Genomic DNA, 550990 nt, shown 5'->3' on the forward strand with positions numbered 1-550990 from the left:
TGGCAAAGGAAAGACGACAGAGATGTAGAGGAAGACAGGGACCAGGTAAGTCTTCAGCAGCGTAACCCTTTCTCTATAGGTCAGCCGCCAGTTCTTCCTTCGCTGAACCTTTGCATTTCCGGTTTCCAACTTCTCTTCCAAACACATACAGTAGTGGACTCAGGTGGCAGCCCTGTCTCACCCCTGCCTCTTCTTCAAAAGTGTCCCCCTGCCAACCATTAATCAGAGGAAAGCTCTTTGCCTCTCTCAGCCAATTAGTAAATTGTCCCAGAATACCTTACTTTGACAAAGTGGCCCATAGATAATCGTGGTCAACCCTGTCAAAGGCTTTAGCCTGGTCCAGACCTACAACATATCTCCCACACCTCAGGGCTTTACATCTCTCAAACATCTCCCTTATGGAGATGACTGCTCCAGAGATGTTCCGCCCTTTTACTGTGCCGTACTGACAGCCTGCCAACACTATCAGGGCAAACAGACTAATCTAGAGAACAGAATTTTTGCCAGAATTTTCCTGTCAACATTCAAGAGGGCGATCGGCCTCCAATTCTTGATGTCACTAGGCTCCTTACCTTTAAACAGCAGAGTAAGGGATGACACTCTCGTGGATCAAGGCATCAGGTGATTTTCTAGACAGTTAGTAAACACATCCACAAGGATCGGGGCTAAGAGGTCGTATAAAATTTCTTATAAAATTCAGCTGTTATACCATCAGGACCTGGTGCCTTCTCAGGACGTAACTTATCAATGAGCTCTTTAACCTCCTCTTCTGTTATTCCTGCTGTCATAGGAGAAAAGTCCAAATTTTTAGTGTCAGGGCCTGGAGTTGCCTCCAAGAATTGAGCCATTTTCTCTTTATCCAAAACCTTCTTCTGAAACAACTGCAGCATAGTAGGATCTCACCACCCCCAGGATACCCTCCTGAGATTCCTGTAAAACTCCCTGGGGGTCAGTGAGACCTGTGATCAATTTTTTAGCCACACGTTCCTGGCAATTTTCATATGGATCAGGAACCCCTAGAGTTCCGTAATCCCGTTCTACCACGAGGGATGTGTAGCGGCTGTACTGATACTGCCTTATCTCAGTTTTCAGTCGGTCAATCTTTTGTTTGTCATCCCCATTCGCCGAATACAGTGACTCCAATACTTTCCACAGCTTGAGATACTGGCTGTACTTACTCTTACCTTTCTTCACTGACAGTCTCTTTAAGAAGGACCTGATCTCCTCCTTGACGTTCTCCCACCCGTCAGATAAGTTGTTATAGAAGTCTACTCTCTGGAGTTGGTCCTGAAAAAGGGAGTAGACACAGTTCTGGACATAGGCATCATCCAGGATGCTGGTATTGAGCCTCCATAGCCCCCGACCAATATCAGAGTGGTTAGAGGCTCCCATACAAAATAATAAGGCCAGATGGTCAGAATATGGGACAACTTTCTCACTCATCCCACTAGCATTCACTAAGGGACTGACAAACGCCATGTCAATCCTACTGTTCCTGTCAGCACATGTGTAGGTGTACTTTGGTTTCCTGCCACCCAGGGTAAACACATCACATAGATCGGCCTGTGATATGATGTTACGTAGGACTTTTGAGTCTCTGACCACTGCTCTGCCCCAGGACCTGTCACCTGATGTCAAAGTAACATTGAAGTCACCAGCCAATACTACAGGGATCGAGGTAAAAATATATTGTTTTACCTCATTGAACAGCTGGATTCTCTCTGTCACAGTCTGTGGGCCATAGATGTTAATCAGCTGGAGCCGCCTACCATGGATGGTCACTTCCAGCACCACGCACCTCCCCACAGTGACCTCTGTCAGCCTGTGCACAGTCACGTATGTGGTGTTAAACAGTACAGCGACCCTGGCGTACGGCTCCACAGCCAGTGACCAGTAAGTGACCAGAATGCCACTCACGCTCAGCCTCACGGAGATGCCCTAAGGTGGTCAGATAGGTCTCCTGCAGGAAGAAATCTCCAGCGTCCAGAAATCTAAGGTGGACATATACTGCGTCTCTAGTCTTCTTACTTTAATGCTATTGACATTGCTAGAAGCAACTCTTAGAGAGAATTCAGCCATCATAAGGAAACAGAAAAACAGAGCAGCGACCCTCTGCCTACCCCCAGTCTCCATGCCTGAAAAGGGATCTCCAGCTTCAACAGAAGGGGGTTTCTTTTTTGTTGGAGGAAAAAAGATAGGACATGATAGGACATCATATCTATTGGAAAGGACCATGACCCCGGTAGCACCACTGGCTTTTTTCATGGACTTAGACCCTGCACCATACTCTGACTCAGGTTTACGGGAGGATTTGGCTTTTTTCTTTCTTTTTTTTTTTTTAAACTTTTTATTGGGTCCAAATGTACAAGTATAACATGGCATCGCATATGTCTTATCGACACAATGTACATCAAAGATATGATTGTATAAAGAAAAAAAATGGATCCTAAGTGTAACAACAAAACTACAAACATTTTATCAGACTTATCGTGATCTTGGTTAACGAGTGCAAAGTAATAGTACATCAAGAAAAATGACATTTTCAAGTAATTTTCCATATAAGAGTAATATTCTAAATTAGTGTATATGCTCTGACTATGTATGACATATGTAATGTGGAGATGCCGTGTAGTAGGAAGTATTCATCCAGAGCTCCCAATTTTTATGATATTTATTTTGATATCCCTCATTATATGCAAAAGATCTCTCCAGCGTACAGTTATTATTTATCCTCCTGGTAAGTTCCATAAATGATGGGATCTTATCTGATCTCCATAGAGAAGCTATAAGGGTAATTGCTGTAACTGTGGTATGGAACACTACTATTCTTTCGTTTGGAAAAAGATTTGCCAATCCTAAACCTAGTAAGGCTAGGCCTGGTGTTAGTGTGATATGGTTGCCCGTTATATCATTTAGCATTTTTTCTAATTGCATCCAAAAGCCTCTTAAGATTTCACACTCCCAAAATATGTGTACCAGACTCCCTTTAGCCTTTGAACACCTCCAGCACACCCCGGAGACATTGGGATAAATTTTGCTAAGCCTTTCTGGGGTGTAGTACCAACGGTATAATAGTTTTCTTCTTGTTTCTAAATGAAGTGCGCATTTGGATAGTGTCTCAGGGGACTCAAATATAAATTCCCATTCTTCTGGTTCTATCTGTAGTTCTAGATCTTTTTCCCATTTCTCTGTACACGGTAGCTTTTTAATTTCCAAGGCTAATTCTATAGCTTTATATGCTAAAGAGATTCCATTTAGATATTTAGTAGGGTGTAGGAAGGCCAATTCGAAAGTAGATTTGGGAGACGAGTTACCTGGTAGGTTAGGTTCACAAAATGTCTGAGTCTGAGATATTTATAGAAGCCCCTTTTTGGGACTTTAAATTTACTGCAGATTTCTGCAAAGGCTATCAAGTAGTCCTTTTGGCATATGTCCGAAAGTGTTTGTATTCCCAAGACAACCCAGTTAGACAGATCTAAATCTTCCATAGTTTTATAAAAACCGGGCCTTCTATAGTGTCTTCATTTTCTATTTGTATTCATGTCTTTGTGATTTTAGGATTAAGCCATTGTCTCGCTTGTTCTAGGATTGCGGCCTCATAATAGCTAGAAACTCGAGGAAGCCCCAAGTCGCCCTTTTCCTGTGGAAGGTATAGGACGTTAGCAGCTATCCAGGGCCTTTTGCCTGACCAGATAAGTTTATTTTTTAATTTTTGTAGTTTGTTTAAGAAATTATTAAAGACTGGTATTGGCATGTTCCTAAATATGTAGGTAATCTTTGGAAGTATCATCATTTTTACGGTAGCAATTCTCCCAACCCAGTAAATTTGTTGTTTTGCATAATCTTTTAGGTCCGCTTCTACAGATGTTAACAGGGGGATATAGTTCATCTGACATAATTTGGATACTGGAAATGCCAAATTGATTCCGAGGTAAGGTATAGATTGGTCTGCCCATTTAAAAGGATATTTCAACTGTAGATCATCTTTAATCTGAGGTGGTATATTCAGACCCAGAATCATGGATTTGCTCGCATTGAGTTTATAATATGACACTTTGCTAGAATCTTCAAGTAAGTTTGTTATAGCTACCAGTGATGCTTCTGGATTTGTTACTGAAATAATTACATCATCTGCGAATAATCCTATTTTGTGATATGTATGACCCACTTTAATACCGGAAATCATTTCGTTGCTTCTGACTTTTTCCGCTAATGGTTCCATTAGTAGAGTGAAAATGAGGGGGGATAAAGGGCACCCTTGTCTGGTGCCGTTTGTGATCTTAAAGGGGTTTGAAGAGTAACCTGCTAATGAAATAAATGCTGAAGGGACTGTGTACAGTGCCATAATGCCACGTGTAGCTTCTTCCGAGAAACCAAACTTGTCCAGCACCGCTTTTAAATAACCCCAGTGGACTCTGTCAAACACCTTCTCCGCATCCAAGGAAAGAAGCAGAAGGAGTTCGAGTCCTCTCCACCACCTCAATCAGATTGATAAATCTGCGTGTGCCATCAGATGTAACCCTCCCCCTGACGAAGCCCACCTGATTGTGGTGTATGAGCCCCGGCAAGAGGGGAGCCAATCTATCCGCCATTATTTTAGAATAAAGTTTTAGATACGTGTTTAATAGAGATATTGGCCGGAAATTTGCCGGTCTATCAGGGTCTTTCTCTGGCTTGGGGAGTGTTATTATAGATGCTGAGAGCATCTCCTCTGGAATATGACCTGAAAGCTGGATTTTGTTGAATACCTTTGCTATGTAGGGGGCAAGTTTTGTTGAATGTGTTTTGTAGTAGTCATTGGACCTGGGGCTTTATTGTTCTTGAGCAATTTAATAGCTTTAAGTATCTCATTTAATGTAATAGGTGAAGCTATGAAATTTGATTGGTCCTCTGACAGGGAGGGGAGATCCACCGATTTTTTAAAAATGAGTTGATTTCTGCATCTTTAGGTTGAACCGTGTTTGTGTCTTTCTTAAGGTTATAAAGATTTGCATAGAATTCAGCCATTACTTCAGCCATATCTTGAGGGTCTAGCTTTCATTTTTCTCAGAGCTAGCTCGTATTTGTGTGCGTCTAGCTGTTTTAATTGGTGCTGCAAATTGGAGATCATTCCTTCTCTGTGAGCGCAATATGATGTCTTATTTAAATCTAACAGTAATGATAAACTATCCAGAATATGAATGCGTAATTCATTATTTGCTTTTATGTGTGACGCCTCCAGACTTCTAAAATGTCCCCTCATAAACATCTTATGGGCACACCATAAAGAGGCAGATGTTATATCCTCTGTTTCGTTTTCTTCAAAAAACCTTTTCATAGTCTCTACTGATCTGTCATGGAATTTTGGGAGATGTAGCAGGAAATTTTTAAGGTGCCATGTCGAGGAACAAGGGAGGTTATATTTCTCATCTATCTATAAGTGAATTGGAGTGTGATCAGACCAGCTAATCACATCTATTTTTGATGAGATGATTCTACTAAAAAGCTGGTGGTCCGCCCGGAACATGTCAATTCTAGAAAAATGTTTATGTGGATGTGAGAAAAAAGTATAATCTCTATCCACTGGATGTTGTGCTCTCCAGACATCTCTATAAGCTTCCTTATGGGTGTATTGAAATAGATCTGAGGGATTTTGCTGGCTGATAAGTTTTGACGTGTCCATAGCGGGCCACATGGCCATGTTAAAATCACCTGCCACCAATAAAGATCCCTGTTTGTATTTATTTATTAAAGAGTTTGTGGAAAAATCTGTTTTGATGTGTATTAGGAGCGTACACAGATACTATCGTGTTTGTAATGTTGTTAAGAGAGCAGACCAATATAACAAAGCGGCCCACTGGATCTATATGTTTATCAATTATTTTGCAAGCTACTGAATTTTTAATGGATATTAGTACTCCTCGTTTTTTGTCTATGGCTGGAGACATAAACATATGAGGGTATTGTCTATTTTTAAGGCGGTACATATCTCCCTCATTCAAATGAGTTTCTTGTGCGCAAAAAACATCTTCCCTCGAACTTTGTGCTTCCCTCCATAATCTTGACCTTTTGAAAGGGCTGTTTAGCCCTTTAGCGTTAACTGATGTGACTCTAATTACCATTGGGGATAATGAGTAATATGCTGTAAATCCATGCCATTTTTTTCTGTGCGTTAATTACACTAGTGCTAACGTATTCACTTTTTAGCCTGATACTAACATATTGAACAATAAACAAAACCATAGAATAAACAGTGGTAACTTGTGTTACCCAGAAACACAAAACCTTGATCCCACTTGAGGATCTGCAGGGGAACACATTGGGGCACATTTACTTACCCGGCCCATTCGCGATCCAGCGGCGCGTTCTCTGCACAGGATTCGGGTCCGGCTGGGATTTAAGATGGTAGTTCCTCCGCCGTCCACCAGGTGGCGCTGCAGCGCCGAAAATAATCTTAACGCCCCGGAATGCACCATCCCATAGAAGGTGAAGGTGAGCGCTCCCCAAGCGACACATTTTCGGTTTTTAAATGCGGCGGTTTTTCCGAATACGTCGGGTTTTCGTTCGGCCACGCCCCCCGATTTCTGTCGCGCGCATGCCGGCCCCGATGCGCCACAATCCGATCGCGTGCGCCAAAAACCCGGGGCAATTCATGTACAAGCGGCGCAAAACGGAAATATTCGGGTAACACGTCGGGAAAACGCGAATCGGGCCCTTAGTAAATTACCCCCATTGTGTATACTAGACACCATTCAATCTAGCATATTACCGTAACCTAACCCATATATATCAACTCTAGGCAGGGTTTCACCCCTTACATGGGTAAGAAAAGGAAAAGAGTCACCTATTTTCTTAATATCACAAGGCTGGCCCATCATTTAGGTCTTCTGAACTGTGTGCCACTCTTCTTCCAGTCTTGTTGGCGCCGGTGATGTGTTTCCTTCAGGTGCTAACCCCCATTCCTTCAGAAGTTGAAGTAGCTTGGAAGGCGAATTAGCTACAACTTGTCTTCCTTCTCTTGATATAATCATCTTCACTGGGAATCCCCATTTATATGGGATACCGTTGGTTCTGAGGACTCTTGCTGCCTCCTGAAATTCTCTCCTTCTCGCTAGTGTGGTGACCGACAAATCCGTATATAACGAGATGTCCCGGAATCTTTCTGGAAGTCCATTTGCATTACGTGCTTCTCTCATGAGCTTTTCTTTAAAGTGGAAAAAATGTAGACGTGCTATCACATCCCTTGGGATTGTAGCTGGAAGTGCTTTAGGTTTTGATAGCTTGTGCACTTTGTCAATAAGTTAGTCAGCTTGTGGGGTATCTGGCATTAGGGCCACAAAATAATCTGTGAGGAATTCCGCTAATAATTCTGGTTTAATGGATTCTGGAATGCCGCGAAATCTCACATTGTTTCTGCGGGATCTGTCCTCCATATCTGCAACTTTTAGGCGCAGTTCCCGCACTTCTTCCTCCAGGTTATTACTCAAATCAACTAGATCATTGTGAGCCGCCGTGACCTCTGCCATTTTCTTTTCAACATGTGTGGTTCGCTCACCGAGCGCTGTACACTCTTTTTGGAAAGTCTGAAGTGCTCTCTGGATATCCTGCTGTAAAGATGTTCTTAGATCGCTTAACATAGATTTCAGTAGATCCTCAGACATTGTTAATGAAGTAAAACCTTAGAAAACACATGAGTGATATTTGGTCCATAAGTATTTCATTACACCATTTTGTTTAAAATTTAAATCTTCTTTTATTAATTATTGCCATCTAAAAACACCAGTATGACAGTATGACTATTGAAATACAGTACAAGGTAAGTTGTCCTCGGAAATTCCACTAGTGCATCCAGGTAACACAGATCAGCAAATGAGTATTATATATCCAGATATATTGTCATGCATAGGTTAATGGAAAAAACTATAAAGTGCCAGTGCAACAAAAAGATAATAATCCAACCCAACATGTACTTATAACGTCACAATAAAGTGCTGTGTGCCTTTCCTATAAGTATAATGGCAGCTTACCAATGCTGTGTGTAGCGAGGACGCCGGTACCCCGACGCGCGTTTCTTGTTGCCACTTCTTCAGGGGGCCTGTGTGTGTCTGTGTGTGGTCTCTTCATTTTTAAACACAACAGCGTGTCACGTGGGGAGCAGGGGAAAGACGCCCCCACCCTGGCCGGAACCAGACACAGGAAGGAAGCCACGCCCACGACCGCGTCATCGCGGGAGCGGCCCGAGACGTGTCATGTGATCCGCCCAGGTGCCAGCGCCACCCCTACCTCCCTGCTGCCCTCCTGGTCCCCGCCTCCCAGTGTCAGACGGAGAACGCACCGCTGGATCTGGGAACATGTTACCCAGAGACTGCGGCGTGTCTCCGCCGCACGGGAGAGCAGGTATCCAGGAAGAGCAGTTTTTGGGCACGCTGTGTGGAGAAAGATGGAGAGAATGTCTAATAAGGAGAGCATCTGATGGATATTCGTGGAGACAAAAAGGCTATGCTTATATGTGGGAAAGTTTGTATATTAGTCATTTATTATGTACTGGTTGTAGATAGAGTGAAAACTAAGTGTAAGTGTAACAATAGATAAATAGTGTGATACGAGTTGTATGAAATAAAGAGTAATACTCAAGTTATGTGTCCAAAATGTGTAAGTGTGCTACACACCATTATTGGTGTGTTCTCTATTACTTTAAAAAGTTGTGAAAATATCATATTATATTAGACTAAAGTCTAATTTTGCATGTGCAAAGTTTTTTGACCCCTTTCAATCAAAGTGATCAATTATGATTGTGAATATAAGTGTATGTGCCCCCTACCCCCCCCTTCCCCCCCCAAAAAAAAACCCCGCACACAGGCCCCCTGAAGAAGCGGCAACGCGAAACGCGTGTCGGGGTACCGGCGTCCTCGCTACACACAGCATGGGTAAGCGGACTTTGCCATTATACTTATAGGAAAGGCACACAGCACTTTATTGTGATGTTATAAGTACATGTTGGGTTGGATTATTATCTTTTTGTTGCACTGGCACTTTATAGTTTTTTCCATTAACCTATGCATGACAATATACCTGGATATATAATACTCATTGGCTGATCTGTGTTACGTGGATGCACTAGTGGAATTCCCGAGGACAACTTACCTTGTACTGTATTTCAATAGTCATACTGGTGTTTTTAGATGGCAATAATTAATAAAAGAAGATTTAAATTTTAAACAAAATGGTGTAATGAAATACTTATGGACCAAATATCACTCATGTGTTTTCTAAGGTTTTGTTTAATTAGTAATGGAGTGGGTTCGTTTTAAGAAAACTCATAGACAAATGTTGTTTCATTATTTGGTCCTAATTTTTTGGTTTAGTAGATTGTTAATGAAGTGTTGGAGACTGGTATAGCTGCGTGTGCCACCTGGTGTACTTGGCTCACCTGATATGGTATTTGCTGATACGCTGGCAAGCTGGGGCTGCATACCGGAGAGTTCATTTCCCCGTGCTGTAACTGTTGTGCCAGGTTTGTAGGATTCAGCATCGGTGAAGAGCTGGATGAGTAGCCATGTGATGATGTCGGCGATGTTGCAGGCTGTGAAAAGGAGAGCGCTGCTCGTGTTCGCCTGCCGCCATCTTGTGACCGCGCGGACGGAAAGAATTCCGTGAGTTTCGCCGGTTCATTTCGCTTCTTCGCCTTTCCCATGGTACCGGGTAAGTATAGGGTACCTGGGAGATCTTTAGGGGTGAAAACTATTCTGCCTTTCTGCCGTTACTGGGTCAGGTCGCACGGAGCAGCAAGATGTGCGTCCTACTCCATGCTCTGCCGGCCACGCCCCCCGGCTTTTTTCTTACTTTTGTTCTTTTTGGCCTCCTTATATTCATTAGTAGATGTTATAGAAGCTGCTGCTCCATATTCTCCTGAGTGTGGTGTACCCTCTGATGTTCTGGTGCAGTATCACCTGACCCCTGCTGTACCTCCTGCCTAGTTAGTATTTGACCTGACATCAAGGCCTCCTCCTCTAAAGCGTTGGCTTTCTGTACTATCTCATCAGAGAAGTCTTTAGCGATGTTACGCAGGCCTCCGGGCAATCCTTGTGTGGGTGGCCCATCTCACCGCACAGATTACATTTGACTGTCTTGTGGTGGGCACTGAGATGGCCGACCTCCCCGCACAAGTTGCACTTTATCACTGTGCATACTTTGGCCACGTTATTATCAGATGGCTGCATATCCTAGACAGACTGAGGATCCCCTTCATCCCTCAACCCCTCTGGTCAATCAGAATGCCCCCCAGTGTCCCCAGTCTCTGTCACAGCAGCACAGTTCTCCTGGGACAATGTATCAGTCTGACACACAGAAGAAAATACTCTGTCCTGCTGCTGCACAGTCACTGCTGGGACTTGTTGTACCACAGCTTCATGCTCTTTCCTAGTGACTGCTGCAAAGATCTGCGTCCCTTCTGGAAAGAGAAACTTGCAGGTTTCAGTACTGGTGTTTTCACCCCGGGGTGTATCTGGGATCTTGGGTCTGGGGTCACAGCTCTGCTTCTGCTGCGAGAAGCGCTCCCTATTCCGATATGTCTTGGCCAAGGGTCCCATCTTCTCCAGAACACAGTCCATGTCCCTCACCACCTGTGCCAGCTCTGTGCTTAGTGAGTGCAGCTTGGTGTTATACAGTCTGTTACTCCCCGGGTGTGCGGTCTTAAGGTTATACAGTCAATCTGCATCTGCAACATTTACCTATGGTGGCTAATCTCCCCCATCCTCCTTACCAGTCCTGGAATAACCTCAGCTCAGGCACTCACATGGTCTCTTTCCCCTGCTGTGCTGGTCGGGGTGCTGCTCCAGGTGGTTTGGGAGCACCCATCTCCTTTGCTGCTCCAGTCTTTCTGCTTGTAGTGGTAGAGCCTAAGGCCTGTTCACACTGTGCAGGAATACTTTGCATCTTTGCTGTAGATCTGGTGTGGCCTGGACAGGCCATGCTGGATACCACATCCTTCTGCTGTAGGTTCTCTTGCAGAGTTTGTCTCTCCAGGGATGTTCTTCTCTGTCTGGGTGCAGGAGTGGGGGGCTGTGCACCTGCTGCTTGTGCTGCACTCACCACCTGTGCTGCTCCATGATGGCCGGGCTTGGGACTCACTTCCATCATTGCTACAGTAACTTTCATCTCTTGTTCATTCCTACCACATTCTGTTGGCTTTCTTGTTTTCTGAAGTCTCTGGGATTTCCATCCCTTGAAGAAATTGTTTGGGAGTTTTCTCCCGATGTAGGCCTGGAAGCCTGGGCCTTGCTTGGGGAATCTCACCACCCAGGGTGGCCCCACCCTGGGATGTCTCCAGGCATCGGGAGACTCAGGAGCTCAGCTCACCCTTAGGAGGCATTATTATAGTAGTTATATTCTTGTACATAGGGGGCAGTATTATAGTAGTTATATTCTTGTACATAGGGGGCAGTATTATAGTAGTTATATTCTTGTACATAGGGGCAGTATTATAGTAGTTATATTCTTGTACATATGGAGCAGTATTATATAAGTTATATTCTTGTACATATGGGGCAGTATTATAGAAGTTATATTCCTGTACATAGGGGCAGTATTATAGTAGTTTTATTCTTGTACATAGCGGGCAGTATTATAGTAGTTATAATCTTGTTTAACGGAGAAGGTATTGTAGTATTGTAGTAGATTTTTTGTACATATAAGGCAGTATTAAGTTGTGTTCTTTTAAAAAAGAAGTGTTATTCCTGTATAAGGGAGGCAGTGTGAGTCTCTTTCTCTGCGCTGTACAAGTTGATTTAGACCATCTATCAACAGTTTGTGTGGAGTTTAGTAGCTCCACTCACATCACATGATCACGCCTACTTGTTTTGACCCCGCCCACAGAATGGGGCCACTTTTACAGTTTTTTCCAGGGCCACTTTAAATTCCCAGTCCGCCCCTGGGTATCACTGTGATCGTACCAAACCAAAGAATAAAGGAGAGGTATTATTTGGAGTGCAGAGTGAAAGTCATCAAAACTGAGCCCACAAGATAGTGATGCACATATTTTCCAATTTTTCCACATTTGGATTTTTTTTCCAGCTTTCCAGTACACGGCATGGAATAAGTAAAATTTGTTATGCAAAATGGATTTTTGAAGGTGGAGAGCGCGAAATGAGAAAAAAAACCCTGCGTCCTTAACCCCTTACTGACGCATGCCATAGTAGTATGGTGTTCATTGGGTCCCGGTGCATGGATAGGGCTCACGGGTTGAGCCCTCTCTATAGCCGGTAAGTCTTTGCTGCATATTGCATATCATTGCAGCACATTGTAATGAATGAGGAGGAAAATCCCCATATACAGGCGGTCCCCTACTTAAGAACACCTGACTTACATACGACCCCTAGTTACAAACGGACCTCTGGATGTTGGTAATTTACTGTACTTTAGTCCTATGCTTGAATAAACAGCTATAACAGTCATCAAATGTGTCTGTAATTAAGATTTAGTGTTAATCCTGGTTCTTATGACAATCCAACATTTTTAAAATCCAATTGTCACAGAGACCAAAAAAATTGTTACTGGGGTAACAATAATAAAGTATACAGTTCCGACTTACATACAAACTCAACTTAAGAACAAACCTACAAACCCTATCTTGTATGTAACCCAGGGACTGCCTGTACTGCCATACATATAACAGTATATGATAGGATCCCCATATACTGCCATACATATGGCAGTATATGATAGGATCGATCAGACAACCTCGGTTAAAGTACCTTTGGGAGTCTGAAATATATGGGGACTGGCTGGCTGTATACATAAGGGGGCAGGCTGGCTGTACACAAGAGGCAGGCTGGCTGTATACATGGGGGCTGGCTTGCTGTATACATGGGGGCTGGCTGTATACAAGGGGCTGGCTGGCTGTATACATGGGGGCTGGCTGGCTGTATACATAAGGGGGCTGGCTGGCTGTATACATAAGGGGGCTGGCTGGCTGTATACAAGGGGCTGGCTGGCTGTATACATAAGGGGGCTGGCTGGCTGTATACATAAGGGAGCTGGCTGTATACAAAGGGCTGGCTGTATACAAGGGGCTGGGTGGCTGTATACAAGGGTCTGGCAATATACAGGGGGACTGGTTGGCTGAATACTGTGGGGGCTGGCTGAATACTATGGGGGCTGGCTGTATACTGGGTGGGCTGGCTGTATACTGGGGGAGCTGGCTGGCTGTATAAAAGGGGGGCGGGCTGGCTTTACACAGGGGGGGGGGGCTGGCTGGCTATACACAGGGGGGCCTAGCTGGCAATATACAGGGGGGAGGCGGCTTTCTGGCTATTTACTGGGCGGCCGGCTGTATACTGGGGGGGCTGGCTGGCAATATACAGTAGTTATATTCCTGTACATAGGGGGCAGTATTATAGTAGTTATATTCTTGTACTGCCCTCTATGGACAAGAATATAACTACTATAATACTGCCCCCTATGTACAAGAATATAACTACTATAATACTGCTCCCTATGTACAAGTTATATTCTTGTTTAACGGAGAAGGTATTGTAGTATTGTAGTAGTTATAAGGCAGTATTAAGTTGTGTTCTTTAAAAAAGAAGCATTAATTTTCTATAAGGGAGGCAGTGTGAGTCTCTCTGCGCTGGAAAAGTTGATTTAGACCATCTATCAACAGTTAGTGTGGAGTTTAGTAGCTCCACCCACATCACATGATCACGCCTACTTGTTTTGACCCCACCCACAGAATGGGGACACTTTTACATTTTTTTCCAGGGCCACTTTAAATTCCCAGTCCGCTCCTGGGTATAACCGTGATCGTACCAAAAAGGAGAGGTATTATTTGGAGCGCAGAGTGAAATTGTCAAAACTCAGCCCACAAGATAGTGACGCACATGCAATTTTTTTCCAATTTTTCCACATTTGGAATTTTTTTCCAGCTTTCCAGTACACGGCATGGAATAAGTAAAATTTGTTATGCAAAATGGATTTTTGAAGGTGGAGAGTGAGAAATGAGAGAAAAAACCCTGCGTCCTTAACCCTTTACCGATGCCTGCCATAGTAGTATGGCGTGTGTCGGGTCCCAGTGCATGGAGAGGGCTCACGGGCATAGCCGGTAAGTCTTTGCTGCATATTGCATATCATTGCAGCACATTGTAATGAATGAGGAGGAAAATCCCCATATACTGCCATACTGTAGTATGGCAGTTTATAATAGGATCGATCAGACAACCTAGGGTTAAAGTACCTTAGGGAGTCTGAAAAATAGTAAAAATAAAAAGAAAGTTTAAAACAATTATAATTAAAAAACAAAAAATCCAAATCACCCCCCTTTCCCTAGAACTTATATAAACATTAATAAACAGTAAAAATCATAAACACATTCAGTTTTGCCGCATCCGAAAATGCCAGATCTATCAAAATATAATAAAGTTTTTTCACTGTGTTTAACCCCGTAAAGGAAAATAGGGTCCAAAGTCGAAAATTGTACTTTTTTGCCATTTTAAAAAATATAAAAAAAATTCTATAAAAAGTGATCGAAAGGTCATACAGTTCTAAAAATGTCAGCATTGAAAACGTCATCAAAAGTCACAAAAAATTACACCACTCACAGCTCCATACACCGAAGTGTGAAAAAGTTATTAGCGGCAGAAGATGGCAAAATTAAAAAAAAAAATTTGTACAGGAGGTTTTAATTTTTGTAAATGTATGAAAACATTATAAAACCTATACAAATTTGGTATCCCTGTGATTGCACTGTCATTTGGGGCGCACAGTGAAAACTGTAAAATCCAAGCCCACAAGAAAACAACACAAATGCATTTTTTTTACCAATTTCACTGTATTTGGATTTTTTTTCCTACTTCCCAGTACACGACATGGAAAATTAAATACCATCACTATCAAGTGCAATTTGTTATACAGAAAACAAGCCATCACAGAGCTCTTTACGTGGAAAAATAAAAGAACTTTTTTGAAGGTGGGGAGTGAAAAATAGAAGTGAAAAAACTAAAAAGTGCCAGGTCGTTAAGGGGGTTTAAAGGGGTTTTTCCACTTAACAAGATAGGCAATCTCCTGTGAATAGGGCCTAATTCGCTAATCGGAGGGGGTCATAGTGTTGAGACCCCCACAGATCACAAGAACTGGGGTCAGATGTACCTCCGTCAGACCCCTCGTCGCTCCCAGAGATCAGCCGGCCGTGTATGGCAGGGCTACCCATTCATCTCTATGGACCCGATAGAGATTGTCAACTATGGTGCTCGGCAATCTCCATCAGCTCCATAGAGATGAACAGGCAATCTGGCCATGCATGACAGGCTGCGCCGCTCATCTCGGGAAGCAACAAGGAGTCCGACGTACATCTGACCCCAGTTCTTGTGATCTGTGGGGGTCTCAACACTGAGACTCCCACCGATTAGCAAATTAGGCACTCTCCTGTGGATAGGGCCTATCATGTTTCCCACTGATCAGCAAGTTTAGTGGGAAAACCCCTTTAAAGAGGACCTGTCACCCTCAAAAATGTCACTAGGAGCTGCTTACTAAAGTAAGCAGCTAGGGCGTGGCTGGGAAGCCGAGCTGAATGGAAGCGTGAGAGGAGAGCTCCCGTGTTAATCCCTGCTTTCAGCGACATTTAACAGCGATAACCACATCTACCTGCCGGTGAATGAAAGCGGAGGATCTCCCGAAGATGACCAAAAGCAGAAGGAACGTCTCCAGGCCTAAAAAGCTGATGGACTTTTACTTCGGTCCGGCAACGGACCTCAGCCAAGATGGCGCCAGCCTTCATGAGGACGAACCATCCTCCCCGCGAATCTCGGGCCTATCTCCCGCTCCATCTAGGGGTGCACACTCACCTCCGCAGCGATCAACATCCGCCCCAGCTTCCCCACAATGTAGTGTGACAGAGTCGGAGGAAAGCGGCGAGCTGAGGAGAACCGCATCCACAAGCGAGGAACACGAGACAGCGCGCTGGAAAAGAACTGGAGGCCTGGAGACCTCCCCTTGCTCACCATCTCAGAGCCCTGAGAAGCAGAGGCAGTGCACGAGCCCCGGAGGAGCCCGCAGCCAAAGGGCACAGCATAGATCCCCGGAGGTGAGTCAGGATGAATTTCTACAGATCCCAGCTACAGATAAAGTAATGACTGAGGCAGCGATGAAGCACATGTTGGGGGTCTTACGACGCTCCTTCCAAACAGACATCAGTGTGCTCTTAAAGCCTATCACAGCTGAATTAGAGCAAACAGGCACAAGGGTAAACCACCTTGAAGTCAAAATGGGAGAAATGGTATCCTTGCATAATAACCTCATAGATGCCCACTATGAACTAGAGGAGGAAGCAAGATGGCGGACCTAGAGGATAGGTACCGCCGTAACAATATAAAGTTCAGGGGCATAATGGAGCTGGTGGGACCAGCAGAGCTGACAAAATACCTGCAAGAGTTAATGAAAACCCTTTTACCAAACTGCACTCAGCAGGATTTAGAAATCGACAGAGCCCACAGACTCCCCAGACCGAAGCACTTGGAGGAATCATCCTCACGAAACGTCCTGGCCAGGATCCATTTTTTCAGCATAAAAGAAAAACTAATATTTATCCTATCACTAGAGCCATTGGCTATACAAATTAGGAACATCCCACATATAAAAGGAATAGTGCTAGGAGGACAGACCCACATCATTTCTATGTATGCAGATGACATTATATTATCTTTGACTGACCCAATATCCTCAATTAAATCTGTAATGTCCCTCTTGAACTCATTCAGTAAAATATCATCCTACAAATTAAATACCGCTAAAACGCAGGCATTACCATTAAATATGGACAAAAAGCTTATTAATAAATTGCAAGGTGAATATATATTCGATTGGCAGAAAAATAGCATCCAATATCTAGGTCTTCAAGTCAGATCTTCGGTACGGCATCTATTTAACCGGTTAAGGACCGGGCCCTTTCCCGTTTTTTCATTTCCATTTTTCACTCCCCACCTTCAAAAATCTATAACTTTTTTATTTTTACACGTAAAAAGCTATGTGACGGCTCGTTTTTTGCATAACAAATTGCACTTCATAGTGATGGTATTAAATATTCCATGCCATGTACTGAGAAGCGGGAAAAAAATTCCAAATGCAGTGAAAATGGTGAAAAAATGCATTTGTGTCGTATTCTTGTGGGCTTGGATATTACGGCTTTCACTTCACGCCACAAATGACGCATCTAATTTATTCTTTGGGTCAGTACGATTACAGGGATACCAAATTTGTATAGGTTTTATAATGTTTTCATACATTTACAAAAATTAAAACCTCATGAACAAAATTTTTTTTTTTAATTTTGCCGTCTTCTTGTGCTTATAACTTTTTCATACTTTGGTGTATGGAGTTGAGGGTGGTGTCATCTTTTGCGACTTTTGATGATGTTTTCAATTATATTATTTTTAGGACTGTACGACCTTTTGATCACTTTTTATAGAATTTTTAATTTATTCTTAAATGGCAAAAAAGTGCCAGTTTTGACTTTGGACGCGATTTTCCGTTACGGGGTTAAACGCAGTGAAAAAACGTTATTATATTTTGATAGATCAGGCATTTTCGGATGCGGCGATACCTAATGTGTTTATGATTTTTACTGTTTATTTATATTTATATCAGTTCTAGGGAAAGGGGGGTGATTTGAATTTTTAGGTTTTTTTATTATAATTTTTTTTTTTTTTAACTTTTTTTTAATTTTTATTTTTACTATTTTTCAGACTCCCTAGGGTACTTTAACCCTAGGTTGTCTGATCGATCCTACCATATACTGCCATGCTACAGTATGGCAGTATATGGGGATTTTATTCCTCATACATTACAATGTGCTGATAGCACATTGTAATGAATGGGTTAACCCGTGAGACCCGAAGCTACCATGGCAACGGATCGCCGTTCCCCGATGACGTCACGGGGAGCGGCGATCCTCGGAAAGATGCGCCGCCATCTGTTTGAAGCCGCCGGCAGCTTTGCCGGCGGCGTTCTGCAAGAAAACACCGGTGTTACCGGTAAGCCTTTGCTGCAATATGCAGCAGAGACTTACCGGCTATGGAGAGGGCTCGGCCCGCGAGCCCTCTCCATGCATCGGAACGCGACCGCCGCCGTGAATACACGGCGGGCGGTCGCGAACCGGTTAAATATAATTATATCCCTCTCCTATCCCAGATCAGATCGGAAGCACCCCGCATCCAAAAAAAACGAAATTGCCTGGATAGGGAGAACAGCGGCATTTAAGATGTTGATCCCATCCCAATACCCTCTAGCTTTTTCAATGAAGCTCACAAGATGTTATTCCAATGCATATGGAAAGACCATAAGCCAAGGATAGCCAGAACAATCCTAATCAAACACAAACTAGCAGGAAGAACAGGCACACCAGATCTTATGGCATATTACCAGGCCGCAGAAGAGATGGATATACCCTGAGTTCAGGCAGAACAGGCTCTCTCAGGACATTTCACTGTATTTTTATTATCATTTTTCAAAGAAATATAACAGAAAAGTTATCATGCACATATTTCACATTAAAGTTTTTCAACAATTATACAACCGAAAGACAAGTTTCAAAGGATATTAACAGTTTAAATTTTCCATTTGCATACCGGGATGCAAAGCCTGACAGTGCAATGTTTTCCTGGCATTTAAACAATTACCAAGGACGGCATCAACACTATGGGGCACATTTACTTACCCGGCCCATTCGCGATCCAGCGGCGCATTCTCTGCACAGGATTCGGGTCCGGCCGGGATTTGTGAAGGTAGTTCCTCCGCCGTCCACCAGGTGGCGCTGCTGCGCTGAAAATCATCTCAACGCGCCGGAATGCACCACCTCGGACCAGGTGAAGGTAAGCGCTTCCCAAGCGACACTTTTTCGGTATTTAAATGCGGCGGTTTTTCCGAATACGTCGGGTTTTCGTTCGTCCACGCCCCCCGATTTCCGTCGCGCGCATGCCGGCGCCGATGCGCCACAATCCGATCGTGTGCGCCAAAAACCCGGGGCAATTCAGGTACAATCGGCGCAAATCAGAAATATTCGGGTAACACGTCGGGAAAACGCGAATCGGGCCCTTAGTAAATGACCCCCAATGCCTAATCGGTCTAGAGTGGTTGGGGGAAGGGGTACCAACAAAAGACAGAAATACAAACTCACCATGACAACAATTAACACTTGGGTAGAAACAAAAGGGGTGACCATATCACTCTCCGCCTCCTGCCCGCTCTTCTATCCAGTAGCAGTCCCAACGTTCCCAAGTTTTGTCGAATAATGGGATACGATTATTCAAGGAGGCAGTCAGATATTCCATACTGCGAGTTTCCCTTACCCTAGAGCAGGGGTCAGGAACCTTTTTGGCTGAGAGAGCCATGAACGCCACATATTTTAAAATGTTATTCCGTAAGAGCCGTACCATATGCACATGCCCCCCAGTAGATAGGGGCACCCGTGACACTGGGACAACCTGCGATCTAGGTCTCGGATCGCAGGCAAACCCGTGACACTCTGTGGCGGTGCCGAGCTTACTCAACCCATCACTTTTCGTGTCCTGTCCCGGCTGGCCAGTGCGTGCGCTGGCACTCGCAGATATAAAGGGGCACTGCCCAATTTCTGGGTTCCTATAAAGACCAGGGGCTACCAGATAGGTAGCCATAGCTCATGTCTCCCAGTATATAGGTAGCCACAGCATATGCCCCCAAGTAGACAGGTAGCCACAGCACATACTCCCAGTAGATAGGTAGTCACAGCAAAAAAACCCCCAAAAAATACAATATTCACTTACCAGCGCTCCCTGCAGCCAGCTCCTCTTCGCTCCCATGCTCTTCTCCTTGACCCAGGCTTAGATGATGGCGGCGATGGCGCCTGGGTCGTACAAAGGACGTAGGCAGCGGTAACATCGCTGCCTGTGATCAGTCTAAGAGACACACAGCGGCCATCACTATTTATTAAAGATCTGTCTGAGAGTCAGATGCAGCCAACAAAAGAGCCACATCTGGCTCCCGAGCCACAGGTTCCCTACCCCTGCCCTAGAGAGTAGGTCCATTCGGGAGGGGGGGGCTTGCCTTTTCCAGAATTGCGCCTCGCAGCTGTGAGTATGTGCAGGCTCAATTTTATAGCCGTCTTGGCCATGGGCTGAGGAGAGACATTCAGCAAGTAATATAATGGGGAGAGTGGAATGTCCACTGCTACGACCTCCCGGAGGAGAGTCTTTACCTCCTGCCAAAAAGGCTGCACCAATGGACACATCCAGAAGATGTGTTGAAGAGTTCCCCCAGCTGAGCCACATCGCCAGTAAGTATCCGGCGTATCTGGAAATAACCTGTGTAACAAGGATGGGGTATGATACCACTGCAACATCAGTTTGTACTGATTCTCCTTATGTGTAGCACACAAGGAGGTTTTAGCCGCCCTATGCCAAATCAGTTGCCATGTGTCTTGAGATATTGGTCCCCCCACTATGCTCTCCCACTTGGCCATGTATGGATGTGCGATAGGTTCGTCTGAGCTTGGGTGCAATAGTATCATATAGATATCTGATATAAGGCCAGAGGTGTGGGTAGCGGTTTTGCAAATGTGCTCAAACGTGGTGGGTGCCGAAACCGTCTCAGCACTGCCCAGGGACTGTAAGAAGTGCCTAATTCGGATGTAGTGGAAATTGGCCGCATGCGGGAGATGGAATTTATCCTGTAAGGCGGCAAAAGGCAAAATCTTCCTATCTCGGTAGTCCACAATGTCTGCGAATCTAAACAATCCCTTCTCATGCCAGGGTTTAATTTCCTGCCCAACCCCGGCCTGTTGCATAAGGGGGGTGTGTAAGAAAGATTGCATAGGAGAACACTGAGATACCAGTGGGAACCTGGTCAAACAGGCCCTCCACAATTCAATTGTGAATGAAATAGGGCCTAATTTGGGGTCAGGCATCGCAGGCGCCTCTTTAGGCCAGAGGTAAGAGTTAGGGTGAAAAGGGGCCAACCACAATTTCTCTATCTTCATCCATTTAGAGAATACCAGCAAGGTGGACTATGCCCAGTAGTATCTGGTTATATCCGGCACCGATAGGCCGCCCTTTGATTTATGAGAGATTAGAACATACCTGGAGATTCTGTGTCTCTTTTTTGCCCAGATAAAATGTAGTATCGATGCTTGCAGAGACCTCAGAGCACCCAACGGGACTGGCACTGGTAGGGTTTCAAAAAGATAAAGCAGCTTAGGTAAGATAGTCATTTTAACCGCTGCTATCCTGCCAAAAAGAGAGAGGGGGAGACTGTTCCAGTTATCAAGCAGAGTCCTTATTTCCCGAAAGTTCTGCCCATAGAGTGTATTGTAAGAGGGGGTCAGAAGTATCCCCAAATACTTAATAGCATCAGCTTTCCAATTATATTTGAATGTGGCCTTCAGTTGGTTTACCAGTGGTTGGGCAAGATTAAGGGGCAAGGCCTCCGTCTTTGAGGTGTTCACTTTATAACCAGAAAGACGGCCATACTGCTGTAACGGCGCTTGTAGGTTGGGTAGAGAGATTAGGGGTTGAGTTAAAGTGAGTAGGATATCATCTGCAAATAAAGACAGTTTGAATTCCTTGTCTCTAACCATAATACCATGGATATTAGGGTCTTGTCGGATGATGGAGGCCAAAGGCTCAATGCAAAGTATAAACAGGAGAGGAGAAAGTGGGCAGCCCTGACGTGTACCATTCCTTATCTGCAGAGGTGGGGAGGACGCATGTGGAAGCTTAATTTCAGCTGTGGGATTTGAATATAACCCCCTCAAAGCCTGGAGAAAGGGACATTTTATTCCAATGTGTTCTAACACTTGAAACATGAAGGGCCAGCTGAGGCGATCAAACGCCTTTTCAGCGTCTAAACTGAGGATCAGGGCTTGGTCGTTTTGTTTGTTGACTACATCAATGAGATCAATTGTTCTCCTCGTGTTGTCACCACCTTGCCGTCCTGGTACAAAGCCTACCTGAGGGATCCACTGAATCAGGCGATTGGCCAGCAGTTTTGTGAATATTTTCAAATCTGCGTTCAAAAGTGCAATCGGCCTATAATTGGCACAATCAGTTGCATCTTTCCCAGGCTTTGGGATAAGAGTGATATAAGAATGAGTAAAAGTTGTAGGCATAGGTTCGCCTTGTAAGAATGCGTTAAACACTTTTGTCATATGTGGCAACAACACAGGGGAGAAGGTTTGATAGTATAGATATGTGAGCCCATCTGGGCCCGGGGATTTCCCACTAGGCATTCCTTTAATCACCTCCTCTATCTCTTCCGATGTTAATTCTGAGCTAAGTGTCTCAATAGCCTCCGAGGGGATTCCAGGAAGTGAGCAAGAGTTCAAAAAATCTACTAGCAACGTTTGTCTAAGGCCCTCATCCAGGGGTAGGGTGTTTGGCAGAGAATACAATTTAGCATAAAATTCTTGGAAACGAGAGGCGATCATGTAATAAGTTCCCCCCAGAATCGCGTATAATATGGGGGATTTGGTGGTCTCTCTTCTCCCTCAGTTGTTTCGCCAGGAGAGAGTGGTGTTTGTTCACTTGCTCATAATATCGTTGCCTAGTAAACATTCCTTTTCAATCTGGTTCCCTGCTCTATGCAATGACCTCGGAAGACCGCTTTATGAGCTTCCCACATCATAGGAATAGAGGGAATTGAATCCTCATTAAACTGAAAATATTCCCGTAATGCCCCATTTAACTACTCCTTGATCAGGGGCTTTTAAAGAAGGGATTCATTCAGGCGCCAGTGACATACCCTCGTTGTAGAGGGTCCCTCTCTAAGCTGCAGAAAAACTGGCGCATGGTCCGACCACGATATGTTCCCCACCTCTGCGGTATGCATCATTCGCAAGAATTGTATATCTCCAAACCAGTAATCTATACGGGTATGGGTGCCATGTGGAGCAGAGTAAAAGGTAAATGAGCGGTCACCCGGGTTACCCACTCTCCATAAGTCATACAGAGCAAACCTCCTGATGACTCTACGAAAAGCCGCTGAAATGGTGTTCTGCGATCTAGTGGTGGGGTTGGGGTCAATTGCCAGCCGATCCATATTTTCTGAAAAAATGACATTGAAGTCCCCTCCTATCAGTAGCGGTGCTGGTGGAAGTTTAGCTAATTTATTCAGGACTTTAGTAATGAAGCGGACCTGGGATGATATGTAGCTTCTACAGTAAGGCTCTGGTATGGGAGTGTGGAAGGGTGTTGGTGTGTGCAGGCCTAGGATGTCAGAAACACTAGGAAAGAAGGACAAGGAGTATGACGAGGGGGGGACAAAATTTGCACACCACAAGACAAACAATCAATACGAATAAAAAACAAATAAGAAAGTAATAAGAAAACAAGAATAAATTTAAAAATCTATAACCAAGGAGAGGAGAAGCCTCCTGACCCTAGTGCAGGTCTGCTCAGCCGGTCTGCCCCTAAAGTGGGGGAGTATAGTCGGCTGATCTGGATTGACCACCTCCTATATAAACCCTAGGCCAGGGTCAGAGGGCGGGATCCAGAAAAGACCCACCTAATGGGGGAAAACGTGGCAATGGAACCTTTTAAAGGAAAAGAATACGTCAAGTTTAGTACTACACGAGATTAAATACTTTGATATATCACTAACTATCCAGAGATTAACCCCGGTGCCATTATGCATATTACTACCTAAAATTACTAAGGAGGGGAAGGGTACCCCGAATATAAGCAAACATAAGCAAACATAAGACATTCAAACAATCGAGTACAAGAACTGTAAAGGATATATATCCAGCAGGCGTTCTCCTCTAATCATAGGAGTCCTGGGATGGAGCTCTGGTTCGTGGTCTTCGCCTCTTTTGTTGCGGCTGGTTCTTATACTGCAGTTGGCGCAGCTAAGGGGGGAGACCCCCCCAGTCGTCCAGTCGTGGAGTCGGGATGTTCCAAATGTCACAGAATTCCTGCAGCTCCTCAATCATAGAGAGCGTTGCCGTTATTCCATCTTTGGTGGCCGACAGGGCAAAAGGAAAATTCCAGCGGTAGGAGACGTCGTTCTCACGTAAAATATCCAGCAACGGTCGTAGAATCCGCCTCTTCTGAAGAGTGATCCCAGAGAGATCCTGATAAAGCTGTATGGCATCACAGTTGAAATCAAAATTCTTGTTTTTCCTCGCCGCAAACATGAGGCGTTCCTTTAATTCAAAGTCATGCACACAACAGATAACGTCCCGCGGGTTTCCCCCCAGTGCTTTAGGCCTCAATGCTCTATGAGCTCTATCAAGCTTCACCTGTGTTTCCGGCTCCCCTAGTAGCACTGAAAAAAGTGCCTGTAGTGTGGCGTGAACATCCTCTTTGCCCTCCACCTCCGATAGACCCCTCACCCGAATATTATTACGTCTTCCTCTGTTATCAAGGTCTTCCAGGTGCCTGGCCATATCTTGTAGCGTAACAGATTGAGAATGCAAAGCATGTTGCGTATGTGAAATCTGACGCCTTGAGTCCGCCTGTGCAGCTTCCAGATCATCAATTTTCTGCGTCATACACTGAATATCACGTCGTACCTCCGAAATTTGAAAGCCTCTTTGACTTCAGCGATTAAGGATTTAAAGTCCTCTTTAGTAGGCAGATTCTGGAGATGAGCATGCCAGTACGGTTCTGATGTCGATGGTCTGTCATAGTGTCCATACTATATTGCTCAGGTGATGATGCCCACTCTGGGGAAGGTGCAGCATAGCGGGTGAGAGTGGGAGTAGCACCCAGCTCATCTTCTTGCACTTGTGACCTGGGGATATAAGGAATTGCAGTTGGGGGGATCTCAGAGGAAGGCCCCCAGGATGTCGCCCTTGCCCTCCATTGTCTCCTTGCCCTGCTTCCATAGGGCCATGCTCCTTCTCCGGGGACTGTACTTGGGGGCGAGGTAGCATTATCTGGTTGGAGGGATTCCCCCCCCCCAGTATGTCGCTGGCGGGCTCCCTGGTCAGGGATCTGCAGAAGCGCCGCTTTAGTCTGGGGCTGCTGCGCCACAGGGGAGCCACGCTGCCTGTCAGGCTGAGGGCCAAGATGGCGGCTCGGCGCGGCCTGTGATGCTCTGGCCGGATCATTGCGGCCTGCATGTGAAGGCGGTGCGGTGGTGGTCGCCGCGGATCCCCGCTTACCCGCTGCTGGTGTGGGGGCCATGACGGGAACTTCTGCGAGCCGTGGCAGTGTTTTCTTCAGGCCGTCGGGCTTCCGGGCTGCACGTGGGCCCGCACTGATCGCCGCAGTGGAGCAGAGGAAGAAGCGGGTAAGTGGCGTTTCGCCTGCCCGACCTGCGTCCTGGGGACCCGAGGACTTCGCTCCCCTTCTGGGGGTCTTTTTGGCTTTGGGGGCCAGGGTAGGTCCCCTCCTTCTAAGCAAAAATAGGCACCGGGATGCAGAGCTCTGTTAGTGTGCGGCCATCAGGTCCAGGGTCCAGCCACGCCCCCTAGGACATTTCACTCTTAGAAGCCAACTATTAGCCCTCACATGGAAAATAGCCCCTAATTACCTGGTTGCCCCTCCAACTAAAGCAATAATAGACTGTTGGAAGGAGCTACATGCCAGAGCACCTTCAAAAAGTCTCTCCCGAAGCTGTAAACTTGCCCACTGATGTGATATAAATTAGCATTGGAAGACACACAATGAGACAGTGGAGAAACAGGGGTATCTTTGTATTATCCCAGCTAACAAATAACCAAGTAATGATACCATTCCAAACTTTACAGAGGAAATTCGAACTTCCAAGCAGAGACATATTTCTCAGGGCAAAACACATAGTGGAGAATATACTGAAACAAGAGGTGAGATACAACCCCAAAATACATACATTATTATCCGCTGAAACGAATGGATTGAAACCAATTTATAACTTAGCATCTGAATGCAACATTTTCCAGAAAATACGATCAATGCAGAATTGGGAATCTAACTTCAATAGAGTATATGAAGATCTAGAATGGGAAAAGGCTATCAAGGTATCTCATGTAGCACTCAAGTGCACATCACACGTGGAAAATTTTCTTAAAACATTATTACTTTGGTACCTTACACCGCATGGATTACAGAAAATCTATCCTGGCTCCTCCTCCTACTGCTGGACATCATAAAGGGGGAAAGGTTCTCTCTACCAAATAATGTGGGGTTGCCCTAAGATACAAAGATTTTGGGAGGAGGTATATAAGGTTCTAAAACAAATGTTCTTGCATCTACCTACACTTAATTAAGCGCAAGCCCTTCTCCACCTAGGGATAACAGAATTCCCTTTTCCGACAAGAATCCTACTATGTAAACTATTTACAATTGCAAGGGTAATTATCACCCGACACTGGAAAGAGGAGGAGCCTCCAAAAATAACGGAGTACATAAGGGAAATCAATACTATATTCAATTACGAGAAGTGTTTGGCTTATGACTTATTAAAACACCAGCCAATATCATGCATTTGGGAACCATGGACTTCACACCCATCTTGTGAGACAATAACAATGTAAGGTATATAAGGGATTGGGAATTTGTATGTTAACTTCCTTGCACAGATCTTGAATTCATGTCTACACAATTTATACCCAGCACCACAATCATATGAACCCTGTGAAACACATGTTAATTTATGTTGTTTAGTCTCTGTTGAGACGTGTTAGTAACAGTAAAGACAGAATGCTTAGATACTTTGGTACATAGGTAATGCATGAACGGTAGTCTAATCCGAACGTATTAACAAGTATGGAATATAGATAATTGCATGAACAACATTATATTCAGAGTAGCATGTTTGCATGCAGACGAAATGACTCAAAGACAAAGTATAATTGTATTAAAGCATTTATTGAGGATGAATGGAATGCTACATGACACTATTGTAACATGTAATACCGACTGTTTATTGCATTACTGTTCATATATGTGTTTAAATTGAAAAAACCTAATAAAAATGATTGAAACAAAAAGTAAGCAGCTACAAGTGCTAAAACAAATGCAGCAGTGTTACAATGGTAGCGTTATCCGTGACACTATACAAAAGATGGACCATGCACAACCATCAAGGTAAGGTATGTGTCAGCACACAAAACAAGCAATGGAATATTTGTAAAAAGAAAAAGGAGTGTGCCAAAAGACAAAAGTCAATAAAATACAATAAATCTTTATTTCAACAACATTAAAGAAACTCCATCAAAGGCATGAAGGACAAGTTAAAAACAATTAAAAAAACATGTAATGATCAAGTGTTTGGCGCAACCAGGTACGGTTCACCAGACACACACCTCCTCTAAGAAATGTAATCTAGCCCCTAGTAATGAGTAAGTACAGTACAAAGAAAACAAAGCCCACGCTACCTAGCACCCCAAAGGGATAAATAGTAACTAGCCAAAGCAATCAAGGTAAGACACTGAAATAAATAGAGAGGTATACATTACAAGTCAGTTATCAAGAAGCAGGTGTACAGAGGTCGGCATCAATACAATAAATCATCAGGGCAGTTCAATAGTAATGGAGGACGTGGAGGACTCCCCACGCGTCCCGTCTCCAAATGGAGACTTCCTCAGGGGTAAGAGTGTCCTCTAGTGTGCCATGCTCCCTTAAATACTCCCCATCATACCTTTCAACAGGTGTATCTCCAATCAGTGGAGCAGTGTGTTCATCGCGAGAGCCTGATGTGACGTCAAGCTCTACTAAAAAGGATTGCGACATCAGGTTGCTAGGTGCTGAGTAAACATTGTGTACACATCAATAGAGATCGCGATATCAGGTTGCTAGGTGCCGAGTAAACAGGAAGTTTCTACTCAGGCTACTCGGGAGCCTAAGTATATGACAGAAGATCCGTTTCTAAGTAGATAGTGCAGCCGACGATGTATACTAGATTCAAAATAGAAAAGGCAAAAAGGTATATAGTATCCCCTCTAGGAACGCCGTAAATTTTAGACATGAATCTGATAAAAAGATTAATAGAGTTTTTGTCTATATACATAAGAATCAGAAGATTGTGAATCAATGAACTACTCACGCGAGCGCTCATTCAAATTGCAAAAAATATACAGCAAACTATAGCTTCAAAAAAGTTCATCTGGAGTCAAATAGACTACTATAGATCTTATCACTGAGGTAGGTCCTATATACAATAACGTGAAAGATGTACAGAAAAGGCAACAACATATCTAATAGACATACATGTCAATTTAAAGTGAGAAACAACCCAAGGACTACTTGCCCTGTACATCCCATGGTGAAAAGTCACTGTTGTATTAAAATTGAAGTAGCGTATAACAAAGTGATAAAAAGATTACAAAAAGAAAAAAGACCCCAAGACAGACTTGGGTATATTATTATCGACGAATCAAAAAGTATGTTTAGAGTTAAAAGAATTTATAATTATTTATCTAAATACAAATTTGAGCAAAGACAATCACATCAAAGTAAAGTGCAAAGTATAGTGCTAATGAATAAAGTTCCACAGGGGTGACATAAATACAAAAAGGCGACAACGTATGTATACATAGGATACAAAGCTGTACACATGGGGTTGTACCAATGATTTATCCCGGATAGGTAAGTATTAGAATTTCAAGGAAGGATATAGGAAAGGCACGTATGACGACACGATAGTCAAAATGAGCAAAAGCAAGTACTGAAACCAGATCTAGTAATGTATAAAGTCAAGCGGTCTGCGCTTTTGTAGGAAACCTAAATAAACAGGAGTCACAAGGGTCTCAGTCATAGTAATCCAATAAGTTCAGAGCAATGTAAAATTAAAATTGGAGTAAGTTCTATTATGAGCCATAAATAGGGTTTCAACATATGGCACAAATAAAGTGCAAGAGTGTTGAAAGTAGAAGGACAATGGGGGGCACAACAAGGGAGCAGACAAGAATGAACACAGAACAAAATATAACATATGGCAATCCACCATCCCACCAGGAGTAAAGGAGCTGTAAACGTACGGAATGATATCCATGCTGATCCAAAGAATTTCCAATTATAAAGGATATCTTGAGAGGATGCAGTATTCTTCATGTCACTATGTATATTATTAGACAGGAGCAGAGATTCACTTATAGTGATTCAAAGGGTAAGTAACATAATATAAAGGAAGAAAAATATTATTATGGTGACAAGCAAAAGAAAAATACATGTGTAAACCAAGTAGTACCAAGTAAATGCAAACCATTAGTTAGTGCATAGTATGTATAAACTCACACATAATACTCCGATGAATATTGACCACATTCTTTGGGGGCATGTTCATGTATATTAATCCTCCAGATGTCTTCATCAATGGGAGTACCTTCACCTGTTTTTATAGAAACCTGTGAATAACAGATCTTCATTGATACCATTCCAATGGTAGCATTATCGGAAACGTCCGATAACGCCAACATACACCACTGCACTGTACACTAGAAATGCCGGACCACTCTCAAAGCGGTACAGCGTATTCATGGGGGGGGGATTAGGGGCAGTGACTGCCGCATGACACCTGGCAGTCACCTCTGGCCTATGGAGAGGGCGGGGTGGTCTGGGGAAGACGCAGCGCCACGGACCGCCCTCTGCAGTGTTTGATAGCGTTATCAGAGGTTTCCGATAATGCTAGCAGTGTAACACTGCTGCGTTTGTTTTAGAACTAAGAGCTGCTTACCAGTAAGCAGTTCCTAGTGCCGTTTTTGAGGGTGACAGGTCCTATTTAACGTACAAAATGGCTGCATCCAAAACTAAAGAAGAAACAAAATTTAGTTCGTTTTAACATTGGAGCTGTAGCTACAACATTATAATAAAACATATTATTATACAATACAGATATTTAAAACCTAGTTTCAAGCATTGGAGCTTGAGGGGTTAAACCAAGCCATCCCACTTATCTCTGCAGTCAATGTCCTGGATTTCAACCTACAAGCGATATGTAGAGTAGCATGTGGTATTCAGGTTAAAAAAATAACAGTGCAGGCTTTCTCGATATACAGATGCTGGTGAAAATGCGTCGGATATACGTGAGAAATCTGCAGCTAATCCTCCCTGCGCGAGAATTTGGGCGAGTCTGCAATAGCTGCTTAGCCCTCTGGGGGGCTACGTCCAAAAAGCGCTAACAATGAGTCTCCATGAGCTCAGAGAAGAGAGAAGGGAAAGCGTTTTGCCCACAATCGTGAATCTATTAAGGCAATGCTTTACAGACGAATCATAACCAAATGGGCCATTTCTCAGACGTACACGTTGTTACCGACAGTGAGAATGCAAGCTAGGCCATAGATTTATTAGTTGACTCCACGAATCTATTATCTCACTGTGTGAACGTGGTTGGACAACTAGTCTACCTATAAATACGTAGACCCAATGACCCTTACACAATGCTGCACCTAAGGGCCGCTTTTCTATTCTCCTTCAATCCAGCCACATAAGCCTTTAGCTCTAACCTCTCCCCAGGAGTCCCTCCTCCTCTTTCTTCGTCTCCCTCGCTCACTCTCTCCCGCCTCCTTTCTGACGCTGACTCTTCCACCCGTTATTTCCCTCCTCCTTTTCTCTCAGCATCCTCGGGGACATAGAGAGGAAAGAGAAAGCGGAGGGAGTGCCCTCAGTTCCAGCACCGTAAGGACCAAAAAGGGGGTACGCTGTCCTTCCGATCGCGATCGGTATACATTGGACATCAATCGCAGCGGATGTGTTACTGCTTGGGCAGCGATTTCTTTCATTAACTTCATCAATATACCCCTCCTCGGCTCATGCTGTCGCTTTATCGTCGGTCCTACATCCGCTTGCTATTTTGTCCTCTCTTTCCTTGTTTTTGTACTTCCTCCTTTCCTCACCACAATCTTTTTTTTTTACAGGGATAGAAAATGGTGTTCTATCCCTGTAAAAAAAAAAAGCCATCTTCATCCCCTTGCTTTTCTTTCTCCATTTTGCTTATGCCCTTTTTTCTGACTTACTGCAGCTTCATTTCTCATGTACCTTAGGCCACTAGTTTGCCAGCTTGTCATTAATTTCCTGCTTTCTGTTTTAAAGCCATATATACACCTAGCCCTAGATATGCCATCCTACTAATATTTCTTCTCTGTACTCCTTGCTCCAGGAAAGGAGGTGGAATGATGCAGAGGAAAGTGAAGCCACCCTCAGGGGTGGGTCCAGGCCGCTCTGCAGAGTTGCGTGTTTTTCGTGGCCCCTCGAGTACAACCCAAGAATCTCGTCTACCTGGAGCACCTCTTAGGCGCCAGCGGTCTCTTACCAATCTGTCTGTGTTAACGGATGCTGAGAAGAAACTACGTCTTTGTGGTCCTGATTGGTGTGATGATCTATCTGCAGTGACGCCTCCGAGGAACCATAATGCAGGCCCTGCATCTCCTGCCATGTCTAGGGCACTTTCTCGCTCAGAACACTCTCTTCTACAACCCAGGACACCTAGTCGAATTCCTCGCGGTCCATATGCTGAGGTCAAACCACTCGGTAAAATGGCTGACACAACCACTGGTGGCACCTCAGCAGATGATTCTTCAAAAGAACCTTCTGATGACAAGAAGGCATTCCTTAAAGTTGATCCTGAATTAGTGGTGACCGTGCTTGGAGATTTGGAGCAGCTGCTCTTTAGTCAGATGTTGGGTAAGAGTAAAACACAATTATGAGTATGTAAAGGAATTTTAGAATATATTTGTACAATATGTTTGCCATTCCACTGTAAGTTCTACTTGAAATATATGCTTCAGTAGTGAAATGATCATTGGTTGTCTTTAACACATTCCTGTCAGTGCTAGACTGTAGGGACGCACCCTGGTAAATCTTATTATCAGGAGTTTTAAGTAGAAATAAATAATTTCTTATGAGAAAAAGTTAGACTGTTGCTGTGCTGTAGTGGTTTACATATGATATTTTCCTTACTTGCATTGGCCAACAAACTTGCTTTTGTTTTTTAAGTTTAAACATATTGCATTGGGTTTTCTTCATGCTAGATTGTAGTAGTTACCTGCAAAAGAACTTGCTCAAAATTGCCACTGCCAATTACCATCGTTTCAAGGTATGACATTCATTTTTTACAGAGCCTCATAAACTATAGCATTTGGGGTGATTTATCATGCCTTGTACCAGTTTTCTGAAAATGGTCAATTCCTGGCTATGCCACTTTCAAAACCTACACATCATGTTTTTTTTTTAAGTGGGCATGGAGGAGGGGCGGGTAGCAGGGAGCATTTACTAATGCCTGGCTCAGGTTATAGCTAAATTCTTTGCCAAGCAGGACTTGACAAACAATTCATCCACACTCACAATGGGCCCGAGCATCTTGATATATACATTACGTGGTAAGCTGTTGGGGGGGAATGTTAAAATAAAGGCCACGGGCACTGGTCCATAAAAAAGTATTTTATTTAGTGCAGCCGTGTCTGTTTTAACTGTTGTGTGAATCTGCCCTTAAAGATGGATGATCTAGTTAATAGAGAAAGCAGCAAGGGGACATCTGACTGCTGCTTGCTTGGTTGTGCTGGCAAAATGTAGTCCGTACGTTAATTTACTGTGGTTACACAAATAAGTTGAAAATAACCAGACTACTATGCTGTAGTTAAGATCCAGAGTAATGTTAATAAGTTTTACAACTTTCGACAAATTGATGTTATTGTTTTCATGATGAAAAATTATAAATTTCCCACGAAGAAAAAGTTAGGCAGAGCGTTGCTCCGTCAGATTAGTGGAGCAGATGGCCGCGCATTACCGTACTGCTCCATTAATCTCTATGGAGCTGACAGAAATTTCCGCTCGGCGATGCCAGTCTGCTTCATTAGTCTGAGGAACATTTTCAAGATCTGAGGGGGACCCCCACCGATCAGCAAGTTAGGCCCTATCCTGTGGACAGGGCCTAACTTTCCCTCGTTGGAAAACCCCTTTAAACTCCTGGCTGCCTTGGTAACTGATTGTCGCGTCCTGATGGCGTCACGGGGCACGTTGATGGCATTTAAATGGTTAACACCAAGATCGGTGCTGGTGACTGTGCAATATGCCTGCGCCCGGTGAGTATTGAAGAGGTTCATAAACCCCCTCCTGCAACAGGACGATCAGGAACGTCCAAATGCAGGAAGAGGTTAAACAACCCTTAGGGCGGGTTCACACGTTCCGCTAGCGTCGCGTTCGTAACACAACGCTAGCGTACAGGGGGCGGGGCTCGGGCGAACGCATATGCGTTTCCAGAGAAACGCATGCGATCGGGTTATCAATCGCTTTCCCTTCCCGGGAAACGCATATGCGATCGCCACAAGCCCCGCCCCCCCTTTGCGCTAGCGGAACGTGTGAACGCGCCATTAGGGTGGTGGCCCACGTGGCGTTTTTGTCCATTTTTGACCTGTTTTAATTAGGATCATTGGTAAAACCTGTCAAAACGCATGCGTTTTTTAAACGGACTGCATAAAAACGAGGCAAAAACGGGATCAAAACACCACGTGTGCCGCTGGCCAACTGGCAGTGTGCGACTGGCAGTCGCCTGGTTACGTAGAGGATAGGTTGTGTAGGTTTGTTCTTAAGTTGAATTTGAATGGAAGTCAGAGCTGTGCATTTTATAATTGTAACCCCAGCCCAGAATTTTTTTTTTGGTCTCTGTGACAATTGGATTTTAAAAATGTTGTCATAAGAACCAGAACTAACAAAAAAGCTTAATTGCAGAAACCTTTTACCGCGGGATAAGGGTGATGACACACGTAGCGCTTTGTCTGCGCTTGCAAACGCAGACAAAGTCGCACCCACCGGGGCGGGCCTCGGTCCGATCGCATCAGCGTTTCTATGGAAATGCCTGCGATGGGGAACGAGCCGCCGGTGTTTTGCGTTAAATGAACAAGTGCATGCGCAGAACGCAGGCCTTCGGCTGCGCGGCCGCGGCTCCGGAGCTACTGCGCATGCACAGAAGGCCAAAGATGCCGAGGGAATCGGACGAGGGCGCGCAGCTACCAGGAGCTGCGCGCCGAAGATTACCTGGTAGGCGGAGTAACATGGCTACTGGGGTGTGGAGTAGCCGCGACTAGTAGACTCATGTCCGGCTACTCCACGCCCCAGTAGCCGCATAAAAAAATTTGCATATACCTGCTATAAAGTTTTCCAAAAGACACCCGGGACGTGAGGATTAGCCCAAAAAAGGGCTATCCTCAAGTCCCATTCATCCACCTACCACCCCTTCTACCTTTATAGGTAGAATCGGGGTGGTAGGTGCCCCTTAACTACTTCTAGGTAACTTCTACCATGGGAAGTGACATCCTGTGAAAAAGTCTTGTCAATTGCAAAAAATTGGTGAAACAGAGAATATATATATATTTTTATATTTTATACATACACACCTTAAGGTTACCTGCATGGCGAGAGAATAAGAACGTGTGCAAGCCGTATTTCTATGTGTTTCTAGCACACATCCTTGTTTACTCATATGGGCTCTTTATGGCACTCCTGACTGCACTTTAACAGTTAATACATTGGGGCAGATTTACTTACTCGGTCCCGTCCCAATCCCGTGGTGCGTTGTCCGACGAGGATTCGGGTCTGGCGCGATTCACTAACATTGTGTGTCCGAGTTTCTACGTGTGTCGCTGCTGCGCCGAGATCCGCCGGAGTTCACCTTCTTCCTGGTGCATGTGAGCGCTTGATCTTGCGACACAAATCCTTTTTTTAACCCCTTCGCGCTCCGCGGCGGATATATCCGCCACGGAGCGCAGTGACTTAGCGCTCAGTGGCGGATATATCCGCCACGGCTCCTATGCCGGCTCGGCTCTGGATCAGAGCCGAACCGGCATCGGGAAACACGGGGTGCCGGCTGTAACTAATAGCCGGCACCCCAGTGTAACACCCGCGATCGGAGTTGTCTCCGATCGCGGGTGCTTAACCCGTTAGATGCCGCGGTCAGCGCGACCGCGGCATCTAACAAGTATCTGGGGGGTCTTTCCCCCACGATCGGCCCCCCCGAACCGTTTTCGGGGGGCGCCGATCGTTGCTATAGTAACTCTGGGGTCCGATCTGGACCCCAGAGTTACTAGCAAGAATTGCCAGTAAGATGGCGTCTGTGACGTCATCTTACTGGCAAAGTGCCAGCCTATGCAAGTGCATAGGCTGACACTGATAATACTCTGCAATACATGAGTATTGCAGAATATTATCATGAAGAAGCAATCAGAAGATTGCTTCTTCATGTCCCATGGTATAAAAGTGAAAAAGTGAAAAAAAAAAGTTATTCAATAAAAAAATAAAGTCATAAATCACTAAAAATGCCCCAAACCCCCAAAACATATAAAGAGACATATAACTCAAAAAAAAAGTCTAAATCATAACACAAACCCCACATATATAGTATCACCGCGTCCGTAACAACGCGTAGAATAAAAGTAAATCATTATTGAACCCCCACGATAAACGCCGTAAAAAAAAACTGTTATAAACCCTCCAAAAATTATGATTTTTACCTTTTCAATCCCACAAAAAATGATATAAAATGCGACCAAAAAACCATATGTACTCAGACATGATACTGGTGCAAAGTACAACATGTCCCGCAAAAAACAAGCCATCAACCAGCTCCGTAGCCAAAAACGTAACAAAGTTATGCCACTTGGAAGATGGCAATACAAAAATTATAGATTTTTCCCCACATTAGGGTTTTGTTTGACAAATTTAGTAAAACGTAAGAAAATATATTCATGTCTGGTATCCCCGTAATCGTATCAACCCATAGAATAAAGATAACATGACTATTAGTCTATACGGTGAACACCAAAAAAAAAAAAGTCAAAAATCCAGTACAGAATTGATGCTTTTCTACTCCTGCCCTCAAAAAAAGTTCCTAAATTTTCAACAATAGGTGATACCAACCCCAAAATGGTAACAATGGAAAAAGCATCTCATCCCGCAAAAAAAATGCCGTCACATGGCCCCAATAACGAAAAAGCGAAAATTTTATAGCCTTCAAAAGGGGCCAATGAGGAAACTAAATTCCTGGCAGCTGCAGCGCCCTCCTTCCCTTCTGCGCCTCGCTGTGCCCCCATAAAACAAGTAACGGCCACATGTGGGGGGTCTTTGTACTCAGGAGAAATTGCAGAACAAATTGTATGGTGGGTTTTCTCTTTTTATATTTTGGAAATGTGTAAATTTTGGTGCTAAATGAACGTATAAGGGAACAATATGACCATTCTAAATTTCACCTCCATTTTGATTCAATTACTATGAAGATCTCAAGGGGTTAACAATCTTCGTAAAAGCTGTTTCTGATAGCTTGAGGGGTGCAGATTTGAAAATGGGTTGGTTATATAGGGGGTTTTGATGCTAAATATGTAAAATTTCATTCAAAACTGTATTTATCCCCAAAATAGTCAATTCTGAAAATCCGGAAAAGCGATATTCTATTTGCAAGCCGCGTGACGTCAAAATAAATTATCCAGATATTTCAGAAATTATGAAAATGTAAAGTAGACAAATGGGAAATGTTATTCAGCAACTTATTTAGCTGGTAAATCTATCTGCCTGAAAACGTGATGATTTAGAATTTCGAAAATGGCAAATTTTTCAAAAAATTCATCACATTTTCTTTTTTTTGTAAATAAACGCAAAACTTATCTGCCAAAATTTACCACTAAAATGAAGTACAACATGTGGGGAAAAAACAATCTCAGAATCGTTTTGATAAGTAACAGTGTTCAAAAGTTATAACCATATAAAGCGAAGCAAGTCAGAATCCAAAAAATCGGGCTGAGCCTTAAGCTGTAAAATGGCTGCGTCCTTAAGGGGTTAATTTCGCAGTTTGTCCGAATCTGTTGTGTTGTCCGACGGCCCTCCCCCCAATTGCTGTCGCGTGCAAGCCGGCACCGTGCGCCAAAATCCCGGGGCAAAACGGAAATATTCGGGAAAAATCGACGAAAGTGCGGCGTTCGGACCCTTAGTAAAGAGCCTCATTGCATTAATTTGCTGCATATTTTGGTGAATATACACATGTGGGGTATGTATGAACTTCTACATATTTTAGTGGAAATTTTGAAATGTTTGCTGCAAAGTTGCATGAAGGTGGCACATGCACCCAGCAGCAATTATGAGTGGAGGATTCAGCCACGTTCACACGTTACGTTTTGGCCTGCATTTGAAACGCAATGCAACAGTTGAGGTGATTTGCCTAATTACTGTTAACATATGTGTTTAGAAAACGCATCCTAAACGAGATGTTAACGCAATACATTAACAACGTGTTAACACACACATGGGTAATGCATGCGTTAACATTACCCTAACAAATGTAAACAGTAATGAAAATCACATCTCCTCAGCTGTTGTAATGCATCTTAAACGCAATGAAGACACAACCAAAAATGCAACATGTGAACGTGGCTTAAGGCTGCGGTCACATGTGGCGTTTTGAACCCGTTTTTAAACAGTCAGTTACAAAACCGCATGCATTTTTTAGAACCGTTTTTTGAAAACGCATCCGTTTCTGACCAGTTTTAAATAAATATAAAATAAAAGAAGTGCGGGACTCACCAATATGTGCAAAAGTCCTTTAATTACAGGTGCATAGTACAGGGAAGGAGCGGGGCTTGGCTTTTCTAGCGTATTCTCAAGCCGTTTACGTCATCCGTCCGCGACGCGCACAATATATGCGCCGGATGTTGCCAAGGGAACAGTATAAACATACTAAACATATAACACGATGTACATTGTGAAGGTTAATATCGTAATCTGTGCAAAGTAAAAACAACAACAGCAGATTACATCCAAAGGACACCTATTGATATATAAATTTATAGTTGCAATTACATGCAGAAAAGCATGTAAAATGAGTAAGTCTCGCTTTTTACTACAATAGCACTTTCAAGAAGTGCTACAAGAAAGGGACAACCACTGGAATACACTGTAGTCATTTTTATCATTCATTCCCAGAATCCCTACTGTATCCCTAATGTATCTACTTTCCTGTTTGAGTAGAGCCCGGTTCCTGTCTCCTCCAAGGGGGTCCATCTTAACCTGTTCAATGCCTGAAAATTCAAGCACTTCCGGATTCCCTTCGTGGCAACTTCTAACGTGTTCAATGAGTCAGGGGCACCCATTTCCCGAACTTATGGATTTATAGTGTTCCATAAATCTTACGTATAATCTACGTATGGTTTTCCCAATGTAAAAAAACTTACACGGGCAAAACTCAATGTAGACCACGTAAGTAGATTTACATGAAATGAAGGAATGTACCTTTTGTGTTATGCCTCCAAATTGGATCAGTTTCAGGTGGCTATTGTATGTACAGAACTTGCATGCTCCACATTTGTAATTTCCTTTTGGAACACCCTTATCTAACCAAGTGGAATGTGGTGTAAAGAATCTACTGCGTACTAGCGCTTTTCTGACTGTAGAACACCGTCTAAATGACACGCGAGGGCATTCCATAGTAATTTCCTTGAGTTGAGGATCCTGTTTTAGGAAATCCCAATTCTTTCGGATGGCCTGACGAATTAGATTCTCGCCCGGACTAAATTTAAATGAAAATGTAAACTTTTTCTTACTGTCCCTTACATCTCCCTCATTTTTCTTTCTTCTATTCATAGGCTGTAAAAAGTCTTCCAGAGATACAGAAGAAACTCTCTGATAGGCTTCCTGTAACATCTTTTTGGGGCACCCTCTACCCAACAACCGTTTCTCTAGATCCTCTGCCTGTCGGTAGAATTGTGTGTCGTCACTATTAATTCTTCTGAGACGTAAGAATTGACTATACGGTAGTCCACTTTTAGTATGCGAAGGGTGAGAACTCTCGAAGTGAAGGAGGGAGTTGGTGGCCGTCGTTTTATGGAAGGTGGTGGTACACAGCTCCCCCCTCACTTCAGTAACCCTAACATCCAAAAAAATCTCTGAAACGGCAGTAAAGCGCATACCCATCTGATTCTGTGTATTCAGATGATCAACAAACTCAAAGAATTGTGTGCGGGTACCCTCCCATATAATAAAAATGTTGTCCACAATGATAAAACGCCTTCATGTTTGAGACAAAGGGGTTGTCCAGAGAATAGATATAACGGTTCTCAAAGGAAGCGAGAAACTAATTGGCAAAGGTACACGCAACGGGGGTACCCATTGCGGTACCGGTTCTCTGGACAAACCATCTTCATCAAACATGAAGGCATTCTACATAATGGGGATTCTTTTGAGCGTTGACCAACGTTGGTATTATATTTTTAAACCAGCAGACAAGGGGGGCAACGTGGTTATTATGACCAGCGATTACTATAGGATGGAAGTGTTAAGACAACTAGGGGACTCTGAAAATACCAAGCGCTTCTACGTACTTTCTTGCGAAGGAGCATTGAAGTTGGTATTTGATCCGAACGTATGGTTATTAAGTTACTACCCTAAAATCCAAGATGCCCAGTATGGTATTTTCTACCTAAAATTCACAAGTCTATGTCAGCTCCTCCCGGTCGACCTATTGTGGTGGGCAGTATCTCGACTGGCTTCTCCACCCTTTTTTATCAGAAGTACCGTCATACATAAAGTATACTAATTCCTTTCTGAAAATAATAAAGGATATTCGTTGGAGAGAGGGTTATGCGCTGGCATCTATTGACGTGGAGAGCCTATATACCCGTATCCCATGGGAATTAGGAGTGCAATGCATGCAGGATATCTTAGTCAACCCTCAAAAGAATCCCCATTATGTGGAATTTGTGTGTGAAAGCCTGCTGTTTGTATTGTCCCTTAAAGTTGTTATCTAGGCATTAAAAATTACTGAGGTTCGGGCTGGGTGGGCTATTTAAAAATAAACATCTAATTACCCCCGTCTGGCGCTGCTGATGTCCCGAGCCACGGTTCGTCTCCTCTGTGCGCCAGTTTCTTCACAAGAGCGCACAGGGAGCTTCCCGCCAGCTTACAACGCTGAGAGATAGGGACGGATGGGAGGACCCGGCCACATCGTGGACCGGAAGTTCCCTATGCATGGCTTCTGTGCCCCTGTAAACAAACAAGGGCCTTTAACCTTTGACCTTTAATTTTTTGTTCATTTATTCAAAACAAAAGCAGCACAAACGTAGCAGAATGAACTTTCACTAATATCTTAAAATGATAGCGGCACAAGGTGGGGGGGCCAACTTAACTCCGTTCCGGATAACCCCTTTTACGCCTTCATGTTTGCTGACAGATGGTTTGTCCAGAGAACCTTTACCGCAATGGGTACCCCCGTTGTGAGTATCTTTGCCAACTTGTTTCTCGCTTGCTTTGAGAACCGTTTTATCTATTCTCTGGACAACCCCTTTGTCTCAAACATGAAGGCATTTTATTGTTATGTGGACAACATTTTTATTGTATGCGAGGGCACCCGCACACAATTCTGTGAGTTTGTTGATCATTTGAATACACAGAATCAGATGGGTATGCGCTTTACTGACGTTTTTGGAGATAAGACGCTTGATTTTTTGGATGTTAGGGTTACTGAAGTGAGGGGGGAGCTGTGTACCACCACCTTCCGTAAAACGACGGCCACCAACTCCCTCCTTCACTTGGAGAGTTGTTGGGTAGAGGGTACCCCAAAAAGATGTTACGGGAAGCCTATTAGAGTGTTTCTTCTGTATCTCAGGAATACTTCTTACAGCCTAGGAGTAGAAGAAAGAAAAATGAGGGAGATGTAAGGGACAGTAAGAAAAAGTTTACATTTTCATTTAAATTTAGTCCTAAAACAGGATCCCCAACTCAAGGAAATTACTTTGGAACGTCCTCACGTGTCATTTAGATGGTATTCTACAGTCAGATTCTTTACACCACATTCCACTTGGTTAGATAAGGGTGTTCCAAAAGGAAATTACAAATGTGGGGCAAGCAAGTTCTGTACATACAATTCAAATATAGAAAGATGCAGAAGAACAGGCACTACCCAAGTCTCTCCATACTGTGAACACAGTGTGAACTCTCCCCAATAGCACAGGACGGTACCTTCTCCAATCGCTGATGTAATGGGATCTATTGTGGTGCTCTGTTCCCATTAGAATAGAAGCCAGTAGTGGAAAGTCCAAGAACAGAACGGCACTCACTTTTCTCAATCCACGATTCCTTTATTCAAGCGTTAAAACATTAGACATCTGTGGACGCCGGGGTCCACAAGGTAACAGCCTGTTTCGCGCGTATAGCGCTTTGTCAAACAATACAATACAATAGCGAACTGAAACTGATCCAATTTGGAGGCATAACACAAAAGGTACATTCCTTCATTTCATGTAAATCTGCTTACGTGGTCTACGTCGTGTTTTGCCCTGGTAAGTTTTTTACATTGGGAAAACTATACGTAGATTAAAAGTAAGATTTAGGGAACACTAAATCCATAAGTTTGGAAAATGGGTGCCCCTGACTCATTGAACACATTAGAAGTTGCCACGAAGGGAATCCGGAAGTGCTTAAATTTTCAGGCATTGAACAGGTTAAGATGGACCCCCTTGGAGGAGACAGGAACCGGGCTCTACTCAAACAGGAAAGTAGATACATTAGGGATACAGTAGGGATTCTGGGAATGAATGATAAAAATGACTACAGTGTATTCCTGTGGTTGTCCCTTTCTTGTAGCTGAGTTATAGTGAAAGTGCTATCGTGCTAACGGCTTGAGAATGCGCTAGGAAGCGCGAAACGACCTGTCGCCAGGCCCCGCTCCTTCCCTGTGCTATGCACCTGTAATTAAAGGACTTTTGCACATATTGGTGAGTGACGCACTTCTTCTATTCTATATTCGTGTGGACTATTTACTGTCAGCAGAGCACCACCTACCACGCTTGCCCCTCGTGGCACCTAGGACTTTATCTCTTGAAATAGGTGGATAGTGCCCTGTGTCTTTGCTCTATTATTTATTAAGTTTTAATTAAGATAATTGAGAAAAATGGCAAAAACAGTTTAAAAACTGCATGCATTGTTCAAAAACATAAGGTTTTTTTTTAACGGACTGAAAACACATGCTTAAAAACGCCATGTGTGGCATCACCCTCAGGAGTTGCACAATGATTACTGCGGTATTTATGCACATTAACCCCTTTAACGCCTTCATGTTTGCTGACAGATGGTTTGTCCAGAGAACCGGTACCGAAATGGGTACCCCCGTTGTGAGTACCTTTGCCAACTTATTTCTCGCTTGCTTTGAAAACCGTTTTATCAATTCTCTGGACAACCCCTTTGTCTCAAACATGAAGGCGTTTAATTGGTATGTGGATGACATTTTTATTGTATGGGAGGGCACCTGCACACAATTCTTTGAATTTGTTGATCATCTGAATACACAGATACACCTACCACGCTTGCCCCTCTTGGCACCGTACCTAGGACTTTATCTCCGTCCAGTTTGGCTGTTGGAGTCTTGAAATAAGTGGATAGTGCCCAGTGTCTTTGCTCTATTATTTATCCAGTTTTAATTAAGATAATTGAGAAAAATGGCAAAAACAGTAAAAAAAAAAACAGATGTGTTTTCAAAAACCGCATGCATTGTTCAAAAACATACGTTTTTTTTAACGGACTGAAAACACATGCTTAAAAACTGACTAAAAACGCCATGTGTGGCACAATGATTACTGTGGTATCTATGTACATTAATTATTATTTTGCATAAATTGCAGTCCATTAACATTATCTAAACCAGGGGTCAGGAACCTTTTTGGCTGAGAGAGTCATGAACACCACATATTTGAAAATGTTATTCCGTAACAGCCATACAATATGCACATGCCCCACAGTAGATCGGTAGCCCCAGCAGATACCCCAAGTAGATAGCCAAGCAACAATACATTCCCCAAAGTAGGTAGGCACCCACAACACATGCCCCCAAGTAGATAGGTGGTCACAACACATGTCCCCAAGTAGATAGGCAAGCAACAATACATTCCCCAAAGTAGATAGGCAGCCACAACAAATATGCCCCCAAGTAGATATTTATAGGAGCTTTTTACTTTCTTCATTTATATATAAAAAACATTTGTGATTGCAACTAAATATTGTATGGTTCTTGTTTTAGCAATTTTGGGAGTGTAAATTCTTGTTGATGTTGTGTATATAAACCTGCTTACTTTGACTTTATTTTTGCATTCTTTTTGTGCATAAACCTTTGATGTATGGGTTGTCAATTGTAAAACAGGTTTTCCCACTGGACAAGATCGGGCCTAACTTGCTGATCAGTGGGGGTCTCAGTTATGGGAGCCCACAGATCACGAGAACAGGGGTTTGATGTACCTCTGTTGGACCACATGGTCGGGATCCCATTCATCTCTATGAAGCTGATGAAGCTTGCTCAGTTCTGTGCTCGGCAATCTCCATCAGCTCCGTAGAGATGAATGGGCAGACTGCACATGCGCAACGGCTGCTTCGTTCATCTCGGGGGAGCGACAATGTCCCATCAAACCCCCACAGCTTTTGGGAACAGGGGCCGAGCCTCCAACTCCGTCTGAATGTGATTGAAGGCGTTACTATGCATACAATCACAGCTTCAGGTGCATCCTGATTGGAGTGGTGCCTCCTAATGCTACACCCACTCAGGGCCTGCCTCGTGGTGATGCCACATGTTGCGTCCTTGGACCGTTTTAAAGCATGCGCTTTTCAGTCTGTTTAAAACCACATGTGTTTTGAATGTTTACCATGTGTTTCAAATCGGTTTCAAAGCTGCCTACACTTCTAGAAATGAAGATAAACGTGTTCAAAGCAGCCAAACGCATGGTAAACATTTAAAAAAACCTGCCCTGTGTCACTATAAGTGGTTTTAGCTTTGGAACGCTATGAGATATCCAGGGGATTTTGAGATTGTTATCTCGTGACACATTGGACTTCAAATTAGTTTAAAAATTTGGATGATATCTTTTGTGTTTAGTTTTGAAAAAAAAAACAAATCTGGCAAAAATTTGGAAAAATTCTTTATTTTCTAAATTCTCTACTTTTGATGCAGATAGTCATTGCACCCAAATAAATTCAATTAAATTACCCCATTATGGAAACTACACCCCTCAACGTATGAAAAAGCTCTTTTAAGGATTTTGTTAACCCTTCAGGTGTTTCATAGGGGTTAAAACAAAATGGTGGTGCGGTCTACAAATTGTAATATTTTTTGACAATACATTCATTCTGGGTGGAAAATTAAACATTTGTAATGGATTATATGGAAAAAAGAACCACAAAAAGATACCCAATTTCTCCCGAGTACACCGATACCCATATGTGATGGTAACCAGCTGTATGGACGCACGGCCGGGCATTGAATGGAGGGAGGCGCCGTCCAGAGTAGATTTGCAGTGTCAAATTGTACAGGCTATATATTTTTTTTTAATGTGGACTTATAGGGGCTTATTTTTTTACCACTTAAGATGCACTTTTTTGGTATGTAATTTTGGGGCATCTATAGCTAATTTGTGAGATTTTATTAACTCTTTGTTGGTGGAGGAAATAAAAATCATCAATGGGTCACCACGATTATGAAAATACCTCATTTATATAGATTTTTATATTTTTTCCCATTTTTACTGAATACGAAGTAATTTGGCAAAAATGTTGTTAATTTTTTCATATGCATAACTTTTTTTTTATTTTTCACCTCACAAATCTGGTTAATGGCTTTCTTTTTGCGAGAAGGATTGTTCTTTTTAGTGTTCTTATTTTAGAGTGCATAACTTTTTTAAATTACTTTTTAGAGCATTTTTTATAGTGTATTAATTAAAAAATTATCTTTTTTGGAGCATTTTTTGTGTTTTTTTTTACGGGGCTCACTTTGCGGATCTAATAACCATTCTGTTTTATTATGCAGATTGTTAGGGACGCAGCAATACCAAATATGTGGGGGTTTTGTGTATTTTATTCAATTGTACTGAATAAAAACTAATTTGGAGAAAATCTTGTTCATTTTAGCATCGTTTTTTTTTTTTGTGAACGGCGCCAGAAGCTGCGGGTGTTGGCTATATATTATAGCCAACACCCACCTCTAACACCCGCGATCGGAGATTTCTGCAGCATGCAAGGGGCATTTTACAAGAATTGGACTCCCCCCGGGGGGAGTCCACTGCTCCAATCGCAGCTCCGGGATTTGTCAGTGTCCCGAGGCTGCGCGATCCTCTTCCGAGAGCTGGGGCGAGCCTTCTGGCAGGACCCGGCTGTAACAAACTGAGAATGCGCAGCATCTGTATTACACACTGTGTAAGGTGAAGAAGTGCTTGTTCAAGTGGATCGCTTGTTCAAGCCAACCTGTAAAAGTAAATTAAAAAAGTTAAAAATATTAAATAAAAACATTTTTTAATAAAAAGAATTAATTGAATAAAGTTAAAGTCCCCTAAACACAAACATTCCCAATACACATGTAATAAAGTAAAAAAACCCACAAAATCGCCAAAAACCCCCACATATTTGATTTCACCGCTTCTGTAACAATCCGTACAATAAATCACAAACATTATTGGGCCCGCTCGGTGAATGCCGTAAAATAAAAAAACACGAAAAACTTGCCAAAAATGTAAATTTTTTATAAAATCTCTTCACAAAAATGTTCTAAAAAGTGATCAAAAAAAGTTATGTGCGCTAAAATGGTACCACTTGAAAGGACAACTCAATTGACAATTTTCTTTTCACCCATATATTCAAGAGTTAAAAAAAATCTCAGCAATAAGCTAATGACCCACTAAAATGAAATATTTGTAAAGTGCATCTCATGTCGCAAAAAAAAAGAAGCCCTTATATGTCCAAAAAATAAGGATTGTATAGGCAATAAAAAGTGACAATGCATAATCTGCTCTGAATGGCGCAGCTTCTCTTCGATGCCCTGGCATGTGCCCATACAGCGGGTTACCACCACATATGGGGTATTGTTATATGCGTGCAGGATTTGGTATCAAATTTTGTGGAGCGTTTTGGTATTTTATCAACTGAGAATTTGTACATTTTTTGAAAAACACATTAATTTAGCCAAAAAAAATTTACTTTCAAAATTGCATCTGATTTTGTTTTAACCCCTGTAAAACAATTAAAGGGTTAACAAACTTCATAAAAGTTGTTTTACGTACGTTGAGGGGTATATTTTCTATAATGGGGTAATTTATTGGGTTTTACTTTTATTTAGGCCTCTCAAAGTGACTTGAAACCTGAGCAGGAGCTCATTAGCAGGATTTTGTGTTTTTTATGAAAATGTGAAAAATCGCACCTAACGTTCAAAGCCCCATAACATCCTACTAAAATAAGAGTATGTATAAAAAACCATGTCCACAAAAAGGAGACATTTAGTGAATGTTAGTTATTAAGTATTTTTGCGGTTATGACTATGTGTGGGAAAAAGTAGAACATTTTGAAGTTCGAAAATTGAGAATTTTTCACCAAATATCTGATTTTCTCATAAATAAATGCAAAACATACCACCAAAATTTTTCAACTAACATGAAGTACAAAGTGTCATGAGAAAACAGTTTTAAAATCACTTGAATCTGTTCAAGCGTTTCAAAGTTATAACCATTTATAGTGACACAGGGCAGATTTGAAAATATGGGCCGTGTCAGGAAGGAGAAAAGTGGCTTCGGCGTTATGGGGTTACATTTTTTTATGGAAAAGTGACATTTTAGGGGCTTATATTTTTTATTTATTTTAACGTTTAGTGGATTTAACTTTTTTTACTTCTTCAAACTTGAACTTGAACCAGTGATGCTCTGATCGCTGGTTCAAATCCAGTACACTGCTCTATAATACTATTCCACTGTAGAGCAGTGTAAAGTGTCTGTGCATGCGTCTGTTTACATCAGACCCAGATCCGATCCATAGGGCGAAGACCCTTACACGCCGCGGGCATGCTTGTTAGGGGTTAACACTTGCGACCGAAGTCTGCTCCGAGTTTAAGATATATTCGCCGTATAAGACTACCCCTTTTCCAACGCATACAAAACACCGGTAAAAATTAAAAAAAAACAGATTTGAATTTAACATGGTCCTTTTTTTTTATTTAAATTCTTATGACATGCAGGTATATAGCAGGAAAACTGTCGCTCATAAACATAAGGCATACAACAACAACATTACCATCGTCCATTTTACTGTAAATGTTACCATACTGTACCTTAAATTTTTATTTTATTAAATATTCCATGCCATGTACTCAGAAGCGGGAAAAAAATTCCAAGTGCAATGAAAATGGTAAAAAAAACGCATTTGCGCCATTTTCTTGTGGACTTGGATATTACGTCTTTCACTGAACGCCCCAAATGACATGTCTACTTTATTGTTTGGGTCGGTACGATTAAGGGGATACCAAATTTGTATAGGTTTTATAATGTTTTCATACATTTACAAAAATGAAAACCTCCTGTACAAAAATTATTTTTTTGATTTTGCCAAATTCTGGCGCTAATAACTTTTTAATACTTTGGTGTACGGAGCTGTGGGTGGTGTCATTTTTTGCGAAATTTGATAATATTTTCAATGATATCATTTTTAGGACTGTACGACCTTTTGACCACTTTTTATAGATTTTTTTTATATTTTTCTAAATGGCAAAAAAGTGCCATTTTCGACTTTGGGCGCTATTTTCCGTTACGGGGTTAAACGCATTGAAAAACCCTTATCATATTTTGATAGACCGGGCATTTTCGGACGCGTCGATACCTGATGTGTTTATGATTTTTACTGTTTATTTATATTTACGTCAGTTCTAGGAAAAGGGGGGTGATTTGAAATTTTAGGTTTTTTTATTATAATTTTTTTTTTTTTAACTTTTTTTTTATTTATGCTATTTTTCAGACTCCCTAGGGTACTTTAACCCTAGGTTGTCTGATCGATCCTACCATATACTGCCATACTACATTATGGCAGTATATGGGGATTTTCCTCATTCATTACAATGTGCCAAAACGAAACCTTGAGGCTACCCGAAGACATGAGGCTACCATGGAGACGGATCGCCCCCGATGACGTCACGGGGAGCGGCGATCCCAGGTAAGATGGCGGCGCCCATGCGCCGCTATCTTTTTGAGGCTGCCGGCAGCTTTGCTAACTTTGCTAGCACCGATCGCGGGTGTTACCGGTAAGCCTTTGCTGCAATATGCAGCAAAGACTTACCGGCTATGGAGAGGGTTCAGCCCGTGAGCCCTCTCCATGCAGCGCGACTTGAATCGTTTAAATAAGTAACAGTGTTCAAAAGTTATAGCCATATGAAGCGACGCAAGACAGAATCCAAATAACTGGGCTGAGCCCAAACCCCTACAGGACTCGGAATCTTTGGGCGTTAAGGACGTGGCCCCATTTTTCAAATCTGCCCTGTGTCACTTTAAGGGATTATAGCTTTGTACTTCAAATTAGTTTAAAAATTTGGATGAAATCTTTTGTGTTTAGTTATGAAAAAAAAATTAATTTGGCAAAAATTTGAAAAAATCTTTATTTTCAAAGTTCTAAATTCCCTACTTTTCCTGCAGATAGTCATAGCACCCAAATAAATTCACTTACATTTCCCAAGTGTCTGCTTTATGTTGGCATGGTTTTTTCAGATTCCACATATTTTACTAGAATGTTATGAGGCTCAGAATTTGGGTGCCATTTTTCAATTTTTTGGGAAAATCACTAAAACCTGTATTTAGATGGACCTGCTCAACTTCTAATTGACATTGAGAGGCCTAAATAATAGCTAGACTCATAAATTACCGCATTATGGAAACTACACACCTCAACGTATGAACAACCATTTTTAAGAAGTTTGTTAACCCTTTAGGTGTTTTATAGGGGTTTAAACAAAATGGAGGTGTGGTCTACAAATTGTACCGTATAAGCCGAGGCCCCTAACTTTACCACAAAAAACCTGGTAAAATCTATATTATTTTTACTCGAGTATAAGCCGAGTTTGGGTTTTCAGCACATTTTTTTTGTGCTGAACAACTAGGCTTATACTCGAGTATATATGGTAATATTTTTTTTACAATACTAGTACTAGAAAAACCCTGCAAAGCTCAATACATGCAAATCTTGTCCATAGTATAAATGGGCCCACACACAATAATGGCAATTAATAGAAAAAAGACAAAAGGAAGTGTGTATAAGGGCCAAAACTATATACAAAAATTATTTATTAATTTCATAACACAGTACCAAACAAGACACAGTTTAAAAACATCTAAAAAGTACACCAGTACATATTAAAAAGACCACTGTATCAAGCCCTGATTATTCATTGCATGAATAATAATCAATTTGATAAATATTGCCACAAGCCCCATCTATAAAAAAGCTAATGTGCAAAGAGGTGCTGGAGGGTCACCACATATAACCACATATAATACATGAAAAAGATGGCACAACCTCATAAGATCTAGCACTTCGCTTTAAAGTGTAATTACCACATCAAAAGTAAAAGTCAATGGAGCAAAACAGGCTAGGTGGATGTGAAGCAATGTGTAGGAATACCCCACGCGTTCCGTCGCGAACAGCGACTTCCTCAGGGGTCCATTAACTTAACAATATGTACACTTCCTATAAATACCTCCCCCAGGTGTCCAGCAAGCCAATCATAAACAAGGTACATACCCACAAGCCGGATCCAAACACCTGTGTGGTGTATAATCGGCGCGAACCAGTAGATTGTGTCTAGTCACATGATTTTAGTCATGTGATGTAAGTCTCGTAACGCGAGATAAAAAGCCAAGTAGCGCATGCGCAGGGTTATATCCTTAACAACTCACACACTTAATTTAAGCGCATGCGCGAGAACTTAGTATCAAAAATACAAGCATAAGCGGTAGGTCATAGTGTCCGTCTTAGTTATGCGCATGCTCCAGCCATGAAACACAGAGCGGGCCGAGGATGATGAATCGCCAGGTAAGGATACCGAATTGGTGATAATCATAATACATTCAGATCAAGGGAAATATATAATATAACCAACATTATACGTGGATAGTATACAGAAACATTTGTTAATAGAAATGTTTTTTGTGTTTTTAGAATACACATTTTCTATAGTATTTAGAAGTTGTATATGAAGGCTAAAGTTGGTGGACACCACAGGGGAGGTAAAAAGTAAAATTAAAAACATAATTGTTCGGTACAAATAACGACAATAATCAATCTAAGTACATATATTAATCCAATACATTATTGATGATAAGATAATCACTCGTGAAGCATGATTGTCCAAGTCCAGAAAAAGACGTGATATATATCATGGGATGAAAAAAAGGGGGGAAAAGGAAGAAGATATCTTGGGAAAAATACATGTCCTTCCTAAAAGTCTGGCACCATTGGGGGTCAGTTCAAAAAAGCCCATCGAGTTGTAAGGAAATATAGGTGGAAAATTGATTACTTTGGAAACTTCAAAGGTGTCTGGCAGCCGAAACAGAGGCACTCTCTCATCTCTCAAGGAGACTCCTTTGGATGGATTCCAATTCAGATTTGTTCGGCTGGAGTGGATGATGTCACAAATTCCAGGCAGTATATGAACCACCAATAGTTTCAGGGATGAGGATCCATGGTAAGTATGAATATGAAAAAAAGCACTTGACTGAGTATAGACACCATTAGTATATATATTGGAGTAGCCGGGGGTGTAGCATTTGTCCGTGTAGTCGTATAAATAGCTCTGAAACCTAGCCCGATGATGCAGGTACTTTTGGTCTAAGAGAGACCTTAAGGACTCTCTGGCTCCAGTCAACTCCGCCAGATCGGAAGCAGGCAAGGAGGACTTGTGGCGCAACTCCAACGTCTGGATCTGAGCCGTAAGGGCAACGATCCGTGCGCTGTTATCTGACTTGAGGCGGGCACCATGACGAACAAAGATATCCCGCAAGTCCCCCTTGAGTTGCTCCCACTGCTATGGAGAGCGTGTCGGTTCATTCCACTCCGGGCCGTTTATAACTGATGCTATATGCTCTCTGATCTCCTCTGCACAAACTGAGTCCCTGAGGAGGTTGTCATTCAGTCTCCACCTCCAAGGACTGCGACTATGTCGCTGCAAGGACAGCGTCAAGAAAATGGGGGCATGGTCCGAAAAGAGAATGTTCCCAATTGATGCCGTGGGATCCCATTTAAGAGCGTTGTGGCTCAAAAATCAATTCTGCTATAGGAGCCATGTGCCGGGGAGAAGTAGGAATAGTCCCGGTCCCGAGGATGTAGAACCCGCCAGATGTCGACTAGCTGCAGGGTGTGTATGTCTCTCCGTAGGCCACGGAGGTGGCTAAGCGGGACATTATCCCGCCCCCCTGATGTGTCAACTGAGGGGTCCATAGGAAAGTTAAAGTCGCCCCCCACTATTAAGTGTCCTTCCATGAAGTCCGACAGTGTGCTCATCATTGTCCTACATGCGGGAACAGGGCCAGTGTTGGGGAGGTACCAGGTGGCGAGAGTAAGCACCTGCCCGAAGGCTCTTACCTTCGCAAAAACGAATCTGCCTTCGTCGTCTACCTTTGTCGCCAGAACCTCCAGTGGCAGTGATTTGTGAAAGGCTATCGACTTTCCCCTCGATTTGGCCTCTGGATTGGCGCTGTGGATCCAATGTGTAAAATATGATCCCGAATGTCGGGCACACTGGTGGATCTGGAATGAGTCTCCTGTAAGAAAAGGACGTTAACTCTCTGTTTGTGCATATCATATAGGATCTGTGTCCTTTTCTGTGGGACATTGAGTCCCCTAACATTAAGGGACGCAATACGTAGAGTATCCATAGCAAATCTTAGACCCTTCTAGCCTCCCGCTGCCTCGCTGTAAGGATAGCGGACTATGTCGGACCCTCTGATGTTATAGCAGGAGGAATGGGAGGGGGAGGAAAAGGGGAAGGAATATACACTAAGACACAACGTTAAGGGACAATACAAACACAAAGTAGACTGACACCTGACAGACAAACATTGATCAGTGGGGAGACAACACTTATAATACCGCAGGCAGACCCGCTGGCTACGGATTCCCCGGTGGGTAGTGTGCTGACTACGGAAGGATCCCCCTCCCCCCACCCGACAACCGCATATTGCACAACGAATCTGCAGCAAATCAACATTCCGAATCCAGTTTCAAGAGAACTAGATAAACGAAAAGAGAAAACAGCATTTAAGTAACAAGACAACAATGAACATTTGGACGGTAAAGAAGATGGCTTTGGGACCTTGAGGTATTAGTGGACCCACGGGGTCCTACTATCAATGTAGGCCACTGACAGTATTAATGATCTCTAACCTTAAGAACCTGATCGGCTATCCAAAGCTCGTCCAGATAGGCCGTCCCTCTACCCATTATCATAACCCTGTGGAAGAAAGCATATCTTTAAACAAACAATTATGCTTAATGATAATCAGTCCGGGGGCAACGGCCCTGGATCACGGCCCATCTGTGCACCTCCCCTTCCCCGACCTCACCGAGCCCAGCGTCTAGGGGGTCTTCCTGGCGGGGGAGCAGCCCCATGTAAAGGAGGCAATGGCAAACCCAGCCACTCCGGTAAATCAAGGACTGCAATATGTAATGCCGCTGCCACAGCGGGAACCTCCCCTGGGTGCCGGATAACAAATCTACGCTCCGCCTGTCGGATCTGGAGGCGAAACGGGAAGCCCCATGAGTAGGGTATGTTTCGTTGTCGTAGTTCCTCCAGGAAGGGCTTCAACGCTCTGCGCTTTAGTAGTGTCAGCTTTGATAAATCCGGTAATAGCTGTATATGGGACCTCTGGAAAATAATGTCCCCAGCTGATCTTGCCTTGGACATAATTGCCTCTTTTAGCTGATATTGGAGCACATCCTGCACCTTTTTTGATTCTTTCCCTTGCTGGCAGTTTGGGGAACTTCTCCAGGAAAGTGCTGCCCTGGTACAATGTGTGATGTGGCCCGCTTCCAGAAGTGCTGGCATGCCCCCCCTTCCTGGCCTCAGAAAGTACTTTATTACCACCTCTTGAAATTCCAGGAAAGTTCCCCTCTGACCTGCACATCGATGTAGCATGTAAGCATTATACAGTGCTATCTGCATGATGTGCACAGCCAGCTTCTTGTACCACATCATCGACTTCCGCATGGCGTTATATGGCTGAAGTACCTGGTCCGACAAATCCACTCCTCCCATGTACTTATTATAATCGAAAATACAGTCCGGCTTGGGGGCTTCTGCGCTGGTACTTCGTATGGGGGCAGGGGTAGTGCTGTGCCCTTGTATTGTTGTTAGTATAAGGACATCCATCTTGTCTTTGTACCTAACACACAATACTAAGTCGCTGTTTAGTGCTCGCCTATCATGCCTTCTGAGCTTTTCCCCTAGCAGCGACTTTGGGAGACCGCTCTGCTTTTTCCTAACAGTGCCGCATGCCGCAGTTTGTCTGGAACCAAGGCACTTGAACGGGTAACACTGGTATAAAAATTAAGGTAGAGGTGGTAGCCCTGGTCCAATAGTGGGTGCATCAAATCCCAAACTATCTTTCCAGCAATTCCCAGGAAGGGAGGGGGCATTCAGGGGGCACTATTCTAGAGTCCTTCCCTTCATATACCCTGAACCTAAAAGTGTACCCTGATGCACTCTCACACAGCTGATACATCTTAACGCCATACCTCTCCCTCTTATTGGGCAAGTACTGGCGGAACCGAACTCTCCCTTTGAAATGTACCAGGGACTCCTCTACTGATATGTGCCTCTTTGGAGTATACACTTCCATAAATCGGGCACTCAGCCCAATATGGTCCAGACCTTATACAACCTATCATAACTGGGGTCATCTCTGGGTGGGCACTCTGCATTGTCAGCAACATGTAAAAACCTATGGATGGCTTTAAAGCACATCCTAGTCATCGCCATGCATAACATCGGGGTGTGGTACAGTATTTCTGTGCTCCAATAGTCCATGATCGTGGGCTTTTTGACCAGTTCAATAATAAGTACTATGCTCCAATACTTCTCCATCTCTGCTGCACTAAAAGGGGTCCACCTGGGGGGTTGCACATAAAAAGAAGTGGGGTTTTGGGAAATATATTGTGCAGCGTAGAGATTGGTCTGGGATACCATCAGACCAATTAGGTCCTCACTAAAAATGAACTTAAAGGAAGCCTACCACTTCTGATGTTAGGTATTAGATGTAAACACCGGGCACCAGCTCAGGGTGAGCTGGTGCCAGAGCTTACCTTAGCTAGTGTTTTAAACCGCTATATCGCGGTTTAAACACATTTTGATTTGCAGCCCCGAGGCAGCAGGAGCACTAGCTAAGGTAAGCTCCGGCACCAGCTCACCCTGAGCTGGTGTCCAGTGTTTACATCTAATGCCTACCATCAGAAGTGGTAGGTTTCCTTTAATGTCCACTGGTTGAGCCCTGCCATGTCTCTTTGTATCCCACGGCTGGCCGTAAAATCAGGGACCTAATTGGCATAGTTACTGGGTGTTACCCGTGTGGGGTCAGAAGCCCCGGGCACTTCAGCATGAAAGCGCCTTCTCGGGGGTCGCCTTGTGAGGACGAGGTAGACAAATAAAACGGACACTCGTCCCCACTAGCTGACTGTGTATCGGTGGCCATGTAATTGTATACCGCCAAGTCAGTATATGTCTTCTGGGACATGATGGGGGGCATAATACACAACCTACACAGGACAGCACCTACTCCTCTGCAGAACTACACAGAACAACACCTACTCCTCCACAGAACTACACAGAACAACACCTACTCCTCCGCAGAGCAACACCTACACCTCCGCAGAGCAACGCAGAACGACAACAGAGCAACACCTATGCCTCTGCAGAACAACAGAACGCCTACTCCTCCACAGAAAAGAACACCTCCTCTTCAGAACCACTACTCCTCCTCAGAACCACTTCTCAGAACCACTTCTCCTCCACAGAACGCCTACCACTCCACAAAACGCCTACAGCTCCTACTCCACAGAACTACTACTCCTACTCCACACGATTCACACTTAAAAGTGCAGTTTGGGGGGAAAGGGAATACAGATGATGGGGGGAATAGTACAGGGAAGTGGGATCACACTAGGGGGGATGGATGATGGTAGTAGTGTTTTGATGCACAATATAGGACAGATCACAAAACTCTCTGCTCTCCAACTCCAAATGCAGAATGGCGGTGTTGGAGAGCATGGGGAGGCTTGGATCTGCCCCCCCACAGTCTCTGATCCCTGTAATTGGCCTGTCTATACAGAAAGGCCAATCGAAGTGATCAACATCACAGGACCAATCATATCGGTCCTGTGATGTCAGAGGGGGGATGTCAACTTGTGATTCTGCCATGTCCCGCCAGTCTGTCATACCGTCTTGCGACCCAAGCCGACCCAAGTATAGGCCGAGGTACCTAATTTTAACACAAAAAACTGAGAAAACCTATTGACTGAGGGTGGGAAATCATTGGTCACCGCCTCCCAGTGTATAGCCCACCTGCCCCTCTAGTATATAGCCCGCCTGCCCCTCTAGTATATAGCCCGCCTGCCCCCTAGTATATTAAACTCCAGATATTCTTTCTGTCGGACTTTCACCGTCATTCTAGCCATCACACATAGCCAAAAAGCACTCATTCTTCATTCTCCTTTACTCCATACAGGTGTGATATGATATCACCCTTGGCAAATAAGCAACATTTAAAGGGGTATTCCAGGAATCAGCATAATTCATATACAAATGGGTACTTAAAATATAAGCTAATGTGTAATTAGTTGTTATTTAAAATTTAGCTCCACTTAGCAGAAAATGCTGATGACATAGACTGTGATTGTAATGATGGCTCGGGGATTCAGGGGCAACTAACCAGACAGTGAGCCCTAAGTCTGAGCCCCCCAATGCTGTCACCTGCCTACTTGCCTCCGGTATCCTATTGATACGGGACAACCACGAAGACGATCCCTTCCTAGGCTACAGTGCAGACAAAAAACACGACAAACAAACAATACACACAGGTAGCGAAGTCAGGTAAACCGGGTCACAACGGAGAGAGCAATATATAAGCAGAATCAGAAAGCGAAAGCCGAGGTCAGTAACGAAAGCCAAAGTCAGAATGCCAGAGAAGTCAATATCAAAACAAAACGCAGAAAGGACTGGGGAGCTGAAAAATACGAATATTACCAGCGCTGGGGAACCTGTGCTGGGAAGTAATATAGGCGACTGGGGAACCTCCCCTCAAGGTGACTGGAGGAGAGATCTGTCATTCACAGCAGGTTAACTGTTGCTAGACTGCAGGGAAGCGGGTGTGGTGCAACAATCAACCCTGCAGCAATCTCAGTCCCAGTTCATACACAGGAAGACTGAACAACCTCAACGCCTTCTAAGCCGCATACCGCGGACAGAAGACGATACAGGCAAAAACGTAACAGTAATGAAGAAATAAAATGCTACTGGCCCTTTAATCATTCCGTTAATTTCCTCTGCGCGGTCCGTCGCAGAACAGAAGATGGCCCCTGGTCACATGTCCACATCACATGTCCTGCACCTGCCTGGGCAGGTCATGTGATCACCACTAAGTTTGGCTGTAGTCAGTTGGTTGCAGTGCCAGTATGGCGAGTGTTTTGGTGATGGCAGTTACACATCATTACTATGGTAACAGAGCAAGAAAGTCTGTTATATCATCACTGGGCGCAGAGCATAAGAGGGAGGAGAAGTTACTGAGAACTAAAGGATCATGGGACTTGTATTTTCCAGTGGCGGCCATCTTGGTGATAACTCCACCTACTTTAGAGAGGCCATAAATTTTGTAAATCATAAAATCAAACTATTGAAGCTGCATTTTGTGACTAATGACATTGAGTATTGTTGTATTCATTTATTTATATCATCATGGGTTTTTGTGTCAGACATTCATATTCCCGGAATACCCCTTTAATACTGCCAGGATCATCCTCTCAACCCCAGCATCGTGTCAATTCGGGATAAGGAATCATACGTAGCAGACATGCACAAATACTGACACACTCCCTCGCGTTCCCGCCATAGATCAAGTAGGTCGACCTCTCTACACAGTCTCCCTAGGGATGTTAAGGTATTGTCAATCCGGCCTCCCCCTGACCTAAATCTATCCAGCCCTTTGCTTCACACCATATTGAAATCCCCTATAACAAGCAAGGGAACATCTGGCCATTCTGACAACTTTTCCAGGAGTCTTTTCAGGGGCACACTAGAGTAAGGGGGCATAATATGTACCACTAATACTATACACTCCCATCTGCAAATTTGGCAATGTATAGGAATAACAGGTAAAGGCAGTGACCTATGAAGTAGAATAAGTAGTATGGAAAAAATGATATCCACAGTCAAACCCTCCCCTATAGTGCCTGTAGTGCCCCCTGATAGGTGGGCTTCCTGCAGACCAACTATTTTTCCTGTCTACTTTCTTAACATCGCCTCTTGGTCCGTCACCCACCCACCTCCCCCCAACTCTGGGGTAAATTTAATGTTTAACCCCTAGGCGCACCAGGACGTTATAGTACGTCCCCGGGGCTAGATGCTTAGCGCACGGGGACGTTCTATAACGTCCTGCTTCTGGCACCGGCTCACGAACGGAGCCGGTACCAGAAGCAGCGGCTGTCAGCTGTCTAGTACAGCTGACAGCCTGCGCTAACACCCGCGATCGGAGCCGGCTCCGATCGCGGGTGTTAACCCCTTACACGCCGCGGCCAAACATGATCCGATCCACTTCTGGTCAGCTCCGAGGACTGGCATGTGCCCCGGAGCTGCCCGGTCTCCATGGCAGCCAGACCCCTTCCGGGTCTGACTGTAAACTGTCTGAGCATGCGCAAGCTTTCTCAGACAGTTTACACTGCTCTACAATAAAATAGTATTGTAGAGCAGTGTATTGAACTTAAACCAGTGATCAGAGCATCACTGGTTCAAGTTCAAGTATGTATAAGTAAAAATATGCAAAAACACTTAACACTACACATTATAATAAATAAAAAATAAATACATAAAAATATAAGCTCCTAAAATGTCACTTTCCCATAAAAACCCTTAATAAAGTATAAAAACCACAAAAACACAAAAAAACCCGCATATTTGGTATTGCCGCGTCCGTAACAATCTGTATAATAAAACAGAATCGTTACTGGACTCGCACGGTACACGCCGTAGAAAAAAAACGCAAAAACGTTCCGAAAAAAGATAATTTTTAATTAATACCCTATAAAAAATGCTCTAAAAAGTAATTTAAAAAATGTTATGCACTCCAAAATAAGCCCACTAAAAAGAACAACTCTTCTCGCAAAAAATAAGCCCCTAACTAGATTTGTCAGCCGAAAAATAAAAAAGTTATGCATATGAAAAGATGATGATGCTAAAATGAACAAGATTTTCTCCAAATTGGTTTTTATTCAGTACAATTGAATAAAATACACAAAACCCCCACATATTTGGTATCCCTGCGTCCGTAACAATCTGCATAATAAAACAGAATCGTTAATAGATCCGCAAAGTTAACCCCGTAAAAAACAAAACAAAAAAAAGCTCCAGAAAAAAGATCATTTTCAATTAATACCCTATAAAAATGCTCTAAAAAGGGATTTAAAAAATGTTATGCACTCTAAAATAAGACCACTAAAAAGAACAATCCTTCTCACAAAAAATAAGCCCTTAAACAGATTTGTGAGGCGAAAAATAAAAAAGTTATGCATATGAAAGACGGTGATGCTAAAAGTAACAACATTTTTGCCAAATTACTTTTTTTGCACTAAAAATGGGAAAAAAATAAAAAATCTATATAAATGAGGTCTTTTTGTAATCGTGGCGACCCATAGAATAAAAATAATATACTATTTTTATGGTATGGTAAACAGCCAAAAAAAACCCCCCATAAAAATCTTCCTGAAAAGTGATGATTTTCATTTCCTCCACCAACAAAGAGTTAATAAAATCTCACCAATTAGCCTATAGATTCCCCCAAATTACGTACCAGAAAAGTGCATCTCATGTGGCAAAAGAAATAAGCCCCTATAGGTCCACATTAAAAAAAGAAAAAAATTATAGCCTGTACTATGTGACATAGCAAATCTGATCTGGATGGCGCCTCCTTCCCTTCTATGCCCGGCCGTGCGCCCATACAGCAGGTTACCACCACATATAGAGTATCCGTGTACTCGGGAGAAATTGGGTAACAAACTTTGTGGAGCCTTTATTCATTTAATCCATTGTAAATGTTTAATTTTCCACCCAAAATGAGTGTATTGTGAAAAAATATTACAATTTGCAGACTGCACCTCCGTTTTGTTTTAACCCCTATAAAACACGTAAAGCGTTAACAAACTTCTTAAAAGTGGTTTTTCATACGTTGAGGTGTGTAGTTTCCACAATGGGGTATTTTACGAGTCCCACTATTATTTAGGCCTCTCAGTGTCAATTAGAAGTTGAGCAGGTCCATCTAAATACAGGTTTTGGTGATTTTACTAAAAATTTGAAAAATGATACCTAAATTCTGAGCCTCATAACATTCTAGTAAAATATGTGGAATCTTAAAAAACCATGCCAACATAAAGCAGACATTTGGGAAATGTAAGTTATGAATTTATTTGGGAACTATGACTATCTGCATCAAAAGTAGAGAATTTAGAACGTTGAAAATAAAGAATTTTTCCAAATTTTTTCCAAATTTAGTTTTTTTTCATAACTAAACACAAAAGATATCATCCAAATTTTTAAACTAATTTGAAGTACAATGTGTCACGAGAAAACAATCTCAAAATCCCCTGGATATCTCATAGCGTTCCAAAACTATAACCACTTATAGTGACACAGGGCAGATTTGAAGAATGGGGCCGCGTCCTTAAGGCCAAAATAGGCTGTGTCCCCTAGGGGTTAAGGAAGTTATGCTGTTTAAACTACAGGTAATCCTTTCCCAGAATGGCTTTATCTGAGGGCACATCCAGAATATATGTACATGGGATGCTCCACTCAAGTTGCATCTCTAGCATTTTCTGTGTGGCAGCAGTCCCATCCGTCAGGATTTTGTATGAGTTTTCCTGGAACCTCGTGCATTTGGAAAACTCATGGGAAGTGTTTAAGATCTTACGTACGTCACTTTCAGAGATTGTGATTCTCAAGTCTTGTTCCCATGCTAAGATAAAGGCTGGTTTTGTTCCCTGTTTTTCTAGTACTAACAGTTTGTGATAGAATTTGGATAATGGATGCATCTTGGTTGGAGGAACAAATCCTTAGCACAAATATCCAGACAACTTATCGTTAGTCCTACCTAATGCTGCTATTTGCTTAAATAGTAATGAACTATCTTATTTGTGTATAAAGTGCAGGCTAGGGAGTATCCAATTTAGATAGGCTAGTACATCATGTGGTTGATCTGCTAAGTCTAGCAGTTCTTTAGTTGTGACAGAACTCCAGTATTCCCATGCCCCTGAAACTTTTTTTTATACCCGTGGTAGACATGTGTAGTAATAAGTTGGCAGGAATAGCTGGTGATGGTGTGGAAACTTTGGGAGCAAATTGCTTTGCTATCAGGAATGTGCCTTTGGATATATCGCTTTGGTGCTTAGGACTTGGAGTAGAGGTTGGCTCCCAAGCCCAGGCTATTATAGGTGGGTGAAGTAGTGAGAGCTCCAGGTCCATCCTAGTATGTCTGCCGCTTTACTATTTAGTTGTACCCATCTCTTCAGATATATTCAGTATTGCGGAATGGTAAGTCTTGAAATCTGGAAGCCCAATACCACCTTCTCTCTTGTCAGACATCCTGAGAACCACATCCTGCCATTCCATAATCTCACTGAGAGCCTGTTTCTAAATGGGGAGAGATTCATGTTCCTATTATGGGTTTTCTCCATTAATTTTCTTAAATCTCTCTCCACTTGCTTCTGATAATAGGCCTTCTTTAAGGCCCAATATAGATGTCTCCCAGGCCTTTTTAATGTTCAATCATTTTATTAAACATTTTCAAGCAAAGTTTACAGCATAAAATAACAATAACAACAGTGGGAGGGGGGGAGGGGGGTCAGAAAGGGGAGAATAGAAGCTCACAGAGTCCATGAGGTTAGGACATGTATTGATGTGTCCTTGTCCGTCTCAAGTGATGACGGGGAAAAATGTGATGCCATTGCCAATTGTAGAAAAGGCAATAGATCGTGATAGATACAAAAAGCGTGATATACAGACATATTCACCTTCTCCAACTTCCAGTATGAGGAGAACATTTGAAGTCAATCCCCAATGGGGGTGGGATAATCTTAGTGTGATGGCTTAAAAACTTTTTTTTTTTGAATCCAAGACATTCTGATCAATGAGCAATAGGAAGGACATAGAATAACATTCATGCTCAAAGACACGTAGTGGAAAGACATAGGGAGGTATGGGGGGAAGAGCAGGAGAGTGGCTGAGGGAAGGGAACAAAGGAGGCTCTATATGAGGGGGAGACAGACAGGGCCAGAGAGTCCCATCTAGGAGCCTGACGAGGGATATGAGCTCCCATCACCCGGGGTACGAGTCCGTATATCCTTGAAATGCTGTGTGTCCCAAAGGACTATCCACGGCCGCCAGAGTTTTAAGAATTTCTCTGTGGTTCCAGAGGTGTCAGCAATGATCTCCTCCATGCGATTGAGCTGTATCATTTCTTGGGCCCAGTCTGAAATGGAAGGCGGTATTGGGGAGCGCCACTTTCTAGCAATGACTGACCGGGCGCAATGAGGGAGAACCTCAACAAGCTATTTTTTTTGTTTCTTAATGGTCCCAGGAAGGATCGATAGAAGAGCCACCTCCGGAGTCTTGGCGGCCGGTGTGCTAGTGAGGTCATTTGTAGCTTCGAAGATTTGGTCCCAGAAGCCAGAAATGTCCTGACATGTCCATCATATATGGAACATGTCACCCTTGTCTAATCCACATCTCCAGCACATGTCCGGGATCGAGGGATAGATCGAGTGTAGATAGATGGGAACCTTATACCATCTTGAGAGAATGTTATAATTCCTCTCCTGGGAGCAGCATGCCACTGAAAGTTTATGGGTGTACAGAAACGACTTATCCCAATCCTCTGGAGAGATTGAGATTCCCAAGTCCTTCTCCCAACCAGTGAGAAAAGGTAAGGCTGAAGTGTCAGACTCTTTTATTAAGAAGCTATTTATTTGGGAGATACAGTGTTCTGGGGGGTATGCTGAGCAGAAGAGATTCTCGATGGACCAAATAGGTGCATTGTATGCCGCATTTGGACCTGGTTGTTTAAGGAACGATCCCAGTTGAGTCTTTGAGCCAAGAGAGTTTGGCAGAGGCAGAAAGATCTGTTAGCTCTTGCAGAGATGGGATCGGAGCTTCACCCACAATATCTCGCATGCGTAAGTCCACATGTACTGAGTGTCCCAGGAAGGTAGTCCTGAGGAAAGCCGGGTGGAAGTCTGGATTCCTGAAGAGGGGTGTAGGGGGGCTGAATGGCCTGGACAGAAAAGGTCAGGGGCCAAGAACAGAGTCTGCGGCTCGGTTTCTACACCTGTGCTGAAACCCACAGGAGTAAATGAATAGGTATCGTGGAACTGTATTGCTCCAGACAAACCCACTGCTTGGAAGACAAATGTTAATGCCAGTCCAGAAGACGGACTAAAATGGCAGCTTGGTGGTAGAGCTTGAAGTCAGGGAGACCAGCTCCCCCTGCGGATTTGGGGTGTATCAAGTATTTCCATCCAATCCGGGGGCGAGCCGAGCCCCATATGAAACGTAATATCATCGTCCTGATAGATTTAAAAAATGTGGTTGGGGTAGTGAGTGGAACTCACTGAAACGTGTATAGAAAGCTGGGCAGTAAATCCATTTTTATGACATTTATCCGGCCGAACCATGAGAGGCCCTTTTCTCCACTAAGGACAAATAGTTGAGGCTATACAGTTTAGTTAAGTCGGAGGGTACCTGGATTCCTAGGTATTTGATTGAGGTGGCACGCCATCGGAAAGGGAAGTGCTCTTTAAGAGATTGGACTTCCTCTGTGGGGAGGGAGATGTTGAATGCCTCCGATTTGTTGTAATTGATTTTGAAATTGCTTAGGTGGCCATAGGATTCAAACTCTTTGAGAAGTGCAGGAAGGGAAATTCTGGGCTGAGAGATATATAATAATAAGTTGTCTGTGTACAAAGCCGTCTTATTATGCCTCTGACCTACCTGTTCCCCGGTATGTTTGGGTTATTCCTGATTGCTGTCGCTAAGTGCTCCATCACCACTATATATAGAACGGCAAATGAGGGCACCCCTGGCGAGTTCCATTGTTGATTTGAATGGGGTTATAGAAGAACCCGTTTGCCCTGATTCTAGCCCTCGGGTGATCATAAAGGGCCATAACCCTCCCTAGACCTTTTCTGAGCATGAGCCATCAAAAGGAATGTTTTTGTCAAATTATCTTTGGCCTCCCTGCCCCGGACAAAGCCCACCTGGTCCGTGTGAATCACTTTCAGCAGGTGGGGGGGCTAAACGATCAGCAAGGATCTTAGTGTACAGTTTTAGGTCGATATTTAGTACGGAAATGGGCCTGTAGCTCGCTGGTTGTGAGGGATCTTTATCCGGCTTTAGGAAGACACTAATATTGGCTTCAAGAGATTGGGGATGGAAGGCTGCCACTTGGGAAACGGAATTAGATACTTTTCTTAGGAATGGGAACAAGGCTTCCCGGAATAGCTTTTAAAAGGCAGGAGAAAAGCCATCAGGGCCCGGGATTGCGTAATTGATTTCTGTGTCGGTGAAGTCAGCCTCCAAGGCCTCAGTCACTTTTCTGTCGAATGGGGGCAGGGCTGTGTCATTAATGTAGCTCTCAATTCTATTTGTCAGTGATTCGGGATCTAGGTCAGCGAATTGGCCCCTAATGTTGTAGAGCTGCGAGTAATACGCGCCAAACTCTGTGCTGATGTCTATTGGCTTATATGTGTCGCAACCCGTGGTGGATTTAATGAGGGGATGTAGGTCGCCCCCGAACGAGGATGTAGCAGGCGCAGTAGTGGGCGTCCGCATTTGTTTGAATATTCATATAAGCGGCTCCTGAATTGTGTGAAGTGGCAAGTCGATTTTTGATCTAAGAGGGCTTGAATTTAATCTCTGACCAATATCAAATCCGCTAGGACCCCAAGTGCCTGAACAGCTTTATGGCAGGATTCGTGGTCATGGAGTTGTTGTAATAGTGAGTTGAGTTTGGCCGCCATCTCTCTTTTTTGTCTGACCCCATGGTCTGTGAAATGACTCCAAGCTCGCATGTGAGGGCTTCCCATTTCAAGGACAGTGTCTCAGGGGTAAGGTCAGGAGAGCGAGTGAAGGAGTTGATGGTTTGTTTAATCTCCTGCAAGCAGAGAGCGTCTTTAAGGAGATGGTCATTGAGACGCCAGGTCCAGGGCCGTTTTTATAGATTGTAGGGATGGCAAGACGTAGGCATATCGGGGCGTGGTCGGAGAGGACGATGTTACATATATTAGCGACTAGGGCTAATATAGGTCAGGTCAGGGCTCTATGATGGGTGATGAAGTAGTCGATGCATTCTAATCCCCCCATTCCCCTAATAATCCTGGTTGCTCTCCTCTGCACCCGTTCCAGCTCTACTATATCCTTTTAATACACTGATGCCCAAAACTGTACACAATATTCCATGTGTGGTCTGACCAGGGATTTGTATAAGGGCAAAACTATGTCTTTATCATGAGAATCTATTCCTCTCTTGATACATCCCATAATTTTATTTACTTTAGCAGCAGCCGCCTGGCTCTGGTCACTAAAATTAAGTTTACCATCCACCAATACCCCCAAGTCCTTTTCAGCTCCAGTTTTACTAAGTAATTGACCGTTTAGAACATAATTATACTTTTTGTTTCCATGGCCCAAGTGCATAACTTTACATTTATCTACATTAAACCTCATCAACCATTTCTCTGCCCACTCCTCAAGCTTCCTCAAATCCCTCTGTAATGCTAAACTATCGACCTCAGTATTTATGGTTCAATAAAAGTTTATTGAAAAACAGAGTTTGTAAGTAAAAGTGACAATAATATTAACAGTATAAACAAAGTGCAAGTACCCGGAGACCTACATGGCGGTCAGAATATTCGGGTCGCAGCCCCATAATGCAGTCATGAGAGATAGTGAATAACGCAAATGTACCTTTTTGCAATAATAGGTAATAAGGATAAACTGGGGCGAAGGGGTTGTGGGGAAGGATGGAGGGGGAAGGAGGGAAAGTGGGGGATGGGAGGAGAGAGAGGTCCCCCTGGCTCTGCGGGGTCATTGAGAAAGGAAGAAAAGATATGAGTGTTTCGGAAAAATGGAAAATGCCTAATTTATCAGGGGTTGCCTGTAAGCCATACAGTGAACGAGTCAGAGTTTCTCCACTGGGTCCATTTCGACCAGATGGAGAAGTAGGTCTCCATCCGGTTACCGTCTGACGCACAAAGTTGTTCCATACGACAGATACGATCTACCTCCCCGACCCACATCAACCGGGTAGGGCGTGTCGTAGATTTCCAGAGTCTGGGGATCACCAACCTGAAGGCCACCAGAAAGTGACTTAAGATACCTTTCTTAATGTCGCGCAGGCGACCTGGTAGCATTGAGAGTAGCGCGATAGCAGGTGTGAGAACCCCAGAAGCTCCACATATATCCCTATAAAGGTCTCAGACGGCTGACCAGATGGAGGCTACAACCTTACAGTCCCACCAAACGTGGCGCATAGTTCCTAAAGCGGAGTGGCAGCGCCGACATGTTGGCGAAGCAGATGGAAACATGTTGTGGAGGCGCACTGGGGTTCTGTACCAGCGCGTAAGGATCTTGTAGTTCGTTTCTTGTATTTTACCAGATATGGACATTTTGTGGGTAAGGATTAGGGATTTCTCCCATGATTCCTTGGCAAAGTTCTCCCCCAGTTCCTCTTGCCATGCCGACATGTACGGCAAGAGGTGGTTCTCGGTATTGGTATCAGATAATAGCCTGTAGAGGAAAGACACACCATGCGAAGGTACAATTTGTTTAGAACATACGTTTTCAAATGTGGTCAGGTCCTTGAAAAAACATTCTGTGGGGGTCAGGGAAGACAAAAAGCTCCTCAGTTGTAGGTAATGGAGCCATGCCCCTGGGTAGCTTCCCTTCTCGCCTAATATATCAGTGAAGGGGCGTATTCCTGTAGCAGAGATAAGGTCGACAATTTTTGGGGGTTTCCCGTCTATAGGTTCCAGGAGTGGGGAGGATGTGAGCACTTGGGGAAGACCTGGGAAGTCCTTGGCAGGAGATAGTGGGCCGGGAATGTTAGTTACCTTGGACTTAACCGCAAACTTACTCCAGGCTTTTAATACCCCTGACATTAGGGGAGAGACTCTTAAGAGCTCCCAGTTAGTTTTGGGGGTAGCCAGAACAAACCAGGTAGATTACTAGATTTAGGGAAAGCACTCTCAATACCGACCCATAATTTGTCCTTTTTCTGCGAAGCGATGTCGAGGACCACTTTGCATATGGATGCTCTATAGTAGCGGGTAAAGTCCGGGAGTCCTGCCCCCCCCCCCCCGTCCTCTTTATGTCTAGTCAGGAGGCTATATTTTATTAGCGAGTCCATTTTAAGAGAATTTATTCTGCTAAACCACGAGAGCGAAAGGAAGCTCCAAGATTTGAGGTCTGTCTCTAGTGATCTAAGTAGAGGGGCGTAGTTGAGGTCAAATAGTCGACCAATATCAGATGGGATCTGCACTCCTAAGTATTTTGTATGACCCTTGGCCCAAGAAAAGGGAAGGGAGGAGCGTAACGAGGAAACCACTGTTTTGGGTAGGGAAATATTGAGAATGTCAGATTTTTGTATATTAACCTTAAAGTTACTGACTTTACTATATATCTCGAATTCTTTCAAAATGTTGGGGAAACTGTTAGCAGGGTCTGTGACATACATAAGTAGGTTGTCAGCAAAGAGCGACAGTTTGTGGGTACTACCCCCTATCCTGACCCCCCCCAATCGCCGGGTTTTTCCTCAGGGCACACGCCAGAGGTACCATAACCAGGGTGTATAGGAAGGGTGAAAGAGGACAGCCCTGGCGGGTGCTGTTGCAGATGGGGGAAGGGGCTGACAGGGAGCCGTTGACTCTGACGCTGGCAGATGGGCCTCTGTAGAGAGCCATGATCCTCTCCCTCGTGCAACGGCCTAGGCCCACTCCTCTGAGCGCGGCGTCGAGGAACCCCCAATGGACCTTTGTCAAAGGCCTTTTCGGCATCTCGACCTCAGTATTTATTACTTTACACAGCTTAGTATCATCTGAAATATTGAAACTTGACTGTGTAAACCCACTACAAGGTCATTAATAAAAATATTAAAAAGAAGTGGCCCCAATACTGACCCCTGTGGCCCTCCACTGGTAACGTCAACCCAATCTGAGAATGTGCCATTTAATGACGACCCTCTGTTTTCTATCACTAAGCCAATTACTTACCCAAATACACAGATTTTCCCCTATTCCCAGTAGTCTCATTTTATATACCAACCTTTTATGTGGCACGGTGTCAAATGCCTTTGAAAAGTCCAGATATACAATATCCACAGCGTCCCCCAGATCCAGTCTTGAACTTACCTCCTCGTAGAAACCAATCAGATTAGTCTGACAGGACCGATCTCTGACGCTGGGTTATAAGGTTACGTATAGTGAGATACTCCAGGATAGCATCTCTAACAAACCCCTCAAATTTTTTCCCCACCACACCAGTTAGGCTCACGGGTCTGTAGTTTCCAGGATCGCTATTTGATCCTTTTTTGTATATTGGTACCACATTTGCTTTGCACCAGTCCTGTGGAACATAACCAGTCCTCAGTGATTCTTCAAATATTAAAAATAACGGTCTGTCTATCATGGTACATTGTTCATGCAGAACCCGGGGGTGTATGATATCTATATAATAGCTATAGTCCCTATCTGAAGGGTGGAGAATCCATATGTCTACCAACTGGAGGGTGTGTAAGTCTTTCCTGAGGGAGCATAGATTTGGGATGTGGCTCTTGTCCGAGGAGGGGTCTTTTAGGGTATTTAGGGGAAATTAACGTCTCCCCCCAAGATCAGCATCCCCTCCGAGAATTCCGCTAACTCAGCTAAAACCTTCCGACACGTAGCGAAAGGAGACCGATTGGGTAAGTTTATAGTGGTCAGAGTGAATATTTGATCAAATATTTGCAACTTTAAAAATGCGTACCTGCCTTCTCCATCCATCCGTTCGCCCAAAATCACGTGCGGGAGAGATTTGTGGACTGCAATAGAGACCCCCTTGGATCGCGTAGCTGGATTGGAGCTGTAGAACCATGTACTGAAGTAGCGATCCCTAATCGTCGGGAGGTGGCCTGTTTTAAAGTGGGTTTCCTGTAGGAAGAGAATTTTAACCCCCTGTCTATGCATACATCTTGAATTTGTTAGTAGGACCTGACACGGGTTACTGGTTGAGGGGCGTGTGAGAGAAAAGAGGGTTAGAACACTAGGGCAGACGTGGGGGTGGAGAAGACAGGGGGTGAAGGAGAGGAATTAAAAAATGGGTCCTTTCACAGTCAGAGAAAGAAGAGAGAAAGAAGGAAGGGGGGAAAGGAAAGAACTAGTAATAAATATGTGTACAGACTAGCTGCATACACATTCGCACGTGGAGGGTAGCCTAACTAGAGAAGGTGTCCACGCTACGGATCCCCGTGGCAATGCAGTTATAGCTGAACAATTAACAATAGGCCAAACCCAGCACCAAAAGAGAAGGAAAAAAATTTAATAAAAAACACAAAACGTGCATTATTTAACATTGATACCGAATTATAAACAAAGATCAATAAAGTGTAGCACTCCTGAAAAAGGACACTCAATCTTCTGGGGTAGTGAACAGAGCAAGCCTACGTGCCGACGTGGAGGATGGGGTGGGTGCGTCGGTTCCATTGGGACCGGCAGAGCCGGCCAGTCCGGAAGAGCTGGTAGAGGAATATCCAAGGCGGCAGCAACTTGTGCTACTTTGGACTGGTGTCTGATGTAGTAGGTGTTGCCAGCTTGGCGGATCTGGAGACGGAAGGGGAATCCCCTGGAGTAGAGTATTTTCCTTTGGCGTAACTGATCCAGGAGTGGGCGGAGGGCTTTCCGTTTGAGGAGGGTTAATCTTGATAAGTCTGGGAGTAGTTGAAGGACAGTTCCCTGATAAGTAACTTGTTCCAGTAACCTGGCCTTGGACATAATAGCCTCCTTCAATTGGTAGCGGTGCACCCTGCAGATGACATCTCGGGGTGGCCTTTGGCATCGGGTCTGGCCTGAAGGGCTCTATGGGCTCTGTCTAATTCCACCGGAGTATCTGCCGGAACTTCCAGAACAGAATTAAAAATAGTTTGGAGCGGGGCGTGGCCTAGCCAAGTATGCTGTGAGACGTGCAGAGCAGAGCTCCCGCCAAGGATCCTGTCTATTATCCGCCCGCAGCCCAATAATCCCGGTAATCGGCGCTCATACCGAGAGGTAACCCACCTGGCAACTTACCTAGCCGCCTTGGACTCTCAAAATGTCGAGCAAAAACAAAGGAAGCGGAAAAACTAACCGCTCGTTAGAATTCCAAGATGGCGCTGAAGTGTCTGTCCCAGCTACTCCAGCCAGCACGAGACGCCAGCGGGAAATAGCCGACAAGCTGGAGCGCTTTGCTCGCTCGACTGATGGAGGAAAAAGAACAAAGTCGGCAGAGGCGGGCTGGCTGATACCCACGGAGCTAGACACCCAAGCATCGGATGGAGATGACTCGGATGGCCAGGAGTCTGCTTCATCATCTAAGCAGCAGAGGCCTAAGCACAGATCCCTGCCACAGCTGGGGAACCCACTATTGGTGATGTGATGCGTGCTGTAGCAAAAGGTAACGCGACCATGGCTTCCCTGGTGCAGCTAGTATGAGGGAAGAACTTACAGTGCTCAGACATGATGTTCATAAAATATCTGAAAGAACCACGGAAGTGGAGCAGCGCACCTCGGATTTGGAGGATGATATAGGGAAATGCAAAAAGGCCTCCAGACGCGCTCAGCAAGAGATTATAGCCCTCTGGTCAAAAACGGATGACCTGGAGAATAGGGCCAGACTAAACAACGTATGCTTGGTGGGCTTTCCAGAGAAGGTAGAAGGCCAAAACACAACGGCCTTTATTGAGGACTGGCTGCTACAGAAATTTGGCGCTGACGCACTGTCTCCACTGTATGCTATAGAAAGGGCGCATCGGGTTCCCACAAGACCTCTACAACCAGGTCGCGGGCCAAGACCTATTCTAGCTAAGGTCCTACATTTCAAGGATAGGGATACTATCCTACGCTTCGCCCGAGAACATTCTGATCTGTCTATTAATGGTTCCAAAATATCAATATTTCCGGACTATTCTACCGAAGTTCAGAAACGCAGGGCCAAGTTTATCAATATAAAGAGACGGCTTCGGGATCTGAAAGTGATATACTCTATGATATTTGCAGCTAAACTGCGAGTAGTGGCCTTGGGGAAGACGCAATTTTTTGAAGATCCGGGAGCTGCGTTGGAGTGGCTTGACCAACATGAAACCCAAATAAATGCCTCGGAGGCGAAGACCCAGGATCAGGACTGAGAATAATGTCCGGATGTAATGCGTTGTAGGAGTGTACCGAGATAAGGACTTACAGCTGAGTTATAATATAAGTTTTGATATGTTGGGCTGTGGGGAAAGTTAGATTTTGTAGTCTTTCCGTACACTGCTGGTCAGTGGTGGGAGGACTACGAAATGGCGGGCACTGTATTGCATTGTATATGTTATAATTCTTGATGGTAAAGTTACACTGCAATGTTATTCCCTCAATGAAACATAAAAAAAAGACGGAGGGTGAGAGAAAGGCACTTGGCTGGTATAGGATTACGATTTCGCCCATTATAAATGGGAGGTTTTTCACTGTAAAGGGAAGGGTACAAGGGGGGAGGGGAAGGTTTAAGGGTATTAGTTTGAAAGTTTATAGCCAGGGCTGTAATTTGTTTAAAACACTTATATGGCAATATGAGAAAGGTAGAACGCTATTGTTCATGTCTATGATACCTGCATTGTCACATGGCTACGTATATTCCTGTAGTTAGCTGGAATGTCAGGGGCCTTTCAGACAAAGAGAATGGGAGTGTTCCAGTATCTATTAAGACAGCAGCCGGGAATTTATTGCATTCAGGAAACTCACATGATTACAGATCGGCTGTCCCAGTTACATAAGGTGTGGATGGGGTTTAAGTGTCATGCAACATATTCATCAGTATTCATTAGTGTTCTAGTGCATAAAAACGTACCCTTTCAGTGTATGGATAAAACTGTGGATGCTGAAGGGAGATATATATGCCTATATTGCACAGTAGGCTCGCGTACTATGGTGCTCGTGGCTGTGTATGTCCCTCCCCCATACTCCGGGGTAGTACTTCAGCGTATACTGGAATATGTTACGAAATACCCAGGGATACCGTGCTTGATCGTTGGGGACTTCAACAATATCCCTCAGTATGACCTAGATAGATGTAGAATTGCTCAAGGTCAGCCGGAGCAAGGAAGGACCCCGTTTGGTCACCTGTTACAGGAAGTTGATCTCCAAGACGTATGGAGGCGTCAGCATCCACAAGAGAGACAGTATTCCTGCTGCTCTTCTACCTTTGCCTCGTTATCCCGCATAGATCTTGTTCTGGGGAATTCGTTGGCAATGCCCATATTGGGTGAGGTACAATATCTTCCTCGCTCCTTGTCTGACCATTCTCCAGTATTGACCCCACTATCCATATATGATGCCCCCAGGGTCGTGAATAGATTGTGGCCCCTTAATCCCTTTTGGTTATCTGTTCCCAGTGTGACTAGTGGCCTAGAAACTGAGATAAGCAGATTTATAGAAGAGAATGAGCGATCAGAATCTTTGTCCAATGTGTGGGAAGCGCTTAAAGGGCACATAAGAGGTATGTTAATGAAGAATATCAGTGTCACAAAAACGCGGTCCCGAGCTCTAGATAAGGCAATACATAAGGAGATGGAGATAACAGAAAGAGAGTTTATTGGGAATCCAAGCCCAGATACTCAGAATAGATTAAGGAATGCACAGTCATCTTTAAACAATCATTTGATAGAACTAGCAAATAGGAAGCGTATGTTTGCCAAGCAGCGCTTCTTCGAAGAAGGGGAAAGTGTAGGACACCTGCTGTCAGTGATCACTAGGGCACAACAGGGGACTTCTCATATATCAGCTATGAAAGACACTAACGGGCAAATACATTGTGATACGACAGGAATAATGAAGGTGCTAGTAGATTTCTACTCCACCCTCTACCAGTCGCAGAGTCAGTCATTGGAAGGGGATATAGTAGAGTTTCTTGATAGGCTGGCTCTTCCAAAGTTATCTATAGAAGACAGGGAGATGTTGGAGCAGCCCCTCGGCCTGGAGGAGTTAGAAGATGCAGTGATAGGGATGGCAAATGATAATGCCCCGGGGGTAGACGGCCTACCAGCTGAAATGTATAAGCAATATGGGGAGCCGCTTCTTCCACAACTGCTTGAAGTATTTCAGGATGCTTTTGTAAAAGGTTCACTTCCACCATCTATGCAGGAAGCTATTATAGTAGTGCTGCCCAAAGAAGGCAAAGATCCCTGGATGCCGGATTCGTACAGACCCATTTCGTTGCTAACATCAGACGTGAAGCTACTTGCTAAGGCTATGGCCAATCGTTTAATCAAAGTTATTACAACCATAATAAATGAAGACCAAACTGGGTTTATGCCTCAGAAATCCACCTCTATCAATATTAGGAGACTTTTTCTCAGCCTACAAGTCCCATTGGATAATGTAGGTAGAAGAGCTATTTTAACGCTGGACGCTGCTAAAGCGTTTGATAGTGTAGAGTGGGTATTTCTGTGGCATACTATGGTGGCCATGGGGGTTGGGCCTAAATTTATAGCATGGGTCAAAGCAGAGGTCGCATTAACGCCTCACCACGCGTCATAGACGCGTGATGAGGCGCCATTACCCCCCAAAATAATTGCCATGCGTAAAGTTACGCTTGGCAATTATTCCCTGTAGCGCGCAGGCAGAACGGCCCGGCGCGCGCTGCAAAAGAGGAAAATGTCAGTAGCGCGATCGCAGCGCGCGCCGGGCCGTTCAGCGGGACACGTGACTGGGGGCGGGCCGGAGTGAGAGCACCCGCCCCAGGGGAGACATGTGGGCAGTGGCGTACCGTCCGCGGTCGCCATTGAGACCAGGCCCATCAGAAGGGGGGGCGGGGCTGTCACCGATGCCGCTTTTTCCCCCGCTCTCCGCTATCCCCTGACCCCCTCCCCCCTCGTCCGCTGCTTGGCTCCTCCGCTCCCCTCGGCTTCTCTGCTTCCCGGTTCCTGCGCCCGAATGCGACAGACAGCCGACTGTAAGTCCCTCTATGTATGTGCTGTGTGTATGTGTTGTGCATGTGCTGTGTTGTGTCTGTATGTGTGCTGTGTTGTGTCTGTATGTGTGCTGTGTTGTGTCTGTATGTGTGCTGTGTTGTGTGTGTGTGTGTGTGCTCAGTTGTGAGTGTACGGTGTGTGTGCACTGTGAGTGTATGAATATGCTGTGTGAGTGTATGGCGGGTGTGTGTGCACTGTGAGTGTATGAATATGCTGTGTGAGTGTATGGCGTGTGCGGGTGTGTGTGCACTGTGAGTGTATGAATATGCTGTGTGAGTGTATGGTGTGTGTGCACTGTGAGTGTATGAATATGCTGTGTGAGTGTATGGCGGGTGTGTGTGCACTGTGAGTGTATGAATATGCTGTGTGAGTGTATGGCGGGTGTGTGTGCACTGTGAGTGTATGAATATGCTGTGTGAGTGTATGGTGTGTGTGCACTGTGAGTGTATGAATATGCTGTGTGAGTGTATGGTGTGTGTGCACTGTGAGTGTATGAATATGCTGTGTGAGTGTATGGTGTGTGTGCACTGTGAGTGTATGAATATGCTGTGTGAGTGTATGGCGAGTGCGGGTGTGTGTGCACTGTGAGTGTATGAATATGCTGTGTGAGTGTATGGCGTGTGCGGGTGTGTGTGCACTGTGAGTGTATGAATATGCTGTGTGAGTGTATGGCGTGTGCGGGTGTGTGTGCACTGTGAGTGTATGAATATGCTGTGTGAGTGTATGGTGTGTGTATGAATATGCTGTGCGAGTATGGCGTGTGCGGGTGTGTGTGTGCACTGTAAGTGTATGAATATGCTGTGTGTGTGTATGGCGTGTGCGGGTGTGTGTGCACTGTGAGTGTATGAATATGCTGTGTGAGTGTATGGCGTGTGCGGGTGTGTGTGCACTGTGAGTGTATGAATATGCTGTGTGAGTGTATGGTGTGTGTATGAATATGCTGTGCGAGTATGGCGTGTGCGGGTGTGTGTGTGCACTGTAAGTGTATGAATATGCTGTGTGTGTGTATGGCGTGTGCGGGTGTGTGTGTGCACTGTGAGTGTATGAATATGCTGTGTGAGTGTATGGCGTGTGCGGGTGTGTGTGCACTGTGAGTGTATGAATATGCTGTGTGTGTTTATGCTGTACGTATGTGTATTTGTTTTGTGTATGCAGCGTGTCTGTATATACTGTATGTGTGTACATGCTGTATGTATGAGGGGGTAAGCATCGCTCACCCCCTCCTCCTGTCCCGTGTGCCCGCTGTCACGGCGCACACGTCACAGCACTGCACACACTCCGCTCACAACACACACTCACACTGCACAGCACACACTACACTCACACGGCACTGCTCTTGGGCCCCGTCGATCACAAACGCAGGCAGCTGCGGGCAGGTAGAGATGGAGAAGGACGGGGAGCAGCACTGCTCCATCTCTACCTGCCCGCAGCTGCCTGCGTTTGTGATCGACGGGGCCTAAGAGCAGTGCCGGGTGAGTGTAGTGTGTGCTGTGCAGTGTGAGTGTGTGTTGTGAGTGTGTGCAGAGTGTGTTGTGTGCGGTGTTGTGGTGTGTGCTGTGAGAGGGGAGTGTGTGCAGTGTGAGTGTGTGCTCTGCTGTGAGTGGGGAGTGTGTGCGGTGTTGTGTTGTGTGCCGTGAGTGTGTGCTGTGAGTGGGGAGTGTGTGCCGTGTTGTGTTGTGTGCCGTGAGTGTGTGCTGTGAGTGGGGAGTGTGTGCTGTGAGTGTGCTATGTGTATTACCGAAATTTTCATACTCCTCCTCGGGTAAAAATACTCCTCAAAAATGGTGAGAGGAGTATTTTTACCCTTCTGGAAAAATGTTAGTGCGACCTCTGGGTCAAAGTGTTGTATTCGGCACCAAGGGCTCGGATTAGGGCAAATGGTGCATTATCTGAGCCATTTACGCTGTTCCGTGGCACGAGACAGGGTTGCCCCCTGTCTCCGTTGCTTTTTGCTATAGCTATTGAGCCTTTGGCAGCTGCGATACGGAATTCGCCAGAGATTAAGGGTTTTCGGTATGGCCAGATACAAAATAAGGTTGCGTTATATGCTGACGATGCATTATTGTTTTGGGGGGATACAGAGACCTCTCTGACGGCTGTCATGGGTCTTTTAGATCAATTTGGAGCTATGTCTGGCCTTTTGATAAATTGGCATAAATCAGCCATAATGGCGGTGGATGCGATAAATGAGGACTTGGAGCAGAGAGCATCCACTATTCCTGTCGTGAACTCATTTAAGTATTTAGGTGTCCGAGTGACCACACGCCCATCAGATTTTGAGGAGCTTAACCTTTCCCCACGATTGGAGTCGATTAAAATAAAGATTAAAGCGTGGTGCAAGTTACCGTTATCTGTCATTGGACGTCTGAACCTTATCAAAATGGTATTAATGCCTCAGCTATTATATCTTCTACATAATGCTCCAATATGGTTGCCCCTTTCTAGGTTCCATAAAATAAATGCTTTGTTCAGAGAACTAATTTGGAATAAAGGCTATCCTAGAATACGGCTTGAAACGCTGCAGCGACCCAAAATAGAGGGAGGATTAGCATTGCCCAATCCTTGGTTATATTATTTAGCGGCACAGACACAGCATCTTAAAGGATGGGGAGTAACTGGGACAGCCGACATGAATTCTCGGATAATTATGCATCATTTAAGAGTTAAGAATCTACTACAGGCACTGGAAGCGGGGAAATACAATTTTTAGAATGGAACTAAACACCCTGCTTATGATCCATAAAGTATGGGGTAAGGTTAAACAGATTAGGGGAGTGAATGGGTATACTGAGTACACACCTTTGTGGGACAATCCTGGACTGGCTGAATTCCAATAGTTGGAGTGCGCATCTTTTTGGGAAGGCATGGGGTTGCTTACAATTGCACAATTGGTAGGTGACTCACATATTAAGACATTTCAGCAGCTACAGGAAACTATTCCAGCTCATAGCCATGACTTTTTTAGGTATCTACAATTGAAACATGCCTTTGAAGCCCAGACTAAAGTGGAGCCCCTGGTATACAAGGGAGACCCCTTACTTCAGAATATTGCTAAGGAGGGGTATTCTTCAGGGCTCATTTCTCTTTTGTATCAGCTATTATTGTGTAAATTTCTAGATGGTTTTCACAGCCCGGCCCGGGCCAAATGGGAGAGGGATGTAGGTCCTGTGACGGATGACCAATGGAGTAACATCTTAGAGGTTATACCAGCAATCTCATTGGGAGAAGCAAATAGACTCTCACAATTGTATATAGTCCACAGGGTATACAGAACGCCAAAATTCTTGTATGATATCGGGGCGCGATCAAACGCCTCATGCCCAAAGTGCTCTGAAGAAATAGCAGATATGGCACATATGCTATGGAACTGTCCTGTTATACGACCCTTTTGGGTGGAAGTGCTGGAACTAATAGATAGGGCGTATTTGACCTCAGTCCCCCGGAATGTCCTGACATGTGTGTTAGGCTGTGATGAGGAAATCGCTCTTGAACACTTAGGCAAGACTGCGGTAGGGAGGTTATTATATATGGCCAGAAAATCAATTGCAGCGAGGTGGATTCAACTGATCCCCCCTACAAAGGAGGAATTCCTTCAGAAGGTAGAAGGGATGTTAATAAATGAGAGGGCTATATACAAAAAAAGGAAGACGGAAGGCAAATATGAGAAGTTATGGGGCCCATGGTTGGATACACCGGGAGTGGTATCAGCAGAGTTATTAAGGGAAAGGCTGTTACAAATTAATATAAGACAATAGGCGAGAAAAGGTGATGTTTTAAGTGTTTATTGAACATGTGTATTATTGAACAGTATACAGCTTATTGCATCTACGAGCTAACCCGTTTATTGCCCTGCGTGGCGACCTAGGAATGTAATGGTTATATGCTAAATGTGTCTTAAATTTTGTATAGCCCTGGCTGGGATGGGATGGGAGGGGGGGGGATTGCTTTTCTTCCTTTTAATGTTTGTACGTTCCTTAAAATGAAAATAAATAAAGAAATATCTGATTTTTAAAAAAAATAGTTTGGAGCACGGCATGGAGGTGTGCTGATTCAACTGATTCAGGGAGACTGCGTATCCTGATATTGTTTCTCCTTCCCCTGTTCTCTGCATCGTCAAGCTGATCTGTTAAGTATTGGATCTGGAAGGAATGGGTGGAAAGTGTGGCAGAGTGTGTGTCCAGTTGAGCTTGCACCGCATTCTGAGCAGCATCTGCAACCTCAGTCCCGGCCTGTAACTGTTGTACTTCTTCTCTCAGCACAGATAATCCTGCACTGTAAGATTGCTCTAAACGTGAGACATAGCATTCCATGTCTTCCTTGGTGGGGATAGATCTCAAGCGTGTCTTTAGGTTGCGTAGTTCAGCCAGGCCTTCTACGATTTGAGCGCGCACAGAATTCTGCTGGGAATCTGATATCGGTGACATAGGGCCTGGAGTGAAGAGGCACTTTCTTGACTATGCACAAAGGGCTCAGGATATGAAGCTATTTCTGGAGATTGAGTTTCCTGGAACCACCGCGGGGAGAGGGCCGGGGAGCTTGGTAACAAGACCGCAGGTGAGGTATCCCATGTGGGTGTAGCTGTAGGTGAGAGGGGTAGCTGCAGTAGGTACATACTGAGCCTGGGGAGGCAGGAAGGAGGCCCTTTGGGTCAGGCTCAAGGGATCAGGGTGGCTGTGGCAGCTCTCTGCTTGCATGGCAGGAGCTGACGGGTTAGGAGCAGTCTGGCCCAGCTCCCCATGTGGAGTGATGAAGCTGCGGAAGGAATAGAGACCCCCTGGGTCCCCGGTGGAGTCTGTGGGACAGGGGACACCAATAGGGGGGATGAGGAACCCCAGCATGAATGGGGGTAATGGATCTCTGCTGTCACCCACCTCTGATGTGTGGAGGGACCTTCAGCGGAGGAATGCTCGGCGGCAGTAGGGCTCCGTTGAGTGGGGTCTTGGGAGCAGTAGGACACGGATCCAGGGCCTAATGGCGGCTGCAATGCCGTGAGCTGCGCCGGAGCTTTCGCTGCAGCAGCTGCACATGTCAGCTGGGTGTTCTCCAGGGAGACCGCCCCCTCCTCCCGCGGTGGGACCGTCCCAGGTCTCTTGGGTCCGGACACGGGCGAAGTGTTCCCCGCCGGTCCGGCAAACACGTGTGCCGCGGCCATAATGGCTGAAGTGTCCGTCGGCTCCTTGTGCTGCGAGGCCTTGCAGGGGCTGAGTTGCGGCATGGAGGGCTCCTGTGTGGAGCTTTTCACCCTGTCGGGTTTGTCCACCTGGGACTCACCAGAGCAGACTGTGGAGCCAGGTCGTCCCAGAGGCTGGAGATTCTGCGGGGATGCGCTGGGAGCCGCCATTTTCACCGACTCCTGAGGCGCTGACAACTGAGCCACCAGGGAACGGCTGATTCTTCTTGAGGAAACTCGAAGCAGGGGGGCAGAAGGAGGCTTGGCAACCTTCTTCCTTCTTGGACCCATGTGTGGGTGCCACTGTTGGTGCTGGGTGGGCTTTCAGTGCAGCAAGGGCCCTGGGTACAGCGGGAGCTAGTGCAGTGTGCGACTGCTCACTTCCATGGCCAGGCCACTCCTCCCAGGCCTTTTTAAGAAGCAAATCCGAACTTCTTATCCATTGGATCTGGGAACTGAGTTGGGTTCTAGAAGGGAATCTTAGTTTTTTTTAAATACTTTCATCACTTGGATGTCTACTTTAGAATATGAATCCCATAGTCTGGAAACTTTCTGGTCAAATATAAGAATTTGAAATTCTTGGAAACCTGAATTTCTCTCTGGCTCCTTCCGCTCTTCTCAGATGAGTTCTGTATGTGTTTTATTTATCAGGGATACTTGCTGCCTCTTGCATTTTTAAGACCCCAAATAGTTTGTCTTACCTGGACGTGGGGGGGGGGCGGTCTCCTTTTTGATATCTAAAGTTTCTCTTATTGCTTTAATCCCTTGAGGACGCAGCCTTTTTTTGCTCATTTTCCACTCCCCACCTTCGAAAATCTATAACTTTTTCCTTTTTTCATGTACAGAGCTGTGTGAGAGCTTATTTTCTGTTTAACAAATTTTACTTCTCAGTGACATTATTTATTATTAAATGTCGTGTACAAGGAAGCTGGTGAAATTGTTGCGCCACTTTCTTGTGAGCTCAGTTTTTACGATTTTCACTCTGCGCTCCAAATGATATGTCTACTTTTATTCTTTGGTTAGGTACAATCACAATGCTAACAATTTTATATACATTTTAATGTGTTTTAATATATTTTCCAAATTAAAACAATGGGGCAGATTTACTTACCCGGTCCATTCACGATCCAGCGGCGCATTCTCTGTGGTGGATGCGGGTCCGGCCGGGATTCATTAAGGCAGTTCCTCCGGCGTCCACCAGGTGGCGCTGCTGCGATGAAGCGCATCGGAACGCACTCAAGTTCACCGGCCTATTCCTAGTGAAGGTAAGTGCAAGCTTCGCGACACATTTTTTTTTTAAAATGCGGCAGTTTTTCAGAATCTGTCGGGTTTTCGTTCGGCCATGCCCCCCCATTTCCGTCGCGTGCATGCCAGCGCCGATGCGCCACAATCCGATCGCGTGCGCCTAAATCCAGGGGCAAAACACGAATCAGGCCCTTAGTAAATGACCCCCAATGTGTACGAAAAATAAAATTGTTGTGTGAGGTGTCATTGAGGTGTGAGGTGTCATTTTTTTTGCGAGATGAGCTGATGTTTTAATTGCTACAATTTTGAGGACTATCTGACTTTTTATCACTTTTTAGTAAATTTTTTGTTATTTAAATTGTGTAAAAGTCACGTTTCATACATTTGGGCGGTAGTTTCTTTTATGTGGTTATAAGTTTTTATATTTTGATACATCGGGCATTTTGGGACATGGCATGTTTTAGATTTTTACTGATTATTAAGTTTTAGATTAGTTCCATGGAAAGGGGGGGGGTGTTTTGAATTTATTTATTTATTTTTAACTTGGACTCTCTACTTTAACCCTAATCGTTCCTACCATACACTGCAATACTAGTGTATTGCAGTATATAGCATTTTTACATACGATTCATAAGGGGAGTGTTGATTTCAACAACGGTAATCAAGGCGTTAACAGTCACTTTTGGTGCTAGCACCAACTGTGGGTGTTAGCGATGTGAGTTTGCTGTAGTATGCAGTAAACCCCTTGTCTGTATGAAGAGGGCTCAACCCGTGAGCCCTCTTCTTACATTCTTCAAAATGACCTCAAAATGTTAGCATTGAAAACGTCATCAAAAGTTGCAAAAAATGACAAAAGTACACCAAGTATGAAACAGCTAATGGCACCAGAAGATTGCAAAATGAAGATTTTTTTTTTTGTACAGGATGTTTTCATTTTTGTAAATGTTTGAAAACATTATAACACTTATGTCAATTTTGTATGCCCGTGATCGCAGCGACCCAAAGAGTAAAGTAGACATATCATTTTTGGTTCACAGTGAACGATGTAATATCTTTCCAAGCCCAGAAGAAAATGGTGCAAATGCATTTTTCACCGATTTCACAGAATTTGGAATTTTTTTTCCCGTTTCCTAGTACTTGGGCATGGAATATTAACCCCTTAACGCTGAAGCCACTTTTCACCTTCCTGACACGGCCCATTTTTTCAAATCTGCCCTGTGTCACTATAAATGGTTATAACTTTGGAACGCTTTAACATATCCAGTTGATTTTGAAATTGTTTTTTCGTGACACATTGTACTTCATGTTGGTTGAGAAATTTAATCAATATGTTTAGTATTTATTTATGAAATAAATGGAAATTTGGCAAAAATTTTGAAAAAAACTATGTTTTCCAAATTCAAAATTTTCTACTTTTTGGAAAGTTGGTCATATCACTAAAATAACTTGATAACTAACATTTTCCATATGTCTGCTTTAACTTGGCATCATTTTTCAAACATCTTTTCCTTTTTTTAGGATGTTAGGAGGCTTATAACTTTAGGTGCAATTTTTCAGATTTTCACAAAAATCATCAAAACCTACTTTTGGAGGGTCAATTTAGTTAGAAGTGACTTTATAAGGCCCACATGACAGGAAACCCCCACAAATGACACCATTTTAGAAACTACACCCATCAAAATATTCAAAACAACCTTTGGGAATTTTGTTAACCCTATGAACGTTTCATGAGGGTGAAAGATAAATGAAAGTGAAATTACAGAAATGTAATTTTATCTTACTATAGATTCATTGAACACTAAAATTTGCACCTTCATAATGGGTTAAAAAGGAAAATGCATTTTTCAATGTTGAGGGCAATTCCTCCTGGGTATGCCAATACCCATTTTGTCACTGTACCCTGCTGTACGGGCACAGGGGGGCACTTGGAATGGAAAGAGCGTTGTTTTGTTTTTGGAGGGCAAATATGGCTGAAAAAGTTTTCATGTGACAGGATGCATTTGGAGAGCCATAATGGTACCAAAACAGAGGAAAGCCCCAACAAGAGACACCATTTTGGAAAGTACACCCCTTGGAGAGTTTAGCAAGGTGTAATTTGTGTATTTGCCCCAACAGGTGTTTGATTCAATTAGGCCCCAAAAAGGAAAAAGGTGAAAATTTTCTCAAAAAAGTCACTTTTACCCCAAATTTTTGTAAGCCACAAGGGATAAAAGATGAAACAACCCCCATAAATGTGTAGAACTATTTCTCCTAAGCACAGAACTGCACCACTTTTGCATATAAAGTGTTGTATGGGTACACAGTAGGGCTCAGTAGTGAAGCTCAGAAGGGAAAGAGGGGCTTTGGCCTTTTAGAAGCCAGATTTGACAATCATCCTTTACATGTGTCAGGATGCATTTGGAGAGCCCTAGTGGTACCAAAACAGAGGGGAACCCCAACAAGTGTCACCATTTTGGAAAGTGCACCCTTTGGAGAATTTAGCAAGGTGTAATATGTGTATTTTCCCCTACAGGTGTTTGCTTCAAATAGGTCCCTAAAAGGAAAAAGATGAACATTTTCCCAAAAAAGTCACTTTTACGGCTAATTTTTGTATCCCATAAGGCATTAAAGATTAAACAACCCCAAAAAATGTGTACTAGCATTTCTCCCAAGTATAAAATTGCCCCACACATGCAAATAAAATGTTGTATGGGTACGCAGTGAAGCTCAGAAGGGAAAGAGGGGCGTTGGACTTTTAGAAGCCAAATTTGACAAACATCCTCTACATGTGTCAGGATGCATTTAGAGAGCCGTAGTGGTACCAAAACAGAGGGGAACCCCAACAAGTTTCACCAATTTGGAAAGCACACCCCTTAGAGAATTTAGCAAGGTGTAATATGTGTATTTGTCCGTAAAGGTGTTTGATTTAATTAGGACTTAAATAGGAAAAAGGTAAAAATTTTCCTATAAAGGTCATTTTACTCCTAATTTTATATAGCCACAAGGGATAAAAAATGTAATAACCCCCCAAAATGTGTAAACCTATTTCTCTCGAGTGTAGAAGTACCCCACATGTGTATATAAAATGTTGTTTGGGCGCACAGTAAAAGGAAAGGGGGAGGTTTGCCTTTTAGAAGCCAAATTTGACAGAAATGTTTGACATGCATTTGGAGAACCCTAGTGGTATAAAACAGATAAGAATCCGAAAAGTGACCCTAATTTTTGAATGCACACCCCTTAGAGAATTTTGCAATGTGTAATATATGTATTTGCCTCTACAGGTGAATGATCCAATTAGGCCCTAAACATTAAAAAGGTGAAAATGTTCCTATAAATGTCACTTTACCCCTAATTTATATAAGCCACAAGGGATAATATATTAAATAACCCCAAAAAAGGTTTAAAACTATTTCTCCCGAGTGTAGAAGTCCCCCACATGTGCATATAAAATGCTTTATGGGCGCACAGTAGAGGAAAAGAGGGATGTTTGTCTTTTAGAGGCCAAATTTGACAGAAATCCTTCATATGTGTCAGGATACATTTGGAGAGCCGTAGTGGTACCAAAACAGAGGAAAACCCGAAAAGTGACCCTAATTGTTGAATGTACACCCCTTGGGGAATATAGCAAGGTGTAATATGTGGTGTAGTGTAATACACGTGGTGAAATGAGCATTTTGAACATATAGGTGGTTTCCAAATATCATGTGCAATGGAGTCCGAGATGGAAATTGCAATTATTTCTGGAAAGTTCAGTGCCCGTTATGTGGCGCCCCTTATGAAATAATGGAGGGGTATAGGGAGCAACGTGACCCAACAGTTGTTACAATTATTCATTTTACCGAAATTAATTCACAACAGGTTGGGCGTGAATTGTGAATGTGTTGTGTATAAGGAGGTAGAATATACCAGGGGACCAACTAAACTTTTGTCACTCTGGAGTTGTTGCAGGTCTCTTAGTAGTATGTAGTGTCCATCCTTAGTATATAGTGTCCATCCTTAGTATGTAGTGTCCATCCTAACTCCTCTTTTGGAACAGACTCTTTATTGAGTCCTACTTTTAGAAGCAGCAGAATTCACCGGGAAAATGCTGTCCTGGCAAAACATAGGAACATCTAAACCAGAGCGACTGGGGCCCCGTCCTTCTTGTCCCAATATTAGTTTCCTAATATCTTCCTCTTGAAAACGGAGAAATGATACGGCAGGACCTGTACATTGGAACAGCTCGTAAGAGTTGTACACCATAATCTGTACAATGTGCACGGCCAGCGCTTTTGTACCAAATCTTGGTTTTTCGTAGGGAAATTATCGCCAAGTGTTGCTCTTATTCACCCTAGTCGATGCCCATTGTGACGAATATTGCTGCTTTTGGCTGGTCGATTTGGTCCAACAGCGGCAAACATGGACAGAGGGGGGGCAACAAAACCCCTCTGGACCGCAAGGCAAAATTGGTGGCTGTCAGGAACAGCCGCCACCCTGCCCCGATCACCGCGTCTACAGACATGGTGACCGGTATTACTGACGTCATAAGTAAATTCGCTGCTATTGGCTCGTCTGAATTGATGAGCCAGTAGCAGCGATCATGTGGGGGGGATGTAACCCTTCTGGTCCATGGGGCAGGATGTATGGCCGTCAGGAACAGCCGCCATCTTGCCCCCATCACTGTCTGAACCGTGTTGGCAAGTCACTACCCGCCGCACCGTTCTATAACAACGCGCGTTGGGAATAGGCTACACAATCTTTATTTATTTTTTAAGCAATTTAGACACATAAGGGCTTATTTTTTGCGAGATGAGATGCACTGTAAAAAAAAACCCTTCATTTTAGTGGGGTTTTAGCTTATTGAAGCAATTTTATTAACTTTTTACGTGTGGAGGAAAATAAAATCATCAATTCTTGTTTTGGATTTTTAGCATTTTTTGGGGGGGTGTTCACTGTAGCATAACAATAATATATTATCTTTATTCTACGGATCACTACGATTACGGTGATACCTCATTTATATAATTTATTTTATATTTGTCCAATTTTATTGAAGGAAAACTAGAATAGAAAAAATTGCATTGTTTTAGTATTTCCATTTTTATAGCAGCATAACTATAGTATTTTTTGGTTGACCGAGCTGGTTGTAAGCATATTTTTTGCGTGACAAGTTGTTCTTTTCATTGGTATCATTTTGGTGCTTGTAACTTTTTCGGATAACTTTTTAGAACATTTTTTGTAAAGCAATTTGATAAAAAGTTTTAATTTTTGGCAAGTTTTTTGGGTTTTTTTTTTACCACGTTCACCGGGGGGGTCCAATTATGTTTAGTATTTATTGTACAGATTGTTACGGACGCAGCGATACCAAATAAGTGTTTTTTTTTGTGATTTAGTGTTTTTTATACTTTATTACTTGTGTACAGGGAAATGTGGTGTTTGGGGGGACTTTCACTTTCTTTTATTATTTATTTTTATTTTAAAAAACCTTTATTATTTATTTTTTTTACCTTTTTTACAGTTAATGACATCTAAGCTTGAACAAGTGATCTTCTGATCACTTGTTCAAGCTCTTTTATAGCTTACACAGTGCAATACAGAAGTATTGCACTGTGTAATGTAAGACACTGAGCATGCTGCGCATGCCCAGTGTCTTACAGCCGGGTCCTGCCAGAAGGCACAGACCCGGCTTCCGGATGAAGATCTCGCAGTCCCGGGGCTGCGATCGGAGCAGCGGACCCCCCCGGTAAGCGCCGCGGGGGAATCCGATTCACTTTTCCTAAACTTTAAATGCCTCTAACACGCCGCGGTCAGCGCGACCGCGGCGTGTTAGGGGTTAACACCCGCGATCGGAGAAATCTCCGATCGCGGGTGTTAGAGGCAGGTGTCGGCTATAATATATAGCTGACACCCGCAGCTTCTGGCCCCGGCTCCGTTCAGGAGCCGGGGCCAGAAGCTTGACGTAATAATACTGCATTTTGCGGGAACGCACCTCCCGCCATGCAGTACTATTACGTCAAATGTCGGGAAGGGGTTAAATACCTTCACTATGAAGTGCATCTCTGGAAAAATAAAAATGTTCTAGACGCTTTCGCGAAGTCACCTTTGCAGTCGCATGGCCAGAAGTTGTTGAGGTCAAGGGGTATCCTCCAGGTTGGGCCATCATGGGGGTACGACATGGAAATATTTTTTAAAAGTATGATCTCTAACAAATCTGTTAACATGTTTTCGTAAGTATTGAAATTTCTGGTACGGACAAAATTTATACCAAGGCTTAATACTGACTTCTGTATCTGTAAGAGCACATCCTGACAAATTTACTATGGTCATAGGCCTTACGTGTTCCTCTGACTCCTCAGCTTCCTTGTAAGTGATGCCCTACGTTTTTTGTTTGTGCTCCCTCCCCCCAATTCGTTTTTTTGTTTGGAATTTTTTGGTGGATATTTTCTTTTTGTAATACGAAGATTTATTATGTGTAACATTTTCTGTTTTCGAATTAGGAGATTCCATAGATACTTTATCTGTAGATGTATAACTGACCTTGCACGTGTATCTACCAATCCATAGTAAAGTCACAAAATATTTCTTGATGTACGTGGAGATTTAGCCCTTCGTCCCCCTTCGGTTATTATAATTGAACCCTGAGAAATTTTGATTACTTAGTAAGAGTAATGGAATCTTCTGATGTTGTTATCGAGGCCATAATTCTTTTTATAAAATTATTCCTTTGGTGGCGTCTCAGACAAATTCTTCCTAATTTCCTCTATATCTTTTTGTAAATCTTGATATCTTCCTGTGAAATTATTAATTTCATTAACTTTAAAAAAAGCATTCAGATTGTTTTGTTTCATTCTGTAATAAATGTTTCCATATACACAAATGTGGGGATTTTCTTGAAGCACAATCCCCTCGGAATCATATTTCTTTCAAATTATTTGTTTAAGGTTTTAAAGTACAAACATAACCTAGTCCCGACCATTAGAATTTTTTCTAATTGTTTTCCATTCTTTGGTGAGGAACTAAGCATCATGGTTGTCTCTTTGTTGTCGGAGAACACCGCTGCAGGATGTTCATATCTACTAGCCAAATTCTATTTATCAGGCTTGTATTGCAATGCGTTTTCTACTGGTCTTTCTTCTGGATATGCAAAACCCGGACCTGTTGCTTTATACCGATGTATATATCCCTTTCCACACAAGGAAGGTCTGCACAAAACACAGATGATACACTGTAAATCTCTCAATAAGTCCAGCTCACCCTGTAATCCTTGAAGCTTTTATGCTCGTGTCCACAAATCACCTTGATGCAGAGTATAGCTTGATGAAATTTGGAAGTTAGGATCCAGCTGGTTGAAGGAATAAAAAGCTTTTATTGGAAAATAGTGTGGCGTCCACAGCATAATACAGGTGACTGGGTAAAAGTCAATGGGGCACATTTACTAAGAATGTCGGAAACTGCACTAAAAGTGCTCTGCCCATGTATAATGCTGGGTGTGACAGATTCATTAAGAATTTTTGTGGGGCACCTTTAACATAGGGCGTGCAACTTGGCGCTGGAGCGCTCCCTGATTTGTCGCATGGTGGCTAGCGCAGCTGCGCAACAAAAGAGTCACATGCAACAAAATTGTGACACAAACACTTCTTAAATACCTGTGCAAGCAGTTTACACCTAAAAGAACTTGCAAAGTCCATCAGAAAACAGGCACAACTCCCTTAGTAAATGTGCCCAAATGCCTTTTCATGCAATTAATGTGCTCTTATTCATGACGGAGACAGTATGAGTTGGTCGGAGTAATTTATACACCTGGGACCAACAACGGTTCATCCCCTCACACAGATGCTAGCAAGTAATAATACTAATTTAAATCCATTCACGTTATAAAAGGAATAAATATTAATAAATAAAGCTGGCTGTGAATCTCTTGATATATTTTATCAAGCTGTACCGCAAGGGGATCCATGCACATTGGGATAAAAGCTTCAAGGATTATAAGATGGACTTACTATGACATTAACCAGCTAAACCCTGTGCCTTCATAATCTAAGCACATTCTTTGCACACAGCTCAGAGCACAGAAGAGTCATAAAGTGTCTGCTCAGCTAGTGGCCACTCACACTGCTGAATCTTACACTGACAATCACTGAGTGACAGGAGCAAAGACCGCAATAAAACAGTCAAATTGTATCGTGTAAACATCACCAGGGGATTACAATTTAACCCTTTCACGACCCGTGACGTAATAGAACGTCACGGGATGGCTGCGGGTAAATGGAGAGGGGGCGCCGCCATCTTGCTGAGGATCATCGCTCCCCTTGACGTCATAGGGGAGCGGTGATCCGTCACCATGACAGCCTCGGGTCTTCCGAAGACCCTGAGGCTGTCTCATTTTTACCCTTTCATTACAATGTGCTGTCAGCACATGTGCTGTCATTATGGTGTCACGCATAGAGTCGGCACCAAATAGAGTCGTTGCCCACTGTATATCACAGCTGACATTCGGTTGTAACACCCTAGCTTGGAGAATCCCATGGTGTGCAAGGGGCCTGTGATGTGGATCAAAATGTATTTTATGCATTGTGAATGCATACATTTTTGAAAAATACATTTAGCTGAAAAATGACATTTACAAAAATAAACCTCCATTTTTGATGTTTTACATACATTGAGTGGTGTAGTTTCCATAATGAGATAATCTAAGGGGTTTTACTATTATTTATCATAAAGTGCAACAGTCTCAAATCACCTGAATGTTAAAGTGTTCCAAAGTTATAACCACTTATAGTGACATTATAAAAAAAATAAGCGGTGTCAAGAAGGTACAAAATGGCCATGTCGTTAAGGAGTAGGAGCTGGCGTTGGAGAAAAACATGCTGTGCTACCGAAGCCTGTTGATGTATCTAGCTGCGTGAGCACTGTTGTATGATATATACCCCCCATAGTGTGTGTTCGGTGGGAGGTATTCTCACGTGAGCCATTGCCAGGAGTTGCCGCTCTCTTAAATGTTTTGTTTGGTTGGGGTGGACATATAAACTTGAGATAGAGGTCATTTTTAACAATGGGCTAGTGCTTCATAAGGATCTGTTTAATACTTTTGAAGTGATCATTGCATGTAGTTATTATGTTGAGCTGATTTTTCATGTTTGAGGGACCTGTTGGTTTTGGGTGATAGGCATGTTGTGTGAGGGACTTGGTTCTTTTCAGTGCATTTTCTACTTTTTTTTTGTTTTTCATTTCTTTTAAATGGGTTTTAGTATGTTTGCTTATGGGCCAAGATGGAGGTTTCTGAGCTGTTCAAGTTCTTTTTAGTCACAGGCAGAAATATGGACTATTGTTGTTGAGGTTATTATTTTTGACTACTAGCTAAAAAAAAAAAAAAAAGTACTGGTGGAGAAAAAGTTATTAGGTCCTTTGCTAATTGATAGGTCAAGAAATTCAGTATTCAGTGGTGAATAAAGATGAGACTTTATTGTAGGTAGGGGGTATAATGTTTTATATAGTTTTTTTTTATGTTTATTTCAACAAATAAGGGTTAAATACTCTGTTTTACTCAGGATGGTAAACCTTGTTATTACTAGAATCTTATTATGCACTAGGAGCTTGGTAACAGAGACGAAAGAAGTTATCGTAGTCGGGAGGAAGCCGGTGGTAGTTGCACAGTAGAATTCAATTGTAGGAGAGTAGGAGCCAAGCTAGATTACTGACTGGGAGCACAATAATCTTGTAAGGAAGTAAGTGCAAGGCTGGGTTTAAATAGGGTGTTCAACCAAGAAAGGGCTGGAGCAACATGCAAACAGGAACTGAGAACTGCAAAATTCAGGAATTGGGCAAAGTTCAGCAGCTGCATGGCAGATACAGATAGACTGGTTCACCAATGTAACGAGCCAGCTTTCTGTGTCTATGTTTAAGCCTAATAAGATTTATGATGACGCATGGGCTTACAATAGTCCATGTAGAAACGCGTCAGGCAGAGATGATAGGCGGTTGTGTGACTGACATGGTGTGAATACTGTTCAGCCAGCGACAAAATTATGTGTTAAAGCGGTGTAATTGTAGTGTGCTTTTGGACTCAATACTCAGGCAATAGTGACAAATGTCATACTAGCACAGTCTCTTCACCCACATTAGTTTCATGCACACTTGAGATATATTGGATTGGTAATACGCAACCCTTACCCTATGCGGCTAGTGTGCATGGAAAGCCTGATATTTTGACTAGTATATTTGGGTGCATTCAGACCAGTTTTAATATGAATAATAAAGTGTGATTTTAAACATTTTTTTCTTCAGGCTACTACTATAATTTTTGAGAACGTAAATTTAGTACCTTTAAAATAATTCTCTTGACTCAGTTGTCCCAGCTGTAGCCTGTATCTGCTGGTTCAGGGTGCATTCAAACATTCAGTTTTCAGATTACGTTTTTGAAGTCAAAAGCAGGTGTGGATCATAATGGGTGAGAACATATCATTAAGAAAAGCTGCTCTTCCATTTTTTTCTTTTCCTTTTTTTTTTTTTTCACTCCACCACTCCTGGAGTATGAACACACTTTCAAGTCCTGACATCTCACTTGTATGCATCAGACCGGCTTTGTTTACATGCCTCATGACGTGCCTACAAGGCAATTGCATTTTACATTTACTCTGCTCTACTTTTGTCTGTTAATGTCTTTGTTTCAATATACCCAATAAAACTTTGCAGATTTTAAGCCTTATATTTGCTACATGTTTCCCCAAAAATCATATCACTAGCCCCAAAAATTAAAAAACTTAAAACCATAAAATAAACACGTGCAATAATCTGAAAAACACCCCAAACTTTTTCCAGTTAATATAATAGTATAATTTATGTGTGATGGATGATTAAAATGATTTTTTTTTTAAATTTTACCTTTTGTCCCACTTGGGGGTACTGACAAGCCATCACTGGATTGCTTATATAATACACTATACCACTTAGTGCAGTGTCTTTCTATGACTCCTGTGTTCAATCTCATAATTATCCCATGGTTGCTGCTCCGGGTTCTCATGGGCAACATAAGAGCCTGCTCCTTCTGGAGCCACTTAGACACTGCCATCCATTAATGACTGCCGAATCTGAGATTTTCCAATCCTGTGATGTTAGCAGTGTTGTTGGGCTGTGATAACCAGCTCTACACAGGTTGCTTTAAGATGCAATTTCCTTTGATCTTCTTCAGGAAGGCCACTGCAGAAAGGTGTCATTGTAAAATCCCATTATGGTGCTCGCCAATGTGGTAGAGACAGAGGGGAAGGGATTTTGGCTGAGGAAGCAGCATGGCTTTCTGTAAGGACTGAGTTTATAGATAAAAAGTTGGGTCTGCAAACCTGAACCCAAACAGTAAGCTTTTTGAGCTCCATCTGAGTGGTGTCTGTATTGTATATAGACATTGCCCACTGCATAGCTGTTTTGCCAGGGAACTGCTGTTTATCTGCCATTCATGTGAATAGGCACAGAGCTGCAGTCCTTTGCTTTCGGCTTCATCTACTGTAAAGGGTCCCAAACCCTGAAGCAACCAAAGTAACTGCTTTTTTCAGATTTCACACTTTGGACAGATCATGTGTAAAAATGTCATAGTGTAAACATTTCCTGTAGAATCACTCTTAGGCTCCACGCACACAAAGATTTTTTAGGGACATTTCCAAAATATTTTTTTAGTGGCTAGCACATAACCCCATTACTTTTTATGATCTCATGCGAATGACTATAGATTCCACGGCCCCGTGCATTAGCCAACTGCCTCGACCTCAAAAGATAGATCGGGACACATTTACTTACCCGTCCCGTCGCGATCCCCAATCCGGACTGTCCGACGAGGATGAAGTCTGGCGCCATTCACCAAGATCGTGCTCCTAGATCCTGCATGTGTCGCTGAGGTCCGCCGGAGTTCACCTTCTTCTTGCCGGTGTATGTGAGTGCATGTCTTGTGACACAATTTGAGATGTTAAATCCCGCGTGTTATCCCAATCCATTGGATCGTCGCCGGTTTGTGTCACGTGAAGGAAAATCCAATCGTGTGCTACAAAAAGCCCTTCTAAATGCTGCACAAATCGGAAATTGTTGGATATTCCGACGATAGTGCCGTCTGTGGACCTTTAGTAAATGAGCCCCATCAGTTCTTATTCCTTCCAATTTGGGGCCCATGCAGTTTTTTTTTTTTTAATATTGGTCATTGGCATGTAAGCATTTCTCACACACTGATTATAGATGGGCTACGAACAAGGGATCATGTTGCCTAGTTTTTGGCATGCAAACTGCAGACATTTTCTGTGGGTTAAAGAAAGAGTAGCAATACTCAAATACTGGGCAAGCCACAATCATGGCTAAAAGTGCAGCAGAAATAACCTGCTTGACTCTGGACTACCTATCCACCTTTGAAATCAAGCATGATAAGCAAGGGACACTTGCATAGATCCAGGCACTGTGGCCACATTCTGCATTAGAGCCTTCAGAGGAAACTGAGTACCACTGTGAATCTGGTATTTGCAGCTTGTTAAATATTGCTTGTAGGGCAGCACGGTGGCATAGTGGGTAGCACTTCTGCCTTGCAGCACTGGAGGTCCCACCCAGGTCAACAACTGCAAAGAGTTTGTATGTTCTCTCCGTGTTTGCGTTGGTTTCCTCTATGTACTCTGGTTTTCTCCCATACTCCAAAACATACTGGTAGGTTGTTTAGATTGTGAGCCCCATGGGGACAGGGACCAATTTGGTATGCTTTGTGCAGAGCTGCATAATCTGTAGGCGCTATGTAAATAAAGAATTTTTATTAAGTCTATTGTTACTAAAAGCAATAATATTATAAGGTTTATTTTAAATGTGGGAAAGAACAGAGATAAAACAACTTTTATATACAGGGAGTCCCTGGCTTACGTACAGGATAGGTTCTGTAGCTTTGTTCTCGAGTTGAATTTTTTAAGTCACAACAGATATATTTAGTAAGTTTAAATCCAGACAAATAATTTTTTGGTCTCTGACAATTGGATTTTAAAAGTTTTTGGGTTGAAAAACAAACAAGTATGAACAGTAAAGCTTCATTGTAGACACCTTAGGGTTGGTTATTGGCCTGGGGCTAAAGTTTAGTAAATTATCAGCATCCAAAGACTTCCACAGTTTACAGATTGGTCCGTTTGTAACTAGGGTTGTTCTTAAGTCAGGGACTGCCTGCATTACTTCTTTTCTTTTTGTTAAATACTGTTTTTATAATGCAAAATGTTTTATTTGGCTACACGCTTCAGTTATGATTGCTAGGTAAGTCTGATTAACAATGCACCTCTTACAACTTAGAATATGTTTCTTATTTTACTTTTTAATATAATATTTCTCAGATCCGGAGACGCAACGAAAAAGAACAGTTCAAAATGTACTGGATTTGAGGCAGAATTTGGAGGAGACAATGTCAAGTCTTCGAGGATCTCAGGTAACACACAGGTAGGTGACACCAATTTGAATGGAAAAGCCTAAACTCTGGATTGTGGTTCATAACCATTTTGATTCAGTTTCCTTTTTTTTATTACCGTATATACCGTATAAATGCTGTGTTCATTGTTACAGTCATGAAATACTATCGAAATTTTGATGCAACTTGCTACTTTACACTAAGATTTGTAATAAAGTGGCAAAAATATTCATAACCCTTGTACTTTTCAATATTTTAAATGTTACAGCTGCAAACTTAAATGTATTTTATTAATATTTCACGTGTTATAGCAGAGGTAGGGATCTTATGGCTCACAAGCCAGATGTAGCTCTTGTGATGGCTGCATCTGGCTCGCAGAAAAATCTTTAATTAAAACAATTATTTAATAAAACCTCCTGCAGTGACCTACACCTGGAATGCAGAGGGCATGCACTGCATCTATTAGTTGACTGGATTCCCCACTATTCAATTCAGCAGGCACACACTTAGCACCACATATTTGGAAAGTACAGCAGCGATATACCCAGCGCCAGACCCCACTCTGCAAATGTGGTAAGATTTTGTACTGATTGTATGCATTATTGATTTTATGCATTATTCAGAGATTTGATACTTTGAACCATTTTATTAGAAGCTATGAAAACTTGTGTGGCACTTCACCCCCTTCCCTACATTTGACGCAGTAGTACTACATGGCGGAAGGTAAGTTCCTGCATTATGCAGTACTATTACGTTATGCTTCTGGAACTGACTCCTGAATGGAGGCAGTCCCAGAAGCTGCGGTTGTCAGCTGTGTGTTACAGTTGACACCCATCTCTAACAACCGTGATCAGAGATTCCTAATGCCAGCCCTGCCTCATGGCAGGACCCTGCTGTAACACTGAGTATGAGCATCTGTATTACACTGTGTTAAGTGTTTAAACTGTTTTTATTGAATTATTTCAATAAATGTAGATACTTACAAATTTTTTTTTGAATCAAAGTTTTTTTATTGAAAATTTTTAACATGTTTTACAGACAATTCCCCTCCAGCACCCCCCCCCCCCCCACCCACTAGCAGACAAACTCCCCTCTTTTTTGAACCGTCCGGACAGTATACAAATCAAGCATTGCCCCTCCAGGATGTAATACATATGCATGTATCGCTTATACAATATTTGTTAACATGTTATACATCAATTTTTCACATATTCAAATGCACTTATAGGAATGCTGTAAGGGGATTACGGATTAGGTAAGTTGTTGGTAGACCAGGAGTGTCTATCCACTGCCCCCATATATATTCGAACTTCGTGTTTGCCTTCCTCTTGCAATAGACCCCTTTTTCCAGTCTAATTATGTTATTCATTTTCTTGATGTATGTTTCTAGGTCAGGAGCCTCAGGGCACAACCAGTACATGGCTATGAGTTTCCTAGCTTGGTATAACATTCTACTGACCCCTAACAATGTGCCATCTGATAAGTTGTCACTTTCTATGTTTCCCAGCACGCAGACCAAGGGAGTTTTTTGTAAGACTAATCCAAACACTCGCTCAATGAGATTTAAAACGTCTTTCCAAAATTGCCCTATTCTCTGACACTCCCACATCATATGCATTAAGTGAGCGCCTTCTCTTCCATACCTAGGGCAGCAATCATCCCCACAAAGCCCTGTCCGAAGCAACCATTGCGGTGTGCGATACACCCTATGTAGAAAATATAACTGTGACAGTCGATGTGCTTCACACAGCGCTAGTGTGGGTACTTTCTCCAGTATATCTGCCCACTGTTCTTCTGAGATTGGGCCTATGTCTTCTTCCCATTTATTCTTAATGGTGAGGGGGTTCTGTTTATGATATTCCTCTATCAGTATGGTATATATTCTAGAAATGAACCCTTTGGTTGCATCTGCAACTGTTAGCTCATCCATAATCTCATGTCTATTGATGTATACTGCCTCCCCCCTATGTTGCATTTCCAAGGCATGTCTAAGTTGCAGGTACTGATAAAATAACCCTTGTGGAAGGTTAAACTCCTCCCGAAGACTTTCAAATGTTTTAACCACTCCTCCTTCATACAATTGAGTAACCGTATGAATACCCTTGGACTCCCATCTCTTAAAGCCCTCAAGCCTCATTATTTCTCCTAGACCTGGGTTCCTCCATAGCGGAGTAAATAATGTGTATCCCTCTAGTCGCAAGGTTTCTTTAATTTTCTGCCAGACTTTGCTCATCAGCATCATTGTAGGAATATGGTCTGGTGGTCTACCCTGTGCTCCCAGCTCCAGAATATATAATGGGGGTCTCCCCCCTCCCAGATGTTTTAAAAGCTTTTCAGATGTGCCCTGATTAGTGTCTGGACCCCATCCTTTAAGATGCTGAAGCTGTGCAGCCAGGAAATATATCCATGGGTTAGGTACCGCCAATCCCCCCTGAGTTTTGGTCCTTTGTAAAGTCTCCAGTTTGATCCTTGCTGTCTTTCTGCGCCATATTAAGGATCTAAATAGCTTTTGTATTTTGTTAAACATCTGTACTGGTATCCACACTGGTGAGTTATGCAATATATATAAGAATTGAGTCATGAGCACCATCTTGCATAAGTTTGTTCTTCCAATAACTGATAAAGGGAGTTTGCACCAGGCGTCTACCTTCACAGTTGACCTGACTAACAGTGGTTCCATGTTTAGAGTTACGTATTCCTGCACTCTTGGTGATATCCAAATACCTAGGTATTTAAATTTGGGAACCGTTTGTATTTGATGCAGATCCACTTCAGCTGGCATGGGGTCCAATGGCATTATCACTGATTTATGCCAATTAATGGTCAGTTCAGAATACCGGACAAAATCAGAGAGTAGGCTCATAATGGATCCCAGTGACTTATCTACTTCCCTTACAAACAATAACATATCATCAGCATACAATGCGATGCGTTCTTCCACCTCCCCGTATCTGAAGCCTTGTATATTTGTGGAGGCCCGTATGAGGCAGGCCAATGGCTCAATAGCCAAGGCAAAGAGGAATGGGGACCGTGGGCACCCCTGCCTAGTGCCTCTATGAAGCGAGAAGGGTGAAGACAAAAGCCCATTGGCCTTTATTTGAGCCCTAGGGGCCTCGTATAGCATTTGCACCCACTTTATATATCTTGGTCCTAGTCCCATTTTTTCCATGACCGCCCAGAGGAAAGGCCATTCAACGCTGTTGAATGCCTTGGCGGCATCTAGTGATAAGATGGCTCTGGAGCCCTCCCCCTCCTGCTGCATTTGTATGTTAAGAAACAGCCGCCTAATATTTATAGCTGTAGACTTGCCCGGCATGAATCCAGTTTGGTCTTCATGGACCAAGTCAAGAATAACCCCCAGTAATCTATTAGCTAGTGCCTTGGCTATCAGTTTTACGTCTGTGCACAATAAGGAGATTGGATGATAGGACTCTGGTTGTAACAGGTCCTTATCTGGTTTGGGCAAGACTACGATTATTGCATCCCTCATGGAATCTGGGAGTTTGCCTATTTCTTCTGCCACTTTGAAAACTTCTAATAATTCCGGTAAAAAGAGGGACCCATATGTCTTGTACACCTCCCCCGGGAGACCATCTGCCCCTGGTGCCTTTTCATTCGGAAATGCCTTTAATGCCGTCTCTAGTTCCTCTAGGGTGAGTGGGGCATCTAGAGTGTTCCTCTGGTCATCAGTTAGTACCGGTAGGGCCACTGTGTCTAAAAAGGTCTCCACCCCCCTAATATTCTCCCCTAACCTCGATGAGTACGTGTCTTCGTAGAAGTTCCTAAGTGTTTATAAGATGTCTTTGTCAGTGTGGACTTCTAGTCCTTGCGTGTTTTTAAGTGCTTGAATGTGTGATGAGTCCTTTTGCGCCTTAATGACTGAGGCTAGTAGTTTCCCTGTACCCTCTCCCCCTTCAAAATACTTCTGTTGTACAAAGGATTTCTTTGCTTCTGCAGTCGCCAATGTATGTGTTTTCAGTAGTTCCTGCGCTTCTAACCAATCCTTTTGTTTAGCTTCTGACCCAGTATTTACATATTCCCTCTCTGTGTCTTGTACCCTCTCCTGTAGGGCCTGCAGATACTCTTTTTGTTTAATTTTATGTGCAATTATGCGTCCATTAAAGCAATCCCTTACATGCGATTTGAGAGCGTCCCAAATTCCCAATCGGGAGACCGATCCTTGGTTAATCTGAAGGAATTCCTCAATTTCCCCTGGCAATGTATCCGAAGGACGCAGGATTTGAATCCAGAATGGGTTAAGTTTCCATGGGTGTCGCCATCCCCCCATGTCTGCAGCCATTTTAAGCGTAACCAACACGGGGGAATGGTCTGACACACTTCTAGGGGTATATTCAACATCTTCTGTCATCGCTATCATTCTATCATTACCTCTAGCCAGATCTATCCGTGATAATGAATTGTGGGAACTGGAATAGCAAGAGTATTTCTTAGTTGTGGAATATTTATATCTCCACATATCTTCCATACCCACCTCCCTCAATAATTTGGCCAGAACCGTATCCGGGCTATTTGGGGAGATGCTTCCACGATGATATTTATCTAAATACGGGTTTAAATAATTATTGAAGTCCCCAATAATTAGTATAGGTAACTCCGGGGACTCTGCCGCCAAAGCCAGTATCCTGTTTAAGATGCTCACCGCGAAGGGTGGCGGGATATAAATTGCTATAAGGGGGCGTGGCTGGAGCCTGAACGAGATGGCCGCACACTAAAAGAGCTCTACAGCTCCGGTGCCAAATTAGCCTCCCCTCCAAGGAGGGGTTTTACCCTGGCCACTAAGCCCAAAAAGACCCCCAGAAGGGGAGAGAAGCCTTCAGGACCCCAGAAAGAGAAAAGGGTGGGTGAAACGCCACTCACCCGGTTTCTTCTCCGCTCTGCAGACACCATCGGTGCAGGGCCATGTGTCAAGCGGAGGTCCGGCAGCGTGCACGCCACAGGACAGCATCTGGAGGAAGCTACCAACATGCCCCCGAAGCCAGCGACAAGTAAGCGCGGAGCGGCGGTGTCCTCCGCCGCACCGCCTGCACATAAGGGACGCAGCGCTCCCGAGGAACCCTCCCGGACCGCGCCGAGCCGCCATGTTGGCGCCCAGCCAGCCGGGCAGCATGGCTCCCCTGAGGCGCAGCAGCGCCAGAAAAATGTAGAGCTCCCGCAGCATCCAGATTTGGGCGCACGCCAGCGACACAATGGGGGGGGGGGGGATCCCCCTCAATCTAAAGGTAATGCCTCACCTCCAGCACAGTCCCCAGACCATGACTGTAGCCATGTGATATCAGGCTGGGGGGAAGATGGAGGGATTGGATGACTCCCTGGGGACCCCCTGCTGAGATCCCCCCAACTACCGCAGCCAGGGGAATTCGTACCCGGACTCCCATATGTCCCCAGATCGCAAGGGATAGAGGAAGAGCTGGGTGCTACCCCCACTCTCACCCGCTATGCTGCACCTTCCCCAGAGTGGGCGTCATCACCTGAGCACTATAGTGGGGACACCATGCCAGACAAGAGACCATCGACATCAGAACCGTTCTGGCATGCTCACCTCCAGAATTTGCCTACTAAAGAGGACTTTAAATCTTTAATTGCCGAAGTCCAAAGAGGCGGTCAAATCTGAAATTTCGGAGATACGGCGTGATATTCAGGGTATGGCGCAGAAGATTGATAACTTAGAAGCTGAACAAGCGGACTCAAGGTGTCAGATTAAGCAGACGCAACATGCCGTGCATTCTCACTCTGTCGCATTGCAGGATATGGCCAGGCACCTGGAGGATCTCGACAACAGAGGAAGACGCAACAATATTCGGGTGCGGGGTCTATCGGAGGTGGAGGGTAAAGAGGACGTTCGGATCACGCTACAAGCTCTCTTCTCAACACTATTAGGGGAGCCGGACACGCAGGTGAAGCTCGACAGAGCTCATAGGGCATTGAGGCCTAAAGTAGTGGGAGCGAACCCACGAGACATCATTTGTTGCGTGCATGACTTTGAATTAAAGGAACGTCTCATGCTGGCGGCGAGGAAGAAGAAGAACTTTGTCTTCAATGGTGATGCTATACAGCTCTACCAGGATCTTTCTGGGATCACACTTCAAAAGAGGCGGATCTTACGACCATTGTTGGATATCCTGCGTGAGAACGACATATCCTACTGCTGGAATTTCCCTTTTGCCCTGTCTGCCACCAAAGATGGCAACGCTTTCAGTAATGGAGGAACTGCAGGAATTCTGTGACATTTGGAACATCCCGACTCCACGGCTGGAAGATTGGGGGAGTCTCCCCCCTCAACTGCGCCAACCGCAAAACAAGAACCAACCGCAACAAAAGAGAAGAAGATCACGAATCAGAGCTCTGTCCCAGGACTCTTATGAATAGAAGAGAATGCTTGCTGGATACATATCCTTTGTGGTTCTTGCATCTGATTGTTTGATGAGGGTCTTATGTTAGCTTATGTTAGCCTATGTTTGCATATATTAGGGGTATCCTTCCCCTCCTTAGTTATATAGGTAGTAATGGGCATAAAGGCACCGGGGTTAATCTCTGGGTAGATAGTAATATTTCTTATATTTCAAAATTTTGTGTAGTACTATAATTGACGTATTTCTCTTCCTTCAAAAGGGTTCCATTGCCACGGTATCCCCTACTTGGTGGGTGGTGCAGGAGGTGGTGATTCCGGATCAGCCGACTATACTCCCCTGACTCAGGGGTAGACCGGCTGAGTAGACCTACACCAGGGTCAGGAGGTTTCTCCTCTCCCTGGTTATAGAACTAGGAGTTTATCCTTGTTTTCTTATTACTTTCTTATTACTTTTTTACTTGTTTTTACTCGTTTTAACTGTTTGTCTTGTGGTGTGTGAGTTTTGTCTCCCCATTGTCGAACCCCTTGTCCCTCCCCCCCCCCTTTTTTTTACGTTGGTACTCTCCCCCACTCCCATACCAGAGTTTTACTGTATAAGCCACACATAACCCGTACAACCCCCTCCCTCCCCCAGGACCTGTTCAACCGCATATTACATAGAAGCGCGCCGGGCACCTCGATCGGGAACATTGGCTTGCTCATTCACCATGGTCCAGCTCTTGACACTGAATGTAAAAGGGCTCAACTCTAGGCAAAGATATTATGAGCAAGCGAACAAACACCATTCTCTTCTGGCAAAACAACTGAGGGAGAAGAGGGAACACCAAACCCCCCATATTATACGGGATTCTGGGGGGAATTTGCTACATGACCCGAGAGAGATTGCCTCTCGCTTCCAAGAATTCTACGCAAAATTGTATTCCCTGCCAAATACCCTGCCCCTGGACGAGACCCTTAGGAAAAGGTCACTAGTAGATTTTTTGAATTCTTGCTCAATTCCTGGAATCCCCTCGGAGGCTATAGAGACACTCAGCTCAGAGTTCACATCGGAAGAGATTGAGGAGGTAATTAAGGGAATGCCTAATGGAAAATCCCCGGGTCCAGATGGACTCACGTATCTTTACTATCAGACCTTCTCCCCTGTGTTGTTGCCACGCATCACGAAGGTGTTTAATGCGTTCCTACAAGGTGCACCTATGCCTACAACCTTTACTCATTCTTACATTACTCTTATCCCCAAACCCGGGAAAGATGCAACAGATTGTGCCAATTATAGGCCGATTGCACTACTGAACGCAGATTTAAAAATTTTTACAAAACTGTTGTTTTGTAAATCGTCTGATACAGTGGATCCCTCAAGTAATCCATAAAGATCAGGTAGGCTTTGTACCAGGACGGCAGGGTAGTGACAACACGAGGAGAACAATTGATCTCATAGATGTAGCCAATAAACAGAAGGACCAAGCTCTGATCCTTAGTTTAGACGCTGAGAAGGCGTTTGACCGCCTTAGCTGGCCCTTTATGTTTCAAGTACTTGAACACATGGGAATAAGGGGTCCCTTCCTACAGGCCTTGAGGGGACTATATTCAAACCCCACAGCTGAAATTAAGCTCCCACATGCATCCTCCCCACCTCTGCGGATAAGGAACGGTACCCGCCAGGGTTGTCCACTTTCTCCTCTCCTGTTCATACTTTGTATTGAGCCCTTGGCCTCCATCATCCGACAAGACCCTAATATTCATGGTATTATGGTTAGAGACAAGGAATTTAAACTGTCTTTATTTGCGGATGATATCCTACTTACTATAACCCAACCTCTAATCTCTTTACCCAACTTACAGGCACGGCTGCAGCAGTATGGCCGTCTTTCTGGTTATAAAGTAAATACTTCAAAAACGGAGGCCTTGCCCCTTAACCTTGACCAACCCCTGGTAGACCAACTGAAAACCGCGTTTAGATATAACTGGAAAGCAGATGCTATTAAGTATTTGGGGATACTATTGACCCCCTCTTACAATACGCTTTATGCGCAGAACAATTGGAATAGCCTCCCCCTCTCCCTTTTTGGTAGGTTAGCGGCGGTCAAAATGACCATCCTGCCCAAGCTGCTTTACCTCTTTGAAACCCTACCGGTCCCTGTCCCGCTGGGCGTTTTGAGGGCTCTGCAAGCATCAATAGTGCACTTTATCTGGGCAAAAAAGAGACATAGAATCTCCAAGAATGTCCTAGTCGCCCATAAGTCGAAGGGTGGCCTATCGGTACCGGATATCACCAGATACTACTGGGCAACACATCTGCGGCGCATTCCAGCATGGCCCACTTTGCTGGCATTCTCCAAATGGATGGAGATAGAGAAATTGTGTTTGGCCCCTTTTCATCCTAACTCTTATCTCTGGCCTAAAGAGGCGCCTGCGTTACCTGACTCCCAATTAGGCCCCATCTCCTTCACGATTAAACTGTGGAGAGCTTGTCTGGCCAGGTTCCCATTGGTCTCTCAATGCTACCCCATGCAATCTTTCTTACACACCCCCCTTATGCAACAGGCAGGGGTCGGACAGGAAACTAAACCCTGGCACGAGAAGGGATTGTTTAGGTTTGCTGATATTATGGACTATCGAGACAGGAAGATTTTGCCTTTCGCGGCATTACAAGATAAATTCCATCTCCCGCATATGGCAAATTTTCATTACATACGAATTAGGCACCTTCTACAGGCTTTGAACAGTACTGAGACGGTTTCGGCACCCACTACATTTGAACACATCTGCAAAACCGCCACCCACACTTCAGGTCTTATATCCGACATTTACATGGTCCTACTACACCCGAACTCAGATGAACCTATTGCACACCCATACATGGCCATATGGGAGAGCCCAATATCTCAGGACACATGGCAACTGATCTGGAATAGAGCGGCTAAGACCTCCTTGTGTGCTACACATAAGGAGAATCAGTACAAATTAATGTTGCAGTGGTATCACACCCCATCCGTGCTACACAGGCTCTTTCCGGATACACCGGACACATGCTGGAGATGTGGCTCGTCTGGGGGTTCTCTCCAACACATCTTTTGGACGTGCCCATTGGTGCAGCCCTTTTGGCAGGAGGTTAAGTCTCTCCTCCGGGAGGTAGTGGCAGTGGACATTCCACTCTCCCCACTGTACTACCTGCTGAACGTTTCTCCCCAGCCCATGGCTAAGACGGCTACGAAATTGAGTCTGCACATACTTACAGCCGCAAGGTGCTTGTGCGCAATTCTGGAAAAGGCAGGCCCCCCCCCTCCCGAATGGACCTTCTCTCTAGGTTAAGGGAAACGCGTAGTATGGAGTATCTTACTGCCTCTTTTAATAATCGTATCCCATTATTCGACAAAACCTGGGAACGGTGGGACCGCTACTGGATAGAGGAGCGAGCAGGAGGAGAAGAGTGATGTGGTCTTCCCTTTTTGTTTTTACCCAATTGTTAACTGTTGTCATTGTGAGTTTGTATGACTGTCTTTTGTTGATACCCCCCCCCCCAACCCGCCTCAGCCGATTAGGCGTAAGGCTGATGCCATATTTGGCAAGTGTGTAAATACAAGGAAACACTGCATGGTCAGGCCTAGTGACCTGATACACAAATGGAGGATATAGGCTGTTAATATCTTTTGGAACAAAACTTGTCTTTCGGTTGTACTGTTGTTGGAAAAACTTTATTGTAAAATATGTACATGTCAGCTTTTCTGTTAAATTTCTTTGAAAAAAGATAATAAAAATACAATTATAAAAACAATAAAATAAATTGCTATAAGAAGTATCTCCTTCTGATATAATTTGCATCTGAGAGCTAAATATCTCCCCTCAGAGTCAACGATGCACTTTATATTTTGAAAGGGTATCGACCTATGTATTAAAATACTTACTCCCCTAGAATGTGAGGTAAATGTGGAGTGATAATTAGCACCAACACAGCCACGACCCAAATTTGTCCCAGCAGTGTCTGTCAAGTGTGTCTCAGAGAGACAGAACACGGCTGGTTGATATTGTTTCAGGGCAGTAAACACGGCATATCTTTTGGCAGAGTCCCCCAGTCCCCTTGTATTCCATGCAATTATTTTCAATTTAACCACCATCGTATTCCCACACTTTCCTAAGTGAATAAGCGTACAGTTTATCTCTATGCATATGTCCGGACCCAACATAAACCCCCAACTTTACATACCAACATGAACCCCCGTGCCATTGGCACAACCTGGGGAAAAAAAAGTAGTAGCTATAGCCAACAGTAGCTGATCCTCTACCTCTCCCACTCTGCCTTCTAAGGCCCCCACTCTTTCAGACACTTGTTGCACATCATATCTGATAATTGTGAGGTCCTCTTTCACTCCTCCTAGCAGCATTGTAAGGGAGGCTATAGCATTGTTGCAACTATGCACTGCATTGAGCACTTCCTGTAATGTGGGTTCTGTCCCTTTAGTACCCTGTGCATTGGCTGTGGCTGCCGGGATATCATTTACACGTGGTCCTCTATGAGGTTTAGGTGTATCAGGGGCCTTGGATCTAGTAGCGGGCGCCATGTTTGCTGCTGGGGGTGGCAGTGAGGGCCACTCGCTACTTCCAGCCTCACCTCCATCTTCTGCAGTCATCTCTGCCGTTGGTCCGTTGGACCCTATCTGCCCATGGGCAAACCGTTGCAGGCGGCTCCCACTGCTGCAGGGTCAATGGCGCCTCCGCTTCCCGCCTTCTGGGTGCCTGCCGCCGCATCCTCCGGTACCTCCTTGGCCCGTTTTTTACTGCTGCCGCCAGCCATCCGTGCAACTCCACAGCTCCCTCCTGCAATCCGGTCCTCACAGAGGGCATTCCTGGTTTCAATAAGGTGCAAATAAGGAGAAATTAGTGGGTGCTCAGCGGGAGCTCCTCAGCGTGCGTCCTCTCACATCTCCAGCCAAGCCACGCCCCCACTTACAGATTTTTACTCTGTCAAATGCCTTCTCGGGATCTGAGCCGAGAAGGACTAATGGCTTTCTATTGTGAATTGCCCATTCCCTGAGCCTGAGTACTCTGCATGTATTCTTCTTCCCCTGTCTTCCCTTCACAAATTTAGTTTTCTCTGGGAAGTCAAGTTTGGAATGTTTGCTTAATCTTGCTGCCAATGCCTTCGCCCACCACTTCAAGTCTGCATTCAGCAGCAAGATCAGTCTGTAACTAATGCAGAGGGATGAGTTTTTCCCCTATTCGGGGATAATGGTGATATGGGTTTCTAAATCCTGCTTCGGCAGTGATTATCCTTAGAGGAGCTGGTTACAAACCCTGGTGAAATATGGTACTAAAATGTTTAGCATTTTATGTAGTAGTTAATTGGTAGGCCATTAGGCACTGGACATTTGCCTGATGGAATAGAGGACTGCCTCAACGTCATCCTTCTAGAATGACTTTGTCAGTGTGGCTCTATCATCTTCCATATGACTGGGCAGGGTCAATGAGTCTAAGAACTCACTGATATGCCGGGGAGTGTGGGACGCATGTGGGGGGAGATGGTGGAAATCAGACTAAAACTTTTTGAATAAGCTTTCTTATTCAGAAAGTTTTAGCGAGCCGTCAGCTGCACTATGCGAGCCTGCAATGCGCTAGTGATCCAGAGGGCTCGGTGACATCACCGGTTCTTGTGGGTGAGCAAGGGAGGGTGGTGGGAGACGGGAATGGCACGCTAAAATGCCTGCATAATGATGCTAATGTCCAAACGTGGATCGGCCTGTGTGATGCACACAGAAGCCCCGAGTGTGTGATATGTGCCATAATATAAGAATCAATTTTAAAACGAAACGGCCACTTTATGTGCTTAACCAAGATATGTTCCTGCATCATCTCAGCTACACCTATGTGGAGGTACGTGTGGGTCAGAATGTCCATTTCAAATGGTAGGTTTTCTTAAATTCTAGATCTTGTATTTGGAATTATAAAAATGTCAGGTTATCTAATGGTCTCATTTTTACTAGATGTACCATAAGGAGGTGGTGAGGATTATTTTTCCAGATCACACATATTTTATGGCTCTCACTGGATTACATTTTAAAAGATGTGGTGTTCATGGCTCCCTCAGCCAAAAAGGTTCCCAGCCAATATGTTAGAGCAACACAAAGTATCAAATATTTGTGAAGTGTAATGAAAAGAATACCTATCTTTTAAAATGTTTGCAAATTATAAAACAAAAAATTGTGGTGGGCAAATTTATTGAGCATCCCAAAGTCATTGCTTTTAACTGCAATGACAGGGGCAAGACTCTTGGGACATGTCCCTACTAGCTGGAGGCTAATATTTTTGCCCATTGTTCTTTACAGAACAGTCCTAAATCTGTCAGATTGGTTGGAGAGTGTAAGAAAAACTCTCTTTTTAAAGGACATCTACCATTCCGTCCCGGTGTGTCCTCAGCTTAATTATTATATATCTTTCCATGTAAGAAATGAGTTTATAAAAATTAGCAAATTAGCCTATGTTGCTTTGCAGAGCACTATCAGGCTCCACCGTAATATAATGCCAGCCACGTGCAGCTGGCACGGTCCCGGGGTGAGCATAAGTTCTATGTCAGTGGAGCCTGATGGTGCTCTGCACCCATTTTTTACAGAAATGCGGCCATTCAAAGATTTAAGACATGAAGCTTGGGGGGCGTGGCCTGATGCCGGACTGAGCAGACGTGCGCCTGAGAGCTCCCGGGCCCCTGTACCCAATCACCCCTTCTAGGCAGCCATCCCTCACCTGGCAACCCTCCACCTTGCTCCTCTGGGCTCCGGACACCCGCTCCCCTACACCGGCGCCGTCTTGTGATGGCTCCGGCACTAGTAAGAGCCGCGCCAGCCATCCTCCCGGTGATCTCCCGCAGGTGCCGCAAGGAGAAAGAACCCATCAGACCCGCTGACTGGCACCTGTCTCACGGCGCTTCCTCGGACCTCTGTGATTCGCTTCCCCCTGGTGGTAGCCTGCTGTCTGTGCCGGCGGGCGCCGCGGCCTCCCTCCGGCCTGCGCTGTTGGGGCGCCATCTTGGATCTCTCTCCCTTGTGGCCTGCAGTTCCAGACGGGATCCATTAACCCTGGCCGCATCACAGCACACCAGAGGAGGTAGGAGTATACACCCCAGCCATCCTGTTCACCCCTGGGACCTCCAAGTCTTCATAACCCTCCAGGATTTCAGGAGCATAATCTCTGTGGCTCCCTTGCCTTTGCTGGGCTCCTTTGTATATTAACCCCTTCAGGGAGGAACAGGCCTGCGGGCAGCCCCTACACTACCCCCTAGGGGGATTAGTTTCCTGTCTTTGAAGAATTCTGCATCTGGTCTGGTCTACTATCAGCCGGATGGCCCTAACTATCATTATGGGCAACAGGAGGAAGGTAGCTAAACTGCCCAGGGCGCCATCAAATGCATCCACGCCTCCCTCAGATGATGAATCTTTCCCGGGGGATCCCCCGCTCCAGTCCCTGGAGCCACTGGATGCCCAAGAGTGTTCCACTTCCCAGGCAGTACTGGCGCAGATTCAGTCCAACGCCGCCAAGATTCAGTCCAAAGGCCTGGTCCCACCTCCCTCCTGCCCTTCTCTCCCCCTCCCCACCCTCACTTCCCCTCCCTTCCCTCTTCTCCCTCCCCTCCCCTTTTTCTCTCCCCTCCCTCTTCTCCCTCCCCTCCCTTCTCTCCCTCTTGTGTTCTCTTTAAATATGGCTCCCTAACAACATCCTGGTAAGCCATATGCATTGATGGGTTGGGATCTCGGGACAAACAGTGTAGGTTTGTCTTCTGATATTTAGTTTGTTAGTGGGTATATGTCTACACTACTGCTGTTATCGTGCTAGACAAAGGGTTTTTAATCGGGGTTGTTTATGCTGGTTCTGGTTTTATCTGTGATGCTTCTTATCGTTAGTTTGTCTTTGTGGTATGAAAGGATGAATGTTTGGTCACTCTGCTCTCCTTCTTCACATCCCTTTCCCTTCCATTGATATGACTTCCCTCAGAATTCTGAGTTGGAATGTTAAGGGCCTTAATTCTAAATTTAAGCTTTTAGATGTTATCAAACAACAAGCCCCTCACATTGTGTGTATTCAAGAAACCCATCTGACAGGCCAGAAGGTCCTCTCCATGAAGTGGGCATGGGTAGCTAGAGGATATCATTCCTCTTATTCTGTTTACGCCAGGGGTGCATCGATTCTTAATTCTAAGGCACTTCCTATAGAGCTTATACAAGTAGCACCAGATCATTTTGGACGCTGTGTGGTTCTGCATTGTGCCTTGTGGGGTTTTGCATTCACAATAGCGTCAGTCTATGTTCCCCCACCCTTTGACCCAGTTACCCCCCACTTAGTCTCCGGCAAACTGGCATCTATGCCTCTTGGCCCGATAATCTGTATCGGGGATTTTAATGCACTCCCCAAACCCTTCTCAGACCGCACTAGCAGCCTGGATACAGCCTCATCTGACGTAAGGCATAGTAAACATCCTCAGGAGTGGGAGTATTCTTTCTACTCCTCTATACATAAAAGCTTTTCCCGCATTGATCTGGCCTTTGCCTCCTCAGATATGCAACCTCACATTGACCAAGCATCCTACTGCCCGCACAGCACTTCAGACAACTCCACTTGGCTTATTAGTCTCCTAGTGTGCCCTCCCAGCGACTCCCGCCAGTGGCGCTTGCACCCGGCTTGGCTCCTATCCCCAGCAGTTCAGAGTACAGTTAAGGCAGCACATAGTGAGTTCTGGGACATGCACTCTGAGCACCTTGACCCTCTCCTCGTTTGGGACTCATACAAGTTTTAAGTCAGAGGCGCGTTTATCTCAGGGGTAGCGAGACACAGGAAAACTGGGTGCGCAGGAGGAGAAGCTTTCAGCAGTGCTGGTTACCACAGAAAAAGATTATGTTGAACACCCCACTCCAGAGAGAAAGAGAACTTGGGACCAGGCGCAAAGCAATAACTTAGCGGTGGTTAAAGGGAACCTACCACCACAAATCTACAAATCTACCTGTTTCGGAGTTGTGACCGCGCAGGCGCGGGCCTGCTCTTCTGCGCATGCGCAGACGGCAGGATCGCCGGACGAGGGCGCGCAGCTACGCGGAGCTGCGCGCTGAAGATGGGTGAGTAGGAGGGGTAAAATGGCTACCGGGGCGTGGAGTAGCCGCCTCATGTAATCTCATATGCGGCTACTCCACGCCCCGGTAGCCGCATAAGTAAATTTGAATAAATACCACATTAAAGTTATTAAAAAAGTGCAGGGACGTGAGGATTAGCCCTTAAAGGGCTATCCTCACGTCCAATTGACCCACCTACCACCCAATCTACCTTTATAGGTAGATTTGTGGTGGTAGGTGCCCTTTAAGGAACGCACCAGTAAGCACTTGCTAGCCAGGGAGGCATCCATCTTTGAATATGGGGATAAAAACTGGAAACTGCGACCTTGTACCGCTGTACCCTCTAACCTTGATAGCGGTGGAACCCTGTTCATGGATCCTCACTCTATTAACGTGGTGTTCTGCGATTTCTACTCTCTTTATAGTTCCAGGTTGTCCGCCTCTTCCGCTCAGATGAACCATTTCCTTGACTCCCTTCCACTCTGGAAACTCTCGGAGGCACAATCTGCTGAGCTGGATGCTGCACTCTCGGCAGAGGAGGTGGAGCTTGCTATACAGTCGCTTCCCTCAGGCCTAGATGGGTTGGGGGGTGAGTGGTATAGAGACAATCGGTTCCCCGTCTCCTCAGCCTTAATTCTGCCACACTGGATTGTGGCTTCCTCCCTGACTCCATGCGCGGAGCCCTCATTGTTGTCCTGCCTAAACCAGGCAAGGACCCCCTACTTCCAGACTCCTATCGTCCAATTTCCCTTTTAAACTCGGACATTAAACTACTAGCCAAAATACTAGCCACACGACTCAACAAGATAATACTATCCCTAATTCATCCAGACCAGAAGGGTACTGACATAAATATTCAAAGATTGCACTGCGGAGGCTGGGGGCTCGACGGACCCGGGGTTCATATTGTCCTTGGATAATTGCAAGGCCTTTGACTCGAGTGGCCCTACTTATGGGTCTAGATTGGGTATCGGACCTCGCTTTACATCATTAGTCAAGCTGCTCTACAACAATCCTAAAGCTAGGGTGAGGACCAACCTTCACATCTCCTCTTCCTTTCCTATGGCCAGGGGTACCAGACAGGGGTGCCCACTACCCCCTCTTCTGTTCGCACTCCCCATTGAACCCCTTGCCGTGGCGATTCGCCACTCTGAGGACATTAAAGGCATTACTAGAGGTGCTATTACCGAAAAAATATCCATGTACGCCAATGATACACTTGTGTACCTTGAAGATGTGGGCCCCTCTCTGGTTTCCCTCTTGTCCCTGATTGACTCCTATGGGAGTTTTTCGGGACTCCGAGTCAATTGGGATAAGTCGGCTCCGTTTCCCCTCTCGGACAGAGGTGTAGTTCCTTGTCCCCTTCCAGTCCCGGTTCAGGTGGTGTCCAAGTACTTGGCAGTCGAGGTATCACGCAGAATCCAGGCCTATACAGAGCTTAACATTGACCCTCTGCTACTGAGTTCCGCCTGAAGGCCTGGTCTACTCTCCCCTTGTCCTTCTATGGTCGCATCAACATCTTTAAGATGATCTTCCTTCCCTAATTCTTATCTCTTCCATGCTTGCCCGATACTAAGTGCTTGTTCAGGCACTTAGATGCTATCCTCCGTTCCTTTTATTGGCCTGGTGCTCCATGCTTTAGTTTAACGCTGCTTCAGGCCCCCAAGTCTAGGGGGAATTTGCAGCTCCTGATCTATACTTGTATTATTTGGCCGCCCAGCTGGTATAAGCCCAATGTTGGATAGATATAGATAGGAGTAACGCTGACACTGCGCTTGCTGGGGCCTTGTTTGGTTCCTATGAAGCCCTCACAAATCTGCTCTAAAGATAAAAATCCCCATCTGATGTTCCACTCCCTTTGCGTACGGCAGTAGTGTGCTGGCGCAGGGCGCAACTCCTGGTTGGAAACAACGGGCTCTTTATCCTCTCGCCTAGAATTCCTCTGTGACTCAACCCTTGGCTCTCTCCCTTCCTCTCCCTCCAGGGCTGGACAATGTGGGGGCGGTTGGTGTGAAATTTATTGGTAAGCTTCTATCTACGGATGCGGAGTTACTTAGTTTTGACGAGATAAAAGAGAGACATGCTTTTCCCGCTACATCCAGCTTTCACTACATACAATTACGACATGCTTTTAAGGCACAGTTTGGCTCCCTTAGGCTGACAGTGAAATTCTAGGGACTCTGATGGGTACTCCGGACCTTCCTAAACCACTCACCCAGGTCTACACCCTACTACAGGAGCAAAAAACCAGACCATTTAATAGAGCCTGTGTATGTTGGAGGCGCTGCATCCCTGAGCTGTGTCGCATGATGATTGGAGGGAGGTTGAGCTTTCATACTTTACATCTATGGTGAGTGCGAAGGATTTGCTGATCCAGTCTAAATTTCTCCATCGGGTATATTTCACCCCCGCAAAATTATTTCGCATGGGAGGGATGTCCAATGATTTATGTTTCCACTGTCAGGCTGAAGCTGGAACCTTCTTACACTGTGTATGGACCTGCCTTAGGGTTCATGCATTCTGGTCAGTGGTCCTGGAATTCCTAAATCAACACTTTGAGTTCCCGCACCTAATGTCCCCCTCTGTCTGTCTCCTTGGTGCCATGAATGAGGTTATCAATGGCCACTACAATAAAATCTTTTATAGGTTTGCCTTATATTATGCCCGGAAAGTGGTGGCGATGACATGGAAGGACCGGGATTCTCCCCTGCTTAAAAGGTGGATATCCATGTCTCGGGTTGCAGGCGCACCCGTGTACCTCCGTGCGGGCCACTGTACTTGCCGCGCAACTCATCGAGATCCAGCATCATGTCCCATGGCTTCCTGTGTTCTTCCCCGTACCTAGGGCGCCCGCGGGCGCCAATTCTGTCGGATTTAAAGGGCCAGCGCACAGGTAATTGGTGCTGGCTAGCTGCCATTCTTGATAAATTCCCAGCCCCTTCCTGTCTTCCCTGCCAGATCTTTGTGCCTCACAGCCTTAGAAAAAGCTTTGTTCCTATGTCTTTTGCATTTATAGTGATTTCCCGCTTTGACCCCGGTTCCGTTCCTGACTACGCTCCTCTGCTGCCTGCCTTGACCTGTTGCTACTTCCCCAACTCTGATCCTGTGCTGCCCGTCCTGACCTCCTGCCTCTCCCCGACTACGATTCTGCCTAACGTCTGTGTACCTTGCCTTGGCTACCACTGCGGACAAAGTCCCACCTGTGGAACGACCTGGTGGTACCACGCCGCAGCAAGTCCAACCCGCTTTGCGGTGGGCTCTGGTAAAAACCGGGTGCCACTTAGACTCTGGTCCCAGGTGTCAGCTTACGTCATCGTCCACAGTGGTCCAGTGGGTCCACTACCCCTGGAGCCTGACACCCATCTTATCAAATCTGACATGCCACTACAAGTGGTTATAACTTTGGAACACTTTAATATATTTATGTTCAATCATTTTTTTATCAAACATTTTCAAGCATAGTATACAGTAGCAAATAATGATAACAGGGGGACGGGTATCAGAAAGGGGGGAATAGAAGCTCGCAAAGTCCATGAAGTTAGGATACATATTGAAGTGTCCTTGTCGGTCTCAAGTGATGGAGGGGAAAAGTGCGAGGCCATTGCTGATTGTAGAAAAGGCAACAGATCGTGGTAGATACAAATCTGTAGTATGCAGACATATTAACCTTCTCCTACTTCCAGTATGAGAACATCTGAAACTAATCCCCAACGGGGGGATAATCTTAGTATAATGGCTTTAAAACCATTTTTTTGAAATCAGACACATTCTGATCTGTGAGCAGTAGGGAGGATAGGGAATAACATTCACACCAATAGAAATGGAGTATAAAGATATAGGGAGGTATGGGGGGAAGAGCAGGAGAGTGGCTGAGGGAAAGGAATAAAGGAGGCTCCATATGCGGGGGGACAGACCGGGGCAGAGAGTCACTGCTAGGACCCTGTCCGAGGTCCGAGTCAGTATAACCTTGAAAAGTCCCGAAGTACTATCCATGGCTGCGAGTTTTAAGAATTTCTCAGTAGTTCCCGAGGTATCAGCAATGATCTCCTTCATGCGATTGAGCTGTAGCAATTCTTGGGCCCAGTCTGAAATGGAAGGCGGTATGGGGGAGCGCCACTTTCTAGCGATGACGGACCGGGCCGCAATGTGGGAGAACCTCAACAAGCTATTTTTTTGTTTCTTAATGGCCCCTGGAAGAATCAATAGGAGAGCCATCTCCGGGGTCTTGGGGGCCCGCTGTGCTAGGGAGGTCATTCGTAGCTTCGAAGATTTGGTCCCAGAAGCTAGAGATGTCCTGACATGTCCAACAAATATGGAACATGTCTCCCTTGTCTAGTCCACATCTCCAGCATATGTCAGGGATCAAAGGGTAGATTGAGTGTAGAAGGGTATGAACCCTATACCATCTTGAGAGAATTTTGTAATTTGTCTCCTGAGAGGAGCATGCCACTGAAAGTTTATGGGTGTACAGAAACGACTTATCCCAATCCTCCGGAGAGATAGAGACTCCTAGGTCCTTCTCCCAACCAGTGAGAAAAGGTAAGGCTAAAGTGTCAGACTCTTTTACTAGGAGGCTATAGATTTGGGAGATACAGTGTTCTGGGGGTATTCTCGAAGGGCCGAATAGGTGTATTGTATGCTGCATTTGGACCTGGTCATTTAAGGAAAGATCCCAGTTGAGTCTTCGAGCCAAGAGAGATTGGCAGAGGCAGAAAGATCTGTTAGTTCCTGCTGAGATGGGATCGGTGCTTCGCCCACTATATCTCACATGCGTAAGTCCTCATGTACTGAGTGTCCCATGAAGGTAGTCCTAAGGAGAGCCGGGGGGAGTCTGGATTCCAGAAGAGAGGTATAGGGGGGCTTAATGGCCTGGACAGGATAGAGCGTTGGATGAGAGGTCTCCACAGTTTCAAGGTCTGAGCCAAGAACAGGGTCTGCCGCTCGGTTTCTACACCCTGTGCTGAGACCCACGGGAGTAAATGAATAGGTATCGTAGAACTGTACTGTCCAAGATGATCCCACTGTTTGGTAGACAAATGACAATGCCAGTCTAGAAGACGGACTAAAATGGAAGCTTGGTGGTAGAGCTTGAAGTCGGGGAGACCAGCGCCCCCTGCAGATTTGGGGCGTATCAAGTATTTCCATCCAATCCGGGGGCGAGCCGAGCCCCACATGAAGCGTAATATCACAGCCCTGATAGATTCGAAAAATGCGGATGGGGGAGTGAGTGGAACTTATTGAAACGTGTATAGAAAGCTGGGCAGTACATCCATCTTTATGACATTTATCCGAACGAACCATGAGAGGCCCTTTTTGTTATATGAGGCTAGGTCTTTAGTGGTGCAGTCCAGTAAGGACAAGCAGTTGAAGCTATAAAGTTTAGTTAGGTCGGAGGGTACCTGGATTCCTAGGTATGTGATTGAGGTTGAACACCAGCGGAATAGGAAGTGTTCTTTAAGAGATTGGACTTCCTCTGTGGGGAGAGAGACTTTTAATGCCTCCGATTTGTTGTAATTGATTTTGAAATTGCTTAGGTGGCCGTAGGATTCAAACTCTTTGAGAAGTGCAGGAAGGGAAATTCTGGGCTGAGAGATATATAATACCAAGTCGTCTGCGTACAACGCCGTCTTATAATGCCTCTGACCTACCTCAGTTATGTTTGGATTATTCCTATTTGCCGTCGCTAAGTGCTCCATTACCACTATATATAGAAGGGGAGAAAGAGGGCACCCCTGGCGAGTTCCATTGTTGATTTGAATGAGGTCAGAAAGAACCCATTTGCCCTGATTCTAGCCCTCGGGTGGTCATAGAGAGCCATAACCCTCCCTAGGAACTTGGGGCCTATCCCTAATTGGGTTAGACCTGCTGACAAAAAACCCCAAAGTACCCTGTCAAAGGCCTTTTCGGCATCAATTGACAGGAGACTTAAGGGTATAGACCTTTTCTGAGCATGTGCCATCAAGAGGAAAGTTTTTGTCAAATTATCTTTGGCCTCTCTGCCCCTGACGAAGCCCACCTGGTCCGTGTGAATCACTTTTTGGAGATGAGGGGCTAAATGATCCGCAAGGATCTCAGAGTAGAGTTTTAGGTCAATATTTAGTACAGATATGGGCCTGTAGCTCGCTGGTTGTGAGGGATCTTTATCTGACTTTAGGAGGACAATAATATTGGCTTCTAGAGATTGTGGGTGAAAGACCTCCGCTTGGGAAACGGAATTAAACACTTTTGTTAGAAATGGGGACACAGCTTCCCGGAAGAGCTTATAAAAGGCAGGAGAAAAGCCATCAGGGCCCGGGATTTTCCCGGCAGGGGAATTCTTGATTGTGTCGTTGATTTCTGTGTCAGTGAAGACAGCCTCCAAGGCCTCAGTCACTTCTGTGTCGAATTGGGAAGGGCTGTGTTTTTAATTTAGTTCTCAATTCGGTTTGTCAGTGATTCGGGATCTAGGTGGGCGAATTGTCCCCTAATGTTGTAGAGCTGCAAGTAATATGCACCAAACTCTGTGCTGATGTCTATTGGGTTATATGTGTCGCTACCCGTGGTGGATTTAATGCGGGGGATGTAAGTCGCACCCGAACGAGGATGGCAGGATTCAAGGTCGTGGAAACGTCATAATAGAGAGTTTGGCCGCATTCTCTCTTTTTTTAGTCGGACCCCGTGATCTGTGAAACGACTCCGGAGCTCGCATTTGAGGCCTTCTCATTTCAAGGGCAGTGTCTCGGGGGTAAGGTTAGGAGAGCGAGTGAAGGAGTTGATGATCTCCTGCACGCAGAGAGCGTCTTTTTAAGGAGATGGTCATTGAGACACCAAGTCCAGGGCCGTTTAGAGATTGTGGGGCTGACAAGGCTTAGGTATATTGGGGTGTGGTGTGAGAGGACAATGTTTCCTAAATTAGCGACCAGTTCCCAGGTCAGGGCTCTATGGTGGGTGAGGATCCAGTCGATGTTGGGGAAAAATAGGTATAGTCCCTATCTGAAGGGTGCAGAATCCTCCATACATCTACCAACTGGAGGGCGTGTAAGTCGAACTGCTGCTGATTCGGGATGTGGCTCTTGCCTGAGGAGGTGTCTTTTAGGATATCTAGAGGGAAATTAAAGTCTCCCCCCAAGATCAGCATCCCCTCTGAGAATTCCACTAACTCAGCTAGGACCTTCCGAGGAGTAGCGATAGGAGACCGATTGGGTAAGTATATAGTGGCCAGAGTGAATATTTGATCAAATATTTGCAACTTTACAAATGCGTACCTGCCTTCTCTATCCATCCGTTTGCCCAGAATCACATACGAGATAGATTTGTGGACTACAATAGAGACACCCTTAGATTGCGAAGCCGGGTTAGAGCTATGGAACCATGTACTGAAGTAGTGATCCCCAATGGTCGGGAGGTGGCCTGTTTTAAAGTGGGTTTCCTGTAGAAAGAGAATTTTAACCCCCTTTCTATGCATACCGTAACAGCAAAAAAACTTGATAACTAACATTTACCGAATGTCTACTTTTATGTTGACAAGGGTTTTTATGCATCTCATTTTTGTAGGATGTCATGGGGCTTTGAACTTTTTGGTGCTTTTTTTTACATTTTTATAAAAAACTTTAAATCATGATTTTGAGGGACCTGCTCAGATTTCAAATCACTTTATAGAAACTACACCCCTCAACGTATGCAAAACAACTTTTATGAAGTTTGCACATTTTTTGAAAAATACCTTCATTTAGCTTCATTTAAAAATTTAAATTAATCCGATTTTATTTTAAACCCTATAAAACACCCTATTGACACTTTCTCAGTGGATAAAATACCAAAACGCACAAAGTTAGATACCAAATCTCTCACGAGTATAACCATACCACATATGTGGTGATAACCTGCGCATGCCAAGGCATTGAATAATGTTATTGATTTTTTGTACAGATTGTTACAGATTTGGTGATACCAAACATTTAATTTTTTTTACAATGATTTTTTTGTTCTTTGTACTTTATTAAATGTGTATAGGGAATATTGATGTTTAAAGACTTTCACTTTTATTTATGTACAATCAATTTATTGGGTTTCGAATATGAATCTTTAACATCAAAATAGTCAAGTATATGCAGAGTTAAGACTGTCAGGTCTATCTCATGAAAATGGGGCAACACTTGCGACTAGATATGCACCGAGAGAGCTTCTCCCGACTTTGTTACATGGTCAGTGAAACTTTGCAGGCCCAACAAGTTAGACAATACCATAATTACAGGGGGCCAGTGAGGACGTTATCACACAAACTAACAAACAAGCACAGACAAACAACTAAACATACTTTTAGGGAGAGATGACAGGGTCCATGTGGGTTGGATTTGGTGAGTCTGGAGGGGAAAGGGTAGGGGGGATATGAGGCTGCCTCCAAAATAGGCCATAGTGCGGTATTTATCAGGGAGGGGCAGTTTACTGTATTTACTGGCCCTGAATCTCTGGGATTCCTGAAATGCAATTCAGGGCTGCAGCAGCTTTATGAATTGCTTTGAGGTGCCTAAAGTGTCTGCTATGATCTCTGCCATACGATAAATGTGTAGCATCGCCTGTTCCCATTCTGAAATAGTGGGAGGTATGTCAGAACACCATTTACATGGGATTACTGAATGACAGCAAAGAGGGAGAATCTCAAAAGACTACGTTTTTGTTTACTGATAGCCCCTGGGAGTGTGGATTGCAAAGCTACCTCAGGTGTTTTGGTGGTCATCTGGCCTTTAAGGTCAGATGTTATTTCGAAAACCTGGTTCCAGATAGGAGAGATTTCTTGGCACGTCCACCAAACGCGCAGAATGTTGCCTCCATCCGTTCCACACCTTCAGCATGTGTCCTGGACAAAGGGGTAGATGGACTGCAGGAGTGACGGTTCCCTCTACCACCTAGAGAGAATTTTGTAATTGCCTTCTTGAGGAGAGCAGGCCACAGAAAGTTTATGTGTAAACAAAAATGCCTTCTCCCCATCTTCAGTGGATAATGAGACACCCAAGTCCTTAGCCCATCCACCCAGATAGAGGAAGGGCGAGGTTTCTAACTCCTGTAGCAGGAGATTATATATTTGAGAGATGCAATGTTCTGGTGCGGATTCTGACTAGGAAAATGCCTCTAAGGGGGTGAGTGGAGAGTTAAAGGTCTCTGTTGGTCCTGGTTGCCTAAGGAACGACCCCAGTTGTGACATTTCCAACCGTAAGAGGTTGGAAGACCTTGCTAGATGTAGCAATTCTTGGTGTGACGGGATCAAGGCCTCTTCTAGAATATTGTGCATGCGGAGGTCTTCACGGTTTGAGCGGCCCAGGAACCTGGTTTTGGAGAATGCTGGTTGAAAATCTGGGTTATGAAAAAGGCGTGAGGGGGCTCAAAGGGCGGGAAAATATCTAACGTTTAGTATGGGACCTCCAGAGCTTCAGAGTTTGGGCTATGAGCAGCGTTTGAGGTTCGACCTCTATACATAGGGCGAATACCCATTGCAGGACCCTAATAGTTATCACGGAGCTATATTGCTCTAGGCAGACCCATTATTTAGTGGTTAGGTGGTAATGCCTGTCTAGTATTCGTATCAGAATGGACGCCTGATGGTATTACTTAAAATCGGGAAGTCCCCCACCTCCAGCTAATTTAGACCTAATCAAGCACCGCCAGCCAATCCGTAGTCGGGCTGTGGCCCATATGAAGCGTATGAGCGCTGATCGGATTGATTTGAAGAACACGGAAGGGGGGATGAATGGGGCTCCCTGGAAGATATAAAGAAAGCGGGGTAGGATGTCCGTTATTATCATGTTGATGCGGCCGAACCAGGACAGTTGTTTTCTATTATACCTGGTTAGGTCCCTCAGCGTGCGTTCCAGTAGAGGTAAATACTTAAGGGTGTACAATTTTGAAAGGTCCACTGTGACTTGGATCCCTAAGTATTTATTTGATGTATGGCGTCAGCAAAAGGGAAAGAGGGTTTTGACCAACTGTATGTCATTAGACGGCAGTGATATGTTTAACATCTCAGACTAGCTAAAGTTAATGTTAAAATTACTCACTTGGCTGCATCTCTCAAACTTCTTAATGAGGGATGAGAGATTCTGGGTTGAGATATATAGAGCATAAGGTCGTATGCAAAGAGGGCCATTTAATACTGGCGCTACTTGGAACCCATTTATGTCAGGATTATTTCTGATGGCAGTAGCTAGGTGTTCCATGACAATCACATAAAGGAGGGGAGAGAGAGGGCAGCCCTGGCGGGTTCCATTTCTGATGTGTATAGGCTGTGAGAAGAACCCATTGGCCCTAACTCTGGCAGTGGGATGGTTATATTTGCGGTCTAGTAAGGCTCGAATCTCATCCCTAACTATTATCAAATCTGCCAAGACCTCTGTGGACCGAATTGATTTATGTCGTCGCTCTAGAGAATGTAGTCTCTGCAACAGGGAAGGGAGTTTGGCCGCATTCTCTCTTTAGTCTAACCCCATGCTCAGTGAAGCGACTACGCAGCTCACATTTGAGGGCTTCCCACTTCATCGGCAAGTCCTGTGGGCAGAGGTCGGGAGATCTTCGATGGGATTCAATGGTGTGTTTAATTTCCTGCGTGCAGAGGGCATCCCGAAGTAGATAATCCTAGAGACGCCAGGACCGTGGGCATTTAGCTATATCAGGAATAGTGATTGTTACATATATTGGTGCATGATCTGATAATACGATATTTCCTATGGAGGCTATTGGCTCCCATGTTAACGTTGGATAAAGAAAAAGGCTATGCGACTATATGAGTCATGTGCCGGGGAGTAATAATGTGTAGTGTCTCTCCTTGGGATGGAGAATTCGCCAGACATCAACCAACTGGAGACTATGCAGGTCAAGGTAAGTGCAAATTTGCCAGGGTAAATACCTGATCGAATATTTGTAATTTAACAAAAGCATATGTACCTGCCTCGTCCAACACTTTGCTCAGGATCACATGCGGGAAGGGAGCTATGAACTGCAATGGAAACTCCCTTCGAGCGTGATTTGGGTTAGAGCTATGAAACCAGGCATTGAAGTACCGATCCCTAATATCTGGGTAGTGGCCAGTTTTGAAGTCAGTCTCCTGTAAAAATAAAATTTTGCCTGTGTATTCCATATAGTATTTGGGATCTCTTTTGGGGAACATGCAGACCCCGAGCATTCAGGGACCCAGTTTTTAGGGTAGCCATGGCGTGTATGTGATCAGGACGTTATCTGATATGTTGGTCTAATGAGGATGAAAAAAAGGGGGGGGGCAGGGACGGAAGCGTCTGGGAACTGGAGTAAAGTACGAAAGGAAGGACACACACCTTGTAGGAGGGAGGGACACGATGAAGACGACTTCTTACACGCTTGACAAATTGTAGGATAAAACAAAAATGGGAACTAAATCAAAACCAAAGTGCAGGGGGCCAAAAACTAAGCACACAAAACAACTTGAGTAGGGTTGTGTGAATTACGTGGTCAGACTAGCTGGACACGCTATCCTAGGAGAGAGGACTAACTATCAAACAAGCCCATGTCTAAGCCTCCTGTGCCATAATCAAGGTGACTGAAAATTCGTCAACAGTTGTAACCCAGCAAACCAAATTGGTACATAATAAGTAATAAACTGTAAATAAGATTTGTAACAGAACAGTCCACACGTAGTAAATGATACTCCTACTGAAGGAAGAGATATCAGAATTTGATAAGAGTCCAAGACTTATTATTAATGGTAGTTCAGACGTCTCCTCTGACGGTGAGCACCTCTAGGGCCGTTGCCCTTGGGGCTCGTTGGGGGCGCGGGGGTGTGTGTGCCTGTGCAGCTGGATTCGGCTGTAGCTCCCCCGTGGCATTTCTGGAGTGTGAACGGGAAGCCCCAAGTGCAGGGGATATTATGTTGTCTCAGGATCTCTAGGGCCTTTTTTTCTTTTGAGAAGGGTCGCTGCCATGTTTGTGCCTGTGGTCCTCGTGGCCGCGGTGTGGCAGGGAGTCAGGGACCGGGGGGGTTCTGCAAGTCCCTCTTCTTTTTTGAGCCCATGTGTGGGTGAGCTGAGGCGCTGGGTGACACAGAAGTTACTAAAGAATGGCGTAAGGGTTCTAACCCACTTATCCAGTTTAGAGGGAAAAACAGGGGCCAGATCTCAACTAGGGCTGTAGCAGCATCCTGGGCTGAAAGAAGAGGCACCACTCTTCAACAAATTTGCCAAACTGCCACCTGGTCAAGCCTATTTACCTTTGCACGTCATTATCACCTCGATGTATCTTCAGGGGAATTGTCTTTTGGGAAGGAAGAATTTCCTGCTGGTGCTCCCTCTGTCAGGATCTGAGGTAGTGGACCCACTAAACCACAGTGAGTGATGATGTAATCCGATGCCTGGGGCGGAGTCTATGTGGCAACCGGTGTTCACCAGAACCCGCCGCAAAGCAGGTTTGACTTGCTGCAACGGGATACCATTAGGTCGCTCCACAGGCGCGAGTTGCTCGCGGTAGTAGCGAGTTGCTCTGGCAGGCAGAATCTGAGTCATAGTCAGGCAGGAGATCAAGACAGCCAACAGAGAATCGAAGTCGGGAAGCAAAGCAGAGGTCACAACGGAAGGAACACAATAGTCTATATATATTGCTTTTTCGCTGGCAACAGGGCACAAAGATCTGACAGAGGTCACAGGAAGAGACAGGCTATATAACATGGTAGCAGCTGGTCAGTGGAAATTAGCGTCAAGCTGGCCCTTTAAATTTCATAGAGCCCGGACCACAGGTGCCATCACTTGAGCACGGACGGGCAAGTCAGCCTGCAGCTGTTGCGGGGGTACACTGGTGCACCTGTAACCTGAGGCATGGGTCGCAGGAGCACCCATGAAATCCTTCTTGAGTCATAATCTCTTAGCAGATGGGGCTGTCATTGGGGATGAAACGGAAAATTGAAATTAGACTCACTGGTAATTCGGTTTCTGCAAGTCCATCATTATAGCCCCCTTTTATTCCCTTCTCTACTTTGGTTGTGTTAATATGGTGATAACCTTTCCTGGTGTTATTTGGCACTGGTGAGGGGTTTGCTAAGGAGGGAAATTTAAACTCTGACTTCTTGTCCCTACAGAAGTCAACCTCAAGACGGGACTGTCATGGTGGACTTATGGAAACCGAATTACCGAAGTTCCATTTTTTTGTAATTTCTCCAATCAACTCCTTAACGACCTGGCCCTTTTTAGTTTTTTTTACTTCCATTTTTAACTCCCCACCTTCAAAAATCTATAACTTTTTTATTTTTCTACGTAAAGAGCTCTGTTATGGCTTGTTTTCTGCGTAAAAAATTGAACTTCATATTGGTATTTAGTTTTCCATGTCCTGTACTGGGAAGCGGAAAAAAAATTCCAAATACAGTGAAAATGGTGAAAAAATGCATTTGCGCCGTTTTCTTGTGGGCTTGGATTTTATGGATTTCCCTCTGCGCCCCAAATGACATATCTACTTTATTCTTTGGGTCGGTGCGATCATGGGGATACCAAATTTGTATAGGTTTTAGAATGTTTTCATACATTTACAAAACCTCCTGTACAAATATATATAATTTTTTTTATTTTTGCCATCTTCTGGCGCTAATAACTTTTTCACACTTTGGTGTATGGAGCTGTGGGTGGGTGTGATGTTTTCATTGCTATCATTTTTAGGACTTTTGTTCACTTTTTATTGATTTTTTAAAATATTTTTCAAAATTGCACAAAAGTGTCATTTTTTACTTTGGGCACTATTTTCCATTTATGGGGTTAAACGCAGTGAAAAGCCGTTATCATATTTTGATCATGCATTTTTGGACGCGGCAATACCTAATGTGTTTATGATTTTTACTGTTTATTAGTATTTATACGAGTTCTGGGGAAAGGGGGTGACTTGAATTTTATTGAGTTTTTTTATTATATATTTTTTAAAATTTTTTACTATTTTTCAGTCTCCCTAGGGTACTTTAACCCTAGGTTCTCTGATTGATCCTAAAATATACTGCCATCATACTATAGTATGGCAGTATATGGGGATTTTAGTCCTCACTCTGATGCTGATAGCACATTGTAATGATAGGGTTAATACTAGTTGCCATAGCGATGGAACGCCACTCTCCAAAGACGTCACGGGGAGCGACGATCCTCGGCAAGATCTTTTTGTGCGATCATCGATCGCGGGTGTTACCAGTTAGTCTTTACTGCAATATGCAGCAAAGACTTACCAACTTTGGAGAGGGCTCACCGGGAGAGGGGAGGCGCGCGTCGGGAAGGGGTTAAAGCTTTTTAAATAAGTAGTAAAACTGAATAAACTTTTAACAGAATAAGCTTTCTAAGTTAAAAATTCTTCTTAAAAATGTTAAGAGGAGTATTATTACCCATATGGAAAAATGTTAGCGCAATTGTACCTGTAAAGATCTTCTTATTTGTTTGTTTAAACATATTTTTCAAAACTATTTAAATTCATGAAGATATAAAATATTATCTCAGCCATAGGTCCTCATCTCTGTTCCCTTTATACTGCGCCCATTGGACAAACCATCAGCAGATTTGATTTCCAGTATCATCTTTGATTATACTCTATAGACCTAACATCACCTGTACCTTACTTTAGAATACCAGTGAGTGTCTCTCTCTGCTGCCTCGAACATCATGCCCCCTCTCTTCTTTAAACATATTTTTCTAAGACTGAACTTCTTGACTTTCCACCATCTACTTACCGAGTCTATCCGGACTACTTCATCCCTGTCTGTGGGATCATGATCATTCCTAGGCATAAGGCCCACTGTCTTGGGAATGTGCTGAACTCTAACCTCTCCTTTGCACCGCATATTCAATCTCATGCTCATTCTTTCCGCATCCATCTCAAAAACATCTCTGGAATCTGTAGATTTTCTTAAATTTAATACCGCAAATGTTAACTGTTGCTATGATTCATTTTCGAGTAGAGTACTGTTACTCCCTCCTAATCAGTCTTCCACTCAATAAACTCGCTCCTCTCAATTTATTCTTAATGCCGCAGCTAGACTTGTCTTTCAGACCAAACACTGCACTGGTTGTCCATCTACTTCTGAATACAGGCGGCCCTACTTAAGAACACTTGACTTACATACGACCCCTAGTTACAAACGGACCTCTGGATATTGGTAATTTATTGTACTTTAGTCCTAGGCTACAATGATCAGCTGTAACAGTTAACACAAAAGCTTCATTACAGACACATTTGATAATATTGATTCTTATGACAACCCAACATTTTTAAAATCCAATTGGCACAGAGAACAAAAAAGTTCTGGCTGGGGTTACAATGATAAAATATACAGTTCCGACTTACATACAAATTCAACTTAAGAACAAACCAACAGACCCTATCTTGTATGTAACCCGGGGACTGCCTGTACAGTTTAAAATAATCACCCTCATCCACAAAGCTCTGCATAATGCTGCACCTCCCTACCTATCTTTGATCTGCCAGTGATCTTAGATGGATGTTTGCCCTTTGGTTATAAAGCCAGGGGGCCCCCATTTTAGCTTCAATCATCATTCCCTGTAACGATCTGTCGGCCATGACAGCCTCATGGTTTTTGTAAGACCCGAGGCTGTATGTTTTCTGGCCATTTGTTACTACAGTACCACTTACACATGAAAAATAGTAAATAAAATAAAAAAAAAAGTGAAAAAATAATAAATTAAATACATACAAATTCAAATCACCCCCTTTCCCTAGAACTGATATTAAAATAAACTTTAAAAATCATAAACATGTTAGGTATCGCTGCATCCTTAAATGTCCAATCTATCGCATTTAAGGTTATTCCCGATGTTTAACCTTATAAAAAAAATCATGCCTAAAGTTGAGAATGGCAATTTTTTGCCATTTTGTAACCTACAAAAAATTTTATAAAAAAGGTAGCATTGAAACTTCACCTCATCTTACAAAAACACTACATACAGCTCCGTAAACTGAAGTATTAAAAAGTTGTTAACGTCAGAAAATGGCAAAATAAATACTTTTTTTTTGGTACAGGAGGTTTTAATTTTTATAAGTGTATGAAAACATTTTTCTTCAAATTTTTTTCCCCCCACTTCCCAGTAAATGGCATGAAATATTAAAAACGTCACTATGTTAGGCAGAAAACGAGCCCTCACACAGCTATTTACTTTGAAATATAAAAAGTTATAGATTTTAAAGGTAGGGATTAAAAAATTGAAATGCAAAAACAAAAAAGGGCTTGGTTGTCAAACAAAATAATAACCTTTTTGGGTAACAGGATCCTCTGTGTATTTATTTTCTGACTCCCAAGTAAATTGATTTGAAATATTAGTTGGTTCCCCCAGTAAGGAAATTTGACCTTCAGAAAGTCAACCCTTCATATCTGTCTGCAAACAGACAAAAAAGTTATCACTTTTGAAATGTTTTGAGTTAAATATGAAAAATGATTGAGGCATTGAGAGGTTATTTAAAAAAAATTACAACTTTTCTGTATGTTCAAACTGAAACCTTTATTTAAAGTGTAAGTTTATATTTTCTTTCTGGATAAAAAATGTAACTTTTTTATTGTTTATATTTTTTTTCCCCCTTTTTCAGCTCTTTAGATATGACATGTTATGACAGTGATGATGCCAACCCTCGCAGTATTTCCAGTATGTCCAATCGTTCTTCCCCTGTGTCTTGGCGTTATGGACAGGCTAGTCCACGCCTGCAAGCAGGAGAAGCTCCCTCACTTGGTGGTTGTCGTTCTGAACATGGTGGAGGAGGTTGGCAGTTCTCTCATACAATGCCTCTACGGGGTGGTACCCGAATCTGCAGCATTACTCAACGGTTAGAACTTCTAGAATCTGGTGGCCAGGACTTAAAATCAGGTTATGGAAGTGACACTGATAGTAAGCCTGCAAAAGAAGCGACACATGAAGATGATGAAATCATTACTAGGTAAGTTTGATCAACACTGTGAATTTATGTGAGCTCTATATTGATTGGCTGAAATATGAAACACTTAATAAAACAGTGCCTTATCCGTTTGTGAATGTCCAGGTCAATTTTTTTTAGTTCTGTTATGCATTTCTTTAAATGATGAGATATTTGCAAAAGCTTTACATATCATAACAATTTTTACTTGGTTGTTTTTTTTATGACATGTAAGAGTTATGTTATATGATAATTTTATTAATAACATGTTTCTTCTTTATAAAATTAGCCGATAAATGACTACAATTGTTTCCAATTAAAATGGAATCTCGTTTAATTTAATGTCAAGTTTGTGTTTTGATAGCCAATGTTAACCCCTTAGCAACATGTGACGTAATAGTATGTCACATGCCAAGTGCGCCTGCATGGAGAACAAAAATCAATAAGTGATCAAATAGTAAAAATGGTAGAACTGAAAACGTTATTGAAAGTCACAAAAAAATGACACCACCCACAGCTCCGTACACCAAGGTATAAAAAAGTTATTAGCGCCAGAAGATTGCAAAAAAAAAAATTGTACAGGAGGTTTTAATTTTTGTAAATGTATGAATACATTAAAAAACCTATAAAAATTTGGTATCCCTGTAATCGTACTGACCCAAAGAATAAAGTAGACATGTCATTTGGGGCATACAGTGAATTCCGTAAAATCCCAGCCCACAAGATAAAATTTAACAGTGGATATCTCCATCTTTGTGAAGCATCCGCACACAATCCTAATATTATATTAAAGGGGAGATTCTCCTGTTTAATCCCTTAACGACACATGGCTGCGGGTGTCAGCCTGTGAGCTCTCTCCATAGTTGTTGAACGTTTGCGGCTAGTTGCAGCAAACAACGACCGGTAACACCTGCGATCGCCACCATCAAAGTTGCCGGATGGCATTAAAAAGCCGGCAATGCTTGGGTGCTGCCATGTTGGCTTCAATTGTCACTCCCCATGTCCCCATGACATCATTGGGGAGCAGCGATCTGTTGCTATGACAGCCTTGGGTCATAACAAGACCCAAAGCTGTCTCACTACACACATTAACCCCTTAATGTAAAAACAGGCTGTGTCCTTAAGGCTGTCGTTTTTAAAATTTGTCTCTTCCTGTGGTAATAACTTTTCAACGTTTTAAGATATCCCTGTGATTTTGAGATTGTTTTCTTGTGAGACATTGTAGTTTGTTAGTAGTGTCATTTCTATTATCAGTTTCTTTTTTGGAGGGCAACAATTCAATAATTTAGGAAAATTTTGAAGTTCCAAATGTTATTCTTTTTGGACAAAAAGGCAAACCACATTTTTTTTTCCTGTAGAAACATTTTGCCATTAGTCTTCTTTTTATAACCATAATTTGTTTTACGTTGCCATTTTTTTTTTGTTTAAGGATGTGAGAAGGTTTCAAATTTTAGTAGCAACTTCTGCCCTACCGTGGTTAGGGCAATACCCCATTGGCGGCAATAATCTATAGGATGGAGACACGGCAGGGCTCAGGAGGAAAGGAGCAAAATTTAGGTTTTGGAGCTCCGTTATAACTAGACGGTCTGCCCCTGAGGCACCAGTACAATAGAAACTCCCAAGTAGAATGTATGTAGGGTTGTATGATCATTTTAACCCCTAAGATGCTGGCTCAAATGTACCGTATATACTCGAGTATAAGCCGACCTGAGTATAAGCCGAGACCCTTAATTTTACCACCAAAAACTGGGAAAACCTATTGACTCGAGTATAAGCTGAGGGTGGGAAATGCATTGGTCACAGACCCCCCCCCCAGTATATAGACAGCCTGCCCCCTATAATATAAAGCCTGCCCCCTGTAGTATACAGCCTGCCCCCTGCAGTATACAGCCAGCCCAGCTTGCCCCCAGTAGTATACAGCCTGCCCCCAGTAGTATACAACCAGCCTAGCTTGCCCCCAGTAGTATACAGCCAGTTCCCAGTAGTATACAGCCAGTCCCCAGTAGTATACAGCTTGCCCCCAGTAGTATACAGCTTGCCCCCAGTAGTATACAGCCAGTCCCCAGTAGTATACAGCTTGCCCCAGTAGAATACAGCCAGTCCCCAGTAGTATACAGCTTGCTCCCAGTAGTATACAGCCTGCCCAGAATTGAAAAAAAATAATAAACTTATATACTCACCCTCCAGTGGCCCGATGCGCAGCGCTGCTCCCCCGATGTCCACGCGGCTCCTCTTCTGGCTTCCCGGCTCCTCTTCTGGCTTCCCGGCTCCTCTTCTGTCACATCGTGCTGGGAGCCGCCATTAGTCTCTCCTCCGCTGCTGTCATAATAGGCGCCGCCCGGGAGAGAACAATGGCGGCGCCCAGCACGATCTTACAGAAGAGGAGCCGGGAAGCCATAAGACGAGCTGCGCGGACATCGGGGGAGCAGCGCAGCGCATCGGGGCCACCGGAGGGGGAGTATTTAAGTTTATTATTTTTTCAAACAAAAAACAGTTCTGTCAGCTCACCTGGGACGCAGTGGATTAGTAGAGAAGTAGACTCAAGATCGGGTAACTCCCGCTTCGCAGGAGGCGCTTCAATCAAAGAACAACAGAAATCCGGCTCAAAAGTGAACTCCAGTCCATATAGTTAAAATCGAAGAATTTTATTGGAAAATCGTACATAACATCTTAAAAAGATTGGCATGGGTAGCGAGGAAAATCTCTTAGTTCCTACGCGTTTCGGATAAACTCTATATCCTTATTCATGGCTAGCAGGAACTTGTGATGATTACCTAGATATACTAACATCAAATAAGGTCACACCCTCATTATGGGCCAATCGGCTCCAAGGTGGGGGAGTGATCCAAAAACATTGCAACATTAAAACAAGGACATTGGAAAGTGCATATATTTACATCACAAACCATCTGTTACTTATTAAAATAAGAACATGTATATGCATTGATATTATACATAGAAAAGTACATAATAATGACAAAATGTCAAAGTTGGTCGCATTTCATATCTGGCAGATAACATCTAAACGCTTGTTCAGACCGACAGGAACCCGTGTCTCTAAACAAAAAATCCAATAGATTTCACGATTAAGCATTTTCTTTTTACGATCACCGCCACGTGGTAGCCTGGAGACCCTTTCCATGCCAATGCACGCAAAAGAACTGCAGTCACCATCATGGATGGTCCGGAAATGTTTAGATGCCATAGAAATATTGACCGCATCTTTATTTTTGGCATCGGAATAAGTGTCTCCGTATTTTAAGAGCACCACTTGTACATCCCACATATTGAACTCCGCAGGCTTTGCACATAATGGTATACACAACATATGTAGTATTGCAGTTAATATAGCTGACAATATTGTATTTTTGCTGTGTATACATAGATTGAAAAAACCGTGCTGGAGTTGCATGATTGCAGCAAATACATTTATTATGGCCACATTTATAGAAACCTTTCGTAGAAAGCCATTGATTGTTTCTAATGTTACTGCCGGATGTGAACAAGCTAGGTGATAAAATATCCCTCAGTGTGGGTGCCCTTCTCGGGACAAAGCGGATGTGGTTACTGGCAGACCTAAGAATGGAATCATCTGTTTGTAACAAGGGTATGTACTTTTTAATGATCTTTACAATTTTGTAGTATTGATCACTGTAAGGAGTGGAGAAAGTAATTGGGGCATCCAGTTTGGCCATATTATTATTATTCCTCTTTTTCTTTTTGTCAGCCTGTAAGAGGTCTGCTCTGGGGATATTATTGACTATATTGGACGCCCTGCGAAGCATCCAAGATGGATAGCTTCGTTTGTGTAGGTCTTCCTGTACACGGTGGCTGGTAGTACAAAAATCTGAAGGATTGGTACAGTTACGCTTATACCTGATTAATTCACCAACTGGGATATTTTTGATGACATGTGAGGGATGGCAGGAGGTGGCTTCAAGGATAGAATTAGTGGAAGTGGGTTTAACATTTGGAGTAATTTTAACTGTGTCACCACTCCAGAGTGAAATATCCAAGAAGTGCATGGTATGTGAATTCAAAGACCAGGTGAATTTAAGATTCATATCATTATGGTTTATGAACTCTACAAACTTTTCGGCTTGGGACTCCGTTCCCTCCCATATCAAGAGCAGGTCATCTATATAACGACCATACCACTTGATATGGGAGAGAAACGGGTTGTTAGGGGAAAACAAGAAATCCTCTTCCCATACAGCCATATAGATATTGGCCATGGAGGGCGAACATTTACCCCCCATGGCCGCACCACACTGCTGGAGGAAAAAGGTGCCATCAAACGAGAAATAGTTCCTAGAAAGCAAGAACTCCATAGACATTAGCACAAATTCTCTTGTTGCATCTTCATAGGCACTATAGGAACTCAAAAAACGTGCAAGACATTTAAGGGCTATGTTGTGAATTAAAGATGGATATAGGCTCACCACGTCACAGGTTATCCATTCCAAGCATACCCATCCAATAGTGACACCACATGTTTGGTATTACGGAGGTATCCCGGAATGGATCTCACCATAGGCTGCAGGTGATGGTCCACCCACCGACTAAGGTTTTCATTGAGTGAACCAATACCTTCCACTATTGGCCTTAAAGGCGGCGGAAATATTTCCTTATGTATCTTTGGAAATTAATGATAAATGGGAGTAACAGGATATTCCACAAATAAAAATTTAGCAATTTTTTCATTGATTGCTCCCATAGGCACATCGTCTTGTAATAAGCTTTTAAGAGCTTTTTGAAATGCTATTGTAGGGTCTGACAGTAATGGTCTATATACAGTAGTGTCCTGCAACATCTGATAATTTAATTTTTTGTACAACCCTGCGTTTAGCAGTACCACCGCTCTCCCTTTATCTGCTTGGCGGATTATCAGGTCGCCATTATTTTTTAACTCATCAATTGCTATTCTCTGGGAGGCGGTGATATTGCTACCGCATTTGTGGTTACTAGTTGACATTTCTTTATTCAGCATGATTAATTCGCGTACTATCCCGTCCTGAAACATATCCAAAATCGCAGGACGAGACTGGACGGGGTAGAAAGCTGAATTGGACATTTTAAAACATTGGTTCATATCAGCCTGTGTATCGCTCAAAGGCTCTGCAGACAACTGTCTGAACATAGACATATTTAGGTGATCTTGGAAAGAATTGGTGTCACTATTTAAACACAGAGTAGTAACATTAAGTACTTCAGTATCTAACATATGACGATTAGAAGATACATGTTCATCATTTATATAAAAAAATTGCTTTCTTAGAGTAACATTCCTAGCTCATTTATTCACGTCCAATATTGTTTGGAAAAGATTGAAAGATTTAGGAGAGAAACCAAGTCCCTTTGATAGTACCGTCATTTGATCTTCTGAAATCACATAACTAGACAGATTGATCACCTGACACTCATTTATTTCCCCTGCTTTAGAGGATAACGTTTTTTAATGTTTGCGTCTGGCTCTTCGTCGTTTTTTGACGATGATGGTGAACGGTGCTTTTTCTTTTTGTTTTTAGTTATTTTCTCTGTCGTTGAATTTGCCGCCTTTAAGGCCAATAGTGGCAGGTATTGGTTCACTCACTGAAAACCTTAGTCGGTGGGTGGACCATCACCTGCAGCCTATAGTGAGATCCATTCCGGGATACCTCCGTGATACCAAACATGTGGTGTCACTATTGGATGGGTATGCTTGGAATGGATCTTACCACTGGGTAACCTGTGACGTGGTGAGCCTATATCCATCTTTAATTCACAACATAGCCCTTAAATGTCTTGCACGTTTTTTGAGTTCCTATAGTGCCTATGAAGATGCAACAAGAGAATTTGTGCTAATGTCTATGGAGTTCTTGCTTTCTAGGAACTATTTCTCGTTTGATGGCACCTTTTTCCTCCAGCAGTGTGGTGCGGCCATGGGGGGTAAATGTTCGCCCTCCATGGCCAATATCTACATGGCTGTATGGGAAGAGGATTTCTTGTTTTCCCCTAACAACCCGTTTCTCTCCCATATCAAGTGGTATGGTCGTTATATAGATGACCTGCTCTTGATATGGGAGGGAACGGAGTCCCAAGCCGAAAAGTTTGTAGAGTTCATAGACCAGGTGAATTTAAGATTCATATCATTATGGTTTTTGAATTCATATACCATGCACTTCTTGGATATTTCACTCTGGAGTGGTTACACAGTTAAAATTACTCCATATGTTAAACCCACTTCCACTAATTCTGTCCTTGAAGCCACCTCCTGCCATCCCTCACATGTCATCAAAAATATCCCAGTTGGTGAATTAATCAGGTATAAGCGTAACTGTACCAATCCTTCAGATGTTTGTACTACCAGCCACCGTGTACAGGAAGACCTACACAAACGAAGCTATCCATCTTGGATGCTTCGCAGGGCGTCCAATATAGTCAATAATATCCCCAGAGCAGACCTCTTACAGGCTGACAAAAAGAAAAAGAGGAATAATAATAATATGGCCAAACTGGATGCCCCAATTACTTTCTCCACTCCTTACAGTGATCAATACTACAAAATTGTAAAGATCATTAAAAAGTACATACCCTTGTTACAAACAGATGATTCCATTCTTAAGTCTGCCAGTAACCACATCCGCTTTGTCCCGAGAAGGGCACCCACACTGAGGGATATTTTATCACCTAGCTTGTTCACATCCGGCAGTAACATTAGAAACAATCAATGGCTTTCTACGAAAGGTTTCTATAAATGTGGCCATAATGAATGTATTTGCTGCAATCATGCAACTCCAGCACGGTTTTTTCAATCTATGTATACACAGCAAAAATACAATATTGTCAGCTATATTAACTGCAATACTACATATGTTGTGTATACCATTATGTGCAAAGCCTGCGGAGTTCAATATGTGGGATGTACAAGTGGTGCTCTTAAAATACGTATTAGGAGACACTTATCCGATGCCAAAAATAAAGATGCGGTCAATATTTCTATGGCATCTAAACATTTCCGGACCATCCATGATGGTGACTGCAGTTCTTTTGCGTGCATTGGCATGGAAAGGGTCTCCAGGCTACCACGTGGCGGTGATCGTAAAAAGAAAATGCTTAATTGTGAAATCTATTGGATTTTTTGTTTAGAGACACGGGTTCCTGTCGGTCTGAACAATCGTTTAGATGTTATCTGCCAGATATGAAATGCGACCAACTTTGACATTTTGTCATTATTATGTACTTTTCTATGTATAATATCAATGCATATACATGTTCTTATTTTAATAAGTAACAGATGGTTTGTGATGTAAATATATGCACTTTCCAATGTCCTTGTTTTAATGTTGCAATGTTTTGGGATCACTCCCCCACCGTGGAGCCGATTGGCCCATAATGAGGGTGTGACCTTATTTGATGTTAGTATATCTAGGTAATCATCACAAGTTCCTGCTAGCCATGAATAAGGATATAGATTTTATCCAAAACGCGTAGGCACTAAGAGATTTTCCTCGCTACCCATGCCAATCTTTTTAAGATGTTATGTACGATTTTCCAATAAAATTCTTCGATTTTAACTATATGGACTGGAGTTCACTTTTGAGCCGGATTTCCGTTGTTCTTTTATTATTTTGTAAGCCCATTGACTTAGTATTTACACAAGTATTGACTTGTGTATAAGCCGAGGGGACGTTTTTCAGTACATTTTTTGTGCTGAAAAACTCCGCTTAAACACGAGTATCTACGGTAATACAAAGTGAGTAGTGCAGAGTCAAAATTGTATGGCAATTTATCAAATATACCATTGTAGTGACAAAATCATTTTTTCCAACGCATGCCACTGGGGAAAAACAAATCAAAAATCATTGCGCGGGTTACCCTGCTTAGGGCAATACCCCATAGGCGGCAATAATCTAAATGTTGGAGACACAGCAGGGCTTAAAAAGGAATAACTTGCATTTGGATCACAGGCATTGTACATTTTTTTTTCTTTTTGGCATCATAAAGCATTTGTAGATTCCAATAGGGGCCAGTGCAGTAGAAACCCATAAGAACTGACCCTATTTTGTAAACTACATCCCTCCATGTGGGTATAGTTAGAATTTTAACCCCACAGGTGGACCACCAAAATGAATAATGGATAGTGCATAGTAAAAAGTATCCATTATGCCATTTTGTGCCCAGCTCCTGCCATGGGAGACCAAAAATCATGATGCATGTTTTCCTGGGTACAGCAATACCCCAAATGGGGCAGTAATCTACAGACTGGGCACATGGCAGGGCTTAGAAGGGAAGGTGCAGCATGTGGCATGATGTATAAGCTGTGCATAGTACATTAGGGTAACAACATGTTAATCTAGAAATCCAGGGATGTATGATAAATTTGGAAGCAGTCTTTCATACATAGGGGGATATTTAGAGGCCCTGAAATAATCGCAAATGCTAGGTTTTGTGATTATTTTCCCCAATCTTCGTTACTGTCGTTACTGTCCCCGCGCATGCGCACTTGCTGCTGCCGGCGACTTTTCATACGTCGCCGGTTGCGTTTTTTCTACGCCAGGCCCTGCCTGGCGTAGGATAAACCCTACGCAACTGGCAGCCCGATACATGAAGAGGCAGGCTGGCGCTCGTGCGATAAATGATAAATATCCCCCATAGTCCTGGTTTTTCTGGGCATGTCTCATAATGATAAAGGTTGTCCTTCCGAATGCCTTTTTTGGAGCACACCCTGCACCTTTTCTGTGCACTTCCCTTCTTGGCAGTTTGGTAAACTTATCCTGGAAAGTGCTGCCCTGGTACAATGCTTGATGTGGCCTTGCTTCCTGAAATGCTGGCACTACCCCCTTCCTGGCCTCAAAAAAGAAAGTACTTTATTACCACCTCTTGAAATTCCAGGAAAGTTCCCCTCTGGCCTGCACATTGATGTAGCACATAAGCATTAAATAGTGCTATCTGCACAATGTGCACGACCAGCTTCTTGTACCACACCCTTGACTTCTGCATGGCGTTGTATGGCTGAAGCACCTCATCCGATAAGTCCACCCGTTATAATCTAAAATACAGTCATGTATTTTCTGTACAGGTACCTCGTACTGGGACAGGGGTGGTGGTGTGCTCATGTATTGTGGTTAATACAAGGACCTCTCTCTTGTCCTTGTACTTAACACACAATAGTCACTACATAGTGCCCTGCAATCGTGCCTTTTAAGTTTTTGCCCAAGCAGCAACTTAGGGAGACCTCTCTGATTTCTGTGTACAGTGCCGCATGCCACAATATTTCTGGAAGGGAGGCACTTGAACAGGGTAGTGCTGGTGTAGAAATTGTCCAGGTGGCAGCCCTTGTCCAGCAGTGGGTGCATCAAATCCCACACTATCTTCCCTGTAACACCCAGGAGGGGGGGGGGCATTCTGGGGGCACTATAGTGGAGTTCTTCTCTTCATATACCCTGAACTTGTAGGTATACCCTGATGCACAGCTTATACATCTTCATGCCATAACTTGCCCTCTTACTAGGCAGTTACTGGCGGAATAAAAGTCTCCCTTTTTAATTGTACCAGGGACTTGTATATGCTCACATATTTGGCGGGGGTATATGCCTGGGCAAACTTGGCACTAAAATGATCTAATGTGGGCCAGACCTTAAATAAAAGAATATTACTGGGGTCATCTCTTTGTGGGCACTGTGTGTTGTCGGTGTAATGCATAAACTTATGGATGGCTTCAAAGCGCATCCTGCTCATCGCCATGCGGAACATCGGGGTGTGGTACAGAATGTCCGTGCTCCAGTAGTCCCTGTTTGTGGGCTTCTTTACAATCCCCATAAGAAGTATTATGCCACAATACTTCTCCATGTCTGCTGCAGCACCGTTGTAAAAGGTCATGTGACCTGAGTTTCAGCAGCCATTGCCACGTCTCCGGTACCTTACCTACTCGGCTTGGCCGCGGGCTGTAGAAAGCTGCTGCAGCTCCGCCGCCATGATTAGGGGAGAAAGCAGAAAACGGATTTACATACCAGAGAGTTTTTTTTCAAATATTAAAACTGCCTATACAATTGTCATAGATGCTTGTATAAGCGTTAACACAATCTCTTTGATAATCCTAACAGGTAACATGAGAAAAATGATACTTTCTGAAGTGTATTATGAGAGGAGAGATCATAGCATACACTATTTCAGCCAAGCAAAATATTTTGGAAAGATATACGGCACACTGTTAGATATACTGCAGAACATACAAAGATCACATTAAAAATCCAACATCACAAAAGAAAGAGAATATGATAGAAGCAAAAAAATCGGAGATAAACAACATGGTAATCTTTATGGGAAAGAAAAATTTGACAAAGATAAAAATTGGTATAGATGGATAACAAAGGGGGCAAGATATTGTCTGCACTTATTAAAACACATAGAAAACGTTGCGGTATAACTGCAATAAAAAATATCAAGAAAACAACATAAAGATCCAAACGCAATACTTGCTATAATCACAGATAACCATAAAAGAAACTCGAGACCCGAGTATAAGTATATACCACCAAAAACTGGCTAATTGACACGAGACTCGAAGCGGAGGGTGGGAAATGCATTGGCCACAGCCTCCCAGTATATAGCCAGCAAGCTCCTGCTAGTATACAGCCTGCCCCCTGTAGTATAGAGCCAGCCTGCCCCCTGTAGTATAGAGCCAGCCTGCCCCCTGTAGTATAGAGCCAGCCTGCCCCCTGTAGTATAGAACCAGCCTGCCCCCTGTAGTATAGAGCCAGCCTGCCCCCTGTAGTATAGAGCCAGCCTGCCCCCTGTAGTATAGAGCCAGCCTGCCCCCTGTAGTATAGAGCCAGCCTGCCCCCTGTAGTATAGAGCCAGCCTGCCCCCTGTAGTATAGAGCCAGCCTGCCCCCTGTAGTATAGAGCCAGCCTGCCCCCTGTAGTATAGAGCCAGCCTGCCCCCTGTAGTATAGAGCCAGCCTGCCCCCTGTAGTATAGAGCCAGCCTGCCCCCTGTAGTATAGAGCCAGCCTGCCCCCTGTAGTACAGAGCCAGCCTGCCCCCTGTAGTATAGAGCCAGCCTGCCCCCTGTAGTACAGAGCCAGCCTTCCCCCCTGTAGTATAGAGCCAGCCTGCCCCCTGTAGTATAGAGCCAGCCTGCCCCCTGTAGTATAGAGCCAGCCTGCCCCCTGTAGTATAGAACCAGCCTGCCACCTCTTAGTATACAGCCAGCCTTCTCCCTGTAGTATACAGCCAGCCTGTCCCCTGTACCATACAGCCAGCCTGCCCCCTGTAGTATATAGCCAGCCCAGTGTAGTATATAGTAGATAGCCGGTGCTATTACAGCAGAGCGAATAAAGAAGGGGAGCCACCCCTTGTGCTGAAAAACTCAGCTTATACACAAATATATATGGTGGTTCATCTAAGGTCAATGTCACGAGAGGGAATGAGTTTCTAAATAAAGTCCCACTACCGCAAATAAGCCAGGTTCAGGGGGCCCCCTGAGGAAGCGGTAACGCGGAACACTCGTCGGGGTACTGGCGTCCCCGCCACACACAGCATGGGTAAGCTGACTCTGCCATTATTCTGTTAGGAAAGGCACATAGCACTTTACCATGATGTTACAACTTCATGTTAGGTTGGATTATTAACTCTTTTTTGCTCAGGCACTTTATAGGATTTTTTCATTAACCTACACATGTTAATATACCTGGGTTTACATTGCTTAAACTGCTGATCTGTGTTGTGTGGATGCAATAGTGGAATCCCGAGGATAATTTATCAGAGTCATACTGTTACATTGGTGTTTTTAGATGGTAATAATAATAATAATAATAATCTTAATTTATATAGCGCCATCAAATTCCGTAGCGCTTTACAAATCATAGGGGACATATACAACTATATTACATTACAAAGAACAAACAGTCATATGGAACAATAAGAGTGATGGCCCTGCTCACAAGAGCTTACAGACTATGAGGATGAGGGGGTGACACAAGAGGTTGTAAGATGGTCCAGCCATTCTTTATAAGGGAACAATATAAAATAATTTAATAAATAATTTACTAAACAACGATGTTGCTGCTTGAACCAGCCATCAGCCGCCATCTTATTTACAGGGTCCTAGGTGAAAAAGACTGCAGAGAAGCCTGGAGCTTGGTATATATCAGTTGTTTTCCAGATAACAGATGGGAGATAGGATGGATTAGTAAAGGGAGAGTTGACATTTCATGCAGTTAGCGAGAGTGATAGGCTTGCCTAAAGAGATGGGTTTTAAGAGCACGTTTGAAGCTTTGGAGGGTGGGTATTAGTCTCAGAGTCTGGGGAAGGGCATTCCAGAGAATTGGTGCAACTCGGGAGAAGTCCTGGATACGTGCATGGGAGGTTCGAATTAAGGTAGAGATTAATCTATTGTCACTGGCAGATCGAAGAGCACGGGAAGGGCGATAGACTGAGATGAGAGAAGAGAGGTAGGGAGGTGCAGCATTATTCAGAGCTTTGTGGATGAGGGTTATTATTTTAAAGTGAATACGGAAGGAGACAGGTAGCCAGTGCAGTGATTGGCACAAACTGGAGGCATCCGTGTAGCGTTTGGCCTGAAAGACGAGCCTGGCTGCTGCATTAAGAATAGATTGAAGAGGAGAGAGTTTAGAAAGTGGAAGACCGATTAGTAGGGAGTTACAGTAGTCTAGTCGAGAGTGAATAAGTGCAACAATTAGCATTTTAGAAGTTTCAAATGTCAGAAACGGCCGGATTCTGGAGATGTTTCTGAGATGCATACGGCAAGAGCGAGCAAGAGATTGAATATAAGGTGAAAAGGAAAGGTCAGAGTCCAGCACAACCCCAAGACAGCGGGCCTGCTATAGTGATCCCACAGACCGAGATGGAGAGGTCAGGGGTGGTTTGGTTAGTAGATGGTGGAAAGACAAGAAGTTCAGTCTTAGAAAGATTAAGTTTCAAGAAAAGAGAGGACATGATGTTAGAGACAGCAGAGAGACAATCACTAGTGTTCTGGATTAAGGCAGGGGTGATGTCACGTGCAGAAGTATATAGCTGGGTGTCATCAGCATAAAGATGATAGTGGAAACCAAATCTGCTGATGGTTTGTCCAATGGGGGCAGTATAGAGAGAGAAGAGGAGAGGGCCTAGGACTGATCCCTGAGGAACCCAGACACTGAGAGGAAGATGAGAAGAGAAAGATCCAGAAAAGGAGACACTTAAAGTGCGGTCAGAGAGATAGGAAGAAAACCAAGAGAGTGCAGTGTCCTTTAGGCCAATGGAGTGAAGCATCCTGAGGAGGAGCTTATGGTCCACAGTATCGAACGCTGCTGATAGATCCAGGAGAATAAGGAGAGAATAGTCACCTTTGGATTTTGCAGTGAGGAGATCATTGGAGACTTTAGAAAGAGCAGTTTCAGTGGAATACATAGAGCGGAAACCTGATTGTAGGGGGTCAAGGAGGGAGTTAGCTGAGAGATAGCGGGTTAGTCGAGAATAGACCAAGCGTTCCAGGAGTTTGGAGATGAAAGGGAGGTTAGAAACTGGTCGGTAGTTAGTAGCATTGGATGGGTCCAGTGAAGGTTTCTTTAGTAAAGGGGTAACAATAGCATGCTTGAAAGAAGAGGGGACGACACCAGAAGAGAGAGAGAGATTGAAAATTTTAGTTAGGTGAGAAGTGACTGCTGGGGAGAGAGACTGTACCAGATGTGAGGGGATGGGGTCACTGATGCAGGTAGTGGGGCGAGCAGAGGAAAGAAGCCTAGACACTTCTTCCTCTGTGACTGGCTCAAAGGAAGAGAGTGAACAAGATAAGGTATGGGAGGGAAGGGGATTGGAGGGGTGAGTGGATTGAGCAATTATTTCCTGGCGGATACAATCAATTTTATCCTTAAAATAGGCGGCCAGATCTTCAGCCCCAAGGTCTGTGACAGGTGGCTGCACCTTTGGTGTTAGTAAGGAGTGAAGAGTATCAAAGAGCCTTTTGGGGTTGTTAGAGAGAGAGGATATGAGATTAGTAAAATAGACCTGTTTAGCAAGGTGAAGGGCAGAGTTATAAGTTTTTAGCATAAATTTGAAGTGTAGAAAGTCTGCAGATGTGCGCGATTTTCTCCACAGACGTTCAGCAATCCTGGAGCACTGCCGAAGGAAACAAGTTTGTTCAGTGTGCCAAGGTTGCCTGCGTGTGCGTTGAAAATTTCGGATAGTGAGTGGTGCCATCTCATCTAGGGCGCTTCTGATTATAGTGGTTAGTAGCCAGGTTTGGACAGGTGAAAGAGGAGATGGGGGACAGTGCAGACTGTAAGTTTTCTGTGAGTTTATGAGTATCTATTGCACATGGTATTGATCAATAAAAGAAGTTCAAATTTTAAACGGTGTAATGAAGTATATATGGACCAGATATCACTCATGTGCTCTTTAAGGTTTTGTTTATATTGTTATGATGTAGGACATGTGGCCCTGGATATAGCATAATCTCCTCTATAAATGTAAAGACTCACGGTTCTTGACTTTCGGCACAATACGGACTCGTTATGTCTGTGCTGATATGAGTCGGCCGCAGCACTCTTGGTTTCAGCGAGTAGTCTCGGCGTTGCTATGTGTCCTGTGCACATGCTTCTAACCCAACATGATCAGCTGGCTCAGGTTTGTCTGCCGTATGCACGGCAAACACGTGATGTGGTAGGTTAATCCACGCTGTCAAACAATTTGTATCTTTTTAGTTGCCGGCAATTCTTTTGTAAGAGAAGGTATATTCCTTGTCAGTTATCTCCCATCCATACTGGAAACAATGTTCTTGCCAAACGCGTTTCAGAGCCACTACTCTGCTCCTTCCTCAGTGGCTATTTGTGAAAAAAGCCCATAATGCCTGTTTCAGTGCAACATTTAAAGGACAAATCTAAAACCCGGCCTGGATCTAACTGATGAAGAACTGTGTCATAAAATTATAATATAAAAAAGTTAAAAAGTTAGAGCTAACAATAGAATTTTAAACAGCTTAGAACAACATTAATGCCCTCAATACAGTATCAATAAAATACAATAAATTACAATAAATTATATATTTTGACTTAATGTCCAATTTGGTCCAGATATCAAATGGAGAGTCATGATTACATATAAATAGGGTACAAAAACGTAAGAGGAATACATAATAAAGATGGGATATTGAAAGTTTGTAAATTGTAAACTTTACACATGTAAACTATAAACTTTGCACATGTAAACTGTAAACTTTACATATATCGATTTTAAATGTAACAATGACTTAATGATTGATTCGCAGTAAGATGAATACAAATGGGATATTAAAAGTATGTGAACTGTAAACTTTACATATGTAAACGGTAAACTTTACATATCTATTTTTTTATGTAACAATGACTTAATGATTGATTAACAGTCAGTTATCTTACAGTACAGTACTTATTATTAATGTAACACTGACTAATTATTGTCTCGCAGTACAAGAGAACATATGTTAACAATATGTAAACAATACTATGAGTAGGATTTCTAAGTGGGTAGAGTCAGGGTCGTGAGCATAGGATGCATATGAGGGCTGGGTATGCAGCCTGACGCTGATGCTATGGTGGGGTCACGACCTTGACCTAACCCCAAGACGAGCAGATATATGTATAATAACTGAGTGGTATATTATAAAAAAACAAATATTTCTATTTCTGTATTAAGTCCCTTTGGGATCATAGTTTCAAAATTGTAAATCATTTTAGACTCGGCCCTGGACATTTTTGCAATGAAGTTTCCCCCTCTCCAATCAGTGGTAACGGAGTGAAAAGCACTGAATTTTGTATTTTGTACATTACTGTTGTGATATTTTTTATAATGGGCTGATTATGGAAAAAACCCTTGAAAGACATCGATGTGGATGGGACAGCTCTACTTTTCAGTTAAGTCAGTGAAAAGTAGAGCTGTTGCACATGGATGTCTTTTAAGGGTTTTTTCCGCTGCGGCAGATGCATTTGTTGAAGATCTACATCATTTGACCAAGAAACACAATGTTTAAAATCTAATAGTAACAATTTTCAATTCCAGATTAATGAATTGCTCACATGCAACAGCTCCAGGGTAATATATATATTAAACATACCTCCCAACTTTTGGCTGAGAGAAAAACCACGCCCATCGTCCCACCCGCAACCATAGTATAATATTGACCTAGATGGTCCCCACATGGTTTAATGCCCCGTTCTTTGCCCCCCCCCATTCACCTGTATAACTGCACTTAATGCATTTATGCAACATATAAAACCCCTCGTTAATTTTATCCTCTCTTTAATCATTCCCCTACCCCTCCTCACATGATGTGGTCCCTGTCACGAAAGGCCCTCGTGATCAGAGACGACAAGCACTGAGCGATATTTCTTCAGGTTTTATTCCAGTATAATCACAAGTTACATATCAGCCATGTCCTCAGGTAGAGCCGCAGCTTGCTCTCCTCACAAAGGTTCATCAACAACTGCCTCTCAGAAACAGTTTCAAAACACAGCTCCACACCCAAATCCACCCCCACTACCTCTGCTATCTGGTTATCACTTAGCAGGGGGTGGTGGGAATTTATTACCCTAGTACAGCATCCCCCACTGGAGCTGTGGGGTCACTGAGGCCTCTGGAGGAGGGTAGAACATTCCAGGACTACAAACTTCCAGAGGTCCATGTTACACACATGATTATATACACATACACATGTAACACAATACAAACCCCATATAGTGACACATCTCAAGTAAACGTCACAGCACATCAAGTATACATCACAGCCTACCGTGACACCCCTCCCCCCCATGACAGGCAGTCCTTCAGACGACCTCTTAACAGGGGGAGTCCTGAGGCGCCTTAAGTCGGACAGGGGGTGTCCTTAGGTAATAATAATCAGTCCAGCTACATCTGGATGGGTTCTGCTTCATGTCCAGGCAGTAGGGATAATCCAGGTACTGCAGGTTTTGTTCATTAGGGCAAGTCTGAAGATAATCTGTCATCTCCTTTCCCCTGATTTGGGATGTGACAGAATACACATGGTGGATATTCTCCATTTCCGGTTTGTTGTGGGTTCCCAGCACTGGCCTCTGTTCTCTGTCCCTTCTGTTCTCTCCCATCATTTTTCCTTCAACAGTAGATCCAAGGGTTGTATCTGATGGCTGTATCACCTTATAGCCGGCTGTATCTGATGGCTGTATCACCTCATAGCCAGCTGTATCTGATGGCTGTATCACCTCATAGCCAGCTGTATCTGATGGCTGTATCACCTCATAGCCAGCTGTATCTGATGGCTGTATCACCTCATAGCCGGCGCCGTCCACGTGCTGGGGGCTCCCTGAGGTCACCACCTTTTGCTTGGTTTTTGCTTTCCTCCCAGGATATCTGTCCACCTCCCCCTGACTTACTGCAGCCACAGGGTGTTCTGATGCAGGGACAGGGGTGACCATGGGAGATCTCCTAAGGCCTGGACAGAAGGCTTGTATATGTTCTGGAGAACCACATTTAAAACATTTTCGTAAAGCCGGAGGCTCCCCACCTGGCAGCACCCTGGAGGCTTGTGAGGATAGAGATGACCTTTCTTGTATGATGCGTTCATTACCTCCTGTGACTGGGCTGGGGTGTTGCACAGAACTTTTGCGAATGGCGGAGCGGCTTTCTGCATACCTGTCTGCCAGTCGTGCGGCCTCCTCTGCAGTCTGTGGCTCACGATCCATTACCTACTCCTTAATTTCCACGGGACATCTCTCCAGAAACTGTTCTTTCAGAAATAACTGTCGCAGTTCCTCATAGGTCTCCGTCTCACACCCAGAACTCCACTTATTAAGAGCATGAGAGAGTTTATTGCTGAACTCCAGGTAAGTGTCTTTGGCCCCTTTTAGAAGGGAACGGAACCGCTGCCTGTAATATTCGGGCATGATGGCATATCGTGCTAGCAGCGCCCGCTTAACTTCATCATAGTCCAATCTCTCTTCTTCTGAGAGAGAACAAAACGTAGAACTCACTCTACCTGTTAGTTTCCCGGCCAATAAACAGGTCCAATCCTCCTCCGCAATATGATGGGTCTTACACATGATCTCAAATGTTCTCAAGAAGTCATCAATGTCCTCTCTGTCCTCCTGAAAGGTAGGGAATGCAGCTGAAAGCTTGAGAAGATCCCAGGCATGACCATCACAGGTTACTTCCCGGCGTTGGGCTGTCTCCATTTCATAACTCCTCAGGACTTCCTCATGGACCATCTTTAGCAGCTCCAGCCTCTCGCTGTTGCTCAATTCTCCACTGAACATTTTTAATCTTCTTTGAAACTGTTCTTCCACACGGTCAGTATCAGACCTCTCCATGGAGACTGATGGTTCTGGATGCCGGGTACTGACCGTTACAGGAGAGGAGTCCAATGCAGCATCTTGTTCCTGGCTGAGATGTGGCATCAGGAGGGCAATGAGCTCAGCTTTCTTCTTACCCTCGGGCACAATCCCACGATTCCTGCACCACTTCCTCTTTGTGGCCACGGTCAGCTCCTCCAGCTCTTGTCTCCGCATTCTGCTCAGTGCTTCCATCCCACCGCTGCCACCAAGTCTGTCACGAAAGGCCCTCGTGATCAGAGACGACAAGCACTGAGCGATATTTCTTCAGGTTTTATTCCAGTATAATCACAAGTTACATATCAGCCATGTCCTCAGGTAGAGCCGCAGCTTGCTCTCCTCACAAAGGTTCATCAACAACTGCCTCTCAGAAACAGTTTCAAAACACAGCTCCACACCCAAATCCACCCCCACTACCTCTGCTATCTGGTTATCACCTAGTAGGGGGTGGTGGGAATTTATTACCCTAGTACAGCATCCCCTACTGGAGCTGTGGGGTCACTGAGACCTCTGGAGGAGGGTAGAACATTCCAGGACTACAAACTTCCAGAGGTCCATGTTACACACATGATTATATACACATACACATGTAACACAATACAAACCCCATATAGTGACACATCTCAAGTAAACGTCACAGCACATCAAGTATACATCACAGCCTACCGTGACAGTCCCTGTTCTCTATCCCCTGTTCTCCATCCTGTAACTCATGTCCTCCATGCTTCTCATGTGGCCTCCTGTCCTCCATCCTCCTCCTGTGGCCTCCTATCCTCCATCCTCCTGCGGTGGCCTCCTGTCCTTCATCCTCCTCTTGTGGCCTCCTGTCCTTCATCCTCCCCTGTGGCCTCCTGTCCTCCATCCTCCTCCTGTGGCTTCATGTCCTCCATCCTCCTCCTGTGGCCCCTGTCCCCCAGCCTCCTCCTCCTGTCCCCCAGCCTCCTCCTGTCCTGCAGCCTCCTTATCCTCCTGTCCCCCAGCCCCTCCTCCAGCATCATCCTACTGTCCTCAGCCTCCTCCTTCTGTCATTCCCCTACCCATCCTCACATGATGTGGTCCCTGTTCTCTATCCCCTGTTCTCCATCCTCCTCCTGTAGCTCATGTCCTCCATGCTTCTCCTGTGGCCTCCTGTCCTCCTCCTGTGGCCTCCTGTTCTCCATCCTCCTCCTGTGGCCTCCTATCCTCCATCCTCCTGCGGTGGCCTCCTGTCCTTCATCCTCCTCTTGTGGCCTCCTGTCCTTCATCCTCCCCTGTGGCCTCCTGTCCTCCATCCTCCTCCTGTGGCCTCCTGTCCTCCATCCTCCTCCTGTGGCTTCATGTCCTCCATCCTCCTCCTGAGGACAGGTGGGCTGGAGGACAGAAGGAGGAGGCTGAGGACAGTAGGATGATGCTGGAGGAGGGGCTGGGGGACAAGAGGATAAGGAGGCTGCAGGACAGGAGGAGGCTGGAGCAGGCTGGGGGACAGGAGGAGGAGGCTGGGGGACAGCCCCCAGCCTCCTCCTCCTGTCCCCCAGCCTGCTCCAGCCTCCTCCTGTCCTGCAGCCTCCTTATCCTCCTGTCCCCCAGCCCCTCCTCCAGCATCATCCTACTGTCCTCAGCCTCCTCCTTCTGTCCTCCAGCCCACCTGTCCTCTATCCTCTTCCTGTGTCCTCCAGCATCCTCCTCCTGTCCTCTGTCCTCCTCCTGTGTCCTCCAGCCTCCTATTCCTGTCCTCCATCCTCCTCCTGTGTCCTCCAGCCTCCTATTCCTGTCCTCTCTCCCCCTCCTGTGTCCTCCAGACTCCTATTCCTGTCCTCCAGCCTCCTATTCCTGTCCTCCATCCTCCTCCTGTGTCCTCCAGCCTCCTCTTCCTGTTCCCAGCTCCCCCTGTCCTCTAGCCTCCTCCTTTCCCCCAGCAGCCTCAGCATCCTGTCCCCTAGCAGCCTCAGCATCCTGTCCCCCAGCAGCCTCCTCCTGTGTCCCCCAGCCGCCTCCTCCTGTGTCCCCCAGCCGCCTCCTCCTGTGTCCCCCAGCAGCCTCCTCCTGTGCCTTCCAGCTCCCACTGTTCTCTATCCTCCCCCTGACCTACAGCTTTCTCTCCCTGTGACCCCCTGTCTCCTGGCATTTAAAAAACCCCTGTTTCTTACCTTTCCTCGGTTCCCCGCAGCAGTCATTCAGTCTTCTCCCACTGACTCGCGGAGGGGGCAGACGGGGGCAGAGCTACCTCCTCACATGACTCGTGCAGCAAACATCATGTGAGGAGGTTGCAAGGGCTGATCCCACCTCCTCCTGGTTCCGATGCTTTGGCTGCTCTTCAGCTCTTATCTAAGGTACCAGGGGGAGGCGGGACAAACCGGGGAAGAGTGGGTAACCCGTGACATTCTCCCAGCCTCCCGTGGCGCTGGGACAGAGCCCAAAAACCGGGTTGGTCCCGTCGCAATCGGGATGGTTGGGAGGTATGTATATAATAGAATGTCCTTGTAAAAAGCAATATGTAGGTAGAACCTACTGGACACTCAAAGATAGAATAGTAGAACATTTTAGGAACATCAAATCAGACCTTGAGCAACATAATCTATCAGTCCATTATAAAAAATATCACAACTGTAATGTACAAAATACAAAATTCAGTGCTCCGTTACCACCGATTGGAGAGGGGGGAAACTTCATTGCAAAAATGTCCAGGGCCCAGTCTAAAATGATTTACAATTTTAAAACTATGATCCCAAAGGGACTTAATGCAGAAATGGAAATATTTGTTTTTTTATAATACACCACCATTATACATAAATCTGCTCGTCTTGGGGTTAGAATACACAAAAATAGCAAAACCCGTTTGGTATGGGCACATAGACAAAAAATACCATTGGGTTAATAGAATAATACCAAAAAAAGAGTTCCAAGAACACAAGACAAGTAATTATGCATAAGTACACTTTATTTCAATTATTGTAAGTATTAAAATAAACATAATATAGCAGAAGAGGACAGACAACAATGGATTAAAATTGTGTGTGTACCGAGTAACGGTAGTAACCAGCCGCTACAGCAATAGCACACTCAATACAAGTAGTGCAGTAAAATCAGAGATAAACAAGGAAGTAATACAGTATCCAAGATAAATTAGTGAAGAATATACATCAAAAAACCTGTAAGACAAAGGCTATAATGCTATACCAAAAGGAGGGCCACACACATACAGACAATGTCCCGACACGTGTTTCGCATATGGCGCTTTTTCAAGGGGAGTCGAGCATCAAGGATTTTGGAGTAAGGGAGCCTAGAAAATGGCTATTACATTTGTCACAGGTGGTGTTGTGTTGTTCTAGCCCTTTGTCCCTCACAATGACCCCATACAACCTCTTGAGGAATGATGCAAGTCTGTAATGACCAACTCAGATACATATTATAACTGGAGTAAACTGGAATCTTTACTGTCAGATAAAAGACTATAATCTAATACACATTTCAGGATACAGACTTGCAAGAGATGTTAAGAGTGTTGGTCACAATTCCATTTTCTCATAATCTTCGCCAGCTTTAATATTGGCTGTGGGGACATAACTTATTGGGGTATTTTTTAGAAGGTTGCTACTGGCAACGGGTACAGTCCAATCCTATATTATACTATCATGGATGGGCCTACACAGTTTGACAGTTTAGGAAATAATTTTAGGACATTTGCACCCACGGAGGTAACTGGGACAGTTCCCTGCAGTGCGTACAGGGATAGATGTATGTTCCTTAGCTGTATGGTACAGCGCTCTCTCTTATGGCTATATCAGTATATAGATGAAGATGCCCTCCTGGCATGGACTGGAGCTTGGTGCGTTCTGAGGTAAATCTGTCACGGTACTGAAATCACTGTGGCGCTCCAATGCTGGGAATGGATGTTGGTGTTGTTTAATACAGATTAGGTTATTGGAAGCTGGGGTCTAGGCTGAATGTGAAGAGCAGCCTGAATAGCTGTATAAATCCTGACTAAAAATCTCATCATCATCTGGTCACAACTGGCTCCTCCCTCTGGTTCAGAGGTTTGACTTGGGAGACTCCTCCCTCAAGATTCTAATGGCTTCCCTCAGGAAGCCTGGCTGAGGGAAGGTCATGTGACCACAACTCTTACACCTATACAATTATGCCAGTAGGTAGCAGCATAGAACAAACATTAACTGAATCACATAATACATTTGGAAAATCCTCAACCACCCGACAACTATATTATTCAGTAGCTGGAATGAAGAACTGGGACACTACATTTCTACCGTGATTCTGGTGTAGCCACGCCCCTCACACACGACCAACGGGGCGAATTAGGTGGTTAGTCAAAAGCAACATGCCAAAATTCAAGTGTTGTCTGTCCATGGCGATGCATTGAGTTTGCAGGGAAGTCCAAGGTTTTCATCGGTTTCTCCATCAAGGATCTCTTTTCCAATCCAATCCGTAAGAGGTCTGTTATTTTATACTGTTTGCTTTTATGTATGTATGTTATTTCTCCATTTTTGTAACTATTAAGCATCGTGCCTATTTCTTCCAAGTATGAAGATTTAGCAACACAACAATTTTAGCATCATTAGAAGAAATTTGAAGGAAACCTACCATTTGATACATTATGAAGCAAACATACCTTGAAAATGATGTAGCTAAATTAATGCAGGATCATATCTTGGTTAATCCCTGAGCTGGTTTTGCTGAAAAAACAATTATAACATTCAGGTCCTTGGGGAAGCTGGGTCAGGCTGGCTACCTAGATAAACACATTAGACACAGACAGGGGCTGACTGGCCATTGTACCCACCGGGAATTTTCCCGGTGGGCCGGTCGGTCCTGAGCCGGTCTGGGGCCGGTCCGCACTCCCTACAACTTTTGATTTAATTTATAGTACCTGCATCGTACGATCGTACGATGCAGGTACTATTAATTAGTACACAGATGCAGCGCAGCAACGCTGCTTCTGCGTCTGTGTATACCCGCAGTTACACAGGTGGCGCAATTGACTTCATTGAGCGACTTGTGTAGTGTGGAGGATGTGGAGGAGGCTGACACTTACAAGCTGTCAGCTGTCGCCGGCCTCCATGTAGCTCCGCGGCTTGGTGTAAGAGGCGCGGAGCAGTGACGTCACTATCCCGCGCCTCTGCACCAAGCCGCCGAAGAACGAGGGAAGACGGGAAGAAACCTACAAAGAGGTGAGTATTATGTTTTTTAAAAAAATTATAGAATGGGGGGCATTATTATTCTATATCTGGGGCTGGCAGGGGGAATTCATTATATGGCAGGGGGGCATTATTCTATATCTGGGGCTGGCAGGGGGAATTAATTATATGGCAGGGGGGCATTATTCTATATCTAGGGCTGGCGGGGGCATTAATGTATATCTGGGACTGGCAGGGGGCATTAATTATATGGCAGGGGGGCACTATTCTATATCTGGGGCTGGCAGGGGGCATTAATTATATGTCTGAGGCGGCCAGGGGGCATTATTGTATATCTGGGGCTGGCAGGGGGGCATTAATTATATGGTGGGGGGCATTATTCTACATCTGGAGCTGGCAGGGGGCATTAATTATATGTCTGGGGCGGGGGGGCATTAGTCCATATCTAGGGCTGGCAGGGGGCATTAATTATATGGCGGGGGCATAAATGTTTATCTGGGGCTGGCAGGGGGCATTTATTAAATGGCCGGGGGCATTATTGTATATCTGGGGCTGGCAGGGGGCATTAATTATATGTCTGAGGCGGGCAGGGGGCATTATTGTATATCTGGGGCTGGCAGGGGGCATTAATTATACTTCTGGGGTAGGAGTGGGGGGGATTATTCTATATCTGGGGCTGGCAGGGGGCATTAATTACATGTCTGGAGCGGGGGGGCATTAATTATATGTGTGGGGCGGGCAGGGGGCATTAATTATATGTGTGGGGCGGGCAGGGGGGCATTAATTATACGTCAGGGGCGGGCAGGGGGTATAATTTCTATGTCTGGGGTAGGTTGGGGGCATAAATTCTATGTCTGGGGTAGGCTGTGGCCATTAATTCGATGTCTAGGGTAGGGGTGTTACATTATGGGGCACTATTTGTGTGGTACTAATATTTCAGGGGGCTCTATTACAGTATTTGGGGCACAGTATAGGTGGTAGCAGAAGAAGGGACAATGGGAAAGTGCAGAACATAAGACGTTTGTGTGGTAAACTCTGCAGGAATGCTGTGTACCTGGAGGAAGAGACAAGGTGATGGTGGAACTAATGGAGAAGATGAGGAACGAGTCTAATCCGAGGATACGTCACCTGATGTCACTGGATGCAATAGGTGAGGATCTCTTGTGATTTCTGTAGCTGTATATGATAAATACTGATTTTTTTCATGTTCGCTTCTGTGTATATATGTAGTATTATAGTAGTTCTATTCCTGTACATAAGGGGCAGTATTATAGTAGTTATATTCTTGTACATAGGGGGCAGTGTTATAGTAGTTATATTCTTGTACATAGGGGGCAGTATTATAGTAGTTATATTCTTGTACATAGGGGGCAGTATTATAGTAGTTATATTCTTGTACATAGGGGGCAGTATTATAGTAGTTATATTCTTGTACATAAGGGGCAGTATTATAGTAGTTATATTATTGTACCTACTGGGCAGTATTATAGTAGTTATATTATTGTACCTACTGGGCAGTATTATAGTAGAATATAACTACTATAATACTGCCCCCTATGTAGAAGAATATAACTACTATAATACTGCATCCTATGTACAGGAATATAACTACTATAATACTGCACCCTATGTACAAGAATATAACTACTATAATACTGCCTCCTATGTACAGGGATATAACTACTATAATACTGCCTCCTATATACAGGAATATTCCTGTACATAGGAGGCAGTATTATAGTAGTTATATCCCTGTACATAGGAGGCAGTATTATAGTAATTATATTCTTGTACATAGGGTGCAGTATTATAGTAGTTATATTCCTGTACATAGGTTGCAGTATTATAGTAGTTATATTCTTCTACATATGGGGCAGTATTATTGTAGTTATATTCTCGTACATAGGGGGCAGTATTATAGTATTTATATTCTTGTACATAGGGGGCAGTATAGTAGTTATATTCTTGTACATAAGGTGCAGTATTATAGTAGTTATATTCCTGTACATAGGAGGCAGTATTATAGTAGTTATATTCTTCTACATATGGGGCAGTATTATTGTAGTTATATTCTCGTACATAGGGGGCAGTATTATAGTATTTATATTCTTGTACATAGGGGGCAGTATAGTAGTTATATTCTTGTACATAGGGTGCAGTATTATAGTAGTTATATTCCTGTACATAGGTTGCAGTATTATAGTAGTTATATTCTTCTACATATGGGGCAGTATTATTGTAGTTATATTCTCGTACATAGGGGGCAGTATTATAGTATTTATATTCTTGTACATAGGGGGCAGTATAGTAGTTATATTCTTGTACATAAGGTGCAGTATTATAGTAGTTATATTCCTGTACATAGGAGGCAGTATTATAGTAGTTATATCCCTGTACATAGGAGGCAGTATTATAGTAAATATATTCTTGTACATAGGGGGCAGTATTATAGTAGTTATATTCCTGTACATAGGGGGCAGTATTATAGTAGTTATATTCTTGTACATAGGGGGCAGTATTATAGTATTTATATTCTTGTACATAGGGGGCAGTATAGTAGTTATATTCTTGTACATAAGGTGCAGTATTATAGTAGTTATATTCCTGTACATAGGAGGCAGTATTATAGTAGTTATATCCCTGTACATAGGGGGCAGTATTATAGTAAATATATTCTTGTACATAGGGGGCAGTATTATAGTAGTTATATTCCTGTACATAGGGGGCAGTATTATAGTAGTTATATTCTTGTACATAGGGGGCAGTATTATAGTATTTATGTTCTTGTACATAGGGGGCAGTATAGTAGTTATATTCTTGTACATAAGGTGCAGTATTATAGTAGTTATATTCCTGTACATAGGAGGCAGTATTATAGTAGTTATATCCCTGTACATAGGGGGCAGTATTATAGTAAATATATTCTTGTACATAGGGGGCAGTATTATAGTAGTTATATTCCTGTACATAGGGGGCAGTATTATAGTAGTTATATTCTTGTACATAGGGGGCAGTATTATAGTAGTTATATTCCTGTACATAGGGGGCAGTATTATAGTAGTTATGGTGCAAAAAAGAAGGTTCCATCGGCACCAGGCAAAAGGTAAGTAAAAATGCAAAAGTTTATTTAGACAGAAAACATATTAAAATGTGATCACAGGAAGAAAAAAACGGTAACGCGTTTCAGACCCCCACATGGGTCCTTAGTTATATTCTTGTACATAGGGGGCAGCATTATAGTAGTTATAGTCTTGTACATAGGGGGCAGTATTATAGCAGTTATATTCTTGTACATAGGGGGCAGCATTATAGTAGTTATAGTCTTGTACATAGGGGGCAGTATTATAGCAGTTATATTTCTGTACATAGGGGGCAGTATTATAGTAGTTATATTCTTGTACATAGGGGCAGTATTATAGGAGTTATATTCCTGTACATAGGGGGCAGTATTATAGTAGTTATATTCTTGTACATAGGGAGCAGTATTATAGTAGTTATATTCTTGTACGTAGGGGGCAGTATTATAGTAGTTATATTCTTGTACATAGGGGGCAGTATTATAGTAGTTATATTCTTGTACATAGGGAGCAGTATTATAGTAGTTATATTCTTGTACATAGGGGCAATATTATAGTAGTTATATTCTTGTACATAGGGGGCAGTATTATAGTAGTTATATTCTTGTACATAGGGAGCAGTATTATAGTATTTATATTCTTGTACGTAGGGGGCAGTATTATAGTAGTTATATTCTTGTACATAGGGGGCAGTATTATAGTAGTTATATTCTTGTACATAGGGAGCAGTATTATAGTAGTTATATTCTTGTACATAGGGGCAATATTATAGTAGTTATATTCCTGTACATAGGGGGCAGTATTATAGTAGTTGGCTTGTATATGGGAGAAGGTATTGTAGTAGTTTTATTTTGTATATAGAAGGCAGGATTGAATGGGTTATTCTAAATGTGTTATTGTAGCATTATTCTTGTACATAGGAGGCAGTATCAATATATTATTTCTCTGAATTGTACATGTGTGGCACAGGGGAAAGCTATTTAAGGCTTATCTGGTCATGTGTTTGCATCATTTACTAATCGACAGGTCACATTCTTTGCACATTAGATTCACTTACTAGCAAAAGATGTTATTGTTTTGCATTAAGGCCATCTACCAACAATTTGTCTGTTATAACCCCACCCACTTTATCTGACCACACCCACTTGTTTTGACTCCGCCCGTTAAATGGGGCCACTTTTATAGTTTTTTCCAGGGCCATTTTACATTCCCAGTCCGCCCCTGGACACAGAGCTTCTAAATTACAAATGGAGGTTAGTCAAGACATGACTAATTAACCTGAAATCACTCATACACAGCAGCTGGGGGATGGCGCAGCAATTGACTATTCTGCCTTCAGCCACAACCCAGGGATTACATCATCCTCTCCTTCAAAGAATAACTCAAGTGCTAGGAGAAGCGCTGAACCAGCCATAGAAGCGACAGTGCTTCATTAGATCTGTCATTAAACCATATAAAGTGTATGTACACAAATGCCAGAAGCCTCACAAACAAAATGGAGGAACTGGAACTCTTGATATTGGAGCGGAAATATGATATAGTGGGTATCAGCGAGACATGGCTGGACAGTAGCTATGACTGGGCTGTTACTATAGATGGTTATAGTCTTTTTAGAAAGGATCGTATAAATAAAAAAGGTGGAGGGGTTTGTTTATATGTGAATTCTTGCCTCAAGCCCGTCCTGCGAGATGACATCAGTAACGCAAATGTGGAGTCCCTATGGGTTGAGATAAGAGGAGGGAAAAAGAATAATAAAATATTACTAGGGGTTTGTTATAAGGCTCCAAATATAATGGAGGCAGCAGAGGAAATGGATGCGGCTTCAAAGCTTGGTGAAGTACTTATCATGGGAGACTTCAATTACCCAGATATCGACTGGGGGGCAGAAACATGCAGGTCCTTCAAAGGCAGCAGGTTCTTGTCAACAACAAAAGACAATTACCTGTCGCAACTAGTCCTGGAGCCAACAAGAGGGGGGGCACTGCTGGACCTTATCCTGACCAACAGACCTGATAGGGTATCAAAACCACAGGTTGGGGGGAACCTGGGGAATAGTGATCATAATATCATTGATTTTGTATTACGCTTTACTAAGAGCGTTAGTGAAGGGGCACCCAACACTCTAAACTTCAGGAGGGCAAATTTTCAGCAACTAAGGGAAGACCTTAAAGGCATAGACTGGGATAATGTTCTCAAAGACAAAAGCCCCCCCCCCAAAAATGGGACTTTTTCTCATATATCTGAGAAACACATACCTTATGGAAAATAGCATAAAAGGAACAAGAAAAACCCTATGTGGCTAACTAGTCTTGTAAGGAAAGCAATAAGCGAGAAAGATAAAGCGTTTAAAGAGAACCCGTCATGCAAAATAACCCCCCTAAACTAAATATATTTTCATAAACTGCCATTAGAGAGCATTGCCTCTATCCCTTCATTGTCCCTCTACATGCCTGTAAACCTAAGCAATGAGGTCCTAAAGCTGTATGCAAATGACCTGTGAAATGTCCAATGAAGCATTAGCATATTCAAGCTGTCCACTCTATTCATGAGTGGGAGGCACAGCCACACCCCCAGTGCATGACTGACAGCCTGTATAATGATGTGAGGCTGTATAATGATGTGCTTCCTGGTGCTGGTGGCCACGCCCCCTGCAGCCTGTGTGTGCATGTGTGTGTGTGTACAGGAGAGATACAGCAGCTCCAGGCAGCCATGTTACAGCAGAACATGTCAGATTCATGTGTAGCTGATGTCTGTGTCTCTCACCTGTATATTAGGAGGATGCAGCATGTCAGCAGATGACATACACACACTATGCTTTACTATACATTACACACAGACATGAGCAGGGGGAGGAGAGGGGAGGGGTAACAGGGGTGACATCACTGCTTCTGACTATGTGACCAGCCTCATTTACATGATAAAAAATAGATGATTTTACAATGAATAATGTATGAAATAACTAGATAAAGGCTGGGATGGGATCCTTGTGAGCTGCTTCAACAGGTAGTAGTGACAAGACTAGTGACAGAGACCTGATGACAGGTGTCCTTTAAGGTGCTAAAACGTGAAGGTAGCGATGAGGCATTACAGGATTATAGAGAGAAAAATAAATCCTGTAAAAAGCAGATAAAGGCCGCAAAAATAGAGACTGAGAGAAATATTGCCAGGGAGAGAAAAAATAATTCCAAATTATTTTTCAAGTATATAAATGATAAGAAACTAAAAACAGAGAGTGTGGGTCCCCTTAGAAATAACATGGGGGTCATGGTGGAAGGAGATGAGGAAAGGGCCAATCTACTGAATGTCGCCTTCTCAACTGTCTTTACCCAGGAAAATCCCCTGGTGGAAGACACAATGAGGAATAATGTTAATTCTTTTTATAATGTCAACAGTTTAACCCAGGAAGAGGTACGGCGCCGCCTCGCAACCACTAAGATAGATAAATCACCTGGGCCAGATGGCATACACCCCCGGGTTCTGAATGAATTATGTACGGTGATAGACAAACCGTTATTTTTAATATTTGAAGATTCACTGAGGACTGGTTATGTTCCACAGGAATGGCGCATAGAAAATGTGGTACCAATATACAAAAAAGGATCAAATAGCGATCCTGGAAACTACAGACCCATGAGTCTAACTGCTGTGGTGGGGAAAATATTTGAGGGGTTTATTAGAGATGCTATCCTGGAGTATCTCACTGAGCACAACCTTATAACCCAGCGTCAGCATGGGTTTATGAGAGATCGGTCCTGTCAGACTAATCTGATTGGTTTCTACGAGGAGGTAAGTTCAAGACTGGATCTGGGGGACACTGTAGATGTTGTATATTTGGACTTTTCAAAGGCATTTGACACCGTGCCACATAAAAGGTTGGTATATAAAATGAGACTGCTGGGAATAGGAGAAAATCTGAGTATTTGGGTAAGTAATTGGCTTAGTGATAGAAAACAGAGGGTGGTCATTAATGGCACATTCTCAGATTGGGTTGATGTTACCAGTGGAGTGCCACAGGGGTCAGTATTGGGGCCACTTCTTTTTAATATTTTTATTAATGACCTTGTAGTGGGTTTACACAGTCAAGTTTCAATATTTGCAGATGATACTAAGCTGTGTAAAGTAATAAATACTGAGGTCGATAGTTTAGCATTACAGAGGGATTTGTGGAAGCTTGAGGGATGGGCAGAGAAATGGTCGATGAGGTTTAATGTAGATAAATGTAAAGTTATGCACTTGGGCCATGGAAACAAAAAGTATAATTCTAATTCTAAACGGTCAATTACTTAGTAAAACTGAAGCTGAAAAGGACTTGGGGGTATTGGTGGATGGTAAACTTAATTTTAGTGACCAGAGCCAGGCGGCTGCTACTAAAGCAAATAAAATAATGGGATGTATCAAGAGAGGAATAGATTCTCATGATAAAGACATAGTTTTGCCCTTATACAAATGCAGAGGAAAGCAACCAGGATTATTAGAGGAATGGGGGAACTCGAATACACTGACAGATTAAAAAATTTGGGATTATTCAGTTTAGAAAAAAGACGACTGAGGGGAGACCTCATTACAATGTACAAATACCTGAACGGACAGTACAAGGATCTCTCCAAAGATCTTTTTATACCTCGGCCTGTGACCAGGACAAGGGGGCATCCTCTACGCCTAGAGGAGAGGCGATTTTACCATCACCGTAGACAAAGGTTCTTTACTGTAAGAGCAGTGAGACTCTGGAACTCTCTGCCGCAGGAGGTTGTTATGGCGGACTCTATGTACATATTCAAGAGAGGCCTGGATGCCTTTCTGGAGAGAAAAAATATCACGGGTTATGGGGATAAAACATTTATTTAATTCTTAAAGGTTGGACTTGATGGACTTGCGTCTCCTTCCAGCCTTATATACTATGATACTATGATTCATCAGTGTAGTTACAGCCTTCTCAAGTATGTTTGCTTCATAATGCATCAAATGGTAGGTTTTCTTTTAATATGTATATGCTCACATAGTGCATTAACAGTAGCTACACCCTGTTTTCTATTTTAATAATATCTTTTTTTATTATTATATTTTTATTCTAAACATTGTCATTCTGTTGAATTGCATACATTGATGTTACTGATAACTATATACCTTTGTTATTTTAACAGTTGGGATGAGAGCAGTTCCATAAGCAGTGGCATGAGTGATGCGTCTGGAAATCTTAGTTCAGAGGAATGCAACGCCAGTTCTTCTCTTAATTCTTTACCATCTACTCCAACTGCATCCCGACGGAGTTCAACTATTGCTGTAAGAATGAAGACTAAAACAGACTGTTTAGTCTTTTATAACTGTATTACATTTTCAGTTATCACCAAAGTTAACAGTTTGCACTAAATACCCATAACGAGAAAGTGATAGAAGAATATTAGAAATTGTTATTATTCAATTTGAAATATCGCTAAGAGGGCCTCCCTGGGCTGACACACAGCATAAATCAATTATGATACGAGTGAACCTTGCAGCAGATTCATGACACTCTAACAAGGGGGCAAATTAAATGAGTATAGGCTCTTCATTATATTTGTGTAACTCTGAGATATTGTTATGTCTCACAGAAAACATAGCTTTATAACAGCAGAGCACATTGAGAAGAGAGTATGCTGCTTCTCCTTGCCCAGATGATCATGTTTGATAGGCCTTCCATTATATACAGGGAGAAACCTGTCAATAATTCCATATAAGCAAATAGGGGGAGACTCTGCTGACTGAATCTTTTATCAGGCCATGATCCATTTTTGTGTTCTTCTTTCTTACTTCCCTCCCTCCACAAGTCATATCTTTTTTTTTTTTTCCTGTTTACAGAGACCTATGTCTGCAGGACAAATTGCAATTCTGTTTTATATTTTGTTCATTATATGGGGAAGGTGGAAAAAATTCCCCACATGCTTAGTTTTTATTTCTTTTCCTTTGTGGTCCAAATTATACCCTGCCTTTATTCATTATTCAAGGAGATACTAAAAGTATATAGGTTTATTATGTTTTAACACTAAAAATTTTTTTTATATTTTATTGTATTTTGTACAAAAAAAATAGTTTTTCCATATTATGACGCTGAGAACATTTCAGTACTCCTAACTTTATAAGATATAATTTCTTTACTTCTTTTTTTATTTGTATATGTATTCTGGGGAAAGAGGATGATTTAAATTTTTTAATATGATCTGTCAGATGTCCTTAACTGTATAATAACCTCAATTATAGCTTCCACGTAGCAAAAAAACTCCACATCCTGGTCCCCTCACTGTATATTGCCGCATTGTAGCTCCTATTTTTTACAATACATCCCTTATTGTGGACCTCTTATATTTAGTGATGAGTGAATCCATCGAAATTCGTTACGAAGACTTCAGACATGAAAACTTCATTTTGTGTTTGGACTTGACCGCAAACCCGAATCCCATTGAAATCAAAGAGGGAACATGTCTTAACACCCAAAAATGGCTGTAAAATAGAGGTAGTAAGGGGTAGAGGGCTTCAAGATGGATAAGAGAGATAAGAGATGGAAAGTATTTAAAGGGAACCTGTCACCATATTTTCAAATAGAGTTCCCAAAGCGGCCCTATTAACTGACACCCTTCTTTAAGCTAAAACCTGTTTACATTACAAATACCATTAATCAACTTTATCTTATATTACCTGGCATCAGAGGGGGCATTTCCTGCACTTTCAGATCCTTCCATCTACTCCTCCCCTTGTTCCATGCCTCTTTTCATTTGACCAGGGTGATGTCATCTAAGGTCCTTTACCCAGTTACATTTGCAACATTTACTTCATATCTGAGCACATTAATTTACAGCATGCCTCCATGGACTTCTACCCCTCCGCATCCTCAATGGAGGTATGTTGTGATTGCATGTGATCAGATACAAAAATGGGGTACTTATTGAAAATGTAACAGGACTTTATATGACATCTCCCTGATCAAATGACATGAAGTGCCCAATGATTTAACATGCAGGGTAATATAAGTAAAATTTCCTATGCAGGCATCACTTGTCATTGGACTCAGATCAGGTGACTTGGATATAAGTTTACAAACTGATTTTTTTAACATTGCAGCCTTCTAAATGCGCCATTTAGAGATGAGGGCAATGATTTTTAATCATTTTTTAATGAAGTATTTATTTTGGGTGAGTTATTTTATATGCCAGGTTCTCTTTAAAATAAGATTAACCCCTTCCCAACGCGTGCTGTAATAGCTGGCACCGTACAGAATGGGTGTCAGTTGCATATCTCAGCCGACACCCGTTTGTAACCGCAGCGTGTGAGGAGCTTTTGATGCGGACCAAGCTGCAACACTTACCGGGGGAATTCGGATCCTCCACGGCAGCCCCGGGATCTGCCAGTGTCTCAGGGCTGCGCGATCATGTTCAGGAGCCGGGTCCCTACCCCCTGGAAGGACCCGGCTGTAATACACTGAGCATGTGCAGAAGATCACTTGTTCAAGCTAACATGTCACTAAATGTAAACAAAAGTTAAAACAATAAAGTTTTTTTTAAATAAAATTAATTAATATAAGAAAGTGAAAGTCCCCCAAACACCACTGTTTCTTGCTTTATACAAGTAATAAAGTAAGAAAAAACACAAAATCATAAAATCTGTACAATAAATGATAATCATTATTGGACCCGCTCGGTGAACGCGGTAAAAAAAAAAAAAAAATTTGCCAAAAATGTACATTTTTTTTATCAAATTGCTTTCCAAAAAATATTCCAAAAAGTGATCCAAAAAGTTACAAGCACCAAAATGGTCCCACTGAAAAGGACACACAACACAACCAGCTCTGTCAAACAAAAAATACTACATTTATGCTGCTGTAAAAGTGGCGATACTAAAACAAATGCAATTTTTTCTATTCTAGTTTTTCTTCAATTAAAATTGGACAAATATAAATGCGGCATCACCATAATCACAGTGATCCATAGAGTGAAGATAATATATTATTTTTATGCTACATTGAACACACACAACCCCCCAAAATGCTAAAAATCCAAAACAAGAATGGATTATTAAAGAGTCAATAAAATCGCATCAGTAAGTTAAATACCCACTAAAATGAAGTTATGTTTTTTCATTTCGTCTCGCAAAAAATAAGCATTTATTTGTCCAAATTGTCCAAAAAAAAAAAAAGATTGTATAGTCTATAAACCCCTTTCCAACCATCGTTGTCATAGAACAGTGCGACGGTTGTGACTTGCCAACACAGTTCAGATACAGTGATCGGGTCAAGATGGCGGCTGTTCCAGACGGCCATCCTCCTGTCCCATGGACCAGAGGGGTATGCCCACCCCCCAGTTCATGACCGCTGCTATTGGCTGATCAATGCAGACCAGTTAATATCAGAATTTTTACTTATGAGTAATACTGACACTATGTCTGTGGAGGCGGTGATCGTGGCAAGGTGGCAACTGTTCGTGACAGCCACCAATTTTGCCTCGTGGTCCAGAGGGTTTCACTACCCCCTTCTGTACATGTTCACTGCTATTGGCTGGTCTATCTGGACCAGCCAATAGCAGCAATATTTGTCACAATGAGCATCACTGGGGTGAATAATAGCAACATGCAGCGACAATTGTTGCTGTCTAGGACAGTACCAATTATCAGTGGAAGGGGCCATGTCTGGTGGCATCATGCCATCTCTAATGAGAGCTCTCATTGACTGATCTGTGCACTCACTGCTGGATCAGGGTTACCACTTGTATGTGGATAACTTTTATCCCATTGTTCTGTACAAGCGTCACTGTATACAAAAACCATAGAGGTCCCTTGGAACCTTTGTTAGGCAGCCACTTAGAAAGGGTGTTGGTTTAACATAAGAACAAAAGTGATGTCCTTGTTCTGATCACTCCAGCACCCTCCCTGTACGAGGTACCTTCACCGCTGCCCCCGAGTCAGATGGCATTCTGGCTTACAGTAAATACATGAGTGGGTTTGATCTGTCATATCAGGTACTGATACCGTACAGAGCCCTATGGAAAATGAAGATATGGTACAAAAGCGCTGTCCATGTATATTGTACAGATGATGCTGTACATCTCTCATGTGCTGCTTCAATGTGAAGGTCATGCTGTATCATTTCTCCATTTTCAAGAGGCAGATATAAGGGAACTTATCTTTGGGCAAGAAGGACAGGGATCCAGTACCTCTGGATTAGATATTCCCGTGTTTTGCCAGGACAGCATTTTCCCGGTGAATTCCGCTGCTTCTAAAGGAACTCCAGAGTGACAAAATTTTTGTTGGTCCCTGGTATATTCCACCTCCTTATACGCAACACATTCACAATTCACGTTGAACCTTTGTTGTGAATGCATTTCGGTAAAAGGAATTATTGTAACAACTGTTAGGTCAAATTAATCACTATACCCCTCGATTATTTCATTGTGGGATGTAGTTTGCAAACTAGGGTTTTATGTTTTTTATTTAGGTTTTCTATTTCCCCTCCAAGTCTTAGAATTCTCCAAGTTATTTATTTATTATTATTTATATTCCAAGTGCTTTATCATTGCGGAGCCCTGTTGTATTTACTGGCTAGAGCTTACGATCACATGTAAGGTCTTTCTCGCATTAGTTAACATAAAACATATATCCCTAATCAGAGACCTGACATTTCACAGTGGCACAAACTGGGCGTCACATAATGGGCACCGAACTTTCCAGAAATAATGCAATTTTCATCTTGGGCATCCATTGCACATCATATTTGGAAACCACCTCTATAATCAAAATGTTAATTTCACCATGTGTATTACACTACACCACATATTACACCTTGCTAAATTCTCCAAGGGGTGTGCATTCAACAATTTGTCACTTTTTGGGTTATCCTGTGTTTTACACCACTAGGGCTCTCCAAATGCATCCTGGCACATGTGAAGGATTTCTGCCAAATTTGGCTTCTAAAAAACAAACATCCCTCTTTCCTTCTATTGTGTGCCCATACAACATTTTATATACACATGTGGGGTACTTCTACCGTTTGAGAGGAACAGTTTTACAGATTTTTGGGGTTATTTACATTTATAGGAAAAATTTCACCTTTTTCCTCTTGATTGAATCAAAACACCTGTAGGGGAAACTACACATATTACTCATTTCTAAATTATTCAAGGGGTATACTTTCCAAAATGATGACACTTGTTGGGGTTCCCCTCTGTTTTGGTACCACTAGGGCTCTCCAAATGCATCCTGACACATGTAAAGGATGTCTGTCAAATTTGGCTTCGAAAAGCCAAACATCCCTCTTTCTCTTCTCTACCCCATTGCAATGCTACGGTTAGCAGAAATAGTTTTACACATTTCTGGGGGTAGTTTCATCTTTTATCCCTTGTGGCTTACAAAAATGTGGGGTAAAAGTGAGTTTTTTTAGAAAATTTTCACCTTTTTCTTTTTTGGGGCCTAATTGAACCAAACACCTGTTGGGGCAAATACACAAATTACACCTTGCTAAATTCTCCAAGGGGTGTACTCTCCAAAATGGTGTCTCTTGGTGGGGATCTCCTCTGTTTTGGTACCACTAGGGCTCTCCAAATGCATCCGACACATGAACATTTTTTTCAGCCATATTTGTCCTCCAAAAATGAAACAACGCTCTTTCCATTCCAAGTGCCCCCTTGTGCCTGTACAGCAGGGTACAGTGACAAAATGGGTATCGGCATACTCAGGAGGAATTGCACTAAACATTGTAAAATGCATTTTCCTTTTTAACCGATTGTGAAGGTGCAAATTTTAATGTTAAATGAATATATTTATATTTCTGTAATTTCACTTTCATTTATTTTTTCACGCTCCTGAAATGCTCATATGGTTAACAAATTTTTCAAAGGTCGTTTTGACTATTGTGAGGGGTGCAGTTTCTATTTTGGATTGAATAAAGCTCGTAGTGCAGGCGCTATGCCTTCATTTATGTGGGACAACCACCACGATTAGATCTTTATGGTTCAACAAGACTTATTAAACATTTACATTCACCAATTAACAAATTGACAGGCACTGATGTGCACTTCAGACCTAGTACGCAGTACAGGTCTTATGCAAGCGGATAGAAGTATTGAGTGCATGGTGATGCGAATTATTATGGGGTGAGACTGGGAGGGCAGGTGATGAAAGGGAGAATGAAACATCTTAAGTCGCGGTGGGATGATTGGAATTAATGGTGCCAGTAGTTAGCCCGGAGTTCATGTCGGGTGAGGAGTGAAAAGTGAGCGAGGGAAGCTAAATCTTGTGTAACAACTGTCACGGGTGCTCCCGCGATCCCTGTCTCGGATCGCGGGCGCATCCGTGCCCCCCCGTTTGCTCCCGCTGCAGGCCGTTCTCTGCACTCACCTCTCCCGGCTCCTGCTCTTCCCCGGACTGCCATGCGTGCGCGTCCCCGCCTCCTAGGGCGCGCACGCGGCTCCTGCCGAAAATTTAAAGGGCCAGCGCACCGCTAATTGGTGCACTGGCTGGACCTCACCTTTAAGAATCCTGCCTCTTCCTGTGTCCCCTGCCGGATCTTTGTGCCTCATAGCCTTAGAGAAAGCTTCCAAGCGAGTATTCCTGCGTTCCTGTGTATTCCTGCGTATTCCTGTATTCCTGTGTGTTCCCTCTCCTGAGTCCTGTGTTGCCGTGTTACCTGAGTTCCTCCGTGTTGCTGTGTTCCGTGTGCCTGTGTTCCCGTTCCCACCTGCCTGGACCTCCTGTTGCTGACCCCGGACTTGGACCTGACGTTGCATCTCTGCCGCCTGCCCTGACCCTGTGCCTGGACCTGTCTACGAGATTGTCATCCGCTAAGGTACCTCGACCTCGGCTGCCACCGTGGGCTAGTCACACCTGGGAACGACCTAGTGGTATCCTGCCGCAGCAAGTCCAACCCGCTTTGCGGCGGGCTCTGGCGAATACCAGGTGCCGCTAGGCTCCGGTTCCGGGTGTTGGCTAGTTACATCTCCCGCGGTGGTCCAGAGGATCCACTGATCCTAACAGTAAGATCCGGCCATGGATCCCGCCGAGGTTCCGCTTCCCACTCAACCAAACTTTGCCGCCATAGTGGTCCAGCAATCCCGGGAGATTGCCGCTCAACGCGAACAGCTGGATCAAGTCACCACCATGCTGCAACAGCTGCTAGCCGCCCAGCAACAGGTTCCCGTGTCTGCTCCCATGGCTTCTGCAACCCGGTCTGCCTTCCTGCTGCTGAACCACGACTACGGCTGTCTATGCCCAGCAAATTTGACGGAGACCCCAAACAGTGCAGGGGTTTTATTACTCAATGCTCCCTACAAATAGAACTTATGCCTTCGCAATTTGTCACGGAGCGTTCCAAGGTGGCATTTTTCGTCAGTCTTCTCTCTGGGAAGGCCCTGGCCTGGGCCACTCCTCTTTGGGACAGAGGCGACCCGGTCACGGCTACTATTGCGGCTTTTCTGGCGGAGTTCCGGGACGTTTTTGAGGAACCAGCACGGGCTTCTTCTGCCGAGACTGCGTTGTTGAACCTGCGCCAAGGCAACTCATCTGTGTTCAGTTCCGCACCCTGGCCTCTGAACTTGCCTGGAACGATGCAGCTCTCATCGCCACCTTTAAGAAAGGTCTCTCGCCGCAGGCGACTCGGGATCTGCCGTCAACTCTGGGTGGTCTCATCACACTGGCCACTCGGATAGCTGTCCGGTTTAAAGAGAACCCGTCATGCAAAATAACCCCCCTAAACTAAATATATTTTCATAAACTGCCATTAGAGAGCATTGCCTTTATCCCTTCATTGTCCCTGTACATGCCTGTAAACCTAAGCAATGAGGTCCTAAAGCTGTATGCAAATGACCTGTGAAATGTCCAATGAAGCATTAGCATATTCAAGCTGTCCACTCTATTCATGAGTGGGAGGCACAGCCACACCCCCAGTGCATGACTGACAGCCTGTATAATGATGTGAGGCTGTATAATGATGTGCTTCCTGGTGCTGGTGGCCACGCCCCTTGCAGCCTCTGTGTGTGTGTTTAGGAGAGATACAGCAGCTCCAGGCTGCAGCCATGTTACAGCAGAACATGTCAGATTCATGTGTAGCTGATTTCTGTGTCTCTCACCTGTATATTAGGAGGATGCAGCATGTCAGCAGATGCAGCACACATCAGCCATGCTTTACTATACATTACACACAGACATGAGCAGGGGGAGGAGAGGGGAGGTGGAACAGGGGTGACATCACTGCCTCTGACCATGTGACCAGCCTCATTTACATGATAAAAAATAGATGATTTTACAATGATTAATGTATGAAATAACTAGATAAAGGCTGGGATGGGATCCTTGTGAGCTGCTCCAACAGGAAGAGGTGACAGGACAAGTGACAAAGACCTGATGACAGGTGTCCTTTAAGGAACGCGCCGAGGAACTTCGCTCTGAGCATCCTCAAGCTCAGGTAAGACATTTTCCTCGCCTCGCACCTGCCTTCCAAAGACCGCTCCAGCCTCCGCCTGTATCGTCTGGTGAGGAACCCATGCAGGTGAACAGAATCCGGTTCTCTCTACAAGAGCGTTCCAGAAGACGACAGGAGAACCTTTGTCTGTATTGTGCCAGTCCAGGGCACTTCATCGGGACTTGTCCTGTTCGTCCCCAACGTCCGGGAAACGCCAGCACCTAGGGCTCTTGGGAGAAGCGTCCCTAGGTGTGTGCCAAGCTTCTCCACGTCTGATTATTCCTGTGCTCCTCAGCGTAGACACCGGCACCCAGATTCAAGTTTCTGCTTTCCTGGATTCAGGTTCTACAGCGAACTTTATGGACGCAGCCCTGGTCTCCCGGCATCACTTCCCAGTGGTTCGTCTTGAGAAACCATTGTCCATTGCCTCAGTCAGTGGCCAGATTCTTTCCGTGCCCATCCGGTTTCGCACGGAACCCCTGCTTCTGCAAGTTGGAGCCTTGCAAAAAGAAAGACTTTCTTTTTTTGTACTACCCCAAAGCACTTCCACCCTCCTGTTGGGTCTCCCCTGGTTGCAGCAACATGCCTCTGTGCTGGACTAGTCCTCTGGGGAGATTATCTGTTGGGGCCCAGCTTGTTCTTCTCATTGTATGAATGTGCCTCGTCCGCTCCCTGTCTGGACTTCCACCTTGTCTCCCAAGCCCCTGGAGGGGCTCCCCGCTCCATACTTGGATTTCGCAGATGTGTTCTCCAAAAAACAGGCAAAGACTCTTCCTCCACATCGCCCCTATGATTGCCCCATCGACTTGCTGCCCGGCTCTTCTCCTCCACGGGTTTGGGTGTACCCGCTCTCGGTACCCGAAACAGCCGCCATGTCTGAACATATTAAGGAAAATCTGCAAAGAGGTTTCATACGTAAAGCCTCCTCTCCAGCTGGCGCAGGTTTCTTTTTTGTCACCAAGAAAGATGGCTCTCTTCGCCCCTGTATAGACTATCGCGGTCTTAACAAAGTCACCGTTAAGAATCGCTACCCCTTGCCGCTGATCACGGAGTTGTTTGACCGTCTACGGGGCGCGAGATTCTTTACCAAGTTGGATCTTCGTGGTGCCTACAATCTTATTCGCATCAGGATGGGTGACGAGTGGAAGACTGCCTTTTAACACCCGTGATGGGCATTTTGAATATTTAGTTATACCCTTTGGACTTTGCAATGCACCAGCCGTTTTCCAGGAATTTGTTAATGATATCTTCAGGGACTTATTGTACAGCTGTGTTGTGTTTTACCTGGATGACATCCTCGTGTTTTCTGCTGATCTCGAGTCCCATCAGTCCCATGTACGGCAAGTGCTCAGTCGCCTCAGGACTAACCATCTCTATGCCAAACTGGAAAAATGCCACTTTCATCAAAGGAGCCTTCCATTCCTTGGCTACATTATTTCCGACAGAGGCCTGCAGATGGATCCCGCTAAACTATCTGCAGTTCTTCAGTGGCCACGCCCAGTGGGACTGCGTTCTATCCAAAGATTCCTGGGCTTTGCCAATTATTATAGGCAATTCATTCCACATTTTTCATCCCTGGTAGCTCCACTGGTGGCGCTAACAAAGAAAGGTGTCAATTCTCGTCTCTGGCCCCCTGCGGCTGAGGAGGCCTTCACGAGATTAAAGACGGCGTTTTCCTCTGCATCAGTTCTTACCAGACCTGATACCGAGAAGCCATTCTTTCTGGAAGTCGATGCCTCTTCCGTAGGAGATGGAGCGGTTCTTACCCAGAAGGGGCCTAGGGGCCGAACTCTCTCCTGTGGCTTCTTCTCCAAAACATTTTCCTCCGCAGAGAGGAATTATTCTATAGGGGATCGTGAGCTTCTGGCTATCAAGCTTGCCTTGGAGGAATGGCGTCATCTGCTGGAGGGAGCTCGATTTCCAGTCAGTATTTTCACAGATCACAAGAACCTCCAGTACCTGCAGACAGCTCAACGGTTGAACCCACATCAAGCCCGGTGGTCCCTATTCTTTTCCCGTTTTGACTTCCAGATCCATTTTCGCCCAGCCGAGAAAAACATCAAGGCTGACGCCCTGTCACGTGCTTCCGATGTTATGGGGGAGGACTATGCTCCGAGACACATCATTCCTCCAGACAGGCTTGTGCTGGCAGCGCCGGTGGACCTTCGGCAATTACCTCCCGGCAAGACTTATGTACGACCTGGACTTCGAAAGAGGATCCTGACCTGGGGACATTCTTTTCGAGTGGCTGGGCACCCTGGGGTGCAGCGCTCTGTGGCCCTGATTTCCCGTTTCTATTGGTCGCCTGATTTGGTCAAGGACGTTCGGGATTTTGTGCGGTCTTGTGCCTCTTGTGCTCGCAATAAGCCCTCACGACAAAAACCAGCTGGTCTTCTGTTGCCGTTACCCGTGCCTACCTGCCCATGGTCTCACGTGGCTATGGACTTCATTACTGATCTGCCGCCATCATCTGGCAATACCGTTATCTGGGTGGTAACAAACCGCTACTCTAAGATGGGGAGGGGGGCGGATATATCTGTATTTGTGATCGGTATATCAGGCAAATCAGGGTTACCTATTAGTGGGGTTAGAGGGCCTAGAACCTTAATCAAGGCTAAAGAGTGAGCAAATATGTGCCAGGATTTAAGTAGCATGTATAGGATGTGTAGCGATACGTCAGACACCCGTAAAGGTGTGCCTATATTCCACCAAAAAGCATGTTTGCCAGTGCGTTTGCCTGATTTGCTTCCAGCTTCATCTCAACCCACAACTTTGATGAGCATTTCTGGAAAATGTTAAATACATAAGTGGCTATAGTCACCTTATAGTAAGCAAAGAAGTCAGGAAGGCCTGTGCCCCCATCGGTTTTGTGCAGGGATAATATTGAATATTTGATATGTGGTCGGGAGGTGTGCCTAACAAAGGATTGTGTAATGCATTTCAGTCTAAGGAAGAAGTATCTCGGGAGTGGGATGGGGATGGTCTGGAGTAGGGAGATAGACATTCTCCCCTGTCCTATCTTCAAGATACTGATCCTTCTGAACCATGAGACAGTAAGCTTGGATCACTTCTCGAGATTCCGTTCGATGGACCGCAACAGGGGAGTATAATTTAGGCTAAAGAGTTGCCCTAAGTCTGCAGGAAATTGTGTACCTAAATAATGAATGGCCGGGTGTGACAATTTAAATGGGAAGGTCGATTACAAGTGATTCTGTTCCTCGTGTGATGATGAGGAGTTCAGATTTGTGTGTGATGATCATGAAGTTACTTACTGTGCCATAGTCGCAGAATTCTTTTAAGATGGAAGGAAGGGATGCTCTGGGTGAGGTGACGTATAGTAAAAGGTCATCGAAGAGTTAGAGTTTGCACGTTCTGTTGCCCACCTCCAACCCTCTGACATCCACGTTTTTCCTGATGGCGTTGGCTAGTGGTTCCATCGCCAGGAAGTATAAGAAAGTGGAAAGGGGGCAACAGTGTCGGGTCCCTTTGCCAATGCAAAATGGGTCAGAGAGAAACGGACCTCTTGTCCAGGCACAAACCGATCTCTATGAATAATGTTGTGAATTATGGGCTGTAGTTGGAGAGCCAACATTTTGGCAGACATTTAAGGTCTTTGAGTACTAGTTGGAGCTTGTGTTCCGTACAGCCCATTTCCAGGGCCTCCGCGGACTCTGTGGGAACAGGCAGCGGTGCAAATTGTTTGAGATATTCTATCATTTCTCTAGTAGGATTATAAGGCTAGTTGAATAGGTTTTCCTAAAAGATGCAAAACCCCTGTGTTATGTCAGCTGGTCCTTTGGTTGGTGTATTGATAGTAAAGACAGGACTGGAGAGGGGTCCAACAGGGGGGGGGGGTGGAGGGAGCAGGGAGGTGGTGGTTCTAGGAGTCCCAGGACAGGCTGGGGTGGCTAGAACAGAAGGTGGAGGAGAGATCCTACCATGAGATGATAGGTTTTTGCTGTTTGTCTTCGGCCTCCCTGTCCTCACTGTGCCCCTGTTCAGCTGGCCTGTCTGCTGTTTCTTCCTGCACCATGCTGTCATCAGGCTTTGGAGCGCGGCACACTGGCGCCATCTTGGTTTCTAGCGGCAGCATAGCGGGTACCACAGGTGGATCCATATAATGTTCTATAGAGCCCTGGGAGGCCTCCCGTGTTGCCACCCGATTTGGGCCAGTCTTCTTCGGCCCCATGGAGGAGGTAAGAGGGTCTTGCTTGGTCCTGTGGATGGCTTTAGCAGGAGAGGGCGCTAAAAGCGTCTTCACGCGGCAATGTGCAAACCACGCCCCCACTATTAGATCTTTAAAGCTGTCCTTCTCCACCAGCCATTTTTGAGTATGCTCCTAATCAGGACCAGAGCTCATGCATAAGATGTGCCAAACTTCCAATTTCTCTACATTACTTCAGGGATAGAAAGCTGAACGGATTCTGTGGACAGGCTGAATGATGGTGCCGATTGTGCTGCTGGGGTTAATGTTGGTGGCTTCATCTTTATTTTGCGTGGAGAGAGGTGTCCTTGACAAGTGAAGTAGCAGAGGGATATGTCAAGGTTTTTTGGTGTTTAATCTGCTTCAGCTCTTGTTTACTTTCCATGTGCCTGGTCATAAATGTTCTCAGATTGTTCACACTTTGACTGTTCTTTATGGACTGGCAGCACAGCATGCAAATGACACTTGTTCTGTATTTTGCAAATAGGGGAAAAACATGCTACCCTGTGGGCAGACCTTTGTGTACTTTGGCACCCGTATGCATCTTCTAATGGTTACCTAAGGCTTCCTGACCACCACCTCTTCTTCTGATCTATCATTGCTTTCAATACATACTAGGTCTAGGATCTCGTTAACACCCTTTGCAATCTTCTACCACCGAGCCCTCACCACTGCCCTCCTTCTCAGTCTGAACATTGCAGAACCCCACATAAGTTGTGTTCAACATCATTGTAGATCTTTTGTGATCGCCTTTCAAACCCTCATCCTCAAACATAAGTTCTTGGGAATCTTGCAATACTTTGTTTGCAACAGGGGCAGGTGGATGGGTCACAGAATTCCAGCTAGGAGAGTCATCCTATATAAAGAGTGGCTGGAAAGTTTTTGCAGTTTTGATTGTGAGATGGATCAGCATTACCACGCCATACCTTTGTCCATTAATTCCTGCTTTCCTTAATTTAAAACTTCAGTGCCATTTAAAGGGGTTTTCTAATCAAACACAGTTCTCAAAATTTAACCGCCTAGTGCTAGTGATGTTTACACAATAAACATGTCTAAACCCATTACTTTATCATTTTACTCAGTTTTATTGCAGTTTTAACTCCTATAACTTTATGATGGTCATTGCAAGATTCCAGAGTCTGGGCATGGACTCCCTAAGCAGACACATGATTCCTGTCCTGACACTGTGCTTAAATTATAAGGGTACAGGGCTTACACTTTTATTTAGCTTATGAACATTCTTCTAGTATCTGACAAATAGAAAAGGAGAGATTATGCAGAAATTGGAGATGAGATCCAATAAATGCATATAAGACACAATGACACACTCCAGCTCTGCTATCTCACTATGACACACAGTCAGCTCTGCTATGCTCTGCTTTTCCTCCTCTTGGATAAAGACCTTATCTTGTCTGTAGTTTGTAGAGTAAACTCTGCACAAAACTGCTTGCTGGCAGGAAGTGCCTGTTTCTGTAGTGTGTCTGAGCTGGTCTTGTAATGCAGGGGGGTGGCAGCCATTCATGAGCGAAATCTGACAATCATAGTCGGTCAGATCCAGAATTATGGTTGGATCCAGTGAAATTATTTATTTTTGTTAAGCCGTCAGAGATTGTTTAATTTTTTTAAATCCTGATTCTATTTAAGAATCTTGTCTTTGTGGGAATACCCCTTTAAGGATATATATGAAATTAGCATGATTGCTGGTGCTATATGATGCTATAAATGCATATAGTCCTACCACTGGTATTGTAACATAGTACAGTTTTATGCTATAAATTCAAATATTACTATTTGCATCATAAAGTTCTATGTTGCAGTACCAATGTCAGTATTAAGATTGGTACCGTAATGTAGCAATGTATGATTTTATAAAGTAGTTAGTACTTAGACTGATACGGCAACTTGGTAATCTATGAAACTAATAGTACCAAGACTGGCACTGTAATGTAGTACTGTATAATTCTATAAATGCAGATATTACTAAGACTGGTACTGTAAGTCAGTACTATACAATGCAAACAGTACTGTAACAAAGTACTACCTTATGTTACCAATGATACTATCAATGCAAATATTATATAATATATAGACTGATACTGTAATGTAGTTATGTGATGCAAATAGTAATAAGACTTTGTGTAACATAGTACTGTATGATGCAATAAGTGGAAATTGTACCACAATGTAATGTAATATTGCATGATGCTATAAAGGCAAAGAGTACTAAGACTAGTACTGTAAGGTAATATTGTATAATGCTATATTTGCAGATAGTATGAAGAGTGGTACTGTAACTTAGTACTGTATTATGCTATAAATGCAGATGGTACAAAGACTGGTACTGTATCATACTACTGTACGATCAAATGGTAGAAATTCTAGTATTGTAACAGTACTATATACACTCACCGGCCACTTTATTAGGTACACCTGTCCAACTGCTTGTTAACACTTAATTTCTAATCAGCCAATCACATGGCGGCAACTCAGTGCATTTAGGCATGTAGACATGGTCAAGACAATCTCCTGCAGTTCAAACCGAGCATCAGTATGGGGAAGAAAGGTGATTTGAGTGCCTTTGAACGTGGCATGGTTGTTGGTGCCAGAAGGGCTGGTCTGAGTATTTCAGAAACTGCTGATCTACTGGGATTTTCACGCACAACCATCTCTAGGGTTTACAGAGAATGGTCCGAAAAAGAAAAAACATCCAGTGAGCGGCAGTTCTGTGGGCGGAAATGCCTTGTTGATGCCAGAGGTCAGAGGAGAATGGGCAGACTGGTTTGAGCTGATAGAAAGGCAACAGTGACTCAAATCGCCACCCGTTACAACCAAGGTAGGCAGAAGAGCATCTCTGAACGCACAGTACGTCGAACTTTGAGGCAGATGGGCTACAGCAGCAGAAGACCACACCGGGTGCCACTCCTTTCAGCTAAGAACAGGAAACTGAGGCTACAATTTGCACAAGCTCATCGAAATTGGACAGTAGAAGATTGTAAAAACGTTGCCTGATCTGATGAGTCTCGATTTCTGCTGCGACATTCGGATGGTAGGGTCAGAATTTGGCGTCAACAACATGAAAGCATGGATCCATCCTGCCTTGTATCAACGGTTCAGGCTGGTGGTGGTGGTGTCATGGTGTGGGGAATATTTTCTTGGCACTCTTTGGGCCCCTTGGTACCAATTAAGCATCGTTGCAATGCCACAGCCTACCTGAGTATTGTTGATGACCATGTCCATCCCTTTATGACCACAATGTACCCAACATCTGATGGCTACTTTCAGCAGGATAATGCACCATGTCATAAAGCTGGAATCATCTGACTGGTTTCTTGAACATGACAATGAGTTCACTGTACTCAAATGGCCTCCACAGTCACCAGATCTCAATCCAATAGAGCATCTTTGGGATGTGGTGGAACGGGAGATTCGGAATGCTTCCAGCACCTTAATGAATCTGTCACGAAGAATTGAGGCAGTTCTGAAGGCAAAAGGGGGTCCAACCCGTTACTAGCATGGTGTACCTAATAAAGTGGCCGGTGAGTGTATATTGCTATAAATGTATATCGTTCAAAAACTAGAACTGTATGATACAAATACAGTAATACTAATGCTGGCACTGTAACAAAGTACTGCATCATGCTATCAATGCAAATATTACGAAGACTGGTGGTGTAACATAGCACAGTAAGATGCTTTAACTGTAAATAGTACTAAGACTTGTACTGTAACATAGTGCTGTATGGTGCTATGAATGCAGATAGTACTAAGACTGGTACTGTGAGGTAGTACTGTACAATCCTGTAAATGCAGATAGTACTAAGACTGTCCCTGCACTATACAGACTATGAATTGCAACAGGTAGTTCTTCAGACTGCCCTAGAAAGGGAAATTATTTAAGATTTCCACTTATCCCTTATTCCAGCACCTTCTCTCCCTACCTTACTTCCCTTAAAAAAATGCATTACAGGCGGTCCCCTACTTAAGAACACCTGACTTACAGACGACCCCTAGTTACAAACGGACCTCTGAATGTTGCCAATTTACTGTACTTTAGCCCTAGGCTACAACAAACAGCTATAATAGTTATCAAAGGTGTCTGCAATTAAGCTATATTGTTAATGTTGGTTCTTATGAGAATCCAACATTTTTAAAATCCAATTGTTACAGAGACCCAAAAAAATTTGGCTGGGGTTCCAATGATAAAGTATACAGTTCCGACTTACATACAAAATGAACTTAAGAACAAACCTACAGAACCTATACGTAACCCGGGGACTGCCTGTATTTGTTTTAGTAAGTCCCTGTCTGTCTGACTAATTTTCTGACAGTTTTCAGTAGTGCCAGCAATATACTAATGAATACACTACATATATACTGTATAGACACCCTGACACCATGCACACACTACATACACTCACCGGCCACTTTATTAGGTACACCATGCTAGTAAAGGGTTGGACCCCTTTTGCCCTCAGAACTGCCTCAATTCTTCGTGGTATAGATTCAACAAGGTGCTGGAAGCTCCTCAGAGATTTTGGTCCATATTGACATGATGGCATCACACAGTTGCCGCAGATTTGTCGGCTGCACATCCATGATGCGAATCTCCTGTTCCACCACATCTCAAAGATGCTCTGTTGAATTGAGATCTGGTGACTGTGGAGGCCATTCGAGTACAGTGAACTCATTGTCATGTTCAAGAAACCAGTCTGAGATGATTCCAGCTTTATGACATGGCGCATTATCCTGCTGAAAGTAGCCATCAGATGTTGGGTACATTGTGGTCATAAAGGGATGGACATGGTCAGCAACAATACTCAGGTAGGCTGTGGCGTTGCAACGATACTCAATTGGCACCAAGGGGCCCAAAGAGTGCCAAGAAAATATTCCCCACACCATAACACCGCCACCACCAGCCTGAACTGTTGATACAAGGCAGGATGGATCCATGCTTTCATGTTGTTGACGCCAAATTCTGACCCTACCATCCGAATGTCGCAGCAGAAATCGAGACTCATCGGACCAGGCAACGTTTTTCCAATCTTCTACTGTCCAATTTCGATGAGGTTGTGCAAATTTTAGCCTCAGTTTCCTGTTCTTAGCTGAAAGGCGTGGCACCCGGTGTGGTCTTCTGCTGCTGTAGCCCATCTGCCTCAAAGCTCAACGTACTGTGCGTTCAGAGATGCTCTTCTGCCTACCTTGGTTGTAACGGTTGGCGATTTGAGTCACTGTTGCCTTTCTATCAGCTCGAACCAGTCTGCCCATTCTCCTCTGACCTTTGGCATCAACAAGGCATTTCCGCCCACAGAACTGCCGCTCACTGGATGTTTTTTCTTTTTCGGACCATTCTCTGTAAACCCTAGAGATGGTTGTGCGTGAAAATCCCAGTGGATCAGCAGTTTCTGAAATACTCAGACCGGCCCTTCTGGCACCAACAACCATGCCACGTTCAAAGGCACTCAAATCACCTTTCTTCCCCATACTGATGCTCGGTTTGAACTGCAGGAGATTGTCTTGACCATGTCTACATGCCTAAATGCACTGAGTTGCCGCCATGTGATTGGCTGATTAGAAATTAAGTATTCACGAGCAGTTGGATAAGTGTACCTAATAAATTGGCCGGGGAGTGTATATACTGTATAGACACCCTGACACCATGCATACACTACATATATACTGTATAGACACCCTGACACCATGCACACACTGCATATATACTGTATATACACATTGACACCATGCACACACTACATATATACTTTATAGACACCCTGACACCATGCATACACTACATATACTGTATAGACACCATGCACACACTACATATATACTGTATACATACCCTGACACCACTGCGGCTCTGGCTCATTGTAACGAATCTGCAGAAGCCATGTAGCCTCGGGTCAAACGAAGACCCGAGGCTACCATGGCAACCGATCGTTGCCGATCGTAATGAAGATTTTAAATGCCGCCGGCAAAGTCGCGGGTTAATAGCCGCAATCGGTGCAAGCACTGACAGCGTTTATTAGCAGTGGGGGTTTGCTGCAATATGCAACAACCCCCACCCTTGTATGAAGAGGACTCAGCCCGTGAGCCCTCTTAATATATTCCCTGTACCTCTGCGCCGTAGAGCTACGGCGCAGAGCGTTAAGGGGTTAAAGAACAGAACATCACCCATGTAAAACTAATACAGGATAGGTTGCATACAAGATAGCATCATAGGTTTGTTCTATGTTAAATTTGTATGTAAGTTGAAACTGTATATTTCATAATTGTACATCCAGACAGTTTTTTTGCCCCAGTGACAATTGGAGTTTTAACATTTTTTGCTATAATTGGACCAAGGATTTATAAATAAAGTTTTATTACAGACACCTTACAGCTGATCATTGCAGTCCCGGACTAAAGTAAAGCATCCAGACAGCTTTAGCAGAGGGGTCGGTCTTTAACAAGGGGATGTCTGTAAGTCGGTTTCCTTAAAGGGGTATTCTCGTTAACATTTCTTCAATTAGATGTCATTAAAAAAAATTTACCGGTGTGAAGATAACTGGTGACTTGATGACATTGCGACAGGCCGCGGGTGACGGAGACAGGAGAACTTCCTGCCGTTTGCTGCGATTGGCTAGTAAATCCTGACTGGCTAATTGCAGCGTTTTGGGCTAAAAAACGTGGTTTCTTCTTTCAGTGGCACCATTTTAATTTGATATCGCTGGAGACAGGAGTAGAGCGCACCAAAATACACATTTTTCCTATCTTATTCCTATCTGATCCCTGTTGTTCCCTATTGATCCCTATCCCTATCTGTTCCCTCCTGTGTCCTGTAGTGTTTGCATGGTGTCAATGTGTATATACAGTATATGTAGTGTATGCATGGTGTCAGAGTGTCTATACAGTATATGTAGTGTATGCATGGTGTCAGGGTGTTCCCTGTGTGATCACACTTGTCTTCCGTTTGTCTGTCCCTTCTGAACCCAGACGCACTTTTCAGTGTGCTGTGTTAATGTGGTTCTGCACTGTGTTAGTGTGGTTTCAGTGCGCCGTGTGAATTGCTCTGCACAGTATCTTAGGTTAGGTTGTCTTAGGGGCAAGCAAGGTGCATTTGTAGCGCATTTTTGCGCGGTGCCTTTTTTTGTTTGTGCCATCTGTGCGGTTTGTCCGTGTAGTTTGGTGCGCATTATCAGTTATTTGTGTGCCATCTGTGCGGCTTGTAGCACAGGGCTACCACCTCTACCTGGACAATTTCTACACCAGCACTACCCTGTTCAAGTGCCTCGCTTCCACAAATACTGCAGCATGCGGCATTTTGCACAGTCACTGCTTGGGCAAAAACTTAAAATGCACGATTGCAGGGCACTATGCAGTGACTCTGTATTGTGTGTTAAGTACAAGTTTCCCAAACTGCCAAGAAAGGAAGGACACAGAAGAGATGCAGGGTGTGCTCCACAAAAGGTATTCAGAAGGACACCATTCATCACTGTGAGATATGCCGAGAAAAAGTTTGCTTCCGAGTTTTTTTACATCCAGGGTGTTGTTACTCTGATTTACTATGCACAGCTTATACATCATGCTGCATGCCACACCTTCCCTTCTAAGCCCTGCCATGTGCCCAGCCTGTAGATTACTGCCCCATATGGGGAATTGCTGTACCCGGGAAAACATGCATTATGTTTTTTGGGGTGTTTGTCTCCTGTGGCAAGAGCTGGGCACAATATGACATAATCAATATTTTTTTTACTATTCACTGTTTTTTTTTTTTGGGGGGGGGGGGGTCCAGCTGTGGGTTTAAAATGCTAACTATACCCCTTGATTAATTCATGGAGGAGTGTAGTTTCCAAAATATGGTCTGTATTGGCATCTACAATTGCTTCATGATGCCAAAAAGAAAAAAAACCTACAATGCCTGTGATCCAAATGCAAGTTATTCCCTTTTTTTTATTTATTTATAATACTTTTTATTTCTTTTTCAAAAATATACAATCTTATAAAATTTTAACCAACGGGAGAGGAAAAGCATCAAAATCTGTACACATCAATTACATATAGGTACATATCCTCGCCCGTACACTTATCAATAAATCACAATGAATTTAATCATCCCCCTATTACCCTACTACCTACTGACAGGAGAGGAAAAAAAAATCCCAAAGAAAAACACAAAGTTCTTTCCTTTTTTTTTCTTTTACTATTTCAGCCAGGTAATAAATTCGATGTTGCCTTTTTTATTTCCATTTCATCCATATCTCAGCCCATTCCCAATTTTGTCAGCATAGATTTGTTCATATCTTTTGATCATTTGGGTGAGGCTATACCATTGATCTGCATTTGGCGATGTACAACTCCCCCAGGTTCGAGCTATGAGGACTTTAGCAATCAATTTAGTTATCAGTACGCGCTCCTTTAGGCTGATGTTATAACTAGACCCATACATTCCCATAACTGCCACGTTAATCGAGGGCATCAGGGATATCTCTAGGGCTTCATTTATCCGCCAGAATATTTTGTCCCAAAAATTTTTCATGCTAGGGCATAACCAAATTGTATGAATTAAGTCAGCTTCCTCTAATTCACACTTAAAACATTTGGAAGATTCTCTTACTTTCATCTTACACAAAACAACCGTTAAATAATACAGCATATATAAAATTTTTGTCTGAATGGGTCTGTGGTTTTCGTTAATCGATCCAATCTTCACATTCCTATAAATCTCCCCCCACCCCTCCCCCAATATCACTCTTATCTTATCTTCCCAACTTTCTTGTGACTTGTGTTTAACACCTAAATAGTTACTTTTGATCAAAAATCTATAGATCCCTGAGATCTATCCCTTGTTGCTTAATAAACTCTATACATTGCTGTGTTTCTAATTTTATACTTCTTGTGGCTTTTATTGCGTTAATTGCGTGTGCTAGTGGTAAATATCTCAAAAAGTCACCATTATTCAAATTTACTTTAAGTTTAATTGCTGAAAAACTCATAACTTTCCCCTCTTCCAAAACCTGTGAAAACAGACACCCCCCCCCCCCCCCCCTATTTTTCCAAATGATTTCGCAAAGTTAACATTTGACCACAGTGGGGTATCCTCTATAATGCCATTGATATGGTTAATTATTTTAATAGCATTCCATCCTTTATGGATGGCTTCTTTTATTAAATTCTTATCTCGTTTATTCAATGTTTTAGTCGGTTCTTCTGTAACCTTCCTCCCCACTATGCAGGACATCCATCCCAATCCTCCTTCTCCCAAGGGGGCATATAGATGACCAAGTTTAATTCGAGTTCTCTTCCGGCCCCAGATTAGTTAATTGAAAAGTGCTTCCTATGTCTTAAAAAAAGAACTATCTATCCAAATTGGGCATGAGGTCAAAAAAAGCAAAATCTGCGGCAAGAGGACCATTTTTATTAATGCAATCCTGTCTGCAAAGGAAAGAGTCCCAAATATGGATCCTACATCTAACAGATCTTATTAGGGGTTTCAGATTTAATAAATCATAATCTTGTACCTGTGCTGATATCAAAGTGCCCAGAAATTTCAATGAGTCTTTACAGCTCATAATGTTACCAGCTTTTAGGGCTCCCGTCCTGTTCCCATCCAGGGGCATCAAACCTGATTTACCCAAGTTGATCTCTAAGCCAGAGAACTGGCCAAACTCCGTAACTACATTAGCGAATATCATCCGTGTACATAATCAACTTATTCTGGGATCCGCCGCTCCCCCCTCCTCTTATGCCTTCAAAGGCCCTGATTTTAATAGCCAAGGGTTCAATAAAGATTGCAAAGAGGAGAGGGGAGAGGGGGCATCCCTGTCTCATACCTCTCAATAGAGAGGCTCCGACTCTCTATTGTTGATATAAATTCTGGCTTTTGGGGAATCATATAAATACTTTACCCAATTCGTAAATTTTCCTCCAAATCCGAATTTGTTCATAACTTCCCATAGAAATCCCCACTCGACCCTGTCAAAGGCTTTTGTCGCATCCAAAGACAGGATCGAGCGGAGATCCCCCCTGCCCCTTTCTATGGACACAAACAATCTGTCGAAGCAATCACTCGCATTTCTACCTGGGATAAACCCCCTCTGATCCCTATGAATGACACTAGCAATAAATTTCTTAAGCCGCATGGCAAGTACCTTTGCTACAATTTTTGCGTTGGTGTTAATGAGAGACATTGGTCTAAATGAGCCCAGATCTAGCGGGTCCTTCTTCTGTGTGATACATACTTTCAACCTTTGTATCTTTTTCCCAACCCCCCTCCCTGACGCAAAAAAGAAGAAAAAAAAAAGGAAAGGTAATGAATAGATAGATCACACCCTCCCCGCTCATCTCCTCCGCCCGCCCCCCCTTGTATCCCATCTCCCCATTAATTGTCCACTTCCTCTTATCACAAGACGGCAACTTCTTCCCTTCTGAAATTATTTTTTATCCAGAATTGCCAAGTGTGCCTAAATCTGTCGTAACCTATTTTGCTACCCTTTTCCTTCATTGACGCTTTGGCCAAAATGGTGTTATTAACCATTCTTTTCCACATCTTAACACCAGGGGGGGTCTTTTGCCATCCACTTTTTAACTATACAGAATCTTGCCAAAGATAGTAATTTTTTTTATAGCAAAGCCCCTATTATGTACGGATACATTCTCCACAAGACCGAGGACACACTCATGGAATGTGTATGACAACTCCAACTCCAACGTGCATTTTTTAATCTCATCGACTACCGATCCCGAGAACCTATTCGTTTGTTTGCAGAACCATAGAATATGAATATCATACATTTCCGGCAAGCCGCATTTATTGCAGCTAAATCTCTTTGAGCTGAATCTGGGCAACTGTTTAGGCGTATAATATATTCTGTGTAAAATGAATAGGCATGACAATCATTGTGCAGGAATCTTACATATCTTGTTTATATCCCCTATCACTTCAGTCCACTTAGATTCGTCCAAAACCCCTACCACCTCTACCCATTTATCCATAATTCTTATTTTATCATTTTTATTATCGGGGATTGGCCACAATCTATACAGATTTTTACTTTTAAGCCTAGTCCCCATCATGGCTTTCAAAGTCTTTAACATAGGGGGAAGTGGGGACATTCTCTTTTGTGAATCTTCCACTGTCTGCCACCAATGGTAAATCTGCAAATAAGTATAAACACATGTATTATCCAAACCGTACTTCTCCTGTAAATCACTGAAGCTTCTAAGAACACCTTTATCCAGAATTTGATGCATATATTTAATCTCTTTCTCTATCCATCTTGTATAGTTAACCACTGGGACTCCCCATTTCCTATTTTCCCATAAGGGGGTAAATTGGGTATATCCCTTCAACTCTGTTAGCTTCTGGAGTTCCCTCCAGATATGGCGCATTAATTTAAATGTGTAGTTTGCCCGACTTTCTTTAGCAGGCATCCAAAGTTCAGCTTCTAATGATTCCCAAGCGTCATACCCTAAATACGGTTGTCCTATTTTAGAAAACATATTAAGGGGGTTAGAATCCCAGAGAACAAGATATTTAATCATGCAATGATGTAATGAGTCCGGACATCCGGAACCCCAAAACCCTTTTTTGCAGTAGGGAGCATTAATCTTTCCATCTTTAAGCGGGGATGTTTACCTCTCCAAACCAGATCCGTAAACAGACTCTCTATGATCTTAAAAATCTTTTCTGGTATAATTATCGGGGTTGCAGAAAGCACATAGAGTAACTTAGGGAGCAATATCATATTAATAAGGGCGATTCTGCCTAACATATTAATCGGAAGCTTTTTCCACAATTGGACCTTTTTCCTCAACTCTCCTAAAATCGGTATGACATTTCTTTCTGTATATTCCAAGATATCTTCTGAAATATGTATCCCAAGATACTTAGTACTTTCCCCCTTACTAATAACAACTACTTTTTGAGGGGTATAGGTGCCCGCCTTCTCTAGCGGCAGCCAGGCGGATTTGTGCCAATTTATGCACAGGCCAGAAAACTGACCAAAGTTCTCAAATACCCTGAATACTTTATCAATTGAACCATGAGAGCCTAAGTAGAGGAGAACGTCATCTGCATAGAGAGAAATTTTTTCATGAGCCTCTCCCTGCCTAAAACCCATGATGTCCCTATCCTGTCGAATTTTACAGGCCAAAGGTTCCATAGCGATGGCACATAGTAGAGGGGAAAGCGGGCATCCCTGTCTGGAACCTCTGCCAAGCTTGATTGGCTTTGACATTTCCCTATCAACTAGGATTCTTGCCGTTGGATCAGCATATAGAAGTTTCACCCATGTGATAAATTTAGGGCCACACCCCATTTTCTCCAATGTACACCACAGAAAGGACCATTCTAGGGTATCGAAAGCTCGGGAGGCATCCAGGAAGAGCCGGGATCTATGACCAGGGCTAGATGGCTTGAGTTGCATATTTAAAAACAGTCTACGTAGATTATCAGATGACCTCCGGGCATGAAACCCTTTTGATCCATATGGACGATTTCCCTGATTATTTTTTTAAAATCTTTCTGCCAATACCTTGGCTAATAATTTGTTATCTACATTAATCAGAGAAATAGGGCGATATGCATCTACTTTTTTCTTATCTTTCCCGCTCTTGTGAATTAAGACTATTAGTGCTTCCCTCATTGATGGCAGGAGGATTCCTCTTTGATATGAGTGATTCCATATATTTATTAGATGATCTATAATCTCATCCTTATAGAGAATATAGAACTCGAATGGAATGCCATCCAACTATGGTACACTTCCTCCGGCCGACCGGGATAACACCTCCAGAACCTCCAACCTTGTTATATCCTGGTCAAGAATCTCTTTCCCCTTTTCTGAGATTAAAGGGATTAGAGTAGCTCCAAAATCCTTGTGGAGTTCTTCCTGGGATTTAGTACTTTTGGACGTATAGAGGTCCTCATAATATTAAGTGAAGATCTCCAAGATCTCGGCAGGTTCGTCCGTCTCCCCTCCTTCCGGTCTCTCAATGGTACAAATATGCTCCTTTTCCTTATCCGCCATAACTAATTTTGCAAGCATTTTGCCTGATACATTAGCTTCCATATACCCTCGTCTGGCCTGCGCAGAAACCTTCCGATCCACCTGTAATTTAGTCAGATCTACATAACACGTCTGGGCTTCCTCCCAAGCCCGCCTGGTAACTTCTGTGGGGGACTTAATAAAATTCTCTTCTAACACCTCAACCTGGGCTTCCAGCTCCCGCATAACTTTGTCCTCCTTTTTTTTATAATAGCAGACTTGAGATTTATATTCCCCTCTTATAAACTCTTTAGCCGCATCCCAAACCACCTCATCACGAACTGTGCCTTTGTTACTACTAAAAAATGTATTTATTTCATTTACAAAACGCTCCTGTTTCCCTAATAAGTTTAACCAAAAAGGTGCTATCCTAATAGATCTGGTGCATCTGGGCGTTTTCCTTTCCAATGTTAACACTAATGGGGAGTGATCCGATACCCCTCTCTTCCCATATACCACCTTCCTAACAAAGTGAATTGCCTTATTGTTCAAAACGGCCATATCTAAACGTGAAAATACCATATGTGACGTTGACAAACACGAATATACACGTTTATTGGGGTTAAACACCCTCCATACATCCAACCATTTAAAATTTTGCAACATACCCTCTAGTGTTGAATTCCTGTGTGTAGAAATATTACCCTGTGCAACCTGAAATGTGTCTAGGTGAGGGTTTAAGACAGTGTTAAAATCCCCTATCATCATAATGTAGGGGTCCCCCCATGTCGAGGTGAAAGTGTAAAATTGTGTTATTATCAATGGGGAATAAGGTGGGGGGATATACAAATTTGCTATAGCCCATTTATTTCCTTCTAGTGTTCCGTACCAAAATATGTATCTCCCATCCGTGTCAATTATAACTTTTTCTTCTTGCACTTGAAGATCCTTATGAAACATAAGTGAGACCCCTCTAGAATATGAGGAGCAAGAGGAGTGGTATCCCTTCCCTAACCAATTTTTTTTTTTATACATCCACCTTATCCTGTACTAAATGCGTTTCCTGAAGCGCTATAACATCAGGGCGATGACAATTTATTAAATCCCAGACTGCTACTCACTTTTGTAGGGTTCCCAGTCCCCTAACATTCCACGACAGAATTTTCATAAATTAAAGTGTAGTTTGATAATAGAATTAAGTAATATCGGTAGTACCTACTGAGCCCATAAAATGGAAAGAGGGGGATCCATATGTAGATATTGACCCGATGGGAGAGCACAGGGCCAGAGAGAGGAGAGAGAGGAAGAGGAGGAGAGAGAGAGAGAAGAAAAAAAAAACAAAAAGACAAAAAAAAAAAAAAACATCCCTGAACCCACCCCTAACCCACTAAGCCCAAGACCAATTAGCCGAGAAATCGGCTCCTGCCAGGGTGAACTCCAGTCAAAGCCCATCCTCAAACTTCTCAACTGAGCATCTTATAACCCACCCCCAACCCACCCATCCCAATGCCAGCTTCTTATTTCTCCAATATGGACCTAGATCACCATAGACACTTTACATCATTAATTTACAAAATGGTTAAACCAGTCCATTTCGTTCTCTGGGTCCTCAAAAAAGAGTGTCTTTTCCTTCCAGATTACCCTCAATTTGGCCAGGAACAACGTGGAATACACAATCTCTTTTTAACTTATTTTTTACTTCAAAAAACCCTTTCCTTTTTTTTGAGTCAGCTGCGTAATCCGGGAAGATCAGATCAGATCAGTTGACCATTGTACATCATTATTTCCAGCTGCCTAGTCTTCCTCAGTATTTCATCCCTATCTTTAGAGACCAACAATTTCACTAGAATAGGCCGAGGGTATCTCCCTGGAGGTGGGGCCTTACCCGGGACCCTATGAGCTCTATCAATATATGTGGGGAGGGTAGCAAAGCCTTCCCCCAGTAAGTCATTCAACCAGCCTTGCATAAATTTCACCACGTCCTCCCCCTCAACCCCTCAGGAAAACCAGTACAGCGAATGTTGGACCTACGGGACCGATTTTCCAGATCTACCATTTTCTTTTTCTGTTCCTCAACTACATATTTTAATGCCTTTAATCCCTCACATACTTTACTGTGTCCAGAGATTCTAGTTTCGGCCTCATCTAGACGTGTCATTTGTTTTTGGGCTATGGATCTAATTTGTATTAGTTCATCCTTAAATTGCCCCACTTCAGCAGTGAGTGATTTTATGGCCCCGTTGCATTGCATAATCGCCTCGAGGATTGTGGCGAGGGTTGGGGTTCCCTCACTACTGTTATCCTTCTCAACTTGTTTTTTTAGGGATGTAAAAGGTGAAACCTCTATAGCTGACCCATTTCCCTCAACATTACCAGATTGGCTCACTTCCCCCTCAGCTGAACATGTTCGCCCTTCTTCACCTAGCACCTCCCCTGAGGTCGCAGACAGTCTCACGGGATCCGTGTTACTGTTAGGCTCTATAACCTCCTGCCTCTGATTATTTAATCTCTTCTCTGTAGGATGAGGCGATAGGGAGAACTTGTCTTCATAGCATTTTCCCTTACTTTCTCTATTTTATTTTGCGATTTAGGTGTTTTAATTGGGGAACTTATCGGATTTAAACCAAGGATTAAGAGTCAGTGAAAACAGAATAAGTCTGTTGTTAGTAGCGCAGCCCGCATAGGGTGTTAGCATGCCGAGACACACATGAGGCTGAGATGGGTATTATTGAAGAGAGACCAAGCAGTTCTTTAGAGTGTCTGAGTTGAGTAGTAATTCCTTTGAAAAACTATTTTACTGAACTTGTAATAAGCGATAGCAGCAGCCACAGTCATTGGAGGAGAGTCTCAATAGAGGCAAGAGATTTAGTTGTTAAATGTTATTAGACTAGCTCCGAATAAGCACAGAAATGCGGGTAAGATAGAAAAAAGCGAGAGTGTTACATAGAGTAACGTCACAGCGTGCCTGATGCCATGTCACAGAAAGATGCAATGTCCTGCTGAGCAGATTTATACGACATGTAACACCAGTAGAATCCAGGCTTCACTTCCCCACAGCTTCGAGGGTCCCAGGCAAACCGGCTCACGAGCCCACTAGCGGTCCACGGTCCACGAACCTCCTCTTCAGGACGCCGACGACCACTGTAGCTCAGTGACCAGAGACCAGCGGAACCCCTTTACGCTGCCAAGATGGTGAAGCAAACGAACCTTGGTGGGCGTTGGACGGACGGATCAAACTTTACTGTGGCATCACCAGTAACTAACTGGCAAACAAACTGGAGTCCTCTTCCAGGAACAGCAGGAGCAGTCCATCGACCCAGGCAGCAACCTGCTAACCGGCAGACTCGCGAGGACGCTCTCCGCTCAGCTCTCCTCCTCCGGCGGGGAGGTGCGCAACAGCATCAGATGTCCGGGCCGGCAGTCTTGCCGGCATGGTTCCGGGTGGAGCGGAGGTAGCGGGGCGGCGTGACATCACGGCTCACATGCTCCTCCTCCTCCTAGACCATTCTTGAGTTAGTTGCCAATTTGCCAGGACATGGTCTATTCTGGACAGGCTGTTACACGACTTGCTATGGCAGGAAAAGGCTCTTTTATTACCGTATTTAGCTCGCCATCTAGCCCCATGTCCTGACAAAAAACACTCAATTTTCGCCCTTCGCTGGTATTTATTCTCCCTTCCCCCAAGAGCTTAAGACGGTCGGGGTTGGGGTCAAACACCATATTCAGATCTTCCATAATCAAAATCCTGCTGCAACTTTTATCCTTAATAAAACCAGTAAACTCTGTCAGCACACGAAGTGAAGAAGGGGGGGGGGGAAGTATAGGAATGCAAAGAGATATTCATAGCCATTCAGTAAACATTGCATTAATATAAATTTCCCTTCACTGTCAATTCTCTTGTCAATAAATTTGAAGTCAATACTAGCATGGACAAGAACTGAGACCTCCTTGGAGTAAATGTCCACATAAGAATGTAAGTCCCATGCCGTCCACAGTCTCTTAACTCTCTGTCTGAATTCTGGTGTCAAATGTGTCTCCAGTAGTACTACCACTGTGGGTAGATTTTTTTTTATTACATCAAATATTGCACATCATTTTTCCCTGTCACTTAAGCCCCTAATATTCCAGCATAGGACCCTTGTTACCTTCTCCATTCTACAGATTATTGCTGCCTACGGGGTATTGCCCTAACCAGGGTAACCCGCAGAATGATTTTTGATGTGTTTTTCCCCAGTGACATAAGTTGGGCAAAATTCTTTTGTCACTACAATGGCATATTTGATAAATTGCAATACAACTCAATACTACTCAATTTGTATTCAATTTCAGCCAGCATCTTCAAAGTTAAAATGGTCATACAACCCTACATACATTCCCTGAGGGGTGCCCTTTCCAAAATGGGGTCACTACTTTGGGATTTCTATTGTACTGGTACCTTGGGGGCACCCACCAACACCAATCTAGTTAACACAGAGCTCCAAAGGCAAAATGTCACTCCTTCCCTTCTCAGGCACGCTGTGTGCCCAGCCAGTCAATTATTGGCACGTGTGTGGTATTGTCGTACTCGGGAAAACCTGCAGAAGGATTTTTGGGGTGTTTGTCTAAAGCGCCACAGGTTGGGCACAATATATTAGGCACTAAAATTACAGTTTTGAGATAAAAACACTTTTTTTACTGTGCACCATTTACTTACATTAGATTTTGGCCAGCATGTTGGGGGTCACCCAACCACAATCACGGATAAATTCTGTGAGGGGTTTAGTTTCCAAAATGGTGATATCTTTGGGGGTTTTCTATTGTACTGTTACTTCAGGAGCTCTTCAATTACACTGTGGCACCACAAAACATTTGCAGCCAAATTGGTCTTCCAAAAACCCAATAATACGAACTCTGTTCTGGACATCGCCGTGCGACGAAACAACAGTTGACATCCACATGTCTGGTATTACCATACTCGGATGAAGCAGGGCAAAAATTCGGGGATGTATATGTACCTCAAATTCCTTCTGAATGTGTCCATTTTAGGGCTAAATGAGAAAAATCGTTATCAAAAATTGAAATTTCAAAATTTCCAATCCATGTTTGTTTGCTTCCGGAAAAATAATTAAACGGTTAACAGACTGCTTAAATGTTGATTTAAATAGGGTCTGATGTTAGGTTCATAAAATGGTGTTACTTGTGGGGGTATATAGTACAAAAGTCTTTATAGGGCACTTCCAAACTGAATTGATCACCAAAAATGTAACATTTTTCATATTTCAAGTAGAAGTTGCTACTTAAACTGCAAACCTTCTCACATCCGTAAAAAAATGGAAACGTAAAACAAATAATGGATACAAAAAGAAGACAAATGGCAAAAGGTTTCTACCAGAAAAAATTTGTGGTGTGACTTCTTGTCTAAAGAGTAGAACATTTGAAACTTTGAAAATAGTAAATTTTTTTTCAAATTTATACTACATTTTTAAAATTTGTTTCCCCCCAAAAAAGTAACTGATCACCGAAATGACACTGGTCAAATTTCTAAAAAAAAAAAAAAAAAGACCGAGCCTTAATGTACAAACCGTCTGCGTCCTTAAGGGGTTAAAATTTATAATGACCTCAACGATAACAATTGGGGAATTAAGTTTACCCTCAATTATAGTCACAAAAAATAGAATTCTTAGATCTACTCATATTCCCCTCTGGACAAAGATTACATACAAAAAATATATTTCAAATCCGTTGAAGCGAACAGCTATTTGGACTTTTCCAGCAACCATTATCAAAAATGGCTCAAAACCATTCCATACAGTCATTATCAGAGAATTCGAAAAAAACGCAGCAGAAATGATTAGAACCACAAGCAAAAATATTACAATTTAGGTTCAAAGAAAAAAAACCTACTCAAAGAATATATATATAATATATATATATATATATATATGAGAGAGCGCATTCTATGCAAATTAATGTGTGGAACAGCATCTAGTCAGCCAGATGTAGATCCTAGTTGTAGATAAAGTAGAAAATATCAGCATATCAGGATGAAGTATTAAAGCACCATACCTCTGGTGAATAAAGGAATACTTTTGGTTTAATAGATGAGTCTATACTGGCTGATATGCGGGCAGTGCTACATAATACCCCAGCCCTTGTGCAGCTGACTGGAAAGTTTGAAGTCTGAAGGAAGAAAGTCTGCTGGTGAGGAATGATGTATAAAGAAATAAAGTTGCTCAAAGAACCTGCTGTATTGATTTGCATGGACTTCTCTAAAGGGTGATTCTGTATTTGAAGTAGCTCCTAGTTTCAAATAACTCCTGGATGGAGTCTGCCATCCACAACTCATTGCTCCAGGTCGTAAAGCCACAGAGGCTACTGACAAAGTAGAACTGCTTCAGAAAATCTGAGGCTGGCGCCTCTACCTTTCCCAATGCCTCAGCAATCTCATCAGCCACATCCCCAATTCCCAACTCGGATATGCAGAAATTCTTATCGGTAATTGAGGAGTGCCATACTGTACTCTTTGCTAGAATTGGCAAGTTTTAGGTTGATATCTCCATAATCGGACAAGACGCTCTAGCCAGTCACCAAAGCGGAGCACCAAGTGAATGACCTCGAAGACAATCAAATCCGTATGGGCAACACTCTGCAGGAGGCGATGGATCATATTGAAATGCTGTACCAATGCTTTGTAAAATAGGAAAATTGTCTCAGTCGCTGTAATTAACACTTTGTAGGCCCGCCTGAGCACTTTGACTCTGTTTTTGATGTTCAGCAGCACATTTTAGCTAAAATCTTTTAAAAGCGACAACCCGCCCAACCTTAGGTTTCGCCTCTTCAGGCTTCAGGTTTTATCCCCCCGCAAGAAGCACAAATACGTGAACCCTAATGTCGAGCAAGGTGTCTCGGTGTTTTATACTTTGTGAATATATTAATAAATATTTTATGCCTATGCCTGGGCAATCTGCATGATTGTGTTCCCCCGCTGGAACTCCTTTGGGGATAAATGCTGTTTAAAGGATCACAAAGGGTCTTCTTTTTGTGAGTATAGTTGAGTGGTGAGAGCAATCTTTACCAAACTGTTCTGTTCCTTTTTGAAAAGGAGTGGAACATTGATATTTGCCTGGCTGATCACCAGGTTATCCCCCTGGTTGGGAATGCTTTCTTTCACTCTGACCATGCCCCTCTACAAGTAGTACTGGACTGGGAGATACGCCCACATCGTCCCTCCTGAAAACACAATCCCTCCCGGCTCACCATTCTTCCACCTCCTGCATACTTCTCTGAGCTATTGTGTTAGTTTTTTTTCTTCCTTCTTGGGACCTGACCAATATGTCTTGATCACTGGGATGCTTTTAAGACTTTTGTAAGAGGAACTATGTAACAAGCAATCCATGTCCTGAAAAGGGGATCTAGGGATACTGCTGCTGGACTTGCCAAACTTTAGACCAAGTTGGACTATGCCCACAACCCCACTGAGGGACAATTGCAAGACTGGCGGGAGGTGCAGTGTGAGTACGGGGCCCTTATGACTGATGAAGATGAACAGGGACTGTTTTTCCTAAACAAAGCTAACATGGTGATAGAAGTGGACCTTCCCAACCCATTTAAGAGGGGAGCAGTGCATAAATATGAAAAACAATGGAGGCAGTGTCCAGAACTGACCTCACACGAGTTGATAAGAAGTTGGGAAGAAAGTGTCATAACTAGAGTTTGCTTTCCTGCAGTTTGTTGTAAAATAGCAAAGTTAACTAAGGAATTACCTGGCTCCCTGCCAGCACTGCCCAGCAAGCCATGGTGTTGGGGTGGTGGTGGTGGTTCTGCTCCAATGGGATGAATTCCCTTTGGATGTCTCCAGTTAGCGTGAAGAGGGGAGTGATTGAAGTAGAAGGGAGGACAAATTAAGGATACAGGGACTTGGGGAATTGAATCTGCCCATGTTTCTTGCTGGACAATGCTGGCAGGGTGCCAGCTAATGTCGAATATACTTTTATAACGTACTAAAACAAGTCAGAATGCTGCCAAATGCATTTTAAACACTTCATTGCACTAATAGACTATTGGAACCTATCAACAGCTAAAAATTACATTACTTGTGGCAAGTTCACTTTAAGGCTATTTGAAGAGGGCTTATTTGCTTCATTATAATTGTATGGAGGCTAAAAATTTTATCTTCAGAGTTTTAGGAAATAACAGAAAAGTATGGTGAATATTAACAAAACTAGCATTTAAGATCAATAATTATCTATATCTGTTTATCTTTTCTGTAGCTGCGCACTGATTCTGAAAAACGGTCACTGGTAGAGAGCGGATTAAGTTGGCACAGTGAATCAGAAGAACGAGGACCACGCAGAATGGAATTTGACAGTGGAAGTTTAAAATTAGAGCATAGTTCATCCCGATGGCGCAGAGAAAAGAATGATGATGTTCCAAAATCTGATATAAAAAAACCTGTCACCCTGGGACAGCCATTACGGAAAGGAAAGAACCCACCAGTAGGTGTCACATCGCCTATAACCCAAACAGGACAAAATGTTTCCAAAGGAGGAGGAGGTAAAAAATGCAATGCAAATCTAAATTTTGCAATTATTTGTTGGTTTTGAATTTACACCTTTTAGTGTAGATTTTAAACATTTTGTTATGACCTGTTAAAAGACATCTACCACCAGGATGAAGGATTGCAATCCAAGCAGACTTACATGCTGGTGTGTGCCCCCTCTGGCAGGATCTGTTTTTCTTGTAGCTTCTTATTCCCTGGTTTTTACAAAAATAGTTTTTTTTTAAATTATGACAATGAGCCCAAGTGGCTATGGGCTCCATAGGTGTTAATGGAGCCGAAGCCCCTCAGGCTCATTTGCTTAATTTTGAGCCTAGCGGATCCTACCAGGGGGGGCACAAACTAGTATGTCAGTGTGTATAGTTTACAATCCTTGATCCTGGTGGTAGATTTTCTTTAGTTGTATTCTGCAAGTTGATAACAATTTGACAAGTACAGGCGGTCCCCTACTTAAGAACACTCGACTTACATACGACCCCTAGTTACAAACGGACCCCTGGATATTGGTAATTTATTGTACTTTAGTCCTAGGCTACAATAATCAGCTGTAACAGTTATCACAGGTGTCTGTAATGAAGCTTTACTGTTAATATTGATTTTTATGACAACCCAACATTTTTAAAATACAATTGTCACAGAGACCAAAAAAGTTCTGGCTGGGGTCACAATGATAAAATATACAGTTCCGACTTACATACAAATTCAACTTAAGAACAAACCTACAGTCCCTATCTTGTACGTAACCCGGGGACTGCCTGTATAGGTCCGATTAAAAGCCCCTATACTGTACTATCAAAGTTTTAGAGGCATTTGGAGCCTGATCGACTTCCTTTTAAATGTTAACATTTTGAATGATATTTGTTGTTTCCACCAAGGCCATGTGATTGCTTGAATGTTTATATTCTGTATTGCAGTATTTTATAGGACCTGTTGGTGAAAGGCAGGTAAGAGGTTGAACTAGGGTTGCATGATGTATCGAAACGTCTGTACGTCGATACTTTAGAACTCAAAATGGTTCAGTACAGGGTTTCTGTCATTTTTGGTACTGAATACTGGTGCCGTTCTACAGACTTATAGTATCCGGCTGCAGGGGATTCCCCAGAGGAGACATCAGGCAAGGAATTCTTTGAATAGATGTCTCAGGACAGCTCCAAAAAATAGACCACATCATCAGAGAAATATCATTAACTCTCCATACATGGTGTTTCATGTTATTTAATTATTTTTTGGTTAGGATTTCAACATACATCCTTCACTCTGTACCATGTCATAGAGATACAGTGCCTCTATCCACTACACTATGGACTTACTGGTTGTCAATGGGAGGATTTTTTCTCATTAGAGCTTCCATAGAGCTACATTGACACAAGCTTAAAGGGGTTTGCCTATGAAAGAAAATTCTCTAATTTCAATGTCAAGCAGACACTTCATGATCCCTTTTATGCTGTGATATACAGTGTGCTGACAATGTGGTTAGATTATCAGAGTACAGGTTTATGTACCCTTTTATTTAACTTCTGAACATGATATATCTATCATGTTCAGAAGTTAAATAAAAGGGTACATAAACCTGTACAGATCAGAGATGATAAGATCTATGAGATAGATATAACACACAGTAACACTTTCAGCTCTGCTAACTAACCTATAACACACACAGTTCTGCTATATACCTCCCTCCCATGGATAAAGATGTTATCTGTCTGTAGCTTGTAGCCAGTGGTAACAAAACCCCAGTGGGCCCAGGTGTGAACTTAGAATCGGGGCACCCATACACCTTTGCTGGCACACCCATCCCGCATGTTATTCTTCAGAATATGCATATACCATATATACACTCCACAGGCATTAGCACACATACACTATAAATGCATAACACACATATAAAATCAGCACAAATATACTTTACACACACTATATACACACTACACGTACAAATACACACACCTTGCATTAAAAAACACTCAAATACAGTAGCACATAAATATATATCCCCACACCAATACCCACATACCTGTACAATACTAATAATTATGCAGTAAAGAATACCCCACATACATAAATATATACCAGCTGGGAACATACTGCATATTACTAAATACTGCCAAAAATGTATTGCAGATATAGACATCACTTACTGTAAAACTTAGAAATAGCTCTGACCTTCTTCCTCTGATCTGTCCTGTTCTTCATCTTGGTGGCTCCTCGCGGATGACAATTCTTCTCGATAAGTTACAAACCTTCTCCCATGCAGGACTTTTTGCTATAGAATTCATCACAAGATGTCTTCACCTCTGTGTAGCACATCTCCAAAACTGCGTCCCTAAAAACACCACAGGGTCAGACAGTAGGTGTTCTCCTTATGGAGAGATTGCCAATTAAGGCCACCTTAAAGGCACGTGGAAACTTAAAGCCATAGATGGCTTGTGAATGAGCACTCCATTATAATATACTGTCCAGGAGTCCATTAACCTCTCCACCTGTAATATACTGTTCAGGGGCCCATTCCCCTCCCCACCTAATAATATACTATCAAGGATTCCCCTAAATGAATACTGTCCAAGAGTCCCCCCTTCCCCAATGAAATACTGTCCAGGAGTTGCAATGCCCCCCTCCACCATAATAATATATTTCCCAGTAGTTTCCATCCCCCCCCCCCATTCCTAAAAAATATATTGTCCAGCAGTTTCCACCCCTCTACTCTACTCACAATGTGTTGTTGTTTGCCAGTAGGAATTCTTTGTCTGTGTGAGCTTGTCCTGGAATTCAAGGGAGGAGGCTAGAGGCAGAGAGGAGCTAAGCTCACCATCAGACAGAAAAACAAGATGTCTGTCGACCCTCAACCCAGATCCAGGGCAACCAGAATTGTGTACACCAGGACTAATAGAGACAGGATGGAATTATATCTGTGAAGTGCTATATTTTTGTTAATAACATTGAATTAGAGAATGTGTTATCCTTAGTACATTTAAGAAACTTGTCTTCTTGGAAATACCCTTTTAATGCATTGCTATGTAGAGGCGGATCTTCTCAGAGATCTCTCTATACATCACTACATTATCCTTTTTCTTTTTAAAACATACATTTTTATTAATTCAATTTTGCTGTATTAATTATTTAAGACATAAAATAAATTATACATTTTGTATTAACATTAAACAATACACATAAATATAATCAACTGTCATCAAAAAAGCTTTCCGTGCAAAACTCTGGTTGATCGTTACTGATTGCATGTTGCTTGTCCAATGTCTGTTTAATTGGAAACACATATTTGATTTGGCTGAGCTCCACCCCCAGAAGTTTGCATTGCATTTCTAAACACCATGTAAATGCCCCATGTGACCGCACCCTTATAGAGGATCGGTCACCATTAAAAACGGCACTAGGAGCTGCTTACTAAAGTAAGTAGCTCCTAGTGCAGCAACAGTCCCAGCAGTGTTACACTGCTAGTGTTATCGGAAACCTCCAATAATGCTAGCAGATACTGCCGTGATGCCTCTTCCCCAGACTGCCCACTCCTTAGGCCGGCGGTGACTTGCGAGCGTCATGTGACAGTCAGCACCTTTAATCCCACCCCCTCATGAATACGCCAGATCGATTTGAGAGCGGTCCACCGTTTTCTATTGTACATTGCGGCAGTGTCTGTTAGCGTTATCAGAGGTTTCCGATAACGCTAGGAGTGTAACACTGCTGTGGCTTTTGTAGCACTAGGAGCTGCTATTTAGTAAGCCCTGGGGCGTGGCTTGGCCGCCGAACAAGATGGCTGCGTGATACAGAGCTCTGTGCCACCGCAGCTCACAGAAGCCCCACAAATCTTGCCAATGACACTAAACCCTGGTGAAAAAGGATCAGTATCATCCCATTAAGCTTATGGGCAAGAAGGAGGACGGTTATAGCCAGCCGAACGGGTGTATAAAGCAATTCTTCCCAGCTGTCCGGAGAAGTCAGAGTAATGGTGTCAGCAATGTGCGCATGATTAAGTCTAAACTCCCGCACCAGCAGCCCACGAACCCAAACAGAGCCTGCAATCCACAAAACAACAAGAGCAGCAGGGAACAACTCCCACAATCAAGATCCCTTCTAAGTGGTCGGACGTGCCCTCTCATAAAGGACCCAAAATGGCGGTTGCGAGCAAATCTACAAAACCGCTACCACCTCTGCAGACCTCCCAGGTGACGACCAGCACAGCTACAGACAGGGTACCACAGCAACACTAACTCACCATCAGGCAGTCCAGCAAAGCACACAGATAACTCCCCAGCTAATACTTTACAAACTGTGAGTACCCTATCAGAGACTGAAATAGCCGTGGCCCAAAGCGTAACTGCTGCCTTCCAAAACACTGATAAAGCAGTTTTAGAAAACACATTGAAAGAGATGCTGGAAGCTCTTACCACCAATATGGTCCACATGGTGGCCCCTTTTCAATCTGATATCAAAGAGATTCAGTCCTCTGTCACTCATGCTGAAACTAAAATGGCAGAATATGCCTCAGGTTATAAGGACTTGACAGATGGGCACTTAGCTGTAGAAGAAAAGGTGTTCCAGCTTCAATCAAAGATGGTCGATATTGAAGAACGTCATCGCAGTAATAATATCAGAGACATCCCAGAGAATATACCAGCACAAAAGCTCATAGAATAATGGAGTATGCTAGACAACTGTCAAAACACCTCCTACCGGCTTTAGAGGACCACAAGTTTTCAAATGACAGGGCCCATTGAGTCCCTAAACCAAAGAATCTGCCAGCACAAGCTCTGTAATATGCATCTATCAGAAGAACACTCTAGTAAAGTCATTTTCAGGTTGGTCAGAGGCAGAACATAAACGTAGGACTGCACAGATTATTAGGATAATGTCCCTCTCCAATTCATAGTGACAAATCCATTAATTAGATAAATTGACAAAAATCACAGCCTTAAAGTACACAAAAGTTGAACCCTTATGAAAAACAATACATATCTCCATATTTCCATACATGGAAATGAGCTTCCTTTTCTTGTCCTGATTAAAAAAGATCATTGTGGCCAAATTGAGACTACAGTATATAGCAACCAACTGCGACGAATGCCCTACTTCGATGGGAAAGTAGTCACCCTCTTCCTCTTAATAGTGACATCCCTAAAGGTCAGTACCTGAGAATTAAACTCCAAATCAGATGGGCAATTGCGTCACTGAAACAAGCCACTGATCTTGGGTGCAGATTCCTAGAAAAGGGATTCCCAGATGGTATTCTGAGATCTGCCTATAAGGTGGCACTACAGAGTGGACGGTCCGTCCTATTGAATTCATCACATGATAAGTCTCCTAAAAAGGAACCAATAATAATGATAACTACTTGTAGTGGTGATCCTGGTTCCATCAGACAGAAAATCGGAGAACATTGGTCGATTCGGAACATGGATCCAGACTTGCGGGATGTGATAGGTCCTGCATACAGGAGAGGACGCTCTTTAAGAGATCGTTTAGTGCAGAGCCATTATGTTGACTTCCAATGTGAATAGCAATCATAAATGCAGCGGTTGCATAGCTTAAGAAGCTTTTCCCTCTGCATCAACGTCTTTCAGGTATTCAATGTAGATGTGGGACAGTACCTTAAATCTGGTAAGCGATGTAATAACAAAGTAAGATCATCAGGTTCTCCATGTGTCACTGGCTCTGCGATGTTCACGTGGATAGAAATTCCGAAAATGGTTTACACAGAGTATATAGTAATATATGTCTCTTCCCCTTTAAGGAAGGGTGTGGTATAGGTAACTACACAGAGTATATAGTAATATATGTCTCTTCCCCTTTATGGAAGGGTGTGGTATAGGTAACTACACAGAGTATATAGTAATATATGTCTCTTCCCCTTTAAGGAAGGGTGTGGTATAGGTAACTATAAAAAATCCTAATTTGTGCACGACGGCCACCCCGGAAGAAGCCGCTACTGGCGAAACTCGAGTCGGGTATTGACGCCGAAGGTGCACCACAATCTATTTTTAAGGCCTGTTTTTTAATCTACTTTTGTGAGTATAATATTAAAACATTTTCTTCACTAAATAGAAGCTCTGCTGCACTATTTTTTCCGTATCCCTTTCTTTCCTATACGGACCACTACGGAGTAAAGCAGAACCAAAAGCGCTGCGATCGAGTTTCCATCTGGAGGAAATAGTAACTCACACAGCCGCCCACTGCATACTGCAAGTGGAAACATGGGATCCACGTGAACATCGCAGAGCCAGTGACACATGGAGAACCTGATGATCTTACCTTGTTATTACATCGCTTACCAGATTTAAGGTACTGTCCCACATCTACATTGAATACCTGAAAGACGTTGATGCAGAGGGAAAAGCTTCTTAGACAATTTGTGACTATAAGGAATACTGGACTCCCATTCCTTCCCTTCTCTCATTGCGCCGTCATTTCTGAACAACTAGCCTGATCTTTAGTTTCCAAAATCTTGTTTTATATTTATGGTTGCATAGCTTGTCCTGTGATGCAGACGTGCAAGTTTTACTGCTAATGTCACGGGTAAGACCTATTTTATCCGCTCCTTTATCAATAGTAGAACGTGTGGTATCATCTATAGGTCAGTAGGTACCTGTGGTTTAGAGTATATTGGTAAGACCAAACTTGAATTCAGACGACGAATTGGAGCTCATTAGGGTGATATTACCCACAATCAAGATACCCCAGTAGCCCAACACATGAATCTATGTCATGCGGTGGATACCAGCCATATTAAATTCATGGGCATTGATGTTGTTACTCCAAGCCCAAGAGGTGGGGATTGGGATCGCCTAATCCTGCAGAGAGAGACGGAATGGATATTTAGATGTGACGCAGTGGCTCCGAAGGGCTTAAATGAGAATTTATCTTACGCGTCATTCATCTGAGTTTATGGAGATATGTATTGTTTTTCATAAGGGTACAACTTTTGTATACTTTAAGGCTGTGATTTATGTAAATTTAACGGATTTATACGGATTTATTTAATTAATGGATTTGTCACTATGAATTGGAGGGGGATATTATCCTAATAATCTGTGTAGTCCTTTGTAGATTTATGTTCTGCCCCTGACCAACCTGAAAATGACTTTACTAGAGTGTTCTACTCATAAAAAATAGTCTCATTGGGCGATGGCTAAACATATTTATGTATGCCTGATTAATATCTAGTAGATGCCACTGATAACCTGATTTGTATCAGGATTTTGGTGTTATCCAGAAATATAGTGCCATAAGTGTGACTTTTTTCCTTTTAGAGGTGGATGTATAGCGGCCATTGTTGCTTCTTTCTCAGTATTTCCCCTTTCTAGTAGGCAAGTGAGAGTTGGTGTGTCTGGGTTGCCATGTAGAAACTGGCTGGCCCAATCATGCCTGTGCTCTGCCTCAGTGCTTCCATGGTGCATACACACTAGTGACGTAAAATATTGGGGCAGATTTACTTACCCGGTCCTGTCGCGTTTCCGTGGTGCGTTGGCCGTCGAGGATTCGGGTCTGGCGCGATTCACTAAGATCGTGCGCCCGAGTTCCTGCATCCGTCGCTTCTGCGGCGAGTTCACCTTCTTCTTCCCAGTGCTTGTAAGTGCGTGTCTTGCAACACAATTCTAAATGTTAAATCTTCCGCGTTTACCGAATCCGTCGACGTCCCCCTCCCCCCCCAATTTCTGAAGCGTACAAGCCGGCACCGATGCGCCAAAATCTGATTGCGTGTGCCAAAATCCCAGGGTAATTTGGCGCATAACGGAAATCGCGGGAAAACCGTCGAAAATGCATTAGACGGACCCTTAGTAAAGAGCCCCATTGCGTCACCAGAAGTGACGTATCAGAACTATTGCTCCACCTGAAGTGGGATTCCTGCGTCCTCCGACACATGGAGAAGTGTGTATGATGGATGTTTTACACATAGGTAAGGTTAATGGCACCTATGAGTGTGAATGTTTAACCGCCAGACATATGACTCGCGCTCACTACAGGTGTTTCGCGGTAATTGTTTAACCAATAAGGTGATTGCCTGACAGGCACCTAGAGTGTACCCTTTAAATAATCTTAGGCTATATCTGTATGGTTGCTATAGGAGTGGGTTGTACCACTGTTAACCCACACTCACTGACCACTTTCGGTTCAACTGCAGCAATCTGCTGCTTATTTTGATTTGATGAAAGTTCCACGTTTGGTGGCACTGGAAACGCATAGGAAGCGACACTGAATTGGACCAGTAGGGCCTACTAGGGCATTCCTGCTTATAGGGACACCCTGGTACTGTCCTTGTCAGGACGGGAGCAATGTTCAGGGCAGCAGTGCAGTTTGATTTTAGGGCACAATAGGGGTAGTGCTTCCATCTTTCTCTTGACCTAGATGTGTCTAGAACCTACTATCATCAGCCCTCCTCACCGTGACTGGAAAGATGGGTGAGATCTGAACATTTCTTATTATGCACTGGTATAGACAATAGAGTCACTGGGGCAGATTTACTTACCCGGTCCTGTCGCTATCTAGCGGCGCGTTCTCTGTGGAGGATTCAGGTCTTCCAGCAATTCACTAAGGTAGTGCGCCCGATGTCCACCAGGTGTCGCTGCTGCGCTGATGTCACTGGAGTTCACGATCCATTGCAAGCGACATATTTTAAAAAAAATGCACCACAATCCGATCGCGTGCGCCAAAAACCTGGGGCAATTCAAGGAAAATTGGTGGAAAACGGTAATATTCAGGTAACCCGACGGCTGTTGTAAAAATGTGTGTATGTTTTTGTGACCCCTATAATAATTTTCTGCCCTACTGATATTTAATTGATGCAGAACCAAGTGGTTAGTAAGATGTTTTGGTGGTTGATATTTTCATTTTAACATTGAGCTATTAAAAGTTAGATTTATATTTTATGAGCCTTCACCGTAATTTGTATATTCTGCTTTAAGTTAGCATCATTTTTCAAACATCCTTTCCTTTTTCTTTAGGTGGTTAGGAGGATTATAACTTTAGGTATCTTATATACTCGAGTATAAGCCTAGTTTTTTAGCACAAAAAAATGTGCTGAAAACCCAAACTCGGCTTATACTCGAGTAAAAAATATATAACTTTTACCAGGTTTTTGTGGTAAAATTAGGGGCCTCGGCTTATACTTGGGTCGGCTTATACTCGAGTATATACGGTATGTTTTTTTTTTATTTTCACGAAAATCATCAAAACCTATTTTTAGCGGGCCAATTTAGTTGGAAGTGACTTTATGACAGAAAACCCCCACCGTTTTAGAAAGCAGAGCTGTGTGATATAACGAGTTGTGCACGTGTGGGACCATAGTAAGATTTGGAAAATTGGATGCAAAATTTTATTATAGAAACAATAACATTTATTTGCTGAAATGGTAATACGCCTTTAAGTGGTGCGTCCCACATGATGCCGGTTCAGCTCAAGATCTGAGCCGAACCCGCATCGGGATACACGAGGTGCCGGCTGTAACTAATAGCCGACATCCCAGTGTAACATCCGCAGTCGGAGTGGGCTCAGATTGCGGGTGTTTAACCCGTTAAATGCCTAGGTCATTGCGACCGCAGCATTTAACCTGCCTTTGGGGGGAGTTTATCCCCCACGATCGGCCCCGTGCGCTGTTTTTGTGGGCGTCGATTATTGCTATGGCAGACCTGGGGTCCGATCAGACTGTTAATTTGTATTATCCTATAAGGAGTAGTCGGGCTCCATTTAATGCTGGTTTTGTCCTTCAGTATTTGCTAGGTATTGTTATATCTGCAACTTATCCCTGGCTCTATTCTGTAGGAACATTCATACCTGCTAAGTTGCTTGTTTCTTTAACTTTTGAGAGATTCTGTGAAGTTTGTCTGTTCTCTTGAATTCACTCACCACTTTCCTGTCTGTTCCCTTGTGTCTGTGTTTATTTTCTAGTAAGTGTTTTTTGGACCTGCTCTGGTTGTTACCCACTATCCCTGTCTGCTCTATTGCCCCTCTTCCTGCATGCAGTCTTGGTTGTTTGTTTGTGTACATGCAGAGATTGCTTGTTTGCCAAGTTTTTACTTGAAGCAATTGGTTCCATGGGGGGGAGGGGGTAAATTTAGCACATCAGACCTTAGTCCTATTCCCTACCATCTGCAAAGGTCTTCGTGTTCAGAGAGGGAGAAGTTGTCTGGGTAAGCTGACCATCACTCGCAGGCACGGACTAACTTAGCCTTTAGAGTAAGGTACACTCTTTCCTTCCCTATTTCTCTGATTCTTACTGCTCTATTTATACGGTTTCCAGTTTCCTTGTAAACTGTGACCGAAATGGTTAAAGGCGTAAGGCCATCAAAAAGGGCAAAGGTCCTAAGGTCTCCGCAGGCAGTCAAGTCCTTTCCTGTTTAGGTAAGATTACAAGATGTTGGCTTGTAAGGATTGTGTCAGGAAGGGAGTACCCCCCACAACCATGTTACATGTGTAATAGAATGGGTGTTCAATAATTATTTTCTTTAAATAATTTAAAGAAACATGCTGTAAAGCCATCTGGGCCAGGACTTTTCCATGATTTAGTGACTTTACTGACTTGCATAAGGTTTTATTCTGTAAAGTCCTGATCAAGAGGTTCTGAGATCTCCGAATCACTGAATTAATCTGTGAAAATTACTATATGTGGTAGCCCTTTCGGATGAATTTATTATGTAAGGTCTCAGCCTCTCTACAGTATTCTTCCAATTTGTTTTGGTTACGCCCATGTCTCATAAATTGACTTTTGGGATTTTAATTTAACAAAATGGGCGTGTGGCAACTGTTAATATTAAAAAATCACATTGGGGCAGATTTATCAAGCTGTCTGAAAGTCAGAATATTTCTAGTTGCCCATGGCAACCAATCACAGCTCCCCTTTGAAATATTCATGAGCACTAGTAAAATGAAAGCTGAGCTGTGTTAGGTTGCCATGGGCAACTAGAAATATTCTGACTTTCAGACAGCTTCATAAATCTGCCTCATTGTCAATGAACCTACGCCAGAGGAACAAATTTGCGAAAAACGTCCTGACTTCCACAGTCACACGTTAGACTTATCAAAATGTTTATTCACAGAGGAAGTAACTGTGGTTTAGGGTAAATAGTATACATTCTATTATGAATTCTATTTGTCTGTTGTGCAACGTACTGCTTCGCAACCCATGTTATACACTATAATTGTAAGTAGAAAAAAAAGTGTCCAAATTAAGTAATGGACTACTGTACTAGCACCCTCCACATGGTCCCTGTAGTGCTGCCAGACAGGGAGTAGCTTAAGTGCATCCCCTGCCATATTGCAAAGTCACCCACCACAGTCCCCATAGTGCTGTCAGTGTCTAGCTGTAGTACATCTCCTGCTCTGGCAACTTCACTTACTGTGTCCAGCACACTGTGTCCTCCCCCCAACCACACTGCCTTCGGCTTCTAGCAGCCCATTTAACCCTGCTAGAGGTTAGGGGCTTAGCTGCAGTTATGAATCCCCAGCTACCTACTATGGCTGCTGGACCCCTCCCTGACATGTGGTGTCCCGGGGCAGGGGCTTCTCCTATGAGTCTCTAGACCACTGCTCCAGCTCTGAGTACCCCTCCCACCATGCCATATAGATCTTAAGGTCCCAGATGAAGACCCGCCATCCCCTTCTTCTGGCCAGCTTATGCTCCCCTACCTTCACCATTCCAGGGTGCACCATGCTGTCTGGTGACCTGGGGCACTATTATATCCTCCTGCGATTTCTGGGATGTGTACTACAACCTACTCCTACTGGTGATGCCAGTCTGGGGATTGGCACAGCTCTTCCCCATCTAGGTCGCCAGATCTTTAAAATCCTATGACCTGGGGCACGTTTATATCCTCCCACAATTTCCAGGAGGTGTACTGCAAAAGACTACCACTGGCGATGCCAGTCTGGGGATTGGCACAGCTCTTCCACATCCAGGTCTTTAAAATCCTATGGCAGTGGCCGTCCCTTCGTCGTTCCCTCCGTCTCCATAGCCGCCAATGTCGCAGCAGCTCCTCTAGGTTGTTCCGATCCCTCCAGTCTCTCTCGTAGTCCAGACGAGACGTAGTCCAAGCCTCTGCTTGCAGGCTTGGGTGTCTTTGTTTTAATCTGCTTTTTTGGTTCTTGTAGTTCACCTTCAGGGACTGAGTACGCAGGTACAGGACTTGCGCTTTCAAAAGAGGAGTAGTTTACTGAGGCTTCACGTCTACCATCACCCCCCAACAGTTCTAACATTTAGTGATGCTTATTTCTGTAATGTTTCTCCACTCAACTATCAGCTGACTGATACCAGGTCTTTATCCTAGAGAATGAGCACTTGGACATCTGGTTCTTGTTTTCTGCGGATTTAGTGATTGTTGACAAGGTGCGCCATTTTGAGTGCAGTGTAATAAATTAAATCAATTAAATCATGACTTTGGCCATGATATTACAAAAAGTCTTGAAAAGTCTGTGTCATTATTTATTTATACATGATCATTATCTCCCCTTCCCATGGGGAGTCGACTGGCTGGAGATGGGATTTAGGAGGAGGTGGAAGTCTTGATGTTGGTTGGGACAAAAGACTAATAATAAATCTATATTTATATAGCTTCATAGTCCATGGCGCTGTACAACTCATGGTGCACATATACAAGTTATTAATAATACATCTTTGTAGATTACAGAGTAATATCATGGTCAGAGGGGCCAATAGGAGTAAGGACCCTGCTCACAAGACCTTACAGTCTTTCTGATACACTTAATAAGTTGTATTTTATATCCTACATTTAGCAGGCTTACAAATAAAATAAGACATAACAGCCCAATAACCTAATCACATGAAACAATATGAGTGAGGGCCTGACCCCAAGAACTTAGTCTATGATAAGGGGTGATACATATGGTGATGGGGCTGGTACAATGGTCACAAGAACTTACAATCTATGAGGAGTAGGACACAGGAGGTGACAGTGCTGGCACAATGGTCCAGCCATTCATAAATGAGATCAAATAATGAAGTACATAAATTAAAGTGGATAATTCTGGATAATATGGTTACTGATGTGCGGCTTTGGGTCATGATGACCACTATGCCATTAGTTGGGGCAGCTTCCTTCTGTTTTTTCACCCTGGGGTTTCTCAGGGGGCAGTGTATAGGACTGTTGCATAGGTTATGGTGCCTTAAAGCTGGCATGAATGGTCCAACTGTTGGAACAGTTATTCCACCATCCAGTGTCTCGGTCCTGTGGTTGTTCCCCTTTTTCCCTCAGAGTAGTGTATCCAAAAAAGCGGAGGCTATACTACATAGAAATACCAAAAAAAGTAGATACAAAACTATCCATACAAATTTTCTTTATTAAATAGTCAATGCACAAGAAAAAATTCTCCATATACAACATATATCATATAAAATGCAACAATTCAAACACAAGTAAATCACAAGTATGTTGGGGTGTATGAGCTTGGCTCCACCCAAAACTCCCCAAATGCACAAACCACCGGAAGAATTTTTATATGCACATAAAAATATAACCAAAATTTCAGCTATATGCAAATCATCTTTATTATATGAACACAGACACGAATATACAATTTAAAAAAGGCAACACTGGAGTAATAAACAGATAAAACAGCCCACACTGCTCTAGTACATGTATGTAGTTTAAAGGAGTGAACACGTGGCGCATGATGCTAAAGATGATGGGAAGATTGATGGTGTTCAGATGAACTGGTGGAATAGGTTAGTGGTAAATCTGGCGGGCTGCAGCGTCTCCCGTGATCCGCAGTGTAAGGAACAATAGAAAAGTAAGTGCAAAAAACACAGGTATATAGGTGCGCGCTGCCCCTAGAGCTAAAATGTAACAGTAAAGTCCAAGATGTGTGTTAAAGGCTTTATTTTTATGGACGACGCGTTTCGAGGACGAATTGTCCCCTTCCTCAGGTCCAAAAGGCAACATACACTAAAAAACATCAGACAAAATAAAAAGGTATCATAAATAAATGGGTACAAAGAAAGGCGTAAAATTGTGGTGGCTAATAGAAACGTGAAACCAAATCTAGTACATGTATGGTAGTAGAGACATATCACTGCTGCAAGTACTGTATTTTTTTGACTATAAGGCGCACAAAAAATTCTTAGATTTTCTCAGAAATCAAAGGTGCGCCTTATAGTCCAGTGCACTTTATATATGAATTGTACTTACAGACAACAGCTGCCTTGAACTGTGCACAGGTCTGTCACCTGCTGGTCATCCTTATAATCAGGTGCGCCTTATAATCTGGTGCACCTTAAATATGAGCCTAGACGTTTTAGCAGGCATTTATTGATGGTTAGCCTTCTAATCCGGTGCACCTTATAGTCCGGAAAATACGGTATTATAATGTAGATCAACCACTCAAAAGAATTGAGCTCCAGGTCAGGTACACAGTATTCATATAGTGCCCAATTCGGATTAATCAAGAATAACCAAAACAATACCCTCCTAGATGAAAGATACACAATCCTGCAACAATGAATGGGTACAAGTATTTACCGACCAAAGACGTTCCGAGCCCAAACACGTGTTTTGCATGAATCGCTTCATCTGGGGGAGTGCCAAATGGACAGGGAAACACCTTTTTATGTTACCTCTGTCCAATAAAAAGTAGTAATACAAATCCTCCTCATGGACGAGATGGACCTTTAACATGGATCAACACATCTATCAGTAGTCACGTGACCTATCGTGTAACATCTCGTGATGTGTCACAAAGTGTTCAGCCAGCGTAGTGTAGGACACGATGGGGCAGATTTACTTACCCGGTCCATTCGCGATCCAGCGGCGTGTTCTCTGCGCTGGATTCGGGGCCGGGATTTATTAAGGCAGTTCCTCCGACGTCCACTAGGTGGCGCTGCTCCGCTGAAGTTCCCCGGAACGCACTGGAATACACCGAGCCGGGCTGAGTGAAGGTAAGTGCAAGCTTCGCGACACATTTTTTTTTTTTTTATGCGGTGGTTTTTCCGAATCCGTCGGATTTTTGTTCGGCCACGCCCCCGATTTCCGTCGCGTGCATGCCAGCGCCGAAGCGCCACAATCCGATAGCTTGCGCTAAAATCCCGGGGCAATTCAGGGGAAATCGGCGCAAATCGGAAATATTCAGGTAACACGTCGGGAAAACGTGAATCAGCCCTTAGTAAATGACCCCCAATGTCTCGCTAACGAACCCCTGCATTCCGCAGCATCCTACAAAGCGTCACAGAATGTAGCGCACAGGACCCAGTATCTCGCGAGCAATAGCATTGCGGTAACGCCCGCTAATGGGCGATCACCTGATCAAACTGCCGTAGTGATAACATGACTATTTGCAGTGACGGCAGATCGCCTAGGCAACAATATCCATGCTACATATGCAGGTAATCATTGTATTTCCCTCTAGACCGCTCATATAAATAAATAAATAAATTTATGTTATTGCAAAATATATATATATCGATGCAATAAATTGCAGAATGCCCATTGTAATAAAGTGCATAACAATATCAAGTATATCTATCTAAAAAATAAAAATACATATATATATATATTAATCCATCTTTTCAAAGGATCTCTATTGAAAATGTGACACATATTTATACATTCATATAATAAATTCATCAAAGTATATAAGAGGAAGAAAAGAGCGAAAAAGGGGAGGGGGGAATGGAAAAAAATGCAATATAGATGCAAAAAAACAGACACTGTGCAGTGACCACACGTGAAGTTAACAAAGTGAAAAAATATAAAATGCTATTTATATATGTAGATGACGCTGTACAAGATTGTGTAACAAGTACAGGCAGTCCCCGGGTTACGTACAAGATAGGGTCCGGAGGTTTGTTCTTAAGTTGAATTTGTATGTAAGTCGAAATTATATATTTTATAATTGCAGATCCAGACAAAAAAAATTTTGGCCCCAGTGACAATTGGACTTTAAACATTTTTTGCTGTAATGGAACCAAGGATTATCAATAAAGCTTCATTACAGATACCTTACAGCTGATTATTGCAGCCTGGGACTATAGTAAAGCATTCAGAAAGCTTCACCAGAGGTCAGAGGGGTCTGTCTGTAACTATGGGTAGTCTGTAAGTCGGGTGTCCTTAAGTAGGGGACTGCCTGTAATTAAATAAATAGATCAAATATACCACATATTAAACACAAAATCAAATAGTGCATAATCATATATAGGGCAATAACATAAAAAAGGAAGAGAGAAGGTCTATAAGAACAACCGCTATATTGCGGTTTAAACACATTTTGATGAACAGCCCTGAGGTAGCTTCGGCTGAAGCTGCCTCGGGGCTGTAATTCCATGTGGAGCAGGGGAGCAGGTGTTGCTGGAGTCAGTGCGGCACATTTACAAAGAACAGTGCAGTCTGTTGCCTATGTAGTGTGCAGGGGGCACCGGGTACAGGATTTTTGGTGCACCTGAATCTGGTGCCCCCTACACTTCCTCGATGCAGTGCACCACTTTTTTTTTTCACATGGGCGTGCAACACATTTCTGTCAGACTCTGCATAATAAATCTGGCACCCCTTTCAGAAATTTGTGTCGTGTTGAAGAATAGTGCAGCCACGCCACAGAACAGTAGTGTGCAACACTAATGTGGCATAGACACTTCTTAAATACCTGTGCAAGCAGTTTGCACCTAATAGAATGTACAAAGTCTGATAGAAAACTGGCGAATTAGTAAATGTGCCCCAGTATATTTACAAAAGCGCTCGGACATGTATCCAATATTCTTACACATATATGTGTGACATGTGTACAAAATACATACATTAGATATTTTGACATGTGTTCTCCACATTGTACATGTCAGTCACTTTAAAGGGAGGATGGCATAGATAACATGCTAGATGAATGACAGGACACAGGGCTCTGCAGCTTACCAGATGGAGTTCTTGATTTTCTATTGCAATGCATTGGCCTCCGTGCCCTGCAGTCCTGTCACCAGAGCTGGCAGTGGCCCTGGTGATGAGGAGGGCAGTTGAGGGTGCTTCTGCACAACTTGTTGTTGCTCCTCTGCCATGATTATCGCTGATGCTGGTCTCAGTGTGTGATGGAATGAGCTCTGCACACTTGGCCTTTACCCCGACCTCCAGTATATCACCTACCTTGGCTGGAGGGACATGAGGGCGGCAGCTTGTCCGGGGAAGGGGAGGAACGAGGGCAGCTAGTGCCATACAGCAGCGTGGAGCAGGGTTTGTTTGGACTGGAGTGCAGTACAGGGCCTGGTGATAGTAGCAGGATGGGACCTGGCAAATGTCTTTTTTTACCTGGTTCTGCAGTACTGTGGAGCACGGGAGCATATTTGGCTGAAGTCTAGCAGCCGCACAAACTAATGAAACACGTGCAGACTTCAGTGCACTCAGCCAATAACAAAGCCACTTACATTATGCTTTATACGAACAGTGTGAAAGGAGCTTTGTTATTGGTCTTGTGGACACTGCATCTTGTGCTGAGCAGTGCCCGCGCGCTGCGATCCCAGTGATGCTTTCCTCCACGATCGCAGTGCGCGCCGGTCTGCTTATCCAACACTTTACAGGGGATAATTGCCAAGCATACTTTTACGTATGGCAATTATTCTGGAGAGTAATAGCTCCTCATCATGCGTCTGTGACGCTTGGTGAGGCGTTAATGCGACCTCTGTGCGCCTGTTTTTCAAAGTCTGTCTCAGTTGTACATATCCACTGAATTCTTAAAAATTGTCCCACTGGTATAATATTTATCAGCTTCTGGGCATGTGAGGAGGTTGCATGTAACAAGGAGTTGGTTGAAGTTTCCTTCCTAAACACATCACAATTAATCAGACCATTATCATCAACCTCAAACAACACATCCAAAAATTCATTTTTTTTGTCTCCCCATTCTGTAGGCAAGTCTGATATTGATCACACTGTTATTGAGATCTTTCATGAATTCATGCAATTCCCCTTCTGTCCCTTGCCAGATCATTACATCAATAAATCGTGACCACATATGAACTTTGTCAGCATGTCGTAGGCTGTAGGTAAATACTCTCACGAAACATAAAGAAATTATGTGACAAAGCGAATTCCAGAAGTGTAACTACAAAAGTTATCGTTTCTGGTCCCTAGCCAGACAATGTGAGAAAGTATCGTGTGGCTCTCAAACCATCACAATGGCGTATTGATGTGTAAAGTGATTCTACATCACATATCACTAGCCACATGTCAGGCTCCAACTGGATACCTTCCATCTTCCAAAAAATGTCTGTGGTATCCCTAAGATGGGAGCAATTCCACCAGTGGTCGAAGAAAATGATCCACATACTTGCAAATTGGTTCACACAGGCTTCCTATTCCGGATACGATCGGGCGTCCTGGAGGGCTATTCAGTGCTTTATGTACTTTGGGAAGTAAACTTGACACCTTTGGGTATTGTGGTAATAATGCAGATGCTTTATTTTTCGTGATGATCCTATTCTCCATGGCATCTGTAAGAATTATCAACAGTTCATTTGTATACTACAAAAGTGGATTGAATGTTAATCTTTTGTAGCATGCCACATCCCTCATTTGGCGTAAGGCCTCTTTTTCATAGGCCTTAGTTGGCCAAATCCCAACATTTCCCCCTTTATCAGAGGGTTTAATTACAATGTTTCTCATTCTACTCAATTCTTTTATAGCTTCCCTATGGGCCAATGAACAATTGCCCACTTTACCTGTTCTGGATAGTTTCTATAGATCTCTAGTAACCAATTTGACGAATAAATGGATACTCTGATGACCTGAGAAAGATGGGAACAGCTTAGATTTGGGAAGTAGAGAAGTGGGAAACTTACCTACTGATGTCGGTCCCTCTTGTTCCTCCATCAGTTCCTCCAGGGCTCTGCTTGTTCATGTACTGCTGGAAAGTAATGTGGATCATTCTCTTTGTGAAAGAATTTTAAAAAAATTAATTTGCGTGCGAAGAGTGGTTGATCTACATTATAATACTTGCAGCAGTGATATGTCTCTACTACCATACATATACCAGAGCAGTGTGGGCTGTTTTATCTGTTTGTTACTCCAGTGTTGCCTTTTTTATTGTATATTCATGTCTGTGTTCATATAATAAAGATGATTTGCTTATAGCTGAAATTTCAATTCAAACACAAGGGAGAAAGAAGAGGAAAACAAGTGGCCCTATATGGAATTGGGTCCCCACAGAGTACATAAGTCCCCCTCAAATGGCCTAATGATCAAGAAATGCCCAGTGAAATCAGTGAAGATTCAATAAATACAGATAAGGTGACCATTGCTCAATATCGCATAGTGAAAACTGGAGGTACCATCCGGTATTAGGATTTTCACATGCCAATAATCCACTCACCTGAAGTCATAGTGGTAGATGATCAGAAGGACTATTTCGGGAGGCCAGTAGTACACCCCGATGCGCATTTCGCACAGATGCTTCGTCAGGAGGCCTCCCTTGTTAGAGTGTTGTGTTGGGCTTACAAGGGGAGTCTAGTGCCTTTCTGGCAAATGGGACGGGGAATCTGTCTTATATTTATTACCCGTTCCTGAAGTGTGTCTAATGATGGGGTTGCCAGCTGGATGATGTCTTATCAATGGGCGGCTTCATTTGTTAAATGGTTTTTAGTACCTTTTTGGAGTGGAACTTGTTTACAATTTACTGCTGTTTTATGAGGGGTTTTAGTAGAGTTGGGGCTCCCTTCTAAGGAATGTAGTTTCACTCTCTTAAAATTGGGCTACACATACAGCTTGCGCGCAATGTCTTTTAGTTTCAGAGGTGGTATGGATAGAATGCTGGAGTTCTAATTGTTTTGCAGGTTATATCACTCAAATTGTGTTTCTCTGCTATTGCATTATCTTTTTTAGGTCTTCACTCAACCACGTGAATACTACGACACTTGTTTGTCTATTGGGCAGAACAGCACATGAAGATCCGTCTGGTTGGTGGGACCTGGGGCTTCTATGGTACCAAAGTCTATTGGTGAGGTCTCCGGGTCCTGCACTGCTTGCAAAAAACAGCCCAAGGTTATGATAATCAACCATTATCTAGTGGTCTTCATTTAAGGACATCATCTGCCACATTCGCCTTAGCCAACAGATTGCGCTAATCCAGTCTGACCTTAAGCGTTTGTTTTTTCTTCTGCTAAGTGGAGTTGGTGTGTTTGGACTTAATCCCAAGGGCAATATGATATGGGGCTAGTGATGCAGCCATTATAAAGAAGGGTTTTGGAACACCCAGGTGTCTCAATTTGCTTGCACCAGAGGCAGAGTGGTGTATCACATGAGCTGGTGGGGACCAGTTATTGTTTGCTGTTACCTGATGGGGTCCATCTGTCAGACATCAGCCTCGACATCTTTTTGTCCAGGTTGCAGGTTGGAATGGAGATGGTGTGCTTTTTGTTGGTGTGGGGTCAGAGGGTCATGTAGTTGGGCATACATGACCTCCTTCTTGGCGGTTTTTCAGGGGTAACACTGCCCTATATGCTTAAATAAGGCAGGCATACAGAGTGTAATCTGGTGCTATGTAAAGTGGAATGGTTAAAGTGTGTATATATTCAAATAAAAAAATGGTTAAATTATAAATGGTTTCAATAAAGCTGTGGCCGACCCCAAGTCAACCTTCAATTGAGAATGGTTAAGTAATGGTTTTCTTTGTCGTCATTTATATTTGGACTATGCAGTATTTAAAGGGCCAATCCTGCTCTGGGGTTGAGCGTTTTCCATGATGGTAAGGAAAACCACACCTTTTAAACATTTATTGAAACGTACAAAACACATTATACAGAACTTGTTACTTGGACAGTCCAGTAATAACAATAATAAAATACTATGGCACGTATATAATGACATGATACAATAACTCGTATCTCTGAGTAGCGTGCCTTAAAAAGCATAAAGTTACATACATTGGAATGAATAAACTGCAGTAGGCAAATTGAAGTTATGGTGAAAATGCATCAAGGCTAAATAACAATACATTAAACAAACACATCTACATCCATACAAACATACATACAACATATGAATCAAAGGTTTGGCGAGTCCCGAACTACATCAGGCTCAGCGTAGATAATAGGTGTAGGTTATAGTGAGACAAATAGCTTTCAAAGATAATGATCTGTGCTTGCACTCAAGGAATCATCCCAGATGAGATCCATGTAGCAAGGGCAGGTGAGCCCTTGAAGGTCAGCCATGTGGACCACGTAGAATAGAACACTGTCACTCTACCCTCATTTATTGCCTTAAGCTCTTCCATCCTTTGAATGTGAGATAAAGCTGTCACCCAATCAGACCTCGAGGGAGGTGTGATCGATCTCCAAAGTCTGGGGATGATCTGGCGTGTGGCAACTAGAAAGTGTCTCAGTATACCTTTTTTAATTTTGGTCAGGTAAGGCGGAGAGCAGGGCCTGTTCTGGAGCAAAGGTTAGGTTAGATTTAGTTAGTACGTTATACAGATTATTGACATCACGCCAGAGAGGAGCTATTATAGGGCAGTTCCACCATATGTGTAACATTGTACCTGTTTCGGATTCACATCTTGCGGATGATTTGATACTTGCTGATAGATTTGCCTTAATCTAACCGCAGTTCGGTACCAACAAGATAGAATTTTAAAATTTAAGCTCTTGAATTCTGCATGAAGTGGACAAGGTATGTGTCAGTGTGTATACTGTGCTCCACTGCTCTAATGTCAGTTCCTTACCAATAGCTGTTTCCCAGGCCCTAGCATAATACGGTCTTGCATCTCCAGTCTCCTTTGCCAGAAAGACGCCATATAAGAGAGAAATGGTAAGAGGGGTCTTAGTAAGGCAGAGTTCCTCGAAGGTTGTGAGAGTGGATGTTAATGTAGAAAGTGGTGCTAGTGTGGAAACTAAATTTCTCAGCTGGAGATATTTAAGCCAGTGGCCTGGTCGGGTTCCCGTGCCCACCTCAACTAATGGGCGGATTCCATCTTCGGACATCACATCCCTGATTCTAGGCAGAGTCTCCTGGCCCAAACCTAGAAAGGAGTTAACTTGGTTCCCCGGTTCAAACTGGGAATTTCCCAAAAGGGGAGTCATTGGGCCCAGAACAGAAACTATTCTCCGTGTGATTGCGAATTTCCTCCATATCCGCAACAATCTCTTCAACATAAAAGAGAGTGGGAGAGACTGGAGTGTGACAGATTGGGGAAGCCAAAAGAAGCCCAGAGCATGAGGAGATGAAAGCTCTAGTTCCGACCGCACCCAAATTTTGCTCTCTTTATGATGGAAGAGATCTAGTATGCACGCCCCCACAGTGGCTCTATGGTAAGTGACAAAGTCCGACAGTCCCGCCCCACCCGAATATTTAGGTCTTGTTAACAGGCTCCTTCGTATGCGAGGAGGAGAGTCTCGCCATATGAATTGACGCTATAACTTGTGAAGCGTCGCAAAAAAGGCACAGGGGATGTCCATGGGTACAGTTTGAAACAGGTACAATAGCCGGAGAAGAATGTCCATTTTTAGAACATTTATCCTTCCAAACCAAGACAAGGTCAATCCCTTCCACTTATTTAAATCAGTAATGATGGATTTCAGAAGTAGTTCATATTGTCAGGATCAGTGGATCCTCTGGACCACCGCGGGAGATGGAACTAGCCGACACCTGGGACCGGAATCCAAGTGGCACCTGGTTTTCACCAGAGCCCGCCGCAAAGCGGGTTGGACTTGCTGCGGGAGGAAACCACCGGGTCGTTCCCTGGTGCAACTAGCCCACGGTGGCAGCCGAGGTTGAGGTACCTTAGCAGAAGACAGTCTCGTAGTCAGGTCCAGGCTCGGGGTCAGGGCATGTGGCAGAAATGCGAGGTCAAGTCCAAATCCGGGGTCAGCAATGGGAGGTCCAGGCAGGTGGGAACGGGAACACAGGCACACGGAACACAGCAACACGGAGGAACTCTGGTAACACGGCTACACAGGACTTAGGAGCGGAGACACACAGGAACGCAGGAATACACATAGTTGAGAGCATATAAGCTAGATCTGAAGGAATTTGTACCCCCAAGTATTTAATGGAGCTATTAGTCAATTTGAAGGGGAAGTTCAAGGTCAGATCCTCTATTTCTGTCTGTGAGAGGGATATGTTTATTAGTTCTGATTTTTGTAGATTGACTTTGAAATTACTTAGTCCACTGAATGTGTCGAATTCCTTCAGTATTGAAGGAAGGGAAATTTGTGGATTGGTCACATACAACAGCAGGTCATCCGCAAAGAGAGACATTTTGTGGTGTATGTGTCCAACCTGGAGACCCTTTATATTGGGATTATTCCTTAGTGCTATGGCCAGAGACTCCATCACAAGTATGTACAGGAAAGGCGACAAGGGGCACCCCTGTCTAGTCCCATTTGAAATTGAGAATGGTAAGGACAGGGACCCATTCACTTTATTTCTCGCAGAAGACCTATGATACAAGGCCAAGATTTCCTCTCTTATCCCTGAAGGAGCATAGTGTGGCTTCTAGAAACCCCCAATGCACCGGATCAAACGCTTTTCAGCGTCTATGGAAAGCAAGCACATAGAAGTGTCAGAGGATTTTGCCCTTTCAATCAAAGAGATTGTCTTAATGTTATTATCCCTGGACTCCCTCCCCGGGATGAAGCCAACCTGTTCTTGGTGTATCAGGGCAGGGATATATACGGTTGGAGCCCTAAGGCGAACATTTATGAGTATATTTTGGTGTCCACATTCAGTAAGGAGATTGGCCTAAAATTCCTGCAATGTGTTTGGTCCCTCCCTGGCTTAGGAATGACAGTGATATGAGCTTGTAATGCCTGGTCTGGAAAGGGACATCTCTCCAAGACAGAATTAAAGGCTTTAGTTAAAAGGGGGATCAGTTCGGATTTGCATGATTTGTTAAACCTTTTTAATGACTAGAGCCACCTCCTCCGAGAAATTATTGATACCACTTGGACCACTTGATACCACTTGGAATACAAATTTTTCGGGCATGTGGGCACAGCATTGGCTACAAAATGTGTTTCCTGAAAGAGGGCTATCAGTATTTTCTGTTTGCTAAGTCGATACAGAATTTGGCCTCTTTTTGCTTGTGCATTAAGACCCTTCACGTTGAAGGAGCAGAATGATAATCTCAAGCTGCTCATATTGATATTGTATGGTGCAAAAGGGGGAGGGGTCCCCTAGAAAGATAAGTAAATAAGCACAGTAAGAGAGCGGCAGAAGAAAGAGAGAAGAATTAGAGCAAAGAGACAACACTCAAACCGCAATCTTTCTAAGACAAAACACAGAGACAGAAGTTAGACGAAACACAAGAAGAGAAAAAGTATAATCAAATAACCAATTTTAGATTGGGGTACGATGTAACTACACACATATAACCAGTTATACGTGCAAACCCCTGGGGAGGAAGTGTCCAGCTAGGAGGGAGACACACAGATCCTGTAGACCCCTCTTGGAAGCTGTTTCTGACTTAACTAGATGAAAAAAAAATTGACAACGTATCCAACACAAATAGGTATTCGGACCCATTAAGGAGATATATAAAAGCAACTATATTCATATGAACAGATCGGTCAATCCCCCCATGACTATAGTATGACAAATGATGGAGAGAGTGAGCTATATCCATGGTAGGGAGACATTAAACAGGTTTTGATAGTCCCAATTACTGATCCTCTTGCGGGTGAAGAAATCTCTGCATCTGCGGAGCTTGGTGTGGGGGAGCCGCACAATATCTTTGGCCCCTTCAACCTCCTCATCGCGGAGGTCTAGCTGGAAGCAGGGGAGGTGGAGCATTGCCTCCGAGGCCCTCCGGAATGGGAAGCCTTGGCCATTCAGTAATGACTGGAGCGGGAAAACCCAATGCTGCGGACAGGCCCGGGACGTCCACCAGGTGTTGCAGGGTGTATCTCCTATCTGCATGGCGAATATGTAGTCTCAATTCCTCCAGGAATGGTTTAAAGTGAGACGAGATAGGTCTGGGAGTAACTGTAAGCGTGTACCTTGGTAAACAACCTCTCCAGCTTCTCTGGCTTTGGACATAATGGCGTCTTTGATTTGATATTTATGCACTCTGCAAATAACATCCCTCGGTGGATCCTGAGCAGCGGGTTTGGCTTGCAAGGAGCGGTGTGCCCTGTCCAGCTCCAGGTGCGTTTCTGTTCGGACCTCCACTAAGGAGTTGAAGATTTGCTGTAAGGTGTTATGTAGACTGGAGCTATCTACTGTTTCAAGCAGGCCACGAATTCTAATGTTATTGCGACGACCCCTGTTTTCCGTATCATCCAGCTGATCTGCTAGAAATTGGAGCTGAAATGTATGCGTAGCTAACATGGTCTCGTGGGTCTCCACACGATTGATAAGGGTAGAAGTACTGTCTTCCACAGTGGACACTCTGGCAGCCACTCTCTGGACATCCTCTCGCACCACTCCCAATTCAGCAGCGTACAACTGCTCCAATCTGGCCATGTAACTTTCCATGTCCTCCCTAGTAGGAATAGATCGAAGATGTGTGCGAAGAGCTCGTAATTCTGCTAGCGCTCCCTTCTACTGTGTCAATATGGCTGATGAATATTCTTGCGCTAGCAAAATGCGCTGCCGCTGAGGTGAGAGAGAAGAACTATCTGAGTATGGGGACATAGCAGGATTCGTTCCTGCAGTATCCTGTGGTCCACTAGGTGGAAGGGAGGAAGACATTAAAAGGGCTGTTGGAGAGCCCCGGGCCGGTCTAGAGGGCCAGTCCCCCTCCTGTGATGACCAGAGAACTGGTGAGCGAGGGTTCCCGTGAGGGTCCGCCCACTGTGCGGGTATGGATGGGTCTGTTGCGATATTGGGCGCCCCACCCTCAGGTCTCTTCACCATGGGCGCAGTATTCCCCTGTGGGCTTTGATATGAGTGGTCACAAGAGGTAGATGCTTGGGAGTCCCACAGAGGTTGTGCAGCTCTTTTTGAATGAGCCCCAAGATCATTATGGGGGAGGGAGCTCTGCTTCGCAGCTCCCACAACTGGGATCTTTTGCTTTAGGGGAGCCATCACCCGGTTGAGCCCCTGTATCAGGAGCCGCCTTCATCTCTGCCCCCTCCGGAGCGGCTGATTGGTGTGGGACTGCTCCCAGGCAAGCTATGGCGCCGGAGCTGGTATGTGCTATTGCTCCCTGTGAACTCTGCAGCAGCGAGGTCCCGGAGTCTGCCAAGGAGCTGCCGGGAGAACGATCTCCCATCCCGCCTCCCGTCTCCTCCTCTCTTACCGCTACATCGGCGGTTGATCAGGGGTCTTCCGGCATCTGTCGCAGCTCCCCATTCTCCCGCGGTGCGGTTCTAGGAGTGGAGTGGGCCGCCATCTTGGGAGCTTCCTCTGGCAGGGAGTCTCTTGCGCTTGCCAGCACATGATGTCTGAGCTGACCTGAAGCTCCGGACTTTTCCTTCCCGCTGCCGGCTGGCGCCCGTTGTGCCTCTGGACACAACAGAGTAAAATTTTCCATTTTAGTGCCAAAAGTATTTTGCCCTACTCTTGCCACTGGAGACAAACGTCTCAAAAATTATTGTGTGTTATTTGATGCACAGGCTGGGAACACTGTAGAGCATTTTACTTTTTGGGTGGTTTTATAAATCGGCTTCTATTTGGAAACTAGAAACTAGCTTATGCCACTGGAGACAAAGATCCCAAAAATCATTGTGCGGGTTGTCCTAGGTATGGCAATGCCCAATATGTGGCAATAATCTACAAAAAGTATCATGCATCTTATCCCGGGTACACGAATATCCCATAAGAAAATAATCTACAGGCTGGGTACATACTTGTTACAGTCCAATATGCAGTCAGGTTTGGGTTTTTTTGTACTGGTACTTCATATTGGTACAGGGATGCTGTTGTGCCCATGTATTGTTGTTAATACAAGGATGTCTGTCTTGTCCTTGTACTTAACACACAATCAGGGCCGGTTCTAGACAAAGTGGGGCCCTGGACAAAACTAAAAGTGGGGCCCCAAAATAAAACTATTATATGACCAGTCACAGTCAGTAAGAGGCTCCCTTTAGTATGGTAAAACAAGCTGTAATATGGGAGAATTTTTATAAGAGATAGATGAGCAGCACAGTGTCTCAGTGGTCAGCACTACAGCCTTGCAGCGCTGGTCAACATCTGCAGAGAGTTTGTATGTTCTCTCTGTATTTGCATGTGTTTCCTCCGGTTCCTCAGGTTTCATCCCACACTCCAAAAATAACTGATAGGTTGAATAGATTCTGAGCCCCATTGGGGACAGGGACTGATCCGGCAAGCACAGTGTAGCACTGCGTAATGTGTGCGCGCTATATAAAAAAAGAAATTATTATTTATAATTATTATGATAGAAGATAAATATGAAATATAGAGATTTCTAGATGCAGAACTATAAAGAACTAAAAAGATGATATATACAGTAGATGGATATGAGAGATAAATACAGTAGAAGAGAGAGAGAAGATTGATTGAAAAATAGATAGAGATAAAGCGAGATATATGAATGGTCAGATTATATGAGATGGATAACTAGACAGATAGATATATAGACAGGAGGGTAAATGATAGCATCTCCACCCGGGAATTCAACCAAGGGGTATTAACCATTTCACTGCCAGACATTTCTGGATATTTTGTTGCGTTACTGGCCAGAGCAATTTTTACAATTTTGAAGTTTAAAAATAAAATCGAAAATACAGCAAAAAGATAAAGTAAAAAGATAAAGATAAATAAAGTAAACCCAACAAACCACATATTTTCTGCAAGCAGACAATTGCCCCATTTTCAAAATTGCATATAAGAGTTTATAGACATAGGCGCCTTCATGCAATTTTGATTCAAACTGAAACATTTTATAAAAAATGCTTAAAATTTGACTTTGATGGCAAAAAATGTGCTCCAAGCAGAAAATATTTTCCTTCACATCTCCTAAATGTAATAGATGGACATGTAGAGTTCACAAATGTCCCATATTGATATGTTCACATAAATAAATCCACATAATATCACTAAAACTGTAATTACTAGATATCTACTTTTCAGCTACAAATTTTAAGACAGTCACAACCTGAAAAATATAGCAATAGAATAGAATAAAAAGTAAAGGCGCCATAAAACCTATAGAATTTTGAAAGCAGAAAACCAGGTGATGCATTTGGCAATTAACATTCACAATTTCCTCTCAAATATGTACAAATCCAGAATACTTATATAAAGAAAATATACTTTCCTAAAAGAGTAAGATGTGAGGAGATCATACCCCACATGTGTATATTCACAAAAATATGCAGCAAAGGGAACGTTAAAACCACAGGGGGCACCAAACTATTTGTTCAGAGTTTGTTCAGTGTCTCAGTTTTTCATGCGCGTTTTCAATGCAATTTCAATGCGTTTTTCACGCGCAGAAAATGCGCGTGAAATGGACTCAGGACCGAGCTCTATCTTTTCTATGGCAATTGATGCGTGAAAAACGCATTGCACTTGCATTGCACTTGCAAGTGTCTCAGAGTGCAATGCATTTTTGATGCGTCTCCGTAGACTTGTATGGTGCGTTTTTCACGCGCGTGACTTGCAAAAGTAGAACATGTCGAGATTAAAAGGCACGTGTGTGCGTGAAAAAAAATGCAAGTCTGAAAAGACCCATTGATTACAATGGGTCAGAGTGCAATGCAAGTTCTGCGCGTCAAAAGCACGCGCAGAAAACGTGCGTGAAAAACGCAATGGTAACCCAAATATATAACTATATATCCATAATACAAACTAATGAGATAATAAAAGTCACTTTAGATGTGCACCAATGTATTAGTCGCACAATAACAGAACCCTCCACGCTTCATTAGAATTTGAGTGAGAACGTCATAACATAGGTGTTAATAATGGAGGATGGTGTGCAATAAAAACTTTATTCCAGAACATGTGTGTGTTTTTGGTGTAACATGTAGCTTTATGGACACGTTCTGGGTCGCGGTTAATATGTAGCGACATTAGGTGAAGAGGATCGAATGTTCATCTTATCAGTCAATTTTTCGCAAAAATTAGTATTGGTAGATCATTTAGCTGCAAAAGGTTGTGACATGGGGGAAGAAATCATGGTATAAAATTTCTGACTGTTGCGCTGCAAATGTGATACGAGCAGCTACCCGGACATGAAGTGCTGACGAGAAGGGGATCATTGCTATTGCTAAACATGAGAGGTTGGGGCCCATGATTCCAATAGAAATGGAGTCACAAGAAATTCTGCATGAAGTTTGTAGAATTATAAGGATGTTTTTTCAACAATAAATGGGAATTATTTTTCATGGAAATAGAAGAATCCCCTGAAAATAATACCTCGTGCCTCCTTAGTAGCAAAAATTAATATAAGACACTGGGGCACATTTACCTATCCGTCCTGTGTGTTCCGCGAAACTGCATTGTCCAACTGGAATGCACATTGTCTTGTGACACAATTTAAATCCTAAATGCTGCGCTCAGTCCGAATCAGTTGGATCGTCCGACGGCACAGCCCCCCCCCCCCCCGCGATTTCTGTTGCACGAAAGCCAGTGCAATCCGATCGCGTGTGACACAATCACCAGTTAAATTCCTCTCCTTTTTCTAGAGTTATGAGGCGTAGAACTTTTAGGTGCTATTTTTCCAATTTTCATGAAAATTGCCAAAACTCACATTTTGAGGGACACCTGGCTTTCAAGTGACTTTGAAAGGCCTAAATAATAATAAAACATCATAAATTACCCCATTATAGAAACTACACCCCTCAATGTATGTAGAACAACTTCTATTAAGTCTATTAACGCTAGTGCTTCACATGGGTTAAAACAAAATGGAAGTGTGATTTTGAAACTCTAGAATTTTTTTGGAAAATACATTAATTTAGGCTAAAACTGACACTTTCATTTCTCCTGAGTGCACCGATACCCCATATGCGGTGGTAAAGTGCTGTATTGGCACATGGTAGGGCCATGAAATGGAAGCAGCACCATTCATTGCACATTGTACAGGCTATAAAATTTTTAAATTTTGTTGGTAATGCGAACATATGAGGGCTAATTATTTGCGAAGTGAGATCCCGGGTGTTAGTGCTGGGTCTGGGCTGTGATGTCACAGCCGACACCAGCAAGACCTGATGTCCTGAAATCTTCTTCTGACGTGCCACCATAGAAAGGCGTTGTGTCAGAAGAAGTACCGTTAATGAGCGCTGTAGGGTGGTTATTAAGGTGTTAAACAACTTCAATCCAAGTAATGCCTCATGCACATGATGGCCTCTGTAGAGGTCTATGCTAGCAAGTAACAGTACGGTGGTGAGCCCACAGTGTCTTACCACACCATGACCGAGCTGCTCGGTTTTAAATGGGAAGGGGTGAGTAGTACTTACCCCTCCTCCCCCCTGTTCCCTTCCCTCCTCCCCGGCTATATTCTTCACCGGGGTATGGCCTGGGTGTGAGCCTTATTAGGTTTGTAAGAGTAAAATAATAGTATGTTTTAACTTCAAGTGATCCATATGCACATACTCAATCAGTAAATCAACATACATTAAGTATAAATGTAGAAAGGTGTATTATTTTTCTCTTTCCATAGCTTATATCATGTTTATGGGGAAGGGGGCTGCATTCCGAAGTCTGCTATGGGGCCCTGCCTTTTCTGGTTACGCCTCTGCAAGAAACACAGCTGTTAGCATCTATATATGGAGGGTTGTTACTACTTGCTACACAACTCCTTCCTGATGAAGAAAGCTGTGTTGTTTTGAAACATGTTGAAGAGAAGTGTTCTCTTAGACAATCATACCTCAAGTGATGGAAATGTTTGTGGGAACTAGCTGGCAGCCGGGGCTGTTCCTCGCTTGTTTCTGTGTCTGCAGAAACTCAAGTAATTGCCTTTTTGATCGCCTACATCCTGCCACCTAATGAGGCTAATGCCTAAGACAAATTGGCACCACATCAGTGTATTCAGATCATAATAAGAAAAAGCTACTGAGATTTATTTGATTTACATTTTTTCCCCCCACAGTTCTACAATTGAATACATTTGCATATTTGCAGTAGATGGGTCATATTCAAGTGGGTGACTTCCTTGCGTTTACCAGCGAAGTTTGCAAATAGTGGTTATCAATATACCGTATATATAATAGAGTATAAGCCGAGACCCCTTTTTTAACACAAAAAATTGGAAAAACCTATTGATTCGAGTAAAAGCCGAAGTTGGGGAATTCATTGGTGACAGCCCCCCAGTATATAGCCTGCCAGCCCCCTGTAGTATATAGCCTGCCAGTCCACTCTAGTATATAGCCTGCCAGCCCCCTCTAGTATATAGCCTGCCAGCCCCCTCTAGTATATAGCCTGCAGCCCTGCCCCCTATATATGCCTGTAAGAAAATAAACAAAAGGTGTACTCACCGTTGGACACCCCCCAGCAGGTCCTCATCAATCAATTGCGACCCTGGCATCAGCATGGTTCTTTGCAGGCCTTGTGACATCAGCCGCTCGCTGACATCATAGTGGGTGCCAATGCCGGCGCACATAGTAAAACTTTCGGCCTGCGGCTGACGTCACAATGCATGTGACGGACTGGGACACGGAGCCAATGCCAGGGCCGTGATATCTCGAGTAAAAGCCTAGTTATGGGTTTTCTGCACATTTTTTGTTCTCAAATACTCGGCTTATACTCAAGTAGATATGGTACTTGCTGTTTGTGGTTTAGGTGAATTGTGCTAGTTATACTTTGTGTGTATTTGCATATTAAATACTGACGCATGAAAGAAAATTTAAGTTATGGCTTTTGGAAAGGTGGGGAGTGAAAAATGCGGTTAACATAGCAATCCAATGCAAGTAGAAAATAACTCTCCTATATAGCTTTGCACTGCTTCATAGAGATGGAAACAGGTCGATTCCCATTGCTACTTAAATCCCTTCCTCATCCAATCCTTTCTCTTCCATGGTTGATCCTAACGGATATGTCTTTTTTCTTTTTTGCAACCTTTTAAACTATGCTACTGGGAATAACCATTTAAATAGACAAATTACTATATGAGGTATAATCCATAAAACAAAACAGTCAGGAGATCATTAACCACAAATGTGTATAAAAAAAATCTTGGAAATACTAATCACTATTAATTGCTGTAATTATTATATTCTAATTATTATCTTGTTTGTTTTTCAGCACCTAAGTCTGATCAAAAAGCAGCTGATAAGTCAAAACTTACACTAAAAACCTCTGGGCTACAGCGGTCATCTTCAGATGCAGGACGAGATCCCCGTTCACCTGATGCTAAGAAACCTCCATCAGGCATTGCTCGCCCAGGATCTTCATTTGGTTACAAGAAGCCAGCCGCTCCTTCTTCTCCACTCACTGGCAACTCAGCCACACTAGGTAAAACACCAAAATCTTCAGGGATTCCTGTGAAACCTGCTACAGGGTCTGTAATTGGGAACAGGAAAACTAGCTTAGATGTTACAGGAGCACCAGAGCCTGGATTCCTTTCTCCATCTGCTCGCACCAATATACAGTACCGTAGCCTTCCACGGCCTGCAAAATCTAGCTCTATAAGTGTTACTGGAGGTAGAAATACCAGCCGGCCACTAAGCAGCAGTGTGGATGCTAGTCTTATGCCAGTGCAAGGAAAGGCAGTGGGGACTCCGTCTTCCCGTCTTAAAGAGCCATCAAAACTTGGAGGAGGTCGACTGGGTGTGAACCAAACTGATCGGGAGAAAGAGAAAGCTAAAGCAAAGGCGGTAGCTCAAGACACAGAATGCAGAACAAACACAACTCGTCAAGTAGAAGCAAATGTTAAAGAAGGAACCCCAACTACCTCTCATAGGTAGGCTTACTGAATTTCTTAATATTTTGTGTTTTTTTTCTTAATCACACTGATCACATTTCCATCTTTATTTTAGGGCTATTACAAAACCCTTTGTGAAGACACCAACATTATCAAATCTAGATAAAGTCAACTCAAACAGCTTAGACTCTACTCACTCTGTTAACGAATTAGCACAGAATAAACAGCTTGAACTTCCTACAGGTGTTGCTTGTCTGACACCAAGTCCGGCTCCTATCTTAAACATCAATTCTGCCAGTTTTTCCCAAGGATTGAGTAATCTCAAAATGTACCCAAAATTATCTGGATTACATCGCAGCATGGAGTCCCTTCCACTCACTATCAGTATTTCTCCTGCCCAGCATACTAGAGATGGTGATGAACCAATCCCAGATACTGGGTGGAATGATAGCAACCTCATGTCATCTGCACCAGAATGGTAATTATTTTTTTTGTTGCAAAAATGTATTTAAAATACTGAAATTTTTCAAATTCCGTTAATGGTTTGGTCTTTTATTGCTACTTTCTTTTTAGATTTCAGCCTACTTTCAATCCCGTAGTGATAAAGATAAATTTACGCAATAAAGATAATTTTTTTTTTTTAAACCCCTTACTTTTCTATTTTACTCAGTTGTATTGCTGTTTTAGCTCCTATCACTCCTATCAGTGATGGTCATTGTAAAATTCCAGAGTGTGGGTGGGACTCTCTAAGTATACACATTATGATCCTTCTAGTTCTGTTTGGTGACAATGTGGTTAGATTATCTGGGTACAGGTTTATATACACTTTCATTTACCTTCTGAACATTCACTAGTATCTGACACATAGAAAAAGAGATGTGACAGATCAGAAATGATGAGATCCATGAGATGCATATAACACATTACATTTTCCCCTCTGCTATCACAGCTATTACATACTGTCAGTTCTACTATATACCTCCCTTCCTCTGCCCTGTATAAAGAACTTATCTTCCTGTAGCTTGTAGCTTTTCACTCCTCACCCAGCTGCCAGCAAGGAGTCTGTGTCTGTGTCAGTGAGAGATCTATCCAGGAATGCAAGGGGAGGGGCGCCTGCAGGGAGCAGAGGGAGAGAGAGAAACTCAGTGAAGCCTCAGGCAAGACGGCTGCCCACCCTAAAGTCAGAAAATACAGGGTCAGAAACAGGGGCAACTAAAATTGTGTACACTAGGACTGATAGAGACAAGTTGGAATTACTCAATATCTCTTTATTGTCTTTCTATGTATATTTATATGACTATTTGGTTGCTCCAAATGTCCAGTATTATAAATAATCTAAATCATATATTGTATGTGCTTCCACAGTTCTGCCCAGGACCGAAATACCTTGCCAAAAAAAGGATTAAGGTATGTGAGTTTTGGTTTTGGTATACTTACATTTGGAAGAACAGGCAGAGGGGGACAGTCTTTTAGATGGAGTAAAGAGAGATGAGCATACAGCATTATGTAATCTTTAATCTTTCCAACTGAGAACAGCTTCCGATGCTGTAGCTCATTTTGATTGCAATTAACCTTTGCTGTATAATCTCTTGCTAGTATTTGTACTTACAAACATTCACCAACTTACATAGATATAAAGCCAGATAGTGGTTAGAAGATGCTCTTTTGAATGAACCTCATTTATAGGACTTCTAATGTTTTCCCAATTTTACTGAATAAAAGAAAATCTTGTAACTTTCAGCAGCACCATCTTTTCAGAGGCATAACAATATATTTTGCAGATGACAAATCTGGTTAATATCTTATTTTTTGCAAGAAGAGTTCTTTTTGGCAGTCTTATTTTGGAGCTCATAGCTTTTTTGTCACTTTTTAGAGTATTTTTTAAAGGGTATTGATAAAAAAATATATTTTTTCGTGTTTTATTCCGGTTTGTTCTTAAGTTGAATTTGCATGTAAGTCGGAACTGGTATATTTTATAATTGTAACCCCAGCCAAATTTATTTTGGTCTCTGTGACAATTGGATTTTAAAAATATTGTATTCTTATGAGAACCAGAATTAACAATAAAGCTTAGTTGCAGACACCTTTGATAACTATTACAGCTGATCAAATCAAGATAAAAAACACAAATTCAGGCGATCTCCTACTTAAGAACACCTGACTTACAGACGACCCCTAGACTGTAGACACAAATTCAGGCGATCTCCTACTTAAGAACACCTGACTTACAGACGACCCCTAGACTACAGCCTGAATTTGTGTTTTTTATCTTTTTTTTGTTAAACTCATTTTATTGTATTAATAGAATACATACGAACACAGTACAATATTAAGCATATAGTATTATACAGATAGCTGCAAGATCTATAGAGCAAACTTAGCAGGTCCACACAGTGGGTTTCCGTTTCAGAACCTTGTATGCATTCTGCATTCTATTAGATGTGAGATATTAAACAGATATTGCAGAGTATAAAAATTGTAAACTAAACAAAACAGTGGTGGAAGAACAGAACCAAGTAGTAAAAGATCCATCTCGGCTGCAGTTGTATAGGTCTCTCCCATAGCATCTTTCCTGTGTGGTTCAAGATATGTTCTCAGTTGGTCCCAGAGGTCTTAAGATCACAGTTTAGGGGGTTAAGATAAAGCTTGAATAGCATCAGCTAGGTAATTTTTTGTTTTGTAAATTCTTTTTATTGATTTTTTTTCATTTTATAACGCACAAAACATACTTTAACATGATATCCATATAAGGCTGCATTCATACACAGGTATGGGGGATGTATATTCGGCCGACGTATGTACGGCCGATTTTAGTCCCCCATGCACTTCTATGTGCTCACGTCATGGTACACGTGCGGCACCGTACCGCTCCGTAGCCCGGGAAAAGATAGGACATGTCCTATCTTTTCCCGTATTACGGCACCGTGGCCCATATGTTCCTATGGAAAGGGGCGGGGGTGAGCAGCTGTAAACTATTTTCATATATATCAGTTTTCCTTATTCGTTCATTCACTTAATTACTCCAATATAAAGTGTTAGAATTTTCTTTACTTCAAATTATTTTATATCCCCCATCTTAACTCTAATATAGTAATAATAAATTATTTCCTTAAAGGGGTTGTGTCACCATAGCAAATGGCTGTAATTGGGTCCAATGCATTGTGACAAGTACTTTCACCATTTACACTTATTACAAAATATGCAGGCTTACTGAGATAACTCCTTTTGTCCTGGTTGCTGGCGCCCTCTAGTGGTAGCTGTGTCCCGTCCTGAGCAACAGCTGATCTGGCCGAGTCTGCGCACAAACATTCCACCAGCTGCTCTGCACTACAGATCACTCCACACTGAGAGATCACCTGACACACTGCAGCCAATAGGAAGTGAGACATGGGGGCAGAGAGCTCAGCCGTCTACACCAGTGAATGAGGTGATTTCCACTGCTCCACAGTTGCTTCCAGCAACAGATACAAGGTAACTGGAGACATACATGACTATCTGCTGCCCAGAGGAGTCCCCCATAACATGGATCATAGCAATATAGCAGCCCTTCCTCCCTCCACCATTAGTCAGGTCACACAGGAGGCTGCAGAGATAACACAAGTAACAGGCTGAGCTCTGACCTCTCCTGATGCATCTCCTGTACTCTCCACCATTCACTGTCCCTCCATGTTACACTGCTGTCCTGTCCCTGACTAGCAGGGAAGTAGCTAAAGTAACATGTGAGAAGCTGTCACCTATTTATCTATACATCCATGCATGTCAGCCTGACCGACCATGATGCTGTGAGAATACATAGTACATGTGTACTATGTGCAGTGTCCTGTGTAATGTGCAGGGGGCGCCAGATTCAGGATTTCTGGCGCACGTTCTTCATGAATCTTGTGCCCCCTGCACTGCTTTGACAGACTGCACCAACTTTTTTTTGGTGCACTTTTAACATGGGGCATATGACACATTTCTATTGGACTGCTATTGGATCAGTAATGCAGGGACTATTTGAGCACAGCAGGTGGAAGGAGACTCTGAAGGCTGAGTGCTCTGTAACACTGAGTTGTGCAATAACTGCCGCTGTCAGTGCTGTGCATGTGCCTGGCTAGGCCCCTCCCACATCTGCTTCTGTGTGGAGCAGAATAGAGGCTGAGCAAGCATCATAATAACAAATAGAAAGGTATCTTTAATTCCAGGTGACCTTTACAAATAGATTTTTGAAATATTTTAACCTCTTTGACAGCTTTTTGCAGTCAATTGTTTCATGGCATAACCCCTTTAAGTCCCTTTCTGCCGTGCCGTACTATTACAGCACACGTCCGGAAGGGGCTAAACCCCAGACAACTGTAGCAGTTTGCTCTTGAGTAGTGGGCCACAAAACCTTTTGAAAGGTGCAGAAGACTAATTAACAGCTGCACAACCTTTTGAGGCAATCACTGCAATCAAACGATTCCTGTAACAAAATATTAAGTCAGTGGTACTATAATTTCTCTCCAGGGTGGTTTCAATCCTATTGAAGCATGCTTGAAAAGAAAAAATCTGCCTTTCATTTATTTATTTAATCTGCCTTTCATTTGCTCCTACAAACACATTTTATACACTCTTAAGCGCTCATTTATACACTTTGCGAGAAACTGAGAGGTGTCATGTGGGAGAACTGCTATCTGCCCTACAGGCAGATAAAAAGTACATGGTAAAAGCCCTGGATTTGTCTGCAGTAACCCAAGGGTTAATGCAGACATGTGGTAAGCAGGAGTAGTCTGTTTGGTCTATGTTGGCCTTGCTAGCATAGACACCTTTGTAATGTCTGTACTGGGCCTCCTTATTAAGGAGTAGGGGTAGGCTGGTAGTGGGACTCCTACTCCATCCGGGCTTCAGTCCTGAGTTTCTGTATAGCACACAGGTGCGGGTCACAGACCTTGTTAGAGCCCGATTTAGACTGCAGGCCAGAAGCAGTAGGTGAGGCACTACCTGGAGAGCTGAAGGCTGGACCGTGTTCACACAGCAAAGGTCACTGAGTGTCTCCTGATATTCTGCTGGCCAAGAGCATGTGCCAGGCAGCCTGGTACATGTATAGTTAGGTGCTGTTATTGTATAAGGCAGTGCCCAGCCGGGCAGGGTTTATTTATGTATTTTGTATGTGCCTAAGCCAAGGCTGAATTTGTGTTTTGACATAGAAGTGTGAATAAACACTTGATTTTTGGACCTTAACTCTCCGTGTGTCCCTGTTTCCTTCACTGCTATAAGGCATCTACCAGAGCAATTCCCCACACATGGTGGATTGGTGCGGGCAAAGTGCAGTGAAGTACACAATAGTTGCATGTCCTGGATGTCGACAGCGCTGAAGCTGCAAGCCACAGCCATGGAAGGGTTAATAAACAGCTTGTCCAGTCCGATGTGCAGCAGCAGGAAACAAACAGATTGCTGCTCCAGCAGGTGACAACCCTGGCAACTGCTCAGCAAAGGACTGTCCCACCACTGACTGTGAAAGACGCCAGGAAAGAAGTCCGCAAAGCCATGTGCAACATCCCCCACCGGGGCCCAGCCTTTTCTCGGGGCCTGGAGTCAGCCGGGGCCCGCAGTACCTGAGTGGCTGGCGGTTGCGGCCTAGGCACGCTAGAGTCACGGTGCTTGGTATGGGGAACCGGAGGGCTGTCCTACAGCCTGGCAGGTCTCCAGCAGGGTGGTGTTGGCAAGAAAAGATGAGGGAGCGGCTGCTATGGCGGATCTCCCTGGGGCAACCCTTCTAGTCTCTAGAGGATGAGTCTCTGTGTGGTGGACAGGGTGCCCGTGATGGTGACAGCCGTAGTAGCAGGGACCAGACGGAGGCAGACGTTGAACAAAAACAACTTACAGTTCTTTATTGGAACCGACAGGAACCGCAGCAACGTGCCTTAACAAAATGGTGGAGTACTGAGTTGTACTTGGAGGTAGCCACAGGAGGTAGATCGCCAGCCTGGATGCAGAGGGCAGGCTGGGAGGTAGCTGTGTCCTAATAGGAAGCTTCAGCTTGTCCTGGAGTGGTTCAGGTATCACCCTGGAAGGTAGGATGATATCCCTTTCCTCTCTCTGTCTAACTCACTGCTTGGTCTCACTGAACTGACTGTTGGAAATCTCCAACCGTCACTTTTTCTCAGCTCTTGCTCATGTGGTGGTTACTCCTCCAATTACATCCCAGCTTACAATACATTAGGATAACACATGTGATTGGATGACACATCTTACATCACATCAAAGAATTAACTCCTGCCTTGCCAGGCAGGATCTACCACTGCAGAGTTCATCTGTGTTATCTAGTGTTATGTAGTGACATGCTGTGAGGCTAATCAGACCCTACACAGGCTGCAAGCTACATGGTGGGACGTATTTGCAAACACAGCTCTGCCTTGCATCGGCGAGGGTGTTGCATACCCCCGGGGCAATTGAAAGAGCCTCCCTCGGCTCGACTACAGACTGATTGGGGCGCAGAGGTAGATAAGGGCACTTCTAGGAAGTGCAGGCTATGTGAGGTGTAGGGACAAACCGCCCATGGTCCTGGAGACAGGCACCTGGGTTGGTGTCGGACTAAGACAAAACATGTAGCTGTATGACAGTTGGTCGCTGACGCCATTAAACCGAACTGTACAGTAGGAAAGGTGTGGTGTCATGTCCTGTAATCCACTCCTTGCACCAAGGCCTGTATATTTGTTTTATCAACGCTTCTTCCCTGGCGGCAATTATATAGTGTATATATGCATACATTGGCATATGTGACACAATAAAACATTTTACTACATAGAGACGGTCCGACACAGCCACACTACAACCTGAAAAGCCTATGAAAGGGTTAATGCAGACTACTGGCATACATGACAGTGTGCAAACAGGTTAATTCACATTGGCTTAGGAACCCAATGGGTACACATCTTGAACGTTACCAACGTTACAGAGGTAGATAGGCTACTCAGGGTAGCACGGTAAATGTCTCTTTTCCTGCAAAGAAAAGGCATAAAGAGTGCAAGCAGAATGTCCATACCTAAAAAGGAAGGCATTAAGTGCAAAATAGTAGTCAATAGCCACTTTTCCCTTGTAGTATCTGGCAAAAGTCTCTCAGAAGGTCTCTAGTGACAAAGTCCATCTTCTGGGTACAGCCCTTGATGTGGGGAAAAGTGCACTGAGAAGCAAAGGGTCTCCTCCTTGTGTAGAGGGACAGAGTCCTTTGAAGAAATCTCTGCTGTGGCAGAGGAAGGGGTGCTATCATAGCACAGGACAATAATCAGTTCAAGGTATGTCTCTTGACTGAGATAAATAAGGGTAAGAGTCAGGAAAGTCTCTGGCTCTTTGGGGAAAATGGAGAAATATACAATATGTACATAGTACAGTACCTGAAGTGGGCTACAGCCCTTCAGGGGTTACTCTGCATCTTCTTCGGTGGTAAGTACTTCGGTGTCAGAAAAACGTACCTGCCTCCTCCTTCTGCGTGTCACCAGCTGATACTCCTGCAGGTACGCAGGAGCTTTACCTTTTGTCTCCCTTTGAGACCTCCGAAGTTCCGGCCTGGAGAAGATAACAACCTCCTCATCGTCCTCCTCTGAGTCAGGCGCTGGAGTCGGAGTCTCAGCTGCCTCTGATGCTTCAGGGGTTGCAGACACTGGAGCCGGATCATCCTCCACAGGCAGCAGTATTGGAGACTGCAGTGGGGATGATGGTCTCTCTGGGGTAACTCTTACTGGAGTGGAAACAACAAAACAGAGTTGAGGCACAGTCACAAGTTCTAAGAAACTGGGGGTAGGTGAACACAAGGAGGTCTGTAAGTTGGGGGTCGAGGTGAGAGGTGTGGACATAGGGGCAAAAGGACGAAGACATCTCTTCAGCCGGTTCCTATGTACCCGGAGTAGTGGACGGTCTCCTCTTGAAATCTCGTAGACTTCAGGGGAGAGACTGTCCCTAACTAGGTATGGCTCACGCTCCCAACGCCCATCTAGCTTACTGGTAGGATGGTTGTTGCGCAGCCACACTCGATCTCCTGGGGCAAAAGGCTCAGCACAGGCATTACGATTGAAGTCCCTTTTTTGTTTCTCCCGGGCCTCTTCCAACCGCAGATCCACAACTTCTCTGGCATCCGCCAGGCGCCTCTGGTGTTCGTGAACCCAGTCAGTCTGGGGGAGTAAAGACTGGGAATCAGGGGACTCCATGTCCCAGGTCATATCCGCAGGGAGATGGCCGTGTCTCCCGAACATCAGATAATACGGGGTGTATCCTGTGGAGCAATGAGTGGTATTGTTGTACAGGTACACTAATTCGGGCAACAGTTTTGGCCAGTCAGCCCTTTTTGCAGGGGTCAGAGTCCTCAGCATGTTGATTAGAGTCTGATTCATCTTTTCGCAAAGCCCATTGCCTTGGGGATGATAGGCTGTGGTCCTCAGCTTTTTGCAGCCATATAGAGTGCACAGCTCCTGGAAGACTTGGGACTCAAATGCTGTTCCTTGGTCTGTAAGGATCTGGTCCGGACAGCCATAGGGGAGGATGAAGCTCTTCCACAGGGCCGCTGCGGTGGTCCTTGCAGATAGATCTCTGACAGGTACTGCAACCACAAATTTGGTATAGTGGTCGATGATCATGAGAGCATAACTGTGACCGGATCTGCTGGGCTCCAACTTCACATGATCCAATGCCAGGATCTCTAAGGGCCGTTGGCTCACAATGGGATGTAGAGGGGCCCTTTGATTGTGTCGCTCTCCTCGAGCGATGGCGCAGGCTGGGCATTCCCGACACCAGGCTTCGATGTCGGGCTTCATGTTGACCCAGTAGAAGCGCCTTCGGAGGGTGGCTTCAGTCTTCTGAGCGCCAAAGTGTCCGGACTGGTCATGGTACATTTCCAGTACTATCTTGGCGTCCCTCCTGGGAATCACAATCTGGTACAGCCGGTCATAAGTGATAGGGTCCAGAGTTCTTCTCTTTAGCAGACCCTGGTGCATGTTCAGAGTCTTTCTCTGGCGCCACAATTGAGACAGTTCTCCATCAGCTCTTCTGCGGCGGATTCTTTCAGGCACTCGCCCACTAGAGAGATAGTCCATTACTTCTCCTATGGCACGGCTATCAGCCTGAAGACTTATCCAGAGGTCCTTTTCCGCAGGGGGCTCTGACTCTTCTTGAGGAGTAGCTGGCGCTGCCTCTGACGGTAAGGAGTAAACTCTCTGGGCATCTTGACGCACAAACCGGGCATAGAACGCTGGCATCTCCACATCTTCCCACTGAGCATCCGTGGAGGGTCCCTCCCACTGGTCAGGGAGACGTGACAGAGCGTCGGCGTTGTCATTGGTCTTACCAGCCCGGTACTTGATGGTAAAGTTGAAGTTGGCAAGTCTGGAGGCCCACCGTTGTTCCAGTGCTCCAAGACGAGCGGTGTTCAGATGTGCCAAGGGATTATTGTCTGTGAAGACAGTGAAGAATGATGCAGCCAGGTAGTCCTTGAACTTTTCGGTCACAGCCCAGACTAACGCCAGAAACTCCAACTTGAAGGAACTGTAGTTCTGGTCGTTTTGCTCCGGTTCTCGGAGGGAACGGCTGGCGTAGGCTATGACCCTTTCAGTTCCGTTTTGGAGCTGGGATAGTACAGCCCCTAGGCCTTGCTTGCTGGCATCAGTGTATAGGGTGAAAGGCAGGCTGTAGTCTGGATATCCCAACACCGGAGGCTCAGTCAACCGTTGCTTGAGCATCTGGAAGGCAGCTTCTCGTTCGGCCGTCCACTCAATGGATACTCGGGAACGTTGGCTCTCTTTTGGCAGGCCCCTTAGAAGCTCTTGCAGGGGAGCCGCCAGCTGGGCAAACTTCGGGATGAAACGCCTGTAATAACTGGCAAATCCCAGGAAGCTTTTGATGTCCCGTACGGTTGATGGGGTAGGCCAGTCGTGGACAGCTGCAATCTTCTCTGGATCTGGCTCAATTCCATGAGCGCTCACCACATGTCCCAGGTACTTGACGCTAGGTTGTAGCAGGTGGCACTTGGATGGCTTGACCTTCAACCCATGTTGGGTCAGGATTTGGAAGACTTCAGCCAGATGGTGGAGGTGGTCTTCATAAGTCTTGGAGTAGATGATAATGTCGTCCAAATATATAGCAGGACAGTCTCAAAGTTGCGATGACCCAAACATCTCTCCATCAGCCGTTGAAATGTGCCTGGGGCGTTGCATAACCCGAACGGCATGTTGTTGAACTCGAACAGGCCCATTGGGGTGGTGAAAGCCGTCTTCTCTCTGTCTTCCGGCGCCATGGCCACTTGCCAGTAGCCACTGGTCAGGTCCAGGGTAGAGAAGTAGGCAGCTGACCCTAGGGCTGCGAGGGATTCCTCAATTCGAGGCAGAGGATAGGCATCCTTGTGGGTGATATTGTTGATCTTCCTATAGTCAACACAGAATCGAAGGGTTCCATCCTTCTTTTTCACAAGGACCAGCGGGGCAGCCCATGGGCTGTGACTCTCCCGGATAACGTTGGCTGTCTTCATCTCTTGTACCAGCTTTTTCACCTCTTGGTAGCGGGCTGGAGGTATGGGCCGGTATCGTTCCTTGATAGGAGGATGAGAGCCAGTCGGGATGGTATGTTGGATCAGGGTAGTCTGCCCAAAATCCAGTGGGTGTTTGCTGAAGGCCTGGTGGTGCTTCATAACGACATCCAGGATACCTTGTACTTGGTCTGCAGGAGTAAAATCGTCGTCTCCAATATTGAGCTCAAGCCACCAGGATTGCTCGGCAGGCTCACCTTCAGCACTTTGCTTCAGTTCCAACTGTTGGGAGGCAGACAGAGAGGTTTCCACCAAGTCTTCAGGATGGACGCTGAAGAGAGTGGCTACGGCCTGGTACTTTCTCAGATCCACTGGGGAGTCTCCCACATTTAGTAGTCGAATGGGTACTTGTCCTCGGGATACAGTGACTAGGCTCCGGGCGGCTAGAACGGGCTGGTCTTCATCAGCTGGTAGAGGTTCTACTATCGCCTGGTAGTCTTGACCTTGGACGCCCATGCAGGCTCGACACCATACTAACGTCTCAGTCCCAGGTTGAAGGCGGACAGGTTGGGGATCCTTGATCCGGGCTCTGCAGATTTCACCATTAGGGCCAGCAAACTTTTGTTGCGCCGCTAGAACCTGCATAGTCTCCTGAATTACCTTCCGGGAACCGTTGGGCACTGTTGGCAGGGAGTCGTGGAGAGACTTCAGCACTTCAGGGTAGCAGTTGCGGAGGACATTGGTACCCAGTACCAGTGGGAAGTTACCGTTTTCGGGCACTCGTGTCACCACTACGCCCTGTCTGGTTAACTCAGTGTCTCCAATGGTTAGCGTGGGCTCCCAGTAGCCACGGATGGGTACTGGCTTTCCGTTCGTAGCAATAATGTTCAAGTAAGCCTTGGGAGGCTGGACTAAGGATGCTCTTCCTCGGCATTTCTCAAAGGCAGCACTCCGGAGGGTGGTCACTTGAGAGCCGGTATCAATTAAGGCCGGTAGGGTAACTCCGTTGATGGTTACATGAACCATGGGGCGAGTCCCCACGAACCTGGGCATCCAGTTGGCATCTCGGGGACTTACAGGTCCTTCCCTTGGAGGTCGTCCCTTAGCTCCAAGGGTTTGTCGTTTAACTGACGACATCCATCCTCTTCATGCCCATATTTATGGCAGTAGCTGCACCGCTGGCGGGGTTCCTTCTGACTCCAGGTGCTTAACGACTTCGCTCCTCTTGGGCGCTGTTTGGCCGGGGAGTCATGAGGGGTAGTTGACCGTACAGAGTTCTCTGAAGGTTTCTTCCTCATAGCAGAGACAGTCACTTCCAACTGGGTCAACCGATCGAGTATTTTATGCAGGGTGTCCGCCAGATTAGGGATCTGTCCTGCTAAGGCAGCAACTTCCGTAGCCGCAGGAGTAGGTGATGTCGACTGCAATGGATGGCAAGCTAGAGCAGAGTCCTCCATTTCCACGGATTCAGGCTCTTTCTGCGGTCCAGTAGGCGGTCGGTCCCCTAATATGTCAATGGCAATTTCCTTCAACTCAAGAAAGGAGGCCTGGGCATGTTGAGAAGAGATGATCTTTAGTTGACACCTTTGATTTCTATCAACAAGTCCATTAATGAATTGTTCCCTCAGGGTTTGGTCAGAGGTTTCAGCGTCTTTGGGATCAAGACGGGTTATGGCCTTCCATGTCTCCTGTAGGGAGAGGGCAAAGTCTCGGAGGGACTCTTGGGGCTTCTGTCTTTTCCCGAAGAATTGCTGCTTCAACTCTGAGGCAGTACACTTGTCAAAGGTGTTGCGCAGCCTATCAAGAATTTGGCCCACATTCTGACACTGTTCTTGGGGCCAAGACTTGACTTCCCGGAGAGCGGGTCCTTTCAACTGCCCGGTTAGGATGCTCACTTTCTGTTCCTCTGTGAACGGGTACAGGGCGAAGGTGGCTAACAACTTGTCCCTGAATTCAGGGAGAGTGTGTGATTCTCCCTCGTAGTGGGGTAACCAGGGGGCCCCTGGATAGTATGGCATAGTCAGAGGCATCATGGTGGGGGTCCCAGGGACCCTGACTGTAGCAGGGGTGAAAGGACTCTCTGGAGGGCTTAACATGCTCCGGTACCCTGAGGAGGGACCAGGGGACGGGACCTGCTCCAGTCCCGTATCTTCGTCCTGGGCGGACATGACTGGCCTAGCTGAGGGAAGTCTGTAGGGTTACACAATGTCCGTTGCTATGGGCGATGGCTAGAATGGGACGTGGGCACTTTAAGACACAGTCACTATTCCCTGGGAGGTGAGCCAATAACCTAGCGTCGGAAACAATCTCTACCCCCCTTTAACTTCCCCAGCGGTACTCACTCAGGATCAGCCTCGGTCACAGGACAGCTCCGGTGCATGAAGGACTCCGTTTCCGATGTCCGGCAGGCAGCAGGGGCTCGGTGATGCTCAGCGGTGTTCTCCTCCAGTCGCAGGACACGTGCGCCGGAACTCCGGATGAGGCGCACGCTGTTGGCAGGCTTCAGGCGCGGCCTGCGCCGAAATCCAAGATGGCCGATTAACCCTCTTCGTTGCCGGCCGCACACGCTCCAGCTCCTCCTCCACGGTGCTTCGCGCCACTTGCGCAGGGGGCGGAGCCTAGTGACGACTCTGGAGTTCCCGCCAATGAGGATTTGGCGGGCTGGAAATACTTGCTGCGCCACAGCCTTGTGAGGTAAATGCTTCAACCGCTCTGCACCAACTACAGTTGAGCTAACAGAGTCCGTTGGCAGGGATTAACCCCCTGATTGCTGGAGCGATGCTTGACAGCGCTTGGCAGCAGTAATAAAGTCAATGTGAAATATAGCACAAAATCACTTGGGCCTATACCCGAATGGTAGCAGGGTTAGGCAGCACAGTAGTTTTTCAATAAAGGATAGTCTCTAGTGCCAGAATAAGGCACAGAAGTAATGATCCTGTGTTCGTGACGCCACTTGCAACATCCCCCACCGGGGCCCAGCCTTTTCTCGGGGCCTGGAGTCAGCCGGGGCCCGCAGTACCTGAGTGGCTGGTGGTTGCGGCCTAGGCACGCTAGAGTCACGGTGCTTGGTATGGGGAACCGGAGGGCTGTCCTACAGCCTGGCAGGTCTCCAGCAGGGTGGTGTTGGCAAGAAAAGATGAGGGAGCGGCTGCTATGGCGGATCTCCCTGGGGCAACCCTTCTAGTCTCTAGAGGATGAGTCTCTGTGTGGTGGACAGGGTGCCCGTGATGGTGACAGCCGTAGTAGCAGGGACCAGACGGAGGCAGACGTTGAACAAAAACAACTTACAGTTCTTTATTGGAACCGACAGGAACCGCAGCAACGTGCCTTAACAAAATGGTGGAGTACTGAGTTGTACTTGGAGGTAGCCACAGGAGGTAGATCACCAGCCTGGATGCAGAGGGCAGGCTGGGAGGTAGCTGTGTCCTAATAGGAAGCTTCAGCTTGTCCTGGAGTGGTTCAGGTATCACCCTGGAAGGTAGGATGATATCCCTTTCCTCTCTCTGTCTAACTCACTGCTTGGTCTCACTGAACTGACTGTTGGAAATCTCCAACCGTCACTTTTTCTCAGCTCTTGCTCATGTGGTGGTTACTCCTCCAATTACATCCCAGCTTACAATACATTAGGATAACACATGTGATTGGATGACACATCTTACATCACATCAAAGAATTAACTCCTGCCTTGCCAGGCAGGATCTACCACTGCAGAGTTCATCTGTGTTATCTAGTGTTATGTAGTGACATGCTGTGAGGCTAATCAGACCCTACACAGGCTGCAAGCTACATGGTGGGACGTATTTGCAAACACAGCTCTGCCTTGCATCGGCGAGGGTGTTGCACATGACAAAGATGACAGCAGAGGACGATGTAGAGGCCTATCTGACAGGGTTTGATAGGGTGGCCACCCGTGAGAGGTTGCCACAGCAATACTGGGCAGCGGTGTTGGCCCCATTCCTCGTCACTGATCCCCAGCAGGCATACTATGATCTGAGCTGAGGAGGATGCCCGGGACTACCCTAAGGTAAAGGCAGAGATCTTTGCCCGACTAGGAGTGGATCTGCATCTACACGCTCAAAGAGTGCACAGTTGTAGTTACCAGGAGGCGCTACCACCGAGGGGGCAGATGCACCAACTGATTCACTTGGTCCGCAAGTGTCTCCAGCCGGAGACATCAACCCCAGCCCAGATTGTGGAGAAAGTTGTTTTGGACTGTTTCCTGAGGGCCTTGCCGGGTGAGATCCAGCAATGGGTAGGACACGAGGACCCGTCTGATGCCGGGGCACTGGTGGGGTTGGTGGAGAGATTTTGTGCTACCCAGTCCTAAAAAAGGGAGCCCCTTATACCAGGGCAGGCCCTAAGGCAGGGAAGGTCATGTCACCCATGATTCCTCAGGTTAAAACCACTTCCCATGTCCGGGAGGTACCCCAGGGGAGGAGGAGGGGGGATGCTCCCACCTGTTGGACCTGCCATGAGCCAGGTCATATCGCAGCCCATTGCCCCAATTCCTCAGAACCCATGTACTGCAGTTCTGCCAGAAGGGTTTCTCTCTATGCTGCCCCAGTCTACACAGCTACTAGCCCCAACTCTGCTGATGAGCGCCACCTGTGCCGGGTGACTGTGGCAGGGCATCCAGGGTTGGCCTGCTGGACTCAGGCAGTCGGGTGACCTTGATTAATGGATCTCTCAAACCCCAAACTCCAAACCCGGGAGCAATTAATGGTTCCCCAGCCATATCGCCAAACGGTATTGGACCCCGCACATAAGCATGTTATGGGAGGACACCTAGGCACCACAAAAACATTGGAACACTTCTTGCAGCGTTTCTATTGGCCAGGAGTGTTGGATAAGGTAAAAATATATTGATAACTTGCCCTGATTGTCAATTGCATGCTACCATGGTACACTTCCGAAGTCCGTTTTGCAGCCAGATCTTGTGCAGTGAGCTCTGCAGATTTTTGTGGCAGATAACTTTTAAAAAAAGCATTAGCAAAGCGAGTGTATGAGCTTGGCAGCGAGTGTGCATTGATCGGAAGTGTGTGCAGTGTCTTAAGTGTGACTTACGTTTAAGGGAAGGAATACTTTTTGGATCCAGCAACAAATAGATAAGTGCATCTACATTTTTTATTTCCTGATATTCATTGTGTGATTTTTATTGCAACCAAGTAGATCTGAAGGTATTTTACTTGCATAATCTGTATATTGTGTGGGGGGTATAGGGAGGCATTCACCTTGCTTATCTAGACAGTATAGTCACAGGTGCTGCCTAATTAATAGTGGGGTGTGGCTATCTAATTAGCAGCCTTTATATACTTCTGTGGTCAGTTTGTTTGGTGGTTTGCAGCCAGATCTTGTGCAGTGAGCTCTGCAGATTTTTGTGGCAGATAACTTTTAAAAAAAGCATTAGCAAAGCGAGTGTATGAGCTTGGCAGCGAGTGTGCATTGATCGGAAGTGTGTGCAGTGTCTTAAGTGTGACTTACGTTTAAGGGAAGGAATACTTTTTGGATCCAGCAACAAATAGATAAGTGCATCTACATTTTTTATTTCCTGATATTCATTGTGTGATTTTTATTGCAACCAAGTAGATCTGAAGGTATTTTACTTGCATAATCTGTATATTGTGTGGGGGGTATAGGGAGGCATTCACCTTGCTTATCTAGACAGTATAGTCACAGGTGCTGCCTAATTAATAGTGGGGTGTGGCTATCTAATTAGCAGCCTTTATATACTTCTGTGGTCAGTTTGTTTGGTGGTTTGCAGCCAGATCTTGTGCAGTGAGCTCTGCAGATTTTTGTGGCAGATAACTTTTAAAAAAAGCATTAGCAAAGCGAGTGTATGAGCTTGGCAGCGAGTGTGCATTGATCGGAAGTGTGTGCAGTGTCTTAAGTGTGACTTACGTTTAAGGGACTTAAGTTTGAGGGGCTTTAGCAGGTAACTTCTGTGTTCTGTGTTACTTTGACTGTAAATTCTTCTTTCTGTGCATAATTCTATTGTAATCCCCATTAGAATAATGGACTCCATAAGTGGCATTGCTACACGGTGTACATCCTGTGCCATGTATGCTTTCCTTGAACAGCCGTTCGAGGGGGAATACTGCTGTGTGGGGTGTGTGAAAATTGCTCATCTGGAAGCCCAGATTCTGGATCTAAATGAGCAAGTTTCAAGGCTGCGGGCAATTGATAATATGGAACGAAGTTTGCTGCTCCTGGAGCACAAACTCTCTGGGGAAGATGGTTGTGGGGAGGGAAGTATGGAGGTGCAGAGTGAGGGGGCAGCTAGTTGGGTAACATGTAGAAGGCGGGGTAGAGGGAAGAGTTGTAGAGAGTCTAGTCCTGATCTGGTGCACCCCAATAAGTTTGCCAGGCTGGAGGATGAGGGGGATATCAGCTCTGGGGTAGCAATGCTGCAGAAAGACATGGCCGCTAGCAACCAGGGGAATGTGTGCTCCAGTAAGAAGGGTAATGGGAGCAGAGGCAAGGTCAGACAGGTGCTGGTAGTGGGAGATTCCATTATTAGGGGAACACACAGGGCAATCTGTCACAAAGACCGTGCATACAGAACAGTGTGTTGTTTGCCGGGTGCTCGGGTTCGGCATGTTGCGGATCGGGTTGATGGATTACTGGGAGGGGCTGGTGAGGAACCAGCGGTCATGGTCCACATTGGCACTAATGACAAAGTAAGAGGTAGGTGGAAGGTCCTTAAAAATGATTTCAGAGATTTAGGCCATAAGCTCAGGGCAAGGACCTCAAAGGTAATTTTCTCCGAAATACTGCCTGTACCACGTGCCACACCAGAAAGGCAGCGGGAGATCAAGGAGGTAAATAAGTGGCTCAAAGGTTGGTGTAGAAAGGAGGGGTTTGGGTTCATGGATAACTGGGCTGACTTTTCTGTGGGCTACAGGCTCTACAGTAGGGATGGGCTGCACCTCAATGGGGAGGGGGCCGCTGTTTTAGGGGAAAAAATGGCTAGAAGGTTGGAGGAGTGTTTAAACTAGAGACCTGGGGGGAGGGCAACTACACCTGTGCAGGGCAAATAGACGGTGTACATAGAGAGCTGGGAAGAGCCATAGTCCATGGGGGAGGACGGGGAAGGGGGGCTGGAATGAGATTGGGGAATAAGGACAAAAGGAATACGGACAGGGAAAACCATATAAAGTGTATGTACACAAATGCCAGAAGCCTCACAAACAAAATGGAGGAACTGGAACTCTTGATGTTGGAACGGAAATATGATATAGTGGGTATCAGCGAGACATGGCTGGACAGTAGCTATGACTGGGCTGTTACTATAGATGGTTATAGTCTTTTTAGAAAGGATCGTATAAATAAAAAAGGGGGAGGGGTTTGTTTATATGTGAATTCTTGCCTCAAACCCGTCCTGCGAGATGACATCAGTAACGCAAATGTGGAGTCCCTATGGGTGGAGATAAGAGGAGGGAAAAATAAAAATAAAATATTACTAGGGGTTTGTTATAAGGCTCCAAATATAATGGAGGCAGCAGTGGAAATGCTGATAAGTGAAATGGATGCGGCTTCAAAGCATGGTGAAGTGCTTATCATGGGGGACTTCAATTACCCAGATATCGACTGGGGGGCAGAAACATGCAGGTCCTTCAAAGGTAGCAGGTTCTTGTCAACAACAAAAGACAATTACCTGTCGCAACTAGTCCTGGAGCCAACAAGAGGGGGGGCACTGCTGGACCTTATCCTTACCAACAGACCTGATAGGGTATCAAAACTACAGGTTGGGGGGAACCTGGGGAATAGTGATCATAATATCATTGATTTTGTATTACACTTTACTAAGCACGTTAGTGAAGGGGCAACCAACACTCTAAACTTCAGGAGGGCAAATTTTCATCAACTAAGGGAAGACCTAAAAGGCATAGACTGGGATAATGCTCTCAAAGACAAAAGCCCCCCCCAAAAATGGGACTTTTTCTCATATATTCTGAAAAAGTCCTGTGAGAAACACATACCTTATGGGAAAAAGCATAAAAGGAACAAGAAAAACCCTATGTGGCTAACTAGTCTTGTAAGGAAAGCAATAAGCGAGAAAGATAAAGCGTTTAAGGTGCTAAAACGTGAAGGTAGCGATGAGGCATTACAGGATTATAGAGAGAAAAATAAATCCTGTAAAAAACAGATAAAGGCCGCAAAAATAGAGACTGAAAGAAATATTGCCAGGGAGAGCAAAAATAATCCCAAATTATTTTTCAAGTATATAAATGATAAGAAACTAAAAACAGAGAGTGTGGGTCCCCTTAGAAATAACATGGGGGTCATGGTGGAAGGAGATGAGGAAAGGGCCAATCTACTGAATGTCGCCTTCTCAACTGTCTTTACCCAGGAAAATCCCCTGGTGGAAGACACAATGAGGAATAATGTAAATTCTTTTTATAATGTCAACAGTTTAACCCAGGAAGAGGTACGGCGCCGCCTCGCAACCACTAAGATAGATAAATCACCTGGGCCAGATGGCATACACCCCCGGGTTCTGCATGAATTATGTACGGTGATAGACAGACCGTTATTTTTAATATTTGAAGATTCACTGAGGACTGGTTATGTTCCACAGGAATGGCGCATAGCAAATGTGGTACCAATATACAAAAAAGGATCAAATAGCGATCCTGGAAACTACAGACCCGTAAGTCTAACTGCTGTGGTGGGGAAAATATTTGAGGGGTTTATTAGAGATGCTATCCTGGAGTATCTCACTGTGCACAACCTTATAACCCAGCGTCAGCATGGGTTTATGAGAGATCGGTCCTGTCAGACTAATCTGATTGGTTTCTACGAGGAGGTAAGTTCAAGACTGGATCTGGGGGACGCTGTGGATGTTGTATATCTGGACTTTTCAAAGGCATTTGACACCGTGCCACATAAAAGGTTGGTATATAAAATGAGACTGCTGGGAATAGGAGAAAATCTGTGTATCTGGGTAAGTAATTGGCTTAGTGATAGAAAACAGAGGGTGGTCATTAATGGCACATTCTCAGATTGGGTTGATGTTACCAGTGGAGTGCCACAGGGGTCAGTATTGGGGCCACTTCTTTTTAATATTTTTATTAATGACCTTGTAGTGGGTTTACACAGTCAAGTTTCAATATTTGCAGATGATACTAAGCTGTGTAAAGTAATAAATACTGAGGTCGATAGTTTAGCATTACAGAGGGATTTGTGGAAGCTTGAGGGATGGGCAGAGAAATGGTTGATGAGGTTTAATGTAGATAAATGTAAAGTTATGCACTTGGGCCATGGAAACAAAAAGTATAATTATGTTCTAAACGGTCAATTACTTAGTAAAACTGAAGCTGAAAAGGACTTGGGCGTATTGGTGGATGGTAAACTTAATTTTAATGACCAGAGCCAGGCGGCTGCTGCTAAAGCAAATAAAATAATGGGATGTATCAAGAGAGGAATAGATTCTCATGATAAAGACATAGTTCTGCCCTTATACAAATCCCTGGTCAGACCACACATGGAATATTGTGTACAGTTTTGGGCACCAGTATATAAAAAGGATATAGTAGAGCTGGAACGGGTGCAGAGGAGAGCAACCAGGATTATTAGGGGAATGGGGGGACTAGAATACAATGACAGATTACAAAATTTGGGATTATTCAGTTTAGAAAAAAGACGACTGAGGGGAGACCTCATTACAATGTACAAATACCTGAACGGACAGTACAAGGATCTCTCCAAAGATCTTTTTATACCTCGGCCTGTGACCAGGACAAGGGGGCATCCTCTACGCCTAGAGGAGAGGCGATTCTACCATCACCATAGACAAAGGTTCTTTACTGTAAGAGCAGTGAGACTATGGAACTCTCTGCCGCAGGAGGTTGTTATGGCCGACTCTATGTACATGTTCAAGAGAGGCCTGGATGACTTTCTGGAGAGAAAAAATATCACGGGTTATGGGGATAAAACATTTATTTAATTCTTGAAGGTTGGACTTGATGGACTTGCGTCTCCTTCCAGCCTTATATACTATGATACTATGATACTATGATCTGCCCATTATTGAGGTACCATTTGAAAGGGTTGCTATGGATTTGGTGGGTCCTCTTGTTAAATCTGTTTTGGGGCATCAGCATATTCTGGTAGTCATGGACTACCCAATATCCTGAGGACATCTCACTACGGCACACATCTGCAAAATTAATTGCTAAATTAATATTTAACAGTTACCCACCTATGTGAACCATCCTCAGACGGATGGATTGGTAGAACGGTTTAACAAAACTCTAAAGAGTATGCTAAAGAAGGTGGTAAACAAGGATGGGAAGAACTGAGATGTACTGTTGCCATATTTAATGTTCGCCATCCGAGAAGTCCCACAAGCCTCTACTCCCCCCACAAAAGTGTAATAGACCATATATATGATATTGTCACTGAGCCAGGGGTAAAGGTAAGATCAAGGCCGTACCAAGTCCCTGAGGCTTGTAGTCAAACCATTTCAGAGGAAATTCAGAAGATGCTGAAACTATGGGTTATTTTAGGAGTCCAAAAGTGAGTGGGCCTATACCATGCCACGGGTTGACGAGCTTATAGAGAGAGACTAGGGGGACCTCGGTACTTCACCACACTGGATATTGGATATTGGCAGGTACCCCTGACAGATAGGGCTAATGAAAAGCCTTTTTCAGGCTTCATGGGGCCCCTGCCACCTTCCAACAGTTAATGGACATAGTGTTAAAGCCACATAGGAGATACGTCTCAGCCTATTTGGATGATATCATCATCTTCAGCCATGACTGGGAGAGTCACATGGCCAAAGTACAGGCTGTAGTAAACTCTCTAAGGGCAGCCGGCTTCACTGCAAACCCCAAGAAATGTGCGCTGGGAATGGGGGAGACACACTATTTGGGGTATGTGATCGGTCGAGGCATAATTAAACCTCAGGGCAACAAGATCAACGCTATCCAGGGTTGGCCTTAAACAGTGAGCACCAAACAAGTCAGGGCGTCCCTGGGAATTGTTGGGTACTACAGACGGTTTATACCAAACTTTGCTACAGTATCCGCTCCCCTGACAGACCTGCTGAAGGATAAAAGATCTGTCATGGTGCGGTGGAATGAACAAGCAGAGGGTGCTTTTCAGGCATTGAAGTCTGCGTTGTGTGGATCTCCCGTCCTCATTAAGCCAAACTGCAAGGGAGAGTTTATTGTGCAGACGGATGCGTCAGATGTTGGGCTGGGAGGTGTCCTGTCTCAGGAGGTAAATGGAGAGGAACACCCCATTACCTACCTGAACAGGAAACTCACGCCAGCAGAGAAAAATTACAGTATAGTAGAAAAGGAATGTCTGGCGATGAAATGGGCATTAGAGTCCCTAAGGTACTACTTGCTGGGACGACAGTTCCGTCTCATAACTGACCACTCTCCTCTCACATGGATGAGTAGAACTAAGGAGAAGAATGCCAGGGTCACTAGGGGGTTCTTTTCCCTTCAAATTTTTAGTTTTACGGTGGAGCACAGAGCTGGGAATCTAAAGGGCAATGCGGAAGCCTTGTCCCGGACGCATTGTTTAATGGAAGGAGTTAATGCAGACATGGGGTAAGCAGGTTTGGTTTATGTTGGCCTCGCTAGCATAGGCACCTTGTAATGTCCGTACTGGGACTGCTTATTATGGAGTAGGGGTAGGCTGGTAGTGGGACTTCTACTCCATCCGGGCTTCGGTCCTTGGTTTCTGTACAGCACACAGGTGCGGGTCACAGACCTTGTTAGAGGCTGATATAATCTGCAGGCCAGAAGTGAGGTACTACCTGGAGAGCTGAAGGCTGGAGCGTGTTCACACAGCAAAGGTAACTGAGTGTCTCCTGATATTCTGCTGGCAAAGAGTGTGTGCCAGGCAGCCTAGTACATGTATAGTTAGGTGCTGTTATTGTATTTGTGTTTTGATTTTTGGACCGTAACTCTGTGTGTGTCCCTGCTTCCTGCACTGCTACATCTACCAGAGCAATTCCCCACAACTTATACAGTATATACATGTGATACACACAAATATTATATACACATCACACATGAATATAATATATATATATATGCTGCATTTTATTTTAACACACACTTCTATACATTATTAACACACCATATACACACATACATACTTAGTACCAGTACATATAGAATATGTACACATACATGTTGTATATACACACTATACACCATATCCACATCCATGTATTTATACACCCATACACACATTTATATAGTGCGTTTCACAGAGCTGCTATGGTTATTTACCCTGTAATTATGCTCCTGGTGGTTTTTGTAAAGGAGTAGCCAATAAGTTTTTTTTTTTGTTTTTTTTTTAAGGACCAATACATATTTCATTAATTTCATAAGTAATTTGTAACATCGCATGTTAAGTCTATGACAAAGTCTAGCACACGGTCCGACTGAGCACCGGAACGCCCACTAATTTGTGTGCAGACATTTCTTAAATACCTGTGCAAGCAGTTTCCACTAGAAAGAGCGTGCAAAGGCCATCAGAAAACTGGCACACAAAACTTAGTAAATGTGCACCATTGCATGCATGAGGCTTATAGCTCCGCTGCTTAACTATAATACACAAATCGCATGCATTGGGCACACACACAGCACTGCTACATGACTATTATACATAAAATTTTGTTGCACAAGAATAGGAGATTCATATATTTGCTGCATACGTATAAGAGGTGCATATATTTGTTTCACAAGTATAAGCACACTCAGCTCTTCGGCATTTGCTCCTACAGTGTCAGCACAGGCAGCCTGCACTTCCCACCCGCAGCCCAGAACCTGGTCCCTCCCACACTTTGTGCGACCCATCGTCTGTTTTGAAGTCATCACTAGTGATGGGAATTCCGGCTCATATAAGTTAGCTGGCTCATTCGGGTCCACTCACTAAGAAGAGCCGCTCTTCTAACTCCTGAAGGCGCTTTCAAGGTATGCAGTACAGTGACGGTGGCACAGAGAGAAAGGTCCTCAACCCTATTAACATAGTTACTAACACAGTGCAAAGTTCCATCGCTTACTTCACAAATAAGCCAACTATAAAGTGCATAATTATGAAATTTACAAAGGACGACAAACCGATCGAACATAGATTATGGAATTTTCTTTAAAAATGTAAAGTGACATGTACTCATATATTATTTAACTGTCATGCACGATTTGAATTGTTTCGCACTTTATGTGCAGGAATTCATATGACCAAATATTCTTAAGGTTAATACCACTTACACTATTAATACGATAGTTTATAACATACCGACTATGTAAATAAGAAAGTGAATGCGAAGTGACAATAGGGGAACACAGGTGAGGCAAGGGGGCGTGTGCAGGTGAGGAACAATATTGAGGAAAAGTGTGAGGGAGGATATGAGGCAAAGACAATGTTCAGGTATATAGAACAATAAGTAAATTGGAAAGGCTATGGAAAATGTCTTATGCATTGATTAGAACTGTCAAAATACCATACTGGTGCAGGACTTAAAAAACCACAACAATTTGCAGTACTGACAAAGCATGAACCCCTCCATTACCAACCTGGGACACATAGATATGTACCCAAGCTGGTATAGTTCAGATAATTGCGGTGCCAAGGTCTGGTATCTACATAAACATGTCACACTAGTTGTGCAGAAGAGAAGAAAAAATACTGGGATAGCACTTGCAGGCGAATTAGGTCTGATCCAAATTCCATGTAGAAATAATGAATAAACAATAACATGAATTAAACAAATGAATTAAAAACACTTAAGAACTGGTGTGCTATGACGCCAGTGCGTTAAATGCAAGGCGTGACCCTATAGAATAGGAATTAGGAATGTTTATAAGGAATGAAGTGGTGGAAGAGCCTACTGGAGAAAGGGAGCGAAGCTCAGGGTTAGGTTGAATGGTATTTAGGGTCCAAATCCATCTTGTTTCACACTGTGATAGTCTTTTTTGAATTGGGCCCCCTCTAATTCCTAGATCAATTTTATCAATGCCGCGTACCCTTAATACAGTAGGGTCAGGATTGTGTTTCTCATCAAAATGTTGAGCCACTGGTTTCCCTTCTGGATCAAATTCACTGTTCAACATAGACCTGATGTCCCGCATGTGTTCTCTGATATGCACTTTCATCGGGCGAGTTTTTAAGCCTATATAAATTAAATTGCAGGGATGTGTGTGATGTTGTGTATAATATTACAAGTCTTAGTACCCAAAGAATCCGTAAATGTGTATGCTTGTTCGACATTTGGGCATGCAATGCACCTCCCGCATGGTTTGCATCCCCATGGTGGCCGACCAGCATCAAAGATGGTATTAGGTTTGCCAGATGTATAGTGATTCCCTACCAGAATATCTCTTAGATTTTGAGCCCTTCTAGCTGTCACAGAAGGGTATGAGGTAATGAGGTATGAGGTATCGGGTCACACTGTAAAATTGGCCAATATCTCTCCAGTGCCTGCCGTCTTAGATGCCATTTGTAGTGGTAATTGGTGATAAATCTTACCTGGTCAGGTATGGCTGGTTTATCTTTGGGCAACAAGAGAGCTTGGCGTGGTGTTCTTTTTGCACACCAATATGCCAGTTTCAAAGATCTATTGCTAAAGCCGTGTTGCCGAAATCTGGTTCGCAAGTCTGCAGCTTGAATCTCAAAATCTTCTTCAGTAGAACAAACCCTCTTGATCTGGAGGAATTGTACCAGTAGGTATGGCTCTGATGATTTGAACAGGATGAGAAGATGTTGCATGTAATAAAGAGTTGACAGAGGTTTCCTTCCTGTATAAATTAGTTTGTAAAAATCCGTCTGTGTCTATCCTGATGGTTACATCCAAGAAAGCAACAGAGGACTTGTCTGCATGGTACGTCAACTTGATATTGTAAGGATTGTTGTTCAGTACTGCACAAAAACTTTGTAACTCAAATCGCCTCTCCAAAAATGTACCGTCCAGGAGGTCCCTCTCCCACAGCCCCAGGAACATGTTAGCATACGAGGGTGCATAGGACGGCCCCATAGCTGTGCCCTGGAGCTGTAGGTAGAAGGACCTACACACAAAAATTGTGAAAAATAATGAATTCTAATAACAAAGAATATTGTACAGCCTTGAGACCATCATGGTGTCTAATGCACGTATATAGGTGCATGGTGTCTTCGCACGTGACAAGGTATGTGTCATTGTCAACATGGAGTCCGTCTATTTTGCGCTACAGGTCCATTGTGTCCCGTGTATATGAGGTTTCCATTATTTTCTTCAAATAGTGGTCAACAAATTTGCTTACGTTTTCGGTAAGGCTTCCTCTCCCCGATATGATGGGTCGACTGGGTGGTACTTTAGGGTGCTTGTGGACTTTAGGTAGTAGGTATAGGGTTGAGATGATTGGATCCGCCTTCTTCAGGCATTCAGCGAGGTCGACATTGATCACCTTATTCTTGACAGCCTGTAAAGGCATGGCATTCAGCTCATTTGTGAGTTTTGTCAACGGATTAAAAGTGAGGCGTTTGTAACACCGATTGTTGCCTACTTGACAATGTGCCTCTGCCTCGTACATCTCCCGTGGCCAAACTACCACGTTTCTGCCCTTATAGGATTGTTTAATAACAAATTTCTTATCCCTTTTCAAACTGTTGATAGATTGGCGGTGTGCATTTGAAAGATTATCATGGCTTGCCTGTTGGCTTATTTTGGAAAATTCATGAGATACTGCTTTGACAAATTGGTCAACCGCTGGACAAGTGGATAAGTTCGGGAATTTTTTAGATTTTCTTCTCACACATTGTAGGATTTGGCTATTGGCGTTATGCTACACCTGGAGTTCCTCCAAAATCCTGACTGCTTTGATCTCCTTTTCAGTTTCAAATATTTCTGCCGGGTCTCTTGTATGTAACCATAATTTGAAGGTTAGAGATCTTCCGAACATATGGAGATCTTTTAAAGCGGAGAAAATATTAAATTTAGCACTGGGAGAAAATGTTAGTCCTTTCTCAAGCACCTCTAATTCATGAACTGTCAATACACGATTTGAAAGGTTGATTACCTTTAGTTGGTTATGATTGACCACACTTCGGGTTTCCGGACGTCGTTTATTGTTAACTTGTGGTTGAATGTATTTTCTTTTTGTCCCTTGATTAGTTTGATTTTGCAGATTGTCACCTGGATCATTGGATGACCTTATTGACGACATTGATGAGGAACGACTCTGTGTGCGTTCTAGACGAGTATTTCTCTTGTTTCGGCCTGGGCGGCCCCAAAAATAAACTTTCTTTTGGGAGAAGTCATCTTGGTCACGCTGACATTTTTTTGTCTTTTTATCACAAATTTCTTTTTCTTATTTCTCAAATTCAGCCTCTAGAGACAGATCAAATATTTTTACTTCATCTTGGGTTTGTAGGGAAGTTAGTTTAGTCCAGGCATCCTCAATTTCCTCACCCACAGATTCCAATCTTGTCTTGTTGTCTTCAATCAGGAGTCTCATAAATGTCTCCAAACACCAGGAGCAAGCTGCTTCCCATTGAGAAATTAATGTATCATTTTCTATTTGAAAAGAGGTGAAAACCTGTACTCTGAGGCCTCTCGGGATTAATTTACATTCAGCGTATTTCTCCAGAAATTCTCATCCTTTTATGTAATAGATTTTTTAGAGTTCTCTGGGTCATGCGTGCATTTACGCAACTCACTGTGTCACCACCCGATGCCGCATCCTTAAAAACATGTTTAAGTTTAGTACACCAGGTCTGTTCCCCGGACAAAAAATTCATGGTGCGTCCTGGTTCTGAAGTCTGTGAAAATAAAGACCGCAACCTAAGTCAATATCAAAAATATAGAAAACAGGGAAAGGGGGGAAATGCCGTAAAAGTAAGTATGTGTGAGTAATTAACGTGGCAAATGCTCATTATGTAATGGCATCTCTACGGTAGTGGTCACACCAGGTCTAATGCCTCCATATATAATGATAGAAAGAGCCAATGGTACCCCTTAACATGAGGGGAAAGAGGACAAGACTGAATGAATGAAGCTATGACAGTAAAATAAAATGTTACTCTTTATTGTTGCAAAAAATAATGATAAAACATGATAGTCTAAAAACACTTGTTAGCGCCCCAAATAAGGTGCTTTCAAGGTATGCAGTACAGTGACGGTTGCACAGAGAGAAAGGCCATCAACCCGGACAGAATTGGAGGAAATGCAGATAATGACAATTTTCAAACACTAATGGCAAGGAAAATCAGATAAAGCATAATTAAGTGCTTATCATATGTATAGTATAGGAAATAAAGCAACTTGATCCTATACTGAACCATGTATGGTGCAACCAATATGCTGATTGTAAAAGTGCTCCACTGTAAAAGTGCTCCACTGTCCCCGATGACACTTAGAGGTAGGATATAAAGAAGCATCGGGCCAATGAAATCGCGCTGCTGGAGGCATGTGATAAGGACCGCGCCGCTGGGCAGGGCTAAGCGATGGTGAAATGCGTCACATGGTGACCGGTCACGTGAACCCAGTATTGCGATATCTCGTTGTGGCATTATGAAAGCATACTAGAAATAACACAATTACAGCGAAATACAATTAAAAGTGCCCACCAGTGAAGAGGAAAACCACATCACATATTTCTATAACTGCTACATGTAGTACCAATCAGATATAAATTATTAAATATTTACAGAGGTATTAACATGTGTTTAACATAGTTACTAACACAGTGCAAAGTTCCATCGCTTACTTCACAAATGAGCCAACTATAAAGTGCATAATTATGAAATTTACAAAGGACGGCAAACCGATCGAACATAGATTATGGAATTTTCTTTAAAAATGTAAAGTGACATGTACTCATATATTATTTAACTGTCATGCACGATTTGAATTGTTTCGCACTTTATGTGCAGGAATTCATATGATGCGCCCAAGCAATTGATGCGCTCATTGTTGGGGTGACTCCATTACTAGAGTAGGAATTACAGGCCAGTGCTCCTAACACAGGTGGCAGGGCAAATTTTTACCCATGTGAACCCTATAGACACAGGGACACCGGAGGAGGTTGAACCGAAGATGCTGGCACAGAGATACACCAACTGGAGGAAATGGCTGGGGGAGGAGGGTACCTACTCTGACCAACATCTTTTAAGCCATCATGCAGTTTAATAGCTCTATAACGGCTTTGATTAATGAGGTTGGCCATATCAAAGAAAAACAAGCATGACCGCGGCATGCAAGGGTCTTATCCCTATGGATCAGATCCCCCGTGACGCTTACCGGTGGATCCGATCCACTTCTGGGTAGCCCCGAGGTCTTGTCGAGTGCCCCGGGCTGCCTGATGTTCCTGACAGTCAGACTCCTTCCGAGTCTGACTGTAAACTGTTTACACTTCTCTACAATGAATTAGTATTGTAGAGCAGTGTATTGGACTTGAACCAGTGATCAGAGTATCGCTGGTTCAAGTTCAAGTATGGAAAAGTAAAAAAAATTTTTTAAAACACTAAAGTTTACAAATTAGAATAAATAAAATATAAATACATTAAAATATAAGCCCCTAAAATGTCACTTTCCCATAAAATACTTAATAAAGTATAAAAACCACAAAAAACCTCCACATATTTGGTATTGCCGCGTCTGTAACAATCTGTATAATAAAACAGAAGCGTCACTGGACCCGCACGGTAAACGCCGGAGAAAAAAACTTTCCGAAAAAAGATAATTTTTAATTAAAACCTTTTTAAAAATGCTCTAAAAAGTGATTAAAAATGTCTCCAATATACGTAGAATTATCTCAGGGATATGCTACGGTTCTTTGCCAATAAATATTGAGCAGAAAGAAGAAACACTTACCGTATCTATAATGTACCTTAAATCTGGTGGCAGACTTTGGAGACAGAGAAGTTTTGTGTAAGCTTAAGCTTCTTACCATCCCCAGGGTTGTCTATCTGTCTGCTGCCAAAGAGCCTGTTGAGTTGCCGGGTCTGCAGTACTGAATTCAATCTGATTAGATCTGCCCCAAAGTTGGAAGTGCCACTTGTTAAGTTTGTCCTCATTTGTTAGGGTGGCTACTTGCTAAGCTGTCTTTCATTCTTTGGACAGCGTCATAGAACCATTAGATAATTTCATAGCAATTGTTCTGTTTCTTCTCAGCTAAGTTTAATAATTAGCAGGTCTTGATTACATAAAATACCATATTGCTTACGTGTCTGCAAAATAATATTGCTGAAGAGCCTCAACCATGGCCATTGGTGATTGCAGCGCTGGGGTCCTGGGTGAATATGAATGGTCCAAATGAATAGTTCATAGATAGAACTCATAAATATATATAGAAAATTCACAAGGCTGGCAGAATAAAGTGCAGTTACTAGAAAAATTCACAAGGCTAGCAGAGTACAGCAAGGTTAGTTTAAAATATTATGAGTAGGATATGGTTAATTCTTACCTGCCGCGCAAGGGGTGGGACCTTTGTTACAGCGGCTCTACTGGGAGTTCTGGTGAATGAGGTTAAATACGAGAATAGAGGGGACGGGTTCGCGCCAGAGTGTGCGGGTGGCGCATGCGCCTTGTGTTTGATAACCAATGTAATGTCTGCCGGGGTGAGCGGCGACATACGAGGGTGGCGCATGCGCGTAAAGTCTGGATGTCGCTAAGAGTGGCGACAGAATTGTCTGGCGCACGCGTGGTGCGCCAGAACATTGGATGAGACGCCGATCTGAAGAAGTGGAGGAGATGAGGAAAAAAGTGGAGGTGTAAATCGATGTATTGATAATGGGGTGTGACCTATGAATATGGGGAGGGGATATGTGCTGGGTGGGAGAGGAGGGGGGGAGAGGAAGGTATTGCGTTGATGAGATATGAATTGTGGTATATCAATAATAGATGCAGAAAGGGGGGGGAGGAGGTGTAGTTCAGGGGGGGGGTGGAAGGGATTATCCGGATGAAATGGGGCTTTGGAAATCAACTACATAGAGAGAATTAAAGAAGTCTAGAAGGGGTTCTCTAGAGTTTCATTGAGGCCGTGAGGGGTCATGCAGTTCATTTTAAAAATCCAGAACATCTCTCTTTGGCAGAGTTTCTTGAATCGATCATTTCCTTCTGGGATGTGTTCAATGGGTGTTATAGAGTATGCAGTGAAGTCCTTTTGGTGGTGAGTGAGCCCGTGTCTCGAGATGCTGTGTTTAGTGTAGCCATTTACAGTGTTACTTCTATGGCTATTCATGCGAGATTTAAGTTGTTGGATGGTTCGACCGACATATTGGAGGCCGCATGGGCACTCCAGTAGATAGATTACGTATGTCGAGGAGCAGTTCATAAAGCTTTTTATTGAGAAGCTCTCATTGGTGGTGTTGCTTTTGAATGACCTTAGTTTATTGGTGATGTTAAGGCAACATTTGCATCCTGTTTGTCCGCATCTAAAGCTGACGGTGAATTTGGGGGGCGTGGCCTGGCTTTGAAGTGAGATGGATGCCCAAAACAGCTATTAACCCCTTAACGCCGAAGCCACTTTTCACCTTCCTGTCACGGCCCATTTTTTCAAATCTGCCCTGTGTCACTATAAATGGTTATCACTTTGAAACGCTTTAACATAGCCAAGTGATTTTAAAATTGTTTTCTCGTGACACATTGTACTTCATGTTAGTTGAAAAATTTTGGTGGTATGTTTTGTATTTATTTATGAGAAAATCAGATATTTGGTGAAAATTTGGAAAAATTCTCGATTTTCGAACTTCAAAATGTTCTACTTTTTCACATAGTCATAACAGCAAGTCACCTTCCTGGCACGGCCCATTTTTTCAAATCTGCCCTGTGTCACTATAAATGGTTATCACTTTGAAACGCTTTAACATAGCCAAGTGATTTTAAAATTGTTTTCTCGTGACACATTGTACTTCATGTTAGTTGAAAAATTTTGGTGGTATGTTTTGCATTTATTTATGAGAAAATCAGATATTTGGTGAAAATTTGGAAAAATTCTCGATTTTCGAACTTCAAAATGTTCTACTTTTTCACATAGTCATAACAGCAAAAAAACTTAATAACTAATATTAACCAAATGTCTACTTTATGTGGACATGGTTTTTTATGCATATTCTTATTTTTATAGGATGTTATGGGCCTTTGAATGTTAGGTGCGATTTTTCACATTTTCATAAAAACCGCAAAATCCTGCTATTGAGGGACCTGCTCAGGTTTCAAATCACTTTCAGAGACCTAAATAAAAGTAAAACCCCATAAATTACCCCATTATAGAAACTACACCCCTCAACGTATGTAAAACAACTTTTATGAAGTTTGTTAACCTTTTAATTGATTTACAGGGGTTAAAGTAAAATCGGATGCATTTTTGAAAGTACATTTTTTTGGCTAAATTAATGTGTTTTTCAAAAAATGTACAAATTCTCAGTGGATAAAATACCAAAACGCTCCACAAAATTTGATACCCAATCCCTCCCACGTATAACAATACCCCATATGTGGTGGTAACCTGCTGTATGGGCACACGCCAGGGCATTGAAGGGGAGCTGCACCATTCAGAGCAGATTATGCATTGTCACTTTTTATTGGCTATACAATCTTTATTTTTTTGGCAATTTGGACATATAAGGGCTTATTTTTTGCAACATGAGATGCACTTTCAAATACTTCATTTTATTAGGTCATTAGCTTATTGATGAGATTTTATTAACTCTTGAATGTATGGGTGAAAAGAAAATTGTAAATTTTGGTTTCCTTTCTCTTTGTATTTTTTGGGGGTTGTACACCATACACTAAAAATACTATATAACCTTTATTCTATAGGTCACTCCGATTACAGTGATACCTCATTTATATAGTGTTTCATTTATTTTTACAATTTTACTGGAGAAAAACTAATATAGAAGAAATATAGAAGAAATCCCATTTGTTTTTGCATCGCCATCTTTTCGGAGACGTAACTTTAATATTTTTTTGTTGACAGAGCTAGCTTAGGGGTTATTTTTTACGTGTTGAGTTGTCCTTTCAATTGATACCATTTTGGCGCACATAACTTTTTTGATCACTTTTTAGAACATTTTTGTGAAGAGATTTTATGAAAAATTTACATTTTTGGCGAGTTTTTCGGGTTTTGTTTTTACGGCATTCACCCGTAAATGCCCGTAATGCCCGTGTTAGGGGTTAACACCCGCGATCGTAGAAATCTCCGATCGTGGGTGTTAGAGGCGGGTGTCGGCTGGCTGGCTCCGTTTAGGAGCCAGGGCCCGAAGCTTGACATAATAGTACTGCATTTTGCGGGAACGGACCTACCGCCATGGAGTACTATTACGTCAAATGGGGGAACGAGTTAATTCTAAGCGTACCTCGATGAAAAGTATTCTCAAACTTGCCTCTCACATCGTGGAAGAAGCGATGGCCACTACAAGGCGAAGAAAAAACGCCGGGAGCCAAAGAAGCTGATTAACTTCTACTTCTCCCTGCACGGAGAAGACAGCCAAGATGGCGCCGAGGAGCAGGTGCGCAGTTCATACATGCCAGAACATACCCTGACCGCTGGGCCTCTACATAACGGCAACACTCCTTGGAGTGCCCGCAATTTGTCCCAGCAGGACTTATCTATTGCAGGAGACAACTCCTGCTCCCTGACTGATGAGGAGGAGAGATCCCGACCATCGGGGCCAGGATCCGCTGCTGAAACACGGGAAACGTTCTGCTGGAAGCCCGAGTTGACCACATTGAAACAAAGATGGCGGAGTTTGACTAGTCACATAATGAAGTCATTGAGGCCCACCAAGATCTGGAGCAAGAGGTACACAGTCTCCAAATTATTGTGGCAGATCTAAAGGAAAGGTCTCGCCGCAACTAAACTAAGAGGCATATCTGAACAAGTGTCCAATGCAGATCTGCATAAGTGTATCACCGATCTTACGGCTAAGCTTCTTCCAGATTGCAATATGCAAGAATTACATATCGATAGAGCACATAGGATTCCTCGCCCCAAACACGTACTGGCGAGGCTACATTTTTACTACACTAAAGAACTCCTCCTAGCCACTGCAAGAAAAATGGGCAGTCTACCATCTCCTTACTAGCAGATTTCTTTGTACGCTGATCAGCCTCAACACTACAACAAAGGACTATTGGCTCTGATTACAATTACACTGAAGGCACAGAAGATACCATATAAATGGGGCTACCCTACATGCCTTCTGATAACATGAAATAATGGAACACATTCTATCCGCTCACTTGAAGAAGGGAAAGCTCTTCTATCAACATGGAATCTTCCTCTGGCGGACTTTCCAGACAGAAACAGACCACCTTCTCTTTGTCCTGTAGATAACGAATGGCAAGTTCAAAGCCACAAAAAGAGTTCAGACAGATGAGATACTAACGCTCAAAGGCAGGTTGAGTTTATTTGTTATTCTTTGGAACCCTTGCTTTTCTTACTCGGGTGACTGTAGACCCACAGGCTTTTTTCCCCCCATACAAAAGTCAACACTTGTTTAGTGTCTGACAGCCTAAATAGGCCTTTAGTTAAGTCCTAGTGACTATGTTATACTGTTATGTTTAATACGTTTTTGTTTAGTCATTTATACAGATATCAAGTTGCTGCTACCAAGTGGTTTAATAAAGATTCTTCCAGGAGCGGTAAAAAAAAAGGTTTATTTTCATTCATATTATTCATAAAGATCTAGGTCAGTGGTTCTCAACCTGTGGGTCGAGACCCAACGGGGGTCAAACGACCTAAAACGGGGGTCGCCTAAAGTCATCGGAGCCGAAATTTTACTGTGTTTTTACTGCGAGTTGCATGGTTTGGGGTCACCACAGCATGAGGAACTGTATTGCGGGGTCACAGCATTAGAAAGGTTGAGAACCACTGATCTAGGTAGAATCAAACACCCCCAAATCCCCAATATATTTCATTCAACATATAAAACCAAATCTAGGGGAGTTATGATTGCTTTTAAAAACCCTAGCGTCCAGCTCCTTGAAGAGATCATAGATCCAAATGGTCAATATGTTCTAATTATCTGCACTATAAATAATGAGGTATTTTCTATCATGAACATATATGCCCCGAACACACATCAGGTAAAATTTAATCTCACTCCTGACCCACAGGTAGACTGCACCTCACATTCAAAAACCAAATTACCATCTCTGACAAACTTGCTTTGGCAAACAGATTTATTTGACGTTTGGAGGGCCCATCACGGCAATGAAAGAGATTATACATTTCATTCGGGGGTCCATAATACATACTCATGTATACATCTTTTCATTGCAGATAGGGATACAGTATAACTTTTTTTTTTTCTGAATCCAATTCAGATATCACTGATATCACATGGTCAGATCATGCATCTGTCACGCTCACTGTTTAGGAACAAAATAGCCAACTTCTGATATATCTTTGGAGATCTATTGGAGACCTATCTATTAACCCACTCATATTATAAGCACTTATAACAGCTGACCTAATAGAATTTTTTTACTCTAAACGCTCCAAATTTTGCAGACCCTATTACCCACTGGAATGCACATAAAGCTTTCATAAGGGGCAATCTGATAATATTTGGACATATAGACAAGAAAAGACGCTTGGCCAAAATGAATGAACTATTAGTTCAAATTAGGCAGACAGAGGAAGCTAATAAAATCTCTCCTACTCCAGCCATAGCAACTCAGCTAAAGGAATTATGCCATCAACTTAGACATTGCCTACTATATACTTATGAGAGATACCTCAAAAAAAACAAAGGCAAAATATTACTCACAGGATAAGAAAGCAGGTAAATTGCTAGCCTCCCGCATAAAAAAGCTAAATTTAAAAGCCAAAATTCCCTATATATACAACCCAAATAAAAGTGGAAAATTATATAAGCCAAAGGACACAGCAGATAGATTCCGCTCTTACTATGAAGAACTATATAATTTAAGGAACAATTTAGAGACACAAACACTCTACTTCCCAACCGTTTCTCCATCACAAACCACAGATTTAAATAAACCAATTACCATAGAGGAAATAAGTGATATAATTAAAAATATACCTGCAGATAAGGCCCCTGGTCCAAATGGATTTACTAACTCCTACTTTAAAATTTTCAAGCCATTCTTACTGACCCCATTATGTAACATGGAAAGTAAAAAGAAAATTTTGGATCGCTCACCCAATCACCTAGTTGTCCTCCTGCACCTGTGACCTGTGGTGGTGCACGCCGTCAGATCCTTGACTGTTGAAATCCTCAAACTTTGCAAAAGGTAGTAGTAGGCGGCACTCAGGAGAACCACACCGGAATAGGTGCAAGCATGTTCTTTTTATTGGGCTTCAGTCGTGCATCAGTACATGGATAAAAAGAACGCGTAAGATCGACGCGTTTCGACGTTTAAAACGTCTTAGTCATGATCTACACAATAAATTTGTACAAAGTGACAGTTTAAATAAAAACACTTACCCAATCGCCGACCGGGAAGGAGGAGGCACGACCGGAAACAGCGGCATCACTGGAGAAACACACCTGAGCGGCTGCACTCCGTCCGCTGGTGGCGCGTTTCCCATGATGATGTCATCTCCGGAGATCGAGTAATGACCACGTGATCACAAAATGATCACGTGTCACCCGGTCACATGATCACGTGATCACATGGAACGAATCACGTGATCGGCCTTTCACGCCGGCCCGGGAATTAGGATAAAGGGTAATATAAAAACAAGTGATATATAAAAAAACACATACAGTCGGAACCTTCTTTAACAATTATTAACATACTACTCATGTTATGGAAACTTTAGAAGCACATGTAAGTAAATGACATAATATTACACATATTTAGAATTCCAATCTCTTATATCCAATTGTACATATTTATATTCATATTGTGTTTATAAAGCCATATTTTGTATAGTATAGCTTAGGAATGGAGACATATAGGAAAAGAATATATATATGTATAATCCTTTCCCATAAGAAGAACCAATTAGGACATATTGAAAGACATATATAAGATATTAAATAAATTAATAATGTTATTATATTCTAGTTCCCCTATTCTTCCCTTGTTTAAGGGCAATATACTTAGACAAAAGTAGGATGAGTAGAATTCTGTGTAACCCAATGTTGCAAAGAGTCGGCTCCTAGATTATGAGAAATACACAAATAATACAGAGAGTCGATTCTCAAGAATGTGTAACCTGTATGGAACTAGTAAGTGAGAATTAGATCTAGTCTCCTATTGAGACCCTCTGGATGCCGGGTACCAAGTACAAACATCCAGAAGGTCTCTCTATTAAGTAGTTTACGTTTAAGGTCCCCTCCTCTTTGTTTTAGGAAGACCCTTTCTATGCCACACCATACAAAGCCGGACACATCTTTGTTATGTGTATCCCTGAAGTGCTTCGATAAGGTCGACACATTCACTGCATTATTTCCCACATCAGATCCGGGTTTTAAGTGGACCTGTAGTATGTCCTACGTACTGTTTTTGACAGATGGAGCATCCTGCTAAATATATTATGTTGTTAGAATTGTAATTAATATAACTACGTATATCATACTTTCTCTCTGTAGAATACGAGATAAATGTCTTTTGTACAATAATGCATGTGCAGGCTTTGCACCTACTGTGTCCGCATTTATAACACCCGGGAAATTTTAACCAACTAGGGGTCTGAGTATTCTTTGCCGAACTATCGAATAGGCTGGGGGATAGTAATGAGCCCAGCGTTTTGGCCTTCTTAGCTACACATCGAATTCCTGTTGAAACAATTTGTGACATTTCCTCATCTTGTAAAAGTATTGGTAGATACCTATTGATTATCTGTTTGATTTGACAGAACTGTTTACTGTAACAGGTAGAGAACACTAAAGATTTTTGTTCAGTGTTAGAATTCTGGACCTTTCTCATTCTGAACTCCCTGTTAGTAAGAAGATTTGATTGTGTAGTTTTGGAAATTCTATTGTCTGCACAATCTAAATTAGATTTTCTATATTTCCTCATAGTGAGTCTTTTCTTTAACAATTCTTTTTCTTTTTGAAATGTATTATCCTCTGAGCAATTCCTGCGTAAACGTACCATTTCCCCATAGGGGATATTTTGAATTACATGATGAGGGTGGCAGGACGACGCCAATAATATGGAGTTGCCCGCAGTGCTTTTCCTGTAGGGGCTGACTATAACTTTTTCCTCACTCCATCTCAGGATGACATCCAAAAAAGTGACTGATGGACCTCCAAATAGGTGGGTGAATTGTAAATTCATATCATTTTGATTGAGGTAAGTGATCACAAATTGTTCAAATAGAGCCTCTCCCCCTCCCCAGATCCAAACCAGGTCATCAATATAACAGCCTAGCCATATAATCGATTCCCGGTATGGATTCTGGGGGGAGAAGAGAAAAATGTCCTCCCACTGTGACATGTATATATTTGCAAGGGAGGGAGAAAATTTAGACCCCATAGGGGCTCCCTCCACTTGCAAATAATAAGATCCATCGAATAGAAAAAAATTATGTTTGATAAGAAATTCTAACACAATTAAAATATACTCCTTCAAGTTATCGCTATATGTACTATATTTGTCAAGATGTCGACGAAGAAAAAATATACCTTTTATCATGTGGGATAGAGGAATATAGTGAGGCAACATCCACTGTTGCCCACTCATAATGTTCCTCCCATTTGTTCCTACCATTTGAGATATCGACGAAGAAAAAATATACCTTTATCATGTGGGATAGAGGAATATAGTGAGGCAACATCCACTGTTGCCCACTCATAATGTTCCTCCCATTTGAATTTGCTCATGGTTTGGATAAGGTGTCCTGTGTCCTGGAGAAATGTGGGAGTAACTTTAGTAAGTGGTTGTAAATAATGATCTACCCACTCACCCAGTCTCTCCCCTAAACTACCAATGCCCGCCACAATGGGTCTAGGGGGCGGGGGAATACGCCCTTATGTACTTTAGGCAGGGAGTGAAAGACTGGGGTAGTGGGAGATCGAACACATAAATACTCTCTGACCTTCTCAGTAAGGAGACCTCTTTTAACCCCCTCTTTCAAAGCTCTATTCATTTTTTGTTGGAATATATTAGTGGGGTCTCCCGGTAGTCGCCTTTATGTTGCTGCATCATTAAATAGGTTTTCATTAATCCTTTTATACAGTAATGCATCCAACACCACCACGTTACCGCCTTTGTCGGCGGCCCTCACCACTAAATCAGAGTTTTGTCTGAGTTCTCTCAAAGCCTTTCTTTCTCCAACTGATAAATTGTGATTACTACCCTCATGTGTTGTGAGGCTATTTTTTAAAGCTACCAATTCTTTTTCTACCAGTTCTTGAAACTTATCTAACACAATTGGTCTGGATCCTACCGGATAAAAATTGGGGTTGCTAGTTACAAAACATTTATTGATATAATCATTATCTTCTGTCAGACTACACATAAGGGATCTATAGCACAAAGTGCTACATTGATCCTCAAAATGACACGGAACTTCTAATGAGTTGATATCTTCAATATAGATGTTATCTTGTCTACTATCGCTAGCATTACTGTTTTCCGATAAATGTTCCTGTGTCTGTACGATATCTTCAGGGGAGGAACTTGAATTTTAGAAATGTCTACGTAAAGTGATATTTCTGGCCAGTCTGTTGACATCAAGTAGTGTATTGTATAGGTTGAAGTCGCAGCTGGGTGCAAAATTCAGACCTTTCTCCAACAAATTGATTTGGTCTTGTGTCAAGATGTAGCTGGAGAGGTTAAGTACCACATTTTTAGTTATTTTTGTTTGGTCTTCTGATGTTGTCGCCTGGTTTTTATGCCTGCTTCTTTTGTGCTTGCGGCCAGCGCATCTTCCCCGTTTTTTGACTTGTTGGAAGTAGTGTAATAATGTCTATTGGATGTCAGATCCACTAGTGAGGTATCACTATGTGATTGTGTGGAGGATGAATGTCCATTGGTAGAGTCATCTGTATCCGAGAAACTGACTTTTCTTTTATATTTCTTATTACGGTTCTTCCTTCCTTGTTTGGAGCCAGATCTGCCGTGCTTAAGTATAGACCTCGGAGTTGCATCGCCTTCCGATATATCACCATATTTAATTTTTCTCCAAGTGTATACCATATCTTCTTTATAGTCGATCACATCTCTCTGAAATTTATTGCGTTTTACCCCCATGATTGTTTCCTCCAATTTCTTGACCTTTTCCTGACATGAGGATAATTTTTCTTTAAACAGATGATTCGGCAGATTACTGATCAGTTCCTCTTTAATTGCATTAATGGAAAGCTTTGTTTCTTCCAATGCACGTTTCTCCTCTGTTATTATGAGGTTCATCAATTTTAGTGAACATTCACCTAGGGTCATGTTCCAATTGTCCAAGATGGTTTGGGAGTAAATGGTGGTAGGTGTTTTAAGTAGGCGAAGTCCTCGTGGTATCATTTTCTTGTCTATGTACGATTCAAGTGTCTCTGCATCCCACCACATGCGGGCTTCCTTTTCCATTAGTTTGTGCAACTGGTTCCATTGTACAAAAAAACTCGTTCCTAGATCCAGATCAGAGGAATCAATATTGAAGATTTTTTTAGTATGTCATCCTGAGCGGGAGTGAGGAAAAAGTTATAGTTAGCCCCTACACTAAAAGTACTGCAGGCAACTTCATATTATTGGCGTCATCCTGCCACCCTCATCATGTAATTCAAAATATCCCCTATGGGGAAATGGTACGTTTACGCAGGAATTGCTCAGAGGATAATACATTTCAAAAAGAAAAAGAATTGTTAAAGAAAAGACTCACTATGAGGAAATATAGAAAATCAAATTTAGATAGTGCAGACAATAGAATTTCCAAAACTACACAATCAAATCTTCTTACTAACAGGGAGTTCAGAATGAGAAAGGTCCAGAATTCTAACACTGAACAAAAATCTTTAGTGTTCTCTACCTGTTACAGTAAACAGTTCTGTCAAATCAAACAGATAATCAATAGGTATCTACCAATACTTTTACAAGATGAGGAAATGTCACAAATTGTTTCAACAGGAATTCGATGTGTAGCTAAGAAGGCCAAAACGCTGGGCTCATTACTATCCCCCAGCCTATTCGATAGTTCGGCAAAGAATACTCAGACCCCTAGTTGGTTAAAATTTCCCGGGTGTTATAAATGCGGACACAGTAGGTGCAAAGCCTGCACATGCATTATTGTACAAAAGACATTTATCTCGTATTCTACAGAGAGAAAGTATGATATACGTAGTTATATTAATTACAATTCTAACAACATAATATATTTAGCAGGATGCTCCATCTGTCAAAAACAGTACGTAGGACATACTACAGGTCCACTTAAAACCCGGATCTGATGTGGGAAATAATGCAGTGAATGTGTCGACCTTATCGAAGCACTTCAGGGATACACATAACAAAGATGTGTCCGGCTTTGTATGGTGTGGCATAGAAAGGGTCTTCCTAAAACAAAGAGGAGGGGACCTTAAACGTAAACTACTTAATAGAGAGACCTTCTGGATGTTTGTACTTGGTACCCGGCATCCAGAGGGTCTCAATAGGAGACTAGATCTAATTCTCACTTACTAGTTCCATACAGGTTACACATTCTTGAGAATCGACTCTCTGTATTATTTGTGTATTTCTCATAATCTAGGAGCCGACTCTTTGCAACATTGGGTTACACAGAATTCTACTCATCCTACTTTTGTCTAAGTATATTGCCCTTAAACAAGGGAAGAATAGGGGAACTAGAATATAATAACATTATTAATTTATTTAATATCTTATATATGTCTTTCAATATGTCCTAATTGGTTCTTCTTATGGGAAAGGATTATACATATATATATTCTTTTCCTATATGTCTCCATTCCTAAGCTATACTATACAAAATATGGCTTTATAAACACAATATGAATATAAATATGTACAATTGGATATAAGAGATTTGAATTCTAAATATGTGTAATATTATGTCATTTACTTACATGTGCTTCTAAAGTTTCCATAACATGAGTAGTATGTTAATAATTGTTAAAGAAGGTTCCGACTGTATGTGTTTTTTTATATATCACTTGTTTTTATATTACCCTTTATCCTAATTCCCGGGCCGGCGTGAAAGGCCGATCACGTGATTCGTTCCATGTGATCACGTGATCATGTGACCGGGTGACACGTGATCATTTTGTGATCACGTGGTTATTACTCGATCTCCGGAGATGACGTCATCATGGGAAACGCGCCACCAGCGGACAGAGTGCAGCCGCTCAGGTGTGTTTCTCCAGTGATGCCGCTGTTTCCGGTCGTGCCTCCTCCTTCCCGGTCGGCGATTGGGTAAGTGTTTTTATTTAAACTGTCACTTTGTACAAATTTATTGTGTAGATCATGTCTAAGACGTTTTAAATGTCGAAACGCATCGATCTTACGCGTTCTTTTTATCCATTATGTAACATGTTCCAACATGCTATATATGTAGGTTCTTTCCCCAAAGAAAAGCAATTAACTTTAATAACCACCTTGCCTAAACCAGGCAAAGACCCGAATGTCCCTCAGAATTTCAGACCCATATTGCTATTGAATAGTGACTTGAAGATTTTCGCAAAACTAATAGCTACAGGATTGCCAAGATATTACAAACATAAAAAGCTCTGACCAAGTGGGCTTTGATAAAAATCGTCAGACCTCAGACACCAAGGGGGTATTTTTCTAGCATTGGACGCCGAGAAAGCGTTTGACCGTATTAATTGGTCGTTCGTCTTCTCAGCACAAGAGAAGATGGATTTTTCAGGTACAATATATAATGCCATCACAATCAATGCCATAATGCTCTACTCTGCCCCTAATGCAATGGTATATGTCAAAAGCACTTTATGTGCGCCTTTTGATATTTCTAATGGCACACACCAAGGCTGTCCTCTTTCCTCACTTATTTTCGTTTTAATAATGGAACCCCTAGCTCAACAAATTCAAGATTCTTGTCAGATATCAGGTATAACAATTGGAGATATGACCCATATAATTTTATTATATGCTGACAACGTGAGCAATGTCCCTGTGGACAATTATCACATTACAAACTAAACACACAAAAAACCCAGACACTTCCCCTATTCATGACCTCCTCCACCATTTCACAACTTAAATACAAATACCGGTTTGACTGGAGAAAATACTTTATTAAATACCTCGGCATAAATATCACAACCACTACCCATCTTCTGTACAAACATAATTACACTCTACTACTGAAAGTAATTCAAAAGGAAGCAGACAATATTCAGAAAGTAGAAATCACTTGGCTACACTCAACTTTTTTCACTGCAGGACATAAAATTATGTCCGCCTTGATCTGGTTAAACAACAAACCTCACATTGCCGACAGCATTTGCATCATAATATACTCTTGTGTTATAACTTATCTTGCACCCTGACAGAATACTCCGTCTAGTCCTTGGGGTTGGGCTTTGATTTGGATGAATTTAAAAAAAAAAAAGACTTGTCTGTGCTGTAGACTGCTCATCTCTTGGCCCTCACCTTTGTGCTCCTGTACATCTCCTCCTTCTCCCTCTGATGTCAGCTCACCAGACTGTGAGCTCTGTGAAGGAGCAGGATATATTTGTAAGAGTGAATTTAACAGGATATTCTCACATGTTCCTCACTGTGTGCCCCCTCACGCCAGCAGCAGGTTCACTTACCTCGCCGTGCTCCAGCTACGGTCTCCTTGCTCCAGCGCGCACGTTCCCGCCTCCTAGGGCGTGCGCACGCTGGTCGTCTGAGATTTAAAAGTCCGCTGGCCACCTGGAAATCTATAAAGAGCCAACCTCTTCCCTCATGCCCCGCCAGATCTTTGTGTCTCATGCATCTGGGAAAGCTGTGTTCCTCATGCCTTGTGCCTGTGTTGAGAATTCCCGTTGTGACCCCGGTTTCGTCCATGATTACGCTCCTTTGCTGCCTGGTCTGACCTTCTGCTTTGCCTTTGACGTAGAGCCTGTGCTGCATGCCTCAACCTACTGCCTGTCCCTGACCAAGGTTCTGCCTCACGACTCTGCACCTTACCTTTGCTGTCACCGCGGACAAAGTCTTGCCTGTGGAGCATGCCTGGTACCACCCCGCAGCAAGTCCATGCTTCTTTGCCGCGGGCTCTGGTAAAAACCGGGTGCCACTTAGACTTTGTTTCCAGGTGTTGGCTTACGTCTTCATCTGTCCACTGGGCCCACTACCCCTGAATCCTGACAAATTGATGTTAACATTTGCATTTACATGACACAAGCAGATTTTCACTCCTATAATCATAAACATATTATTGTTTATTTTTATTGTTCCAATGCCTGATTTATTAAAATATATACGTATATAAATAACTACCCCATATGGTGAACTTTGTAACAGAAAAAAAACCCGTCAGATTGACCAATTTTTCACCATTTCACCAAAAGTGATAAAAAGTTTATACAATGATATACAGATGATGTCTTTATACAATGAAATACAGATCATCCCGCATAAAAAAACAACAATAAAAAAACTATGTAAACAATGAAACACCATGTAAACAACAACAGCTCAGAAGTATGGAAAATATGTGGTTGTCAGAATATGGCAGAACAGCAATTAACCTTCCTTAACAGCCAAAACATGTTTTTGGTGCACATTTAACATATGGCGTGCAACAAAATCCAGACACTGCATGATTAATGCCTTGCACTGCACGACTGTGCCATGATCTTCAGGTCAAATGCTGCATTTGAATTGCATTTTGAAACACAATTCAAAGGCAGCGGGGTAGGAGCTGTGCCCGATAAGGAATGATGACCACAAGTTTTGCATGTAAACGAGGCATGTGAACTGGGTCTAAAAATATGAAGAATGGGATCAGGTGTGATTTTGGCCCAACATATGCAACTAGGTTCTCCATACAAGAGGTGTTTTGAAGTTGTCATCACCACCAAAGACTTCTGTGCAACATATTAAAGGGAACCTGTCACCGCTGTCTGAAAAAATTCTGTTGCGGCAGGTTCCCATAGAGCCCTTATAGCATTAGGGCAATCTTTCTTCAGCTTATAATATTGCTGCTCCGAAAAAGGAAAAAATGTACATTTATTCTCTGCCTGGTAACCAGGCAGAGTTTAGCAAGTCGAGCTGGACGGATAAATACATCCTGCGGCGTGATCACATTCGCGGTTGCCATGCGCGGAAGCTAAGCAGTAAAGCCACGCATGTGCGTGCGCATTTGTGTTATAATTAAGCCGACAGCCGGATGACGTAGGGAAAGGAGGTGTGAGCAAGCCGCGGGACTCGCACATATGTATCCGCCCACCTCGACTCGCTAGACTCTGCCTGGTTAGTAGGCAGAGAATAAATGTTAATTTTTTCCTTTTCTGCACAGTGATATTATTAGCTGAAGAATGGTTGCCCTAATGCCACAAGGGCTCTATGGGAACCTGCCCGCAACTGAATTTTTTCACACAGGTTCCCTTTAAATACATTTCAGTAAGCATAATCAATTCTTTTTCCCTTTGTCATTTTTAATAGCTACATATAATCTAAAGGCAGTGAACCACTTCCCAACCCGCTTACAAACAAAACCAACATTGAGTTAAAGAGAACTTTTCATCACATTTATACAAACATGACATTTTGTTAACAGTGTTTACCCGTCATTTTGTGGCGTTTTGTGATGTTTGCATTGCAGTTGCATTTCTGTGGCTTTTGGGTTGTGTTTACATGTCTGCGTTTAAGTGGTGTTTGCATGGCATTGCATAATTTTGGGTTGCGTTAACATGTCTGCGTTTAAGTGGTGTTTGCGTAGCGTTGGGTAGTTTGCGCCGATTGTGTTGCATTTGCATGGCGTTTTTACATGGTGTTTACATTCTGTTTGCATTTATATTGCACTTGAGCCACATTTGCGTTTATATGAACATTACGTTTGCGTCATGTTTGTGCTTAAATTGTTTTAACATTTACATGGCATTTACATTGCAGGTGTGTTTTCCATTTACGCTGTGTTCATGTTTCTGTCATGTTTGCATTTCCATTGTGTTAGTATCCCGTTCACAATTTGTAACATTGGAGCACATTTACTTACCTGGTCCTGCGCGTTCCCCGATCCGGAGTGTCTGACAAGAATGAACAAAGATTTGTGCGCCTAATTTCCTGCATGTGTCGCTTCCCCGATTAGGTCCGCCGGAGTGGTGGGATCCCCGAAAACGCCGGAAAACCCAACGGAAACGCAGGACCCTTAGTAAATAAGCCTAATTGTGTTTTTATAAAAATGGTGTAAACACAACGTTAACTCAATATTAGCATAATGTTAACACATTGTATGAACACAGCTTAGAGAGATAAAAAACTGTCAGCCACAGAATGAGAGAAGATAAACACACGCCCCCAGCCCCTCCTCTCTGACAGAACACAGGTTACAATGGTCAGATAATGGGACATATGGATTCCTATGATCTGTCATTTTACAGATAATGCAGGGCTTTTTTATGCAAATTATGCACCGTTTTCTACTTTTTCATACTGCTTAGCATAATCCAGCAGCATCCCCTTTGCACAGTGACTGACACCCCTTGAAGAAAGGAGTGGATAAACACATTTACATATCCTTGGTTTCTTTGGTTTCATCTGTTTGCATTTTTTTGTCAGTGAGTACCTATACAAAACACAGAACAGACATGAAGGGAATGTATACGCTTTAAACTTAGCACAATTCTGATACTCTGGCTACATAGAAACTGTTACAGAAATAACCGAACAATTTCTGTAAAAAGAGAGTGGAGAGAGCTAGAGAGAGAGTTAAACAGAAATGAATGGCAGTGGCAGGGGAAGCAGAACGTTTAAAGTGATCTAGTCACCAAAATCAAATACTGGTACCTTATTCATTTGTTTATTAGTGTGAAATCTATCTTATTCTTTCTCCTCATGGTGGCTGGATATAGTTATACAGTATATGTCATCTTTTATTACTCCTGTATGATCATATTTTAAAGTTGTGGAGGCAGGGAGCTCAACCATAAAGTCAAGCTGTCTTCACATTCCCTTCCCCCTCTATATCTACATCATCCTCTGTACATATCCTATGTCTTGGTGGCGGACGGATACTCATATTCAAAGCACAAGTGCAGACAACATGAGGACTACGAAAAGATGATTTCACACCAATAAAGAGTTGAATAAGTTACTAGTGGTGGTGTCATGTGCATTGCACTGGTGACAAGTCGTTGCAGAAGCCTCAGTCCTTAAATTATAAACAAGTATGGCATTCCAACACAGTTTTTTTTTATATATTATCAGGGACACTGGATTATTCCAACATTGCCTAGAGACATCATAATTCTTAATTTTGTGGTTCTTTGTAAATATTTATGAGAAGTAAAAGAGAAATAATAAAACGCAACATTATGAAGAGTGAAGATACTCTATAATTTTTGTCTCATTGTTTGCAAATAAGCAAGAGAAAAAACAAAATGCTATGACTTTTCAAACATCCTCTATTAGGGAGTTGTCATTTTATTTAAGGCTCTTTCTCATGATAGGGCATCAATTTCTCAGTGGATGGCTGAAAGTTTTAGAAAATATCTGCATAGGAAAGGGGGTTATGTTTTTTATGGGCAGCTCAGTTGTTAGCACTTTTAAAAAAAAAAAAGTTGATCTAATTGAACCATTAGAAAACTATGTAACTGTTATTTCACCATATCAGGTACCAGTCACATTCTCAGGATGAACCCAAGGAGAGACGTCATTCACACACCATTGGGGGAATTCAAGACACTGATGACTTATCTCCTCTGCCACCACCTTTACCTCTAACTAATGTAGGGAAACCTCCCTTACCATGTTTAGGTGAGTTGTATTTCATGTCTAAATTAATTTCAAAGCAAATAAAAAATTGTAATCATTTATCATATGTGCAACTGTTCTCCAAATTTTTATAACAAGTTGTTAAAATTCTGTTATTTGATTTGCACTTTGGTAGATCTGTGACGCTGTTTTAAACAGACACTGTCCTTTAGTTTCCATGGTTTCCAGTTTTTACAATCACTTAACCAACAAAACATAGAAAAATAGCTTTTCCCTCATTGGGTTTTAAACCACATAATCCAGCAGATGCTAGTTTTCCAAACACTTAGCGGCGGATATATATGCCAAAATGACGTCATCCTGTTGCAAGGCGGTATGGCATGCTGCAATTGCGAGGGGACATCCCCCCTCTGACATCACAGGGCCGATCTGATTGATCCTCTGATGTCGATCACTACCATTGGCAAGTCTGTACCAGACTGGCCAATGCCCGTGATCAGTGACTGTGGGGGGGGAAGATCCAAGTCTAACGCCACCATTCTGTGAAGTGCCTGGGACTTCTGACCCCACATGGGTGACCCCCATTAGCAATGCCCTCCAGGTCCCTGATTTTATGGACATGGCAGGGCTCAGAATAGTGAGGACCTAATTGGTCTGATTGTATCCAAGACCAATCTATATGCTGCACAATATATTGCAGGATACCAGAATTCTTTTTATGCACAACCCCACAGGTGGACCCCTGTCAGTGCGGCAGATATTGAGAAATGTTGGGGCATAGTAATTCTTATGGGACTGGTAAAAAAAGCCTGCATGGCAAATTAGTAGGTTGTGCTTTGAAGCCATCCATAGGTTTTTGCATTATGCCGACAATGCACAGTGCCCACCCAGAGATGACCCCAGATATTATAGATGGTGTATGGTTTGGCCCAAAATTGCCAAAATTATGGAAGTATATACCCCCAAGAGGCACATATCGATTGACGAGTCCCTGGTACATTTCAAAGGGAGACTTAAAAGGGTATTCCCATCTAGCCATTCACATTTAATTAATTTGCCATATGTAAACATTTCTTCAATTGGATGTCATTAAAAAATGTTCCTGCGTGAAGATAATTTATCATAGCCATGTTGTTCCGTGGCCAGACATGCTTTAATGAGCCCTGCCTGACTTCCTGGATTCAGCAATCATTGCCACATGATGGCTGTGGGACATCCAGTAACTCCCGGACGTTGCATATACAAAAACCTTTTGTTTCTTTGTGCAATCACTCCAGCTGAGGTGGCTGTATCCAAGGACACAGTATTGTTTCTAAAGGACCAAATCACTAAATTTATGAGAAAGTATCTTCACATAGGTAATTTTTTAAAAATAATATTAATTGAAGAAAGAGTGAATTAGTTACTCCCCGGTAATTCTATTTCCATTAGTCCACCATGACGGCCCTCCTGGAGGATGCCCTTGACCTCGGTAGGGACAGGAAGAAGAAAGGTTAAAATCCCCTCCACGCATCCTCCCGCCAGTGACTACAAAATAACACACTGAGGAAGATACAACAATGATTTATTTATATGTTTCAATAACATACAAGCTTTATCATTGTGAATACAATATAACCTCAAGAAAAAAATAACTTCAGGGAGGGAATATATAGGCCATCATGGTGGACTAATAGAAATAGAATTACCAGCTAGTAACTAATGCACTCTTTCCACTTTGTCCTCCATGACGGCCCTCCTGGAGACTTACAATATAAGTAGTCTTTTAGGGAGGGACTACTGCTTGAAGATCCTTTGAGGAGGGTAAGCCAAGACGAGGTAGTCCAAGGTATGTAGAGGGGTCACTGACACCCCCCCCCCTGCGGACACACTGACCCCCCCCCCCCTGCGGAAACACTGACCCCCCCCTGTGGACACACTGCCCCCCTTCCTCCCCACCCCTGCGGACACACTGACGCCCTCCCTTCTCCCCCCCCCCCCTGTGGACACACTGACCCCCTCCCACCCCCCTGTGGACACACTGGCCGCCCCCCCCTGCGGACACACTGACCCCCTCCCCCCCTGCAGACACACTGACCACCTTCCCCTCTGCAGACACACTGACCACCTCCCCCCCTGCAGACACACTGACCCCCTCCCTCCCCCCCTGCAGACACACTGACCCCCTCCCCCCCTTGCAAACACACTGATCCCCTCCCCTCCCCCCCTTGCAGACACACTGATCCCCTCCCCCCCCCCACAGACACACTGACCCCCTCCCTCCCCCCCCCCCGCAGACACACTGACCCCCTCCCTCCCCCCCCGCAGACACACTGCCCCCCCCCTGCAGACACACTGACCTCCCTCCCCCCATACTGCGAACACACTTACCGACCCCCTCCTGCGGACACACTGATACCCCCCCCCCCCCCCTGTGGACACACTGACCGCCCCCCACACCCTCCCCCCTGCAGACAAACTGACCCACCCCCCACTGCGGCCACACTAACCCCCTGTGCGGACACAGTGACACCCCTTCCCCCCACGATCCACGCTGCAGACACACTGCACCCCCTTTCCCCTGCACGGGCACACTGACTGCCCCTCTGGGAAAAAAACCTCACCTTTCCTGGTTCCCCCGGAGCAGCGCCTGCAGCTGCCTTCTTTCTTGAGCCTGGGCCTCCCGTATGCATCGACCCTGAAGCCAGCACACGTGATGGCGACACCGGTACAATTGAGTGGGCCCCTCCAGTACCCTGGGGCCCCGGCACTTGCCCGGGTTGTCCTGGTGATGGCGTCGGGCCTGATTCTTGGTACATATGGGGTATTGCCGTACCCGGGAGAACCTGCATCATTATTTTTGGGGTGTTTGTCTCCCTTGGCAGGAGCTGGGCACGAGATGACATAATGGATATTTTGTACTATGCACTATGCATTATTCTTGGGGTCCACCTGTGGGATTAAAATGTTCACTACACCCCTAGATTAATTCGTGGAGGGGTATAGTTTCTAAAATGGGGTCAGTTTTCAGGAGTTTCTACTGTACTGATCCCTAATGGCATCTACAAATTATTCATGAATCTAAAAAAAAATTAAATTTCTGTGCTCCAAATGCCATTCTGTTCCAAGCCCTGCCGTGTCTCCATCCTGTAGACTTTTGCCACGTAAAAAGTATCGCCATACTCATAATAACTAATTTTTGGGGTGTTTATCCACAGTGGCTTGAGTAGGGCTGAACACATTTCTCACTACAATGGCACATTTGAGAAAGCAGTGCAATTTTTACACTGCCGCATTCACTTTGTATTACATTTGGGCCAGCATCTCAGGGGTTAAAATGCTCGTACAACCCTAGATCAATTCTTTGAGGGGTGCCCTTTCCTAAAATGGGGTCACTTCTAGTGAAAATGGTACTCCAAAAGCAAAATTTCTCTCCTTCCCTTTTCAGCCCTGCTGTGTGCCCAGCCTGTCTATTATTGGCACATATGAGATATTGCCGTACTCGAGACAACCCACAGAATGATTTTTGGGGTGTTTGTCTAAAGTGGCATGAGTTGGCCACTATTTGGCACTAAAATGTCATATTTGAGAAAAAAAATGCAATTTTTATCCTGCAATTTGTATTACATTTTTGCTATCATGTTGGGGGTTAAAATGCTCACTACAGCCTCAGAGAAATTCATTTCCTGGTGTACAGTCATGGTCAAAAGTTTTGAAAATGATACAAATGTTTATTTTTACAAAATCTACCGCATTAGGTTTTATGACGGCAATATGCCTATACTCCAGAATGTTATAAAAAGTGATCATCTTAACAGCAAATAATTGCAAAGTCAATATTTGCCTAGAAAATGAACTTTTTCCCCAAAACACATTTCAACTCCATTGCTGTTTAAGTGATTGCTCCATTAAGACAGCTGTGGGTGTTGATAAGGACAGGGCTGGAGATCAATATGTCATGATTAAGTAAGAATCACACCACTGGAGATTTTAACCCCTTAAGGACGCAGGGTTTTTTCGCTCATTTCTCGCTCTCCACCTTCAAAAATCCATAACTTTTTTATTTTTATGTGTACAGACCTGTGTGAGGGCTTATTTTGTGCGTAACAAATTTTACTTTCCAGTACTGTTATTATTTTAACATTTTAACAATTTCAAATGTGGAAAAAATTTTTTAAAAACGCACGTGCATTGCGTTCTTGTGGGCTCAGTTTTTACGACTTTGACTGTGCGCTCCAAATAACACCTCAGCTTTATTCTTTGTTTCGGTATGATCGCGGTGATACCAAATTTATTCAGGTTTGATTGCATTTTAATACATTTTCAAAAATTAAACAAATGTGTACAAAAAAGAGAAAAATTTTTTTGCCATCTTCTGACGCTAATAACTTTTTCATACTTTGGGTTACCGAGCTGTGTGAGGTGTCATTTTGAGGTCTGTGTGATATTTTGATCACTTTTTATTCCATTTTTTATGTGATGTAAAAAGGTGGCTCGGAGATCACCGCCGTTTTTATATTTTGATAGATCGGGCATTTTGGGACCCGGCAATACCTAATATGTTTGTGATTTTTACTGTTTATTATGTTTTATATCAGTTCTAGGGAAAGGGGGGATTTGAATTTAAAAATTCAAATTGATCTGACCATGTAGGGTTAATGTACCCTAGATGGTCTAAGAAATAGTGAAAAAAAAGAAAAAAAAAGTTTAAAAAATATAGTAAAATATTAAAATATTTATAATTTTTTTTTTAATTTTTTTTAACTTTTTTTCCCCTTTTTTTTTTCACTATTTCTTAGACCAACTAGGGTACATTAACCCTAGATGGTCAGATCGTTCCTACCATATACTGCAATACTTTTGTATTGCAATATTTGGCATTTTGCAGGTCATTCATTACAATGAGCCACTGGCTCATTGTAACGAATCTGTAGAAGACCCGAGGCTTTAAACGAAGGGGGAGCGGTGATCGGAATAAAGATGGCGCCGCCCACGCGCCGCCGTCTTTCAAATGCCGGCAGCGACTTTGCTGGCGGCAACGGAAAGGTTAATAGCCCCGATCGGTGCAAACACCAACCGCGGTTATTAGCGGTGGGGGTTTGCTGCAATATGCAAACACCCCCACCCTTGTATGAAGAGGACTCTGCCCGTGAGCCCTCTTTATACATTCCCTTCACCTCTGCGCCGTAGAGCTACGGTGCAGAGCGTTAAGGGGTTAAAAGGAGGCTGGTGCTGGGCATCATTGTGTCTCTTCTGTTAACCATGGTTATCTCTAAAGAAACACGTGCAGTCATCATTGCACTGCACAGAACTGGCCTAACAGGGAAGAGTATCGCAGCTAGACAGATTGCACCTCAGTCAACAATCTATCACATCATCAAGGAATTAATTGAGAGAGGTTCCATTGTTGCCAAAAAGGCTCCAGGGCACCCAAGAAGGACCAGCAAGCTTCAGGAACGCGCTACCAGCACTATAGAGCTGCTCAGGAATGGCAGCAGGTAGTGGTGTGAGTACATCTACACTCATTGTGAGGCGGAGACTCTTGGAGCAAGGCCTGGTGTCAAGGAGGGCAGCAAAGAAACCACTTCTCTCCAGACAAAACATCAGGGACAGACTGGGTGCAGGTACAGAGAGTGGACTGCTGAGGACTGGGGTAAAGTCATTTTCTCTGATGAATCCCCTTTCCGATTGTTTGGAACATCTGGAAAACAGAAGACAAGGTGAGCGATACCACCAGTCTTGTCTCATGCCAACTGTAAAGCATCCTGCAACCATTCGTGTGTGGGGTTGCTTCTCATCCAAGGGAATCGGCTCTCTCACAGTCTTGCCTAAAAACACATCCATGAATAAAAAATGGTACCAGAATGCCCTCCAAGAGCAACTTCTCCCAACCGTCCAAGAGCAGTTTGGTTATCAACAATGCCTTTTCCAGCATGATGGAGCACCTTGCCAGAAAGCAAAAGTAACTGAATGGTTCAGGGAACAAAACATAGAGATTTTGGGTCCATGGCCTGGAAACTCCCCAAATCTCAATCCCATTGAGAACTTGTGGTCAATCATCAAGAGACGGGTGGACAAACAAAAACCAACAAATTGTGACAAAATTCAAGCATTGATTGTGCAAGAATGGATTGCTATCAGTCAGGATTTGGTCCGGAAGTTGATTGAGAGCATGCTAGGGAGAATTGCAGAGGTCCTGAAGAAGAAAGGTCAACACTGCAAATATTGACTTGCTCCATTAACTCATTCTTTCAATAAAAGCTTTTGTTACTCATAATATGATTGCACTTGTATTTCTGTATGTGATAAAAACATCTGACAAACACACATAAATTCCAAAGGGCATAAGATCATGTGAAAATATAATATTTGTGTCATTCTCAAAACCCATGGCCATGGTTTTCTATTGTACTGGTACTTTATGGGCTCTTCAAGTACGCAATGGCTCCACAAAACATTTGTAGCCAAATTGGCCTGCAAAAAAACCAAAAGCACTAACTCTGTTCTTGACATTGCTGTGTGGTGAAACAGTAGTTGACATCCACATGTCAGGTAAAGCAGGTACCTCACATTCCTCCTCAATGTGTAAATTTTAGGACTAAATGAGAATAATCTTAGGCCCCTTTTACACTTGCGAGTGTGCTGCACTGAACTCGCATCACATTTGCAGCATGTGTTTCCTGGGATCTCCCGGCCCGAACGCTACAAACCAGAACACAACTCTGCATGGCAGTTCAGTTTTGCCTCAGAAGAAGCCTGAAGAGGCGAAACCTGGGTCGGGCGAGGTGTTTGATGCTACATGCTTTTACTGATACGCGCGATTTTACTGATACTTTGTGAGTATACACAAGTAAAAATCCTTTCTTTACCCTGGAGGTCTGCACTCTTTCCATTTGCTACCTGGTATAGGATCTACAGTTTGAGATTTTATGTTCAAAAATGTAGATCGTAGTGGCAAGTCAAGGAATTCTACATCAGTAGCGCATCTTCATATAGTTCTCGTCTTTTTATTTTAACAGAAAAAATATAACGTGAACTATGCGTTTTGGGGCTGGACTCGCGCCTTCATCAGGTTCAGAATAATACAAGAAAATACATAGTGAACATTATATAGGAATACAAAATACTCTTTCGCAATATGGGAAGTGCGTCGGGGTAGTGAAAATGACATGATAGGAGGATGTATCTGTCCATCAGCACTATCCCTAGAAGTGTCGAGAGCGTAGGTATCTCAATTAGTACACCGTTTAGTGTTTTAGAAAAGTGACAGTTACACATATGGTTAAAACATACAGCACGTATAAGGTATATACAGTTTAAAAAAGTTGATACTGAAATAAAAACAGTGTATTTTGGGGTCATGGAGGAAAAAGGAAAAAAAATGTACTGATGTGTATAACTAGTCTTTGGGCTTCATGAGTATTAAGAGCATGGTTGCGCTTTTTGTTATCTATCTAATAAATTGGTAAGTTTATGAGTTGATGTTACGGGAGCAGCAGGAGTCTCGGTGAAGTACAGGATCCTATGTCCAGGTATCCCCGGTGTCATGATAACGGGAGGCTTTATGTGCGTAAGTGTTCCTAGCTGTATAGTGACTACAAGCTTCATTTCGGGCCAGTACGGAAGCCGAGAGGGGCCAAGAGGTATCACGCTATGTGTGCAAGCGTTTCGGATTGCATAGTAACCAAAGGCTTCATTTTGGTCAGTATGAAAGCCGGGGCAGAGAAGTATCGCGATCCTAACCCGTGTGAATGTCGTTAATTCCATGGTAACTAGTGAGTTCATACTAGCTGCTACGGAGGTCGTGTAAGATCTGAAGTTCTTCTCTATTTCAATCCCGGACGTGTAGAGGTCCGATGGCATGGATTATTATCAGACTTGATCGACATGCTCTTGCGGGGGAACTTACATGGTCATTTATATTTCAACAGGTAAGTTGGTTCAATTGAAAGTTTATTGGTATTTAGTAGTAGTTGTGTTCAAGTTTTAAGATCTAAATAATACTTGCTATGCTGTTCAATTCTCGAATGTCTCGATGGCTTCATTCAGTCATTCAGGTGTGTGCAGCCTAAAGATCCAATAGCAGGGGCGTTGCTAGGTCAATAGATCGTGCCCCGGATCTTTTGGCCTGTGCCCCGGATCTCCCCGGGCATCCTCCCCTCTCTCAACACGATCCGTGTCCTGCACGGATCGTGATGAGAACGTTTGCTGTCACTGCTTTCCCCAGCAGCTCAGCCTCCGGTGAATAATAGTCACAGGGGCTGAAGGACCTGTGATGATGTCATGGTCACATGACCTGCCGGGGAAAGCAGTGCACACAGAGAGAGAGAGAGAGAGAGCTGCATCTGTGAGGTAAGGGGGGAAACATGATAGGGAAGAGGGAGAATAAGGGGGGTTAGTGTGAGCACATTACTTAGTGGAGGGCTGTGAGAGGCACATTACTTACTGGGGGGCTGTGAGAGGCACATTACTTACTGGGGGGCTGTGAGAGGCACATTTCTTATTGGGGGGCTGTGTGAGGCACATTACTTAGTGGGGGGGCTGTGTGGGCACATTACTTAGTGGGGGGCTGTGTGAGGCACATTACTTAGTGGAGGGGTGTGTGAGGCACATTACTTAGTGGGGGGCTGTGTGAGGCACATTACTTAGTGGGGGGCTGTGTGAGGCACATTACTTAGTGGGGGGCTGTGTGTGAGCACATTACTTAGTGGGGGGCTGTGTGTGAGCACATTACTTAGTGGGGGGCTGTGTGTGAGCACATTACTTAGTGGGGGGCTGTGTGAGCACATTACTTAGTGGGGGGCTGTGTGAGCACATTACTTAGTGGGGGGCTGTGTGAGGCACATTACTTAGTGGAGGGCTGTGTGAGGCATATTACTTAGTGAAGGGCTGTGTGTGAGGCACATTACTTAGTGGAGAGCTGTGTGTGAGGCACATTACTTAGTGGAGAGCTGTGTGTGAGGCACATTACTTACTGGGGGGCTGTGTGTGAGGCACATTACTTATTGGGGGGGCTGTGTGGGCACATTACTTATTGGGGGGCTGTGTGAGGCACATTACTTAGTGGGGGGGCTGTGTGGGCACATTACTTAGTGGGGGCTGTGTGTGAGGCACATTACTTACTGGTGGGGGCTGTGTGTGAGGCACTTTTCTTACTGGTGGGGGCTGTGTGTGAGGCACTTTTCTTACTGGGGGGCTGTGTGGGGCACATTACTTAGTGGGGGCTGTGTGGGGCACTTTTCTTACTGGGGGGCTGTGTGGGGCACTTTTCTTATTGGGGGGCTGTGTGGGGCACTTTTCTTACTGGGGGGCTGTGTGGGGCACATAACTTACTGGGGGGCTGTGTGGGGCACATTACTTACTGGGGGGCTGTGTGGGGCACATTACTTACTGTTGGGGCGTGATGGGTAACACGCACCGGGTTTTGTTTAAATGCAAGACAAAGTGTGAGCGCAGCCTTACAGTATTTGGGGGGATTGTTAGGGGCGGCAGCAGGATAACACTGCCAGGGAACCAAGATGTAGGGACAATGAGGAACATAAGATGTGGTGATGCCTAATGGAGAAGATGGAGGAGACGTCACCTGCAGTCACTGGAGGGAAAAAGACGGGGATTTCTCTGGTGTTTCTGTAGCTGTATACACTGTCAGTAAAGTTGTTATGTGAGGGGTTATGTACAGGAGGGGGCATTACTAAAAGAGCGCTACATATGTATTGGGGCCCGTGCCCCGGATCTTTTACAACCCTAGCAACGCCCCTGGCCAATAGGATTCTTTTTTGTTTAGTGCTGTTATTCGGTCAGGAGTATTATGTGGGATCTGCTCAATCGGAGTAATTGAACTGCAATTGAAGTCTTTATTGTGAACTGTGGTGAGGTGTCTCGACAGACTTTGGAGTAAGGAACCGGACTTAGTCTTGCATCAATGGACAGCATAAACATTTTTATGATGATATTTAAATGCCCCTTTGATGGTACTTTTTCCTGTACTTCGCTGACACTCGCTGATCAACATCAACTCATAAACTTACCAATTTATTAGATTGATAACAAAAAGCGCAAACCACGATCTTAATACTCATGAAGCCCAAAGACTAGTTGTACACATCAGTAATTTTTTTTCTTTTTTCTCCACGACCCCAAAATACACAGTTTTTATTTCATTATCAACTTTTTTAAACTGTATATACCTTATACGTGCTGTATGTTTTAACCATATGTGTAACTGTCACTTTTATAAAACATTGAACGGTGTACTAATTGAGATACCTACGCTCTCTACACTTCTAGGGATAGTTTCTAGGGATAGTGCTAATGGACAAATGTATCCTCCTATCATGTAATTTTCACTACTCTGACGCACTTCCCATATAAAAGAGGCTTTTGTATTCCTATATAATGTTCACTATGTATTGTCTTGTATTATTCTGAACCTGACGAAGGTGCTAGCCCAGCGCCGAAATGCGTAGTTCATGTTATATTTTATCTGTTAAAATAAAAAGACGAGGACCATATGACGATGCACTACCTTGACTTGCCACTACGATATGCTTCTAGCCGCGGGATAAGCCCGATGGACGCCTGAGCCTCGTGGCCACACTCCACCACAAGCCGCTCTTCATTACAATATAAACTACACGCTGGGCTACAAGATAGCCTCAAGGTGAGCACCTCAATTTTTTCAATTCTTGTAAGTGATCACCTAATACTACACCTGAGTCTTCAGTGAATCAGTCCATATAATGTTCAAAAATGGTAAAGTTGCTACTAAAACTTGAAACCTTCTCACATATGTAAAAAAAGAAAACGTAAAATTTAAAAGATAAAAAGAAGTAGTCATTGTGGTATGACTTTTTGTCTTAAAAAGTAGAACATTTGAAACTTTGAAAATGTTTTCTTTTTTTTTAAATTTTCCTAAATTATTGCTTTTTTATCCCCCAAAAAGTAACTGATCAGCAAAATGATACTATTACCATAAAATACAATGTCTCATGAGAAAACCTTCTCAAAATCACAGGAATATGTTTAAGTGTTGAAAAGTTATTACCACAGAAAGAGACACTGGTCTACTACTAGTACGGTGCCAGCTCCCGTGATTCACGCTCAGCACAGTACTAGTACAGTGCCAGTGCACCCTGGAAATCACAGTGTCACATGGCTTGAGGTGACGGAGGCAGGAGAACCTCCTGCCGACGTCACCCGGCCAATCGTATCATTCCCGCCCGCCGATCGGTGTGTTTGGCCAGTCAAGTCTGACTGGCCAATTGCAACATATTTGGCCAATATTAAAGCTAAGAGTGTTACTGTGTACACCTAAATCACTATTTCCCTATTGATTCCCATCTGTTCCCTCCTGTGTATTCCCTGTGTAATCACCTTGCGTGATTACATTTGTCCTCCATTTTCCCATCTCCTGAACCCTTCTGAACTTAAATGCACTGTTCAGTGCACTGTGTTAGCGTTGTTCTGCACTTGAAGCACTTTTCAGTGCACCATGTGAATAGCGCTGCACTGTATCTTTAGCGGTAGTTAGGGTGTCTTAGGGCAAGGTAGGTGCATTTGTAGCGCCTTTTTGCACGATGCACATGGGTTTTTCCTTTTTGGTGCTTGGTATTGTTTTTTCTCTAGAGCGCCTGTAGATGTACCTGTAGTTTGGTTTACTTACTTTAATATTTCTGTGTGCCATCTATGCGGCTTGTCCGTGTAGTTTGGTGCAAATTATCCAATTTTTTTCTGTGTGCCATGTGTGCGGCTTGTCTGTGTAGTTTGGTGCGCATTATTTATTTTTTTTCTGTGTGCCATCTGTGCGGCTTGTCCGTGTAGTTTGGTGTGCATTATCTTATTGTTTCTGTGTCCTGGCTATGCGGTTTATCTATGTAGTTGGGTGCACATCATCTAATTTTTCTGGTGTACGTTATCCAAATTTTTCGGGTGCACATTCTTATTTTTCTGTGTACAATGTCTTAGACCTACCCAATGTTGGAGGCTTACAACATGCTGGCCTTTGACAGAGTCAAAGACAGAATCTGCTAGTGGGTATGTTGTCCCATTTTACCTATCATACTCCTCCTCATCTTTCAGTGACCTGGAAGGACCTCCGAGAAGGTGCAGTAGGGTTCATGCAGGAGAAGTGGCCTGGACTGCTACCGGAGAAGTGCCACGGATAATTATACCCCTCAGGTCCCTGACTTTTTGAGCCAACCTGAAATTAAATTTAACACTGCAGGGCTCAGAGCTGTGGACTTTAAGTTTTTTTTTTGTTGAGGAGCTGTTGAACTTAATTGCAGTCCAGACAAATCTCTATGCTGCACAGCATATTGACCAAAACCTCACTTCATTTTATGCACAACCCCACAGGTGTACCCCTGTCACTGCAGCAGAGATGGAGAAGCATAAAACTACTGGAGCACAGACATTCTGTACCATACCCTGATGTTCCCCATGACGATGAGCAGGATGTGCTTTGAAGCCATCCATAAGTTTGCACTACACCAACAACACACAGTGCCCACCAAGAGATGACTATAGTGTCCCCAGAATGCCCCCCTATCTCGGTGTTACAGGGAAGATGTAACAGAAGAGTGTGGGATTTGGTGCACCCACTGGTGGACCAGGGCTACCACCTCTACCTGGAAAATTTCTAGACCAGCACTACACAATTCAAGTGCCTCGCTTCCAGAAATACTGTTGCATGCAGAAATAAGAGATCAAAAACTAGAAGGCACAGGAGCAGGGCACTATGCAGTGACTCTGTATTGTGTGTCAAGGACAAGAGAGAGGTCCTTGTATTAACCACAATACATGGGCATACGAACACCCCTGTGCCAGTATGAGGTACGAATACAGAAACCCCCAAACCTAATTATATTTTGGATTACAATAATATGCATGAGAGGGGTTGACTTGTCTGACCAGGTGCTTCAGCCATACAACGCCTTGCGGAAGTCAAGGCTGTGGTACAAGTAGCTGGCAGTGCACATCATGCAGATAGCACTGTATAAAATTTATGTGTTATATAGATGTGCAGGCCAGGGGGCAACTTTTCTGGATTTTTCATGAGGTGGTTATTAAGTATGTTCTTTTTGGAGACGAGGAAGGGCAGCGCTCACCCAATAAGGCACTCTTAGAGAACACTTTCACTCCGGCAGCTCGGAACTTTACGTGACCAGTGTGTCCAACAGTGTGTTCTTAATAATGGAACATGAACTCATGTTTATAGTTCATTTCTTTAGGGAATCTGGTGTCCAGGTATAGTATCCAATATGCTTCCCTGTCAAAAAGCTGTTTACTACGGTCCCCACCTCTGGTGTTGTATCGAATATGTTCTATACCGTATCCTGTGTTTGTCATTAAAGTGTCTTGAAGCTCCCGATATGGTTTATGTTCCATTATTAAGAACACAAAACACATATATACATACAAATAGTTCCAACTCTGCGCCATTTATTACGTACCTAGGTTTATTTCCTGTATACAGGGCTACTTGTCTTTTATTTGTTTTTAACGCAGTTATTATATATCTGAATACATGTTATGTTTTAAGATAAACAAAGAAATTGTGTTTTTATACATTACCACACACTTGGGAGTGATCCCCCAGGATATAAAAGTATACACGTCACAGCAGGGATGTGTGGTTTGTTTCCCCGTCTAGTTGACGCTCCATCCGGTAACACTATATTACCTTTCCCTCTGAGATGTGTGGTAGCCATGAGTAAGAGCGTATAAAGTGCTCGAAACACGTAGGTAAAGATCTGTAGCCCTCGCTGTGGACGCTGTGCTCTTGCGTAAGTCATGTTGTATTGTTTCCATTGGAGTCAATAAAAATTGATTAAGATTTTCTACCACTGGCGCTGGATCGTAATTCTTGTTGGATTCCATCCAGGAAGTGGGGAGTGCCAGCACTTCTGGAAGCGAGGCAACAACACAGATTGTACCAGGGGAGCACTTTTGAGGAGAAGCTCCCCATACTGCCAAGAAGGGAAGGGCACAAAAAAGGTGCAGGGTGTGCTCCAAAAAAGGCATTCGAAAGGACACCATTTATCATTGTGAGATATCCCCAGAAAAACCAGGACTATGGGGGATATTTATCATACGCTGGCGCTCGTGCTCCAGCGTATGATAGCCCCGCCGCTGCATATTCGCAGCCCGATTCATGATGAGGCTTCTGCCTCTTCATGTATCGGGCTGCCAGCTGCGCAGCGTTTTTCCTACGCCAGGCCCTGCGTAGGAAAAGTCGTCGGCAGCAGTGAGTGCGCAGGCGCGGGGACAGTAACGCCCCGCGCCGGCCCACTCCAGTCCGGCCGCACCTCCCGCTCAGCCGGCTGCGACCCCCCTTCACGCCCCACTGGCGTGAAGGTGGCGGATAGTGAAAAATAATCGCAAAAGCTAGCAATAAGCTAGCATTTGCGATTATTTCAGGGCCTCTGCGCCACTGGCGGTGCGCAGAGGTCCCGATAAATATGCCCCTATGTATGAAAGACTGCTTCCGAATTTATCACACATCCCTGGACATTTATATGTAGATTTTACCCTGAATTACTATGCACATCTTATAAATCATGCTGTATGCTGCACCTTTCCTTATTGCATATGGGGTATTGCCGTACCCGGGAAAACACACATCATGATTTTTGGGGTGCTTGTTTCCTTTAGCATGTGCTGGGCACAATATGACATAATGGATATTTTTTTACTTTGCACTGTCCATTATGCATTTTATTTGGGGTCCACCTGCAGGGTAAAAATGCTCACTACACCCCTAGATTAATTCATGGAGGGGTGTAGTTTCCAAAATACGGTCAGTTCTTAGGGGTTTCTACTGTACTGCTCCCTATTGGCATCTACAAATGCTTCATGATGCCAAAAAGAAAAAAAAATAGTAAAATGTCTGTGCTCCAAATGCCAGTTATTCCCTTTTGAGCCCTGCTGTGTCTCCATCCTGCAGATTATTGCCACATGTGGCATATTGCCTTACCCGGAATAAGCCGCTGAAAGATTTTTCGGGTGTTTGTCCTCAGTGGCAAAATAGATTAGTCACTACAATGGCATATTTGATCAATTGCAATGCAATTTTTACTCTGCATCATTCACTTTGTATTACATTTGAGCCAGCATCTTATAGGTTAATATGCTCATACAACCCTACATACATTCTTTGACGTGTGCCCTTTCCAAAATGGGGTCACTATTTGGGGGTTTCTATTGTACTGGTTCCTCAGGAGCATCTAGTGAAAACAGAGCTTCAAAAGCTAATATTTTTCTTGCTCCCTACTGAGCCTTACCGGATGCCTATCCTGTAGTTTATTGCCACATATAAGGAATTACCTTAACCGGGCAATTGTCTCTCTAATCTTTGGCCCCTATCATCTCTCCCTCTCTCCAGCCATTAAGAGATTGAGATACACAAGTGATTGATGTTCAATAGGGTCTTTCTTTTACCAAGATCTTCCAATGCCATATTTATAATGAAGAAATTACAAAAATCTCTAAGAACCTTTTTATCGTCCCTTGAGAGTGTCCAGTGAGGAGTGGGACAGACATGTACGTTTCCCAGAGGGGGGAAGTGATGGGTGTGGGAGATATGGAGGACATGGGAGGTTTATTTTTATTAGAAATCGATGCATGATGAAGCGGTTTCCAGAGAATGGGGGGTAAACTATTCACTGGCCGCTCCCATGGGACTAGGGACACAGCTCTGCATAAAAACGGGAAACTTTCATCTAACTTATCCTTTAAAAAAAAAAATTTTCCCTTTAACCTTTTCACGACCCGTGACGTAATAGCATGTCACGGGTCGGCTGCAGGTGCGTGGAGAGGGCTGACGGGTTGAGCCCTCTTCATAGCCGGTAAGTCTTCACAGCAAAGACTTACCGGTAACACCCGCACATCACCGCTATCAAAGCCGCCGGTGACTTCAAAAAGATGGTGGCGTGTGGGCGCCGCCTTCTTGTTGGAGATTGTTGCTCCCACTGATGTCATCGAGGAGCGGCAATCAGTTGCCATGACAGCCTCGGTTCTTCCGAAGAACCCAGGCTGTCTGGATTTAACCCATTCATTACTATGTGCTAATTGCACATTGTAATGTATGAGGATGAAAATCCCCATATACTGCCATACTATAGTATGGCAGTATAAGATAGGATTAATCAGACAACAATCATACAGTCCTAAAAATGATAGCATTGAAAACTTAATCAAAAGTCGCAAAAAAAAGATACCACCCACAGTGTAAATGTATGAAAACATTATAAAAACTATACAAATTTGGAATCCCCATGATCGCCCTGACCCAAAGAATAAAGTAAGACATGTTATTTGTGGCGCACAGTGAAAGCTGTAAATTCCAAGCCCATAAGAAAACGCTGTAAATGCGGTTTTTCACCAATTTTACTGCATCTGTAAAAAAAAGTTATAGATTTTTGATTGTGGGGAATGAAAAATGAAAATGAAAAAAGTAAAAAGGGGGCGAGGTCCTTAAACGGTTAAATGGTTAAATTACATTTTTTTTGTTTTCTTTTACTCCACAGTCAGTCCCTCTTCTGCTCCCCGTATCGCCCGGTCAAGCAGTATTCCAGCTCAAGACTCCTCTTTTGAACTTTACAGTTCTTCAAATTTAGGGAGTTCACTATCTCTTGCTGATAGACCTAAAGGAACAATGACTAGGTCTGGCTCATTCAGAGACCCACCAGATGATGGTAAGTCTATAAGTTTTAAATAAAGGAGTGGGACACTAAAATTTGTTGCTTTTAGCGTATCTAAACTTTCAACAAACTTGAGAAATACAATAAACATACAGGGGACAATCTAAAATGCCTTCTATGCTAGTTTTCTGGCAGAGAAAAAACTCCCCTCTGGCAATACTTTACTCGTACACATTTGTACATTCTTACACACATTACATATTTACAGTGCCTTGCGAAAGTATTCAGCCCCCTTGAACTTTTGTACCTTTTGTACCTCGGGCTTCAAACATAAATATAGAAAATTGTAATTTTTTGTTGAAGAATCAACAACAAGTGGGACACAAGTGTGAAGTGGAATGAAATCTATTGGATCATGTGTCCTATATGAACAATAATACTTTTACAAACAGTGGTCCTGATATATCTAAAGTAATGTGCAGTTTGCATCACTAGTGTGCAGTGTGCCAGATTTTTGTAAACTGGCGCACAGTCTTCATTTGGCTCATCCTGCATTACTCGGAAAGTCTGCACCTGTTTTCTTTATTGGTGCACAATTAACATAGAGCATGAGACACAATTCTGTCGAGTCACTGTAATAAATATGGTGCATTGTCCAAATCAGCACTGGAACACCCCATTCAGGGTGCGGTCACACGTCGCGTTTACTGCATGCGTTTAAAAACGCATTGCTACAACTGAAGGGAGATTTGCCTAATTAAACAGCTGTTAACACCTGTGTCTACAAAACGCATGTGTTAACCGTGATGTTAACGCATGTGTTAATAATGCATTAACAACCGCATGTGTTAACCGTGATGTTAATGCATGTGTTAACAATGCGTTAACGCTTGCGTTTTGTAAACACAAGCGTTAACAGCTGTTTAATTAGGGAAATATCCCTTCAGCTGTAGCAATGGGGTTTTAAACGCATGCAGTAAACGCGACGTGTGACCGCACCCGCAGAATTTTGTGGCATAGTGCAGCCATGACACAATACTTGCACAAACACTTCATAAATACATGTGCAAGCAGTTTGCATGTTCTTTTCAGTTTAAAGTCAGACAGAATACTGGCGCAAATACTTTAACCCCTTAAGGACGCAGGGTTTTTCCGCTCATTTCTCGCTCTCCAACTTCAAAAATCCATAACTTTTTCATTTTTACGTGTACAGACCTGTGTGAGGGCTTATTTTGTGCGTAACAAATTTTACTTTCCCGTAATGTTATTTATTTTAACATGCCATGTACTGCGAAGCTGAAAAAAAATTCAAAATGTGGAAAAACTGAGAAAAAAACGCACGTCACGTCACGTTCTTGTGGGCTCAGTTTTTTCGACTTTGACTGTGCACTCAAAATAAAACCTCAGCTTTATTCTTTGGTTCGGTGCGATCGCGGTGATATAAAATTTATATAGGTTTTATTGTGTTTTAATACATTTTCAAAAATTAAACGAATGTGTACAAAAAAGAAAAAAATAATTCTGCCATCTTCTGACGCTAATAACTTTTTCATACTTTGGTGCACGGAGATGTGTGAGGTGTCATTTTTTGCGAAATGATGCGACGTTTTCATTACTACCATTTTGAGGTCTGTGCGACATTTTGATCGTAATAAAGATGGCGGCGCCCGCGCGTCTTTTAAATGCCGCCGGTGGCAAAGGAGGGTTTAATAGCCTTATGCAAAAACCCCCACCTTTGTATGAAGAGGACTCCGCCCGTGAGCCCTCTTCATACACTCCTTATACCTCTGCGCCGTAGAGATACGGCGCAGAGCGTTAAGGGGTTAATGAATGTGCGCCAGTAAATCCACCTGGGCATATTTTTATCATACCAGGAAAATTGGCAAGGATAACCAAAATATCCACCTGGGCAGATCTTTTCTAACCTGATCTGACTTGGCGGAGATCACTTCCTATTTGTTAACAGTAGTGCAGTAATGTTAATCAGTGTATGGCAGTAATATTTGGTCCTGGTACAGTGATATTATTGGTAAAATTGGTCTTTATATAGAGGTTTCTTTTTTATTTTTTTATTTAGAAACACTGGACCACATATACTAAATCCCCTGTGCCAGTTTTCTGTTGGACTTTGCATGTTTTTTTTTTCCTTCAAAATGCTTGTACATGTATAAAAGAAGTGCCTGTGCCACATATGTGTCGCCGCTGCACTATACCCGATGCAACACAATTTTCTGCTCTAAAAGGGGTGTTCCAGAGCACCACATTAATCATGCAAAGTCTGACAGAAGTGTGTTGCACGCCCTATGTTATTGGTGCACCAAAAAAAAGTTGGTGCACTCTCTCGGAGCAGTGCAGGAAGGGACTTTGTGCAGTTTGCACCAGTTTTAGTAAATGTCGCCCAATTTGTTCACTATGTGATTGTCAATATATACTGGTAATATATAGTGGTAGATTAAGAAACGAATATAGAGAGCAAGTCAAATGAGCTGTAAAATGTTACATCTCCTCTCAAAGGGACTAGTCTACCTTGCAGAATATTAAGATTCTACTCATGAATACTATCATAAGGTCATGAACGGTAGATTGCTTATGGCCAGTTACAGATCACATGACCCTCTATCTGCTGCCATTTTGTTTGACAGCAATGGCATTTCTGAACAAAAGGGATTTACTTTACATTTCCAGAAAGCTGTGCATAACTTTTAATAGATCGACACGACCTTATGTCCTGCGCAGCATTAGTCTTTTAAAGGGGGTTCTACTGATGGGGGGCAACTTCCATAGGGCATAATGGGGAAAAAATTAATCACTGAAGATAAAAATAATTAGGTTGATTCATGTTGTCTACTATCTAGGTATGAGTAAGGACCAGCTCTAATGGGTCTAAAAGGTTCAGGGGCAGACTGGCCAATAAGCCCACCGCGGGAAATCCTGGTGGGCCGACTAGTTTGGGGCCCGTGTGGGGCCGGTCTAGGACTGGTGGGGCTGGTTTTTTTATTTTTATGTGCTGGGTGAGGTGCAGGCTAGCTGTATACAGGGGGGAGCTGGCTGCATATTGGGGCAGACTGGCTTTAAGCAGGAGGGGGTTGGCTGTAAGCAGGAGGGGGGCTGGCTGTATACTGGGGGGGCAGGTGCTGGCTGTATACAGGGGGTGGGGGTAGACTGCCTGTTTACTGGGGGGGGGGGCTGGCTGGCTTGATACGGGGGGCTGGCTGTATACTTGGGAGGGGCTAGCTATATACTGGGGGGCTGGCTGGCTTTATACGGGGGACTGGCTGAATATATATCGGGGGACTGACTGGCTATATACAGGGGGGGAGCGCTGGCTTGTTATATACAGACTGGCTGACGGTAGTAGTAGTTATATTCTTTAACATAGGGGTAGTATTATAGTAGTTATATTCTTGTGCCTAGGGGGCAGTATTATAGTAGTTATATTCTTGCACATAGGGGGCAGTATTAGAGTAGTTAAATTCTTGTACATAGGGAGCAGTATTATAGTAGTTATATTCTTGTACATAGGGGGCAGTATTGTAGTAGTTATATTCTTGTACATAGGGAGCAGTATTATAGGAGTTATATTCTTGTACATAGAAGGCAGTATTATGGTATTATATTCTTGTACATAAAATGCAGTATTATAATATATTTTACTTAGGTGCAGTATTGTAGTGGTTACATTCTTGTTTATCAGAGAAGGTATTGTACAATTTTTTTTGTAATTTTTTTTTGTGTATATATAAGGCAACATTAAATTGTGTTCTTTTTAAAAAGAAGCTTTATTCCTGTATAAGGGAGGCAGTATGAGTATCTTTCTCTGCGCTTTCCATGTTGATTTGGACCATCTATAAATATTGGGTGATCACAGTGTTTTTTTTTGTGATTTAATAAAGTTATAGTCACAACTGGCCAAGGCCTGGTACAGAGGCATGAGGGAGATTCGGGGACAGCCAGGAGGTCGAGAATGGCAGCACAGGATCTCAGTCAGGAGTAAAGCAAAAGGTCAAAGCAGGCAGCAGAGAAGCAAAATCACAGACAGAACCGGCGTCACAATGGGAATTCACCAAATAATTCCAGGGCATTGGAACAAGCTTTTCACTAAGGCAAGAGGCACAAAGAGAATGCCTCTTCAGCCACCGGAGGCCTTAGTTTAGGATCAGCATCCATTTTAGTTAAAGGCACAATGATCTGGCAGGGCATGAGGGAAGAGGCTGGCTATTAAGTACCAGGTGGTCAGCGGCAATTAGTGGCATTCTAGGTACCTGTCAGGAGAAATGGTTCAGGATGACTGGCTTCAGCAAAGAGACATGGGCATGGTGAGAGGAAGGTGAAGCTTATAGGCCACAGGATTGATGTGCTTCAGCACCTCGAAAGGTGCTGAAGTTTGTAGCTGGGGATCTTCAGCCAGAAATAGTTGAGGACAGCCACACTTTATCACCTGGAGAAAAGGCCGGAGGAGGCCTGCGTTTCTTATCAACTTGGATCTTGGAGTGAGCGGACGCCCCGAAGTAGATACTGATGTGATTGCTCCCAGACTGATTTGAGATCTTGAATCAATCCTCCTCCGTAGGAACATCCGAAGGAACATAAAGGTGGGCGTGGGATTATTCCATAGAGAATAAAGAAAGGGGCAGACTCAGAGTCCAAGGAATTATATGAGAATTAAATGAGAGATAGGAGAGTAGACCAGTTGTCCTGTCGAGCAGATATAAAGTGCCGTAGGTAGCAGCCCAGGGTCTGATTGGCTCTCTTCACTTGTCCATTAGAAATTGGATGGTTTGCGGACAAAAAAATCTAGCTTTACTTGTAGTTGGTTACACAACGAGCACCAGAACTTAGAAACAAACTGGACCCCACGGTCTGAGACGGTGTGCTAAGGAAGTCCTGAAGCTGGAAGATGTGGAGAAAGAACAGGCCATCAAGACGTGGAGCTGACGACAGACCTGGCAGAGCAGCAAAGTGGGACATCTTGGAAAACTGGTCTGCTATCACCCAGATGACGGTATTAGCATAAGAAGGCGGAAGATCCGAAATAAAGTCCATGGCCACGTGAAACCACAGGCAGCTGGGCAACTGCAGGAGTAGATCAGCAGGCTTGAGACATGATGACTTTTTTCGGGCACAAGAAAAGCAGGAGGAGTGTTACACCCCAGGGTGCCCAGCCACACGCAAGCAATGTCCCCAAGTTGGTATCCTCTTCCAAAGAGCAGGTCGCACATAAGTTTTGCCAGCAAGAAGCTGCCATAGGTCCACAGAAGCAGCAACAATCAGACGTTACAGAGGAAAGATATGTCGAGGAGCCGTTTTTTCACATACAATATCGGAGGCACAAGGAAGCGTAAACCTCTAGCAGGAAAGTTTTTCTGTATCAGGCCGTGTGAAAACTGGGACGGAGGCAAAGGCAGACTTCAGCTAAGAGAATGCTTCAGAGGCCGGAGACCAAAGTTTAGGATCAGCATCCTTTTTAGTTAAAGGCACAATGATCCGGCAGGGCAGGGGGAAGAGGCTGGCTATTTATTAAGGACCCTTTAAATCTAAGGAAGCCCACATGCGTACGCCCTAGGAGGCAGAGACGCGGGCATTGAACCACCGGAGCCATTTCTGGACCATGGTCAGGTAAGTGAGCCAGCCACAGTCAACCAGGGGCACAACACAAGATATGAGTCGCAGGAGTACTCGTGACAAGGGCATTTTATAAATCCTTATTGGTAAAATTATTTTAGCCTCTATATAAATACAAAAGACAAATGTGTGTACATAGCGGTTAACTTTCCTTTTATCTGCTCTTTCTTACCCTGTAGATTGGCTTATTCCTACTCACTGAAATGGTGTGTGACTTTATAAAGAAAAGTGGTAAAAGACTAGTAAGAAGGGAAAGAAGCATTTCCCATTTTAGGTTTCTTATATCCATTTGTTTGTTGAAAAGTTAGTGACCATTTGAATCGCTCTTTGACATATTATTACTGCATGGAGCACTGTGCACTGCTCCGTGCAGTAATAGTAAGTCAAGGAACCAATGCTAATTCAGCTCATAAACAGAACTGAACCAGCATTTAGGAACAGAGAGTACTGTCACTATGATGATATCTTTGGAAGGGCTTTTACGCCAGTCTTAAAATTCACCACCCGCTGGCACTCTGGCTCTTGAATTCTCTAAGAGGCTTGGCCACTTAGTAAATAGGGGCACAAACTCCACCAGTTTGGACCTGCAGAGCAGGTCTGAACTGCCCAAGTTTTTTTTGCTATAGTCTCCACTGGTTCTGGTATACTATTGTAAATCTGGAGTGCCGGCCGTTCACGCCCCTGCCCACTTTCTGCCTGCCCCGCTCTCCACCCTGTCATACTCCAATTGGAGTGCGGGGCAGAGAAGCCAGAAATCCTGCCAGCATCTGCATACATAGATCAATATTGCAAGGTATTATAATGAACAAGCAATCAGATGATTGCTTGTTAAAATCCCTTAGTGGCACTAGTAAAAAAACAAAAAAGTAAATAAAAATGTTTAAAAAAAAAAAATCAAAAACTGTCCTCAAAATTACCCTTTTTAAATATAAAATTTACATTTAAAGATAAAGTTAAATCATCACAAAAATCCCACATTTGGCATCACTGGTGGACATGTATCTTGTTTTTTTTCCTTTGATGTATATTTGAGACTTTTGATAGGTGAGGTGGGCGTTATATACAGGAGTGGACACCACTGTAAATTTTGGATTTGAGGTCTTGGCCTGCATTTTCAAGCACTCTAGCCACACTCCAGGGAGATGACAATATTTGAGGGTGCAGTCACACGACGCAAAAAAGAAAAAAAAAATTTGCAGAAATAAAGATACGGGTGTGTCCGTAACAACCACTACGATGAAACTTTCTTTTTTTTTTTTAATTCGTTTTGTTAGTAGCCAAAGTTCAAAAAGAAGAACAGGAACACAGTCCTTATCACATTTCAAATAAACAAACCAAAGAGGAGTCACATAGAATGATACACATTACATAAAATCACATCAGGTATGACTTTTTTCCAGACTCTCCTGCAAACTCGCCTTTTTATAGTATTTTAGAAACAAGGCCATGGGAGTCCTCGGACTTGGTAGAGTATCCACATGGGGCTCCCCAGGGCAATCACTAACTTTCAGAACAGGAAGGTAAATTATGGAAGGGTAAGGGGATAGTGGAGTAGTGGGAGAAAGGAATGGAGGGTGGGGTGAGAGGGTAGACAAAGGAATGAGGACGTCCAGGTTGGGGGAGGGGGGATTGCGACAACCAGAAAATGCTGAAGAAGAAGCCATTCAAGTATTTGCCTCCTGATATCTTGAGCTTACTGAGGTGCTGTGACAGAGTTTGAAAATGTGTGATTTCTGTTCAGGCGTGAGAGAAATATTTAAATCAATTTCCCATTGTGTCAAGTATTGTGAGCCAGGGTCGTCAGGGAGGGATAGGAGACACGAGTAGGAAGAAGAAAGCATGTGATGTATATTCCCCTTGTTGGATCCAAGACTTTCAAATTAGGTTGGTCTTTTAGAGAATTGAGAGCATGGAGAAAGGGAGGTCAAGTAATGATGTAATTGTTGAGGTTTCCACGCTCCTAGTGGTCATGGGTCCGCTATTTGCATGAGTTGTTGTGTCGTCAACCAAGCAGAGTCCCTCCTAAAGTGTTCTGCTCTAAACTTGCCTGCTCATCTCCATTGTTAAAATGCAATGTCCTCACATCCTGGGGAGAAATCAGGATGTCCCAAAATTGGTTTCAACGGAGAGAGTTTGGGCAGAAGTCTTTCCCTGACTGTGTCCAGCTGGCAGTGGAAAACAGGCCGATTGTTGGATGTTTTTAGGGCAGTAGTTCTTTCGGCAGGCAGCCACGGTAACACCTGTAGCGGGATAGTCGTGAAGGACTGCTCAAGACATACCCAAGGTTTCAGACTGGAGTTACAGCACCAATCTAGGGTTCTAGCTAGATGGGCAGCGGTGTGATAGCCTTTGAAGTCTGGTAAACAACCCCCCCCCCCCCCGTGACCTTTGAGCCATACAGAGTTGTATGCTTGATTCTGGCAGGCTTTCCAACCCAAACAAATATATGCTGAAAGGCCTTTAGGTAACGTAAATATGTAATTTGATAGGGAGTGCTTGAAGAAGAGGAAAAGCGGGAGTATATACATTTTGAATATAGCATATCTCCTGAACCATGAAAATATGCCCTTGGCCCATCTGGAGCAGTCCTCTTGTACTCTTTTAAGTATAGGAAGGAAGTTGAGTGTGTAAAGTTTGGACAGGTCAGCAGGCAACTGGGTCCCTAAGTAAGTGATACTCTTGGACGCCCATTTGAAATTGAACAATCCTCTCAGTGTTTTCTGAAGATACTTCTGAAGAAACATTTAAAGCTTCTGATTTAGACCAGTTGATACAAAAGTGTGATAATTGGGCAAATGTGAATTTCTTTCATTAACTTAGGGATAGAAATCTGAGGGTTAGTCAAGAAAAAGAGAAGGTCATCAGCGTAGGCTGCTATTTTGTATGTAACCCCCTGTACTCCTATCCCTGAAATTTCTTGATTGGAGCATACACGACGGAGAAAGGGCTCCAGGGAAAGGACAAAGAGTAAGGGAGACAGTGGGCAGTCCTGCCCTGTACCATTTCTTATTTCAAAGCTATCTGAGAGAGTGCCATTCACCCGGACAGATGTGTAGGGGTGGGAGTATAGAGACCTAATCCAGCAAAACATTTTGGTTCAAATACCAAATGCACAAAGGACTTCGGACATCTAGGACCAGTTTACTCTATCGAAGGCCTTCTCTGCGTCTGTTGATAGCAGCATGAGTGGCGTACGTTCCATTTGGGCCTTGTTTATCAGGTTGATGGCCTTTGTAGTGTTGTCTCTAGCTTCTCTTCCCAACAAAAAGGCTGCTTGGTCCGTGTGAATGGCACTGATAAGGAGGGGAGCAAGTCTCATCACTATGACATTAGCAAATAATTTAAGGTCTTGATTTAATAGCGAAATTGGACGATAATTTGAGCATTGGGTGGTATCCTTTCCTGGTTTAGGTTTGACAGGTATGGCATAGAGAAACCATCAGGTCCAGGGGCTTTCTCCGACTGTGTCTCCTTAATGGCCAGTTAGAATTCTAAGTCAGTAATGGGGGCCTCCAAAGCCTCCGCCTCCTCCGCAGAAAGAGATGGAAGAGAGGAGTCAGAGATGTAGGTTCGAATTCGACTCTGCAGCTGTCAGATGCTGTAGGAGTTTGGTCAATGTTGTAAAGGGACTGGTAGTAGTCTCGAAATATTGCCGCAATGTCAAATAACTGAAAATATGTCTTATGTTCTAGAATCTAGATTCTTCAAAGTTGCCACCTTTTGCTTTGATTACTGATTTGCACACTCTTGGCATTCTCTTCATGAGCTTCAAGAGGTAGTCACCTGAAATCGTCTACCAACATTCTTGAAGGAGTTCCCAGAAATGCTTATCCCTTGTTGACCCTTTTGCCTTCACTCTGCAGTCCTGCCCACCCCAAACTCGATTGGGTGCAGGTCTGGTGACTGTGGAGGCCAAGTCATCTGGCGTAGCACCCCGTCACTCTCCTTCATGGTCAAATAGCCCTTACACAGCCTGGAGGGTTGTTGGGGTCATTGTCCTGTTGAATAAAAATTGATGGTCCAACTAAACGCAAGTCCATTGGAATAGCATGACACTGCAAGACGTTGTGGTAACCATGCTGGTTCAGTATACCTTCAGTTTTGAATAAATTCTCTTCCTCCATTCTGAACGGTGGAAATCAGCCATGTAGATGTCCATTTGTTCACCTTTTCTACATCACACAAAGAAATGGTGGTTGGAACCAAAGATCTCAAATTTAGACTCATCAGACTAAAGCAAAGATTTCCACTGTCCTAATGTCCATTCATTGTGTTGTTTAGCCCAAACAAGTCTTTTTTGCTTGTTTCCTGTCCTTAGCGGTGGTTTCCTACTAGCTATTTTACCATGAAGGCTTGCTGCACACAGTCTCCTCTTAACTTTTGTTGTAGAGATGTGTCTACTGCTAGAATTCTGTGTGGAATTGACCCGGTCTCTAATCTGAGCTGGTGTTAACATGCGATTTCTGTGGCTAGTGACTCGTATGAACTTTTCCTCCGCAGCAGAGGTGACTCTTGGTCTTCCTTCTCTTAGGAAGGTCCTCACGTGAGCCAGTTTTTTTGTAGCGCTTGATGGTTTTTGCAACTGCACTTGGGGACACTTTCACTTTGTGATGTATATGCTGCATATGTGTGAGTGTCTTGGATGTGTATATGTTGTATGTGCATATGGTGTATAGTGTGTGTATATACTTTGTGTGTGTATATATGCTGTACTTCTGTATATAGCATAAAAATTGTATAAAAAGGCGTCCGGGAGACTGTACTTTTTAAGATCGCTTAGGTCTTTTGATGTGGACCGTCGGATGTTGTCGTCCTTTTACCAGTCTGTAATTGGAAGTGTTTTATTTTATGCGGTGGTATGTTGGGGAAACAATGCCCGCACGACTGAGTTAAACAAATTTAAGAAATTGGTTAGGAAGGTGAACTCAATTGTTGGCACTAAGACAGAGGATTGGGAGTCAATCTTGTGTGCACGTATGCTCTCCAAATTTAAGTCCATTGTATGTAATGAGAAAAACCCATTGCATAACACACTGATGGGTCAACGTAGCACATTTAGTGATCGGTTTCTGCATATGAAATGTAGAACGAATCGTTTTAAAAACTCCTTTATACCTAGGGCAATTGCATTAGTTAACATGGGCAAGTAATTGATATCCGTAACCATGGTGTTTTTCTTTTTTTTTTTTACTTTTTTATTGTTTTTTTAAAATAACTTTTATTATCTATTTGTATATGTATGTTGTATTTTACTTGTTTGTATATGTATAATTGTGATCATGAATGGAGGTGTTGTTGTTGTCGTTGTGACAAAGTCAATTTCCCCTATGGGGACAATAAAGCATTCTATTCTATTCTATATAGCACTGTGTTTGTGTATATGTGATGTGTATATGCCCTATATGTGTGCATATGTGTGGTAAGAATGTATAAATGTGTGTAAGAGTGTATAAATATATGTGTAATTGTACGGAACGCGTCGGGTGCAGGTACATGGAGAGGGCTCACGGGCTGAGCGCTCTCCACAGCCGGTAAGTCTTTGTTGCATATTGCAGGAAAGACTAACCTGTAACACCAGCAATTGCTAAAAAAAATATATAATAAAAAAACTAAAAATTCAAATCACCTCCCTTTCCCTAGAACTGATATAAATAAACAGTAAAAATCCTAAACATTTTTTTACCGTTTTCACTGCATTTGGAATTTTTTCCCACTTCCCAGTACATGGCATGGAATATTCAATACCATCACTATGAAGTGCAACCATAATCATAACACAAACCCTACATACATAGTATCACCAAGTCCGTAACGACCTGCATCATTGAACCTGCTTGATGAACACCATAGGAAAAAAAAAGTTAAACCCTCCCCCCCCCCCAAAATTATTATCTAGCAGCTGCATTACTAAAAAAGTAAAATTGTTATACCACTTGGATGATGGCAATACAAAAATTATAGATTTTTTCCCCACATTAGTTTTTCATTTGGCAAATATAGTAAAACGTAATAAAAAATATCGAAGTATGGTATCCCCGTAATCGTACTGACCCATAGAATAAAGATAACATGATTATTGGGCTAAACGATGAAAACCTAAAAAAAATCCAGCACAGAACTGATGCTTTTCTACTCCTGCCCTCAAACAAAAAGTTCACACATTTTCAACAATGGGGGATATCAACCCCAAAATGATAACACTAGAAAAAGCATCTCATCCTGCAAAAAAATAAAAATTCCATCATATGGCCCCAATAATGAAAAGCTAAAATTTTCATAGCCTACAAAAGGGGCCAATGAGAAAACTAAAATCCTGGCAGCTGCACGGCAATCCTATCCTTCTGCACCTCGCTGTGCACCCATAAAGCAAATATTGGCCACATGTGGGGGGTCTCTGTACTCGGGAGAAATGTCATAACAAATTTGAAGATGGGTTTTCTCTTTTTATATTTTGAAAATGTGTAAATTTTAGGGCTAAATGAAAGCACCATATATACCTATAAGCCTAGTTTTTCAGCACAAAAAATGTGCTGAAATCCCAAACTCGGCTTATACTTGAGTAAAAAAAATATAGGTTTTACAAGTTTTTTGTGATAAAATTAGGGGCCCCGGCTTATACTTGGGTCGGCTTATACTCATGTATATACGGTATATCCGACAAAACTTGACCATTCTAAATTTCACCTCCATTTCATCATAAACAGAATTTATCCCCAAAATAGTCAATTCTGAAAATATGGAAAACTGATATTTGATTTGTAAGCCGCATGACATCAAAATAAATTATCAAAACACATTAAAAATTATGAAAATGCAAAGCTGACATATAGGAAATGTTATTCAGCAACTTATTTAGGTGCTAAATCTATCTGCCTGAAAACGCAAAGATTTCGAAAATGGCAAATTTTTCGAAAAATTCATCACATTTTTTATTTTTTTTTATAAATAAACGCAAAACTTATCAGCCAAAATTTACCACTAAAATGAAGTACAACGTGACGAAATAACAATCTAAAAATGGCTTTGACAAGTAAGTGTTCAAAAGTTCAAAGCAATATAAAGCGATTTTCAAGTCAGAATACGTAAATAGGGACTGAGGCTTAAGCCACAAAATGGCTGCATCCTAAAGGGAATATATTTGCCGCAGAGCTAAGAAGAGGGCTCACGGGATCGCGGGTGTTAACCTCTTCTCTGCCGCCGGCACTTAAAACGTTGCAGTTCATGAAAGCCTCCATGTTTCTTCAGATCGGCAATAGGTTGCCCTTACAGCCTCAGGTCTTTGTCAGACCCTAGACTGCATGGTTTCAGGAGATTCATTACATTGAGCCAGAGGCTTATTGTAATAAATCATATGCAAAAACGCCATATACTGTAGTACAGTAGTATTGGAGTATATGGTAGGAACGATCTGACCATCTAGGGTTAATGTACCCTAGAGGGTCTAAGAAATAGTGAAAAAAAAAATGTAAAAAAGTAATAAAATATTAAAAATTCAAATAACCTTTCTTTCCCTAGAACTGATATAAAACATAATAAACAGTAAAAATCACAAACACATTAGGTATTGCTGCGTCCCAAAATGCCCGATCTATCAAAATATAAAATGGTTATTGCCGACAATGAAATCCAAAACGGGAAATGGCGCCCAAATGTCCAAAATGCAACTTTTACAACTTTTTACATGACATAAAAAATGTGATAAAAAGTGATCAAAATGTTGCACAGTCCTCAAAATGGTAGCACATCACACAGCTCCGTACACCAAAGTATGAAAAAGTTATTAGCGTCAGAAATGGCAAAAATGTATTTTCTTTTTCATACACATTCGTTTAATTTTTGAAAATGTATTAAAACGCAATAAAACTTATATAAATTTGGTATCACTGTGATCGTACCGAACCAAAGAATAAAGTAGAGGTGTTATTTGGAGCGCAGAGTAAAAGTAGTAAAAACTGAGCCCACAAGAACGTGATGCACATTTTTTTTTTCAATTTTTCCACATGAAAATTTTTTCCTGCTTCCCAATACAGGGCATGGAATAATAAATAACATCACGGGAAAGTAAAATTTCAAAATTTCAATTATGAACATTAGATTTTCTTTGCCTAATGTGGCTACGTATTAACATGGCGACCTAGAACATGTAGAAAAGTTATATCTAACACAAAAAAAAACACTCAAAAATTCCTGAATAAAGTTTTTATTTCACACCATCCTCCATTATTTACATTTATGTTATGGTTTTCTTACTCAATTTCTTATAACCGGGGAAGGTTCTGTTATTGCGTGGCTAATACAATGGTGCTCATCGAAAAATGGCCTTTGTTATCTCATAAGCTTGGTTTATGAATATTTCGTTTTTATTTTAGTTATGGTTGGGTTAAGGAAAATTCAATAATATATCTGTGTGAAGCTTGCTGCAATTTTCAGCAAAAATTGTTTACCACCCGGGTGGATTAAACATTCCGTTTGCTGCATATTTTGGTAAATATAAACATGTATGAACTAATTACATCTTACTGTTTTTAGGAAAATTGAAGTATTATGGATTTGTACATGGTTAAATTGAAATTTAGAATTGTTATGTAATTTTAGCATTTTATCAATTTTTGCTGCAAAGTTGCATGAAGGTGCTTGTGTGTATGAAATAAAATAATATTTTTATATACATGGTAGGTGGTAATTTCAGAAAAAATATGATTTTTACAGAAAGGGCACGTTATATATTTTTATATTGCATAGTTTATGTATGCAAATTATTGGGAGTGTAAATTCTTGTTGATTTTTTTCTAGTGTGGTATATAAAAGTAAGCTCACTTTGTGGTATTATTTTTGATTCACATCTCTACTTCAATCTGATTTTTATGTAAAAATATGTTTTTTATTGTATTTTTAATTTATTTTCTTTTTAGTATTATGTGTTTGTCAAAAAGTTCCATGATGATGGTATGTTAACTGTCAACTGTTAATCAAAACAAATGCAATCACCAGATTGTCTTCTTTCAAAAAATATATATGTTTAAAGGGTGCCTTTACATTTTAATCAGTTTTATTGCTCTATTTTGCAGATTGTGACTTAAAATTTCTAGCTTGGAAGCATATTTTTAGTCATTTCAGTTTTAGTGATATTATGATAATTTATTAATGTGGACATATGGCTATGAGATATCTGTGGAATCTACACCTGTTGATCTATTACATTTAGGAGTTGTGAAGCTACTTGTTTGGGGCACATTTTTTGCCATCAAAATCAATTTTTATGCATTTTATATAAAATGTTGCACTTTGAATCAAAATTGCATGAAGGCGCCTATGTATATAAACTCTAATTCAATTTTGAAAATGGGGCAAGTGTTTGCTTTCATAAAATATAGGTTTTTTTTGGAGTTTAGTATAATTCTTTAAGCTGATATTTTGGATTATTTGTATTCATTAAAATTGTAAAAATTGCTCCAACCTATAATGTACCTGTAATGGCAGGACACAAACAAGGACAGTGAGCCCTGACACTGAGACCCCCAATCTGTCCCTACCTACTTATTGGGTCCCCCCTAAACGGAGGCCAATAACTGGGCGACTTTCCCTCCCTGGGTAAGGTGTAAACACGTAACAAACAAACACAATAAGGCAAGGTAAACAATCCGAGTCGGCAACAGCAGGGAATAACAATAACCAAATCACAATCCAAATAGACTAGTCAATACACAGGCAAGAATTCAGAAACCAGAAATTAGAGAATACAAGAGAGCTAGAGAATAACGCACGGCCCGAACGCTGCACACCGGGAGTGAACTCAGCATTTCAATTCACTCCCGGTGTGCAACGTTCGGGCCGTGCGTTTCCGGCAGCATGCGTTGCGAGTGTGATGCGAGTTCAGTCGCGAAGGCCACCTAGGCGCTGGAGTTTTCCGGCGCTGGTCTTACAGGGCACATCCTTATCAGGTGACTGGAGTTCCCACAGTAGAAACAGAGTGAATTCTTTTTACGGTGTTCCTTGCGGTCACGGGGAGAGATGGCTCCAGCTTGCATGGGTTCTTCTGCATTCCCCCGTGATCTTTAGAAGGATTGACAGAGAAGGAAGGCAGAGAGGTAGGAACACGGAAAACAGACACACATGCACACGCTTACGTTCCCTCAAATGCCTCTCTACTCTGACTGCCAGAGACCATGCCTGTTCTAGAGTGTTAGGGTTGGGTTGCCCCACTAGCAGATCTTTCTTTTGAGATTTCTGTATCTTTCTCTGCTGTGTACTATTGCCACACTGATCACATCCTGCCAGGAGATTGTGAGCAGATAGACTGCAAGCTACAAACTACAAGGAGATAAGTGATCCGGGGAAAGGGAGGGGCAGGCACATATCTGTGAGATGTAACAAAGCTCACAGTGTAATGGTGTAAAAGTCTGTCAGCATCTGTCCGTCAGCCAATGTGTAATAGGCGTCATGCATCTCTGATCTGTCTCATCTCTCTTTTTATGGGTCAGTGGGAGAGATAGGATCTAAAACAGCAATAAAACTGAGTAAAAATTGTAAAGTAAGGGGTTAAAATGAACAGTATTGTGTTGCCATCACTATAGGATTGAAATGGGAGAATTTTCGTGGCAAACCCCTTTAACATGGAGTCAATAAACCATCACACTGCCCAAGTCATTTAATTAAGGGCCTGTTGTCAATTCAATTCAAAGAAACTTTATTGGCAGGACCAAGTACAAGTTAACATTACCAAAGCATTTATAAAATATTGGATTGTAGGGAATAAGGTGATGTACAGGGTCATGGGGAACAGGACGAATGTGGGACATGGGGTTTGGGCAGTTATTATAGTCCATGGTATCAAGTGTCTCGAAGTCTATGGCTTGCAGTGACATATTGTGCCGCTATGGCCATTGTGGTCTCCCCTTCCCCCAGCAGGATAGAGATCTTCTCTATGGAGCAGAAGCAGGGGAGGAGATGTGAGTGTCCCTGATTACTGAGTATTTGGAGTAGTTGGAGTAGATTACTGAGTATTTGGAGATCCATGGAACAGAAGCAGGGGAGGAGATCTGAGAGTCCCTGATTACTGAGTATTTGGAGTAGTGTAGTAGGAAGTGGACCTCATTCTCAGTGGCTTCCTGGTCTTGGCACAATCTTCTCTCCATGGGCAGTTTGTGGGCACTCAGCGTGTAGCGAGTCAGGATCTGACGGTCTCTGAGGTCCAGTAGTTTATCCAGGTACGGGGCCAGTTTGTAGTCTCTCTGTAGACCCTGGTAGATGGTCAGCTTCTGGGATGACTCTATGGTGGTCCTTTAGTCACTGACATGTTCCTCCTGGGCCTTGTTTATCAGCGTCATGATATTGGCTTTGGTCAGCTGTGGTTGGTCCATGTTTGTGTCTGGCTAGGTTTGGGTTTCCAGGTTGCTAGGGACCCCCTGCTGCTGCCAGGCTTTACAGTGGAAGGAATCAGGACTACTGTTCTGTAGGTGAGCCAGAAATGTAAGTGCCCTGTTCTTGACTATAATATGTAAGGGGAATATGCCAAGTTCTCCTCTACAGCCGCTATTTGAGGTTCTCTGATGGACTTGGCGAAGGTATTTGCAGAAGTCCAGGTGAAATATTTCAGTTGGACTGGAGTCCCAACTTAACCAGTCTGGGTATGTGTGTGGGCCCCATACCTAATTGCCATACAGAAGTATAGGGCAGTGGTGGCGAACCTATGGCACGCGTGCCAGAGAGGGCACGCAGAGCCCTCTCTGTGGGCACGCGCGCCTATCCCTCAATTACTGCGGCAGGACTTACAGCAAATGTATCCCATGGACGGAGTGATGCTGGGAAACTGAGCTTCCTGCCCAGGTTATTCTGCAGGTTTCTGTATGCTAGCGCTGCTCTCTGCTCACAGCTTACATGAGCTTCAGCAGGCAGCAGCACGGAGCTGGCCACAGAGGTCAGAGGTTGTGTGTGGGAGGAGTTACTGACGCTGGGCACTCACACAGCGTCTCCTGCCTTATCTCTGCTCTCTTCCCACGTGCCATCAGCAAAGTACTGAAGATGTAGGACAGGAGTCTATGAGCTGAGCTGAGCTGATCTGAGCTGGTGGGTGAACTTTCCATTTAGCCTCCTGTATCACCCGACCCCATAAACAGCCCTGATGCTTATTTATTCATTGCTGGAGCCCAATCCATAGCAGACAGTACATAGCCCTGAACTACTGTACTTACTGACACAGGACTGTACTCTGCATGGTGGGAAAAGCAGCAGTTCTTTCTAATTTATATACATAGGACTGTTGTCTCTCTTAGGAGTCCTAAGTAAACTATGGAGCAATAGATTCCAGCAGGCCTGTGTAAAATACAGAGTTGCATGCTGCAAAAGCCATTTAGTAACAGACTGCTGCATCTTATTGCACCATATTTTACACAGGACTTCTGTGGCTAGACAGCTTTCTTTCCTTACATAGAACTGCTGCCTCTTCCTCGGTGTTAAGCAGTCATTTGTAAAATGACACTTAACACAGGACTTTCTTCTTCACAAAAAATAGAATCAGTCCTATGTAAGGAAAGAAAGTAGACAGAATGCAGCAGTCCTGTGCATGGTAATAAATTCTGTCTGGTAACCCAGCATTTATGTAGTTATTTATTACTAGCAGGACTGCTGCAGATTTTCTAGCTATGTACTTTGACATAATTGGGGCGCATTCACATGTGCCGTTTGAATTGCATTTCTGTTTCGGGAGCCCCAAAGTGAAGATCCAAAGATTGGTCATTGGCCAATTACTTCCATTATCCCGGTACTTTACTAGCAGTGATGTTCCGTGGTTAGCTGCAGCGGTAAACACTGTGGGGAAAAAGAGGATGCAATGCCAGATTATTTCCCTTTTATTGTACAAAAGCGTACAACCTTTTAAGCTGTGTTATTGTGTTTCTATACTTAAACCTATGTTTTCAGTATAAACTGCCTTATTGGCACTATGCGATAAGTAGATAGGTTTTACGTAGCAGTTTGGGCACTCGTTCTCAAAAAGGTTCGCCATCACTGGTATAGGGGATATAATGCTGTTAAAATTTTTTGCCCATATTATATCGGTATATGCACCCAATGCCCAACAGATTCTTTAGGTCTCTCTTTCCCATGGCAGAGAGAGACTATTTTCCACCCACACAAAGGATACTCCCGCATTGATTTATTCCTGTCTGATTACAATTTATTTGGTAGAATTAAAACCTCAAAAACCTCAAAAATTGGGGTGATAAGCTGGATGGATCATGCCCCTATTTATTTTGAGAAAAAAGTGCATATTTTAGCTGGTTTGTCACTGCTTCATGCATTGAATAAATCTAGGTATTGCCCCCACAGAGAGGGGATGATAAAGGAGTTACTAATGCAGTTAACACACCTAAAATCCCATAAATATGCAAAAAATGTAAGCCTCTCACTACTCTTTTGGTAGTAAAGCTAGTAAAATTTTGGCGCACCAACTAAAAAAAAGAGAAACAAAAAACAGAATACCATTTCTGCTTAACTCAAAAAATGAAAAGGTGCATGATCCCCAGCAAATGACAGAAGATATGGCTCTATACTACTCTGCATTGTATAATTTAAAAAATGATGAAGCAACCAAGCAACCCACCGTAGAGGGAATGAAAGCATTTTTAGACGGTATAGAACTACCTACTCTATCTCGAGACCAAGCCTGAATTTCAGATAAAGAAATTGTTAAAGCAATTAAGTCACTAAAAAATAATAAGGCTCCAGGGCCTGATGGCCTAACGAATGAATACTACAAGACACATATTGAAATTATAGCACCTCACCTAACAACGTTATTCAACTCCATCCAATCTTCCGGCAAAGTACCTAAAGAGATGCTGCTACCTGCTGTTTCAATCTTACTCAAACCAGGGAAAACCCCAGATAAACCCCCAAATTTTCGTCCTATTTCGCTCCTCAAAAACTGATTTCAAATTATATTTAAAAATATTGGCTGAGAGGCTGGCCATGCTGGCCACCCTTCTGCCGAGTCTCATACACAAAGAACAGGTGAACTTCGTCAGGGGGAGGGTTTTCTCAGATGGTACATGGTGATTTATAGATTTAATAAACTGTGTGGAACGGACTCGGACGCCTTCTTTGCTTTTTTCACTGGATGCAGACAAGGCGTTCCACAGAGTGCATTGGGGATATTTAAGAGAGGTCTTGGTGAAGTTTGGATATATGCCTGAAGCATTGAAAAGTATTATGGCATTATATACTGTACCATACCTAATGCATAGGTAACTATGTATGGGTATTCCTCTATCCCATTTGATATCACAAATGGAACGCATCAAGGGTGCCCATTGTCGCCATTAATTTTTACCCTAATGATGGAGCCGCTAGCAGAGGCCATTAGGCCATCTACAGAAATTAAGGGGATAGGATAGGAGCAGAGGACCATAAAATAGGTCTATTTGCTGATGACGTCATAGTTTCAATCACACAACCCAAAGCCACTTATTTATTGCAAAGTGCCAGTACAGCAATTTAAGCAGTAATTTATTTCTCCTTGTTCTTTGACAACTTTCAATCGTTCAGCCTCCTAAAGACACCAACGCAGTTGAAAGGAGGAGGGCAAATTCATCTATCATTGTAGGAAGATTCTGCATGCAGATTCTTGAGTCCTGCCTGGTGAACTTCATGCTGGGGTGATGGCCTGGGTGCCCACTGAGAGGGCTCCGAGTGCCGCCTCTGGCACCAGTGCTATAGGTTCGCCACCACTGGTATATACACTACTTCAAAATTTCAGCAACATATCCTACTATAAACTTAATGCCAATAAATCAATAATCTTAGGAATGAATCTAGATAATAAAATCACTGAGGAACTTAAGTCAAGTTATGCATTTTCCTGGGCCGATGACCACATCTCATACTTAGGAATACAATTGACATATCCTACTCTAAGATTGCATCAACATAACTATATCCCCCTTTTAGATCAAATAAAAATGGATCTGGTACTATATGCAAATGCATATGTGTCCTGGGTAGGAAGGGTAGCTGCAGTAAAGATGATGGTTCTTCCCAAAATCACATACCTTTTTAGAAACGTATCAATTCAACTTACCAAAACATATCTCCTTAAACTCCAGAGATTAATAAAAACATACATATGGGGAGAAAGTAGATCTAGAATTGCCGAATAAGTATTATACAGACCTCAACTAAAAGGCGGCCTGGGCCTCCCATGTACTACAAGTTATTATGAAGCTGCAATACTGGACCAGGCGAGACAGTGGTTTTTCCCCTCCACAAATGAACATTGGATACAAATAGAAAATAATACGCCACAAAAAATGGATGTATCAGCTGCACTCTGGGAAAGAGCCATCTATCACTCTCCTCTTCACAGTCACCTTATCACGGTACAAGCAGGGTGCCGCCAATGGCAAAGATATTCTAGAGACTCCAAATTATTACAATTAAAAGTGGGGGATCTCACATGTGAAGTGGCGTCTCAACTGATAGAAAATTTTGATCTACAATATTGGATAAAAAATGGCATCCACAAAATAGCAGACATTTGGGATAAAGGAGATTTAATGGCGTTTGCAGACATTAGCAAAACATTTCACATTCCTAAACAGGATTTCTACAAGTACTTAAGATTGAGACATTTTATTTCAGGAATTCACACAAATATGAAAGAGTCCAAGACGGCTTTCGAACGTGCGTTTTTGAACCCTGAAAAAAGTATGCAGGGCATTACCTTAGCGTAAAGAGCTATAGAAGAAATATCACTCTCACACAGATTTCATTGTCTGAAGAAATGGCAGGAAGACTTAGAGATAACTGTTAATGAAAAAACCTGGAATGTAATATTTAGACTATCCTCTTCTCTTTCCAAATGTACATTGCATATGGAAACTAGAAGTAAAATATTATATAGATGGTATTACACTCCTAGCAGACATGCAAAGATATTTCCGAACTGCTCAAGTATGTGTTGGAGATGTCAGACAGGATATGGGGATATATTACATATATTTTGGAAATGTTCTGTGATTCAAGGGCAAATTAACACCAGCATTATCCCTTTTAGGAGTAGGATTATCAGATTATTCACCAGAAGAACAAAACATTATATTCCATGTCTCAACTACGGTAATCACTATCATAGCTTCCCTTTGGAAGTCCCCCAAAGTACCATCTCTTTCCGAACTAACTAGAAGGGTAAATATGGCATGTAATCTTGAAAGAATAATAGTATACAGACATGACACGCGAAAAAAATATTATGCTCGATGGGAACCCTGGAGGAAATCTATTTTTTATAAGGGCACAAATGATGAAGATCCAATGTCAGAGTGTAGTTGATACCTGTCAACAATAAAGTGTTATATACAACTTATATGTTCACAACCAGTGTGAGCTAACTAGAAATGTAAGATACATACTCACTGTATGCCCTATAAAACTGTAAGTGTTTGTTAATTAAGCGACAAATATACTCTTAGAGACCTGCCTGTAACCTGTTTTGTTAAAGGTTAATTCCCCATGTTAAATTTAGTTAGGAAGAGATTCAGAATATAAATGTATGTTACTCCATCTGTTTAATTTGTACCTAAATATGGAAAATAGAGTCTGTATGGATAATGGCATATCTGCGTATATGCAAAGTGATGGATAATATGTATATTCATGCTGACTTAAGTAAAGAAGTTTAAAAAAAAAAACTGTGTCATCCCAGGACAGTGGGGGATGGGGAGTACAGAAAACAATATGAAAGTTGGTCATCCGCAGTATCACCACTGAAGGGGAGCAGGATGAGGTGCAGAGAGAACAGGGGAGATCTTGAAACTCACTATTCTCACACAGCACAGGGTATAGACTTCATGTAACTGGTGTCCTTGGATTTCTTCCACTTATGACATGTTCCCTGCTCCCTCATTTGATGGAAGCTGCCAAGCTGGTCACCATATACATTCTGTAGGTGCACTGTGTAGTGTTCAGTGTTTACTTGTGGGGAAACTAAATGGATTTAATGCTAAATTACTTTGAGAGAGAACACAAGGCATCATGGGATCTGTGGGCAAGCTATCTGGCCTCAGCTTGAGGGCACAGACAGACAGACAGTCCACTTTACCTATGGTGAACAAGATTTTTGTCAAACCCTTTCAGAACTGAAAATGCCATAACTTTAGTAACAAAAGGACGATTAGCACAAAGTAGGCGTAGGTGTGTGTTTGTGTACTGTATATATTTAGCTGCAGAGGGAATGAACACTTTGTATGGAAACATTATGGTCAGATTGTAGACAGGAATCAAGCATTATTCAGATCATTATTATTGTTGAAATATGTAAATTATTTAAACTACAAAAACTGAGTGCAATTTTATATATCTTTGGAAAAAGCTATAGCTGTGTTTGTCTATGTTATGCAGTTATACCTTTTATACTAATATATTAATATTTATTTTTCAGTCCACGGTTCAGTTCTGTCTCTGGCATCAAGTGCATCTTCAACATATTCCTCTGTAAGAACTGACTTGTGAAAGTTTTGTGTATATATCGCTGCCATTGTAGAACACATTAAGATCATTAGCAGTGCATGAAAAAAAATCATCTTATGCTTTAAAGGTAACCTTTCACTAGTAACCCATTCAAGATGATTTTTTCCAGGGGTTTCTGTTGTAGCTGGGTTTGTCCAAAAATTACTTTTATTCCTTATAGATTTCCAGTCTCGGAGGTGGGAGAGGTTTTGGATCCAGTCAAGCTCCCCCGCCTCTGCACAGCTGCTCCCATGGGTAAACTGCCCCCACCGCTCAGTCCACACCACGACGTCACTGATCATCAGTTTTAAAATCCGGCGCAAGCACCAGCCTGCGTGTCCCTGGACATCTCCATGGGTGCACACTGCACAATTGACTGGAAACCTATAAGGAATAAAAGTAATTTTTGGACAAATGCAGCTACACAGAAAACCCCTGGAAAACCCATTACAGTAAAGACTTCCATAAGGTTGAGGTAATTGAGTGGGTTGCTGGTGACAGGTTCCCTTTAAATTAAAACAAGTGCATAGGTCTGCTATTTCTGTAACCTTCTCTCTTCTTTTTTTTTCCACTGGTATGCCACACTTTTCAGGCCGAGGAAAGGATGCAGTCAGAGGTACATTTTAACTTCTTTCTTATTATGCAGTTTCTATAATGACCTGTCCATCTTTCTGAAAGAAACACCATCTTACATAACCACTAAATTTATTTTTATTTTCCTTTCGATGCAGCAAATTCGGAAACTGCGAAGAGAATTAGAATCCTCACAAGAGAAAGTGGCAGTGTTGACCTCTCAGCTGTCTGCCAATGTAAGTAACATAATTTGAAGGAAATAAATACATTTTGATAATTTACTGTAAGGTTGTAGGGTTGTTTGGATTACTGATTATACATCATTCTAATATCGCCAAACTTTGTCTTGTGCATTTTTACCGTTGGGCTTTTATTTAAAGGGAACCTGCCAACAGGGACCTCATTTTTACTAAAGGCAGGTTGCAGAAGCTTATTACACCTGCAGTGCAAATATGCCTTTCTGCCTTCTCTAAGCGTTTGCATTACAAGATAATTGTGTGTTATAACTTGCCTTGCACCCTGACAAAATCCTGGGGTAGTCCCAGAGGCTGGGCTTTGGTTTGGATGCATTTCAAAAAACAACATGTGCCTTGTCTGTGTTACTCACTCCTCAGAGTTTAGACCCCCACTTTTGTGCTCTTGAACAGCTCCACCTCCAGCTCCTTCGCAGAGGTTGCAGCCTGGTCATCCTGACATCAATGGGGGAAGGACAAGCTGTACAGGAGCACAAAGATGGATGCAGCCTGCAGCTCAGACAATTCAGATGTTTTTTGAAATGCAAGGATTTTGTCAGGATGCAAGAGTTAGTTATAACACACAATTATTTTGTAATGCAAATGCTTAGAAACTGCAGAAAGGCATTTTTGCACTGCAGGTGTCATGGGCTTTTACAATCATTCTTTAGTGAAAATGAGGTCCCTGGTGACAGGTTCCCTTTAACTTTGGTATTCTGTCAGTCTGTACCGATTTATCTGAACAAGTGATCAGGAGATCACGTGTTAAAGGGGTATTCCCATCTGGGCAATCACATTTAATTTAATACATTTTCCATATGTAAACATTTCTTCAATTGGATGTTATTAAAAAATATGTTCCTGCGTGAGGATAATTTCTCATTAATGTAGCCCTTAGAAACGAGATAGCTTCCTCGGATACAACCACCTCACAATTTGGCACTGGTGGCCAGACATGTGTTATTGAGTCCTGCCTGATCTCCTGGATTCAGGGATCATTACCACAGGATGGCTGCGGGGCATTTAATAACTCTCAGACATTTCATATACAAAAAACTTTAGTTTTTTTGTACAATCCCTCCAGCAGAGGTGGCCGTATCCAGGGACACAGTCTTGTTTCTAAGGGACCATATGACTACATTTATGAGAAATTATCTTCACATGGGTAAAAATTTTTTAATAACATCTAATTGAAGAAATGTTTACATATGGCAGATTAATCAAACTGAATGTGAATGCCCGGATGAGAATATCCCTTTAATTTTCAATTGGAGGAAAAGAAAACATCAAAACACCCTTGTTTCATATACGAATAGTGATGATGGTGTAAATCAATACACATTTGGTGTTCTATCATCCATAACAACCAGTATATATATATATATATATATATATATATATATATACAGGCAGTCCCCGGGTTACATACAAGATAGGGTCTGGAGGTTTGTTCTTAAGTTGAATTTGTATGTAAGTCGAAACTGTATATTTTATAATGGAAGTTCTAGACAATTTTTTTTCTTTTGCCCCAGTGACAATTGGAGTTTCAAAATTTTTGGTGTAATTGGACCAAGAATTATCAATAAAGCTTCATTACAGACACCTTACAGCTGATCATTGCAGTCTGGGACTATACTAAAGCATTCAGAAAGCTTCACCAGAGGTCACAGTGGGCAGAGGGGTCCGTCTGTAACTATGGGTTGTCTGTAAGTCGGGTGTCCTTAAGTAGGGGACCGCCTGTATATATATATATATATATATATATATATATATATATATATATATATATATAGATTATATATATATATATATATATATATATATATATACACTCACCGGCCACTTTATTAGGTACACCATGTTAGTAACGGGTTGGACCCCCTTTTGCCTTCAGAACTGCCTCAATTCTTCGTGGCATAGATTCAACAAGGTGCTGGAAGCATTCCTCAGAGATTTTGGTCCATATTGACATGATGGCATCACACAGTTGCCGCAGATTTGTCAGCTGCACATCCATGATGCGAATCTCCCGTTCCACCACATCCCAAAGATGCTCTATTGGATTGAGATCTGGTGACTGTGGAGGCCATTTGAGTACAGTGAACTCATTGTCATGTTCAAGAAACCAGTCTGAGATGATTCCAGCTTTATGACATGGCGCATTATCCTGCTGAAAGTAGCCATCAGATGTTGGGTACATTGTGGTCATAAAGGGATGGACATGGTCAGCAACAATACTCAGGTAGGCTGTGGCATTGCAACTATGCTCAATTGGTACCAAGGGGCCCAAAGAGTGCCAAGAAAATATTCCCCACACCATGACACCACCACCACCAGCCTGAACCGTTGATACAAGGCAGGATGGATCCATGCTTTCATGTTGTTGACGCCAAATTCTGACCCTACCATCCGAATGTCGCAGCAGAAATCGAGACTCATCAGACCAGGCAACGTTTTTCCAATCTTCTACTGTCCAATTTCGATGAGCTTGTGCAAATTGTAGCCTCAGTTTCCTGTTCTTAGCTGAAAGGAGTGGCACCCGGCGTGGTCTTCTGCTGCTGTAGCCCATCTGCCTCAAAGTTCGACGTACTGTGCGTTCAGAGATGCACTTCTGCCTACCTTGGTTGTAATGGGTGGTGATTTGAGTCACAGCTCGAAGCAGTCTGCCCATTCTCCTCTGACCTCTGGCATCAACAAGGCATTTCCGCCCACAGAAGTGCCGTTCATTGGATGTTTTTTTCTTTTTCGGACCATTCTCTGTAAACCCTAGAGATGGTTGTGCGTGAAAATCCCAGTAGATCAGCAGTTTCTGAAATACTCAGACCAGCCCTCCTGGCACCAACAACCATGCCACGTTCAAAGGCACTCAAATCACCTTTCTTCCCCATACTGATGCTCGGTTTGAACTGCAGGATATTGTCTTGACCATGTCTACATGCCTAAATGCACTGAGTTGCCACCATGTGATTGGCTGATTAGAAATTAAGTGTTAACGAGCAGTTGGACAGGTGTACCTAATAAAGTGGCCAGTGAGTGTATATATACATAAGTATAAGCAGACTAATTTTTTATATAGCCAGCCAGCCCACTGTAGTATATAACTACACCCTTTAGTATATAGCCAACCCCCTTTAGTATATAGCCAGCCCACTCTAGTATATAGCCAGCCCCCTGTAGTGTATAGCCAGCCCCTTGTAGTATATAACCAGTCAGCCCCCTGTAGTATATAGCCAGCCAACCCCCTGGAGTATATAGTCATACAGCACCCAGTAGTATATAGCCACCCCCTGTAATATATAGCCAGCTCCCTGTAGTAGATAGCCAGCCCACTGTAGTATATAGCCAGCCCCCTTTAGTGTATAGCCAGCCCCCTGTAGTGTATAGCCAGCCATCTCCCTGTAGGATATAGCCAGCCCCTTGTAGTATATATCCAGCCAGCCCCTTATAGTATATAGCAAGCCAGCCCCTTGTAGTATACAGTCTTGGCCATAAGTTTTGAGAATGACACAAATATTATATGTTCACATCTGTTGCCCTCTGGTTTGTACATGTGTTTGTCAGATGTTTTTTTTATCACATACAGAAATACAAGTCCAATCATATTATAAGTAACAAAAGCTTTTATTGACAGTTAGAATGAGTTAATGCAGCAGGTCCTTCTTCTTCAGGACCTTTGCAATTCTCCCTGGCATGCTCTCAATCAACTTCTGGACCAAATCCTGACTGATAGCAGTCCATTCTTGCACAATCAATGCTTGCATTATGTCACAATTTGTTGGTTTTTGTTAGTTCACCGGTGTCTTGATGATTGACCTCAAGTTTTCAATGGGATTAAAATCTGGGGAGTTTCCAGGCCACGGACCCAAAATCTCTATGTTTTGTTCCCTGAAACGATGTTAGCTGCTCCTTTTAAGGCAGGTCTGCAATGAAGTTGAAATGTGTTTTGCGGGAAAAAGTTTATTTTCTAGGCAAATATTGACTATATAGCCAGCCCCCTGTAGCATATAGCCAGCCCCCTGTAGCATATAGCCAGCCAGCCTCCATTTTGCCCAACACAAAAAAAAAAGTAAACTCACATTTCCGATGCCCTGGGCAGGTCCTCTTCTTGCTTCAGCTCCAGTTGAGCGATTGGTCCCATCGTATTTCCAGCACAAAAAATATATTTATTTAGAAAATAGACCGTGGTACTTTTTGCGGAAATGAGCTCATTGCAAGTCCAGCTCTGTGGATAGGTGATTACTTGGTGTTTGGTGGGGTACCCAGTGGTGGAAACCCTAGGATCTTTCAAAAACCAATTGAATGAAGCTGCAAGTCGGACATGCACGCTGCCACTGCATTAACCGCCTCAGTCTCTTACAGAAGTAGTAATGCAGTCCGCCTCTTGTGTCTTTTGCCCACCTGCTCACTTACTTTAGAACTTATTTTTCTTTTTCCATTCTGCACAGGTCAGCCTCGGACCAGCAGGTGCTGCTGTTGATTGTTTCATCCAAGACAGAAGCATAGGATACACACAGATGTTTTATGTTGAATTAAGGGTGCACACAACAGTGTACAGCCCATGAAAGCGGGGCGTGTGGTGGCCAGCTCCCACGGACTGCACATAGTACAGTGGACGGGAGTCCTTGCATTATATTACAATATGATGCAAGGACGTCCTGTCTTCCTGCCGGTCTGCTGTGCCAGAACTGTATTAACCAGGGGTCCCCAAACTTTTTACATAGGGGGCCGTTCACTCCCCCCTCAGACCGTTGGAGGGCCGGACTAAAGTTTAAAAATAAATAACGGTACATGTGACCGCATCCATAATACACTGGTACCCCCTCAATTAATTAGTTCACAAGGGGGTGCAGTATATTAAATATTTTATATATTGGCCCAATTAATTAATTAATTGGGCTAATTAATTATTAAATATACTGGGATCCCTCTCCATTAATTATTGAATATGCCTCCCCCCCATTAATTACTAGACTGCCTCTCATAATTAATTATTTCCTATGCTGCCCCTCATAATTAATTATTTCCTATGCTGCCCCTCATAATTAATTATTTCCTATACTCCCCCTCATAATTAATTATTTCCTGTGCTGCCCCTCATAATTAACTATTTCCTATGCTGCCCCTCATAATTAATTATTTCCTATACTCCCCCTCATAATTAATTATTTCCTGTGCTGCCCCTCATAATTAATTATTTCCTATGCTGCCCCTCATAATTAATTATTTCCTATGCTGCCCCTCATAATTAATTATTTCCTATACTCCCCCTCATAATTAATTATTTCCTGTGCTGCCCCTCATAATTAATTATTTCCTATGCTGCCCCTCATAATTAATTATTTCCTAAGCTGCCCCTCATAATTAATTATTTTCTAAGCTGCCCCTCATAACTTACCTTTGGCACCGGCCACCACAATCTTTTTACTGCCCTTTTTGATAAAAAAATAAAAAACCCTGCACTCACCTAACTTGTTGCCGCGTCCGGGCAGGAAGGGGTGCGCGGCCGCGTGATGACGTCATCACGCGGCCGCGCAGTCTAGTTCATGGAGCGATGTGCGCCGGGGTTGTATTCCGGCCACATCGCTCCAGTTATAGTGCTCGAGCGGCCGTTTCCGGCCGCACCGAGCACTATACAGTGACGGGCAGGAGCTTCCTGTCCGGACGGACGGAGGCTCCTGCCCGACTGTGGAGCGCCGTGGGGGCCCAGGATTGGCGCGGCAAGCGTCGGGGGCCGGATCAAAACGGTCCGCATGTGGCCCGCAGGCCGTAGTTTGGGGAACCCTGGTATTAACTATCAGCAAAATTTTACAACATTTATAGGGGTGAAATGTGTGATAAATCCACAGCTAAGGTGTATATTATGAGGTTCTGTAGCAAATGAGAGCCGTAGTGTGTGTAATGAAGTTCTACAGCAGTTAAGATGTGTATTATGAGGTTCTGCAGCAGCAGATATGTGTATCATGAGGTTATGCAGCAGGTAATACTATTATTTGCAGCAGCTGTCAAAATAACCTTTGGAGGATGGCGCAGATTTTGAGGTTGACAATGGGAAACTAATGTGCCTATGGAAGGGTGCACACAACAGTGTACAGCCCATGGAAGCGGGGCGTGTGGTGGCCAGCTCCCACGGACTGCACATAGTACAGTGGACGGGAGTCCTTGCATTATATTACAATATGATGCAAGGACGTCCTGTCTTCCTGCCGGTCTGCTGTGCCAGAACTGTATTAACTATCAGCAAAATTTTACAACATTTATAGGGGTGAAATGTGTGATAAATCCACAGCTAAGGTGTATATTATGAGGTTCTGTAGCAAATGAGAGCCGTAGTGTGTGTAATGAAGTTCTACAGCAGTTAAGATGTGTATTATGAGGTTCTGCAGCAGCAGATATGTATATCATGAGGTTATGCAGCAGGTAATACTATTATTTGCAGCAGCTGTCAAAATAACCTTCGGAGGATGGTGCAGATTTTGAGGTTGACAATGGGAAACTAATGTGCCTATGGAAGGGGGAGTCACAAAATTTGCCAAAAATTCATAGTGGCAGCCCTGGGTATAACAATTTTATCTTTTTATCTACGGAACTGGTTGATACCTTTTCTTTTTTTGTGGTACATGTTCATAGTATCATAGTATATAAGGCTTGAAAAAGAAGCAAGTCCATCAAGTTTAACCTTTAACCCCTAGGCTCACCAGGACCTTATAGTACGTCCCGGTGGCTAGATGCTTAGCGCACCAGGATGCACTATAACTTCCTGCTTCTGGCACCGGCTCACGAACGGAGCTGTTACCAGATGCAGCGGCTGTCAGCTGTCTATCACAGCTGACACCACGCTGTAACACCCACGATCAGAGCTGACTCCAAACGCGGGTGTTAACCCCTTGCACCCCTTGTCATGCTTGACCGCGGCGTGTAAGGGTGTTTCCGCTATGGATCGGATCCCCCGTGCCGCTTACCGGGGGATCCGGTCCACTTCTGGGCAGCCCCGAAGTCTGCCTAGTGCTCCGGGGCTGCCCGATGTTCTGTGCAGTCAGATCCCTTCCGGATCTGACTGTAAACTGTCTGTGCATGCTCTGCATGCTCACACAGTTTACACTGCTCTACAATGAAAAAGCATTGTAGAGTAATGTAATGAACTTGAACCAGCGATCAGAGCGTCGCTGGTTCAAGTTCAAATATGGAAAAGTAAAAACATGTAAAAACACTAAACACTACACATTATAATAGATAAAAAATAAATACATAAAAATATAAGCCCCTAAAATGTCACTTTCCCATAAAAACACTCCGAAAAAAGATCATTTTTTATTAATATCTTTTAAAAAATGCTCTAAAAAGTGATAAAAAAGGTTCTGCACACTAAAATAAGCCCACTATAAAGAACAACTCTTCTCGCAAAAAATAAGCCCCTAACCAGATTTGTCAACCGAAAAATAAAAAACTTATGCATATGAAAAGATGTTGATGCTACAATGAACAAGATTTTCTCCAAGTTAGTTTTTATTCAGTACAATTGAATAAAATACACAAAACCCCCACATATTTGGTATCACTTCGTCCGTATCAATCTGCATAATAAAACAGAATCGTTATTAGATCCGCAAAGTGAATCCCGTAAAAAAAAAACGCTCCAAAAAAGATAATTTTTAATTAATACCCTATAAAAATGCTCTAAAAAGTGATTTAAAAAATGTTAACACCACTAAAAAGAACAATCCTTCTCGCAAAAAATAAGCCCTTAAATGGATTTGTGAGGCGAAAAATTAAAAAATTATGCATATGAAAGATGGTGATGCTAAATTTAACATTTTTGCCAAATTACTTCTTATTCCGTAAAAATGGGAAAAAAATAAAAATATCTATATAAATGAGGTATTTTCGTAATCGTGGCGACCCATAAAATAAAAATAGTACAATATTTTTATGGTATGGTTAACAGCCCCCCCCCCCCCAAAAAAAACCTTCACCAATTAGCTATAGATTCCCCAAAATTACGTACCAGAAAAGTGCATCTCATGTGGCAAAAGAAATAAGCTCCTATAGGTGCACATTAAAAAAAGAAAAAAATATATAGCCTGTACAATGTGACATAGCAAATCTGCTCTGGATGGCGCCTCCTTCCCTTCTATGCCCGGCCGTGTGCCCATACAGCAGCTTACCACCACATATGGGGTATCAGTGTACTCGGGAGAAATTGGGTATCAAACTTTGTGGAGCCTTGTATAATTTTCCACCCAAAATGAGTGTATTGTGAAAAAATATTACAATTTGTAGACTGCACCTCCATTTTGTTTTAAACCCTATAAAACACCTAGAGGGTTAACAAACTTCTTAAGTGGTTTTTCATACATTGAGGGGTGTAGTTTCCATAATGGGGTAATTTACGAGTCTAGCTATTATTTAGGCCTCTCAGTGTCAATTAGAAGTTGAGCAGGTCCATCTAAATACGGCTTTTGGTGATTTTACAAAAAATGTGAAAAATTATACCTAAATTCTGGGCCTCGTAACATTCTAGTAAAATATGTGGAATCTTAAAAAAACCATGGAAACATAAAGCAGACAGTGTTAGTTATGACATTATTTGGGTGCTATGACTATCTGCATAAAAAGTAGAGAATTTAGAACGTTGAAAATAAAGAATTTTTAAAAAAATTTTTTGCCAAATTTAGTTTTTTTTCAAAACTAAATACAAAAGATTTCATCCAAATTTGTAAACTAATTTGAAGTACAATGTGTCACGAGAAAACAATCTTAAAATCCCCTGGATATCTCATAGCGTTCCAAAGCTATGCCCCCTTGTCCTGGTCGCAGGAATAGGTATAAAAAGATCTTTGGAGAGATCCTTGTACTGCCCGTTCAGGCATTTGTACATTGTAATGAGGTCTCCCCTCAGTCGTATTCTTTCTAAACTGAATTATCCCATTTTTTGTAATCGGTCATTGTATTCTAGTTCCCCCATTCCCCTAATAATCTTGGTTGCTCTCCTCTGCACTCCTTCCAGTTCTACTATGTCTTTTTTAAAAACAGGTGCCCAAAACTGTACACAATATTCCATGTGTGGTCTGACTTGTGATTTGTATAAGGGCAAAACTATGTATTTATTATGAGATTCTATTCCCCTCTAGATAGATCCCATAATTGTAGCAGCAGCTGCCTGGCTCTGGTCGCTAAAATTAAGTTTACCATCCACCAATACCCCCAAGTCTTATTCAGCTCCAGTTTTACCAAGTAATTGACTGTTTAGAACATAATTATTCTTTTTTTTTTCATGCCCCATCTGCATAACTTTAAATTTATCTACATTAAACTTCATCAACCATGTCTCTGCCCACTCCTCAAACTTCCACAAATCTAAACTATGAACCTCAGTATTAATTACTTTACTTGTATCATCTGCAAAAATTGAAACCAGGCAGTGTAAACCCACTACAAGGTCATTAATAAAAATATTAAAAAGAAGTGGCCCCAATACTGACCCCTGTGACACTCCACTGGTAATGTCAACCCATTCTGAGAATGTGCCATTACTGATGACCCTCTGTTTTTATCACTAAGTCAATTACTTACCCAAATACACAGATTTTCTTCTAGTACCAACCTTTTATGCGGTACTGTGTCAAATGCTGTTAAAAAGTCCAGATATGCAACATCCACAGCGTCCCCCAGATCCAGTCTGGAACCTACTTCCTCATAGAAACCAATCAGATTAGTCTGACAGGACCGATCTCTCCTAAACCCATGCTGATGCTGGGTTATAAGGTTATGTACAGTTATATACTCCAGGATAGCATCTCTAACAAACCCCTCAAATATTTTCCCCACAACAATAGGTCTGTAGTTTCCAGGATCGCTTTTTGATATATTTTTGTATATTGGTACCACATTTGCTAAAGGTCAGTCCTGTGGAACATAACCAGGGAATCTTTAAATATTAAAATTAATGGTCTGTCTATCACGGTACATAGTTCATGCATAACCCGGGGGTGCATGCCATCTGGCTCAGGTGATTTGTGGTTGAGAGGCGGCGTCGTACCTCTTACTGGGTTAAGCTGTTGATAGTCCGAAGAGAATTTTCATCATTCCTCATTCCTTTTATCCACTAGGGAATTTTCCTGGGTAAAGACAGTCGATAAGGTGACATTCATTAGACTGGCCCTTTACTCATCTTCTTCCACCATGACGCCCATGTTAAATTTTTTCTCTGCTTGGCTATATTTCTCTCAGTCTTTATTTTTGTGGCCCTTATCTGCTTTTTGCAGGATTTATCTTTCTCTGTATTATTTGTGTTTTAGCAATTTAAACGCCTTATAATTCTTGCTTATTGCTCTCCTTACAAGATTAGTTAGCCACATTGGCTTTTTCTTGTTCCTCTTATGCTTTTAACCATAAGGTATGTGTTTCTCACAGGCCTTTTTTTAGAATATTTGTGAAAAAGTCCCATTTTGGGGGGGGGGGGGTGTCTTTGAGAACATTGTCCCAGTTTATGCCTAAAAGGTCTTCCCTTTGTTGCTGAAAATTTGCCCTCCTGAAGTTTAGAGTATTTGTTGCCCCTCTACTAACGCTCTTACTAAAGTGTAATTCAAAATCAATTATATTATGATTTCTATTACCCATTCCCCCCCCCCCCCCAATCTGTCATTTTTATACCCTGTCAAGTCTGTTTGTTAGGCTGAGGTCCAGCAGTGCCCCCACCCCCCCTTGTTGGCTCCAGGACTAGTTGCGACAGGTAATTGTTGTCGCCAAAAACCTGCTACCTTTGTAGGACCTGCAGGTTTCTGCCCCCCAGTCAATATCTGGGTAATTGAAGTCCCCCATGATAAGTACTTCACCATGCTTTGAAGCCGCATCCATTTGTCTTATCAGCTTTTCCTCTGCTGCCTTATTATATTTGGAGCCTTGTAATAAACCCCTAGTAATATTTTATTATTCTTTTTCCCTCCCCTTATCACCACCCATAGGGACTCCACATTTTAATTTCCGTCACCAATGTCATCTGGCAGGACAGGCTTGAGGCAAGATTTCAATTATAAACAAACCCCTCCCTCTTTTTATTTATTCGATTATTTCTAAAAAGACTATAACCATCCATAGTAACAGCCCAGTTATAGCTACTGTCCAGCCATGTCTCGTTGATTCCCACTATATCATATTTGCGCTCCAACATCAAGAGTTCCAGTTCCTCCATTTTGTTTGTGAGGCTTCTGGCATTTGTGTACATACACTTTATATGGTTTTCCCTATTCCTATTCCTTTGGTTCTTATTCCCCAATCTAATTCCAGCCCACCTTCCTCCCCCATGGACTATGACTCTTTCCAGTTCCCTATCTACACTGTCACTGCCCTGCATAAGTGTAGTTGTCCTCCCCCCCAAGTCTCTAGTTTAAACACTCCTCCAATCTTCAAGCCATTTTCCCCCCAAAACAGCTGCACCCTCCCCATTGAGGTGCAGCCCATCCATACTGTAGAGCCTGTAGCCGACAAAAAACTCAGCCCAGTTCTCCATGAACCCAAAGCCGTCCTTCCTACACCAACTTTTGAGCCACTTTTTTACCTCCCTGATCTCCCACTGCCTTTCTGGTGTGGCATATTGTACAGGTCGTATTTTTTTTATTTCATTTTTTATTTAAAACTTTTTTTTCCTGCTTTTTATTTGTCCCACTATGGGACATGAACAAGCAATCATCTGTCTGAAGGCACTTAACTGTGACCTATGTTACACTGGGTTGTTAGTTGCAGCTGACACCTCATGCTCACTGAGGCCAACTCAACTCTAGTGATGAGCTGAAGCAATGGATATATCACATCATATATATATATCACAGCTTTCACATATTTGTGTGGTGACATTTTAAATAGTTTTGTAATACAAATATAACCAATTATAGTTATTTATTGTATTACAGTTGTCTTTATGTGTGAGTTTTATCTCTTAATATTTCATTTATTGCAGGCAAATTTAGTCGCTGCATTTGAACAGTCTTTAGTCAACATGACTTCAAGACTACGCAATCTAGCTGATTCTGCACAAGAAAAGGTAATCATTCCAAAATTGGGAAGTAAAAGTGAACATAATTTGGTGTCTTTCTCTGTTAATATTCATCCTTATTTTAGCTGTCTAAGGCTGCTTTCACACAGCCGTAGCCCGGGTAGCCTACAGCCGTGCTCTGAACAGGAGGCGCTAACAATGCACGGCGCCCTGCATTCTTTGCGACACATTATCCCATTATATTCTACATTGTCAGTGTCACAGTGATGCAAAAAACGATCTTTGAAGGCTGTAAACTGATGATGCGGAATGCTGAGACCAGTCACACCAGTATTACCCTTTTTGCTAACTCCCAACACTGAGTACAACAGTTAAGTTATTAAGTTCCGCAGTCGAACCTGAAGAACCTAAAAAATAGCCATAGTGTATTGACATCACCTAAAATGCACATATCAATAAACACATTAACTTATAAACATCTATGGTTAAATCTGTCAAAATATAAGAACGATTAAGGTGAAAAGAAAATATATATTTAAATTACTTGACTTTTGCCTTTTTTACCACCCATAAAATAATGATCACATCACGTAAATATACATCAGCCTTTAATATACCAGTTTGCAGAGATGCCATATATTTATGGTCCTCCTTCCTAGTCACTGCTAGGGGAAGGATTTAGGTATGACTGTAATCAACAGCCTCTGGTCTTGGTGCCTTTATTAGGATCTGACTGGTTTCCAATCCTGATAATGAAATCTACGCATGCAGGCATGTATTTACTTCTAATACTGTGGAGCATCATTTTCTGAACATTGTGGCGATCTCTGGGATATTCTTCACAGCTAGTTAGGTACAATAGATCACTTTTAGAGGCTATAAAAGCCTGTTTGTATAAATCCCTCCTCACCCTCTCATCTTTTGAAGGTGCAGAACTTTTTCGTGTTTTTTAATCCAATAATTTTTTTATTGAAGACTCAAATAATTCTTAAATTTTTAACAAAGAAAAAAAACATAGCAATTAAACAAACAGGACACAATAAAACAATACTTCCCCTCCCACTCGGTCAGTGCACCATCCATTAGTCTTTAAAGGAAACCTACCATTTAAAAATGGTAGTTCTAACCCACAAATACATCGCACCAGCTCAGGGTGAGCTGGTGACGGAGCTGGTGCAATATATTTGTGGGTAAGAACTACCAATTTTTAAGTGGTAGGTTTCCTTTAAGTAAAAAGTCCATATGATTTTAAATGTCCTCATTACTAAATATTCCACAATCTGGAAAAAAAACTGTGATGAAGAGTCATAGAAAGCGACACCAGTCTCAGGCAAAGAAGTAACAGTACAGGCGGTCACCTACTTAAGAACACTCGACTTACATACGACCCCTAGTTACAAACGGACCTCTGGATATTGGTTATTTATTGTGCTTTAGTCCTGGGCTACAATAAACAGCTATAACAGTTATTAAATGTGTCTGTAATGAAGCTTTAGTGTTAATATTAATTCTTATGACAATCCATCATTTTTAAAATCCAATTGTCACAGAGACCAAAAAAGTTCTGTCTGGGATTACAATTATAAAATATACAGTTCCGACTTACATACAAATTCAACTTAAGAACAAACCTACAGACCCTATCTTGTATGTAACCCGGGGACTGCCTGTATTGATCAATTTAGCACTCCTCATAGCAATCTGTCCCTGGTAAGAGTCAGTGCAGCCAACCTATGACTCTCTATCATATTAAGGTTAGATACATATCCCAAAAGAAATTGGAGTATGTGTACCATTGGTAGAATACGTTTTGTCAATCAGATCAAGGACTTTTGTCTAGTGCGAACACAACTTATGACAACTCCACTTCAAATGTATCAAGTCTGCATTGGACATGTTACATCTAGAGCAACGATCATTACTTCTGGAACTTGCTCCAAAGGTATCTGTTAGTGAGGCACACCGCCTTTTATACCCCATCCAGAACAATTGGGTCGGTGTAAAAGGCATTGTGCCTCACTAACAGATACTAACAGAATCTCTCTCCATTGATCATCGGATGTATTGCCGACATCCAGTTCCCATTTAGCATATATCCTTAAAGGGAGTTGTTTGAGATGGGCATCCTGTAGGTAGGAGTAATTCACTGAAATAATCATCCTGGTATTCACTAGTTTAGCAATCATATCTATTACAACATTATGCAAGGATGTTTTAATTGGCATGGAGCGTGCCTGTTGCGTTATAGAATGCCTAAGTTGTAAAAGCAATAGCAAGGGAGACTAAATTCCAAGTGTAGCTGTTCAAAAGACTTTAAATCTGTACCCTCATAAAGTTGGGCCATCCTGGTCACTCCACTGGAAATCGATGTCCAGTGTAACCATCTATCCCTAACAAGTGTCTTGTTTTCCACCAAATCTTGTCTATAAGCCGCATCATGAGATCTTTATTGACAGTGCTAAAAAACCCCACTTTCAGGCCTTCCAACAGACTAGCAGTCCCAAGTAGATGTCGGAGAAATTTCTGGGATATAGAACCCTCTGAGAGTTCCCCCCAACCCCTCAAGTGTTGCAGCTGGGTTGACAAAAATTAAACCATGGTTTAGGTAGAGCTAGTCCCCCATTATCTTTAGGGCTTTAAAGTGTCACTAATTGGTTACTCTGGACTCATTTCTTCCAAATCAGGCCCCTAACTTTTAACCTTATGGAACAGTTTGATTGGGAGCCAAACAGGAGACTTGTGAAGAAAATACAATAACTGTGGAATCATAATCATTTTGATCAGATTTGCACAACCATTCACCGATAATGGGAGTTGGCACCAATCTTTTAATTGTTGTTGGAATATCCTGAGCAGGGTGATAATATTTAGAACTGCAAGTGACATTTGCCGTAGATAAATACTCCTAAATACTTAAAGGACATCTATCACCACTTTAGGGGTATTAGACTGTCCTACAACTCATGCTCGTTACCTGTGGGGGAGGATGACGCAACCCAGAGCACCTCCAGTACTTTTTGCTAAGTTTATAAAGTTGCTTTATCTGCGATTCTGGAGTCTGGAGACTAGCTAAAAGAAGCTAGATCATCCCCTACAGGTAACAAGCATGAGTTATAGGTCAGTCTAACACCCCTAAAGTGGTGATAGATGTTCTTTAAAACAGAGACTATGGAGAGACCAATATCAGAAAAAGTTTTAGGACATACTTAGGGAGGCAATACCTAGGCAATTTAGTTCAATTAATAGAAAGGCTAGATAACCATCCGAAGAAAGTAATAATGTCTATTGCTATAGGCAGAGAGGTAGACCAGTCATCTAAAAAGGTAGCAAGTTGTTTGCATACAATGCCACCCTTTCATGTAATGAACCATACTGAAAACCCTGTACCATCCTGGAGGATCTTAAGGCCACCACCAGGGACTCCAGTGCGACCACAAATGACAGCAGCCATAGTGTGCACACCTGATGAGTCCCTCTATACAAAGGAAAGGGAGTAGAGAGCAGAGATTATTTGCAATCTGGTATCTAGCCATGAGGGAAGAATATAATAAGCGTACCAACGCCAGAAACTTAGGACCAAAGCCTGTCTTTTTATTTTTTAAGGGTTCTAAAAAAACTTTAATAATTTCATATATCAAAATAAAAGAAATAAAAACGGTAAACTTCTATTCATAGGACATACATATAGGGTAGATGTCATCAAAGCATGCAAACATATAGGCAATATATAAAACATACACATGAGTTAGAGTTCATCAATACACAATCTTATTACCTCCCTAAACCCTCTCCCCAAATGAGGGGAGAACACACTCGCACAAGGGGAAAAAATAAGGAATCATTACCATTTCTCCACCTCTTTTCCTCCCACTCCTCATCAGAAAATAGAGGGAACCGATATCCATTTCATGAAATTTCAGCCATTTACTCCATTAATTACAGAATTCTTCCTTTCGGCCTATGGCCTTACCCCAACATCTTTCCAGATTTAAAACCTCATTTACTCCTATTTTCCACATCCAAACTGTTGGTGATATTTCAGAGAATCATACCCTAAGTATTGTTTTTCTAGCACAGAATAACATATGGGACAGAATCTTCCTTTCTTTCTTCGTTACTCTAATATCTTTTGTATACCCCAATATACACACCCAAACATCAAGTTGTAAATTAATCTCAAACATCTTACTCAAAATATCAAATATTTCTTCCCAATACGCTTTAGACACTTATCATTCTCCCTATATCCAATCTTGTATCCATTTTGGGGTTCTGTGAATCTGTGACCAATAAAATATTGGGATATTTTTTGAGACCCATTATTAGAAACCAGTGTTTCTAATAAAGTGTTTCTAATAGTGTGTATAAACCAAGGGTGGAAAATTCAATGGTCACAGCCTCCCAGTATATAGCCAGCTTGCCCCTGTAGTATATAGCCAGCCCCGTGTAGTATATAGCCTGCCGGCCCCTCTAGTATATAACCAGCCTTCTGTAGTATATAGCCTGCATCCCCTGTTGTATATAGCCAGCCAGCCCCCTGTTGTATATAGCCAGCCAGGCCCCTTGAAGTATATAGCCTTCCAGCCCCTTAAAGTATATAGCCAGCCCCCTTTAGGGTATAGCTTGCTGGTAAAAAAATAAACTGACTACTCACCATTCCAACGGCCCGGGCAGCTCCTATTATATGTGCGGCAGGTTCACGCCAGCTCAGTGGGCAGTGCCTCTTCTTTCTTCATGTTCGGCGCACAACTGTGATGTCAGCAGCGGTATGATGTCGCGGACCTGCAGCCGGCATGAAGAAAGAAGAGACGCTGCCCACAGAGCTGTCGCAGACTTGCCGCACACATGAAGATGAAGAGGATATTCCCAGGCCGTCGGACTGGTGAGTAGTCATTTTGTTATTTTATATACCTGAGTATAAGCCTAGTAGGGAATTTTCAGCATGCAAATTGTGCTGAAAACCCAGGCTTATACTCGAGTATATACGGTATATCCAGTAGCAACTGTGTATCAATCCCCCTTCTTCTAAGGGCATTAATGCTGATTTTGGCCAGTTAATTTTTAACCCTGACAATTTTCCATATATTTGAAAAATGTCCCTATCCCTATAAGGAAGCTTTTCTGAGGAAAAAGCACCATATCATCCGCATATAGTGATGTTTTCGTTTCCACTGTACCAAATCTCAACCCCTCTATCCCTTCTTCTCTCCTAATCATAACTGCCACTACCTTAACAACTATTGAAAAAATAAGGGGGGATTGCGGACATCATTGTCTTGCCCCTCTTGCCAACCAAAATGGGGAGGATCTCACCCGACCTATGCACACACAGGCACTGGGATGTTTATGCAGAACTTGTATCCATCAAGTATTTCCCAGATCTCATTTTATCTAAAACCTTCCACAAGAATTCCCATGCTACTTTAGTCCTTAGTTGCATCAAGTGAGAGGATCGCCGCCACCTTCTGGCCAGGCGTCAGGATTTCAATACATGCATATAGTCTCCTCAAATCACAAAAGGTTGTTTTACCCTGCTAATTTATTATACAAAAAAAAAAGAAATATCACATGCCACAAGTATTCAGACCCTTTGCTGTGACACTCATATTTAACTTACATGCTGTCCATTTTCTTCTGATTCTCCTTAAGATGGCTCTAGTCCTTCATTGGAGTCCAGCTGTGTTTAATTAAACTGATTGGACTTGATCAGGAAAGGCACACACCTGTCTACATAAGACCTCAGAGTGCATTTTAAAGCACATGAGAATTAGGAGGTCTAAAGTACTGCCTCAAAGAGAGAATTTTGGTAAAGTACAGATCTGGCCAAGGTTACAATAGAATTTCTGCAGCACTCAAGGTTCCTAGAGCACAGTGGCCTCCATATTCCGTCCAGCAATACTAACTTTCTCCCATCTCCCTATTGCAACTCTGGAGCTCAGCCACAAGGATCTTGGTGTTCTTCTTTACCTCTCTCACCAAAGCTCTTCCCCCACGATTGTGGGCGGAATATGGAGGCCACTGTGCTTTAGGAACCTTGAGTGCTGCAGAAATTCTTTTGTTACCTTGGCCAGATCAAGATTGTGGGGGAAGAGCTTTGGTGAGAGAGGTAAAGAAGAAAACCAAGATCCCTGTGGCTGAGCTCCAGAGTTGCATTAGGGAGATGGGAGAAAGTTCCACAAAGTCAACTGTCACTACAACCCTCCACCAGTCAGGGCTTTATGACAGAGTGTGCCGACGAAAGCCTATCAGTGCAAGACATTTGTAAGCCTGAATACAGTTTGCATAAAAAAGCACATGAGGGACTACAAGAGAATGCGAAATAAGATTCTCTGGTCTTAAAATGAGATGAAGATTTAACTTAATTCTGTTAAGTGTGAAGAAAAACAGGCACTGCTCATCACATGCCAAATACAATCCCAACAGTGAAACATGATGGTAGCATCATGCAATGGGGGAGACAGGACGACCGATTGCAATTGAAGGAAAGATGAATGCGGCCAAGTACAGTCATATCCTGGATGAAAACAGTGCTCTGGACATCAGACTGTGTCAAAGGTTCACCTTCCAACAAGACAATTACCACACAGCTAAAATAACAAAGCAGTGGCTTCAGAACAACTCTGTGACCATTCTTGACTGACCCAGCCGGGGCCCTGACCTGAACCCAATTGAGAATCTCTGGAGTGACTCTCAAATGCTTGTCCACCAATGTTCACCATCCAACCTGAGGGAACTGAAGAGGATCTGCCAGGAGGAATGGCAGAGCATCCCCAAATCTAGTTGTGAAAAACTTCCCAAGAAGACACATGGCTGTACTAGCTCAATACTAAGCAAAGGGTCTGAATACTTATGACCATGTGATATTTCAGTTTTTCTTGTTCAATAAATAAGCAAAAATATCTACATTTCATTTTTTCTGTGAAGATGGATGCAGATTGTACATTAATAAGCAAAAAAGAATTTTATTGACCTTACCAATTGGCTGCAATGAAATAAAATGTGAAAAATGTAAAGATGTATGAATACTTTTCCTATCCACTGTATATGGCCTTGTATAGCTGTATTGTTAGTAATGTTGGTTTAATTACTGTGTTGGCACTTTGCAATGGATACATGTGTTTTGGGTTGTAGTTTGGGAACTCTAAAAGGTTCGCCATCACTGTCAGAGGTTTTACACAGTAGAGTTTCAATACTTGAAGTTGATACTAAGCTTTATAGAGTAACTAATTCTCCTTGAGATGGGGTTCAATAGTGTAACATCATAGAGTGATTTGTGGAAGCTGGAGGAGTGGGTGTAGAAATATCTGAAGAGGTTTAATGTAGATAACTTTAAGGTTAAGCACTTGGGTTGTGGTAATAAAGTGTAAATATGTTTTAAACAGTCAATTACTTGGTAAAACTTCAGCAGAAAAATACTTGGGGGTATTGATGGATGGTAAACTGAATTTTAGTGACCGGAGCCAGAAATATTGGGCCAGATTTGTCAAAAGTGAGGCACACTGCAGTAAGTGCAGTGTGCCACATTATTGAATTGTTTCGGACATGAATCAGTGGTGCAACCTGTTTGTCCTGTGCACCAGGTTATTTTTGGTGAACTCAGTTTAACTGGCGCAAACATTGAATAAATATAAAAAATAATAACAATAAATATATGTGTAAGTTCATTGTACATTCTTTTTCATTGTGTCATAGTTTATATGGTTGAAAAAAATGTCCATCAAGTTCAACCAAGGAAGGGAAGGGATTGGATGAGGAAGGGATTTAGAGGAAACGATTCTATATAACATAACTGTCAATGTTATTTAGGATTAATAAGGCATCTAGAACCTTTTTGAAGCTCTCTGCTGTTACTGCTGTGATCAGCGCCTGAGGCAGGCTATTCCAAAGGTTGACAATTCTCACAGTAAAAAAGCCCTGTTGCCTCTGGTGATTAAACCTTGATTTCTCCAGACGGATACAGTGCCCCCTCGTCTTATGATTTGATTTAATCTGGAACAACTTACCACCATAACTCAGACCCACCATACCCGTATCATTTTTGTGGCTCTTCGTTGAACCCTCCAGGGTATCCTTTTTATGGACTGGAGCCCAGAACTGGATAGCATATTCCAGGTGAGGCCGAACCAATGCCTTGTTGTACAGTGGTAATATTATGTCCCTATCCGAAGAGTCCATACCACTGTTGATACATGACAAGATCTTGATGGCTTTGGAGGCAGTTGATTGACATTGCATGCTGTTATTGAATTTATGATCTACTAGTAAGCCCAGGTCCTTCTCACCAAGTTTTACTCCCTCTAGACATATGTTGCCTGTGGACATATTAGCCCCCAGTTGCATAACCTTACATTTATCCACATTGAACCTCTTTTGCCAAGTGGATGACCAAACACTCAGTTTGTCCAAGTCCCCCTGCAGAACATCCTCCATAGACTGTATTACACTACACAGCTTGGTGTCACCTGAAAAAATAGACACAGTGCTATTAATTCCTACCCCCTATGTCATTAATAAATGACCCCCTATGTCTTTTACTAACCCTTCCAATATTTTCCCCTAAATGGAAGTTAAGCTTACAGGCCTGTAATTGCCTAGCAAAGTTCTAGAGTCTTTTTTAAATATTGGCATAACATTTGCCTTGCACCAGTCACTTGGCACCATTCCAGACATTAGTGAATCCCTGAAGATTTTTGACAGCGGTACAGCGATAACAGAATTGAGTTCTTTAAGAACTCTGGGTTGTAACCCATCTGGCCCAGGAGCCTTGTACACATAAATTTTACTGAGCTTAGATTGGATCATGTCTACATTCAGCCAGCCTAGTATATTACAGGTTGCATAACCCACACTGGCACCACCCAAGTCAGAAGTTCTTTCTTCTATTGTATAAACTGAGCTTAAAAAAAACTCATTTAGTATCTCTGCCTTCTCTTGGTCTAGAGTCACCAAAGCCCTATTTTTAGAATATAGGTGTCCAACCTGCTCTGACTCATTTTTTTCTGCCTTGATATAATTAAAACAATGTAATGATTTGTTTTGCCATCTTTGGCCACTTTAAGAGGAAAATAATTATGCTATGATAGCTGTTCCCAAGGGTTTCCCAGACAGTGAGATTTTGGACATTTCCGCATTGCTAGAAATCGCAAGGTCCAACAAAGCTTCACCTCTTGTGGGATGTTCTGCAAGCTGCACCATAAAATTATCCTGCAGAAAGTTGATAAAATGTCTCTCCTTCACAGATGAAGAAGAACCCTGACCCCAATTTATATTTGGAAAGTTAAAGTCTCCCAAGATCACTACTGTCCCTTCCTGTGCAGCCCGCTCCATCTGTTTATATAGGTGACCCTCTATTTCCTAAGAGATATTACGTGGTCTATAAATTACACCAATAATTTCTCAAAGCTCTCCTGGCTTTGAATTTCAACCCACAAAGTTTCAGCCTCCTCATTGACCACTGTCTCATTCACAATCACTTTTAAGTCTCTTCTGACATACAGAAATACACCACCTCCCCTCCCTGTCTTTCTGAAAGAGTGTCAAACCTTGAATATTAACGCCCCAATCATGTGATGCATCAAGCGATGTCTCTGCTACACCAACTACATCTAACTGTTCCTCTAATACCATGGCCTCAAGCTCCCCCATTTTGCCTTCGATACTTCTTGGATTTGTGAACACACACTTTAATTTTCCACAGTTATTTATCCGATTTAAAGTAATTTTACTGGCACATATATCCTCACTATTGTTTTGTAACTTGTTGATCTCCTTATACACTGCCTCACTCCCCCGTTCACTGGCCACTTCACCACCTACCAACATAACCTGCCCCCTCTCTGACTTGTCAACCCCTATAGTGTCTTCCTTTTCTTCCTCCCCCAATCCTAGTTTAAATACTCTGCCACCCCTGCTAGGATCTCTTCCCCAAGCACAGCAGCCTCCCTGCCATTTAGGTGCAAGTTATCCACAGAAAACAGCTTGTACCCCAATGAAAAGTCAGCCCAGTGCTCTAGGAACCCAAATCCCTCTGCTCTACACCAGGATCTAAGCCATGCATTTAACTCCCTGACCTTCCGGCTGTCTTCTCTGTGTAGGTAGGTATAGGTAGAATTCCAGAGAATACTAGCTTGGAGGTTCTTTCCTTAAGCTTTGAACCTAATTCTTTAAAACTATTCTTTAGGATCCTCCACCTACCATCTATTCTGTCATTGGTTCCAACATCCCCAGCCCCTCCCAGTAATTTATCCTCCCTTTCCACCAAATGCCGAACCCTGGCACCGGGGAGACAACAAACCATTCGGTTGAGGCGGTCTTGGCGACAAATTATTCTGTCTCCCTGAATATAGAGTCCCCTATAACCACTAGCTGCTTTGACTTTCCGGCACTACCATCCCCCCTACTACTAGCTGGTCTGCTCCCCGGCTGTTAGAGAAAGTAGATCAGCTAGTGCTGCCATTTCTGAGACTGACGTCCTTACATCATTGCACAATTTAGCAATTTTGCCGGGGTTCAGAGTCAGAATTGGCCTTCCTGTTCCTGGACCCCTTTTGACCCCCTCTATTTACAGTAACCCAGCTACCTACCCGGTCCTCCTGGCTTTCTTCTAAAGCCTCCACTTCTATCCGCTTTTTGCTTTCTCAAGATTGTCGATTGCTCACAGACGTGCAATATCTTCCTCTGAATCTCTAACATGAGCTTCCGAGAGAAAAATATGGGCACCTCTGTCGCAGCAGTATTTACCCAGCAGTGTATACAAACGGCAGAGTGTGCACTGGAGCATATCATCTTCCTAGCCATATTCTAGTTACAAAACTGTGAGTGTATAAATTCAGAGATATAAAATGCACAGATTCACTCTTTGCACACACAAAATCCGCTTGTTTAAACTTCAGTTATGTCCACAAGCCACTTATAAGCACAAGCCAAAATGAGCATGCTCAAAACTGTGTTTTTATTGCATTGCATTAAAAAAACTGGACCAGTGTATAAGAAGTAATTGTAAACTTGAATGGTTGCAGAGATGAGCAATTAGGGGAATATGTGAAGTGGAATACAATGAAAGATTTACTAAAATTGGGGCTAGAGGAGGATTTTTTATTGTAAGAGCAACGAGACTATATAACTCTCTGCCGCAGGACGTTGTTATGGTGGATACTTTGTACATGTTCAAGAGAGGCCTGAATGCCTTTCTTGAGAACATAAATATCAGTTCATGGGAAAAAATTAGTTTAATCTTGCAGGTTGGATTTGATGGACCTGGATACCAAACTTAAATACATTATATTAGGGTAATAATATGTATGAAGTGCCCGTGCCCCCTAATATAAGATATGGACATCCACCGCCCCATTATATGTTATTTAGTGCCAGTGCTCCCATTATAAAAGGTTTTAAGAGTGCTAGTGCCCCTCTAATATCTCTCTCTCATAGTGCTCAAACATTGTCATTGCAATGCAGCTCTCGGTGCATGGCTCAGGTGGCAGATTTATGTCATTGAGGTACCTGCATCATACAGAGGGAGCAGCGAGAGGCATTGTCTTTTACTCACTGCAGGCCATCCACCCTCGTGGACCAAGGAGGGGGTGGTTTAACCCCTTCCCTTTTCCATGCAATCGCCCAGTCAATTCATACCGGCCGAATACAGCAATCAGCCAGCAGTAAACTGCCTCACTGCTCTGCCAAAGGGAACCTATAACCATTGTGTGTAATGTGCCATCTCCCTGAATGATAAAACAGGTTGGATCAATTCAGGTATGTTTTACTGGTGGTAGGGTTGGGATATAATGGGATGTCTCTGACAGCAGATCATCTCACCTCATGTCATCTCCCCACAATTGGCTGGTCAATTTAAACCAGCACAAATGAATGAATGAGATGCTGCACTAGCATCAGATTACCAGACTCATAGTTGGTTATCGGGCAAGATGGTTGATATCCAGGGGGATCTTGCAGCCCCCCTCCTCCCTGGTCACCTTCACTACAATTTGCTGGTCTATGAAGACCAGGCAATCGCACCAACGTACAGGTAAAATTACATTGTGAAGATCTAGTGGTGATTGATTGGCACCAATCGCCACTAATGTTTTTGTCATGCCACTCCCAGATGAATCTTGATTGGTTGGTCTGTACTGTATTCAGCAGTTCCTGTTCTGGATCCTACCCTCCCTGTGGGAAATTTGAGCACCCCATGCTCTTTTTTTTGGTGTTTGTTTTTTTAGCTACACTAAAAAGAGGGGACCACACTAAGAGAGGGAGATGATTGGGGCCCACTATAAGAGGGGGCCTAGAAGATGAGAGGGCAACAATATGGGGGTCCACATTGAGAGGGGGAGGTGATAGTCGATCAGAAAAAGAGGGGGAGATTCCAGGGGGGCAACAATAAGAGGATGGAAATGCGGGGCTACAAAATGAGATAAGTATGAGAGGGGCCATAAATGAGAGGGGGGATAGAAGATGAGGGGGCCCCACAGTGAGAGGGGGAGATAAGAGTGGATCAGAAAAAGAGTGGTAGTTGAGAGGGGGAAGATACCAGAGGGCCCACAATAACAGGGGGGGAGAAGGGCTACAAAATGAGGGGGAAATGAGAGGGACCACAAATGAGAGGGGAGAAGAGAAGGGGCAAAGAAAATGATAGGGGATCACCAGCAGAGGGGTAGATGAGAGCAGGTCAGAAAAAGAGGGGGACATACCTAGCAGCTTACATATGAAGGTGGAGATGAGGGGCTACAAAATCAGGGGGGAGATGAAAGGGGGCCCACAATGAGAGGGTAGATACTGGGGGGCCCATAATTAGAGGGGGGAGATGAGATGGGGATCAACAATATAAGTGGCAAATGAGGGGCCACAATAAAATGGATAGATGAGAGGGGCCACAATATGAAGTGGAGATGAGGGGCCACAGTAAAAGGGGGAGATGATAGGAGCAACAATATAAAGGGGAGATGAGGGGGCTACAATATGCGCAGACCCAGTCCCAAAAGCTGTCAAGGAATCCTGTTTTGTCCATTCATTTGTTAACTGTGCATATAGTTAGGAGGTAGACCTTGTCAAGTTCTGCCCTTGCTCACACAACCTCAGGTTCTCTAAGGACTGATAACATTCGCAGATTGAGCTCAGGAGAAATCAAACCAAAACAAGGTATGGTATAATATCTCAGTCTCTGCGAACTGATGCCATCAAAAGTAAGGCAGATGTGAGATGCTTTATTTGTGTCACACAGTATTATACACAGGGAAGACCTGGGCTTGTTAACTTAGGGATAAAGAAGTAATGTCCATAGTCCATTGGTTGGTAAATTATTACATGGGCATCGGAGACACTAAGGCTTTGTTTTCCCTGAAGTGTATATAATATCGTAAATCCTTCTTGTGATATGGGCAAACATCGGAGGGGGTCTTGCAGTCCTTTGAAAATGGCTGAAGCTGATCAAAGTCCACTCCTCTCCACCAAACGACTTTATGGTATTCTCAGCATTCAGCAAGTATATAAAAAATAAAAACATTTTCATTAAATATAAAACAATAATTAACAACCGCATCAGTATCAATTTATCAAATAGGTTGGGTTGTACTTCTTCAGTTACATCTAAGAATTATGGTATCTCTGATTTGAGCATATTGCGTAAATTGGACTGTTCTGAGATCGTATTTGCCATCTAAATTTGCCATCTCTTCTAAAGTCACTTACTTAAAGTCAGTTACTACTCTATGTATAAAATAACCCTCAGCCTTTCGCTTGCCATTTGTGAAAGAGCCATTTGATGCTGCCCTGGGGAAAGAACATCCTCGAACCAATTTACCTCCAAATTTTCAGAGGTATAAACCCCAGATAAAAATATTTGTGTAGACATGTCACTTGTGCATTAAAGGCAGGATAAAATTTTGCCAGTTTCTGCCAAATACTACCCTCAAGCCATATGCACCCTGCCCTATAATTTCGGTGCGGTTGATCTTTCAGATCAGGTGCTGAAACTGAATAGTTCCACAAGAAAAACCATGGTAGCCTCGGGTCTTCCGAAGACCCAACGCTACTTCAGGTTAATCCATGCATTACAATATAAATAAACAGTAAAAATCATAAATACATTAGGTATCGCCGCGTCTGAAAATGCCTGATCAAAATATAATAACAGTTTTTCACTGCGTTTAACTCCGTAACGGGAAATCGTGCCCAAAGTCGCAAATGGCACTTTTTTGCCATTCAAATTTTTTATTTTTAATTCTATAAAAAGTTATCATAAGGTTGAACAGTCCTAAAAATGATAACATTGTAAACGTCATCAAAATCCGCAAAAAACTACACCTCCCAAAACTCCATTACACCAAAGTATACAAAAATTCTTAGCGCCAGAAGACGGCAAAATTCCCAAAATATTTATTTGTACAGGAGGTTTTAATTTTTTTTAAATGTATGAAAACATTATAAAACCTATACAAATTTTCTCTTAATCGTACCGACTCAAAGAATAAAGTAGACATGTCATTTGGGGCATACAGTAAAATTCGTAAAATCCAAGCCCACAAGAATAGGGCACAAATGCGTTTTTTTTAACAATTTCACTGCATTTGGAATTTTTTCCCGCTTCCCAGTACACGGCATGGAATATTAAATACCACTGTTTTGAAGTGCAATTTGTTACGCAAAAAATAAGCCATCACTCAGCTCTGTACATAGAAAAATAGAAACGTTTTTTTGAAGATTTTTGAAGGTGGGGAGTGAGAAATGAAAACGCAAAAACAAAAAAGGGCTGCGGTGGGAAGTGGTTATGATAAATCTTCCCCATAGTTTTGAATCCCTCTTACTTTACAATTTTACAGTTTTATTGATGTTTTGTTGCTCCTATCACTCCCTAGGCTGGTCAGTGTAAGCAGACACTTGATCCAAGTGTAGCGCAGTCTTTGTCTAGTACTATTAGATGCTGTGTGCTGACAATGTGGTTAGATTATCAGGGTACAGGTTTGTATACATTTTCATTTAGCTTCTGAACATTCACTAGTGTCTGATACATAGAAAGAGAGATGAGACAGATCAGAGATGATAAGATCCATGAAATGCATATAACACACAATTGCATTCTCACCTCTGCTACATCCCAGCCACAACATACACTGTCAGATCTACTGTGCCTCCCTCCTCCTCCCCTGGATAAAGAACTTATCGGTGTGTAGCTTGCAGCTTTATTCTCTTCACTCTGTTGTCTGCCAGCAGGAAGTCTCTGTGTGTGTATGTGAGCTTGTCTTGGAATGCATGGCTGGGGACTAGAGTCAAAGAGGAGCAGGAGAAAAATAAATATTAATTTAAATTTTTTGGCCTAAGTCTGTTACACCTTTGAGATCTTAATACACACATATGGGGCAATGGCATACTCAGGATAAATTTAAAAGTGGATTTTAGCTTTAAATCCTCACAAGGACCTTATCTGCAAATAATATAATACTTGTCTTGCAAGTTTATGTGATCCCTTAAAAAGAGGATATGGAATCAAGAATGCCACCTATTGACTCTAAACCATCATCGGATTGGCCAAGGCAGTAGTGAAGGTGGTATTTTAATTTTAATTTTTTGGCCTAAGTCTGTTACACCTATGAGATCTTAATACACACATATGGGGCAATGGCATACTCAGGATAAATTTAAAAGTGGATTTTAGTTTTGAATCCTCACAAGGACATTATCTGAAAATAATATGATCTTAAAGTTTTTTAAAGCAGTTATCCGAGAATAGCAATAAATTAGGTACGTGCTGGGACTGGTTTTTTAAAAAAACAAACAAACAAACATGTAATCACCTCCCCCATCTCTCTTGATGTCCCGTGCCGCGGTCCGTCTGATCCTGTAAACAAATGGGCGTGGAAGATGCACTCGTGGTATTCTTCCACAGATATACATTGGAGAAGACCCTAATAGGTTGTGAGTGCAGTCTCCGTATAAACTAGATGGAAGATAGTATAACTCACTGACATTTATTCCACAGCGTTACCATTTGCATGAAGGAAGGATGCAATGGATGTTCTTTAGGTTCAGTTTAATAGCTTTACCTTAGAAATGACATACCATGCGGTCAAAACACATTGCTACTGCACAGTGAAGATGAATATGTCTGCAATAGTCACAAATGGAGGACAGCATGAAGAAGGAGGAAGTGATGTCACAGAAAGAGGATGAGAAACTGGGCAACAGTGCATGATGGGATAGCTAGCTTAAAGATACAGCAAGTAAATGATCAAACAATAAAGACTTTGACCACTAGGTGGCAGCATGCATAACATGAGAATGAACATATCATTGCAGATTGAATGTACAATACAAGACCAATAACAACATGGGCAGACTGTCACCGCTTACGCGGGAACTTCTGGCAGGCTGGCCACTCCCCAAGCTCATCTTGCGTGCCTCTGTAAGCAAACGGGCATGGATGAGATGGGACACGGTGCCGGACATTAGGAGTGACGGAGGAGGGGAGTACACATTTATTATTTTAAAAAAGGCCTGCCCCTTAAAAAGGATTCCTGAAATGTCAGGCGCATTCCTATTGTGTTGTGAAGGGCTCACTGCTCAAAACTTGTTGTAAAGGATTCATATTTCGCCCATCAAAGTCGTAAACAGGCCACCCTGAAGCCTGGAAAACCGAAATATTCCATCCACTGCCCCCCTCCTAATTTTTTTCTTTTTCCTTCATTGTCTATCACCTAAAATATGTTGTACTCTTCTTGTCAAAATATGATAAAATAGATAGAATAAATCTAGTATACCGACAGGGGCAAATAATCAACCCAGAGTTTCATGTAAATCTCAGAGTCTGCATTTACTAAGGCTATTGGCCTGTAGTTTGAACCATACCTCCCAACCGTCCCAGATTCTGCGGGGCAGTCCCGTCTATTGAGCACTGTCCCACTGCCACAGGTGGCTGGAAGATTATCCCGGGCTATCCCTCTCTTGTCTGCACTGTCCCGCCTGTTCTTGTCTCCTTCTGACATTGCTCCGCCCCTTGGCGACCCCGCCCCCACCACGAGTTACAGTCTTAGCCTGGGAGTAGAAGGGTTTTTTTTTGTCTGATACCCACAGGAGGAGGCTGAAGGACAGGGGGATACAGGAGGAGGCTGGAGGACAGGGGGATACAGGAGGCTGCAGCACAGGAGGAGGTTGGGGGACAGTAGGAGGCTCTCCAGGAATAGACAGGAATAGACGGGAGGACAGGGGACTACAGGACGAGGCTGGATGACTGTAGGCCACAGGTAGAGGAGGATGGAGGACAGGAGGCCACAGGTAGAAGAGGATAGAGGACAGGAGACCACAGGAGGATGCTGGAGGACAGGAGGCCACAACATATGAGAAAGTGTGGCTGTAGGAGTACGGATAGTATTATGGATATGTTTGGGGAGATAAATGAAAGTGGAAAATCTAATGTAAAGGGAGGATAAAGGGTTTTATATGTTGCCAAGTTGCATTAGGAGGTATTATATGGGTCCTTAGAGAGGGTTGGCCACAGGTAGGGGGTATTATACTATGTGTGGTCCATTAAGATTTATATTACACTATGCTTGTGGGTGGAGCAATGGGTGTGGTTTATAAAAAAAAAAGGGGGGGGGGACTTTTTGTCCCTCTTTCTGTCACCCCAAAAGTTGGGAGGTATGTTTAAACAGTAAAGGCACGGTATAAGATATGTGTATAATTATACCTACATTTTTGAACATACAATGTGAGAACCTAAAACAAATATCTAATTTAGTGAAATAGAAAGATAGAATCTGTTTTCCTAAGGTATCTTATAATCAATTTTTAGCAGGCTTCCAACATCAACAACAACATGAGTGATCCTTTTGTTGGAATAAATTAGGAAAGCTTTTTTCTCAGCGATGAGTATTGGTGTCTTCTTTTTTTCTCTTTGTAACTGTTATTTCTCATTTTCTCATTTATTCTCATTTTCTCTTTGTAACTGTTATTGCTAGGACTCTGAGCTCTTGGAACTGAGGGAAACTATTGATTTACTTAAATCAAAGAACTCTGAAGCACAAGCTGTTATTCAAGGTGCCCTCAATCCTCATGATCCTGGACCAAGGGGTAAGTTGACTTAACATTTATAACTTTAATACCGTATTTTCCGGACTATAAGACACACTTTTTAGCAAGAAAAAATCTTGCTGAAAAGTGCCTGCGTCTTATAGTCCGAAGGTCAGGAGGATCCAGCACTGCCAGACCCTCTTGACTGTTGTAATGGAGATCAGGTATTGCCCTGATATAGAGCTGCACCCAATCTCCTAGAGAGGAAAGCCTCCACACTGCTCTCTCCCTCTCCCCAGTTTTCCAACATAGCTATGCATTGCATACAGGATGTGCAGTGTTGTCAGAATCATGTGACTGATCACATGCTTCCTACATCACCACAGGTCCTGATACTGCCGGGAATGGGTGCATGCTGCACTGGGACAGGGTAAGAAGAAAAAATGGGGAAGGTGGGTTCTGTGTGTCTGTATACAGGTGTAGAATAGTTCCTGTGTGTTCCTTTTGTGTATTCATGTGTGTAGTACTTCCTGTACTGCCAAGTGTCTATACTCTCCTTCATGGCCTTAAAGGTATTCCATAAGCCCTCTGTACCCTAATAACCATCAGTAATCATGTATTTACACAGAACAAGCACTGTGTGTCAGCATAAAAAACCCACACAAGACTTTTGTACTTTCCATCCCTATTTGTTCACAAGCTGTAAAAAGAAGGGGCTACTACTACTCTGGCTTTCCTTAATCTTATGTAAATGAATGAACTTGCATTACTCCCCACTGCAATTAAGATGACCTTTTATGAGATGAAAAAGACCAAAACACCTAAAAAAACATTTGGATTCTAATCAACCAAATAAAAAGTTATAAGTGTGAGAAGGAACATCTAACAAATGGCATTTATAATATAATATATCATATAATTATGTCATATATTATGTATCAATATAATAATATAAGATAGTGAGGTGGAAGAAGATGCCCCGAAAGAGATTAGAAATCTCAAACAATACCTAAAAGCTCTTCCAACAACAGGCTACATCAAGAATCTATTTAAAGAGTTTAGACAAACAGTGAAAGTTGACATCTCACATCTTGGACAAGAAATCAAAGCGCATAATAGAGTGGACTCTTAAGAGAATTTGTGGTCCCAATTAATTTAGTATTCACCTGAACCATATAAAAATGGACTATGGACATTACTTCTTGTTACTTCTTGACATTGGTTGGTAAATTATTACAATGGGCATTGGAGACACTAAGGCTGTTTTCCCTGAAGTGGATATCCCTCTTGTGAAATGGGTAAACATTGCATTCCTTTGGTTGAGAGGAGAGGACTTTGATCGACTTCAGCCATAGTCAAAAGTCTTTATGGTAGTCTCAGCATTTGGCAAGTATATGAAAAATAAAAACATTTTCATTAAACATAAAACAATACTTCACGATAGGAAAAGTCTTCCCACTGCAACAGGGTGAACCAGTCGGGCGGAAACGAAATGGCGGAGATAGTAGCCCAGAGTCTGTTCAACTCTCTCCAATTGTCCATTGGACTGCGGATGGTACACAGAGTTGAAGTCCAGTTTCACAGGACTTCTGGCTGCAAAGAGAACTCCAGAACCGGGAAACAAACTGTATAGGTGCCGAGTCCATGAAGCCGTCTTAGAAAACCGGTCTGTGACAACCCAGATGACTGTATTTACGGTTGATTGTGTAAGATCTGTAACAAAGTCCATGGCTATGTGAGTCCACTAAAAGATGGGTCAGAAGAATATGAATTTAGATTATTTTGTGTTGTCTATTTTTCTCCTGCCAGGTATGCACCACCAAGGTTAGATCAATTTTGATTATAAGGAAATAGGGAGAGAGAGGGGAGAAGTGGCAGTAATATATAACTTTTATTAAGTAAGATTAAATTCTGTGTCATGGATATAAGAATAAAATTTAAACAAAATAGGGTAAGTTCTAGGGGTAGTGTCCCCTACCATGCAAAAAAAAGACCCCTGTGATTTGATCTGCATGGATTCCCTTAAATTGAGGGAATTATTAGAGGGTAAGCTTCTAATTTTGTTTTATTAAAGCATTTTATTTATAGTTTCATGTCTCATGATATGTATATTTCTGCCTAGCGTCTCTAACACAATGGGGGTCATTTACTAAGGGCCCGATTCGCGTTTTCCCGATGTGTTACCCGAATATTTCCGATTTGCGCCGATTTCCCCTGAATTGCCCAAGCCAAATGCATCGGCGCCGGCATGCACGCGACGGAAATCGGGGGCGTGGCCGAACGAAAACCCGGCGGATTTAAAAAATAAAATGTGGCGCAAAAATTGCACTTACCTTCGCCCGGCTCAGTGTATTCCAGTGCGTTCCGATGCTCTTCAGCGCAGCAGCGACATCTGGTGGATGGCAGAGGAACTACCTTAATAAATCCCCGGCAGGCCCGAATCCAGCGCAGAAAACGCGCCGCTGGATCGCGAATGGACCGGGTAAGTAAATCTGCCCCAATCTGTTAGTTTGTCTGTGTCTGTGGCTGCACAGTGAGCTCTGTGTTATATAATGAGCTTTGAGTGAAACAATGTTGCATATCACTGTAATTTATTTGCCCATTATTTATAAACACTTGTTTGTCCAGAGCCGTAGAGCCTAAGAAGAATACTGTTAGCTGCAGCCCGTGTGAGCACTTATTTATCAGCTCTATGTATAACAAGTGTACTGGTAGGTGTAGTCTCGATCCCAAGTTTGGGGGACAGTACACACACACACCTCCTGTGTCACTACTGTGCAGTTATGGATATATCTTAGAGCTTTATCAGACACAGTACACGAGGCAATGCTTGCTGTGTCTCTGCTCTGTTATAACAGCAATGTCTTATCAGACACAGTACACGAGGCAAAGCCGGTACGGTATCTTAGAACCCCCAGATGAAGCCGCATCATGGCAGCGAAACGGCCGTAGGGTATTATTAGAGAAAGTTTTTATTCTTCAAAAGAGGGAAAAATAGCTGAATGTTCTCATGTTAACTAGCGGTATCTTAGTAGAAACATATAAAGATAGTTCGGAACAGCTGCGATCGTGCACTTGTGGAGAGAGTGAGAGCGCATTGCTGTTATAACACAGCCGGGGCACGGCAGGCATTGCCTCGCATACAAACTATCAGCAGATTTGGTTTCCAGTATCATCTCTATGCAGATGATACCCAGCTATATACTTTTGCACGTAATATCATCCCGGACTTAATTTAGAACACTAGAACGTTTCTCTGCTGTCTCCAACATTATGTCCGCTCTCTTCTTGAAACTTCATCTAAGACAGCTTCTTATCTTTCCACTATCTACTAACAAACCCAACCATGACTTCTCCAACTCGGTCACTAACTCGGTGTGGGATAACAGCACCTAGGCAGCAGGCCTTGTGGTTGTGCTGGTCTCTGAACATACGGAGCAAAGGAGAGGTCAATCTCTTGCTTGAACTTGCCGCATGCATCTCAGAAACATCTGCAGAATGCGCCCATTTCTGACAGTTTAAGACTCTAAAATGCTATTTGTTGCTCTGATTCACTCTCTACTAGACTACTGTAACTCCATACTGATTGGTCTTCCACTTACTAAACTTTCTCCTCTACAATCTATTCTTAATGCAGCAGCCAGGCTCCTCTTTCAGACCAAACAGTATATGGATACCTCCAGTTTGTGCCCATCTCCTTCCAAATTCAGTTTAAATAATATCCCTCATCCACAAAGCTCTGCATAATGCTGCACCTCCTTATCTCTTTTCTCTTATCTCAGTCTATTTCCAAACCCGTGCTCAATGATCTGCCTGTGATATAAGATTCCTCTTATGCATGTCTCCAGGATTTCTCCCAAGCTGCACCAATTCTTCGCCTTTCCCTGGACTAATGACTAAGGAAATGTCAACTCTCTCTTTACTAATCCATCAGGTCCTCCTATCCAATCGCAGATGTTAGTGGCTTGCAGAGGTCTCACAAGCATTTTTCCAGAAGGGTAATAATATTCCTCTCACCTTATTTGAGGAGTATTTTTTATCCAAGGAGGAATGTGAATACATATAAATTACTCCTAGGCATAAATGTATGCATAAAAATGATTACAGCAAGTGTTTACTGTGCTTTAATAGCTAATGGAGACAATTATATACCCCCATTTCCAGACCATGGCTGACGCCCAAGGTCACCTTTATCTGTCTGTTGATTGTAGAGTAAGTCTTTGCACGCTGCTTGCTGGCAGGAAGTGCCTTTGCCTGTGCCTGGTCTTGTAATGCCATGGGGCAGGAGGCAGAGAGCACTGCAGTGAGCAAACCAGAGAAGCTATTCATGAGAAGATTCCGACCATAGTCGGAAGATTTACGGTCATATCCAGAGACAACCAAAATTGTGAACATCAGGTTGGAAACAGATCGAATTATATTGGTGAAATGCTGTACTTAGTAACAGTGAATTAGAGTGTGTTATTTTGTTATTTTGAGTATATTTAAGAATTTTGTCTTCATGGGAATAATTTTTTAAAGGAAACCAACTATCAGGATCGGATGGTAGGTTCTTCCATCCTCAGTACTAAACTATCTTTTTCTAATACTTTAATACTTCCTAAGCTGAACTAAACTGTATTTTACAAATCTGACAATTATCAGCTACTGCATGGAGTTGCCTCTCCGGGCTGAGCGAGAAAAGACTTCTCTATGTCCCAGTAGCCTCTGCTGTTCTGTCTCCAAGCACGTCCTAGTTGTGCTCCTGATGCAGCTTGTGTGCACATTGGCTGCAGCAATAAGCGCGCTCTGCTGCAGAATAAAAAGATTTGAAAAAGATAGTTTTGTAGAGAAGGAGGAACCTACCATTGGATGTACATTAACCTCTTAACACTTTTTGACGTATATAAATATCATGGAATGTTAAAAAATATGAAGAGGGCTCACGAAGGCTGTCTTGTTGTGCAGCTTGCACATTATATTAGTTGATGTGGAAAATCCACATATACAGGCGATCCCCTACTTAAGGACACCCGACTTACAGACAACCCATAGTTACAGACAGACCCCTCTGACCTCTGGTGAAGCTTTCTAAATGTTTTACTATAGTCCCAGATTGTAATAATCAGCTGTAAGATGTCTGTAATGAAGTTTTATTGATAATCCTTGGTCCCATTACAGCAAAAAATGTTTAAACTCCAATTATCACTGGGGCCAAAAAATTTTTTGTCTGGATCTACAATGATAAAATATACTGTTTCGACTTACATACAAATTCAACTTAAGAACAAACCTCCAGACCCTATCTTGTATGTAACCCGGGGACTGCCTGTACTACCATACTGTTGTATGGCAGTATATGGTAGGGTCAATCAGACAACTTAAGGTTAAAAAAAATTGTAAAAGAATGTAATTTATAAGTTCATATCATAAACATGTTGGGTATCACTGCATCCCAAAAAGCTCTATATATCAAAATAGGAAAACGGTTATTCTCTTTATGGACCGTGTAATGGAAAATGTCACATAAGTATGAAAAGTTATTTGGGTGTTATTTGGTGTGCACAGAGAAAATCATAAAAAACGATCCCACAAGAAAATGGCACAAATTCAGGTTTTTACCGATTTCACTGTATTTAGAATTTTTTTCCTGCTTCCCAGTACAAGGCATGGAATAATAAATACCATCACTAGGAAGTACAATTTTTTACTCAGAAATCTTCCCTCATACAGCCTTATACATGGAAAAATGAAAAAGTTATAGATTTTTTAAGGTGGAGAGCAAAAAATGAATAAAAAAGGCTGCATTCTTGCAGGTTTAATATAATTCTCATGGTTGGTTTCCTTAAAGTACTATCTGATACCACTAATTCTATTATCATTGTAGTTTCTCCAAGTGTTTAACTATTTTCATTCTGTTATTTTAGAATTAAGAATTAGACGTCAAAATTCATCAGACAGCATTTCCAGTTTAAATAGCATTTCAAGTCACTGTAGTGCTGGGAGTTTCAAGGATACTGATGGCAAAAAAAAGAAGAAAAAGAGCTGGGTAAGTGCAGTTTCTTAAATTTTTTTCTTTCTTTTCAGCATGTAAACATTTTCCTCCTTTGGAAATCATGGTACCTTTCAACCTTCAAAAATGTCTTAACCGAGTGTCTCTCACGACCTGCATTAGTATTATGTACATTGCAGACAGGCAATGATTTACAGTTAGTTAACTTATGCACAACAAGTTTAAGAAAAAATTGGAAAACAAAATTTCATAGTATTTGAACCCTTAAGCATCTTAAACATAATTGCCGACAGACACACAAAAAGCTAATTTACTTTTTACTATACTTCTATAAACAGCGTAAGGTTATTTTAAATCCTCATCTTTTTCCAGGAAGCAAGTGATCACATGCTCATGATAGACATTATAATAGGTTCTTAGTGCTAGGTACTTGTTGCCGACCTGTAGAGGGATGGAGAGAGGACTGTGTTTCATAAGAAGCTGGACACAAGTGGTATCTGTCTACAGTATAATTTTCTAGTACTTTGCACCATCACCATTCAGCATTATACTTGGATACATTTGAAAAAGCTTCACCACTCTTTTTCTGGATCAGTAAGGCCTCATGCACACGACCGAATGGTCTTTTCTGTTCTGTATGTACGGCTGTATTCTGGCTGTAATGGTGCAATGCACTGCCATACTGTTGCAATATAGGACATATTGCAACACTATGGCAGTGCAATGCACCATATCCGTACCATATCTGTATAAAATACGGTGGGCTGGCAAGTGATAGATGACTGACAGAATGCACCTTCCACTGATTGTGGATACTGCACATATATATACAGCAGCATACGGTGCACAACCGTATGCAGCACGTATTTAGCCTGCATTTTATACGTTCCCATTGACTTCTATGGGCCTTACGGAATGGAAATACGGTGGAAATTCTCTTTATTTTTATACTGTTTGCTTACGGTATGGTATTTTGGACAATACAGCCATGTTCATAGTTGGTCGTATTGCCTATTGGGACGCATGCGGCCGGATTCCGGCTGTATAAACAACCGTTTGCATGGGGCCTAAGGAAGAGGTTCTAACAGTGCTAGACAACTCCACCTGCAAACTATAAAATGCATGGAATTTTATGGAATGGTTTCACCTTTAACTGGTTAAGGACTGGGCCGTTTCCTGTTTTTTCATTTCCATTTTTCACTCCCCACTTTCAAAAATCTATAACTTTTTTATTTTTACGCATAAAGACCTGTGTGATGGCTTGTTTTCTGCGTAATAAATTGCACTTCGTAGTGATGGTATTAAATATTCCATGCCATGTATTGGGAAGCGGGAAAAAAATTCCAAATGCAGTGAAAATGGTGAAAAACCGCATTTGCACCGTTTTCTTGTGGGCTTGGATATTACGGCTTTCACTGTGTGCCCCAAATGACTTTATTCTTTGGGTTGGTACGATCACAGGGATACCAAATTTGTATAGGTTTATAATGTTTTCATACATTTACAAAAATTAAAACCTCCTGTACAAAATGTTTTTTTTCTTTTATCTTCTGGCGCTAATAACTTTATACTTTGTTGTACGGAGCGGTGGGGGTGTCATTTTTGCGACATATGATAATATTTTCAATGATATAATTTTTAGGACTGTACAACCTTTTGATCACTTTTTATAGATTTTTTTTATATTTTTCAAAATGGCAAAAATGTGCCATTTTCGACTTTGGGCGCTATTTTCCTTTACGGTGTTAAACGCAGTGAAAAACCGTTTGTATATTTTGATATATCAGGAATGTTCAGACACGTCGATACCTAATGTGTTTATGATTTTTACTGTTTATTTATATCAGTTCTAGGGAAAAGGGGGTGATTTGAATTTTTAGGTTTTTTTATTATAGAATTTTTTTTAACTTTTTTTTATTTTTACTATTTTTCAGACTCCCTAGGGTACTTTAACCTTAGGTTGTCTGATCGATCCTATCATATACTGCCATACTACAGTATGGCAATATATGGGGATTTTCCTCCTCATTCATTACAATGTGCTATCAAAAACTTGAACAACTCACCGCCACCCTACACCAATTTTGGTCTACCCAGCACCAGTGTCCTGTACCTCTGGTACCACCCATTTATTATGGCTGCATTGTCTGCTACTGAACCCAGGAAGCTTCTTTCTATGCCTTCCAAGTATGATGGGAAGTCCAAGTTATGCAGGGGCTTCATTACCCAGTGGTCCTTATAGATTGAAATAATCCCTTCCTTATTTGCCACAGAACAGACTAAGGTGGCTTTCGTCATCAGCCTTCTTTCCAGGAAAGCCCTGGCCTGTGCTTCTCCCCTCTGGGACAGGAACAATCCAGTCACAGCCACTCTCATTACGTTCCTCGCTGAATTCCTGCCCGGGTGTCTTCTGGTGAGACTGCACTGCTGAGCCTGCGTCAAGGGGACTCTTCTGTTGGTGACTGTGCAGTTCAGTTCCGTACCCTGGCTTCTGAGCTAGTGTGGAATGAAGCCACCTTGGTTGCAGTCTTTAAAAAAGGACTGTAAGGACAGATTAAAGACTCACTGTCTGCACGTGACTTGCCGTCTACGCAAGTGGTCTTATCTCTCTGGCCACCCAGATTGACATCCGTTTTGCTGAGCGTTCTGAGGAGCAGCGTATGCAATGACTGCAAGTCAGGACCCAACATCTGCCCCGCTTGACTCTTGTCTTCCAAAGACCTTCTCAGCCACCTTCTGTGTGGCTAGGGTTCTTGGGAGAAGCATCCCTAGGTGACAGTCAAGCTTCTCCCAGTTTGAATATTCCCTGTCAGCTCAGCTGTGGGACAGGTAGTAGTTCCAGATTTCTGCCTTCTTGCATTGCGGCTCTGCAGGAAACTTGGTTGATGCTGCCCTGCTCTCCCAGCATCATCTCCATTCGGTCTTTTTCTGAGAAGCCGCCGTCATCTCCTCAGTCAGTGGCCAAATCCTCTCCGATCTGGTCCAGTACCACATCGAGTCTCTTTTACTGCAAGTCGGGGCATTGCATTTTTTATGTGCTTCCATGGTTGCAGCGCCACACACCCGTGTTCAACTGCCAGGCAGGAGAGGTTCTTCGCTGGTGATTGTAGTGCCAATCTCGCTGTATGGTGGTTCCTCATCCTGTGTCCTTCACGGTCTCTTTGGTGTCCAACAAGCCGCTGGTGGGTCTCCCAACTTCATACCAACTTCAGAAAAGCAAGGTGAGACTCTGCCGCCACACCGACCCTATGACTTCCCAATAAACTTGAAGATGGGCATGTCTCCTCCACGGGGTCGAGTGTATCTGCCATCTGTTCCCAAAACCTCAGCCATGTTAGCCTATGTTAAGGAGAACGTGCAGAAGGGCTTTATATGCAAGGCTTTTCCTGCTGGTGCTGGTTTCTACTTTGTGGCCAAGAAAGATGGTTTCCTCCGTTCTTGCATTGATTACCGCGGTTTCAATAAAGTCATGGTGAAAAACCACCACCCATTGCCGTTGATCATAGAACTTTTCGACCACTTACGTGGAGCCAAGGTCTATTCCAAACTAGACCTACATGGGGCGTATAAGCTCCTCCATATCCACAAAGGCGACAAGTGGAGGACCGCCTTCAATACTCGTGATGGCCACTTTGAGTACCCGGTCATGCCGTTTGCACTCTGTAATGCTCCAGCTGTTTTTCAGTAGTTTGCCAACGACATCTTTAGAGACTTGTTATATACCTGGGTCATGGTCTATTTCGATTATATCCTGGTATTCTCTTTGCAGACCTTGAGTCCCACCAGTCCCATATACGGCAAGTCCTCAGACGTCTAAGGCCAATTGCCTTTCCGCCAAACTCGAGAAGTGCCAGTTTCACCAAAAGAGTCTTCCTTTCCTTGGGTACATCATCTCTAGCGAGGGACTTCACATGGACCCTGCCAAGTTATTTGCAGTAATTCAGTGGCCTTGTCCAGTTTAACTATCTAGAGGTTCCTGGGCTTTGCTAACTACTACCGGAAGTTTATACTGCATTTCTCCTCTCTCGTGTCTCCCGTCGTGGCGCTGACTAAGGAAACCGCTAACCCAAAACTCTGGCCTCCGACAGCTGAATAAGCTTTCTCAAAGCTGAAGTCTGCCTTTGCCTCTGCTTCCATTATCACCCTGCCTGATACTGAGAGACTGTTCCTGCTCAAGGTTGACGCCTCATCGGTTGAACCGGTTCCTAGACATATTGTTCCTCCTGAACGGCTGGTTCTTGCTGCTCCAGTAGACCTTCGGCATCTTCCTCCTGGCAAGACTTTTGTCTGACCTGCCTTTGGAAGAGAATACTGACTTGGGGACATTGCTCTCGTGTGGCTGGGCACCCTGGGGTGCAACGCTCTGTGGTCCTCATTTCCCATTTCTACTGGTGGCCAGATCTGGTCAAGGATGTACGGGATACCTTAAACTGAGTGGTATTCGACCGGTTCTCCAAGATGTCCCACTTTGTTCCTCTGCCAGGTCTGCCATCAGCTCCATGCCTTGCCAGCTTGTTCTCCACCCACACCTTCCGGGTTCATGATCTCCCCCTGCATTTTGTATCAGACTTTGGGGTCCAGTTTTTTTCTGGTCCAGTTTTTCTGTACTCTGTGCAGCCAACTTCAAGTGAAATTGGACTTTTCTTCCTTTATCCTCAGTCTAATGGACAACTTGAGAGGGTTAATCAGACCGTGGGCTGATATCTCCACCATTTTGTCTCCGCCTGACAGGACGACTGTCCACTCTGCTACGATGAGCAGAATTCTCCTACAACTTCCTGGACTCTGTCTGACGGTTCCACCCCTTTCTTTGTTGTATATGGACGACATCCACATCCACCCCTTCCTCTCTCTGTGTCTGCTGATGTTCCTGCCGTGGAAGAGTTGATTGAAGACCTTAAATCTATTTGGGAACAGACTCGCTAGTCTCTACTTCGGCCGTCTGCCTGCACCAAAAACACAGGCTGATAAGAAATTGCAGGCCTCCTCCCATCTTCTTTTCAGGAGACAAATTGTGTCTGTCCTCCAGATATGTCTGGCTGAAGATCCCCAGTTACAAACCAGGTCCATGTTTCCTGAGTCCGTTTGAAGTGTAACAGCGCATCACGAATTCCTCCCATGTCTCCCTGCTGAAACTTGTCATCCTAAATCGCTTCTCCTGGCAAATACCTCCTCCTGCTCCTGAAACTGATGCTACTGAGGGGAAAGAGGTCCTTCATATGAAGACAGTCAGAGAGAAGCTATTCTATCTTGTGGACTGGAAGGGGTTCGGCCCGGAGGAGAGGTCTTTATAGCTCGAGGACATCATCCTGGATCGTGCTTATCCACACAGGTTCCTCCAGTACAAGAAGAGGGGGAGGCCAAATGGAGAGATACTGTCACTGTCCCTGGTTGCAGGCACACCCCTGTGCCTTCCTGTGCCCCCGGAGCCAGCCTGCACGCCAACTTACCTTGCTTGGCTCCAGCAGTGGTCTCCGTGCTGCAACAAGTGCGTCCCTGTCTCCTAGGGCGCACGCTCCGGCTCTGTAAAATTCAAAGGGACGGCGCCCCGATTATTGGCACTGGCCGGCTGCCTGGCCTGATAAATTCCAGCCCCTTCCTGTGTACCCTGCTGGATCTTTGTGCTTCTATGCCTGAGAGAATGCTGTGTTCCTTGCCGTTTGCGATTATACTGATTTCCCGTTGTGACCGTGATTCCCTCACTCCTGTGCTGCCTGTCCTGACCTACCTCTTCGTCCCCGACTTTGATCCTGTGATGCCTGTCTCCAACCACACTCCTGCCTCATGACCTTGTAATATGCCTTGGCCGCCACCGCAGACAAAGTCGCACCTGTGGAGCAACCTGGTGGTACCACGCCGCAGCAAGTCCAACCCGTTTTGCTGCAGGCACTGGTAAAAAGCGGGTACCACTTAGACTCCGGTCCCAGGTGTCAGCTAACGTCATCGTCTGTGGTGGTCCAGTGAATCCACTACCCCTGGTTCCTGACACTCCTGTCGGCTGCAGCATCATCATTGTACAAGATGAGGTGGAATTGTTGGGCCGCAATAATAGTGGGAGTTGAGGGGACAACAATATCAGCGGAAAACTTGTCTCTCCCTCACCCTCCTCAGCACTTGTGCAGTGAACACTTCCTCCTAACTGCATAATTGCTGAGGGAGCAAGGGGGACGGGTGAGATAGTGTATCAGTCTGCAAAGCTTCTCAGGTTCATTAGCATCATTTTGATTTTAGAAACAATTTATAGTACCTGCGCCAACAAATTTAGAACAAATTAAAAGAGATTAAAAACTTGACATAAACGTGTGCGTAAAGTAACGCAGCTGTGGTGCCTGCATTACACACTGTACTCATACACAAAGCCACTCCACCTGGGTAATGGTAGCTAAGACGAAGTGGGATTAACCAATCGCAATTCGGTGTGTTGATGTACGTGTGTGTTAAAACGTTGGTACCTGTATTAAAGCTGCAGTTGTTTCTCTCAGACTGGATGATCCGGGAAGAAAGCTTTTCTTTGCACACTTGTAGTTTAATCCATCCTGTCACTGCGTCATGCAACTAATCCATTTGGAGTGTGTCGCAAGCAGAACTGGACAGTACTCACTGTGTGTGGAGTGGAGCTCCGGCCGGTAGCTACACACTCCAAGCACAGTTCCGGTGAGTTCCGTACGGTGACGTCACCAAAAATACGGTAAGTCCGGAGGGACAAAATTCCTCCAACGCGTTTCAGAGACCAGTGCTGTGTCCTTCGTCAGGGCTCTTTAAGGGACCTATATTGTAGATCGAGTGCAGGTCACGATCTATTGTTATCAGCGACAGCCTCTACCAGTACATCCACCAAGGATTTTTCTACACAACTAGCGCCAAACCCGATTGTTCCTTTGGTATCATTTTGATTTTAGAAGGACAGAGGACATTGATAACAAGTATAAGAGGATTACCACAGTCACAGTACTTGGATCAATGAGTAAGTGTCCTTGGGTTATCATGCATGATGTTGATGTTAGATTTCATTTAAATTAAAGAATTGTATTATTTATTAGTCTCTTATAAAGCCCTCTAATGTACATATAGTAAAATAATTTTTATTTATTTACATTTTGCCATGGATAATTTTTTGAAGTATGAATATAATGTTGTTTTTAGTTGCGCAGCTCATTCAATAAAGCATTCAGTATTAAAAAAGGACCCAAGTCAGCCACATCCTATTCTGATATTGAAGAGATGGCAACTCCTGACTCATCTGCACCAACATCGCCAAAGCAACATCATAGACCACCAGGTCCAGAATCGCCATTTTTGCAATCTTCTCCTACATCCTCTGTGTATGTATTTTATATTATGTTCTGAGCTTTCAAATTACTTTTAAATATCATGAGAAAACAATTTGTTTCCGTAGACCATTATATAACAATCTAATATAAAGCACAATTTATAAAAAGGAGTTTTGTGATATAGGACCAAAGGTTAGGTCATTAAAGGGGTATTCCAGGAATCAGCATAATTCATATACAAATGGGTCCTTAAAATATAAGCTAATATGTAATTAGTTGTTATTTAAAATTTTGCTCCCCTTAGCAGAAAAATGCTGGTGACATACACTGTAATAAAGAATTAAAATGCTACTGGCCCTTTAATCAGTCCGTTAATTTCCTCCGCGCGGTCCATTGCAGAGCATACACAGGACAGAAGATGGCCGCTGGTCACATGTCCAAATCACATGTCCTGCACCTGCCTGGGCAGGTCATGTGATCACCACTATGTTTAGCTGTAGTCGGTTGGTTGCAGTGCATCCAGTATGGCCAGTGTTGTGGTGATGGCAGTTACACATTATTACTATGGTAACAGAGCAAGAAAACCTGTTACATCATCACTGGGAGCGGAGCATAAGCTGGAGGAGGAGTTACTGAGAACTAAAGGATCTTGGGACCTGTAGTTTCCAGTGGCGGCCATCTTGAGAGGCATACAATTTTGTGAGTCATAAAATCAAACTATTTAAGCTCCATTTTGTGACTGATGACATTAAGTTTTGTTACATTCATTTATTTATAGCATCATGGGATTTTGTATCAGACGTTCATATTCCCGGAATACCCCTTTAATATTGCACTGGTGTGGGGTCTAACATTTGGAACTCCCACAAAACTGATTTATGCAACTACTGGTGCCAGAATAACAATACAAAACTGAAACTGAGCTCTAATTCAGGCGAGTTGGAGCTCAGTTACATTACCTAGGGCCGACCATTGTTCTCAGGTGCCGATGTCTATGCATAGAATAAAGCTGGACATTGCGATCTATGTGTTAGCTTATGTTGATTCCTGTGTAGTTAGTAAAAGTTAGTGTATATATTTGAGTATAAGCCAAGTTCTTCAGCACAATACTCAAGTATATAAAAGAGTAAACTCAGTACTCACCCTCCGACGCTGTCCCTTGGCATCCTTCTTTCCCCGCAGCACCTCCTCGGGTTCCTTTGCCAAGTTGCCAGATGCACGTCTATGCGATCTGCCTGCATAATCTATGATGTCAGTGCCGCGTCTTAGTTTCTCTGCTGGCAGATCGCATAGACGTGCATCTGCTGACCTGGCTGAGTACAAGGGTGAGTACGAAGTCTATTTTTTTAATATACTCAAGTATAAGCCAAGTGGGGCTTTTTCAGTACAAAAGTTTTTCAGTACAAAAAATGTGTAAACATTTTTTTTAACGGGGACTCTGCTGTGGACATAACATTAAGGGGGCACTCTGCTGTGGACATAACATTAATGGGGCACTCTGCTGTGGACATAACATTAAGGGGGCACTCTGCTGTGGACTTTACACTAACGGTGGCACTCTGCTGTGGACATTGTTATTGATGAGGGGAGACTACTGAACATTTTATTATAGAGTAGCTGCTGAATTTCCCACCCTAAGCTAATACTCGAGTCTACACGGTTTCACATTTTTTTATGGTTAAATGAGTTGCCACGGCTCATACTCCGGTCGGCTTATACTTAAGTATATACGGAAAGTAAATAATTGAAAAATCTTCATTTTCATCACATTTAACTTCACTTTCCTATGTAGAAGGAACATATGCAAAAAATGCTGTTGAAATTGTACTATGTTATTTATGGTAATCTAGTATATTTGAAGCTCAAGAAGGGGAAGAACCAGAAAAAAGAGAGGTGTCTGAGCTACGTTCTGAATTGTGGGAGAAAGAGATGAAACTAACTGACATTCGACTGGAAGCACTTAATTCTGCCCATCAACTAGAACAGCTCAGAGAGACCATGCATAATATGCAGGTAATTTGAAATCCAAAGTTACAGGTACTATAGTAATTTGTTTTATGCAACTGCGTTCTACTTGGGAAATGCTTTTCCCTGTTTTGACATTTCTCATCAGTTGGAAGTGGATCTATTAAAGGCAGAAAATGACCGTTTAAAGGTGGTCCCTTCTTCAGTACCCTCAAGCAATCCCTCTTCTTCTGATTCACCACGACGATCCTTAGCATTGACCCTGAACCAATCTTTAGGAATCTCTGCATCAACAGATACAGGTAATGATACAGGAATATCAACAAATATATGTTTTAGGCAACGTCCAACTAAATTATTTTAGTTCTCATTGTTTCTGTTTATCTAATTTTTAATACATTTGTTTATGATTTCACATTCATATTGATTTTGTCTGTTTACACTTGTGGCTGTTTGCTTTAAAAAGTAGGGATTTTTTTTTTTTTTAAATCCATTTAAGGGGGTAACCCAGGAATATTCAAATGGATCCTTAAAATATAAGGTAATATGTAATAAGATGTTACTTAAAATGTTGCTTCCCTTAGCAGAAAAATGTTGTGCACATATTCTAGAATGATGAAATAAAATGGCCCTTTAATTAGTCCAGAATCTTTGTCCCAGTGTGGGAGGTACAAGACTGAAGATGGCTGTTGGTCACATGTCCACATCAATTTTCCTACACTTGCCTGGGCAGGTCATGTGATTATCACTGTGTTTGGCTGTAGTTAGTTGTAGTTGTAGTGAGCTTGATGTCATTAAGGGACGGGTCTTGTCATGATTTGGGGCGGAGCTATTCTCAAGGTTCAGAGAAGCCTGAGATATCTGTGAAAACAGCAATTAGCATATGGCTGGTCATATTAATCTAGAAGAGGATTTATCACGCGCTGGCTATGTCTGTGAAGTATGTGACACATCATTATAGCCAGTGTTGCGTTGAGTCGGTTACACACACCATTATAGGAGATGAGAGAAACATGTGGTTTATTACAAGGGCCGTATTTGCCACTGGATACCGTGGACAAGGTGGAAACCAACAGGGCGTTTTATAAAAAAATAAGTATATATATTTTTGCAACCAATCACCGCCCTGCCCCCTACCAATGGAGAAGGGGAAGCAATCGCATCTGCCCCCTTCACACACTACTCTCGTACTTTAGGGTACAGAACACAGGAGCTTGACACTCCCATGCTCCACTGCTCTCTATCACACATTCCGCAAGCCTGAGGTCTGTTTGATATTAGCTGCAACGCAGGCCACAGACAATGAAACATCCATTCAAAGGCCTATGACTGATGTCTATGATTATTATTAAGAATTGGAAGATTTGAAACATGTCAGTTTTTTTTTTTTTCTATTTTGTGTCATGACTATGAAGCTATGTTTTTAATCAGATGGAAATAAATTAAGTTTTTAACTTAAGAAAACAACCTTTTTTCTGGATGGATATGAATCAAGTGCTGGATCCTTTTTCTAATATGACTGATGTCATCATACGTCACCTGTGTCAGATCTCTGAAAAAGTTTGGCTTTGGTACAGATGACGAGCATGATGAGGTCACCGCAAGTAACTAGAGGATGTTAAAGCTATTAAGTATTTAACCCCTTCCCGCACTCTAACTTAATTCTACGTCATAGGTTGTGGGTAGTTCCCGCACCTTGACGTAGAATTGCGTCATGGCGATCGCTCGGGCTCAGAAGCTGAGCCCGTTCGATCACCGTGAGATCCCAGCAGTATGCGGTAGCCGGGATCCTGCAGTAACAGCCGGGATTGTGACTATCGTGATCCCGTCTGTTTAACCCTATAGATGCCACGGTCCCCCTGGAAGATTTTTTTCTTCAACAGTGGGTGGCAGCTATGGGGGGAAGTGCTCACCTTTCCTTGCCAATATATACATGGCTGCTTTTCTCTCCCATATCAGGTGGTATGGTAGCTACATCGACGACCTGCTCCTGATATGGGAGGGAACTGAGTTGCAAGTCCAAAATTTTGTCAGATATATCAATGATAATCAGATGAATTTAAAATTCACTTCTGGTTTTAGCCATGAACTAATACATTTTCTGGACATTACCCTAAACAGTGGTGAATCCGTATATGTTACTCCTTATTCTAAACCATCTGCAGTGAACTCTATACTTGAGGCTACATCGTGTCATGCGTCACATACTGTAAAAAACATCCCAGTGTCTCCCACTGATGAGAATGAAAAAGAATTGTACGAATCCCCTTACTTACAAGAAAGAATGTGTTAGAATGTGTCAAGGGCTGAGCAAAAGAAAATATTCCCCCTGGATGTTGACTAGAGCTAATAGCAATCTTAACAACATTCTTAGAACACACCTTATCAGTGAGAACAATAGCAAAAAGAAATTTTCTAATGAATTTCGGGATTGTCCTATTACCTTTTTAACAACTTTTAGTTCCCAATATAGGGAGGTTATCAAAATTGTTAAAAGAGATTTAACATTATTATTTACAGACAATACCATCGCAAAACATTTAGAGGGTAATATAAGGTTTGTCTCTGGAAGAGCACCTAACCTAGCGAGCATTTTGTCCTCCAGTTTATGTCGTCCCGATCTTATAGGCGCCGCTTCACTCAGAAATCCGGTTGCAGTATTTATAAATAAGAATAGTTTTATTGTTAATAGGCACTAAGCGTCTCGGCACCGGGCGGGAGCCTTCGTCAGGAGCAGTTGCTTACAATCGTAAGCAATTGTAAGCAACTGCACCTGACGAATGCTTCCGCCCGGAGCCGAAATGCGTTGTGCCTATTAACAATAAAACTATTCTTATGGATAAATACTGCAACCGGATTTCTGAGTGAAGCATCGCCTATAAGATCGGGATGACATCTCGTGGATTACAGTTCTAGACTTGTCCATAATTTACTAAGACATGTCACTATATTAACCGGTACCTTTCTTTGGGAACAGCAATGTGATTACTGGACTATACATCATATGCACACTTTGCAATAAAATTTCATAAATTTCATCTTAACTCCTTATCACCGACACTAGTTTTCAGCTCAATGACCAGACTCGATTTTTCAAATCTGACATGTCTCACGATAATTGGTTATAACTTCGGAACGCTTTAACATATCCTGGTGATTTTGAGAATGTTTTCTCGTGACACACTGTACTTCATGCTAGTTATAAAATTTAAGTGATAAGTTTTGCGTTTCGTTCTGAAAAAAAGTGAAAATTTGGCAAAAGTTTGTAAAAATTCTTCATTTTCCAAGTTTGAAATGTTCTGGTTTCCAGACAAGATGTAAAACTACCCAAAAAGTTTGATAATTAACATTTACAGAATATCTGCTTTATGTTGGGATGCTATTTTATGCATCCTCTCATTTTTCTAGTATGTTATGAGGTGCAGAACTTTAGGTGTGATTTTTCTTATTTTCATGAAAATTGCCAAAACTCACATTTTGAGGGACAACTCAGCTTCCAAGTTACTTATAAAGGCCTAAATAATAGTCAAACCCCATAAATTACCCCACCATAGAAACTTCACCCCTCAACGTATGTAAAACAACTTCTATTAAGTCTATTAACCCTTTAAGTGTTTCACATGGGTTAAAAAATATGGACCTGCGATTTAGAAACTATAGAATTTTTTGGGAAAATACATTCATTTAGGCCAAAACTGACATTTTCAGAATAAATTAAATGATGAAATGCACTGCAACGCTTGATGCCCAATTCCTCCCGAGTTTACTGATACGGCCGAGTATAGAATGAATGGAGGCGCCAGTCACAGCAGATTTGTATTGTCACATTGTACGACCTATAAATTTTTTTTTTGGTAATGTGAACTTATGAGGGCTTATTATGTACGGGATGAGATACAATGTATAGATAATTTATTTTGGGAGTCTAAAGCTTATTCATGAGATGTTATTAACTATTTCAAGGGGGACACAAACAAAATCATCAATTTTTATTTTGGATTGTTAGCATTTTTTTCTCCCCCGCTCATCGTAACGTAATAATAATATTTTATCTTTATTCTCTGGTTCACTACGATTGCGGTGATACCTCATTTATATAGTTTTTCTTATTTTTGCTCAATTTTCCTGAGCAAAACCAATATTGGAGAAAATCGCATTGTTTTTACTATTGACAACTTTTCAGGGCCATAACTTCTGTATTTTTCTGTTGTCAGATCTGGTTGAGGGCTTATTTTTTGTGAAAACAGTTGTTCTTTTCAGTCGTATCATATTAGGGAACGTAACTTTTTTTGATTGAGTTTTTTTTTTTACGTAGTTCACCGAGCGGGTTCAATATTGATTTAGATTTATTGTACAGATTAATATGTACGTGTTTTTGTGTTTTATTTACTTTATTTGCATTTTATGTGTTACTGGGGAGATTATGGGACTTTTATTTATTTAATTATATTATAAAAAGATGTCATTTTTTTTTTTTACTTTTTTTACATTTTCTACTTCTTGCCTTGAATTAGCAATCATCCGATCGCTTATTCAAGCCTTTACACTGCAATACACTTGTATTGCAGTGTATAGTGTAAGTAGCTGAGCATGCTGAGCATGCTCAGTTACACACAGCCGGGTCCTGCCAGGAGGCGGAACCCGGCACAGAGAGGAGCCGACAGCCCCAGGTCACTCGTCGGAACCCGGGGCTGAGGCAGAAGGGATCGGATCCCCCGATCCAAGGGGGACACACTTGCACGCCGCAGTCAAGGTGTTAGTGCCGGGTCTGGGCAGTGATATCACAGCCCGACACCGGCACCAGCGAGACCCGGTGTCCCGCAATCTTCTTCTGACGCGCCGCCGTAGAAAGGCGTACGCGTCAGAAGAAGTACCCTTAATGACCACCGTAAAAAAACGATACGGCGGTCATTAGGGGTTAAGCATACTTTATCCTAAACAAACCACATTGTGGAACACTGATCGGAAGTATCAAAAACGTTAAGGCTGAAAATTTTATGGACAAATATATGACGATTTGTTTATACGTATAAGTAAGGACATATGTCTATTTTTGTTTACATTTTTTACATTTTTCTTTACACTTTTGTTTACAATTTTACACAATTTTTTCAACATTTTTTAATTCTATTCAATCATTGTATAGTGTTCAATAAATATAGTATTGCTACAACTGTGAATTCTATCTATGCAACAGTAATAGGGTTCATAGGATATTTGTGCTCTGGACACTTTTATTTACAATGTTTTTCTGAAATTTTTGATGCTTTTAACTACCCATGAGCACAAATCTCTGTGTTCCCATTGGTTGAACGGGTAATGCTGAGTAGCCCCAATTTTTTATTTTGTCTACTTTAAAATCAGGCCCATCATCAACCACTTTCGGCTGTACCTTCCAAATAAACCGCTATGGAATAAAGCTTTACAAATTTGATCTGACTTACCCCCTTTAAAACCAGGGATATCACATATATCTGGACAAGTTCTATAACACAATTCCCCTGCAATTCTGTCATCCAGAAACACTGTAATCAAAAAGAATCAAAGGGGTCTTCCAAAAACATTTATTGTACAATTACTGGCAAAGGGAGAAAGTAGGGCAGTCTGCTTATGGGCTGTAGCGACAATACTGAACTACTGAATCATAGAGCATTTTCTGTTAAAAAAAAAAAAAGTCAAACAAAACTATGTTAGGAATTTGGGGGTCAAAAGGATCACTATACCCCTTGATAAAATCCTAGTTTCCAAAATGAGGGTTTATAATCTTCTGTTACATCTGGCCCCCTGCAAACATGTCATGGCACCTGTCTCAGCAAAATCTGCTCTTCAGCAGCCTAACTGTGCTGTTTGCCTTTACAAAGGTTTACACTAACAAGTGGAGTATTTGTTTAATCAGGATAAATTTTAGATACATTTTGGGGTGCATTTTCTCCTTTATACCCTCTTGAAAATTTTCAATTTTGGACTAAAGAGACATTTTCTTGCAAAAAAAATAAAAAATTCTTGGCCAGTGTTAATAATTTCTATGAAAAACTTGTGGGATCAAAATGCTTACTATACCACTTGATGAACTCGTTGGGAGTCTATTTTAAAAAATGTGTACACTTGTTGGGCTTTCAGCTTTTCTGGTACCATAAGGGCTTTGCAATTGCATAACAACATCTGATAATGAATCCTCAAAAAGCGGCCCTCCAAATTTTACTTCCCTTCTGTGCCATGTTGTGTGCCCAAAAAGCAATGTATATACATATGTGGGGTATTTTAATTCTTGAAAAAATTACTCAACAAAGTTTAAAAGATTCGCTAGTTAGCCTGTGGTTAAATAGATGAAAAGAGAATCTGCGGCTGTTGATACCTTTTATCGGCAAAGAAGCATGATGTGTTTTAGCACTTGGGGAGTAAAATGGTTTTATTGTCCCTTGATTGAGACCTAGCCTGTGCCAAAACATTTTTGAAGCCCTGACCACAAAATCAAGGATTTTAAAGTGCGTGTATTAAAAGACAATTTAGTCAGGTCTGGGGGTATACATTTATGATAACATTTGACACTCTCTGAGGATTTATATCTTTTTATGACTCAAGGAATCTGCACTTCAGACCTGGGGGGGGTTATGAAGTAAAAGTTCTCTCTACAGGAACTTTGCCGATTAAGGCTACCTTGTAGGTGTGTGGAGACTTCTAGCCATTGATGCTTCACAAGGGTATTCCGATAAATATGCAAAGAAGCTTTCCAGGATGGAACAAGGAAAACCAACTCTCTCAAGGAAACCTACCATTGGGAATCTACCTATTAAGGTAGATCTGATGGTAGGTTCCCTTTATTAATCAAAAACCTAAACTAGCATGGCTAACCATATAAAAATGTCTTACCTAATCTACAGTTTATCTAATATGCAAATTTTTTCGGAGAGGCGTGGAGTGGCCTATCTGTGGAGCGGGAGCAAAGGCTACTTTACACCCCAGTAGCCTCTGCTGTCCCTGCTTTCCTGCACACTGCCAGAGCTCTGTCTGAATCTAATTAATCACACTATAAAAGATCAATATCACCTATGATTTCATTGTATTATGTACAAGGCCCTATATTACTGCTACACTGTGATTACTATGAATCGTATATATAGCGATTTTTATTAAATAGAATTACCACATAGTAATTGAATGAAACGCATTATTTAAAAACACTATTAACAATGCCACTATTAATGCCATACAGTGAGAAGGTAAGATAGTATTGCTACACATGCAGTCGCACATGCAGACTTGTCCAACTATAAGTGATTACAGACCACCATGAAAACTTATTCCAGCAATAACTTTTATCCACAGATTAATACACATACTTCTTTGGCACACACCCCACCTAAATAAACTTATTCTCCATTGTTATCCTAAATTCTAATCTCTCATATTGCTCCTGTTACTGAGAGGGGCAAGAACAGACATAGAATTCAGGATAACGTTTCCCAACATGCTGTACTTCCAAAAAATGGGTGTCATGACTTTAGTTGTCACCTAAATTTGTTGCTTCACAGTGTCAAAGAAACGAATTGTTCCAGATACTGCCCCCATACATAATAGTGGCAAGTATTTATTGTGCCGCAGAAAATAATAGTTTGCCACACTAATTGTGCTCCTTTGTGCCTCACAAAGTAGTAAAGCAACCATTTGTACTCAACACAGTCATAGTGCTCATGTTAATGTGAAATCCTTGTGCCTTTGTGTCTCCCTAAACTAATTATTGATAATAAATATTTATTTATACTGCTCCATCATATTTCTTTTTTTTTAAGTGTTTATTATTGCAATTTTTAAAACTTTTTATACAATACAATAAACCAAACTAATGCTGGCTATTACAAATTTTTTTCCACCACATACAGAAGTATTAAAGGGAACCTGTCACCATGGACCTCATTTTTCACTAAACACAGATTCTAAAAATACCTGCAGTGCAAACATGCCTCTCTGCCTTTTCTAAGCATTTGTATTACAATATAATTGTGTGTTATAACTTACTCTTGCATCCTGACAAAATCCTGGGGTAGTCACAGGGGCTGGACTTTGGTTTGGATGTATTTCAAAAAACAACATGTGACTTGTCTGAGCTGCAGGCTGTCTCCATGTTTGTGCTCCTGTACAGCATGTCCCTCCCCCCACTGATGTCAGGCTTACCAGGCTGTGACCTCTGAGAAGGAGCAGGAGGTGGAGCTGTACAGGACCACAAAGGTGGGGGCCAAGCTCTGAGGAGTGAGTAACAGACAAGTCACATGTTGTTTTTTTAAATGCATCCAAACCAAAGTCCAGCCTTTGTGACTACCCCAGGAGCAAGAGTAAGTTATAACTCACAATTATATTGTAATGCAAATGCATAGAAAAGGCAGAAAGGCAGATTTGCACTGCAGGTGTAATAACTTCTGCAACCTGTCTTTAGTGAAAAATGAGGTTCCTGGTGACCTGTTCCCTATAAGCATCATTAGGAGGTAATAGTCAGGATGTTACATTGCCCATCAAAATACAAGTGGGTTATTATACAAAGAAGAAGAGCAGAACACTGTAACCAGACTTCTTGCCAAGACATAAATAACGCTGATGCTTAGACAAACACTCACACACACACACAGACCAATACACTCAGCCTCCTTCTTTATGGGAATAAGCGAAGACCATAAGCAATTATAAGGCAGTATGGGGAATCATGCACCATCTGGACCAGATGCGCTCATGGGGCCCTTCCTGTTGACGTACTATGAGCGGTAGTGGGGAACAACACTGTTAATGAGCAGGATCCACAGTTTTAATGGGGGAAGGTCCTGGTCCTTCCATGACATCGTCACCACTTTACGGGCATAGTATAAGGTGTACCTGAAGAAGATTTTATGGTAGTGGCCATTAATCAACTCATTCATAATGCCAAGGAGACACACAGAGGAAGATATTATGCACGGGAATTCAAAGTGTTAGTTAAGGAATTCTAGCACTTCAGACCAAAAAACATGAATCTTCGGGCATTTCCAGACACAATGCAGGAAGGAACTTCAGCCTTAAAGCGGAAACATAAATTATTGGGCATTACTTTTGCAGGGGTGAAATACACTCGGTGGAGAAATTTAGACTGGCTCAGGAAGTCCCTAGCACTCACCACAGATGTGAAATAGGATAGTTCGACCTCCCTCCAGTCATCATCAGACAGGTCAGGGATATCGCTTCTCCAGTGCCCCAGGGCTTTATCAAATGGCCTGTTTTTTTGTTCTTGTAGCAGGGTGTAGACCTGGGTGAACGGCTTAGGGAGGTCCGGGGTGCCCATCAGAGTCTCTAGTTTGGAGAATTTCACAGTCAGGCTGTGGGAACCTAACTGGGCCCTGACGGCGTGCCGTAGTTGCGTATGGTGGAAGCTAGCAGTAGCGGGCTCCCTCTCTTATCGCATTAAAGCCAAGTAGTTCTACATCATCCAACCCGGGAGGGAGAGCAAGTGAGAGAGCCAAACCATAATGGAGTCCTGGGTGAGAGAGGGGGGAGCTGTTTTCTCCCACCAGGATTTGCGCCCTGCGCCAGCACACCACTACTGTACGCAAAGGTAGTGGAATAATAGATGGGGATTTACACTCACCGGCCACTTTATTAGGTACACCATGCTAGTAACGGGTTGGACCCCCTTTTGCCGTCAGAACTGCCTCAATTCTTCGTGGCATAGATTCAACAAGGTGCTGGAAGCATTCCTCAGAGATTTTGGTCCATATTGACATAATGGCATCACACAGTTGCCGCAGATTTGTCGGCTGCACATCCATGATGCGAATCTCCCGTTCCACCACATCCCAAAGATGCTCTATTGCAGTATGGCAGTATATGGGGATTTTCCTCATTCATTACGATGTGCTATCAGCACATTGTAATGAAGGGGTTAAAATGAAATAGCCTCGGGTCTTCGGAAGACCCGAGGCTACCATGGAGACGGATCGCCGCCCCCGATGACGTCACGGGGAGCGGCGATCCCAGGTAAGATGGCGGTGCCCATGCGCTGCCGGCAGCTTTGCACCGATCGTGGGTGTTACCGGTAAGCCTTTGCTGCAATATGCAGCAAAGACTTACCGGCTATGGAGAGGGCTCAGCCCGTGAATACACGGCGGGCGGGCGCGATTACCGGCGTATAAGATGACCGCGGACTAGACAGAAGATTTTTCTGTCTTCAAAAGTCGTCTTATACGCCGGAATATACGGTATATAAATTTGGGAGGAAAGATCATCTTAAAGATGTTAATACGACCGTATAAGGATAGGGGGAGGGTAGACCTGGCTTTCAGGCGAGACTCGGTATTAGTTCAAAATTTAATTCCCCATAGGCTTGAATCTTGCGTGCTACCTGCACTGCTAGGTATTTAAAATTGGATACCACCTCAACCGGGACTGGGAGGGGAAGGGCGGTGACCCCCTTCTCTGAAAGGGGGAAAAGGGCAAATTTGTCCCAATTACCCCACGAAGACCCGAGAAACCCCCATAACAGTCAATCAAGGATAGGAGGGATATTAGAGAAGGAACCACATCCCCAAGGTACACAAGTGTATCATCAGCGTACATGGATACTTTTTCAATTATACTACCTCCAATAATGCCCTTGATATCATCAGAGTGAGGAATAGCCACAGCAAGGGGTTCGATGGCAAGTGCAAAGAGGAGGGGGATAGTGGGCACCCCTGTTTGGTACCCCTGGCCATTGAAAAGGGGGTGGAGATGTTAAGGTTGGTCCTAACCCTGGCTTTGGTGGTATAATAGTTTGACTAATGCTATGAAGCGGGGGCCAATACCCAATCTAGGCATGAGGGCCCACAAGTAGGGCCATTCCACTGAGTCAAAATCTATCCAAGGATAGTATGAATGCAGGATCAGTCAAGCCCCCCGCCTCTGCAATGTTAAGGTGCAGTCTTTGTATGTTTATATCAGTTCCCTTTCCGGGCATAAAGCCTGTCTTGTCCGGGTGAACCAGGGACAGTATTACTTTATTGAGTCTAGTGGCTAATATTTTTGCTAATAATTTAAGAATTTAGAAGGGATATTGGGTATGAATCAGCGAGCAAAGGATCCTTCCTGGGCTAAGGTAAAACTACAATGAGGGCCTCTCACATGGATTCAGGGAGGGAACCTCTTTCCAGCGCCTCAGAGTATAGGCGTAGGGGAACCAAGGAATCACAGTTGTCCCTGTTCCACTCACCTCCCAACCCATCAAGACCAGGAGTCTTACCGTTGGGAGTGACTGTATAGCCAGTTCCACCTCCTCGCCGAGAGTGGTGCGTCAAGCTCGGACGACTGCACCATTGTAAACTTCCACAATGGAAGATTGTCAAGGAATTGGGCCATCTCAGCTGAAGAGGCGGATGATCTGGAACTGTAAAGAGAAGAGTAGAACACATGGAACACCATGTTTATAGCCCCGGGTTCTGTAACCAAGGCTCTGCTGCCATCAAGAATAGAGGGGACAGAGGCACCGGGGCTCTCAGCCTGTGAGAGATATGCCAACAGCTTCCAATTTTTATCTCCAAACTCAAAGATGTATGCCTCTCTGGCCAGCAAGCACTTACTGGTGCATTCTTTTACAGCAACTAAATGATTCCTTTGTGCCTGCGCCCAAGCTCTTTTTCTCTCTGGGGTAGGGTGTTCAAGGTATTCCTTTTCTGTAGTAACCAGCGTAGATGAAAGCTCTTCCTCCTGCGCATTTTTTGCATATTTCACATTGTTTTACAGCTCATGAGATACATGCTGTATACAGACAAAAAGAAATTACATAATTATACCATTTCCAAATGAAACCATAGAAATGATGCAAGAAATTAATCCTTAATGAGGAAGAAAAGGTTTTGCAGAAAGTGAGTGTACAATTGTCCAGACATTCTTTATGTGAATGTGCTGTGGGCGGATCCTCATCCACATGCATGAAAAAAAATAAATGTTATGCCATGACCTCATCTTGAACTGAATCAGAAAGAGTAATAATATAAACTGAACAATACATAATAATACTTATCTGTGGTATATATTTTACAGATATTTTTTAATATGTTAATATTTTTTAAATCCAGACTTGTACATTGTATGTCTTTTTCATAGATCTTTCACCAATGGATGGAGTAAACACTTCTCTTCAACGGGAAGTTACGCTACGCACTGTAGTGAGAGTGCCCCCACAGCATATCATTAAAGGTGTAAGTTCATCCATTTTAAAATAAGATCAGTTTGTAAAAAGCATAAAATATATACATTTTGTAAATTGTAATTTGGTTATCTGTTGCCGACTTCAGAAAACAAATTATATACTTGTGTTTTAGGATCTGAAGCAGCAGGAATTCTTTTTGGGCCTTACAAAAATTTCTAACAAAGCTGACTGGAAAAGCCTGGATGATGCAGTTTGCAAAATTTTCCAGGTAAATATTTTTACTTTTATTTATGGGTTTTATTTGCATGCTTATAGATGGTTATGTTTTTTCTTTGATTCTAATAAAAAAATCTTTATGTATCTTTACTTTTAGGATTATGTTTATCAAGTTGACCCTGGTGCAACATTAAGTCTAGGGAGGGATTCTGTGAGTGGATACAACCTGGGGCATGTTAGGAGGGATCTAGAAATACAAGCTCCTGACACTCCCCCTTCCAGGAACCTACGCAGCACAACAAATATCATTTTACACTTAAAAGGTTGGATGACACGTCTAGCAACAGTTGTCTGTTTGAATATTAATTTTGACATGTTAAAAGTATAGACTTATTTTTTCTCTTTCTGCAATATGTCTCTTGCAGGTCTGAAGGAGAAATGTGTTGACCTTCTTGTATTCGAGTCCCTAATCCCTAAACCCATGCTTCAGCACTATGTTAGTTTGTTGCTTAAGCACCGACGGCTGTTGTTGTCTGGTCCAAGTGGCACAGGGAAAAGCTTCCTAGCACATAGATTGGCTGAATATTTGGTGGAAAGATCAGGAAGAGAGGTGACTGAAGGTATTGTCACTGCTTTCAACATGCATCAGCAGTCTTGCAAGGTTAGTGAATCTTTTCCCCAAATAATATTTTTATTTATTAATATTAATAATAAATGTTAATAAATTATATTTATTAATTTTTCTTTTGTTCTTTGTTTAGTAATTCTGCAGCAAAATAGCTAACTCCGCTTTGCATAGTACTGCATTCTCACACTTGGAGTTAATGACCTGTGTTTTTAAATCAAAATTAGTATTTCAAGGTTTTTAAATTTAGCTGGCCCTAGGTGTGAAGGGCAGAAAACATCTGATAGAATCTTTTTACCCTTGTGTTACCATAATTAAAGGAAATCTTCCATCAAAATCAAGCACGATAAGCCAAGAACACTGTGACTGTGCTAATCTTTTTTTATAATAATATGATATATGATAATATTTATTATCCATGGTCTCCTTCATTCTAAAAGTCTACTTTTAAAATTATGCTAATCAGCCAGAAAGGCTTTGGGGGCATTACCAGAGCCCCTTAGTACTGTAGCTTCTCAGGTTGTTACATTGTGCTGGAGAACACTGCTCTCTTATCACTTCCCTCTCCCTCTGCATGCTGTAATCTCAATCAGTGGAAGCAGGGAAGGGCTTCTGCACTGTATAACAGTCTGTGACACTTCCAAACTTAATGTATAAGCACTGGACATGAGGGTATATGCTCTACCCAGCAGCTTGGGCTTGGCAGCCAGACAGCTTAATGTAAAAAGTCCATGACAAAAAAGCCTATTGTAAAGTACAATTTAATTTAAATCTAGCATTCTTATATAAATTGGCTGTACACTTGGGAAGCAGTGGATGATTTTTAATGAAATGGGCATATCCTGGTTACAGGAATCAGTGTAAACTTCCTTATATTAATGTAATAATTGTGAACTTTTCTTATGTTAAAGTAATAGAAAAGCGCTTTCATTATATTTTCTATATGTAATCCAAGGAAATTATATTGATATGTGTTACTTTTACCTTTCTTTAATAGGATCTGCAACTATATTTGTCTAACTTGGCAAACCAAATTGACAGAGAGACTGGACCTTGTGATGTCCCTTTAGTCATTTTACTGGACGATGTTAGTGAAGGTGGAGCAATTAGTGAATTAGTGAATGGGGCCTTGACCTGCAAATATCATAAGTGGTAAGGGTTTGTGGAAAAGTTTATCTACACTAAGTAAAATTTCAAAATATGTATTCTAACATATGACTAGGATTTGAGAAATTAAGGATTAGTCTTTAATCTACTTAATGCATTTATGTGTAAAAACTTTTTGGTAGATTTAGTATGTTGTCTCTGTCAGGTTTTTAGAGATTTTTCCAACCCGCATGACGCTTTGGTCATGTCAGGTTGGAGACCTGGGTAGACAAGTGTGTTCATTCCACATATACCAATTGGAGGAGACTATTGCACCCATATCTATTTAGAAGACCCCCCTATTTTGTTTTGTTAATATTGTCATACAAATACTTATATTTACAGTGGTTACTAGATCAATAGTAATCTCTATGACTAGCACTTGTTATATGCACTTTTCGGTGCTTACACATAAAAAGCTTGTCTGTCTGCATAAAGTGACAGAATTCACACATTACAAATATTTTCTATATGAGGGTCACAGGAATCAATCACAAATAAAGCTGTATGCTAAGATTATCAAAATTATATCACTTAAAAATATAGTGGGTAGAGCAGCATGACTTATGTTGGCACTACACTGCCTCCAGTGAAAATTAACATTTTTCTGATGCACAAAAATCTTATGCAGAGCCTTTGAAGACCACCACCAGGATGAAAGACTGTATGCAAACGAGCTTTGAGGGGCTCCAGATTCCATTAACACCCATGGAGCCTGGAGCCCCTTAGGGTCATTTGCATTCTGTCTTTCATCCTGGTGGTAGATGCCCTTTAACAGTCATTCCTCAACATCTCAACCATAGTGAGCTGTACTTCGACCATCTTCCCTCTTATTCACACGAATTACAATGCATGAGGCATTTTCCATAAATGCGGTTCGGATATGTTAATGGTCTTCTCATTTCCAAGTTTCTGATACAGTCATTTTACAATTCTGTACTGATGTACTCTAACTGGTGTCAGCATTACATTGCATACTCCAAAAATACAGATTCCTTTATAGATTGTTTACTTTGGTAATGCATCTGCAGATCCACACACTATAACTCTTAGCCAGAGAACAGACTTTACAGATGATCACTAATGAACTCCAACCTATAATCCTACAGTGTTGATCTAGAGGATGGCAAAAAAAAACAAGTGTGATGCCAATTGGGCCAAAGTAAAAACTCCTTTTTGACCTCAATATGACAAGTTCCCAAAATTGTACACAATATTTCATGTGTGATGTGACAAGGGATTTGTGTAAGGGGAAAATTGTGGGGGTAATTTATCATCAGTTGTATGTCTGTCTTTGGAGTTCTGTTGCTGTATGATTCATTAAAGTGTCTATTGACTTTGATCATTCTGTTGCAGGAAGCCACAGAAAATAGATTAGGGCCTGGCGTCAATTTGCGCCCAAATGAAAAATTGCAATTTATGAATGCAGTCCTATTGTGAAAATTATTCTATGCAAATAATGAATTTGGTGCAAGCAGGGTCTATGTCATAGTTATTTGGTGCAATGAAAAGTTGCAAAGCAGCACAACAAGACCACAAATAAATAAAATGAACAAAAAAAGAACCCATCACCCCCAATGACTATATTATGGGCATCTATACCACATGACACATTGCATAATTTTATTTTCCTTAGAGGCACTAGTCACTAAAATTAGGTTTGCGGGTAACCAGTTCCTCCATCAATGTAAATTTTTATGTCATCCGTTGTCAGTGGTATTGTAATCCGTAGTACTGAAAAAAAGACTTTCACTACTTTTTTTTTTATTTAAAAAAAAAACTGATTCATAACGGATGGAGTCAAACTGATCATAACGGATGACATTAATTTTTTTTTTACATTGAAGTAGATGGGACAGATAGTGTCAGTTTTAGTGTCAGTGACAGAAATAGTTAATATATAAATAAAAAAAGAGATGAAGTATAGATTATAGATAAATATGATGTATAGAAAGAAAGATAGGTAGGCAAATAGAAATAAGAGATCAAAAGGTAGATAGGTAATTAGAAAGATTGGAAAATAGTTCCAAAAAGACTGAAACTGGTAGAAATTAAAATATGGGGGGTTGTGGCCTGCTGCTGACATGCAAATAACTTATACACTGGGTTTCTCACCCAATCCTCCAGCAAATCACTGCAGCTATACCTGGCACCAGGTCTAAGGGTTGCTCTGCAAGGGGGGCTCCCTGTGGTATGTGGAACTTTACACCTCCGGCTGCCACTGAGTGATTGAAAGCCTTTGCCCGCTCTGACTCTCCAAGTGGCCCCAGTCCCGCCACGTGACCTCTGGCTGCAACACCTCTTACTGAGTCGGGTGCTGTCGCTATGGAGGAGCCTGAGAGAGAGCCAAGACTACGTGAGGTATTTATGAAGCTCCTCACGGTTATATAGGAGTCCACTACCTCCTTAACGACTAAGATAGAGGTGGTGAAGATTGACATGGGGCTCCTACAGAATGACATCCAAAAGCTCAAAGAGCATGTCACTGAGACAGAAACCCGCATTTCTCAAATTGAGGACTCTTCTGCTAAGGTCCCTGGCCGTATACAAGCTCTGGAATGGGCAGCAGTCAAATGGATGCAGAGAACAGAAAATTACGGAGAACCAACTGCAGCAGAATAAGTTGAGGATCCTGAGGTTCCCAGAACGTTCTGAAGGCAGGGATTCTGTTGCTTTTGCAGATGCCATGCTCTCTCTGCTTTACGCCATTCAGCAGGTGTATGGGCTATCTGTGCCCCTTCCTCCCCCAGGGACAAGACTGAGGCTAATGCTTGCACGCCTGATCAGCAGCATCAACCAAGATGCTTTGCTGCAAGCCACAATGCTACCATCCACTTCCAGAATGCCTGGACGTCTCCATCTTTCTTGAATTCTTGGCGGCTCTCCAGAAGTCCAGATAATCCTTCATGGGCATCAATAAACGTCTATGTGAGCTGAATATACAGTACAGTATGTCCTTTCCTGCTCATCTGCAATTCGTATATGTGGAGCAATCCCACTTCTCCACTTCCTCTGCGGAGGCAGATTCATTGATTGATTGATTGATTCCTTGATTCCTATCCAAGCCTTACCTGATGATGGTGACACCTGGTCTGTCCAGGGTCATACTCAATCTCTTGAACTCTGGTGTGGACACTTGAGTTGTATAATATACTGTTTGACAATGTAATATGTACTTAAAGTTATAAGATTGAACCCAGTCTACTGGAGCAATAGTCTTTTATAACACCACCCAGTACAGACTACCCCCCATTGAATTGCCACATATTTTGTAGCCTAACTTCATTTTGTCAGATTACTTAACTTAAATTGCTTGTCAAAGTAGAGAGCAAAGTGTTTTGTTAATAAGTTTTTTCTCAACTGTCTTGCATAAGTCTGAGAGATGTCATTAAGTGTATTGTCTTGGAACGTGAGGAAGATGGGTACTCCTCAAACCACACTCCTGCTGAGTATCCAAAAGTTATGTAACTGGGTGGTATGGGAAGCCACAGAAAGTTACTCCCAGTTATATAAATACAACTAACCAAAACAAAAAAAATCATGCCATGTAGTAGAAAAGATGCAATATTAATCTTTATTAAATCATATCAAAATGTAAAATCGTAGCCAACAGTAAAATGCAATTTACAAAGGTGCATATCACAATACATGTTATCCACTATCCTATCCTGCAAAATCACATACTTGATATATATGATAGATCAACATTTTACACAAAAAGACAAGCAAAAACATTTACCACTCAATACAAGGATAGATACCAGGAAATACATAGGTAATACCATAGCAAAAGGAGGGGTGTTTCGCAATAGCGCTTCCTCCGGGGGAATGTCTGGTCTCTGTTAGCCTCTTTTCCTTATAAACAAGTCCCCAGCCAAAAGCCAAGCTAAATCAATTACCTGCATCTGTGGTTTCAGAAAGCAAGGTGTTGTGTGACAAGAGCAAACACGGAAGTAATAAACTAGAGGATACCTAGTGAGCGTGCGCAAGTTAACAATTGAGATGCCGTGCAACACAAACGGTATATGCGCTTGCGCCAAACAAAAAAGCTGGGATTGTTATCGTCACTAATAATAGGTGCTACTAATATTTAAACATGAAATAAAATCATACTTAATCAGTGTAAGATTAAAGGGAACCTGTCACCAGGAGACCCATTTTTAGCACTCCCCAATGTCCCCACAGAGCATAGTACATACACTGCCAAAGTGTTTTTGTATTAAAAATTGTTTTTACAGAAAAAAAGATATGTTATATTGTACCTTTCGTTAGCATGTGCTGTTCCCCCCACCCTTTGGGGAACAGCTTCTCCATGTGACCTTTTCAAATATATGAAAACACCCATCACTGGGCTTAGCGACACCCCCTGCTCCTCTACAGCCAATCCCGAGTGTTGGGAGTTATTCATATATTTGAAAAGGTCACATGTTTCCCAAGGGTGGGGGGGAACTGCTCTTTTCCAGCCCCTCCTAATTGGCAACTGCCTAGTCACACATCAGATGCTAATGAAAGGTACAATCTAACATATCTTTTTTTCTGTAAAACCTATTTTTTATACAAAAACACTTTGGCAGTGTATGTACTATGCTCTGTGGGGACTGGGGGAGTGCTAAAACTGGGTCTCCTGGTGACAGGTTCCCTTTAAATAGTTATACATTTGAAAAGCCAATTATAATAATAAAAATCTGAAATAATGCACACAATGCTACATAAAAGTGACAGAGAATTTGTTTTACATAGTAATAATTTCACTCCTGCATACATGTATATTCAATGTTACAGTACACATATACAAATAAGATATATACAAGTGAAAAAATAAAAATAAAGAACAAAAAAACGTGATAGTGCTCTCCAAACGTGAAGTGAAAACACGTGATATAATAATAAGTAGCATATAAAAAATATTGCATAAGCCTATGGAGGTAGTTGATGTATAATAGTTTAATGAGCAGTAAGGATTCTTCTAATGTTGTCCACCATGATATCTAGAGATTAGTTAAAAAAGAGGAAAGAAAAAGGGAAACAAATAAAAAAATATAAGTTAAAAAACATATAATGAACACAGTATTAAAAAGAATCCGATTTGCAAGGGGAACCTAATATCGTAGACTGTGGATATTACAAAAATGGGGAGAAACTAAAGTTTTCATTGAGTCCTTTCGGAGATATACCGTCACATTGGGCGAATTGCGGTGCAAAATAATTCGACATCACAAATGATGAAATGCATATCTGGGTCTAAATGTAGACCAATAAACTTTAGTACATCCGTCGTGTCTTTCAAATAGGTGGCTAGCGTTTCTACTAGTGGCCGCAAGTGAAAGTCAGTTTCCAGATTGTCTTGCATAGACTCTCAATACCTGACACAATTGGGTGGCCAGGTGGATTTGAAAGGCGTTTATAAACCTTAGGAAGCAAGTAGAAGCTTGAAATCTTAGGGTATTTAGGAATCAAGCCTGTCACTTGTTTCTCAGATAAAATATTACCTTCCACTGCCTCCATAAGTAAGGCACTCAGTTCATCTTTATATTTGGTAAGGGGTTTAAACGTTAGCTTTTTATAGCATGTAGTGTCGCGAGCTGGCGAAAGGCCTCTTTTTCATAATCATTAGTGGGCCACAACACTACATTTCCCCTTTTGTCCGAGGGTTTGATCACTACATCCCTCATCTTGCCTAATTCCATGATGACCTTTCTCTGTACCACAGTATAGTTGTTATCTCGGCTCGCCCTAGGTATCTTTTTTAATTCCTGGGTAACCAGTTTTACAAAAAAGTCTATGTTGGGATGATTGGATAACACCGGAAATTTATTAGAGCAGGGAAGTAAAGAGGCTATAACTTTACCTCTTAAATTTTCCCTGCTCTGTTCTTCAAGAAGATCTTTGTATGCTTGTAATGCTAGATGTTCTTGATCTGCAGGGGATACATGTCCTTCCCTTGAAATTTTTTTAAAAAGCAAGTTTTCTGGCAACAGATGTAAATCTTTTACTGCTGAAAAGCAATCAAAATAATCATAGGGTGAGAAGGTTAACCCCAGACCCAACAACCTCCATTTGCGTATCAGTCAGTTCAGGCTCATCAGGCCCATCTTTTTGGTTGTTGTCTTTGATACGGTTCAAATCTCCTGCTGTTCCTCATAGGTCTTGTCTCGCTATTATCAGAGGATACCTGAGATATTCCACCTATAGATGAGAGAGATGACAGGACAGGATTCCTGTTCCAAGGGTTATTTTGGGGGGTCCTACATTTATAGACCTTCCTCAAGGCCATATCATGCACATCTCTCTGAAATTTCTTAGATTTTTAGCTTTTAAATGTATTTCTCCCAGACTTTGAAGGAATCCTCCAGTTATGAGTTGAATATATCCTGTTCTACAAGAGAAAGAAGTTGTTTAATCTGTGTTTGTACATTACCGACCTCCATATCCAAAGACATCCAGCTGTTTCGAGTTATGTTCGATAATTAACTGCATCAGGGTCTGCAAGCTTTTATTGCAGATTTCTTCCAATCTAGAGAAAAAGGATGGATCACCAAAGACTGGAAAAACCTGGATACGAAGGCCTATGGGAATCATATTCTTCAAGGTGTAGTTCTCTAACGACAGTCGGTTCCACCATAGTTTTTTTTTTTTAAATAAATTTTACTTTATTTAACCCCTTCCCGACATTTGACGTAATAGTACTGCATCGCGGGAGGTACGTCAAGCTTATATATTAACACCAGCAGCAATACTAAAACAAATGCAATTTTTTCTATTCTAGTTTTGGACAAATATAAACAAAACTATATAAATGAGGTATCACCGTAGTCGTAGTGATCCATAGAATAAAGATAATATATTATTGTTATACTACAGTGAACACCCCCCCCCCCCCCAAAAATGCTAAAAATCCCAAAAAAAGAATTGATGATTTTATTTTCCTCCACACGTAAAGTTAATAAAATTGCTTCAATAAGCTAAAACCCCACTAAAATGAAGGTTTTTCTACAGTGCATCTCGTCTCGCAAAAAATAAGACCTTATTTGTCTAAGTTGCTTAAAAAATAAATAAAGCTTGTATAGCCTATTCCCGACGCGTGTTGTCATAGAATGGTGCAGCGGGCAGTGACTTTCCAACACGGTTCAGACACAGTGATCGTGGCAAGATGGCGGCTGTTCCTGACAGCCATCGATCCTGCCCCATGGACCAGAAGGGTTGCGTCCCCCCCCTCCACCCAGTTCATGATCGCTGCTATTGGCTCATCTATGCAGACCAGCCAATAGCAGCAAATTTACTTATGACGTCAGTAATACTGATCACCATGTCTGTAGACGCGGTGATCGGGGCATGGTGGCGGCTGTTCCTGACAGCCACCAATTTTGCCTTGCATGCTAAGTAATCTACTAGGCCAGTGTCATAAACCAAAGCCAATCTTGAACTAGAATAAAATGCAAGAATTTTATTGGTATGCTCTAAAAACCCTGAGGAAGCCGCAGGAACGCGGCGATACGCGTGGGGATGTCTTTCCTCCAATCATAGATGGACTTGGAAGATTTATTAGTATCTTTTATATTTATATTGCTGACGTTATGATATCATTGTCATCACCATTGATGATTGTTTGATCTGCATTTATCTGTACTTCATAGATTGCCAGATTGGTAGGCATTGGTGAGGAGGAGCACACTGTTGTATATTTTCATAGTGGCAGAATGGCACATTAGGAAGTGTCTCATATTGTATGTGTTTTTAGAGCATACCAATAAAATTCTTGCATTTTATTCTAGTTCAAGATTGGCTTTGGTTTATGACACTGGCCTAGTAGATTACATAGCATGTTGTGCAATTCCAGTGTTTTTTCCACACATATTAATTATTGGTGGAGAGTCAACTAGTCTCATAAAACAATTTTGCCTTGCGGTCAAAAGGGGTTTTGTTGCCCCCCTCTGTCCATGTTTGCCGCTATTGGCTGGTCCATTTGGTCCAGCCAAAAGCAGCAATATTCGTCACAATGGGCATCTAAGTCTCTGGATTTGTTAGCAGATCCTTTAAATGCTCCAAGTTCTTTATTTATTTATTTTTTTATTATTATTATTTTTTATTTATATTCCAAGTGCTTTAAAAGGCAAACATCTCTCTTTCCTTCTAGTGTGCGCCCATACAACATTTTATATACACATGTGGGGTACTTTTACACATTTTGGGGGGTTATTAAATTTTTTTTATCCCTTGTGGCTATAAAAATTAGGGGAAAATTTTCACCTTTTTCCTATTTAAGTCCTAATTAAATCAAACACCTAAATTCTCTAAGGGGTGTGCTTTCCAAAATGGTGACACTTGTTGGGTTTCCCCTCTGTTTTGGTACCACTACGGCTCTCTAAATGCATCCTGACACATGTAAAGGATGTCTGTCAAATTTGGCTTCTAAAAGGCCAATGCCCCTCTTTCCCTTCTGAGCTTCACTGCTGTACTAGCATTGTACTAGCATTTCTCCCGAGTATAAAAGTGCCCCACACATGCAAATAAAATGTTGTATGGGTATACAACATTTTATTTGCATGTGTGGGGCAATTTTATACTCGGGAGAAATGCTAGTACACATTTTTTGGGGTTGTTTCATCTTTAATGCCTTATGGCATACAAAAATTAGCCGTAAAAGTGACTTTTTGGGGAAAATTTTCATCTTTTTCCTTTTAGGGATCTAATTGAAGCAAACACCTGTAGGGGAAAATACACATATTACACCTTGCTAAATTCTCCAAAGGGTGCATTTTCCAAAATGGTGACACTTGTTGGGGTTCCCCTCTGTTTTGGTACCACTACGGCTCTCCAAATGCATCCTGACACATGTAAAGGATGTCTGTCAAATCTGGCTTCTAAAAGGCCAAAGCCCCTCTTTCCCTTCTGAGCCCTACTGTGTACCCATACAACACTTTATATGCAAAAGTGGTTTAATTCTGTGCTTAGGAGAAATAGTTTTACATATTTATGGGGGTTGTTTCATCTTTTATCCCTTGTGAATTGAATCAAACACCTGTTGGGGCAAATACACAAATTACACCTTGCTAAACTCTCCAAGGGGTGTACTTTGCAAAAGGGTGTCTCTTGTTGGGGCTTTCCTCTGTTTTGGTACGATTAGGACTCTCCAAATGCATCCTGACACATGAAAACTTTTTTAGCCATACTTGCCCTCCAAAAACGAAACAACGCTCTTTCCCTTCCAAGTGCCCCCTTGTATTCAGGAGGAATTGCACTAAACATTGTAAAATGCATTTTCCTTTTTAACCCATTGTGGATGTGCAAATTTTAGTGTTCAATATTTACAAGATAAGATGTATTGTATTGTACAAGATATTGATCTATTGTAAGATAAAATTACATTTCTGTAATTTCACTTTCATTTATTTTTCACCCCCATCAAACGCTCAAAGGGTTTACAAAATTCCCAAAGGTTGTTTTGAATATTTTGAGGGGTGTAGTTTCTAAAACGGTTTTGATGATTTCTGTGAAAATCTGAAAAATTGCACCTAAAGTTATAGGCCTCCTAACATCCTAAATAAAGGAAAAGATGTTTGAAAAATGATGCCAAGTTAAAGCAGACATATGGAAATTGTTAGTTATCAAGTTATTTTAGTGATATGACCAACTTTCCAAAAAGTTGAAAATTTTGAATTTGGAAAACATTGTTTTTTTCAAAATTTTTGTCAAATTTCCATTTATTTCATAAATAAATACTAAACATATTGATTAAATTTCTCAACCAACATGAAGTACAATGTGTCACGAAAAAAAAAATCTCAAAATCAACTAGATATGTTAAAGCATTCCAAAGTTATAACCACTTAAATAGACACGTCAGATTTTTAAAAATGGGCCGTGTCAGGAAGGTGAAAAGTGTTTTCAGCGTTAAGGGGTTAAGCAAATCATCTTATACAAAATGCATAGACATAAAATTCATAGTTACCATAACAGCAATAAACACAGCAAATATACAATTCCATTACAGAATCACTACATAATTTGGCTTTCCTTAATAATTCAAATAATAGTATAAAATAATAGTATAAAATATTTCCCCTCTTTTCCCCAAGACCCTCCCCTTCCCTCCCCCCGGTGGCTGGTGATTATGCACGCCATTAAAATGGATTCAAGGGCTCTGGGGTTATCAAACCACATTTTACGCAATCTGTCTCTAGCCCCCTCTTATTTCATCTCATAGTATTCTCCCATAATCATGCTATCCATCTTACTCTTCCATAACTGGACCTTGGGCTCTGTCACAGTACAGTATGACCTTTCTTGCCATCAAAGGACCCTTCATAGAACAAAGAATCATTTCGGCTGACCCCTTCACTCCAATCCTAGTGCCCAAAATACAGATCTTAAAATCATATGGAATGGAGCAATCAAATGAATCTTGTAAACATTCAATTACTCCGTCCCAATATTGGGTCAATTTTGTGCATCTCCAGATCATATGGACTAGGCCAGCGTCCACCAGGTTACATCTGGGACACTTCTCCTCTTTCTTATTTAGTACTCTAGGGGTGTAGAACACTCTATGGAGCAGAAAGGGATACTACATAAGAAAAATTGCATGTTGTTTGTTTAATCATTTTTAATGCGTCCATCCATTCATCCAAAGATAAGTCTACTATTTCCCTCTTCCATTTTTCATAAGAGTATAATGCTGGGGGAGGCTTTTCGTCACATAAGGCCTTATATATTTTTGCCATTAGTCCCTTTGGTCCCAACTTGGAATTAAGAATTTTTAGGAGGGGATGCTGCTCTTCCCTATACTTGCCACTAGCTACAATAGATCTGAAAGCATATCTTAGTTGGGCATATGGTAGCCAATCCTTACTACTCAATTCAAAATTCACTGACAACTCCTCCAAAGGTTTCAAACCATTCACCCCCATTATCTGGTGCACATAATAGATACCTTTCTAATGCCAAAATTTATGTCCCTCAATAGGTGCTAAGGTCCAATCCCAATCTCCCCATAAAGGTGTTACGTGTAAAAAATGTTTCCACTCCAATTCTGTATTGACCTTATTCCACACCCATTGCATCAATTTAAATAAAGTAAAGTTGATTTTAAATTCCTCCCTAACCATTTCCTTCGATTCAAGCAAACTCCATACCCTGAGCTCCTACAAATAATTATATCTTTCCCCCTACATGAAGTAAATATCCTCTATATTACAATCCCTTATATTTAGCAATTGTGTTGCCAGGAAATATTTCCTAAAATCCAGGAGGCCTAACCCTCCTTCCACCGGTGCATACAATTTCTTTAAACTTATCCGTGCCCTTTTTCCTCCCCAAACTAATTCTCTTATTATAACATCTAATAATTTAAAACAACCTTTGGCTATTATCACTGGACAATTTTGAAAAAGAAAAAGAATTTGTGGCAAAAATATCATCTTACAAAATACTACTCTTTCGGCTATGGACAAATTTAGGTTCTTCCAGATATAAACTTTTAATCTCAACTTGTGTAGTAGAGGTATGACATTTAAAGCTATATAATCCTGCAGATCTTTACCCAAATATTTCATCACTGACACCCTTTGGAGCTGGCCAAGAGCCTGAACCTCCTATGACAATGAATCCAATGGGAGAAAAGAGGATTTACTCCTGTTGATTTTTATGCCGGACATCCTGCCATGATGTTCTATCATATCAATTATTGCTTGGATCATATTCCCTGAGCTGTCTAGCATGTCATCTGCATAGAGTTGCAATCTATATTCTCTGACCCCCCTAATAAAGCCCCTCAACAAGCTACTATCTCTCAAAAGGCAAGCCAAAGGCTCCAGTTAAATTACAAATAACAAGGGGGACAATGGGCATCCTTGCCTTGTACCCCTAAAAAGTTGCACTGCCACTGAGGCCTTCCCATTTATACTCACCCTTGCAGTTGCCCCCTTATACAACAGCATCACCCAGCTAAAGAAAAGAGGCCCAAAACCCATGGACTCAAGGGTCAGGTTCCACCATAGTTTAGTCCATCGGTGTTGTAAGTTTTTTAGTGTAGTTTTTAAGTCTTTGATTCTCTTCAAATTCGGATCCTCAGCTGCTTCACTGTGGCTATAAAAAACCACATCTGCTTCGAGACGCCACTTTGATTCATGGGCCCAAAAGTCCATATTTAAGACAAACCTCTGTAAAAACTACAGGAATATAAGTATCCAAAATTTATGTAACTGGGTGGTATGGGCAGCCACAGAAAGTTACCCCCAGTTATACAAAGATGCAATATTAATATTTATTAAATCCTATCAAAGTGCAAAGGATGCAAAAGGTGCATATCACAATACATGTTACCCACTATCCTATCCTGCAAAATCACATGCTTGATAATTCTACACAAAAAGGAAAGCAAAAACATTTACTACTCAATACAAGGATGGATACCAGGAAATACATAGGTAATACCATAGCAAAAGGAGGGATGTTTTACCATATAGCCCCCACACGTGTTTCGCAATAGCGCTTCCTCCGGGGGAATGTCTGGTCTCTGTTAGCCTCTTTCCCTTATAAACAAGTGCCCAGCTAATGGCTAAGCTAAATCAATTACCTGCATCTGTGGTTTCAGAAAAGCAAAGTGACGAGAGCAAACGCGGAAGTATTAATAGGCGCCCGCGCCAAAAATAAGTATGGCATAAGTGTTGCTTATAAGGTGTAATAAACTAGTCGCAGAGAGGATACCCAGTGTGTGTGCGTAAGTTAATAATTGAGATGCCGTGGGACACAAACTGTATATGCGCATGCGCCAAAAAAAAAGCAGAGATTATTATTGTCACTAATAATTGGTCCTAATTATATTTAAACATGAAATAAAGTCATCCTTAATCAGTGTAAGATTACATAGTTATATAGTTGAAAACCAATTATTATAACCAAAAGCCCCAGCGACTTGTGTTCCTAGAGGCTAATGATGTCCTCCCCAACTCATCGGCATATTGGGCCCTTAACAGAAACAGAAGCACCGAACATTCTTTACTCAACAAAAGTTTTTGCAGCATGGCAACCAGTCCAGTAGTCTTTCGACTCACCTCATCCATCAAAAAAGGTATCTTCTGCTATTTTGCGGATTAATGACTTAGCTGGCAATCCTTAAGACTGATTATGCTTAGATTTTGTCCACATTCCTTAATTTCTGTATAGCTCCCATTATGACAAGTTCCCAGCTGGTGAACTACCTAAGAGAACAGTCATTTCCTTGTTTTACAAGTATAATAATAAGGGTCTTAAAATAACACTGAGACATCCAAATTAATTATCAGGTGGATGGCTCTCGGCAAGGATATATCCGGTTGCGAGAGGAACAGCAGAAGATCATTGGCGCATAATGCCAGCAGATCCTACCGGTCTGCTACCACCATACCTCTATGCACTGGGTTGCTGTGAAGACATATGGCAAGGGGCTCAACCGCCATGGCGAAGAGAAGGAGCGATAGGGGACAACCCTGGCGGGTGCCCCTCCCCGCCTCCGAGCTAGGGGACGTCTGTCTATTAAGAACAGTGGATGCCCTGGGACATGCATCAGGTTCAGACAGCAGGTGTTCTCCTTATGGAGAGATTGCCAATTAAGGCCACCTTAAAGGCATGTGGAGACTTGAAAGCCATAGATCAGTGATGGCGAACCTTTTAGAGACCGAGTGCCCAAACTGCAACCCAAAACCTAATGACTTATCGCAAAGTGCCAGTACGGCAAATTAACCTGAAAACTGACGGTTTAGTTTAGAATCAATTTACACAGGACTGTCTGAGCTCGGATTACAGCAGTCCTATACACACTGAAACGCCACTTTTACACCATTTTACATCACATAAAAGAGTAATAAAAAGTTATCAAAAGGTCACGCAGTCCTCAAAATGGTAGCAATGAAAACAACGGCTCATAAAGCAAAAAAACCCAAACCTCCCCAGCTCCGTGCACTAAAGTTATCAGCGTCACAAGATGGCGAAACTATTTTCTTTTTCGTATACTGTTTTAATTTTTGAAAAAGTATTAAAACACAATAAAACCTACAAATCGGGTATTTTCTGTGAGTTTACCGAACCAAAGAATAAAGGAGACAAATGATTTGGAGCGCACAGCGAAAGTATTAAAATCCAGCTTCCCAGTACACGACATGGAATAATAAATGAGAAGTAAAATATGTTACGCAAAAAAATAAGCCCTCACACAGGTATAAATATATAATATAATATGCATATACATAAATACATACATATAAATACATATGTTACTTACTCTTTGGTTGTCCAAGGTGGCGGCCATGCTGGCAGGCAGAAGTTCAGGTGTCTGTTGTTCCAGGGGGGGGGTCAGTAGAGTAGATGGGCAGAGGGTGGGCGACCAGAGTTAGGGCGGGGGGGGGGGTAATGCAGCATCTGGAGTTCGGGGCAATGGGGTTATGAGGCATGAGTTCCAGGGGAGGGGGTGATGCAGGGCAGTGACCGGAGTTGAGGGGGGGGGGGTAGTGAGAGCGGCCGGAGTTCGTGCAGGCAAATTGCAGTAGTGGGCGGAGTTTGGGCGGGGGGGTAGGGGTGCGATAGCAGCTGGGGTTCGGGCGCAGGGGCTTGTGGTAGCGGCGCAGTAAGTTTCGGGCCGGTTGCTTAGGGGAGGGGAGGGGCGGGAGTGGGCAGGAAATCAGCCTCCTGCTGATCTATGCCCCGTGGATGCGCGAGTTAAAAAAAAAAACCTCACCTCGTTCCTCCGGCTGATCACTGCAGCGCAAACGGAGTAAGGTGCCCAGCGCTGGCAGCGTAATGACATCATTTCGCTGCCAGCGCTGGGACGCTTACCGTCCTGTGCGCTGATGTGATCGTAGTGACAGAGCAGGAAGTGTCAGCACCCTGCTCTGTCATGGCTGTTAGCAGTATCGGAGCGCAGCTCCGATACTGCTAACAGCCATGACAACCAGGTGTGGACAGTGGTTGTCCGCACCTGGTAGTGGTTAGGAGGATGGGGCGCGTGCCAGCAGTGAGGGCTCTGCGTGCCCTCTCTGGCACGCGTGCCATAGGTTCGCCATCGCTGCCATAGATGCTTCACTCGGGAAAAAAAAAGTCTGTCTCTTCCGTTTCTCATTCAAGCAATGCATGTATTTTCGGCCTTTATTCAACCAAGCCTCTCTGTTAATGTCTGTGGGGTTGGCTATGTAAGCCACCTCCAATGCTACAGTAATGGCCAAGGTCCCTTTCCTCCTGTGCTGTGGACCTCTTAACCCTTTTTATAGAGCGTTGCAGACACTCTCTAAGAAATCCCTTAAGGGCCTCCCAAAGTGATGAAGGGCTAGGTAGAGAGTCATTGACTTCTAAAAACTCAGAGTCTGCAGAGTCGCTCAGAGGTCTGATCCCCTTCAACAATGAGTGACAGCCAGAACGGGTGGACCTTCCTAATGCTAGTCAACTGGCCTCGCGGGGAGCATTGGAGTGTGGCCAAGATTGGTGAGTGGTCTTAGATACCCCTAGGTAAGTGAGCTATCGTGGTCACCCAAGAATAAGCCAATCCATTCCCACATAAGTAGTCAATACTAGAGAGGGAGTTTCGTCCCAGAGTGTGGCAGGTATATTCCCTAGACTGAGGGTGGCGGCTGCGCCACAAATCATACCAACCCATTTCTGAGAGGAATTGTTGTAATGGGGTAACACTTGGAGCTGGAGATTGCGAGCCCGGGGGGCAGTATTGTAGCGTTGGGATATGCTGCCGCAAAGTTAGCAGCCTCACAGAGGATTTCCAGGGAGGAGGTGGGCGGTTATATCTAATTACCACAGGCACACAATTGATCCAGACATGGATAAAAAGGTATCTACCCTCCTTGTCTGTCCGCAACATCCCTAGCTCCCATTGTATTGACCGATGGATCAATACAGGGTTTTTGCAAGCAGTGTGTGGTTTGGGGGGGTCTCGGTGGCAAATTAGTTTGTAAACAACGTATTCCTCCTCCTAATTTCTCTCATCCCCCCCCCCCACATTACATTACATTATTTCCAGCAACAGAAAATACAGCAGCATACAGCATGAACAGTGTAAAACGGCTAAACAGAGAACACACCAATAAAGGTTTGAACAAGAGACCCATTAGTGTCAGCGTATACAAAACAGTACTTGGCTAGGAAACAATAGGCGTAGTCTGTACTAGGCGTAACCGTGTCAGACTAATGCTCCGGGATACTGGGTTTCGACTAATATGATATGTTATGAATCTGCAGCAAGCAGATAACGGAACATGGGCATATTCAAAGGGCCTGGCGATGTAGTAATAAAGGATGTAAATGATCAATATATTACCAGAGTCCCCTGCTATGCCCACAAAGTCAGTCCTTGGGTGGGGAAATAATTCCCTCCGTGTTCCTGAAGAGGAGCCAGATAATGTGGATTGTCAGTTTAGCGGTGTGGAGATCTGGGCAAGGTGTTGACCCATGCATCATCTGCAGAGGTGAAAAACTTGGTACGTTCCTCTCAGCCATGCTGGAAAGGACATGCTGTACTGGATGTTTAGCTCACGCAGCCATTTTTTGCCGCCTGTAAATGACGCTCTGGATTTCTGTAGGGCTGCTGAAAAATCCGGGAAAGTAGAGACCGCTGAATTTTGATATTGAAAGGAGCCTTTAGGTCTGGCAGCTTGCAATAAGGCATCCTGATCCTTACTGTTCATGTCCGGTGCAGGCCACGCCCCCCCCCCCTCCCCCGTTTCCAATAGTTTTAAGCACCTTGGTATTATACTAACAAAAGATTCACCTAGTGTACACTCTGAAAATGTATTGACCTTATTTAAGGATAAATTCAAGCTCTGGCCCTGTTTTCCTTGTCATTCCCCGGTAGGATAAACTTAGTGAAAATGGTGGTACTCCCTAAATGCCTCTACGTGTTACAACACATTTACATGCCAGTACCCCATTCCTTCTTCCGATCCTTGGATTACGTAGTGATTTTCTTATTGTTGGCCCCATCTAGGTCCAAACTGCAACTTACTAAGCTTCAGCGCTCCAAAACTCAATCTGGAATGGTTCTGTCTGACTTATTTTAACTGACCAGCCATGTAATATTTCTTAGCTCTTGGTTAGAGCGCACTACATCTATCACCCTGAACAATACTTAGCCCACCAGCTGGGCCCGACTTCCCTATGGCCAGTGTTGGAATGCTCTATTCAGTTTGAGGGAAGCTGCTCCCGATTCATAATACAGCACGTATTTTCACATTACTTGCATTTCTGCAAGAAAAAAAAGGTCCTTAGATCAATATAAAAATTAACTTTTATTATTTACTATTAATAAAATCAGACCAATGTCTGTATTGATATTTACTCAGAAATTATGTGCTAGCCAACAAAAAGGTGAGATAAAAACGTAGTGTGGAGCAGGGGCGTTGCTAGGGTGGTAAAAGATCCGGGGCACGGGCCCCAATGCATGTGTATTGCACTTTCAGTAATGCCCCTTCTGTACATGACCCCCTCACATGTGGTTGTGCCAATAACAAGGTTACTTCTGGTGTATACAGCTAAAGAGAACAAAGGAGAAATCCCCATCACCACATCTTATGTTCCTCATTGTCCCTACACCTTGGTTCCCTGGCAGTGTTATCTGGCTGCCGCCCCTAACAATCTCCCCAAATACTGTAAGGCTGCGCTCACACCTTTGTCTTGCATTTAAACAAAACCAGGTGCGTGTTACCCATCACATGTGTATTACTAGAAAATATATGTGATCAAACCAAGGCCTGTGCTAGTGCCATGTGTGAACACGCTCCAAATGTCCCCCACACAGCCCCCCAGTAAGTAATGTGCCTCACACAGTCCCCCAGTAAGTAATGTGCCTCACACACAGCCCTCCAGTAAGTAATGTGCCTCACACAGTCCCCCAGTAAGTAATGTGCCTCACACAGTCCCCCAGTAAGTAATGTGCCTCACACAGCCCCCCAGTAAGTAATGTGCCCATACAGCCCCCCAGTAAGTAATGTGCCTCACACAGTCCCCCAGTAAGTAATGTGCCCCACACAGCCCCCCAGTAAGTAATGTGCCTCACAAAGCCCCACTAGTAAGTAATGTGCCTCACACAGTCCCCCAGTAAGTAATGTGCCTCACAAAGCCCCCCAGTAAGTAATGTGCCTCACACAGTCCCCCAGTAAATAATGTGCCTCACACAGCCCCCCACTAAGTAATGTGCCTCACACAGCCCCCCAGTAAATAATGCGCCTCACACAGTCCCCCCAGTAATGTGCCCACACAGCCCCCCCCCCAGTAAATAATGTGCCTCACACAGCCTCCCAGTAAATAATGTGCCTCACACAGTCCCCCCAGTAAATAATGTGCCTCACACAGCCCCTCAGGAAATAATGTGCCTCACACAGCCCCTCAGGAAATAATGTGCCTCACACACAGCCCCCCAGTAAGTAATGTGCCTCACACAGTCCCCCCAGTAAATAATGTGCCTCACACAGTCCCCCCCAGTAAGTAATGTGCCTCACACACAGCCCTGCACTAAGTAATGTGCCTCACACAGCCCACCATTAAGTAATGTGCCTCACACACAGCCCCCCAGTAAGTAATGTGCCCCACACAGCCCCCCAGTAAATAATGTGCCTCACAAAGCCCCCAGTAAATAATGTGCCTCACACAGCCCCCCAGTAAGTAATGTGCCCCACACAGCCCCCCAGTAAATAATGTGCCTCACAAAGCCCCCCAGTAAATAATGTGCCTCACACAGCCCCCCAGTAAGTAATGTGCCTCACACAGCCCCCCCAGTAAATAATGTGCCTCACACAGCCTCCCAGTAAATAATGTGCCCACACAGTCCCCCCAGTAAATAATGTGCCTCACACAGCCCCCCAGTAAATAATGTGCCTCACACAGCCTCCCAGTAAATAATGTGCCCACACAGTCCCCCCAGTAAATAATGTGCCTCACACAGCCCCCCCCCAGTAAATAATGTGCCTCACACAGTCCCCCCAGTAAATAATTTGCCTCACACAGCCCCCCAGGAAATAATGTGCCTCACACACAGCCCCCCAGTAAGTAATGTGCCTCACACAGCCCCCCAGTAAGTAATGTGCCTCACACAGTCCCCCAGTAAATAATGTGCCTCACACACAGCCCGCCAGTAAGTAATGTGCCTCATACAGCCCCCCAGTAAGTAATGTGCCTCACACAGTCCCCCAGTAAATAATGTGCCTCACACAGTCCCCCCAGTAAATAATGTGCCTCACACAGCCCCCCAGGAAATAATGTGCCTCACACAGCCCCCCAGTAAGTAATGTGCCTCACACAGCCCCCCAGGAAATAATGTGCCTCACACAGTCCCCCCAGTAAATAATGTGCCTCACACAGCCCCCCAGGAAATAATGTGCCTCACACAGTCCCCCAGGAAATAATGTGCCTCACACAGCCCCCCAGGAAATAATGTGCCTCACACAGTCCCCCCAGGAAATAATGTGCCTCACACAGCCCCCCAGGAAATAATGTGCCTCACACAGTCCCCCCAGGAAATAATGTGCCTCACACAGTCCCCCCAGTAAATAATGTGCCTCACACAGTCCCCCCAGTAAATAATGTGCCTCACACAGTCCCCCCAGTAAATAATGTGCCTCACACAGTCCCCCCAGTAAATAATGTGCCTCACACAGTCCCCCCAGGAAATAATGTGCCTCACACAGCCCCCCAGGAAATAATGTGCCTCACACAGCCCCCCAGGAAATAATTTGCCTCACACAGTCCCCCCAGGAAATAATGTGCCTCACACAGTCCCCCCAGTAAATAATGTGCCTCACACAGTCCCCCCAGTAAATAATGTGCCTCACACAGTCCCCCCAGGAAATAATGTACCTCACACAGTCCCCCCAGGAAATAATGTACCTCACACAGCCCCCCAGTAAGTAATGTGCCTCACAATGTTCTCCCCCTTCCCTAGTCCCTATCATGTTTCTCACCTCACAGATGCAGCTCTCTCTCTTTCTGTGCACTGCTTTCCCCGGCAGGTCATGTGATCATGACATCATCACAGGTCCTTCAGCCTCTGGAACTCCCGGAGGCTAGGTCCTTGCAGGGGAAAGCAGCGCCTGCACTCGTTCTTATCACGATCTGAGGACACAGATCGTGATGAGAACGAGAGGGAAGGAATCTCCCGGGCAGCGGGGCAGATGATCTGCTGACCCGAGGAGATTCGGGGCACTGGCCAAAAGATCCGGGGCACGAGCCCCGGATCTTTTGACCTAGCGACGCCCCTGGTGTGGAGGGAGTAAGTACTGTATAATGTATAGAGACTGTATACTGTATAGAGATGGGAATCCGGGTATTTGTGGGAGTAGGTGTGTGTTCACACCAGTGCGTCTATATAGGAGTTAATTGGATGAGTAGGGTGTTTAGATATCCCCCTTAAGAAGTAATAAGCTCTGCTGTAAGGATGACTCCTAAAGTCTGCACACACACCAGGGGCGTCTCTAGGTCAAAAGATCCGGGGCTCGTGCCCCGGATCTTTTGGCCAGTGCCCCGAATCTCCTCGGGTCAGCAGATCATCTGCCCCGCTGCCCGGGAGATTCCTTCCCTCTCGTTCTCATCACGATCTGTGTCCTCAGATCGTGATAAGAACGAGTGCAGGCGCTGCTTTCCCCTGCAAGGACCTAGCCACCGGGAGTTCCAGAGGCTGAAGGACCTGTGATGATGTCATGATCACATGACCTGCCGGGGAAAGCAGTGCACAGAAAGAGAGAGAGCTGCATCTGTGAGGTGAGAAACATGATAGGGACTAGGGAAGGGGGAGAACATTGTGAGGCACATTACTTACTGGGGGGCTGTGTGTGAGGCACATTATTTCCTGGGGGGACTGTGTGAGGTACATTATTTCCTGGGGGGACTGTGTGAGGTACATTATTTCCTGGGGGGACTGTGTGAGGCACATTATTTACTGGGGGGGACTGTGTGAGGCACATTATTTACTGGGGGGACTGTGTGAGGCACATTATTTCCTGGGGGGCTGTGTGAGGCACATTATTTACTGGGGGGACTGTGTGAGGCACATTATTTACTGGGGGGGCTGTGTGGGCACATTACTGGGGGGGCTGTGTGAGGCACATTACTTACTGGGGGGCTGTGTGAGGCACATTATTTACTGGGGGGCTTTGTGAGGCACATTATTTACTGGGGGGCTGTGTGAGGCACATTATTTACTGGGGGCTTTGTGAGGCACATTATTTACTGGGGGGGCTGTGTGGGGCACATTACTTACTGGGGGGCTGTGTGTGAGGCACATTACTTAATGGTGGGCTGTGTGAGGCACATTACTTAGTGCAGGGCTGTGTGTGAGGCACATTACTTACTGGGGGGGACTGTGTGAGGCACATTATTTACTGGGGGGGACTGTGTGAGGCACATTACTTACTGGGGGGCTGTGTGAGGCACATTATTTACTGGGGGGCTGTGTGTGAGGCACATTATTTCCTGGGGGGCTGTGTGAGGCACATTATTTACTGGGGGGACTGTGTGAGGCACATTATTTACTGGGAGGCTGTGTGAGGCACATTATTTACTGGGGGGGGGGGCTGTGTGGGCACATTACTGGGGGGACTGTGTGAGGCGCATTATTTACTGGGGGGCTGTGTGAGTCACATTACTTAGTGGGGCGCTGTGTGAGGCACATTATTTACTGGGGGACTGTGTGAGGCACATTACTTACTGGGGGGCTTTGTGAGGCACATTACTTACTGGGGGACTGTGTGAGGCACATTACTTACTAGGGGGGCTTTCTGAGGCACATTACTGGGGGGCTGTGTGGGGCACATTACTTACTGGGGGACTGTGTGAGGCACATTACTTACTGGGGGGCTGTGTGGGCACATTACTTACTGGGGGGCTGTGTGAGGCACATTACTTACTGGGAGGCTGTGTGAGGCACATTACTTACTGGGGGACTGTGTGAGGCACATTACTTACTGGAGGGCTGTGTGTGAGGCACATTACTTACTGGGGGACTGTGTGAGGCACATTACTTACTGGGGGGCTGTGTGGGGGACATTTGGAGCGTGTTCACACATGGCACTAGCACAGGCCTTGGTTTGATCACATATATTTTCTAGTAATACACATGTGATGGGTAACACGCACCTGGTTTTGTTTAAATGCAAGACAAAGGTGTGAGCGCAGCCTTACAGTATTTGGGGAGATTGTTAGGGGCGGCAGCCAGATAACACTGCCAGGGAACCAAGGTGTAGGGACAACGAGGAACATAAGATGTGGTGATGGGGATTTCTCCTTTGTTCTCTGTAGCTGTATACACCAGAAGTAACCTTGTTATTGGCACAACCACATGTGAGGGGGTCATGTACAGAAGGGGCATTACTGAAAGTGCAATACACATGCATTGGGGCCCGTGCCCCGGATCTTTTACCACCCTAGCAACGCCCCTGACGCACACAACAACACTCTTTTCAACGCGGCTCTCTTATTCTCCGCTAGTCATTAGATACTCTGCTACCCTAGGAAATCCCTGAATCCTCTCTACTTGATTGATCCCTAGTTTTAGTATATCGCTGCAGGTCGACACACAACTAGACCAGATTTGCCCTACTTCTTATCACCATTATTAAAATTTCAAACACTCATACAGCCCCCCGACATGTTTTGCCAAATTTATGGCGTCCTCAGGGGTTAACAGGGCTGAACTGGTGCGCTCGGCGTGCTCCCAACACCTTTTAAAACCTTGTGATGTGACGTCATTGGTGGGTGGATTCGCAGGAAGCCAATCAGCTGTAGGCAAAGTGTCCGACGTATCAGCTGTTCCCCAGCCCTCCCAAACTCTGCTCGTAATTGGTTATTTTCTATGTTTACCGATTCGTCATCATTGTTGGACTCTCGTTGCTATGGTTGCATCGGTAGTTTAGAGATTCTCGCGCATGCGTACCGACTTTGAAGAAAACGGCACAGGTAAATATATTTTTTTATTAGTCCTTGTTGTTAATGTGGATGAATCCTTATCGCTGAAGGTTGGCAGATTATATGTTGAAAACTATTTACAGTGGGTATGTTAATACGGGAAGGAATTGTAATCACCTCAGGGGAGGTTATAAATATCAACAAGATCTAGTTTATGTAAATTGCTTATTCTTCTTCTCTATGGTTAGCTAATATTCTTTTAGAACTGGTGTGCTCGCTCTATTATTGCTTATGGTTTCTGTGTGTTTAAGGATTGGATGCAGATAGAGGCTGGGAGGATGCCTGGTGGAGAAGCTGAGATGCATATCATCACAGTGGAGAGAAAATCCATTGGGCTTCCAGTTGCATGAGTTGACGATCTAGATTGCCTTTTCTGGGGCCAATTCTGAGAGTATCACTTCCCCAGAATCTTAGATGCTCCATGTTGCCATTATGTTTAAGGCGTATACGTCCGGCTAAGGATGTGTCTTTGCCAGTTCGGGTGGCACTGAGATGTGAAGAGATCCTTCTTCTGAATTCTTGGGTTGTCTTCCCTACATAAAGTTTCAGACAATTGCATTTAGCCACATAGACCACATTAGTGGTTTTACAGTTGATGAATTTACCCCAAATGACATGTCTACTTTATTCTTTGGGTCGGTACGATTATGGGAATACCAAATTTGTATAGTTCATTTGTTGTCATTTTTTGTGACTTTTGATGACGTTTTCATTGCTATCATTCCTACGACTGTGCTACCTTTTGATCACTTTTTATAGATTTTTTTATATGTTTCAAAATGGCAAAAAAGTGCTATTTTCGTCTTTGGTTGCTACTTTGTGTTACGGGTTAAACGCAGTGAAAAACTGTTATTATATTTTGTTAGATCGGGCATTTTCAGACGTGCCGATAACTAATGTGTTTATGATTTTTACTGCTCATTAATACCTTATTTTTCGGACTATAAGACGCTTCTTACTATAGGACGCACCCCAGATTTAGGCTTCCAAAAAAAGGAAAAATATATTTTACACCAATTAAAATATCCCTGTCGGTTGCACTAAAGCACAGCGCACACAAACATACATTTACACACTCGGCTCACCTATACGCACACACACACACTCGGCTCACCTATACGCACACACACACACTCGGCTCACCTATACGCACACACACACACTCGGCTCACCTATACGCACACACACACACACTCGGCTCACCTATACGCACACACACACACACTCTGCTCACCTATACGCACACACACACTCGGCTCACCTATACGCACACACATACTTCCCCCATTCCTCTTCTTCTATACCTGTCCCAGCGCAGCATGAGAGTATGAGACCTGCAGTGATGTAAGAAGCATGTGATCAGTCACATGATTCTGACATAACCGCAGGTCCCGTACCAGTAGGACTTCAGGGAGAGGTAAGAGCAGTGCGGAGGCTCTTCTCTGGGAGATCGGGTGCAGTTCTGGGCAGCACCCGATCTCCCTTACAGAGGTCAGGAGGGTCTGGCAGTGCTGGATCCTCCTGACCTCCGGACTATAAGACACGTCTTATAGTCCAGAAAATACGGTATTTATATCAGTTCTAGGAAAGGGGGTTGATTTGAATTTTTAGGTTTTTATTATAATTTTTTTTCTAAACTTATTTTTATTTTTACTATTTTTCAGACTCCCTAGGATACTTTAACCCTAGGTTGTCTGTACGATCTTAACAGTATGGCAGTAAATGGGGATTTTCCTCCTCACTCTTTAGTGATAGGGTTAACATGAGTCAGCCTCAGGTTTTCGGAAGATGACATCACGGGGAGCAACGATCCTCAGCAAGATGCCGGCGCCCATGCGCCACCATCCTTTTGAAGCCGCCGGCAGCTTCCGGCGTCGATCGGTGGAAAAACGTCTGCGATCGGTGCTAGCACTGATCGCATGTGTTACCGGTAAGTCTTCAATGCAATCAGCCCATGCACCGGGACCAGAAGCGCGCCGTACTATTACTGCACGCGACGGTAAGGGGTTAAATAAAATAAACTAATTTTAAAAACCCAAAGGATTTTATTTTATTGCATGGCGTCATTACAGACATGAAGACACAACTTCGCTGGGGTTTGTATGATGATTTTCACTTTTTTTATTTTATATCTAAGTGTAATATGTAAGTTTGTTAAATTAAACATGCCTCTTTTAGCTACCTTGTAAGACCACTCCCTTGACACCAAGCATGACCTACAAGAGGCCTTATGACATGATGTGGGATTAAAACCAAACCTATATTTGTATTCCAGAAGAAACAGACTCCCTAGACAGCACTGTTTAAACCCGATTGCATCTCCTCAGTACATCGTAGGGAACTTGTTTGGCTGGGTGATAGGCTTGTGACTAGGGTCTGGAACTAAGAGTTCTCCTTACAGAGACTGCCAATCAAGGCCACCATGTAGGCGTGTGGAGTCTTATACCCATGGATGCTCCACTAAGTGAATCTGGGAAAATATGCAAAGTTTTCCAGGATGGGATAAGGAAAACCATGCCTCTTTTAGCTACCTTGTAATTCTGCTCCCTTGACAACAAGCATGACCTACAAGAGGCCTTATGACATGATGCAGGATTAAAACCTGCACTACCAATTTGCACCTGTTCCTCACAGAAATGGACTGGAGTAACCTGTGGCAAAGCCGACACCCACAACTCAAGGAGTACTCTTGCTACAGATGCTCTCTCTTGGTAAAGATGCTCTCTCCTAAATCGACTATATCCTAGGGAATACCCTGATATTGGCTGCTCCAATCACTGTTGATGAGCTGAAGTAAGCATTAGCAGAGATGGCCAAGGGGAAAGCAACAGGCCCGGACGGCTTTCCGATTGAGGTCTATCAACAGTACCATGACCAGATCCTTCCATCACTTCTTAAGGTATTCCAGAAGGCATTTGATATGGGTGTACTGCCACCCTCCTTCTATGAGACCACAATTGTATTGATTTTAAAGACCGTTAAGGATCCCTAAGATTGCGGGTCTTACAGACCCATATCTTTCTTAAATTTGGACTATAAGCTCTGTTGGAGATTTTTATCTAGGACTCAAAACAGTCCTTACTTCAGTTGTACAGGTGACTTTAAAATTAACTCTTTCGTGGCTGCCCCGGTACTCTCAGCTGCATAAATCACAGGCAGAAAATCATCAAAGAGGCGCGAATAGAATACTGTAATGCTATTGGCCATAATGAATTTGCCAGGACATTCTCTAAGACATTCTCCCAAACGGTTAATGAACCATAAACTATTTCTTTTCAGACATGTTTATCTACAGTATGTACAGAGAATGGCTCCAGAACCAAAACATTTATGATAAGGAGAACATACCGAAGGTCAATCATCTCTCACATGTGCCAAGGAAAAACTTTTACAGGCAGGTTACACAAAGATGGCCGAATCATGACATTAGCTGGACAGTGGTCAGCGAACATGTCCGCTGTATCTAAAATGGCTGACAGTACGCAAGATGGCGTCTGAAACCAGTGGGTTCTCCTTAACAGCTCCTAACTAAAATTTTAAGCCGTAGATCAAATACCGTTGTTTCCTCCTTAGTGCATTCAGATCAGGCCGTCTTTATGCCGGGTCGCAGCACCTCTGACAGCCTGCGCCGTTTGCAGATAGTACTGCATATAGGGCAGGCTAGGCAGCAGGACTGGGCCTTGGCGTCAAGGTTGACCTCTGCCCCCCCTACTCTTTGCTCGGAGAATCCGGTCTGACACACAGTACACAGGAGTTCTTGAAGCACAAAATGAGGAATGTCTTGCTATGTATGCAGACAATCTCCTCCTATTCATGGCAAACCCCGATACCACACTGTCCTGAGCCATTGCAGTTATAGAGGACTTTAGCCAATACTCAGGTTTGTCCATCAGTTAGACCAAATCCTACTTGCTTTATCTATCTCCACACAGGGCCTCTTCTTCTCCACAGGTATGCAACTTACAAGTAGCCAAAAGGGTTAAATATCTGAGAATCACTCTCACTAATACTCCAGCGGATGCATTGATGCATTGTCAGGAAGGTAATTGTACTGAGATGGATCCACATTCCCCTCATGTAGTATGTGGAAAAAATGAATACTATCATAACATATGAGAAGGTCATTTACAAGAATAGGAAGTGCTCCCTCAAGTTTAACAACATATAGGATCAATGGTGCAGCTCTCCCCTTAAGGCGCATCAACCACAAGAGCTGACAGCAACTATTAGAGATATGATAGAGTCCATCTCTTACCAACAGAGGATACCCCGGATGTCTCTCCCCCTTACCAGTAGATCCTTGAGCAATAGTTGAGTAACCAGTGTTGGAAAATTAACTAAGCCGACAGTCTAGGTATAAATACATAAGAATAGCTAGGCCTTCATGTTAAGTTTATTTAGATGTGTTGCTATGCTAAACCTATTCTGTGCTAAACTCATTCTCTGTAACTACAATACCACTGTATACTCTGACAGACTGTATCAAACTTGTGTAGAGGCTGAGTTACACGAGTCAACAACAAAAAAAAACTTATATACTCACCCTCCGGCGGCCCAGATGCTCAGCGTGGCTTCTCTTCTGTCTTCCCCGCGGCTCCTCTTCTGTCTTCGGTAACAGCCGGCATAGACGTGGCCATGTTATCTGCCCTCCGGCGCATACTATGATATCAGCAGCGGCCATGTCATACTATGCGCCTGGTACAGAAGACGGAAGAGGAGCCACGCTGAGCATCGGGGGGTGAGTATATAAGGTTTTTTTTTTAAAGTGCTGGCTGGCTGTATACTACAGAGGGTTGGCTGTCTGGCTGTATACTACAGGGGGCTGGCTGCATACTACAGGGGGCAGGCTGGCTGTATACTTCATGAGGCTGGCTGTATACTACAGGGGGCTGGCTGGCTGTATACTACAGGAGTCAGGCTGGTGATATAATACTGGGAGCTGGCTGGCTATATACTACTGAGGGCTTGCTGGCTATATACTGGGAGGCTGTGACCAATTCATTTTCCACCCTCAATAGGTTTTCCCAGTTTTTGTGGTAAAATTAGGGGTCTAAATATATATTATGCAAATGAGCTTTAGGGGCTCCTGGCACCATAACTGTTAATTGAGCCTGGAGCCCCATAAAAAGCTAAAAGAAGACAGGATCTTATCAGGGGTGGCACACACCAGCATGTAAGAGGGCTTGCTTTACAATGTTTGATCCTGTTGGAAGACTTCATTTTGGAGTTAAAGTAAATCAAACACTTGTAAATTGTACTTCTGAGCTGAGCTCACTTACTGGTAGGCATATTCTTCTTGATAAATCCACTTTCTATTTACTGGAAACTGTGGAAATGTGGAGAAAAACAAATCAAAAATATTTAAATGAGGCTCTGTAATGAGGATCACGAGCGTGCATGCGCAAGACTATTATGTAAACCTCACTCCCCTTACCCTGGAAGAGAGCCGGTGACATCAGCAGAGGGAGTGGCGAGCGCCTTTGTGGTTATACTTTGGAGCCTCATTTAAATATATTTTATAACTTGTCTTTCTCTGCATTTGTACAGTCTCCTGTAAATAGAAAGTAAGTGCCTATATCAGTAAGAAAGCACCTACCAGTAAACAAGCTCAGCTTAAAAGTGCATGTTACAAGTAGCTGATTTTCTTTATAAGGGATCTTTTACTACCTCACATATGTGGTTATGAACATACTATTCTGTAGGAGCTGCTACATAGATTTAAAGGCGCTTAAAGAGACCTTACAGTTGCAGAGAGATCAATTCCGGAATCTGACCATTTAAATCCTCTTCACTGTTAAAGAGGGCGTGCTGGAGCAGAGGATGCTACATGTTTTATGCTAAGCCTCTCTCACATTGTCCAATTAGCAGCAGACATTGTTAGAGAAGCTGCTGTGTACATGCAAAATGTGATCTCCCTAGTCTTATCTAGAATCAGTGTTGCTTGTCACACTAAAAACTGCTGACAGGCAGGAGCATGTGCTGAAGGAGCTGTGGATAGAGAAGTGTAGAAATCCCTAAGCAATTAGATCTTCTTGTGGCTACTGCTACATAGCATTCTCGTTGCTAAGTTGGCTACTGCTTTAGAACATGCAGTTTGCTGAGGTGGCAGCTGCTACAGAACATGCATGTTGCATAGGTTGCAACTGGTATAGAACATGCATGTTGTCTCTGTGGCTTCTGGTATAGAATGTGCAAGCCAAGGTGACTACTGGTATAGAAGATAAAGGTTGCCTAGGTGGCTACTGGTAGAAAAACATTCAGGTTTCCTAGGTGACTACTGCTGTAGAACACACAGGTTGCCTAGGTGGCTAAAGCTATAGAACATGTAGGTTGCCTAGGTGGCTACTGCTGTAGAACATGGATCCAGATAACTAGTTGGCTACTACTATAGGACATGCAGGTTGCTTAAGTGGATACTGCTATAGACAATGTAGGTTGCTAAGGTGACTACTGCTACAGAATAAGCAGGTGGCCAAGATGGCTATCGCTGTAGAACATGCAGGTGGCCTAGATGGCTCCTGCTATAGAACATGCAGGTTGCCTAGGTGGCAACTTCTATATAACATGCTTGTTGCCCGGTTGGCTGTATACTGCTATATAAATCGTTAACCATTTTAGTGGAGTAATGATAAGATGGACTGTCTCCACAGATGTATAATAAATTGTAAAAATAATTAATTTTCGTTCAAATGTGTTTTATTTCAGATTTAGGTCTGGAAGTTGGGGTTGAGGGTAACAACATTTATTGATCCAAGAGCCATATAGTCATACTACTCATCCTTAAAGGGGTTTGCCCATTGAAGAAATTTCTCAAATTTCAATTCCCTATTTATGTTTACAGAATAAAGATAATTTTTAACCTCTTACTTTATAATTTTACTTAGTTTTATTGCTGTTTTAGCTCCAACTCGGTGATGGTTGGTGTACAATTCCAGATTGTGGACGGGGACTCTCTAAGCAGACACATTGGAGCAGATTTATCAAGCTGTCTGAAGGTCGGAAAATTTCTTGTTGCCCATGGCAACCAATCACAGTTTAGCTTTCATTTTACCAGTGCTCATGAATATTTTAAAGGGGAGCTGTGATTGGTTGCCATGGGCAACTAGAAATATTCTGACTTTCAGACAGCTTGATAAATCTGCCCCATTACGATCCATCTATTGCTGTGCGCTGACAATCTGGTTAGATTATCAGGGTACAGGTTTATATACACTTTTATTTAGATTCTGAATATTGTTCTAGTATCTGAAACATAGAAAGAGAGATGAGACAGATGAGAGACGATGAGTTCCATGAGATGGATATAACATTACAGAGTAAGCTCTGCTAACTCACCTATAACACACAGTTCTGCAATATATACCTTCCTAACCTCCCCTGATATAAAGATCTTATCTGTTTGTAGCTTTACTCTCCTCACAATGTGTTTATGTATTGTTGCTTGCCCTCAGGACGTCTCTGTGTGAGCTCATCCTGGAATGCAATGGTGGAGGCTAGAGACAGAAAGCAGGGAAAAGCTCAGCACAGAAAAACAAGTTGTCTGTCGACCGTAAACTCAGAAGATACAGGGTTGGGTCCAAGGGCAACCAAAATTGATAGGCAACAAAACCAGGACTGATAGAAACAAGTTGGAATTAGAGAATATGTTATTTTGTTATCCTGAGTACATTTAAGAAACTTGCCTTAGTGGGAATACCCCTTTAAGGGGCCCCATTAGTAACCAGCACCCTAATAGTAAGTGAGACATGAAAGCATATAATAATACCCCATAGCAGACTAACAATACTGGAGACACCCAGAGCATAAACTACTAGTAGCAGACAAATACTGAAGACCACATAGCACACAATAATATTTTAAAAATTAAAAAAAAATAATAATTTCCTTTCCTGGCTCCTCTTCTGCTCATTGCACCACACCACAGCTTCCTCATGTGCCATTCAATTTTATAGAAGATAGATGATGGGCAGCACGGTGGCATTACAGCCTTGAATCCGGGTCCCCAGCGCTGCAAGTCCCATATCAACATTTGCAAACAGTTTGTATGTTCTCTCGGTGTTTGCGTGGGTTTTCTCTCACACTCCAAAACATACTGGTAGGTTGTTTAGATTGTGAGCCTTCATGGGGACAGGGACTAATTTGGCAAGCTCTGGGCAGCGCTGCATAATCTGTAAGCGCTATATAAATATGAAGAGATATAGAAGATTGATTAATAAATAGACAGAGAAAAAGCGAGATACAGGCAGTCCCTAGGTTACGTACAAGATAAGTTCTGTAGGTTCATTCTTAAGTTGAATTTGAAGTCGAAACTGTATATTTTATAATTGTAGCTACAGACAAATTTTTTTTGGTCTCTGTGACAATTGGATTTTAAAACTGTTGGATTATCATGAGAACCAGAATTAAAAATAAAGCTTAATTGCAGACACATTTGATAACTGTTCTTGCTGTCAGGGCCGGCGCTATGGGTAGGCAAAGTGAGCAATTGCCCAGGGCCCCCTGAAAGAGGAGAATCTCTTCTTTGAATGAATGAATCTTGAATTGTGTTTCTAGGTGCCCTGGATCCAGAGATATTCAGGTTTAAAGTGAGAATAATAGGTAACATTTAACAGTTAATAGCTCCGTTTTCCTGACACTTAGAAACACACATTTAGAATCATATAAAAGAGGAGACTCTCTTCTTTCATAGGAAAAAAGAAGTGAGGTTCTATGTGTCACGGAGCCAAAGATACAGCCCCCTGAAATGTGTGTCCCCCTCCAGATTCTTAGCCATCAGAATTTGCTGCACACAGGAACTGCTGCACCTCACAGATAATGGAAATATTCACTTTATATCTTACTACATTCTGATAAGGAATGAAATCAACTAATGTTTATGTTTTTAACCCTCTCCTATCCATCTAAGAACACACTTGCTCTCTTACTGCCTTTTATATCGTAATAGTTTTTTTTTTTTTTTTAGAAAAATTGACTGATACGATGAACATTCGATCCTCTTCACATAATGTGCCGACACATTAACACCGTGACCCAGAACATGTCCATAAAGTTATATGTAACACCAAAAACACACACATGTTCTGGAATAAAGTTTTTATTTCACACCATCCTCCATTATTTACACCTATGTTAGAATGTTCTCACTCAAATTCTAATGAAGCGCGGAGGGTTCTGTTATTGTGCAGCTAATACATTGGCGCACATCTAAATGTGACATTATCTCATTAGAGGGGTTTATGGATATATAGTTATTAATTGGGTAACCATTGTGTAAGAGAGCGCACAATAATAGATCTGTGTGACGCTTAGTGCAATTTTCTGCAAAAATAGTTTGGTGTCCCCTGTGGATTTAACGTTCCCTTTGCTGCATATTTTGGTGAATATATTGGTGTGGGGTATGTATGCTCTCCTCACATTTCCTGTTTCAGGAAAGTATAATTTCTTTATATAAGAATTCTGGATTTGTACTTATTTTAGAGGAAATTTTGAATGTTAATTGCAAAATACATCGCCTGGTTGTCTGCTTTCAAAATTCTATATGTTTTATGGCACCTTTACTTTTTATTCAGTTTTATTGCTATATTTTTCAGGTCTTGACGGTCCTAAAATTTGTAGCTGAAAAGCATATATTTAGTTATTACAGTTTTTAGTGATATTATGTGGATTTATTCATGTGAACATATAAATATGAGGCATTTGTGAACTCTACACATGTCCATCTATTACATGTAGGAGATGTGAAGGTAAATATTTTCTGTTTGGAGCACATTTTTTGACATCAAAATCAAATTTTAAGTATTTTTTATAAAATGTTTCAGTTTGAATCAAAATTGCATGAAGGTGCCTATGTGTATAAACTCTTTAATGCAATTTTGAAAATGGGGGCAAGTGTCTGCTTTCAGGAAATATGTGGTTTGTTGGGTTTACTTTAATTCTTTTTGCTGTCATTTCGATTTTATTTTTAAACCTCCAAAATTGTAAAAACTGCTCTGGTCAATAACGCGATAAAATATCCAGAAATGCCGGGCGGTGAAAGGGTTAATATTCCTTGGTTGAATTCCCGGGTGAAGATGCTTATCATCTATCTCCTGTCTATATATCTATATGTCTAGTAATCTATCGAATATATAATCTGACCATGTATATATCTTGCTTTTTCTCTATCTATTTTTCAATCAATCTTCTATTTCTCTTCTACTGTATTTATCTCTCATATCCATCTCTTGTATATATCATCTACTTAATACTTCTGCATCTAGAAATCTCTTTCATATTTATCTTCTATCCTAATAATTATAATGAATAATTCCATTATTTATATAGCGCACACAGATTAAGCAGCACTGCATAGAGCTTGCCAGATTAGTCCCTGTCCCCAATGGGGCTCACAATCTATTTAACCTACTAGGGGGCTGCCCATCATCTCCCTATCATCTATCTCCTATAAAATTCGCCCATATTACAGATTTTTTTACCATAAAGGGAGCCTCTTACTGGCTGTGACTGGTCATAAAATAGTTTTATTTTGGGGCCCCACTTTTAGTTTTGCCCAGGGCCCCGCTTTGTCTAGAACCGGCCCTGCTTGCGGTTTATTGTAGCCCAGGGCTAAGATTTAGTAAATTTCCAACATCCAGAGGTCCGTTTGTAACTAGGGGTCATCTGTACATCGGGTGTTCTTAAGTAGGGGACTGCCTGTATATAAATGGTCAGATTATAGGAGATAGATAGCTAGATAGATGATAAGAATCCAGCCAAGGCATTTCTAGATATTTTGTTGCGTTATTGTCCAGAGCGATCTTTACAATTTTGACGTTGACAAATAAAACTGAAATTAAAGCAAAAAGAATTAAAGTTAACTGCAACAAAACACATTTTCTGAAAGCAAAACACTTGCCCTAGTTTAAAAATTGCAACAAAGAGTTTAAAGAAATAGGCGTCTTCATCCAATTTTGATTCAAACTGAAACATTTAATTAAAAATGTAAAAAATTTAACTTTGGTAAAAAAATATGTGCACCAAACAGAAAATATTTACCTTCACATCTCCTAAATGTAATAGATGGACATGTGTAGAGTTCACAAATGCCTCATACTGATATATTCACATGAATAAATCATCATAATATCACTAAAACTGAAATAACTAAATATCTGCTTTTCAGCTACAAATTTTAAGTCACAACCTGCAAAATATAGCAATAAAACAGATTAAAAACTAAAGGTGCCCCTGAAACCTATATATTTTTGAAAGCAGGCAACTGTTGACTGCCTTAACAATTGATAGCCCAGACCACCCTCATGTAACTTTGTGACAAACACAAATTATTAAACAAAAAGTGCATTGAAAATGCCTTGATAATGTACGTTTTTATATAAAACTCACATCGAAGTGGAGGTTTACACACATATAGGGATTTCAATATAATAACACAAATTGAGGAGATTTATATATACCACAATACACAAACAGCAATAAAATGCAAAAATTGCATGAAAATCCAGAATACTTATATAAAGAAAATATACTTTCGTAAAACAGTAAGATGTGAGGAGTTCATACATATGCAGCAAAGGGAACATTAAATTCACAGGGGACACCGAACAATTCTTGCAGAAAATTTCACTGAGCTCCACACAGATCTATCATTGTATGCTAGATAAAGTTTGGTGTGAAATAAAAACTTTATTCAAGAACGTGTGTGTGTTTTTGGCGTTACATATAACTTTATGGACACGTTCTTGGTTGCAGTGTTAATAAGTCACCATATTAGGCAAAGAGGATCGAATGTTCATCGTATCACTCAATTTTCGGAAAAAAAAAACCATCACGTAGTAAAAGGCAATAAGAGAGCAAGTGTGTTCTTTGATGGTTCTGGATAGGAGAGGGTTAAAAACATGAACATTAGTTGATTATAATTCTTTATCAAAGTGTAGTAACATATATCTGTGCAGTGCAGCAGCTCCTGTATCTTTGGCACACATCAGAGGGCTATATCTTTGGCTCTGTGACACACAGAGCCACATGTATCATAGTTTTGTCTCTCTGAGGTGAATTTCAGAGACATTTGGTGGCTCTTTTTTCACCATATGTATGATCCTTTCTTTTTACTTGTGATACATGTTGAGTTTTTCCTATCCTGGCAGGCAAGACTTTTTGTTGCAAATCTCTCAAATCCACCTGGACAAGCCACGTGAGGGGGTTATATGCAGGAGTGGACACTACTGTTAATTTGGGATTTAACATGTTGCATTTTTAATGCATTTTGAAACCTATTACAACAGCTGAGCAGAGTTGATTTTCCTAATTACATTACTGATAACATTTGAATTTACAAAATGCATAGTAAACGCAATGTTAACACATGTTATACATGTTTTGTAAATGCAAATGTTAACAGCAATGAAATAAGGCAAATCACCTCTCCTCAGCTGTTGTAATTATGGTAGTTTCAAAATGCATTAAAATCGCAATTAAACCGCTACGTGTGACCTCACCCTTAGAAGTAACCCAAAACAATTTTGCAAAAATGTAAGAATTTTGCCAAAAGAGGTTACTGTGCAAAATGTTTACACGTTAAAAATCGGGTTCATGAAGAAAAAAATTCCTTTGCACCTGCCCTGGACCAGGGCAAAAAAGGCGCAAAAAAAGTGAAATGTTGCATGAAACATCTGGAAAACAATGATACATAAGGCACACTGCACAAAGTCGCAAAAATGGCGCAAATACTGCAAAAATTGCTAAAATTTGACAATTTGCTTAGCTGAAACTATGATACATGTGCCCCATAAAAACTCACTCCTTTATTCATATGAAATAGGAAAGTCTCATCTTTTAAATTAATCTAAATTTGTGTTTCTAAGTGTCAGGAAAACAGAGATATTAACTTATAAAGTGCCATCAGGAGTGATTTTTTTATATATAAAAATCACACCCGAAATCTTCACTTTAAACCTGAATATCTCCAGTACCTTGACACCTAGAAACACAATTTTAGATTCATTTGAAATTGGTTGTATGTGCCGACAATAGGAACCAGAACCTGGCAGAACTGTGCCAGGAAAGGTAGAAGAAGGAGCAGCACGAGAGCCCCCTGAGACCTAACCATTTTGAAAACTACATCCTTAGAGGAATTTATCAAGGGTTGTTGTCTGTAGTTGACCCCCCAGCAGCTGCTGAAGTAACATTTTCAGAAAGTTTTGTGGAACTGATGGAGAAATTAAGATTTGCTTTTTTATATATTTTATTGTAGTGCCCAAAATGTTGTGCCCTGCATTATGACTTTATTCCTTCCCAAAGGGAAATTAAAAAGTGTGCATCAAGTAACATGCAACACAACAAACATGCGCATATAACATATACATACAATTAAAAACATCTAATACGACAAAGAAAGTCTTCCTAGACTGTTCTATACGCGATCTGACTTAAATAAAATGGGTACTAAAAGTACTATTTTGGACTAAATTAATCAAATACAGGGGATGAATAGAATTTCCTATAGCAGGGTTCTTCTTTCCTAAGCAACCATGAAACTATTAACCCCTTTCTGACGTGTGACTTAATAGTACATTACACATTGATTACTGCTGTATGGAGAAGGCTCGCGGTCTGCCAGCACCAATCATGGGTGTTGACCGTGTAAATGCTACTGGCAAAGCCTACAAAGACCCAAGGCTGTCTTGTTTTAGCTCATTCATTACAATTTGTGATTTGCACATTGTAATAAGTGATGTGATAAATCCCCATATACTGCCATACTGTAGTATGCCATTAAATGGTAGGATCAATCAGACAACCTAAAGTTAAAGTACCCTAATAAACATATTAGGTACATATCACAAAATGTATGATCTATCAAAATATAATAACAGTTATTCCTGGCGTTTAACCCTGTAACGGAAAATAGCCCCCAAAGTCGAAAATGGCACTTTTTTGCCATTTTAAAAAAATATAAAATTTTTTTTTTTTTAAAGTGATCAAAAAGCAGTACAGTCCTAAAAATTATAGCAATGAAAACGCCATCTAAAGTTGCAAAAAATTTCACCACCCACAGCTCTGTACACCAAAGTTAGTTATTGGCGCCAGAAGATGACAAAATCCCAAAAAATTATTTTGTACAGGTGGTTTTAATTTTTGTAAATGTATGAAAACATTATAACACCTATACAAATGTGTTATCCCCGTAATGGTACCGACCCAAAGAATAAAGAAGACATGTCATTTGGGGTACACAGTGAAAGCTGTAAAATCCAAGCCCACAAGAAAACATCGCAAATGTGTTTTTTCACCATTTTCACTGCATTTGGAATTTTTTTCCCGCTTCCCAGTACACGGCAGGGAATATTCAATGGCGTCACTATGAAGTGCAATGTGTTACGCAGAAAACAAGCCCTCATACAGCTCTTGGAAAAATGGAACCATGGAAAAATATAAAGGTTATAGATTTTTGAATGTGGGGAGTAAAGAAGGAGTAAAAAATGGAATTGCATTATGGGGTGAAGTTCCAAACCTATAATCCTCCCAGATTTCCTTATTATCTTTGTCAATCTCTAGTAGCTGTAGTAAGACTGCTACCAAAATGCTGAAAATAGTACTCGCAATGACTGTCTTGTAAAACATATGCAATAGATGTTTACAAATATTAAAAGATTTCAGTTATGCAAATTGACCTTTTGCACATTTTCAGTGTTAAATTTACAGTTTAATTTCTTATCTGTATAAATACTAACTTATATGTATAGGTACACTTATAGGTATCAACTATTGCAATGGTTTTCTGGGATCATTATTGCTTAAGTATACAAATCTTTTTTCCCTATATTACATAATCATATCTTTAGTTTCCTCTGTGTTCAAACGCAGGACATTTTTTGAACCATAGCAATATAAATTATATCATAGGAAAATTCTATGCAGATGACACAATAGCAAATTATACTTAAAATCTGTGGTGTACGAAAGAAAAAGAAAAAAAGTGTCAGAACAGTGCCCGGAAGAGCTCCAACGTTAGGGTACATTCAGATGGCCGCCTGTGGGGATGTATATGTGCCCACAAATTTCCGGCTGCATATACATCCCCATAGACGGCAATGGCCCGGCGGCAGTATGGTGCCACACATGTGTTCCACGCCATACACATATCGTTCCCCGTGTGTGCAGCCATGCGCTGCTTTTCTCTATGGAGGGGGTAGGGGTCACCTCCTCCTCTCCAGCACACAGCGGTATTCCGGACGGGCATACAGCTGTGTAAATGTACCCTTACATTCATAGACTCCAACTTCACACACAACCAGCTAGTATTGACTGCATTGAATTCACTTGAGAAGTCGAAGAACATCTTGAGCAACTTTGCCCCCGTTGCCTCGTATAGAAGTATATACTGTATGTTGAAGTAAATACAACTGCGTCTTTAACTCCAAGTTGGGCTTGATGGGCAAATTATAGACCATCACAATCTTCTGTAAACCTCCTTAAATGCTCTAATGCAAATCTCTCCATGACCTTCATCATGTGCGAAGTCAGGGCTGTTGGCCAATAATCAACCAAGTCCTTAGTCACACAAAGAAACATTAGGAGAAAAATCTATGTACAACCTTACTGTCATGATTCAGGGGTAGTGGACCCACTGTAAAGGTATCGTAGGTAGGAATTAATCTGCAAGTAGCCATATTGAGCAGTGGCTGGGAATGAAAAGCTCCGTAGAGCTAAAAAGCTAAGCATTTCCCTACTCCGGTAGTCAGCATTATCCACAAATCTGAATAGACCCGCTGCGTGCCAGGGTCTTTTCATTTGCCCAGTGGGACTAGAGCAGGGGTCTAGAGAGAGCCATGACCGCCACATATTTTGTGTTGTTGTGTTGTTGTGTTTTGTGTTATTCCATAAGAGCCCTACAATATGCACATGCCCCCCAGTAGATAGGTAGCCACAGCACATGCCCCCCAGTAGATAGCTAGCCACAGCACATGCCCCCCAGTAGATAGCTAGCCACAGCACATGCCCCCCAGTAGATAGCTAGCCACAGCACATGCCCCCCAGTAGATAGCTAGACACCGCACACGCCTCCCAGTAGATACCTAGACACAGCACATGCCCCCGGTAGATAGCTAGCCACAGCAAAAAGAAAAAAAAAAGAATATTCACCTACCTGCGCTCCCTGCAGCTAGCTCATTGCTCCCAGGCTCTTCTCTTTGACCCAGGCTTAGACGGGGTTCCCTACCCCTGGACTAGAGGGTCGGGTTGTAGAGAAAGGATGTCATGGGCGAGTGTTATGTGTAATGCGACCATATAAGATATAAGAAATGAAGCTTGGGACACACGGGAGACAGGAAGGTAATTTTTTTGGAAAACCCTTTTGTAAATTTATTTACCATCATCCCCAGTGAACCATGATTGGCCTTGAACACCTGCATCTTGCAGGTGGCCTGCAAATGCAATATCTTCGCAAATAATTACATTGCTTCCCTTACCCACTGTACTGTTGCAAATATAGCAAAAGTGATTGAGTAATTGAAGGATTTTTTAGCATATGAATTTGGCCCAAACTACCCTTTCATAAAATAAGTGAAACTACAAAAATGGGCTTACTATCTGGGTTTCCGTGGCACCCTGAACACAGCTGAACTAATCTGATCTCAGAAACTAAATCTGAGGCAGACAAAGTGGCTATAAAGCAAATAAGATACAATGGAAGATGCCAAGAGAAAGTTTGGTGGATAGTAGAAATGAAGATTCACCTTCACATTTCCCTCCTTTTGAAACTTCCATGCCTCATAGGTGTAAGTTATTATACTGGGTACATTCAGGAGAGGCAACCACGGCCAAAAGCAAACAAACAACTCCCAATATGACCCGACATGTATCATAGTCTTTTTCCAATTATCCAACCAAGACTTATGTTTCAACTCTTATGATATGCTGTCCATTTTGTTCAGGGCCTGAATGATGCTTCCATTGGGTGAGGTTTTGTTTGGAATGTAGGTACAGCAGGCAACTCCAATCATTTTAAAGACTCCTCCCTTTTCCACTAGTAGCATATCTAAATCCATCCCATTTTGGAATGTCATCAGGGATATTGCTTAGAGTTGTTCGGTGATACTGTTTAAAGCATTCTGAGTATAATTCACATATCTTTGTTGGTTGTAGCAGATATAATTAATTCAATCAACATTTTTGTTTATAGTGATGTATGGGATAATGGACTCAAATCCTGCTAGAATCTGATTACGAGCCTTGCATTCACCAGGAACCCCCCTAGGAACTCCTATAGCATCTATGTATACTGTACATGAGGGTTCAGGAATCTCCCTCTTTTCCTGATGGAGTCCCTCTCTCATGTTGCGGTCAAATGTTTCCAAATGCTCAACTGTGGCCATGAAAATGGGCATTAGTAGCTTCACTAGCACGCATTGTCCCTTCCAGCCTCTCTTCATGAGCGCCTTCATGAGAGTTTCCTATGCCCACACATCCCATATATATTTGACGCCCCCCTTCTTTGGTTATTTAAAAAAAAGACTACTTTCAAATTACTAGTGGTATTACACCATCCCTAGGTGAAATTTCTCACATTCGCTCCCCCCTTTCCCCTGTCACAGCTTCTGATGTGTCTGTACCATCTGTACTGATGTTTCCTTTAACGCAGGAAAAAGAATCATAGAATATAAGGCTGGAAAAAGATGCAAGTCCATCAAGTTCAACATTTAAGAATTAAACAAATGTTTTTCCCCAAAATCTGTGAAATTTTTATCCAGGCCTCTGTTGAACATGTACATAGAGTACGCCATAACAACCTTCTGCGGCAGAGAGTTGCATACTCTCCTGCTCTTACAGTAATGAACCTTTTTCTATGATGATGGTAGAACCGCCTCTCCTCTAGGCGCAGAGGATGTCCTCATGTCCGGGTCAAAGGCCTAGGTATAAAAAGATCTTTGGAGAGATCCTTGTACACCTGTTCAGGTATTTGTACATTGTAATGAGGTGTCCCCTCAGTCGCCTTTTTTATAAACTGAATAATCCAAATTTTGTAATCTGTCATTGTATTCTAGTCCCCCCATTCCCTAATAATCTTGGTTGTTCTCCTATGCACCCGTTCCAGTTCTACTATGCCCTTTTTATACACTGGTGCCCAAAACTGTACACAATATTCCATGTGTGGTCTGAGCAGTGATTTTTACAAGGGCAAAACTATGTCCTTTCTATGAGAACCTATTCCTCTCTCTTGATACTGCTTTAGCAGCAGCTGCCTGTCTCTGGTCACTAAAATTAAGTTTACCATCCACCAATACCCCCTAGTCTTTTTTAGCTTTAGTTTTACCAAGTTATTGACTCAGAATTATACTTTTTGTTTCATGGCCCAAGAGCATAAACTTTACACTTATCTACATAAAACTTCATCAACTATTTCTCTGCCCACTCCTCAAGCTTCCACAAATCCCTCTGTAATGTTAAATTATCAACCTCAGTATTAAATTACTTTACACAGCTTAGAATCATCTGCAAATATTGAACCTTGACTGTGTAAACCCACTACAAGGTCATTAATAAAAATATTAAAAAGTGGCCCCAATGCTGACCCCTGTGGCACTCCACTGGTAACTCCCCTTGATAAAGCACGACATCGAAACATGTGTCAGGGTTTGGTTGTGTGTGGTCCTTCCCTCTGGTATGGTATTTCCAGTCTACTCACAAAGAAAGATGTGCCATGACAAACCAGAAAATACATATAAAATATACTTTATTAATTCAACTACACAAAGACCAGACATGAAATATATAAAACACTTAAAAAGTGTAGCAATCTACACTATAAACTTAGTACGGTGAATGGAATAAATTCACCAGCACTCAAACCCTGATTGCACAAATCCGAGAGGTGTGAGCTCACCAATAAATACAACACATGATTAAATAATCTGAATGCATTATAAATTTGGTTCCTAGGGGCATATAATAAGTGAGGCAGCAATAGTAGTGTAGCTACAGTCAGCACAGACTGAATGAGTATAGCTCAGTCCACCAAAGAGTAGTGGGAGACAAACTGAGGATACAATTTACCGTGTCTAATGGGAAGGATCAGATGATTGGTAGCCCAGTTCTCTAGCACACTACTAACTAGCACTCCACTCCAGCAGAAACAAATTACTTGCTAGTGGTATGATCTGAAGTATCCTACTGCAGCATTTTGTCCGCTACAATATTGTACCAAGAACATTACAAATTGCAGCAAGTACACTGCCCCACTTATTAGTGAGGATCTAACTAACATTGCATCTACATCCCTCACTGGTAACAACTTACTGATACTCTGTTGCAAATCTTTTCATGTAGTGCAACAGTGGGTAAAAACCCGGGCACTCATGAATGACAATAGAGTATTAAGTAATTCTTTCTTTTAATGTGCACACACAGCTCTGTCTAAGTATTTTATTTTATGTAAGAGGAAATAAAAGTTATGCTTTAATCTCTCAACACAATATCTCCACTAACAGTGAACCTTAGCCTATCAAAGGAGTTATTACTAGAAATAAATCGCAAGATCAATTCAGTGAATCAATTATAAATATCAGCCAATACAATATGTGTTACACAGAATATACAATGGTTGAAGACCAGTGTGGTAAGTGCAGGCAGAAACAATGTACACTCAACATAACCATGACAAAATACCTCCCATGTAAATACCAGAATCGAGATCTTAAACAGGCTTGGCTATGGAGGGGAGAGCTAACACCTAAGCAATCAGGGAGTGTACGTGACCACCCTGCCAATGACTGCCCCTCCCCGCCTTTACTATGCCAGTGGGTAAGTGTGACTTGCATTGTTGGAACTTTTAACACCGGAAGGTACCTCCGGTTCATTCAATTGGTTTATTGTGCATTATTGTCTATCTTCCCCTAAAATTTTGTTCCTATGGCTGGACACAGCATTCTTTTGATATTCACAATTGGCATGCTTTGATTTTGGGGCATACGGAGGAGGGGTGGTCGTAGGTACTCTGTGGTGGTCCCATTTTCCATCTGGGACATCCGGTTTCCCCTATTGTTTGTATTTCCCAACTTTTTGGGAGTTGTATATTTGCATTATTTTGGAATGTCAATAAAGTATATACATTTTTCTTAGCTCTTTGTCTTGTTATTGTTGGTTCTATATTTTTGAGAGCTGAATAGATATTTTTATATGTGGGCCTATTTGGTTTTTCTGCAGAAAATTTTACCTAATAGTTTTTTGGCTGTGGCTCTTGTCAAGTACCTTTGATCATGGGCAATGCTCCGGCCATCCTGAAAAGATTTCATTGCACACCAATACATATTCACAGGTGTCACTTTTTGGCAGCTGAATAAAATCTATTTGCAGTCATTGAAACAGTTACATAGGCTTTGGAGTAGCGTTTTTTTTTTTTTTTTACTGCCTGCCCTGGATTATGGTGGGCACAGACCATGGAGGCCTTCACTAGACTAGTGATGGGGATAGTAATGCCAAGGGCATGATCACCTAAGCAATAGAGACAACCAGATGTTCCTTTTTCCTTGCTGACGCCTTTGCTGCCCTGTTTGTTGCCTTGCCATAGTAAGGTGTTTTGGTTTTACCTGTGGATACAAGCAAAGGATGGCATGCAGATCATGTGGGGTGAGAACCTCCACTGGATAATCTAAAATAATTTCAGATGCTTTGTTGAGCAGTAGTGTAACTGCTGCTACTACTCTTACACATGAGGGGCCACTTCTGGCTACTGGGTCTAATCAGTCTGAATAGTAGGCGATGGGTTTTGGTATGTCGCCATGCTCCTGAATGAGTACTCCTGTAGTATGACCATGCATTTCTGTGCAAAAAAGTTTGAAAAGCTTTGTGAAGAAGGGTGTACCTAGAGCAAGAGCTGAGAGGATGGCAAGTTTTAGGCGGTAAAAGTTTAAAAACTTTGTCTGTTCTGTAAGTTGGAAATGGCCAGCTGTGGTAAGGTAATCATACAGTAATTGCATCAGGGCTGATGTAGATCTTATCCAAGGTCTGCAGTAACTGACAAGTCCCAAAAACATGCATTTATGGTTTTATGCCTTTTTTTTAGTGGCAAGTCCTGCACAGCTTGTTTCCTTTCATTAGTGAGATGCTGTCCCTCCATTGATATGCAGTGACCTAAAACGGCTATAGAGATATAGATGGGTATTCACAAGTCGATCTGTCAGGGGCACAAACCAAAAGGCCATCTACATATTGTAAGTGTTCCTGGTTCCAGGTTCTGGGTACCATCTATGAACCCTTCCATCAGTGCCTGACTAAATTGTGTGGGAGAATACTGAGGCCCCTGAGGAAGCCTAAACCACACGTATTGCTGGTAGTCATTGGTGAAAGCAAACAAGTCCTGACAATCTGGGTTAAGAGGAACAGAGAAAAAAGTGTTAGCTAGGTCAATCACTGTTAAACTCACTGAAGTTCCTGGGATTTGTGCTAACAAAGTGTGAGAGTTTGGAACAATAGAAGTGATTGTTTCGGTAACTGCATTAACCAGATGGATATCATGTACCATCCGATATGTCTCAGGTTGTCCCTTAGCGGTTTTATTTACCAGGAAAAGAGGAGTGTTGACTACAGATGATGTTTTCTTTATGGCTCCTGCTGATAATAAGTCTTTTCTGTTTCACACACACTGAGGTTTTTCCCCTGCAATCAGAGTGACCATCATGGGATTGACTGGCCTGTTTTGGTTGCTTTTAGGTTTGTCAGGGCTGGGAGTCTGTGGACCCTCTGGACCACCACAGGAGATGGTACCAGCCGACACCTGGGACCGGTGTCTAAGTGGCACCCAATCTTCACCAGAGACCACCGCAAAGCGGGATGGACTTGGTGCGGCGGGATAGCACCAGGTCGTTCCACAGGTGCGACAAGCCCGCGGTGGCTGCCAAGGTAGTGATGCAGGAGACAGTCTGTACCCGGGGTGACGGCAGGAGAATAGCACAGGAAGGCACACTATGACTCACGTCAGGAATCGCAGGAACTGGCACACGGATCAGGAACACAGGAACGGACGGGCACACAGGAACGCAGGATTCACAGGAACGGACTGGCACACAGGAACGCAGGATACACAGGAACGGACTGGCACACAGGAGCGCAGGATACACAGGAATGGACTGGCACACAGGAACGCAGGATACACGGGAACGGACTGGCACACAGGAACGCAGGATATAGAGGAACGGACTGGCACACAAGCATGCAGGATACACAGGGGAGCTTTCTCTTCAGGGAAGGCATGAAGATCTGGCAAGGGTCACAAAAAGGGGCAGGAATTTATATCAGGGCAGCACCAATAATCAAAGTGCTTGCCCTTTAAATCTCAGCGAGCTGGCACGCGCGCCAAGCCGCGGGAGAAGTGGGGAACGCCGCTGGAGCCAGAGGAGGTAAGAAGCATCGGGCTCCGGGGATACACTGAGAGACACAGATGCGCCTGCGATCCGAGACAGGGATCACGGGAGCACCTGTAACAAGGTTCAGGTCTACGTTGTGTGCAAGTCTTATGAATTCATTTGGCTCAATCGCCCGAATCGTGCTGTTGGTAGCCCATTTTATTTGACAGATTAACTAGGAAATCATAATATGCCATTGGAGAGCAGAGGGGGTTGGGGGCTCTCTGAACATGCTGCAATAACTCTTTAGATTTTCAGGGTTTTATTTGCATGCATGTATCCTGTTACTGGCAGTTTTTAACCTATTGCTGGTTTGGCTTCAGTAACTATCTCATTAGTGTCCGGGTTACATACTTTGCCGGTTCCGGGAATGCCTGGTTCATATGACTTAACCACAACAGGTTGAGAGACTACTGGGCATACGTCAAACCAGTCAGGATTTTGATCTGAGATGCAGTCCTGAAGGACGAACACGAGATCGTTGCTTAGTCTGATTACTGTCTGTGTCTGGGGCAGTCGCAGTCACCAGTCTACCCCATCTTTCTACAGTCAATTTTCTTGCTACCTGCAACCAACCTTCTGCTTGGCTATGTCACTTTATATCCTGAAGCCATCCTCCATGAGTACGGAGGGTGTCTTTCCATTTTTACACATTCAATGGATCCTCCGTCATTTTTAACTTCCTCAGAACCCTCTGACATCCTTTTACCCACTTTTTTCCTTTTCTCTGGGCAACTAATTCTTCTGCTTCAACGGGTCTTTCCTCTTTATGGCTCTTACTATGCTGCGTTCCCATTATTTTCCTTTCCTTATTTGTGGGGTTTCTAATTGCTCCTTTTCAGTCGACCCAGGCACGTTACGATCGCCTTCCTCTGTTCACTCCTCCTGCAGTGACCATCACTGATTACTTCAATTAAACAGAGGTGGTAGAGACCGCACAACCTGGCATACACCTGGCCACGGTTTGTCTAAGCAAATTTCCTAACCTTATGAGATCCTACACAACATCCACAGTACAAAACACAACAGGACCAAGAGAACTGCTACCTCTATCGTGTAACCCCTCTTCATCAGAATAAGGGACAAATATAGACAAAAAGGAACCAAACAAGACAAAACAACGGACTTAGTCCTGTAAGACCAACAGTAGTGAGGGCAGAACGAAATTAGGACACTTTCTCACAGACAAAACCAGAAACCACAGAGGCAACAAGTTCAGGATGTGTTCCTATCCTGCAGTGCACTTGTCAGTTCCTTCGGTCGTGTCACCAGTTGTCAAGGTGGCAGTGTCCAGCCTGTGCCCACCCAAGAACACCAGATGTAAGGTTTGATAGAGACACACGCAATGGTATCTTGAAAGACTTCTGCTTTATTGTCTGACAGTATACTTCTTATAGTTAATACATGTGGTCAAGAACGGGGAACCAGTTAATCTTAGACATTATAGAGTAAAAGTGGTTACGGTACATCTTGTAACTATTGGCAAATAGTCCAGGCATCCATATTATTGCCTACATTACATTATTTGTTCTTTTATTATGCTGATTATGGTAAGTTAAGCTACTTCCGCAATCATATGTAGGGAAGCTAAATCTGAAGCAGACAAAATGGCTGTAAAGCAAATAAGATAAACTGGAAGATGGCAAGAGAAAGATTGGTGGATTAGAAATGATGATTGACTTTCACAAAATAAATGTTTTCTATCAAGTATTTATTTGAATCCTTTTTTTTTTTTTAGAATGAACCCCTTAGTGATGCAGCCTGAAAAGGCTCTAGTGAACGGGTATTTTTAGCTAATTTTTGCATGCAGCGGTTTACGGGCCATAACATTTGTGTGTTACCTTAAAGATTTTTGCGGTGTTTTAACACATAGAATTAGTTAAAATGTTTATGTAATAAAAGTTTAAACTTTTTTTTACATTTTATTTGGGGTTATAGTACATATATTTTCACATTTTCAAATTAACTCAAAATGAACATTATTAATGAATTCTCTATTTTTTTTGGTTGTTTTGATATATAATATGTATAGTCTTGGGCAAAAGGGGCGATTATGGCAATGTTTTTTGTATTGTAGCGGGGTATTTTCTTTTAATTTTACAGGGAAATGTAAATGTATTTTTATTTAATAATTTTTATATGTCTGATTAGACCCAGCGGCTATGATTAACCCCTTTAGACCCAGCGACTCACGCTACTTCAGACCATATACACAGATTAACCATAAACACACAAACATACGTACCGTACTATATATAGACATACAGTATATAAACCATATACAGTATATACAGACAATTTCCTTTCATTTGCACACACACACACAGCATAAATACACACTTATACAACATATACAGATCACAAATACACATATACAGAATATGTACAGCATATGTACACATACATACAGTACCATATACAGACATATAACATATATACAAATCAGAGGTGTAACTAGGAGAGGCTGGGTCCCATAGCAAAGTTCAGAATTGGGCTTACCTTCCTGTTTAAAAAAACATATATAAACATATTTCTACATATTGTATACATTTATACACTCATGCATACATCGTATGCACATTATATATAGACACATATACTATATATACATATAATTACATATACAGCATATACACTCATTATATATACAAATACATACAATACAAACACACCATATACACATACAGCATATGCACACATATTGCATATATACACATACATACCTATATGTACATACATTTACAGTGTATACACACATATACATCGTATACCATGTACACACATACAGCATATTCATGCATACAGAATATTAACGCATACAACATATACACAGCATAAACACACATACATTATATACACCGTGCACACACATACAGCATATACACAAATATAATTGTATAATCACACATACAGAAGATACATACATATAACAAAACACATACAGCATATTCCACCATGTATACACATACAGCATATTCATGCATACAGGATATTCACGCATACAGCATGTACACAGCATATACACACACACATATATACATTATATACACCATGCACAACACATACAACGTATACACACATATAATCATATAAACACACATACAGAAGATACATACATATACAGCATATATCCACACAGATAATACACACTGTCAGACAGTTTTCTTATTCCACTGGTTATCAGAGGCCACAGATATGAATTCATCCAGCACAGTAACTGCAGACCATAATGGGGGAAGTAGACGGTAGGAAGTAGAGATGAGAGATTCCTAGTTCCGTTGTTCTGCTCTATCCGTCCTCTCCCAAAGTTTTCTAATCTTTGCTGCCATCTCAGGTGTGTATACATATTACATATTAAGCTATACTATATGCATCATAATATTTACTTATGGTACACATGCTCCATTCTTTAATGTGGCAGGTTAGATGGCCGTGCCTCTTTACACTAAAGACCACATAGAAAGTGCTATGGCTGCTCCCCTGTAGTTATACCTCTTTCCATGTTTACTCCCTACCTTGTATCTTTTGCATGTATTCTTGTATGTGATGTTTTAAACCAACTCTAGGTATTACTTGCTTTGTTATTTTCTTCTTATTTTAGTTCAATGATTGCACAAACTGACTCAGATTATTGAATGAGATAAGGTTCTAAATTATGTAAATAGTGCATGATCAGTATATAATTTCACACAATTTTTTAAGGATATCCTTAAATAAATGTATTCATTTACTGTAATGAGAGGCAGTGGCAGATTTTCTGAGACCTAGCTAACCTCTCTATTATCATCCCTTTACTGACATTTATTTCTGCTACTTACTCTCTGAAATATCAATTTACAACTCACATTAAAATATGTAGTGTGGAGGAAGGGCATAGTAGAAAGTGCTTTATTTACATAAATAATTCACTTTTACTGTACTTCTGTCTTCCAATATGCATTATACATTTTATATGCAATATACATTTTATAGTAATCTCAGAATTATTTGTACAATATGTATTGGAGATATTATAGCCAATAGCTACCATCTTTCTGCTCAAGAAAATTGATAATTGGACAAGGAGGGAACATTGCCAAAAGACAGTCATATAGCCAAAAGTATTGTCACTCCTAATGTACACACATGATCGCTTGACCTGAAAAGCCAACTAAAACTTTATGTTTGCTTTAATATAATGTAGCTTAACCCATCCATTTTGATATTACTAACATGGTTGTGTAAGAATAGGATTGTTTATTCGGCACTTGTATGCAGAAGATTTGGGGGTAGGCACTACAAAATAAGATGATAATTTGTACCCACACATCAAAGAGTAATCGAGTACCAAAAAAATTATGTAGGTTGACTAAAGATGATCACACCATCACATAAATACACACCAAGACACAAACATGAAATAAAGGTCATACACATACATAGAAAGGTGTAGTATGACCCATAACCACAGCAAACCCAATCCCCAATGAGATAATATGATATTGTAACAAACTAGCAAAAAGTCAGCTAGGGTCAATAAACCAATGATACTCGTAGATACAGAAAATTGAATAACAATCTGAAATAAGACTACATAGCTATACAATACCAAACCAGAATGTAAAGTGGACATTTAATGGACAAGTGGACATGAGATAAACTTGAAACCCTCTCTTATATCATTATTAATATGACTTCATCAGGGGTTTGCAAAAGTATGGTGTGTCGTGGTTTCCTACAGGTGATCCACATACTTATACTTCCAGATGTCATTTCCATGTGTCAACATATATTGTACAGTACCTCAAAAGCAACATAACATGCATAACAGTACATAACATCATGGAACATAACAAGCGGATATGGAAAGCCAGACTTTTAATGATGATAACACTATAGTGTTATCATCATCTTTGCCAAAGTGCACAATAAGCGCATAAACTCAGGCATAGAAAGAATATGACACATGAACTGAAAAATTACTATACAGCGCACAATTTTGCAATTGAAACATTATTATAAAAATTATAATATACAAAAAGCATAAAAAGTAGTTGTGGTATACTTCGTAGTATACTGCATTTTCTCCCCTACTATTTATTCTTGTATAATGGAATCTCCTATGATTCCTTTGGTCGATTGGAACCCAGTTGCAGCTCTCACTCTTAAACTCGCCTTGTCTCACCTTCACCCTCATCTTGTTCATTTACCCATAATCATATCCTTTTCAGATGTATACATTGCCATTCATTTTCCATGCTGATAAGGTCTGACCTCTTAACCCCCATCGGAAAATAAAGAGAACTTGTCACCAGCAAGGCCCTCCACGTACCTCACCAGTACCTTTTAGATGTCTTTATATATGTCCCATATGACTTTTTCCGCCTGCTCCGACTCTTCACCGAAAAGGGCGTGGCTTTGGCAGAGTGGAAACTCAGACACAATTAATATGTGTCGCTGCCATTTTTGGGCGCTGTAAACTGGCGGAAAGTAGACCAAAAGAAATTTGTTCTAGCAGGGACACAAAACTGTGCTATTGCACTCACACTAGGAGGTTTGCTGCTTTGGTACAGATTTTGCTCCCAGTGACAGAAAATGGTCTCGGCGCCAGAAATGTATGTGCACAGCTCCACAATATTAAATGTGTATCTTCTTTCTGAGAGTAGGTTGGTAACAAAGCCAATGCAGACATGCAGTCCCCCAGAGGCTTTGTGTGACTCAGCCCTGCTACATCATTAAACACTCCCTCATGAAGGATAGGATTGAGAGTGACACTGGATGTGAAGAGAAAACAACATTCCTCCTCTCTCTTTCCTAAGAAATTCTCTTCAGCTGGGTTAGCAGTGTTAATCTTATTGAGGAGGGCGGGGTAGTTTGACAATATACAACAGCTCCCTGCCTTCATGACTGGAACAGAGGACAACAATAAAGTCGTTTTTAGAAGAATGGTGGCTCTAATCCCTTGAATAGAGGCATCATTGGAAAATGTGTAAAGACATCTAAAAGGTGTTCTGTGTATTTTATAGGGGGAGGTCCCTGATGATAGGTTATCTCTAGACTTTTAATATTCCACCAAAAAAAGTAAAAAAACAGACAGATAAACATTATGTTTTAGTAGTGAAGAATATGGCTTTTAATGTGCTAATAGCACTTCTTAGTAAGTTTGCCTCACTATTAACATAGCATAAAGCTGGTATGTTAAACTTTGGGCATGTTATGTGGCTTTCAAGAGGTTTCCTATTGTATCTGTCAAATTTATAGCATACTTTTACCATTTTGAATGGCATTTGCTCTTACCTTTTTATGAGAAAAGTAGGCTTGATCTGATTGGGTACATTTGTAACATGTGCCTTAAATTAAGGTATTGCACCTTTTTGTTAAATTACACAAGACAACCACCAAAGTCCTTAAAGCTGAGTGTATTTATGTATGTCTTTATGTATTTATGAGACAAAAATTTTGAGACAAAATTTTCACCCCACACTTTCCAAAATACAGATATGAGCCACCATATATAGGAGCTATTGTCTGCTGCTTTTGTGACAGTTGGAAGCTGAGACGTAATTGGTTGCTATTCTGCCACAGGTCATTAATATGAGCTCTAACTGATAGGTTACTATAGGCAATGAGTAAAAGTCGCTTATGTGTGAGTTAATATGGATATAGGCAGGTAGATTGAGTGACCGAGAAACAGGCAGAGAGACAGGGAGCGTGTGAGTGACAGAGAGACAGACAGGGAGCGTGTGAGTGACAGAGAGACAGACAGGGAGTGTGTGAGTGACAGAGAGACAGACAGGGAGTGTGTGAGTGACAGAGACACAGACAGGGAGTGTGTGAGTGACAGAGACAGACAGGGAGTGTGTGAGTGACAAAGAGACAGACAGGGAGTGTGTGAGTGACAAAGACAAGCAGGGAGTGTGAATGAGAGACAGGCAAGGAGAGTAACAGAGACAAGCAGGGAGAGTGAGTGAGTGAGAGACAGGGATAGTGCAGGGATAGTGTGTGAGTGACAGGGATAGATGCCTAGACAGAAAGATATATATCAGTGATGGCGAACCTTTTAGAGGCCGAGTGCCCAAACTACAACAAAGACCCGCTTATTTATCGCAAAGCGCCAACACAAAAATTTAATTTGTGATTTATACTCCCTTCTCTGTCACAGTTTTCATTGATACCAGCACCCTGAGGACACCAATAAAGCAGAAAATAGTCCCTGGTAGAGCTGTCACTTTAAAATAGCTCTGTGCACAGCAAGTCCTGGGCTGTCTGGGACTGCAGGAAGATACCTGGAGTCATCTCTGGTGATGGCCTGAGTGCCCACAGAAAGGGCTCTGAGTGTCACCTCTGGCACCAATGCCATAGGTTAGCCATCAGTGATATATATTATATATTTTTTTTCATTTTGTTAACTAATTCTATTTTGTTATAGCTAAGAGCAGTTATTTACTATCCCGGGCACCGCCGGGAGCTAGTTCTAAATAAAAGTTGAATAATAAGGTTTAACCACTGTTGGAGATGGTAACTTGGCAGTTATTAACGCTTTATATTTTGATGTTCTCGAAAAATCGTTTGGTCTCGGGATCCAACCCTTTTGGCTAAAGTAAGTTAAAAAAAAGCTGTGCACCACTTTTTTAAAATGCAATTCGGAATTTGTTGTAAGAGTGTGGACGTTTCAGCCCCCTGGGCCTTTGTCAAACACAATGAGGATGTTGGGTGCTGTATGTATTGTGCATATAGCATGCTGAAATATGTCTCTTTATATTTTGAGTTTATTCTTATTTAGTAACCCATTGCTTTTTTTACTTTACTTGCAGCCCTTACATTATTGGAACTACTAATCAGCCAGTAAAAATGAGTCCAAACCATGGTCTTCACATAAGCTTCAGGTAATTATTCTGGAACTTGATAAGGTAATAAGTATGCACTGAAGAACACTTCATGTATTTTATTATTCATTTTTATGTTCATTCCTTATGTGACCACCAATACCAATTAAATAACACATATAAAACTTGGTATCTTCAGAAACAAACTTACCTGCATAATAATGTTTTTATGTTGAACAGTGAAAGTTAAAAATTTCAAATGCGTTGGAATTAAATATTTCCCCAATTTACTCAACACAGGTTCATAAAAGTTCATCAATAAATGCTATGTACTTCAAAATGGGGCGATCAAAAGAAGCCCTCACACGTCTGACCGAAAATGTAGGAAGTTATGGATTTTAAATGATGATGGTGAAAATAAAGACAAATAATACATAGATGTCTTGTCCCAAAATAGGCTAGTCAGTAAGGTGTTAAACATTAAATTACTGTAAAAAATGGGATATAATAGAAACCAACAATATTTTGTCTTTTACAGGATGCTGACTTTCTCTAACAATGTGGAACCAGCAAATGGTTTCTTAGGTCGATATTTACGTCGAAAGCTGCTAGAATCGCAGGGCAGCATTGGAACTGGACATGGAGAACTACTTAAGGTTCTTGACTGGGTGCCACGGTTGTGGTACCATTTGCACACCTTCCTGGAGAAACACAGTACTCCAGACTTCCTCATAGGTATACAAAACAACATTACTTTTATATTGTGTTGGTAGTTTAGCAACACAATTTTTTCAGTTACTTGTCATTAAGTCTTCCTCCTTTCCCTCGACTTATACTTATAACTTTACCGACAACCTAAGATGATTGGTATTTTTAATACATAAAGTTAAATAAATTAACTTTTGTGGATTTTACTATGGATTGCAGGTCTCCCATAAACAGGTTTCTTGTTTTTTCTTTATATAGGTCCCTGCTTTTTCTTATCCTGTCCTATTGGAATGGAGGATTTCCGTGTATGGTTTATTGATTTGTGGAACAACTCTATTATACCATACCTTTCAGAAGGAGCCAAGGATGGACTAAAGGCAAGCATGCTATTAAAATCTTGGGAAATGGGGTTTCTTGCCTTGATGGTCTCTTACTTTCCTTCTTGTTTATAGAAAAGGAAAAGCATGCAATTTTCTATTAATTTACCCTTGCCCACTGAGTAGTATATTGTAGCCCATTCAAACAACTTGCCAAAAGCATATATGGGATAAATACATATAATGAAACATGCCATCAAGATCCTCAAATGTCTCCTTACCACTTGCCACCTACTGGGATCTGAAGCCAGGAGATTGGTTTTGGATTTCCTGATCCACCAGAACCTCTTCTATACCACAAGGGGCCTAAATATCCTGCATGTGGGATCATATAAGAGCCCTACCTCCATCTACATCCTCATCCTTTAGGTGTAAGTGATCCCCTCCAGCTTTCCAACAAGTCTAGGCTCCGGATGTGAGGGGCTTTATTCAAATTTTGCCCTGGACTGCAGAGGCCCTTTTCCTGGTGACTCTTCCACCTCAGTTCATCAGAGAGAATCTTCTCTCCCCTGGACCTCCAGTTCTGGCACCTTTTTACTACCAGCCTCCTGCTTCATTTTGGATGCCCTAAGGATAACAGCCTGAAGTGAAGAAGAGAACACATCCTTCCACCTCGAGTAACCCATTGATAAATTCACATTGGGTCAGTGGACCTGCTTCCCTCTCCCCTTCTGTATAAAACAGGTTTCTCTACACGCTTTGCTTGGGAAATCTGATTTTTGTGACTTTTGCGCACTGCATCATAACACAAGTGAAGTACCCTCATCATCCATGCTTTCTGTCTGTGATGAAAATGGTGGAAACATAACAACCTTAACTTAACACCCCCTGTAGGAAAATTTGAAGGACAAGGGACCTGAAAAAAAGATAACACTCAGTCTCAACTGGACCTTCTACAAGTCACACAGCAAGTGATCATTGATGAGGCATTTTGTAAGCTAATGATCAAACTTTGCGAAGCAGAAGGTTAAGCAGATAGACAACTGCTCAGAAGAGACTCAGTATTCAGCCACAGCCTTACAAAATAGTCTGTTCCATCTCAACAGTATGCTCGCCTACATAAAAGACCACGAACAGAGGCATACAAACAATCTGCATCTAAGAGGAGTTCCAGAGACCATTCTTCCTCCCAAAATCACTGCACTCACCCTAGACCTACTTTGTCCACTTCTACCTGAAAACCAAGCAGCATCCTTGACCTTTGAAAGGGCCCAATAGAATCTTTGACCCAAGCCTAAAGATTGACAATAATTATAAACTGTAAGATGCTCAATTTTGCCAACAGGCACAACATTCTCAGAAAAGCCATAGAAGGAGCTGATTTGTCTCATGGAGAAGCTAAAATTTCACTTTTTCTAGATGTGTCTCCCTTCACACTGAACAAACTCCATCAACTGAAAACAATCAAAATGATGTTCTTCATGCTTGCAAGATTCAGTATAGATGATTATCCTGTTTGGATTGTCCTTTGTGCCTTGGGACTCCCTCCAGATTTTACACAGACAAATCAATCTACTTCCTCTCTGTGAGGAGCTGGGATAATTTTTACTGGGATAATATTTACTTGCTTCTCCTGCTACCTCCGCCGTACTCTCTGCCAGGAAACGGCTGGTGGCTCCAGGTGATTGAAAACTGTTCCAAAAAGAAGACTAACACAGAATGGAGAATGGATTAGATTCATATATATATATATATATATATATACATACACTCACCGGCCACTTTATTAGGTACACCATGCTAGTAATGGGTTGGACCCCCTTTTGCCTTCAGACCTGCCTCAATTCTTCGTGGTATAGATACAACAAGGTGCAGGAAGCATTCCTCAGAGATTTTGGTCCATATTGACATGATGGCATCACACAGTTCCTGCAGATTTGTCGGCTGCACATCCATGATGCGAATCTCCCGTTCCACCACATCCCAAAGATGCTCTATTGGATTGAGATCTGGTGACTGTGGAGGCCATTTGAGTACAGTGAACTCATTGTCATGTTCAAGAAACCAGTCTGAGATGATTCCAGCTTTATGACATGGCGCATTATCCTGCTGAAAGTAGCCATCAGATGTTGGGTACATTGTGGTCATAAAGGGATGGACATGGTCAGCAACAATACTCAGATAGGCTGTGGCGTTGCAACGATGCTCAATTGGTACCAAGGGGCCCAAAGAGTGCCAAGAAAATATTCCCCACACCATGACACCACCACCACCAGCCTGAACCGTTGATACAAGGCAGGATGGATCCATGCTTTCATGTTGTTGACGCCAAATTCTGACCCTACCATCCGAATGTCGCAGCAGAAATCGAGACTCATCAGACCAGGCAACGTTTTTCCAATCTTCTACTGTCCAATTTCGATGAGCTTGTGCAAATTGTAGCCTCAGTTTCCTGAAAGGAGTGGCACCCGGTGTGGTCTTCTGCTGCTGTAGCCCATCTGCCTCAAAGTTCGATGTACTGTGTGTTCAGAGATGCTCTTCTGCCTACCTTGGTTGTAACGGGTGGCGATTTGAGTCACTGTTGCCTTTCTATCAGCTCGAACCAGTCTGCCCATTCTCCTCTGACCTCTAGCATCAACAAGGCAGTTCCGCCCACAGAACTGCCGCTCACTGGATGTTTTTCTTTTTCGGACCATTCACTGTAAACCCTAGAGATGGTTGTGCGTGAAAATCCCAGTAGATCAGCAGTTTCTGAAATACTCAGACCAGCCCTTCTGGCACCAACAACCATGCCACGTTCAAAGGCACTCAAATCACCTTTCTTCCCCATACTGATGCTCGGTTTGAACTGCAGGAGATTGTCTTGACCATGTCTACATGCCTAAATGCACTGAGTTGCCGGCATGTGATTGGCTGATTATAAATTAAGTGTTAAGAAATTAGGACAGGTGTACCTAATAAAGTGGCCGGTGAGTGTGTATATATATATATATATATGCATTACAAAAAGTTTGGACACTCCTTCTCATTCAAAGAGTTCTCTGTATTTTCATGACATTAAACATTGGAGATTCACCCTACTCTGGGGTACTATACTTGGCTTCAGTGCCCCCCCCCCAACCTGCTGGATATCCCAGGTCCTCCCGCTAGATCTGACAGAACATGGCAACAGGTAGGCAATCGCTGAACCTTCAGACTCGTTTATTCGTTTGTTCACCAGGCACTGGAATGTGACATGTGTTTTGGTCATGCCAGTTGCTAACCTTTAATTTTTCTCAAATGTTAGGGAACATCGGCATTGGCCAATGCCACTTATTCAAATCCATAATCTTTAATGGTGTGGCACTGGCTAAGTGATCCAACATCTTTACCTTATGAGGCATCGGGTATGCATCAGAAACTTTGATGCCGTTTTGTTCCCTGTAGTCCACATAGACGAATGTGGTCTTGTCTCCTTTGCGAACAAGCATTACAGGTGATGCCCACACATTTTCTGAAATTTGGACCACCCACCTCTTCATCCTCTCTCACTATGTCAGATTTCACCTCTACAAAAGTCTGACATGTACCTTACTTAATGTATGGGTGAACTGTGTCTATGATTGGTGTGCCTAGTGGGGTCCCTCCTGATATGCCTGAAGTAAAGGCAAGGAAAATGTTACTTACCTCCCTCGGCTGAGATTTCTGAAATCCCGACAACTGGGTACTAACTATGGCATCCTCTGTGCCCCCTTCCCTCCTTTGCTGACATTACTTCATCATACAAGCCCTCGCCTTCTCTTTCCCTGACCAGGGGATCCGAGCACCATTGCAGGGCTGCTGGTGTGTGTGTCAGGTTATCCCCAGTGTGCAGGGCAGCACAGTTTGTCCGTCTCCTTCCATCTATAACCACAACAGCAGAAGCTCCAGCCTCAAAGACTGATTAGTTTCTGGGACAGTCTGGCTGCTGGTTACAGAGGAGATTGATACATCACACTTTCTGGGGGAAGAGCTGTGGGTGTGCACATACCACAATCCAAATGTACATTTAACCCCTTAAGGACGCAGCCTGTTTGCAGGTTAAGGCTCGCAACTTTTTTTTAAAATTTGACCAGTGTCTCTTCCTGTGGTAATAACTTTTCAACGCTTTAAGATATCTCTGTGATTTTGAGATTGTTTTCTCGTGAGACATTGTAGTTTATGTTAGTAGTGTCATTTCGGTGATCCGTTCCTTTTTTGGGGGGTAAAAATTCAAAAATTTAGGAAACATTTGAAAAAAATGACTATTTTCAAAGTTTCAAATGTTATACTTTTTAGACAAAAAGTGATACCACAAATTTTTTTTGATAGAAACCTTTTGCCATTGGTCTTCTTTTTATATCCATTATTTGTTTTAAGTTTCCATTTTTTTTATGGATGTGAGAAGGTTTGAAGTTTTAGTAGCAACTTCTCAGATTTTCTTGAAATTTGAAAAATGCGAACTTTTTGGTGATCAATTCAGTTTGGAAGTGCTCTATAAAGGCTTCTGTACTATATACCCCCACAAGTAACACCATTTTATGAACCTAACATCTCAACCTATTCAAATCAGCATTTAAGAAGTCTGTTAACCCTTTAATTATTTTTCCGGAAGCATATGAAAATGGAGTGGAAATTTTGAAATTTCAATTTTTGATTTCAACCTTTTCAATTTAGCCCTAAAATTGATACATTCAGAAGGAATTTGAGGTAAATATATATTCCTAATTTCTTGCCCTGCTTCTTCCGAGTACGGCAATACCAGACATGTGGATGTCAGCTGCTGTTTCCCCGCACAGTGATGTCCAGAACAGAGTTAGCGATACTGGGAATTTGGAAGGCCAATTTGGCTGCAAATATTTTGTGGTGCCACAGTGTAATTGAAGAGCCCCTGCAGTAAAAGTACAATAGAAAACCCCCCAAAATGTCACCATTTCGGAAACTAGACCCCTCAAAGAATTTATCGGTGGTTGTGGTGAGCATTTTAACCCCCAACACGCTGGTCAAAATTGAATGCAAAGTAAATGGTGCAGAGTAAAAATTGCGTTTTTATCTCAAAAATTTCATTTTAGTGCCTCATATACTGTGCCCAACCCATGCCACTTTAGACAAACACCCCAAAAATCCTTCTGCGGGTTGTCCCGAGTACAGCAATACCACACATGTGCCAATAATTTACAGACTGGGCACACAGAAGGGATGAGAACGGAAGGAGTGAAATTTTGATTTTCCAGCTCCGTTTTCACATGTTTGGATTTGGAGTGCCATGTCATGATGGCAGGGCCCGTGAGGTGCCAGTGCAATAGAAACCCCCAATAAATTATACCATTACGGAAACTAGACCCCTCAAAGAATTTATCGGTGGTTGTGGTGAGCATTTTAACCCCTGACACGCTGGTCAAAATTGAATGCAGAGTAAATGGTGCAGAGTAAAAATTGCGTTTTTATCTCAAAAATGTCATTTTAGTGCCTCATATACTGTGCCCAACCCATGCCACTTTAGACAAACACCCCAAAAATCATTCTGCGGGTTGTCCCGAGTACAGCAATACCACACATGTGCCAATAATTTACAGACTGGGCACACAGAAGGGATGAGAACGGAAGGAGTGAAATTTTGATTTTCCAGCTCCGTTTTCACACGTTTGGATTTGGAGTGCCATGTCATGTTGGCAGGGCCCGTGAGGTGCCAGTGCAATAGAAACCCCCAATAAATGACACCATTACGGAAACTAGACCCCTCAAAGAATTTATCGGTGGTTGTGGTGAGCATTTTAACCCCCGACACGCTGGTCAAAATTGAATGCAGAGTAAATGGTGCAGAGTAAAAATTGCGTTTTTATCTCAAAATTTCATTTTAGTGCCTCATATACTGTGCCCAACCCATGCCACTTTAGACAAACACCCCAAAAATCATTCTGCGGGTTGTCCCGAGTACAGCAATACCACACATGTGCCAATAATTTACAGACTGGGCACACAGAAGGGATGAGAACGGAAGGAGTGAAATTTTGATTTTCCAGCTCCGTTTTCACATGTTTGGATTTGGAGTGCCATGTCATGATGGCAGGGCCCGTGAGGTGCCAGTGCAATAGAAACCCCCAATAAATTATACCATTACGGAAACTAGACCCCTCAAAGAATTTATGGGTGGTTGTGGTGAGCATTTTAACCCCCGACACGCTGGTCAAAATTGAATGCAGAGTAAATGGTGCAGAGTAAAAATTGCGTTTTTATCTCAAAAATGTCATTTTAGTGCCTCATATACTGTGCCCAACCCATGCCACTTTAGACAAACACCCCAAAAATCATTCTGCGGGTTGTCCCGAGTACAGCAATACCACACATGTGCCAATAATTTACAGACTGGGCACACAGAAGGGATGAGAACGGAAGGAGTGAAATTTTGATTTTCCAGCTCCGTTTTCACACGTTTGGATTTGGAGTGCCATGTCATGTTGGCAGGGCCCGTGAGGTGCCAGTGCAATAGAAACCCCCAATAAATGACACCATTACGGAAACTAGACCCCTCAAAGAATTTATCGGTGGTTGTGGTGAGCATTTTAACCCCCGACACGCTGGTCAAAATTGAATGCAGAGTAAATGGTGCAGAGTAAAAATTGCGTTTTTATCTCAAAATTTCATTTTAGTGCCTCATATACTGTGCCCAAACCATGCCACTTTAGACAAACACCCCAAAAATCATTCTGCGGGTTGTCCCGAGTACAGCAATACCACACATGTGCCAATAATTTACAGACTGGGCACACAGAAGGGATGAGAACGGAAGGAGTGAAATTTTGATTTTCCAGCTCCGTTTTCACACGTTTGGATTTGGAGTGCCATGTCATGTTGGCAGGGCCCGTGAGGTGCCAGTGCAATAGAAACCTCCAATAAATGATACCATTACGGAAACTAGACCCCTCAAAGAATTTATTGGTGGTTGTGGTGAGCATTTTAACCCCCAACACGCTGGTCAAAATTGAATGCAAAGTAAATGGTGCAGAGTAAAAATTGCGTTTTTATCTCAAAAATGTCATTTTAGTGCCTCATATACTGTGCCCAACCCATGCCACTGTAGACAAACACCCCAAAAATCATTCTGCGGGTTGTCCCAAATACAGCAATACCACACATGTGCCAATAATTTACAGGCTGGGCACACGGCAGGGGTCAGGAAGAAAGAAGCACAATTTAGGTTTTCAAGCTTCGTTTTCACTAGATTGGTAATGGGGGGTACCCCCGAGGTACCAGTACAATAGAAACCCCCAAGTAGTGAACCCATTTTGGAAAGGGCACCCCTCAAAGAATGTATGTAGGCTTGTATGAGCATTTTAACCCCCAACACGCTGGCCAAAATTGAATGCAAAGTAAAGGGTGCAGAGTAAAAATTGTGTTTTTATCCCAAAAATGTCATTTTAGTGCCTCGTGTACTGTGCCCAACCCATGCCACTTTAGATAAACACCCCAAAAATCATTCTGTGGGTTGTCCCAAATACAGCAATACCACACATGTGCCAATAATTTACAGGCTGGGCACACGGCAGGGGTCAGGAAGAAAGAAGCACAATTTAGGTTTTCAAGCTTCGTTTTCACTAGATTGGTAATGGGGGGTACCCCCGAGGTACCAGTACAATAGAAACCCCCAAGTAGTGAACCCATTTTGGAAAGGGCACCCCTCAAAGAATGTATGTAGGCTTGTATGAGCATTTTAACCCCCAACACGCTGGCCAAAATTGAATGCAAAGTAAAGGGTGCAGAGTAAAAATTGTGTTTTTATCTCAAAAATGTCATTTTAGTGCCTCGTGTACTGTGCCCAACCCATGCCACTTTAGACAAACACCCCAAAAATCATTCTGCGGGTTGTCCCAAATACAGCAATACCACACATGTGCCAATAATTTACAGGCTGGGCACACGGCAGGGGTCAGGAAGAAAGAAGCACAATTTAGGTTTTCAAGCTTCGTTTTCACTAGATTGGTAATGGGGGGAACCCCCGAGGTACCAGTACAATAGAAACCCCCAAGTAGTGAACCCATTTTGGAAAGGGCACCCCTCAAAGAATGTATGTAGGCTTGTATGAGCATTTTAACCCCTAAGGTGCTGGCTAAAATTTAATACAAAGTGAGTAGTGCAGAGAAACAATTGTATTGCAATTTATCAAATATGCCATTGAAGTGACAAAAGTATTTTGCCCAACTCATGCCACTGGGGAAAAACACATCAAAAATCATTCTGCGGGTTACCCCGGTTAGGGCAATACCCCATAGGAGGCAATAATCTGTAGGATGGAGACACGACAGGGCTCAAAAGGGAATAACTTGTTGGAGCACAGACATTGTACATTTTTTTTTTCTTTTTGGCATCATGAAAGATTTGTAGATGCCAATAGGGGCCAGTACAGTAGAAACCCCTAAGAACTGACCCTATTTTGGAAACTACACCCCTCCATGAATTAATCTAGGGGTATAGTTAGCATTTTAACCCCACAGGTGGACCCCTGAAAAAGTGCATAATGGATAGTGCATAGTAAAAAATATCCATTATGTCATTTTGTGCCCAGCTGCTGCCATGGGAGACAAACACCCTAAAAATCATGATGCATGTTTTCCCGGGTAAAGCATACGGGACAGTAATCTACAGGCTGGGCACATGGCAGGGCTTAGAAGGGATGGTGCGGCATGCGGCATGATGTATAAGCTGTGCGTCAGGGTAACTACAGGGTACTCTAAAAATCCAGGGATGTATGATAAATTCGGAAGCAATCTTTCATACATAACCCTGGTTTTTCTGGGCATGTCTCACAGTGATGAATGGTGTCCTTCCGAATGCCATTTTTGGAGCACACCCTGCACCTCTTCTGTGTCCTTCCCTTGCTGGCTGTTTGGGAAACTACTCCTGGAAAGTGCTGCCCTGGTACAATACGTGATGGGGCCTCACTTCCAGATGTGCTAGCACTCCCCCCTTCCTGGTCTCCAAAAAGAAAGTACTTTATTACCACCTCTTGAAATTCCAGGAAAGTTCCCCTCTGGCCGGCATATCGATGCAGCACATAAGCATTATACAATGCCATCTGCATCATGTGCACGGCCAGCTTCTTGTACCACACCCTCGACTTCCGCATGGCATTGTACGGCTGAAGCACCTGGTCAGACAAGTCCACCCCTCCATGCCGCACTATTTCTGGAAGTGAGGCACTTGAACAGGGTGGTGCTGGTGTAGAAATTGTCCAGGTAGAGGTGGTAGCCCTGGTCCAGCAGTGGGTGCACTAAATCCCACACTATCTTCCCTGTAACACCCAGGAAGGGGGGGCATTCTGGGGGCACTATAGTGGAGTCCTTCCCTTCATATATCCTGAACTTGTATGTGTACCCTGATGAACTTTCGCACAGCTTATACATCTTCACACCATACCTTGCCCTCTTATTGGGCAGGTACTGGCGGAAGTGAAGTCTCCCTTTGAATTGTACTAGGGACTCGTCTATGCTCACATGTTTGGCGGGGGTATATGCCTGGGCAAACTTGGCACTAAAATGATCTAATATGGGCCTGACCTTAAATAACCGATCATAACTGGGGTCACCTCTGGGTGGGCACTGTGTGTTGTCAGTGTAGTGCAAAAACTTATGGATGGCTTCAACGCGCATCCTTCTCATTGCCATGCGGAACATGGGGGTGTGGTACAGTATGTCTGTGCTCCAGTAGTCCCTTATTGAAGGCTTCTTTACTATCCCCATAAGGAGTATTATGCCCCAATACTTGTGCATCTCTGCTGCAGTGAAAGGGGTCCACCTGTACGGTTGTGCATAAAAGGACGTGGGGTTTTGGGCAATATGTTGTGCAGCGTAGAGATTTGTCTGAAATATAATAATATTCAGCAGCGCCTCATCAAAAAAAAACTTTAAAAAGTCCAAAGCTCTGAGCCCTGTCGTGTCAAAGTTAATTCCAGGATGGCCCAAAAAGTCAGGGATCTGAGGGGTATAATTATCTGGGGCTACCCATGTGGGGTCAGTGGAAGCCCCAGACGCTTCTCCTGCAGAAGTCCCAGAAACTTCTCCTGCAGAAGTCCCAGGCACTTCTCCTGCAGAAGTCCCTGGAACCCTACGGCGCCTTCTTGGGGGTCCTTCCAGGTCAGTGGAAGATGAGCAGGAGGATGATGATAGGTAAAAGGGACCATCATCCCCACTAGCTGACTCGGTGTCAGAGGCAAGCATGTTATATGCCTCCAACACGGTGTACGTCTTCTGAGACATTGCACACAAAAAAAATAGAGAACTAGAAAATAGATAATGTGCACCAAACTACACGGATAAACCGTCTAGCAGGCACACAAAAAAAAATATAATGCACACCAAACTACACGGACAAGCCGCACAGATGGCACACACAAAAAATAATGTGCACTAAACTACACGGACAAGCCGCACAGATAGCACACAAAAAAAAAAAAGATAATGCACACCAAACTACACGGACAAGCCGCACAGATGGCACACACCAAAAATAATGCGTACTAAACTACACGGACAAGCCGCACAGATAGCACACAAAAAAAATAATGCGCACTAAACTACACGGACAAGCCGCACAGATAGCACACAAAAAAAATAATGCGCACTAAACTACACGGACAAGCCGCACAGATAGCACACAAAAAAAAAAAGATAATGCACACCAAACCACACGGACCAGCCGCACAGATGGCACACAAAAAATAATGCGCACTAAACTACACGGATAAGCCGCGCAGATAGCACACAAAAAAAAATAATGCGCACTAAACTACACGGACAAGCCGCACAGATAGCACACAAAAAAATAATGCGCTCTAAACTACACGGACAAGCCGCATAGATAGCACACAAAAAAAAAGATAATGCACACCAAACCACACGGACCAGCCGCACAGATGGCACACACAAAAAGTAGCTACGTACGGGTACACCTACGGCGCTCTGGAAAAAAATATTACCAGGCACCGAAAAAAAAACCAAAAAGGCGCTACAAATGCACCTAGCTTGCCCTAAGACAAACTAACTACCGCTAAGACTGCTAAAGATTCTGTGCAGCGCTATTCACACGGCGCACTGAAAAGTGCGTCCAGTGCAGAACAACGCTAACACAGCGCACTGAAAAGTGCGTTTGGGTTCAGAAGGGACAGACAGGGAAAAACGGAAGACACGTGGGATCACACAAGGCGATCACACAGGGAACACACAGGACACAGGAAAAAACAGATAGGGATGGGAATTTGTAGGGAACAATAGGGATCAGATAAGGATCAGAACACTATTTATAGTGTAAAAGTGTATTTTGGTGCACACAGTAACGCTCTCTCCTCTCTCCAGTGATACCAAACCAAAATGGTGCCGCTGGAGGAAGAGGAAGGGGCTAAAACCACGTTTTTTAGCCCAAAATCGCTGTAATTGGCCAGTCAGGTTTGACTGGCCAATCACGGCGATCGGCGGGCGGGACCGATTTGATTGGTCGGGTGACGGAGACAGGAACTCCTCCTGCCTCTGTCACCCAAATCTCGTCCCGATGTCACCACGTCGCGAGACGTGGTGACAATTCTAAAATCCTATGCGCTCGCGCCGTAGCTGTACTGCGCTGAGCGCTAATCGTCGGAAGCTGCGCAGTACAGCTACGGCGCGGAGCGCTAAGGGGTTAATAACATTTTCTGATGCTATACAGTCACTGGCTTCCACACTACTGCTAGACTGACAGACATCATCTAAGACAGGTGTAGGTACATTCACATTAACAGCAGTATCTAATGCTATGTCATCTCTAGCTTCCACATTACAGTTAGCATGATTGTTACTTCATATGCAGTAGGTTGTGATTTCATTTCTATCACTAGGATTGTACATGCTATTTACAGCATTGGGTACCACATTTCAATCAACAGAGCCTGATAAATAACTACAAGCTATATCTATATCAGAACTATGCATGCAAACATCATCTAACACAGTTACATTTACTATAGGTTTATGCAGATAATCAGTAGACAGTTCTATTACATCATTTGACTATCACAGTATTTGGTAGGCACAGTCTCAATATCACAGCACTCAACTCACAGTACCACAGCACTCAACTCATGTGTGACATTGAGTGTGCCAGGGTCCTCCTTGGCATCCATGGGCAGATATTTGGACAGTAACCATCCCAAATCAGTCCCCAAAACTTTGGTGTGAATGTTATCTGTTATCCCCACCTCCATCATCCCTCTTCCCACCCCCCAATCCAGGTACAAGCGTGCAATGGGCAAGGCTGGGGTGAGGCCTCCAATGCCAGCAATGGGATGAGATCCTTCGGTTTGACAAGTGATGGGTGCGCAAGGGTCATCTTTGCACCGGTATCCCTCTAACCCACTGTGACATTTTCACTAGCCACCCTCTTATTCCCACCCACAAACAAAACAGAAGATGAAGAAACCATTGGTGTGGGCAAAGGGATGGTCTCCCTCTTCTCTCGAACACGTAATGCTGATAAGCATTCTTGATAGCACACAAAAGATCTGCGGTGGTCTCCTGCCAACTTGGGTGATGAAGGAGGCGTGCCCCAGAAGCTTTGTAGCCGTAAGCGTTGACACGCGGCTTGCCCCCCTTCCATCCTGCAACAGCAGGCTTCCGTGCCTCAGGAAGTTCATCCACATCCGCGATACAGGTGTGGACGAACTGATCCATGGTCATGAGATTGTCCACATCTTCTAGAGTGGTCACACACCATCCGGGGACCATTGTTTAAACAGGGTTCGTAACTTGATGGCATGCTCTGCATAGCTATCTGCATCCGCACGCTTTACAATCTTGAACTGTTCCCGGTACACCTCTGGTGTTTAACTTCTGGTAAGTGAGGTTAAACCGCTCTATCAGATCCTTTTTTTATAGCTTTATAATCATACTTCTGGGCCCATTCAGGAGGTGGCAGTTGAAACAGCTGGAGAAATAGAGAAAGAGAAGTGTTTATACCGCTAGGGCCACTGGCGCCGCCATGTACAGCCGGTTGCTGAGAGACATCTTGTATCGGTTCCTCTGAGGCTGGAGGTCCCTGGTCCGGTTCCACAGAAGGATGGGACTGTACATCAAACACTACCAGCGCTTGAATTATCTCCGCCTTGTTCTGGCCCATTAGTATCAGCCTTGCATCCGTTTCTGTACACCTCTGCCATGGTGGTCTAACTAAGCAAACAAAAGATAGAAAAGAGGGGGAGGGGAACTGTTTTGCACATATGTATATTCACTGACTAGTATGAGTGTACTGAGTTTCTTGCTTGTGGACTGTTGTATTAGGAATACTTAGAAAGACTTCCAGTTCTGACACCAGTATATGAAGGCAGGGGAGAGCGGAGCTCTGTAGCACAGGGCCCTAATAATGACCCCTCCGCTGCACAAATGACAAAATAAACAGCGCTTATAGCACTTACTGACACTGGAAACCGGAGAGACGCAACAGGATAGGTGGAGGGTCTCCTGCGATCCTACAGACAGTGGGAATAAAGAGAAACGCTGTGCAGAGGGAGGATGTGACAGAGGAAGAAGGTGGTGAGTCAGACACCAGCTCGCATGCTAGTCAGCAACCGCAAATTAACTGCCAACGTCTGGCAAAGGAAGTGGTACAGAGAATGGTCCCCAACAGACAAGATGTAGTGGCCATAGCTATTGCAGATTCTCTTAGAATGCTGCAAAATGAAATAGAGACCAATACTGAGAGAATTGAGGGCACTGAGCAGCACATATCTTCGCTTGAGGATGACACATGGGGTTATGGCATGAGGAAAGAATCTGGTGGCAGAAAACCATAGACTGTCTGAAAAACTGGATGACTTGGAAAACAGGTCGAGATGGAGCAATCTCTGTTGGCAAATACTTTATGCAGCGACCAAGCACACTGCCACGGCTACTGGGTATGGACAAAAAGACATTTGTATAGAGAGCTCATAGAATTGGCCCACCTAGGCCTGCGCGCTACCCATCTACACAACCATCAGGGATAGGGAAGCAACCTAGGCACTCCATTGCAAAATACCTAAATTATGCAGATAAGGAACAAATCCTAAGAGCGTATAGAAGACGAAAGATAGTGATAGGGAGCCAAGATCCTACTTTCATCGCACTACTCAACAGAGCTCACCAAAGAGACCCCGTGTGTTTAGTGGACTGTGCAGATAACTATATAAACGCACGTGGAAGTTCCAGCTCATGTTCCTAGCAAGCCCAAGAGCTGGAAACTTTTGGTCTGTATCTTATATATATTACCCCCTCACCACAACAGCATCACCTGAGAGAGCAAACCCAGTCTTTAAAAATCTGCACCTTCTTCATCTCCTCAGTATGGTTTCCTGTCCCTACGGAAGACACAGTGGGATCCCCAGTGAGGTCCCCTGAAGTACCTCCGGTGGGCTATATGTAGCTCGGAGGATGGTCGCTGATAAATGTAAGTCTAACTCTTGGCTTTTCCTGGAAACAGGAAAAGACAATAATACTGACCACGGATGCAAGCTCAGGGTCTTTTTGCCACCAAGAAAAAAAGACAAGTGGAAAAATAATTCTGTTCTCTTCAGTCCACTAGACAGATCATGGGCGATGGATGCTCTTTCAGTGAGGTGGGAGTTCAGGCTTGCTTATGCCTTTCCCCCACTGGTCCTGCTACCAAGGGTCTTGAGGAAAATCAGACAGGATCATGCGAGCATAATTCTGATATAGGTGTGTTGGGGGAATTATCCGATCTGTTTTGTAAGGCCCCTTACACAAAAGTCCTGGAGGATAGAGTTATTCTTCTCACTGATCCGGCTTTTGTACCAAAGGTAGCATCCAAATTCTATAGATCACAGGAGGTCATCCTTCCTTTTTTCTGTGCAAATCCTGGATCTGAGTGTCCCAACTTAGATGTGAGACAAGCACTTTTAGAATATTTAGAAAGAACCTCTTCTTGGAGAAAATCGGATAGTCTTTTCATCCTATATGGTGGTAGGAATAAAGGTAGAAAGGCATCTCCTAAACGATAGCTAGGAGTGTCCTTAGGAGGAAATCGCTAGCTTGATCCATCAAGCTAGCAATTTCCTCAGCCTATTCGGCAGCATAAATGCCCAGTCCTGGACGGTTGAGGGCCCACTCCACTAGAGCAGTTGCTACATCCTGGACTGATTTTATGGACAGGTCTATAGACGAAATTTGTCAGGCAGTCACATGGTCATCCCCTCACACCTTCTTTAGGCACTACCGATTTTAATCTCTCTGGTGGTGCTGTCGTGGTGAGGGGATAATAGGTCATTTTCATTCCCGGAACCACGACAGCACCACTTAGTTCCCTCCCTGTTGTTTGAAACACTTGATGAAGTTTTGGTTTGGTGATGGCTATTCACTAGGTGTCGTGTGGGAGTGGTTTAATTAACCTGATATTGGGAGTCTCAACAGCTCTATGGAAAAATATTGAGGAGAAGGAGGTGCAGGCTTTTAAAGGCTTGGTTTCCTTTCCAGGGGGCGGACCCCTCTCTCCAGTTCAGACTGGCTGTAAAATGTGTATATAAAGATGAGGTGCAGAGTTTACAAGATGAGCGTGTACATCTTTCAGTCAAGATGAGGTGCAGAGTGTACTTTAACCAGTTCGCGACCGCCCGCCATGTATTCACGGCAACGGTCGGATCGCGCTGCATGGAGAGGGCATGAAAAAATTACGGAAGGGAGAGGCCTCCCTTATCCCTCATTAACACTTCTTGTTTAATGCGTACCTTCTTCCTCCCCCATAGAAGTTTATTAATAATCCTCCGAATAAGGCCAAACCATTTCTTGTCAATCCAGCATGGGCAATTACATAACACAAACAATATTTGGGGCAATAGTATACTTTTAATTAGCACCACCCTCTCAGCTCAATTCAATGGGAGGGAAGTCCATGTGTTCACCTTGCCCTTCAATTTTGACAAGAGGGGAACCAGGTTCAGTGCAACATAATCGGCCACGCTGGAACTAACTTTTATACCTAGATACTCCAAGGAATGAGAGCTCCTCAAGTCTAGATGTTCCAATTGACGCAAGATTCCTCGTTGAGAGGCAACAAAATAGATTTCTGCACATTAATCTCGAAGCCTGAGTATCTTCCAAACTCGTTAATCACTTTTAAGGCTTTCGGTACCGACGTCACTGAGTCTTTCAAGCAAAGGAGAATATCATCGGCGTAGAGCATGATCTTATTGGAAGGTCCCCCATACCCTGCTCCCCCAATCTGCTCACTAGACCTGACCTTTATGGCCAAAGGCTCAATAAACAGAGCAAATAACAGGGGAGACAGGGGACACCCCTGTCTTGTTCCCCTAGTTAGAGAAAAAAACAAAGAGAAATCACCATTCACTCTAATGCAAGCCCTTGGAGTGATATAAAATAATTTAACCCATTGCACAAAATTATAACCCAAGCCAAATCTATGCATAACTTTCCAGAAGAAGTCCCACTCCACCCTGTCAAAGGCCTTAGAGGCATCCAGTGACAGGATGGAGCGGGAGCCCCCCCGGCCCAGCTGCAGACTCGAAAAGAGCCGCCTAATATTTGTACTAAAATGGCGCCCTGCCACAAAGCCACATTGATCTTTATGTACTAATGCTGGAACCACCGTTTTTAATCTATTTGCCAGTAACTTAGCCATCAGCTTTGCAACCGCATTTAAAAGTGAAATCGGTCGGTAAGATTCCCCTTCTAATGGATCTTTATTTTTTTTATGTATCAAAACAATTCCTGCCTCATACCAAGACTCAGGAAGTTTGCCCCCAACCTGTGCATCTTCCCATACCTCAACCAAAAGAGTCATGAGAAGAGAATCAAATCTCACAAAGATCTCCAGTGATAACCCATCCAAACCCAGGGCGGCATTACGTCTTGAGGAAATCAGTGTTTCCTCCAGTTCTTTAACTGATATCGGTAGGGACAGTTGAATTCTCTTTTCTTCCTGTAATTGGGGAAAACAGATACCGTCCAGATACTTTTTAATATTCTCTAATGTGACCTCCAGGTCAGAAGAGTAAACATTATGAAAAAACCTCAAGAATTCAGCCTTGATCTCACTTTGGCTATTCACGATTTCCCCCAAGTTGTTCTTAATTGCCTGTATTCTATTTACCTCCTGATTTTTCCTTACTTTCTGTAAGAGCCTTCTAGTTGATAATCTGCTCTCGCAGTGGGCAGACTGATTTAGAAAGAATAGTTTTTGCATTGCTTTATTGGCAAGAAATTCATTATACGTTTCTTGAGCCGGTTTCAGACTCAGACTATCCAAGCTACTTTGTGCTCTATTCTCCTGAAAAGCCTTCTCCCACTTTTTGACTTCTACCTTTAACTGCTTTTCCTGTTTTACAAACTGCCTTTGTAAGAATATCACTTCAGAGTCTAAAAGGCCTCTCAGGAAGGCTTTCGTCGAATCCCATAGCAAGCCATAATTGTTAACCAATCTATTTACGGTGATAAAATGACACATTTCTTTCTTTATCTTATCCTCATTCGCAATCAAAGACAACCAGTGAGGATTAATCTTCCAAAATCTACATGAAGGTTGGCTCTCACCGGATAACTCCAAAACTACGGGGAGTAATACGAGATCAGGCGATTCTCGCATCTCATCTTTTTTATCCGCCCCAGAACCAATTTGTTCCCCAAAACCAAATCAATCCTAGATAAAGAATTGTGCGAGCGGTTAAAACATGAATATGCCAATTGATCACCGTAAACGTATCTCCATACATCTGTCCATCCTATTTCTTGGCAAAATCTAGCGAACGCAGCATACCCCTTCCCTTATTATCGGAGTGGTTTCTCCTCAAGCGATCTTTACTCTCAGAAAATACAGAATTAAAATCTCCTAGAACTAGCACCAGACAGTCCCCTACTTTCTCAATAAACCTAAGAAGTCTTAGGAGTACCTCAAATCTGAAAGGCGGAGGTATATAAATCCACTACATATCTAGTGCTTCCAGAATACCATAGAGGAACACAAATTTTCCGTCCACATCACACTGTACATCAAGGACTTGGAAGTCAATAGATCTATGAATTAATATAGTGACTCCCCTAGAGAAGGAAGAAAAGACTGAAGAGGGTCAGATTAAAACTGGAATATCTGTGTTAACCTAAAGGAAAGGGGGGTTGGGTGTTGCCAAATTCTTGTATTTTGTATCTGCTATACTCCAATATCTGTTAGGGGGTAATGATATAATAAAAGCTATTGCGCAAAAGGTAAATTTGGATATCAATAACGGGCTGATATTATTGGATTGCGGGGCCCTGGAATCTACGGATTTAGCACGGGTTGGGTTAGGAAGTGTTAGGAGTTAAACACCAGTACAATATATGCACCATTATGGAATAAGTTAAGGGTCAGAAATTCTGGGAAGATAGAGGTATTGATAAAAAGCACAGATTTCCTTTAATCCCTTACCGACATGTAATACTACGTCACATGCCAGGTGCGGGTGCATGGAGAGGGCTCACGGGCTGAGCCCTCTCCATAGCCAGTAAGACTTTGCTGCATATTACAGCAAAGGCTTACAGATAACACCCACGATCAGTGCCAGCACCGATCTGGGGTGTTTTGCCGACGGCTTCAAAAAGGAGGACCCGAGTCTACTCAGGTTAACCTACCCGAGGCTACTTCGGGTTAACCTATTCATTTCAATATGCTATCAGCACATTGAAATGAATGAGGAGTAAAATCCACATATACTGCCATACTGTAGTAAGGCAGTATATGATAGGATCGTACAGACAACCTAGGGTTAAAGTACCCTAGGGAGTCTGAAAAATTAAAAAAAAGTTTTAAAAAAATTATAATAAACCTAAAAACTCAAATCACCCCCCTTTCCCTAGAACTGATATACATATAAATAAACAGTAAAAATCATAAACACATTAGGTATCGACACGTCCGAAAATGCCCGATCTATAAAAATATGATAACGTTTTTTCACTGCGTTTAACCCCATAACGGAAAATCGTGCCCAAAGTCGAAAATAGCACTTATGCCATTTTTAAAAAATTTAAAATTCTTTAAAAAGTGATCAAAAGGTCCTAAAAGTCCTAAAAGTGATAAAATTATAAACGTCAACAAAATCCGCAAAAACAATACCTCCCAAAGCTCTATACACCAAAGTATAAAAAAGTTATTAGCGTCAGAAGACTGCAAAATCCTCCCAAAAAATTTTGTACAGGAGGTTTTAATTTTTTTAAAATGTATGAAAACTTTATAAAACCTATACAAATTTGGTATCCCAGTAATTGCACCGACCCAAAGAATAAAGTAGAGATGTCATTTGGGGCGTACAGTGAAATCCGTAAAATCCAAGCCCACAAGAATACGGCACGAATGCGTTTTTTTTACCAATTTCACTGCATTTACAATTTTTTTCCCGCTTCCCAGTACACGGCATGGAATATTAAATACCACCATTTTGAAGTGTAATTTGTTACGCAGAAAATAAGCCATCACACAGCTCTGTACATGGAAAAATCAAAAAGTTAGATTTTTGAAGGTGGGGAGTGAAAAATGAAAATGCAAAAACGAAAAAGGGCTGCGGCATTAAGGGGTTAATATGATGAAAGATTTGTATGACTTGGGGATAAACATTATTTTCAATACATTCAGTTACATCACAGTGTAAAAAGTATAAGTAAGACAACACTTATAGGCAGATAGGTATCATGTTGTGGAATTTTTTGGGAAAATAAAATGGAAGAAAAAAAATCACTAAAATTTACAAATATATATGTCTGCAAACTTTTATGATGGCTTGCAGCACAGTAGCAAAATAAAGTGGGGAGATATATTGGGACCCTTTCAGTAACTCAATGGTCAAGTATATATCAGAATGTGGGTAGTATGGCTAGCTCCAAGCCCCTTCAGATTAACTCAAAGCAAAATTATGTACAGATTATATTACACCCCAAAAAAGATAAACTACTTAGAGAAGACAGACAGAAAAGTACTTTAGGTGTCAGGAATTAAGTGCAGATTTTTTATATATGGTATGGAACTGATGGTGGGTTCTGCAAGTTTGGGAGGAAGTTCATGTAGAGGTTGGTAAAACCTCTGCATTAGATGTCCCCAAGACATTCGGACGTATTGGTCCTTGGTAATACCACAGACATAACTGGATTCAGAGATCAAGTTCAATGGTTGTTGATGGCCTTGCTAGAAGTATGCTGATAAATGGTTGGAAATCAACTAGAACCCTCAAAATGAAAGAATGGTATAATAGACTGAATAGAATCAAAACATTTGAAAAAATAAATATATAGAGGCAAGGAAAGAGAGGGTCTGGAAAAAAAAAGATGGCTATTGAGGAGAGGGAAGAATCTTGAAGGTTCTCTTTTTTTTTTTGGTTGTATTCTTTCCTTTTTTTAATCCCTTTTTTGCCGAGTAAGGGGTGGGGGTGGGAGGTAGGTGGGGTTAATTATTGTAAGAATTAATGGAAAGAATAAGAATATGATGTTAATTGGAACTATGCAAGACGCTGCTGGATGATCACAGGTTTTTACTCAAAACTACGCTAGGTGTGACCAATGCAGCATATCGGGATAATGGTGCATGTCTAAACCTCATGATATATCCGCCTTGGCCAACATATGATAAATATCCCCCTATACGTCTGTTTCTTCATGTTACTCCTGTGATGATGCGGTGATTTTCCGACAACATTTATACTCACACCTGTGTCGCCCCCACCCCTGTTCCCTCAGTTTTCATGTTTTAAATCTTTTATGTAGATGGATTGTTTGTTATGCACATACAGTACTTTATCCGTCCACCTGCTTGGGGTTCTGTTTATGCCAAGTCTTATTGTAAGGCAGAATGTATTGTAATATTGCCTTTTAAAACAATAAAACAATTTTTGAAACTAAATATGTGTGAAGAGTAAAACAATATTTAAGAAAACACTGGAAGCTTAATAAAAAATTTTTTCCCCTATATGTATTGAAAATGTAAAAATGTGCAAGAATCAAGCTAAACAACATGCATGTTATTTTATCCTGCACAGTAAAAGCCTTTTAATAAAACAATGGCAGTTGTATTATCGTTTTTTTGTATTGCAGTAGTTTGTGAATAAAATGCATTGCTTTTTTAAAACTCATTCAACAGGTTGTAATAAACTACAACCAATGTAGGGCTGCAATCTGCTGCAATATTGCAGCCCTTATGTGACTCTTCTCTCCATACACAATGTTACACAGCATGATGTGAGGAGGGTTTAAACTCCAAATTAGGCTTCCTACTAAGTGGTTAACTTTCATTGTAGAACTGAGTGGGTGCATGGGTGCTCTTCATTTAATTTCAACTTCACATAGTACTTTGCTGAGAAGAATCATAAGGCTTTTATAAACTTATCATATCCCATGTATGTAGTACTAGGTACCCTCTTACCTGAACACCACTGAAAGATTATTTGGGATACTTAAGTCTTACGCAATTATATATGTCTATTTTAAAGCCTTATCTGTTTAAAACAAACATAATAATTGATTTTACCTTTTATCTTCTTTCTCTTTTCGGTACTATAGGTTCATGGACAAAGAGCTGCCTGGGAGGACCCAGTTGAGTGGGTTAGACACACATTACCCTGGCCTCTAGCACAACAAGACCAGTCAAAGTTATTACATCTACCACAACCCAACACTGGCATCAGTCTTTCAGCATCATCTCCTAGGGAACACATTGTAAAGGAATCTCCACCAGCTTCTTTGGAGTCAGACCCACTGGTACTTCTAACTTCAATTTATAAATTCTCACCTATGCGGAGTTCACATCTTTTTTTTTTTTTTATGTATTTATTGACATTTTTTGATTAACAAATAAGACCCTATCATAGAGCCTATAACACAAAATAGTAGGTCAAAAAACCTAAGAGGGGAGAAGGGGTAGGGAAAAAGGAGATGGATCCCCGAATTATTCACTGGGCACCAGTTGGCCCCCATTTTCCAGTAAAAGCTCACAGCAATATTTATTCACTTTCCAGTTCAGGGACCCATATCAGTGGGGAGTTGATTGTGTAAGACAACTCTATGAAAATCAGAGCGAGGGGGAAGCGGGGTGGACATAGTACATTCAAATCTAAACAATAATAACTTAACCAAACATGACACCTAATCATCTCATCATGGTGTAGCATAAAAACATTTCCACAGTCAGGTGTTAAACAAAAAATAACATAGTTTTTCAGTGTCATGTATTGCGTGCGTAATCCTGCTCCTGTCATGTGTAGAAGACACAATGGGGGTCATTTACTAAGGGCCCGATTCGCGTTTTCCCGACGTGTTACCCGATTATTTCCGATTTGCGGCGATTGTCCCTGTATTGCCCCGGGATTTTGGCGCACGCGATTGGATTGCGGCGCATCGGCGGCGGCATGCACGCGACGGAAATCGGGGGGCGTGGCCGAACTAAACCCGACGGATTCGGAAAACCGCCGCATTTTAAAAAAAAAAAAATGTGTAGTGAAAATTGCACTTACCTTCACTCAGCCCGGCTCGGTGTATTCCAGTGCGTTCCGATGCTCTTTAGTGCAGCATCCCGGCCGGACCCGAATCCAGCGCAGAGAACGTGCCGCTGGATTGCGAATGGGCCGGGTAAGTAAATCTGCCCCAATGGGGCAGATTTATCATGCGGTCTGAAAGTCAGAATATTTCCACAAAAAACAGCTCAGCTTTCATTTTACCAGTGCTCATGAATATTTTAAAGGGGAGCTGTGATTGGTTGCCATGTGCAACTAGAAATATTCTGACTTTCAGACAGCTTGATAAATCTGCCCCAATGTGGGTGACCATGTTTAAAATCGGAATTGAATGGCATGTACACCAAAATGATGTTAACGAAGGGTTCGGTTCTCATCCCTTCTGCTGGTGCTGGTCTATAAATTTGTCAGTGTAGACTGAGGTTCTATGTATCCATTCCCTAATGATCCTCATGTTAGCTGCCAAATTGCACGCCTGATGTTAGTGAAGATAAGCTTTGGTTGTTGGAAGGTGTGAAATGATATCCTCCGGTGATGCCCCTCCCCCACATGAACTTGTTTATATCCTTTGGTGTTATGGGTAGAGGTTGCAGGAGATTTAACAAATTAGGGAATTCCACCATTTGGGTAGATTGGCCCTGTCTGTAAAGGAAAGAGAATGGTGTCCACGAAATTTGCTTGTCGGAGCAAGGGGGTTACCAGGGATCCCCTGTGTCCCCTTCTGGCCATGAACCCAGGTTACCTGGGGGAAGACCCAGGACGGCTTGTGCTGCTGTGGATGAAGCTTGGGAGCGGTAGGGTGGATCTGTAGCCGTCTAACAGATGACGGGTTTCTGTCCCTATTCCTGCGGTTACCGAAAGTGTGGCCACCCAGCGGCGTGTCACATGTTTGGAGCCGCAGGGCGAGAAATAAATAAAAAGAGATCCTAGCTCACTAGTCTGTGCTGTCCATGCCCCTAGCCGGCCACAGGATTATATGTCACCATTCCTGCTGCTTATCGCATATGTACCCATCTATGTGTGTACTGTGCACTTATTTTCCTGCCGTTTATATATGGTGTGATCGTGATTGCGCTCACAACTGTACCCGTCTCTGCTTAACCCGCGCACATTCCTATTGTACATTATGGGCTCTGAACAGACAGATGGGAAAGGGGGAATTAGTGGAGTCAGGAGTGGATGATCCTATGGTATGAGCAATGACTAGTTTCTTTTCTATATCCTTTTGGGTTTTTAGAAAGTGGAACCTCCCGTTAGAAAGGCTACTAGAAAATAAAACAATAAAACATTCGGATTTGTGAAGACAGTCATCCTTCATCATATGAGAAACTGACATCTCATGCCTGTATCCAACACATTGTTTCTCAGGAGTTGTCAGTGATGTTGGAAAATATATCCACAGTCATACGTGAAGAAGTGCATACTTCCTTAAAGAAGGTATCACAAAAAAAAAGCGATAAACGTTTCTGATTTTCCAGGACCCTCTAAACGTAATCTTTCGACTGATTCCGATGAAGATAATTTCCAGGAGTCAGATCAAAATTCTGAGACTGATTCGAAGTAAGAAGATTCTGGAAGGCCGCTGTTTCCTGTAGAATATATGGACCACCTAATAAAGATAACAAGTTCCACAATGGAAATTGAGGAACACAAAGAACGGAGCTTGGTTCAGAACGTTGTGTTCCAGGGCCTGGGGGAAAAGGATAGGCATGTTTTTCCTATATATCGGAAAATCTCCTCCCTTATCAAATCGTAGTGAAAGAAGCCCGACAAAAAAAGCTTTTTTCCTTGGGCTGTCAAGAGAAAGTATCCCTTTGATGAACAAGGACACTGAGTTTTGGTACAGACCCTCGAAGATTGATGTTGCAATTTCATAAGTCTTTAAGTCTGGCCTACCAATTGCAGGGAACCTTAAAAATCCAATGGATAAGAAAACAGATTGTTTTGTCAAAAGGAGGCTTCTCTAGTAGGTTTCAAACCCTTTTTTATGTGGCTGTTACAACTTGAAGCGACAATAAGACAAGGTACTCCGAGAGACAAGCTGCTCTCGGATATTACCACCTCTCAGAAGACATCAGCTTTTTTGGCAGATGCATTGGTGGATACACTAAGGCTGTCAGCCAGATCCTTGGCCCTGGTAAATTCGGCTAAAAGAGCCATATGGCTGAAAAGCTGGAATGGGGATTAAGCATCTAAAAATTGCTTACATGCTATCCCATGTGAAGAAGAATACCTGTTTGGGTCTGCAATAGATGAGATACTTGACAAGGCCTCGGACAGGAAGAAGAGCTTCCCTGGAAGTCAGGGGTTCTTAAGTACTACTTTTCATCCACAAAGAAAGTTTGTGCCAACTCAAAACCCAAGAAACAAAAAAAGAGGGGGGCTGGAAGTCATCTAGGAAACCGAGAGCCTGCTAAAAGAACAAACCAACAACGACACCAGGTTCCGGTGGGGGGTAGATTCCCCTACTTCTATGCGGAATGGGAAAATATGTCAAATAATAAGTGGGTGTTAGATGTCATTCATGAAGGTCTGAAGGTCCATTTCTTTGCCCCTCACTGCAGAGATTTAAGGTCATATCTGTATCGAATTCTGTATCGAATTCCTAACCCCAGCTGGTGTTAGAATCAGAAATCAATGTCCTGCTTCAGAAGTCAGTTCTAGTAAGAGTCCCATCTCAGGAGGAAGAGTTACAGTTCTATTCAACCCTATTTCAAGTTAAACCTGATGGATTGCTAAGGAATATCATTAACTTGAAACTCCTGAATAAATTGTGGTACACGGCTTTTCTTCCTCAAGTAGTATCTCAGTTCCACTGGTTCTAAGAAGTAGTATTGGCTTCTTTCTGTGCTAATCCCTCATGGTAAAGGGAAATAGAATTTCATAATCTGGATATTAGACAGACACTGTTAGAATACCTAGAATACGGCTGCAGTAGCACTAACTCTGGTGCTGCCTGGGGAGCTCATCTGGTGGGGCCATTTGATAACCACAAGATGGCAGTGCCCCCGGATCAATAGCACCAGTCCATTCACCTGTGAATCCATGTCCCTCCTCCAGAAGTCTCGGACAGTGGAGACTCTGGGGTGTAAGGTAAGTCAGCTTCTGCACTGCAGAGTTCCTCGGGAGAGGAGTTCCTTGGGTGAGTGAGGAGGGAGAGGATCACACTCTAGGGGTACGCTGGAGAAGTTTTAGTTTGCCATGGAGGCTGTAAAAGAGACAGCTGTTACTAAGCCAAGTTTATAATGCAGCCATACATGATGTCCCGCCCCTGGAAGTCTCCATGCATTTTTTTTTGTATATTTTCCAAAAATACTTCAGGATAATCTCCTGACACTAAAAGTAAAATCCTGTTATATGAATTCATACTTAATGCAGCATACAGAACATAAAAGATTGCTGAGTATATCCCTTAAATATTGCATACAACAAACAAAACAAATACTTGCCTACCATATCTTAGTGAAGGCATAAAACATTGACCAATACCATTGTACTGCTATAAACCACAACTTAGTTTGAATGGAACCTCACACATTGAACATATATTCCAATCTGCAAGTGACTTGTTAACTCCTTCATGACCTAATTGCGCATACCACTTGCAGATAGCGGGAGAAATCCACTATTTACCTCTTAGCACTTTGTGTCCGATATATCGGACGCAGAGCTGATGCCGCTTCAGCTCGAGATCGGAGGCGGGCCGGCATCATAAAACATGGAGTATCAGCTGTTAGTTACCACCCGCAGTTAAATGTTACTACATGTCTAGCAACAAAAAAAGCCATCAACCAGCAGTGTAGACAAAAAAAAAAAAAAGTGTTATGCAAAACGTCGATGCAGAAACAATAGATTTTTCCCAAAATTAAGTTTTATTGTGAGAAATTTAGGAAAAAATATCTTTGTTTGGCCAAAAAAATATAGTAAAAATTCAATTACATAATTGATTCTTTTCTACTCCTTCCCACCTATGAAAAAATAATTTTCAACAATAGGGGATACCAACCCCCAAATGGTATCACTGGAAAATACATCTCAGCCCACAAAAACAATTACCTACACATGGCCCCATTAATAGAAAAACTAAAATTTTATAGCCTACAAAAGGGCGCCAATGAGGAAAGTACAATCCAGTTAGTTATATAGGACAAAACTGGCATCTGCAGGACACTCCTTCCATTCAGAGGGTCGCAGTGCGCCCATGGAACAAGTAAAGTCCACATGTGGGTCTCTCCGTACTCGGAGGAAATTGCATGTCAAATTTTTTTTTTTTTTGTAGCACATTTTATTTGGTTTTAAATACATAGTCATCACATATTATATCATCGGTATGGTATAAATGGATGTACATTTCTCAAATGCAAGAAAATAACAAGGAAAAGAAACAAAATCCAACATTCCAGCTGCTATGAATCACTGTGTCGCATGTAAGTAGACATCTAGTCTTCAGAAGATCGTGCCCTAGGGGGAGACTACCTTATTAATCATGTTTGGACCCGCTACTTGATTTCCTGGGGGGAGGGTATGCCTTCATACCGCGGTTTCTTCTTCATGTTAGATTATACCTGTAGCGCTCCCAGGGAGCCTGCAAGACAAATTTTAAGATGTATTTTCTCTATTTACCTTTTTAGAAATGTGTAAGAAAAAATTAATATATTGCTGACAAAATCGAAACATTTGAAATCTCATCTCCGTTTATGTTTAATTATTATGAAGATCTCAAGGGGTTAACAATCTTCCTAAAAGCTGTTTCTGATAGTTTGATGAGTGAATATTTAAAAATGGGTTGCTATATAGGGGGTTCCCAATATTATATACTTAAAATTTCATTAAATCAATGACGATCCCAAAAAAAGTCAATTCTGCAACTCCTTCAAAATACGGAAAAAAACGATGTTCAATTTGTAAGCCGTGTAAAATCAAAATAAATGATCAAGAGATCAAAATAAATTATCCAGACATTTCAAAGATTAATAAAATGTAAAGCTGAAATATGTGATTCAGCAATTGCTATTCAGTAATTTAGGTGGTGAAACTATCTGCCTTAAAACAAGAGGATTTAAAATTTTGAAAATGGCAAATTTTTCAACAAAATAAACGCAAAACTTGTTAGCCAAAATGTACCACTAAAATGAAGTGCAACATGTGAGGGAAAAAAACAATCTTCGCTTTGATCAGTAAGTGTTCAAAAACTATAACCATATAAAATGACGTATGTCAAATCACAAAAAATGTGGCTGAGCCTCAACACAATAGTCACGTAGTGTGGACAATAGTCTACAATGCAAGGCTCTCAACCCCTGCTATTGCAACATACTTCATTAACACACAGACCATGAGTATCCTTAACCCCTTAGTGACCACCCATACGGATTTCTCCGTCTATCACTAAAGGGCCTTAGGCTAGGCCGAAGGGTTTCTCCTTTGGCCTAACCTAAGGCCATTCTGAAACGGCTGTTAACTCCTCTTTGTGGTCAATGCTGTGACTGTGGGATCGACATACCTGTAAAGGGAGGGGGCGACGCCCAGTGGGGACCTAATGAAGGTCCCCGGATCTGTCATCCGCATCTTCCTGCCTGGTCCAGCCTGTGGCAAATGCATAGGCTGACAATTCTAATACTTTGCAATACATGGTTATTGCAGTTCATTAGTATGAACTAGTGATCACATGATCACTAGTTCATATACTGGTAATGTGAAAATAAAAACAGTAAAAAATAAAGAAATTAAAAATAAAAAATTATAGAAATGTCCCAAAAGCCCCTAACACATATAAAACAAATAATTAAAAAAAAGGTGGAAAAAAGTAAAAAAAAAAAAACACAACATATTAGGTATCACCGCGTCTCAAAATGTCCAATCTATAAAGATATAAAACAGTTATTCCTGGCAGTGAACTCCTTAACAGAAAAATGTGCTCAAATGCCCAAAACGCCACTTTTTTGCTGTTTTGCAATATATACAAAAATTAAAAAGTGATCTAAAGGTGGCACAGTCACCAAAAGCTCGTCCCGGAAAAAAAATTACACCTTAGCCAACTCCTTACTCCTAAGTATGAAAAAGTTATTGGAGTCAGGATATGGTAAAGGTAATAATTTTTAGGGGGTACATAAGTTTTTAATTTAAAATCTATTAACACCTAATGAAACCTTTATAAATTTGGTATCCCTGTGATCATACCGAACCAAAGAATATATTAGAGATGCCACATGGAATGTACAGGGAAAGACATAAAAACAGAGCCCACAAGAAAATGGCGCAAATGCGGTTGCTTGTCAATTTTACCGCATTTTGAATTTCCACAAAACAAGCCCTCATACAGCTCGGAAAAATAAAAAAAGTTATGGATTTTTGAAAGTGGGGAGCAATAAACAGAAAGTAAAATGGAAAAATCCCATTAGAGGGGTTAAAATGCCCCCGATACCACATGATAAAAAGTTTACAAATTCTCTGTGATAAAGGTTTGTGGTACCTGAGGCTATGTTCACACATATTTTGGTAACATTGTCCAACATGTTAACTAAACGTAAAGTAAATGCAATCTAACCACAAGGTGCGATCGCATACAGAACCTTTGGATTTTGTTTCAAAACGCAAACAAAATGCCAGGTGTGAATGTGGCCCCAGGGGTTCTACAAACACGTCATGGCACCTGAAAACTATCCTGCCCTACAATATCTCCATGGCGCTTCTTCACTCCCACACCCATATGGGCTAAATGAATGTATTAATGATAAATATTAGTGAAATCCAAATCAAACCTTCATTTTATTTGAATTTCTGTAGCATACATAAAGGGTTAACAAGCTTTCTACCTGCTGTTTTGAATAGTTTGAGGGGGGAAGTTATTAGAAAAGGGTGACATGTGTGGGGTTTCTATTAACAGAACTTCCAAAACCGCTATAGAAATGAAATGGTCCCTAAAATATTTTATTCTAAAAAGTTTTAGAAAATTTGAGAGAATGCTGTTCGATTTGTGATCTTTCTAGCTTCGTAATAAAACTAAAGGACACTTCTAAAATGACGCCAACACAAAGTTGAAATATGGTAAATGCTAGTTTGTAACTAATTTGGGTAGTAAGACTATCAGTTTGATAACCAGAACATTTTGAAGTTTGAAATTAGCAATTTTTTTCAAAATGTTTACCAAATTCACCTTTTTTCATAAATAAATGTTAAATATATCAAAACAAAATTTCCCACCATTTTAAAGTACAAAATGTCATGGAAAAACAAACTCAAAAACACTTTGGTAAGTTAAAGCCTTCTAAAGTTACAGCATTTTTCGGACTATAAGGCGCATCGGATTATAAGGCGCACCTGATTATGAGGATGAATGACCAGCAGGTGGCAGACATGTGCACAGTTCAAGGCAGCTATTGTCTGTAAGTACGGTTCATGTATAAGGCACACTGGACTGTAAGGCGCACCTTTGATTTCTGAGACAATCAAAGGATATTTTGTGCGCCTTATAGTCCGAAAAATACGGTATAACCAGATAAAGTGACACATGATGGTTTAGAAAAATTGGCCTTGGTCATGAAGGCGCAAATGAGCTTGGTCATGAAGGGGTTAATCTCCGTTTTCATATATAAATTAATTCAAGGAAATGAAAGGCATAAGTACATCACCATTCCTCGGCTGAACATGCCATAGTCCATGTATAAGTCCAAGCTACATATCCAAGGCTTCCACTGAGACATCGAACGTCTGGTCTGTCCTGTGACTTTTCGGAGGAGTTTCCTCCTCCTTCAGACATGCGGGGTGCCGATCAGAGTAATCTTTAAATACCTTACAAGTATCCTATCTACTTATTTTTTAATTAAATAAAGTAATATCTCTTCTCCTAATCAAAACTAATCTAACACTCCTAAAAACTTATAGAAAAATTACAAAAACATGTTAAAATTATACAGCTCATTAAGTGCTCAAGGGTATACGAGGGCGGTTCAATACGTACCGGGTTAGAAATGAAGACCAGCGAATTACCGAATGATACTGTTCTTTTTCCATCTTCGTGAAAATCACAAAACACGTCTTACTCAAATGGCTGCCAAATCCAAACTTCCCTATCAATCAGTCTGCAATTTGTTTTGCCGTAGTTTGATAGATGGCAGCACACGATGATAACACCATCTTCCTTCAGGAACTCCCTCTGTCGTCAAACACGGGTACTTATTGAACCACCCTCGTAATGTGTATAGTTTAGTAATCCAATATACTTCGCATTGGAGTAATTTCTTTTTTAGAATCTACTCATTCTCCTGTATTACACATTCTAATATTAGCCAACGCAAATCTCTAACATTGTTTATACTCCTGCAAATGTTTAGCCACGCATGTCTCTTGTTTAACCCTTTCACTACCTAGTTTCAGTTCTTCATTTTTAGTAAGATATTGCCGATTTGTGTTCATTAAGCCTAACTTTTCTGGCTCTAGAAGTTTGTCCAACATATGCCAACCCACAAGGGCATTTTAACATACAAATCAAAGATTGCATGTTACACATAAAAAATAATTTAATGTTGATGTTAGTCCCCATGCTTGGGTGATCAAAGGAGTCACCTCTAATAATTCCTGCACAATTTTGGCAGTACAGACAGGCAAATGTGCCATTCCGTGTTGCTGCCAAAAAAGTTGGCCGTGATTTCTTTTGTTCTTGAATATCAGATCATTAATTAATTAACGATTAAATGATCCTTTTTTTACATAAATTTAGCTGGATTTTTAAAAAGTACGCAATACTTAGGATCATGGGACAGTATGAACCAACTTTTAATAATAGTTTTTTTGCTAAGATGGGCACGTTTGTCGTATTGAGATACAAATTATATCTGTTCATTAGATTTTTTTTTACATTTGGAAGATCTTATTTCTTCTCTAGACTGTGTAGCAACCTCTAAACCTACATTTGGATTTTATACTTCTCATCATTACTACAGATTCTTCAAGTTTATACAAACTGTCCTCTACGAATTCCTTTAAAGGTTTGGGAAGCATGATAGCCATCGTAGTTTCACAAATTATTCCGATATAGTGTAGTAATAAATTGGTCCCTATTCTAGGATTGTTTAACTTCAACATCTAAATAGTGTAGAACCTGAGTATGCTTCTCTAATGTAAAATTAATTAGTTGACAATTGTTTGAATATGAAATTCATCCAAGCTCTGTTCAGAACCTTTCCATAACAGACATACGTCGTCCACATACCTGGTCCACAATGAAATAAATTCGGACCACTGACTATCGTCAAAAAAGCCATAAAAATATCGGCGTAACTTCGGGCTATGGGGGCTCATGGGCTTGTTTTCAGCTTAATAAGTTAAAAAAATTCATAGTGACTGTATTTAACATTCCATGCCATGTACTGGGAAACAGGAAAAAAAAAAATTCTGAATGCAGTGGAAATGTAAAAACGCAATTGTGCCATTTTCTTGTGGGCTTGGATTTTACAGCTTTCATTGAGCGCCCCAAATGACATGTCTTCTTCATTCTTTGGGTCAGTACGATCACGGAGATACCATATTTGTATAGGTTTTATAATGTTTTCATACATTTACAAAAATGAAAACCTTTTTTAATTCTTCATTTTGCCATCTTCTGGCACTAATACGTTTTTCATACTTTGGTGTACGGAGCTGTTTGTGGTATCATTTTTTGCGACTTTTGATGAAATTTTTACTATTATCATTTTGAGGTCTGTACAACCTTTTGATCACTAATTGAATTTCTTATATTTTGCAAAATGGCATAAAAGTTACATTTTCGAATTTGACTGCTATTTTCCATTACAGGGTTTAACACCGGGAAAAAACTACTATATATTGATAGACTTTGGGAAGTGGCAATACATAACATGTTTATGATTTTTACTGCTTATTTATATTTATATCAGTTCTTGGGAAAGGGGTGATTTGACTTTGTATTTTTTTTTTTTTATTACATTTTTTAACAATTTTTTAGACCTCTTAGGGTACTTTTATCCTAGGTTATCAGATTGATTCTACCATATACTGCCATTAGGCACATCGCACATTGTAATGGATAGCCTAAAAAAAGACAGCCTCGGATCTTTGTGTGACCTGAGGCTGTCATGGCAACGGATCGCCACTCCCCAATGCCGATCCAAGCCAAGATGCCGGCAGCGATCAAAAGAGTTAACACCGGCGACTGGTGCTACCGACATGTGTTTTCTCCATTGTGTAGCAAGCACCCGGTGAGTATGAAGAGGTCTCAGCCCGTGATCCTGCTGTGTACTCCCCCCTCCGCTACAAGACGTTCTCTACAGGATGTTCGGGAGTCAAGCTATAAATTGGCTATGTTCTGAAGGGGTTAATGTTACTTTTTTATATATAAATGTTTACTTTTTTATATATAAATGTAAAACATTTCAACCAAAATATACCACTAAAATGAAGCTGTAACTTTTTTTTTGTGCAATTCCGTAAAAATGTAGGCTGCGTTTTTTTCATCACACGTAGGGATAGTTAATAATAAAAAAATTATTAAAGGAACCTTTTTCCCATTTTTAGTTTTTTGGGGGGTTAACGTTAGACAAACTGTAGAAAATAATTTTTCTTTGTAAATTAAATCCATTAAATGAATTCCCTAGTGATTGATTGTCATTTTGATATATAATATTATGTATAATATATGTTTGTGTATTTATATACAGTCTGGGGCAAAGGTTGTATATAAGCTGAAATGCCCATGTTGCATGGCTTATGTTGGAATGAACACAGGAGTAAGATTGGGAATTTTTTAAAAGAAGACTGTGTCGGTCAATGCAATGACTAACACAGTAAATCTTGTCTAGAAGTACATCTAAATTATTTGCGAAAGATGAGAAGAGTAATAAAAAATTAGGTTAGCTTAGGCACAACATTTTGCGGGTTGTAGACACCAGGAGCTAATAATAGTGTAAAGTTAAAGAAGCAACTTCTCCAGAGAGAGGTACCGTATATACTCGAGTAAAAGGCGACCCAAGTATAAGCCAAGACCCCAAACCAAAACTGAGAAAACCTATTGATTCCAGTATCAGCCGAGGGTGGGAAATGCATTGGTCACAGACCCCCCCTCCCAGTATATAGTCAGCAAGCCCCCAGTAGTATACAGCCAGCCCAGCCTGCACCATGTAGTATACAGCCTGCCCCCTGTAGTATACAGCCAGCCCAGCACGCCCCCAGTAGTATACAGCCAGCCCAGCACTAAAAAAAAAAAAAAAAAAAAAAACTTATATACTCACCCTCTGGCTTCCGCGCCTGTCTTCTTTCTTTGGTAACATCCTGCAGGGCGCGGCCATGTTTGCTCCCAGCCGGCGCATAGTATGACGTCAGCAGCGGCCGCCGGATGGAGAGTATAATTTTTTTTTAAGTGCTGTATTGCTGTATTGACTAGTGTATAAGCCAAGGTGAGGATATTCAGCACATTTTTTGCTTAAGCTTATACACAAGTATATACAGTAATTGGATTTTAACTTTAGATGTTATAGTCCCAAAAGGGATGAATTAAAACTGTAATTTAAATGTATTTTTACAACATTTTCAATATGACTATTGCTTAGCAGCATTTAAAGGGAACCGGTCACCAGGACCTCATTTTCAAAATACAACACGTGACTTGTACTGCAGGCTGCCTCCATCCCTGTGCTCCTGTGCAGCTCATCCCTCCTCCACTGATGTCAGCTGACCAGGCTGACCTCTGAGGGACCAGGAGGGAGGAGCTGTACAGGAGCACAAAAGTGGGGGACAAGATCTGAGGAGTGAGTAACACAGACAAGTCACATGTTTGTTTTTGAATTGCGTCCATCATCCAAATGTGATGATGTTATTAAGGGAAGGGAGGAAGTTTAATTTATGTAAAAACTGTTATATAGTTTGACTTCCATATATATAATAAAAGTGTAAGAAGCCTTTTTAACTATGTTGTACTGTTTACGTGAACTTTACGTGAACTTTAGGCACAATGTGCTTACCTGCACATGTCTGATGAAGGAGGAAGACTCTGCTAGGCCAGCTATGGTCTTTGCACATTAAACTTGTTTATGGACTATTTTGTGTTCCAGCTTGAATATGTTTTGTACTTTTGTATTTGCTATTTGTATTACTGAACTGTGATAATACAAAGTAAAAGAAACTGATTAATGTAATTGGATTTCCATTGCACAGTGTAGGGAAATGGTTTGGATAGGTGATAGACTGTCGACATTGGTCAAAAAAGAAACTAAAATCCTCCATATTTACCTTTTCTTTTATCCCTATTGTTTAGCAAATTGTTTCGCTTTTATGCCTTGAAATCGTATTTGCATATTCATTTCTCAGAGCCCCCAAAGGAGCAGGCATAGCCCTTGACGCTCTGTATGACTACCAGGGACAGTTTAGTGCAAGTGTGTGTATATATAAATATATACACATTTTTTCAGTTGTTAAACCTGCATCTTATAGTTAACAAGCCAGTCATAAATCAATTTATCCAATGAGTTAGCTTAAAAATCACAAGTACAGTTGCTTATTCACTTTGCGAGTTAACAGGTTGACTTTTTTTTGTCTTGCAGATGGCAATGCTCCTAAAACTACAAGAAGCAGCTAACTTTATTGAATCACCTGATCGTGAGACAATGTGTGACAGTGATCTTTCTTCCACCATCTGAAGATTGTATTATGAAAAGTGTCTAAAATCGCAATTGAAAATATTGCCTCTATATTAAAAAAAAAAAACCCTGGTTGCAAAATAGAAAGGGATTGCATTAGTTGGATACACTCTTGCTGTTAAATCTTTTATTACTTCTTTCATCTCTGTTGCATAAAAATTTTGTCATCCTAAAACCAAATGTTTTGACAAATTGATGCTTTTTTAAAATGTATATGGTTTTTATTATGTCCAATTAACAAATCAAGTTTTAGGAGAAAGTTTTTTTTAGCATTTTTTTTCTATTTAGTTAACTTTACCAGGTTTGATTATTAATCAGACAGTTATTAGTGTAACTATACTTTGACAGACTCCTCAATTTATCATATTTTGGATTAGCACCCATCTAAAATAATGCAATTTGTTATTTACACAGTTCAATTTTGATTCAGTGTTTGAATTACTTTACAATATCATTGAGTAGGAAAAAAATGAAAGTATCAAAACGCATAAAAGCTATACCAAACTGCAGTGTGTACCTAATTTAAATATTATAATTACCATGAATATTCTTCATTCCATTCTATGCTACTGTCATATGGGCCCTCTTCCACTACATTTTCACCAAAGCATTAAATATATCTGAGACGTATGTACCAACATATGTTATTTAGTGGAAAATTTTTAATCACATGTATAGTTCTTTTTTTCTGTAAGATAGTACTTGTGGAACTAATTATAACCAAGCAACATACTCTAAAGAGCCTTTTAAAACTAACTACAACATGGCAGTTCCCTTGAAACTGCAGCAAAACATTACAATTCAAGAAAAACTCTGTAATATGCAAATGTATTATTTTATTATTTTTTACCTGGTATCTACTGTTATTCTACATCTTTTGCTGAACTTTAGTTGACAAGCCTCACCCAAGTGAATTCAAGTAAATGATCAATATATTGATGAATTACACCCTAAATATTATGTGAACTTAGTATCATGAACATTTAATTATGTTTACACTATATTATTGTACTGGATCTTTCATTTACAGATAGTTTTATTTTAATATGGAGTAAAGCCATTGTGATCACACACTGAAATCAAGTTTTGGTCAATGCAGATTAAATTTAACAATGCAGTAACTGCAAATTTCAGTAAAACACGGTATATCCTTATTCTTAGAGCATTGTAGATTACACGACTGTGCAGAGACCTACAAGACAGTTGACTTGTATTGCCTCTTGATCAAAAAAAAAAAAAAAAGTTTGAAAACAAACAATTAAGTCATGTCATAACAAGAAAGAACAAGAATAACTCTTTGCCTTGCAAGGTCAGTAGAGCAAATCAAAACTACCATATAATTTGTGCGCAAGAAGTGTGTTTTTGTTGCTTAAGACAAAAGTCAGTAAAAGTCTTGTTAATAAATCTGGATTCATCTAAACCTGTAATTACTTCAAATCTCATCTTAAGCCACTGCTATGATAATAGATACCAAAGAATGGACCCAAAGATGATGGAATACAATTTCCTAGATGGATGCCAAAAGGAATAAAAGGACTTACCGCAAACCAAAGAGTTGAGGCTGTATAGCTCAAAAATGATTACATTTAATGATGCGATTGAAGTTAAAAAGCATATAAAAAGTAGATAATAAAATGATAAAACAGGACGGTTTGCATTCTTTTGTTCCTTTTGGCATCCATCGAGGAAATTGTATTCCACTATCTTTGGGTCCATTCTTTGGTATTTTTTCACACCAGGAAATATTTCACCGGCAAGGACGAGGCAGCATCCCATACGCGATCCAACAGTGTTGTGCCTGCCCGCACAACTATGGAAGGTGAGCAGAATATTTACATAATATGCAATTATTTTAAAAACCACATTTATTTGCACTAGGAAGCGCCTGTGTCTTTTGTCTGTTTTGCTCCAATGATAATAGATAAATTGTAATTTATATTGTGTATCTTTTGCCCTCTCATATAAACTGGAAGTAATAATATTGAAAACTATAAGGGGAACACTTCTTATGTATTTATTTGTATGAAATCATATGAAAAAAATACAGCATTTCACAAATATAATACCAACCTGTCTCTATAAGCCCTAGTATTTACTTCTTTGGTTTTTGGTTTCTCCTTATGAATAGTTTCTTTTGTTTGCACACTTGCAGACAAGCAGCAGTGGGCAGTGACTTACTCTGCTAGCTACAGACAAGATAAGCAGAACTGACTGTTTTATTGATTAGGTGAGGTACAGAGCTCAGTGTGTCGTTGTGTTTTATATCCATCTCCTGACTCTCTTTTTGTATGTGTTAGGTACTAGTAGATACACTCCACCCCGACAAGCACATTATAAGCACACGGTATTTCATAGCACAGAGGAATCATGAAGTGTCTGCTCAGAGAGTCTGTGCCCACACTCTGGAATTTACAATCACCATCATTGAGTTAAAGAAGCTAAGACAGCAATAAAACTGAGTTGAATAGTAAAGCAAGGGGGTTAAAAATAATCTTTATTGTATAAATCACTAGGAGATTAAAATTTGAAAACTTTCTTTCATGGGTAAACCCCTTTAAGTTAATAGGACTACCTTTCAAGTTTAATAATTGTTTTTTTTTTTTCTGGCTGTATATATTTTATGAGCTACTGTTGAGATGAGATGAGAAACTGTTGTTAGAGGTAGTTTTAGGGGCATTGTGTGCTGTTTAAATTAAAGAGGACATTCACGTTAATTTACTATACATATACATTTGTACCTGTGTGAAGATAATTTCCCATAAATGTAGCCCTATTGTCCCTTAGAAACTAGATAGCTGTCCTTTGATGTGACTACCCCTACACCCTGGCAGCGTTGGCAAGACATGTGCTGTTAAATCCTGCCCAGCCACCTGGATTCAGTGTCCTTTAACCCCTTCCCGCCGCAGCCCTTTTTCGTATTTGCGTTTTCATTTTTCACTCCCCACCTTCAAAATCTATAACTTTTTTATTTTTCCATGTACAGAGATGTGTGATGGCTAGTTTTCTGGTTGTATTTAGTATTCCATGCCGTGTACAGGGAAGCGGGAAAAAAATTCCAAATGCAGTGAAATTGGTGAAAAGAAGCATTAACACAGTTTTCTTGTGGGCTTGGATTTTACGGATTTCAATGTATGCCCTAAATGACATGTCTACTTTATTCTTTGGGACAGTACGATTACGAGGATACCAAATTTGTATAGGTTTTATAATGTTTTCATACATTACAAAAATTAAAACCTCTGGTACAAAAAAAAAAATAATTTTTTTTTGCCATTTTCTGGCGCTAATAATTTTGGTGTACAGAGCTGTGGGTGGTGTAATTTTTTGCTTCTTTTGATTACTTTTTCAATGCTACAATTTTTAGGACTGTACAACCTTTTGATCACTTTTTATTGAATTTTTTTAAATATTGTTTTAAAATGGTAAAAAGTGCCAATTTCGACTTTGGGCGCTATTTTCCGTTACGGGTTAAACACAGTGAAAAACCTTTATTGTATTTTGATAGATCAGGCATTTTCGGACGCAGTGATACCTAATGTGTTTATAATTTTTGCTGTTTATTTATTTATATTTATATCAGTTCTAGGGGGGTGATTTTAATTTTTAGGTTTTTTTATTATAACTTTTTTTATTTTCATTTTCACTATTTTTCAGACGCCCTAGGGTACTTTATCCCTAGGTTGTCTGACCAATCCTATCCTATACTGCCATATATGGGGATTTTCCTCCTCATTTATTACTATGTGCTTATCACACATTGTAATGACAGGCTTAAAACTAGGCTGCCTTGGGTCTTCGGAAAAGACCCGAGGCTGTCATGGCGACCAATCGACGCTCACCGATGAGATCACAGGGAGCGACGATCCTCTGCATTTTTTAGAGCCGCCGGCAAAGCTTTGCTGGCACCGATCGCAGGTGTTACCGATAAGCCTTTACTGCAATATGCAGAAAAGACTTACCAGCTATAGAGATGGCTCAGCCCGTGTGTGTGACGTACTATTACGTCACATGTCGCTAGGGTTTAAAGCAGGACAGCTGTGGGACATGCAGCGTCTTCTGGTCATTTCATGTGCAAAGACTATTTGTTTCTGGTTTGCATTCCCTGCAGCAGTGTTTGTATTCGAGGACAACAATCTTGTTTCTAAGCTGCAACCATTTATTTAATGACATCCAATTGAAGAAATGGATGTATACGGTAGATGAAGTCAATTAAACGTCAATGCCCAGATGAGAATACCCCTAATAATCCATTGTTAGTGCAGAATTTCAATTACTTTTCATTTTCTTAATAACACCTGAGTGTACATTCTCCATTTCTGTGTTATGTGGTCTTGTAAAAGCAAGCAACTGAAGGGGCTTAGTGTCTTCATAACAAACAGGTTTTCTATTTTGTGATATGGTAAAAAATCTATTATAATGAAGGGTATTTAAAACACATCTTTTATTATACGTAAATTAAAAACACACCAAGTACAAACCATTTGAGATCATATAGTATTATGTTTATGTGGGTGATCTACTGAACCAATCTATCAGTAAATGTACACCTGCAAAAAGGTTAGATCCAGCAATAACCAAGATAAGGAGGTATGCTCGATGGCATGGAGAGTGTATAGGGAGATCACATTAGTAAGTCCTGATTCAGATGTCAGCTGGTACACCTTATCATCCACTCACCCTGACAACCCAAAGTTTGCTCCTGTCCATACAAGGACGGTCCCAGGCTATCCCTAGTGAGGGGATGCCTTGGTATGCCCCATAAAAATGAACATGTTCCCGACACATTTTTGGGACCATGGATAATGGACCTTTCATCAGGGGAAATAGTCATATTTATCGTTCATTAGCCATGAAAGACTCTGCATGTCCTGGACATTTGCCCATAGTAGGAACGGACACAGTGGTTATCTCTCTCCAGCAGCTGCAGCTAGTTCACTAGATCACCCACATGAACATTATCTTATATGCTCTTAAATGGTTTGTACTTAGTGCATTTTTAATTTACATATATCAATATAGAAAGAAAAGGAGATGTGTATTTATGACAAACAATAAACTTTACTGGTATCAACATTAAAACATAATTAAAAACCCAAAATGGGTGTACATCACATGACCTCCCCAGGGTACGGCACTAAATGTACGGCAGAAAAATTGCCAAAGCTGATGTTATAAATGAGTAGAAAGTGATCAGAGTAGTCTTAAATAATCTGTTCCTCCCCGGTCCGAAGTCTAATTTACATATATTAAAAGTTATGTTTTGAATACCCTTCACTATTATATTTGTAACATTTAGGTTGATGGAGAACTGTGTCCATTGCCGATGTTTATTGTGGTGTTGACTACGCACTAATTGTCATTTTTCTGTGATATGGTAATGATGCAGAGCTCAGAGATATATAGAGTTATGCACAAGCACACTGTGTCGCCAGTCGATGGAGGACTATTCTGAATATTTAGGTCACTTGTAATGGAAACCATTATATTCATTCGGGCAATGTATTTATTAGAAGCTGCCCTAAAAGATATTCCAGGGGTGAGCTGGAGAAGAATGTTGGGGCTGTGCAAAGTCATATGCCATTGGTGCCAAAATCTACTTGTCAGTTTTAATAAAGAATGTGCTTATGTTTTACCTTTCTTCCATAATTCAGTCTGTCAGAATTGGAGTATAAGAATCAATGGTGCTGTAGAGCCATTTGCACATGTAATGCATATTGGAGATGCATATTAACAATAATATAAAATTGGTAATGAATACCTGTCTACATACAGCTGTGCTTTGTCTATTTTAATGCTTTGTATGATTTTTCTCATGCAGTATTCTATAATCATGTATTTTATTTATCAACCTTCATTTAAATACAAACACAAATACATATACACCCACAATTTGCAATAAATCCTACAGAAATTCTGTTGATAGCTACATTTGTATTTTCCTAGTACATTGACACTGGACATAAACTAAAGTTAAAAACATTTCAGAGCAACTAATGTTTTTATAATTGTAAAGTTTTTTTTTTCAGAATCAATTTCTTTTTTTTTCTTGTTACAAAAGACCACTGGTGCTAGTAAGGAATTAATTTAAAGTTCCCCTTCCAGAAGACCTTTTGTTGCTTTTTCTGGCAAACCAAGATTTACTATGGTGCTTAAAAAAACATTAAGAGCATATTTACACTGGGCAGTAAATGTAATATTTAAAATAAAAACATACAGTACTTGTAAATACATGCATTTTTGCCTCAGTGTTTCTTGCCATTCCATTACTGCCCTGTGTGAATATATACTAGAACATCTGTGGCCTTAATTTAGGTGGTACCTTTGAAACATTCCCCCTACAATTTGTAAAAAATCCTCTATTTGCTTTTACTTTATTCCAGGTCCTTTAGAACAGAATACTGTGGACAGTAACCTTCTGGTAAAATGTAGCATGTTGTTTTTTGATGTAATTATAAAGTTGTACCATTCTGAAACATATATTCAACAATAATTTTATTTCATTTTTTTGTGAATGTTCTCAGTAAAAATGTTTTTTTGTTAATGTTATAAACTAAAATATAAGTGCATATAATGAGATCGAAGGGATCGAAAGTTGAAAAATGTGGAAGACAATAAACTCGTTCATACCACACTTTTTTCCCTTTCATGTACGCTTGAGTCCTATATGTTTTTTTAATGTCTTTTTCTAAATATTATAAAGTATGCAAAAAGGCCCCCCCAAAAAAAATTTTTTATTACCATGATGAAGTTTCTGTGGAGCCGTGGATGACTTGACCCACCGGCAGTAGGTCTTTGGACTTCCTGTTATTTCATGTGACCCACAACTTTTGCCAGCTGCACAGAAACTGTATTACAGTTATTATAATATGGGTGACCCTATTAAGGTTTAATACTAACCCAGGTAAAGTTTTTTTTTATTAGTAGCCAACCCCTTTAAGTGTTTTGCCCACATTTTTTTTATAAACAATAAAAACAGCCAATAGCTAATACGCTGTTAATTCTCAATTTCCTCAGTTGGCTTTCATTTCTCTTACAATGAAGATTTGCTGCTTATGTTTGTGAAATAAATTAAAGAACAGCGACTACTGAAGCATCCACACTGAAGAGTTGACTGCAGAGTAAATCTTTTTTACATTTCCTGCTTTTATTATTCATCTTTTTAAAAATCCTGAAACGTGCAAAAAAATACAAATATGAATTTCGGAAAGTTATGAAGCTCTGTACTCCACCTACCCTACCCCCCCCCCCCCCAAAATCACAAAATAGGTTAAGGGCTTATGTATACAACCAAAATCAAATGTTTCAAATGTTGGGTAAGGGGGTAGGAGTACGGATTGTGGAATGTTTGTGGTTATCTTGCCAAGGTGAATTCTGATATTAAAGCTTGTTTACACTAGCAGAAATTTTGGCATCATAATTTCTGTAGTAGCATATAATGAAGATATCAATTTAGGCAGACTGTAAACTCCCCTTATAGTAAATCTCACTGTAATGAGGGGACCAGGTTAAGGAAAAACAAACAGGACAGTGTGCCCTAAACTCAAGCCCTCCAAAAGGCCCTACCTACTATCCTCTTGTACCCTAAATGTTACGGGACAACTTTAAGGTGGTCCCTCTTACACCAAAGTGCAAACATGTAACAAGAAAAATGACACAAACAGGGAAGAATAGTCAATATGCCAGGTAACAACAGATAACTGACTGAGGATGACACTGACATGGAGTAACACTCCCCAAATGTTTCAATAAATAACTCCAAAATACCATACCTATTGTGACTTGACCGCTGGGAATGATGTCCACCAAGGAATAAAAATTAATGCATCTATTACATACACACTGACAAGCAAAAGTTAAACAATGTTTTGCATTTGTAACTTTCAGGCTCCATATTTCATCATGCACTGGAGACTACCATCATTTTATAGAAAATCTTGGCCATCTCATACATAAATTTTATTTTTAACTATGTCGCACCTGCATTGTGAAGGTTTTGCTCATGGTGATCGAACAATCTAGAAGAATATAAAATTAGAGAGGTTGGCCACCTTTAGCTTTTTTCGCTAAATAATAATCATTAGATCCCTATTACCTAATTAGCCCTCCCATCCCCAAGAGCGGGTGCTTAACCCACACACTTTACTTACTGCGGTGTGTCGTTTCCTTGTCTCCCCGCAGCATTCCTCAGTGGGCACCACCTTACCTGTGGCTACACACATTACATGGAGCGCACATACACTGATATACACATGCACAGTGTTACAGCTGTGCCTCAGCTTGAAGGGAAGACACAGGCTGTTGAACAGCAAAAGACTGCTATAGAGCAGGAGCACGCACAATGGACAGAAAGGAGGATCATGTGTTCCTACAGTGATTGAGACTGTGCGGACAGCCAGGGAAAGAAAAAAGAAAGAAAACGGACCATGGATAGAAGTACAGCAAGGGAGGATCAAGACAATGATTGAGAATTCTAATTGAAGGTATGTGTGACAGTTGACACTCAGCCTTTGGTAAACAGGGGTACTGCACTCCAAAATATGGGATGGTGCTCTTGTTGGGTTCTCAACCCAAATATCAGGAAAGCAAAAACATAGCAATCATCTCTTTTAGTCTTTTTGCTTTTCTTTTAATTTAAGATTCTGATATACAAATGCTTTATATACATCTCCAGCATTGAGTGAATATATTTGGATATGAAGAAAACAGATCACAATAGAAATAGCTGCATTGTTTCGGTCATTCCGACCTTTCTCAAGTTAGATCTGTAACTGAAGACACAAAAAGAGTGGAGTAAAGTTTATATCTAAATGCTAAAATTGTGCATAAATAATATATAGCAGGACAATCATGCTAGTATGTACATTAGGAAGAAGACTAGGTCTCTAACTAAAAGTGAGAACCATGAAGTAAATTCTAAGGTAGAATCTGCTAGATATTTATATCCAAGTCAATAGGTATGTATTGGAGTAAGGTGGGAACAGTGTACCACTTCGGTACAACACGAAAATGGCAGAAAAATTGTAGAAGTCATTTTGAGAGAGCGCAGAGGGAAAGAGGCAACAGGAGTAAGCTAAGTATTTTAGCATAGAAGTAAAGACAGCACAAGCATGTTAGGGATGAAAACGTCGGCATAGTAACTCACCATATGTAACTCCAATTCGAGGTCTGGTGGAGGAGAGAGATTGTACTGAAATGGAGGTGTTTTTATGCATGAGAGGGCGGCTGAGGTCGCGCCCCAACCTGGAAGTTCGGGTATCCAGGGAGAAGTGTCCACTGGCGCACACGTACAGTCCAGGAGCCGCATCTTGTGTCCGCGTCCAGTTGACATTCAGCCTGCCTCCAAGGCATGGGTAAAATTTAGATTAAAGTGGCCAACCCCTTTAAATCTGTCCATCCTTAAAATGTACAGAAACTATCAAGCATAATAAACCAGGAACACTTACTCCTAAACGCAAGCGCCATAGCTGTAGTAATCTTATATTTGTTAACCAGGGTCTTCTTCCTTCTAAAATCAAACTTTATAGTAATGCTGCTGGGGATAGCAGCATATTGCCACTAGTGATTATAACCGCCCCTTTCTCCACCCCGTCTACTGAGTGCCTTGAGGCTACCCGATGTCTCCTCCTGTCAGTTCCCTTCCATGTCTGACAGTAAAATTGTCTGTGCATGCGTCTGCATGCTTATACAATTTCATACCTCCCAACATTTGTGAAAAGGAAAGAGGGACAAAATGGCGGCACGCGTAGCGATCTCCCTAAGCCACACCCCCAATCACTACCTGGCCACGCCCCAAATTTTAACCACATTATAATAATATAAATCATCTCAATAAAAAAAAAAAAATTATCCTGACTGGGACTTGAACCTAGGTGAACCTGCAGTGTCCATGTATAATAATGACACAGTGCCCCAACCCACTGAGCTATAATCTCAGTAACTATCTAATTCTAGAATTTTGGTAACTAAGAACTATGACTACTTGTTAGGATTGGGTAACACAAAAGACAGGGGATAGTGTGCCCTGAGCTTGCCCCAACCTCTGTCCCTTCCTATAGCCCCCCCACGCTAAACCGTGGGGCGACTACTTGAAGACTCGAAATACACTGATAAGTGTGGGAAGGGAAACACAAACAGACTGACAAACATAAAACACAAAAGTATAGTAAACTAGCCGGAGTAACAGCGAGAGGGTACGACAATAGCAAAATCAGTAGGCAAAGAGTCAATGTCAAAAACAAGCCGAGGTCAACAACGATACAGATACAGATACAGAGCAAGTCAAACCTAATGCTGAGCGAGTGGAGAAGGGATTTCAAACACTGGCACAGGTGACTAGTGAGGCTGCGATTTATGCAGCCAGAACCCCACCTCCAGAGCCTGATAGGAGCTGGACAACTACTGAGAATTAACCCCTCATGGTGCAGAATAACCAAGCACCATAGCAGGCACCATGCAGAGGTACAAATCGCTGCAGAAGAGAACATAGGGGGGCACTGCACTTAGACGGCCATATTACGTTAGTGGCAAAAGGCTGCGCTTTGCACAAAAATGTTGCAGGGGTACCTGTCAGTATATATGCTGGGGCGGTGCTCTAGCTCAAAGAAAAAATCAATAGTAACGTCAGTGAATGTTCATAAGAAGGAAAAAGCTGGCACTCACCCAGTAAAAAAAACCAAGGCTTTATTTCATCATGGTTAAAAAAGACAGTTGCGGGAGGGGAGAACATGAACTGCAGGAGCCCACAGAAGGCGACGGTCCATTTCACGTTGTAACAGCGCTTAATCCTGCCCCAACTGTGAATTAACCCCTCACGGTGCAGAATAACCAAGTACAATAGCAGGCACCATGCAGAGGTACCACAAGTCAGCAGTTCAGAACACAACTCCTAGACAGCGTGAGATCTTAGCAGCCGCTGCCTGGGACGAGAGGAGGAGTTTGCGCGGATACGCGCTGGAGGTTGGAGAACACTGCTAGCACCACCAGAAGTACCAGAATTCTCTCCAGCGAACCTGACAGTACCCCTCCCCCCAGACGGGGGGCCTTCAGACCCCTAGATCGCAAAGATGGCTTGTGAGGATAGGCCTGATGAAACAACCTGAGTAACCGCGGAGCATGAACATCTCTAGCCGGAACCCAAGACCTATCCTCAGGACCAAAACATTTCCAGTGGACCAGGTACTGCAGGGAGTTACCTACCCATCTGGAATTCAAGACCTTTTCCACCTCAAACTCCAGATTCCCCTCCACACTAGATGGAGGAGGATGGTCAGGAAGAGACAAAACAGGCTCAACATAGCGCTTCAGGATACTCTTATGGAAGGTGTTATGAACCCGCCACCCTGCTGGAAGAGTAACCTTGAAGGAAACCGGGTTATCAATTTGAGTAACAACAAAAGGACCAACGAACCTGGGCGCAAACTTCAAAGAGGGGACCTTCAATTTAAGATTTTTTGTGGATAACCATACTTTATCCCCCACCACAAACATATCGGTGTTAGTGCGCCTTCTCTGAGCCTGTTGGACCATAGAATTTTGTGCCCTCTGAATATTTTGCTGACCTTGTGACCAGAGCGTGCGCAACTTGGATGTAATAGCTTCCGCCCGAGGAATGTTAGAGACAGGCACAGATGAAAAGGAGAAACGAGGATGAAAACCATAATTGCAGAAAAAGGGAGAAACCTGAGTGGAAGAACTACAGTGATTATTAATAGCAAATTCTGCCAACGGAAGGAATTTCACCCACTGGTTCTGACTGTCCGAGACAAAGAGTCGCAGATATTGAATCATCTCCTGATTCATTCTCTCGGACTGACCATTAGTCTCAGGGTGAAATGCCGACGAGAATGACAAATTCACTTCCAGTTTAGAACAAAATGCTCGCCAAAATTTGGAAACAAATTGTACGCCCCTATCTGACACAATATCATCTGGTATACCATTGAGGCGTACAATATTCTGTATAAACAATTAAGCCAACTCCTCAGCTGAAGGTAACTTTTTTAATGGAACAAAGTGTCCCATCTTAGAGAAACGGTCCACTACCACCCAAATCACAGTATACCCTTGAGATGCTGGCAGATCAGTGACAAAATCCATAGACACGTTAGACCATGGCCTGGTGGGAACTGGAAGCGGAAGAAGAGGCCCCTCAGGACGTCTCCTGGGAGTCTTTCCTCGCGCACAGACCTGACAGGCTTGGACAAATGCGTGCACATCATTAGTCATGTGAGGCCACCAGTAACTTCTCTTTAAGAGATCCAAGGTACTCCGCATTCCCGGATGACCTGCCAATACCGATCAATGCGTCTCCTCCAACACTCTCAAACGACAAGAAAGAGGAACAAATCATTTGCCTTCCGGAAGGTCTTTAGGTGCAGATTTTTGTCCTGCTAAAATTTGAGAGGAGAGGTGGGAGGAGACAGCTGCCAGCACAACACCTGGAGACAAAATATTACTGTCCGTAGTCTCTGGAAGCTCAGGAGTCCCGAAGCTACGGGACAAGGCATCAGCCTTCACATTTTTTGACCCCGGTCGGTAGGTGACCACAAAATTAAAGCGAGAGAAAAACAAGACCCACCTAGCCTGACGCGAGTTCAAGCGCTTAGCAGTATCCAAATATACTAAGTTCTTATGATCCGTGAGCACAATTATCGGATGAAGAGCTCCCTCCAAAAAGTGTCGCCAGACTTCAAATGCCCACTTAATGGCAAGGAGCTCTCGATTACCAATATCATAATTCCTCTCACGAGAAGAAAACTTTCTAGAGAAATATGCACAGGGTCTGAGTCTGGTGAGAGTGGAGGACCCCTGAGACAACACTGCACCTACTCCAACCTCGGAGGCATCTACCTCTACAACAAATGGCTGAGAGAGGTCAGGTTGAACCAAAACTGGGGCTGACGAGAATGCCGCTTTTAAAGTTTCAAACGCAGAGCAAGTGGCAGGGGACCAATTGTTTGGATCAGCACCCTTACGAGTTAGATCCGTGAGGGGTTTGGCGATCACGGAAAAGTTCTTAATAAAGTTCCGATAATAGTTAGCGAAACCCAAAAAACGTTGTAAGGCCTTAAGATTGGTAGGCCGAACCCAGTCCGTGAGCGCCTGAACCTTACTCGGATCCATCTGTACATCAGAGGGAGTAACAACATAACCTAAGAAGGAAACTTTCTGGACACAAAAAACACACTTTTCCAGTTTAGCGAAGAGATGGTTTTTGCGTAACCTGGTAAGTACTTGACGGAGAAGTTGCTGGTGAGAAACCATATCAGGAGAGAAAATCAAGATATCGTCTAGATATATCACCATAAACACACCGATGTAATCATGAAAGATGGAGTTCATAAACCCTTGAAAAACCGCTGGGGCATTACTCAAACCAAAGGGCATAACCAGGTATTCAAAGTGTCCCAAAGGTGTATTAAATGCGGTTTTCCACTCATCCCTTTCTCGGATCCGAATCAGGTTATAAGACCCTCTGAGATCTAATTTAGAGAAAACTTGGGCCCCAGAAACCTGATTTAACAGATCCGGGATCAAGGGGAGAGGACCTGAGTTTTTTACCTTTATCTTATTTAATTCTCGATAATCAATACACGGCCGTAAACCACCATCTTTTTTCTCAACAAAAAAGAACCTGGCCCCAGTGGGCGACTCAGAGGGACGGATATGTCCGATTGTCAAACTCTCATCAATATAACTCTTCAGTGCCTCCCGTTCTGGTACCGACAGGTTATATATACGACCCTTAGGTAATCTAGCATCAGGAAGAAGGTCAATTTTACAATCAAACTCCCTGTGAGGAGGAAGGACTTGGGACAAGGGTTTTGAAAACACATCTGAGTAATCAGAGAGAAAACCTGGAAGACTCTGATCTTCCGCCACCACTGTACATAATGAAACTCTGGTCAAGTGATCCTTACAGTGAGGACCCCAGTGAACCAGCTCCAGAGTTTCCCAATTAATTACCGGATTATGGATCCGGAGCCAGGGTAGACCAAGAATGACATTTTCAGACAAGTTTTCCATAACTAGGAAAGAACACCATTCTACATGCATAGCTCCTACCATGAGTTTTATCTGCGGGGTTCGGAATTTAATCAACCCTGCCTGTAGAGGGGTCAAATCCGCACCCGACATCTGGATAGGAGTGGACAAAGGAATCAATGACATGCAAAACTGAGAGACAAAATTATAATCAATTAAATTAGATGCAGCACCTGAATCCAAAAAGGCGCGACCAGTGCAGGAAACAGACTGAAACTTAACCGTACAAGGTAAATACATTCTAGACACAATTGGGAGTACCTGAGCTCCTAAGCAGTCCCCCCAACTACTGCTTAGGAGCGGAAGTTTTCCTGCTGCTGCCTCTTGGAACAGGTGTTGATCTGATGATCAGGACTTCCACAGTAGAAACAAAGATGACGTCTCAGTCGATGTTGCTTCTGCTGTGCAGGAGAGATGCTATCCAGCTCCATGGATTCCCATTCTGGACTACCTGGAGACAGACTGGCCGCTGGCTGACAGTCAGAGGACACCCCAGGTGATCGCCTGGATCTTAGGCGACGATCAACTCGGATGACCAGAGTCATAGCATCATCTAATGTCTGAGGCTCGGCATAAGCTAAGACTAAGTCCTGTACTCGGTCTGACAGTCCGGATATAAATTGGTCTTTTAGGGAGCAGTCATTCCATTGCGAGTCAGTCACATACTCTCTGAACTGGGCACAATAATCTTCTGCTGTCCATTTTCCCTGACACAGAGATCTAAGGTGGGAAACTGCCAGTGCTCGGCGGTCAGGTTCGTCATAAATCTGGCCTAAAGCAGAAAAAAAAGCGTCAAGAGAAGAACGGGATGGAGAGTCAGGTGGGAGAGAAAAGGCCCAATTTTGCGGATCCCCACGCAACAGGGAAATTACTACGCCCACCCTTTGAGTCCCTGTGCCCGAAGAACGAGGACGTAAAGAAAAATAAAGTTTACAGCCCTCCCGAAATGAAAAAAATTTCTTACGGTCACCAAAAAACAAGTCAGGAAGAGGAACCTTAGGTTCAGGCATGGGTGGCAGTGGATCCTGCGGTGGTGTCTGCCGTGGAACCTGCATAGATTCCTGACAAAGGCTCCATGGGAGGAGAGAATGTAGCAGGTCGGATACAGGATGCAGACCTATGTTTGGCCAGTGTTTCTGTTAGGATTGGGTAACACAAAAGACAGGGGATAGTGTGCCCTGAGCTTGCCCCAACCTCTGTCCCTTCCTATAGCCCCCCCCATGCTAAACCGTGGGGCGACTACTTGAAGACTCGAAATACACTGATAAGTGTGGGAAGGGAAACACAAACAGACTGACAAACATAAAACACAAAAGAATAGTAAACTAGCCGGAGTAACAACGAGAGGATACGACAATAGCAAAATCAGTAGGCAAAGAGTCAATGTCAAAAACAAGCCGAGGTCAACAACGATACAGATACAGAGCAAGTCAAACCTAATGCTGAGCGAGTGGAGAAGGGATTTCAAACACTGGCACAGGTGACTAGTGAGGCTGCAATTTATGCAGCCAGAACCCCACCTCCAGAACCTGATAGGAGCTGGACAGCTACTGAGAATTAACCCCTCATGGTGCAGAATAACCAAGCACCATAGCAGGCACCATGCAGAGGTACCACAAGTCAGCAGTTCAGAACACAACTCCTAGACAGCGCGAGATCTTAGCAGCCGCTACCCGGGACGAGAGGAGGAGTTTGCGCGGATACGCACTGGAGGTTGGAGAACACTGCTAGCACCACCAGAAGAACCAGAAGTACCATCATTCTCTCCAGCGAACCTGACACTTGTAACCCTAACATACAACCCTGTAAAGGGAACAACTAACAAAACGGAAACTTACAACCATAAAAAAGGGAGAATCCGTCTCAGGAGAGGTGAGCCCTCTCATTACGCTTTCATTGGAGCGCAACATATAGTCTCCCATCTGGGTACAGTGTAAGGCACCCTATAAAAATCAACCCATACCTTGGATAGCAGCAGATAAGTCGTAGGCAGTCAGGTCAGATGAGCACCACCCATCCCAGATTCTGTGAAATTTATCTGGGCATTTCCTGTTTTTATATACTATTTTTTCATACGGGATTGCATTGTTAACAAGACATTTCCATCTGAGGACTATGGCCTTCCTTGCTAGGAAGAGGGTGGATGTCAGGAATGCGTTGACGTATTTAGGCCATAGTTCCTCATCTAGGAGTGCAAATAGACATACCCATACCTCCCAACTTTTGGGCAAGAGAAAGAGGGACACAAAGCCCCCCCCCCCTTTTTTTTCTAAACCACGCCCATTGCCCCACCCACAGACATAGTATAATATCAAACTTCATGGTCCCCACATGGTACAATGCCCCTTAATTTGGCCTTCCCTTCCCATGGACCAATATAATATCCCCTTGGTTTTCAACTTTTATTTGTCTCCCCAAACTTACACATAACATAATACTATCTGTACTCCTACCCCTACCCCTCCTCACATGGTGTGGTCCCTGTTCTCTATCCTTCTCATTCTGTGCCCTTCTGTCCTCCTTCCTCTTCCTGTAGCCCCCTGTCCTCTAGCCTCCTCCTGTCCTCTAGCCTCCTCTGGTCCTCTAGCCTCCTCCTGTCCTCCAGCCTCCTCCTCCTGTAGCCACCTGTCCTCAATCCTCCTCCTATAGCCCCCTGTCCTCCATTCTCCTCCTGTAGCCCCCTGTCCTCCATCCTCCTCCTGTCCTCCATCCTCCTCCTGTAGCCCCATGTCCTCCATCCTCCTCATGTAGCCACCTGTCATCCATCCTCCTCCTGCAGTCTCCTGTCCTCCATCCTTCTCCTGTCCTCCAGCCTCATCCTGGGGCATCCTGTCCTCCAGCCTCATCCTGGGGCCTACTGTCCTCCATCCTCCTCCTGTCCTTTGTCCTCCTCCTGTAGCCTCCTGTCCTCCATCCTCCTACTGTCCTTTATCCTCCTCCTGTAGCCCCCTGTCCTCCATCCTCCTCCTGTAGCCCCCTGTCCTCCATCCTCCTCCTGTAGCCCCCTGTCCTCCATCCTCCTCCTGTAGCCCCTTTTCCTCCATCCTCCTCCTGTAGCCCCCTGTCCTCCAGCCTCCTCCTGTAGCCCCCTGTCCTCCAGCCTCCTCCTGTAGCCTCCTGTCCTCCATCTTCCTCCTGTCGCCTCCTGTCCTCCATCTTCCTCCTGTACAATTTTTAGAACAGTACGGCCTTTTGAAAACTTTTTATTGCATCTTTTATATTTTCCAAAATGGCAAGAAAGTGTCATTTTCACTTTGGGCGCTATTTTCTGCTATTTTTTGGGTTTAAACTCTGAGAATAACCATTATTATATTTTGATAGATTTCAGACACGGTGATACCCAACATGTTTATGATTTTTACTGTTTATTTCATTTTATATCAGTTCTAGGGAAAAGGGGTGATTTGAATTTTTGATATTTTATTATTTTTTTTAAAGGAAACCTACCACTTAAAAGTGGTAGTTTTACATACATATACATGGCACCAGCTCAGGGTGAGCTGGTGCCGGAGCATATTTTTGTGACTAGAATAAAGCCCCTATTGCTGATTTATAAGTTACATTAACTTATATCTCGGTGCACCGCACTAGGGCACGGCGCACCAGGCGGTGACGTCATCGAGCTCTCCAGCACACGCGCGCCTGCGCAACTTAGCACGGCCTTTTTCCCCCTGCTAAGTTGCGCAGGCGTGCGTGTGCTGGAGAGCTCGGTGATGTCACCGGCTCCCCAGCACTTCAGAATCCGGCGCACGTACGGGGGCGTGTATGGTGCGCCGTGCCCTAGTGCGGTGCGGCACCAATCAAGGGTTTCACATCTGTGAATGCAGCAAACCCCATGTCTGTATGAAGAGGACTCACCCCGTGAGACCCATTCATACACCCTTAACGCCGAAGCCACTTTTCACCTTCCTGACGTAGCCGTTTTTTTCAGATCTGCCCTGTGTCACTATAAGCGGTGTGAGACACTGAAGGGGTTAACTGTGGATGGGCGGTATGTATCACCTGGGTTTTCCTACTATGCAAGGTTCTAATGCTGAGGTTGTGTTGTCCAGCACCTTAGACACAGGTGGTGGGAGCAGCCTAATCAGGCTGCATAAAGCTGCTGAGCAGAGCTGAGAGCGTTGGCTCTGAAAGAAGGCTGGAAAGCACACCCAGCCCTGACCCCTGTGCCTGGAGCAGTGACGTCTTTTGTGTTTTAGTGGTGAGATAGAGGAAGTCTGTTTAGTTAGCACCCAGATGGGTAGGATTTTGTTTGTTTGATGTCTGAATGTAAAGGCTGTTTTATTTTGTACCTGATGCTGCAATAAACGCAGGCAAGACCTGTTTTGGACTAAACTTTTTTTTGACTAAACTCTTGGACTGCAAATCTCTCACATATGGTGGAGGATGCGGGCAGTTCAAAAGACACACACCTGAAAAGGCTTGCTACATCCTGCAATATTGCATGGCCTGGGTGAAAGCAGCAGGCAAATTGCAGGATAAAGCCAAGATGGAGGACTTTATTAAATACCTGCAAGAGGAGACCAGAGCTAATCGGCAGCTGCAGCAGGCCATGCTCCAGCAACAGCAGGAAGAGTCCCAGGCTAATCGACAGCTGCAGCAAGCCATGCTCCAGCAGCAGGAGGAGAGGTCCTGCCAGCAGCAGGAAGAGTCCTGAGCTATGTTCCAGCTGATGATGGAAAAGTTTTCTGGTATTATGGCAGCACCGCAAGCGACAACTACTGAGGGGTCCCATACTGGTTTGCAAAGGTACCCGGTTGTCCAGCATTCCGCACGGGCTGCAGTGCAGAAGGCCTTACAAAAAATGACGACGTGGAGGCATATCTCACTGTGTTCGAGCGAGTAGCTGAGCGAGAGGAGTTACCAGCTGAGCAGTGGGCAGATGTTCTGGCATCGTTCCTGACAGGCAAATCGCAGAAGGCCTACTACGACCTGAGTGAAACAGAGGCCCGTGAGTACCCCCATCTAAAGGCGGAGATTCTGGCTCGTCTTGGGGTCACTATACAAGTTCGTTCCAGCCAGCTCCACCAGTGGGCATACTCAGAAAAACTGCCCCCGCGCTCCCAAATGCATGACCTGATCAATCTTGTCCGGAAGCGGCTACAACCAGAGGACTGCACCCCAGCACAGATGGTCGAGAGAGTGGTTCTTGACAAGTTCACCCGTTCTCTGCCCTCTCAGCTCCAGCGATGAGTTGGACAGGCCGGTCCCACAAATGCTGAGGAACTCGTGTCCCTAGTAGAGAGATATTAGGCTATAGAGGATCTTCTATTTACCTCTCCCACACAAAGCAGTGCCAGTGACAAGGCCACTAAACCATCTGGTAAGACTGCTACTGCAGATAAGGGGAGACAGGTCAGGTTGGGAGGGGGTTCATTGGGGGGCTCGGATACACAGAAACCCAACGAGGCTCGTGACAGAGGTCATAGCCGTATCCAGTGCTGGCGATGCCATGAAATGGGCCATATTGCTGCCAACTGTCCCCTGTCAGTGGAGCCAATGGACTGCAACCAGACCTGGCGAATGTCACTGTTTGCCCAGCCGGTTCTGGCAGCCGAGTCGGTCACGGATGCAGAACCCCAAGTGTGTATGGTCACAATCGGTGGTCACACTGTGGAAGCCTTGCTAGACTCAGGGAGTCTGGTCACCCTGGCGCGGGGAACCTTGGTTGATCCTGGACTATACAGTGGGCGTAAAGTGGGAGTGTTATGTATACATGGGGACACTAGCAAATATCCCACTGCCGTCATCAATCTACATACACCTTGTGGTACTATCACCCATGAAGTGGGGGTGGTGGGGACCCTGTTTCATGAGGCTATTATCGGCAGAGACTTACCAGTGTTTTGGGACCTCTGGAGACGAAGACCCACCTCAGGTGCTATTGCAGAAAATGGACATCAGATATGTCCGGCCTTGGCCCCTGAACCCTTTAAGGCCAATGTAACCACACCAGCAGTAGGGGTGACCCCAGGTGATGAATTCTCTCCCCTAGAGGTCCTAGCTGGTGAGGTCGAGGGTCACGTGGAGGTGGCCGACATGCCGGACCTTGAGATTGCCCCTGAAAATTTTGGGGCTGCACAGCTACAGGACCCTACCTTATTTAAAGCACGGGAGAATGTTAAAGTGATAAATGGGGTACTCCAAATACCAGGGGCTGACAAAATATTCCACCGAATGGTCATTGTTGGGGAACTGTTTTACAGGGTTGACCAGATATGGGGTGAGGAGGTTGAGCAACTTGTAGTACCCTAATCTCACCATAGGCTGGTGCTAGATTTGGCACATAAACATGTACTGAGAGGGCACTTAGGTGCTGAGAAGACCCGAGAGAGGATCCTGCAGATTTTTTTGGCCCGGGGTGGGGGAGGAAGTAAACCGGTATTGTAGCTCCTGCCCTGAGTGTCAACTTACTGCCCCGGTGTCCCACTTCAGGAGTCCTCTGGCACCGTTACCAATCATAGAGGTGCCATTTGAATGGATTGCAATGGATTTGGTTGGCCCCATAGTCAAATCCACTAGGGGGCACCAGTATATCCTGGTTCTCCTGGACTACGCTACCCGGTATCCAGAGGCGATTCCGTTAAGGAACATCTCCTCCAAAAACATTGCTAGAGAGCTGTTCCAGGTATTCTCCCGCACAGGCCTCCCCAAGGAAATCTTGACTGACCAGGGTACTCCATTCATGTCTACAGTAATGAAGGAGATGTGTAAATTACTGCAGGTTAAACAGATCCGCACCTCTCTATATCATCCTCAGACAGATGGCCTGGTCGAGAGGTTTAACAAGACCTTGAAGGGGATGCTAAAGAGGGTGGTCAGCAAAGATGGGAAGGACTGGGATTGTTTGTTGCCTTATCTGATTTTTGCCATACGTGAAGTTCCTTAGTCCTCAACGGTTTTCTCACCCTTTGAGCTGTTATATGGCCGTTCCCCACGTGGGCTTTTGTTTATAGCTAAGGAGCCCTGGGAACAGGAAAGGACCCCCCCACGGTAGTGTGATTGAACACATCTCCCTTATGCAGGACCGCATAGCGGCAGTAATGCCCCTTGTAAAGGAGCACATGACAAGGGCACAAGAGGCCCAGTGTAGGGTCAGCCAGACTCAGGACCTTTAACCCAGGCGATAGAGTGTTAGTTCTTGTGCCCACCGTTGAGAGTAAGTTCTTGGCGCAATGGCAAGGTCCATATGAGGTCAGGGAGAAAGTGGGGGAGGTTAACTACAAGGTATATCAGCCGGGGAGGAGGAAACCCGAACAGATATACCACGTGAACCTCCTAAAGCCATGGAGGGAAAGAGAGTCCCTGATAGCCGTGGGAGTAGAAAAAGCATCTGTCCCCAAGAAGGTGACACCGGAGGTAGGTGTACCCGATGCCAAGGTGCCTGAAGTACAGATCTCGGAGTCCCTCTTCAGGGCCCAGATTCAGGAAGCGAAGGAGTTTGTGCTCCGAAACGTTGATGTGTTATCTAAGTTACCAGGTTGTAGTTCAGTCATCAAGCATGACATCATAACCGAACCCCACATCCAGGGATAGAGTGGCTGGGACAGGCTAGGTTCTTCTTCATCCTTGACCTGACGAAAGGGTATTGGCAGGTACCCCTCACAGACAGGGCTAAAGAGAAAACCACTTTTGTTACTCCTGATGGGCTATTTCAGTATGTTGTACTCCCCTTTGGGCTACATGGATCTCGTGCTAAAACCTCACCATAGATATGCCTCGGCCTACCTGGATGACATCATAGTTTATAGTAACGATTGGGAGAGTCATCTTGCCAAGGTACAAGCAGTGATAGACTCCCTCAGGGCAGCAGGTTTGACGGCAAACCCCCAAAAATGTGCACTTGGCCTGGAAGAGGCCCGTTACCTGGGGTACCGTATTGGGCAAGGTGTCATCAAACCCCAAATAAACAAAGTACAGGCGATACAGCAGTGGCCACGACCTGTGAGCAAGAAGCAAGTCAGGCTAAAGAGAGGAATGCAAGGGTCACAAGGTGGATCCTAATGTTACAGAATTTCAAATTCACAGTAGAACACAGAGCAGGGAAACTACATGGGAATGCTGATGCCCTGTCTCGTACCCACTGTCTGATGGCCGAAGGTGTTCGCCCCCACAGGGTCAAACAGAGGGGGAGGGTATGTGAGACACTGAAGGGGTTAACTATGGATGGGCGGTATGTTTCACCTGGGTTTTCCTACTATGCAAGGCCCTAATGCTGAGGTTGTGTTGTCCAGCACCTTAGACACAGGTGGTGGGAGCACCTAATCAGGCTGCATAAAGCTGCTGAGCAGAGCTGTGAGTGTTGGCTCTGAAAGGAGCTGGAGAGCACACACAGCCCTGACCCCTGTGCTTGGAGCAGCGACGTCTTTTGTGTTTTAGTGGTGAGTTAGAGGAACTCTGTTTAGTTAGCACTCAGACAGGTAGGATTTTGTTTGTTTGATGCCTGAATGTAAAGGCTGTTTTATTTTGTACCTGCTGCTGCAATAAACGCAGGCGAGACCTGTTTTGGACTAAACTTTGGCTGTCACTGTTGGACTGCATCACGAATCACCGCTACCACAGTCTCTACTGGGCCAAATCTCTCACAGTGGTTGTAACTTTGGAGCTTCAACATATCAAAGGGATTTTGAAATAGTTTTCTCAGAAAACTTTTGTACTTCATGTTGATTGGAAAATTTTGCTGGTATGTTTTGCGTTTATTTATGAAAAAATGAATATTTGGTGTATTGATGCGGCGATATCAAATATGTGGGTTTTTTCATGATTTTGTTGTGATCATGATGTGTTTTTTGTACTTTATTTGGTAAAGGAAATGTTTGTGTTTAGGGGACTTTCACTTTATCTAATTAACAGTTTTTATTAAAAAGTGTTTTAATAAGTGTTTTAACTCCTTCACGACGCGCGCCGTACTAGTACGGGGAGCACCGAATCATGATACATGGAGAGGGCCCGAGTCCTCTCCATAGCCGGTAAGTCTTTGCTGCATATTGCAGCAAAACCTTACCGGTAATGTGGGTGTTTTCCCGTCGATCACCACCGGCAATGCTGCTGGCAGCTTCAAAGAGATGGTGGCGCACGGGTTTTTTTTTTACTGCGCTTAACCCCATAACGGAAAATAGCGCCCTGTACTGTGGCTGTAGCTCCATGTGTGGCCCTGTACTGTGGCTGTAGCTCCATGTATGGCTGTGTACTGCTCCTGTAGCTCCATGTATGGCCGTGTACTGCTCCTGTAGCTCCATGTATGGCTGTGTACTGTGGCTGTTGCCCCATGTGTGGCCGTGTACTGCGGCTGTAGCTCCATGTATGGCTGTAGCTCCATGTAAGGCTGTGTAGTGCGGCTGTAGCTCCATGTATGGCTGTGTACTGTGGCTGTAGCTCCATGTATAGCTGTGTACTGTGCCTGTAGCTCCATGTATGGCTGTATACTGTGGCTGTAGCTCCATGTATGGCTGTGTACTGTGGCTGTAGCTCCATGTATAGCTGTGTACTGTGCCTGTAGCTCCATGTATAGCTGTGTACTGTGCCTGTAGCTCCATGTATGGCTGTGTACTGTGGCTGTAGCTCCATGTATGTCCGTGTACTGTGGCTGTAGCTCCATGTATGGCTGTGTACTGCTCCTGTAGCTCCATGTATGGCCGTGTACTGCTCCTGTAGCTCCATGTATGGCTGTTTACTGTGGCTGTTGCCCCATGTGTGGCCGTGTACTGTGGCTGTAGCTCCATGTACGGCTGTGTACTGTGGCTGTAGCTCCATGTATGGCTGTGTACTGTGGCTGTTGCCCCATGTGTGGCCGTGTACTGTGGCTGTAGCTCCATGTACGGCTGTGTACTGTGGCTGTAGCTCCATGTATGGTTGTGTACTGCGGATGTAGCTCTATGTATGGCTGTGTACCGCGGCTGTAGCTCCATATATGGCTGTGTACTGCGGCTGTAGCTCCATGTATGGCTGTGTACGGTGCCTGTACCTCCATGTGTGGCTGTGTACTGCGGCTGTAGCTCCATGTATGGCTGTGTACTGCGGCTGTAGCTCCATGTATGGCTGTGTACTGCTCCTGTAGCTCCATGTGTGGCTGTGTACTGTGGCTGTAGCTCCATGTATGGCTGTGTACTGTGCCTGTAGCTCCATGTATGTCTGTGTACTGCGGCTGTAGCTCCATGTATGGCTGTGTACTGCGGCTGTAGCTCCATGTATGGCTGTACTGTGGCTGTAGCTCCATGTATGGCTGTGTACTGCGGCTGTAGCTCCATGTATGGCTGTGTACTGCGGCTGTAGCTCCATGTATGGCTGTGTACTGCGGCTGTAGCTCCATGTATGGCTGTGTACTGCGGCTGTAGCTCCATGTATGGCTGTGTACTGCGGCTGTAGCTCCATGTATGGCTGTGTACTGCGGCTGTAGCTCCATGTATGGCTGTACTGCGGCTGTAGCTCCATGTATAGCTGTGTACTGCGGCTGTAGCTCCATATATGGCTGTGTACTGCGGCTGTAGCTCCATGTATGGCTGTGTACTGCAGCTGTAGCTCCATGTGTGGCTGTGTACTGCGACTGTAGCTCCATGTATGGCTGTGTACTGGGGCTGTATAGAGACAGGGCGTCCCCCCACCCTACTATAAAGACAGCCCCCCCAGTATAGAGATAGGGCCTCCCCCCACCCAGGATAGAAATAGGGCCTCTACTTCCACCCCAGGATAGAATTATGGCCTCACCCCCCCCACCCCAGCATAGAAAAAGGGCCTCATCCACCACCCCAGCATAGAAAAAGGGCCTCATCCCCAACCCCTGCATAAAAAAGGGCCTCATCCCCCACCCCAGTACCGAGATAGGGCCTCATCCCCCACCCCAGCACCGAGATAGGGCCTCATCCCCCACCCCAGCACCGAGATAGGGCCTCATCCCCCACCCCAGCACCGACAGACATACACAGAGGGCCTTACCATATGCAGAAGCCGCGGGAACGCGCCATCTCAGGTACCGGTGAGCACAGGAGCAGGAAGCAGGCATCGGGCGCCGGGACCACGCGGCCACGCAGAGATGGGAGCGCCGGGGCCGCGCCTGTATGAGAGCACCGGGACCCGGCAGGCGCCAGGGCCCACCGGAGGATTCTCCGGTACTCCGGTGGGACAGTCCGACGCTGGACTGGAAGTTGTAGGATCGAAGAGAGCAAGGAGACTATCTCTGACCAGAACAACTGCAGCAAAGGGGCAGACCCATATCATATGCCAAAATGCGGCGGGGGGGAATCGGCACCTGTGGCATTCAGGAGAGGGGATACGATGCATCTTGGAGAGTCTTAAGGGGGTGAGATAGTTTTGGTAAATAATGTGTAATTGGATCATTTTGTTGTTCACTGCTGTTGAAACATGCAATATCTGATATATTATTATTTGCATTATACGGACATTTTCTGTATCCATTAATCCTTCAGTAAAGTTTATCATTCAATTCAGCACGTGTGTCTGTCATCTCCCCTGCAACATTACATTGTAATGTAATGTTGCAGGGGAGATGACAGACACACGTGCTGAATTGAACAGGCTGTCAGTGTCTCAGGGGAATAGTCAGTGGACTCCCTGGACCACCACCGGGGATAAAAACACTAGCCACAACCTAGGAGCGGAGTCTAAGTGAACTCCTAGTCTTCGCCAGAGCCCGCCGCAAAGCGGGATGGTCTTGCTGTGGCGGGGAGTCACCAGGTCGCTCCGCAGGCGCGACTAGGCCCGCGGAGGCAGCCAAGGTAGGGACACCGTGACCATGGGAAGGCAGGAACACGGGAAGGCAGGACCTTGGATGGCTGGCAGGACCTCGGATGGCTGGCAGGATACCAGGACCGCCACAGGATACCAGGAAGGAGGAGCGCGGCCTCAGAGGAAGCCGGCGTGGGATCCGGACGGGATCGTCGTGGAGTCCGGATCCAGGTGAGGTGACCTCGGGGAGTAGGGACCTCGGGGAGTGGGGACCGCGGCAGCACAGCGGGACACGGGTGATAGTACTTCCCCCCTTAGGGCCCCTCTTCTTTTCTTCTTCAGCCCGCTGTTCTTCCTTCTTTGCTTCCTCCAATTCTTCTTGGTGATGAGACACCTTAGGAGGAGAGCAGGCACCGAGAAAACTTGGGAAGCCGCAGGCTGGGTCGGCTCTAGGCACACCGGAGCGGCGTCAGGGGAGGCCGGTGTAGGCTCTGGAGCAGTCTCAGGGAAGGCCGTTAGAGGCTCTTGAGCGGCCTCGGGCGGGGGGGGGGGGGACAGAGGCTCTGGAGCGGCCTACGGGGGGGGCCTTGTAGAGGCTCTGGATCAGCCTCAGGGGAGGCCGGTGGAGGCTCTGGATCGGCCTCAGGGGAGGCTGGTGGAGGCTCTGGATCGGCCTAAGGGGGGGCCGGTGGAGGCTCTGGATCGGCCTCATGGGGGGGGGGCTCTGGAGCGGCCTCAGGGGAGGCCGGTGGGGGCTCTGGAGCGGCCTCAGGGGAGGCCGGTGGGGGCTCTGGAGCGGCCTCAGGGGAGGCCGGTGGGGGCTCTGGAGTGGCCTCAGGGGAGGCCGGTGGGGGCTCTGGAGCGGCCTCAGGGGAGGCCGGTGGGGGCTCTGGAGCGGCCTCAGGGAAGGCCGGTGGAGGCTCTGGAGCGGCCTCAGGGGAGGCCGGTGGAGGCTCTGGAGCGGCCTCAGGTAAGGCCGGTGGAGGCTCTGGAGCGGCCTCAGGGGAGGCTCTGGAGCGGCCTCAGGGGAGGCCGGTGGAGGCTCTGGAGCGGCCTCAGGGGAGACCGGAGCAGCCGTGGGAAGCTGCGGAGTCTGGGGCGCCACTGGAACAGCTGCGGGAAGCTTCGGAGGCAGGGGCGCCGCTGGAGCAGCACTGGCAAGCTGCGGAGGCAGGGGCGCCGCTGGAGCAGCACTGGCAAGCTGCAGAGGCAGAGGCGCCGCTGGAGCAGCACTGGCAAGCTGCGGAGGCAGGGGCGCCGCTGGAGCAGCACTGGCAAGCTGCGGAGGCTGGGGCGCCGCTGGAGCAGCACTGGCAAACTGCGGAGGCTTGGCCGCCGCTGGAGCAGCTCTGGGAAGCTGCGGAGGCTTGGGCACCGCTGGAGCAGCTCTGGGAAGCTGCGGAGGTTGGGCGCCGCTGGAGCAGCTCCGGGAAGCTGCAGAGCCTTGGTGAAGATTGCAGCCCAGAGTCTGGTTAACTCTTTCCACCTGACCATTATAGACTGTGGGTGATAGGTGGATGAGAAGTCTAACTTTACTTGTAGCTGGTTACACAGAGAACGCCAGAATTTGGAGACGAATTGAACCCCTCGATCAGAAACCATGTTCTGAGGAAGTCCATGGAGCCGGAAGATGCAATGGAAAAAGATACTGGCAAGACGTGGAGAAGACGGCAGACCTGGAAGAAGGACAAAATGGAACATTTTGGAAAAACGGAATGTTACCACACAGATGACGGTGTTGTCTGAGGAAGGAGGAAGGTCCGTGATGAAGTCCATAGCCATGTGAGACCACGGGCAGCTGGGTATCGGCAATGGCAGAAGGAGACCAGCAGGCTTGAGACGTGACAGCTTATTCTCGGCACAGGAAGTGCAGTAAGCCACAAGGTCCCAAACATCCTTGACAAGATCTGGCCACCAGTAGAATCGGGACACGAGGGCAAAAGAGCAGTGCACCCCAGTGTGCCCAGCCACACGTGAGCAATATCCCCAAGTCAGATTTTTCTTCTGTAGATCCGGTCTGACATAGGTCTTGCCAGGAGGTAGTTGACGAAGATCCACCAGAGCAGCAACAACCAGCTGTTCAGGAGAAATAATGTGCCAAGGAGCTGGGTCCTCTCCTATGACATCAGAGACACGGGAAGGGCATCAGCCTTGATATTCTTCTTAGCAGGACCGAAGTGGATCAGGAGGATGAAGCGTGAGAATAGAGACCAACGGGCTCACCTAGGGTTGAGACATTGGGCTGTCTGGAGATACAGGAGATTTTTATGGCCAGTATATACGCAGACCGGATGATGAGCTCCCTCCAGAAGATATTGCCATTCTTCCAGGGCAAGTTTGATGGCCAGAAGTTCTCTATCTCCAATTGAGTAAATCCTCTCTGCGGCGTAAAAGGTCTTAAAGGCCAAACTCTCACTTGTGTTTTTTTCTCTAAGCCATTTCTGGGTGAGCACCGCCCCTGCATGCACGGAGGACGCATCAACTTCCAGATGAAAAAGCTTTTCTGTATCAGGCCTAGTGAGAACTGGGGCTGAGGCAAAGGTGGATTTCAAACCTGAGAAGGCTTCTTCAGCCACAGAAGGCCATAGGCAGTGGTTAGCTCCCTCCTTGGTGAGCGTCACAATTGGGAGATACAAAAGTGGAGAAAAGAAAGATAAACTGCAGGTAATAGTTTGCAAAGCCCAGGAACCTCCTGTATGGCACGTAGACCCTCCAGACATGGCCATTGTAGAACAGCAGACAGCTTGGGAGGATCCATCTGGAGACCTCTGTCGGAGATAATATAGCCAAGGAAAGGAAGGCCCCGCTGGTGTAATTGACATTTTTCAAGCTTTGTGTAGAGGCGGTTGGAGCGGAATGTCGTAAAGATAGACTACAACAGTATACAGCATATCCCTGAAGATGTCATTGACGAATTCTTGAAATACGTAAATACATAGTCCGAACAGCATCACCAAGTACTAGCAATGTCCATCACAAGTGTTAAAAGCAGTCTTCCACTTGTCACCGCTTGTGGATCCGAATGAGGTTGTAGGCTCCACGGAGGTCCAGCTTGGAGAAAACCTTGGAGCTACGCAGCCGGGCGAAGAGCTTTGTGATCAACGGCAACGGATAGCGGTTCTTAACCGTGACCTTGTTAAGACCGGGATAGTCAAAACAGGAACGGAGTGGGTAACGAAAAAGAAGCCTGCACCGGCTGGAGAGGACGATTTGCGTATAAACCCCCTCTGCAGTTTCTTTTGGATATACTCTGACATAGCAGCGGTCTTGGGAACGGAGAGAGGATACACCCGACCCCGGGAGGAGAGGCACCTGGCCGGAGATCCATAGGGCAGTTGTAGGGACGGTGCGGTGGCAAAGTCTCAGCTTGCTTCTTGGAGAAACATCAGCATAGTCCTGATAACAGGTTGGCAGACCTTCCAAAAGCTTGGGAGTTACAGAGGAGGCCAAGACAGGTATGGGTAGAGGTTACACCATGCAGCATATCCCATCTTCCAGTTAAGTACAGGGGCCTGGAGCTGTAGCCACGTAAGGTCCAGCAGGAGAGACGAGGTAGAGCGTGGCAGTGCATACATGGACAGTTTCTTCTTATGCAGAGAACAGAGTGGCAGGGAAATAGTCTCAGTTCGTTACCAGACCGCGTAGGATTTGTCCGCTGACTGAGGAGATGACCAGAGGCTTCTTAAGAAGGACCACAAAGTTCCCTGCAGAACCGGAGATCAAGAAAGCAGATACCTGGAACTTGGTGTGGGTGCCAAAGCCAAGGAGCACAGGAATAGTCAGGCGTGGAGAAGCTTTGCTCAAGCTTATCCCAAGAAGCCTAGGTGATAGTGTTTCCCGGACGTTGTGGATGAACAGGACAAATGAATTGCTCTGGACTGGAACAGTACAGGCAAAGATTCTCCTGACAGAATCTGGAGTGTTTCTTGAAGGAACATTGTCCATCTGCATAGGCTCCTCTACAGATGGTACGGCTGTAGGCTGGAGCAGCCTTTAGAAGACAGTTGCCAAGGGAGGTAGAAGTTGAAACCAGGCTTGCAGATGCTCAAGACGTAACTCCTCAGCACGCTGCACTCGATCTGAGTGGCCGAAGTGATGAGACCACTCGGAGTAGACGGCAGGTCAAGAGCAGCCAATCCATCCTTAACTTGAGATAAAAGTCATTTTTTTTAAAGCCTGCAGACAGGGCCGCATCATTCCAGGAGAGTTTGGAGGCCAGGGTGCAGAACTGCACTGCATACTCATCCACAGATGAGTCCCCTCTGCGCAGGTTCAGCAGCGCAGTCTCAGCTGAGGAGGCCTGTGCAAGTTCTTCTAACACAGACCGGAATTCTGCCAGGAATGCCACGTGAGTTGCCGTGACTGGATCGCTTATGTCCCAAAGAGGGGTAGCCCAGGCCAGGGCCTTCCCGGAGGTGGAGGCTTATGATGAATGCCACCTTTGATCGCCCAGTGACAAACTGAGACGGCATGAGTTCAATATGCAGGGAGCACTGGGTAATAAAGCCCCTGCACAGCTTGGGGTCCCCATCATACATCGTAGGCATAGAAAGTCTCAGCCTAGGTTCAGCAGTAGGCTAACCAGAGTAGCAGGAGGAGCCGCAGACGCTTGACGCTGTTGCTAAGTTGCCATCAATTGCTGCAACATGTAGCGGAATATCGGTAGGGTCTATGGCCGGGTGTTACTGTCAGGCCTCTGGGGCCGTGAGCCCCGTGGACGATGACACAAGCCGAAAACTGGGACCGGAGTCTAAGTGGCACCCAGTTTTCACCAGAGCCTGGCGCAAAGGGGGTTGGTCTTGCTGCAGCATGGTACCACCAGGTTGTTCCAAAGGTGTGACATGTTTGCGGTGGCAGCCAAGGTCGTGGTACAAAATTGGCAGGCAATCTCGTGGTCGGGGACAGGCAGATGGTCAAGGTAGGCGGCAACGGTTCAGAGTCTGGGAAGGAGCAGGAGGTCGGGGCAGGCAGCGAAACTGTAAACGAGAACAAGCCCAGGGTCACAACGGAGAATCCAATCACAAGCACTAGGTACAGGACAAAGCTTTCTCAACAGCATATAGCACAAAGATCTGGGAATGCTGGGAGACACCAGGCTTTATCCATTTCCTGAAAAGGGCCAGCACCAATTAGCAGTGCGCTGGGCCTCTAAATATTCTGAAGCTGTCCCACACACCCTAAGACAGTGATGGCGAATCTTTTAGAGACCAAGTGCCCAAACTCCAAACCAAAGTCCATGTAATCATCGCAAAGTGCCAACACGACTATTTAGCCTAAAATCACACCATACCACTCTATAAGGGACATATCATACTGCCACATGATGACCATTACCAGTACAACAAGATAAATATCACCATACTGATAATAAACAGACCACTAAAGGAAGTCCAACATCACCAATTATATCACAATGCAGGAACAAATACGGTGAAGAGCACTACCCCCTTCAGTGAGGAGCACTACCCCCATACAGTGAGGAGCACTACACCCATACAGTGAGGAGCACTACCCCCATACAGTGAGTAACACTACCGCCATACAGTGAGTGACACTACCGCCATACAGTGAGTGACACTACCCCCAAACAGTGAGGAGCAGTACCGCCATACAGTGAGGAGCACTACCGCCATACAGTGAGGAGCACTACCGTCATACAGTGAGTGACACTACCGTCATACAGTGAGTGACACTACCCCCATACAGTGAGGGACACTACCCCCATACAGGGGCAATATGAAGGATTGAATTTGGCATAGGGTGTGTGGTGTGGGGTGGGTGCACTGAACCGCAAAGTTACAGGGAATCAGGCAGGTGAATTTAACATCAAATCGCCAAATATGACATATGTCTGTGGCCACACACACACATATATATCTCCCTTGGTCTGGAGCTCTGGGCACCTGTGCCCTGCTGTCAATGAGGGCAGTGTAGTGCACCCCGGGGTCACTGGCAGCATGGCACAGCAACAAGAGATCTGGCCCAAGGGCAGTGTATATGTGGCCATGGATAGCTGTCATGCAGGGTAATTTGGGACACTAAACAATAAGGACCTATAGTTGTTTAGTGTCCCAAAGCTGTCTGACTGCTGTCTGTGTAATACACACAGAGCAGCTCCTGCCTCCTCCCTCCTGCTGCACTTACTTTCCTGGGTGCTGATGCTGTATACTCGGGCAGTTCTCCCTCACTCTCCTTGTGTTCCCGGGCTGCAGGGGGAGGAACTGGAGGGGCGGGCACTGACATGCTGCTGTGTCTCTAGGCAGCACTGTTGAGCACAGAGCAGGTCTGATGCAGCCCACAGAAAGAGAGATCGCTGGAGCTCTCGGCGATCGGCAGCTTTTTCTGCCTGGCCAGTTATATAGAGACGGCAGTGGAGTTCATCGTATAGCCTAATAATCATGTTACCTTTATTCTATGGGTCAATACGATTATGGGGATACCATACATTAATGTTTTTTCTTAATTTTTACTAAATTTGCCAAATAAAACCCTAATGTGGGGAAAAATCTATCAAAATTTTTATTTGGCAGATTTTGTCACATTTTTTTAAGTTGGACCTTTTTCTGTTTGATGGCTGAATTGATCAATTTATTCCGGCTGTAGATGTGTGATAATGCCCCCCCCCTTTTTTTTTATTTTTCTGATTTGGCAGTATTCACACATTCTGTTTTTTCAGATGCAGTTTCCGATGTCCAAACCAGCAGTGGAGTGAAAAAAAAGGAGCAGCAACACTTCATTAATCACCCATTATAATCCACACTGCAACTGAAAAACTGATGTGTGAATGCACCCACATGTTGTTTGCCATGTGTTTTACATATTACCATGCATTTGGCTTTTTTGAGAGCTTTTTTCTTCATTTCCATGAGGCTGCGTCCACACGTTCTGTTTTTCAGATGCAGTTTTTGATGGCCAAATCTGGTATGGAGTGAAAGCAGGGGGAGGAGCAACACCTTCCCCATTTATTTGTCTCAACACATGCTTTTGGCTCAAAAAACTGTGTCTGAAAAACCGCACCCCTAGTGTAAGTAGCTGTGAAAATTTTCACACTGCTGCTTACACGTCCAGCAATGAAGAAAGACACTATCAGGTGCACACATTCTTCTGGCGCTGCGTTTACAAACCCAATTCTAGAGTCATGATCGCATGTGTTTCCATGGAAAAACATGTGGTCGATTTACAGCACCCAGTGTCTTTGTTTAACAGGTGACTGGTTCAAGTCCAAGACACTGCACTGAGATACTAGTGTATTGCAGTGCAGTGTAATTTGCATTGCTCCCAACTGTCCCGATTTTGCCAGGAAAGTCCCGTTTTTCTTACCTCTGCCCCGCGTAACGGGCAGCTATGAGATTGTCATGGATTTTCCCTCCAGGTCCCGCATGTCCCGCGCTATGTCCGCATAGTAAATACTTTGAAAGCCAGAACTGATAGTACAGAATGGCTTCTACAGACATCGGGCAGGGAATCCTTTTCAGAGAAGTGTCGGGTTAGCGGAGAGCAGGGACCACGTCATCAGGCTCAGATCATCATCTGTCCATATATGGTCTCCAGGGCTTCCCCAGACACAAGCTCTTTATTTAATTAAATTAAATAAAGTTTTATCCAGGCGGAGACTCGAACCTGGGACCCTCTGCACCATAGACAGGAGCCTTAACTAACTGAGCTATAAACCCAGTGATACAGAGCTGAGGTTTCTGGTAACTAAGAAGTGTTATCTGCCACTGTTACACTGTGACATAGACTTAATGTACTGATAGAGAGGGATCTTCTCAGAGGTTATTATTGTAATTATTGAGACTATTATTATTATAAATTTTATTATTTTTATTATTATGGAGATGATTATTAATAATAGTAAAAATAATAATAATCATCTCCATAATAATAATAATAATAATCTCCATAATAATAATAATAATAATAATAATAATATACATAATAACAATAATAGTCGCAATAATTACAATAATCTCTGAGAAGATCCCTCTCTATATACCAAGGCATTAAATCTGTGTCACAGTGTAACAGTAGTGTCAGGTTCGCTGGAGAGAATGCTGGTACTTCTGGTTCTTCTGGTGGTGCTAGCAGTGTTCTCCAACCTCCAGCGCGTATCCGCGCAAACTCCTCCTCTCGTCCCGGGCAGCAGCTGCTAAGATCTCGCGCTGTCTAGGAGTTGTGTTCTGAACTGCTGACTTGTGGTACCTCTGCATGGTGCCTGCTATTGTGCTTGGTTATTCTGCACCATGAGGGGTTAATTCTCAGTAGTTGTCCAGCTCCTATCAGGTTCTGGAGGTGGGGTTCTGGCTGCATAAATTGCAGCCTCACTAGTCACCTGTGCCAGTGTTTGAAATCCCTTCTCCACTCGCTCAGCATTAGGTTTGACTTGCTCTGTATCTGTATCGTTGTTGACCTCGGCTTGTTTTTGACATTGACTCTTTGTCTACTGATTTTGCTATTGACGTACCCTCTCGTTGTTACTCCGGCTAGTTTACTATTCTTTTGTGTTTTATGTTTGCCAGTCTGTTTGTGTTTCCCTTCCCACACTTATCAGTGTATTTCGAGTCTTCAAGTAGTCGCCCCACGGTTTAGCGTGGGGGGGCTATAGGAAGGGACAGAGGTTGGGGCAAGCTCAGGGCACACTATCCCCTGTCTTTTGTGTTACCCAATCCTAACAGAAACACTGGCCACACAAAGGTCTGCATCCTGTATCCGACCTGCTACATTCTCTCCTCCCATGGAGCCTTTGTCAGCTGTGGTCGCTCAGGTCCAGACCCTAACTCAGCATGTTCAGGATCTAGCTTCCCGTCTCCAAATTCAGGAATCTATGCAGGTTCCACGGCAGACACCACCGCAGGATCCACTGCCACCCATGCCTGAACCTAAGGTTCCTCTCCCTGACTTGTTTTTTGGTGACCGTAAGAATTTTTTTTCGTTTCGGGAGGGCTGTAAACTTTATTTTTCTTTACGTCCTCATTCTTCGGGCACAGAGACTCAAAGGGTGGGTGTGGTAATTTCCCTGTTGCGTGGGGATCCGCAAAATTGGGCCTTTTCTCTCCCACCTGACTCTCCATCCCGTTCTTCTCTTGACGCTTTTTTTTCTGCTTTAGGCCAGATTTATGACGAACCTGACCGCCGAGCACAGGCAGTTTCCCACCTTAGATCTCTGTGTCAGGGAAAACGGACAGCAGAAGATTATTGTGCTCAGTTCAGACAGTATGTGACTGACTCGCAATGGAATGACTGCGCCCTAAAAGACCAATTTATGTCCGGACTGTCAGACCGAGTACAGTACTTAGTCTTAGCTTATGCCGAGCCTCAGACATTAGATGATGCTATGACTCTGGTCATCCGAGTTGATCGTCGCCTAAGATCCAGGCGATCACCTGGGGTGTCCTCTGACTGTCAGCCAGCGGCCAGTCTGTCTCCAGGTAGTCCAGAATGGGAATCCATGGAGCTGGATAGCATCTTCTCTCTGTGCTCTGCACAGCGGAAGCAACATCGACTGAGACGTCATCTTTGTTTCTACTGTGGAAGTCCTGATCATCAGATCAACACCTGTTCCAAGAGGCAGCAGCAGGAAAACTTCCGCTCCTAAGCAGTAGTCGGGGGGACTGCTTAGGAGCTCAGGTACTCCCATTTGTGTCTAGAATGTATTTACCTTGTACGGTTAAGTTTCAGTCTGTTTCCTGCACTGGTCGTGCCTTTTTGGATTCATAGTATCATAGTATATAAGGCTGGAAGGAGACGCAAGTCCATCAAGTCCAACCTTCAAGAATTAAATAAATGTTTTATCCCCATAACCCGTGATATTTTTTCTCTCCAGAAAGTCATCCAGGCCTCTCTTGAACATGTACATAGAGTCGGCCATAACAACCTCCTGCGGCAGAGAGTTCCACAGTCTCACTGCTCTTACAGTAAAGAACCTTTGTCTATGATGATGGTAGAATCGCCTCTCCTCTAGGCGTAGAGGATGCCCCCTTGTCCTGGTCACAGGCCTAGGTATAAAAAGATCTTTGGAGAGATCCTTGTACTGTCCGTTCAGGTATTTGTACATTGTAATGAGGTCTCCCCTCAGTCGTCTTTTTTCTAAACTGAATAATCCCAAATTTTGTAATCTGTCAGTGTACTCTAATCCCCCCATTCCCCTAATAATCCTGGTTGCTCTCCTCTGCACCCGTTCCAGCTCTATTATATCCTTTTTATACACCGGTGCCCAAAACTTTACACAATATTCCATGTGTGGTCTGACCAGGGATTTGTATAAGGGCAAAACTATGTCTTTATCATGAGAATCTATTCCTCTCTTGATACATCCCATTATTTTATTTGCTTTAGCAGCAGCCGCCTGGCTCTGGTCACTAAAATTAAGTTTACCATCCACCAATACGCCCAAGTCCTTTTCAGCTTCAGTTTTACTAAGTAATTGACCGTTTAGAACATAATTATACTTTTTGTTTCCATGGCCCAAGTGCATAACTTTACATTTATCTACATTAAACCTCATCAACCATTTCTCTGCCCATCCCTCAAGCTTCCACAAATCCCTCTGTAATGCTAAACTATCGACCTCAGTATTTATTACTTTACACAGCTTAGTATCATCTGCAAATATTGAAACTTGACTGTGTAAACCCACTACAAGGTCATTAATAAAAATATTAAAAAGAAGTGGCCCCAATACTGACCCCTGTGGCACTCCACTGGTAACATCAACCCAATCTGAGAATGTGCCATTAATGACCACCCTCTGTTTTCAGGTGCTGCATCTAATTTAATTGATTATAATTTTGTCTCTCAGTTTTGCATGTCATTGATTCCTTTGTCCACTCCTATCCAGATGTCGGGTGAGGATTTGACCCCTCTACAGGCAGGGTTGATTAAATTCCGAACCCCGCAGATAAAACTTATGGTAGGAGCTATGCATGTAGAATGGTGTTCTTTCCTAGTTATGGAAAACTTGTCTGAAAATGTCATTCTTGGTCTACCCTGGCTCCAGATCCATAATCCGGTAATTAATTGGGAAACTCTGGAGCTGGTTCACTGGGGTCCTCACTGTAAGGATCACCTGACCAGAGTTTCATTATGTACAGTGGTGGCGGAAGATCAGAGTCTTCCAGGTTTTCTCTCTGATTACTCAGATGTGTTTTCAAAACCCTTGTCCCAAGTCCTTCCTCCTCACAGGGAGTTTGATTGTAAAATTGCCCCTCTTCCTGATGCTAGATTACCTAAGGGTCGTATATATAACCTGTCGGTACCAGAACGGGAGGCACTGAAGAGTTATATTGATGAGAGTTTGACAATCGGACATATCCGTCCCTCTGAGTCGCCCACTGGGGCCGGGTTCTTTTTTGTTGAGAAAAAAGATGGTGGTTTACAGCCGTGTATTGATTATCGAGAATTAAATAAGATAACGGTAAAAAACTCAGGTCCTCTCCCCTTGATCCCGGATCTGTTAAATCAGGTTTCTGGGGCCCAAGTTTTCTCTAAATTAGATCTCAGAGGGGCTTATAACCTGATTAGGATCCGAGAAAGGGATGAGTGGAAAACCACATTTAATACACCTTTGGGACACTTTGAATACCTGGTTATGCCCTTTGGTTTGAGTAATGCCCCAGCGGTTTTTCAAGGGTTTATGAACTCCATCTTTCATGATTACATCGGTGTGTTTATGGTGGTATATCTAGACGATATCTTGATTTTCTCTCCTGATATGGTTTCTCACCAGCAACATCTCCGTCAAGTACTTACCAGGTTACGCAAAAACCATCTCTTCGCTAAACTGGAAAAGTGTGATTTTTGTGTCCAGAAAGTTTCCTTCTTAGGTTATATTGTTACTCCCTCTGATGTACAGATGGATCCGAGTAAGGTTCAGGCGCTCACGGACTGGGTTCGGCCTACCAATCTTAAGGCCTTACAACGTTTTTTGGGTTTCGCTAACTAATATCGGAACTTTATTAAGAACTTTTCCGTGATCGCCAAACCCCTCACGGATCTAACTCGTAAGGGTGCTGATCCAAACAATTGGTCCCCTGCCGCTTGCTCTGCGTTTGAAACTTTAAAAGCGACATTCTCGTCAGCCCCAGTTTTGGTTCAACCTGACCTCTCTCAGCCATTTCTTGTAGAGGTAGATGCCTCCGAGGTTGGAGTAGGTGCGTGCAGCGCGCTGCGTGATGTTGTAGCTCATGCTGCACGGAGCTGGAGGGGGGATGTTAATGCCTGATGCCGGAGCTCTCTCCTCTCATCTATGAGCTGTGCGGTGACACGCGGAGGAACAAGGCTGTGGCGTTCGGACAGCGGGCAATGGAGTACAGCGGCTGATGACAATCCCTCGTGCCTGACGGTGAGGTGGATCGGAGGTTCCTGGTCAGTGAACCGGAGGCTGCGGTGGATCAGATCTACACAGAAATCTGTGCTACCACGCTGTGGAGGAGGAATCACGGCTCTGGATGTTGGGGTAACATGCATTGATCCCACTATAGCCTACATATGCACAGAATTCTACTGCTTATCGATTGGGAAGTGGTGAGAGAGCGTCCCTCTTTCTTTTCCTTTTTTTTTTTTTTTTGATGGCTATGGAAGTTATGTCTGCCCGGTCGGTCATTATCAACTAAGGCTCTCCTGGATAAGGTTAGCTTAGGATATATGTGTGGCCGACGGCCAAGCTGCGGCCGGGATAGATTGCAGATTTGGTGCCGCCTAGTATAGTCTCTTGGTTATTTTTTTGTTTTTGACATCTAGTTAGCGTAACTTTGTTATCGCTATACAATGGGGAGCAAGAGGCAACAAAAAAGTGCTACGAAAGCTAGATTGTCAGATGTAGGGGTCTCCACGGGAGGGATAAAAAGAGATGGTAAGATGGAAAAATATCTTCAATCCCCAGGTGTCCCTCAAAGCAAGGCTAACAAGAATGGTGAACGATATAAAGAGACAGGGTCCTCGCAAATAGCCATAGATGACTCTATGGACAAATCTAGCATTAAGGATAATACGGCTGGAAATGAGGAGGGTGAGGTGGTTGACAAGGGGCCTAATTTAGTATGTATCGATAATGTTGTTTCAGTTCTTTTCTTGTTCAAAGTAGAATGATTAAAATATTAGCTTGGAACGTACGTGGTTTAAATGATAGGCTAAAAAGGAAAGCAGTGTTCGATTTAAGCTATTCCTATCAGCCGGATGTGATATGTTTCCAGGAAACGCATCTGCTAGAAGAAACTTGCAGTAAATTGTTAAAACCTTGGATAAGCCATTGCTACCATGCAACGTTCTCCTCCTTTGCCCTGGGGGTAAGCATAATGATATGTAATAAAGTAAACTTTCAGGAAAAAGAAGTTACAACTGATAGAAATGGCAGATATGTGATTGTACATGGTTCCCTGAATGGAATGGAAATTGTGTTGGTGGGAATTTACCTTCCTCCCATGGCTTCAGTAGACACACTAGTGAGTATTGTAAATAAATTGAGGAAATATGAAGAACTACCCATTTTTCTAATAGGGGATTTTAATTTTGTGGTTAACGAGGGGTTAGATAGATTGAGAAGTAGGGACACCTGCACACCTAGAGTACCATGTTCTGATACATTATTTGGCAGATTGATTAAGGAGTTGGGATATTGGGATATATGGAGAGAAAGAAACCCGGATAGGCGAGCATTCACATGCTATTCAAAAACACACGAGTCTCTTGCAAGGATAGATCTAGTGTTGGTTAATGAAACGGGTATAGACATGGTAGAGGGTGTAATTTTTGGAGCAAGGGGATTGTCAGACCACTCCCCAGTTTGCCTTACATTAAATAGGGCTAGACCAACGGGGATCACATTCTATAAAATAAAGCCCTTTTGGTTCAGTTTGGTGAAGGATAAAATTGATCTAAATGGGGAAATTCTATTTTTCCTTAGAAGAAATTTGGGGAATGTGGACATCCGAGTGGTATGGGACACACTGAAGGCGTTTCTCAGGGGGTTGATACGTGATCAGATTAGTTTGTTTAAAAGGGAAAAAAGCAGGACCTTACAACTGTTAAAAGATAAAGTCTTGGTTCTGGAAGGGGAATTCATTAAGAATCCCACGGAGGAAAATAAAAGGATATGGCTAGAGGCACAGGAAAGCTATAGGCGTTATGGCTTGTAGAAAGCTACACAAGAGATTAAACGGCATACTGGCAAGGCAATATTGGGGCAATATTCATCTATGAAACAACTTGCAAGTATAGTAAAAAATCAGAGATCGAGTAAAAAAATACATGTAAAGGTAGGAGCGGATCATTAGTGGTAACACAGGAAGGAATTAGGGAAGAATTTAGATTGTTTTTTGAAAAATTATATTCTTCGGAGAAGGGAACGGGAGAGGAGGGACTGAGTGAGGTATTATATTCGACCCCTGTTCCCCGCGTGTCTCCCGAAGAGAGAGAGATGCTGGAGAGTCCCATGAATCTGGAAGAAGTGGGGGATGCTCTGAGAAAATTGGCTAGAGGGAAAGCGGTGGGGTCAGATGGGATCCCACCCGAAGTATACACTCAATATGGGGAAATACTACTCCCGCTATTGCTGAAGGTTTATAACCATGCATTTTCGGAAAAACTGCTGCCACACTATATGAGAGAGGCAATTATTGTTCTAATCTTGAAAGAGGGGAAATGTCCACAGGAATGTGATTCATACAGACCGGTCTCCCTGCTGAACTCCGATTACAAATTGTTAGCAAAAATACTTGCAACTAGATTACAAAAGGTAATACGATCAGTGTTACATGAAGATCAATCGGGGTTCATGCCGGGGAGATCGGTCAGAGATAACATCTCACGTATGTGGTGGTACCTACAGGTGCCTTGTGAGAAAATCGGGGCGAGGGCGGTGGTCTCACTCGACGCGGTTAAAGCTTTTGACCGCATCGAGTGGGACTACATTTGGGAAGTTTTGGAAAAGATGGGATTTGGGAAGTAGTTTATTGCATGGATAAAACTGCTCTATAATGGAGCCTCTGCTAGAGTTGGCATAGATGGTAAAGCATCAGCAGCATGGCAGCTGTATAGGGGAACTAGGCAGGGATGCCCCTTGTCGCCCCTATTATTTGCAGTGGCATTAGAACCATTAGCATGTTGCATCAGGGCATCCAGAGGGTTAAAGGGATTTATCTGGGGAAAAAAGGAAGTGAGGCTCCTGTTGTACGCTGATGATCTGCTCCTATTCTTGGATAATGCGGAAAAAAGTTTAAAAGTAGTAATAGAGTTAATAGAAGCATTTGGAAAATTCTCAGGAATTAAAATAAACTGGGGGAAGTCCCCAAAAGACCCAAAAGAATATGTGGAACTTAATGTCAAACCACTAATCCCAAAAATTAGGAAAAAGATGATAACGTGGAAAAAAATGAACCTTTCGTTGGCTGCGAGGACAGTAGTCTTTAAAATGATGATTTTGCCACAAATTTTGTTTGTCTTCCAGAATTGTCCAGTGGTTCTTCACAAAAATTTTTTCGGGACGTTAAACTCCCTTTTGCGAGATTTCATATGGAATGGGAAAGGGGCACGTATAAAATTAGAGAAATTATACACACGAATAGAAAAGGGGGGACTAGCAATCCCTGACCTCATGAGTTACTTTTTGGCTGCACAATGGGTAAATATTAATGACTGGGATAGGGAAATAATAAATTATATAATAGGGAGTAAATATGATTTTGTTAAGGTTTATGATATATGGGGAATATTGGAAACGGGGGTGTTCTATCGGTTAGAATTTAAAGCCCAATTTCCTAGTTGTGCTTTAATGCAATGGGTATGGGAAATGATTATATCAAAAATAGGGGGTAAAGGTTATTTAAGGATAGCACCGTTATGGGGATTTAAAAAATATATGGTAGTTCCGACGGGCCAAACAAAGGTTTTAATAGAGAGAGGGTTACTATTTAGGCATCAGGTTATGATAAGGGGGACTTTGAAGTCGTATGTTTTGGCTGCAGATTTTGGTCTGGAGTCAAGAGATTGTTTTTTTTATGCCCAATTGAGGAACGCCTTCAGTGTGAACCAGAGGGGTGACTACAGGGGGGAAGCGACATGTCCAATAGAAACATTGTGTTCTCGGCAGCTTAGGAAAAAAGGTTTAATGTCCACGTTATATAAGATACTGGTAATAGATGAGATTATCCCCCCCGTAAAGAACGGTTATGAGAAATGGAAGAAAGATGTGCTGGACTTAACAGTAGCAGAGTGGGTGGATTTATTGGGAACAACGAAGAAAATTACAAAAAATCTGTCCTACACTGTTTCACAATTGTATATAATTCACAGAGTACACTACACACCAAAAAGACTGAACCAATTTGGGAAGAAGAAGGAAGCAAAATGTCCTAGGTGTGACCTGTTCGATGCAGATCTGGTTCATATGTTGTGGCACTGTCCAAAGCTGTATCGTTATTGGCTAGGAGTAGTAGATAGATTACAGTCAGTATTTAAGTGTGATATTCCAGGGAATATTCAGGTGTGTGTATTAGGCTCAAGAACGGGTATTGTAGGACCAGCAAGTCATACCAATTATATATTAAAAGGTCTTTTTTTAGCAAGAAAGTTAATCTTACATTTTTGGAAGAATAGGGAACCACCCAAGGTAAAGGAATGGGAAGTAGGGGTAGACCTGCTGTGTTATGCAGAGAGGCAGGAGGCATTGGAGAGAGGTAGTAATCAGGAAAAAGTTTGGGAGGAATGGATAAAAAGATCACGCTAAACTACAGAGAGTTCCCCGGTTTTTTGTCGATAGAAAATGATATAAAGAATAACCTGTCAACCGCCAGAGGGAGGGATAAGGGAGGGTGGGAAAAAAGGAAATAGCTTAAGGTGGTTTTGAAATTATGATGGAGTGATACAATGATGAAAGAAAAAATGTTGTGAAGGTTTTTAATTGTAATGTGTTGTTTTGCTATAATAAAAGTTAAAAAAAAAAAAAGGCTGCTGATCCAAACAATTGGTCCCCTGCCGCTTGCTCTGCGTTTGAAACTTTAAAAGCGGCATTCTCGTCAGCCCCAGTTTTGGTTCAACCTGACCTCTCTCAGCCATTTCTTGTAGAGGTAGATGCCTCCGAGGTTGGAGTAGGTGCAGTGTTGTCTCAGAGGTCCTCCACTCTCACCAGACTCAGACCCTGTGCATATTTCTCTAGAAAGTTTTCTTCTTGTGAGAGGAATTATGATATTGGTAATCGAGAGCTCCTTGCCATTAAGTGGGCATTTGAAGTCTGGCGACACTTTTTGGAGGGAGCTCTTCATCCGATAACTGTGCTCACGGATCATAAGAACTTAGTATATTTGGATACTGCTAAGCGCTTGAACTCACGTCAGGCTAGGCTTGAAGTCGCGTCAGGCTAGGCGTCTTGTTTTTCTCTCGCTTTAATTTTGTGGTCACCTACCGACCGGGGTCAAAAAATGTGAAGGCTGATGCCTTGTCCCGTAGCTTCGGGACTCCTGAGCTTCCAGAGACTACGGACAGTAATATTTTGTCTCCAGGTGTTGTGCTGGCAGCTGTCTCCTCGCACCTCTCCTCTCAAATTTTAGCAGGACAAAAAACTGCACCTAAAGACCTTCCAGAAGGCAAATTATTTGTTCCTCTTTCTTGTCGTTTGAGAGTGTTGGAGGAGACGCATTGATCGGTATTGGCAGGTCATCCGGGAATGCGGAGTACCTTGGATCTCTTAAAGAGAAGTTACTGGTGGCCTCACATGACTAATGATGTGCACGCATTTGTCCAAGCCTGTCAGGTCTGTGCGTGAGGAAAGACTCCCAGGAGACGTCCTGAGGGGCCTCTTCTTCCGCTTCCAGTTCCCACCAGGCCATGGTCTAACGTGTCTATGGATTTTGTCACTGATCTGCCAGCATCTCAAGGGTTTACTGTGATTTGGGTGGTAGTGGACCATTTCTCTAAGATGGGACACTTTGTTCCATTAAAAAAGTTACCTTCAGCTGAGGAGTTGGCTGAATTGTTTATACCGAATATTGTACACCTCCATGGTATACCAGATGATATTGTGTCAGATAGGGGCGTACAATTTGTTTCCAAATTTTGGCGAGCATTTTGTTCTAAACTGGAAGTGAATTTGTCATTCTCGTCGGCATTTCACCCTGAGACTAATGGTCAGTCCGAGAGAATGAATCAGGAGATGATTCAGTATCTGCGACTCTTTGTCTCGGACAGTCAGGACCAGTGGGTGAAATTCCTTCTGTTGGCAGAATTTGCTATTAATAATCACTGTAGTTCTTCCACTCAGGTTTCTCCCGTTTTCTGCAATTATGGTTTTCATCCTCGTTTCTCCTTTTCATCTGTGCCTGTCTCTAACATTCCTCGGGCGGAAGCTATTACATCCAAGTTGCGCACGCTCTGGTTACTATGCAGCAAAATATTCAGAGGGCACAAAATTCTATGGTCCAACAGGCTCAGAGAAGGCGCACTAACTCCGATACTTTTGTGGTGGGGGATAAAGTATGGTTATCCACAAAAAATCTTAAATTGAAGGTCCCCTCTTTGAAGTTTGCGCCCAGGTTCGTTGGTCCTTTTGTTGTTACTCAAATTGTTAACCCGGTTTCCTTCAAGGTTACTCTTCCAGCAGGGTGGCGGGTTCATAACACCTTCCATAAGAGTATCCTGAAGCGCTATGTTGAGCCTGTTTTGCCTCTTCCTGACCCTCCTCCTCCATCTAGTGTGGAGGGGAATCTGGAGTTTGAGGTGGAAAAGGTCTTGAATTCCAGATGGGTAGGTAACTCCCTGAAGTACCTGGTCCACTGGAAAGGTTTTGGTCCTGAGGATAGGTCTTGGGTTCCGGCTAAAGATGTTCATGCTCCACGGTTACTCAGGTTGTTTCATCAGGCCTATCCTCACAAGCCATCTTTGCGATCTAGGGGTCCGAAGGCCCCCCATCAGGGGGGGGGGGTACTGTCAGGTTCGCTGGAGAGAATGCTGGTACTTCTGGTTCTTCTGGTGGTGCTAGCAGTGTTCTCCAACCTCCAGCGCGTATCCGCGCAAACTCCTCCTCTCGTCCCGGGCAGCAGCTGCTAAGATCTCGCGGTGTCTAAGAGTTGTGTTCTGAACTGCTGACTTGTGGTACCTCTGCATGGTGCCTGCTATTGTGCTTGGTTATTCTGCACCATGAGGGGTTAATTCTCAGTAGTTGTCCAGCTCCTATCAGGTTCTGGAGGTGGGGTTCTGGCTGCATAATTTGCAGCCTTACTAGTCACCTGTGCCAGTGTTTGAAATCCCTTCTCCACTCGCTCAGCATTAGGTTTGACTTGCTCTGTATCTGTATCGTTGTTGACCTCGGCTCGTTTTTGACATTGACTCTTTGCCTACTGATTTTGCTATTGTCGTACCCTCTTGTTGTTACTCCGGCTAGTTTACTATTCTTTTGTGTTTTATGTTTGTCAGTCTGTTTGTGTTTCCCTTCCCACACTTGTATTTCGAGTCTTCAAGTAGTCGCCCCACGGTTTAGCGTGGGGGGGCTATAGGAAGGGACAGAGGTTGGGGCAAGCTCAGGGCACACTATCCCCTGTCTTTTGTGTTACCCAATCCTAACAACAAGCCTTTCCATTGATACACTGTTACAGAATCCTGTGGACCTGAAGAAGGGGTCAATCCACTACAGAACTCGTCTTTCAAATTTCACTGTCGACCTTCTAAGCTTAACTGTTTGAATATGCAATAAATGTCCTTTAATATATGAACTATTCGAATCTATGTGTGTACTAACTAACACAATCGAATATCATACATATTTGTGGTATAAGCAGCGCGACCAATTACTAGTTATCTACCTCGCAACTCTCCAAAACTGCGAAGGACTGGGATGTTCAGACGAGGGGAAACCTTGCTCTCACCTAGGGACGCTTCTCCCAAGAACCCTAGGTGCGGGTGTTTCTCCGGACGCTGTGGACGGACTGAAAAGCCTCAAGAAAGTGCTCCGGACTTGCACAATAAAGGCAGACATTCTCCTGTCTTCGTCTGGAACGCTCAAGGGGGTTCAGACAAGCTCTATCTACCTGCATTGGTTCCTCTGTAGCAGACACTCCAGGTGACAGCCTTGGACTTTGGAAGACAGGAGCCAAGCGGGAAAAACGTCGGGTCCTGGTCTGCAGCTGATGCTCCTCAGAACATTCAGCAAAATGGATATAAATCCAATTGACCAGAGAGATGAGACCACTCAGCGTAGACGGCAAGTCACGTGCAGACAGCGCGTCTTTAACTTGTTGCGAAAGTTCCTTTTTAAAGGTTGCAATCAGGGCTGCTTCGTTCCAAGCTCACTCAGAGCCCAGAATATGGAACCGAACTGCATAGTCACCAACAGATGAATCCCCTTGACACAGGTTCAGTAGTGTGGACTCAGCTTAAGAAGCCTGGGCAGGCTCCTCGAAGACAGACCGGAGCTCAGCGAGGAACGTGGAGAGAGTAGCCATGACTGGATCGTTCCTGTCCCAGAGGGGAGTTGCCCATGCCAGGAAGAAGGCTGATCACAAAAGCCACCTTAGCCCACTCTGTGGTGAACTGCATAGGCATGAGTTCGAAATGTAGAGAGCACTGAGTAATGAGGCCCCTGCATAACTTAGCCTCACCGTCATATTTAGAGGGCAAGGATAGACGCAGCCTGGTTTCAGCAGGAGACAATGCAGCTGTAGTAACGGAAGGTACCGCAGGTACTGGACACTGTTGCTGAGTAGCCAACAGTTGCTGCAGGGCAGCGGTAACTTGTCCAAGTTGCTGTCCTTGGGCAGCAATCTGTTGAGACTGCTGGACCATGAAGATGGCAAGATCATCCAGTTCTGGAAACAGAACCTCGGCGGGATCCATGGCCGGATCTATTGTCAGGATTCGGGTTGCGTGGATTCAGTGGACCACCGCAGGAGGTGGTCACTTCTAGCTACTAGCCGACACCAGGGACCAGAATCTAAGTGGCACCTGGTCTTCACTAGAGCCTGCTGCAAAGCGTGATGGTCTTGCTGCGGCGGGGTACCACCATGTCGTTCCACAGGTGCGACTAGCCCGTGGTGGCAGCTGAGGTCGAGGTAGCTTAGCAGGAGACAGTCTTGTGGTCAGGTTCAAGCACAGGGTCAGGGCAGGTAGCAGAGATGCAAGGTCAAGTGGGAAGAAGGGAACGGGAACACAGGCACACGGGACACAGGAACGCAGGAGCAGGAACACACAGGAATGCAGGAATATGGGAACAAGGGAACACGGGAGCAGGAACGCAGGAATATCGCAGGAGAGCTTTCTATAAGGCGTAGGCACAAAGATCCAGCAGGGTGTGATGGGAGAGGCAGGTTTTAATAGCCTTCTGGGAAAATGGCCAGCACCAATTAATGGTGCGCTGGCCCATGCACGGATCGAGGAAGGGAATCAGGAGCGGGGACAGGTCAGTGGCGCTGGTGCTGCGCCCACTGGAAACGAGAGGCATGGGTGAGCGAAATGTGGGATAAACTGCCGGTAGTAGTTTGCAAAGTCCAGGAACCTATGAATGGCTTGAAAACCTTATGGACGTGGCCACTGAACAGAACTGTTCAGACTGGATCCACCTGGAAAACTTTGTCCGAGATTATGTAACCAAGGAAAAGTAGGCTTCGTTGGTGAAACAGTCACTTCTCAAGCTTGGTGTAGAGACGATTATCCCGTAGGCGTCCAAGAACTTGCTGTACGTGAGACTGGTGGGACTCAAGATCCAGGGAGAAGACCAAAATGTAGTCCAAATAGACCACAACACAGGAATAAAGCAAATCGCGAAAGATGTCATTGACAAATTGACATACTGTAGTATGGCAGTATATGATGGGATTGATCAGACAACGTTAAAGTACCCTAGGGCAGTGGTGGCGAACCTTTGGCACTGGTGCCAGAGATGGCCCTCGGAGGCATCTCTGTGGGCACACAGGCTGTCTCCCATGCAGAGTTTGCCAGACATGGCATCTTCCTGCAGTCTCAGGTAGTCCAAGTAGTGCCCTGCTATTGAAAAGTGACCAATCCTGTGCTGCTTGGTCCTGTCCAAAGAGTGAAAAGGTGTCGGATTGGAGCTCAAAGATTCTGGTAGCAATAAGTTTGTTATTGCCTAAATTGCTGGGTTGTCACTTTGGTAAAAGCTAGTGGTTTTTGAGTCTCACTTTGGGCACTCGATCTCTAAAAGGTTCACCATCACTGCCCTAGGGAGTCTAAAAAATAGTAAAAATAAAAAAAAGTTAAAAAAATTAACTAAAATTCAAATCACCCTCCTTTCACTAGAACTGATATAAAAATAAATAAACAGTAAAATTCATAAACACATTAGCTATCGCTGCGTCCGAAAATGCCCAATTTATCCAAATATAATAACGGTTTTTCGCTGCCCCATAACAGAAAATAGAGCCCAAATTCGAAAATGCCACTTTTTTGCCATTTTGAAACATATAAAAAATTCAATAAAATGTGATCAAAAGGTCATACAGTCTTTAAAATGATAGCAATGAAAACTTCATCAAAAGTCGCAAAAGTCACCCACAGCTACTTACACAGCTACTTAAGCATAAAAAGTTATTAGCGCCAGAAAATATCAAAATAAAAATTTTAATTTTTTTTAAAGGAGGTTTTAATTAACCGCCATACAGTGAGGAACACTACCCCCATACAGTGAAGAATACAGCCATACAGTGAGGAACTCTACCCCCATACAGTGAGGGACACTACCGCCATACAGTGAGGGACACTACCGCCATACAGTGAGGAACACTACCTCCATACAGTGAGGAACACTTCTGCCATATAGTGAGGAACACTACCGCCATAAAGAGAGGAACACTACCATCATATATTGAGGAAAACTACTGCCATACAAAGAGGAATACTACCGCCTTACAGTGAGGAACACTACTGCCATACAGTGAGGAACACTACACCCATACAGTGAGGAATACAGCCATACAGTGAGGAACACTACCGCCATACAGTGAGGAACACTACACCCATACAGTGAGGAACACTACACCCATACAGTGAGGAACACTACACCCATACAGTGAGGGACACTACAGCCATACAGTGAGGAACACTACCGCCATACAGTGAGGAACACTACACCCATACAGTGAGGAACACTACACCCATACAGTGAGGAACACTACCGCCATAAAATGAGAAACACTACTGCCATACAGAGAGGGAAACTACCGCCACGCAGTGAGGAATACAGCCATACAGTGAGGAATACAGCCATACAGTGAGGAACACTACCCCCATACAGTGAGGAACACTTCTGCTATATAGTGAGGAACACTACCGCCATACAGTGAGGAACACTACCATCATATATTGAGGAAAACTACTGCCATACATTGAGGGACACTACCGCCATACAGAGAGGAACACTACCCCCATACAGTGAGGAACACTACCGACATACAGTGAGAAACACTACTGCCATGCAGTGAGGAACACTACTGCCATACAATGAGGAACACTACCTCCATACAGTGAGGAACACTTCTGCCATATAGTGAGGAACACTACCATCATATATTGAGGAACACTACTGCCATACAGTGAGGAACACTACCCCCACACAGTAAGGAATACAGCCATACAGTGAGGAACACTACCCTCAAACAGTGAGGGACACTACCCCCATACAGTAAGGGACACTACAGCCGCACAGTGAGGAATACTACCGCCATACAGTGAGGGACACTACCGCCATATAGTGAGGAACACTACCGCCATACAAAGAGGAATACTACCACCATACAGTGAAGAATACAACCATACAGTGAGGAACACTACCCCCATACAGTGAGGAACACTACCTCCATACAGTGAAGAACAGTAGCGCCATCTTCTTTTCTTCTTCCTAGAGTTCTCTGCCCTTTGTAATCGATAGAATCAAATGGACCATCTCTAATAATATACTTTATAGTTCTGCAACTATAAATCTATATTTCATATTTATCTTCTATCATCAATCTGTCTATCTCCTATAAAATTCTCCTACAGTCCCATATTACAGATTGCCTTACCTTATTACTGTGTTTAACTTAAGTGTTATTATTGTGCAGGGCTAAAGGAGCCTCTTACTCACTGTGACTGTTCATAAAATAGTTTTGGAGCCCCACTTTTAGTTTTGCCCATGGCCCTTGTCTAAAAACGGCCCTGCACCGTAGTAGTGTGTTCTAACTTCTTACAGTTGCATTATCATTATCCTGAATGCATCATGAATTTTTTACCATATTTCCATGATTTCTATTTCTATTTCTACTTTTCACCAACAGCAAATTCACACGACCGTTGTAGGCCATTACCGGCCTATGGGGGGGGGCATATATACGGTGGCCATACATACGTCCTCCATAGGCCAGCAAAGACCAGCAAAGAGTACCGTACCGTTCCATACCTGGGAAAAGATAGGACATGTCCTATCTTTTCCCGTATTAAGGCACCGTGCGCCATATATTCCATTGGCGAGGGGCAGGGGCCTGCACCGCTCAACCCCTCCTCCTCTCCCATGCACCGTGCTACGGTATGGTGGCCACATGTTTCAGTGAATTCGCCCTAAGGCAGTGTATAAGCTTTTCCCTTCTTATTCTATGTATATCATGAATGATATATGAACTATTCCATTCTTTTGTTTATCTAATACCATATACCCACAGAGTCAGATGAAGGTGGATTTGTCACTTTTTGGATGTTTGCTATAAAATCTAAATAAAGCTTCAATTTATCACAGAACAACAATGTGACTGAAATTATAATTTTTTCAATGTCCAAATACCGTGACTGTCCTGCTGAATCCAGGGAGGTTGGAATGTGTGGATTATATGCTGGGCGTGCTGGGCCCACTCGCAGCACACTTTTCCCTATACTCTCCTTAGTCTGCTGCTTGCAGACTAAGCTGTCCCCCTCCTTTGGAATTTAATTTGTTTATAATTATTTTACTTTAAAAGTTTGATTGTTGACCCTTTAAATGTTTTGTGAAATGTTTTGCTTTCTATATGTATGCACAAATGGTGTGTTTGTGCCTGTCCCAAATAATCTTGATAAATAAAAATTAGGGCCTTTTTTGTTTTTTAATTTCCATTCTTCACTCCCCACCTTCAAAATTATATAACTTTTATTTTATTTTTAAGCTTGATTGCTGCATAACACATTGCAGTTCATAGTGATGGTATTTAATATTCCATGCCATGTACTGGGAAGCAGGAAAAGAATTCCAAATGCAGTGAAAATGGGGAAAAATGTAATTGCACCGTTTTCTTGTGGGCTTGGATTTTACGGCTTTCAGTATGCGCCCCAAATGACATGTCTACTTTATTCTTTGGGTCGGTGCGATCACGGAGATAACAAATTTGTATAGGTTTTATAATGTTTTCATACATTTATAAAAATTAAAACCTCCTGTACAAATTTTTTTTTTTTTATTTTGCCATCTTCTGGCGCTAATAACTTTTTTATAATTTGGTATACAGAGTTGTGGGTGATGTCATTTTTGATTACTTTTGATGGTGTTTTCAATGCTACCACTTTTAGGACTGTATGAACTTTTGATCGAACTTTCAAATTTTTTATATTTTTCAAAATGGCAAAAAAGTGCCATTATAAGGTTAAAGGTTAAAACAGTAGTTGCTCACCGGTAATGATGTTTCCTCGAAACACAACGGCACCAACCAGAGAGAGGCATCTGCCACCAGGGACAGGAGACATAAGCATAAAAAAATGCTCCTTGTAGGGATTACGGGATGTGGATCCTCTGGACCACTGCAGACGATGACTCAAGCCATTACCTGGGACCGGAGTCTAAGTGGTACCCGGTTTTCACCAGAGCCGCAAAGCGGGTTAGACAAGCTGCAGCGTGGTACTACCAGGTCGTTCCTCAGGTGTGACTTGTCTGCAGTGGCGGCCAAGGTTGAGGTACAGAAGCAGCAGTCAAACTCGAGGTCACAATCCAGGCAAAGGGTCAGGGCAGACGGCAGAGATGCAACGTCAGATTCCAATCCGGGGTCAGCAACAGGAGGTCCAAGCAGAGGGGAACACAGCACACAAGACAGCAGCACGGAGGAACACTGGTACACAGGAACACGGAGGAAGTCAGGTAACAGAGGAACACCGAGGGAGTCAGGGACACAGGAGACACAGGAACGCAGGAGACACTGAAACGCAGGAGACACTGGAACGCAGGCAAATCGCAACAGAGCTTTCTCTAAGGCTGGGAGGCACAAAGATCCGGCAGGGTTAGATGGGAGAGGCAGGTATAAATAGCCTCATGGGAAATGGCCAGTGCCAATTAATGACGCGCTGGCCCTTTAAATTTTCGAAAACTGCTGCGCGTGCGCCCTAGGGCACGGGGACGCGCGCACACAGAGCAAGGCCGGGACTCCGGAGCGGGGAGTGGTATGATGCGCTGGCGCTGCGCCTGCGGGGAGCAAGAGGCACGGGTGAGCCTGCGACCCGCGATATGGGTCGCGGGACCACCCGTGACACTCCTCTTATCTTGCCTCAGTGATTACAGAGACTTGGAAGAGCCGAATTATTAGTACATCAGAAAAAATATTTCCATGTAAGCGTAATTTTGACTATATATATATATATCTGTAAAAAGGAAATGAAATCAGCCAAAATACAAAATGAAAGACAGGTGGCTAAAGATAGCAAAACAAATCCCAAGAAATTTTTTAAGTATATCCATGCAAAAAAAAAAAAGGGTCAGAACAGGTTGGACCCCTTTATTCTGAAAATGGGCCATCGGTGACCCGAAGCGCGTTCGCGTGCCACTGCATCCACAGGGGGCCTGAGGAAGCTGTAGTATGCGAAACGCGCATCGGGGTTTTTCATCCGTATACACTATAGAGATGAGCGAACGCACTCGTCCGAGCTTAATGCTCGTTCGAGCATTAGCGTACTCGAAACTGCTCGTTGCTCGGACGAGTATTTCGCCAGCTCAAGAAAATGGCATCTCCCGCCTCTGCACTCCACCCAGCATGACGTGGTACCCTTACACGTCGATAGCAGTGGTTGGCTGGCCTGATCAGGTGACCCTGGAATAGACTAGCCCCTGCCCGTGCTGCTCGCATCATTCTCTGTCTGGATGCCGTTAGGGAGAGAGCTGCTGCTGCTGCAGGGATAGGGTAAGGCTGTTATATTAGCTTACTGCTAGGCAGGAGTGAGTCTACAAGAACCCAACAGCCCTTGTTAGGGCTAGAATAGCGTTATATATATATTTTTTTTTGTTTGCTTGTGGCTGGCAAAGCAGTGTGCTTTCAGTGTAGGCTAGAAAATAGCCATAGGAGAACCCCAACGGCTTACTTAGGCCTACAATAGCGTTATATTTTCCTTTTTTTTGGTTTGCTTGTGGCTGGGCTTGCTGCCACTAGAAGTGCAGCTAGTACCATATTGTGAGGAATTTGCAGGGAGACTTGCGACCGTTGTGTTTAGCTCTCAGTGACACACATATACACCTCAAACACCGAAGTGGGACAATTTATTAGGGGTTTGATTTGAATTAGGCACAGTCTGCTGATTTATTTTTTTTTACGTTTATTTACTTATATAACTCAGTCATCAGGCACAGCACAAAATCCAGTTGTGTGCTGTCAGTGTAGGTTAGAAACTAGCCATAGCAATAGGATATAGCATCGTTTTGTTTAAAAAAAAAAAAAAAAACACAAAGAAACAAAAAGCAAAAAAAAATTACAGTTTACACTTTAATTTGGAAAATGTTTAACCCGAGGGTTAGGGGTAGAGGACGAGGGCGTCGACGTGGGCGTCCAACTACTGCAGGGGTCAGAGGCCGTGGTCCTGGGCGGGGTGAGACACCACCTGCTGATGAGGGAGCAGGGGAACGCCGCAGAGCTACACTCCCTAGGTTCATGTCTCAAGTTACTGGGACTCGTGGTAGAGCACTGTTGAGGCCAGAACAGTGCGAACAGGTGATGTCGTGGATTGCGGACAATGCTTCTAGCCATTTGTCCACCAGTCAGTCTTCCACGCAGTCCACCCATGTCACCGAAATCAACACTCCTCCACCTCAGCCTCCTTCCCCCCAGTCTGCCCCCTCCCAGGAAAATTTGGCATTTGAACCGGCATACTCTGAGGAACTGTTTTCTGGACCCTTCCCAGAGTCACAAACCACTTGTCCGGTTGCTGCTGAGCTATTTTCCGATGCCCAGGTTTTCCACCGGTCGCAGTCTGTGGGTGATGATGACATTATTGACGTAGTGGAAGAAGTGTGTAAAGAGGTGTCCGACGATGAGGAGACACGGTTGTCAGACAGTGGTGAAGTTGTTGTCAGGGCAGGAAGTCCGAGGGGGGAGCAGACTGAGGGATCGGAGGATGATGAGGTGACAGACCCAAGCTGGGTTGATAGGCCGGGTGAACACAGTGCTACTGAGACAGAGGTGAGTCCTATACCAGAACAGGTTGGAAGAGGCAGTGGTGGGGCCAGACGGAGAGGCAGGGCCAGAGCTGGTGCATCAGCGCCAAATGTTCCAGGTAGTCAAGCTCCCGTGGCGAGGGCTAGATTTTCAGAAGTCTGGAGGTTCTTTAAAGAAACACCAGATGACCGACGGACTGTGGTGTGCAACCTGTGCCAAACCAGGATCAGCAGGGGTTCCACCACTACTAGCTTAACTACCACCAGTATGCGCAGGCATATGAATGCTAAACATTCACACCACTGCTCCATCCCCTGTGTCATCTGCTAGTCAGCCCCCTGCCCAGGACCCCGACCCAAACACCTCCCGTGCAAAAACCCCATCTTCGCCTCCACGATCCTCCACAGCATCCACCAGCATTCAGCTCTCCTTACCCCAGACGCTGGAGCGTAAAAGGAAGTATAGTGCAACCCACCCACACGCCCAAGCCCTCAACGTCCACATCTCCAAACTGCTTAGCCTGGAGATGCTGCCCTATAGGCTGGTAGAGACCGAGGCCTTTTGAAACCTCATGGCGGCGGCCGCCCCTCGGTATTCGGTCCCCAACCGCCACTACTTTTCCCGATGTGCCGTCCCAGCCCTGCACAAGCACGTGTCAGACAACCTCATCCGTGCCCTGACCAACGCCGTTTCTGACAAGGTCCACCTGACTACGGACACTTGGACGAGTGCTGCCGGGCAGGGCCACTATATATCGCTGACGGCACATTGGGTTAACTTGGTGGAGGCTGGGACCGAGTCTGACCCTGGGGCTGGTAATATACTGCCGACCCTGAGGATTGCGGGGCCTACCTCGATCCAGGTCTCAAAGGCCTACTATGCCTCCTCCTCCTTCCACCCCTCCTCCACCTCCTCCTCCTAATTACCATCCGTGGGCATGGCGCCATCAGTCGGTAGCTCTAGGCACAGCAGCAGTGCCATCGCTAAGCGACAGCAGGCGGTGCTCAAACTGCTGAGCCTAGGTGATAAAAGGCACACCGATCAAGAGCTATTACAGGGCATCACGGCGCAGACTGATCTGTGGCTGACACCGCTGAACCTGAAGCTAGGCATGGTTGGGTGTGACAACGGCCGTAACCTGGTGGCGGCTCTGCAACTCGGCAGACTGACACATGTGCCATGCCTGGCCCATGTGTTAAATCTGATAGTTCAGCGTTTCCTCAAGACATACCCCAATCTGTCTGATTTGCTCACGAAGGTGCGCCGCATCTGTGCGCATTTCAGGAAGTCCAGCACAGATGCTGCCACTCTCACGCCGCCTCCAACTGCCCGCTCACCGACTGTTGTGCGACGTGCCCACGAGGTGGAATTCAACATTAACCATGTTATCCAGAGTTTACCAGCAGCGCAGAGCGATTGTAGACTGCCAGATGTCAACTTCCACCAGAACTGGTAGTCAGGTCAGTCAGCTTCCTCAAGTCTACAATGAGGAGTGGACGTGGATGTCTGATATCTGTCAGGTGCTGAGTAACTTTGAGGAGTCAACACAGATGGTCAGTGGCGATGCCGCCATCATCAGCCTCACCATCCCGCTGCTTGGCCTGTTGAAAAACTCTCTGGTTAGCATGAAGTCAGAAGCTTTGCGCTCGTCACAAGAGACGGGGGAAGAAGATTCCCTTGTTGATAGCCAAAGCACCCTCAGGTCTGTTTCTCAGTGCATATCGGAGGAGGAAGAGGAAGATGAGGAGGAAGAGGAGGAGAATGTTGGCGAGACAGAAGAGGGGACCATTGTTCAGTCCTTCACTGTTCAGCGTGTATGGGCAGAAAAAAAGGAGTTGGAGGAGGAGGAAATGGACAGTCAGGCCAGTGAGGGGAGTCTGGTGCATATGGCAGATTTCATGCTAGGCTGCCTATCCTGTGACCCTCGCATTCAAAGAATTTATTCCAGCACCGATTACTGGGTATTCACTCTCCTGGACCCACGGTACAAGCAAAATCTTTACACTCTCATCCCTGGAGAGGAAAGGAGTGTGAGAATGCATGAATACCAGCAGGCCCTGGTGCACAAGCTGAAACAGTATTTCCCTTCTGACAGTGCTAGCGGCAGAGGGCGTACTTGTGCGGGACAAGTAGCGAGGGAGAGTAGGCGTGCAGGCAGCTTGTCCAGCACTGGCAGGGGTACGCTTTACAAGCCCTTTGCCAGTTTTATGTCACCCCAGCAAGACACTGTCACCTGTCCCCAGTCTTGGCAGAGAAGGGCTGATCTTTACAGAAAGATGGTGAGGGAGTACGTAGCTGACCATACCATCATCCTAAATGATCACACAGCTCCCTACAACTACTGGGTTTCAAAGCTGGACATGTGGCACGAACTGGCGCTGTACGCCTTGGAGGTTCTTGCCTGCCGCTAGCGTGTTGTCCGAGCGGGTTTTCAGTGCAGCTGGTGGCATCATCACTGATAAGCATACACGCCTGTCGACTGACAGCGCTGACAGGCTGACGCTTATCAAGATGAATAAAGTCTGGATTTCTCAGGATTTCCATTCTCCACCAGGTGAAAGAAGCTCAACCTGAATAATGTATGCACTCCTCCTCCTCATTGTCCTCCTTCTCCTCCTCTTTGTACACTAAAACAGAGGAAACTGGCTATTTTTTGCCAGGGTCAACTGGCTCTAGCTATAGTACTCTATGTATTTAATTTTTCTGGAGGGCCACCTACCCGGTCCTCTGTTTTAAACAATTTTTGGGAGTGCCACATACAGGCACTCAATCTATTTAATTTTTCAGTAGGACCACCTACCTGCTCCTCTGGTTTGAAAACTTTTTTGGACTGCCACATACAGGCACTATCCAAATTAAATTGTCTCCATTGCTACCTCCACACGTCATCGCCATAGCTGCCTCCAAAAGTCGTTCTTATAGCTGCCTCCATACATCGTCCCCTTATCAAACGAGCTGTGTCAGGCAGAATTTTGGGTTGTTTTCATGGCTTCCACATCAAACTTGTTAACTTTGTCGCCACCCTGCTGTGTAATCCACAAAATATACTGGCAAACTTTTATCATTTACCGATATTATTTCAGTGCTTCTTGCGCATCTTTTTACATTCCCCTCACCCGCCATAACCCAAACTTATAAGAACACTACTACACTTGATCTTATACAAAAGGTTCTTAGAAGTGCTGTTTGGGGAGTAGCCGAGAGACAGGGGCTTGGATTGGCGAAAGCTCGCCTGGCAGCGGAGCGCCAGCTCCATCCCAAGATCTAACTAACATAGTTTTAACTGCAGCACCTTTAATCTACTACTACTTCACTGCCTCCATACATTGTCCCCTTATCAAACGAGCTGTGTCAGGCAGAATTTTCAGGTGTTTCACCAGATACATAGTGGAACTCGGCCCATCTGTCGCTGCCATGCTGGAGACCAGAAGTTGCAATCATAGCAGTACAATATGGATGCCCCATACTGTCGCTCTTAATCATGGAAGTCGTTTCCATGGCTGCCTCCACATGTCGTCCCCTTATCAAAACAGCTGTGTCAGGCTCATTTTTCGGGTGTTTCACCAGATACGTTATGGAACTTGGTCACTATGTCGCCACCATGCTGTGTTATCGACTAAATATACCGTCAACCTTTTGTTCACATAGGAAATCATTTCAGCGCTTCTTGCTCACCTCCTTTCTTTCCTCTCTGCCACCCATTGGTTTGAAGCCTGAGTCCATTTAGGGTATGTCGCCATGACACTCTCTAGCCTGCCGCTGCCTCTGCATGCCATCCCCTATAGAGTCAGGGTCAATTATTGCATGTTTTAGATGCTATCTAGCCTCATTCGGTCACTCTGTCATGGCCATGCTGTTGCCCATAATTTTGGCATAATGGTACGATTAAGCAGCCTCAGAGGCATCCATGCATGCTGCCCCTGCTTTTTCCTGTCCATTTCTGTGGTTCCCAGGTGTTTGGCTAAGCTTCCCTGTGCAGAGCCTTGGTCCCCTTGAAAAATGCTCGAGCATCGGGAAAAGTTTGTCTCGAATAACGAGCACCTGAGCATTTTAGTGCTCGCTCATCTCTAACTATAAACCATGGTTAAGAACCATGGAACTTGGAACAATGGATACTGGGATCCTTTGAAAGTTGTTTGATTACAATCTTTGCACCTTTTTGAAACCATGGATAATTTTGACTATACACTGGCACTTTAATATGATAGGCTAATATGTACTATTTTTGCACTTCCATTTGTATTTGTTTAGAGACACAGTGACATGCACATATTGATGTGCCTTATGCAGCTATGAAGGTTTAGTGTTATACTGATGAATTATATGGACCTTCAGGAATGATTTAAAGGATTTTTTTGTGGTCATCTACAAATGTTGTAATTAAGTCTTTTTTAAACTATTTTCAATAAAAAATTTAATTTTTAAGGATTTTCTCTTTGGAGATTTAATGTATAAGAACCAGTTCACATTCTTGTGTTCTTGGATTGTGGTAAATGATTTATGGAGTGGGTTTGAATAAGAAGAAATATCTTGGAATTATTGTTACTTTTGTGTTCTGTGTTGATAATTTAGTTTTGTATATACTGGAGTATGTGACATCAAATAGTATACTAAGTGACAGCCAGCATTGGTTTACTAAGAATAGAAGTTGTCAAACTAACCTGATCTGCTTCTATGAAGAGGTGAGCAGATGCCTGGATGTAGGAGCTGCTGTGTATATTGTGTTCTTGGACTTTGCAAAGGCATTTGACACTGTCCCTCATAGACGCCTGATGGGTAAAATAAGGTCTATTGGTTTGGCAGAAATCATTTGCAATTGGATTGAGAACTGGCTGAAGGATCGTATCCAGAGAGTTGTGGTTAATGATTCCTACTTGGAATGGTCACCAGTTATAAGTGGTGTACCCCAGGGTTCTGTGCTTGGCCCACTACTATTTAATATATTTATTAAGGATATAGAGGTAGGAATTAATAGCACTGTGTCTATTTTTGCAGATGACACCAAGCTGTGTATTGCAATACAGTCTATAAAGGATGTTCATAGGCTGCAGGGTGACTTGGACAAACTGAATGTTTGGTCATCCACTTGGCAAATGAGGTTCAATGTGGATAAATGTAAGATTATGCACCTGGGGGCTAATAATCCAAAAGCAAAATATGTCCTTGGGGGAGTAAATCTGGGAGAGTCTCTTGTTGAAAAGGACCTGGGGGTACTAGTAGATCATAAATTGAATAACAGCTTGCAATGTCAATCAGCTGCCTCTAAAGCCAGTAGGATCTTGTCATGCATCAAAAGTGGTATGGACTCTCGGGATAGGGATGTAATATTACCACTGTACAAGGCATTGGTTCTGGGCACTAGTCCATAAAAAGGATGCCCTGGAACTGGAGAGGGTTTAACGTAGAGCCACAAAAATGATAAGGGGTATGGAGGGTCTGAGTTATGAGGAAAGATTAAAACAACTAGTATATTTATTCTGAAAAGGAGATGACTTCGAGGGAACATGATTAATTTATTTAAATATATGAATGGTCCATACAAAAAATATGGTGGTAAGTTGTTTCAGATTAAATCAAATCAAAAGACGAGGGGGCACAGTCTCCGTTTGGAGAAATCAAGGTTTAATCACCAGAGGTGACAGGGCTTTTTTACTATCTATAAGAACTGTCAATCTGTAGAATAGCCTGCCTCAGGCGCCGGTCACAGCAGGGACAGCAGAGAGCTTCAAGAAGGGTCTAGAAGCCTTTTTACACCTAAATAACATTGATGGTTATGTTATATAATTTTGTTTCCCCAAAATTCCTTCCTCATGCAATCCCTTCCCTTCTTTGGTTGAGCTTGATGGACAAGTGTCTTTTTTTTAACCGTATAAATTATGATACTATGATATATATATTGTAAAGCAGTGGCTGGAAAGGTCCTCAATGGCATCTATGTTCCAGCTAGGTTTTTCTCCTATGCTTGGTAAAGGGATGGCCATTGATGATTAATCCAGATTCTGGGGCTATGTTAATGGAGCTCGTTAGCCCGCACCTGGACCAGGGCTTTAGAAACCCGAGCTGCATCATGAGAGCTCTCTCTCTGAAAAAGAGCTAGAGTTGATGCTGTGTGTGAAACAAGCCTGGAGGTAAAGACTGCCATTGGGTTTGTTTTGTATCCTTAGCTAGAAAGGAAAAAAGCTATTGTATTTGCTAGCGCCTAGACAGGCAGGTCTTTTGTTTTGTATTTTATTTCTGTTCATTATGAGCCTGTACAAGTTGGACTTGTAACCACAACTGACAATAAAGACTGGAATTCAAACCAGTGTTTGGACATAAAAATCGGACTCAGCGTCTCTGGGAACTGTCTTGGCTCTCACCAGTGAGCTGAACCCCTACAATATATATATATATATATATATATTTTTTTTTGTGCCACTCATGAACTACCTACAAGAACAAAAAGTAGGAAAAAACACCAGGGAGGAAATATACCAGGTTCCGTCGTGGTTTGAGGGAACATCATTACCGGTGAGTAACTACTATTTTCCCCAGCACCACGATGGCACCAACCAGAGAGATTTTCCGAGAGAAATATTTAGGGAGGGATAATAGAGGAGAGCACCCGCCACATCTAACCGAGTGTTTAAAGAAAGTGTGGGGGGTAGACCAGCATGCAACCTGACAAATTTTGTCTATGGAGGCATGTCTAATTTCTGCCCAAGATGTGGCTAGTGCTCGGGTAGAATGGGCACGGATATTTTCTGGGACAGACTCCTCAGCTGCTTCGTAGGCCAATTGGAGAGTAGCCCTAATCCATCTAGCGATGGTTGTAGAAGAGGTCTTGGTCCCTTAGTTTGTTTGTTCTCTTTTCAGGAAACAATGGGGCAAATTTACTTACCTGTTTCTGTCGCGATCCCCGATCCAGATGGTCCGACGAAGATGAAGACCAGCGTTATTTACCAACATCGTGCTCCCGAGATCCTGCATCTGTCGCTTCCCCACTGAAGTCTGCCTGAGTTCTACCGGTGTATGTGAATTTGTGTCTGCAGACCCTTAGTAAATGAGCCCCAATCTGTCTTCTGCCGTGATTTGGACACTTCTAAGTACTGGAGAATGATGCATCTAACATCAAGGTTTTGAAATTTTTCTCTTTCTGTTTTTTGATTTGTAAAAAAAGAGGGAAGAACTACCTCTTGGGACCTATGAAAATTTGAGACTTGTTTAGGGTCAGGTTTTAAAATAATCCTATATTGAAGCAGAGTAAAATATGGAAGTCTACAAGACAGTGCAGCCATCTCACCCACCCTTCTTGCCAAAGTAATGGCTATTAGAAATGCCGTTTTTAGAGTAAGTAGCTTTAGAGAAAAGCTATCTATAGGTTCAAAAGGTGAAAGGCAGAGTCTAAAGAAGCCTTGATGAATCTAGCTATCCAAAGATGACTGGCTATGTCCTGGTCAAATAAGGCTGCTAAAGCTGACACTTGAACCTTCAACGTGGCCGGTTTTAATGCTTTACAAGGCCTAGTTGCAAAAATTCTAGAATGACACTGAAATGTGGGTTATCCATATTCATTGTTTTCTGGCCCACAAATGATAAAAAAGCCTTCCATGTTCTTAAATAAATCTTATATGTGATAGCCTTTCTGCTATTTTGAAGGGTGGTGATTACCTTAGCAGAAAGGCCTTTCTTTTCTAGGATCAGCCTTTTATTAGCCATGCCGTGAGATGAAGACCCTACACCTCTGCATGATAAATAGGACCTTGGTATAACAAGTCTTTCCTCTCGGGAAGGATCCATGGATCTGCTATAGACATGTGAGGCTTGAAAACCAGGCGCGGTGTGGTCAGAAGGGAGCAATGAGGATGACTCTCATCCTGTCCCATTTTATCTTTCCCAAAGTTCTTGGAATCAGAACCATGAGGGGAAAGGCATATAGCAGATGATGATGACCCCAGTTTTGCTAAGGGTCGATCCCTGTAATCCAGAGAGAAGAATCGTTCCACCTTTCGATTTTTTTCTGCTGACAAAGAGATCTATTGCCGGAGAGCCCCCAGTCAATATCATGATGAAGACTGTTCTGTTGTTCTTAAAAAATCTGCCTGTACATTTTACGATCCCTTTATGTAAATTGAATTTAAAGATTCTAGGTGTGTTTCTGCCAACCAAAAAATCTGAGACAATCTCCATAGGGTGTGGAGCCCTTGTACCTCCTTGTTTGTTTATGTAGGCTATTGCTGTGGTGCTGTCTGATCTGACTGAAACCCCCTGAATTTTTAGCAGTGGAAGCGCTGCCTGTAATTCCTTTAGGATGGCCAACAATACTTTTCTGTTGAAGGATAGCTTGACCTTTTAAGGGTCCTAGCAGCCTTGAAATGTCTTGCCCTCCATTTGAGCCCCCCATTCCCAGGGGTTGGCATCTGTTGTGATGACTTTCCCTGAATATGACACCCAGGGGAGACCTATTCTCAATTTGTGAGGTATTAACCACCAGCTTAGGCATTCTAGCAAGAGCACCGGGATTTCTATCACAATGTCTAGGTAGGCTAGAGTTTTGTCCCGGGACTGGAGCAGAAAATCCTGCAGCACCCTTGAATGAAACTGCGCACGAGGTACCGCTGGGATGGTAGCTACCAAACATCCAAGAAGGGACATAGTCCACCTGATAGAAATTTGGGGGGGGGGGGGTGGATTTTAACCTGGTTATGCTTCCCTTTTATCTTTTCCTGTATCTCCAGTGGAAGAAACAACTTTTGGCATTGGGAATCTAAGAGTACCCAAAGGAAAACTTTTTGAAGGAAGGGGTTGTGCATGGCTTTTCCCCATTTATGATTCACCCAAGGTAATCTAGAATTCTGCAAACCCTGACAACCTAGTCCTTTTCAGCTTGTTCTGAGGGACCCACCAAGAGGAAGTCGTCTAAGTAAGGGATAAAAAGGCCCTGAACTTTCCTTTTAAAGGCTGCCATTTCTGAGACTATCTTTGTAAATATCCTTGGAACTATAGCTATAGCGAAAGGGAGTGCTCTGTACTGGAAAAGAAAGACTTCTTGTTCTATCTGAACAGCAAATCTTAGGTATTTATTGTATTCTGGATAAATAGCTACATGATAGTAAGCGTCTGACATCTGATCTTTGACATCATTGTTACTCCATTGTTCCCTGTTGGAACATTTGTAACTCATTTGGACCTGAGGATTCATTTGCTGTTTATTATCTGTTTCCAGACATGAAAGAAGCGGGATACTCTTCCTCCTACCTGGGGCCTCACGTCATTGTGGACTGTGATAGGATTGTTTGGGCTGTTCTTGATGTTGGTTAAACAGGAACCTCTATTTTTCTGAGGTGGTCTGGAAGAAGTGGGCCTAGAATCCTTCTCTCTCCTCTGGAACCTTGTTCTCCGAAAGGCCGAAAGGATCTGGATCTGGTGCATAAGAGGAAGGAAAACCTTTTTTTCTGTTTCCAGCCTTTTCCAGCAGGTCATCTAGGATGGGACTAAAGAGAAAGTTACTATCACATGGAATACCACAAAGTCTACTCCTAGAGGCTATGTCTCAAGGCCAGTTCTTAAGCCAAATGGTCCTCACTTCCGAGTTTGACAAAGCGGCTGACCTAGCTGAAAGTCTCAAAGTATCAACCAAGGCATCCACGAAGAATGACGCACCCTTTTGAATGTTAGCCACAAAAGGTATTTAAAACATCCCTGGGTACCTTAATCTGTATGTCTCCCCAGAGCTGGTTTAACCACAGTGACACTGAGCGGGCCACACAAGCTGCTGACACAGCTGGTTTAAAGGCAGCTGTAGAGGACTCCCAGGTCTTTTAAGGAACTTCAAAGGGGACGGAAGAACCACAGGATATTTTTGTAATAGAGGCATTAGAAAACTTTTGGTGGAGGATGTGGGATTTTCTTCAAAAGGATATTTCCTTTTAACTGCCTTGGGAATAAAAGATTTTTTTTGTCAGGGTTTTGCAATTCGTTGGAAATTAAAGCCAAAATGGTACTGTGATTGGGAAATGTACACCTTTTCTTTTCTGCCAACCCCTCAAACATAATGGGGCACATTTACTTACCCAGCCGCTTGAGTTAACAAGGTCCGGAGAGGTTGACGATCTGGCGCGATTCACAAAGATTGTACACCGATATCCTGCATGTGATCATCATCTTTCTCCTGGTGCATGTAAGTGCTTGGCTTGCAACACAATTTTGAAGTTAAATGCCACGGTTTGTCCTATTCTGTCGAATCATTTGTGTTGCATGAAAGCCGTCATGATTGCGACACAATCGCCTTCTAAATACCTGTCCCAGGGGCGCGATCCCTGAAAACGTTGGAAAACCCGACAGATATGCAGCTGCTGGACTTTTACTTTTTTCTCCTCAATGTTCATAGTGGCTCTAACCATTCTAACTAAATGTTCCGTGTTCTCAATTACAAATAAGGGGCGTCCTGTCAGCAATTCCTCCTAGACAAAAGAAACTGTCTGGTCCCTTATTACTCCCTCCTCCTCTGAATTTGAAAGTTCCCCCGTTTCTAACCATCACCTGAACTTCTTCTCTAATCACGGATGGGAGAGACTCTAGCAATGAGGAGGATTCCTCTGTAATTATTTTTCCAATACATGATGCACAAGCATTTTTTTCATAATTGGATGGTAACTTTCTACCACAGATTCTACACTCTCTGTGGTGAGTCCTTTTAGTAGCTTTTTAAGGAGCCTCTTTTCCCTAAAAGTATTAGAAGATTACCATCAGGATACAAATGAGAATAACACCATAAGAAAAACTCACCACTCTTCAGTTACCAGAGTATGGGTTTTTAGGGGCTCAGGAGCTTCATGCCTATCTGTCATGCCTATCATGTCTATCTTCTTGGCCAGCACTGAAAGCACCAGCCCTCCATGTTGCCTGGCTTTTTTTATATATGTTTAGACCACGCCCCTTCCGCTACTGCCCCTTTGCTGCCCTCACAATTAGATTCAACCTGATTCGCCAGATTTTTGCGAAAATATTAGATTCGACCCAAATCGAATCATGAGGGCCAAGATACCACTATCACATCAAAGATTGCACTCTTTTTACACTGACATCAGATGATTCCATAGATGACGACAGAACCTGTTCTGTTAAACGCGGATACATGTAGAGACCACCCAAAAGAGTGGAGAGGGTGTCAACAGTAATTTTGCACCAACGTCACTGATCATTTTGCCCTTCTTTTCATCCGTCAGTGTCCGCTTTCAATCGGACATTAATCCATCAGTATTGCTAAAGTCGAAAACAAACAAGAGTGGATCCAGAACAAAGATGACCAGTAAATGCGACATTTGCATGTCGTCTGTGTTCTGTATCCTGCTTTTGGCTTTCAATCCTGAAGCTTTTCATTTCTTGTGACAGATGAAATAAAGGGGAAAACCAAACCTAGTGGCAACGTCATAGAGTGGTGGAAGGTGAAAACAGCATTATGGAAATCAGGTCGCAGAGTGGCACATTGACAAATTATGTGGCAGCAACATCGTAGGCCACAAAGTGGCAAAATATATTTGAAGTTGATATTTTTCATTTAAATGTGAAGATTAGAGACGTCACATACATCATCCATTACAATTTCCCTGAAAATATTATGTCTTTGCCAAAAAAGAACTTCAAAGGTATCAGTGGCAGCAACAGCAGAAGCAGCATGAGGTCAGAGAGTGGCACAATGACAAATTCTGGAGCTGGCAGCAACATGGTAGGCCACAGAGTGGCACAATGAATTTGAAGTTGAAAATTTTAATTTAAATTTGAAGATTAGAGACACCACATGTATCATCCATTACAATTTCCCAGAAAATATTATGTCTCTGCCAAAAGAGAACTTCAAAGGTGGCAGTGGCAGCAGCAGCAGCAGCGGCATGAGGTCAGAGATTGGCACGATGACAAATTCTTTAGGTGGCAGCAACATGGTAGGCCACAGTGTGGCAGTGTGGTACAATGTTAGAGCGTGGAGGTAGCAGTGGCAGCAACATGAGGTCAGAGAGTGGCACAATAAAAAATTTGGGAGGTGTCAGCAACATGGTAAGCCACAGAGTGGCACAATAATAGTGTGGAGGTGCCAGCAGCAGCAGAAGGTGGGTGACAATTCCAGTCCCTATTTCTCAACGTTTGAGTGAGGCGTCATGGCTGATCTAATCTGATGCATAAGGCATTGGTGTGTTGAAATCCTGGCTGATCCAAGCCTGATTCATCTTGACAAAGGTCAGTCTCTCCACATTACAGATGGACAAGCGGGTTCTCCTTGGGGTAATGATGATCCCTCCCACATAGAACAACCGCTCTGATGCCACACTAAAGGCTGGGAAGGACAGATTCTCTAATGCAAACTCTGCAACGTGCGGCTACACCACCTGCGGTGGTAGAGTGCTGTCCAAGTAGGCCACCACCTGCTGGCGCAGGGTCTGTTCCATGCCCTGCTGCTGCTGCCGCTGGCGGTTACCCTCCTCACTAGAAGGGTGAAGGAAGCTGCTCATTAAGGACTCCTGACCCCCCAATCTCCCCACAGCAGCCGTGGCAGTAGTATGTGAGTGATGACTGCCAGGAATTCCCTGGTCAGACCTGACAGAAGATGGACAATGGCACACATAGGCAGCGGCCAACTGTCTGCACAGTATATCTCTATAGTATGCCAGTTGTTCTTCCCTCTCGGCAGCTGGAAAAAAGGCACTAGTAGCGAGGGTTCAAGAGGGTGGAGAGCCAAAAGTCATTCCTATGCCGGATGTTGACTATGCGGCTGTCACAAGTTAGGCAAAGCTGCATGCTGCGGGCCATCTGCCTTTTTAGCCTTTTTGCCACCTGAGGCGAAAATTAAAATCCTGACCCCCACCTGCCGCCCCGCAGAAGAGGTGAAGAAAAGCCTAGTAGCCTAGCACTGAATCATCCACAGTTAAATTAAATATTTAAATATAATGATGCATGATATGACAGTAAAATGTGAATATTGACACACCTATAATTAGTAAAATGATAACTTACCAGAAAAATGTATATCCAGCTTCTTTCATTAAATTTCACATCAGAAAATATTACACTTATGTGCAGTGTAATATGTGGGTTTTTCCTTCTACCTGCTCTACCTAAGAGTCATTCCTTGAAAATGCAGAGTCCAAACTTGGAGAAAGGCTTATTTAATTAAAAAGGTATAATAGATGACAAAATATAGAAAAGGTTGTAATACAAAATAAAAAGCCTCCTCAGTGTCCTATTCTGGGATTTACAGATACACACAGAATCTGACTACAAACTTAAGACTACATGACTAACAGACACAAGACTATATAATTAGTTAGTTAGCTACTCCTTGATCGTACATATATAGCTCAACTGTTATCACAATCACACCCACAGATGCTCCTGACTCCACCCCCATTCAGATATCTTCCGGCCTTCATGGTGTCTCATCTCCAATCAGCTTTAAGTAATTGGATATCGGCCTCCTTGGTGTCGTCATCTACTCCTCAGTGTCACGGCGAGGACGCCGCCGCCTCGTCACGTCACGTGACGTTAATTTAGCCTACTCAAACTTGCGCTCACCTTTCACTCAGGACACAAATTGAGCATAAATCACACCTCATACAGCTCCAGCACCAGACCAGACCCGCTGCCACCACTTATTGCATTTATACCGGGACCAATAAGTATCCCACTCTACATCAACTCTTGCTCTCAAGCAGTCAGCTTGTCACACTCAGCACTTTAGCAGTCACACAGCTAAGCACACTTCACAAGGCTATGAGTTCGCAGAGCACACAGGGACCAAAATTAAAGTGAAAAGCTTTAATTACAAAAAGTTGATCAGTGCATAAAAAGATATTAAAAACAAATGAATTACAAAAGGACACACAACACGGCAAAACAGTTATAAAATAAAAAGGGAGAAAAATAACAGAAACTTACAAACTTAAAGTAAATCCTGATCCCTGGAGGTGGGAGAAATGAGGAACACACTCAGCTTGTCAAGCAGCCCCCAAAATGTGAACACCAATTCTTGGATTTCATATTGTTTTATAACTTCTCAGTTTGGTTCAGATTTCAGAACCTCCCATTCATTAATTAGTCCAGAGGGTCATTCACGATTGGGCAAAGTGTTAATGAGGGGGGAGAGTCCAGGAATATTTAAACAGTTCTTTGTTTCCAAATCCTGATGCAGAAGAGGGGGGGGGGTAGGGAGACCAAATGTCCTTTGGGGTCTGAACAGACCAGTCTTCAGTTCAGAGGTTATCAGGCTGTTAAAGCTCCAGGATGTCATAAAAGCTGCCTGGACGCTTCAATAGATGCCAAATATTTAAACAAAGTTTGTAATTACCCTGTAGTTAAAACCATCTTATACATTCACAATTAATATCTCCTTGACACTCAGGATGGTGCTCTTGTGCTTGAAATTGTATCCATTTATCAGGCCTTTGTCCCAAATGTTCGTGTTGAATTCCCAGGGATGTTATTTATTGCCCACCTGAAACAATAGCACTTCCCATGGGAAAGCATCCGCTTATCACCTTTTCACAACAGATGTTTGTTTATTGTCAATAGAATTAGCCCTGCAACACACAGCTCTCCTGAGAACCAGGAGATTGACACATTTGGTCTATGCCCCAAGTTAATGGGTAAACCTTTCCTGTGGAGATTGCAAGGATATTACCCATAGATGGTCCATGGTCTATTAACAAGTCTTTTATGGCACCACTACAAGGCTTCAGGCAATGTCCATCTGATGACAAGATATTTCAGTGTCCATAGTATATGAATCTCAGTATCGACTTTAATATTCAAATATAACATGCAGACATATAACTATAATAAAAAAAAATAGAAAATATTAGGCAAAACTTGAAAATGCAAATAAATAGGGAATTTAAAGAGTAAAAGAGTAACTTACCAGGATATCTGGATGAAGGCTCAAGTTTTTTAAACTTCTACTTGAAACTTTAAGTCATCAAACATTGAAACTATAATAAAGACAAAAAAGATTGACAAATAATTAGGATTTTGATCTTGAAAAGAAAAATGCATTGCATATTCATTACACTAAAAAGTAACAGGTTTTTCTATGAATTTCAATAAGCAAGTTCAGAAAAAGACAAACTTTCTGTCGTTATTTTTGCTAACATTGACTTACTAGGAAGACTTAATGGTTACTCTCTCTCTGGATCAGAAAAACTCAACAGCAAAACTTGATAACTTGACAACTTGCTTAACTTGAAATACAAACCAGAACTTGAAACTTCAGATATATGTTAAAATAAAGTTGCTCTTCTTGCCTTTTGAGAAGCAAATGTACGTATTGCTTCATTCAGGTGCAATTCTTGGGCGACTGCATACTCAATGGATATTGTGGCCAGGCCAATGAGTCTTTCTTGTGTCATTGTTGACCGCAAATATGATTTGATGAGCTTTAATTTGGAAACGCTGCGCTTACCACTTGCAACGGTTACTGGAAGTGTAAGGAGAATGCGAAGGGCAATGCAGAAATTAGGAAATATGCTGGTCATTTTTGTTTTCGCAATATACTCTAAAACACTCTTGGGTGTGATACAAGCAGTGGGAATGTATCTGGAGACTTTAGTTCATGGCATAAATCTGCTCCATCAATATCCTGTTGATTGCCATGTTCAAGAATTTCTCGTAACTTATTGCAATGGACGTTGATTTCTTCCACTGTCCAATCTTTTATTTGGGGTATTTTATACAGTACCTCAAAGACATTGCTGGGCTCCTGAAGCTGCAAAAAACTAAATCTTTTAAAACTTCCTTTTGATCTGTGAGCTGTTCATCCTCTGCCTCATAATCAAATAGTCTTCTTCTGCGGCGTTTTTTTCCCTGGACTGCTGGGAAATCTCCATCAACTTTCAATTCTTCTGTTCTTGAAGGTACAATTTGCTTTTCTCCAAATGTTTGATAGCCCCAGAAATGTCCATTTCAATGCCTTGGAGCCTCTTGCTAGTGAGGTTTATTTCAAATAAAATGTCAAACCACAGTACAAGGCCACAAAAAAATTTAAATTCTGTAACATTATTCTGAATTCCTCAAGCTTCGCAACAGTCTTTGAGTGAGCTGTGTCTATCAAGGTAGTATCCTCCATAACTGCAGTCAAGGCCTCATCTATTTTTGGCAACTGGTTCCTGACAGCCTTCACAGCATCTATTCGGCTTTCCCAGCGTGTAGTACTCAATGGTTAAGGGTTAAATATTGGGGAAGATTTACTTAGCCGGTCCCGTTGTGATCCCGCAGTGCGTTGTCCGACATGGATTCGGTCCGGTGCGATTCACTAAGATCGTGCGTTCGAGTTCCTACCTGTGCCGCTGCTGCGCCGAGGTCCGCCGGAGTTCACCTGCTTCCTCCTGGTGCATGTGAGTGCTTGATCTTGCGACACAAAGCCTTTTTTAATTTCTGAGGTTTGTCCGAATCCATCGGGTTGTCAGATGGCAACGCCCCCCTGATTTCTGTCGCGTGGAAGATTGCGCCAATGCACCAAAATCCGATAGCGTGCGCCGAAATCCCGGGGTATTTCGGCACAAAACGAAAATATTCAGGAAACCCGACAAAAGTGCAGCGTTCGGCCCCTTAGTAAATGAGCCCCATTGTTGTGAAGCTGCCAAACTTTGCTTTAGTATGTTTCATCGTTGGGTGGATGCAGAAAAAAAACATGTAAAGGCTTTGAATCACATGAAAGATAAGTAGATGCAGCATAGCTGACAACAAGATTCAATGAATGTGAGCTGAAAGGTACAAAAAAAAGCCCAAGGATTTAGTTCTCGCACACGAATCTGGACACTGCTTATTTTGGCTTTTTTATTGGAGCCGTTATCATAGCCCTGACCTCGCATATCTTTGAAGTTAATACCAAGTTTTTCCAGATGTTGAAAAGGGACACTTGTTATTTCGGCACCAGTTGTGCTTTCCATTTCAATAAAACTCAAGGAGTGCTCTTTAATGGTATCACAGTGGTATCACTTTGCTGCAATCGAACAAAGCGCACCAATAAAGTCATCTGTTTTCTGTGGCTAATGTCAGGAGTGCAGTCTAAGATAACTGAGTAGTATTCTACCAAATGCAGCTGCGCTAGGATATTTTGCCTTACTTGTTGTGCCAGTAATTGGATCATCTCATTCTGAAAATCCACTTCCAAGATAATGATTGTGAGTTTCATGATTGGTTACCCTTCTAACATGTTTCTCCATGACGTCATCAAATTTGCTTATTACCTCCACAAACTTCAGGAAGTTTCGATTGTTTTTTTTAAATAATTTGTTGGATGTCCCACGGAAAGCTAAGTTTTGCATAGCCAATGTTCTAACAGACATAATTAATCTTTTTAAAACATTTTGCCAGTGATATGTTTCAGCTTCAATAACTACTTTATTTTGATCTTGGATTGTTAGGTTCATGCTCAATGTTGTTTCAAGATCTTTCCATTTCTGGAATGCTCTTTCATGGTAACCAGTTTTTTCACGGGTTGCCAAATTTCGAACTAAGTTCCTCCAATCACTTGTACAACATGGCAGCTACAATAAATCAAGGAGGGAAAATTTTGCAGCAAAGGAAATAAACAGCATCTTTTCTTGCTGAATACATGAGCCACTGCCTACAGGAGCCCATCTCCTTGTTGGGAAGTTCAGGATTATAATGATTGCGGTCAAAGCTTCTTTTACTTCGATCCTTGGGATATCTAAAACATTTCACTTGCTGTGGACCATTTAATACAAGGAAATCCCTCAGGTTTCTGTTCATGTCCATCCAAAGGCCCGGATCTTATAATAGTATTGGTTCAAAGTCCAAACTGATTCAGGACGCAGCTCAAGCTCCACCTCAGTTGCACTAGGTTCCAGTTCAGCTTCCTCTTGAACCAAAATCACGTCCATTTCTGATGTTGATGTAGTAGATAACACCTCTGCATATACATCTTCAGAACTTTGTTCTTCAGGAACATGTAAAAATGCAGGAGACGTTGCTGATGTCTGTAAGGAACCAGAAAATTCATCAGGTGTAAGGTTGCATGAAGAAGTACTTGTGCTAGGATCAACATCGCTAGACATGGTGACGTTCAGAAGAGGGTTCACGTTGTGGTTCTAATAACAAAAACAGAGACCCTTTTTGTTTGGCAAGAGCAGCATTTTTTGCTTTACACCTCTTTTTGTATGCCGCTCCAGAGAGGCGCTTTCTTCCATCAGACATTCTTCTGTTTCTCTGAAAATAAGGCCCCTTCAACACGTTGCAGATCACGTCAGAGTTTGATCAGGGTTTGGTCAGTGAAAAATTGACAATTTGCATCAGAGTTCAATCAGTTTTCAGTCAGAGTTTGTTCAGTGTCTCAGTTTTTCACGAGCATTTTCAATGCAATTTCAATGCGTTTTTCACGCGCAAAAAAAGGACTCAGGACTGAGGTCTATATTTTCTATGGCAATTGATGCATGATAAACGCATTGGACTTGCATGTTTCTCAGCAATGCGTTTTTGATGCATCTCCATAGACTTGTATGGTGCATGAAAAAAAATGCAAGAATGCTTCCTTAACCCCTTAAGGACGCAGGTTTTTTTCGCTCATTTCTCGCTTTCCACCTTCAAATATCCATAACTTTCTCATTTTTACGTGTACAGACCTGTGTGAGGGCTTATTTTGTGCGTAACAAATTTTACTTTCCCGCAATGTTATTTCTTTTAACATGCCGTGTACTGCAAAGCTGAAAAAAAATTCCAAATGTGAAATTTTTTTTTAAAAAACGTCACGTTCTCGTAGGCTCAATTTTTACGACTTTGACTGTGCGCTCCAAATAACACCTCAGCTTTATTCTTTGGTTCGGTGCGATCGCTCTGATACCAAATTTATATAGGTTTTATTGTGTTTTAATACATTTTCAAAAATTAAACGAATGTGTACAAAAAAGAAAAAAAAAATTTGCCATCTTTTGAAGCTAATAACTTTTTCATACTTTGGCGCACGGAGCTGTGTGAGGTGTCATTTTTTGCGAAATGAGCCGACGTTTGCATTGCTACCATTTTGAACTCTTTGCGACATTTTGATAATTTTTTATTCCATTTTTTTTTATCAGTCTTTATTAAACAATTGTGGCATTGACATTGCACATTTTATTCCATTTTTTATGTGATGTAAAAAGGTGTAAAAGTCGCATTTCAGACATTTGGGCGCCATTTCACGTCTCGGAGGTCACCGACGGCCGTAACTGTTTTTATATTTTGATAGATCGGGCATTTTGGGACGCGGCGATACCTAATGTGTCTGTGATTTTTACTGTTTATTATGTTTTATATCAGTTCTAGCGAAAGAGGGGTGATTTTAATTTTTAATATTTTATACATTTTTTTATTTTTTAAACTTTTTTTAAACTATTTTTTTCACTATATATTAGACCATCTAGGGTACATTAACCCTAGATAGTCAGATCGTTCCTACCATATACTGCAATACTTCTGTATTGCAATATATGGCATTTTTGCAGCTCATTCATTACAAGGAGCCACTGGCTCATTGTAACAAATCTGCAGAAGCCATTAAGCCTCGGGTCAAACAAAGACCCGAGACTACCATGGCAACCGATCGCCGCCCCCCGATGATGTTCGGGAGTGCGGCGATCGGAATAAAGATGGCGGCGCCCACCGTCTCTTAAATGCCACCGGCAACTTTGCCGGCGGCAATGAAAGGGTTAATATAATCTAATCAACAAAAACAAGGCAGGCACTGATAATCACAATCAGTCGTATGAAATTGGTCATGCATCAAAAATACATCTCAAAAAATTAAAGAACAAAGGATGCAATAGTGACCCAAATTAACAACAAAAAGAATCTTTATTATATCGAAACAACATACATGAGATAAAAGCATCTAAAAAATGCAACCCAATGTGTTGCATTACACACTGTGCTCCTGGGAGTACAAAGCAGGGCTACAGTGGCATTCCCCTTCAACACCACCTGGAAATGCTAAGGTACAAAGAGAGCAAGCCAACTCAAAGCAATAAGGCAGTCTATGCAAATCCAAAGGTAACTCCTATAGTGGTCTAGACCCAATGCATAAATGTACAAATAACATCAATAGCCAATACAAGGTAGTAGAAAAAATGTAAAGTGCATAAGTGTAGCAGGAACAAAAGGCATGTGGAAAAAAGGAAAGCGCTTTCCACATGCTTTGGAATGGATTGTAATGTATGAAAGAATAAAGAGTGGCAGAGTCTCACAATAAGTAGAAGGCAGGTTGGGGGGAGGCAAGACCCCACGCGTTTCGTCACCAATGTGACTTCCTCAGGGGCAGACTGCCTTATTGCTTTGAGTAGCTTGCTCTCTTTGTACCTTAGCACTTCCAGGTGGTGTTGAAAGGGAATGCCACTGTAGCCCTGCTTTGTACTCCCAGGAGCACAGTGTGTAATGCAATTTTGGGTTGCATTTTTTAGATGCTTTTATCTCATGTATGTTGTTTCGAAATGAAAGGGTTAATAGCCGCGATCGGTGCAAGCACCAACCGCGGTTATTAGCGGTGGGGGTTTGCTGCAATATGCAACAACCTCCACCTTTGTATGAAGAGGACTCAGCCCATGAGCCCTCTTCATACATTCCCTATACCTCTGCGCCGTAGAGCTACTAGACTGGCTGGATGTAGACATGATCCAATCTAAGCTCAATAAAATCAATGGGGCACATTTACTTACCCGACGCTGATTCGGGTCCGGCCGTGATTCACTAAGGTCCGTGCGCCGATATCCACTAGGTGTCGCTGCTGCGCCGAGGTCCGCTGGAGTTCACCTTCCATTTCTTGGTGCCAATCTCCCCCATTTCCGTTGCATGCAACCCAGCACGTCCGAAATCCGATCGCGTGCGACAAAATCCTGGCGGAATTTGGAGCAAATCGGATATCGTTGGGATACCCGATGGAATACTGCGATTCGGACCCTTAGTAAATGAGCCCCAATGTGTACAAGGCTCCTGGACCAGATGGGTTACACCCCAGAATTCTTAAAGAACTCAGTTCTGTTATTGCTGTACCGCTGTCTCAAATTTTCAGGGATTCCGTAATGTCTGGTGTGGTGCCAAGTGACTGGCGCAAGGCAAAAGGGCTCTAGAACTTTGCCAGGCAATTACAGGCCTGTAAGCTTAACTTCCATTGTGGGGAAAATTTTGGAAGGGTTAGTAAAAGATGATATACTAGAGTATGTGACATCAAATAGTATAATAAGTGACAGCCAGCATGGGTTTACTAAGAATAGAACAGGGGTAGGGAACCTGTGGCTCGGGATCCATATGTGGCTCTTTTGATGGCAGCATCTGGCTCTCAGACAAATCATTTATTAATAGCGATGGGCAGTGTGTACATCTAAGACACACACAGCGATGATTACTGGATGCACTGCCTGCGTACTTTGTGTGACCAAGGTGCCATCACCACACCATTGTTTAGGTGACAGCGCCTGTATCATAAAGTAGAGCAGCATCCACTCTTCCCTATGATGTAGGCGCCGTTGCCTAAGCAATGATTGCTGCCGCACTTGGGTCATAGAGAAGAGCGCGGGAATGATGAGAAGCCACTGAAGGGAGAGCAGATAGGTGAGTATTCCCTTTTTTTTCTCTGTCTACCCATCTACTGGGGGCATGTACTATGACTACCTATATACCTTGGGCACGTGCTGTGGCTACCCATCTACTGGGGAGCCTGTACTGTGACTACCTAACTACTGGGGAGCCTGTACTGTGACTACCTAACTACTGGGGAGCCTGTACTGTGACTACCTATCTAGTACTGGGGGGCATGTCCTGGGGCCACCTATCTACTGGGGGGCATGTGCTGTGGCTACATATTTACTGGGGGGCATGTACTAGGGCTACATGTGCGGTGCCTACTTATCTACTGGAAGGCATGTGCATTTTGTATGGCTCTCACAGAATTATATTTTACAATATGTGGTATTCATGGATCTCAGCCAAAAAGGTTCCCAAACGTCTGGAATAGAAATTGTCAAACTAACCTGATCTGCTTCTATGAAGAGGTGAGCAGATGCCTGGATGGAGGAGCAGCTGTGGATATTGTGTTCTTGGACTTTGCAAAGGCATTTAATACTGTCCCTCATAGACGCCTGATGGGTAAAATTAGGGCTATTGGTTTGGCAGAAATCATTTGCAATTGGACTGAGAACTCGCTGAAGGATTGTATCCAGAGAGTTGTGGTCAATGATTCCTACTTGGAATGGTCACCAGTTATGAGTGGGGTACCCCAGGGTTCTGTGATTGGTCCACTGCTATTTAATATATGTATTTATGATAGGAATGAATAGCACTGTGTGTATTTTTGCAGATGACACCAAGTTGTGTACAGTATATGGAGGATGTTCATTGGATTATTAGCCCCCAGGTGCATAACCTAAGGCAAAATATGTCCTTGGGGGAGTAAATCTGGGAGAGTCCCTTGTTGGGAAGGACCAGGGGGTACTAGTAGATCATAAATTGAATAACAGCTTGCAATGTCAATTAGCTGCCTCTAAAGCCAGTAGGATCTTGTCATGTATCAAAAGTGGTATGGACTCTCGGGATAGGGATGTAATATTACCACTGTACAAGGCATTGGTTCGGCCTCACCTGGAATATGCTGTCCAGTTCTGGGCACCGGTCCATAAAAAGGAAGCCCTAGAGCTGGAGAGGGGTCAACGTAGAGACACAAAAATGATAAGGGGTATGGAGGGTCTTAGTTATGATGAAAGATTAAAACAACTAGATTTATTTAGTCTGGAAAAGAGACGACTAAGCGGGGACATGATTAATTTATATAAATATATGAATGATCTATACAAAAAATATGGTGGTAAGTTGTTTCAGATTAAATCAAATCAAAAGATAAGGATGCACTGTCTCTGTTTGGAGAAATCAAGGTTTAATCACTGGAGGTGACAGGAGAACTGTCAATCTGTGGAATAGCCTGCCTCAGGCGCTGGTCACAGCAGGGACAGCAGAGAGCTTCAAGAAGGTCTAGATGATATTTTCAAAAATGGCAAATTTATTAAAATTTATTAATTTTTTCTTTTTTTTTTTAATAAATAAACGCAAAACTCCTCAGCCAAAATTTACCACTAAAATGAAATCCAACATGTGAGGAAAAAAACAAACAAACAAACAAACAAACAAACAAACAATCTCAGAATCATTTTGATAGGTAACAGTGTTCAAAAGTTATAACCATATAAAGCGACGAATGTCAGAATCCAAAAAAATAGGACTGAGCCTTAAGCTACAAACTGGCTGCGTCCTTAAGGAGTTAAAGGGGTTTTCTCACCAATCAAGTTATACCCTATTCACAGAATAAGGTCTATCTTGCTGCTCTGTGGTGGTCTCAGTGATGAGTCCAATGTCCCCCTGTCAGCTCCCAGAGATGAATGGGCCGTTCTGCTCCTGACGGATCTCTATGGAGCGCTGCACTTGGCGATCTCTGTCAGCTCTATAGAGATGAACGGAGGAAAAAGGACATGCGCGGCCATGTGTTCCATTCATCTCTGGGAGCGAAGAGGGGTCCGACAGGAGTACCTGGGACCCTGTCAGACCCACTGTTCTTGTGATCTGTAGGGGTTTCACCACTGAGACCCCCAACGATCAGCAAGTAAGATCCTATCCTCTGGCTAGGGCCTAACTTGATCGGTGGGAAAACCACTGTAAGAACTACCAAGCTGGAAAATTTCCTGTATTAATCCTGTCACCTTGCCTTGCAGAAAGCAACATGGCAGGAATATGAGGAGAATATTCCTTTCATGTGGCTTTCTGCATTGGACAACCTTTACCACCCTTGCAATGCCATATTAACCCTTTCCAATGCAGAAAGCCACATGAAAGGAATATTCTCCTCATATTCCTGCAATGCAAGTTGACAGGGTTAATACAGGAATCCAACTGGCCTGCCGCCTGGTGTGTCTAAGACTGGGTATCGGTATGCCAGTTAAAAACACACCAGGCCGGCACAGGCCTTGGTTTCCTAGCTCAGACGGAGCCAGTAGCCAGACGATGCAGGTGCAGGGTGGTCCTTTCTCTTCTGGCACGGGCAAAGTTCTGGCGCCAGAGGAAGTGAGGGACAGGGGGGGGCGGAGACTGAGCACAGCAGTTTAATGCTGCACAACCGTTGGCAACACCGCCCGAGACACAGCGGCAGTATCGCTCTGAATGCCGCTCCCCGAAAGGCTACAATCTGCTGCCTGAGGCGGCCCTAACTGTGAGGGACTCCCAGCCTCTATCTCCACTGTATACTGCCATGGTGCTTCTGGGTCATCTGCCTCATCTTCGACCTCCTACGGATGCTCCTGCTCCTCCTCTCCTGTCACCTAAGTACAAAAACCACTACTTTCACCAGACTCTGTTTGTGCTCCAATGTCCTCCTCCTCCTCCAGGTCAGCCCCCACCGGACTCATGTGCCCATGAGATGTAGTCACTGCTTCTCCAGTGCCCTGACCAGACAGATTTTGCAGCATCTGTTCCAGGACATGAAGCAGTGCAATGACGTTATTCAACCGGCAGTCCTGGCGACTGACAAATAATGTGGCCTCTTCAAAGGGCCTGAGCAAACGGCAGGCATCACGCATGAGTTGCCATTGGCTGACATCAAGATTACATAGGGGAGTACTTTTTTACATATAGAGGCTGGAATTCCAACGGGTGGAAACATCGCATATCAGCATATGCTGGGGGAGGCCATTCTACCGCTGCAACTCAAGGAGGGTGTGCTCGGCTTTGTAAGAATGGCTGAAGTGCATGTACAGTTTCCTGGCCATTTTTAGAATGTCTTGCAGATGGGTGGAAGACTTAAGGAACCTGCTGACAACCAGATTGAACACATGCGCCATGCAGAGCGCATGGACCATCCCTCCTCGGTGCAGCACGGACACCATATTCCTCCCATTGTCTGTCACCATTTGCAGTTGTCGCGAAGAAAGCCACACATTGATTTCTTGTTGCATGACACGGAGCAGTTCCTCCCTTGTGTGACTTTGTTCACTCAGGCAAACCAGGTGTAGAACTGCTTGACACCGCTGTGCCCTGCTCATGTGGTATGATGGAACAGCACTTAGACTTGTGGAGGCTAAGTGCAGTTTGACAACGTGGAGGAGAAAGCGGCATCTCCTCTTCAAGTTATTGGTGTGGCTGGGCTGGAAGCACATTCACCCAGGGGCCGTAAAGGACAGGTACTGGCCCTGACCGTAGTTACAGCTCCACACGTCTGCGCTGCTATGTACCTCGGAAGAAACTGATAAGCTCAAGGACTGGCCCATCTTCTGTTCTACATATTTGTGAACGGCTGGTACTGCCTTTTTGGAAAAGAAATTTCGTCTTGGAACTCTCCACCTTGGTTCGGCACAAGTCATTAGTTCACTGAAGGGTGCAGAGTCCACTGCAGTTTCAACAACTTGGACAGGAGCACCTGAGGATTGCTAGATGCATACAGTTCTCTCTTTGTAATTGCCTCGCTCAACAACTGCTGGCGCCATCCGTAGCGAGGAGCAGAAGCATCCGGACCTGGAGATGATGTCAAAGACAATCAGTTCCCTTCAGCCAAGGTGCTGGAGCCTTGACTGGCTGAAACGGCCTGTGTGCCACTAGGTGCTGCTGCTGTTGCTGCGCTGACAGGATAGACCACATCTGAGACCCGTTTTTCACAGGCATTTGGATGGTGACGCTGCATGTGTTAATGCAGGGCCGTGCTGCCAATGTTAGCTCCCTGGCCACGCTTCACTTTCTCCCCGCAGATTCGATATATACACACGCTCGGCTCCTCTGGTGTCTTAACAAAAAACTGCCACACCGCCAATATGGTGATTTTACGGCCAACACTCTGCACTGAGTGACTACTACCGCCGCTACCTCGCTAAGGCCCTCTGCCACTGCTTACTTGGACCTGCGAATCGGGATTTTACCCCACGGCCATTTGGCTCCGGTCCTCGCACTGCTGCCACCCTGCTGACTCATGGCCACAGTAGCGACTTGCTGCCTGCTCTGCTACCTGACGCGCAAGCAGACACTCTCTTCGCTCTCCTCAGGATGCACAGCCTGCCTACTGCACAAAGCAACAGATGTCAGCCCCACCTCTCCACTGCCAAGCAGCTGCTGGTTGTCCTCAAAGTCTTCGTCCTCGCTGTATAGTGGCAATGAGCCCAGACCACCTAGTAGATCTCTGGCTGAGGGAAATAAACAGGACAGAGGCTGGTTGAGGACAGGTGAGGGCCGCTGACCTGTTCCAGGGCCATGCCAACTAATTTGTGTATCTGACGGACCCATGGACTCTTGGCTGGGGTTGTCAGATGTTATATTTGAAGAATTGGATTGTCACAGTCTATGGAAATAGTCCCTTGGGACTTAAGTCAGTGGACTCCCTGGACCACCGCGGGGAATAACGATGCTAGCCGCAACTCGGGAGCGGAGCCAAAGTGGTCTTGCTGCGGCGGGGAGCCACCAGGTCGCTCCACAGGTGCGACTAGGCCCGCGGATGGATGGCTGGCAGGACCTCGGATGGACGGCTGGCAGGACCTTGGATGGAACACTGGGATACAGGACCGCCACAGGATCACAGGACCACCACAGGACCACAGGACTGCCACAGGATTACAGGAAACGGGAACACCACAGGAACACGTGAACACCAGAGGAACATGTGAACACCACAGGAACACGGGAGAACCACAGGAACACGGGAACACAGTGTCGTCTGGAAACGCTCAGGAGGCTTTCTCTTCAGCAGAATAAGCTGAAGATCCGGTAGGGGATGTTGGGAGTCGCCAGGCTATATAGCAGAGCCGCGAATGCCAGCGCCAATAAGGAGGACGCTGGCCCTTTAAATTCCTAGAAGTAGGAATTCCCAGAGTAGGGGCGCGTGCCCTAGCAGCGGACGGATCGTGATTGGACGGATCGTGATTGTGCCATCAGGATCCAGGACAGGTAAGTACTGACCTGGGGGAGCGAGGCAGCGGCAGCACAGTACGTCGAACTTTGAGGCAGATGGGCTACAGCAGCAGAAGACCACACCGGGTGCCACTCCTTTCAGCTAAGAACAGGAAACTGAGGCTACAATTTGCACAAGCTCATCGAAATTGGACAGTAGAAAATTGGAAAAACGTTGCCTGGTCTGATGAGTCTCGATTTCTGCTGCGACATTCTGATGGTAGGGTCAGAATTTGGCGTCAACAACATGAAAGCATGGATCCATCCTGCCTTGTATCAACGGTTCAGGCTGGTGGTGGTGGTGTCATGGTGTGGGGAATATTTTCTTGGCACTCTTTGGGCCCCTTGGTACCAATTGAGCATAGTTGCAATGCCACAGCCTACCTGAGTATTGTTGCTGACCATGTCCATCCCTTTATGACCACAATGTACCCAACATCTGATGGCTACTTTCAGCAGGATAACGCGCCATGTCATAAAGCTGGAATCATCGCAGACTGGTTTCTTGAACATGACAATGAGTTCACTGTACTCAAATGGCCTCCACAGTCACCAGATCTCAATCCAATAGAGCATCTTTGGGATGTGGTGGAACGGGAGATTCGCATCATGGATGTGCAGCCGACAAATCTGCGGCAACTGTGTGATGCCATCATGTCAATATGGACCAAAATCTCTGAGGAATGCTTCCAGCACCTTGTTGAATCTATGCCACGAAGAATTGAAGCAGTTCTGAAGGCAAAAGGGGTTACTAGCATGGTGTACCTAATAAAGTGGCCGGTGAATGTATATATGCTGTATAGCTGTGGGTATGTGTTGTATATACTGGATGTGTGTGTATATATGCTGTATATCTGTGTGTCTGTGTTGTATATACTGCATGCGTGTGTATATCTGTGCGTATGTGCTGTGTGTGTATATATTGGATGTGTGTATGTATGCTGTATATACTGGATGTGTGCGTATATATGCTGTACATACTGGATACGTGTGTATGTATGTTGTATATGTTGTAAATTTGTGTAAATACTGGATGTGTGTAAAAGTGATTGTGTAAAAACATGCATGTGTTTTTAAGGGAATGGGGGCCCCCTTCAATGGTCTGCTATGGAGCCCAACCTCTGCTGGTTACGCCCCTTTTCAGAAAATTTAATTACATCAGCATTGCATAAGTAATTGAAACATGAGTTCACTGTTAAGGGGCCCACTGAGGCTCTATCGCCCAGGGGCCCACTGAAACCAGGAGCCGGCCCTGAGTTGGAGGGTCCGTTGGTACTTGTGAGGCAGGCAGCACAGACCATCGCAGAAATCACAGTGAGCGGCGGCTTCTGATAGTCGCGAGGATCGCAAAATGTCTTCTCACTACCTCGCCGTGGCCACGCTGGTTGACAAGCAAGTGGTGTGGCCGAGATTCCCCTGGCCGGCAGAGCGACCGGAAGTAAGCTGCTGGATCCAGGGGGAACCCAGGGGTCTTAGGCCTCCTTCTGGGATGTACACAGTTGATATATACTGTACACACACATACAGTATATACAGCACATATGCTCAGATATACAGCATATATACACACACATACAGTATATATAGCACATATGCACAGATATACAGCAGATATACACACACATCCAGTATATACAACACATACACACAGCTATACAGCATAAATACACACACACATCCAGTATATACAACACATACCCACAGCTATACAGCAGATATACACACACATCCAGTATATACAGCACATACGCACAGATATACAGCATATATACACACACATCCAGTATATACAACACATACACACAGATATACAGCAGATATACACACAAACACATATACAGCATATATACACATAAACACATATACAGTATGCAAACATATAGATGCGTTTACATATGTAGCTATTATATTCACCCCAGCTGCATGTTGCTCGGTCGGGACGTGGTGGCAGGGTCAGGAAGGAGACCGCCTAGGTGAAGGCGGACAGGCCTGAGAGGCACGAAGACCGGCAGACATGACGCGCACAGGACGGCCCCAGCGCGGAGGCCGGGTCAGAAGAGAGGCACAGAGGCTGGGATGGAGGAGAAGCTCGCAGGCCGGGCCGGACGATAGGCGCGCTGGTCAGGGCAGATGAGAGGACACTGGCCGGGTCGGAAGAGAGGTGTACTGACCGGGAAGGAGGAGAAGCGCGCAGGTTGGGCCGGACGAGAGGCGCGGGATGCGCCATGCCTTGGAGGAGAGGCATGCAGGCCGGGCCGGACGAGAGGATGCTGGCCGGGTCAGAGGAGAAGCACGCAGGCCGGACGAGAGGCAGCTGGCCGGGATGGAGGATAAGTGCGGGATGCGCCATGCAACATGTTAGTAGTCCCCATGTGAAGTGGGCAGGGCAGGCCGGCCAAGCTACTTCAGGAGCAGTCAGGGGAGGTCAAGGTACGGGCCGGGAGTGGATGGGATCATACTTTGCCCTCTTCCCACTACCTCTCCGCCCACCTCCTAAGCGGCCTGCAGTCAGGGGAGATAGAACAGGCCCCGGGGCACGTAATAGGGCTGTTGTTGTTACGCCACTATTTCTCATGGATCGTCGTGGTGGGCCCCTTTGGAGCTCTGGGGCCCCGCCACTTGCCCAGGTCAGCCGGGTGCTGTCGCCGGCCCTGCTCCAACTAGCGGTCCAATACATAAAAAATAAGAAAGAACGGTACTCCAACCAGAAGTCACTCAGGTCCCTTCCAGGAACAGGAAACCACTGAGGCAAGATAGGAGCGTGTATTTTATGCTCAGGTTTCCTGTCCCTGGGGACAGATCCCTCTCTCTAGTTAGTGCTGTCGTGGTGCTGGGGAAAACCGTTATTATATTTTAATAGATTGGGCATTTTTGGACGCGGTGATACCTAATGTGTTTATTATTTTTACTGTTTATTTATATCAGTTCTAGGGAAAAGGAGATTTGAATTTTTAGGTTTTTTATTATAATTTTTTTTAACTTTTTATTTTTACTATTTTTCAGACCCCCTAGGGTACTTTAACCTTAGGTTGTCTGATCGATTCTACCATATACTGCCATACTACAGTATGGCACTATGTGGGGATTTTGCACACCATCTATTATAATGTGCAAATCGCACATTGTAATAGATAGCCTAAAACATGATAGCCCCAAATCGCATATTGTAATAATTGGGTTAAAATGAGACAGCCTTGGGTCTTTGGAAGACCCGAGCCTGTCATGGCGACCGATCGCTATTCCCTGATGATGTCACGGGGAGAAACGATCTTCACAAAGATGGCGACGGCGGCGGCTAACACCCGCGATGGGACCCGCTAGCACCGATTGCGGGTGTTATTGGGAAGTCTTTGCTGCAATATGCACCAAAGACTTACCAGATATGAAGGGCGGGAAGGGGTTATGGAATCTCTACAGTGCATTGTTTTGCATTTAGATTCATTATTCTGTAATTTGAATCTATGGTATAGTAATGTAAACATAGTATTGCAGACAGGGTCAGACTGGCCCAGCAGAGGAAATCATTTTTGGGTTCCACTCTATCTTTTTACTAGAAAGAATACCAGACTACTAATGGAAGTGTAAAACATACAGATAAAGTTGTACAGTATTAAACATGTTGGGGCAAATTTATCAGAAGAATCTGAGAGCATTACTGTTCTAGTTGCTCATGGCAACCAATCATTTTCCCACAGCAGCTTATGAAATGAAATCTGAGCTCTGATTGTTTGCCATGAGTCATGTGAAAATACTACTTGCAGAACACAGATGCGTTTCATGCGTTTTGCCCAAAGCATTTGAATTGCAAACGCATCATCAGAATGCGGACTCTGACTGTGTTCACACTCTTTAGGAAGGCAATTCCAGAACAGTGCGGAGTAGTTTCTCCCGTTCAGATCTGTGTTTACAGTGAAATGCTTGCAATAAGGAATGTTCATTGTACATATGAGATCGGGGGACACATTTGTCTTCCTAAATGTAATTCAAATGCAGTGTGTGAATGCAACCATCAAGAACCTAAATGTGGCCACTAACCCTAAGCCAACTATACCCAGCCACACTAACCCTAAGCTACTGACCCACTAACATATACAGTGCCCTTAATAATTTAAAGGGGTTTGGGGGCGTAAGAACAAGAAAGCAGCCCCCTGCGCTCTGCCGACAAAAGTTTTTTAAAGTGAATTTACCCTGGTGATGAAAGTAGTTAGAGTGAGCCCCACCAGTGTCCGGGCCCACCGTAGCATTCTCCAGTCCTCCACTGTGCCAGTCCGACCCTGATTGCAGACCACATGATTTAACAACGATTTGGCCAATCGTTATCATTGAGGGGATCATATAATTTTTTTTAAATGTGGTCAATATCATAACATTTTCACTAAGGGCTCATCCAGATTGTCGTCAGTGCTCAGCTTCAGTTGTGCATCCATTGTGTCTCTGTTTTTTTTTTTCATTGTGTCTCCATGATGCATTTGTATTTTCTGTGTCCACCAAAAAATATGTAGATTTAACATTACTTTGAAAACATCACACCTTGTTTTTCAGCCTTCTCAGTGCAAATAAACAGATGTTTCATCAGTTTTTTTCAGTGGACCAATGGACTACTAATGCCTTTTATGATTCGCATCATTGAAAAAAGTTGGACAGGTTTCAAAATTTTTTTCCCACAGACACCAGATCATTGAACATTCAAGACAATGGGGGTCATTTACTAAGGGCCCGATTCGCGTTTTCCCGACGTGTTACCCAAATATTTCCGATTTGCGCCGATTTTCCCTGTATTGCCCCGGGTTTTTGGCGCACGTGATCGGATTGTGGAGCATCGGCGCCGGCATGCACGTGACGGAAATCCCCCTGATTTCCGTCGCGTGCATGCCGGCGCCGATGCGCCACAATCCGTGGCCGAACGAAAAAACACTGCATTTAAAAAAATAAATTGTCGCTCGGCACGCGCTTACCTTCACTCAGCCCGGCTCGGTGTACTCCAGCGGTTCCGATGCTCTTCAGCGCAGCAGCGACATCTGGTGGACGGCGGAGGAACTACCTTAGTGAATCGCCGGAAGACCCGAATCCACCGCAGAGAACGCGCCGCTGGATCGCGAATGGGCCGGGTAAGTAAATCTGCCCCAATGTATGAACACCCATTGCAAACAATGCCTTAGAGAGGCATCCATGTTCACAGTAGGTAAGGCAATGCTATGATAATTCTGAATAACTAGCACTGATTTGCTGAGCTGTGTTCCAGGCAAAATTTAACCAATCTGTGTTAGGTGTGTTACCTCACTGATCACTCCGCCTTTCTCCCTCCAGCCCAAGTGAGGAGCTGACACATGGTAATCTGTAGTCAGAAGGGGGAAACATCGGTGTGTGTATTAACCCCTTGTGCTGTGATATCAATGTGTACTGACCCCTTGTGCTATGATATCATTGTGCATTAACCTCTTGTGCTATGACATCAGCGTGTCTAAACTCTGTGTTGCGACATCACTGCATATTAACCCCATGTGCTGCGACATCACTGTATATTAACCCCTTGTGCTGTGACATCACTGTGTATTAACCTCCCTGCGCAGTGACATCACTGTTTATTAGATCCTTGTGCTGCAACATCACTGTGTATTAAAGAGGACCTTTCACCACCTCACACATGTGAATATTATCATACCATCCTGTAGGGGCTGCTACACAGATGCAGGCGCACTTGGAATTTTCCTTCTAGCCCCTACGGTTGCGGAGATATCATTCCGACGTTCTGACCATTGTAATCAGAGGAGGAGCTGGGGCTGGAGGCGTGTGTTATTCTAATCTTCTCTTATACTGTCCAATCAGTGGCAGGCAATGTCAGAGAAACTATTATGAATATTGATCTGTGAGTTTTTTCTATGTTCATCTAATGGTTGTGTTCACACACATTCCGCTATTATACTGTTGCCGATGTTTCGGCAGTTACGTTTCTGCGGCGTTTGCAACAGTTACGATTATGTGCCGTTTGCGCTAGTTATGTTTGTGCGGCGCTTGCGCCAGTTACGATTACGCAGCATTTGTGCCACTTACGATTATGCGCCGTTTGCAGCAGTTACGTTTACACATAATTTGCGGCAGTTACAATTACACGGTGTTTGTGCCAGTTACAATTACCCAGCATTTGCGCCAGATCCGATTACGCAGCGTTTGTATCACGGTTACGATTACACGTTGCTTGTGCCACGGTTACGCAATTCTTGCGTCACGGATACGCTTACACGGCATTTGAGTCACAGTTATGCAGCGTGTGCATCACGGTTATGCTTACATGGTGTTTGCATCACGGTTAGGCAGCGTTTTGGCACGTCTACGCTTATTCTGCATTTGTGACAGGGTTACGCTTACGTGGTATTTGCGTCCCATTTACGTTTACACAGTGTTTGTGTCCCGTTTACGCTTACTCTGTTTTTGCGCCACGTTGACACTTACGCAGCGTTTGCGTCACATTTGCTCTTATGAGCATTTGCGGCACATTAACACTTTCACAACAGTTGCACCATTTTTATGCTTATGCGCCATTTGCGTAACTTTTACGCATTACGCTGCAATTATATCACGTTTACGCTGCATTTGCATTACACTTACACAGTGTTTTTCATTATGGTTATTCTTACGCGCCGTTCGTGTCAAGGTTGCGATTCGCTGCATTTGCTGCACACTTTCGTCTACAGGCCGCTTGTCTCACATTTATGTTTGCGTTTATGCGTATGCACCATTTGTGGCGCGTTTTTTACGTGCATACAGTGTTTGAGGTGCGTTTACAGATTTTCTGTTTATGTTGAATTTTCCACCATATTTAACCCCTTAATGACCGCCCTATCGGCTTCTTACGGCGGTCATTAAGGGTACTTCTTCTGACGCGTACGCCTTTCTACGGCGGCGTGTCAGAAGAAGTTTTCAGGACACCGGGTCTCGCTGGTGCCGGTGTCGGGCTGTGATATCACAGCCCAGACCCGGCACTAACACCCGGGATCGGAAAAACGAAGACCCGAAGCTACTTCGGGTTAACCCATTCATTACCATGTGCTGTCAGCACATGGTAATGTATGAGTAGTAAAATCCCCATATACTGCCATACTGTAGTATGGCAGTATATGATAGGATCGATCAGACAACCTAGGGTTAAAGTACCCTAGGGAGTCTGAAAAATAGTAAAAATAAAAAAAAAGTTAAAATAAAAAAATTATAATAAAAAAACCTAAAAATTCAAATCACCACCCTTTCCCTAGAATTGATATAAATAAACAGTAAAAATCATAAACACATTAGGTATTGCCGCGTCCGAAAATGCCTGATCTATCAAAATATGATAACGGTTTTTCACTGCGTTTAACCCCGTAACAGAAAATCGCGCCCAAAGTCGAAAATGGCACTTTTTTGCCATTTAAAAAATTTTTTCAAATTCTATAAAAAGTGATCAAAAGGTCGTACAGTCCTAAAAACGATAACATTGTAAACGTCATCAAAATCCGCAAAACACGACACCACCCACAGCTCCATACACCAAAGTATGAAAAAAGTTATTAGCCCCAGAAGATGGCAAAATTCCCCCAAAAAATTTTGTACAGGAGGTTTTAATTTTTTTAAATGTATGAAAACATTATAAAACCTATACAAATTTGGTATCCCCGTAATCGTACCGACCCAAAGAATAAAGTAGACATGTCATTTGGGGTGCTCAGTGAAATCCGTAAAATCCAAGCCCACAAGAATACGGCACAAATGCGTTTTTTTTTACCAATTTCACTGCATTTGGAATTTTTTTCCCGGTACATGGCATGAAATATTAAATACCACCATTTTGAAGTGTAATTTGTTACGCAGAAAATAAGCCATCACACAGCTCTGTACATGGAAAAATAAAAAAGTTACAGATTTTTGACTGTGGGGAGTGAAAAATGAAAACGCAAAATCGAAAAAGGGCCGCGGCGGGAAGGGGTTAAATAAATAAATAAAATAAAAGTCCCATAATCTCCCCAGTAACACATAAAACGCAAATAAAGTAAATAAAACACAAAAACACGTACATATTTGGTATCACCGCGTCCGTATTAATCTGTACAATAAATCTAAATCAATATTGAACCCACTTGGTGAACTACGTAAAAAAAAAACTCGAAAAACTTCCCATAATATACAATTTTCCATCAAACACCATCACAAAAAATGTTCTAAAAAGTGATCAAAAAAAGTTACGTTCCCTAATATGATACGACTGAAAAGAACAACTGTTTTCGCAAAAAATAAGCCCTCAACCAGATCTGACAACAGAAAAATACAGAAGTTATGGCCCTGAAAAGTTGTCAATAGTAAAAACAATGCGATTTTCTCCAATATTGGTTTCGCTCAGGAAAATTGAGCAAAAATAAGAAAAACTATATAAATGAGGTAACACCGCAATCGTAGTGAACCAGAGAATAAAGATAAAATATTATTTTTACGTTACGGTGAGCGGGGGAAAAAAATGCTAACCATTTAATCCAAAATAAAAATTGATGATTTTGTTTGTCCCCCTTGAAATAGTTAATAAAATCTCATGAATAAGCTTTAGACTCCCAAAATAAATTATCTATACATTGTATCTCATCCCATACATAATAAGCCCTCATATGTTCGCATTACCAAAAAAAAAAAATTTATAGGTCGTACAATGTGACAATACAAATCTGCTGTGAATGGCGCCTCCATTCATTCTATACTCGGCTGTGCGCCCGTACAGCAGTTTACCACCACATATGGGGTATCAGTACACTCGGGAGGAATTGGGCATCAAGTGTTGCAGTGCGTTTCATCATATAATTTATTCTGAAAATGTCAGTTTTGGCCTAAATGAATGTATTTTCCCCCAAAAATTCTATAGTTTCTAAATCGCAGGTCCATATTTTTTAACCCATGTGAAACACTTAAAGGGTTAATAGACTTAATAGAAGTTGTTTTACATACGTTGAGGGGTGAAGTTTCTATGGTGGGGTAATTTATGGGGTTTGACTATTATTTAGGCCTTTATAAGTAACTTGGAAGCTGAGTTGTCCCTCAAAATGTGAGTTTTGGCAATTTTCATGAAAATAAGAAAAATCACACCTAAAGTTCTGCACCTCATAACATACTAGAAAAATGAGAGGATGCATAAAATAGCATCCCAACATAAAGCAGATATTCTGTAAATGTTAATTATCAAACTTTTTGGGTAGTTTTACATCTTGTCTGGAAACCAGAACATTTCAAACTTGGAAAATGAAGAATTTTTACAAACTTTTGCCAAATTTTCACTTTTTTTCAGAACGAAATGCAAAACTTATCACTTAAATTTTATAACTAACATGAAGTACAATGTGTCACGAAAAAACATTCTCAAAATCATCCGGATATGTTAAAGCGTTCCGAAGTTATAACCAATTATCGTGAGACATGTCAGATTTGAAAAATCGAGTCTGGTCATTGAGCTGAAAACTAGTGTTGGTGATAAGGGGTTAAGCTTACATAGCATTCGCCTTTATGTCGAGTGTGACTTGTGTTTTTGCTTATGTAAACGCTGCTTGCGTTTACGGCTCATTTACACTTTCATTTACATTCCATTTGCATTTATGTCTGGTTAGCATCATGTTTACGCTTATGTGGTGTATGAGTTGATGTATCGTTTGCACTTACGTTTACACAGCGTTTGCATTTCCGTTTACATTGCATGCGTGTTTACCAATGCGTGTAACATTAAATTTTTGTAAATATTGTGTAAATGCAATGTCAACAGAATATTAGAATGTGTGTGAACATTGGCAGTATGAGAGAAGATTAGCATAACAGACGCCCCCTCCTCCAGCCCCAGCTCCTCCTCTCTGACCAAACACAGATTGTAATGGTCAGATCTCGTGACTAATAACTCAGCAACCACGAGGGCTAGAAAGAAAATTCAAAGTGCCCGTGAATCTATGTAGCAGCCCCTATAGAATGGTATGATAATCTCC

General features: G+C 43.1%; 1 protein-coding gene and 1 long non-coding RNA gene across 6 annotated transcripts; one reads left to right on the forward strand and one right to left on the reverse strand.

The window, feature by feature from the left end:
- Positions 1–26802: 26802 nt before the first annotated feature.
- Positions 26803–30564, reverse strand: LOC140118856 (uncharacterized). Of its 2 annotated transcripts, XR_011853270.1 has the most exons (4): positions 30365–30564; positions 29596–29668; positions 29157–29250; positions 26803–27818 (listed from the first exon to the last, which is right to left on the reverse strand). It is a non-coding gene; the product is annotated as an uncharacterized lncRNA (long non-coding RNA). The 2 variants fall into 2 exon arrangements; XR_011853269.1 differs by lacking the exon at positions 29596–29668 and having other exon boundaries at positions 29157–29266; positions 30365–30560.
- NAV1 (neuron navigator 1) lies at positions 30264–466645 on the forward strand. 4 transcript variants are annotated; one of them, XM_072137230.1, is made up of 30 exons: positions 30264–30580; positions 31018–31541; positions 92855–92957; positions 124939–125283; positions 156928–157066; positions 190622–190904; positions 222975–223632; positions 223709–224071; positions 224959–225000; positions 270718–270860; positions 287324–287491; positions 310494–310546; positions 311154–311177; positions 311293–311370; positions 323321–323404; positions 341305–341416; positions 347263–347384; positions 354492–354670; positions 356470–356632; positions 356733–356886; positions 368684–368778; positions 368902–368997; positions 369103–369268; positions 369371–369606; positions 370568–370722; positions 423833–423904; positions 424383–424579; positions 424811–424929; positions 446415–446612; positions 459919–466645. In XM_072137230.1, the coding sequence occupies exons 2-30, from the start codon at positions 31031–31033 to the stop codon at positions 460012–460014; spliced, it is 5154 nt and encodes a 1717-aa protein (XP_071993331.1). In that variant the 5' UTR covers positions 30264–30580; positions 31018–31030; the 3' UTR covers positions 460015–466645. The 4 variants fall into 4 exon arrangements, with proteins under 4 accessions (XP_071993331.1, XP_071993332.1, XP_071993333.1 ...); XM_072137231.1 differs by having other exon boundaries at positions 30265–30536; XM_072137228.1 differs by having other exon boundaries at positions 30266–30554.
- The last annotated feature ends 84345 nt before the right edge of the window (positions 466646–550990 follow it).

Source organism: Engystomops pustulosus, chromosome 2, assembly GCF_040894005.1.
Source record: "Engystomops pustulosus chromosome 2, aEngPut4.maternal, whole genome shotgun sequence".
Taxonomy (NCBI): Eukaryota; Metazoa; Chordata; class Amphibia; order Anura; family Leptodactylidae; genus Engystomops; species Engystomops pustulosus.

What these genes read in the sequence shown, in the direction of transcription:
- NAV1 (XM_072137230.1), top strand. Translation starts at nt 31,031, where the DNA reads ATGATGCAGAGGAAAGTGAAGCCACCCTCAGGGGTGGGTCCAGGCCGC. An exon ending in TTGCCAAAAAAAGGATTAAG is followed by an intron (nt 225,001 to 270,717) that starts GTATGTGAGTTT and finishes TCACCATATCAG; the next exon opens with GTACCAGTCACATTCTCAGG. An exon ending in TATCATTTTACACTTAAAAG is followed by an intron (nt 369,269 to 369,370) that starts GTTGGATGACAC and finishes TGTCTCTTGCAG; the next exon opens with GTCTGAAGGAGAAATGTGTT.